The following is a 562,251-nucleotide window of genomic DNA, read 5'->3' as shown; positions in this document are numbered from 1 at the left end:
ATCAATTTACATTCCCACTAACAGTGCAAGAGTGTTCCCTTTTCTCCACACCCTCTCCAACATTTATTGTTTCTAGATTTTTTGATGATGGCCATTCTGACCGGTGTGAGATGATACCTCATTGTAGTTTTGATTTGCATTTCTCTAATGATTAATGATGTTGAGCATTCTTTCATGTGTTTGTTGGCAATCTGTATATCTTCTTTGGAGAAATGTCTATTTAGGTCTTCTGCCCATTTTTGGATTGGGTTGTTTGTTTTTTTGTTATGGAGCTGCATGAGCTGCTTGTAAATCTTGGAGATTAATCCTTTGTCAGTTGCTTCATTTGCAAATATTTTCTCCCATTCTGAGGGTTGTCTTTTGGTCTTGTTTATGGTTTCCTTTGCTGTGCAAAAGCTTTTAAGTTTCATTAGGTCCCATTTGTTTATTTGTGTTTTTATTTCCATTTCTCTAAGAGCTGGGTCAAAAAGGATCTTGCTGTGATTTATGTCATAGAGTGTTCTGCCTATGTTTTCCTCTAAGAGTTTGATAGTGTCTGGTCTTACATTTAGGTCTTTAATCCATTTTGAGTTTATTTTTGTGTATGGTGTTAAGGAGTGTTCTAATTTCATACTTTTACATGTACCTGTCCAGTTTTCCCAGCACCACTTATTGAAGAGGCTGTCTTTTCTCCACTGTATATGCTTGCCTCCTTTATCAAAGATAAGGTGACCATATGTGCGTGGGTTTATCTCTGGGCATTCTATCCTGTTCCATTGATCTATGTTTCTGTTTTTGTGCCAGTACCAAACTGTCTTGATTACTGTAGCTTTGTAGTATAGTCTGAAGTCCAGGAGCCTGATTCCTCCAGCTCCATTTTTCGTTCTCAAGATTGCTTTGGCTATTCGGGGTCTTTTGTGTTTCCATACAAATTGTGAAATTTTTTGTTCTAGTTCTGTGAAAAATGCCAGTGGTAGTTTGATAGGGATTGCATTGAATCTGTAAATTGCTTTGGGTAGTAGAGTCATTTTCACAATGTTGATTCTTCCAATCCAAGAACATGGTATATCTCTCCATCTATTTGTATCATTTTTAATTTCTTTCATCAGTGTCTTATAATTTTCTGCATACAGGTCTTTTGTCTCTTTAGGTAGGTTTATTCCTAGATATTTTATTCTTTTTGTTGTAATGGTAAACGGGAGTGTTTTCTTAATTTCACTTTCAGATTTTTCATCATTAGTGTATAGGAATGCAAGAGATTTCTGTGCATTAATTTTGTATCCTGCTACTTTACCAAATTCATTAATTAGCTCTAGTAGTTTTCTGGTAGCACCTTTAGGATTCTCTATGTATAGTATCATGTCATCTGCAAACAGTGACAGCTTTACTTCTTCTTTTCCGATTTGGATTCCTTTTATTTCTTTTTCTTCTCTGATTGCTGTGGCTAACACTTCCAAAACTATGTTGAATAATAGTGGTGAGAGTGGGTAACCTTGTCTTGTTCCTGATCTTAGTGGAAATGGTTTCAGTTTTTCACCATTGAGGACGATGTTGGCTGTGGGTTTGTCATATATGGCCTTTATTATGTTGAGGAAAGTTCCCTCTATGCCTACTTTCTGCAGGACTTTTATCATAAATGGGTGTTGAATTTTGTCGAAAGCTTTCTCTGTATCTATTGAGATGATCATATGGTTTTTCTCCTTCAGTTTGTTAATATGGTGTATCACATTGATTGATTTGCGTATATTGAAGAATCCTTGCATTCCTGGGATAAACCCCACTTGATCATGGTGTATGATCCTTTTAATGTGCTGTTGGATTCTGTTTGCTAGTATTTTGTTGAGAATTTTTGCATCTATGTTCATCAGTGATATTGGCCTGGAGGCTACACAATACACTACTTAATAACGAAATGATCACTGAAGAAATCAAAGGGAAAATCAAAAAATACCTAGAAACAAATGACAATGGAGACACGATGACCCAAAACCTATAGGATGCAGCAAAAGCAGTTCTAAGAGGGAAGTTTATAGCAATACAAGCCTACATCAAGAAACAGGAAACATCTCAAATAAACAACCTAACCTTGCACCTAAAGCAATTAGAGAAAGAAGAACAAAAAAACCCCAAAGATAGCAGAAGGAAAGAAACCATAAAGATCAGATCAGAAATAAATGAAAAAGAAACGAAGGAAACAATAGCAAAGATCAATAAAACTAAAAGCTGGTTCTTTGGGAAGATAAACAAAATTGATAAACCACTAGCCAGACTCATCAAGAGAAAAAGGGAGAAGACTCAAATCAGTAGAATTAGAAATGAAAAAGGAGAAGTAACCACTGACACTGCAGAAATACAAACGATCATGAGAGATTACTACAAGCAACTCTATGCCAATAAAATGGACAACCTGGAAGAAATGGACAAATTCTTAGAAATGCACAACCTGCCGAGACTGAACCAGGAAGAAATAGAAAATATGAACAGACCAATCACAAGCACTGAACTTGAAACTGTGATTAAAAATCTTCCAACAAACAAAAGCACAGGACCAGATGGCTTCACAGGCGAATTCTATCAAACATTTAGAGAAGAGCTAACACCTATCCTTCTCAAACTCTTCCAAAATATTGCAGAGGGAGGAACACTCCCCAACTCATTCTACGAGGCCACCATCACCCTGATACCAAAACCAGACAAAGATGTCTTCCTGCATTTTAAATCCCACCTCCTCAGGAAGCCCTCCCTGACTGACGCAGCTCACAACTCTTCTTCCTGGTGTCCCTACCACATGGTTGGGCAATGAGCCAGAGACAGCAGGGGCTCCTGGAGGGTGGGGACCAGGTCACTTGCTCCCTTTATCCCCAGAAGGAATAGCCCTAGGTCTCTGATGTCAACAAATTGGAGAATCAAAGAAGGTCCTAGATGGAGGGAAAAACTGAAGGTCAGAGAGGGGCGGTAACTTGCCTGAGGTCACACACAACAGGTTAGTGGCAGAACTAGGACTAAAATACTTCTCTCTAGAGTCCTTCCCGCTCGTTTTGGTAATACCCAGCCTTTCTTGTGCATTTTTAATTGTCTGGACCTGTCTAAGCACTAAGGCACATGGGCTCACCTAGCCTATCAACAAGATCTTCAAGAAAAGTATTAATATTATCATCCCCCTCCCCACTTACAAGCACGTTACTTGAGGCCTGGAGAAGCTCCAGAACTGGCCTTCAGATCCTTCGCAGTCAGTCAGTGACGGATCAACATTCCAACCCAGAGGAACTGCCCTCAAACCCATGCTCTTTACCACTGCATCATATCATGGATTCAAAGTTCATCAGGGGGAGCTGGATAGGCTTCGGGGAGCTGTGACCCCCTGAAATTGTGTGTGTGTGCATTCTGGGGGGGAGAGAATCTATGGTTTTTTTTATCAGATTCTCAAAAGAGTCTAACCCCCCCAAACTAAGGTTCACTGTTCAATGTGACATTAATTTGACGGTTACTCACAAGGCTGGCGGTGGAGATGGGATTAGGAGGTGTGAGAGGTTGTGTGCGTGTGTGTGTGTGTGTGTGTGTGTGTGTGTGTGTGAGCTGGGATGGAGGTGAGGGACAGGTGCCTGCTCGCTCCATTTTCCTGTCCTGCCCCCCCGACGTTCCCTATCGACGGGCCGTCCCATGCCGGTAGCCCGTGGACACCGCAGGGCCGGTGGGTACCCGCGTGTGCTCCCACATGCAGGGGCTGCACTCAGCGCCCGTTTCCACGCCATGTTTCATTTCTCTTCCGCCCATCAGCCGGACCTCCCCAGGGCCCAATCTCCACGGTTGTTTTATGGAAGGTGTCAGCGCCCCGCTGTACTCTCTGGCCTAATGTAGTTATTAGGAACAGCGACAAGAAGAGACAAAACACCAGGCGAGAAGGCGGGGCCCAGGGTCCTGGAGCAGCTGCTGAGAACGTGTAAATCCCTCATTCCTCGTGTCTCCGACGCAAATTCTCCCCTCCTGCCATCACTTCCTATTTAGAACTGCATAATGATTAGGATGCGTATTTGGAAACAATTAAAAATAAGCTGCCAGCATGTGGCTAATTTTGCTCAGGCCGCGAGGATAATATTAATCCGGAGGAAGGAGGGAAGGTGGGAGGCGGAGCCCATGTAAATCATCAGGAACCAGCTGGCTCCTGGCTTGGCTGCTGGTCTTGATCCAAGAGCCCCCGGCTACTCCCTGGCCTGGGTCCCGGGCCTGGTGGAGGCAGAGATGGCTCAGGCCACCAGCCAAGGACCCTGGTGGGCAGTTGGCAGGGCGTGCTGGACTGGAGGACTCGCCTCTCCCATGTGGCTCCTCAAGAGCTGAGTCCCGTGGACACCCTCCACTCGCCCTTGGCCAGTTCCCCTGCTTCTGAATTCCCCAGGGCTCTGCTGCTCTGACAGGTGTCTGTTGTTCCAAGACATCGTATACACATGATGCTTTTATTCACCTTGGGCTTTGTGAACCATGGAGGTCCTGAGTTTGAGTCTTGCCTCTGCCTCCAATTTCCTGGGTGGCCTTGGCTGAATTCCTTTCCTTCTGTTCCCATCACTCTCCCTCTGCTGCTCCAGACACAAGAGGATCTCAGCTTTGACCCCAGACAGAGCTGGTTCAAAATCTAGCTCTGCGCCTCCCCAGCGCTATGATTTTGAGCAAGCCTCAGTTTCTTCATCTGCAAAATGGGGATAACAGTACCTACCTTCTATAGGTCATATGAGGATGAAACGAGACCACCCATGCAAAGTGCTTAGCAAAGAGCCTGGCTCGTGGTGAGTGTTCAGTAAAGGTCAGATGCTATCATTATGCTGTTCGTTCACCCCTCTTGTCGGAGTTTGGCCACTTGTGAGTGAGTCCTCCACACAAAGAGACTTGTCGCTGTAGTTCACTCTCCCTGCTGTGTCCTGGGCAGTGAGCTCTGAGAGGGCAAGGACAAGGTCCTGGGGGCATTTTGTGTCCCCCCGCATGCCCCACCCTCAACACTCAATGCATATTTACCAAGTGCCCCCCTGGATTTCTTTAAAAAAATATTTATTTATTTAATTTATTTGGCTGCACCAGGTCTTAGTTGCACACATGGGATCTTTAGTTGTGGCACACAGACTTCTTAGTTGCGGCATGCATGTGAGATCTAGTTCCCTGACCAGATATTGAACCTCGGCCCCCTGCATTGGGAGCGCGGAGTCGTAGCCACTGGACCACCAGGGAAGTCCCGCCCTCCTGGATTATTGCTGTGGTCTCGTAACCTTCTCTCTCCTTCCAACCTTCCTCCCATCATCTGTGTTTGGTAAAGCAGACACCAGCTCACATCTCCCCGCTGTTCAGAGCCTTCACATTGGTTCCCATTTCACAGTGAATGCTGGAGTCCTTACTGTGGCTTCCATTCTTGTTTCCTGTGGCTACAGTGATATATTATCACAAATGTGGTGGCTTTAAACAACAGAAATTTATTCTCTCAGAATTCTGAACCCCAGACATCCAAAATCAAGGTGTTGGCAAGGCTACACTCTCCATAGGGGCGAGTCCTTACTTGCCTCTTCCAGCTCCCGGTGGCTGCCGGCACTCCTTGGTTTGTGGCTGCATCCCTCTCCCCAGCTTCCCATCGCCTTCTCCTCTGTGTCTGTGCCCTGTCCTGTTCTTTCTCTCTGCCTGTCTCGTGCAAGGACATTTGTCATTGGATTTAGGGCCCACCCAGATAATCCAGGAGGATCTCCTCATCTCAGGATCCTTAATGTAATTACATGCAAAGGCCCTTTTTCCAAATAAGGTAACAGTCACACGTTCTGGGGATTGGGATGCGGACATATCTTTTTGGGGGGCCACCATTGAACCCACCCCACCCTGATAGAGATTCTTTCCCTCTCGTCCCCCCATCTCCCCCTCGCTCACTCGCTCTCTCTGGCCACATCAGCCTGCATGCTGTTCCCGAAACATTCCTGCCTCAGGTAACCTCTGCCTTCCTACCTCCCAGGAGGTAAGAAGACAGAGGTTACCTCATGTCTTTCCAGTCTCTGCTCGGATGTCACCCTTTCAGGGAGGACTTCCCCGGCCACTCTATTTAAGCCCTATTGCAACTCCTGCACTCTTTCCTGTTTTATTTCTCTCCAGGGCACTTATTGCCTTTAAACATGTATCATTTTACTTATTTATTCGATGATTGTTTCTCTCCCCCCGGGAGAATGAGCCCCCATGAGGACAGGGACTTCATCTGTTATGTGTGTTGATCTATCCCCAGTGTCTAAAATAGCCCCTAACACACAGTAGGCGCTCAAAAGCCGTTTGTGGGATAAATGAATGAAAGGTCGAAGCACTGGGCTGGGCTGGGGACGCCAGGGGGACAGAACGAGTGTGCCCCCCACCCTGCCCCGTGCCCTCAGAGCTCACCATCCGGGGAGGGGCGGCGTCTCCACCGATGTTTGCTCTGCTCCCCTCTCCCCGGGAGAAGGGGGTCAACTGTGAAGAAGATACATGGGCTGAGGGTGCAGAGAAGGATTTTCATCTTTAGCTGTGGAGTCAGGGGCACCTCCTATCGCCCGGCCCTGAAGCTGCAGCCGGGTCCTCACAGGTACCGAGATGTGACCCAAGGGGGCAGCTGCCTTGTCTTGCTCCGCTGTGTCCTCGTGCTCAGCCCCTTCAGGCTCTCGGCAGAGACTTGCTAAGTGAATGAATGGCTTATCTCTGCCCTGACCTGAGACTACACGATGGGGCCGATCAACAGGAGGGTGGAGTATCGGCCCAGAATGCAAGTCCTCGGCCTGTAAAACCAGTGTGCCCGGGGCGAGGGGTCTGGGGTCCACAGCCAGCCGTCTGCCCTAGGTATAGGATGGGGAGTGGGACGCTGACAGGGACTCTGTCAATATGTCTCAGCAGCAAATCCCCCTGAGAACCGGCTGATGCCCCCATTGGGGGTGGAACTGGCTCACGAGCAGCCCAGACCCTCAGGCTTGGCCGACCCCAGCGCCAGTTGCCCACGCCACCGCGGAGGTGGCCGTCCACATTGCATTGGCTGGCTGGCGAGTGCTGCCCCTGCCGGGAGGCCCACCTGGCAGCTTCGGAGCTCGTCTGCACGGGGGAGGCTGCCCCGCTAATGACTGCTGGGCCGGGAGCAGCAGACTGAAGGGCGTGTCATCCACCAAGGGTCCAACCTCTCACTCAGGGACACACACATGACCACGTCATCTGTCACCCACTCCGCCACCTGCAACTGCTGGCTGCATCTGCTCCCAGGGGGTCTTCTCCTACAGCTCACGGAGGCAGGTGTGAAGAGCCTATTTCAGCCCCCAGTGAGCAGAGAGCAAATGGCTGGGACGGCACAATGGTGCTCCCTGCGGCTGCCCATCGAGGGCACTTCCTCCATCCCCGCCCAGGCCCCCATCCAGCACTGACGCTGGGGGAGACCGAGGCAGGCCCAGCCGCGTGAAGCACTGGGCCCGGAGGTCCAGAGCCAGACCACAGTGCCCCTCTGGGGAGCAGCTGGGCAGTGGATCCCCGTAACGCTTTCCTCCCAAACACCCCCAGGCTCAGGTTCTGTCTCCCACATGGAGTCCCCGTTCCCACCTGGCTTGCAAGCAGCGGCGGTCTTCCGCTGGGCAAGCAGGGCCTGGACGTCGCCCGGGGCTCGCCCACCATCATCGCCCATCATCTGTCCTGCCCTCAAAGGGGGCCTGGCTCTGTGTCTCCCACAGACAGGATGTGAAGCTTCCCGCCCGCCATAGCCTGGCAGGCTCCTCAAAGGCAGTAATTGTCGGGAGAAATTTCCCAGCAGAGTGAAATAAAGGGCTTGAAGGTATAAAGAGTTGGAGCTGCCGATAAGAAGCTGTTTTATATAGACTTTCATTCTCCAGATCAGAATGAGAACACAGGGGTTTGTTTTTTTTCATCTGAGCCAAAGCCTTTATGCCTGAAGAAAGCCAGTTTGGGTGCAAGAGAGACTGATGGTGGGGCCGACAGGGGTGGGGAAGCCCAGCTGCCCAAAGTCCCGATGGTGGCTGGAGGGTTTCCTTCAGGGCCTCCTGTCCCCCTGCTGCCCGGGCCATACCCCTCCTTGTGTCCACCCCCTCCCACCCAGCTCCTGAACAAGGGGGCCAGGGCCAGGCAGGCCCAGGGACCCCACTCCTGCTGCCTTCAACAGGACACGAGGGAGGGAGAGTGAAATTCTCTACTGATGCCCTGTGGTTCTCTCTCCTCCACCTTGAGATCCCCCTCCTTTTATATAATTTGGTTGAAGTGACACATCCTTCCGGTAGAATATTGAGAAAAAAGATGAGCACAAAGAGAAAAATGAAAATAGCCTATAAATCCTATCACTATTGGGCTTCCCTGGTGGCGCAGTGGTTAAGAGTCTGCCTGCCAGTGCAGGGGACACGGGTTCAAGCCCTGGTCTGGGAAGATCCCACATGCCGTGGAGCAACTAGGCCCGTGAGCCACAACTGCTGAGCCTGCGTGTCTGGAGCCTGTGCTCCGCAACAAGAAAGGCCGCGACAGTGAGAGGCCCGCGCACCGCGATGAAGAGTGGCCCCCGCTCGCCACAACTAGAGAAAGCCCTCGCACAGAAATGAAGACCCAACACAGCCATAGATAAATAAATAAATAATTTAAAAAAAAATCCTATCACTATTTATTGTGTGCTCTGCCTTTCTGGTCCTTTCTCCTTAAGTGTTTACACACAGGGGCTCCTACTGTACACGTTCCTTTTGTGAGCTGCTTTCTCCCCCCATCCCCGCAACTAGCAGTATATCATGAACACGTTCTGTGAAGCCTCTTGATTCAACCTCCCTCTGGTCCACGGGGTCTGACCTGACGTTGGCTGTGCTTTCCCACTCTTTGGTTGAGAGCATTCCATGTGACAACAAGCAGCTATGAATCCCGCCAACACGCACGCATGAATTTATCCTTAACAAATCAAGACAGCATCTTTATACCCTTGAAAACGGTCTTGCGCAGATGGGCAAAATACTTTATCTGTTTAATCTGCAGGCAATCTGTGAACGTGTGTGTGGACTCTTGTAATCAATCTCAGGGTCCATGGCTGGTTTGGGTGGGAAGGAGCCAGTGAGCACGCCCAGTGGTGTGTGTTGAAGTTCAGAGAGGGATGGTTTTGGACATACCATGTGTCCCACGTGTAGACTGAGCCACTGGAGATGTAATTTGTGATTTGCTGTATTTGCTTCCCAATCCCCTCTCCCCTTAGTTAGAGTCACTTCCTTAGGTTAAGGTGGTGTCTCTGGACCTCCCCCGACCCTCCCCACCCTATGAATGATGGGGACAGGTAACCCATTAACCCCTTGAAATCCACCCACTTAGACATCAGCGGAGATGAGCTGCCTAATCAGTCGGCTGGATATCGAGGAGGTGGCACCCAGGAAATGTCAGTTTTGATGAGTGAGAGAGTTGGAAAGGATGTGGGGCATGGAGGACCTAGGAGGGTCGGCTGGGATGGGGCTCAGAGCAGGAGCTACTGTGCGGGCAGCAAGAGAAACTTTGAGGTGAAAGGAGGAGGCTCCCCAGGTGGAAGTAGCCAGCAATAGAGGTGTAAAGACACAGAGGTCCAGCCTTGTTCAATATTCGACCAGGAACCAGCAAGAATACAGAATCATAATGCTGGGCTCACCAATATCAACACTTTCCTAGAGAGAAAAAAAAACAACAACAACAACCCTTCTTTCGTGGCCCCAACAGGGAACTGTCCAGCTGGTGATGAAGGGTCTTTCTAAAACATAAATCACACCCTGTCGCTCCCCTCCAATGGCTTCTACTGCTCTTAGACTCAGGTAAACTCCTGACAATGGCCCACAAGACCCCATGAGATCTGCCCCGCCTGCCTCTTCCACTTCATTCTGTACCCCTTTCACCTCCCTAGGCCCCAGCTGTCGGGCCTCCTGTTGTTCCTCTAACACATCAATCTCCGCCCTGCCTCAGGGCCTTTGCACTGGCTGTTCCCTCTGCCAAGGATGCTCTTTCCCCAGACCTTTGCGTGACCACCTCCTTCCCAGTATTCAGATTTCTCCTGACATGTCACCACCTCAAAGAAGCCTGCCCTGTCCACCCGAGCTAAAGTAGCCAGCCAGTCCCTTTCTCACCCATCATTCTGCTCAATCATCTGCATCACTTTTCATCACCTGAGATATTCTTGCTTTTTAATTTGTTTATATCTTTACCATCCATCTCTCTCCTTACTATAAGAGCCACTAGGACTTCTGTCTCCCTACAACTGTGCCTGGCATACAGTAGGTGCTCAATGAATATCTGTTGACCAAATAAACAAGGTTGGGATTCTTACTCCCAAGTGAGGCAGTCCATTGCATCTTGGGAAACTTATGTTTGTTAGAACCGACCAGAGATGGTCAGGAAAGGTTTCATTTCACATACCACGGCCAATTAATTGGCAGGGCTGCCTGGAGCACTGGGTTGAGAAAAAGTTTGAAGTCACATTTGACCTCTGTAGGAGAGAGTGACAGCCGTGATTGATTAGTAATGTCTGCCATGGTCCTAATGGCAGGACTAGTGGTATGTGTGCCACATATCAGCCACATCCGGATTAGACTAGACGCCCCCTTGAAAGGAGGTAGGGCCTTCTTATTCTCCTTTGCAGTCCCCCAGTATCTGGCACATGCTAGGTGCTTGGTCATGACTGATGCTGGCTGGCCTGCCAACAGGGATCATTCAGCTTTGAGGCCCAGGCTCCTGAAGAGATAGGAGAAAACATCTAAGCCAATGGTTTTCATTTTTTTTTTTTTTTAAACCTGCAGTGTTCTTTCTTCAAAGGACGTCTTACGTAAAGCCTGTTATATATTAACAGACAAAAGTAAAGCTGCTTTGGCTGAAGGTGGGTTTGGAGCTCAGAACCCCACCTGCCTGCACCCTCACCACCAGAGGCAATCCTGAGACACCCTTCAAGAACCTAATGGTTCCCCAGAACCCAGTCTGAGAACCCTGGATGAGAAAACCTAGGTCCAGAGAGAGAAAGTGACTTACCCAAGGTCACACAGCAACTTAGAGCTGATGACGGAGTATCAGCCTCAGGACTCCCAGTTCAGTGCTCTGTCTGCCACATCTCCAGGGTCTCCCATGGGGTAGGTGCCCTCAGCTCTAGGCTGACCTTGAAGCCAGGATAAGGCATTCTCCACCTCCGCGGGGGGCGGGGGGTAGACACCTGAGCAGCCTCCCCAGCCCAGGCCCTGGGAGAGGAGCATCGCCCCTCCTGGCATCGGCACCAAGCAGCTGGCTTTTGCTTTGTTTATCTTGCCTCTGGAGCCCCAGGGCGCGGCGTCAGAAAACAGCTCCCTCTCCCTGACTGTGCTTTATTAATTAAAGCATTTCCCCTCTTTGGTAGCAGCGGCTTCGAAAGAGCTCAGCGAATGTTTAATTCATCGGTTCAGAGCTTGTCCCCCCAACGCCCCCCAACACTTCCTTCCTTCCAAGTGCTTTCCCGGGAAACCCTCCGGGCACGAGTGCTGTTTCCCTGCTTCTCCGCGGAGCTGCCTTTGCCACCGCGCTGCTGCTCGCTAGGTGAAGGTGATCAGTTATTCGGCTCGAGAAATCTGTAAGGAGTGATCAAGGCTGGGTGCAAGCCCACGCTCTCCTCCTTGAGGTGGTTTAAAAGGCCGCGATGTGTCGAATTACTACATGATTATTTAATGATTATCTTCCTCAGCCATTTAGAGGCAAAAAATGAGGGTATTGATTACCCAGTGACGTTGATTAGAGGCCGTAGTTCCTCAAGGGGTGTGTGTGTGTGTGTGTGTGTGTGTGTGTGTGTGTGTGTGGTGCTGTCTCTGGTAGGAGGCTGGGGATGAAGCATCTGGCAGACATTCCCCCCCCCCCCGCCCCGTCCCCTTCACAGCTGCGGTCGGTAGAACAGAAGGGTCCTGTCGCCCAGGGTCTGACTGCAGGCTCACCTCCAACAGGGCCGCACGGGATGCAAGTAGGGGCGGCTGTCTTCGGTGGGAGCTTTCCAGTCCCCAGCAATGGGCTTGTCTGCTCATCTGCACACGCACACAGGCCCGCACCCCACCCCAATTTCCTGAGCTCCCCAAAGATCCCATGTGAGCTTGGTGGTTGGATGTATATGAACCCTCCTGAGACTGTGGGAAGTGAGCCCCTTTTCCTCCCACCTGTTAGGCTTGAGAAGGGGAGAGATGTGTGTGGCCAGCCCTCTCCTCCTTTGGCCCCGCCTCGAGCCGCCCAAGGCTGTGGCGGCCTCCATACACAACCCCTTCCATGGGTGTGTCCCAGGGTTACGTCCAATTTCTCTTCCTCTTCCATCCAGGGAAGCACAACAGAATGTGGGAACATCATAATGCCAACCGAATTTATCATAAGAACTACATGCTGTGCAAACATGGGAACTTTAGGGTATCAGGAGCAGACTACCTGGGCCACGCCTCACCAAGGACAGGGACACCGCAGGGGCCTTCACCCTGGTGTTGGGACCCCTTGAATCGGTGGGCCTGGCCCATAGTCCCATGGGCTCCCCAATCACTACATTTGATCTACCCACTGGCTGGGTAGCCCACCCAGCAGATTGCCTGGCAGGGTGGCCCTGCCACCTTTGAAACACTGGGAATATTTATTAGACAAATGGTCATTTACTGAACACTTGGCACACAGAGGTGCTGTGTCAGCTAGAAGCATTAGCTCACTGAATCCTGGTCCACCTCTAGGAGGTAGGCCATTTCGTGGATGAATAGACTAAGGCAAGTTGAGAATATGTAACTGCTCAGACTCACTCAGCATCAGGAGGTAAGTGTGAGTTTGCACCCGGGCCTGATCCCACAGCCACACCACTAGCAGAGATGGCTTCATCACATCTGGCAGGGCAGCTCTGCATCAGCTCCAGCCAAACAGGGTGAGACCCAGGCTGGTCATTCCTGGGCAGCATGAGGCCGTGTCAGAGCGCAGATCTGGGGTCAGAACCCGGGCATCTCACCTGACGCCTGTGTGGCCCTGGGCGGGATACTGAACGTCCTTCCTTCTGCCTCTGTTTCCTTGTCAGTAAAGTGAAGATAATGACAGGGCTTACCTCCTAAGGTTATTGTGAAGATTCCTTTATGGAGACAGTAAATATTCATGGAGCGCCTAATATACTTCCTGCCTTCGTCTCAGGGTGGGAGATAGACAACACGAAGGAAGGTGTGTGTGTGTGTGTGTGTGCACGCACACGCCCCATGCACCATGAAGCAGGGGGTTGCAGGACTAATGGGGGACAGGGGTCAGGGCAGGCTGCATGGAGAAGGGGATGGAGCAAAGTGGGCCAAGCAGGTGTCCAGGGAAGGAGCGTTCCGGCCGGAGGGAGCAACCAGCACAATGCCGGCAGGGGCACACTCAGCGTTGGCTGAAGGTGGAGGGGGTCAGGTTGGGGGTAACAGAGGCAGTGGGAGGGCGCGTCACGGGAGATGAGGGAAGACCCCGTGGCATCTCAGGGGTCTTCGTAAGGACTCTGCCTTTCCTCCGAGTGGAACGGGGACCAGTGAGAAATCCAGGCGAAGCACTGAACACAGGGCCTGGCACAGGTAGTGCCCACTAAATAGAAGGTATTCTTTGTTATTCCTTAAAAATAATTCTCTTTTTTGGTAATGGGGCTGAGTGGGGTCCTGGTGTGGCCTTGGAGAGAGGCTCCCCCTTGTTCCTGGACATAAATAACCTAATTAGATGCTCGCCCCATTGCAAGGGAGCTTCTTTTCCTGGCTGTACGATGGAGACCCTCTCCTTTGTCTGGCTTCCTACAGGGAACGAGTGGATTCAGCAAATTGAGGGGGGGCCTCGGGCAGGAGGGGGTGACAAGGAGGGGGAAGGGAGGAAAGAGAGAAAGAGGAGAAGAAGGGGAAAGAAGAGGAAAGAGGGGGAGGAGGAGGAGGGGAGGAGATAGGAGGAAGGGGAAGGAAGAGGGGGACGAGGGAGGGAGCCCCAGAGCAGGGTCAGAATGTCGTCCAGCCCCCCTCAGCCAGGGGGATCCCCGAACGGCTCCCTCCCAGTGAGGCCCTGCCAGAGTCTCAAAGAGGTGGTTATTTTGGGTGGCAGCGTGACTGGGAGCTTGAAAAGCAGGAAATTGAGTGGTGATTAAGGTGGTAATAAGTTGACAACATCAAATATCATTACCCCTAGAACATGCAAATGATCCCATCTTTACCTGGGATTTGCCACGCAATACCAATTAGCAGAGAAAGTATTTGCCTTGGTGGTGGGGGGCTGGTTCTCCTTCCAATGCCTCCCTCACCGCCACAGAGGGCAAACAAACAGGAGGGGCACAGTGGCGAGGCGGCGGAGGGGGCTGTGCTTGAACGTCACCAGCAGAGGAGAGGGGATCCACAGGGTGACCGCTAGTCTTGTGAAAGTCTGCCAGAAACTCTGGCCTAGACCAACCCACCACAGCCTCTGGCTCTTTCAGGCCTCAGGGGCTGCTAGAAGCTTCTTGAACCAGCCCCTGGGGCAGCTGGTCTCTGCCCCGCATATGTCCCAGCTGGGAGCAGACCTGGGCAGTCTTGCAGCCTGGGCATCCTCACGCCATCCAAAACTCATTTTCTGTGTCTGGGAGCCACAGAGCTGACGATACCCTGCAGAGGAGGGGTCTGCGATGAGCCTTGCGGGGTGGTATTGAGGCTGTGGCCCCAGAGCGCTGGCACTACTGTGTCTTAGGGATAGACCTCTGAAGGGTCCAGGGCAGATGGCTGAGAGTCATTGGGTAGGAGCCTCTGGCATTTCCTTCTCTTGGCCAGATGTTTACTCGCTGCTCCCAGTGCAGCTGGTACCGCGGAGGTACCATTGCTCATACTGAGATGAACATGGCATAGTGTCTGCCCTCAATGAACTTCTGGTGCCATTAGTCAGGTAGAAGTAACTGTTGCCAGAGACTGCAGACAATGAGGTGTAAGGAGAGCGGTACCAGCAGGAGCATCCTAGGCTGTCTGCAGAGATGGACTTGCCTTTTGCTGTGATGGCATGAGAAGATGGTACTGAGTCTGGGCTGAGCCTTGAAGGAGGAGTAAGAGAAGCGGGGAAGGGAGGGAGGGAGTTCTTGGTGGGAAGAGTGGCAAAGCCAAGATCTGGAGGTTGGAAAATGCATGCTGTGCTCTAGGGTCAGTGAGTCTGCCATCCATCCTATCAAACCACCCAACTGTCCAGCCCTTATCTACCCATTCAACCCAACACAGCAACACCCAACCCAACACCAACTACCTCTCCACACACCACTCAACCCACCAAGCTAACCAACTCATCCAAGCCACCAACTTACCCACCCTCAAATCCATCAACTCACCACCCAACCTCCCTACCCATAGCTCAAGCCACTTCACTATCATGAACTCACTTACCCACCCACTACCCAACCCACCAGCCCAGGTGAAGATCATCAACTCTGGAGAAGATGGCCAGACTTCTTTAAAAGAGGGTGATGGTTATATGTGGGCTGTTGTGAGGAGTTGATGTCACCTTGGGCTAAGGCACATCAAAGGCTTGGCCCAGTGTCTGGATTTAACAAGCACTCTGTATATGGCGGCACTTACTATTTAGGTTGATGTGATCTATTCCAAAGCTAGTAGGACCCACTAGGCAGGGGAGCACTGGAGTTGATCTGAGATGGAAAAAGTTTAACCTGCAGGGAGTTATAAGCAGAATCAGAGGGGGCAAACCCTGGAGCTGGGCGCCCAGTAGGCCGTTTGTCCACCCCTCCATCCTGCCTCAGAGGGGGATCCATTTGGGAAGCTGGGCACCCCAGAGTTTGTCAGCAGGGAATTTGTTCTTATTCTCAACCCTCGTGTCTGAAGATTCTGCTCATGGTCACAGCCCCAGCAAGCTGGCCCAGGCAGGGTGGCAGGGGATGGGCTGTAGAGCTGGAGATCTTGTTGCCCTCTGGAGTCCCCAACTGGCCCATCCCCTCATCTGCCCTCCATCCCACCAGGCTCCTGCAGAGGGAAAGGAAGGCTTCCCGCAGCCCACATCCATCCAGAAGCTTCCAACGGCTTCCATACAGCCACCTCCAGAAATGCTTTTGATCATCTAAATCCAGGTTGTATTAATTCTCCAAATCCCTTAAATTCTCAGGGATTTTCTCTGATGTCTAATGGACGTCCCTTCCCCAGCTCCTTGGAGCATCCTGGGGCCACTCAGGGCCCAAGACATGGGTGAACTTGAGAGGAGCTTCTCAGGCAGGAACCCGGCCGCCGCGGCCACCCCTCACTTCCCCCTCCTACACTGGGCCCAGCTGGGCAGTGTGGGGCCTGGGTTGCCCACCCCAGAGCGCCCGGGAGGGTCAGGGCTGACCCAGTGGCTTTTTAGCCCCTGGCCACCGGCTGGCAGAGCTATTACAAGGCACAGTGCAATTTCATGCCCTGTTTCCTCCTTCTTTGGTCTGCAGTTTCTGCTCTATTTGTCCAAAACGAACAGAGATGAAGTGAAATGAATTACAGTCTCTCCCTCCCCTCTTTTCCTCCTGGGCATTCCCTGGCCCTTCGGCTCCCCACCATCTCCTCTGTCTGTTTTCTCTTTTTAAAAAAAAAAAAAAATTTCTATTTATTTATTTATTTTTGGCTGTGTTGGGTCTTCGTTTCTGTGCGAGGGCTTTCTCTAGTTGCGGCGAGCGGGGGCCACTCTTCATCGCGGTGCACGGGCGTCTCACTATCGCGGCCTCTCTTGTTGCGGAGCACAGTCTCCAGACGCGCAGGCTCAGTAGCTGTGGCTCACGGGCCTAGTTGCTCCGCGGCATATGGGATCCTCCCAGACCAGGGCTCGAACCCGCGTCCCCTGCACTGGCAGGCAGATTCTCAACCACTGCGCCACCAGGGAAGCCCTGTTTTCTCTTCTGCTCATGATGTCTTAGGCTCTGCCTCTCCACTCTGTGCTCTCTCTCTCCCTGCTCTGTTAACATCTTCGACTCTCTCTTGCTCTTACCCACTCATTCGTGCAAACATTCATTGAGCGCCAGCTGTATACCAGAGAATGCACCCGCACGGGGTGCCGTTTGTCTGGCTCCCACCCATCCTTTCCCTTCTGCCATCCTGCCTGGGCACAGAGGTACCTGGCCGATCTCCAGGAGCCCCCAGGAGCCCCGCTGACTCTTTTGGAGTCACCTGAGGGGGCAGCTTACACTCTTTCTAGCTTTGAGTGCTTCATTCCTATTTTAGCTCAGGTGGTTATAGCTGGACCTCTGGCCCTAGTGTACCCCTAACTGTCAGGGTCACTGCCAGTACTAACCCCTCCCCTGGGTACTAACTTTGACGCCCAACCACAGCCTCACAAGGCCTTGGAGTAGGTGTGTCTTGGGAATGGTCCAGCCCAGCCCCTCTTCTCTGAGAACTGCACTGTCACTTGAGAGCTAATCCTTGTTCTGCCCAGCTACCTGGGGTCGGGGAGGGGTAAACCCGGGGACTGGGTGATGGTCCAGACCGGGCCCCAAGCAGCCCCCTGGCAGAGGTTTGGAGCTGGGCCCCGGGTGATCGTGCTCAGTCTCTGACAGGCAGACACTTGCCCTGGATGTGATGTGGCCTCCGTGGCCACATCTGACGCTCTGCCTGGAGACAAAGGGAGAGCTGGTCTGCAGAGAGCAGAAGCCCCAAGCAGACCTACAGAGAGGCGCCCAAGAGCTGGTGCTGCCAGCCAGGAGAGCGCAAGACAGACAGACAGAGAGGAGAAAGAGAGGGAGGAAGACAGAGTGCTGTCGGCAGAGAGAGGCCGGGGGCCAGAGAGAGAAAGAGAGACACACAGAGAGGAAAAAAGACAGGAACAAAGACAGACAGACACAGAGACTGAAAGAAAACTATGAAGGACAGCGAAAGGGACAAAGAGAGACAGGTTGATATATACACAGAGAAAGACACAGGGGCAGCCGCTCGAGTCCTACAGTTCAGTCTCCACCCCCACCCCTCCTGCCCTTGGGTACCAGGAGGCACCTTTCAGACTGTACAGTAAATTCTCCTTTTTGTACAGGTCAGCATGAATAGGTGTCTTGATGTGAACTTGATTCCTTCAGGCTCATACAGGGAACGCCGCCCAGCCCTGCTCCCGGGGCCCCGCTGCTGCTGTCCTCCTGTCTTGCTGCCCCTCAGTGGCCCCTCCTCTTACACCTCCTCCACCTCCATCCCCACTGCAGCCTCAGCCCTCTCCGCCCCCTCCCCAGCGGTTCTCAGTTTCATGCAACACCTCTATTCTTCTAAATTCATTTCAACAGGTCCTGTCCAGCATTTACTGAGCATCTGTATGGTGCAGAATATGCTGGGCCTGGGGCTTAATTTATCCCTTCCATCATCCCTGTGAAGTTGGCATCATTCCTCTCATTTGCAGAAGAGGAAAACCAGTTCAGAAAGGTTACGCAACTTGCCCGAGCTCATACGCTGGTAAGAGGAGAAGCGGGTTTGCTTGTTTTCTCACTCCAAGTTCCAGAGCTTTTCTCTATTGCACTCCAGTTAAGCCCCCACTATAGATGGCACACCGTGCAAGACACCACAGCGTCCCTTTCTTAGAAGAGCATTGAGTGACCCTCCCCTCCATCTGAGCTACCTCACCGTGGCTGCCTCAGTCCTGGGTGGAGTTTGGGGCCACGGAGCCGAGCTAGAGCATTTGTCCAGATGGGCTGAAGTTCAGAAGGACACAGGAACTGTCCAAGGTCATCCAGCAGCTGCCCCATCCAGGGGCCACGGCTCCCGGCTCTCCCTCCAGGCTGGAGATGGGGAGGGTTTGGGGATGATGGTAGTGGTGGCTGGTCAAGAACCAAATTACTCATGAAAATGTCCAGCAAGACCCAAGACTCCCCCGCCCTCTCTCACAGCAGTCTCTGGTGTTAAGGCTTAATTTCTGGAACAAGTGTGCTTTTGGAGTCAGCTAAAACATGAAGGGTTGGGTCTTCCCCACCTATGAGGTCGGTCTGTGGGCAGGACAGGGGAAGGTAGGAGCTACCCCTTACCCAGGCATCTCCCTTCTCCTCGATCAAGAGCCAGCCCCCTTCTGGACTTCTGCCTCCTCTTAGCTCTGCAATTCCAACCCTCTTCATCCCTACACTTTCCAAATTCTAACCCAAGAGCCGCAAACTCAATGCCTACAGTGCTCAGACAGGTGAAGCAAATGGGCGTGGCACAATAGGGCATGGTGGGGACTGTGGTTAACTGGAGATGAATGCCTGTCTCCAGGGGACCACATCACTCAGCCCAGCCCACTGTTACCATGTGGGATTGTGGTCCTACACAGCCATGTTTCTCCACTGTTGAAGAGGAATTATAAAGCTGGGTTCTTCTTCTTCTTTTAAGATTGTTTGATATGGATCATTTTTAAAGTCTTTATTGAATTTGTTACAATATTGTTTCCATTTTATGCTTTGGTTTTTTGTCCCTGAGGCATGTGGGATCTTAGCTCCCTGACCAGAGATCAAACTTGCATCCCCTGCATTGGAAGGTGAAGTCTTAACCACTGGACTGCCAAGGAAGTCCCCTTCTTTTTGTTTAAACACAGTGCAGGCCAACTTTCAATTTTTTTTATAAATTTTTTTTTTTAACTTTGGGTTTATTTATTTATTTATTTATTTATTTATTTATTTATTTATGGCTGTGTTGGGTCTTCGTTTCTGTGCGAGGGCTTTCTCTAGTTGCGGCAAGTGGGGGCTACTCTTCATCTCGGTGCGCGGGCCTCTCATTATCACGGCCTCTTTTGCTGCAGAGCACAGGCTCCAGACACACAGGCTCAGTAATTGTGGCTCATGGGCCTAGTTGCTTCACAGCATGTGGGATCCTCCCAGACCAGGGCTCGAACCCGTGTCCCCTGCATTGGCAGGCAGATTCTCAACCACTGCGCCACCAGGGAAGCCCCAGGCCAACTTTTTAAAAGAGGCTTGCAGGCCAGATTTGGCTCAAAGGCTGTCAGTTTGTAACTATTATTCTAAATGCCCTGAGTTCTAAATGTTCCAGAACTCTCCAGAATGCCAAACTTACCCCACGCATGTTGACATCCAGGATGGATGGATCCCATTTGCTGGGCTGAAACTGTTTCCAAACTGCTGCCTTCTACAGCATGGGTAGTAATTATACTCTGACATTAATATTTAAACCACAAACAGAATTAGTGCGCTAATACCATCCCTGAAGGCTTTGGACTTGTTTAAGTTTTATCCTTGTGAGACCTAATTATTGTCAGCAATGAATCCTGTAAGGCTGCAGGATTGGGGCCAGGGAAGAGGAGCTAGGCAGATCCTTGGGACCTGTGGCTTATGGGACTGAGGTATATGGTGGAGGGGGGTTGGCCCATGGACCTGACTGGATGCCCACTGGTCATGTGGGCCATCGGAGAAGCCTAGGAGGGGGCAAATGGCTCCTTGTGTCCTCCTGACTATCCCCATAACCAGGGAGTTTTCTCCTAAACCTTCCCCCGTGAGAATGGGGGCACATATGACCCACACTCTGGGAAGGTCACAACAGTCTCTGACCTTTGACCTCTCGGCCCAACTGCTAGGTGACTGTGGTCAGTCACTTAACCTTTCTAGACTTAGTTTCCCCCTCTGTAAAATGGGATCATTTTTAGGATGGGGCTTGCGGGAAAGAGAATATAATTATAGAGGCTGGCACGCAGGGAGGGCTGGATGGGCGGTCCCTGCTAATCTTATTTTAATGCTAAAGGTCTCTCCCTCGGGGCCCACGTGCTCCGCTGAGGACACTTTACAGGGAGCAGAGCAAATGGATTGGGGCCCTTCCCCTGTTGGTCCTTGTGCCCCATCACAGCACAGGATCCCCCCACCCAGGCCTGACCCCACAGCTGCTCCCCACATTGCCCTGGTGGTCTCTCTTTGCCTCCCTGCTCCCAGCTTGCCCCAGACAATGGTAGGCTGTGAATTTTCTCAGTTTATTTGGGGGAAAGAAAGGCCCAAGATAAATACCCTTGGTCGCATGTACTCAAGGAACGAATGGGGCTGTAACTCTGCCGAGGCCTCCCCGGGAGGGGGAGGAAGGGGCCCAGGCTGCAGGCCGGGGGTGGCGGAGACTGAGTTACCCCGGGGACTAACTAGAGGAGGGGCTGAGCCTCCCCCCGGGCCTGGCTTTCTGGCTCAGGGGCAAGAGCAAGATCTTCCGGGGCATCCGTTCCAGCAAGGAGGACAGCAGGTGGGAAGTCACCCCCTGCTCCTCTCAAAGCCGTGGAGAAGCTACAGGAGACCCTGGAGAAGCTGAGTCTGGCTCAGCCCCCAGCCGACATCCCCTCCCCGAAAGGTGGCACGTACCTGCCCTCAAAGCGGCGTCCACCGTGGGCCAAGCCACCTCTTTGGAGGGTGATTAGAAACATCTCTCAGGATTTAAAATGCACAAATCCTTTGATCCAGCAGTTCCAGTCCAAGAAATTCACCCTACAGAGAGATTCACCGTGTGTCCAAAGGACAGCACGTCAGAGGGACTGGAAATCACGCCACGCCCACAAATAGGGGGCTGGTCGGATAAAAGGTGGCTCAGTCACATAGCAGCAAAGTGAAGTTCAAGAAGCAGTGAGGCAGTGCCGATGTGCAGGCGGGGAATCATTGCCAAGATCTCCTGCTGACGGACTGAGGGATGGATACACGAGGAGCTGGGAAGAGTGGGCGCCCTAAGAAGTGACGCAGTGTCACAGAAGGACAAGTACTGTATGATCCCACTTATCTGAGGCTCCTAGAGGAATCAAATTCATGGAGACAGAAAGTAGAATGGTGGGGCTTCCCTGGTGGCGCAGTGGTTAAGAATCCTCCTGCCAATGCAGGGGACATGGGTTCGAGCCCTGGTCCAGGAAGATCCCACATGCCGCGGAGCAACTAAGCCTGTGCGCCACAACTGCTGAGCCCACATGCCACAACTACTGAGCCTGTGTGCCACAACTACTGAGCCTGCGTGCCTAGAGCCCGTGCTCCGCAACAAGAGAAGCCACCGCAATGAGAAGCCCGTGCACTGCAACAAAGAGTAGCCCCCGCTCGCCACAACTACAGAAAGCCTGCGTGCAGCAACAAAGACCCAGCGCAGCCAAAGATAAAATAAATGAAATGAAATGAAATTTTAAAAAAGAAAGTAGAAAGGTGGGTTCCGGGGCCTGCGGTGGGGGGGACAATGGGGAGTTAGTGTTCAGTGGGGACAGGGTTGCAGCTTGGGAAGATGAAAAAGTTCTGGAGACAGCGGTGGTGATAGCTGCCCAGCGATGTGAGTGTACTTCATGCCGCCGGACTGTGCGCTTAACAGTGGCTGAAATGGTAAATGTTGTGTTTACAGATAGCTTACCATGAAAACAAAAAGAAGGAAAAAGGAGGGAAGCAGGGCTATGGTTGAGGAGAAGCTTACTTTTCACTGTCGATGCTCTTTCATACCACCTGACTTTTTAAAAGTCACATACCTGTATTGTAAAATTTATTACCCAAAAAATTAGTTATGCCACAGAGATCTCTCTTCTGCCCACACCGGCCATGCTTGGCACACCCCGCCTAGGGCTGTGGAGGTAGAGGTCGGCATTGGAGCAATGGGTCTGGAACAGGACTAATGGTCCCAGCTCACGCAACACTTGCTGTGTGAGTTGGGAGAGACCAGGGTCCTCTCTGTGCCTCATCTACGCAAAGAGGAGGATCCAGGCAGCCTGGCTGGCAGAGCATCCTGGGGAAGGCTGGCTGAGCTGGCCTTGCGTGTCGAGGCTGGTGGCAGCCCTCGGTGGGCGCTCTGAGAAGGAGGAGCCGGCCTGAGCCACCTGAGGCCGCTGCCCCCGCAGTGCTTCATCCATCTGAGCCCTCCAGCTGAGTGCAAGCCCCGCCTGTGCCCCCCCCCCCCCACTACAACAGAGGAAGTGAGGCCCTCTGCCTTCCAGCTCCGTTTCTAGCCTTCCAGCGGCTCCTCAGGGCTGGGCGAGGCCACCACCAGCGCACACAGACCTGAAACAGAGTGAAATAGAAACGGGTGCTCTTCCTGCAGACCAGGTGCTGCTGGGGTGTGAGTTTGCCCCTCTGTATCGGCGGGGCATCTGTGGCTCAGGGAGTGGAGCCGTCCGTCCTGGGTGGCCCGGTTCTGTGGCAATGACACTGAGCAGGGTCTGGGCTCCCACCCCCCATCCCCCAGGCCAGGTGGCTTCCACTCCACCAGGACCAGACGCTGCTGAGCTGTGACTGCGTGGGGAGAGTGAGGAGGCGGATGATGGGGCAGAGTCATGGCACTTCCCCCGCGAGAGGCCAAGCGCCCGGGCCTGGGCTGGGGAGTGGGGAGGGCGCCCTGGTGGCAGGAGGATGAAGAGGACTCATCACTTGGAGTGGGGAGGGGGCGAGAGTTGGAGATGCCGGGGCGCGTCTCCCGAGGTGGTGAGGGGCCAGCTCCAGAGCCAGGTGGGCCTGCGTGCGCGTCCCCAGCTCTGCCTCAGAGCCCCCGCTCCTGTCTGGGCCTGTTTCCTCCCTGCAAACTGGCAGTAAACTCACACCCACCACTTGGGGACTTGTGAGAAAGGAGATGATCGTGCCAAGCACCTAGCCCCGTGCCTGCTCGTCACGGGAGTGAGCGGTGGAGGCTATTATGATTACTGTCATCATTATTGTCCTTACCTGAGACGGTGGGTGGTTTCAGCACCTGGAGGGCTGTTTTTTGAGGTGCATTTGGAGACAAAGGAAGTACAGAGGGAAAGAGCTAGGTAGGGGCTGGAACTGGATAAGGGTGATGGCAGGGCAAGGGTGGGCTGGGAGGAGGATGAGAAATTTGGCTCTGGACTCAAGGGCAGAATCTGAGAAATGGGACACAGGGACCCCTCACCCTCCTTAGGTGCCCTCCACTGGTCTTCCGGGCTGCACCCCCAGGCCCCCTGCCCTGCTTTTTGTGGGCTCCAATCTGCCCTCCTTTCCAGGATCCATCCATTCACAGGGCACCGGCTCAACATTCCCCAGGAGGGATTTGAATTGGAGCAGGAATTAATTGCGAGAGAGATGGTGCCCGGTGGGCTTGGTTAGGAGCTGGACGGAGCTGGCAGACTGGCTGACGGCAGGGCATGGACCTCATGCTCAGGACTCCCCAGGCACCTGGCTGCCTCTCACGTCTGCTCATCCCACCTCAGCTGCAGGAGAGAGAAAACTGAGGTCTCGGGGGACCAAAGGTCTGGTTCAAGGCAGAGAGACAGACCGTGGCCTACGTCCCTGGGCAGAGCAGCTGCCGTGTTGGGTAAAGGAAGGAAGCAAGCTCTGGGCAGGTGACCCAAACGCTTAGCCACAAGCTCCTTCCTTGGAGATCTCGGTGGTTGGGGACCGTTTGTTTTGGAGGGTGTTGATCGAATGTCTCACGAAAAAGAGAAGGGTTAAGCTGTGAACGGGTGGCTCCACTAACATCCCAGACTCTGTTGAATGAATTCATGAATTGAACTGTCTCAGAAAATAGCTGAGGGGAGGGTGTGTCATCCTTATCCCCAGATTTGTACGTGATTGACCCTTCCTGAGCACTTGCTGTGTGCTTGGCCTGTATGGGGCTCTGGATGAGGACCACCTTCCCTGAACGTGGCGGGGAGTCGCAGGCCCGGACAAGCACTGGGCAGACCTGAGTTCAGATGTCACTTCTCATGGATCTGGTGCCCTGATCGGCACCATTTGACAGAGAGGGAAACTTGAGTCTCTGAGAAGCTGATGGCTTGTCTGAGGGCCCACAGTCAGTGGGAAGTTGAGACTTGAACCCTGGTTAATCTGACTCCAGAGCTTGTTCCATTCGCCAGGGCACTGCCTGGTCGGCGTGGTCTAAAGGAAGCTGATGACATCTTTGGCAGAGCACAGAAGGAGGGTGGGGGTCCCTGTGTCCCATTTCTCAGATCCTGTTCTTGAGTCCAGAACCAAATTCATTGTCCTATCCCCAGCCTGCCCCTGCGCCACCATCACCCCTGCCCTGTCCCAGCCCCTGGCTAGCCTCTAGCCCCTTCTGTGCTTCCTCTGACGTGGAACAAGTTTCATACGGGAGACAGCCAGGCATCCCGGGCTCCAGTCCAGGCTGCAACCCTGACCTTGAGTAAGGCGCTTCCTTTTCTGGTCTCAGTTTCCGCATCTGTGAAGTGGGGTCTGCCTTTGACTCAACTGGGTGGTTCAAACTCAACACTGTGGGAAGGAAACTGACCCAAAGATGCCTCCACCCATCATAAAGGGCCCAGAGACTCAAAGCAGAGGCTGTAGGGAGTGGGAGGGGAGGGGAGGCAGCTCTTCCTCCCCCCTCCCCCAAACTCTGTGGCCTTACAGGTAGCTCTTACCCCGCAACCAGGGAGGGGATCTGGCACACGGACCAACCATCCCCAGACAGCCAGTCATTCTGGCTGAGCCTGAGGATGCATTCCACTGTCATTGTTAACACTTGAGTTACCCCCTAATCCTCCGGGCGGGCTCGGGAGGCTGTTCAGATGAGCCTGCCTTCCCGAGCAGTCAGGGGAAGAATTGGAATAGAAGCAGCCTCGGGAGGTCAACGCAGGCTGACACTGGGCCCTGGGAGGGGGCTCTGCAGGCCGGGAGGGAAGAATGTGGGCTCAGCCCAGTCTGACCACATGCTCCCTTGGGCAAGTCCCTTCCCAGCTCTGCTGTCCTGGGCCTCTGCCGAGGGCTCCCCCTGCTCCATCCAACCTGGGCACATACCCAGCCCAAACCTGCATGCGGCTGCCACCCTGCCCATCTAGCTCACGCCTGCAACCCCTGTACCCAGCTCTCGGAAGGGTCCCAGTCCACATTTGCCTCTGACGTTCTCTCTCTCCTCCCCCACACCCCCATCCCATCCCTCACTTCCCACCTGAACCAGGGTGCCTGTGCATGCCTGGGTGGTCCGAGCAGAGGATGACCTGCCCGTGCTTTGCAGGACTCCATCCTTTGCTGGTGACCCAGGACCACCGGATGGTGTGAGCCCCAGGGCGGGGTGAGCCGTGTAGCTGGATAGTGACAGCGGGAGGACCAGACGACCTTACCCAGAGCATCCTGAGCTGCGGGGCTTTAATTTATTTAATCAATTCCAGCCCCCAGGCTGGGGAAGGAGAGCTGCAGGATATTAAATCTGTCGCTCTCGCCAATCTGTCAGGGATGTCGGAGCACATTGATTCCCCTCTGCCCGCCTTTATTAACTATCTCCTCCAGGGGCCGCTGGCTCTTCCAGGCCCAGCCTGGACCCTGCCCGGGAGCAGGGAGCAGATTGCAGGTAGAAATGAGGGGCGTGGGGGGTGGGGGGACACAAGAACCTTTCAGGGGACAGTTACCACAAGAAAATGTTGAGAATTGGGAGGCAGGGACCTTGAAGATTATCTGTAATCCAAATCCTTCTGTTTACAGATAAGGAAGCTGAGTCAGGAGAGCAGAGGGGGTCACCTCAAGTAGTACAGCTAGTTAGGGGCAAGACTGGAACCAGAATCTAAGACTCCTGATGCCCAGGCCAGGGTTCTTTTTATTCATTGAATCAACATATTTTCCTTGGGTGACTGCTAAGTGGTGATAGTATTGATTGTTCAGTGGGCCCTGTATTGGGTTCTTATTACTGCTGTAACAAATCACCACAGCTTAGTGGCATAAAACAATACAAGTTTCTTATCCTGCAGTTCTGGAGGTCAGAAGTATGAAATGGGCCTCATGGGCTAAAATCAAGGTGTTGGCTGGGCTGTGCTCCATCCCGGAGGCTCTAGGGGAGAAGCCACCTCTGTGCATTTTCCAGCTTCTGGAGGCTGCCTGCATTCCTTGGCTTGTAGTCTCCTTCCATGTTCAAGGTCAGCAATGGCTGGTTGAATCTTCCTCACATGGCATCACCTTGACATTGACTCTCCTGCCTCCCTCGTCCACTTCTAAGGACGCTTCTGATTACCTTGGGCCCACACGGATAATCCAGCTTAATCTCCACATATCAAGGACAACTGATCAGCAGCCTTAATTTCATCAGCAAACTTGACCCCCTCTTGCCACATGAGGTGCCACATTCACAGGTTCTGAGGATTCGAACGTGGATATCTTTGGAGGCCATTATTCTGCCAACCACAGGCACATCCTCATGGACCACGCACCAGGCTGAGCATTTTACATTCAGCAACTCACTTCATGCTGACAACAACTTGATGAAATCATTGCTAGCTTGCCCCCATTATACAGATGAAAAAACTGAGCCTCAGGGAAGTTGAGACTTGCTAAGCCACACAGCTGGTTGGTAGTGGATCTGGGATTCAGACTTGGGTCCAGTTGAACCCAGAGGCCAAACTCTCCCTCCCCAAACCATCCGGGGAGGGGTAGCTTGGAATCGCATGCTGTGAGTCTAGGCAAGGAGAGCAAGACGCAGCCTTGGCCCATAGCGCCAGGTGAAGAAGCACACTTTGAAAGAAGGGGGATGTAGACAGCGCCCCAGACTTTGGGAGACCTTTTCTGTCCTAAATAATTGAGTGCCCTGCCCTGCCTCCCTCTCACCAGCCCACTCTCTCTCATATGATTTATTTGCTCATAAAATTGAAGGCCTTCTTCTCTGGTACCATTTTCTATTTAGCTTAGACAAATATTTAGCATCCAGACCTGACTTTAATTTCCTTAAATATCAGGGACCCTGGAAGATGGAGAGCCTGCCCAGTGGGTGAGGACACCGGCGAATCTGGGGTGGGGAGGCTCTACCCCTTCCCCAGGTAAGGACCACATCTCCCCGTGACCAACCGGATACATGGTTCCTCCCTCTTCCCCCCACCTATCAGATCCCCCCCTCCCCGGAGGCTGCAAGAAGAGATGGGATGCAGACGGCAGGGTCCCAGCCACTCTTGGTGCCTGTTGGAGCTGGCATTCTGGACCAGGGTCTCTCTGCCCAGCGCTGATGGGGAGAGTGGCTGCGGGGCTCCCTCCCCTGTAGGGCGTGGGCTGGGGGAAAGGGAAAGCAAGAGTGGCCAGGGGGAGGGTGGGGGCCTCATGCTGGGGCTGCCGGGGGCGGGGCGGGGAGGGCTGGTGACTGTCATTTGCCCCCTTTCCCACACATGCATTCATTGACTTATTTCAGTCATTGAGAAATGTTTCCCGTGCTGGGCCTGAGGATCAGAAATACAAGTCCTGCTTTGCAGGGGCTCGTGCCCTGGAGGTTGGCCAGTGAAAGGAGGTGTATAGAGTCCTGTATGAAGCACGGGTGGGGGGGAGGGGAGAGGTCAGGCTGTCCTCAAGACGAGTGACCAAGGTGAGTCCCGGAGAATGAGTTAAACAGGCTCCCTGCAAATGGCCGCATGTCTGAAGGAGGACGCGGGACAGACAGGACGCAGGGCTGGCGATGCTGGAGGGGCCTGGAGGGTGCAGCTGGGAAGCCAAATGGCTGGTGCCATCGGGGGGTAGGGGTCCTTGGGTCCTCTTCTAAGATCCTGCCTCTGAAGTCAGCTGCCAAGTCCTCGTCCTCCTGCCTGCCCCTGCCCTGAGCCCGTCCCTCCCTTCTCTTCTCCCCATTTGAGTAAATGGGGCCATCTGGGAGCAAGGCTTCTACAGGCCAAGGAACACTGAGGATTGCCGGCCATCTCGAGAAGCTAGGAGAGAAGCATGGAACAGACGCTCCCCCCAGAGCCTCCAGAAGGACCCAATTCTGCCAACACCTTGATTTTGGACTTCTAGCCTCCAGAATGGTAATAGAATGAATTTCTGTTGCCTTACGCCACCAACTTTGTGTTGATCTGTTACAGCAGCAACAGGAAGCTAACGCACTACTGTTATGATAGAGGGAAAACTCTGAACATGCGTCTGGGTACACACGCTGGTGCTCAAGAACTCCGGCTCCCTTAGGTCTCCTTGGTGCTGACCCTCTGCCTTTCCCATCTCCTCCTCCTCTTCTGGCAACCCCTACGCCCTCCCTCTCTGGCTTCTCAGGCCAGGCCAGTCTGAGCTGGGGGTGACTCAGGCCCGAGCGGCTCCTGGTCCCACAAACACCTCATTATCAGGTAGAATGTAGCGCAATTTCACCCATGGACAGTGTTGAAAGCCAGGCCTTTGCTGGGGTGATGGACAGGCCGGAAGCTTCTACTGGTGCCCCCTCCCGGGCCTGGCAAATCTCTGAAGCACCCAAGAAGCTGGCACGCATCATGCTTCACAGCTGAGGTGCACAGATAAACCTCAACAGAGCGCTGGGCTGTTTGGTCCCGGGCCTGGTGCAAACCTCAGGAAATTAATGGGGCTTTCTGTGGGCAGCGCCTCTCACTAGGCTCGGCCCCGCCCCCAGACCTCACTCCCGCCTACCCATCTCCCCCTCCTGCAGCTTTGTTTCCTTTTTCCCTTTGTTTCCTCTTTGCGATAAACATGATTCATGCCGGCCCAGCCGGGCCCTGTCACCCTGCCCGAGGCCGGCTGTATATCTCACAATGAGCAGCTGTGGCTGCCGCCACGGCCGGTCTCGAGCACAGCAGCGAGGTCCCGACAGGAAGTGGCGCTGGGGACGAAGGCAGAGGTGATGGGGGTGCAACAAGCAGGCAGCAGGACGCCAGGTCTCTGTGCAGCGCTGCTGGGCACCAGGCACCAAGGGGGACACAGAGAAGTGATTGTGGCTGGGCTCTTGGGGATTAACCCTCTCCACCCTGAGAGCTGTAAGTAGTTTGGCTCCTGGGTTACTTCCTACGGCTGCTGTAACAAAGTATCATAAGCTGGGGGCTTATAAAACCAGATGCTCTCGCAGCTCTGGAAGCCAGAAGCCCAATATTGAGGTGTCAGCGGGGCCATGCTCTCTCTGAATGCTCCAGGGAAAGTTGCTTGCTTGCTTCCTTTGGGGGTGGCCAGCAATCCTTTGCGTTTGAGCCTGCATCAAAGGCCTCTGACTGCACCGGGCCTTTCCTCTCATGGGTCTGTGTCTGCACACGGCATTCTCCTCCCCGTGTCTCTCTTCTCTTCTTATGAAGACACCAGTCACATTAGAGTACGGGCCCACCCTACTCCAATACGCCCTCATCTTAATTAATTACATTGGCAACGATCCCATATCCAAATAAGGTCACATTCGCAGGGACTGGGTGTTAGGACTTGAACATATCCACGTGACATGCGGGATCCTGGTTCCCTGACCAGGGATCGAACCCGTGTCCTCTGCAGTGGAGTCCTAACCACTGGACCACCAGGGAAATCCCAGGACTTCAACATATCTTTTGGGGGGACATGATTCCACCCATAACAGCTCCCAAGGCTCCCTGAGGTCTGGTCCCTGCCTCCCTCTCTGTATCCGTCTCTCATCACAGCCCCTCACACACCTGACATCGGCCATCCTGGGTCACTTGCCAGCCCCTAGATGGGCCACACCTCTGTATGTGTCATTCCTCTGTCTGGATGCCTGGCTCGTGTTTAGCTGCCCACCTGACCCCCCAATACCAGCCAGTTGGTGAATGCCTCTTCATCCATCAAGATTAGCCGTCACCTCTCCAGAGAGCCCTCACTGACCCTCTGCCTCTAGGCTCCCTTAATGCCCTGTGCTTGCCTGCACTGCAGCTCATGGCCCACAGGGTGGTCTTTATCCATCTGCCACTCCTCCTCAGGCCCTTAGCTTATAGGCTCTGAGTCGGCAGGGTCTGCATCTCCCCTCTGCGCCCCCAGCACATGCATGCCCAGTGAAGAATCCTACCCACCAGCATTTATTGAGCACTTGTCAGGTCCTAATGCCAGACACTGTCCTGAGCCCTTTATTTGTATTAGCCCAGTTAACCCCCACAATGACCCTACGAGGTAGGTGCTATTGTTATCCCCATTTTACAGATGAACAAACTGAGCTCAGAGTGGTTAAGCAACTTGTCCAAGGTCTGATGATTGATAAACTGCAGAGGTGGAGATTTGACTCTGGCAGCATGAGGGAGGACCTTACCCTTCCTTGAAGGACCACGCAGATGAACAGCAGGGAGGGAAGCACGTACTTCCGGGTCCAAGGAGACGCCCAGGAGCATCGGTGTGTGATGTGTCCCTGGACTGAGGAGGCAGTATTCTCCCATGTCAGCAGGCTGGGGCCTTTCGTCCTATCCCTGAGATTGTGAGCTCCCTGGGGCAAGTCAGGGCAATGATTCCTCCTGCATATCCCCACCTGGTTCTTACAGAGCCCCGCCCACTTCACAGCAGGCAGAGCCTGGCATCTCAGGCGTGGTTCCTAACCAGCTGGGCCTCTGTGTCCTTCTCCATCACACCAGAGCGGCTCACCTGTGAGGCTCAGAGAGAGGCAGCTGAAAAACGCCCCAACTCACCACGGGAGGGAGGAAAGCTTGGCTTTGGGGTCAGACTGACAGGTGTTTCAAGCCCAGCACTGCCTCATATCAGCTGTGTGACCCTGGCCCAGTCACTTGAGCTCTCTGGGCTCTCATTTCCTCAGGTGTGCAGTGGGGAAGACAATGAGGGAGGTTGACAGACAAGGTTGACAGACAAGCAGGGAGCAGGCCCAGAAAGCCAGCAGGCAGCTGACGGCGACCATTACCGCCTCCCCCAGTCTCTTCCTCCCATGACGCTCAACACCATCCTCCACAGGGTGATGGATGCAGCTTCCATTGCCTTTGCATTTAACTCACTTACTTAAATTTTAACAATTTTTTTTTAAAGAAATGAAGCAAAACACAGATAAACAGCCATTTAGAATCATGACTCCATAATTCAGGAATTCTCCTTCCAATGCAATCTGCTTGGCAATTATTTTGTGAGGTGGGAGGGAGAGCATCATGGGAAACAGCAATATGCAAATTCCCTGGGGGGCGAGGAGGGGAATGCCCAACTTCTCCAGATTGGTCTTTTCTCCCCCAGAAACGTAAGCCTGTTTCTCAGTTTGGAAATATGACATCCTGAGTCTCCGTGAGCTTCAGGGGACAGGTGTCTGCATGCCACAGGGGACAGGTGTCTGCCCGCCAAGTGGGGAGCGGCGTGGGGGGCAGCCACATTAGGACAAAGGCTTCAGTTTACTCTTATTAAAATGACCAGTGCATGTCCTCGGGGACAGCCATGCACAGGGGCCCAGGAATTGGCCTGGGTCATTCATCCAGTGGCCTTGGAAACAGCTGGGCTTAGGGTCAGGCTCTGGCTCTGTCACTTGCTGGCTGTGCCGTGTTGGGCAAGTCCCTTAGCCTCTCAGGACCTCAGTTTCTTTGGCTGTAAAATGGGTAACAGCAGTACTTACCTGGTAGCTGGGTGGTGAGGACTGAGAGAGAATGCACAGTAGTACTTGGCATCATTTCTGGCCCCCGGGAAGGGCTGAACACACAGCAGCCTGCTGTCAATAACCCCAGGCAGAGGAAAGAGCCAAGAGTTCTGCCCGACAGAGCGGAAAAGGCTTCTCATAGTAGACGGCATGTCCACAGCATTCCCCTGGGAGATGGCATTTGAGCTGGGCCTGGGATGAGGAAGAGCTGGATCCCTGTAGGGCAGGGAGGCACAGGAATGCAAACCCAGTTCAGGAAGCTGCCTGCAAGGACCGTTGTAAGGTTAAATCCCCGCACAGGGCTTGGTATGCAGTAGATGCTCAATGCATGTCGCCCTCACACAAGACTCGGTATACAGCCATGTTCAATACATGCCCGCGTCTTTCCCCTTCTCATCCTTCTTTAAGAGCGGGGCTGCATCTCCTCTTCACTGCCCTGCCCCGCTGCATCTCTCCCATGGCTGAACACACAGTAGGTGCTCAGTAAGTGTGGGCTGAATGGACCTCGCCCCTCCCCCCTCCCAGACGGACTGAGCCCAGCGATGGGAGGTGTGCAGGTGAGCAGAGAGAGGGCAGCTTCTCCACCTCCTCGGAACTGGCCTTGATGTGTGAGCGTGACTGCAGTCCTGGTGCCTACTTCCCCAGCGCTCTGGGGTGAATGATCTGTCTGCAGTCATCGCCTCACTAACCTGCCCATTAGCTCCTTACTGGAGACGCGGGGATGTCTCTGTGTCCTCGCTCCCTGCCTCCCACTTTCCCGGGAAGGAGCCAGGCCAGACGGGCTGGGCAGTGCCCCTCTCAGCACCGTGCCAGGGCCAGTGCTGGACTCTGAGTGACAGAGGATTGGCAGGTGGGAAGTCGGCCGATATGCGTTTAGAATGAGGCACAGAGGACACTGTGACTGGGAACGTACTGGACCCATGAGGACACCCTGCGCCCCGGCGCTGGGAATCTGGGTGCCTCATTCAATCGCATTTGTCTTGAGCAGCTATCCTTACCAAGCTCAGGGCTGTGTGCTAGGGATCCCGATGGTCCCTGATTTCCAGGAGCTGCAATCCACTGAGGGAGACAGATTGTAATGCAGAGGCGTAATGCAGGTGGGAAGTGCACCCATCTTCAAGGAAGCTCAGTTGTCCCTCCCTGGAGGTGTGGGGCGGGGGGAGGGGGTGTCACTGAGGAGGCAACATTTGACCTGGGCCTTGATGGCTGCACAAGATAAGTCCAGAAGAGGAGGAGGCAAAGAAGAGTACATGAGATGTGGGAAAACACTCTGCAAAGTGTGGAGGTGTGAAAGGGCACGAAGATGGGGGCAGGTCACCTGCCTTCCAACACATCTTTCTGGCCCATGCAGAGGCACCAGCTTCCACAGCTTTCTTAGAGCTGGCGGAGGAGAAGGGGGAGGACAGAAAAAGCACCAGTTCCAAGGTCTGAGGCCCACACTTGCCATTAACAGAGGTGGAGGCATTCTCAGAGATCAGGGAGCATCTGGGGTCGCAAAGAGAGTTTAATTTCGGTGCCAACCCTGACCACCTGGGAGGGCTGCACTCCCTGAGGGTGGCGGAGGCAGGGGAAGGATGTGCTGAGAAAAGCTCTCTGGTCAACCGAGGCTCAGTGGGAAGCAGTGCCGTGATGGATTAGCGATGTCTGCCAGGGGAACACCGTGTGGGTGGGGCAGCCCTGATCTGGTCCAGTCCCCTCGGTTTCCACATGTGGAAGATGGAAACCCAAGGACACACAGAGCTGGGGGAGATGCCAGATCTCCTCTCCCAGTCCAGGGCTCTCTCCATTATACCAGCGGTTCTGAAACTTGAGCACGCGTAGGAATCACCCGGAAAAGCCTGTTAAACCACAGATTCTGGGTCCCACTCCCAGAGTTCTGATCCTGAAATGTACTTTTCTAATAAACTCCCAGGGGGTGCTGCTGTGGCTGGTCTGGGGACCTCACTTGGAGAACCCCTGCTCCACACCCACCTGCTGGGTTGAAAAATGAGAATAACCTCATTTCTGAAAAGTGGGGAGAACCATGCCCTCCCGAGCCCCTAGGGTTACGGCAAAGAGCATAGGAGGTCAAGTTGGGAATGTCTCTGTAAAGTGAAAGCAACGGTCAACCTCGGCTGCGCATTTGGGTCACCTGCTGGACATTAGAAAGTCCTGCTTGAAAAGAAATGGCATTGATGTGGCGTGATGGAGGTGTTAGCTAATGCTACCGTGGTCATCACTTTGCAGTATATAAGTGTATCAAATCAACACGTTGTACACCTTAAACTTACACAATGTTAGATGTCAATTATATCTCAGTAAAGTCCTGCTGCCCAGGCCACAGCTCAGACCAATTAAGTCAGAATCCCCAGGGTATATCCAGGCATCAGGGTTTTCTAAACCTCCTCTGGTGATTCTAACATGCGGCCAGTCTTGAGAAAGAGTGGGGGACCTTGCTGAAGATGCAGCTTCACGTTCAGTAGGTCCAGGATAGGACTGAGAGTCTGCATTTTTAATAAATGCCCAGGTATTGCTGCAGCTGCTGCATGGACCACGCTTTGAGAAACAAGGTCCAGAGGAGAGAAGGAACCTGCTCTCATCATCTGTGAGGCTGGGCACATTTTGGGATATTTTGACCAGGCAGTTAAGGGTTCATTCTCATATTTGCATCCTCCCTCCCTGTCCCCAGTGTTACCAGCATGCCATGCTGAATGAACTGTTTCCATCCTCTCGGCAGCCCTGACTGGGGGGAACTGGGGACCACTCCAGAGCTCATTGCCAAGTGCAGCCCCTGCAGACCCCAAGCCGCTTTGTCAGGCAGGAGCCAAGCACACCATTGGCCACCCCTCATTTCCTTCATCTCCATTCTGATCTTTAGCAAACAGCATCAGATGTGATAGATTTTTTGTTTGCAAACCCAGCCTCCAGGCTGCAAATTGACATCCCCCTTTCTCCTCTTGCGTCCTTTGTATCCTACTGCCTTTTTGCCCATGATTCCTCCTTGTCAGTTGCCCACATGGTATTTCAGCCAATTCATGCATTGATTGAGCACCTACTGTGTGCAGAGGGGATGACAGTTTGCTCTATGACCTTGAGCAAGTCTTTCACTCACCCTAACTGAGCAGATTATGGGTCAGGACCTTATTTTAGTCACCTTAGTGTCCTCAGAGTCTAGTATAGAGCCTGGCAAGTAGACTGCTCATCCGTTTGGTAAATGGATGCTGCTGAATGAGTGAAGTCAGGACCTCTCAGACCTCGGTTTTTTGCCTGTAGAACGGGAGCGGTGAGGCCTGTTTCATAAGAGGGTAGCGAGGCTCATCATTAGTGGGGAGGCCTCCAGTTTACAGGTGGCTAAACCGATGTCAAGTTCCACACGAAGCAAGTCACTGGAGAAAGTGAAACTAGAACCCAGGTCTATTACACTCAGGAAACTTCATTCAGGGCAAAAGAGCCATTTGCTCTCAAGCAACAGTGGCCAGACCGGAAGTGAAGCTGGATCCAGGAGCTGTGGCCAGGCAGGAGGCCCTGTGAGCTGGGCCAGTGGCAGCTTCAGCCCTGGCAGAGGGATATAGCCCAGGAGCCAGGTCAGCCGTTGGCACTTTTGAAAATTGTCTCAGCAGGTAAGGAAGCCAGAGTGGCGTGTGAGCCTTCATCTCCCTTCCTGAAATATCTGCTCGGAAAGGTTAGCCAACAAGAGTGGGCACTGATGCCACGCTGGAGGCTGGCACACTGGGGCCAGGCCCCTGGCACAGAGGAGTCCAGTCCGGGGCAGGCTTCTCTGCTGGCCAAATGCAACCCTTCCAAGGGGCGCCCTCACTGTCTACCTCTCCCTCTGAGCGTCCCTAGTGCTTTCCAGCCCCTTGTTTGCGGCAGCCTCTCCTAACAACACTGCTCGCATTGTCCCAGGCCAGCTCAGACCCCATCTTCTCCTTGGATGAAGGGGTGAGAGGGTGCCTTGTAGGAGCACAAACATGAAGGGCTCTAAGTTGATGTCATTGCTGAGACCAGGAAGCTGGGATTATGCATCTCATTCCACCCCGCCCGCCCAGGCCAATCTATAGTCTAGTGTCTGGTGCTGCAGGAGCTCCTGGTACAGGACAAATCTGCTGGCATCAGTGGGGTTGCCTAAAGATACCTTGGTTCCTCCCCTTCTCCACACCCATAGCTCTGGGACCCTCTCTGTGTTCCTCTAAGTCATGCTTAAAGTTTAAGGACTTCAACTCCCTGGGATTCAACAAATTGATGATTCGAAGCATCCTTGGCTCTAGATGTCCAGTGTTTTATGATGAAAGGATTCCAAGTTTACTTGGACTCTTTCAGTTGTAAGTGACAGAAAAAGTGTTCCATCTGGTCTCACAGCTAAAAAATCCAAAAGCAGATTAGAACTTCAGGCATAGCTTGATCCAGGAGCTCAAGTCAAGTCTGTCTCTGTCCCTCAGTTCATGGTGATGTTGGCACACTTTATTCTTGGAATTGACATGGTGGCATTGCGGTTCCTGGTAACACAAAGCCTATATCCTCTAAGTTCCAAGTCCTGCAGGAAAAGCAGTCTCTTTCTGGCTTCCTCTAACTCCTCATATCAAGCCCAGCAGTTTGACAAAAAGCCCAGGACTGAATTCTCATTGGCCTTAATTTGCCGTGAGTCTATCCCTGAATCAATCACTGTAGCCACGGGGTGATGGGATACTCTGGCTTAAGCCTGGGTCACATGTGCGTTGCCCTCACTGAAATCACATGTGCTGAACGGCAACGGTCGTTCTCTGTTGGAAACTGGTGGGCAGCTATCAAAAGGATGGTGAACAGATGCAGGAAGGCAAAAATTAAAAGAGGTTCTGAGGCTATGTGGATTAGTGATCCTATGAGAACTTGACTCAAAGCTTTGAGGGATCCCTAAAGCTCACCTTTCAGATTTGGGACAATGGGTGGGGCTGGAAGGTGAGGGTGAAGATAACTCTCCATTCTTCCAGGTTAAACAAACTACCTGCCTCTTTATTCTTCTTTTACATTCAACTCGTGGAGCCTGAGTGTTCTCTTTACTTCTCTTCTCTGCTGTTATTTTGAAAATAGCATGGTTTAGTTTCTGATGGGGAAGGTGGAGAGAGAGCTAAAGGCTCTGTGATTAGTGGCTGTAAGGAAGGCAGCTGGGGGGCCTGTCTCGTGGCTTTGGGGGGCAGTCGGTTATCAATTTGAATCTGTAAGAGGAAAGGTAGAGGCATAAGCACAGCACAGAGGATTGAATCATTGGCCTCGATTCTTCACTCTCCTGGAGTAGTATTTCACATTCACACCCTTGCCAGGGCTACATGAGTCTACTTCCTCACCACTTGACCTTGGGCTTGACGAGGTGACTTGCTCTGGCCAATGGGATGGCAGCAGATATAATGAGAGAAGAGGCTTGAGATGTGTTTACGTAGTTGTGCTTGCCCGCTTGCACTCCTGCCATAGCCAGAAAAGGAACTTAACCGGAATAACCACGGCCCCCAACATGACCCATGGAGCAGATGTGAGCTGGCTCACAACCTGAGGCAGAGCTCTCCAGCCGGCGTCTAGACCTGTGAGCAACATATAAGTGTTCATGTTAAATGCCACTGAGACTTTGAAGTGGTTTGTTTTGCAGCGTTATTGTGGCAATAGCTGACTGATAAAGGTAGCAAGGAGAACGGGAGGCTCTGGGTGACAGAGAAAGAGTGTGTACAACAGCCCAGCCCTACAACTGCGACTTTGTGGACCCCACCGGACTTTGGGACCCCGGGGTCTACAGTTAGGTCATATGGCACTATCCCACAAAGTGCCATGTGATCATGGGAAAGTCATCCCTTCCTTCAGTGAGCCTCAATTGTCCCATCTCTAAAATGAGCAGAAGAATGTCTGAGTCTGACTTCTGAGCTCAGCATCCAGGTCCCGGTAGAGATGGTCCCAGAACTTCAGGCTTTGCTGCTTCTCATGATCTGCCCCTGCCTGCCCCCAGCCTTGGCCTGGGAAGCGGCCCCCCTGCGGAGTCTTCACGCAACCTTGCACTCACAACATGCTCACACAACACTCTATATAGAAAACAAGTCAGACTGTGACAAATGCAGAAATAGATGTGTGAAATCATTCTAGGAGCAAAGAAGAGAGAGAGTTGAAGACTCTTTGGGGGAAAGGATGAGGGTAGGTTTGGGAGTGGCTTCATCATGGAAGGGATGAGTTTGGCATTGAGTATGAGTGATGTTTCAGGCAGAGGGAGGGATGTGAGTAAAAGCTGAGAGACACAAAGGAGCCTGGTGTGCTTGAGTGATGAGGGGCTAGCTCTTCAGCTGGGACCGAGTCAGGGCTGCTGGGGGTGAGGAACGGACTGCCAGTCGACCAGGTTGGAGAGGGGCCATTGAGGAGGGAGGGCCTTGAGTGCCGTATTCAGGGTCAGGACTGGGTCCTGCAGGCAGTGGGGAAGCGTGCGGACATGGAGAAGCAGACTCTCCTGCAGGCAGCAGCTGGTGTCATCAGGGCTTCCTGGGAGCCCCGAGAGCTCTCCTGGCTTCCCCAGCCCTCCCATACCAGGCCCAGAAGAGGGCAAGGCCTAGATTCAGGACCTTCATAGGCTGACCCAGGGCTGCCCAAATACACATTGGGAATAGAAGGATGAGAAGGGACAGAGAATGTAACAGTTCAGGGAGGGAGATGAAATCAGCTTAGAGTTTTAAAGGAAAATCAAAAGGGAAAAAACATTTGCCAATCAATCCAGTCAGTGCCAATCAATCAACGGATTGCCCCGCATCTGGCCCTCTTGCCCTACGTGTGGCGAGGTGCTACTGTCCCCAGCAGAGCAGAAGAACAGGAGAATGTGGGCTCAGAAGTCAGCTGGGCCCTGCAAACTCCGACCTGAGTCATATTTTCCTCAAAAGGGAAATAATTGCTCTCCAAGGGCTATCATGAAGCTGAAAGATTATGGTGCATGTAAAACACTTGGTATGGGCTTGTCACACAGTAAGTGCTCAATATATGTTTACTGTGGCCATTATCAAGGGAAGGAAGACATGTAAAGGAGGAAAGGCGGGGAGTTTGGGGGTGCTGGGGGAGAGATAGGAAGGAAAACAAGGAGGAGGAGGAGGAGGGAGAGGAGGGGCAGGAGGGGGGGAGGAGGAGGAGAGGAGGGGGAGGAGGAGGAGAGTAAGGGAACATGCCATCAGTCTGCATCCCCAGACACACCCAGCCATGCCAGCCTGGCCCGGGCTTCTCCCCCAAGGGGCCATTAAGACTACTCACGCATTCCCCCTGCATCCTTCTGCCACATCTGTCAGATGTGGCCCTGGATGCCAGCAAGAACAGCTGTCCCCAGACGTGCCCTGCTGCAAAATGAGGACCCAGCGGTGTCGTGAAGGACACAGAGGCCTTGGAGGGGCGGCCAGGACGCAGCCACAGCACCGCGATCACTGAGCTGGACCTCAGTCTCCCTGGTGGTAAATGAGAAGCTAGGAGATGACGTGGCATTTTGTATCAAGGGATGTCAATCCCATGATGTGTCCACAGCCAGAGACCTTGGCCCCTACATCTTGTCCTGGAAGGTATAGGTATGACCCTGCCCTCCTGGGTCCTGGGAACTGTCCCGCCATTTTGCCGGATAGCCCTTCTAGTTTGTGTGGGAGAATCTCATCAGACAAAACAATTCTCAGATTGGAATGTAAGCTCTGTCTTAGGATTTTTTTTTTTTGGTAGATTGGGGCTCACAGAGGGAGGCAGTGACTTCCCTAAGGATGAATAGGGAGGTGAGTTTTGTTTTGTTTTAGACCTAGGATAAGACCTAAGTGCCACAGTAGGGGTCTCTGACAATGGTATCTTAACAGGGACCAAGTTCATCAGGGAGCAGTAGAGTAGAGCAGATAAACGTAGTATCTTTGACATCAGGTAAACCTTGGTTCGAATCCTCTCCACGGCTGACTCTTTCTGTGACCTTAACCAAGTCCCTTATCCTCCCCAACTCTCAAGTTTTCCATTTGTAAGATGACAATAAGAATGTGGTAAAGAACTTGAGCTATGGAACCTAACTGCCCAGGGTTGAGTCTTCAGTACTTACCTGCTGTGTGATCTAAAGGAGCTTATTCTCTGGGCCTCAATTTCCTCACCTGGAAATGAGGGTGATAAGAGGACTCGCCTCATGGGGTGAGTTTAGATGAAGTGACGCAGGTTCAAGGCCTGGTACTCAGTAAATGGCAGCCATTCATTATTATTGGTGCTGATGTTGTTAACAGAATCCCTTGGTGCCCAAAATGTATTTTAACTGCCTGGGCACTGATGATCTGTCTACCAGCCCTTCATTCCAGCTCAAGGACCCTGGCCACAGAGTTCTCTGGCATAGAATGTTCCTTGCCCTGCCCACACTGGATGTGCTAGAATAGGAGCTGGCACTGGGGCAGCCCATCAGAGCTGCACAGATTCCTGACTGGGAAAATGCCAGAAAGGCTCTTTCTTGCTGTCACTGCAGAGGCCCAGATAGAGCCTGATGGTCAGTGTTAAAGCTGGCACCAATGGGACAGCCAGGCTGGTAGGGGCAGGGGGAGCTGCTGACCAGCTTGTGCCAGGAAGCCGAGGCCGGAGGGATAAAAGGGCAGGAAAGGGTGGGAAGATGGGGCTGGCATTCCATGCTGAGTCATGAAAGAGCTCACACACAGGCAGGTGCATCAGGAGCCTTAGGTGTTCCTGGTGCACCTGCCTATACATGACCCCACCCTCTAATGCTTGGGCGGCCCCACCGGGTGCTCAGAAGCCTCCCTCAGGTGTAACTGAGTTATTCCTGAGCTTCAGCACTGCTCACATTGACCTTCACACCACCTCCGAGGGGCCAAAATGTCCTCAGCCCTTCGCCCTTGCCTCAACTATGGCTCAGGTGTTTGGAAGATGTCATCAGCCACTGTCTATGGTTCTAAAACATCCCCAAAGACAAGAACTGCGCTGGGGACTTCTACCCAGCCTCTCCCAGGAGCTCTGAACCAGGCAATGATCTTTTTTTTCCTGTCTTGATCAAAGGTATGTGGTTAATTTTACCGAGGCAGAACCAACAGACTCTAGGCTTAACTGTGTAACTGGTTTCGTGTTCTTTTGGCAGTTCCATCACATTTACCATTGCTGCCATTCACCCTCTTGAAAAATTGGGGATTCCATACTCCCCACAGCTTCCTACTCACCTTACACTCATTCCCTCTACCCACACTCTCTTGGAAGATCGTAGTTAGAGGGGCTCTAGAGCTCATCTAGTCTCATGCCCTCATTTGTCAGGTTGGAACAAGAGGCCAGAGTGGAAAGGGCACCAAGACCACGTTGTAAGTTGTAGCAAACCTGGGGTCAGCATCCAGGCCTCCTAACTCCCCATCTACCTCATTCCCCATTGCCCCACACTTCCACTCCCCTGCCAAGGGAAAGGGAACTCACAGGAAGCATAGAATCTCTTTCCAGGGCTCCTTCCATATAGAACACAATAGCTACCATTTATTTCCAGCTCACTCTGTGCCACTAGCTGTGCTACTATGTGCTTCTGTGCGGTATCTCCCTCCTTGGGGATGTGTGGCCACTGTGGCCAGTTTATAGGTAAGGAAATGAGCTCAGAGACATGAAAGGATTTTCCCAAAGCCACAGTGCTAGTATGTGACTGAGCTGGGATTTAAACGAGAACTTTTGGGGTATTTCTGACCTCTCCTTTTCAAGCCAGTTCTAACAATAAACCTGCACGGAATCTACTTAAAACCCACAACCTGGAGGTTATACTTTCTCCCTCAAAATGAGACAGTCTCTGGCTAATGCCACACTGTCCAGATCTTTGGTAGGGTCCTGCTCTTCCCTGCTAATGCTTTAGCCCCGCTATGTACGATGCCCCTTGGGGTCTAACCCCTCATTGACGTTCACTCTTGAAGGCCTCTACTTGGTCTTCTCCAGATGTTGAAGTCAGAGCAAAGGCCTCTAGAAACATGGATGGGGAATGAGGGGACGGCGTGTTGGGAGAGGATTATGTGGCAGCATGAACACTGCTGATGCTGTAATTGGCTCCCTCTTTCCAAGCCGAGGTGTCAGCAGGCCCAGGCGCTGGGGCTAATTGTCACAGGCAGTTAATAACTTGGATTGTATTCACTCTGGCATAAGTTGCCTGCTTCCTTGGAGGAAGCAGGCGAGGCTGGGAAAGGAGTGCTAAGCCTGCTGCTTGCGAAGTTCTGGAGAGGCAGGAGTGAAGGGCTGCCACCTGCCCAGCCTCCCCCAGGCCCTGTCTGCAGCATCCCCACCCCAGCCTGGCCCCATCACCTTTCCCCAGACCTCTTTTTCTTCTCTTGGATTATTGGCCCCTCTATCCTCTTCCCCCCATAAACTCACACTCACCTCCTGAACAGAACTTCAGGGAGAAGGGGGCTGGGGAGAGGAAAGACGCTGTCTTGGCAGAAGCTCGAGACTGAAGGAGGCCTGGGTCCAACCCAAACTATTCCACTGACTTGCTACACGACCTGGAGTCAGAAATTCATTCACCATGAACTTGGGCAAGTTTCCTGAGCTCTTTTGCATCCATTATATCCCATGATGAGCAATCGACCTTGAAAGTCATGGAAACAGGGATTGTTCATTCTATCTAGCATATGGCTCTCCAACTATATATAACTATATATATGACTAATTACCTAACTGTTACTTATAAATCGGTGCTCCACCTCAGCTGAAAAGATAATTGCAGGCGTATTATAGGCAGAGTTCATTATTACTCCCATTTTGCAGTTGAGGAAACTGAGTCTCAGAGAAATGAAGTGACTTGCCCAAGGTCATACAGTTAATAAACGACACATAGAAAAATCAAACTCAGTTTCGTAAATCTAGAACTCTTTACAGCACGCCCCAGTTCACTGGCCTCTGGGCATCCTGGAGAAGGTGAGATTAGAGGGAAACCTCTAATCTCTTTGGGTTGGGGCCAAACTCAGTGTGTTAGCAGACTGAAGAGGGAAGCACCTATAAATATAGTTACTCTATTCCTTGATGTGGGAACAATGGAGAAATTGCTTTAATCTACTGCACTGTTAAAAATAAACACCCCATCCATCACCATATACTCTTTCCCTTAGCTGCTCAAACATTTAGTGGGAGGACTTGATCTGCACACAGTACCCCCACCAGGGGTGGGGCAAAGAAGTGAGAGGTATTATGGTCACCTGTAGGTCACTCTTGCCCAACAGGCAAGAAGAAGAAGGAGGTGGAGGAGGGGGAGGGGAGGAGGACGAGGGGGAGGGGAGGAGGAGGAGGGGGAGGGGAGGAGGAGGGGGGGGAGGGGAGGGGGAGGGGGAGAAGGAGACGAAGAAGCAGCAGCTAATATTTATTTAGAGCTTGGTTTGTGCCAGGCACTGTGCTAAATACTATTTTTTCACTGAGATTATCTCATTTAGTAAACTCTTTATAGCCACTACTGTGAGATAGGTACTTTTACCATCCCCATTTTATAGATGAGATGATTAAGGCTCAGTAAGGTGAAGTGACTTTCCCATGGTCACATAGCTGGTAAGGAATGGAACAGAAATATGGCTTTACTGGGAGTAGTGGAATCAGATGCTGGGCGCAGAGGCTCTGCTTCAGACATGGTTGAAGAGAAACTAGAAATAAAGGGATAAGAGCTAAGGACAAAGCAGCCCTTTATAGCTCCAACTTCTTTCAAAAGAAGGCCTTACAATTAGTCATGAAGACAGAACAGGGCAAGCAGCTTATCGGCACCAAGAGGCATTTAAATCAGACCCTGGAAGAACTTCCAACAGACATCACTAGAGTGGGGGGGCCAGGGGAACGTAGAATCTCATTCTCTGCGGCCCTGCAGTTGGGTGGATCATTTGACTATCGGAGTCATGTTTAATTAACACCTGGAGGGAAAGAAGGCTTCAGGGAGGTGCCCCGAGGTTGGGCAGGGATCTCTGAGTCCAGCATTCCCAGGCCCCTGTAAACAGGCATTCTCTCCTGCGGGCAAAACGTGGAGTAGAGGGCAGAGAGTCTGAGGCTGAGGCTCCAGGAGGGGGATTCCTGTGACTTCCCACACCGGCGCCAGCTTCCGCGGCCACCACCAGTTCCACTTTATGGCAGGCATATTTCAAAGGCCCAGTTCCATTTGCATTTTTAAAACCCCGCTGATGGCCTGAGAAAATTGCATGCTTCCAGTGTCCCTGGGTACCACACTCCCACCTCCTCCTTTACTCCATTGGGCCTCTGCCTCTGTACCGTCTGTTCCCAGAAGATCCCACATCAAGGGCTGACCAAACCCAGCCCCCACTGGAGATCATCTGGAGGCCCCAGGAGGCCAGGGAGGACTCCAAGGAGGGTGTGGGTGAGGTGGCCACAGCTATGACCAGCTAGACAGCATGAAGCTAGCACCCAAATGCGCTAAAACTAGTTCCCAGGGAAGTGAGGGCTGTGTCCCCAGGCATGGGCTGAGGGTGGCACATGGAGCACATCAATATCGCTCCCTGTGGATTTGTCCGACTGGGAGGAACAGGGAATGAGCCTTGGAGAACTTTGAGGAGGCTCCTGGAAGCAGCCTTCAAACCAACGGAAAAGAGTAAGCCATTCGCCTGCAAAAGAAAACCCTTTGCTCTCAGCTGGGCTTGGGAACACACTTTGTGTCTCCCTTATAAACAAATCTTCTCCTGGTTCTCCTTCCTCCCACCCTCTCCCATGGTGCCACGTTCTCTGCCCTCCCTCTGGGATGTGGCAAGAGAGACTAGACATTTGCAGGGCCAATCTGAGTCTGTCCCTCCGTGCGCATGTGTCAGATTCGGCCTCTGATCTGGGGGCAGTCACACACGCGCTCTCCACTTCTCGGGAAAGGTCTCCTGTCTCTCTCTCCGCTCACAGCTCAGGGAGACACCCTTCACACAGGAGCTGTCCTAAACCCTAACGTCTTCGAGGCCAGATGGGACCACTGGGAGTTCCCTGATAGATTTGGCCAGCCTGGCAATGGTTCCCACGACGATCTTGAGTACATAGGGAGTGAGTGCCAGGGTAGGGACATCGGCTCGGGCCATTTGCTTCTGCATAGATGAGCTCTCAGGGCATCCAGAATCATAAACGTCCATGTGTCCGGTTGGCAGCCAGCCACTGGGAACAGCTCCCAGGGGCTGCACACCAGAGAGACAGAGCAGGGATGCAAGGTGAGGAACAAACAGAAGCTCCACTCAGCCCTTCGATGTTAGAGGTGCTCCCAACTCAGTTTTCCTCTTTTAAAAAGAAGGGCTGCGGTACGGATTGAGCATCTGTGTGTGGGTATGGGGCCTGGTGCTTCATTTTAGAATTCAACCATGTTTCTATCTGCCCTATAAGCTGGGAACCTCCTAGAGACAGGGGTTGCATTTCGACCCCCTCTCTATTTCCTCTGTTCTGCTCTCAGCACACACTGAGGATGTATCATAAACTCCTGGCTCACCCCTTACACAACAGTAGCAATGGCCTCCCTTCGTTCTGGCTTCTATAAGTAAAACCCCTCCATCCGGCTGCTAGGGGCTGGCAACCGGTCCTCTTTCAAGACATCCCCCTTGGCTCTCCCTGGGTGACACCAATGCCAATGTCCTCTGAGTCTTTCTCTCCTGATGGAGAGAAATGAGCCAGGCAATAGCCTTGGCTCCCCGGCCCCTTCTCCTTGTGGCCCGCGAACCAGGGATATAGGCAGACCGTGTACTAAGGCTGGAGGGATGCCCGGTCCCAGGAGCTGGCATGGCTCTGGGCTCTGGTGCCAGAGAGATGAATGGAGATGGGAGGAAGGGACGGCGCCAGGAGCCTGGGCTTGGCAGCTCCCTCCGGAGGAGACCTGAGGATGCCCTCCAGTGTCCAGGAGGCTGGTGACCTGCCAAGGCTGGGCGGACGGGGAGAGGAGCGCGGGCTAGGAGAGAGGTGGGAATCTAGGAAAGGGGGGGCGGGGCAGGGGACCCTGTCAGGGCCGTTTGCAGAAGCGGGGACTGACCCACAGGGGTCGCTGCGCCCCTCGCAGTCCCCGCCCGCAGGCTTAGAGAGCCCGGCTATACCACAGCGCAGCTCTCGCAGGGGGTGCGGCGGCCGCCGTGGCGCCTGGCGGCGGGCTTTGGAGACAGCAGGGAGCGGCGGAGCGCCAGCCTTCGCCGGCTACTGACTCAAAGCCCGGCGGCGCGGAGGCCGGCGGCGCCAGGGTCTGGGGGGCGGTGTGGCCCCAGAGCCTGCCCTGCACACCCCCACGCCCCGTGGTAGGAGCCCGGACCCAAACAAAGGCGGGCGGCGAATAAAAGGCGGCGGCGGCGCAGCGAGCTCTCGGTGCGCGCTGGGGAGCGAGATACACACTTGGTCGAGCACTGTCTGTGCGCTCTGGAGCGGAGCGGGAACCCCGGCCTCCTGCAGCTCCGAACAGCTTCTCCCTGCGACTCCCGCGAGGGGACAAGTCCGCGCGGCAGGGTGGCCGCAGCCCTCAGCCCCTACGACGCGCCTCCCTCCCGCGCCCGCGGCTCAGCCAGCTCAGCTTGGCCAGCCGAGGTGAGTGCGACGGCCGCTGGGCGCCGTCCGGGTCGGGGCAGGGGGATGCATTGCTCGGAGGAGGGGGGCAAGTCCTCCGCGCCGCCCCTACCCCGGCCTGCGCGGCTCTGTATGTGAAGTTCTCCCGCTGTCCAGCCAGCCCGGGATGCGGGCCTCGGACCCTCCGGGAAAGCCGGCTGGTGGGGGGCAGAGCCCAGAGCTAGCCCCCCGCGGCCGAGCTCCAGCTCCGCACCAACTCCCCGCGGGGCCCGAGCAGCCTGGGTCTGCACCAGCCTGTTTGATGCCCACAAACGGCGAGGCTTCCGACCTCTAGTCCCCTGCTGGTCCCTGCGGATGGATGACTGATTCCGTAAAAGTTGAGCATCAGTGTGAAGCCGCCCGGGATCAGTCTCTCACCCCAGCTGGAGCTCAGGGAGGGGACTGGAAAAGATTAATGACCTCCTCTCCATCCACTTTCTACCTTAGCGCGCTCATGCTCTCGAAGGGACCTTCCCGGAGTGCTGGGGCCCAATTAACCTGGCAACCGGTCCAACCGGGCGCGCGGGAGCTCTGGGGCAGACCGGGTAGGCTTTGGAAGCTGAGCACGCACGAGAGGGTCTCCGGGCCCTGCTGAGAACGCTAGTGAGGGTGGAGATGGGGTGGGCAGCCAGCAGTGGTGGCGCTGAGGGTGTGGGGAAGATTCTCGGCGCGAGTGGCGCTGACTCCTGGGAGCAACCCCGCCACTGAGAGAACTTTTCCAAACTCCCTGGGGGGCCCGCAGCTGGGCTAGGAAGGCGCCTCCTAGGAGGCGTCCTTTCCTCGGCCCCTCTTTGCTCCACAGTTGGCCCCAGGTTCCTCTTGAGACTGGGCGCAGGTGCCCGCCCGTCCACGCCCGGGGTCAGTTCCGCGGACAGCACCTGGAGGCGGCCTTGGAGACTCACAACCCCCGCGCACGTGCCCACGGACCCAAGAACACACAGACCCCCAGTCCATGCACACGCTCACACAGGTCTACCCGCAAACCACAGACCCGCAAACAATCCCCACGCAGATTCATAGTGCACTCACGCGATATACATCCACCCACACTCCACACAATCGGCACACGGAGGGAAGATCCACACGCACGTGAACAAACACAGATCTTCCCACAAGCACCAGCAAGCCGAGCAATACCTTCACTCAGGTCCTGCTGTCTCTGGACGTCTGACTGAGCCTCAGACTTCAGAGCTCACCTCCGGGTGCTCACAGGGATGCCCGGTGACTCACAGAACTGCTCAGGCTCCGTCCCTCAGCCTCAGCCCTCCTCGCCCCCCCCCCCCCGCCCCCATGCACACACACCCTTTGAGGGAAGCAGCGGGTCACAAAGAAAACCCTCCCCCCACCCCAGTGCAGACTTGGTCAGGAACCAGGGTATCTGCCAGATGGAAGGAGTAGCCTGGCCCAGTGGAAGCGGCAAACAGAAGCCCAGCCTTACAGAATCTTGGTATTGGGCTCAAGAGTCCATTTTTCTCGGCTCACCACCCTCATGCCTGCTCCCCTTTCTTACTTCAGACAAAGCTCCTGCAACCAAGGTCCACATCCGTCTCTCTGCATCATTCTTTGCTTGCACTTTCTGTCTCTTTGTTTCCCTGCTCGGTTCCCCTCCCCCATGTTTATCTTTCACACACACACACACACACACACACCCCTTTTGTCTTTCCCAATTCCTCTTTCCCAGCTGCCTTCACTCTCTCCCCAACTTTCCTGCAGCCTGGGTCTGATCCAGTCGGTGTTTGCTCCAATGCGGCCACAGCTGACCCTTAGGGGGAGCTGACTTCATTCTCCCAGCAGAATCTACGCCCCCATACCTCTCTCTTTGGAAGTCTGACCTTCCTCCCCATGGGGAGCTTCTGCCCCCTCCCCGGGAAAACCTCCAGGGCCAGATGACACAGATCCCTCACAGTCTCTCCAAGGGGCCAGGATTCCTCAGTTCTGGAATCGCAGCAAGCCCCTTAAAATCCAGAAACTGAGCTGAGGAAGAGTCACAGAGTGATGTAGTGGGAGGAACACTGGAGTGGAAGTGGGGAGTGGGGAGGCAGGTCCTAGATTCAGCGTGGCCACAGGCTCCCAGTGTGTCCATGGGCAAATTCCCTTCTCTGAGCCTTAGGCTTCCCCATCCGTACAAGGACAGGGCTGGTTGAGGTGACCTTCAAGGGTCCCAGTTTGGCCCTAATAATGTGGGACATTGGCTTTCTCCTGAGTCTCTTGAGTGTGGGTGGGATTGAAAATTGTGATTCTAACCCCAGAGTTTATGGTACCTTTCCCCTTCCTCAGAGCACCCACCACCGGTGAAGGCATCCTGTCCCCTGAGCAACGGATGTTCAGATGATTTCCTTTATGGGACCAGAGATGTCAAGTAATTTCCTTGAGGTCACACCACTGAAGTGCCATCTCCACTGGGGCAGGCACTGATTCTACTGTCAGTATATCCTCTGCATGAACCACTGGTTGTGCTGGTGGAAGCTTGGTGGATGAATGAATGAGTGAATGAATGAATGAGAGGAAGGGTCAGGACTAAAACCTGGATCCCCTGACCCTCGGAATCTTGGAATTATGGTTTAAGCCCTTTTCTCTGATAGTTTAGGCATGTTTCCCTTGTCTCCTCATTTCCCCTTCCACTCACCTGGTCATTCAAAGGCAGATGGAATTGTCTGAGTCCCTTCCTCCCTTAAGGCAGACTCTGGGCTGGTTGCAAATGACCACAGAGAAGGGACTAGCTGAGAGCAGCTTTAGAGGCCGTGCCTGGTGGGTAGAGGCTTGGCAGTCAACTCCAAGTCCCGAAGACTCTACCAAGTAGGCTGTCCACGGGCAGCTGGCCAGGATCTGCAGCCGGGTGGGAAGACAGTCATCGCTACCATTTGGCTAAGCAACCACTTCTCACAGCCCCATGAGCTGGGTACTGCGAAAATCACCTCTACAGATGAGCGAAGCGAGATGCTGAAAGATGAGGTGGCTTCCCTAAGGGCAGGCAGCCAGCCCACTCTCAGTCATAAAAATAGGTGCCCCCAAACGGTGGTGGTGGTGGTGGCAGCAGTGGTTGATAAAGATGTTATTGGTATTGATAATGATGTGAGCATCATGGTGCTTGGAAACTCAATGATTTGCCTCTTTGGTTCCCTTCCCCCTCTTTGAAATTGCTCCCCACCCAAACCTCTTGTATTCTTCCCCCCCCCATACTTGGAGAAACTGAGAGCTTGGATAGTGAGGCAGGGGTGTCTGATCATCTGTCACTCTTAGCCAAGGAAGAGGGCTTGTCATCTGAAAGCTTCCTTCTCTTGCCCACCCTTCCCACACCTGAGCATGTCTCCTGCCAGAGAAGCCTGGAGCAGTGTCAAAGTCTGTCAGAACACCCTTGCAAGCTGGGTTCCAAATGCAAAGCCCAGGGAAAATAAGTAAAGAGGGCAGTGCTGGCCCGAAATAGAAACATGCACCAACTCACAAATATGCATGTTTTCCAAAAGTCGCATTTCACGGCCAAGACAGCGTGGCTCACGTTCCAGCTGCTAGACTAAGGCCGGAAGCAGGTATGCTGCCAGGACTGGTCCAGGGAAGGTGGCAGAGCCTCCCCCGCCAGCTCACTCCCTGCCTGGCCCTGAGAGACCAGACGGCGCTCCGCTCCTCACCAGCTGGAAGGTACACAGTTGGGAGGACTGAGGTAACGTGTCTCTGGTAGTCAGAGCTCTTTGGAAATGGGCACCAAACAAGGCTGATGGCCTTGGTTCCTCTGCCTTACAATGGCAGCAGCAGGCTTGTAATAACAATCCTGATAATAATAGCTGCCATTTGTTGAGTACCTGCTATGTGCCAGGTACCAAGCATTTACACGCGTAAATGGAAGGGGTCACTTAACCTCGCAACCATCTCATGGCACATGGATTGTTATCCCCATTTAATATGAGGGGAAACCAAGGTTTGGAGAAGTCAAGAGGTCTGCCCAAGGCCACACAGCTAGAAGGGGCCAAGTTGGGGTCAGATTTCCACCTGAATGAAGCAGGAGCCCCTATTTTGCCCAGTACTCTGCATTGTTTCTGCCATTCATTCATTCAGTACATTTTTTTGGTCAAGAAACTCACTTATGTGATGGTTTTCAAAAGAATGTAAATTCATCTGCCGGCTGGGCCAGGGGTAAAGGGCAGACTTTAGCTCTGGCCATCCCAGGATCGGTACTCGAGGCTTCCAGGCTGGGGCTGGAACTGGGTGTCTTACCTCTGCATCTTGGGCTCTGTCCCCAACCATGAGAGCCCAGACCTGTCTGCCTGGCGGGGTGGGCTCAGGCGGGAGTCCCGCTGTGAAGCCTGGACTATGAAAAACAATTTAACTCCATGAGAGGTTAGGGCTGCGAGAGGCCTCTGCAGATGGGGAAGTTACTTCAGAGAGGGCAAGTGAGCCGCCCAGCGTCACCCAGCATGTTGGTGGCAGAGCCGGAATCTCAGAATCCCAGGCTGGCGTGCCATGTGGCCAGGCTGGCCTCCTTGAGTATGTGGGAAGCGTCCACATGGCCCCAGTGAAGGGGATTGAACGGGTGCAGGCAGTAAACCTAACACTTCCCTTCCAAGCACAGAGGTGAGATGCAGCTGGTTTTCACTGCCAAGTCCTCTCTTCCGCATCCCCCCTTATATCAAGACTGACCCTGCTGACCTGCCCAGGTCCCCCCTTCGTCACCGTGAACAACAGCATTAACAGATACAGAACATTTGCCATGTGCCAGGCACAGTGCTAAAAGCTTGACGTGGCCTAATTGATGTAATCCCCACAACGACCCTGGAAGGTAAGTGTACTTATTCCACTTTGCAATTGAAGGACCCGGGCTTGAGAGGTTGACTCGCTTGCCCAAGGCCACACAGCTAGGAAAGAGGCATGTGGAGACCTGCAGAGCCCCTGCCAGCAGGTTTACTCTGGGGGTGAGGAGGGAGAAGGTTTGGAACCAAAGCCAAGGGGAAGGAGGAGCCGATGGGCAGCAGCAGGCTATTTATATCACACCTCTAGGCCTCGTCACGCTTGCTGGCATTGGTGCCAGCAGCGGCTGACCCTCTGCCAAAACCTGGAAGGAAGAAACCCAGCGCAGGGTCCTGGGACCAGCCCCTGGGGGACGCTAGCGAAGCGTAGGGTCTGGGTATGTTTCTCCCTGAACTCAAGGGAAAGAACCCGCTAGGCATGTGGGACTCCCAGAGATGCCCTTAGTCCTGGCATCCTGCTTTCTCTCTTTGCTCCTCCCTCTGAGGGAACTAGACTGGGAATCTGGGCAATTTGGAAAGGGCCGTTGGGTGGAAGATTAGGGTCTTGCTGTATCAGTGAACCTGACCACTGGGAATGAGGAAGTAGTGGTGACAATGGGAAGGACTGGCTTGGATTTAGATACCAGCAGGTGCCATCCAGGTCTCTTATAGGGGGCACTCCCTGGAACTAGGGAATGGTGTCCTGGGATACAGCGTCCAGAGGCTTAAATCTCCTCTACCAGAAAAAGCCTTCTCCTTAATCCCGCATCCCACGAGTGTCTGCCTGAGCAGCCCCACTGTGTGCCAGGCATGAAGAAGTGGAAACGCCTCAGTCTCTGTCCTTGTAGAGCTCACCAGAGTCTCCCATCCCTGCCCCAGCACCCCCTACCTGGACCAGAGGTGATGGATGATAAGTAATAGCTCATCCAGCTCCCCCACCAGAAGTAGAAGAGGGACCCAGGTGCCCTCTGGGGCTCAGAGAACATGATCCAGGCCAGTGGTCATTTCACAGTGGGAAGGAAATTTCCTGTGGGTGGTGCCTGCAGTACACTTGGGTGCCCTCCGCAGCTTGATGTCTTGGTGGGAGAGGGGGTACGGTAGGGAAGGCTCATCCCCGCTCAGCCATCTGCTTGAGCCATCCAACACACATACTGGCACCTGGACGATGCGTCCTTTGCCAAACCTTGTTAATAGAGGAGACATGACTGCCAGCTGGAAGCCACTCCTGTCATGAAGGAGAATGTGGCGATCGTGTCTCGGGGGAAGGCAGCTTAAATGGGGTCGGAGTTGGAACAGTTGTGGCAAACTGGAGTTCCTGGGATGTTTGGGGAGGAGCATGTGTTTCCCCCCCACCCCCTTCCCACTGGATTGGCCTTTGCACGGTCCTGGAGGATTTCTCTTGTTCTTAGTCAGGAAGGTTCTGCAGGGTGATCACCCCGATGATAACGATGATTATCATAACGGCCAACATATTTTGACTGTTTACTACCTGCTAGGCACTGGGCTTAGGGCTTTATAGGTATTATCTTATTGCATCCTCATACCTACTCTATGAGAGAGTTACCATTATTGTTCCATTTTAGAGATGAGAAATGTGAAACACAGACTAAACAGCTTGCCAGTAAGCCACAGAAACAGGGCTCAAACCCAGGCAAGCTGGCCTCAGTGCACGATCGTGACCACCATATGATGACTGCAGCTCGTGCTTTGGCCTTTATATCAACTTGATTTGGGTCCTTACAGATGAGTATGATTGAAATCAAACGACCTTTTGGATCCTTCAGTCATCTGGGTGATTTGTACATATGGGCTCGGTCTGCGTCCTGGTTGACAGGGTGACGTGGATTGACCATTTGCTCCTTGACTACCAAGCCACCGAACAGATCACTTTTTGGATATCCAGATGTGGGCAACATCTGGCAGACTGGCAGGGCTTTTCTGGCTTTCATCCAGAAGTTTCCCCTTTTCATCCCATGTAGATACAGCTGAGACTTGCATCCCTCTGGACATAATCATATGTGAGAACTTTCTGTTTGAAATATTATTTGCTGGTTTTATAATATCATCTTGTGACTTCACAAAGGCAGGATGCTGGTTTTGGTTCCTCTCTGCAATCCAGGCCTGGGAGACATTCAGCTAAGCTAGAGAGAAATCAGGCTTTGATCTCTCAGCAGCCAGAAGAAAAACAACCCCCTTCCCTTCTCCAACCAGAGAAGCTGGGAAGAGGCTGGCTGGTGAAGAGCATTGTAGGTTAGTAGCTGCTGCATGTTCCCTGCAAGGGTTCCTGACTTGGTGACCTGGTCTTCCAGAGGCTTTGAGTGGAAGATCCCAGAGTAACAGAGCCAGGAATCTGTGATGAACAGGGACGAGTCAGCCAGGAGGCACTCTTGGGCATTAATGCTCATGAGAATAGACCTGGGATGCGAAGGTTCATGGAGCCTTACAGAGGAAAGGAGTTCAAGACACCACAAAGTTAAGATAATGATGATTTAACAGAAAGTCCTTATTTTATATAGCAAGCACCAACAAGTGAATGAATGAAGACGATGAATGAATGAATGAGTGAATGAATGCATGAACATAGAATTGTTGAATGGGGCCGAGAGACTTTGACAGCCAGGGCCTGGATTTGGCCGCACCTGACCCCAAGTACTGACAAGGCAAAGGATTCTTTTCTTGTCCGCTGGAACACCCTTCAGCTCAGAGGCAGGGAGACAGAGTCTGAATCCTTGAACCTTGCCCTCTCACTGCATATCCCATCCCCACCCCATTGTGCAGGGCCCTCTGGTCACCGGGCTCCTCTGGCTCTTGGCCGTGGCAGGGATTGGAACCCAGGAGACTGCCAAGCTGATGGAGACTGCAGCCCCAGTACCCTGAAAAATCTGCAACCCTCTTCACCTTCCCAGCTGCTTCCCTAGCCCTAAGCCACCCCGTCTTCTCTGTTATCACACTTCTGTGTCCTGGCTTTTTGAGGACTCCAAATGACAGAGCTAGGAAATACCTGAAATCTCATTGAGTCCAGCCCTCCCATTTTACAGAAGGGCAAACTGAGGCCGAGGAAGGAAGAAAGACTAGCCCAAGGTCATGAGCAAATAGGAGACTGAGCCCTATCATTGTGGGAGGATTTGAGGGAAGTTCCTATGATGCCTCGGATAACACTGCATCAGAGAGCAGGGTGGGGGTGGGACGGAAGGGGCCCGAAATTCTGGAGCCCAGGTGGCTTCATTGGGTCTTTCCTGGCCTCTGAAGCAGGGCCAGGAGCAACAGTTCTGAGTTCCTGGGGCCTTGAATCTCCCAAGCATTTCATGGGAAAGGCAGCAGAGTTGGGGAGGGGTGCTACTTGGGGTCTGTTCTTCATCTTGGACCCTCTGCTCCAGCAGCTGAGCTCCAACCCTCTGTTCCTGTCTCTGTAGGCAGCTACACCATCATGGAGGGTGGGCTGAGGGCCAGGGTCAGACTCCCCACCCTGCCAGGGCCCTCTCTGCTGGCCCCGGCTGTGGAAGGGCTCTGAGTGCACCTCCTGGGCTGACCCCTCCCTCCCCACTGTACGCACCTGCACTGCCAATCAGCAGGGTAGCCAGGAAGCACTTCCCCGTGCAGGCGCAGGCACGGAAGGTGCATTTCCACCCGGCCAACCAAGATGATGAAGTTGGATGTCACCCCCTGGTGCTTTTTCTCTCCTCCTTTCCCAGGAGCCAGGGTTGTGCCTGTGGCCAGAATGACTCCTGGGGGCAGTGGCTGGGCGGGGGGATGGGGGGCAACATGTGCGAACACCAGTGGGGATTGGGAAGGCAGACTCTAGCACTGTGAGAGTTTTCCAACACGTGAGACTCAAAACCTAATATAATGAGACGAGTACTGAGCTTATCAGAAGTCAGGTTCAAATAAATCCCTTTACTTCTTTTAGCCTCAGTTTTCTTGCTTGCAAATTGGAAATAATTCCTAAGACTAGAAAACCTGTATGAAAATCACCTACAGGCTGTAAGTTGCTGCAGAGATGAAGCACCTTTCAATCCCTCAGGATGAGACGATCAAGGACAGGATCAAGGCTATGGCTTAGGGACACGAGAGCCCCAGCAGTCACCAACATCTCCTTGCTGTGCTGCTTTCATCTGGGGCTGGCCTCCTTGGCCTTCCACGAGTCCAGGCAGCAGGGGCTGGGGGAGTCCCAGGTTCTCAGAAGGGGAGATTTGTCCTAAGACTTCTCACTTTCTTTCTGGGCAGTGAGGCTGGGGATACAGCCTCTTTCTACAGCTCCATCCCAAACCAGCCGTGGTGGCCGGTCGGTGGGTTTGAGTACTTTGAGTGTCTGCTTTCTATCTTTCAGCTTCCAATTAGCCCTCAAGCTTCGCTTTTGTGGTATGGGGCCAAGAAGAGTCTTGGAACGTCCCCAGACCCACAGATGTGGTCTGGGTATGTGGGGGGAGAGGAGGGGTAGTGGTCTCCAAAGCGTTCCTCAGAGCTAAGGACTGGCAGGTTACCACCTGCTATGTCCCAGCGAAGCCGATGGCATCCAGCCAGCACACTTTATTTGGCTGTTCCTGCTTCTTGGCTTGATGATACATCAGGACCCAGCCTGGGTGTCCCCACCCCCACCCAGTTATATGTTAGCTTCTGAATAGGGATGAAGGGGAACACCTCCCCTTCTTCTGCCTCCCCCTCTTGGGCAGCAGCTAAGAATCAGAGGTGGAGAGTTTAGAGAGCATCTCTCACAACCCACCATCTGACAGATGGGGAACCACCCAACCAGAGATGTTAAGTGACTTGTTCTAAGTAACACAGCAGGCTGGTGGCAGGGCAGGTCCCTACTCCCAGCCTCCAGGGCCACTGCTGCTGCCCCCGGACCCCTCCCCCACTGACGCCTCCTCGCTCGCAGAAAGAGCCAGCTGGAGCCGGAGAGGAGATGCAAGGGGAATTGTTTTACATATTTGTTAATTGGGTCTCAGAGAGAGAGAAGGGCTCTGAGCTCATCAGCCAGGAAGGAATCCAATTTGGCTTTTATGGCCATTGTTATTGGTTGTATTTTGTGGGGATCTTTTTATTTTTTATTAATCCAGCGGTCTGGGGGCTGGGGAGCCGACCAGCTGCTGGGTCCCGTGGGCCCTCCTGCTCCCACGAATTCCAGGCAGCTCAGGACTTGGGACTGGGGGTGGGGGAGAGGTGGTGGGAAGGGGCGGCCTGGACAGGTTGACCAAGGTATGCAGTGAGGGTTTTCAGGAACCTTCTGATCCTTCGGGCGAGGGGTGTCAGGGGCCCTGGCTGTATTTCACAGGCTCTGCAAGTATCGCTGGGTTTATTAAGCTTTTTTTTTTTTTTAATTTATTTATTTATTTTTGGCTGCGTTGGGTCTTCATTGCTGAGTGCGGGCTTTCTCTAGTTGCGGCAAGCGGGGGCTACTCTTCGTTGCAGTGCGCAGGCTTCTCACTGCGGTGGCTTCTCTTGTTGTGGAGCATGGGCTCTAGGCGTGTGGGCTTCGGTAGTTGTGGCTCATGGGCTCTAGAGCGCAGGTTCAGTAGTTGTGGTGCACGGGCTTAGGTTGCTCCGTGGCATGTGGGGTCTTCCCGGACCAGGGCTCGAACCCGTGTTCCCTGCATTGGCAGGCAGATTCTTAACCACTGCGCCACCAGGGAAGCCCTTAATTTATTTTTATTTATTTATTTTTGGCTGTGTTGGGTCTTCGTTTCTGTGCGAGGGCTTTCTCTAGTTGCGGCAAGCGGGGGCCACTCTTCATTGCGGTGCGCGGGCCTCTCACTATCGTGGCCTCTCGTTGCGGAGCGCAGGCTCAGTAGTTGTGGTGCACAGGCTTAGGTTGCTCCGTGGCATGTGGGATCTTCCCAGACCAGGGCTCGAACCCGTGTCCCCTGCATTAGCAGGCAGATTCTCAACCACTGCGCCACCAGGGAAGCCCCCCTATTAAGCTTTTATTGCCTTTTTCTCAGAAATGCAAGACTGCTTGGAGGGCAGGCCAGATGGGTCTGGGCCGTGAGGCCTGAGTTGTGCATGCGGAACAGGGTGGGGAGGGGGGGACAAGAGTGGGTCAGTGAGTGGAATTCCCTTGGGCAGTGGAGCACAGTGGCTAAAAGGATGGGCTCTGATTCAGGCCTGCAGAGGCTCAGATCCCAGCCCCACTCCTGCTGCCTTGTAGAGCTGAGGCTGGATCAGACAAGGTGTAAACAAGTAAAGCACCAGTGACGGCACGCAGCAGTGCTCGGTGGATGGGAAGCCCCTTGCGTAGGGCCTTCTATTTTCTTTCGCTGCCTGCCCCCACGAGAAAGAGCTGGATGGCAGATCTGGACGGCCTGTGTGTGTCCTTTCTCTGGACATAAAGTACTATTCCTGGCCCAAATGGCATCATTTCTCCCCTCCCCATGGCTGAAGGAAGAGGTGCTTGGAGGAGTGGGCCCTGGCCAGAGATCCAGGAGCCTGAGTCCATCCCTAGAGCCGGGGGGGGGGGGGGGGGCGTAGGACAAGCCTGAGGAGAGGCTAGTGTGAGCCCCAGCAAGGGGAAGGCCAAAGGCAAGGTCACCTGCTGGAGGAAGCCACTGGGAATAGGGGAGGGTGGCCAGGGCAGCAGGGTCTTTCACAGAATAGTCCTGGAGTACCTGCAAAAGAGTCACCTGGGGAGGTGGTGTAAATACAGATTCCTGGGCCCCATCCCCTGAGCATCTGATTGACGGGATCTAGCGTCTGGCCCAGGAGTTTGCCTTTTAACAAGTGCACCTGGTGACTGATCCATATTAAAGTCTGAGGGCTGATGTAGCAGAGAATAGAAAAGTCAGCTCCAGCCGACTTGTAGACCTGGCCACGAGCAGGGGCCAGGTTTGGGGCTCTTCCCATCTTTGAAGCTCATCATGACAGTACTAGCTGCTGTGACTTAGCCAGCAGGGTGTCACCACCCCATTTTTCAGATCAGGAAACTGAGACTTGCCCAAGGCACCCCGTTAGTGGCAGAGCCAGGGTTTGAACCCAGGGCTGTCTCTCCTCCTTCCCCCCAAAATCAGGCCCTGGTGCTCTTAATACCTGACATCCCTCTTAGTGTTGGGGGACCAGTTCTGTTCCACTGAGCCCACCAGAGAGAGAACACACAGAATGGGGGAAGCTTAGGCCGTTGTGACCATTAATGTTGGGTTCCTCTGGTGCTGGCTGGGATGTTTCCCCGGGTGATATATTGATGAGATCAAAGCTTGTTTGCCTGAAACATATCGAGCTGTTGGGCTTCTGAGTCAGTGCCCACAGTTTCCTCACCAGCTGTCAACCTGGGGAGGCCAGCCGTCCTTCATGTGCTCCATCTCCGCAGCCTGCCCTTCTCTGAGAAATGGGGCGCCTGGACGGGCTCACCACAGAGCCCCTCTCCCAGATCCCTTCCCTCTCCCACCACACCTGGGCTCCCAATAAATAAGCCCAGACTTTCTTTGGGGGGAGAAGTGGTCGTGTACATCCCTCTTCCTGCCCTCTGTTGGCAAATTTAGCCGATAGAATGGTATTTCTTAGGGGGCAGGAGGTCTAATGGGGGGTAGGTGCAGGTGTTTGCTTCAGCTGCAGCTGTGAAGCCAGATTTCTGCAGGGCTGGGGCAGGGAGGATGGGGGTGATAGATTTAGGGTCTTCTTGTTGAGGAGAAGGCTCAGAAAGCCACCCAGCCACACTCCTTCCTCCGTGGATTTGAAGGGCATTCCCTGTCTCTGTTGCCATTTTCATCTGAGATTCTGGATAGGACTTGGAGCTTCTTGAGAGAAGAGTCCAGGAGGATCCTTGGATCCAGCTGCTGGGATGGGGCTCCCTGCTTCACCCCCACTTTCCCTCTGGGGAAATTATATTAGTGGGGGTCCTCCAGAGAAACAGAACCAATAGGATGTTTATTAGGTAGAGAGAGAGAGAGAGAGAGAGATTGAGAAGAGTTGAGGCATCCCGATATCTGCAGTTGGCAAGCTGGGACCCAGGAGAGCTAATGGTGTAGCTCCAGTCTGTGTCCAAAGGCCTGAGATTCAGGAGAGCTGATTATGTAAGTTCCCGTCTGAAAGCCAGCAGACTCGAGACCCAGGAAGAGCCAATGTTTCAGTCCGAGTCTGAAGACTGGAAAAGACCAATGTCCCAGCTCAGGCAGTCAGCAGAAAGCGTTCCCTCTTACTCAGCCTTTTTATTCCATTCAGGTCTTCAACTGATTGGATGAGGCCCACCCACACTAGGGGAGGCCATATGCTTTACTCAGTCTGCACATCCAGAATCATGTTTGGTCAAATGTCTGGCATCCCATGGGCCAGTCAAGCTGACACATACTATTAACCGTCACATCCATGCTTTCCTTGAAGGGAAGGCCAAGCATCCAAGGCTGGTGGAGACTTCCTTTGCATCATGCCCTGAGCTGCGTGTCACCTACTAAAAGCAGAATTGCTGAGACTTGCGTGCTTTCAGATCTTACGGGGAGGCTACAGGCTTGCTAAAGGGCAGTGGGTTTCCTCAGTGAGTATTTACATCTCAGCTCTCAAGGAACTCAAAGGCTGCTTGGAATGGTGAAAAGAACATAGGCTTCGGGATTAGTAGACCTGAGGTTCAAATGCTAGTTCCATGTGTTATTAGCTGTGTGACCACAAGAGAGTCCCTTAACCTCTCTGACTGTTTATTACTCTGTAAGATGGGGATGCTTATAAAACTCCCTTGCAGAGCTGATATATGAGAGAGGGTGCTTGCACATGGTAGGTGCACAGCTAATTATTATGTTATGATTCTCTTCCTGGGTGTCAGTCTCTGCATTGAGCTAGCTGGGTTTCCGGCTTCATCCCATCTGCGTGATTTTGACCCAGTTTTATCACCATGTCTCCAACGTATCTGCAGCCTCCTGGCCTGAGATGGAGTACTCAGGTATCCAAGAAGAATTTGGAATTCTGGATAGCAGGCACATAGTTGGGGCATATGGAGGCTGGCAGACTCTTAGAAGATGGGGTATTAGGATTTAGGACAGTGACGCCTGGTAGGGACCAAGCCCTCGTCTTTCCTTTCCTCTCTTCTCCACCTCTGATGAGCTAAATTCACCAACGGGGTAGATCCATAACCAGAGAGTGGAGAAGGGCACAATGTCCCCACTGCAGCACATCAGGAGGAGATGGAGCTGTTTGACTCAAAATATCTCATTTTGAATTTCTGCCCAAATCTCTTAGCCCAAGAGTAGGAAAATCAAAGACCCCAAGATGTTTCCAAGAACTAGAGCTGAACCAGGGAGGCAAAACACCCCTAGACAGGAAGAAAAAGCTGATTAGCTCCTAATTACCATTAAATTATATATACATATACGTGCTTTAAGCCGAATCTGCGAGGCTAATGTGATTTTTTTATTACATTTTAATAGTCTGGCTGGGATGGGGAAATGAAGAAGGAAGCGTTCTGTTACCCTTCGTTAGAAGGAGGGAAGTTGTAAACAGGGATACAGGCAGCTCAGGCATGGGGCCACATCCTTTGGAGCCTTTCTGGAGAAGAGCAGGGCCCAGTGTGGGGCTGAGGGTGTCTGAGAAAATACTGCCTCCCACCAAAGCCCCGTTCTGTCTGGATGGGGAAGTCCATCTGGCTTGTGACTTGAAGAATACCTCTTTCCTCGACCTTAAAAATAGCTTCCCTATGTTGGCTCTTTGGGTCCCCATATCATCTTCCCCAGGCCTGGTTGTTCCCTAGGGCTGCCAAAAACTGCCTCCAGAATCTGGTGATGGAGCAGGTAGAGCACTCCTTTGAGCCAAGTGTCCTGGCTCTGCCACTGAAATATGACCTTGGGTAAGACTCTTCTCTGGGCTTAGTTTCTAAACTGTGAAATGAAGGAGTGGGATCAGGTGTGCTCTGATGTCCCTTCTGAGTCTGATAAGACAGGATCTACTTCCTGGTCATTTTAAAGACTCCTCTGTCCATCTCAGGGGAATAGAAGATTCCACACTCACTCACTCATTGGGCATTTGCCACCTCCCGCTCTCCCCAGGTCCTTCTGCTTTCTAACCAGGATCTCTCTTGCTGCAACTCTCCACGTTGCCTCTCCTTGGAGGACAGAACCCTCCCCCCTCCCATGCCTATTATAGTAACTCTTCAAAGAGTCGAAGGCTGTTAACAAAATCCCTTCTACACACATACACACATGTTCTATTTTTAAATAACGTTTATTTCTGATTCTAAAAGTCCAGCTGTACCTGATCATTTTAGAAAAATTGGAAATAGACAAGTATAAAGAAGAAAATAAAAATCACCCATAATCCTCCCAGACAGAGATAACCACTAGTAATGGGGTTTTTTAACGCATATATATGTAGATTTTTTTTTCTGTTATAAAATTGGGATAATGCTGCAAATGTGGCCTTGGGTTGCCCCAAGCCTGGCCCTTGAAATTGGGCCAGGTCCTTTCTTCTGAGGCTCCTCAGGGTCTGCTGTTCCCTTTCAGGCTGCTGTCTCATTTGCTTTTCCCAAGAGGAGGGGAACCATGTTCCATGGCTGTGTGTCCACCTTGGTTCATGGGCCCCCGGGAGGCCCAGAGTTTTGACTGTCTCTGAGTGTGTGTGTGTGTGTATGTGTGTGTGTCAGAGACAGATGGAGAGGGAGGGAGAGAGCAAACATGTCCGTCACTGAGCAGGAACAGCACCCTAATGGGAGATCATGAAGGCAGGATGACGGGCCCCCGTGATCACAGCCCTAATGGGAGATCATGAAGGCAGGATGACGGGCCCCCGTGATCACAGCCCTAATGGGAGATCATGAAGGCAGGATGACGGGCCCCCGTGATCACAGCCCTAATGGGAGATCATGAAGGCAGGATGACGGTCCCCCGTGATCACAGCCCTAATGGGAGATCATGAAGGCAGGATGACGGGCCCCTGTGATCACAGCCCTACTTTGGGCTCTTTGTCTGAGTCAATGAGAGGTATTGAAGGAACCATCCTTATCTCCTTTCCATGGTGCAGCTGGAGCTCTGCACTAAGCGAATCAATTCCCATAATCTGAGAAAGGAAAACAAATTTGCGATTTGCTGCCCATCCTGGGAGGGGCCGCTGAGGACAGGATTGCCAGCTGAGGCATTGGTGTCTGACCCCAGCTGCCAGCCGGGCCTCCCTTGGTTTGGTGGAATCTCTCAGGTTGCACCCACCCCCCCACCCTTGGCCTGCAAAGTAGGGCTTCTCAGAGAGTCTGGAGGTGTCACAGCTGGAGGGACCTGGGCTTTTACCATCCCACTGCCAGATGGGAGAGACAGGGTACCAAGAAGGGATGGGACATGCCCAGGGCCACACAGAAAGTTGGAGGCTGAGCCGGGTCTGGAGCCATGTGTAATTTCCCACCTGGCAACTTTCCTTTTCAGGGGTAGACTGAGAAGGCGGGCATGGTGGTGGAGGTGGGGAGGGGAATGCTAGACAAGTCATCAGGTTCACTTCCTCCTCATCCATCTCATCCTCTCCAAGATCCTTCCCACCCCAGGCAGAAGAAACCATACTCTCTGCCCTACGCTTATACTGTTTGGTGTCTGACTGTCCTCTGTCCAGGGGAAAGTTCTACCTAATATCAAACCCAGCTTCTTCAGAGAGTCCCTTTCCTTCCTTCATTTAACAAATATCTGCTAGGCACTAACCTCCCTCCCCAGAGTATTTTAGGCCACAGGAACACAGCAGGGAACGCGACAGCCAAGTCCCTGCTTCCTTGGAGTTCATGTCCACCGAGCTGTGGGGCTCTCACTGGGAGGCAGAATGAGTCACTTAAATCTAGCAAGTACAGTCTGCAGGGCACAGAGTCACACATATGCGACAGGGCTCCACTGCAATTGTTCAGTTATTGTTGCCATGGAACAAACTATCCCAACACTTAGTGATGTATGACAGCTGATATACTATGTTCATGGATTCTGTGGGTCAGGATAAGGCACAGGAGAGGGTGGCTTAGCTCGACTCCACAGTACCTGGTCCTCAGCTGGGAAGGCTAGAAGGCAGGGGGTAACTTGATGGCAGGGGGCCCAGAATCACTGGAGGCATTTTCATCCATATGTCTGGTGGTTGATGCTGGCTGTCAGCCAGGTTGTCAGCAGGAGCTCCTACATGTGGTCTCTCTGCATGGGCTAATTTGGGCTTCCTCACAGCATGGTGGCGGGGTTCAAGGATGAGTGTCCCAAGACAGCCAGGTGGAAGCTGCATCTCCCTTTTTACCTAGCCTCAGAAGTCACAGGGCACCGCTCTGCTGTGGCCACAGCCCACCCAGACTCAAGGGAAGCAATGCAGACATTACTTCTTGATGGGAGAAGTCTTAAAGTCACATCATGAGAAGAACATGTGAGGTGGGAGATACTGTTGTGGCCATCTTTGGCAAATACAATGGGCCCCATGGGTGTTTTAGGAGTTCACAGACTTTGGGGAGAAGCAGAGTGTAAAAGAATAGTAGCTGTCATTTCCTAAGCACTTACACCTACCAGGCACTGTAGTCGGCCTGCTCTGTATATCATCTAGCAACCTCGATGGTGAGTACTGTGAGCCCCGTTTTGCAGATGGAAAAACGGAGGCTCAGAAATGCTACACTGTCTGCCCTAAGTCATACAGCTGGGATTTGCACCCAAATCTGTCTGCCTCCAAAACCATGGCTCTTAACAATCTGCTACACTGCCTCTCCCTCCCTGTCCCTAAGTAGTTTTTACCCCCAAAGTGTGGTGAGAAGCTTAGACAAGTAGCTTGGGGGTTGGGGGTGGGGGGGTGTTCAGATCTGGGGAGGCTTCTTGGCAGAGGTGACACTTGAGCAAGGCCTTGAAAGATGTTTTAAACTTGGACATCTGGGGAAGGGAGTAGCATTCCTGATGGAGTAGCAAAGGGATAGAGGGATCACCCAGGGAGTGCTGACTTGACTCAGAATCCTGGTCTTAGGCCCGCTCACACACCAACACATTGTAAACTGTACCCTGGGCAAGGCAGGCTGAGGCTGGAGGCCAGTGGATGAACTTAGTCCCCAGAAAAAAAATGCAGAATTGGCCCCTGTCCCTTTCCACCATATTACTTACCATCAGCTTCCTCCTTCAGCGGCTGGGAATGGGGTGGAGGTTCCCCCAATCCCCCACCTCCACATGCAGACCTGGGTTTGCCCTTTGGAGATGGGGTGAGTCTGAGCTGCCTCTGGTTCACTCCCACAAGTTTCTGCTAAAGCAAATTGGGCCGCAGTGCAGGTAGAATCCCCTTGGCAGGCTTGTGTTAGGGCCTCAGAAATGGGAAGTTAAATGTTTGCATCCATAGGAATCTCGAATATTACAGAAGCAGTTCCCGCCCCTTCCAGGCCTCTCTCCCTTTCAAGTCTTCCTCTCCCACCCACCCTCGGCACCCCCTCCCTCCTCTTCCGTCCCCTAACTCCACTCTCCTGTCCCTCTCCAGTTTTCATCTTTCTCTGTCTCGCATCTCTCCCAGGTCCTGTCTCTCAGTCTCTGTTTCCCTCCTTCTCCTTGCCCTCTCTTCTTCACTTTCTTTGGGCTGAGGGCAGCCCCCTCTCTTCCTGGACAGACAGTCTAATTGAAATGGAGCATTCTAGAGAATGTTAATAGGAAAGACAGCATTAATTAGCCAGAGCTGGCATAATTAGCTTCCCCTTCTCACTGCCTGGCCTCTAACTGGATAATGTGTCTCTCTCCGTCCAAACAGAGGGCAGGCAGGACAAGGGGACAGGCCATGCCCGGGGATGCCAGAAGGCCTCTTGCCTTTGGACCACCCTACTGGAGTCCTCAGGCTGCCCTCTCCTGCCAGGCCCTCCTGCTGCTTGTGCCCACATCTTGGGGAGACAGATGCCCGGCCCCTGTCTGTGCCTAAAGGTTTGACGTCCCTGGAGCTGCATATTAAGTGGTCTGAGCCTGACAGACAGTGGCCACAGCTGCAGTGTCCCAAAGAGGGGGTGGGGAGCTATTGAGAGTTCTTGAGCAGAACTATGACAGGCATCTAGCCCTGGCAGAGCCGCATGGGCAATGGCTGAGCACATTACAGTCCCCAGAGAGGAGCAAAGAAATCTGTTCAAGTGACAGATAATATACTACACAGACTGAAAGTGCTTCCACCCTTGACACTCCCCGCAGTCGTGTGAGGCAGGAATGGCCACCTCTATTTTATAGATGAAGACTGAGGTTCAGGATGCAAACTAGGGTCTGACTCCAAAGACCATATGCTCTTTCCCTTCTACCCTCATACTTTTGGATGCCTTTATAGTTGCTCGTTAAATAAAAGTGATTGCAGCAAAGGCACACCTCACATTGGCTTTGAGTTCTAAAATCAGAGGATGCAGCAAAAATTGGGAAATCATACATCGTCAAAATTCCCCTCGAATATCCCTTACACAAGGAGGAATATCTCTTCTGTTTGCAACTGGGCTGTGATTCTCCTTTTTCTGTGACCTTGAAAGCCCTGATCTAGTTGGGAGTTGTGATGGGCAAATAACAGGATTTTTCTTTCTGTTTTGTGCACATGTGGTTGAATTCAGTTAAGTGCCTGCTTGATGCAATTCCATTGTAGTATTTGTCTTGGTTATGAGTGGGCAGGGTTAACACTCAGGGTGGGCGACTGCAGCTCCAGGGCACCATCCTCTCCTTCTCTGCAGCCTGCTGACCCTCTCCCTCTCCTGTAGGCTATGGACTCGGAGGATGACCCCTTGCTGCAGGATGTGTGGCTAGAGGAGGAGCAAGAAGAGGAGGAGGAAGCAACGGGTGAGGCCTTTAGGAGGGCCCAGAAGCCGGGGCCCCAAGCTGGGGCAGGGGGGCAGTGTTGCTGGCGGCACTGGACCTTGCCCTCCCGGCCCCCAGCGTCAGGCTTCTGGAATACACTGGGCTGGGCCTTCACCAATCCGTGCTGTGCGGGGCTGGTGCTCATCCTCGGCTGCAGCATCCCCATGGCTCTTTCAGCCTTCATGTTCCTCTACTACCCACCGCTGGACATTGACATCTCCTACAATGCCTTTGAGATCCGCAACCATGAGGCCTCCCAGCGTTTCGACGCCCTCGCGCTGGCGCTCAAATCCCAGTTTGGGTCCTGGGGGCGCAACCGGCGCGACCTGGCCGACTTCACTTCTGAGACGCTCCAACGCCTCATCACAGAGCAGTTGCAGCAGCTACATCTAGGCAATCGCTCGCGGCCGGCCGCCCGGGCCCAGTACCAGGTCCCTGCGGCGCTGCAGCTTGGCCCAGGATTGTGGAACACCTCCACCGCTCAGAAACCAGCAGCCAATCGCAGCGGGCGTCTTCGGCGAGAGACTCCACCCCTGGGGAGCCTGGCAGCCAACCAGAGTGAAGCGCAGGTGAACCAGGGGCTGGACAAGAATGGGCGGCGCCAACCCAGCGCCCCGCCCCCCACGGCGGCTGCGGCCAATCAGAGCCGTGCCCGCCGCGGCGCCTCGCGTTGGGACTACTCGCACTCCTATGTGAGCGCCAACACCCAGACGCACGCGCACTGGCGCATCGAGCTCATTTTCCTGGCGCGTGGCGACGCAGAGCGCAACATTTTCACGAGTGAGCGGCTGGTCACAATCCACGAGATTGAGCGCAAGATCATGGACCACCCGGGCTTCCGGGAGTTCTGCTGGAAGCCCCATGAAGTGCTGAAAGACCTGCCGCTCGGCTCCTACTCTTACTGCTCCCCGCCCAGCTCGCTCATGACCTACTTCTTCCCCACTGAGAGGGGTGGCAAGATTTACTATGATGGCATGGGCCAGGATCTGGCCGACATCCGGGGTGAGCAGCCCTGGGTGTGGGTGGGGCGGGGCCTGTAGGGACCAGGTCTGAAGGAGGCTGGAGGCGGGGCTTGTAAGGGGTGGAGACTGAGGGTAGGTGGGGCTTGTAAGGGAAGGGGGTGGTTAATGAGGCTGGGAGCGGGGCTTGGAGGTTAAGGGAAGGCTTGATTCTTGACTCAGTACTTGACAGACTGGTCGGAGGATGGGGTCGGTATTGGCTGTGAGGTAGAGTCAGGCTGGAGCTGAGTGCTGGGCGGGCCTGGGGGCCATCATCGAGGAAGGGCAGGGAGCTGGGTTTGGGTGTAAGATGGGATCTGAGGGAGGCAAGGAAGGAGGTTTGTGTGCACACCTGGATTGAGGGAGACTGGGAGTTATGCTGTGGCCAGAGTTAGGCTTGGGGTGGGGCTTGGGCATGAGGTTGGTTAGAGGGAAGGTGGGGTGTGGTTACAGAGAACTGGGCATCTGGAGAGAGGCTGGGGTTGAAGGAAGCTCAAGGTGCATTAGTTTGAAGTACATTAGGGATGGGACTTGAGAAAGGATGGGGAGGGGCCAGAGGCTGGCTGTGGAGGCGGGGCTTGGGTTTGCCTTTTAAGGGGCACATGGGCGGGGTTCTAAGCAGATGGAGGCGGGACTGGGATGGGAAGGAGTTACAGGACTGCAGAGACTGAGCCTTGGAATTAGGTGAGGTTCAAACTGAAATGAAGGAGTAAACTTAGTGGGAGCCGCCTGAGCATATCTGGGGGGCTGCTCCCCTTGGACAGCTGTGATTTCTCTAAGCCATCCGTTCTATTAGAGACAGTTGGAGGTAGCCCAAGCTGGGACAGTTTTCCATTTCCTTAGAAAGGGGGTGAGGTGTTGAGGAGGGCAGGCTGACCCTGGTGGAGGGTTGTTGGGAACCGACCCACTGAGCTCCTTGGACCCCTTGACCTCTGTCCCTGCAGGCTCCCTAGAGCTGGCCATGACTCACCCGGAGTTCTACTGGTATGTGGACGAGGGCCTCTCTGCAGAAAACCTCAAGAGCTCCCTCCTGCGCAGCGAGATCCTCTTTGGAGCACCCCTGCCCAACTACTACTCGGTGGACGATCGCTGGGAGGAGCAGCGGGCTAAGTTTCAGAGCTTTGTGGTCACCTACGTGGCCATGCTGGCCAAGCAGTCCACTAGGTATGCAGTCCAGCTGCACCCGCTGTGTGCCTGGCCTGTCCTTGTTTGCACCAGGAAAGGGCTGTATTAGCGTAGGGAATTGGTTTCCAGGTGGTTCTTTTCTCATGAGCCCCAGATCCCCTTACCTGCAAAGCTTTTCCCTAGGAGGTCTTTCTTTTCAGATCAGGGGCAGAGCCAGATACATCCTCATCAGCACTCTGACAGATGAAAAGACGCTTTTCCTGATCAGTGCTGATGGTTTAGTGAACATGACAGCTCTGGAGGAACTTCTGCCCTGGAGATCTTTGGTATTGATTTTCTCCTGAGGTGGTGCTAGGAGGCTTTCTGGAAAGAGTATTGACCAGGGTATAAGGAGTTCCTCTCTGCTTCTACTATCCAGGGAGATAGTGGGCAAGTCACTTCACTTCTCTGGGCCTCTGATACTGGTAAAACAGGGATGATGACTCCTGCTACCCTTCTGCAGTCATTAGGAGGAGACGAACTAAGAGATGTGAAGGAGCTTTTGGGCACTGGGTGCTCTGATCGTCCTCCAGCCCTTGGGATGTGTGTCTGAGAATACAACTGGGCCTCTCCCCACCAGGAAAGAGCATTGGATAGTTCATCTGTCAGTCCTGCAGGGCAATAACTCCAGTGCCTCTTGGTCTTCTGCCCTGACAAGTCAGCCCCTGGCACAGGAGGAATGATTCTGACTGAAATACCCTTGTTCCTTTCTTGAGCAACTACTGTAATAATCAGAGCTAACATTTACTGAGTGCTTACCCTGTGCCACACACTGTTCTGAGCCTCTTATACACACCATCTAACTTAATTCTTACACCAACCCAGTGAGGGAGGTGCTGTTAAGATTATCTCCATCCTACAGTTGAGGAAACTGAGGCACAGTACAATTAAGGAAGCTGGCCAAAACTTTAAGCCTTGTAAGTGGTGGAATGGGATTAAAATCCAGGGTTTCTAATTCAGAGTCCTCGCCCTGTGTGTTTTTACAGCAGTTGCTTTGCTAAGAGTCTTCTCGCAGTCCTGCTTCACTGCCAGGCAAACCCCTGTTCATCCACTGAGATCCAGCCTGGACAACTTTTACTTGAGGCTTCATTAAATGACCACCCTACCTATTTCCACAGTCCCTTTCCTTCTCCATAGGGAGGCAGGAAAGAGCATACACAGGCTTTGGAGTCAGATATATCTGGGGTCAGATCCCAGTTACTCCACCTAATTGTGGGAGATTCAGCGAGCTATTTCACCTCTGAGCCACAATTTCCTCAGCACTTGTCACTCTGTATTTTAGTTTTTTAATCCCTTGTCACTCAAAGTACAACTGTTGAATCAGCATCACCTGGGGACTTGTTAGAAATGCAGAATATCAAGGCCTTTCCCAGACCTACAGGCTTTGCAGGTGACTTGTTTGGATATTAAAGTCTGAGAAAGTTCTGGTTTAATTATTTTTCAGTAGAGTGTGAGTTTGTTGAGGACTGGGATTGCTCCTGCTTCCTTTCTGTAGGCCTGGCCCCTAGCGCAGTATCAGGAATATCTTACTAGGGATTTGTCTGGGGAATGAATGAATGGATAGATGGATGGATGGATGGATGGATGGATGGATGGATGGATGGATGGATGGATTGGAGGTAACTCAGGGAAAAGTACTTGGCTGGGTTGGGAATCTGGGAGGGACTCGCTGTAGAAGGATCTTCAAGGTTTTAGATACCAACAATTACCTCTGCTTAATATGTTCAGCTGCCGAGACAAAACCCCTGTCCTGGGTAAAAAGAAAACTCTCCTCCCCTTACCATCTCCCCAGAGCTTCATAGGAGTGGTGACAACCAGGGCCCCTGTAGACTTGACTTTAGTGCCTTCTTTTGGATTAATAAAATCTTTTTTATCAGTCTATTGTTGGTTACCCAAGAGATGGCAACATGCACTTTGACTTATTACAAAGAATAATACAAATTATCACTTTTACTACTTCCCTGATAATACCAGAATCCTAGAACTCATTCATTGCATTTACACCCCTTCAGCCTTTTGCATTTTTGTTGCATGCATTTTAATTCTATATACATTTTAAACCTCATAAGACATTACATTATTATTTTACTGAGTCAGAATCCATTTATATTTACTCACATATTTACATTTTCTGTTGCTCTTCATTACTTTCTACAATTTCATGTTTTCCTCTGGGATCATCTTCCTTCTATCTGAAGAACTCTCTTTAGTATTTTTTTTTTTTTAGTGCAGGTTTGCTGGTGATAAATTCTCTATTTTGTTTGCCTAGAAGGCATCTTTATTTTACTTTAATTTTTGAAGTGTATTTCTGCTGGTATAGAATTAGAAATTTGCAGTTATTTTCTTTTAATACTTTAAAGATGTCAATCCATTGGGTAATGACTGCCATCATTTTTTTGGGAAAAGTCAGCTGTAAATCTTTTTGTTGCCTCTTTGAATGATTGTCTTTTTATCTCTGGCTGCTTTTAAGATTTCTATTTGTTTTTGGTTTCAACAGTCTTACTATGATGTATGTCAGCATGGTTTTCTTTGTATTTGTTCTGCTTGAGGTGCACAGAGCTTCTTGAATCTGTGGGTTGATAACTTTCATCAGTTTTAGGAATTTCCTGGCTATTATGTCTTCAAATATTGCTTCTACTTCAGTCTCTGTCTCCTCTCCTTTAAGGATTCTAATTACACAAATGTTAGATATTTTCAGAGTCCCATGTGTTTTCTTTTTTTTAATGAATATGATAATAAGAGGTGGGAGCTGGAAAGTAAGCTGAAGAGTCTGGGTAATTGGCATGCTGCTTTCTTTATTTTTTAATTTAATTTAAAAATTTTAATACAATTTTTAAGGTTACACTCCATTTACAGTTATTGCAAAATATTGGCTATATTCCCCATGTTGTACAATACATCCCTGTAGCCTAACTTACACAAGTTCCATGTGTTTTCAATGCTCTTTTCCAGGCTTTTCTTTTCTTTCTTTTCTTTCCATGTTTTGGTTTAGATATTCCAATTCGCTGATCCTGTCTTCTGTTGTATCTAATCTGCCATTTAATGTCTATTGAGATTTCAATGTTAATGTTATGTTTTTCTGTTGAGAATTTCCAATGATTCTTTATTATAGATCTAAATCTCTGGTGAAATTTTTCATCGTTTAATTTATTTTGTCCATATTCTCCTCTGTGTTCTTAAGCATATTAAGTTATTAGGTTATTATGGATAACTTGTGGATTTGTTTCTGTGGTCTGTTCTTTCACTTGGTTTTTGGTCATGTGGTCCTGCCTGTGAGTATGCCTGGTAATTTTTACTGAGTGATGAACATTATATATAAAAACATTGAGGTCCAAATGATGTTATTTCTTCCAGAGAAAGTTTATCCTTCCCTCCACTAGGCAGATGGCGTTGTGACTGATCACCTTAAATAGTCAGCAGTTACACGAAGTCGAGGCAGGTTTGCAATACTGAAAATTCTCAGCCTACCTCTAGTTTGCCCTTGGTTCTCTAAGATGTTCAACTGAGAGCCCGGAGTATTCTGCAGAGCCCCTTCCCTGGACAGGTTTCAGACCCTAATCTTTGTCTCTCAAAACTGCTAAGAATATCTCTACTCTGGTTTTTCAGAGCCTTTCTGCTTAGGTTTGTAGCCTCATACTCCACACGGCCCCAGTATTTGGCAGAAGTGCTGAGGAAGAAACTGGCTTTATGCTATGCTGCTCTGCAAGTCTCTGCCCAAAGCTCTGCTAGTTTTTCTGACTCCCTGCCTAGATTTTTAGCCTCATGCCTGTGTTCAGAATCAGCAAATACCTCTAGGGTAAACACAGCTGTAGAAGGGAAGCTTACCTTTTGTAGGTTCTTCACTTTCTGGAGTCTTAGCCCTCTAGTTCTCATTGCTTCAGGAAGTCTCTAATGTCATTAAACAGATGATTTCTCAATTTTATCTGCGTTTTCAGTAGCTCTAGGCAAGAATATTGTTCTTGCATGAGCTATTCCTTTCTACTTGAGAGTAAAAGTTTGGGCCCATGTCTTTTTATAGCCAGTAACTAAGACAGGTCCTGGAACCTAGAAAGCATTCTATAAAAGCTATACAAATGAATGAATGAATAAACAATTGATTGAACTTTCAGTTTTCTACTCTAATGAAAGATCAATTAATCCATTTACTTCAACAAAGTAGATAATCCAAAGATCTTTTCTACTTGGTTTTTAAATGTCCTGTTTGGTTTTTTAAACAACTTTATTGAGGTATAATTGATATACAACCAGTTGCATATACTTAAAGTTTACAATTTGATTAGTTTTGACCCATGTATACACCGTGAAACCTTCACCACAATCAAGATAATGAAGAGACCCATCACCCCCAGAAGTTTATTTTTTTAATAAATTTATTTATTTATTTATTTTTGGCTGTGTTGGGTCTTCGTTTCTATGTGAGGGCTTTCTCTAGTTGCGGCAAGCGGGGGCCACTCTTCATCGCGGTGCGTGGGCCTCTCACTATCGTGGCCTCTCTTGTTGCGGAGCACAGGCTCCAGACGCGCAGGCTCAGTAGTTGTGGCTCACGGGCCCAGTTGCTCCGCGGCATGTGGGATCTTCCCAGACCAGGGCTCGAACCCGTGTCCCCTGCATTGGCAGGCAGATTCTCAACCACTGCACCACCAGGGAAGCCCACCCCCAGGAGTTTATTCATGTCCCCTTGATAATCACTCCATCCTGCCTCACCTTGCCTTCCCACTGCCACCCCAGGACCACTTTCTGTTTTTTATCACTGTATATTCATTTTCATTTTCTAGAGTTTTATATACATGACATCACATAGTATGCACAATTTTGATTGCTCTCTTTCACTCAGCCTAATTATTTTGAACTGTATCCATGTTGTTGCATGTGTAGATGGTTTCTTCTTTTTAAATGCTGAGTAGTATCCATTGTGTGGAGATGCCACCTTTTGTTCATCCACTCACCTGTTTATGGGTATTTGCGTTGTTTCCAGGTTTGGCTATTGCAGATAGAGCTGCTGTGAACAAGCCTTTGTGTGAACAAGTGCTTTCATATGTCTTAGATAAATACCTAGGAGTGAAATGACTAGATCATATGGTAGGTGTGTGTTTAACTTTTTAAGAAACTGCCAAATTGTTTTCCAGATTGGTTGTACCATTTTGCATTCCCACCCAGTGTATAAGAATTCCAGTTCCTCCACAACCTCTCTAACACTTGGTATGGTCAGTGTAAAAAATTTTAGCCATTCTGCTAGGTGTGTGGTGATATCTCATTGCAATTTGGATTTGAATTTCCCTAATTACCAGTGATGTTCACATGCTTATTTGACATCCATTTATCTTCATCGGTGGCTATTTAGATCTTTTGATCACTTTAAAACTGGTTTTACATTTAGATCTGTGATATTCCATTTTTAATTAATCTTTGTGTATGGTGCAAGGCATACACTATAAACACTTTGTATATATTGTAACGTGCCGATATTTATTTATTATTTTTATATGACTATCCAGTTGTTCCAGCATCATTTGTTGAAAAGATCATTTTTTCTTCACTGAATTGCCTTTGCATCTTGGACAAAAATCTTTTGTCCATATATATGTGAGTCTGTTTCTGGATGCTCCGTTCTGTTCCATTGCTCTATTTTTTATTTGCACACCAGTATTACACTGTCTTGATTATGGTAGCTTTATACCATGTCTTGTCCAAGTGTTAGTCTTCCAGGTTTGTTGTTCTTTTTCAAAGTTGTTTTAGTTATTCTAGGTCCTTTGCATTTCCCTATGAATTTTAGAATCAGCTTGTCCATTTCTCCAAATAAAAGTCTCCTGGGATCTTGATTATGATTGTGTCAGATACACAGATCAATTTGAGGGGAACTGACATCTTAACAATATTAGTCTTGTGACTAATGAATGTGGTGTATATGATGTCTTTCGTCAGATTTATCCCTATTTCATATTCTTATGCTATTGTAAATGGTATTTTTAAAAAAATTTAATTTGGCTATTGTTAGTTGCTAGTATATAGAAATATAATTGACTTTGGGTCCTGCAACTTTGCTAAGCTCCCTTGTAAGTTCTAGAAGATTTTTGGTAGATTACATTTGATTTTCTACATAGTTAATTATGTCTTTTGCTAATAAAGACAGTTTTACTTCTTGCTTTCCAATTTGGATGCCTTTTATTTCTTTCTCTTGCCTGAATGCACTGGCTAGAACATCCAGTACAATGTTGAATAAGTGATGAGAATGGACAACCCTGTATTATCCCTGACCAAAGTATGTAGGTTTTTTGTAGATGTCCTTTATCAGGTTAAGGAAGCTCCATTCTATTCCTAATTTGCTGGTGTCTTTTTTTTTTCAATCAATAAGGAATATTCGGTTTTCTCAAATGTTTTTTCTGCATCTAGAGAGAGATCATACAGTATTTCTTTTTTAGTTTAATATGGTGAATTACATTGATTGAGTTTTTAATTTTAAACCATCCTTGCATTCTTAGGGTAAATCCCCCTTGGCCATGGTATATCATACTTTTTATATAGTGTTAGATTCTATTTGTATTCTTTGTTCATTGGTATATGTTCATGATGGATACTAGGCTGTAGTTTTCTTGTAATATCTGTTTGATTTTGGTATCAAAATGTTTTACAGAATGAGGTGGAAAGTATTCTCCTCTCTTCAGATGTCTGGAGAGTTTGTATAGAACTGGTATTATTCTTCCTTAAATGTTTGATAGAATTCACCAATGAAACTGTCTGGATCTGGAGTTTTCTTTATGGGAAGGTTTTAACTACAAATTCAATTCTTAAATATACATATAGGGCTATTAAAGTTATTTCTATATTCTTGCACAAGCTTTGGTAGTATATTTCATGAAATTTGTCCATTTCATTTAAATTGTCAAATGAAATTGTCAAACTGTCAAATGACATTTCATTAAAATGTCAAAGTGATTCATAATATTCCCTTATTATCTTTGAATATTTATAAAAACTGTAGTGATGTCCCTTCTTTCATGTGTGTTTTATCTCCTTTTTTCATGATCAGTCTGGCTAGAAGTTTATCAATCTTATTGATCTTCTCAAAGAACTAGCTTTTGGTTTCATTGATTTTTCTTTAGTATCTTTCTGTTTGTTTATTTATATATTTATATATTTATGCTCTGATCGTCATTATTTCCTGTCTTACACCTACTTTATATATAATTTTCTCTTGTTCTTTCTTGCAGTAGAAGCTGAGGTCATTGATTTGAAAGCTTTCTCCTTTTCTAATATAGGTGTTTATTGCTATAAAATTACCTTTGAGCATTGTTTTAGCTCATCTCACACATTTTGACATATGCTTTCATTTTCATTCAATTCAGAATACTTTCAATTTTCCCTTTTGATCTCTTCTTTGACCCTTGTATTATTTAAAAATGTGTTTGTCTCCAAATATTTATGAATTTTCCAGATAGTGTTTTGTTGCTAATTTTGAATTTAATTCTATCATGGTCAGAGAAGATGCTTTGTATGACTTAAGTTATTCTAAATTTATTGAGTTTTGTTTTATGGTCCAGGGTATGGTCTGTCTTGCTAAATGTTCCCTATGCACTTGAAAAGAATGTATATTTTGCTGTTGTTTGGTGGGGTATTCTATAAATGTCAATTAAGTCAAGTTGGTTGATTATGTTTTTCAAGTCTTCTATATCCTTACTGATCTTCTGTCTAATTGTTCTAGCAATCATTGAGAAAAGGGGTTTTGAAATGTTCAACTATAATTGCAGGTTTGTCTATTTCTTTTTTCATTTCTATCAGTTTTTGCTTCATGTATTTTAAAACTCTGTTGTTAGGTCCAAAGCATGTAGTATTGTTGTATTCTTTTAACGAACTGAGCCCTTTATCATTTTTAAATTACTTTCTTTATCCCTAGTAATATTCTTTGCTCTGAAATTGATTTCATTTGTTATTAATGTAACCACTCCAGCTTTCTTTTGATTCATGTCAGCATGGTATATTTTTTTCTGCACTTTATTTTTTTAAATTTTTATTTATTTATTTATTTATGGCTGTGTTGGGTCTTCGTTTCTATGCGAGGGCTTTCTCCAGCTGCGGCGAGCGGGGGCCACTCTTCATCGCGGTGCGCGGGCCTCTCACTATCGCGGCCTCTCTTGTTGCGGAACAGAGGCTCCGGACGCACAGGCTCAGTAGTTGTGGCTCACGGGCCCAGTTGCTCCGCGGCATGTGGGATCTTCCCAGACCAGGGCTCGAACCCATGTCCCCTGCATCGGCAGGCAGATTCTCAACCACTGCGCCACCAGGGAAGCCCTGCACTTTTGTTTTTAACCTATTTGTGTCTATATTTAAAGTGAGTTTCTTGTAGGCAGCTGGGTCTTGATTTTTTTAAATCTAATCTGACTGTCTCTGCCTTTTAATTGGGGTGTTTAGACCATTTACAGTTAATGCATTGTTAATATGGTTAGACTTCAGACTATTTTATTTTATTCTCTTTGTCCCATATATTCTTAGTTCCCTTTTTCCTCTCTTCTGCCTTCTTTTAGACTGAGAATTTTTTATTATTCCATTTTATTTCCTTTGTTTTTTTTTAGCTATAAATATTTAGTTTAGTGGTTGCTTTAAGGTTTGTAGTATACATCCTTAAATTATCAGTGTATCTTCAAATGATGTTAAACCACTTCATGTATAGTGTATACTATATATGAATAGTATACCACCATTTCCTTCTTCCTGGCCTTTATGCTATTGTTGTCATATATTTTATCTTCATATATGTTATAAACCCCATACCACATTATTATTATTTCTGTTTAAACGGTCAGTTATCTTTTTAAAAGATTTCCATAAGAATAAGAAAATTTTGGACATTATTCATGTGTTACCATTTCCAGTCCTTTTTATTCCTTTGTGTAAATGTATATTTCCATCTGTAATCATTTTCCTTCTGCCTGAAGGACTTCCTTTAACATCTCTTGTAGTGCAGGTGTACTGGAGATGAATTCTTTCAGCTTTTTAAAAAATTTATTTATTTTTGGCTGCGTTGGGTCTTAGTTGCTGTGTGCGGGCTTTCTTTAGTTATGGCGAATGAGGGCTATTCTTCATTGTGGTGCGCAGGCTCCTCATTGCGGTGGCTTCTCTTGTTGCAGAGCACAGGCTCTAGGCGTGCAGGCTTCAGTAGTTGTGGCATGCAGGCTCAGTAGTTGTGGCTCCCGGGCTCTAGAGTGCAGGCTCAGTAGTTGTGGTGCACGGGCTTAGTTGCTCCGCGGCATGTGGGATCTTCCTGGACCAGGGCTTGAACCCGTGTCCCCTGCATCAGCAGGCGGATTCTTAACCACTGTGCCACCAGGGAAGCCCCCTTTCAGCTTTTGTATACTGAAAAAGTCTTTATTTTGCCTTTGTTTTTGAAATATATTTTTCAAGATATAGATTTCTGGGTATAGAATTCTGGGTTGACTTTTTCCCCAGTTGGTAAAGGACCTTGCTCCATCATCTTCTCACTTGCATTGTTTCTGAAGAGAAATCTGCTGTCATGCTTATTTTTGTTCCTCTGTGTGTAATGCATCTTTTTCCTCAGGCTGCTTTTAAGATTTTATCTTGGTCACTGATTTTGAGGAATTTGATTATGATGTGCATTGTTGTTGTTTTATTCATGGTTTGGGGGGCTTGGGGTCCCTTGCTTGAGCCTTTTGAATCAATGGGTTTATAGTTTTCATCAAGTTTGGAAAACTTTCAGCCTCTTTTGAAAAGTCACTAACCCATATATTAGGCTGCAGTGAAGCCTGGAAACTCTCTCAAGCCAGTAAGGCAGAGTAAGCATAGGGTCCATTTTGTTTCTCACCTCTCAGAGATCACCATTCTTTGTTATCTCATGTCTCATGTATTTTCTTACGTTTTTCATTAGTTTCACTGGGAAGGTAAATCTAGATTTCATCTTGTTACTCCATCTTGGCCAGAAGCAGATCTCACTCCTGTTTGTATTTTTAAACTCAACTTGACCAGCTTGGTTAAGTTTTTCTTATTAAGAATAACTGCTGTTAAATGCACACTAGCAGTGTAAAACAGTGTCTGGAAGCTGGTGTGAATTTAGAATTTTGCTGTGAATAACTGAGAATTGGAAGATGACATAGAATTTGGCTATAATTGATTATTATTTGTGTAGAGCAGTGGTCTCAACCTCACTGATAATTCAGTCCCACCCCAGACATTCTGATTTCATTTGTCTAGAGTATGGCCTGGACATCAGGATTTTTGGAAGTCCCCCAGGTGATCATAATGTACAGCCAAGGTAAAGAGACACTGGTGAGGTGGATGGCTCCCAGTCCTCCTCTATCTCTGATCCACTCCGTCTTTCCTCTCTCTGTGTCCTCCCTTCTTCAGCAAAGTGCAGGTTCTGTATGGGGGGACGGACCTCTTTGATTATGAGGTTCGCAGAACCTTCAACAATGACATGCTCCTGGCCTTCATCAGCAGCAGCTGCATTGCCGCCCTCGTCTACATTCTCACCTCCTGCTCAGGTAGGGTTTCTTCAAAAGCCCCGCGTGGAGTCAGCCCCTTCTCTTCTTCCAGTGTGCTTCTCTCTGGACAAAGCCTTCCTGCTCAGGAATGCCAGAAATGGTCTTGAATCCACTATGTCAGAACTGGTGGGAGGGGTGCTCAGACATCACCTTCTAACCCCAGGCAGGTAGACTGAGGTTCAGAGGCAGGTTGGGCCATGCCCAAGGGCCCCCATCCCCATGACCTCCCACAGTTGAACCTTTTTCCCTTTGACCATCATTTCCTTGCCAGTAAACTTGCTGATAAGTTTTGGGGAGTCTGGAGTATTGGACACCTTATGAATTATTCTGTAGCCTGTTCTATAGTGCCAGTCAGCTGCCCTTTGTACCCCAGTTTACTTTTCCACCACCATCTCCCCATATACCCTAGCTGCTTCTTTCTGCATATACAGTAGGTACTCTCTGTTGCTCAAGTGAATCATACCTTCAAAAATGGAAAAGAAATTCATTCGTCCATGTAACAGATATTAATTGGGCACCAACTATGTGCCAGATGCTCTAAGGTGCCAGGGATCCAGACACATGGTGAACATCACAGACACACTTCCTACCCCCATGGAACCTCTAGTCTACTGGGGTGACAGATGTAAATATATAATAATTCCCTACTAGCACTTGAGACAAGTTCTGAAAAGATGAGGGCCCATAAACAACTTGACTTACTCAAAAATGGCTTCATTTGCCACTCAGTCCTCCTGCCCAGCCCCTTCTCTGGGTGCAGAAAACTGTGCTGGGCTCAGATGGGGTGGTGGAGGTACTCCCTGGGGGTGGGGGGGTGTGAGGCAGGACCCAGCAGGGGTCAGGGACACTGAAGAGGTGTGTTCCTCTGGGTCCCCCCACTCTATCCGTCCCCTGTGCCTCTTGCCCTGCCCAGTGTTCCTGTCCTTCTTCGGAATTGCCAGCATCGGCCTCAGCTGCCTGGTGGCACTCTTCCTGTACCATGTGGTCTTTGGTATCCAGTACTTGGGCATCCTCAATGGGGTGGCTGCCTTTGTGATAGTGGGCATTGGTGAGTTGCCTCTGTTGCCATGGTAATGGGCCTTGGGAACTTGGGAACTCTGTCCCCAGAAGGGCCTTCTTCCAGGAGGCAAAGCCTGGCTTCCATGGGGGCTCCAAAAAGTCCCCTTTCAGACCTCGGAGCCTTGGAATTGGGGTGGTGGGTGGGTAGGCTATGAGTGGTGGGTGATCCTTGGCATATGATGGGTGGAGCCCCCAAGGGGTGGAAGGAATGGGTAGCTATTCTGGGTGGAGGTTAAGAATGGTGGGAAAGGTGGGAAGGGGGCTGAGATTTGGAGGAAAGGGCCTGGTTCTGGTGGGGGCGGGGGTGGGGACCAAGGAGCATGGAGGGTGGGGCTTGGGTTCCTGGCCCAGGTTGGGTCTGACCATGGACACAGCAGAGTGATCCTGAGCCCTGCTGGCCCGGGACTCCCTCCCGTAGGCGTGGACGACGTCTTTGTGTTCATCAACACCTACCGCCAGGCCACCCACCTGGAAGACCCGCAGCTGCGGATGGTCCATACCATCCAGACGGCGGGCAAGGCCACCTTCTTCACCTCCCTGACCACGGCTGCCGCCTACGCAGCTAACGTCTTCTCCCAGGTGGGAGCCCGCCCTCCCCCCCGACCTGACCTCCCCGTCCCTCCCATGCACATCTGGCCCCTGGTCTCTGCTCTTCCTACCCGCCCCTTCTCTTGGGGCCACGCAGCCTCTGCCTCAAGGTTCCTGCCACGTCCCTAGAGTCCATTTTTTTCTCATTTTTAAAAAAATTTTTAATGGAGTATAGTTGATTTACAGTGTTGTGTTAGTTGCTGGTGTACAGCAAAGTGAATCAGTTATACATATACATATATCCACTCTTTTTTAGATTCTTTTCCCATATAGGCCATTACAGAGTATTCAGTAGAGTTCCCTGTGCTATACAGTAGGTCCTTATTAGTTATCTATTTTATATGTAGTAGTGTGTATATGTCAATCCCAATCTCCCAATTTACCCCTCCCCCGCTTAGAGTCCATTTTTGCTACTAATCATCATTACCAGAACTTAACAAATGGGAGAATTAAAATAATACAAATAGTGTTTCTTATTGATGCTCATTAATGATAATCCAACCTCTGTCCTGAAGGGCGTTTGGCAGTTTCCAAAGGTCCCCCAGCTGGTAAGTGGTGAGCCTGCCCGGTCTCCTGACCGGGGTCCAGGGCCCTCTCCACCCACTGGCTTCACACCACGTGGTCATTCCTCACACTCACTTTTCTCTCGCTGGCCCCACGCTCCTTCACGTCTGAGTTGGGCTCAGGAGAAGGATCTTAGACCAGGTCCTTGGTGTCAACAGAGCCTATAGGACAGTGAGCCTGCCTGAATCTGAGAGGTTTTATGACCTGGGCTGAGGATCCCGTCTAGAAACCACTAGGTGCTTTGGAATTCTCCAGGCCTTCCTCGAGAACCACATCCAGAAAACAGGCAGAGCTGGGTTCACATCCCACCTCTGCCATTTTCTGGCTGTGTGACCTTTGGCAGGTTGTTTAACCTCTCTGAGCCTCGCTTTCCTCATGTGTGGCTCATCAGGGACTGACATGAGATGACTGTGAAAGTGTTTCACAAACAGTGAAGGCCTGTCTGCTTGTTGGCTACGGTTTCCTTCTGGCTGCCACACCCTGTGCAGGGAGCACACCCAGCCTCCCTACTCCCATCACAGCAGCTTTCCCTCCCTTCCCCCTCACTGACACGTGGCCTGCTCCAACAGGGCGTGTCTTCCTCTGTCCTTCACGTAATGACAGTTATGGAGCGCTAGCTCTGTGCTGAGCGCTGTTCCGGGCAGAGGTCTGCAGTGTGGACCAGAGGTGGGACTCTTCTTCCCCTGCCCCGCCCCTGGCACCAGCCTGGCCCTCTGACACCCTCCTAGGCCAGTGCCTCTGTTCCAGCAGCCCCGGCCTCCTCATCCTGCCTCCGTCTGAGGGTGGTCGGGGGTCCTGAGTGCCTCGCTGCAGAGTCCCCAGGCTCCCTGGGCTCCAGGCCTGATAGTCCCACATCCACCCTCTACTTCCCCATTGCCAGATCCCGGCCGTCCACGACTTCGGCCTGTTCATGTCTCTCATCGTGTCCTGCTGCTGGCTGGCTGTGCTCTTCACCATGCCTGCTGCCCTGGGCATCTGGAGCCTTTATATGGCACCGCTGGAGAGTGCCTGCCAGACCAGGTGAGCCAGGCAGTGGGTCGCATCCTCCTCTCACAGAATATCTATAGCAGGCCCTTGGGGGGCCATTCAGCACACCCTCCTATCTCCCAAGAGCCTCGTGATTCACCATTGAGCACCTTCTGTATGCCCAGTCCTATGCTGGGCACTACTGGGGGAGCAGAGGAAGAAGAGAATCCTGTCCAGTAGTTACATCTGATCACCTACTATGTGCCAGGAAGTGGGCAATGAGCTTTTGTACGAGATCTTACTGCCACCCTCCCCAAGGACCCTGGCAGCTGGGTCCTCTTATTTCAGCCATTTTATAGACAAGGAAACAGAGGCTTGGAGCAGTTGGGCAACTTTCTCAAGGTTACCCATTTAATAGGCAGTGGGGCTGAGATTTAGACCACATAATCTGACTGGATCCCATGCTCTTAGCCGCCACGTTAAATGTCCTCAAGTTTCTCATCTTGGGGGAGGAACAATATTTAGGTGCAGTGAGTGGTGTGCAGAGTTGAATGGATCGGCCCAGAGCCACTGCTGAAGGTCTAGAGGTTGGGGTCTCGTGGGCCAGGTGGTCAGTGGCGGGGGGGGGCGGCGGAGACAGTGAGCAAATGGAATCCAGCCTGGGTGTCTGCCTGGGTTGGGAGTCCTGAGGAATGATGGAGGGTCTGGGCTTGGGGCAGGGCATGCAAGGGCAGGACTGTCAGGGGTCCATGACAGTGCCCACCTGACCATGGTGAGCCCAGGAGGGGCAGCGAGGGGCTCAGACTCAGGCCCGGGACGCACTCCTCAGCTCTCCCACACACACACCCTGCTTCAGGGCCGCCATGTATGGTGGTACGGGTTGGGCACTGGACAAGGGCACTCTGGCTGAGGCACAGCGGTCTGCACTATAGACGTTCAGATTTGACTATTTCTCTGACAGTTTTGTGACATAGAAGCAAAGTGTCTTGGGTGAAGGGCTCCTTGTTTCTAATCTCTACAGAGACACCAACTAAGCCTGCCCTGTCCCGCCCCCCAGTCTGGGGCAGTGGACGCAGCAGTCTTCCCAGTCCTGGGCTCCAGCCTCAGCCTCTTTGCCTGGCGGCTGCGGACCCTTAGACATGTTACCTAACCTCTCTGCATCTCAGCTTCCTGTTCTATAAAATGGGTACACGTAACCCCGTGAGGATTGATGAGAGAATCTCGCTCACTGCCTGGCACGTAGTATTCCTGGCACATTCACCGTGTGCATTGTTCTCGTCCCCAGTCCCTAGGGTGAGCCTTGTCTCCCTCACATTCACTCCAGCCGAGGCCTCAGCCACGTCCTCAGCCCAGCCCCGCTTCCCCGTCCTCCTGGTGCCAGGGCCCTGGGCGCACGATGCGGGAGCCATGATTCCCCTGCGTTGGTCACCTTGATGCTTGGGCAGCTCCGAGTCATCATCCCCTCTCCCTGGGTGATGGCTGCTGTCACCATTTGTGTCCCCAGAGGAAGAGTGGCACCCAAGGGCCCCAGGGGAGATGGCGCTGGAGAGAACTCAGGTGCAGCCTCCTGGAGACCTGTGATGCGTGTCCTGTGTGAGCTGTCGGCAGCATGTGATACCTGGGTTCACATGTAGCCGGACCTTCCCCCGCTTCCCTGGACACCCAGGGCTCACCCCCTCCTCCCACTGTCTCCACAGCTGCCACCAGAAGTGCGGCTGCAAGAGCTCCCTGCACCTCCCCGGGGACGTGTTTGCTGCTGCCGAGCGGGCTGGGGGCAGCCCTGCTCAGGGCCCCATGCCCTACCTGGACGATGACATCCCCTTGCTCAATGTGGAGGAGGAGCCAGGTGAGAGCTGGTGCGGGCCTGTCCCGCTGAGCCTGCCAGGACCCAGGGGCTGCCTCGGCCAGGGGAAGTAGCCCTTGGCGAGCTGGTGTGAGGACAGGCCGGTCCTGAGGGGGGGGCAGGACGAGATCTCCATCGAGCGTTTGGGCTTCCCTGGAGAGGGCAGGGACCAGGGTGGGCTCTGGCCCGCTTCTGGGCCAGCCCTCTGACAGGCCGCTGCTCTGCCCCGGCAGTGTCGCTGGAGCTGGGAGACGCGTCCCTGGTGTCTGTGCCCCCCAAGGGCCTGCAGCCAGCCCCCGACGGGGGCAGCCGGGGGCAGCTCATTGCCCAGCTGCAGGAGCTGCTGCACCACTGGGTCCTGTGGTCGGCCGTCAAGAGCCGTTGGGTGATTGTGGGTAAGTGGGCTCTCCACTCTCCTTCCCCCCATCTTGCAGCTTCTCCCAGGGCCTAAGGCGTGGGGGACAGACCCCGCCCCGTGCAAAGAACGTGCAGGCATTGGGAGCCCGCCCCAGTTCCCCAAATGAGCTAGAGGTCAGAAACCTGCGCTGGTGTCCCTCGCTCTCTCGGAGCTTTACCCCCTTCCTGCGTAGAATAAAGCTGGTTCTGCGATAGCTGTTGCTTATTGAGCACCTACTACGTGCCAGTCATGACGCTGGGCAGCAGAGCAGAGCGCCCAGTGCTTGGGCTCTGGATTTAGACCAGCTTGGCTAAGCTGGAACCCTAATTCTGCCGTGTTCTAGCAGCGTCACCTTGACTGTGCCAGTTAGTCTGAGCCTCTGTTTCCTGTCCTATAAGTGAGGGTAAGAATAGCATCTATCTACTAAGGCAGTTGTGAGGAAAGCCACAGGGTGTGTAAAGAACTTAGCCCAGTGCAAGGCATGTAGTAAGTGCTCAATGAAAGTTAAGTGCTCCTATTATTATTATTATCATTATTATCATCATTGACTGTATTTAGGTCTGTGTAAGATCAAGTGGATACGCTGGCTCTTTATAAACTGTTAAGGGCTCTAAGATGGGGGCTGGTTCTTGTCCAGGAATGTGAGCTTATAGCTTATAGTCTGACCACCAGTGACACATGTGACAACCGGCCCCTACCTCCAAGGGACGGACCCCTAGCAGCCTCACCCACAGGCTGGCACGCTGGGCCTTTGCCTGCTCCCTTGGGATACCTGCCCCCCTTTCCCCCTCCCATCCCCATAGAGGGAGCAGCTCTTTCCCAGGGCTCTGGAAGCCCCGGCTGTGCATGCCCCCACCCCCGGCCCCAGCCCTGCCTAGCACAGCATCCTTTCCTCGCAGGCCTCTTTGTCTCCATCCTCATCCTGTCCCTGGTGTTCGCCAGCCGGCTCCGCCCCGCCAGCCGGGCCCCGCTGCTCTTCCGGCCGGACACCAACATCCAGGTGCTGCTGGACCTCAAGTACAACTTGAGCGCCGAGGGCATCTCCTGCATCACCTGTTCAGGTGAGGGTTTCCTGCCAGGGTGTCCCCTGTGGGCCCCTGCCCCTTTTGGAGTCCACGTCTCCAAGACGAGAGATGTGAGATCCAGGCTCCCCATCACAGTATGACCTCAGGCAAATCACTCCACCTCTAAGCCTCAGTGTTTTCACGTTTCATTAAACGAATACTTACTGGGTGCCAGCTGGTGCTGGGGAGGCCGCAGTGGGCAGGACAGGCTTCTCGAGCTCAGGGAGTTCATTCCACTGCTGGGGCAGGCCATATAATAGTAGATCTGAGCTGTGGTGGACTAAAAGGAGGGTGGCTGGGGAGCTCAGCATCGTGGAAGGCTTCTTCCTGGAGGAGGGAATGTCTAAGGCAAGACTTAGCCTGCCTGGGTGGGGGGAAGGAGGGAAGGAGTTGGCCAGGCTGGGAGAGGAGAGGAGGGAAGCGGTGTAGGCAGAGGGGAGCACCAGAGTGGGAAAGACCAGGGCCAAGTCTGATGGAGGTAGTTGCAGGAGCTAAGGCTAGCCAGATGGGCTGGGCCAGGGCCTGCTGGGGTACAGTGAGGAGTCTGGATTGTATTGTGATTGACACTGGAAGCTAGTGGAGGGCTTTAAGCAGAGAAGCTGCTGTGTGGTCGGAGGGCCAGCGTGGAGCGTGGCTGGGAGCCCAGGCGGGAGTCTCGTGCAGTCATCTAGACAAGAGACGGTGGGGGCCGGAGCCAGTGTGGCCGATGGTGACAGTGAAGACAAGAGGTTTTTAGGAGGTGAAACCCACAGGACTTGGTGATGGAGCGCGTGCCGGGGATGAGCTAAGAGGTGAGATAAAGACGTCTGCTGGCCTTAGAGTTAGTCTGATCCAGGCCCTCGTCTTACAGAGGGGAGCCTGAGGTTGGAGTTGGGGCGGGGGAAGTCGACCCAAGGTCATACAGCTTTGCCGGGTGGTTAGAAACCGAATGAGAAGAGGCTTGGGTGAGTGCTTCCGACTCCTGGGGGACGACCCGCTGACTGCTGTAATTGCCTTCATGTAATTACGGTGGTGTTCAGATTAACCTGGCCTTCCCCTTGGTAAATGGCGTTAGCCAAGTGCATGATAATCGGCTGCAGCTCAGAGAGGTGCCCGAGGAGCCCCTCCTAAACTGGCCGCGTCCCTGCTCCTCTCCCACCTGCCTGGGCATCGAATTTCGCTCCAATGTCACTGCCGCTGCAAGGCCTCCCACCATCCCTCAGGGCCTGTCTGCTCCCACTTCACAGATGGGCAAACCCTGTGATGATCCCGAAGTTCCTGCAAACATCTGGAGAAGGGCCAGGACCCCAGCCAGAGTCCAGCCCCAGCCCCTTGTATCTCTTAGCCTCTGAACTGCCTCTTAAAGGGGCCCTTCAGGCTGTAGCAAAAAGATTTTCGGCTTAAGGGGCAGACAAGACCGATCCTGATGGGGCTCTGCCTCTCACTTCCCCTGAAGGTCATGTAACCTCCCTGAACCTCTGCTTGCTTCTAGGTCAAATGGGATTAATGATAACGACCTCCTAGCATTATCATATTAGTTTTTTGAAGGTGTAAAATTTCTCTCATTAAAAAACAAAAACAAACAAACAACTCATCTGCAATGCTTGGGGCAAAACAGGAGGTCTCCCCTGTCTCTGCTAGTTGATAACATGCCGTTTCTAATTATTCCTATTTATCAAACGTTCATCACGAGCCAGACACGTTGCTAAGCGCATGAGATGCAGCACCCCCTGTTGTCCCTCAGCCACCCTCTGGAGGTACCCTCTGGGTGTCGTCCCATTTGACAGAGGAGGGAAGTGAGGCGTGGTGAGGATGAGTAGGGTAAGCTGCCGAGTGTCTTTCTCTGGATGGGGCTGGCAGCTTCCTTTCCTTTGCCTTAAGATTCTTGTAAAGTCAGCATTTGGCCTTTCTTCAGTTCCATCTAGTTTCTTTCAGACCCCTGATACCACCCCCTTCCCAAGCTGAGGGCCCTGGGGCCCAGGTCCCTCAGGTCGTCTCTGTCCCAGCCTTGGCCGGGCCCAGCCAGGGAGGCCCTGCTGCCTGACACGGTGCGGTGGGGGGGTAGGTCTGTTCCAGGAGAAGCCCCACAGCCTGCAGAACAACATCCGGACGTCCCTGGAGAAGAAGAAGCGGGGCTCAGGGGTGTCCTGGGCCGGCCGGCCTGAGGCCGCCCTGCAGGGTCAGTGGGGAGTGTGCACTGGCTGGGTGGGGCAGTGGGAGGTGCTGGTACAAGGGTGCAGGGGCCCTGTGGGGAGAGCACGTTAAATCCATGCTTTGATTCTCCTTCGGGAACAAAAGCCTGTGTTCTTGGGTCACCGTGGAAAGGTCGGTGCGGGGGTGAACCTGAGGCCCTTGCCCGTCGTCCCACCAGCTCTCTTCAGCCAGAACAGGGCGATCCCTTCCTGCCACCACCCCAGCCTGGCTTGTGGTGCACGGTGAACCTGCCTTGTGTGCCAGATCCATCCTGAGTGTCTGGGGGAGGGCTGGGGTGTCCTGAACACTGGAGGCTGGCTTATCCCTGCTGGGGTCTCCATCAGATGTGGGATGCCGGGATGCATGTGGGAATTAACCCCCAACATGGGGCAGTTGTGCGTGTCCTTGTCACCACACGGCCATCGTCACCCCTCTGTGCCCAGCATCCTCATCAGCAGCACACCTCCACCGTTCACACCATGCCTGGGGCATCGTTGTTGGTGTCACTTCCACTACCCTAGTCCCTACTGGCACATCACACCATGGCTCCCACCATCACTGTCATTCCCTCTACCCGTGCTGCCACCCCATTCAGTGTCCACCACCACCTCCCCCTCCATCTATACCTCCACCACCAACAACCAGTCCCCCATCATTGCCATGGGCTCGGTCCAGTAGAGAGGAACAGAGCCACCATTCAGAGAGGACCCCAAGGTCAGGCTCAGCTCCTCAGTCAACAGAGCAGAGGCTGGGCTGTTGCAGGGTTAGGGGAAGCCAGTCGAGGTGATTGTCCCTCCTCCTCCACCCCTCGTTTGTCCCTAGACTCCCCAGGCACTGTGTACGTCTCCAAGGTGAAGAGCAAAGGCCACCCAGCTGTCTACAGGTTCTCCCTCAACGCCAGCCTGCCTGGCCCTTGGCAGACCGTGTCCTCTGGGGACGGGGAGGTGCCCTCCTTCCAGGTGAGCCTGGCTGTCATTAAGGGAGCTGCCACTATCAGGGGAGGGGGCCCTCAATGCCACACTGGTGGGCACTGGCCACATGGGGGTGGGGGCAGGGCCTGCGAGGATGGAGCTGCTCCAGTCAGGTGAGGACCCTCTCCCACCGTTAGCCAAGCCTGCGGCAGGGACCTGCAGAGTGGTGAGAGCACGGGCTGCCGAGTCAGCCAGGCCTGGGTTCGAGTCCTGGCTCTGCCATTTATAACCTGTATGTCTTTGGGAAGATTATGTAATCTCTCTGAGCCTCAGTTTCCTCATCTGTGATACGGGGACATGAAAGGCACCAGCCAGGGATGTTGGAGGTACATGAGGCAAGGCCTGTGCGTTCTGTAACATCTGGAACGTAGTAGGTGCCCAGTAAAATGGGAGCTGTTAGTTAGATTGTTGTTCTCAGCCGTCTGTTCTAGCGCCCCAGAAAAGGGGCTCCCAGGGCCAACCCAGACCTCTGATTTTTCCCTCTCAGGAATCATTTGTGTTTCTTTAACATGTTACACCTCCAGGGTGACAGTTACACATGTCAACTCATTTGTTCAGGGTTTATATTTCCATTCGAAAGATGGGGTGTGTGAGGTGTTCCCTGGCTCTGACCTTTGCACTGCGGTTCTCACTGCCTGGAGGGCTTTCCTTCCAGCTTCATGCGTGGCTGGCTCCCCGTTCAGATCTCAGCCTAAATGTCACCTCCTCCTAGCACCCTATCCTGGCCATCCTTATCAGTTTGGCCTCCTCTTCCAGTGCCCCATTCGTCCTGTGCCTTATCGTCCTAATAGTTAATTCAAAGCCCTTAAAAGAATCTGAGGCCATCGTAATTGGCAGCTCCAGGAAGGAGGGCAGGGACCAAGCCCGTCTGGCTCGCAGCCGTATCCTCAGAGCCCAGCTCAGGGCCTGGCTTGGAGTAAATCCTCAGTTGAAGGAAGGACTGAGGCTCAGAGAGGTAGGGAAGGATTTGCTCCGTCCTTAAACTTGAACCCAGGCCTCCTGCGCCTCTGCCCAGGGCTCTACCCCCTGACTCTGGGGGCTGGAATGGGGGCAGGGGGCGGGGAGCACTCCAAGGAGGGAGGGGACCGAGCCTGAGGCTGGGCCCAGGCCAAGGCAGCCTCCCAGAGTCACCTGTCTTGTCTCTGTCAATCCACTGCTTAGGTGTATAGAGCGCCTTTTGGTAACTTCACCAAGAAGCTGACCGCTTGTATGTCTACAGTAGGGCTGCTCCAGGCGGCGAGCCCCTCCGGCAAGTGGATGGTGACGACCTTGGCCTGCGACACCAAGCGGGGCTGGAAGTTTGACTTCAGCTTCTACGTGGCCGCCAAGGAGCAGCAGCACAGCCGGTAACAGAGCCTTGCAGATAAGTCGGTTCCCGCCGGCCCGGCCCGCTTGTTTGCCCCGCTCGCGACACCTTGAAGAAACCCCTGTCCATTTCTGCCCATCTGTTCAGATGTTTCTCGCCCGGGACTGGGGAGTGGGGGACACCAAGACGCCAGGCCCGCAGTTCGCTCCCCGATCTGCTGCCTTCCCTCTGGATGGCTCCCGCGGGAGGCGCAGCGGCCGTCTGGCCCCTCAGCACACCAAGCAGTTCCCAGCTCAGAGCTTTTGCATTTGCTGTTCCCTGGGCCTAGGATGCTTTTCCCTAGCTCCTCCTGGGATTGACTTGTTCTCAAGATTCAGGTCCTTACCCAGATGCTTACCCACCCCCAACAAGGTTTCCCTGACCAGACCGCCCTCCCCGGCGAAAATAGCCACACCCGCCTCTCCCCATACATCACCCGCTGCTCTCTTTCTGGCTTCTACCACCACCTGGAATCACACTGACCTACTGGTTGATTACCTGTCCTTGCTCAGGAGCACGCAGGCATCCTGCCGTGATTAGCTTACTGTTCTGTGCTGTATCCCCTCACCTAGTGCTGTGTAGCGGGTGCTCAGGAAGCACTTGCTGAGTGAATGAATGAATGCATGAGTACACTCTGCATTCCTCTCCAAGGCAGTATCCACACTCTCAATACCTACAGTTAATTCAGAAAAAAATGATTTAACGTTCCCCCTCCCTCAGACTGTAAGGTGATGGGAGAGAGCCCGTGTCTGTTGTCTTTACCTACTGTATACGCACGCCCTACCTAGTGCCTGGCATGAAGTAAGTGCCCATGAACACCTAATGATCAACTGCCCTCTGTGCCTCGGGGCTCTCCGAGCCAGCTGGGGCCATCTTTTCCCAGGTTCCCCCCGTCACATTCTGACCATTGAGGCTGTGTCAGCCGAGGGCCTTTCTCTCATCCATTCATTCATTTAACATTGAGCCCCGACTGTGAGCCGGCACGGGGCTAGTGCTGGGGATGGGAAACAAGACAGATGTGACTCCTGCCCTCGGGCTCACTAGCGGGAGACAGCAGCTAACAAGTCAAGCACAGCATCATTACAGATTACAATACGTACTCTGAAAGGAAGAGCCCGCTGCTGCTGTAGCCCAGAGAACAGCAGCGTGGGGCCTGCACCGGTGACACCGGGTCTCTGACAGGGCCTGGCCTCAGGACATTGAGCACCCACATGAGGCTGCTGCTTGGGGCAGGGGGATGACCAAGATGGGCTCACTGGGCCCTTCTGGCCTGGCACACCTCGGCTTGGGGGATGAGGGGGGGGTGTCCCTCTGCCTCCCCTGCAGGGTCGGGCTCACGCTGCACATATACAGTAGCCACTGGGGTCAGGCTGCCTGGCTGAGCTTAGAACATTCTAGAAAGAGCCTTGAGCTACATCAAGTCCAGCGGTGAATAAGCTAACCGTGGAATCCTTTCTTCAAACAGAATCTTGAGGCTCTGTCACTGGTCAGGTTAAAGTGGGGCAGGGGGCTTCTGAGCACCGACCCCCAGGGCTAGCCCTGGGGCCCCTCGAGGACCGTTTGGAAGCTGCTGGTCTCTTCCACCCCTCCCGCCACAGGCGAGGAGACACATGCAGGGAGGGGAAGTGCCTTGGGCAGGACCACAGGGTGGGCCTTGGCAGGGGCGGGACTAGAACAGGTGTCCAAACCCCGGCCCTGAACCTAAGATTGAATCCCTGTGCTGGGGGAGCCCAAGTCCGTGCCCTGCGCTCTTCCAGCCCCAGCACACGGCCGCCTGTGACTCTCCCCCGCCACTGCTCCTGGCCCTCCTGGCCTCAGTCCTGGCCTCGCCTCCTTTGCCTCCACAGGAAGCTGTACTTTGCGCAGTCCCACAAGCCCCCTTTCCACGGGCGTGTGTGTGCGGCCCCTCCTGGCTGCCTGCTCGGCTCCAGCCCCGATGGGCCGACCAGAGGCTTCTTCTACGCGCCCAGCGAGAAAGGTACACGCGGGGAGGCTCTACGTGCCCAGCGAGAAAGGTACACGCGGGGAGGCTGCGGCGGGGCCTTGGGAGGCTGGGCCCCGCCTTCCCATCCAGCTGTGACTCCCTCCGCAGCGCCCAAGGCCCGCCCCTCTGCCACCTTCGGCTTCAACCCCTGCGTGAACACGGGCTGCGGGAAGCCGGCGGTGCGGCCGCTCGTGGACACGGGGGCCATGGTCTTCGTGGTCTTTGGCATCGTTGGCATCAATCGCACGCGGCAGGTGGACAACCATGTCATCGGAGACCCGGTACGCGTGCCCACGTTGGGCAGATGCCAGAGGGCCCGGCTACACCAGGCTTGCGAACTAGCGCCAGCCCAGGGGCCGCCGGCGCGGCTCTGCACACTCCCCCTCAGCTCCTTGGCTGCTCACCCGGCCCACAGGCTCCGCTACGTGGCACCATTTCTCTTGAGGACTGAGTAGCGCTGAGCTCTTAGAATCGCCCAGGAATCTGGGTACAGTGGGGCCTGAGCCAGCCACCCCGCATCATTAGGGGTGGAACGGAGGTGAGGGCAGTACAGGTGTGCAAAGCCTCCCTGCCCTCCTCCTCCTGCACGGGGCCCTCCCTGTGCCCACCGCCCTCGCTGCGTGCCTCGGCCATGGTGCCCTCCCTCGGGGTGGTCTCCCCCCCTTGTACATGTTTGTGCCAGGGCTGGGCTCTTGGGTGTTGGAGGGGAGCGGAGCTGACACGGAGCTGTGACGAGGTCTGTGCCTGGCACTTGGTGGGTACTGAGACACGGTGGGAAGGACTGTGGACGTCGGTACCCTTGGTCATGACCCCTGCCTTGGGAAGTCAGCCTGGCTGGGTGTACAGGGTTTCAGACAGAAAGAAATTCAGGAGCCAGGTGGGGTCAGAGGAGATCTGTCCGGTCTGGACCGGGAGTCCGCAGGTGTTCGGAGGAGGGGTGGGGAGGCAGGGAGGAGAGGAGGCCGACGCTGGAGGACAGTTGGGACAAGGCTGTGCCGAGGGAGAGGGGAAGGCAGGGAGCCCAGGTGAGCGCGTTGTAAGATCAAGGAGGGGAGGCTGGGGGGGCCCTTGCGGGTGGGCAGCAGTGGGAGCAGAGGTGCTGCCGGGGGCAGGGCAGAGCAGGCTCGGGCAGGACCGCAGGTGACCAGGCAGAGGGCTGCAAGTGCTGGCGACGATGGTAGCAGGAGCTGCCGGAGGTTCCTCCCTGGGCCTGGGGCCCAGGAATGAGTTCCCGACTCACTGAGCAGTCGCCCTGGCTTGTGTCTCCTTGTGAAAGGGCAGCGTCATCTACGACAGCAGCTTTGACCTCTTCAAAGAAATCGGGCACCTGTGTCGCCTCTGCAAGGCCATCGCCGGGAACTCGGAGCTGGTGAAGCCGGGCGGGGCCCAGTGCCTGCCCTCAGGTGCGTGCGGGGGACCCGAGGGTGGACAGCCCCGGGGACGCGTGTGCCTGGCGTGAGGGCGTCTGCAGACACGTGTCCGAGCTTATGTGTGTCCACACTAGGGTGGGGAGCGTGCGAATCTTCCAGATGAGAGCGGGCTCGTGCCTAAAGGTGAACCAGCGCAGAGCCGCACGGGCGTGGGGAGGTGTGCGGTGTGTAGGGCGCACCTGCAGGAGGAGCTTTTCCAAAACTGAGAGCGAGGCCGGGGGCCGGCCCGGATAATAACCTGGGTCAGGCCAAGGCTCTTCCTGAGAAGGCACAAGATGTCAGTTTCTGCCCTGCCGGCTAATGGGTGTTGTAGGTTTCCCGATGGCATTGCCAGTGGTTCCAGACACCTTTTACACTAGGAGGTTGGGGGAAGGGCGCGTGCCCCTGCGCGCACACACCCAGATGGGTAAGTGCGCGTGCGCAGGCAGGATGCGGGAAGAGGTGCTCCCTTCCCGGGTCCCCGCCCCGACCCACCTCTCCCCTCTCCCCGCAGGCTACAGCATCTCCTCCTTCCTGCAGATGTTGCACCCCGAGTGCAAGGAGCTGCCTGAGCCCCACCTGCTTCCAGGGCAGCTGTCACACGGGGCCGTGGGCGTCAAGGATGGCCGAGTGCAGTGGATCTCCATGGCCTTCGAGTCGGTGAGCCCCGGCTGGGCCACCGGGTGTGGGGCAGTGTGCTGACCTCACAGAGTGCGTTGTCACCACGGATCCCCGGACCTCATCCCGGAGCAGAGCTGAGTGGTTGTTCTTCAGAGGGGAGGCTGAGGCCACGAGGGGTGAAATTGCTTGCCCAAGGTCACGGGGTTAGTGGGCGTCAGCGTCAAGTGCTAAACCAGGCCGTCTGACCGCCAAGCTCGGCCCTTCTGCCACACGGGACGCCACCCACCTCCCACCACCCTCCCTCCCCGGCAGCCCGAGGTCCACATCATTTTACGGGGGCAGGTGACAGTCCAGGACACTCCCCTCTGCCACTGTGAGGGGGCAGGTTTGGGGCCACAGAGCCTCCGTGCTGGGCCCCCCAGGAGAGATCGGAAGACAGGGGACCAGCCATTCGACACTTCACTGCTTCCTCTCTCACCCCCTAGGCTCTGCCAAGGAGACACCCACGCATACACACCCATGCACACACATGCGCACACACATATGCACACTTGCACACACGCACATCCCCGACCTGGGCATTGCGGGCCTGGCCCTAGCACTGGGCACTGTGAAACTTGCCAGGTCTGCCCCTGCTGCCTCCGTGCTGAGCCCCGGGGTCCAATCCTGGCTCTGATCCTGCTGTGCTCTGTGTCCTTGAGCAAGACACTCGTCCCCTCTAGCCTCCAGTTCCTCCTCTAAAGATTAGGGTTACGGCTCCCTGCCCGCCCTCTGGCAGTCATCGAGAAGCTAGGGTAGGTCAGTCACGTGAAGGTGTTGGGGAACGAGAATTCACATGACAAGGGCGATTCTTGTTCTTTGGCCCCAGCCCTGCTTTCTGTCCCACCACCTGTGCCACTCGCTGCATGAGCAGCCAAACCCCTGGCCACCACGAGGAGGACCCAGACCCCCTCCAAGCCCTCAGTGAGCCCCAGGCTAATGCAGACACCACTTCAAAGCCCCACGTAGTTTTTTTAAATTGTGGTAAAATATACATAATAAAATTAGCCATTTAAACCATTTTTCAGTGTATAGTTCAGTAATATTAAGCATAGTCACAATGTTGTGCAACTATCACCACCATCCAGCTATAAAACTTCTTATCTTGCAACACTGAAACTGTCCCCATTAAACACGGACTCCCCAGGCACCCCCTCCAGCCACCACTCTGCTTTCTGCCCCCATGGATTTGACTACAGAGGTGGAATCCCACAGCACTGTTCTTTTTGTGATTGGTTCGTTTCACTTAGCACAACGTTCTTCACATCCATCCATGTTGTAGCCGGCGTCTGAATTTCCCTCCTTTTTAAAAAAGGCCGAAGCCGCAGACAGTTGGAGGAGAGAATCCCTGCTCAGGCTCCTCCACATAACAGGACGTCACTTCCCAGCTGACGCCCACCAGCACGCAGACACACACGTGCACACAGACACGCTGTAAGCTGGTTTGTGCTCAGGGAGAGCAGAAGTGGACCAGCGAGGTAACATATATAAAAGTTCCAGAGCTGGTCACCGTGAACCAGACAGGTCACCTGCCCTCCCGGACTCACAGCCCAGCCAGGAGAGGAGGGGCAGGTTGCCGGGCAGTGACGAGAACTGCGATGGGGGAGCACCGAGGACTTGCAGAGCCCAGAAGATGACCGTCTTGGGGCATCAAGGAAGGCTTCCTAGAGGAGACGGAAACCTCCTGAGGCTTGAAGGAGGGGTGGGAGCAAGCTGTGCAGAGGGCAGAGGGACAGCGTGGGCCGAGGGTGGGACGCGGAGCTGGGGGGCTCTGGAAGTTGGAGCTGGTTCTGTTGGAAAGGGACGGGGACTTTGCTTGAATGGGGACCTGCCGCCGCTGTGAGAGTCACACGTGCACCCAGAGGCTGGTGGGAAGTGATCTCGGATGGGCTCACCTTTCACACAGCGCACTCTCTTTGCAAGTGGCCAGAGGCCAGCTGCAGCTGTCACAGAGCGGCCCAGCTATCACCAGGGCAGCAGCATGGGCCACAGCTGCCCGCCCGTCTCACTGGCTCATGTGTCCGCAGACCACGTACAAGGGCAAGTCCTCCTTCCAGACCTACTCGGACTACCTGCGCTGGGAGAGCTTCCTGCAGCAGCAGCTGAAGACGATCCCCGAGGGCTCAGCCCTTCACCGCGGCTTCCAGACCTGTGAGCACTGGAAGCAGATTTTCATGGAGATCATAGGCAAGTGGCAGCCCAGCCCCCCGCCCCAGGGTCCCGGTGGGGTGGGCGGTGGCATCAGGGACACGGGGAGGTGACCTGGAGCAGGAAGGGCACGGCCTGGCCTGTCTGAGCCACACTTGTCTTCTCAATTCTGGCCGAGAGCCCTGGAGAAACTGGGATGACACAGTGGCCGGGAACACTGATCAGAGACCAGAGTTTGGGTCCCCTCCTGCTTGGGGGCATCTGGCCACATTCTCTGATCCTGAATTTGGCCACCTAGAAAGTAATGGTAATGACCCTCATGGCAGTGGTCTCTCATTAGGAGCCCTTCTTGATGCCAAGCCCTGGCTGAGGCCTGACCCGTGTTATCTCTTTACACTCCAAACGAGGCCTAGGGAGTAGGTACTATTATTACCCCATTTTACAGATGAAGAAATGGGGGCTCAGAGAAGTCAAGTGGCTCACCCAGAGTGACACAGCTAGCTGTGACGGTGCCCATCTGCATAACCCCAGTACCTCTGACCCGTGAGGGCGAGGGGACTGCAGGTGCCCCACGGTGCAGCCCAGCTGAGGGCCCTCTCCTCTCCCTCCCAGGGGTGCAGAGCGCCCTGCATGGCCTGGCCCTCTCCTTGCTCATCTGCGTGGCTGCCGTGACCGTGTTCACCACCCACGTGCTGCTCCTGCTGCCCGTGCTTCTGAGCATCTTGGGTAAGTGGCCCGGGGGCCAGGAGCGGGCAGGGGTCTCGCTGCTGGCTTCCGGTCAGCAGGTTTCTCTCCACCCTTAACTGTCCCGTCTTTTCAGTGAAGGTTTCCCGACTCCCCACCCCAAGCAAAAAGAGCCTCTGTGACAGTTGTTCCTGGGACCGTGTGCTCCCCGAGGGGAGCCAGGTGTCACCAGGTGGTAGCTCTCGTCCCAGCGACATGTTGCTGCACTTGTCCCCTCTTTCAGCCCCCCCTCCCCCGCCCCAGCTCTCTCTGGCCCCGTCCCTACTCATCGCACCTGTCACCAGAGCTGGGGGCTCCACCGTAGACCTTACCACCTTCCCCAGGGGCCCTTAGAATTTGTCCAGCAACCCTCCAGGACTGTACGGGTGGGACCAGGTCCACGCTGCCTCCCCGCCACCTCCCGCCCCCCCAGGCATCGTCTGCCTCGTGGTGACCATCATGTACTGGAGCGGCTGGGAGATGGGCGCCGTGGAAGCCATCTCCCTGTCCATCCTCGTCGGCTCCTCCGTGGATTACTGCGTGCATCTGGTCGAGGGCTATCTGCTGGCCGGAGAGAACCTGCCCCCGCTCCAGGCCGAGGTGAGCACCCTGCCTGCCCCACCGCTCCCCAACAAATCTCCTCCCCCCTCGGTGCCAGTGAGGACCCCCAAGGGTAGCTGGACACCCCTGGTGCCCAGCGCCCAGCCAGGATGTGTTCCAGGAGGCTCAGTTTCCAGGGCCACTCTCCACGCCCAGGGGACTCAAGTTCTAAGGCAGCTCCACCCAACCATCGCTGTGGGCAGTGGGCGGGCCCACTCGCCCCAGCCTCTGTCTCCCTAAGTGAGCATGAGGGGTTGAACCAGGCGATGTCCAAGGGCCCTTCCTGCTTCTCGGTTCCCTGAGTCTAAGTCTCATTCTGTAGCCCGGGGAGCAAGTCTGAGCCCTTCTAGTCGTGACCTTGAGGCCACCAACCCCTACCCCCACTGGACCTCGTGGCTTAGGGAGGACATACCCGGGTACCAGTGCCAAAACTAGCTCTGGGTCTCGTAAAGTTTTTGGTTTTTCTTAGTTTGGAATTGTGTTGGTGTGAAACATTCATAAATATGTAAATTAAATCGGTTATACATTTAGCTGCTCTTGGTCAAAAGAAGGAAATCAGTTCCAGTCACGGCTCACATGTTTGAGGACCTACTGTGCAGATCATCAGTGTTCTGGCTGTCATAGCCACACTTAATGCGCCCCTACTGTGTGCTGTACACTGTGAGCTGCTGCGGGGGAACCGTTTCAGCTTCACGCCAGCCCCAGGGACCGGGTGCTGTTACTACCCCCATTTACGGAGGTGGAACGAGGAGCCCGTGAGAGCAAGGCTGGCCTTGGACAGCGTTACGTGTTTATCCAGGGTCCAAGCCCCCTTTCCAAAGCCCCAGGCAGGGAGGCACCCCCTCCTGCGTCTGGGGCCCCAGCTCTCTCTCACCCACACCCAGGATGCGCACTCGCGGCGCCAGTGGCGGACGCTGGAGGCTGTGAGGCACGTGGGCGTGGCCATCGTCTCCAGCGCCCTCACCACGGTCATCGCCACTGTGCCCCTCTTCTTCTGCATCATCGCCCCGTTTGCCAAGTTCGGCAAGATCGTCGCACTCAGCACTGGGGTCTCCATCCTCTACACGCTGACGGTCAGCACAGCCCTGCTCGGCATCATGGCGCCCGGCTCCTTCACCCGGACCAGGACTTCCTTCCTCAAAGCCCTGGGCGCCGTGCTCCTGGCAGGGGCCCTGGGGCTGGGCGCCTGCCTCCTGCTCCTCCAGAACGGCTACAAGATCCCCCTGCCCAATGGGACCTCCCTATAGCCCTGGCACTACGTCCGGACTTGCACACCTTGGGTCCAGTGGGTGGGGGACGAGATGTTCATTCTCTGACCCCAGAGGCACTTTGTTCCCAGCTTGGCTACAGCTAGTTATGTTCCCAGGCCTGGGCCAGACGTCACTCACCTGTGTGACCCACACTGCCTTCATCACAGTGCCAGCCACCGCTGGGTGGTCAAGCTGGCAGCCGCCCTGGCCTATGCCTGGCGGTGGAAGAGACCAGCCTTCCTCCTGTGCCTGGTCACCATGAGGGTCAGGTGATTTTTGCAGGGGGTTTCCCTCTCACACTGCCTCAATGCTCACAAGAACTTTCTGATGTGGGTGTTACAGTTCCCCCATTCTACAGATGTGAAAACTGAGGCATCCGGAGGCAAAGTGACTGACCTGTAGCGGCACAGCCAGAGCTGCCTCCCTCGGGGACTTTGCAGGAAGAGCACAGTGGGTTCAAGGGCAGGGCCTCGCACTCCCTGCCCCCTCCTCCCCATCAGTTTTACAGCGGCCAGTGCTGGGTGGTCCTGTGATCTTCCCCAGGCCTTTTAGTCCTGGCCAGGGAGCATGGGGGAACCGGCCTGGGGTACTGCATGTCCCACCCCTGGCCCCAGCCCCAAGGGGCTCCTGCTCTTCGGAAGCCATGGGGCCCCAGCACAGCCTTCTTCACAGATCTGAGCCCCTACCTCCCCCACCTGACTCTGGGGGTGGAATTTGGGGGAGGGGGCAGCCCCTGGGAGGGGGAGCTGGCCGTGCCTGCCGCCTGCTCACAGCAGATGGTTCTTATTAAAGTGAAATGAAACTGCAGACCGCTGCCATTAACACGAGCATTTTAAGCATCGCTGGCTCCATCGTATTCTTAAAATTGAAATAACTAAGTGTTCGCATGCCGCCCGGCCGGAACCTGGCACAAGGGGTGGGGCCGGGCCTGGAAGGAGATGGAGGTGGGGTGGAAGGTGCCAGAACCTCTGGGGAGCAGGGTCACAGAGTGCTCTGCAGGCTCAGGAGGAGGCTGGGTACCACTGGGGGAGCACCGTGGGAGGGGGCCCATCTGGCTCCCCACAGGGACGTTTATCAGCCCCTTCAGCGTGTCTGGTATTGTGCTGTGACCTTCTTCCTCAGGACAGATGTTGGCCCCTGGGCTTTAGGAAGCTGGACACAGACTGAGCTGGGACTAAACCCTTAGGGCGGGGAAGACATCCCTGAGAGTTGTCTCCAGGTCAGCTCGCCTGGTCACCTGTGAATATGGACCGGGGTCGGGGGTTGCTGGGCGTGCACAACAGACACGCAACACCGTGTCCCCACCCGGTGCATGCCTGGCGCCCAGCAGGTGCTCAGTATTTGCTGAGGGAGCATCAGACAGACACCAAACACGCGATTAATGGTACAAGTTGACACATAGCACTTACTGTGCCAGACGCCCTTCTCAGGGTTTGTATTAGTCTGCTTGGGCTGCCGTAACAGAGTGCCCCAAACTGGGTGGCTTATAAGAGGAATTTATTCTCTCACAGTTCTGGAGGCTGGAATTCCAAAGCAAGGTGTTGGCAGCATAGGTCCTTTTGGAGGTTGGTCCTTCTTCTTTCTTTCTCTCTCTCTCTCTCTCTCTCTCACTCTCTCTCACTCTCTCTCTCTCTCTTCATTCATTCATTCATTCATTCATTTATTTATGGCTGGGTTGGGTCTTCGTTGCTGTGCGTGGGCTTTCTCTAGTTGTGGTGAACAGGGGCTACTCTTTGTTGCGGTGCGCAGGCTTCTCATTGCAGTGGCTTCTCTTGTTGCGGAGCACAGGCTCTAGGCACGCGGGCTTCAGTAGTTGTGGCTCGCGGGCTCAGTAGTTGTGGCACACGGGCTTAGTTGCTCCATGGCATGTGGGATCTTCCCAGACCAGGGCTCGAACCCATGTCCCCTGCATTGGCAGGCAGATTCTTAACCACTGCGCCACCAGGGAAGTCCACAGCTCATGGTCTTAATGAGCTTTTGCCAAGCGTTAATGAGATGCCCTTCATTAGCTCAGGCACAGCAGTTAGCTTGGGGTCTGTGAGGATGTGCAGGCATTTGGTGGGCTAAGGAGGGGCAGAGGACAATGAGGGGAGCCCACGGAGAGGGACCCCTGTTACCTACAAAGGTTCCCTGAGCCCTTGCTTCTTTCTGCTTCACTTGGAAGCCAGGAAATCAATGAGAGCCGGGTGCTTTGAAGTGCTGGCCATGTCCCAGGCCCCATCCATGCATTCTTGGGAATTCTCACAGGGAGTGTTTTTGTCCTATTTCACTGCTAACAAAACTGAAGCCCAGAGACGTGAAGTAACTGGCCTGAGGTCACACAGCTTGTGAGAGATAGAGTTGGAATTCCCACCCAAGGCTGATGGCTCCTGAGTATATGCTCGCTCTCTGATACAGCCTCTCCTGCAAGCAGATTTGACTCGCAGAAGCAGCCAGCCCCAGGCCAACTGGGCAACCAGGATCCTCCCTCCTTCACAGTCACCCACCTGTGTGCTACTTGGAGAGGAAGTCTGGGTTCCAGCCCTGCCTGGGTGACCTAGAGCAAGCCACTGCACACTGATTCAATGCCCTGGAAAGTGGGGCAGGGGACAACGTGATGTCCAGGGCTCTGCCTCCTTCCACTGCTATGCTGCCAGGATTTGAGTCTCCTTAAATCAAGCTGCCCCAGTGCCCACCATCGGTGGCTGTCTTCTCCTGTGAGTCTCTCCTGTTCTCGTCATGTTCACATCCAATAAGCAGGAGGAGGCCCACTGGAGCTGTCGTCTGCTCAACAACAATTTATTGAACACCTACTATGTGCCAGGCACTGTTCCAGGCCTCAGCCATCCAAGAAAACGCAAAAACAGACCCAGACCTGACCACATGGACCTTACAGTCGAGGTGGGGAAAATCTTTAATAAAAGAACCCCTCAGATATTTAACCACAAACCAGAGAGCTGTGAGGGAGAAGAGTGAGGGGTAGGGGCACAAAGCCCTGTGTCTGAGGCTGGCAGAGGGGTCCCTGCCCTGGGATTGAAAGGGTGAGGACCACGTATACATATAGCTGATTCACTTTGTTGTACAGCGGAAACTAACACAACATTGTAAAGCAATTATACTCCAATAAAGATGTATAAAAAAAATAAACAGAAGGTTAATGCCTTAAAATAAATACATAAAATAAAGGATGAGGACCAGTTCCCTTGCCTCTGGTGGCTTGGTCCTATCAGACACAGGCCTTCTTGAGCCGCAGGACAGCCTACCGCAGGCTGATGCTAAGGCATAAAAGGAGGGATTCCGTTGTATCTTAGGGGACAAGGCTGGAGCCTCTGGGGGCAGCGGACAGGGAAAGCGGCGACACACTGGGTCAGGAGAGAACATCTGGCTGTTCTAGAAGCTCAGAGTCGCACACACACCCCACCCAGTGACCCGAGAGAGAGGCATGGAGTGGCCTCTGCACGCAGTTCTCAGTCCTGCCTCGGTCACCGCAGAGAAAGTTGCCCAGATAGAACCGAGTCTCCTTTTCCTCCTGGGGCCTCCAGAGGAGTTCAGAGTGGCATTCATGTTCTCTCCAGCAGGCTAAATACCATTGCCTTTGGCATTCCAGGTTCAGTGGAGTCATGTGAAAACCCAACCACTCCAAACGGACTTAAAATAGGAGCCCAGCAGCTGGAGGCGGTGGGTCCACACACCACCGTGCCTGGAGGTCTCGGTCTGGCATAGGGCCTGATGTCTTTGCCCAGCCCTGCCCTCCAAGGCTGCCTGGATTTGCCTGAGACTAGCTCTGCAGTTTTCACCTTGGGACCCGGTTGCAGCAGCGGGTGGGGTGCGCCTCCCGGCCACAAGGAGGCGCTCAGGCCCCCGCACCACACCTCCAAGGGAGGAGCTCAAAGGGAGCCTCTTCTAGTTCCCTCATCCTCTTCCTGAACTTTACAGCCTCTGCTTGGGTTTCCCCACCTTTAATTGTCTCCGATATAAGCCCATCCTTCCCTCTTCTGGTCACTGCACCTTGATTTTTCTTTGGGGATCCTCCCCCAATCCAGACCTTGTGATGCAGGTGAAGCTGAGGCACCCTCGCCATACACACTCCTCCCATTACCCCCTTACATTATCCCTACCCCCTCCTCCACCAGGTGGGTAGGCATGTGACCCAGACCCAGCCAATCAGTGCATTCCATCCTCCTGGCCATAGTGATTGGTTGAGGAATTGACACCTGACCCAAATTAGTCCCATGAGCATCTTCTTGGGAAAGATACACTCTCTTTTGACCTATATTTCTAGGCTGTGGGGGGAAAGACTGGAGCCTGCCTGGGAACGAGGCAACACAGAGGAAAGCAGAGCCAAGGGTGAAAGACAGATTTCTGATGACATCACTTAAGCCCCTGGATCCAGCCATGCCTGAAGCTAATGTATCCCTAGATTATTTTCATAAATAAGCCAATAAATTCCCCTTCTCCTTAAGCCACTTTGAGTAAGATTCTCTCTGACTTTAAGTCAAAAGTCCTAACTAAACATTCCCTCCACCCACCCACTTCACACACCCTCTCAAAAGCCTTCATTGTGCTCCTATCACAGGTTAAATCCCCAACTCTCTCTCACGTGACGTTCAAGGTCCATCGTGACCTGGCCCCGACCCCTCTCCAGGCTCATCTCCTTCTAGGTCCTCCAGCCATCCTGGGCTCTTCACCCTCCCCAGACATTCCCCATCTCCCTTGTGGTCTACACCCACACATCCCCCTCTCTTTTCCCCCACTGACACCTGTCAAACTCTGACCTGTCCCTGAAGGCTCAGCTTAGATGCCACCTCCTCCCTGAAGCCTCCCTCCTCTTTCTCACTGCTCTTTGCTGGAACACTGAGTCCCATGCTCTGGTTGAGCTGTGTCTACATCCATCTCCCAGGCTGGGAAAGAGCCCTCGAGAAAGAACAGGGCTGTGCTCACCCCCGCACTGTCCAAGGAAGCTGGACTCTGTGCAAGGGGGATGGGGATACAGTGAAGGGTTTTTAAAGCAGAAGACCATCTTATGCCTGTTCAGTGGTAAAAATCTAAACGTTTGGTAACACCCTCTGTTGACAAGCCTACATATGCAAACAGGCTCTTATACGCATTGCTGGTGGGAGTTTAAACTGGCTCAACCATCGTGGAGGGGAACTTGGCAGTAACTATCACAGTGGCACGATCCTTCTGATTCAGCAGTGCCGCTGCTGAGAATTTATCCTGCGGATAAACTTCCACCGGGCAAGTTATTCACTGAAGACTTGTCTAGTATATCAAAGGACTGGGAGCTCCTAAACGTCCATCAGCGCAGTGACCGATGAAATAAGTTATGATCAGTCCATTCAGACAATAGGATACCCTGTGGCTATAAACGAAGACTAAGGAAGCTCTCTAAGTGCTGATATGCGAAAAACCACCAAGCTATATTAAAAGAGAGGAAAGTTGCAAAAATGTGTGTAAAATATGTTGAAAAAATGGGTGGGAGAGAGAATGTATGCTCATTTTGCTTGTATATGCATAAAGAAACTGAAGGAAACGCAAGAAAAACTAAGGCAGTAGTTACCTGTGGGGATTGGGGGCAGGGTTGTTGGGGGGGACTAGGCAGATGGCATACAGCCACGGGAGGAAGACTTTTATTACAAATCTTTTCACACTCTTGGATTTTTTGACAGCAGGAATATATTATCTGGATTTTTTTTTTTTTTTAAAGCAGAAACGAGACATGGTTTTTGTTTACTCCTTAGAAAGCTCACTCTGGCTGTGGGGCAGAGGATGCACTCAGGAGGGTGGAGTGGGGCAGGGAGAGCAGTGAGGAAGGAAGGAAGGGGTGCCCCCCACCCCGAGAAGGCATCAACAAGCATCACCTGAAGTGCTCTAAACCCAGGCGCTGCCAGCATCCTGTGGGGCTAGCAACAGCCTCCCTGGCACAGTGTCTGAGTAGAGATGTGGACCATCACCCGCTCTGGAGCCAAAGAGACCAAGAGCCTTTGGAGTGATCAGGAGTGTGGCATTGCCCGATGCCGCTCCCTCGCCTCCTTGTAGTTGAGCAGGCAGAGGGAACGCTTGGAAGAGGGCAGCACAGGGTAATAGGAAGAGGCTGCCGTTGGGCTCTGTGACCCTCCTGGTGTGGAGTTCCAGAAACTGGGTTTTAGCATCCTTACTCTGCCTCCATTAACTGTGAATTAGGGCAAGTCATTTCCTCTATTTTAACCCGTTTTCTCATCCATTAAATAGAATAACAATATCTATCATGCATGGTTGTTGTGGGTTTTTTGTTTTGTTTTTTTGCTTTTTTGTTTTGTTTTTTCAGCCGCACCGCACGGCAGGCAGGATCTTAGTTCTCTGACCAGAGATCGAACCCGCACCCCCTGCAGTGGAAGCACAGAGTCTTAACCACTGGACCACCAGGGAAGTCCCTGGCTGTTATGTTTTATTAATAAATGAGGTAATATATGCCAAGGGCTTGGCCACAGCGAGAGCTGCTAAACCATCGTAATTTCTGTTATCATTGTTATTAAAATGGAGTTCTCCTAACTCAGGATAGCATTTAGGTGCTTGGAGTAGCAAAGCGCTTCAATAAATAGGAACTACTCCCTCTCTGACTAGTTTCTCTCTGACCATGGGTGGCAAATGTCTTCGTGTCCCATCGATGTTGGGTCTGGCCATGTGACTTGCATTGTCCATTGGGATGTCAGCAAGAGTGAAGCAAACAAAGGCTTGAAATGTGCCTGTCCAAGGGGACTTGCCCTCTGAGCTTCTTCCTCTCCATGGGAAGAGCATGCCCCAGGGAGCCCACTGGTTCCAGGGAGTTGAGAGACACATGGAGCAGACTTGACCCAAACGGTAGCCTGGAGCCAAGCCCAGGTGGTCTTGGCCTAGCCCACTGAACTCTCAGCTGACATCAGTTAATGATTGTTTTAAGACACTGAGTTTGGGGAGATTTGTTATGCAGCATTATTGCAACAATAGCTGATGGAAGCATTGCTCATTACATCCTGTGCCCTGTATGTTTAATGACCTCCTACTTGTCTCTCTCCTCACGAGGGCACACCCCGTGAAGGCAAAGCCCGGGTATCCCCAGTTCCTGGCATATAGTGTGTTCATTGTAAATGCTTATTGACTGAATGGACTTCCTACCCCTTCAAGCCTCGATCTGCCCACCTGTTAAATGGGGATAATCACATCAGAACTGGGGCAGAGCAATGCCTGTGCCTTGTTTCACTGCAGGGAAGGAGTTAGCAGGTACCTCATACTCTCCAGCCACCTGCATCCCCTCCTTGCTTTCAGACTCCTCCCCTGCTTCTTCTCAAAGGGACTCGAGGTGAAAGACATGTTTCGTCAGCGGAAGATCAATGGAGCCTTTGTTCTGCACAAGTCTATCTACCTGACAGAGATGCTGCTTGTACTTACTTGGCTAGCTCAGGGAGAGGAGATGGGTTTCTGACGGCTGTGCCCACTCACTCCCCTCTGCCTGCTTGAGCGCCTTCAGGACTGACCTGCCTTGTCCTGGTGAGGACAGCCAGAAACAGGGCAGGGGAGGGAAGGATGGAGGGAAGGAAGCTGAGATGTAACTCAGTCTCTTCCACATGCTTTCTCTCCACCCATGAGCTCACTTCAACCCTACCACCCACCTTGGAAGGAAGGTGTATCCCCATTTCTCAGAAGAGAAAGTGACTCGCCCACCTTCACCTGGCATTGGGAGTCTAACCCAGGCTGGCTGACTCCCAAGGTCAATTTCTACTACCTGTAACTGCCTCCACAGGGAGCCATGATCCCGAGCACCTCGGTGTTGCAGGTCGTATCAGAGGGGACAGAGAGCATCAATGACATTATTACAGTAAAAACAGAGACCCCCTAAAATGTGTACAACCCTATGCAATTCACAGAATCTCATGGGTGCCTCGCAACTTTGCAAGGCAGGCTTATTACCACCACATTTTACAGAGTAGAAAACCGAGGCTCAGCAGGGTGAAGTGACTTCTCCCAGGGTCTCAAAGCAAATGGTGTAGCTGATGTAAGACTCCTCCCACCTTGTCTCCTGGGTCACTGAATTCCAGAGGTCCCACCTGGTGGGGCCCTTGTCCCAGGGAGACTTTGAGGAATCTGACACCTTGGGACACATCCTTTCCCCGTGGTGTGGTAATCAGACCATCAGCCTGCCTGGGTGCCACCTACAGCTGCTGCGTGACCTTGTGCAAGCTACACGATCTCTCTGAGCCTCAACATACCAGTTATTTTTTGCCATCTAATAAACCACTTCAAAATCTAGTGGCTTAAAACAACAACAATTTATTTAGCTCATGATTCTGTGAGCTAATTAAATTAAGCTGGGCTCGGCTGGGTGGTTCTTCTGATCCTAGAGGGCTACAGCATGTGTGTGCAGTCAGCTGTGGGTTAGCTGAGCGGTTTTGCTTTGGGGGCTGGGCTGGCTGTCAGGCTGAGGGAACAAGGGTCACAGGGCCACGTGTCACTCACCAGGCTTGTTCACAAGGCAGTGTCAGCTTCCTGGAGGATGAGTGGCCATGCACAAGGCCTCCTGTTATGACTTGAATTGTGTTCAACCCTCCTGTTATGGGTCGAATCCCAGAAGACAGGATTATTCAGCTTTGTTTTAGAAAAAGAGAGAAAGCAAGGGGGTGGGGGGGAGGGAGGAGGAAGGATACACACATTTGCCAACCCCAAAATGCAATTTATAAAATGAAAATCTAGTGTGACAGTCAACTAAATTAACAATTTATAGATAATTCACAATGCTCATACCATTAAGCAAATGCACTTTAAATTGATTTCAAATTAGTAGGCTAATGATTTCCCCCAGGTCCAGTCTCTGCCAGCCCCCAGTGCAATGTTTTTAATAAGAGGTAGGTGTGCAGTAACCGCCTCTTTATTCCATAACTGAAGCCATAATTGAACTTGAGGGCATATTCAAGGGCCCTATTGATCTACATAAAGAAGGAAAGTGCTGACAGTGGCCATCTTCAGGCCAGAGGGGTGGGGTAGCCACTGCAAAATCCTGCAGCTGCGGCAGATTTGGAGATCACTTCCTGTACGACTTGCAGGTAGCCTAGATGGCTGATGGGAATGTTAAGTAAACTTGAGACAGACAGAGCTCTCAAGCCCAGGCCTGCAGGGACTCCCTAAAGTCATGTCAAAGATCTATGTGACCCTCCAAGATTCCTAGAGCCCCAAGGTGAACACTGCACCCTCTCTTGTCCCACCATGCCTATCTGACCCCCAACTCTCCAGGCCAAGGGAATTCAAGCCAAGGTACAACCGCAAATGTGTTCTACTTTCCCTCTTCATTCCAAGTATCAAGTCCTTTAACCTTCAGCCCAACCAAGAGCTCCCCAACCCCAACTCAGAAAGGCAGGGTGGAGGGTCTTCAATTCTTGTTGGCATAGCCCTGACTGCTATCATTTCATGAGGCACAAACCATTACCCATCTCTACTGCTGTCTCTAAAGGGGCCATGAGAAGCTTTGACTCCATCTCAAAAGAACATTAGAGCCTCATTTTATTCTCCACCAGCCATCTTGGCTGTTCTGAATCCAGAGACCTTTTCTCCAAAGAGTATGCCATACAAGTGGAGGTTGAAGGAGAAAGAGAGAGAGAGAGAGAGAGAGAGGAATTGATTTTACAGGGGAGTAAGTGTGGATTGGGAAATCTCATGACCCCAGAGTCAGAGAGAACAGTCAGAAGGGTGAGCAGACTGTGGGCACTTAGTCTACTGATGGATGGATCGATGTCTAAGACAATCTGTAAAGTGCTCCATGTGTGCCCTTGAGGTCATTGAGCTGTCTATAATACAGTCCAAATTTGAACCCTAAATTATCTAAACACTATATATTAGCAGTAGATATAATGCTCCAAAATCTCATAAAGACTCATAAAATTGGGAAAAGGCAAGAGGGGAGAAGAACAAAGGATAAGGGGCTTGCTCTTTTCCCTGCTATCTGTCCCTCTCCTATTCTTGGAGCACAAAACTCCTTGCAGATTTTCAACTGGGCTTTGAATGTGTGGAGCTCCCAGGATTCCTCCACTGGCACTGGGGGTAAAATACCATGCTCCTAGCTCTCCTTGGCCAGATTCTTCTCTCAGACATGTTGCAGCCTGGGGTGTGGAGGAAGGGAAGATTATTCATTCTAAACTCTGCATCATCTCATTCAGATTCCATTACAGGAATCAGTCATGGTGATAACCAAAAAGAAGAAAGGTCTGAGGGAAGAATGTCTCTCGTTTCTAGAAAGAGATTAGTCGGGAATAGTCGTCTAATCAATATTGATCAATAAAGTGTCCCAGAAAAATCTAAAGCCACATTACTTAAGCAGACCCTCCCCAGAACATCTCTGTTGATTCAGAGAATGCAGAAAAGGCAAAAACAGGAAGGAGGGATTCGTTTTTTTAAAAAATGACTGTAAAGTGAAACAACCACTTTGGAAACATGTGCATACATTATGGCCAGCAGTTCCACTCCTGGGTACATACCCAACATACTCAGTGCTTTGTCCTCAAAGGACGTGCACAAGAAAATTCATGGCTTTATTCATAACAGCCTCAAACTGGAAACAATCCAAATGTCCATCAGCAGTAGAATGGATCAATAAATGGTGTTTTATTCACACAAAAGATTACTATACAGCAATAAAGAAGAATGAACTACTGACACACAACAACATGGATGAATCCCAAGACACAATGTTGAATGAAAGAAGCCAGACACAGGAGAGTGCCTACTGAATGATCCAATTTATATGAAGTTCAAGAACAAGAAAAACTGGTCTATGCTGACAGCTGTCAGAAAAGTGGTTACCCTTCGTGGGAGGTGGCACAAGGAGGTGGTGCTGGAAATGTTATGTATTTTCACCTGGATGGTGGTTACACACACACACACACACATGCACGCATGCACACACACACTTTTAAGTTGTATACTTCAGATTTGTGTACTTTATATGCTATAACTCAAAATTTTTAAGAAATATTTTTAATCTGTCACTCCAAAATTTAAATCATCATGTGTCATTCACTTTTTGAGGGCCATGATATGCACAGAGTTTGTGCTTTACTTTCTGTCTTGAGGGAAATGGAAGCATACCTGCCCATAGCACAAATGAGGATACTGAGGCTTGGAATGTCCAGGTAGAGGCACCATTACAGACCACGCTGTCTAAGGTTGGACAGACAGGTGTCATGGTGGGTGCAGACTGTTATCCATGATCTGTGGCACCTCTATCATTTCTCGTGGCATTATTGAGGTGGTTTGCAACGCCTGAGGCTGGACACGTCCCTCCAAGTTACCAAAAGGGCTCATCATCCCATAGCCCTGCCACTCTCTCTAGAGCAGAATAGGATGGTTACTGCAGCAGCTCCAAACTTATTTGTGGAAAGCAATCTTCCCACGGTTTGCTATTTACACACAACACTCTTGCTTCCAGCTTTGTATAACAAATTAAATTCTGACAGCATTAAAAACGTATGTGTGATGAGAAGATTGTTTTGGAAAACACGCAACATTTACCTCCTTTCCACCTCCACCTCCTTCCTCCGATCCAGGAGTTCCCCAACGGACCTGCACTTCAGGGAATGCCCAGGTAAATGGGGTTTCTCATATTTAGAATTGTCAGTGGAGTACCTGAGTAGAACAGAACCCCTGGGACCCAACTTATTTTCCTTCTGAAACCTAGATGCAAGAATACCATCCACTCTGAGAGAGTGAAAAGGGAGGTTATTTAGAAATCTTTTCTTCAAAGTATGGGCACCAGGAGTTCATTCTTGTGGAAATGCTAATACTTGTGGAAAGCCTACTGTGTGCCAGGCCTTGCGCTAAGCACTGGAAATACAATGATGAACCAAATAAATTCCCTGCCCTTGTGGAGTCTACATTCTAGTGGGAGGGAACAACAATAGACACATAAACATATCAATAACTAGGATAATTTCAGTTCGTTGTAAGTTCTATGAAGAAAGCAAGTAGAGTAACAGGCTGTATAGTGAGTGGGTGAGAACTACTTTAGCGAGGATGGCCAGGAAAGGCAGCTTTGAAGAGACGGTGTTTGAGCTGAAACTTGAACAATGAGAAGGAGCCAGACTTGTGCAGATCTAACAGAAATGCATTCCAGGAAAACGGTGTGGCACCTGCAAAGTGCTGAGGTGGAAACAAATGTGGCATGTTCAAAGGATGGAAAGGAGGCCAGTATGGCTGGGGTATAGAGCATGAGGGGAAGACATGGAGGAAATAAGCCTGGGGAAGTAGGAGAGGACCAGATCACGTGGGTCTTGCAGGTCTAATAAGGAGTTTGGGTTTCAAGCAAAGGAGTGATATGATATGATTTATGTTTAAAACAACCTGCTTTTTTAGCCGCTATGTGGAGAATGGGCTAGCGAGGGATTGGGAGGAGAAGCTGGAAGACCAAGTTGGGCTGCTACAATGGTCCACTGAGAGATGATGGTGATGGCAACCTCTCCTTACCTCCATCCACATGTAATTTATCTCCCAACTTAAGGATGCATTTCTCTGAGTCATCCATGCTCCCTTCCTCCAGTCTCTCCTCTAACCAATGCCATACATTTGTGAGATATTATGAGAGAATATGCACAGGGTCACATGTTATATCCTATTTACTGCTGCAAGAATGAATGAAATGATGACTTCAGAGCCACTTGGCTCATCTAGAAATGGCTCATCTAGAAATGGAATCTATTGCCTCTTTATGCCAATTCTTCTCAAACTCTTTCAATTAATGGGCTACGACTTGGGGAGGAATGGCACGCAGAGCACTTAATCCACTCCTCATGGCTCGTCATCCCAGAAACAAACCTCACTTGATGGGATGCCAATGGGGGAGACTATACGCTATGAATTATGCAGTGAACAAAAGCATCAACGTATATGATATTTAAAGCATTACTAAAACAGGGACACCCCTTCCCAGACTAGCCAGAAGACCCAAAGAGACCACAAATGCATAGTGGGCAAGACCATTTGTTACCTAACTAGGCTCACTAGCCATAAGTGCCTTGGGAACTTGTACCTATATGACCACCAGGAAGGGAGCAAACTGAAAAATGAGGGGAAAAACAAAAGTCACTTGGCTTAACATCACAGCCCCTGGTACTTGGTTTCATCTCATTCACTAACTCACTCAAGGATGTCAGGCAAATCTCTTCCTCTCCCTGGATCTAGTTTTTCTCAACTGTAAAATGAGGGGGTTTGTTTGAACTCCATGATCCTCTGGCTCTAGCAGTCTGTAAATCTGTAAATGGCCTAGGACCTGCATTTCCCACATTTTCTGTATCTCCTTTGGTCCTCCCAAAACCCCAAAAAAGTATAGAAAATACATATCATGGTGCCCACTTTTCAGATGAGATCGGGCACACTCAGGGTGGTATGGCCATAGACTGTGCCCACTTTTCAGGATGGGAAAACTGAGACCTCAAGATCACAAGCACTAATCACAAGTTTACAAATTGAGCTAGAGGGGGTTATATTCCATTACAACTCATTCAGGTAAATCCTAACTCTTCCAGAAGCGTATTCTGCAAGGGCTTACTCCCCGGCTCTCCAGATACCCCCTTCCCCCCACAAACAGCCCCTTCAAGCCCCCGTTAGGCCCTGGCTCTCCTGCAATCTCTCCGGTCATCATCAGGAGGTGTGCTGGGACTACAAAGATGGCTGTGCTCCACACGGCCTCTCTGTATGTATTGTTATTTCAATTTCAAGGCCATTGGCAAATCCCATCATGGCCAAGCCCTTCCACTGGACTCATAATTGGAATCTGTCAGCTCATTAGCATGGGGAAGGGGAGGAAGACACACTCGGCTTTATCCACCAGTCCTGATTTAGTAGGTGTTCCCTTTGCAGCTCCAGAGCCTTGGCGGAATCTCTGTATGCCTGTGTTTGTTATGGAAATTACCACTCACCCATACATATAAATCTGCAAGAGAGCCTCTTGTCGTTTCTAATAGTTCCACAAGCTGCACTGAGAGAAGCCTGGGCAGAGCTGAGGCTATTTTGGAAATGTTGAGACCTCCATCCTTATACTAACATCAGAGAAATCTTGACCACCCAAAGAGCTCACGTCACAGTTTTCAGCCATCAGGAGTTCGCAAGGTGCCCAGCACTGTGCCCAGGGTTTCCCACGTACCATTTCATTTAATCCTCACGATAACCCCATGATCGCCATATTTTAGCTGAGAGTACTGAGGCTCGGAGAGATCTAAGTGACTTGTTTTAAAAAATCACAGGGGGCTTCCCTGGTGGCGCAGTGGTTGAGAGTCTGCCTGCCAATGCAGGGGACACGGGTTCGAGCCCTGGTCTGGGAAGATCCCACATGCCGCGGAGCAACTGGGCCCGTGAGCCACAACTACTGAGCCTGCGCGTCTGGAGCCTGTGCTCCGCAACCAGAGAGGCCGCGATAGTGAGAGGCCCGCGCACCGCGATGAAGAGTGGCCCCCGCTTGCCGCAACTAGAGAAAACCCTCGCACAGAAACGAAGACCCAACACAGCCATAAATAAAATAAATAAATAAAAATTAAAAAATAAACAGGAGCTGTTGTTTAAAAAAAAAAAAAATCACAGGAATGGAAAGGAGCTATGCTTAATTACCCAACTTCTAGGTCATCTCCATGATTCTTGGATTCTTTGGGATAAAATCATGGTGGAAGGAGAGGAAGGAATGGAGGTGATATACTCCATGGAAGGTGGGGACCCCCCAAAGAAGTCTCCCAGTCTCCCACTATTTCTTCCCTGGAAGATGTTCTGCCTCTCTCTGGAGGAAGTTTCTCCCCCACAAAATGAGACTGGGGGCTCAAAATCTTGGCCACTATACCTTTGGGGTACAGTCAGCCCTCTCCTTGTTGTTTTATTATTAAGAATTCTTTTAGTTGTGTCAGAAACATGAAAATCCTGGACAAGACCTGGTTGGGGGCACGAGTAAGCTCTGCAGGTGTGTTCTTGGAATCATTCTGCAAGTAGGCTTGCCCCATCTGGCAGCAGACAAGGTCAGCACAGCCCTAGAATCTCATCCTTCCAGAAAATTCCTCTCCCAAACCCATAGATCAACACCTGGGAGAACTCTAATGGCTCTGCTTGGGTCACATATTTACCCCTGAACATTTCACTGTTGCCAGAGGGATGGGATATCTGATTGACCAGCATAGACATGGTGACCACTCCTGGGGGGACAAAAGGGACATCATAATCGGCACATGAAGACTGAGTGTATATGTATTGTGTTTTTCTATATATGGCCCTTGCAATGTCTCCCATCCCACGCACTCTTTTAGAATGTGATATTGACACTCCTTCTGTCTTATGGTCGGGTTTATGTCCCTTCCCCTTGAATCTGGGCATACTTTGTGGCTGCCTTGACCAATAGAATATGGCAAAAGTGACACTGTCCTCATTTCCAGGCCCAGCCCTTAGAGACTGGCAGCTTCCACTTCTTGCCCCTTGAGACACTCACCTCTGAAGCCCTAGGCCCCCATCTGAGAAGTTCAAGGCCGCCATGTTATGAGGAAGCCCAGGTCACGTGGAGAGGCCAAGAGCAGGTGTTCTGACTGCCCCAGGAGGGGTCTAAGGGGACAACCAACATCAACCATAGATATGTGAGTGGTGAGGCTTGGAGAAGATTCCCGCCCCTAGACTGAGTCCTCCTAGGTGAGGCCCCAGACATCACGTAAGCAGAGACAAGCCATCCTCCTGTGCCCTTTCCCAATTTCTGACCCAAAGAATCTGTAATAGTAATAAAACAATTGTTTTAAGATTGCTTATTGCTGATCTTAAATAGGGAGAATATCCTGGATTATCTGGGTGGGCCCAATGTAATCACAAGTGTCCTTAAAAGTGGAAGAGAGAGGCAGAAGATGACTCAGAGGGAAATGTGACTCTGGAAGGTCAGAGTGTGGTGACGAGAAGGACTCAACTGGCCTTGGCTGACTTTGAAGATGGAGGAAAGGGCCACTGCCCAAGGAACGTGGCTGCCCTCTAGAGGTTGCAAAAGGCAAGGAAATGGGGTGCATGTGGCTTTTTGAATTACGGTTTCCTCTGGGTATATGCCCACTAGTGGGATTGCTGGGTCAGCAATGGTAATTCTATTTTTAGTTTTTTAAGGAACCTCCATACTGTTCTCCATAGCGGCTGTATCAATTTACATTCCCACCAACAGTGCAAGAGGGTTCCCTTTTCTAGCCAGGTCATGGAAGCAACTTAAATGCCCATCGACAGACGAATGGTTAAAGAAGATGTGGTACATATGTACAATGGAATATTACTCAGCCTTAAAAAGAACGAAATTGTGTCATTTGTAGAGAAGTGGATGGATCTAGAGACTGTCATACAGAGTGAAGTAAGTCAGAAAGAGAAAAACAATTATCGTATATTAACGCATATATGTGGAACCTAGAAAAATGGTCCAGAAGAACGGGTTTGCAGGGCAGAAATAGTGACACAGATGTAGAGAAAAAAAGTATGGACAAAAAGGGGGGAAAGTGGTGAGGGGGGTGAAGGTGGTGAGATGAATTGGGAGATTGAGATTGACATATATACACTAATATGTATAAAATGGATAACTAATATAAACCTGCTGTATAAAAAAAATTAAAAATTCAAAACGTCAAAAAAAAAAAAAAAAAGACAAGGAAATGGATTCTCCAGTACAGTTTTCAGAAAAGAATGCCACCTTGAGGACTCCTTGATTTTAGCTCAGTAAGACCTATGTAGAACTTCTAACCTCCCAAATTGTAAGATAAAAATATGTGTTATTTTAACCAGCTAAGAAAAACAAAAAACAAAAAACAATTGTTTTAAGTCACTAAGTTTGCAGATAATGGGTTATGCAGAAAAAGATAACTAGAACACGTGTTTGTGTGTGTGTGTGTGCGCGCATGCGTGTTAAGGAGGTTGTTTCTCACAGGTACTAGAATAAGGGGGATGGGCAAGCATGGTAGACAAACAAGCAGTATATCTAACACCTGCAGGACTGCCCATGGTGCCCACCATTTTTAATAGACCAACTTTCATTACTGGGAGGAGTGTTTGTATGACACAGGCAATGCACAAGTTGGTGCATTCCAGGTACTGAGCCTCACATTGCCCAGTTAGCTTGACAGAGTGTTAAAGCATTTATTAGGCTCTTCTGTATATTCTCTTGTCTTTTTCTGTCCAGTGAATTGGTTGCTCCCCTAAGCAAAGTGTCCCCAAGCAGGGTCTCCGTGCTGCCCAAGTCTAGGGTTTACCTCTCACCTCATCTTTCTTGTAAATGGTGCCCCTGAGTTATGCCACATCAGTGGCATTGACCTTGTGGTCCCTTTCCCTTTCACCCTTTCACTTTGCTGTACAGCAGAAATTAACACAACGTTGTAAATCAACTATACTTCAATAAATAAATAGAGAAAAACTGTTTACCGTGGAGTACTGCAACCATCTCTGAAGTCAGGGTGCCACATAAAACTCTTTGGTTAGAAATAACATTTGCAAGGATGGGTTTTTGATGCAGACTAGAGTCTGCTTTCCTATAGCTGAAGGGAAAGTGGAAAGGTTTTTGTGGGTTTTTTGTTTTTTTTTTTTACATCTTACCTTGCTGAGATTTCTTTCACCAGTAGTTATAAGACATACAGTTTCAAGACCCAATATTGGAATTCTATTAGCACGGAGGGAAAAAAAAAAGCAGGCTTGAGGAAGTCAAAACTTTGAATATGAAAGAGAAAAAGACAGAATAGTGTTATTAAATGAAATTCAGCACTTGATAATTTTTATTCATACATAGCACATAATAGCCTTCGGTATGTGTTAGGTATTATGTTTTCTTTGTCCTTCTGACGTGTACCCTACTCAGGCTCTCATCCAAACGGTTAGTGTCACCATGATGAAGATACACAGTCCAGCCACCAAAAATTGTTTTAAATTATTTAAAATTCTTCAATTGCATATCTCAGGCCTTTTGAAGTGGACATATGTCAGAAAAAGTTCCCTGTTTCCTTACAGGAAATGTTACAGGAAATGTTCCCCTACATCCCTACTGCCTTTGATTCCCCTTGTGCCTCCTTCCTCCCAAATCCCCCCGGCCCTGCCCCCAACTCGTGAGCTGCAGATTTTCTAGCTACTCCTCCCTATTCTCCATGATTCTATATCCCCAAAGCCGACGAGCCAGTCTGATAACACTAGGGCCTTCCCCAGAGTGCAGACAGAGACTAACTGGGGTAGAAGAAACCCAGTAGACGACGACGACAGAACCCTCTTTAGCGAGCAGGGCAGGGACAAGCTGAGGACACTCCCAGGTGAATCCTTTTCGTCCTGTCACATCCCTCTTCGTGTGATAAGGCCCCTCAGTGGCTAGTATCTCTCTTCTTTCTAGCAGCATGAGCATTACTGACTTGACGTTTATTATACATCACCCCAACCCCAATCCTCCAGGGACTGCAGCAAATCACAGAGTTGGAGGTGGGGTGAGCGGGAAGAAAAAGGGTTTGCTTCTCCCAGCCCAGGCCGTTTGCAGCACCAGGACTAGAACGTTGGGAAACAGCCTGGTGATGCTTTTCATCTCAACTCAACAGTCGGGACACTGGCCCTGCCGCCAACTCCAAGTGCAAATTGGAATGAGTCACTGGGGTCTCATCAGCCAGCCCTGCCTGGCCCAGATCCAGGTGAGGCTCAAACAAGGCAGCACTTTGGAAGTCTCTCTTCCCCCTTCCTCAGCTAGAGATCTCTTCCCTGACCACCTACCTCAGCAACCAGCACACTCCACTTGCTTCTTTGCTTTAAGAAATTGCCTCCAGGGACTTCCCTGGTGGTGCAGTGGTTAAGAATCCGCCTTCCAACGCAGGGGATGTGTGTTCGATCCCTGGCTGGGGAACTAAGATCCCACGTGCTGCAACTACTAAGCCTGCGCACTCTGGACCCCGCACGCCACAACTGGAGAGAAGCCCACGCACCACAACAAACGATCCCGCATGCCGCAACTAAGACCCGATGCGGCCAAGTAAGTAAGTAAGTAAGTAAATAAATAAATAAATAAATAAATATTTTTTTTAAAAAAGAAATTGCCTCTGAAACATCCCCTGTGAGCAGAGAAACTTCAGCACTGGGGTGTGAGCTTTTGACCGCAGAAACTTTGCCTGGTACACAGTGGGTGCTCAATAACTACAGGCTGATTGAATTAAACTGGTGCCCACTAATACAAATGCATAGGTTAAGTTAGATCGTGTTACTTGCTGACACCTGGCAGAGAGCAAGTTTTTTAAGAAATCATGTATAACGGTTATTCATTCTTCCACTTGACAAATCCTGGTTGAGCCTGCATGCCAGGCACTGTGATGGGCCCCAGGATACAGGTAAACAGGGCAGGAACTGCCCCCGTCCTTCCCTGATCTGACATCAGGACGCCCCTGCCAAATCTCCGAGCAGAACTTACTCACCCCCCAGGCCTCTTCTCCAGGGAACCAGCTGTCTTCAGGGCCCACCCCATCCTCCCGCCTCCCTGCAGGAACCTCACAAAATGAGAGACCAGAGGTGACGGAGAGAGTGTCACTGAAAATGGCCGTTATCAGATCGGACGAACCCTGTGGCCTCCAGCCAGCACCGCCCTCTACGCCAGCTACCGAGTTACTAGAATGAAAAGGCTGGTTCATATCTCATTTCAGGCCCTCAGCCCCCTCAGCTGCCATCCATTCCTTCCCTGGGCCCACGTCACGCCTCTCTGCTTTGAGAAGGCCCTGGACCAAAGGCCCTGGACACACGGACCCTGAGCTGAGAGCCTTTTTGCCCAAAGCCCTCCCCCACCCCACCCCCGCACATGCCCACGCTCTGTGATGGGCTCTGGGCCCTCTCTGAGCCAAGCCCACACCTTCAATCCCTTCTCACGGGCCACAGAGGGACCATCCACCCCTCACCAGGAAGGGCACCCCTTGCTCCTTCATGCCCCCCAGTGCGGTGTCCCCACCTCCCCCGAGGAACCTGGTCCTGTGCCTGCCACAAACCTGATGGCGTCAGCAAATCAGCACAGAGGTGGAGGAGCCCATCTTGAATCCCTGCAGGTGGATCTAGGACAAGATCGGGGATTTTCGAGCACGAAAAGGACCTCAGAGACGAGAGCTGCTATTCATTTTCTCCCTTCACCAACAGAGTGATCGGCATTTGCCTTTTTTCTGCCTCGTTGCAGAACCAAGAAGAAACTAAAGCAGCCAGAGGGCTTGGCGGGACCCAGCCGTCTATGGAAAGTGCAGGATTTTATTAGCTTGGCTGTGGATAGACAGGGGGACGGGGGAGTCAACTGAACAGCGCAGGAGGTGGGAAGAAGCAGGGGGGCTCCCTCTATCTCCGTCCTGAAACACAGCCCAACTAGGGCTGGAGCAGCGGCAAATAGGAGTGGAGGTCATGAGCCTCCAGGGACACGGGGCCACGAATTAGGGGATGGGGGAGCCGTGTTCTAGTTCAGCTCCACTCTAGTGACCTTGGACGAGTCCCTTCCTCTCTCTGGGCTAAGCTCACTGAGTTGTAAAGTGAAGGAATTGGATCAGATCAGTCATTTTCAAGACAGAGCGTGGAGGACACACGTCTCCCAGAGGGGAGTGATGTCAGGGCAGGAGGAGACAAGGAGAGAGCTGGTGAGCAGAGCTTTGGGGGTGGTCCCAGCCTAACCCAGCAGTTCCCAAAGCAGCCTGATAATCTAATCAAGGGGGCCCCACCCTACCCGCTGAGTCCTGGTCTTTAGGAGGGAGAGCCTGGGAATCTGCATTTTCCGTAAGCCCTCCTGGTGAGTCATGAACCAGGTTTGGAGACAGCTGAGCTGGGGATGGGGAGAGGTGGGGCGGGGACCCTCTGAGGTTTCCAAAGCAACGAGCAAAGGAGCGGGAGGGCCGAGGCTGTCTGGGGATCCCCTCCACTCTCCCCCAGGGGAGGGCACAGGCAGGGACACGGGCTCCTGGGCTCGAGGGGGGCTGGTGTGGGATGGGCATTATCTGCCTCCCCGAAGCCTTCTTTGCTGTACAGACACCGCGCCTGTGAGCCCCTTCGAGGGCTCCCCTGGAGCACCGGAGTGTCTGTTTACAGTTCATTAGCTGCTTGACAGAGAGGCTCCAGGAGTGAGAGACATGTGGAATTGTCAGGGCCCGGCCCGCCACAGATCTGTCAGAAATGAAGATAAAGCTGCTGGGAGATGAGGAGGTCTGATGGTGGTGACAGGGGCTCCAGCCCCGTGCCTGGGCTCCCAGTTGACCGGGGAATACAGTTCAGCCCGCCTTTCGGAGGCACCGCCCCTCAACCCGCCCAGCTGGCCTGAGACCTTGTGCCTGGAGGCCCCAGAGCCCTTGCTGCCCAGTCTGCTGGCTCCCTTGGCTACTCGTGTCCCAGAAACAACCAAGATGTCCAGAAACGGGATCGGCTGGGGGAACGAGTCCATAGCCCCTCTATGGAGTATTATCTGGCCATTAAAAATTATACTTAAAAGGAACTTGTCATTGCATGGGAAAATACTTATATGCTGTAAGAGCAAGTAGGGGAAAAAAGCAAGATGCTAAATTGTATAAACCAGCAGTCCCCAACCTTTTTGGCACCAGGGACCGGTTTTGTGGAAGACAGTTTTTCCACGGATCAGGGGAATGGCTTTGGGATGATTCAAGCGCATTACATTTATTGTGCACTTTATTTCTATTATTATCACACTGTCATATATAATGAAATAATTATACCACTCACCATAATGCTGACAGGAGGCGGAGCTCAGGCGGTAACGCGAGCGATGGGGAGCAGCTGTAAATACAGGAGAAACATCGCTCACTTGCCCGCCACTCACCTCCTGCTGTGCGGCCTGGTTCCTAACAGGCCGCGGACCGGTACCGGTCTTTGGCCCAGGGGTTGGGGACCCCTGGTATAAACGGTGTCAACCCTGTGAAGTGAAAAGTACGCATAGGAAAAAAAACTTCTGGAAGGAAATACTCCCCAAAAAACGTTGATGGTGGTGATGGCTGAGTGCTCTCCTTCTCGACTTCCTTCTTTTCTACATTTCCCCAATTTTCCATACTGCACATGATTGCTTTTGTAATGGTGACAACAAACTTTATTTTTAAAACAAGAAGACTTGAAGTCAATTCACCTTCTTAGCTGGTTCCAGGGCGAGGACAGGCCTAGGATGGGAACATGGGATTCATGGAGTCCCAGCTTTCCCTGCCCAAGGCTCGGCCTCTTTAAGGCCCAAACGCATGTTTCCCGCCCTGAACTGGGGGCTTGAGCCCATCACTCATCCAGGAAGCCCGTTTCTCACCCCAGGAGCCCAAGGCAGAAGCTTGCATTTCCACGCTCTCCCCTCCAGCCACATTCTGAGATCAAGGGGGTACTTCCTGAGCACTGGGAAGCCCCTCCCAGCCCATCACCTCACACCTGAGACAGCCCCGTATCCCCCCATACTCACCAGCAGAGGGAACCTGTGCGGGATAATCGAAGGTGGCAGAGGATCTGTCCCTCTTTGGTACCCGAGACCCAGGGATGGAGACACGAGAGATGGATCTCAGATCGGAGTTTTCAGGAACAGAAGTGGGGGTGATGGGGCAGCCGCTATAGAGGTTTTCGGCAAGCCCTTCATGATGGTAACAGGAAACAACATTCCTGAGCCTTTTTATGGGCTGTAGTGGGGTTGAATGGTGGCCTCCCAAAAATATGTCCACCCGGAACCCATGAATATGAAATTATTTGGAAAAAGGCTCTTGGCAGATGCAACTAAACTAAGAAGCTTGAGATGTCATGGTCCTGGCTTAACTGGGTGGCCCTACATCCAATGACACGTGTCCTTATAAGAGAGAGAAGAGACGCACGGGCACTCGGAGGTGAAGGTGATGTGAGGATGGAGGCAGAGATCCAGGCCACATTTCTACAAGCCCAGGAACACGAGGATAGCCGGCAGCCACCAGAAGCTAGGACAGAATCACGGAACAGATTCTCCCTCAGAGCCTCCAGAAGGAACCAACCCTGCCGACACCTCGATTCCAAACTCCCGGACTTCAGAACTGTAAGACAATACATTTCTACTGTTTAAGCCACCAGTTAGTGGTCATTTGTTTTGGCAGCCCTAGGAAACTAATACGTGGCTAAACCCTTTCTACCCATCACTTGTTTGATGAGATAGGCCCTACAATCATCCCCATCTAACAGATAGGGAAAATGAGGTTCAGAGTGGTTAAGTAACTTTCCTATGGTCACACAGCTGTGAGCGGGGAGGCTGGGACTGGGGCCCAGGTCTATCTTACTTCTGAGTCCCTAACAGTGCCGAGAACTGGGCTAAGGCTTTACCCTTATGGTCCCCAGCTCTGGACTCAGGCCCTAGCTATATCACTTACAGGCTGTGTGATCCCATACAAGTTACTTAATGTCTCTGATCCTCAGTTTCCTCACTTGCAAGTTGGAGGGACTGTCAGAAGCTATCCCCAAGGTTGTCATAAGGGTTTGAAAACTAGTGTGAAGTTTTGCACCAGGTAACCTCCCCAGGTTGGGGATATCCTCGGTATTCTGTCTGCTCCCAAGAAACCTACCCACCCCCGCACCATCCCCCCACCGCCCCGTTGCCAGTGGGAGCCCAGCGTCTCCCTGCTAGTGCACTCCAGATGCTCACAGCTTCCAGAAAGCCAGGGCAGCTCTGCTCTAATGGCAAAAGCAAATTATGCTTGTAAATTAGGGTTCAGCTAATTGTGACTTTATAGTAGGCGTTCCTTTAAACTCCCATCTGTAAACACACAATGGCCCTGCTGAGCAAGTGCCTAGCTGTATAAAAACTCTTTTAGGCAGAAATATATGGGGGTGTGGTAGCCGACTCTGCAGGACGGCATTCCATTTGTGATGGTTTTTTCTCCTCCCTGTGCTAAATGGCGCCACATGCACAGCAGCTAATCCACCAGCCCGGCTTCCCCTCACTCCACCCCATAAATCCTTGTCTTGCAGATGCTCCGAGCACACCCACCTGCCAACGGCACAACGACACAGCGGCAACTGGGTGGGGACTGCCCCTTGCCTGGTCCCTCCTTCTCAGAAAGTGGAAGGTCCTGCCCGACTAAAGGGGTCACCTGGAGAAGGGGGGTGGGCAGTGTGGGAAAACATACTCTGGTCTGGGAGGCAAGACCCGGATGCTTTTTAGTACAGACCCCAGCCGCACTCCCCATGCCGCATCCTCACCAAGAGAAATCAGAGTTGAGCTGGAGGGTTCAACAGAAGCACATACACTTTGGAAGACGAATTGCACGGGAGTTGAGGGTGGAGGTCATTGAGGGCAGGTCCCTGGGGGAGGGGGCTGAGGAGAGTGACCTGGAGGCTGGGGGTGAGTCTTCTGCTTTGCTCCCCCACCTCCTACCTCCTTTAGGAGCCAGTGACCAGGAGGTCCCTCCAAGCTGGACAGGAGCTTCTTCGAGGGGGCAGTGATGGAGGGCTGCTGCCCCATCCATCGGCAGGAAGAAGAGCTCTGGCTTTGTAGTCGGACTGCCCGGGCTCAAATCCGGGAGAGCTGGAGAGTGCCAACTGCATGCCGGACACCTTGCTGGCCTTGCTCATTCCATACTCACTCATTCCGTGCGGTAGGTATGATGGACAACCTCCCCATTCTGCAGATGAAGAAACTGAGGCACAAAGACGTTCTGAAATCTGCCCAGGGTCAGGTGATAAGTGGGGGAGACAGGATTCAAATCCAAGTGCCATCTCCTTGTTCTTTTGCACCATAATGTTTCCTCTGTTAAACCTGAAGATGGCAAGTCGATCATCCTGAACATTCATGCGTCAAATCTAACCCGACGCCTGTTCTTGTAAATAAAGTTTTACTGGAACACAGTCGTGCCCATCTGTTTACACATCATCTATGACTGCTTTCACAGTACAAGGGACAGAGTCGAGCAGTTGCCTGCAAAGCCTAAACTATTTACTATCTGGCTTTTCTTAGAAAAGGTTTTTTAAGGCTGCTTCTGAGCCTCAGTTTTCTCATCTGATCAGTGGCGGCAGCACAAGGCTCCTCAGGGCTGTTGTGTGGATGAAATGAGATCACCTGCACTCAGGTCCAGAGAGAGCCCCGATCACAGCCAGGCTCGGGCGACGTCACTCCCTTTCTTCTACCTGGTCTCTCCATCTTCACCCCACATATGCATCCTTGGCTGCCACTGCCCCCAACGAAACCGGGCACCAGGGCTCCCCGATCTCCTTCCCGCAGGGCCTGGATACAAGCCCGGAGAGGCTGGGCTGAGTTTAGCGAGTCCAAATCACGAGGGAATCCAGACCAAGTCTTCTCCTGTCCCCCTTCTTGCCCACACTACACCAGCAAGCCAATTATTCCTCGCCCCAGCCTCGGCTCAGTGGTAAACACTTTAAAAATCGAAAGCTATTTTTAAAAAGAAATGTTGTTATTCTACTGAAACTAAATCTCCAGATGAGTTGTCTCCAACCTTGCAGCCATACACCATGGAGAAAAGTCTCTAAATAAACAGTCACTCATTTGCATAGGCTCTAGTCCTGACCCACTTCTGGGTCTTGCCTTTCTAGGGTGCCTCTTTATGGTTATCTATTTATCACCAACCCAGTTTCCTTCCCTGTGTTCCAAAGGTTGGACTCTCTTCAGCTCCAAGCAGACACTCAGTCTGTTATTTAAAGTACATAGTTTACATATTTGAGCATTAGAATTCCATTTTATTTATAACTATAGTCATTTAACAAATATATGGGGCACCGAGGTTGCCATGTACAGCTGTATAGGCTGTGCACTGCCCAAGTCTATAAGGCTCATGCTTTGTGTTCTAATTTGTTTGTGAATTAGGATGACTGTCTTCTCAGATGGCAGTAGATATCTTGAGGAAGGGGCTCCTTTTTTGAATTTGCCCAAAGGTCCTGAGCTAGGAATCAGCTAGGTGACGGTGGGGGAGGAGAGGGTGAGAGAATGTTCCAGGCAGAGAACATCATGTGAAAAGCCCTGGAGGCAGTACAGAGCAGGACCTCCCTCTAAAGGAGAGTCCTAGCTGACTCACTTCCTCAGCACAGCTAGTTTTCTGCCTCCTTAAAGGAGTGTTTTGTACTCTCTCCTGAACATCCACCCTGAGTGAAGGAGCTGCGTGTCCTACCTTGGTGAAAGGAAAAGGGAGAACATTTCGGCTTGTTTTGTGGTAATGACCTGCAAGGTAGAACAGGACCAGTTGGTAAGTACACTTGGTGCTTCAGGCTCAATCACAGGCACCCATGACCCAGAACACAGTGTGTCTGAAGGATGGCCACGGGAAGCAGGTGTGGCTCCACAGGCAGCTCAGGCACGCAGCCAGACGTGGACTGAACCAGACCCAGCCCAGGATCCTGGCCTCAGCAGGCTATGCCCACCTCCCCTCCCCGCATCCATAGGAGCTGGGGCAGGGGCCCCAGGGTTCAGCCCCATCTCATCCTGGGCCTCTTCCCAGCTAAGCAGCAGACTTGGCTAGTACTTAAGAGCAGAGGCTGCCTGTGTTTGCTTCGTTTCTCCCATCTCTGAGCTGTGTGACCCTGGGCAAGTCACTAAACCTCTCTGAGCCTCTGTTTCCTCATCTGTCAAATGGCATAATAAGAGTACCCACCTCATAGAGTTGTTCATTCTTGCAGCAATTATTAATAGAGTGCAAGGTAACAGGAATCTGCCCTCACTGAACTCAGGTGTCTTGTGAAAATCCAGTAAGAAAGCCCACATTCTGAGTGCAACACAAAGCCTGGCTCATAGGAAGCCTTGTGATCTGCTTGACCATGTTCCTCTTCTATCACGTTATTGCCCAAAGGCAGGGGTGACAGCAAATCTGGGCACAGCCAGTGTGAGCAGAAAGGAAGTTCCAATGAATCATGGCCTCGAAGCATAGGGCTCGGGTGTCCTGTGCTGGGATTCTGAGGGTCTAAGGGAGGGCTGAGCGACGTCAGGGCCTCGGTTCCTGATGGGAGTGGAGACAACTCACCCCCTGCCTCAAGTATCAGGTTGACAGGATAATGCATTAGCATGCTGAGCTGTGTCACACACACACACACACACACACACACACACACACACACACATACACGTAGCTGGGTTTAATTTTTCCTTGCCTGGGCTAGGCAGTGGGTTTGCAGAGGAGAATGCAGAAGCCCTCACACGGGGGAAAGCCTCAGCCCTTTGAAGAGGTGATGCCCCTGAGAAAACGGGAACTAGGGCCTTTGAGGCCAAAAAGAGAGAGGCCGGAGTGAGATGTCCCAGAGGGGAAAGGGATGGAGGTCCCGGAAGATCACTCTCGCCTGCACCCTGAGCCCGTGGGCCCCGTAAAGGCCCCACCCTGGGGCCACAGGTGCAGCACGGGAGCCAGGTAAAACATGACCCAGGCTGGCCAATGAGTTTATTCCATCCCCTTGGCCACTGTGGTCCATGGATTTGAGTGGCAGCTGCTGGACCTGGGCCTCGGAGGATGTGAGACTGAAGGTCCTGGCTGCCTGCTGCCACCATGAAGGGAAACCCCTTTGAAGCCAACACAGTAGAAGCTTGCCAGCAAGTGGAGAGAGACCTGGGCACTGGAAGCCGGGTGTAGCTCTAGACTTTACCGTTAATGGGACTAATCCATTTCCTTTTCGGTGTAAATCAGATTGAGCTGGACTTTCTCTCCCTGATTGGCAGTGGCCACCTGGAACATGGTGTTGGGAAGGTTGCTGAGGAGTGTCTGGGGCCGGTGGGAGGACTGCCATGAAGAGTTTTCTGGGTCTACCATACGTGTCTAAAGGAGGAGATGGGAGGGACTTCCCTGGCGCTCCAGCGGTTAACGCTCCTCGCTTCCACTGCAGGGGGCATGGGTTCGATCTCTGCTCAGAGAACTAAGATCCCACATGCTACGCGGTGTGGTCAAAAAATTCAAAAACAAACAAAAGAACAGTATACGATTCACAGTAAGTGCTCAAAGTTAGCTATTACTATCGATGAAATAAAATTCATATTAAAAATAAATAAATAGGGCTTCCCTGGTGGCGCAGTGGTTGAGAGTCTTCCTGCCGGTGCAGGGGACGCGGGTTCAAGCCCTGGTCTGGGAAGATCCTACATGCCGCAGAGCAACTGGGCCCGTGAGCTGCAATTACTGAGCCTGCGCGTCTGGAGCCTGTGCTCCACAACAAGAGAGGCCGCGATAGCGAGAGGCCCGTGCACCGCGATGAAGAGTGGCCCCCACTTGCCACAACTAGAGAGAGCCCTCGCACAGAAATGAAGACCCAAAACAGCCATAAATAAATAAATAAACAAATACTTTAAATAAATAAATAAATAAATAAATAAATAAATAAAAGTAAAGGAGGAGATGAGAGCACAAATGTCACACATGGGCCACCCCTGGCCTGTAGGCACCAGGCAGAAGCAATCAGCCCCTGGGCAACGACAGAGATGAAACTCGAGGTTGAGAAATAGCCAGAGATGAGTGTCCTGGTAGTGTGTGTAAGTGTCTAGCCCACAGTGTCCAGAACCAGACTCTCTGTAGGTTCAGATCGCAGTTCTGCCTTTTACCAGGTGTGGAACCCTGGGCAATTCACTGCATTGTCCTGTGCCTCAGTTTACCCATTTGTAGAATGGGGATAAAGAAACGCACCTACCTTATTAGAGTTTTGGAGAGGAACTCATAGTGTGTTCTCAGTAAGTGTTAAATTCAATAAGCGTTAGATTCATGCGGTTAGGGTTAGTTGAATTTATCAGGATATAAACTCCTGCTTTCTCTCCCATACAAATACACACACACACACACACACACACACACACACACACGCGCGCGCGCGCGCGACCTCTTCCTGGCCTCCTCTTTAGGCACAGTGGAGAACTGCTGCAGTGGTGGCGGTGGACATGCCTCGGAGAGACCATGCTTTTCAGAACCACCAACAGTGGTTACAGGGTCTCGCCGTGAGCTCCTGAGACTGCCTTTTAGCCTGACCCAGGCGGCCTCAGCAGAGGCTACATTTGCCCTGGAGCTGAAGCCAGGGCCACACAGGACCAAAAAAATCCTAAAAAAGAGCCCGCCTGCAATGCGGGTTAACGGGGTGGCTTTGGTTCCCGTGGAGACAAAGGGAAATTACAAGCTTGGAAAGATTAGGCGGCTGCAGGTTGGCAGGAGCAGGGAGGAAACGGCTTTCTTCTGGAAGACCTGGAGCTAAGCGTCCACCCCCTCACACTCTGCAGCTCTGGCCAAGGCAGCGAGTACCAGCGTTGCCCTCCTACACTTATCACCTCCAATTTAGGGCTTTTCATGTCAAGGAAACAAGGGCCTCTGAACCCATCACCTGAGATGCTCTAGTTGTTCTTTGGGGCATGTCTCACAATTAAAAAAGCAAATCAATTGTTCTATTAGTGTAGGATAATATGGTTTAATTATTTTCTCCATTTGCAACATTTCATTTAGTTCTTTTGTGCTGCTTTGGAAAGAATCATAGCTAACACTTACGTAGTTCTTACCATGCTCCAGGCACTTTACAAATATTAATCCTTGAAATGCTCACAACAGATCTCCGAGGGAAAAGCACAGAGAAGGGCTCCGAGGCTCAGAGAGGTTGAATAACTTGCCCAGGGTCACACAGCTAGGAAGTGAGAGAGACTGGCTATAGAGCCCGTGCGCCTGACCTCTCCTCCACACTGCCTTGCAAAAATGTGACAGCCTGTCTTTGGGCTTTACAAGTGATTTGTCACTGTTTCAGCCACATGCCCACTTACCACATCTGAAGACACAGGGAGAAGACGACCACCTCAAGCCAAAGAGAGAGGCCTCAGAAAGAGCCAACCCTGCCAACACCTTGATCTTGGACTTCCAGACTCCAAATCGTGAGATAATAAATTTCTGTTGTTTAAGCCACCCAGCCCGTGGTCCTTTGTTACTGCAGCCCCAGGACACTAATGCAATGCCTGAACCACAACCTTAAAAGGCAATCTTCCTAACTCACACCTCTGCCCGTGGGGTCAGAGTCAGAAAGCAGGGACACAAGGCCCCTTATTTTTCCTTCTTCGTCCTTCCCACCATCCTCCCCTTAGAAAGGAAGTTCTCTTCTTCCACTCCCCCTCAAAAGTGGGTTGTTTTAAAAAAAAAAAAAAAGTCCTCCCCAAATGAGGCATTTAATAGGTAAACAGATTGTACCTAAACACTTTCTTATAGGAGAGAGTCAACTTCGCAGGCCCAGTCACATCTGGATTTTCCCTCCTTGGACCTCCTAACCTCTATGCAGTTCACCCTGGGCCCCAGCTTCCCGCCACCCAGAGTGAGTTCGGCACCCCAACCCCAACCCTGGTGCCCGGCTACCTCTAACATTGTATCTGGGGGCTCTGAGATGGGGAGGGGTCTCAGGAATCAGAGCCTATCCAGGGTGAGCTCAGGATGGGCTGAGGGCTGGCTGAGATTCTTTTTTTTTTTTTTCCTTTGATAAACTTTTTCTTTAAGTTTAAAATACGTATGGAAACGTGCCTGTCTTAAGTGTTCAGCTCAATGAATTTTCTTAGTGACAGATCCAGAGAAACAGAAGACCAGCAGCACCCCAGAGGTCCCCCTCATGCTCCTTTCTCATCACAACCCCCCTGCAAAGGGAGACCTGGCAGCACTACCCTCAGACCCAGGAAGGGTCCTGTGCCTTGGAAAGCCCCACACTTTGGAGAACTTTCCTTGAAATTCCTTAGCCCCCCCATGGTGGCTGGGATGGCCAGGGCAGGCAGTGCTTTCTGGACAGGGCACTCCGAGAACCCAGACCAAGATCCGTGTGGGTCTGGGTCTCTGTTTCTCCTTTGATGTTCTCTCTGGCCTCCTGCCCTGCACATGGTGTCAAGTGGATGCCCCAAGCGGCTCTGGAGCTCACACCTATGGGTTGTCCTGGGGCTCCACAGCGAGGCCCCGGCTCTAGGAGGGTGGCCCAGCCTGCAGTCCACTCCTGCTGGGCAGAGTGATTTTTCCTTTGTGAGACTGTGCAAGATTGGGCCACTAGAATGATGCTGACGTGCTGATTCAGGATGACTCACTCACCCTGACACAGAACGAGCTCAGAGCTCTGGGCTACCATCAGTCCACTGCCCACCCGTGGGCTTGAGCTGTGCGTTAGCTTTTGCCCATCTGGCCCCTGGCTGCAGTGCTTCTTCTGGTCCGCAGCACCAAGGGTGGCAGGGCTGGCAGCAAGTGTCCTTGACCCTGTGTCCCTCCAGCCCCTGGCACCCAGTTTGGTCCTCCATCTCCCTTCAAAGGACTCCATGTGTCAGGCAGTCCTCTGGGGGTGGCTGTGCTCATCTTCTCCAAGGGCTTCTGAGACCATTGCTCCATGAGGCCAATGGCCCCCTCTTGCTGGTGTCCTTTCCTTGTCGATCAAAGTGGTGACACTGGGGACCTCTCCTCTTTCTTGGCCCCCAGGCCCCTGACTTTCTCCCTGCTGGTGGTGGTGTGGAAGGCAGGGGTCCCGTCAACACTGAAAAAGATTGCATTCCAGGAATGCAGTGATTATGGCCCCCAAATTCAAGAGAAGACAGGTTTGAAAAGTGTGCTGTTCCATACGTATGCTATCAAAGTCCAAACAGTAGGCTTAACATTCTCCCCAAATGCATTCTCACTCACACACTGGATAAGGCTTGCATTTGTGGTCATCATGACCGAAGCTCAGTAACAACCTCTGAGAGAGTCATCAGAAGTCAGGATTCAGAGGTAGCACGATAGATGATGCAGCATCATGAGTGATGCTACAAGCAGCGCCAGGTAAATGGCATCAGGGAACTGCAGGGATGGGAAGATGTATACTGTTTCAATAATAACAGCTTCCAGAGAGCCATAGCGCTGTGAATCACAACAGCACTGCTACATTTTCCTCCTGGTGGAGAAGTGAAATTAGCCAGGAATGGCACACTTGAAGGTAAAGAACGTGAAGAGAAGGTTTCTGGATCTAAACGGAAGAGATGGTGCCTGGACACTACAAAGAAACTTCACCAGACACTACAAAGGAACTGACCATGCAATAAACAAGTAACTCTTTTCTCTCCATTATTCTAAATCTTCATCAATAAATCACCATGCCTCATGTGAGCTCATGAGTTTCATTTTATATATATATATATTTTTTTATAAGCATTTAATACTTAGTTATTATTAATGATACTCCATTTTTAAAAAAATATTAATTAATTTATTTATTTAGGCTTGTTGGGTCTTCGTTTCTGTGCGAGGGCTTTCTCTAGTTGCGGCAAGTGGGGGCCACTCTCTTCATCACGGTGCGCAGGCCTCTCACTATCGCGGCCTCTCTTGTTGTGGAGCACAGGCTCCAGACGCGCAGGCTCAGTAATTGTGGCTCACGGGCCTAGCCACTCCGCGGCATGTGGGATCTACCCAGACCAGGGCTCGATCCCGTGTCCCCTGCATTGGCAGGCAGATTCTCAACCACTGCGCCACCAGGGAAGCCCTATTTTTTTTTTTAATTGGGGCATAGTTGCTTTACAACGTTGTGTTAGTTTCTGCTGTACAACGAAGTGAATCAGCTATGTGTATACATATATCCCCTAATTGTTTATATAAACAAGAGTCCGGCAAAAAAGTATTTCCCCAGTGTCCTGCACATGATAGGGGTGGCCTGGCACCTCAAAGTAGAATTGCCGAGTCTCATAATTTCGGTTTCAGGAGAGTTTGCCAATTTTCCTAAGTAGTTCTACCATTCTGCACTCCTACCAGCAGTGTATGAGAGTTCCTGTTGCTCCACATCCTTGTCAGCACTTGGTATTGTCTTTTTTTTCATGTTAGTCATTGTGGTTGGGGTATTGTAGGATCTTCTTATGGTTTTAATTGCATTTCCTTGATAATTCAAGAAGTGGAGCACCTTGTCATATTTTCATTAGCCATTTGTGATAGCCTCTTTCTTCATACTGATTTGTAGGTGTTTTCATATATTCTGGATTAAGTTCTCAGTCAGATATATGTATTATAGATATCTTCTCCCATCCTGTGGCTTTCAAGGTCAAGAGTCCTAGGGCTCATATTCACCAGTCACGTTTGGACCTGCATAAGAATGGGAGATCTCACCCCTACCCAGGGACTCCTAGTACTGCAGGTGGAGGAGAAGGTGGTGTTGGGGGGCGGGGAGGAGCGCTTGGGAGACGCTGACTGCTAATGATGTTGGAGACGGCCTAAGGGAGGTTCGGGACACAGCCTCAGCAGACCTGGGTGGAGGTCTGTGACCCTGGGCAGAAATGTCCATCTCAGCTGCTGGATCTTTCAGCATCAGAGGGCTCGCTAGACCTCAGAGGGTTGGATCCCACTCCACGTGAGAATTCGCATTTCTAACGAGGGATGCTGGCGCTGCTGGTCCGGAGGCCCCACTTTCGGTGCCATTTGCTCTAAGCCTGGTGGCCTGCGCACCCCCTGCCTCAGAGCCAGAAGGGAAGGAGAATCCCAGTCACTGACGCATCTCCTCACCTCCCGGTCTGACCCTCTGAGAGGTGCATGTAGGTGCTTCTCCAGCAGAGACCACAGAGCCCGCTGAGATCCCACTGTAAGCCGGCGGGACCTGCGGTCAGCCAGACCCTGGCATCTCCCTCACCTGTGGGCGACCTGGGGCAAGTAGCTTCATTGTCTATAACCTCCTGTCTGTAACAATGGCCATAACGTCAGGACCTGCTGGGAGACACGAATGAGGTGATACACGCACAGCACTCACACAGCGCCGGCGCGGAGGAATCGCTGCATAAATGGCGGCCGCCACCACCATCGACAGCAGCGGCATCAGAAGCGGCAGCAGCGGCATCAATTCCTATGTTCCGGCTCTAAAGCAGAGGGGGGAAAAGCAAAGTAATGGAATGGTCAGACGGTGCTTTTTCTCTGGAAAACAGTAACCTCTGGTGCAATAGAGAGGAGAATCCAATATTCAAATCTGCTCCAGGCCCCCTCTGCCCCCTCCTGTGTGTGCTCAAACACATACACACACGCAAAGGCACACACTGACAGACAAGCACACAGAAATACACCCTCCCACATACACACAGATCCAGGCACACTCACCCACACACCTGCTGCCTCACAGTAGATCTGAGACCCCTTGTGGCTGAGTCATCAACAGTCTGACTTCCTTCTCAAACAGGACAAAGGCAGCATGCGGTGGCATAAACACGCCTGCAGGAGAGCCCTGCGTGACACAGCCGTCCATGGGCAGTGACAGGCAACCACACACTCACACTCACACTCACACACACGCTCCTGCTGACACACCTCCAGTCCCCCCTCCCATTCCTTCTCTTCCTGCCCCCGCACTCCCCACCCATCTTAGTTCCATCTGAGATGCAGGAACGTGTGGAAAGAGGGTTGAGGGCATCAGAAGGGACAAGAGCAGAGAGGAAAGGCTTCCACTGGGTGCCGGGTGCTCTTCGTCCCTTGTCTTAATTGATGCCAGAGGCAGGGAGAGAAGGCAGGAAAGAGGGCAGTTTCTGGAGCCAGACTGCCTGGGTTTGAGCCGAGCCTCTGACACTCACTTCCTGTGTGACCTTGGGCAAGCTCCTTAACCTCTCTGTGTCTCCATTTCCTCGTTGGTAAAGTAGGGATGAAATTTACACTTCCCCATAAGGTTATTGTGAAGAGTAGGTGAGTTAAGTTGCATAAAGTGTGTCTGGCACACAGTAGGCCCGTGACAGATGTTAGTTGTTATTATTGTTCTCATGACAACCCAGGTGGAAGAGACTAGTGCCCTTTTGATCTGGTGAGGAGCTATGCTCGGAGAGTTAAACACACAGTTAGGAAATTAGCAGGATGGGGGTTCAGGCCCAGGCCGTCTCGTCACCCACCAGAAGCTTTTCCTTCTTTACCTGAGTGGGCCCTTCTCCTCTCCAAACCTGCAGCTCCTGCACCTGCCCCATCTCAGTCCACGCCAACTCCATCCTTCCAGATGCTCAGGCTAAAAACCATAGTGTCATCCCTAATCTTTCTCTCTCATCCCTCAACCAACCCATCAGCGAGTCCCATCAGCACCAGCCTCAAAATGTATCCAGAATCTGACGCCCCCATCACCACCTCCCACGCCGGCCCAAGCCTGGAGTGTGGCTGGGCCTCCCCACTGCTCTCCAGCCTCCGTTCTTCCAGCCCCTGCACACTCCTCTCCAGAAACAGCAAGCCAGAGGGATCCTGTTAAATCTAAGTCAGATCACGCCCCTGCTCTGTTAAAACCTTCTGATGGCTCCCATCTCACTCAGGTCAAGGTCAAAGTCCTTATGGTGGCGCCAAGTTCCTGCATGCTCTGGCGCCCACTCACTCTCACCTGCCCTCGCTCCTGCCCTCACTCCCCCTGCTCCAGCCATACTGGATTCCTGATGTTCCTCAAACACACTGCCTCATCCATCTCTCCTACCTGGAATGCTCTCCCCCCACAGACCCACATGGCTTACCCCTACCCCTGCTTCAGGTCCTGGCTCAGAGCCCACCTCCTCAGAGGGGCTTTCCCTGACCACTCTGTTTAAACTTGCATCGCCCCAAAAAGCCCCACCTCTTGCTTTACTTTGTCACTACTTCACAAACCATAATTATTTCCCACTTATTTATCTTGTTCTATTTTCTTTTTTCTGCACTGGAATCTAAGCTCCACGAAGGCAGGAAGACTTGCTTGCTGTATCGCCAGTGCCTAAAACCGTGCCTGCAGCGTAGCGGGTGCTCAGTGGATGTTTGTTGATTGACTGAATGACCCAGCAGAGCTTGGAGGGAGAGAAGCTGTGCGCAGCTCAGTCCCTGGACGATGTCAGGAATGTGCCCGCATGAGTCTGCCCATGGCGGGAGCTCAGTAAGTGGACATGGGATCTGGGTCTCCCTTCCTTTTATTTCATGGCTGGTTAGCGGTTTAGAACATCTCTTCTGAACCGTTTTCATTTAGATTTTCTTGGAGCACCTGTCAACTAGGGGAGAGGGAACCACAGTCCCCAAACGCAGCTATGTTGAGGGGGTGGGGAGATGCTCCGTGCCACTGCTGGGGCCAGTGAAAGGTCATTCATGTCCGAGACAAGCCATAGGCGGAGAAAGGATGGAAGAGATACAGCCCAGAGAGAGAACAGAGGAAGAGAAGATAAATGCCTTGTTACTTACTTTTCCTCGAACCTACACTACAGCGAGAATAATGGAAATCGAAACAGAAGGTGAAAAAAAATTACCCACAGTCTTGACACCCTCCACAAATCGTGCTCTGACATATTTATTTGTGATGAGAGGCCCTGGGCAGAGGTTGCAGGCAGTGGTTCCAGGGACACAGAGCAGGGGATTGGGTTCCACGGCCGCTCCCCAAGTTCCCAGCCTCGCTGCCGAGGTGCCAGATGAGCCGAAGCAGAAGCTTTCACTTAGGTCCCATCTGGAAAATGGGACAGAATAACTGGAACCTGAAAAACACAAGAGGCGGCACACTCAGGACGAGGTGGATGCTGGAGTCGGGGGAGAGGGAGGCAGACTGGGCAGAGGGTAGAGGCCGGGGCTCTGGCACCAGACGGAGTCAAGTTCAGCTCCACCTCTTCATGGCTGAGTGAACTCGAGCAAGTTACTTAACCTCTCTGAGTCTCAGCTTCAGCCTTTGCAAAACGGAGATACACTTACCCTACAAGGTTACCGTGGAGATTAAATAATATATCTATATAATAGTCATATAATAGTATACCTAAATATATATTTATACTATATATATATATATATATATATATATATAGTTTAGCACATATATATTGGGTTGGCCAAAAGGTTTGTTTGTTTTTTTCTGTAAGATGGCTCTAGTAGCACTTAGTTATCTTTAACTTCATTGGAAACAATTTTGTTAGATTGTATGTGACAGCTGTCATATCAGTGTGCATTTTAAAAAAAGACTTAACAAAATTGGTGAATTTTGGGGTAGCCATATTAATATTGAAGATGGAAGGGAAAAAAGCAACATTTTCGGCATATTATGCTTTATTATTTCAAGAAAGGTAAAAACGCAACTGAAATGCACAAAAAGGTTTGTGCAGTGTATGGAGAAGGTGCTGTGACTGATCGAACGTGTCAAAAGTGGTTTGCGAAGTTTCGTGCTGGAGATTTCTCGCTGGACGATGCTCCACGGTCGGGTAGACCAGCTGAAGCTGATAGAGATCAAATTGAGACGTTAATTAAGAACAAGCAACGTTATACCACGCGGGAGATAGCCGACATACTCAAAATATCCAAATCAAGTGTTGAAAGTCATTTGCACCAGGTTGGTTATGTTAATTGCTTTGATATTTGGGTTCCACATAAATTAAACAAAAAGAACCGTCTTGACCGTATTTCTGCCTGTGATTCTCTACTTAAACTTAATGAAAACGTTCCATTTTTAAAACAAATTGTGGGACTTCCTTGGTGGCACAGTGGTTAAGAATCCACCTGCCAATGCAAGGGACACAGGTTCGAGCCCTGGTCTGGGAAGATCCCACATGCCGCGGACCAACTAAGCCCACATGCCACAAATACTGAGCCCGCATGCCACAACTACTGAGCCCACGTGCCTCAACTACTGAAGCCGCGCACCTAGAGCCTGCACTCCACAACAAGAGAAGCCACCATAATGAGAAGCCCGCACACAGCAACAAAGAGTAGTCCCCGCTCGCCACGACTAGAGAAAGCCCCTGCGCAGCAACGAAGACCCAACGCAGCCAAAAATAAATTAATTAATTAATTTTAAAAAATAAAAATAAAACAAATTGTGATGGGCGATGAAAAGTGGATATTGTACAGTAATGTGGAATGGAAGAGATCGTGAGGCAAGCAAAATGAACCACCACCAACCACACCAAAGGCCAGTCTTCATCCAAAGAAGGTGATGTTGTATACGTGATGGGATTGGAGGGGAGTCCTCTGTTATGAGCTCCTTCTGGAAAACCAAACGATTAATTCCAACAAGTACTGCTCCCAATTAGACCACCTGAAAGCAGCACTCGATAAAAAGTGTCCAGAATTAGTCAACAGAAAACACATCATCTTCCATCAGGATAACACAAGGCCGCATGTTTCTTTGATGACCAGGCAAAAACTGTTACAGCTTGGCTGGGAAGTTCTGATTTATCTGCCATATTCACCAGACATTGCACCTTTGGATTTCCATTTATTTTGGTCTTTACAAAATTTTCTTAATGGAAAAAATTTCAGTTCCCTGGAAGACTGTAAAAGTCACCTGGAACAGTTCTTTGCTCAAAAAGATAAAAAGTTTTGGGAAAATGGAATTATGAAGTTGCCTGAAAAATGGCAGAAGGTAATGGAACAAAAGGGTGAATACGTTATTCTATAAAGTTCTTGATGAAAATGAAAAATGTGTCTTTTATTTTTACTTAAAAACCAGAGGCACTTTTTGGCCAACCCAATATATCATTTTGCATATGCAGTAAGTCCTCTGTCAGTGATAGCTGCTATTGCTATTACTACTACTACAATTATTATTCTATTAAAGGGAATAACAGAGTAAAGAGGAGAAAGAAATCAGAATTAAAATACGTTTCTTCCCATGTGCTTAACCAAGGGTTTTGAACGCTGTAGACAGAGGAGGGACCTTCTCTAGAACAGATCATTCAAAGCACAAGAAAATGGTTGTTTTCCAAGGGAAAAAATGACATTATAGCATATCACACATGCATGCCTACTTTCTTTAATCAAAATCAGGCTAATGTGATTACCAGGTGGGGCTCCTGTTCATTTGCCTTCCGCAGGGCTTCGCAAGCAGAACTCCCACCTCAGAGTCTAAAATCCTGCCAAGTGGGGAACCGACAGCTCAGAAAATTGCAAGAACCCTGTGATTGAAGGAAACACACAGTTTGGGAGGTAAATGAGCCCCTGAATTCTATCCGCCTCCCATTTCCTCACCAGGTGCCACCCTGGGAGGAGCGGCTGGCACAAGGGAACACAGGGAACACGGCCGTGTGATGTGAGGCTGGCGGTACTGCGTGGGCCACACAGGCTCGGCGGTCCGAAGCCCAGCCCCCTCGCCTCCTGGGTGTGTGTGGCCCATCCTTTGACAATGAAACTGAGCGGGGCCCTGTGGGGCTCCTGGGCACGGAGGCCTCTTTTTTTGTCCCCCATTTCTTGTAGGCAAGACTCCAGCCTCCATGACCTTCCCTGAGTTCCAAAGGGCAGATGCAAGCTGTTGCTAATCAGGGGAGGAGTAGCCAAGAGGTCACCTGAGGCAAGATTAAAGGGACCAGAGATGCTCATCAAGATTAGGAGACCCAACCACCTGAGACCCTACACACACCCTAATCTTGTCAGCAACCTCACCCTTGGGAAGTGTCCTTATAAAACTCCTTATCAAATCCTCCTGGGTTGGGACACATAGTTTTCTGAGGCAGGAGCCCGCTGTGTCCCCCTTTGCCTGGCAAAGTAATAAAGCTCTCCTTTTCTACTTCACCCTAAACTCTGTCTCTGAGATTCGATTCGGCACTGGTGTACAGAGAAGCTGGGATTTCGGCATCAATTTCTGCAAGCTTCAGTTTCCCCATCTCTAAATGGGGCTGCATAGAGTCTCTACTTCCTGGGCTGCTGGAGGGGACTAAATGAGATGGCGTGTGCAAATCAAATAGCATCCATGTCCTGGCTATTGTAAATAGAGCTGCAATGAACATTTTGGTACATGACTCTTTTTGAATTATGGTTTTCTCAGGGTATATGGAAGCAACCTAAGTGTCCATCAACAGATGAATGGATAAAGAAGATGTGGCACATATATACAATGGAATAGTACTCAGCCATAAAAAGAAACAAAATTGAGTTATTTGTAGTGAGGTGGATGGACCTAGAGTCTGTCATACAGAGGGAAGTAAGTCAGAAAGAGAAAAACAAATACCATATGCTAACACACATATATGGAATAAAAAAAAAAGTTCTGAAGAACCTAGGGGCAGGACAGGAATAAAGACACAGACCTACTAGAGAATGGACTTGAGGATACGGGGAGGGGGAAGGGTAAGCTGGGACAAAGTGAGAGAGTGGCATGGACATATATACACTACCAAAGGTAAAATAGATAGCTAGTGGGAAGCAGCCGCATAGCACAGGGAGATCAGCTCGGTGCTCTGTGACCACCTAGAGGGGTGGGATAGGGAGGGTGGGAGGGAGGGAGACGCAAGAGGGAAGAGATATGGGAACATATGTATATGTATAACTGATTCACTTTGTTATAAAGCAGAAACTAACACACCACTGTAAAGCAATTATACTCCAATAAAGATGTTAAATAAATAAATAAATAAATAAATAAATAAATATCTAATAGCATGATGCCCGGCACGTAAGATGCTCTCATGGTGATGCTGTGAGGCCCCCTGGTACTCACCCCTCCTGCAAAAGCCTATGGTCCCTGCAGGTCCTTTCCCGAAGGCTTCACTTGCTGCAGGAGGTCTCACAGCTCTCCCACAGGGATGACGGACAGGAATTGGTGGGTAAGTACCCGGTTTCTTTGCCCCTCACCTGAGGCAGCTTTGAGGTCTGCTCTGCGAAGGCTCCCAGAGGTCTCCCCGGTGAGTAAGTCCAGTCGCTCACAGCGGTCACCTGCTCGTTAACACACCCGGTATCGCCTTCCTTCCCCCACCTCCTCCAACCTCACTTCTCCCAGCCAGCGTTTCCTAGGATCACCTCCCAAATAAACTACTGCACGTACGTCTCTGTCCCTGGGCTTGCCTCTGGGGTAACTCAGCTTAAGACAGTGCTCAATAAATGCCAGTGATTAAAATAGCGAGAAGATTGGGCAATAATATGACAGCACCTCGAGTCTGAGATCCCAGCAGAATATCAAGTTAACATCCCGTCTAAAGCTCAAGACTATTGGGGATCGCCCACAGAGACGAGAGAGGGCTTTTTGGTTGCTGTTTGGTTTTATTTTCCGAAGATTTATAGAAGCAGATAGAAGTTGGCCAGACACTGGACGTCGGGGGTGGAAACAGAACCTGTTTGAGAGTGAACCAAAGCCCACCCCAGAAAGTACTGTATCGCAGAAGATCTTTATAACGAGATCTGTAGTCAACTTCCCCTCCGTCTTTCGGGGGATTCGGTTCCTGAGAATTACCGCCTAGTTCTGTTCCCAATCTGTCTCATGCTCCTGGGAAGCTGCAGAAAGGCACTTTAAAGCTGATTCTTTAAGATACGGCTCTCTGTTTTGTTCTCACTGGTGAACTCTTGACTGTACTGAGAGTGAACAATTTCACCTAAAGGTCGTTAAGATTCCAACAAGTTCTGAGGATGGCATTTCTGATTTCAAGTCTTCGCGAGGAGTGTTATTTCTCATTCATTTATCTATCACATATTTATCTGGGGCCAAGGAGAGGAGAGACACATGCTGGGGGCTTTTTGAGTGGGCGTCAGCCAGAGAGATTGTAGAGGTTGGTTTCATTCAAATTTACAAGGGAATGTTGGGGAAGGAAAGGAAGTGGTTTGACAGACAGCTGGGAGCACAGACATTTGCAGGGCAAGTGGGGAAGAGGGAACCTGCACAGAGGTTGAGAAGGAGTCAATGAGAAATGGAAGGGACGCAGACAGGATCACCTGTAAAATCAGGAAAAGGACCTCAAAAAAGGTGGGGGTGGTGTGGGAAGATTTTCACTATCAAATCAGAAGAAAGTTTCATGATAACACACAGCGTGGTTGAAGATGTGAGGAAACAAGCGCTGTCTGCCATGACTCATGGGTGTAATTTGACATAATTTTTCAGGAGGACAATTTAATAATGCGTATCCAGTCTTTAAAACACATACACCTTTTCGAAGCAATTTTGCCCTCAGTCATTTATCGTTAGATTTCACTTCTGAAATGTCCTTCGTAATTTTGTTTCTAATAGGGGAACATTAGGCTGAATCTACATATATTCTAAAAAATTCCAACAATAGACATTTAGTTCAATAAATTATGGTTTTATCCAGACTTCAAAATATCAAGGAGCTGTTTATACTGACGGTGTGAATGTTTATTGACATGAGAAATGATTCGACAATACAGCAAATGGGAAAACAAATCATGGAGCCATGTGTTAAGTATGATCTCCATTCTTTGTTCTGGTTGTTAATAGATATTTATTGAAAGTCTGTAAGAACTGCACCACAGTATCAATAGAGGTTCCTCTTGGTGATGAATGGGGAGAGTGTCTGTGCTGGGGGATCAGCTTCCACATGGTCCTGAATGCTGCCTGCAGGTGATGCCCACCCAGCTGGTGCCAGCATCCTATAACCCCTTCTCATGTACCTTCCCTATTGCAGAGGTTGGAACGGCCCCCAAAAGACCTCACTATATTTACCAGACCCCCTTGTAGCTCAGAAACTTCAGTGACCTTGCAATTTTAAAAATACTCCTATCTACTGACTTGTATGTCCCAAAATTCATGTGTTGAAGCCCTAAACCTCATGCTGCTCCTGCCGCCGCCGCCGCCACCCCCCACCACCCTCCCCCCAACCAAAGTGATGGCATTTGCAGATGGGGCCTTTGGAAGGTGATTAGGCTTAAATGAGGTCATAACGGTGGGGCCTGTATGTTGGGATTAGTGCCCTTATTAGAAGAGACACCAGATAGCTCTCTGCCACGTGAGGATACAGTGAGAAGGCAGACGTCTGCCAGCCAGAAAAAGAGCCCTCATCAAGAACCAAATCAGCCAGCACCTTGATCTTAGATGTCTCAGCCTCCATAACTGTGAGAAATAAATGCCTGTTGTTTAAGCTACTCAGTCTATGGTATTATATTTTGCTATAGCAGTCAGAACACATACCATGTCTGTGTTTTATGTGGCAAACCAGACTTCTGAAGTCTGATTCCCTTTCAATTCTTAAAGATAAATTTCTTTTCTAAACACTGACCTCCTTGGTGCTTGGCTGCTTTGGCCATTTCAGTCTGGTGGCTATAGCCCCATATCTGGGCAGTTCCAGTGGCCTGGAATCCAGTGACCTGGCAGGGCTCAGGGCCCCAGTGCTGTGGGTGTGGATGGTGGTGGCTGCATTCTGATTCAGCAGCTGGGTCAGGGCAGTGGTGATGCTGGTCATGGTGGCAATGGTTTGGATTTGGAACTGCAGCCCCCCCTAATCCACAAGAGGCACCCTGACCACAGAAGTGACAGCCTCCCCTTTGGTGGCCCAGTTATGGTGCACGGCTGCAGGAATCAATCCTGAAAGCTCAAACTGGAGTCTGGGCCTCCAGCCCCCAATGATTCTATAGACCATCGAAGACCCTGTGAAATGTCCTTCCTCTGCTCTGAAACTAGCCTGAGTGTCCTTGTCTCATTACTCCTAGCAAAGGGGAGCTGGGGTTGGCTTCTACCTTCTCCTCTGCCCTGTCTACTTTTATGGCATGAACTCCAAATCCAAATTCCCTTGGAACCTTCCCTTAGGTTCTCAAAAAGTCTCAACAGTGACTATTCCATCCTTTGTGCTCCTGCCATAATCAATCCTAACGCAAGGTGATCTTTCTGCCTGACCGGGTTGGGATGTCTACAAGGGCCTCGGGGGAGAGAAAGTCACAAAGATCTTATTTCAAAGATCTAGGTCACTGTATCTGGATTTTTCTGATATTCAGAAATTATCATGTACTACTGATATCATAAAAGAAGCTTCAGAAATAAAGATATAACATGTGAAGGTGAAACAAGGAGCAGCATGGAAAGCTATGCTGGACACAACAACAAACTATAGAAATTGACTCCTTGAAAAGAGATGTTTGGGTTTTACCATTGGTCCTTGGTTAGTCCCCTACGTAAGTGTCGTCCGATACTGTAGTCCCTGGCCGCACATGGCTACTGAGCACTTGAAACAATTAGTCCAAATCGAAATGTGCTATAAGTATAAAATACACACCAGACTTCAAAGAGTTGCTACCAAAAAAATTAAAAAGAATGTGAAATATCGCATTAGTAACTTTTATATTGATTACAGGCTGAAATGATAATAGTTTGGATATACTGAGTTAAATGAAATATATTATTAAAACTAATATTACCTGTCTCTTTTTTACTTTTTGAATGCGGCTGCTAGAAAAATACTAAATTCCATATATGGCTGGCGTTCTATTTCTTTTTTTTTCTTTTTTTAATAAATTTATTTATTTATTTATTATTTTTGGCTGCATTGGGTCTTTGTTGCGTGGGCTTTCTCTAGTTGCAGCGAGCGGGGGCTACTCTTCATTGTGGTGCGCGGGCTTCTCATTGCGGTGGCTTCTCTTGTTGCAGAGCACAGGCTCTAGGCGCACAGGCTTCAGTAGTTGTGGCACACGGGCTCAGTAGTTGTGGCTTGCGGGCTCTAGAGCACAGGCTCAGTAGTTGTGGCGCACGGGCTTAGTTGCTCCGCAGCACGTGGGATCTTCCAGGACCAGGGCTCGAACCCACGTCCCCTGCATTGGCAGGCAGATTCTTAACCACTGCGCCACCAGGGAAGTCCCTGGCATTCTATTTCTATTGGACGATGGCACTGCCCTAGGGCATCTCAGGGGACGGGGAGGGGCAAGAACCTGAGTTTGGGGGTTGGAAGTGAAGACCCTAAGGGGAGATGAAGAGGAGTGGAGAGAGAACGTAGATTTTTCAGAAAATTCACAGTAAATTAAAAAGGAAACATCGAAAAATGGCTTGAGGGGAAGAGAGAGTCCAGGGAATGTATTTTAGGATGAGGAATCTGAGGATGCTGGCTGAAAATTGGGGTCCAAGAGAGGGAAGTCAAATCTGCCAGAGAGAGGAAGAATATATTGAGCCAGTCCCAGAGTGGGGATGCAGGACCAGGACAGACACTAAAACTCCTAGGGAGCAGGAACATTTATGGGCATTAAGCCCTTAACTGAAAAGGCAGGCTGAAAGAGTACAATGTGAAACAATGCGTGACATAGAATATACACACAAACCAGAGACTGAGAGTAAATCACCAAAAATATTAGTGCTTTCTAGGGAGTAGGATTGCCATTTTCCCTCAAGTGGATTTTTCTGTGTCTTCCCAGTCTTCTTCATTGTACAGCTATTGATCTTGTAATTAGAAAATCAATATATATATATATATATATATATATATATATATATATATATATATATATATATATAATTTTTTTTTTTAAGAATCCAAGAGGCCTAGGAAGCTTCTGGGTTGCAGAGGGACACACAGAAGACAGTTGTTCTGAGTCCCCTGGGACTCACCCCGGGCTTAGGAATCAGAATCTTGGGGTGAGGGCTTCCCAGCAACTCTGAAGGCAGCCTGGCTCAGAGCCTTTCTGGCTCTGCTGCACTGCCCAAAAAGCTGCCTGCAGACACAATGATGCTTTGTAATACAGATGTGGGCTTCGGTTCCAGGCCGAGGTGCCGTCCATCTCTCAGATCAATGGCCCCTCCAGGGTTGCTGGCTCAGCAACCAGTTCTCAGGCAGCGGCAAAGAAGCCTGGGAGGGCTGCTGGGGTTTAAGGCCGAGACTGGGAGCCTCGCAACCAGGGCTGAGGCTGAGGGGACAGAGTCATCCTCCACCCTGGCAGGTGCCCCAGAATGCCCGTTGCCTTAAATTCCTCAAGCCCTCTAACCTTTAATCCCCTGGTCGGCCAGGGCTGATTGCGGTCATCCTGTCCTACTTTGAGTTCAGGATAAAATGAGCTCACAGCTAATTTAGGGAGCCCTAACTATGGGCCCAGAGCTGGGGAGGCAGTGGACATGCCCCATCCCATTCCATCTTCATAACAAGCCCACTGATGCTGATACCTATTACCTTCTCATTTTACAGATGAGGAAACAGAGGTTCAGAGACGCTAAGCCACTTGCCCAAGGGCATTAAGGTCCAAGGCCGATCACTAAGTGACAAAGCCAGAACTCAAGCCAAGGTGTGTTCACTGCAGAGCCCATCCTGAGCTTTCTTACTTCCTGCCTCTGCCCTTGACCTGCTGCATATTTGAGAGTCTTGTGGAAGAAGGGTTTGGACTCTAGGGAAGAGCAGAATTTTGCATCTCTCTCTCCATTACCCACCAGAAAGTTGGAGAGTCCCTGGGGCTGACCTCCTGCAGAGAGAAGTTCAGGGAGGCCCTTTTAGGGGAGGGATCCCTTCGAGGGGGCCGGAAATTACTATGTTCAATACAGCGTCATTTTTGACTTGTGAAAATTTGACAAATGATGACAAAAGAAAGCCCCAAATGACAAAATAATGAGCAACTCATTTGAAATGTGAAATAAATAGGTAAATCTCTGCAGATAAGGCAAAATGAATGGCATTTGGATGACATTTGGTGATTAAATTAAACAGTAACGGACTCGTGAATTATGCACATAGAGATGGCTGGGGAGGGCGATTTTTTCCCAAATCTCAGGACATCGAGCCCCATCTGTTTTCAATTCAAGTCTAGGAGCTCAGCAGGGGGTCATGGGCTCTGGGATTTGAGGTGGGCAACCGGCACACCTACTCCGCAAGAGGCCCAGTCTGGAGAGCCAGGGCCCACCTTGTGCTCCGGGGAGCGAAGCCCACGTCTATCGGTGCCAGGGGAACCTTCGAGATGTCTAGTCCACTTCCACTTCTGGGAAGCTGAGACCCAGAAAGGTCAAGACACTTGTCCAAGGGTGACCAACAGAGCCAGGACTAGGACCCAGGTCTTCTGACCCACAGCTCAGAGACCTGCTTTCTGCACCACGTCTGTCTTCAGCCCTGTAGTGACTGGTCTCCAGAGATGACCTCCACCCCCCGCCCAGTAAATTGCACCTCTCAATAAGTGGTCCCCTCCCCTTGAATCTGGGCTGGTCTGTGACTTCCTGGTGACCAGTAGAACATGATGGAAGTAATGCTGCGTGACCTTCAGTGCTAGGTCACAAGAAACCTTGTAATTTTTACCCAGGCATCTTGGAACACTTGCTCTGGGAAAGCCAGCCACCGTGTAAGAAGTCCAACTACCTTCCATGCTGTGAGGAAGCCCAAGCTAGCCACGTAAAGAGGCTGCATAAAGAGGCGGAGATTGCCTGGCAGCTCCCAGTTCTTCCAGCATCTCAAACAAGGCACCAAACATGCACATAAAGAAACCATCTTAGTCGACCAGCCCTGTCGAGCTTTCAGGTGACTCCAACTCAAGCCTCCATCTGGCTGTAACCCCATGAGACATCCCAAGGAAAATCCACCCAGCGGAGCCTTGTCAACCCACAGAAATGCGAGCGTTAATAAGAAATTATTGTTTCAAGCTACTGTGATGGTTATGTGATGGTTTATGTGTCAACCTGAATGGACTAAGGGATGTCCACATAGCTGGTCAAACATTATTTCTGGGGGTTCTCTGACCCACCAAGCCAGAAAGTTGGGTGTGCACAAGAACACTCCATTAGCAAATGGACGTGGTAGATACAAGATCGGGCCTGAGCACAAGTAAGTACGTGAAGAAATAGCCCAGATGCCCATGGTCCCCACTCCTGCTACGCTGCCTTCTTTCTCCCAGCCTGCACCTATGGCCTCACGAGGAGCTCCCTATGATCAGTTGACAGGGGAAGAAAAGACTCGGGCCTGATTTACAGACGATTCTGCACAACCCCCAGGTACCAGCCAAAAGCGGGCAGCTGCCACACTACCTCTGGGACATCATGAAGGACAGTGGTGAAGAGAAGCCCTCCCAGTGTGCAGAACTTTGGGCATTGCGCCTGGTTATTCACTGTTCTTGGGAGGAGAAATGGCAGATGTGTGATTACATACTGATTCATTCAGGACGCCTCCTCCACTGTCACGGTTTCCCACACAGCCTTGCTTGCTACCCAGGAACTCACTTCACAGCAAAAGAAGTGTGGCAGTGGGCCCGTGCTCATGGAATTCACTGGGCTTGCCATGATCTCCACCCTCCTGCGGCAGCTGGCCTGACAGACTGGTGGAATGGCCTTTTAAAGACTGAGTCATAGCACCGGCTAGATGGCAATAGCTTACACGGCTGAGGCCAGGTTCTCCAGAAGGCTGCATATGCTCTGAGTCAGCAACCAATATAAGGTACCGTTTCTCCAATAGCCAAGATTCATGGTCCAGGATCAAGGGATGGAAATGAGAGTGGTACCACCCACTATTATCCCTAGCAACCCACTATTATCCCTAGCAACCCGCTAGAAAACGTCTGCTTCCTCTTCCCGTGACTCTATGGCCCAGAGGTCTTACTTACAGAGGGACAAATGCTTCCACCAGGGGACACACGATGGTTCCATTGAACGGAAAGTTAAGACTGCCACCTGGTCACTTTGGGCTCCTCATACCTCTGAATCAACATGCCAATAAGGGAGTTATGGTGTTGGCTGGGGTGACTGATCCTGATTACCAAGAGGAAATTGGACTGCTACGCCACAGAAGAAATAAGGAAGAGTATGCCAACTAAAAATTGTCACTTGCTGTCTGCCTCTACAAGGATTAAGTCACTAGCTGCTGCGGCCACTGACCTTCAACACACCCTGCACTCCTTTCAGGAAAGAGGCACTCTGTGCTCTGGGAAAAGCTGGCAGAATAGGCCTTTGGATATTTAGATGTTTTCAGGAGAAGATTTTATGAGCCCAGTTCTTGCATCTCCTCGTATCTAGAAAAGCACTAAAATCATTAACGGTGACATCTGCTCCACACGACTGGCAGACAGCCTCTGCCAACATGTGTGCTTGGCTGCAGGTACCCACTTCACCAAAATCATACATAACGCTGACCTTTCCCCCACCTCTTTGGAGCAGTTTCTCAGAGCTATCTGAAATGCTGTCTCCCAGGCTCTAGTCCTGATTTTGCCCCAAATAAAACTTAACTCACAACTCTCGCATTGTGCTTTTTTTTTTTTTTTTTTTAGTCAACTAGTATATCTGGAATACAAAGATCCCTCAGGATGTTTTTTAGGATTACCATGCTCTGTGATTAAGGTCAATGGAAAACCACAACAACCCAATCCAGGCAGGACTACCTCCACTGAGGTGCTTCCTGAAGGCAAAGGGAATACAGAATGCATAACAAAGAAAGGCAGTTATAAATACCAACTATGACCGCATGACCAGTTACAAAAAAATCGAGCACTGTAATTGTCATGAGTATTTCCTCGCTATTTGTTATGAATACTTTTGTGTGTGTATATACATATATTAAGGGAATATCTTTATTTTCTTTCCTCTCTTATTCCCTTATCATGTAACATAAAATGTACTGACTTTATGTCAGTATTTACATATTGTTCATTTTACATCATAGTATTTAAGTTATGGCATATCAGGAGAAGAGTAAACATCACTCAAGGACTTTACCTCCTCTTCTGGGAAAGGAATCAGTGCATTTTTGGTTGTATGAAGCATAGTTCTATCACGTTAGGTGGAATTATGACCTTGTTATTGTCTTTATTCGGAGATTAAGTATGTTTAAGGGGAGGTATATGGGTGCCAAGTTGACCAGGGGTGGACTTGCAATGGTTAATTTTATGTGTCAACTTGGCTGGACTAAGGGTTGACCAGATAGCTGGTAAAACGTTATTTCTACCTCACCTGTCTGTGAGGGTGTCTCCAGAAGAGATGAGCATTTGAATTGGTAGACTGAGTAAAAAAAGATCACCCTTCACCAGCGCAGGTGGGCATGATTTGATCCATCTAGGGCCTGAATAGATCAAAAAGGCAGAGGAAGGGCAAACTTCCTCTCTTTGCTTGAGCTGGGACATCCATCTTCTCCTGCTGTGGACATGAGTGCTCCTGGTTCTGGGGCCTTCAAACTCAGACCAGGACTCACACCACTGGTCCCCTAATTCTCATGTTTGGGGACTCAGCCTTACACTATCAGCATCCCTGGTTCTCAGGCCTTTGGACTCGACTGAATTACACCACCAGCTTTCCTGGTTCTCCAGCTTACAGATGGCAGGTGGTGGAACGCCTCAGCCTCCATAACCGTGTAAGCCAATTCCTATAATAAATACCCACCCTTCCTATTATATATATATCTCTCTCTCTATATATATATATCTCCTATTGGTTCTGTTTCCCTGGAGAATGCTGACTAATACAGCTACTAAGTTTGAGGGCAGTTTTTTACACAGCAATTTATCATCAGCGTATAACTGACTTTCATAAGAAGGAGAAAGAGTTGTCAGAAAGCTCTAGCAGTGGGAGACTAGGGTGCTCAGGCGCCTCCTTCTGAGTTTAATGTGGGTTAAGTTTGAACTCTAGATCTCCCATGAGACCCACCATTCCCAGGTGCAAGTGAACCTGTCAGAGTTCCTGGAGAAACGGACCCTTTGGTTTATTTATTAAACAAATATGAATTAAGTTCCACCATGTGAGCAGTCAAGATACAGCTGGGAGAAAAACAGACACTGATTTCACTCTCCTGGGACTTACAGTTCAGCAGGAAAAACAGACACAAATCAAGTGACCCTGAGGGTCCAGTTTCAGAGACAAGTGCCTGGGTTCCATGAGAAGTGGCACCAGCCACCCTCCCACATCCCCATCCAGCCCTGATTGCCTCAAAGGAGTTGACACATGATAAGCCACCTGGGGAGGCCCTCTGTGTGCCTTACCTATAGCCTCACTGGGGTGAGGGGATTAAATAGGAAAAATGTTTATAAATTACTCCTTGCAAGTGGGTGGTGCTAGCGCCCAGTAAATGGCAGCTGTTGCTTTTATTTTCATTATTACCATGATCATTAATAAAAGGGGGCGTGCTTCATAAGATTCTTCTATTTTTTACAAATTAATGGAGCACCTATGGAGTATCTTCTCGCTGCCTACTTTGTAACCTGTCTGCAACAGGATGCTCTCCAAGCCCCTGAAACTCAGCATCCTCAAATCCTCCTCTTCTCAGTCTTTTTCCCAACACTGCTCATCCTGACTTCTTAGCTCTGCTAGTGGCTCCAATATCCATGACTTGTGGACACTTAGAGCCGGGAGAAGGGACAGGGTGATAGGGCACTCAGGGGGAGTAAGAAGAGTAAGCTTCCAAGCCCAGGGGGCTGGTGGACACCCCATATCTACAGCCCTTCTGGGTCCCTGGCAGCACCAGCCTCTCCCAGGTGGTAGCCTCGACCAGCTTCCTGATCCAGGAAACTAATTTCTCACTTGGAAATCAAGCAAGATCTCACTTCTCATTTTGCCAGAAGTGGTGGCCAGATGGAGGTACTGGGCACTGGTCACTCTGTTGTAGGAGTTGAGGAAGTTCCAGGACTTCTGTGTTGGGGCAGGGGTGGGTGGGTATTCATTCTCAATCAGTTTTAACCATGATCCCTTACATTTGGAGGATGACTCATCTTTCACCTCAGGAACCCTCTTAATCCTCCCCCTTCCCTATGTGACAGATACTGGCGGTGCCCCACCCATGCCCCTTGGCACTCACCTCTACACACAGAAGCTGCCGCCTGCAAACACCTGTAACTCATTCCCCAAGTCCTGGAAAGCATGGGTACCTGCTGACATGGCGGCCACTTCAGCCACACCCAGGGCACAACTTCCACAGGGGATCTTTGGTGGGTTAATGAAGGTGGGGTTAAACTTGAACTCTAGATCAAACCATGAGAACCACCACTTTCCAAACCTTATCAACGCTAAGACTTACTCAGCTTCTTACACCCAACCCCAAAGCTCAGAAGCCAGGACCAAAGTGGAAGCCATCTCCCTATCCATTCATTCATTTAAGACACATGTATTGACCACTTACTATGTGCTGGCAATGTGGTGGGTACTGGGAACACAACAGTGAACACCAGGACCTTAATCCCTGTGCTCCCTAGGTGAGGTCTTAGAAGATGGGTGTGGCAGAGCCCAACTAAGTACTCACCAATCCCCTTTCCTCTTCCTGAGCACACAGGAAAACTACATTTCCCAGCTCCCCTTGCAGTGGGGGTGGGGCCATCTGGCTAGGTTCTGGCCAAATGAGAAGCAGGCTGAGTGTTGGGTGTCATTTCTAGGTCTGGCCATAACCCCCTGTATTTTCATCTATATTCTCTCTCCCTCTTGTACACTGACTTCAAAGGCACAAGTTTAGGATGGCAGTGTAGTAAAGCAGAAGGAACCAGGATCCCTTATTTCCCGCATGTGGGAGGGCAGGCAATGGGCATTGGCCAACCCATATGGACTACCAGTAGAGTGAGAAATATGGCTTCCACTGAGATTCAAGGCAAAGCTTCACCTGTCCTGACTAATGAAAAGACTAGTGGTTGAGTGTGGGAGAACATACTTTCCAAAGATGGGTGAAACCATATCTCCCGTCCCATGTTCTCTTCTCATAATGAGACCCTGATACTCTTCCCATCGAGTATAAGGTTCTATGTCCCCTTCCTTGAATCTGGAGGACCTTCATGACTGTTTCAATAGAAGCAATGTTATATGACTTCCAAATCTTGGTCATAAAAGGTGAGACAGCCTCCACCTGGTTCTCTTGGGATGCTCACACTTAGAATCCAGCCACCATGCTGTGAGGAAGCCCAAGCAGGCTGCAGAGAGACCCACATGGAGAGAAAATGAAGCCCTTGACCCATTCCAACTTGTCAGCCAGCACCAACTCATCAAGATATGAGTAGCTCCTCTTGAACATAGATGCTCCATCCCCGGTCCAGCCTCCCCTCCTGATGCCACACAGAGCAGAGATGAACTGTTGCCCTCAAGCCCTGCCCATATGGAGCAAAATAAAGGCTTTTGTTTTAAGCCACTACCTTTTGGGGTGACTTTTGTACGCAGCAAGAGATAACATGAACACCGGAGACACAACCCCAGAGATCTCTCCACCACACCACCTGACTGCCCACCAAACCACCACAAACACGGTGCAGCTTTCTTTAAATAATAAAAGCTCATTTGTTCAATTGTTACTACATCTCAGGCACTAGGCAAAGTATTTACACGTGGTTTCTTATTTCATCCTCCCAACAACCCCATGACATGGAGAATAGCATTATCCTCATCTTACAGAGAAGGAAACAGGCTCAGAGCAGTTCTGTAATTTGCCCAAGGGCACACAGCTAGTGAGTGGGGAAGGCAAGACTTAAATCCAGGACCTCCTGACATGACACCAGAGCCTGCCTGCCTGTGGCTGCCCCTCACAGCCTCCCAACACAGGCAGAAACGTGTAGCAGATGCTCTGAGGTACTCCTGATTTCATACGATTGCATTCTTTTCAATAAAGGCAATTGTGTAAATATACACGTACATTGATGTAGTTTTTAGACTTAAAATCTTTTTCTGTAAATCACTATCAAATACCACTGCAGTTCTCTGGAGGCAGCCTGCATTTGAACCCTGGCTGTACCATTCACTAGCTATGTGACAGTAGCCTTTCTGTTCCTCAGTTTCCCCATCTGTAAAATGGAGATTATAGCAGTGCCAACCACATAGGACTGTGACAAAATTAAATTAATTAGTAGTACAGGCAAAGCCCTCAGAACTACCAGGTTAGCAACTGTTTGACAAATGTTGATTATTGTTGTGTCCATTTCCTCCCCAGGGGGAAATAGTTCAGCACAGGCAGGACAGGCTGTTCAAGGCTGAGGCCAGTGGTAAAATCTGTTTCTCCCTTCCCACCACCGGAAGACCAGGTCCCGGCTCTCCCCCGACACACTCTGCGGTCTTGGGCACCTCAGACCCCTCCCAGATGGGCTGTGAATGTCCCCTCCCACGTCCCAGGGTCTTTGACAGAGAGGTGTGTGAGAAAGTTCTGAGAACTGCAAACCATGGCAGAAGCATAGCCTCAGAAGTGATGCTCCCTGGCCTCCCGGCCTCCTGGCCTCCTGGGTCGAGGCTAAGCAACAGAAGCCTCTAAAGAGATGAGAGGGAAGGGGCAGGTGGAGGCAGGCACAGGGAAGGAGCAAACAGAGGGCCCCCGGAGCATCTGAAATTCCACAGCCTTTCCTTACCACGTGTCCCCCGCCCCCGGTTCCTGCACACACAGATCGGGCCTTGCTAGCTCTGGGCCTCCAGGGCGGGGGTCGTGCAGGACAGGGAGGCCTGTCCTGCCCAGGAACCACCTCCCTGCAGTTCCAGGGGTTCCTAGAAAACAACTGGGAGGGAGGCCACTGGGAGCAGGAGGGGCCCACAGGGAGGAGTGCCTAGCTCACAGCCCTGCCCTGGAGCCCAAGTTTCCTTCCTGTCAACAGCCTGCCCGGCTCGAGGGAGAGGCCGGCCCGCCCACTGAGGGAAAACTAGCGCCAGAGGCCCCTGTCAGGAGCAGCCATGTCCAGAGGTGGCCGAGAAGAGGCGGCGGTCAAGGCCCCCTGATGAGTGACAGAGGTGGGAGCTCGGGCACGGGCAGAGTGAGCAATGCAGTCAGCCAGACCAGGGTTCAGATCCCTCCTCTGCCTCTCACTGAATGTGTGGCCTTGGGCAAGTCACTCAGCCTCTCCAAGCCTCAGTTTCCATCGCTGGGAAATGGGGAAAATAACCATCGATCATGCGACCGTGTATGAAAAGTGTTCAGCATGTGACAAGCGCTTTATTATTATTGCTGTGGTTGTTGTTGTTAGTCCAGTGAGTCTGGAATGGAGTGGCCTTGTCCCTCGTTGTGAATTCCTCTCTCCTAGCCCAAGGACTCCAGCGACTTGTGTGAAGCTTCCCCCAGGATTTCTGCTTCGGGGACGGGAAGGGCAGGGTGGAGAGGAGGCCAGATATAGACCCAGACCCAAGGGCCAGAGGCCCCTGGAGAGGCGTGGCCAGTGGGAAATAAGGACATGAGTTGGACAGCATCTTCAAAGAGTCGGTTGCCGAGAGACAAAAGGATGCTTTCCTCTGGGAGGTTGGGAGGCCATGGGCCCCCCTCCCCCCTCCCCAGGTGCTACAGATGCCACACACGTTCATTCCTCCCACGGTCCCTTCTGGCCAGAGGTCTGATCAGAGCCCTGCAACCAAACACAGCCGTGGGGAAAAGCTGAGGGCGGGGCTGAGAGGAGAGAGCCAAACCTCTGCCTGGGCTTCTCGGCTGAGATGGGGAACTGACAGCGACCTCCGTTTCCCCAGAACACCTGGAGAAGGAGGAAGAGCCAGAATGGGGAGTTTGGAGCCTCTGATCATAGGTCTCTCTCCACCCCTGAAGGTGACATTGTTACCATGGGGGTGCTGCGCCTGCCCCACCTCTAAGTGGGAATGTTATGAGGCTAAAATACCATGATCGGGATGAAAGCTTTCTGGGGCGGAGGCTGCGTTCCAGCACTCTTAGGCAGTGGCATTTGGAGTCTTCTGTGATTATAGTTAATAGCTCTATGAAGGCATTAAGTTATTACACAGCGTTGTCATGAAGGTACTTTGTGTCACTGAATTTAACTCGCACCCGCTCCCCCAGTGACAGGAAGGGATTCTAGAGCAAACACTTGGGGGGCTGAGAGTCCTGCCCGAGGGACACTGGGACTTTCTTTTTCTTTTTCCCCTAAAAGAGGCTCTTGGCCTCTCTACTCACTGGCTCCTTCCCTAGAAGGAGCCTAGAAATCATGGGAAAGGAAAAAAATATTTCAGCTAGCAAATTGTCAAGCCTCTATCTTTAGTCACTAGTCAAGGGAGTTTATCTCACACGAGTATGGGAAAGAAGAAGACTCTGACCGAAATGCAAATCAAAACTATAACGAAGTGTCACCTCACACCAGTCAGAATGGCCATCTACAAAATATCTACAAACACTAAATGCTGGAGAGGGTGTGGAGAAAAGGGAACCCTCTTGCACTGTTGGTGGGAATGTAAATGATACAACCACTATGGAGAACAGTATGGAGACTCCTTAAAAAAACTAAAAATAGGGACTTCCCTGGTGGCGCAGTGGTTGGGAGTCTACCTGCCAATGCCGGGGACACAGGTTCGAGCCCTGATCCGGGAAGATCCCACATGCCGCGGAGCAACTAAGCCCGTGCGCCACAACTACTGAACCTGTGCTCTAGATCCCGCAAGCCACAACTACTGAGGCTGCGTGCCACAACTACTGAAGTCTCTGCGCCTAGAGCCCGTGCTCCGCAACAAGAGAAGCCACCACAATGAGAAGCCCGCGTGCCACAACGAAGAGTAGCCCCCGCTCGCCGCAACTAGAGAAAGCCTGCAACTAGAGAAAGCCCGTGCGCAGCAACGAAGACCCAACGCAGCCAAATACATAAATAAAATTAATTAATTAATTAATTTTTAAAAAACTAAAAATAGAGTTACCATATGATACTGCAATCCCACTCCTGGGCATATATCTGGAAAAGACGAAAACTCTAATGTGAAAAGATACATGCGCCCCAATGTTCATTGCAGCACTCTTTACAATAGCCAAGAGACGCAAGCAACCTAAACACCCATCGACAGATGAATGGATAAAGAAGATGTGATATACATATATAGATAGATGTATATAGAGACTATTACTCAGCCATAAAAAAGAATGAAATAATGCCATTTGCAGCAACATGGATGGACCAAGAGATTATCATACTAAGTTAAGTAAGTCACGCAGAGAAAGAAAAATATCACATGATATCACTTATATGTGGAATCTAAAAACAAAAAAACCAAAAAACAGACTCACAGACATAGCAAACAAACTTATGGTTACCAAAGGGGAAAGGCAGGGAGGGATAAAAAAAATTTTTTTAGTTTAAAAAAATTTTTTTAACTTAAAAAAAAGAAGACTCTGACCTACTCTCATTAGCCCTCAAATGTGTCTGCCCTGAGGTGCCATTAACCTCCAGCATAGGGACATCTCTGTTCCAACCTCAGGGCCTTTGCATATGCTGTTCCTTCTGCCTACATGCTCTTCCCCCAAGATATTTACACAGCTTACCCTTCATTCATTCTTGGTTTCTATTCAAATGTCCTTTCCTTAAAGAGACCTCTCCAACTACCCTCATAAAGAACATTTCCAAAAAAAAAAAAAAAAAAAGAACATTTCCTAGTGCCCTTTATCTCCTTATCTTGCTTAATCTTTCTCCCTCGTTCTTGTCACTGTTCCTCATTATACTACATATTCATTGGTTTGGTTTTGGCCCGTCTCACCCACCGAAGTCCAAGTTCCCAGAGGGCAGGAACATCATCTCATTCACGACTGTATTTCCAGCACCGAGAGAAGAGCCAGGCTCAGAGTAAGTGCTAAGGAAATATTTTATAATGAATACGTGAAATAGATATTTATGCTTTCATTCGCTCCTCAACAACTTATTGAGTCACATCCGCCCCAAAGCTCTGGAGCTATAACAATAATAAAACCCAGTTCTGCCCTCAGGGAGTTCACATTCCAATAGGAAGCAGAGACACTGGCAGCAAAGGGTGAGCACAAAGCCCCGGAGGCTGGACTCACATTTACCTGCTAACACAGATCTCTCCAGCCTTGATATCTCTCTTGAGCTCCAGACTCATACATCCAGCTGCCTTCTTGAAATTGTCACGAGGATGGGAATTCAAAGCAGAAATCTCAATTTCCCTCTCCACCTGCTCCTCCCTCCTTGTTCCCCATCTCAGGTGCTCAGAACAAAAGTCTAGGCATCATCCTGCCTTCCACTCTCTGTCCTCACCCTGCATCCAATTAGAAGTCCTGTCGGCTCTGTCTCCAAATCACATCCCAGTTCTGACTGCTTCCTCATACGTCTTGTCCTTACCTTCCTTTTCCAAGTCAACTGCCTCAATGATTCCAGCTCCTGCACCCACCCAACAGCCAGAGGGATCCTTTTAAAACATGAATCAGATAATGTGACCCCTCACCCTTACCTAAAAGCCTCCAGTGGCTCCCACTGCACCTAGAAAACAATTCCATCTCTTTGCCCGCTGATTTCTCTGACTTCATCCCACACAGCATTCCATGTGACCCACCACCCTCACCCTGCACTGGCTCTCCTGTTGCTTCCCAGACACACCAGCCTCATTGCTTCTGCCTCAGGGCCTTTGCACTTGCTATTTCCCTTTGCCCAGAAAACTCTTCCTCCAGATCCTTGCAAAGTCGGCTCCGTCTTGTTATTCAGCTCTCAGGTCATTCGTTTTCTCAGAGAGGCCGCCCCTGACTACCAGACACAGCCCGCCCCACTTCCAGTCACTTCTACCTCATTACCCCGCTGGCTCCCCTACATCACACGGAACACCACCTGATACTCCTGTTCACCTGTGTGTTCATAAAGTGTGCGTCTCTACCATTCACCGGGGAGGTGAAACTTAGGGCAGGGAAACCAGGTGGCGGGGAGGTTGTAGAAGGAAAATGGCGAGTCCTGTTTGGTTTTGTTGAGCCCGAGGGGCCTGGGACTGTCCAGGTGAGGATGCCCAATGGGTAGAGGATTTTTGGGTTTGGAACTCAGGAAAGTGTTCAGAGTTAGAGATGGGAATCTGGGAACGGGGTGAAGAGTGAGGGGTGGTGGTAGAATAACACAGGAGGTAGTTGGGAGACACAGCATGTTCCGAGCAAGCGGTAGGAAGACCTAGAGAGAAGGCGCTGGTCAGGTAAGCCAGTTGGGCAGCAGAGCCTCTGCCCTGGGAAACCCGCCTGGTGGTCCTTGCAGAGGGGGACCGGGAGGAAGCCACAAAACGGGACCCCCATCGCCTGGTCTCCTAGGAAGGCATCCCCTTCCCTCTGCAGACAAAGGTCTGAAATGTCATCAGGACCACAGTTGGGGCCCCAACCCAAGCCATTCTCTTCACCCTGCTCCACAGGGACAGCCCCACTGGCCCTGGGACATCGATTCTCCTGCCCCTTGGCTCTTACAGGGCCCCTGCCAATCAATGACACTGAATGGAGTTAACAGGGTAGGGCCGGGGGCCTCGGGCAGAGAGACCATCACGGTGGTGTCACTGCCCAGGTCTGCAGGGACAGATTTCTCATTAACTGCATGGGCCTCTCCTGGAGCTTCCCTACTTTGACTCAACCCACAGATTTCTGGCTCCTGATCTCTCCTTGTCCCTGGCTCCCTGCTAGGGAGACCTGAACGGGGAGCACCTGGGGGTGGGCGTCAAGGGCCAGGCACCTGGGCCTTGGGAGCCAAGGGGAGGGCTACTGGAGTGCCCCCTGCTGGTCAGGCCCAGCTCCTGGAGCCAGGACGCCCAGAGAAGGAGGGTGGCTGTACCAAGGTTCCCAGTAAGAGCCTCAGTTCCCAGAATATTGGCAGCCAAAGTGTCAACAAGGGCAGTGTCACCTAGTGGTTAGGGGATAGGGCTGGCCTTAGGCCAGGTACCTGAGCCTCAGCTTCTCCACCTGTAAAGTGGGGGTAATAAATAGTACTTACTCCCAAAGGGCTGTGGTGAGGATTAGATAAGATGACACATTTAAAATGGTCAGTACAGGGCTTGGCACATCATAAGCGCTCGAGAAGGGAGGGGATCCATCTTCCCTATTGGAATCCATCGTCCTGTTTGGAATGAGATGAAGATGGAGAAAAGAGGGCCACAGTGTTCCCCTGTGAATAAACCCCAATTTCATTTCCTCCCAGATTGTTTGGCTCAGGGGAGCCTGTGTTCCGTGTTATTCATAACATTCTCCAGAGTCAGCCGACCAAAGGCTGGAAACTCACTGCTGCTTGCTACACGCCCCCCCCATCCCACCAGAAAAGCTATGCCCAGGTGCCCGGCTCCCAGCCCCGGAAGCCCCACCCCTCCGCATCCCCTCCGCCAGGGACCCAGGACCTCACTCCAGCAAAGACCCCAATCAGGAGGCTCCTGGCAACTTTCAGGGACTCTGGACCCTTCGGGCTTTCTGATCAGAGCGGTAGGAGACCGAGGGTGGGAGGGGACAGGAGGGAGCCAGAGCTCAGCCAGTTCCCGGCAGCAGCATCATCGCCACCTCTCGAGCCTGGGCCCCTGGGAGAGGGAGGGGTCCTGGGGGATGGTATTTGTAGCTCCTGGCACCAGGCCAGCCCCTCCCTCCCCAGCCTCTGAAAGGAACAGATTCTTCCTCCTGTCTCCAGAGGAAGTGGCGTTTATGTGACAACTTATAGATCTAATGGCATATTTCCTGGGTGGACGGCGGTTGCTTCCTCCAGAGCAAATGGCTGTTGGCAGCTGTTGCCACCCACCAGGTGGGCAGAGTCCATCTCTGCTCCATTTTATATATTCGAAAACTGAGAATCAGTGAGATTGAGTGCCTCGCCCAAGGTCACACATCTGTTACGTGGGGAGGAGGTTAGGAAGCCCAGGTTTCTGGCTCCAAGTCCAGCGTGCTCTCAGGGGTGGGGGAAGGGATGGAGAAAGAGTCTCTTGGGGGAATGATATGAGGTCACCTGCTCCCAGCAACCTAGGGCTCTGGGTACTTTCCCTACAGGGGCTGGGTCCCTGCAGGAAAGCCCTGTGGTGGGGGAGTGGAGACACAAGTGGGACGACATGGTGGGAATCAGAGGGGGCGCTGGCCTCACTTCCATCCTATCTCCCCGTTTGACCTTGGATGGATCCCTTCCATCCTCTGAGACTCATTCTTTCCAGCTGTAAAATGGGGAGATTTCATTAACAGACCTCTTCTTTTTTTTTTTTCTTCTTGTCTTTTTTTTTTTTTTTTTTAATACCTCTTCATTGGAGTATAATTGCTTCACAATGCTGTGTTAGTTTCTGGTGTACAACAAAGTGAATCAGCCATATGCGTGCATATATCCCCATATCCCCTCCTTCTTGAGCCTCCCTCCCACCGTCCCTATCCCACCCCTCTAGGTCTTCGCAAAGCACCGAGCTGATCTCCCTGTGCTTTTTAGCAGCTTCCCACTAGCTAACTATTTTACATTTGGTAGTGTATATATGTCAATGCTACTCTCACTTTGCCCCAGGTTCCCCCTGCCCACGCCCCATGTCCTCAAGGCCATTCTCTGTGTCTGCGTCTTTATTCCTGCCCTGCCACTAGGTTCATCAGTACCATTTTTTTTAGATTCCATATGTATGCGTTAGCGTACGGTATTTGTTTTTCTCTTTCTGACTTACTTCACTCTGTATGACAGACTCTAGGTCCATCCACCTCACTACAAATAACTCAATTTTGTTTCTTTTTATGGCTGAGTAATATTCCATTGCCACATCTTCTTTAACCATTCATCTGTCAATGGACATTTAGGTTGCTTCCTTGTCCTGGCTATTGTAAATAGTGCTGCAATGAACATTGTGCTGTGTGTCTCTTTTTGAATTATGGTTTTCTCAGGGTATATGTCCAGTAGTGGGATTGCTGGGTCATATAGTAGTTCTATTTTTAGTTTTTTAAGGAACCTCCATACTGTTCTCCATAGTGGTTGTATCAATTTACATTCCCACCAACATTCCCTTTTCACCACACCCTCTCCAGCATTTATTGTTTCTAGATTTTTTGATAATGGCCTTTCTGACCGGTGTGAGTTGATACCTCATTATAGTTTTGATTTGCATTTCTCTAATGATTAGTGATGTTGAGCATCTTTTCATGTGCTTCTTGGCCATCTGTATGTCTTCTTTGGTGAAATGTCTATTCAGGTCTTCCACCCAGTTTTTAATTGGGTTGTCTGTTTTTTTGATATTGAGCTCCATGAGCTGTTTGTATATTTTGGAGATTAATCCTTTGTCTGTTGTTTCATTTGCAAATATTTTCTCCCATTCTGAGGGTTGTCTTTTCATCTTGTTCATGGTTTCCTTTTCTGTACAAAAGCTTTTAAGTTTAATTAGGTCCCATTTGTTAATTTTAGTTTTTATTTTCATTACTCTAGGAGGTGGGTCAAAAAAGATCTTTCTGTGGTTTATGTCAGAGTGTTTCTCCAAGAGTTTTATAATGTCCGGTCTTACATTTGGGTCTTTAATCCACTTGGAGTCTATTTTTGTGTATGGTCTTAAGGAGTGTTCTAATTTCATTCTTTTACATGTAGCTGTCCAGTTTTCCCAGCACCACTTATTGAAGAGGCTGTCTTTTCTCCATTGTATATTCTTGCCTCCTTTGCCGTAAATTAGGTGATCATGTGTATGTGGGTTTATCTCTGGGCATTCCATCCTGTATCATTGATCTATATTTCTGTTTTTGTGCCAGTACCATACTGTCTTCCCTTCCCTCCTCTAAGACTCATTCTTTCCAGCTGTAAAATGGGGAGATTTCATTAGCAGACCTCTTTTTGCTCTCAAACTTCAAAGGGATGGTCTAATACCCTCAGTTGTCAAGTGAAGGACTGAGGCCCAGAGAGCAAAAATGTCTCACTCAAGGTCACATAGCTCTTTGTGGCAGAGCCAGGCTAAGATCTGGTGCTGGACCAGACATGGGCCACCAATTCAGTCATAGGCGTTCTTCCATCGGCCAGTTCTGAGACACCGCTGCCCAGCTGGCGCCAGGCCAGACCCGACCCAACCCTCCGGCTTTTCCCAAGACCCGCTTTTCCCCATCAAGCCTGTGGCTTGAATCCCAACATTGTCCCTGCTGTGGGCTTGCAACTGTGTTCCCAGACTCCAAGGAGCTTTTCTTCACAGGGAGGTGGCAGCCAGCCCTGCAGAGAGAACTTGGCGATGGAATCAGAGGGACAGGAGGGCCTCCTCCGGGTCCTTCCCATCTCCTCTGAAAGCCCTCCCTCCTCCTCGCAGTGAGGGGTTACTGGCAGTGAAGTTGCCAGAAAGGCTCTGGCTGAGATCTCACAAACGCCAAGGGCAGGCCCCCGACCTGGGACAAGCCCGAGACAAGAGGATTCCTAATGCCCTCTCTTCCATCAGAGCAAAGGGCACCAACAGATCATATTAAATGTAACAGTTTCGCCACGATTTTTTTTTTTAAGGATTTTTATAATGTTGCTCTTGGACTTCTTTGGCTGCCGGGCACTGATTTAATTGCCGGTGGCTACTCCTGCCCATCCATTCTCTCGTCTACCCGGGATCTCTTACGGATTGAGAAAATGTAGCTGACAAATTGCTTTCACGTGTAATGACACTTTTATGAATACCAAATGCAGTAATTAATGCCGTTGACCTAATGTTACATTTGGTAGACATTTAACATTTATTAATTTCGATTTCACAGGGGTTTTTTTTTCCCCATTTTATAGCCAATAAATATTTTAAGGTCTCAGATATTTTTGCAGGATCCTTAAAAGCTTGTAGTTCCAAAGAGCTGGCGTGACCTTGATTGAGAAAGGGACCAAACCTCTCTGGGCCTCAGTTTCCCCATCCTGCTCTCTGGGGGCCCTGCCAGCCATCGGTGAGCCCTGCAGCGCTGACCTATCCCCGGGATCGACATTTTAGAGCTGTGCTTAGTTAAGGCCAAGCCCCCACAGGGCTGCCAGCCTCGCGGTGCAGAAATGCTCAGAACCACACGAAGACAGATACAAAGACCTCCCTCTCATCCATGAAGAACAAAGCAATAAAAAAATGTTGTTTGGCCAGTCGGTTGAATTTCATTTGTGTGGTTTGGAGTATATTTTCTAGTTAGTGAACCTGCCACATTTATGACCTCCCTTTTTCGACTGAATGGAGAGAAAGGGGGAAAAGAAAGGGGAAGAGGCTACAATATTTCCCCAGTACAGTCGGCCAGCTGACAGCTGCCGGTCTGGGCAGGACAGGGCTTCACAAGGGCAAGCTCCCCAAGGGAAGTGTTGGTACATGGAGTGTAAGTGATCTGGGTTCGACCTCAGGGAGAGGGCCCCAGAATAGGGAAACCCCCTCCCACTGCCCAGCCCCCACCTGCAGGGAGCTTTGCTGGGTAAAGGTGCCTGGGTCCACTGCCTCCTCTGCCAGTGAGGCTGGATGACGCCAGCTCAGCAGTGGCCTCTACCCAAGTTAAGGAGGTTTGGAGAAAAAGCCGAAGAGACTGGGACATGCCCAGGGAGAGAGGAGAGGAAGGGATGCCCTGGCAGACTTGTCCCCTCATGAGGGGTACCGTGATCGGGTCCTGAACGACCCATGACATGTGGGACAGTGGCCTCAGCTACACACACACCCGGCTGCCAGGGGGATGGGCTTCTGCAAGCGAGCCCCCATCCAAGCTGGAGAGAGCGCTCTTCCTCTCTGAGCTCTCCCTCCATCATCCCCACGCCCTTCTCGCCTCCCCCGCAGCCCCGTCTAAACTCTGCGATAGTGAACCGTGTCTTCCTCCGTCCGCTTACGCACATTTATTCACATTTACTAGGTGGAAGGCACGCTGCGGTGCACCAGCAAATCACAGCCCCTGCACCCTCGGAATTCACAACGTACTGGAGAAGTGGACAAGTATGGCAGTCACAGAGAATGACCCAAAGCTCTGATGGAGGAAATACAGGCTGCCAGGTGGCCCAGTGGGTCTGCCTCACTAGGACTGGGGAGCGAGTGTTCCGGAAGACTTCCTGGAAGAGGGGACAGCTCAGCTGGGCAGGGAGGAGGGGATTCTGAGAGGAGGCTAGAGAGAGGGAGGAGATACATGATTCGGCAACATCAGAGCCCAGGGCGGGCAGAGCCTGCTCCTGACAAGCGGAGTGGGGGGAGGAACCAGACCCCTGACGCTTGCCTCTAGCTGCAGCATCTCCGGGATGAGGAGGGAGGCTGACACAGCAACTCTAAGCCCCGATTTCAGGCTGCCAGGGCCTCAAATCTTCCACTTTCCACGGCAGCAGAAGACAGGAGAAACCGGCCCTCCCAGGGGATTTGCATTTTAAGAGGGATCAGAGCTCCTGGAACAGAAAGACCCACCCCCTGCTTCAGCCTGCTCTCCATCCTGCACCCCTCGATGAGCCTTTGCCTCAAACCTCTCCCTTTCCTTTACCCCCTCTGGTCTCCAGACTCAGCTCCTGGCTGCTCATCTTTTGGGGGTGATCACCATGGTAACCCTCACCCTGGCTCCTGCCCCCCAGTACTAGCCAGGAGCACACTGGGTCTTACACAGCACCCCGAGCCTTGGCTGAGCTGGCACTGAGCCCGGTGACCCCACAAGGCAAGGGCGGGAATGAGCGACACTAGACCCTCCAGGGCCCAGCTCTCTAGTTTGTGGGGGGTGGGTCAGGAGGGGAGGAATGATGGGTTAATACATCTTCCAACCTGGTAAGACCTTCACTTTGTAATGGGAGTGTCAATGCCTTAACCCCAAGGACAAGAGAAGGAGGTGAAGTGGAGGAAACTGAGGCCTGGAAAGCTGGGGAAACCCACCAAAGTGGCAGAACTAGTAGGTGCCCTGGCCCCCACCTGAATCCAAATCCATCTGGTTCAAAAGCTTGTGCAGCCAACCACGAGGCCATCAGGCCCCCCAAACCACAAAGGCTTGCCGGGGCTGAGCAGGTTGGAGGTGAGCGAATGCAAGCAATGGGTGCTGTAGGGAGCTGACAAGCACACGCCCCATCTATACACTTGGCCCCAATTAAGTTCCAGTTGACAGCTGCCCTGTGGGAATACAGGCCCCATGTTGTAAGGTCATCTGATTTTTTCCAGAAAGCAGGAATCCAGATTTTTATATGAAATACTTTGCTTTGTAAAAGTTATCTAATTAAAATACACTTAATTGGATGTTGTGTAGATGAAACAAGACACTTACCCCAGTTTGCACAAATGTATTCAATAAATATTTAATGAGCACCCACTACGTGACAGCGAGGGTACCCATATTGTCCCAGTGTGCCCAAGGTCTTAAGACAGAAAGTCCTGTGCCCTGGGAACACCCTCAGTCCCTCAGCCAGGTGCTGAGCTGTGGATCTACAGGGGTAGTAAAACAAAGCCCCTGCGCTAAAGAGCTTACACCGGAGTGAGGAGAGAAAATACACACACACATCACCAGCACAAGGCAGAAGAAAATAATTGGGGGTAATGGATAGACTTAAGAGTGACTTGGGGATGGGGGTGGCCACTTTGGCCAGTGTGATCAAGGAGGACCACCCTGAGGAGGTGACATTTATTTAAACTGAATCCTGGATGGTAAGAAGATGGTCGAGAAAAAATCTGCAATAACAAAGGTACACTGGCAAAAATATGAAAAGGAGTTTGCACAAGTTATTCACTGAAGCTCTGTTTGTAAAAGCAAGACTGGGAATGACCCAGATAATATCAGTGAGCGGCGGCGGGGAGCGGGGATTGAATGGCGATGTCACAGACACGGGATGGCGGGGACTCAGCTGTAAGAAGGAACGAGAAGCCTCGCTATACACCGCTACTCAGTGATTTATCACTAAGGATATATTACTGAGTGGGAAGTTGGAGTGGAAAAAGATGTGTACAACATGCTGCTATTTATCTAAGAAACTGCATGCTTACATTTTGAAAATACATAAGCACCAGAAGGGTACAGTTCAAATCTTTGCTCACATCAGGTCTGTGAGTGACCCATCGGCCCCAACAAGCCCAAAGTTGATGGGCAGAAAGTCCTCTCCACTCACCATGAGGCCACAGCCTGTGAGACACATACTTTTATTGAAGAAAAATGAAGAATTGGGAGCAAAAATTCACTCTCCACAAAGAAGATGCTAGATTAGGAGAGGGCTTCTCAATCTTGGGAATACTGACATTTGGGTTGGATAACTGCTGGGAAGCCTGTCCTGGGCATCACAGAATGTTGAGTGACATCCCTGGCCTCTACCCACCAGAAGCCAGTGGCATCTCCCCATTTGTGACGAGCAAAAATGTTTCCAGCCATTGATAAATGTCCCTCAGGCGCAAAACCACCCCGGGTTGAGGACCCCTGGATTCAAATACCAGAATACCAGCCTAATGAGTGAACACATCTGTGCCATGATCATTGGTGGCGGCGAAACTCACAAGAGAGAAAATGTGCAGTTGTGGGTCCCCCGGTGAAAATACACAGCATTACCTTTGACGTATTCTTGCTAAATTATCTCGCCTAATGCTGATCAAGCCTCTCGATCTAGATCTTGTAGAGACAAGGGACGAGGGAACATGTTCAGTGACACCATGAAAGATGCAACCAGCAAACTCCAGACAGCAGGAAACTCTAAAATAGACACAACTTGGTTTCTTCACCACATCAATTGCAAGGACAGAGAGAGAGAGAGATGACAGGTTAACCTACAGATTAAATAAGACTTAAGAGACATATCAACAAATGGCAACATTCAGATTATCCTATTAAACTATTGTACAAACTATTTACAAACTTTTAAAAGATGTATGACAGCAGACTGGCCATTGTGGGAAATAAAATTGGCAGTGAAGAATCAAGCTCTGGAGAAGATCCTTCTAGCATGCAGAAGAAAACAGTCAGGAAGAGAATAATGAGAAAGGGAGCAATTACATAAATCATTAAGACTTCATCCTAAATATAACATGTGTTCTCAAGGAAAACAGAACAAATGGGGCTGAAGTCATAATCAAGGGTAAAATAAGGGTTTCCCTGGTGGCGCAGTGGTTGAGAATCCGCCTGACAATGCAGGGGACACAGGTTCGAGCCCTGGTCCGGGAAGATCCCACATGCCGCAGAGCAACTAAGCCCGTGTGCCACAACTACTGAGCCTGCACTCTAGAGCCCGCGAGCCACAACTACTGAGCCCACAAGCCACAACTACTGAAGCCTGCACGCCTAGAGCCTGTGCTCTGCAACAAGAGAAGCCACCACAATAAGAAGCCCACGCACGGCAACAAAGAGTAGCCCCCGCTCGCCGCAACTAGAGAAAGCCTGCGCGCAGCAACGAAGACCCAACACAGCCAAAAATAAATAAATAAAATTAATTAATTATTTTTTTTAAAAGGGTAAACTAAAAGAATGCTTAGCTGAATTAAGAAGCCACCTGGGGCTTCCCTGGTGGCGCAGTGGTTGAGAATCTGCCTGCCAATGCAGGGGACACGGGTTCGAGCCCTGGTCTGGGAAGATCCCACGTGCCGCGGAGCAACTGGGCCCATGAGCCATAATTACTGAGCCTGAGCCTCTGGAGCCTGTGCTCCGCAACAAGAGAGGCCGCGATAATGGGAGGCCCGCGCACCGCGATGAAGAGTGGCCCCTGCTTGCCGCAACTAGAGAAAGCCCTCGCACAAAAACAAAGACCCAACACAGCCATAAATAAATAAATTTAAAAAATTAAAAAAATACTTCAACATTGTCCAAAAAAAAAAAAAAAAGCCACCTGAATCTGGAGGTAGGCAGGAACCAATGGTGTTCCACGTGAAAACTCAACAAAAATAAATTGAATCGTTGCTTTTTAAAAGAATAAGTATGGGTCAATGGGGGATAAGTGAACACTGACTCGATGTTGAATGATATTGAGGGAATATAGTTTATTTCTTAGATGTGATAATAGTATTGTGGTTATGTTTTTGGAAAGAGTCTCTTTCTCTTTTAGAGATAATGCTAAAATAGCTACAGATGAAATGACACGTCTGGGTTTTGCTTCTCAATAATATAGTGGGGGAAGTGGGTAGAGCTATAAATAAACCAAGACTGATTGGTCGTGAATTAATAATCGTTGGATCTGGATGATGAATAGAGGAAATGTTCATTACTATATTGTCTTTCCTATTGTATTTGTTTGAAAACTTTCCATAATAAAAAGTAAAAACAAACAAAACAGCATTTGGGGTGAGAACTTTCTAGGCAGAAGTTATCAGCTGTTACGAAGGCCCTGAGGCTGATTGACCTTGGCCAGCTCAAGGAGACCAGTGTGGCTGGAGCATGGCGGCTGGTGGTGGGAAAGTCAGATGTGGTCAGAGACATAGGAGGGGCCTGATCAGGCAGAGCCTTGGTGCCAGTGAAGAAATGTGGGGTGTACTCTAATTGCTGAAGGACCCCTTAGAGAGCTGTGGGCAGGGATGCGGTAGGATCTTATCCATGTCTCTAAAAGGTCCTTTGATTAACACCACGTGGTCTGCCACACGATGGAATATTAGCCATAAACAGCAATGAAGTACTGATACACACTACGTATTGGATGAACCTTGAAAACACACCAGGTGCAAGATACCAGCCATAAAGGGCCATATACTGTGTGATCACATTTATATGAAATATCCAGAATAGGCAATCCATAGAGACAGAAAGCAGATTCATGGTTGTCAAGGGCCAGGGGGAGGGGAGAATTGGGACTGACTGCTAATGGGTTACAGGGTCACTTTCTGGGGGATGGAATGTTCTGGAATTAGATAGTGGTGATGGTTGTACCACATCGTGACTCTACTAAAATCTAAAATCCACTAAATTATACACTTTAAAATAGTAATCTTTATGTTGTATGAATTATATCTAAAGAAAAAAAATGACAAGATCCTTTTGGCTGACCTGGAGAGTAAGCAGCCGGGAGGGAACAGGACGCAGGAAGAACAGTAGGGCACACCGCGGTCATCCTGGGACAGCGCCCACGTGACAATGGGAAGGTCCCGCTGCTTGCACCCCAGCCGGCTGGTTGGGAAGGAGGGAAAGAGGGATCAGGGTGACTCCTGGTTTGGGCCCGAGCGTTTGGGTGGGAGGTGGGCTGGGGAACGAGCAGGCTTCCGCTGTCCATTCTTAGGTTCTGGGTTCTAGGGTGTCAGCACTGCTGCTCCCCCGTAGTCCCAGCCCTTCTCTTCCGGCCCCCATGGGGTGAGGTGGGCCATGCGGCCAGCTCTGGTCAGTGAGTTGCAGGCTGAAATGAAGTGCATCCCAGACCCTCCAGGGCTCTCTCTGGTCGAGGTGGCCGGGGACTTCCCCGGCGGTCCAGTGGTTAAGACTCTGTGCTTCCGGGCTTCCCTGGTGGCGCAGTGGTTGAGAACCTGCCTGCCAATGCAGGGGACACGGGTTCGAGCCCTGGTCTGGGAAGATCCCACATGCCGCGGAGCAACTAGGCCCGTGAGCCACAACTACTGAGCCTGCGCGTCTGGAGCCTGTGCTCCGCAGCAAGAGAGGCCACGATAGTGAGAGGCCCGCGCACCGCGATGAAGAGTGGGCCCCGCTTGCCACAACTAGAGAAAGCCCTCGCACAGAAACGAAGACCCGACACAGCCAAAAATAAATAAATAAATAAACCCAAAAAAGTTAAAAAAAAAAAAAATCTAGGTACAAACTGTATACTATATATTAAAAAAAAAAAAAAAGACTCTGTGCTTCCACTGCAGGGGGCTGCAAGATCGATCCCTGGTCAGGGAACTAAGATCCCACATGCTGGCCAAAAAAAAAAAAAGGATGGTGGCAGCTCCACCAACTGGGTCCTGGGGGGAGGAGACAGGAGCATGCCCCCCCATGCACCCACGGTAGATGATTAGTGAGTGAGAAACACACCCTTGTGCTGGTAAACCACTGAGACGCTGAGGCTGTTATCACAGCACAACCCGCCCCACCCCGCCCCGTGGGATGCCTCTGAGATGGTCAGCCAGTTTTCTCCCAGCCTGCCCCCCGGCCCAAAGGCAGGGCAGCGTTGAGCCCGGAGCTGACAGTGGAAGAGATGTCCTTCAAGGCAACCCTTCAAGAGTTTAGTCTGGACCCTTCCATGCCCAAGCAGCTTGGGGCCAAGTACATAGGAGGGACCCCAAAAGTACTTGTGGAATGCAACCAAGTGGGTGGTCCCAGAACAGGAGGTATGGGTGGAAATCAGGTGGAAAAGATAAGGCAATTTAAGAAAAAGTAAATAACAGTGCTTAACCAAGCACTAAACTGAATACAACGGTCACCGAATGTATACAATGTTGACATTTGTGGCTGCAGCCAGTCCAGGTGGGTGGAGAGCAGGCCAGACTGGACCCATCCAAGGAGGCATCCCAGAGGAGGCAGCAGGTTTCATCCTGAGTGTCTCACCCAGACCAGGTGAAGGCAGGGGGGAAGCAGCATGGGGAGGAGATGAGAGGGGGGAACTCCCCCACGATCCAGCAAAAACTGCCCAATTTCTATGGGGTCGTCCATGGACCTGGCCCCCGTGGGGACCCCCAGGAAGATGAATAAGTTATTCTAGTGGCTTCAGCTCTGCCCCTCCTTTGGAGTAAGACCTTGGCTCTAGAAGCCTCTGTTATAATGCACAGTTCTTACTAAGAGGGAGAGAGCGTTGACACTAAGATTAGCCTCCCACCACTCCCTCAACACAGCAGGAAGGCCAGGACCCTGGAGAACTGGGGGTGATGGGGCACCACCAAGAGGGTCTGCCACCAAAGACCAAACTTACCACTTGGCCCCCAGCCTGGAGCAGAGCCGGATTCCTGAGCACCAGCCCCTCTGCATTCCTCCCCCGCCCCACACTCCCACTTCTGCCCCCCAACGATGTTTGAGGTCAGGTACATTGGACACTTTTACTTTTACAGGCCAAGGCCACTTTTACTCTGCATGACCGACTCTGCTTCTGGGAGATGGGCCAGGCCCCTGGTCCAGGAGGCTGAATGCCAGGGAGGGAGGCATGGGCCCAGTCGGCGGGCACTTAACTTCAGTGCTTATCACCACGAATGGCCTGGGGGGCTCTTCTCTCCCTCTGGAACAGAAGAGATCCAATCTCAGCCGTGGGCCTGACCTCAAGCAGAAATTGTTGCCATGAGAAAATTCAGGCTCCATCACTTCCAACTTGCATAATCTTTGGCAAGTTACTTCATCTTTCTGAATTTCAGAGGTTTTTTATCTGTAAAATGGGGATGAAATAAATATACCCACCTCAAGAACATCATACATGGAAAGTGTTTGGAATACTGCCGGGTACATGGTGAGTTTCCATTACATGTTATTGTTGCTGCTGCCGCTGCTGCTACTGTTGTTGTTGTTGTTATTATTATTATTATTTGTGTCTAATTGAAGCTGGCCTCTCATCTCTGTCACACCCCATATGGATGGCTTCATAGCGGCTCCTGGCTAGAGCTGACTGTTTGGAAACAGGCAAAGCCAAGTTCAAATCCCAGCTCCACCATTACCTTGAAGAAGTTGCTTAAATTCTCCATGCCTCTGTTCCCCACCTATGAAATGATTGTACCTATCTTCCAGAATTAACTGGCCCAAAGGAAGTGGTGAATGCAGGCTGACTAAGTTAATAAAGGAATGAAACTGGTGTGCCAGTCAGCTACTTTCAGTCACAAGCAACAACCCAAGCTAGTTCATAGGGAAAGGGTATTTAGCAGCTCCAGTAACTGAAAAGTCCAGGCATGACAGAGCTAGCTTTGGACACAGCTGGGTCTAGACACTAAACAATGTCCTTCGACCTCTTAGCATTCTCTCTCTCTCTCTCTCATTCTCTTCCGCACACAGCTTCCTCCACTTGGTAGGGAGAGAGTGAGGCTACAGACAGCTCCAGCTAACATCATCCCAACTAGTGACTTCAGAGGAAAGAGAGGCTATAAAATCCCAGAGAAGAACTCTGATTGGCCCTGCCTGGATCTCATGGCCACTTGTGTAAGCGGGAAGGGGTCCAGTGATGAAGAGCTTCCCACAACCAAATAGAATGGACAGGAGGGATGTTCCCCTAAAGGAGGGGGCTTCTGTTACCGTAAGAGGAGGAACTGATGCTGGGCAGATGCAAACAATTGGATATTTTGGATAGTCAGGGATTCCCAGTAGGGGAACTGGGCAGTTTCCAGGACGAGGACGCAGCCTGTGACCACAGGGGAGGAAAGGGTAGGGGAGAGGAGAGGGAAGGAGATGTAAGGGGGTTGAGGAATAGGAGAGGAGAGGAGAGAGGAGAAGGAAGTGCAGGGGAAAAAGGGAAGGGAGTGGCGCCTGGACCACACAGTGCTGAAACTCTGAGCTCAGCATCCCTACATGCCCCCCAAAAAACCCTGTTTGCATGAGGCTAAGCCCAGTCTAGCCCCAATCCCCCTTGTCACATGGTAGTCCCATGCCCCTTGCCACAGCAGTTGGTTTAGATAAACCAGGTCTGAGCTGATCCATTCATGTCATTCCTCTGGCACAGGCATTGGCTCTGAAGTGGGCCAGTCAGCCCACCTCAGCTGAGGACTTTGGCTGGGATTCTGGACAGACATCTCTCTCCTTCTGTTCTAGGAGGTGTGGCTGGAACTGTGCAGCCATTTTGCCACCATGAGGGGAGCCATTCTCCTGTCAAAACTAACACCAGGAATGGAAAAGAGTGGAGAGATGGGAAAATAATTGGACAACTGGTGATACTCTTGAGCTGCTGAGTCAAATAACCCTGGAGGTTGACTTACCACTGGAGACCCAGAGAAGAGCTGATGCTGTAGTTCAAATCCAAAGGCCTCTGCTGCAGGGCTCCTGTTTGTTCAGGGGAGGTCAGTCTTTTGTTCTATTCATGCCTTCAACTAATTGGATGAGGCCCACCCACATTATGGAGGGCAACCTGCTTTGCTCAAAGTCCACTGATTTAAATGTTAATCTCATCCAAAAACACCCTCACAGAAACATCCATAACAATGTTTGACCACATATCTGGACACCATGGCCCAGCCAAGCTGACACATCAAATAAACTATCAGAGCATCACCCCCAGATGCATCTTTTGGAACACCCTCATGTATAGATGAAGAAACAGAAGTCCAGAAAGGCCCAGTGGTCTGTCCAAGGTCACAGAGCAATGTAGCAGCAGAGCCTGGCTGCTTCCATCCTGACTCCCAGGCCACTGCTCTCTGGACAATCCCCTCGCTCCTGCCATGGCTCCTGGGAATGCAGGGACCAGATGAGAGCAGGAGCCCCAAGCAGGTGAGCCACACTGCCAACCTAACACACCTGAGTAATAGGCCCCGAGAAAAAATGCTGCTGGCATGGGATTTGCATATCATTTACATGCTGTTCCCTGAAGTTCAAAATATATAGAAATTCCTTAGAACTGTCTTTTCCCCTACAGCCTCCTAGCTTTAGCTGCATCCTGTGGAAGGAGCCCAGAGAGCACTGCTTCTGCTGGTTCGTCACCTTTCCCCTTCGCGTGTCTCCCAACCCCCAACCTGGGGCCACACGTGCCATGGGTCAAGAAGTCCAGGTTTCCCGCCAGGTGGTCAATGCACCACTGCCCATGTGGGACTCGCTTCAGGTGGTACCGAATGGACATTTTTTTATTTTAATCATCATGCATTCATTTTCATGTTGCTTTGAATTTGTGACGAGTGATGCTGGTTTCCCATTTATGGTGGTGATATAAAGTTTCCCTTTAAACTAAATTTAAGTTTTTTTTAAGTAAGTCAATGGAAATAAATATAGTAAGTAAATAATAGAACAGGCAGTAGGTCGATATAGCCAAAACAGAGACGAAATGACTGAGATTTTAGAAACACTGGACTAATCGAAATGTCTCCTGCTGCCATGTCAATCCACCTCTACTTGGCCTGTCCTCAGTGGAGGTGAAGGCCAAGGGGACACAGTCCTATGTGTTGGGAAGACGTGTCCATTCCCCCACTTGTGTCTGTCTTTGAGACACTTGGCCCCAGCACCATGGCATGTCCAGACACCTTGCCCCAGAACCCAGGGAAGAGTTCCCAGCAACAATTCTTGGGACCCAGTATCTACCCAAGGAGCCTCTCACCAGGACTCACTTCCTCTCATGCCTCTCAGAAGGGGAGTTCCACCTAGACCACCCACCAACATGGAAATAAGCCATTTCTCCATACATAAAAGCCTGCAAGGTAATTAATATCGCAGCCGTTTAACTCAGCTGTAATACCCTCACCGTTAATAAGCTAGTTAAGAGCTCCTCTTGAAATTAATAACTTGCAAATGACCCAAGAGCCCTGGTTTCCTACCTTCTTTTTTTTAAACAAAAACACACAGAGAATTTCAATAGAAAATCAGCTTTCATTTATGAGCCAGTATCATTAGTCATAACCGGAGAATTGCAAGGAGTAAAAGCCTTTTCCACTTAATTAGAATCTTGAACATCACAGGAAAAGGGGAGAGACCACATCTAGCACAGGGGATAAGGAGGCAAGAAGTACAAATCAAAAGGAAGAAAATCCCTCTCGTGTAACCGCAGGTCCGCACAGCTGGGTGAGCTGCGGCACCCAGCCTCTGCATCTACTGCGGCGAGAGAATCCGGTGCTTGCTGTCACATCGGGGGCTGAGGCTGGCAGGGGAGAAATCTGCAAAGACACCAGCGTGTCACATCCACGTCCTCAAGACACGAGCACTAAAGTCTAATCTTAAAAATTACAAGGGAAGCCAGAAGGGAGAACACAGAGACAGTGAATGGAGAAGCAGAGGCAAGATTAGAGGCTTGGGGAGGGAGGCCTGGAGGCAGGAGGGGAGGAAGAGGAGAAAGCTGTCCTGTCCTTCCCCCCAGACTGAGGTCCAGCCTGTGGCGCAGCCCTCCTGGCCACGCTGTCCTGCACCCTGTGTGCTGGACGCTTGGCAAATGCAATCTCATTGTTAACTTCACAGTAACCTGCAAGCTTCACGAAATAGCCCATATTTCTGTACAGGTGAGGAGGTGAGGGACCTGCCGCAGGGTCACCCAGCTCGTGAGCGGCAGGGCTGCGAAGCAAAGTCAGGTCCCTTTGGTGGCATGCTGGGTGGAGCCACCGCGGCCATCAACCCCTTCCATTGGCACAGCTGGCTCTGCTGGGTTGGTCCCCCCGCTCTGCTCTCTCTAAAACCTCCCAGCGTCCTGGTAAAATAGGCATCTTCATCACACTTCACAGATTTGGAAACCGAGGCTCAGATTAGCCGAGGGCTAATCCTGGCCAGGGCCAAGGCTGGGACTTGAACCCAGGCCTTGGACTCAAAGTTCAGCTCTTGCCTCACACCAGGGCACAAACATCAGGAACAACGCTGATCAAACCAAAACACACTGAGTTCAACTGAACCCCTGGAGGGCAGCGTCTGGGCCTTGGGCTGCCTAGAGATCCGGGCCCCACCTCCACCCCCGGAGCTTGGAGAAAACAAGCCAGAAACATCATTGACATAATCAACTCAGTCCAACTGGATTAATGGTACCTACAGTAAGAGTTGCTCTTTTTAGAGCGTTTCCATGTACTGGGCCCAATGCTAAAGCTTTCACCTGGGATAACCCACTGTAATGAAATAGACACCATTCTCCTCCTTTTAGAGGCGGGGAAACTGAGGTATGGGAAGGTCAGGCAACAAAGTCACACAGCCAACCAGCCAGTGGCTTAGCCTCCAGAGGCCTGCTCGTAACCACTAGGGGACACTGCCCTCTAATATTAATAACAGTAATGCCAACAATAGCTAAATGCTCATTTAGCACAGTTTTAAGCCCTCAGTCCTCATAAGGACCCCCAAGGGAGGTGCTATTACCGTCCCTCGTTGTATAGGTGAGGAAACAAGGGCACAGAGAGGTAGAGTGCCTTCCCCAAGGTCACACAGCTGGGAGGAGGCTGAGCTGGGATTTGAACCCAAAAAGAGAAGCTCTGGGGTCTGTGCTTTTAGCTCCTTCCCCTCGGTGGCAGGGACAAGGGAACCCCGGAGTTGTCCTGCGGCTTCTCCCAGGCTGCGCATCAGAAGCATTTCTGCCTCATCACCCCCTCCCTCCCCTCCTAGGTTCTAGCTCCCCTGCCCCCACCCTGTCAGATGGGTGCCCACAGGCTCCTGCAGGCTGAGCCCTCCTCCCTGCTCCAACAGCAGCTGCCTTCGCCACCACCCTCCCACCAGCTGCCCTCGATGGCCCCTCTCCCCAGCTAAGCCCTCTCTAGGGGTTAGACTAGATGCGGAATGTCCCAGCTCTAAAGATCTGGCAAGCCATCTCATCCACTCCTACGCCCATTCTACAGGTGAGAAGACCAAGGCCCCAGAGGGGATGACCTGACCTGCCCAAGGTCACAGGCTCCTCCCACTCCCCGCTGGACTCAAGCAGCCTGTTCCACAGCCTCCTGGTGCCCACCCCAAGCCGGCACCCTCATCTCTTCCCCTCATCTCATCCCAGGCACTGGCATGGAGTAAGACGTCCAGATGAAGCTCCAGGGAGAGCTCCCAGCTCCAAGATGTTCCATCACGTGGCAGGGCCGAGTCCCCGAATGGGCCACCTACCACCTGTGGACACAGAACAGTCACCACCAGGAAGCTTAGACGTGGCCTGGGCTCGGCAGCCACTGTCTCTTCCGATTACATGTGAGACGTGCTCCGCTGGCCCTCAGGCTAACACAGGAGGCAAACGATGCCACAAACGGGAATCAGTTCATTGTCCCTTTTGAGGAACCAGATTTCTTAGGCAGTGGTGCCTGAATCAACAACATCAGAATCGCATCTCAAAAATACAGCTTCTCTTGGACTTCCCTGGTGGTCCAGTGGTTAAGACTCCACGTTCCCAGTGCAGGGGGCCCAGGTTCAATCCCTGGTCAGGGAACTAGAGCCCGCATGCCACAACTAAGAGCCCGCATGCTGCAACTAAAAGATCCCGCATGCCGCAACAAAGATCCTGCATGTCACAACTAAGTCCCTGTGCAGCCAAATAAATAAATAAATATGTTTTTAAAATACAGCTTCTCAGGCCCCACTCTCAAGACAGTGTGATCTGGCAGGTCAAGGAGAGGGCCCAGGAATCTGGATTTGAAAAGCCTCTTGTTCCCACTCAGCTCACTCTGGCGAGTGGGCTTGGGAACCACTGCTCAGAGCACTTCATTCACAGAGGGTCAAACTTGGGGGCGTCTTAAGGACTCACTAGCCCAGCCCACCCATCGTACAGATGGGAAAACTGAGGCTTATGGTGCTTGTCCTGAGTCACAGAGTGACTCAGCGATGGTGATCTGACTCAGACCCTGGCGTCCTGGCTCCCAGACCAGGATGCCTGCTCTTCTAGGCCGTCTGTGGGAACAGCGGGAAAGTCCTTCTAGCTCAGGGCTGGAGGCCATGAAAGAGCGAGAGCTTCACAGAGAACTGTTGGATGGAAATGAAGAGCATTGAACTGGAGACAGACAGTGCCTGTTTCTGCCCATCTGTCCCCTTTCCATGTGGTCCTGACGGAGCTTGGTCACAGTGCTCTGTGCAACACATTCACACACACACACACACACACACACACACACACACACACACACACGTGAAGGGTGTGTGACTGGACCAGCCTGCCCAGCATTCTCATCCCCCTGATCGTCTCTTGGATCTGTGAGTAACAAACTATGTTTTCAATGGCAATTGCCTCGTGATCTCTCGGTCTCACCACACCTAAATAATGATACAACTATACTTTAAAACACTCTCTGAACCTCAGTTTCCCCATTTGTATCCTGGGGTTGCATCCGCCCGCTCTGCCTCACAGGGTCTCGGCAGGAATCAGACGTGATGATGCCGTAAAGAGCCTGGAAACTGAAAAAGGACGCTGCAGAGGAGAGGAGGCGCGTCCAAACCCAAAGGCAGCCGTTTGAGGACCCTGCCATCAGCCTGCCGCCTCCTGATACCTCTTTGGAGCAGGTAGGGCCAGAATGATGAGCGCTCTCCAGATTGGTAAACTGAGGCACAGCAAGGTAAACGACTCACCCAAGGACAGGCAGCTGGTTATTCAAAGATCCAGGACTGGAAATTGAGACAAGGGATGAAGTGTAATCCAGGCCAGCTGGGGTGAACCAAGGAGAGGGTCTTGAAGGAGGTGAAGCAGCTGGTAGAGAGACACACAGTGCCAGTGTGCACACACGCGTATGCACACACGTGTGTTCACACTGCTCTTTCTGCCAGCCCAGGCAGAATTAAGAATGCATGCAGAGTTGAGGACTGGCTAGACAATTACCTTTCACTCCCGCTCCTAATGTCTCCCTCCTTGTCCTTGGACACAACTGGGAATCTCTTTTATTTTTTTTATTTTTTATTTTTGGGGAACCTCTTTTAGATTCACAATTCAGCCCCTTCTCCAACTGGCACTGTTTTTGCACCTCCCCACGTGACTCCCCCCTCCCCACGATTTTCCATCACAGCCCTCTTGGCCCAGCGAAGCCTGACAAATCCTTCCTGCAAACGTGTACATCTCAGGCTCAGCATAACCTCCCAAAATAAAATTAAAACATGTATGAAGTGACTCCGGATAACTTAACGGGTTCTGCTCACAGCAGCATTAACAGCATCTGCTTTCTCCCCACATCACAAACATTTCTTGTCTACAGTAACCATTCAGGCCAAGTCCATCTTGGCCAGGGAATCTTATTGCCCCAAAGACCCCAAATAACCAGACCACAATGAATAGACTCCCCCCACCTTCCCAACCAGAGTGTGTTGGGGGCCAGAGGAGTGAGACAGCTGTTCTCTTGTGCAGACAGAAAATGACAACAATAATCATAGTAATTGTCAACGTCACTTACTACGTGCCAGGCGCTGTTCTAAGCACTTTACATATATTAGCTCATTTCGTCCTCATTCCAACTCCGTGAGACAGAAAATATCATTGTGCCATTTTACAGATGGGGGCACTTGCAGAGACTGAGACCATCTGACAACCCAAGATCAGCATCCTCGCATGGCAATGACCCCTGGAGCAGAGAAACGGCTGTCCCTTGAGATGGGACGTGCACATTCCACTTTGCCACAGTCCCCACCACCCCCTATTGTCACACCATGTCTGCCTGGCTCATTTAAGTCACTTGCTCCATCCCTGCAGGTGTCTGGGTTTCAACCCCTACACCATGCTGCCTCCTCCACCCTCATCCGATTCATAAAGTATCAGGATCTGAGACCTGAAGATCTGAAAAAAGTCCCACCCTTCCCCTTGCTTCAGACCGACTCCTCCAGGAAGCCTTCCTTGTTTAATCGTCACCTCTGCAGGGCCTGAGCTAAAAGGATTCTTGCAGGTCATCTGGTCCTAACTCATCACTTACAGATGAGAGACTGGGATGCAGAGAGCCATGAAATTCTGCTCCGCGCTCGCCTGGACATCCAGCCCCGTCCCACCAACACGGTCTCAACTCCCATTTCTCCCCGAGGCGGGAAACAGGTCTGGCGTCGTTCACATGCTTATTTTACAGATGAAGGAACTGAGGCAAGACTCTGGGTCCCTCTTTGCAATATACGAGGCTGCTCTCATGTCCCAGGCCTCCCTTGCCACCCAGCCAAGGCTGTTTCCCCCCCTCGTCACCCTTGACTCTTCTGGTAGTCCCTGAGCTTTAGGACCAGGTCCAGGTCCCCCTCGCCTTCACCTGGGCCTCAGGGGTCTTGAGCCTGGAGCTCCCACTGACCTGATATTCGGGCCCTCCATTCGGCCTCCGCCATTTACAGCCCCCCCAGCTATATTCTTTTTCCAGGCTGAGGCGGGGCCTGATTCTGCCCCTGATTTCCCAGCTGGACAAGGAGCGTCATAGAGAGGCTGAATGCGACCCGAGGTCACAGCTGCTGCTGTGGCAGAACTGGGACCAGCCCCTGTTTTACCACGTTCCCCTCTCCACTCTGCACGGCCCTCCACAGAAGCTGAGAAGGGCCTCTGCCCGATATCACTGTGATCGTTCCCCCAGCTTGGCCCTCCCTCCCGGGACCCTCACCACTTGGGAGGGAGACGTCCCCTTCTCTGGGGTTGGCAGTGGAGTCTCGGACCCACCCCAGGATAATCATTTTCTCAGAGGCTTTGACACACAAGCCCTGGCAGATCCTTGAGTTTCTGCTCCCTCGTCCTCCGCTGGACGCTGCCTGACTCTGGAGCCCCCCCGCAATGCCCAGACAGCTGTGCGGTTGGGCACTGTCTACACACCCACACGCTGCTGTCCTAATTGTCGCTCACTAGGCATCACCACACGTCCTACACGGTGCAGCTGCCAACCGCAGGGACTGTTGCATAGCCCGTCACTCCCGCAGACCGGGGAACCTCTCCCCCACCAGGCCACTAAATGCCCTCAAGCAACTGGGGGTGGACCTCTGAGACTGGCAGGAAAGGTCCGCCCCGAGCCGGGGAAATCTTGCTTGGCCGTAATTAAACTCCACCACCGTGCAGGCTGCAGACAAAAGGGAACCCATAATGGGATTAGAATTGTCATAAATTGAAATCGTAAATTCAATAAACGCCTTACCGGCCTCCCTCTGGAAACGGCTGGCCCACAGCGGCCAGCTTTGATAGGCATAATCGAGGTACTGTGGGAAGATGGGTCAGTGCAACCAGGCAGGCTGCAGGTGGGGAAGACTCTAACCCAGTTGCCCGCCCGAGCTGATGGGGCCAGGCCAGGGGACTCTTCTCCAGAGAGCCTCCCACAAGGGCAGACCATGACAGCCGATAGTGCTCCAGAACCAGCAATGGCTCCCTATTACCCCCACAGTCTAATGCAGCCTGGCTCTTCACCAACTTCCCAACTTAGAATTTGCTGACACATGCCTCTGCCACCCACCACGTGGGCACCCATGAAATGACCTCAGCTTGAGCTGAGGTCTGAAGGATGAGCCAAGAGAGGAGGGTGGGGGAGGCATAAAGAGCTCTCAGTGCAGGGAGGAGTATGTGCAAATGTCCTGGGGTGGGAGCAGCAGGGGATCCTAGTTTTGTGGGACCTGAAGTTTATACAACTTGGGTGGGAGTGGGGGCTTTTTTCTAAAAAAAAAAAAGAATGCCAAAGAATGCAAAATTGCATTCATCATTCAAAAGAATGAATTCAGAAGAATGCAAAATTAGGTGTGAAAGTTAATGTTTATTTACAATGAAATAAAGCTCTAAATAAAGTTTATCATGAAATAATGTTTATTTAGAACGAAAAAGTACAACTTACACAGTTTTTAAAGCTGACAAATACCACAAACATTCCAAAATCCAGGAAAAAATATATATCTTTATTAACTGCCTAGCACCTCTATAATAGTTTCTTCTTACATTTTTGGCTGCAAACTGTTGTATTCCCTCTTTGTATGTCAAGATTTTGTAATATCATTTTCTAGAGAGAAGATAGATAATTCCTTTAGCATGGTTGAATGAAATACACCCACACATAAAACACATATAGGTATATTAATCTATATATATGTATAATAAATATATTTTGTTATATGGGATGCGTGAAACACATGGCTTCACACACAGACACACTCATTGTCTGTAGAGCTGCTGCAGGTGTATGCCCTACTGTGGTCTGCAGAATAATGGTCCCCCAAAGATGTCTACGCCCTATTCCCCATAATCAGTGAACATGTTCGGTTACATGGAAAATGGGAACTAAGGTCGCAGATGGAATTAAAGTTGCTGATCAGCTGACCTAAAATAAAGAGACTGTCCTGGATGATCCAGGTGGGCCCAATGTAATCACAAGGGTCCTTAAAAATGGAAGAGGGAGACAGAGAACCAGAGAGATGGCAGCATGAGAAGGATTCGGCCCAGCATAGGTGGAGGAAGGGGCCACAAGCCAAGGAATACAGGCAGCCCCTAGAAGCTGGAAAAGCAAGGAAACAGATGTTTCCCTGAAGGCCTCCAGAAAGGAATGCAGCCCTGCCCATACCTTGATTTCAGCCCTTGATTTGAGATCCATTTGGGACTTCTGATCTTCAGAAATGTAAGATAATACATTTGTATTGTAGAAGCCACTAAGTTTGTGGTAGTCTGTTACAGCAGCAATAGGAAACTAATACACCTACAAACACAGGAATTAGAATCAATTCCATTTCACGTGATTGCCATTGGGAAAAAAAATACACACAGAGTGCATTTATACTTGGACATTATATGCTCTCAAGTATGTTCCTGAGTGCAGACAACTCCTGTCTTGACGAGGCATCGATGAGAACCTTTAAATCTTCTGTTTAAGATGCCCATATCCAGGGAATTCCCTAGCGGTCCAGTGGTTGGGACTTGGCACTTTCACTGCCGGGGACCCTGGTTCAATCCCCACAAGCTACACCACGGCCAAAAATAAATAAAATAAAATTTAAAATAAATAAAATGGTTAATTTTAAAAAAATAAAATAAAAATAAAACGTCCACATCCAATGACCTGCTTCCCACTGCACATGTGTCAGACCTTCCAGGCCAGGCCCCCCAGGACATGCTCACCTTGCATGTCAACCCCTGCCCCTGTGTCTTCATGTCATGACCTTGGGTGAGTCACGGGTGGGTGGTAGGAGTGCTTCTTAACTAGACTCAGATTCTGCGGACCACATACATATATCCCCCATGGGGCGCACACTAAACGAATCCCCCACTCAGCCTTGACCTAGATGGATTCTAAAACTGCCCATGGCCACTCCAGAGCCCCCTGATCCCAGGGCTGCGGGAAGGCGGAAGAGCCTGAGTGGACAGAGACAGCAGTCTTAACGGACTGCAGTTAACATCATCGACGTCAGCAGATTTTACACACATGCTTGACCGTGGGGATGCGATGCTCGGGGAAGGGACCTGTGCGGTAGAAAGACCCTGAGCCTTGAGTGCCAGAGCTTGTGGCACATTCACACTTGCTCCATTCAGGTAACTCAAAGCAGGCGTGGTGCTGGGGGCATAGAGGGCCTGCAGGAGTGGTGGGGGCGTGAGGAGGGCCAGGGGGCTGGAGCCGGACCAGCAGGACCTCGAAGCTCAAAGCAGGACCTTGAACCCCTCTGATCCCCCATTGGTGAGCAGGACAGTGAAGCTGCTGTGGGGGGAGTGGGCTGGAGGGGTGGGGAGCTGGACGCTGGGAAGGTTATTTCAAGAATCCCAGAAAGGGGCTTCCCTGGCTGTCCAGTGGTTAAGACTCCGCGCTTCCACTGCAGGGGGCACAGGTTCGATCCCTAGTGAGGGAATTAAGATCCCACATGCCACGTGGGTGGCCAAAAAAAAAAAGAAAAAAGAATCCCAGGAAGAGGACGTGGACAATGGGGAGGGGAGAGGAATGGGGGGGGGGGGGTTGGGAGAACCACTTAGAAACTAGCAGCCGCAAGACTTCAGGACAGATTGGAGGTGGGGCTTGAGGAAGGGGCAATGTCCGGGTGACTCCAAGCTTCTGGCTGAGGGATGGGAGGACTCAAGGAGGCGGGGCGGGGCTGTGAGCAAGGAGAGAGGCCCCGAGTTCCTACCTCCCTTTCCCACCCCCGGCCCACAGGGCAGAGAAGGGAACTCCTTCCTGACCTCCCCTGCAGCCACCAAAACACCACACTGGGAAGAGACTGAGAACTTTCCAACACTATACCCCTACCTTGCGACCCAGTGCCTCAGTCCAGGAGGCGGAGCAAAAATCTTGCGAAATGACAAACAGGGCTCTCTCGCCGTGGACCACGCAGCCTCCCAGGCTCCCTCAGTACCCCACCCACTCCCCAGCCACCACGCGCTCATCCCCACCCCTCAAGCCCCCGCCCCCAGCCCTCTTGGGGTCGCCATCCCCCGAACCCCAACTCCCAAGCCAAGCCCAGAGTCGTTGCTAGTGCTTATTAAGCCACTAATGAATTGAATTTTTCCCCCTCATTGCATGCTGTTAATTAGTTTCTTGTAGTAACAGAGACTATTATTCTTGGAAGTAATAACTTGGTTCAAGAGGATACGGGGAGGGGGAAGGGTAAGCTGGGACGAAGTGAGAGAGTGGCATGGACATATATACACTACCAAACGTAAAATAGATAGTTAGTGGGAAGCAGCCGCATAGCACAGGGAGATCAGCTCGGTGCTTTGTGATCACCTAGAGGGGTGGGATAGGGAGGGTGCGAGGGAGGGAGACGCAAGAGGGAGGAGATATGGGGACATATGTATATGTATAGCTGATTCACTTTGTTATAAAGCAGAAACTAACACACCATTGTAAAGCAATTATACTCCAATAAAGATGTTTTAAAAAAGAAAGAGAGAGAGAGGCAGTTTTAAGATTACTTACAACTGCTGGAGGAGGTGGGGTTTTGGGCTCAAGTGGGTGGGGCTAATTCAGGAAAGGAAGGGAGTAAAGCTGACACAACTCCCTTACCTAAAAGATGACTTTTCCTTTGTCTTAATATTCTGCATTTTCCAAATTTTCTCCAATGGAACGCATTATTTTTATCATATCAAAAGTAAAAAAGAAAAAGATTAAGGCAGGGAAGGCCTTAGAGTGTCTAGGAAAATTGTACCTGGGAGAATGAAGCCACAGAGTGCTGGGGGGGGAGCCAGAGGGCGGTGGGCTTCCTTTGCTCCCAGAGCTTCTGTTCCAGGCTGTCCTTTCCGTTCCTTCCCCATGAGCCCACAGCTAGTCAGCCCCAAAACCGGGGTGCAAAATCAGGGCTCTGCCACCAAGCCCAGGGACCTAATGCGGATCCAAGCTAAGTTACGAAAACAGCTGGGAGTGATGTCCGCCCCAGATCAGGAATCAGGAGGCCACAGTGAGGAAATGCCGAATAAAAGCATCCCAAACCGCTTGCCTCGGTTTCCCATCTTCACAGAGCTTGCATTCTAGTGAAAGAAACAAAGAAAGAAGTAAACAGAAAATAAACTAAACGAGAAGATTGTCGGGGGCAGAGAAACGTACTGTAGATAGGATGGTCAGGGTCTCCTTGAGGAGAGGCCATTTAAGATGCAATCAAAAAGATAAAAGGCAGGGGGAAAACCCAGCCATAAAAAAAGGGTCTTCTAGACGACGTGTCTGTGTTTATCTCTGAGGAGGGGCCTCAGTGCACTCCCCCCACCAGATTCCTGCTTTGTCCTCAGAGCCCTGCAAAAAGCTATCACTCACACCAATAAAAGCACCAGTTAACCTTGAGTCAGACCTCAATTAGCCGCAAGGTCTTAACTCCATCATTACCCGGGGCGGGGGGTGGGGGTGGGGGTTGGAGGGGAAGGTAGGGGGAACCGCATCTGATTCCCAAAACGACCTGTGATGTTGCAAAGCGACCAGAGGCTGACAACTCCTTTCTCCTCAATGGGAACTCATTTTGCTCTTCCTCAGTTCTCCCAGGACGAAGCAGCCACTTACCAGCAGGAGGACCATCCTTGTCTGCTCCAATATGACCCCCATCCTTCGCTGCTGCTGCAGAGGACAGTATTGGGCAAAGCGCTTAGGTGCAGTGGTGTGCTTAACAACCAGCTCTCCAAGGGGGAAAAACCCTGATTTGCAGCATCTGCCAACTTCCATGCTATAAGTACCCCCACCCCGGGCAGTTTCAAACTAGCAACCTGACGTCACCGAAGGCTGGGTTGAGAAGAGATGCCGGCTGGAGCCTGCCCAGCACACCACTGCTTTAGGTGTGGCGCTGTGCAAGTTTCCCCATCTGCACAGTGAAGATTAAATGAGATCAGGTGGGTAACATCACCATCGGGAAGGGCCTGACAGAGGTTGGTGCTGATAACGTAAGGGTTTCCTTCTCCCACCCAAGGAAAGCAGAGGAGTCCTGGCACAAAGCTGAGAAACGTTACTGGAGCATTTAGGGACTGAATATCTTGTTTACCCATCTGAGCAGAGATGAGGTGGGGTGGGTTTGAAGGGGATGGGGCAGGAAAGAGAACGGAGGATCAATTCCCAACCCCAGCCAGCCTCAGTACAGAGTCTTGCTTACCGCGTGGTAGCAGAGGGATGGAAATATATAGCACTACTTAGGGTCCCCAGGACAGGCACAAAGCTTGGCTGGTTCACCCTGTATGCCCAGCCCCCAGTCCAGGGCACAGCAGGAAACACAGATGTTCAATAAATGTTTGCCAAATGAGTGAATGAATGAATCACAGAGTCCTCTCCAAGTGGAGGATGGTGGCCGCCTCCCTCTCTCAGTCCACGCATGTGCACAACAGGCAGCCTGAATCCTGGATGGGGCTCTGGAACGGATCACCGGGCAAGACCCCCCGGGACTCTAGGGCCTGCGGATGGGCCTGTGGTGCCGTGTGAGAGGAGGTTAGCGACAGCCCTCTGATTTCTTGCAGCAAATGCCCCAGAAATAAATATCATACTGCCCTAGCCCTTCCCATTGCAGCCTCTAACATCCTTTCCGTGGGAAGAGGCCTTATTATTCAGTGCCCATGGTGACAGCCAGCGAGTAAATCAGTGGCCTGGAGATTGCTCCCTGGGGAAATTGGATGCGGCTTCTGGTGATAACTTCTCTGCAGGTGCTGCGTGGGAGGAGGAGGGGTCACTTTGGGGCAGGAGTGGGGGCAGGTGTTGGGAATGGAGAGAAACTCCCTGCCCATCTTCCTGCTTCCCATGAAGCTCACCTGACTGGGAATACCACCCCACCCCCATGCTGTCACTTCCCAGGTTCTCACTGGATTGGAGGTACCCCCAACCACCCCCCCAACCCCGTGCAGCCACTTGCCTTCCTGGGACAGAACCAGCTCACAGGTGAAATAGACAGAGGCACAATTCAAAGGAAGCATCATATGGTCTTCTGGGCACTAGTCCTTCCTAGAGCCTGCCCCCCCAGCACTAAATCCTATACCAGTATCCACCCTTCTAGGCTGGAGTGGGTGAGAACCCAATCCACCAGGTACAGTAGTAAGAGATCACATCTGTTTTCCCAGCATTGACACCTAATTCTTTACTATTTGCCTGGTACATAATAGCCCCTCAATAAATATATGTTGAACGAATAGATGAATAAATGAAGGTGTGAAGAAATGGTTACAGAATAGAACAGGCATGGGTGTGCATTTTTCATCTATTTCTCTGCCTCGTTATGTTCCTTATCTTTTCAAGGACGCACCACCACATTTCATCACGGCAGCAATGTAATTCACTGAGTCACACTAATTTCTAGTCTCTGGCCTTAAGCGCTGCTTAGTTTTTCTTCCTTTCTTCCAGCTGTCAAAATGACACCACTCTGAAGTCCTCTTCCCCCCTCCTGACGGGCATCATAAGCAAACTGGCCCCTGTGTCCACTGACCTCCTGGCCAGCAGCATGTCTTTCTACATCTAAGCAGGCCCCCACGGGATCGCCTTCATGGTCAGTCAGGATTCCAGATACTAGGCCAGGTAAGGAGCTACTTTGATGGCAGAGGGCTTTCCCGTTGCCTTGAAACTTCATGGGGAAGTAAAGTTCTGGGTACAGTGCCCATGGAGCCATGAACTTGGTGAGGATTAAAGGCCCAGTTCCAAACTCTCCCCAGGGTCAGCAGGATACAGCAGCACCAGCCCCGCTACCTGCCACTCTGGCAAGTCTTTCTCCTAATTATACCTGAATTATGCAAATCAATACCAATGTCGATATACGATTTCCTCTGACAAGTCAAGAACATGCAAGAAGTGAAGACCTGGGGAGATGGAAACGCATCTAATTAGGAGTGAGTTTCTCTGTTTTTCTCTTGGCTGAGGGAATAAATGGTCGCATGACAACCCCAGAGAAGAGGTCAGGGCGTAGAGCAGGGCAGAGGGCAGACAGAACGTGAAGGTGGGGTGGGGGCCGGAGGGGATCGGGAGACTGCGGTCATGCTGAGAGCATGACGGAGGTAGCATCAGTCACAGAACAACAGTGTGATCTTGGAGACTCTCTTTCCACTAAGCAGTTTAAAATCCCCCAAAGCTGGAAGTTGGGGGCCCAGGGACACAGATCAGGCATGGTCTTTTACCCCTGGACATGGACTGAGAGAGTGAGCAAGAGAGGGAGGGAGGGAGGGAGGGAGGGAGGAAGGAAGGAAGGAAGGAAGGAAGGAAGGAAGGAAGGAAGGAAGGAAGGAAAAAAGATAGGGAGGGAGGGAGGGCTATCATACATTGGACCTTTGGTACCTGCCTTTGAGAAGCATTGTACCTCCAGGCTCTCATCTAATCCTCAACAATCTGAGTTAGGTACTGTTATGACCCCATTTCAAAGATGAAGACAGTGAGGTCAGAGATGTGAAATGTCCTGCCAAGTTTCTCTGGCTGTGAGCAAAAGGCTGGGACATCAACTCTGGTTGTCACACTGCACTTACTGCTTCGTTAAATGCAACTGGGGGTCATAGGCAGAGCGTGGGCAGGCAGAGAGTTGCCTTTGGAGGGGTGGAAGAGGGGACAAGGACACCCACCTTGAAGCCATAGGAGTCTTAGCCCAAGGACCCCTTCCTGTAGGCCCCTCCTGCAAGGAGGAAGCACCAGGGCCTGAGCTTATCACAAGGGCTGGCTTAACTCCCTTTGCACTTTATGCTTAATCATTTTATTATGGCTTGTCCTCCCCAGGTAGACTGGAACACACCTGACAAGCAATTTATGTACCCCGTGATCAAACATGCTCCAAGCTGAGGGCCCGGCATGAGGCACTATGGCATAGTGGCTAAAATCTTGGCCTCCGGAAGCAGACTGCCTCCATCCAAGTCCCAGCTCTGCCACTGGTAGCTGTCTGGCTTATAATAAATGACTCTCCATGCCTTAGTTTTTCCATCTCTAAAATGGGACTGATAACAGTGCTTGATACATGGTAGGAGCTGAATAATGTTAGCTGTTGTGATTGCTCAGGGCAGGGCACCAGGTGTCAAGATGAGCAAGGCACCATCTCTGTCCTTGAGGAGCTCATGGTACGAGGAGAATGGGGAAAAGACAGCACGGTGGTAAGTCTTTTCTTTTCTTTTTTTTTTTTTTGACCGTGCCGCGTGGAATGCGGGATCTTAGTTCCCTGACCAGGGATCGAACCCATGCCCCCTGCAGTGGAAGCATGGAGTCCTAACCACTGGACTGCCAGGGAAGTCCCCGTGGTAAGCCAGTTACAGAGGTGAGCAAAGGGGTCATGGGAGACCAGGAAGGAAGCCCTTAACCTTGCCTGGCTTGGTCCTTTGGGGAAGCATGCTGTAGTCAGGGAAGGCTTCCTGGGGGTGGTGACACTAGGGCTGAGTCATGCATGCTAAGTGGTGCTCACCAGGTAGACAAGAGAAGCCACAGTTTTGCAGGTAGAGGGCTCAGCTTGTGCAAAGGCCTGGAGGCATTCAGAATGTCTGCAGCAAGCAATGGCAGGAGCTAAAGCTGGAGAAGTGGGCAGGGCCTTGCCTTCTAGAGGCCATGAATGCCAGGCTAAGAGGTTGGGGTTTCATCCCAAAGTGCCAGGGAGACCCTGAAGAGGCACAAGAAGAGCCTTGCACTTTGGAAATGTTGTCCTGCATTTGAGTGGAGGCTGGAGCAGAGGTGCAGAAGAGGCGAGGCAGGAGGCTGAGTCCTAGAATCCAAGCCCCCAGCTCTCAGCTCCCAGCCCCCAGCCCCCAGCTCCCAGCTCTCAGCCAGACTTCCCTCTGTAGGGGCCCCCATGGGAGCCAGATCTCAGCGGGACTAGGGAAGTTATTAATCGCTCAAAGACGCCACAGGCCATGGTCCATTTGCTGCTTTTCTTGGTCTGTTTTGAAACTGTGAAATGAGCCCCAGTCTTCAAGGCGGCCATAACAACCATCCTGATTCTGACATTTAAATTACAGATGGCATTTTCAATTAAACAGGCACTCTCAGCTGGTTTAATTTAGCTATCAGTTCTGGTCTGTTCTTTAAGTGCTTTTAAAAAAAAAAAAGGCCAGCAGTGAATTCTAGGTCTCCTTCCCAGGAGGAGGGAGTGTCTCTGAAATATGACACAACTCTCATCTTCTAGCTCCCATGGGGACTCATGCAGCCTCCTGCAAACAGTTACACCCCACTGAATAATTCACTCTCATGTACTCCCACAGACACGCACAAAGCTACACATACACACACAGACCCAGACTCCCAGCTGCAAATCCAGTGGCTTTGGCGACATCCTTGCCACAAGTGTGCAGAAGCTTGTGGCCTCTCCCATCTGATCAAAGAAACAGTAAGAGATTCTGGAACCATACAGACTTGGATTGAGGTCTGTGCTCTACTACTAGCTCACGGTGTGACCTGGAGCAACCTTACTTAACTTTGCTGAGTCTCAGTTTTCTCAGCTGTAAAATGAGAATAAAGATGAGACCAAGCTGGAATTAGGTATTAAAGTGTCCAGCACTGGTGCTGGCTGATGTAAGTGCCCAATAATCCTTGTGCCTCCCCCCTCTCCTTCCCTTACTTGGACTGTCACCCGTCAACTTGGAGCTCTCCCAAGTCAGTTCCTTGGGTCTCCAGGCCTAGATGGTGGTGAGGCGCTGTCCACGGTGCTGAACCACACCTAACACTTCCTTTCAGTTCCAGGTGAGTTATCTCCTTCCTCCAGCCTGGCCGGCTTGCTCTGAGAATCTCCCCCCACCCAAGGTCGCTACTGCAAGTGACCTGAGTGGCAAAGGTCCAAATCTTCTCCTAAGGTTCTGCCTCCCCGTATCCCAAAGTGGCTAAAATCCAGGTTGGGGAGCAGAGTCACTCAAAGGAAAAACATGTCTGGTCCCTGACCTCCAGCCCCCACTGACACAGAAAATCCTCAGCTTCAGCCAAGAAAAAGTCCAGCTGCTGGGCTCCATCACGTTGTAGCTGAGGTTTTTGTTGTCCCAGGTTGATCCCTGCTCTCCTTCTGGGTTCCGGACAGGGTGTAGACAGGCTGCCTTCTCTGGCTACAATGTGTGCCAGTTCCAGTATCGGGGGAAGCTGGCTTTGGAGAATCTCCAAGTGGCCAATTACTGTGTATTTGCATGCACTGCCTGTTCCCTCGCCCTAGAACAACTTCTGATCAGGTGGAATTAGGGCTGAGGGAAGGATAAAACAGAGATTATCACCCCTACTTTACAGTCCAGCTAACAAAGGCCCAGAGAAAACCAGAAATCTACCCAGTGTATCAGGTCAGGTCTAATCCCCCAGTCAACACCAGGCCAGCAGAGCAGGTGAATGTTCTCCCAAAGAATTAGAGATTGGGCGGGGAGGAGGGGATCATAAGGCTGCAGCCCAGAATCTGGTTAAAACAGTGTCCCCAAGGCTATGTGTTTTGGGCATGGCTGGATCTCCAAGGGAAGGTTTTATAAGCGAGAAAACTTTCTGGCTCTGGCAGGAATTTGTTTGCAGAACAGTTACAGCTCACAAAGCACTTTCTCAACCACTCACCTCCTTGGCTCTGGCAGCAGGCCCATGTGCCAAGGACTATTCTCCCATTTCCCAGGGAAGGAAGCTGAGGTTCAGAGAGGTGAAGTAACTTGCCCAAGGCCACCCTGGGAGAAAGCAGCAGCATGTGAACTTGAACTCTGGATGTGGGAAGCCCCATTCTCCTTGTTCTCATGCCCCAGGCCACCTTACTCAGAAGGGAAGGGGAGCTGGCAGAAGACAGGGGGGCCAGAGGCCCTCTCTCGGGGCAAAAATGTGGGGGCCTGAGACTGAAGCTATAGGGATTCAGGCCAGACTCAAAGAAGGGAGATGGGTGTGTATACCCACACGCACACACCCCTAAGCCCTGCACACCTGCAATCGGTGCTTTCAAGACTGGGCATATCTGGCCTTAGGTAAGGCTGCAGCACCATCTTTCCAGGCAATGCACCAACTCTTACCCTCTTGCTGTCCTTTCCACCATTTCTAACCGAAGCCTCTGCCCTCTGTCCTCCAAGCCTTCAGGGGCAGCTGTGACCAGCAAGGCCCCATATACAGGGGGGCACCTCTCTACTATATGCTGAATCCAGTAGGGAATTTGAACCCCTCCCTGTGCACCTCAAAACCACATCAATACGTGGGGTACTGAGCACCTGTGGTGTGTCCAGTGCCTGACACAGAATACACTTAACTCTATGGAGTAGGCATTATTATGTCAATTTAAGGAAAAAAATTTTATCAAGATTCAGAGAGGTAAGTAACTTGCCCAAGGCCACCCAGCTTGCCAGTGGTAGAAACAGACTTGAACTCAGGTTCTGCCTGTACTTTTTCCAACCATGCCCACTGCTCCAGGCTGGTAGCTGTGAGATGGTGGTGGCCAGAGAGGACTGAGGGGGTTCTGGAAAGGTACCCTGGAGGCAGAGCACTTCTGAATTGCCCTGGACCCAGCCTCTGCTCTGCCTCAGGTACCCCACCCCTCCTTAGGTCCATAAGCACTGCAGATGCTTCCAACTCCCACATGCCTGCTGCCCCTTCCCCAAACCCCCATGAGCCTCTCACCCTGACCCCTCTTCCAGAGACCTGGAGTACCTTTTATGTATTAGGGGAAAATACAAATAAAATCTAATATTTCTTTTGAGTACTAACTGCCCAGAGTTGCACTGAGTGCTTTACATACAGCATCCGATTTCATTCTCATGACTGCCCAACAAGTTGGCCCAAAGTTTCTTCCTATTTGACAGATGAGGCAACAAGTTCAGTGAGGTCTGGAGCCTTGCTCAGCATCACACAGCCAAGAAGGGATGGAGCTGGTCACTCTGCACCCAGGCCTGAGCTGTGGACCTTGGCGCTCTGCTGTCTCTCAGAACCCAACTCCAAGTCCATTGCTCTGTGTTTATCATCACCTCTCCTTCTGGCTCCTGAGATCCCATGTCGCTGGTGGACAGCAGCCAGGCAGTCCAATCAGGCACTTGAGGACCCCTAGAACCCAGGTCTCTGTCAGCTCTGCCCACTTCCTACCTCATTTCCTTCCTGACTCCAGAGCCTTCCCACTGTTTCCACACTCCCTTCCCAGCCTAGGCCCTCCTCCTCCTCCCAGCCCTTCCTCTCCACCCAAAGGAAACAGGGCAGGGATGCTGACCTCCCTCCCCGCACCTGCGCACACAGCTGATCCCAGAACCGAGGTGGCAGGACCCAGGAGGCTGACCCTCAAGAGAAGCACATCCATCCCCTTCCCCCAACATGGCCTCAGTTTCCTCATCTGTAACTGGAAAGTTGTGGAGTTGGGGGGGGGGGTGTGACCTGAGTGCAAACCCCTAAGACAGAAGGAGTCAACACTGAGGTGGGTGTGAAACAGGACTCTCCTCCTCTCCATCCTCTTCCTCCTCCTCCTTTCTTGATCCCCAGGGCAGATGTTTGGTTGACAGAGTAGATCTCTCTGGATGAGCTTGGGGGTGGGGTTGTAGTATAAAAAGGCAGCTGCAATATTATAACATGACTTTACATTGGGGGGAAATAAAACAGATACCCAGTGTTCTCACAACACAGGCTAGAGATAATCAAGCTTGGCAAAATTGTCTCGGCCATTGGTGGATCAGACTGTGGTGGGGCATGAGGCAGGTAGGGTTAACCAGGGAGTGGGCAGAGCTACTGTGGGGTGAGAGCCCCCATCAGCCCCCTCCCCAGGCCCCCACTTCCCTCTCCCCGGTCAGGCCTCCAGCCCCTGCAGAACCCCAGCCTGGACCAGACATGGCCCCCTCCCGGCAGCTCCCTTGGCCCCAGCTCATTAGTCCTGAAAAACCTGCTCAAATCCACGGGGAGGGTTTTTCAGCTAAAATAGCTCCATCTCAGGCTAGTTTTTTCCTCTCTTCCCCACATCATTAGTGGAAGTGCAGCCTCTGCAGCTCCCGAGCTGTGTGGGGTAAGGAAGGAGCCCCCCACTGCTCCCTGGGGACCCCTGGCCAGGCTGAGGACTAAAGGCTGGGGTCTGGCCTGGGGGTGGGCTGGAGGAGCAGACAGAGCTGAAGATCATGAGGAAGCCAGAGGGAGTCCCTGCAGAGCCCCTCACATCCTGCCCAAAAGGACACTGGGTCCCCCTCAATGAAAATTGGAGGCAATCGCTGTCAGCAGGGCCGTGGTCAGCTGAGTGCTTGCCCTGCACCAGACACTGAGCCAAACACCCACTTGTTCCTGCCCGAGGCTGTTCAGGGTGGGACTCCAAGTTAGACTTTCATCCCAGCGCCCAGTCCCCCTTCTTCGAGCCCCACAGCGTCTGCCCCCTCCTCTCAGCCCTGTGGTTCTCAATGGGTGACTCCACTCCAGGCCTTTCCCATCAGGATGCCATCCCTCTCGCCATGGTAACTAGCTCAGAAGTGGACATGTGAACCCACTGGACTTAATGCTGGAAATACATAGGCCTGGCAGGTGCCCAGCCCCTTTTGGGGTGAGCCTGCCTGGGATGAAGCCACATAGAGCTGAGAGACAAAGAGAAAAACCAAGTTCTGAATATACTGTTGGAGCCTCTGGATCCAGCTTTACCTGAAAGAAACCTATCCTGGGCTTTTCTGTTAGGTGAGCCCCCAGGTCTGCTTTTTAATTAAACCACTTTGAGTTGCATTTCTGTGATTTATAGCTGACAAAGTAGCAACCAGCTCAAGGATTTTAGCACGCTTCATTTTTTGGATCAGGAAACTAGGCCCAGAGAGGTTAAGCTACTTGCCCCAGGTCACACAGCTGGATGGGCCGAACCAGTGCTCCAGAGTGAAAAGCTCCCAACTGGAACTTGTTCCCCCTGAGGTTCCTGGAGGAAGGGGACTGGGGGAGTCTCTGAAGCCATTTTCAGCAGGACAAGGGACAAAAAGGTAACAGGTTGCCATGGTTACCAGCTCACTGTGTGGTCCCAGACAAGCAACCTCACCTCTCTGAGCCTCAGGCTGGGAACAAAATGTCTCAACCCTGCAGACCGCAGGTGGCCCTCAGGCAGGCAGGATGGCTGCCTCTTGCCCCCCACCCCAGAGGTCTGTAAACAGGGGGCTCCCCCAGCCAGGAAATAGAGGCCTCCCACAGCTGTCACGCACTCCCCACCACACACATCCACCTGGTTTTAAATGTCTCTCAAATACCAAATTCAATTTCGTATAACTCCAGCAGCTCTGCAGTGCAGAATTCATCGGATGATGAGCCTGGTTTTCGGGGAATAATTCGTTTTTCCGGTGTTGGAGAGGAGAGTAATTGATCCACGGGGCTGATGCCTCCCTCCCTTTCTCCTTCCCCAGGACCATCTGATTCCAAATGCAGCCCTTAGACTGTTAGGTCAAAGTCACAGCAATAAATAGGAGGGGGGCTTCTGCTTTAATATATTGGATTATTCCACTCGGTGGTAACGAAAAACAAGATTTAATTCCCCGAGAAATGCCAGCAGAGAAAATCATTTCCCTGCCTGCTTCTCCTCTCCTTTCTTATTTTCCTTTTTATTTTTTTCAGGAGCAAAATCTTTGTCTTTGTGCAGGTTTTCAGCCTCGCTACACCCTACACGACCAGAGACTTCCCCGCACCTGCCCACCCCATCTAGGATCCCTTCTCCCTCTCTGCCCAACCCCCCCTCAATCATGGGTCCCTGAGGACAGAGGTTTCTCTTTGAATTTAGATGACATTATGGTGCTTAGCACATTGATCAATTACAACAATAAGCCCGGGGAGAAGACCAGTTAGTACCACAGCTCCAGCTGATGGGAGATGAAGCTTAGTGCTGGCTAAGAAAGTAATTTACCTTCCTACTACTCCTCAGATCAAGAGTCTACTCACTGCTTCCTCCAGGAAGCCTCCCCTGATTAAGGTCCAAGTTAGCCACCCCTCCTCTGGGCTCCCAAAATACAGTGGGCTTCCCCCTCACAGCCCTTTTATTATTAGATGGTAGTTGCCAGACTTGTGCATTTTATTTATTTAACAAACTCGTCATAGCACTTGCTATGTGCAGGCCCTGATCCAAGTGCTTTCCAAATATTAATTTGTTTGATCCTCATAACAACCCTATGGTAGAAACCCTATGATCGGCCCCATTTTACATGCAAAGAAACTAAAGCACTGACTGGTTATGTGATTGGCCAAGGTCACACAGGTAGGGATGGCCAGAACTTGGAATCCAGGTGTCTCCTCCTTTAGTCTGTGAGCTCCCAAGGGACAAGGACCCCGTTGGTTCACTAAACCCAGAGGCCCCAAACCCTCCAACAATCCCACCACTTACAGGACTGAAATCCCCCGTGAAAGTCACGTGGGAAAGCCCCTTGGTGTGGAGAGAATTCCAGCTCTGGAGTGAGACAGATGGCAGCTGGATTCCAGCTGTGTGACCTTGGGCGAGACTGCGCTGCTCTGAACCTCAATTCTGTCACAGTCTCTCAAATAGGAACAAAAATAGTACACAGGTGTGCTCGGAGGACTAAATAAAGCCATGCACCAACGGCGCTTTGAACACACTTAGTGAGCACTCAGTAGGTGTGAAAGATCATGGTCTATCAAATGAGGGCTTTGGGGATACTTTTGCCACACTCAGAAAAATAACAAATCCTTATCAATCCAAGTAAATGAAGCAAGCTCTGAGATCTGGATGGAAGGGTGGGTTTTTCTTAATAGTAGTAGTAAGATGGGTGAGTTGCCAAGAATTACTGAGAAGAATTTTGCAAAGCACATGCAATCCATTTGCAGAATTCTGGGAGTTACCGAGATGTGGGAGAGTCTGAAACAGGGACTTACTGCACCTGAAACAGCACTTGATGGGTGTTTCAGTCATTCAGCAAGTGTGTATCGAACGCCTTTCAAGTGCGTTGAAGCCTCGTGGTGGTGGGGAGGGGCACGAGTGTTGGGGGCCCTTGGACCCAGGCTTCATCTCAGCTAGCTCTGCAGCTTACAGCTTCGTGACCTTGACCGTGAGATCCACCTCTCAGAGCCTTGGCTTCCTCGTCTATAAATTGGGATGACAAAATGGAGCTTTGCTGGGGGAGCCAATAACGTAGCCAGTGTAGGAGATGGAGAGGGAGTTGTTCCCTCCTGCTTCTCAATAACAGCAGCCCCAGCCGCAGCAGTCAGCCTCGTCCCATCGGCCTCCCATCCTGTGCAGAGAGCCTCGGCAGCCCTGGGAGCTGGGCCTGGAACCTAGCTCCTTGGAGCAGCAAAGCAGGTTGGCAGGTGTGGTTGCAAGTCCCACTTTGCAGGTAAGGACTAGGGGCAAAGTCAGGTGAAATCCAAATGTTTCTGTCTCCAAATCCATGCTCTTAATCGTGGACAAGCAGCCTCCCTGATTCCTGGGAGAGGAAGGGAAGAAGGAAAGCAGGGTGGGGAGGAGGCTGGAGACCCCCGCATGCAGGTTCATTTTTCACAGGCGACCCCAGAATGGAGCCCACGAGGCTGAGATAGGTCACAGAGAGATCCCCTGTGGGAGGAAAAGTAGGGGAGGGTGCCAGGCGGCCTGGGATGGAGACGGGGGAGTGACCAGAGAGCACTGGGACCTCAGGGAGCAAATGCCTGGGTTGTGTAGGGGTTCAGGAATTCCCATGGAGCCTCCCTCTGTGTCTTACAAACATCACCTGCATGGGTGGGTCCATGCTCTTCATCTCCGCTTCTTTGGCTCCAGCCCCCTCCCTAATCCAGGCAGTTCTTCCTTACAACTAACAGAAATCTTTCCTGCTGCATCACCAACGGACCCTGGCTGAAGCACTAGGAGATGCCCCCGGCACTGCCCACCCCATCTGCAGAGCTGGTGGCGGCTCCTGGTTTAGGGCGGTAATCCTGCTGACAATTAATTGGCTTTTGTTGGAGGAGAATGAATACCATCTCATCTTAATCTTCATTATTCTCCTTGTTCAGCAGAGTCAACACAAGATTAGGTTTAATTTATGGGGAAACAAATAGCAAAGTCATTACTCACTAGGAGATCAGGATTGGATCTGCCGGGTGTTCTGTGCTCACTGCAGGCACGGGGCCACGAGGAAGGCCCAGAGTTCTGCTGCGGTGGGGACAGACTCGCGGGGGGAGGCCCCCAGACCCGTTTGAGGCTGGATCCCTGGAGACCACCAGCCCTTTCCAGTCTTAGAGAACTCAGGCCTCAGAAGACTTAGCCTCCTAAATGTTTCTCAGGAGCCCCTGGCATAAGAGCAGCCCCAAAGCAGGGCAGGGGGCTCAGCTTCTGTGGACCCAGACCTAGCCCCAGTCAATGGAAAGCAATCAGGATTTGGATTCAAATCCTGACTTCTGAGGCCCCTTCCTCTGCAGAGAACTGGGCCTAACCAGCCCCACCAGGGGACTCCCTTGACAATGCTGACACCTAGTGGTGCTTAGAGGAACTGGTCCTTCCCTCCCTCCTCCCTCTAAGTCCCCAGATAAGCTATATACCATGTATACAAAAACCCAGATTTACAAAGTAAACAGATCAGAAAGGGAAAGAGGGACTTTTATCCATTTCAAAATGGTTAAATAGATTTCCACCAAGAAGTCTAAAAGAAAATTCGGGAATTCCCTGGCGGTCCAGTGGTTAGGATTCCGGGCTTTCACTTCTGTGGCCCGGGTTCAGTCCCTGGTGGGGGAAATACCTGCAAGCCGCACGGCAATCAATCAATCAATAAAAGAAAAATCATTTTACCTTCCCTGATCCCTTAACCAAAATAGCTCAGACACAGCACCTCCTCCTTCTGTCTGGGGCAATGATATGCAGAGAAGCCCTGGAGCCCCACAGTCCTTGTCATTTCCAACTCTTTCCATTCCTCCTGCCCTAGCTCTGTCCTCTGGCACGTGCCCATTTTTGACCCCGTACCACAGAGAAGTGGCTAGGACCAGCTCAACTACTTACTCATCATATGACCCTGGGCAAGTTACCCAACATCCAAGTCTGAGCTCTTTCATTTATAAAATGGGAACATCTCTATCTACCAGAGAGGGCCGTTGAACAGATTAAATAAGGCTGTGTGCTTAGCACAGGAATCGGCACCAGTAAGGCCTCAGCAAATGCCTGTCGTCCTCACTACCATCATCATTATCATCCCGTTCATCCTGCTACTCATGGGAAATTTGGTTTCATCAACTAAACTGTAAGCTTCTGATATCTAACTCCCCAACCCAGCTCCTGCTAGATAAAGGTTTTTCCTTAAAGGACACTGATATCGCATCTGCTTCTTGTAGTGTTTATATCTTATAAGACAGAGCACAAAGTTGGTGCTCAGGAAACTCTCAGGATTGCCTGCCTACATCTCCAACCTCATGCCAAACCACTTCCCCACTTGCTCACTGAGCTCCAGCCATGCTGGCTGCCTTTCTGATCCGTCAGTAAGTTCATTCCCACCTCATGGCCTTTGCACTTACTGTTCCTTCAGTGTTCTTCCGCCAGATATCTGGTTTCTCATCATCATTCAAATGTCACGTCCTCAGAGAGATCCTCCCTGATCACCTTGATCAAAGTAGCACTCCCACCCTCACTCTCTACTTTGTTTACTGTACTATAGAGGTCAAGTGCCTAAGTGGATGGGTAGAATTCCAGTTCCACCACTACCTAGCTGTGTGGCCTCAGACAACTTGCTTTATCTCTCTGTGCTTCAGTTCTCTCATCTGTAAAAATGGAAATAATAATGGTTCCCACTTCATAAGGTTATCATGATGAATCAATATATATACAAAGGTCTTGGAGTAGTGCCAGGCATGTCTATTAAGTGCTATATCATGTTGGTAATTATCCTATTTATTTAACTGCGTGTGTTTATGTTTCTCCATCTAGACTGTATATTCCAGGAGGACAGAGGCCTCGTCTGTTTTATCCCTGCCTGGCAGAGAGTAGGTGCTCAAAAACATCGGCTGATTAGAAAGGATCTTGGGGGCCATGCAGGCCTCTCTCTCCTTAATCACTTTCTGGTGCCTTTGAGCCGTGTGGCCAACCTCTCTGCCATCTCTGGCTTCCACACTCCTCAGGGCCCTGAGGCGCCCCCTGCTGGACAGCGTGTAGGTTTTTCCTCGAGGGAAGCTGAGAGCTGCCTCCTATAAACTGTCAAGTTTCCATGCCTGCCTGGCTCTGCCCTCTAGACTAGGGACAGTACAACTGAAGGGTTCGGAGCATGCTCGTTGGAGCCAGATGCACCTGGATCAGAACTTGTGCTTCTCCAGTTACGCTGGGTGTCACATGCCAGGAAAGTGTCTCGTCCTCAGTCTCCTCACGTGTAGAAGGGGGTAGCGATACCCTTGCCCCCTTCCCTATATCCAACTGGGTTACAGGGGTGGTGTGACAGGACGTACCCGGTGCACAGTGAGCCTTGCGGGCCCCCCCTTCCCCCAACGTCAGCCTTCGGATGACCCACAAGAAGCTGTCTCGTCTTCCCAAGCTAAACACCGCCAGTGTATCCAGCTGTCCCTCCAGTGACAGACACGCAGGGACGGACGGCACCACCCCATTATCCAAGCCCCTCAGGTCTCCTCTGTGGGCCCCATGCCCTCGGGAGAGAATCTGGCCTCTGGCCTTCTGGCTCTTTCCTCTGAGAGCAGGCAGTTGGCTGGAGGTGGCCTTGCTGGGCTTGCATCCTCCTATTCACTTGACCCCCACCTCCCTGGCTGCTGTGTCTCCCCCATCGTGGCCCCAGGAGCTGAGGTTTCCCTGGGCCTTCTCGTGACTCACTCCACACTTGGTCCCAGCTCTCACCAGTGCCCTTGGCTTTGGCTGCCAGCCACAGACACTGCAACTCCTCTATCTCCAGCCCAGAGCCCCAGACTCCTTATGGGCCTCTTTCCTGAATGCCTCCTGGGGAGAGCTCCCCCCACCTACAGCACCTTTCATGCCCCCCATATTCCCGCCCTGACATCCAGTCCTTTGGACACCTGGACCCAGACTCCCGGCCTCTCACATCCACTGCACCTCTCCATCCAGCCTCCTCCTTCAGCCCAAGCGTGGGCTCTGGTCCTCTCCTGACTCACCCCCATCTGTTTCCCAACATGCTCAGCCTAATCCCTCCTCACCCTAAAGCATTGCTTTGCCTATTACTCCTTTACGTAAACCTGGGAGCTCATGGGGGTGACCCGCTTGCTTCATGGCTCCTCATCAAACTGGGCTCCCAGGGCAAAGCATCACTTCTCCCGTCTGATTGGCAACTCGGGTGGGTGTGGAGAAAGCCTCTCCCACTGGACTGTGAAAACCCCTAGAAAGGACCAAAGGTGCTCATGGAACAAGGGGCTGTGCCTCCCCCATCGGACTGGGAGTTCTCCGGGATTTGTCTTCCCTTGTCTGACTGCGGATGCTCCCGGAGCAGGGACTCTGCCTCCACCATTAGACTGGAGGCCGCCATGACTCCGGATATATCCCTTCCCCGGATGCCCCATCCTCGATGTGGCCAAGCTGGTGACTCTTCCTGGGACAAGGAGTGTCTAACTCACCCCTGCAACTTTAGGACCCCGTGCTGGGCCTGGCCCCTGGTTGGGGCTTCAGGAATCATGAGTGAATGAATGAACCAATGAACAAATGCAGGCAGGTTCCAGCTTAAACTCTGCAAGCCCACCTGACCAGCAGGTGGCATCAGGGCTCAGAATCAAAGGAAAGCTGGAGGGGCATGGAGATTTTATTGGTCATCCTTTAGGAGAGGAGAGATGTTTCAGACCCTCACCCACCCCCGAGACCAGCAGCTGAGAGTCCTGGGGAGGGGGCTGGGTTTGAGAGCTGCTGGGGAGGCCAGAAAGGGAGTTCCTGGTCCAGAGCCTGGCACCACAGCCTTCCCTCCACCCCTCCCCTCAAACCAGTACCAGGGGCCAGCCTCTGAGCAGGGCCTGGAAAACGACCAATGAGACCAGATGCTAATGACTCTTGTCCGATCCAATACCAAGCCAAGGACAGCATGAAGTGGGCATGAACTGAAGAGGGACACCAAGCTGATCCTTTCTGTGTCCCCCAGCCTGTCACCCCCCCCCCCCATCCTCCACCTCAAGCCACTGGCATCCATCCCTGGGCCCAGGAGAATTGGTACCCTAGATGAGATGCTGCCACCACCCACCACCCTGTCTTCAGGAAAAAAAAAAAAAAAAAAACAACGGGGAGAGGGATCAAGAGAGGCCAGGAGGGGGGCCCCACACACACACCCGGTTCTGGCTTCTGGGCAGCTTGGGTGTCAGTCAGGCGCCAGGCCCAGCTCCCCGTTCCCTGGCCTCACAATCCCAGCCTTTGTCTGGCGGGACCAGGCCTGGCTGGCTCTGCACCCGCCCAAGGGCCCCTGGAAACCAGAGCAGCTGGAACCCCACCAAGTATTTTTCCAGGCTGGGCCAGGGGCCCTCAAGAGACAGAGACTAAGCAAAGGGAGGGGAGTTCATTCATCCCTGTGTTCATTCATTCCTTCCTCCGACAAATAATATTTATTGAGCGCCCATTTTCGTGGCAGGCACAGTGTTAGGTGCAGGGGATTCAGCGGCGGGCCCAGTGCAGGCCCACGCCCTCACCCATCTTATTTTCTAGATGCAAATATATACCAACAAAACCCATCTTTCCCTCTGAGGGGGCTGGTCTTCGAGCATGGGACGGGAGAGGAGTGTGCCGGGTGCGGAAGGTCAGGATGCTACCGACTAAGCCCTATCTACCCCCGCGCCTCTGCCCCTCCAAGGTAGCCGGGGGAGGCTGGAGGATGGGTCACTCAGGGCTCCACCCACACGCTGCTGTTGGTCACCCGGGCCCCGAACCAGCCCTTCCAGTAGACGCAGTCCTGTCCGCCGTGCTCGAAGCGGACGAAGCGGACGCCCGGCCCATAGTCGGTGAAGGTGTGCGAGATCTGAGGGTGGGGAGTCAGGGCGAAGGGGGAGGGAGGGTCAGGCTCGGAGCCCCGAGGCCTCCCCCAGCCACCCCACCCCGGCGCTCTGACCCTCGTCTAGCCCCCTGGATTTCTCAGCGCAGCGTCCCTCCTCCAAGCCTCTCGGCCAGTCCGGCCCTGCCCCGCCCACACGGGCCGTGGGCGGGTTTTTCACGAGCCCCGCCCGTCGCGCCCAGGCCCCGCCCCCCCGCCGCCGGGCCTCCAAACTCACCTCAATCCAGCCACCGTCGTCGCTGTCTTGTGGCACTGCCACCTGCCCGCTGTTGAACTCGGCCAGCACGTCCTCGTGCTCCGACAGCAGCTTCACCGTGAGCTCGTACAGGCAGCCGGCGTCTCTGCGGCCCGAGTACCTGCCCCGAGGGAGCGCCGGGGGGGAGGCTTCAGCCCTGCTGAGCGGGTACTCTGGGCCCAACCCTCTACAGGAGTTAACCCTGCTGACCGGTAATACCAATGTTCCCATTTTACAGATAAGGAAACCGAGGCCGGAGAGAGAAAGTGACTTGCCCAAGTGACTTGCCCAAACCCGAGGACTAAAGCCCTGGTGGGCCAGACCCAGTGTTGGGACCAACGCCAACCCACAGGGACACTTTTTGTTGGGACAGCAGATGGATATTAAAAAACAAAAACAAAAACAAAAAAACTTGCCAACATTTAAAACTCAGGAGGGGAGATGGATTTCCACCTTCTCCTGAAAACCCATGGTCACGTGACTGCAACCTCTAGCGTAGGGAGGCAGCGGTCTCTGAAGCAGAGTAGCCGGTTCCAGGTCGCCCCTCAACCCCGCTCCCCTTCCCCCACGGCCGCTCACCAGTCCTTCACCATGATGGCCGGCTGAGTGGTGTCCAGCAGCTCCTCCCAGTAGCCCTCAGCCTGCAGGTCAATGACCTGCGCTTTGCGACACCACCTGGGAGACTGGGGGTTAGGACTGAGTGGAGGTCCCCTCCCCCCCTTCTCATCCATCCCCCTTCTCCTTACTCGAAGGAGGAGGCGAAGTACTTCTTGACACTCTCATTGTGGATGAATTCCACCCCGCAGTCTCCGGGCAGCTCCTCCACCCTCCAGCCGTCCCCACCGTGCTCCACGTCGCACCAGCCCTCCAAGTCCTCTGTAGGAACAGCACAGCCCCACGCTGGTCACCCAGTCCCTGCGAGGGTGTGGCAGGGCTAGCTCTTGCCCCTATCGTGGGGAGAGGATGAACGTGGTCCTTGAATGGTGTCGCGGTGGGCAGATGATGGTGGGGGTGAATGGTGAGCACTTCCTGTTTGTCCCCAGATTCTCTCTCCCTCGCAGGAGGGTCCTCCGCGGGGCCTGTCTTGCCCCAGCTCCCTGGGGGTGGAAGGATCTGGGAGAGAGACAACTCCCGCCCGCCTCCCCGACTTCCCCCGCCCCGGAGCAGGACAGGAGGATAATACTACAGTCTGTACTGGGGCTACTCTGTGCTGGGCGCTGCGCCAAGCGCCTTATCTCATCCACCCCTCAAAGCAGGCTGGCCTTGTTACTGCCCATTGTACGGAAGGGGAAGCTGAGCTCCCCAGGCCGGGGTGACAGGGCGCGACCCCTCACCTTCCCCGCACGGGTTGTGCAGCAGGTTGCGCCGCCTCTTGCTCAGGAAGTAGAACTGCTGCCAGTGGTCGCGCTCATCCTCGGGGCCGCCCTCGGGTACCAGACCCTCTTGCTGGCACTTGAGCAGCCACAGGGGAGAGCCGTCGACCAGCTCCTTCCAGCGCAGGCACACCAGGCGGCAGGCCTGCACCAGCTGGGCGGCGGGCAGCTCGGCCAGCACACGAAGCAGCAGCGGCTCGGGCAGCTCGTCCAGGTACGCTGCCTCCTCCTCCCCCTCGTCCTCGGGCCGCTCCTCCCCGCCGCTCGCCTCCTCCGCGCCAGCCTCCTCCTGCTGGTCCTCCGGGCTGGCCTCCTCCGGCTGGCCCACGCTCTCTGCGGGTGGGCGGGGTGCGGCTGAGACTCCCCGCAGACTGCCCCCCGCCGCGCCCCACGACTGCGATGTGAACGGCATCCGCCCCCACCCACGCTCGGACAGTCCTCAGCGGGGGCCGGAGTTTGCGTGACCAGAGCCTGGGACCCTGTGGAGGTGGCCCGGGAGCCTGGGGCCACAGATCAGCTCCAAGTCTGAAGAGTGGCCTCAGAGGCCTCAGTTTCCCCTGCAGTGCCGGTAAACCCCATACCTGAGCCGACAGCAGTAACTGATGATATTCCTGACACAGTGAAGCCCCTTAGCCCTCTCAACGGCCCTCTAAGATCCCCGCTCCGGTCACCTCCTCAGGGGAGCCCTCCCCAACTTCCCCTATTACAGCATCCTCTCACCGCACCGCTGGGAGTCCCGTCCTTCCTAGCTTTCGTCTGAGGGTTTGATGGTTTATAAACACCTTTCCCGGGGACTAGACTGAGGGAATGAGGGCAGGAACCGGGTCTGGGAAACTCGCTGCTTCATCCCCCGTGCCTGGCATTCCTGTCAGCGGCTAATGTTTCCTGGGCACTTAGCGAGTGTTAGGCACCATTCTGAGCATTTTAATTTTTACTCTTTAAATCCTCACAGCACCTCCTCTAGGTTGTCCCTATTACCATCCCTGTTCCGTCGATGAGGAAACTGAGGGACAGAGAGGTAAAACCACCCAGGATCACGCAGCAAATGAGTGGCTGGAGCCTGGATTTGAACCCAGGCAGTCTGGCTCCAGAGCCACCTTCAACCACCACAGCCTTGAGGAAATGATTCGTTGAGTTGAGGGTTATGATTTTGACTTCACAGGTGAAAATGCTCAGGTTCAGAGACGGGGAGTGACCTGCCAAAGGTCACACTGCTGGTATTCAGGCAGGGGATACGGGGATCTGAGGCCTGAAGGGAAGGGAGAACAGGGGCTTGGGGATGGGGGAGGGAAGCTCGTTAAAAGAGAACATGTGTATCAAATAGGGAGATGTAGTAAGTGCTTGGGAGGGAAGGTTTCTTCACTCCTTTTCCTATTCCTGGCCCTCAGCTTCCTCATCTATAAAATGGGGGTAATCCCAGGCCAATCAGACAGTCCTGATGTTCAGCTCCTCTGAGGAGGGGGCAAGGGCATTCCAAGTTATGAGGAGAGGGACTGATACCGGAGCTGTGGGCTGGACTGTCTCCTGGATCCTGGCTGGCCTCAGCTGGGCCATCGAAGCCTTGAAAAAGTGGATACTGAGTGCCCAGTGTCTCTGGAGGAGGGAGAGACAGTGGGGAGGTGATGGAGCCACTCTGGGTGATGGGGGAGGCCACTGCTCTCAGACCTAGGACAGGGGGGGCAGGGGAGTCCTAAGTGCTGGGCCCTGGAAAGCCAAGGTGGTGGTGGAAAGAGGCCAGGCACCAGGGGAGGAACGGGCAGGGCCTAGACCCAAGGCTGGGTGTTGCCAGGACCTGGGCGGCCAGCCCTTCACCTCCTCATATGCAGCGTTTCCCCACCGCCCACACTCTTAGCCCCCTGAGAACCGAATTAGGGTTTACGTCTTCGGAGCCCAGAGCACACAGTGAGTCCTCAGTAAATCTTATTTAGTGAATCTTATTATTCAGCACAGTTCCCTTCATTGTTAGCTTTTTTTTTCTTTCTTTCTTTTTTGCCACATCTTTATGATGTGGGGCTTCACACTTCCTTTTTGGCAAGGAGGAAACTGAGGCCCAGAGAGGCTCACTGACTTCTCCCAAGTCACACCGCAGAACTGTGGGATGGCGGAGAGGAAAATGCCTGCCCTGAAGCCATGTCACCTGCCCGTCTTGCTGCCCACAGCTCTCTGGGGAGCTGGGCCCAGTGCCCTCACCTCTCCACCCCTCCCCCTGCCCTGCCCTGTCCTGGCCCTGGTGGACACCTGATGCTCCCCCGAAAGGTGCACCTCGCCCAGTCCCCTCTCCTGGCCCCAGGCCTGGCACTCAAGGCCCCAGATCTGATTACAGGCCCCCCCACCCCCTCTTGAGCACACACAACTCCCCACATTGTTGCCTTCGGAAAGTTATCTGGCCCCTGGAAGCTGCCTCCGAGGCTTATTCACTCACCTGGATTGGGCCCCTGAGTCCAGGGAATAGCTGGGCCCTGGGAAGAAGCAGGAACCCATTCTGGGGCCCTATACAGGGTGTGGCAAGGGGGCCATGCATTGGGAGCAAGAGCGGAAGCAGCTAGGATTTTCAGGGCTGGAGGGAGGGGTGGGGAGCTTGGCTACCTGAGTGAGCATCAATCTGTTTCCCATTGTCTCCCCAAGCAATGGCCACTCTCAGATGGGCCTGGCGAGGAAGGGGTGGGGGGAGGTCTTGTTCCCACCCTGACTCAGCAGGCAACCCCTACAGGCCCAGCGGGGAGTTCTAGAGATGGGGAGGGGGGCATCTTTGGTGCCAGACAAGATGACTGGGCAGTCTCAAAGGGCCCTGAGCGTTGGCTAGAGCTGATGTCCCAACTCTCCCTCACCACCAGCCTGGTCCCCACCACTGGGCATCCAGCCGCACAAATGAAGGACAGCTCCTCCAGACAAGGGATCCCAGGAGGAAGGCTGGGATGGGGTGGGGAGAGGCCAGTAACCCCAAGAAATTCATGGGGATTCAGGCATCTCACGGCCCAGAGTTGGCAAATGGAAGAAGCTGATGGAATAAAAAGGCTTGTGGCCTCTTCCATCCCTGATAGGTCCCAGACCCGGGTCCAACAGACCCTCAGGAGGCAGGAACGTGGTATTACTCATACGCTACTTCCCGGGTAAGCGGGACCCAGGAGTCCTCCCTCTCTGCCTGTCATCTCTCAAGGCCTCCGGCAGATCAAGACACCAGACAGAGGACTGTGCTCCTTTGAGACTGTCTCAAGGGCTTTGCTTGGGTGAAAGTGTGTAGCTCTGTGTCTCGGGGGCCCCCTCGCTCTCTGATGCCCCCTCTCCGTAGCACTCGCCCGCCTGCCCCGGTCACCCCTCCAGGGCTGAGCGAGTGGATCCGGCGGCGGCGGCTACCTGGGTCACCGTCTCCGTCCATCGCTGCAGAGCGCGGTCGCGAGAGGAGGAGGACCCGGAGCGCTGCGGACTGTCCGAGTCCCGCGGCGGCGGCAGCGGCGGCGGCGGCGGCGGCGGCGAGTCCAGGCGCTGCTCACGTCTGGGTCGGGTCCCGGCCGGCCGCGCCTCTTAAAGGCCCCTGCCTCCGCCCCCGCCCCGCCTTTGGCCCCGCGCCGGGACGCCCCACAGTCCGGAGCGATCGGCCCGAGGCCTGAGGCTCCCGGTTCCTTGGCGGACCCAGGAGGCCAAGAAAGGTCGGGAGTCGTTTCTTTCTTTTTTTTTTTTTTAATGGGGGCGGGTGGGAGTCCGATTCGGGTCGTCTCCCAGCACCCTCCTGGGGTGGCTGCTGGGAGGAGGCGGCGAGGAGGCTGGGAGAGTCTGGGTCATGCGGAGGGTGTGGGCAGAGGCTCCTCCCGGCACGACACCGCCCCGCCCCAGGTAATTTTCCTACATCCGTGGGGGGCGCACCCCAAGCCGGGTGCTCCCCGCGGGCCGGGGACCGGAGCGGGCCGTGGAGGCGGGGCCGGGGCGGGGCTCGGCGGGCTGGGGCGGGGCCGCATCCACAGGCGACCGCAGGCAGAGGCTGGCTCAGCCCCTGGTGCGGAGCGGGATCGCACAGCGGTGGCAGAGGGCAGGTGACCGGCGGGAGTGGGCGCGGGGAGCGCCGGGGCAGGGACGCGGGGTGCGGGGGCCGGGCGGGCGGGCTCGGCGGTTCCGGGCCCAGCAGCAGTGCGCCGAGGGAGGCCCTGCGCGGACAAGGCCCAGGCGGCGGGGTTGCGCGGCGCGGCCTCGAGAGGCGGCGCGAGCAGGAACCCGAGCTAGGGTCGCCATCGATGCGCAGGGGTCCAAGCCTAGACTTTGGGAAACATTTGAAAGCCACGAGGAGGGATGGGAAGTCGAAGGCGCGCGGGGACACCCGGGGCTGGAGCCCAGCCACGGAGATGGGGGTGGGGGTCTAGGAAAGCCCGCTCCCCATCGCCCACCCCTTCTCCAGTCCTAGCCAGCCAGAGCATTTCCTCCGTGGTCTCGAAAAAGTGGCTAGAGCCCTTTGGACCTCGGTCGGAGACAATGATAATTATCCCTCCCCCCCATATCTCCGCTCCTCCGTTTTGAGGATGGGAGAGAGAATGCGGAAGGTACCAGACAGGCTGCGGGGCTGCGAATTGTTATTTCCATGCTAAAGACCGTCCGGCCTATTGAAAAAAGCTGGCTCTAGATTCAGAGAAGGCTCAGGCTCCTTTCCCTGCTGCTCCTGTCTGTGTGACCTTGGGCAGATCCTGCTACCTCTTCTGCCTCCTTAGCCTCCCTTAGAGGCTATTGTGAGGTGCCGGTAAAAAAATCAGAGCTCACCTTTTACTGAGCTTCTGCTGTGTCCCAAGCTCCTTGTACCCCCTCTAGGAGGTAAGTACTGTTCCTGGCCCCATTTTACAGAGGAGGAAACTGAGGCTCAGAGAGGCCCAGTGACTTTCCTGAGATAGTCAATGGCAGTGCTGGGAGGGAACCTCCACCACCACAGGGTGCTGCGAATACTGGGTCCTGGGGAGAGGATCAGGTCTGTAGTGTAGCTTTTCAACAACGACAGGAGAGCCATGGCGGTGGGGAACATCAACGAGCTGCCCGAGAACATCCTGCTGGAGTTGTTCACGCACGTGCCCGCCCGCCAGCTGCTGCTGCGTTGCCGCCTGGTCTGCAGCCTCTGGCGAGACCTCATCGACCTCGTGACCCTCTGGAAGCGCAAATGCCTGCGTGAGGGCTTCATTACCGAAGACTGGGACCAGCCCGTGGCCGACTGGAAGGTCTTCTACTTCCTCCGCAGCCTCCACAAGAACCTCCTGCATAACCCGTGCGCCGAAGGTGGGGTGCAGACTGGGTATGACGTGCCCCCAAACACACACACTGTCGTGATACCAGCTAACATTCATTAGGCACTTACTATGAGCCAGCCAGGCACTTTGGGGGTTTAATTCCTTTCTCACAATAATCCTAAGAGATAGGTACTGTTAGGCACCCATTTTTCAGATGGGCAAACTGAGGCCAAGAGTGGCATTATTCCACTCTGAAGGTTATTTCCCCAGTGACCTTTCCTAGGAGAGGGAATGTTGGCCAGTTGGAATGAATTGTGCCCAAGACACAAGACCAGGAAGTCAGAGTCATATTTGCTTGTCCTGGCTCCCAGACTCCAGGACTAGGCCTACTAGGACTGCCCAGAAGACAAAGGGGGCTTTGCTTATGAGAGAATGAGAGATCCAGTCTTCTTCCCAGCACATTCCAACAAAAGGTAAAACAAGACTTCTGCGGTCTTCCAGAGCCCCCTCTTTTCCCTTGCTGTGTTGTAAATGATTAAGTAGACACTTTGATGGGTTGAGAACCTCAATCTCCATTATGTGGCCAAATTCTGGAGCAAAATGATAGTAAAACAATCCCAAGCTGTCCAGAGCTTTCAGATGCCTGCCTTACTTGACTCCCCAACAGCCATGTTCTTGACTAGCATGTTGACAAACTATGGTCCATAAGCCAAATCTGGCCTAGGAGCTAAGAATAGTTTTCATGGTTTTAAAGGGTTACTTAAAAAACAAACAAAAGGGGCTTCCCTGGTGGCGCAGTGGTTGAGAATCCACCTGCCAATGCAGGGGACACAGGTTCGAGACCTGGTCTGGGAAGATCCCACATGCCGCAGAGCAACTGGGCCCGTGAGCCACAACTACTGAGCCTGCGCGTCTGGAGCCTGTGCTCCGCAACAAGCGAGGCCGCGATAGTGAGAGGCCCGCGCACCGCGATGAAGAGTGGCCCCCACTTGCCACAACTAGAGAAAGCCCTCACACAGAAGCGAAGACCCAACACAGCCAAAAATAAATAAATTAATTAATTAATTTTTAAAAAAATATGTACTTAAAAAAATGTTGCGGATACTTTAAAAAACAAACAAACAAACAAACAAAAAAGACACTATGTGATAGAGTCAATATGTAGCCCACAAAACCTAAAGTATTCTGACTCTTTACGGAAAAAGTTTGCTAGCCCCTGTTCTTGACCCCAGTTTACAGAGGACAAAACCAAGGCTCAGAGAGAGAAAGCAGCTTGCCTAAGGTCACAGAGCCCAGTATTGGTAGAGCTGGGACTAGACCCAGATCTGTCTGACTAGCGCCGGAGCATTCCATCACAGAAGTAGTCTGGTTGTTCCCATCATCAGGGTTCCCAGTAGAAATCAGTTACCATGGTGCCTGGCACACAGGCAGCACCTAATACAAGGCAGGCGCTGTTGATGTGCAGGGTTCCCCAGCACGGGGCTTGAGGGCAGCTGCTGAAATCCAGGGAGAGGTGCCAGGAGCAAGGGGCACTTGGGAGGTGGCCACTGAGGGGCTTCCCTTTGATACGAACTCTGCTTTCCCACCAGAGGGGTTTGAGTTCTGGAGCCTGGACGTGAATGGAGGCGATGAGTGGAAGGTGGAGGATCTCTCTGGAGACCAGAGGAAGGAATTCCCCAATGACCAGGTCAAGAAATACTTCGTGACTTCTTATTAGTAAGATCCAAGGGGTCTCGGGGTGGGGGGAAGCCCAAGTCACTGCACCTTGGGGTCTCTCCTGCTCTGGGAGGGGGCAGTGCTAGCCCCCCAGTGCCCTAGTGGCGAGCCCCAGCCCCTCCCACCCCTCCACCCACCCCCAGCACCTGTCTCAAGTCCCAGGTGGTGGACCTCAAGGCTGAAGGGTATTGGGAGGAGCTGATGGACACCACGCGGCCAGACATCGAGGTGAAGGACTGGTGAGTGCTTGGGGCGAGGGTTTGGGGGGGGGCCCTGCCACTCAGGTGCCCCACCCCCACCCTGCCCCCCATCTCCAAGGCCCTGATGGGCCCTTCCTCTGCCTGCAGGTTCGCAGCCAGGCCAGACTGCGGGTCCAAGTACCAGCTGTGTGTTCAGCTCCTGTCGTCAGCACATGCACCTCTGGGGACCTTCCAGCCAGACGCAGCAACCGTCCAGCAGAAGAGCGATGCCAAGTGGAGGGAGGTGTGTGAGCCGGGAAGGGGACAGGGGGCACATTGTCCAAGGCTGAGACTGCAGTCAGACAGGCCCAAGTTGAGATCCCAGTTCTGCTGCTTCTTACCTGGGCTTTGGCTGCTCTGAGCTCTGAAAGATTATCAGTGAGATGATGCTGGTAAAGCCATGTTCGAAAAGATTGACTATTATTAATTACTAATATCAGTTATTACTATTATCTAGGCTAGGGTTCAGTGAACTTTTTCTTAAAAGGCCAGATACAAATAGTTTAAGCTTTGCAGGTTTTACTGTATCACAACTACTCAGCTCATCAACTCTGCCATTGTGTTGTGAAAGCAGCTTTAGCAAATGGGCATGACTGTGTTCCAATAAAACTTTATTTACAAAAACTGGCAGTGGGCCCCTAGACCATAGTTTGCCAACTCCTGATCTAGACCAGTGCTCTCCAGTAGAACTTTCTGCAGTGATAGAAATGGTCTGTCTAGGACTTCCCTGGTCTGGACTCGGCGCTTTCACTGCCATGGCCCCAGGTTCAGTCCCTGGTCAGAGAACTAAGATCCCGCAAGCAGTGTAGCACAGCCAAAAAAAAAAAAGCGAGAGACAGAGAGAAAGAAAGAAATGGTCTGTCTGCCCTGTCCGGTTTGGTAGCCAAGAGCCACATGTGACAATTGAAAACTTAAGAGCCAGTTCATAGTACGACTAGGAACTGAATTTTTAATTTTATTCAACTTTAATTAATTTTAACTTAAATAGCCACACATGCTCAGTGATGACAGTATTGGACATCCTTTGGCAGCTTGCAAAATTTCCTTCAGTTCATTTGAGCTGCACTTAGATAATCCCATGGAGTGGACCCAGCAGGATTTTGCTCCATTTTACAGATGAGGAAACTGAGGAGGCATAGACAGGGGAGGTGGTCTGCCTCACATCAGAGTGAGGACTAGAATTCCGTTCTGCTGACTCTGGGTCGAGCACTGAGACCTCAGCCCATCCTGGCCCCCTCACCCCCTCAGGCAGTACCCCCCTCAGGGTCAACTCCCCTGACCGCTCTCCTTCCCTCCACCTGCCCCTGCCCCCCAGGTCTCCCACACGTTCTCCAACTATCCACCCGGCGTCCGCTACATCTGGTTTCAGCACGGCGGCGTGGACACTCACTACTGGGCCGGCTGGTACGGCCCGAGGGTCACCAACAGCAGCATCACCATCGGGCCCCCACTGCCATGACGCCCCCGAGCCCCCAGCCACCTAATCCCAACTGATAACCTGCTGGCAGAGGTGGGCTGGGCTTGGGAAGGGGAGGTAGAGGCCAGGCTCTCCCAGACTTCCTAGTTCATCCTTGCGCCCCCCAGTTGCCTCTTCATGGAGCCTCTTCATTTGTACAGCCTTCATATGTTATGGGTAGCTAGCTCTCCGCCCGGGGGTCTCAACCTGAATGATGGGGCCCCTGAGGTTGGGGGGGTGCATGGTGTTCCCCCAGGCCCCTCCCCCAGATGCCTCTGAGGGAGGGTCTCCAAGCTCTGTTGGTGACCTAGATCTATGTGTCTACCTTCCCTTGCTGGGTCATTTCTCACTGTCTTCTTTGAGGGCCCTCAGACCTGGGACAGTCAGGACATGCGGCAAGCCTGTGGCTGCCCTGCATAATACAGATGCTGGGCGACGATGTAGCTCAGACAGGTGTGGGAGTGGAAGGACGGCTCTGCCGGCCCATCCTCTGCCCCAGTCTCTGCCACTCCCAGGCTTTCTCACTCTGTCCGCCTGCTTAGCGAGGTGGCTTTGGTCCAGAGGCTCAGGCCTGGTCTGAGACAGGCAGGCCCAGGGTGGCGTGGGGTCCCGGCCAAGTCTGGACTCTGTTCACTTGTCAGTGAAGCCCCAGAAGCCACATGTGTATTAAGTGAGGGCAGGGCTCTCCAAAAGACCCCCCTGGAATCCTGCACACGGCAACCCAGGGCAGGTGGGGGGGCAGGACTGGGCCCTGAGAGCTGGGATGTGTGAGCCCTGGATGAGTGGGATGGGGGGGGGGTTTCAAGGACCACCTGTCCACCTGCATGCCTAGGCCAGGCACTCTGTGGCTTGGAGAGCATTCCAAGCGCCCACCCTACCCTTGGAACTGCCATTCCCAGGACCTCCCCACCCTGTCGGACCACATTCCTGCCTCTGCTTCCTGCTGGAAAGAGAGCAGTTCTCCTACCCCTGCTGCATGTGGCCAAATAAAAGGTGTTCCCAGCCCAACGTGTGCCCTGTGCTTTCTGGGGGAAAAGGCAAACTTCATGGGAGGTCTTGCCCCTTGCCTGTAGAAGCTGCAACTTATATGGCTCTGTCCAAGGTACAGAGAGGGGTTAACATTTCAGGAGCCAGACTTCGAAGAATGAGGGTCCTGGGACAGACCCCTGGACAAGCTGCAGACATCTCGCACCCAGCAGCCCTCCAGAACTGCCAGCTTCCTCTGGAGACCTGGCCGCAGGCTGGGGGTGGAGTGTGCAGATATCTTGGGCAACTCTTGCCATCCCAGGCACTACTTACTGTTGTTTTTTTCATTGCCCAGAGCTTTACTGACAATAGACAAAGCCAAAGAATTTATAATGGTGCCTGGCACACAGTAGGTGCTCAATAAGTACTGTTAAATTGCATTATCTGACTCATCAGTGAGCTAGATTAGGGCCTCAACCAGGGCAAGGACTGTTACCGACCAGGGTTCTTGGCCTCCTTAATCAATAGAAATTGATGAGGCCAGACAAGAGTTTCAGATAAGGCTTTCCTGGGACCCCTGCTACAGCAGGAGGGAGTGAAATCAAGCAACAGTTTCCCTTGCTGGATCCCTCGCTCACTCTGGGGGAGTGGGGGAGTTGGTTCCTTTTATGGGGTGAGGGTAGGGGTGTGTCCAGGGGCCAGGCACGAAGGGTGGCTTAGGTGGTCTGCCCACCCCTTTGGTGGTGGTGTGTGCAGGGGGCATGCGCAGTACCCTGCTTTTGCTCCCCATGCTCTGTTTTTGGGCTCTTCAGAAGTGGCAGTTGGGTTTTTGGTCTTTTTGTATCTTGTTGTCCATAGTTTGCCCCAACTGCACATGCACACAGTTATTTTTAGTCCCTTATAGTTTCTTTATAGCTTGTCAGCTCAAAGAGATTGTTTGTCCAGGTGCAAGCACTGCAGCAAAGGGTCCCAGGTCCCAGCCTGTCTCAGGACCACCACCCACTAACTGTATGGCAAGTTAGCAAAAGACACTCTTCCTCGGAGAATATGCAGCCCTGAGTTAACAACCCGGCCTGGATCAGGCACCCTTGGGCAGTGCACACCTTGCACGATCCTTTGTGGTTGCCTGAAGTAGGTGCTTGATAATTATTTGTGAAATGAAGAAAGGAATTAATGAACTTAATCCCAGCAAAAACGCAGAGCGGTTTTTACCTCTGAGTAAGTCCTAGGGACGGTACGAACCAGGCTCAAGGCCAGAGTTTCAGCAGTCACCCTCCAGGCGGGGGCCCACCGGTCCAGGGCAGGAAGCGGGCCCACCTCCCTCCCTGCGTCCAGGGAACCGGAATAGAGGTCTAAGGAGTGGCCCCCAGAGGGGAAGGGCTAGGTCAGAAGGAGGCTCCGGCCTACCGGAGGGAGGTGGAAGCAGAGAGAAATTGGGTTCCCACTGCTGAGCCGCCCACCGCCTGGAAGGAAAGACTGAGGTTCAGGAAACGAGGTCTGGAGCCCCCCTGACGCCGCCCCGAGCCTGAGGACACCAGATTTCTTTGCTCGCGTCTGGGAAAGTGGCCCCGGCGTGGGGCGGGGCGAAGTCGCTGGAGCAGCAGGCTGGGGCCGCGAGGGAGGCGGCCTGAGCGCGGCGCGTGACGCAGGCGCCGGGCGGGGCGAGAGCTGACGGCGCCGCCGAGGCCGTAAGCTCCAGGCTGACCCCGAGCTCAGGTCGCGCCGAGCGCTCCGCCCCGCGCCCAGATCTCGGCCCAGGCAAGGGACGGGTAGGGGGGCGACAGGTGCGGGAGGGGGCTTGGATGTTTGGCACTGGGGGGGGTCGTCGGGATGTTAACCGAGCCCGAGAACGCTGTCTTCGGCCGGCCGGGAAGCCGGCAGCCGCGGGAGGGGCGCCGGGGGGAGCCGCTTCCGGGCGGGGCGGGGCGCGGGGCGGGGCCAGTCTCTAGAGTCTGATAGCTCGGCGCGGACTGCTTCGCTTCCCGGCTTGGCCGTCCCGGAGTGTCCCCGGCGTCCGCGGCCACTCCGGCTTAACCTCGTGTGCAGCGCCCCGGCCAGGGGACAGTCTAGGAACTCTGGGCACCGTCACGCCCGCAGGGCCTGGGACGGGGGCCTAACTTCCCCAAGCCGCAGTATCCGTTTTCGGAAATGGGCTTAGTAACAGTGTCTCGAGTGGTTGTAGGGAGGGTCTATGGAGAAAAGGCCAGCGCGTGGCTCTGGGCCTGGTACGTGGGAAGCCCAATCGATGCGAGGTGGCTTCTTAGGGCTAATGTGGACGTTTCCACCCCCAAATGCCCCAGGATGACCTTCACCCCCTCCACCCTTCAGCATTCAGGCTTTGGGGATGGAGTCCAGTGATGACATGCGACCAGAGCGAAAGACCAGACTTTGGACGATAGGCCGAGGAGGTGTTTGTACCTAAGACGCCTCTAACTTGGAGCCCAGGGACTTTTATTTGGCCTAGACAATGCTTTTAGAAGTTGCCAACATTTAAAATTTGACAGATTTCATGTTTTTAAAAAATGTTTAAAATTCCTCCTGAAAAATGGGAAGACCTGGCCGCATGGAGTATTTTTCCATCATAGCATTTTGCACAAGCTACCAGTACCTTATTTATCTGGTTTTTTTTGTTGTTGTTGTTCTCTGATAATGGAAAAATACTTCTCCCTGGGCAGGTGCCAGAGTGTGTGTCCACCCTCATTTTTTTAAAGGGATGAAAGCTTTGAGAAGACTGTGAGCTGTGTGAAAATTAAAAAGGGGAAACCCACTAACATGGAGTCAGGAAATGAGGAAGAGGAACACTTGACAGTCAGTACAGTCCCAACATCAAGAGGCATACTTGGCATACCTGGCAGGAAGTGAGACTACTACTGCCAGCAGGAGGAAAAAATGATTTTCTCCTTGCCTGGCAACAGCTCAGCCAATGAGAGACTGTCACAACTCAACCAATGAACAGCCGTTATACTTCCAACTCCCCGTGTCTTCCAATGGGCTTTTTGTTTATAACAGCCCCACCCAACTTTCCCTTCTCCTCTGTAAAAGAGTCTCTTCTCCTTTGCTTAACAGGACTTGAAAGTGGTTCGCCATAGTTGCATATCCTGCCTTGCAGTTATTTGCTGCTCCCAAATAAACCTGTTTTGCTAGTAAACTAAGCGGCTTTTTTATTGTTTTAGGTTAACATTACACGGAGGTTTCACTGAGATCCAGAGAAGACCCCCAACAACTCCGAGGCTGGTGAGCAAACAGGTGCTGGTACCCACGGATCCCTCAGAACTCAACTGCTTTCTCAGCAACTTTGCAGTTTGAGGGTAAGTTTTTCTCCTGGATCTGAGCTGCGCTCTTTTTGCGTTTTGAAGCTCTCCAGGTTTTATTTGGGATCTCTTTGAAGGCTTCGTCCTTTTTTGTTAAGGCCTTGTTTGTCTGTGAGTACTTGGTTGGCACTTTGGCCTCACTCTTGTAATCACGCTGTTCCAGCTGGAACTGTGCTAGCTTTCAGTCCGACTACTTTTGGAACCAGGCTGTTCCTATTGAAACTGTGCTGGTATTTGGCTTGTGGGCTGTTTAAGAATGATTCTTTTGCTCTAGAGAAAAAACCCTGAAAAATGGGATCCCAGTTATCTAAATGTTTTGAGGGTGCCCCCCCCCCCTTTTCAGGGACCCTGGACAATTTTATGTTTAAAAACTGCTGTCTCTCCTTATATACATTTTTAACTAAATGGACCAACTGAAACACGTAATTTAGAACATCAGTGACCAGCATGGGGAACTTCTGAACTCCCCAAACTTCCTTTCTTAAAATTGTGTTAGCCATAGATCTGCAGTTGTCAAAACTGAATTGGACACCAATTTTGATTGGTATTTTAAGGCTTCCAAAACGTATCAGGAGTCTAAAATTGCCGCTTTGCAATATACAATTTTTAAAGTAACTGAGGCAAATAAAATATTAAAGAAAGACAAAATGGCTTCTGAGGTCTCTTTTTCCCCTACCCCGTCTTCTCTGTCTCTGGATGCTGGCAGTCGTCTTGTGCTCAAGCCCATCCCAGTCACCATCTTCCTTTCCTTCTGCACCTCCCCAGTCTAATTCTCTCGCTGAACTTCCCTTTTTCCCTACAGCTCTGCTGACTCTCCCTGCTCCCTCCTCTGAACCTATCAGAACCTGCTCCTTAAAGTTAATCTTCTGAGGATTGAAATAAACCCCAAATTACTTATGTTCCCTGGACTAAGCCAAATTGTGAGCCATAGTTCAAGAGTTTCCTAAAGTAACTGAGGACCCCCATAGGTTTGCTGAAGATTTTAATACTTGTTCAAACCTACCAGTCTGGTTTCTCAGATTTATATCAGTTAGTCCACGTGCTTGTTGGTGAGAGTCAAGCAAACACTGGATGAAACTAGCCCATGGGAACATTCTGGAGTGGATTTAGAAGAGCAATCCTCTAACGTTTGGCAAGAGGCTAGAACACTCATTGAAAACCTCCACTGAGCAATTACAGTAGCCTTTCCTAAGCCTGTTGATCAGAACAAAGGTCAGCCTTGCATACAAAAATCTGATGAACCTGTTCATGGCTATTCTAATCGACTTCAGGTTATTTTTAAAGAAAGCTCTGGTCTTCCTTCAGATGTTGAGTCCACTAGGGTAACTGTCACCTCCATGTTTATTAATGGGCTGAACCAGAATCTTTTTCTTTTATTTAAAAGAACCAGGATGGAATGGGAAACTGTGTCCACTCTAGATTCATTTGGCAAATCAGCTCACTTGGACCCTAGGTGAGTCACCAAAAAGAAAGACCACTAAAATTCTTAATCTTGAACTCTAGCAAATGAAGGTCCCTAAACAAAACCAAAAACCTTCTAATTTCTGCTATTGCAAAAAGCCAGAGCATCAGAAAAAAGACTGTTACAAATTCAAGCATTTCAGGAGTTTTCAGCCCTCTCAGCCTTTCCAATGTCCTCCTAATGCCCAATGACGGGGCTCTGAGGAACTACAGGGGCTCTTCCCAATCCTCCCTGTTAATCAGCTCGAAGAAACAACTCTCCAGATTGGGAAGGAATCTCTCTCTCTGCCCTTACTGACAGCAGAGCCGCACTCTTCGGTGCTCAGCCCCACTGCAGAGCCCTAATACAGTTCCGAGAGTGGGGATTTCTAATAATCCTCAGCAGGTTCCTGTCTCTGAACCTTCTCCCTTTTGTTTAGGCCCTTTGAGAGATACACACTTTCTCTCCTTAGCTCCTCTGCCTCCATTCATTTATTAGGCCTAGACTTCTTGGAAGAGTATTATGCCCAATTTCTTTCTCCCAAAAGGGGGAAATAATTCTAGAATTTGACAGTAGCCATCACAATAGCCAACCAGGTAAATTAAAAGACCCTTCGACATCTTTTTTTTTTTTTTTTTTTTTTTTTTTTTTTTAAATTATTTATTTATTTATTTATTTATTTATGGCTGTGTTGGGTCTTCGTTTCTGTGCGAGGGCTTTCTCTAGTTGTGGCAAGCGGGGGCCACTCTTCATCGCGGTGCGCGGGCCTCTCACTGTCGCGGCCTCTCTTGTGGAGCACAAACTCCAGACGCACAGGCTCAGTAGTTGTGGCTCACGGGCCTAGTCGCTCCGCAGCATGTGGGATCTTCCCAGACCAGGGCTCGAACCCATGGTCCCCTGCATTGGCAGGCAGGTTCTCAACAACTGCGCCACCAGGGAAGCCCTCGACATCTTTTATTTGTTGTTTCCGGCACTGCTGGGGCTGATTCTTGAAACACTGATCATTTGTCCCTATTGAATCAGCTACCAACCTCCTTACAGGCAAAAATCTCCAACTGATATTGGCAAAATTCACAGTGTACCTCCCATTAAGATTCAAATCGATCCCTCTAAACTCTCTTCAGAAGTAATCAATACCCTATAAGTAAAGAAGCCCTTCATATAGAAAACCCATGATGGAAGATTTCAAGGCTCAGGGCCTCATTATCCCTTGCATTAGTCCCTGTAATACACCTGTTATACCTGTGAGAAAACCCAAGGGCTGAGGATGGAGGTTTATCCAGGACCGCTGAGCAATAAACATTGTTATTTCTCAACACGCAGTTGTTCCTAACCACTGCATGCTACTGACATCCATTCCCACTTGAAGCAAGTTTTTCACTGTGACTGATCTATGCAGTGTATTTTTCAACTTATTCTAGTTGATAAGGCTAGCCAATATCTTTTTGCCTTCACCTGGGACGGACGACGATAGACTCATATAGTAGTGACCCAGGGTTTCACAGAAAGTCCTTCTTACTTTTCACAAATCTTGAAAGCTGATCTGGATGATGTAAAGTTTTCTGCAGGTTCTACTTTGTTACATTATATAGATGATTTGCGCCTATGCTGTCCTTCTCAAACCTCCTCACAGGAAGACAGCATCCACCCGCGAAAATTTCTGGCCTTAAAGGGACATAAAGTCTCCAAAGAAAAATGGCACTTTGCTCAAACTCAGGTTCAGTATTTAGAGCACATGATTTCAGAACAGGGACTACTGGATCTAGATAGACTCCATGACATCCTGAACTGCCCAGAATCAAAAACTAAGCTCCTAAGGTTTTCTTGGGCTATCTGGCTACTGTTGAAATTGGATCCCAATTTTCTCTCTTCTGACTCAGCCCCTACATGCCTTATTGAAAACCAGCAAATCTGACCCCATTAATTGGGGAGATCAAGATGACACAGCTTTTGAAGACTTAAAGAAAAGCTTAATGAGACTACCTGCCCTTGGGCATCCTAATTACCAGCTTCCCTTTTCCCTCTTTGTATGTGAGAAGGCACGGAATGTCCTCGGAGCCCAAAAACAGGGGGACCATCAACGACCTGTAGGGCATTGTAGCCAACAGCTGGACCCTGTGGCACAGGTATATCCCCCTTGCTTCAAAGCCATTCCTGCTACTGCCCTTCTGGTTAAGGCCACCAAAGAGACAATCATGGGATCCCCTTTAACCATCTTTGTATCCCATGTAGTGGAAGCCCTCCTAAATTCTCATCCACTCAACATTTTTCAGTCAGTTGCCTCACCTCTTATGAAATCCTTTTGCTAACTGTTCCTCACATAGCTCTTTCACATTGTACTAACCTCAACCCTGCTACTTTTCTCCCCTCCTTCACTGACGAAACCCCTCACCACTGCCTGACCCTTACTGGTCACCCTTTGACTCCGTGTAATAATTTAGAGGAGACTCCTCTAACCAATGCAGATTTTTCATGGTTTACTGATGGTTCTTATTTAAAGGGAGAAAGTGGTAAATATTGTGCTGAGTATGCCATTGCAACTCCTTTTGATATTGTTGAAGCAACGCCTTTACCTATGGCTTAATTACGCAACAGGCTGAATTATATGCCCTCACTGAGGTTTGTACTTTAGCTAAGGGCAAAACTACAAACATTTATACGGATAGTCAGTATTCCTTTGGAGCAACCCATGACTTTGGAATAACATGGAAACAAGGTTTCCCTACCTCTAATGGAGAAAAGATTAAAAATGGCTCTTATATCCAAAATCAATTAGACGCTATACTCTTGCCAGCTGCCTTGACTATTATTAAGATCCCTGGGCATTCCAAGCTTGAGTCCCTATAGGATGAAAGAAACCAACTTGCTGATATTTCTGCCCAAAATGCTGCTCTCGAAGGAACCCATGACCAAACCTCCGGTATGATCCAAAAGGATGCCCCCCAAGATAACAATCTAGAAATGCCCAATGCCCCAGAAAAGGAAAAACAGTACTGGGGATCTAGGAACTGCTGGTTCAGTAGAAAGAGAAAACTCTGGTTTGGGCCAAATAACAAACTGGTCCTACCAGAAATTCTGATTCCCACACCTCACCACTGTACGTGCATTGAACTCTTGGTCCAGTGACAAAATGATAGCATTCATGAATGAATGTTGGTGGGGAAATATTAATAAGGCCACAAAAAGTACCTACCTTCTTGTCCCACCTGTCCAAAATACAATCCAGGGAAACCTGTTTGCACTCCTCCCAGACACTTTGAATTGCCTAATGGGCCATTCAAAGTTTGGTAGATATAGAGGGGAAAGGGGGGGGAGGGATAAATCAGTAGATTGTGATTGACATATACACACTACTCTGTATAAAATAGATAACTAATAAGGACCTATTGTATAGCACAGGGAACTCCACTCAATACTCTGTAATGACCTGTATGGGAAAGAATCTAAAAAAGAGTGGATATACATATATGTATAATTGATTCACTTTGCTGCACACCTGATACTAACACAACATTGTAAATCAACTATATTCCAATTAAAAAAAAAGTTTGGTAGATGGATTTCACATAGCTGTCCCCATCTCATCGATATAAATATATTTTATTACATGGTCTGTATGTTTTCTCATTGGATTGAAGCCCTCCCTTGCAGACAGGCCACTGCTTCTTCTGTGGCTACAATTTTGATAGAAAAGATTATCCCTACCTGGGGAACCCCTCTTGAACTTCACAGTGATCAAGGAACCCATTTTACTGGTCAGGTGCTTCGACGAGTTTGTGCTCTTTAACTGGTTTTACAACATTTTCACTGTACTTACTATCCTCAATCCTCAGAGTTAGTGGAACCTACTGATGGCACTATTAAGACCTAGTGGGCAAAATTCATAGAGACCCTCCCCCCAAAAAGCATTGCCATTGGTTCTTCTAAATCTCAGATGCACCCCTTTCAGAACTCAAACTCTCACCCTTTGAGGTAGTCACAGGACACCCAATGTTCCTTGCCCTACCCACTTTTGACCCACAGCTGATGAAAGGAGATATATTTCAATATTGTAAAGGCCTAATTGCTTCTATTAAAAATAACAGTGCTTGGTAGAGCAGTCTTCTTCATAGTGCGCTCTTGGGAGATGAAGACCTTAAGCATCACACCTTTCAACCTGGAGATTTCATGTACTGGAAAAGAAACCTCGAGAAGGACTCTCTTCAACCTCACTGGAAAGGCCCCATCAGGTACTGCTAACCTACCCTTGTGCCTCCAAACTTCAGAGAACAGACTCTTGGATTCATGTGACACATCTAAGAAAGCACCAGACCCTAACTGGACCTGCACACCATCTGGTGACCTGAAGGTAAAGATTTCCTGGATTTGAAGCAGATGACATCTGATGAGACAGCTTGCCCAAGATGTCTAGACAAGGCCTGTTAGAAGATTTAGAATTCACAGAAGTGTCTTTCTTTCATCTGGACTATAAAACTGACTCTGGATTCTTATCCAAATTCAGTTTCTTGAATTTTCAGCCTACAGTCTGTATCATTGATAAAACATCTGATTCCAAACAGTTTCTTTTGAGGTAACAATACTGTTTAATTACTTCATGTTTATTCCTACACTGTGTAATTCCAAAATTCTTTTTTTTTTTAATTTCATTTTTTTTTATACAGGAGGTTCTTATTAGTTATCTATTTTATACATATTAGTTTATATATGTCAATCCCAATCTCCCAATTCATCCCACCACCACAACCACCACCCCCTGCTTTCCCCCCTTGGTGTCCATACGTTTGTTCTCTACATCTGTGTCACTATCTCTGCCTTGCAAACCGGTTCATCTGTACTATTTTTCTAGATTCCACATATGTGTGTTAATATACGATATTTGTTTGTCTCTTTCTGACTTACTTCACTGTGTATGAGTCTCTAGGTCCATCCACGTCTCTACAAATGACCCAATTTCGTTCCTTTTTATGGCTGAGTAATATTGCATTGTATATATGTACCACATCTTCTTTACAAAATTCTTGTTTAATTCCTTCAGTTTTGAGTGTGCCCTTGCTGTATTCACTATTCTAAGATACAGACTTTTGGATGGGAAATTCCTGAGAGATCTCCCTCCTACCCCTCCTTGTTACTCAAATGTGACCACAGTAGGTTTCCAATCTGTGCACTTTCCCTCTGACGTGGGACAGGACACCCAGAAAAGATCCTTCCTGGCATCAAGGGACAAAAGGCCACTGAATGCTGATTAAAAAAACAGACAGGGGCTTCCCTGGTGGCGCAGTGGTTGAGAATCTGCCTGCCAATGCAGGGGACACGGGTTCGAGCCCTGGTCTGGGAAGATCCCACATGCCATGGAGCACCTAGGCCCGTGAGCCACAACTACTGAGCCTGCGCGTCTGGAGCCTGTGCTCCGCAACAAGAGAGGCCGCAATAGTGAGAGGTCCGCGCACCGCGATGAAGAGTGGCCCCCGCTTACCGCAACTAGAGAAAACCCTTGCACAGAAACGAAGACCCAACACAGCCAAAAATTAATTAATTAATTAATTAATTTAAAAAAAAACAGACAAAAACCCTGACTCTTTATCAGTGATGCTTTTGGAAAAAGATCTTGATCAAAAGGGGGAAATGTAAAAATTAATGAAGGGAAACCTCACTAAAATGGAGTTGGGAGGCCAGAAGGGGGAGTACTTGACAGCCAATACAGGAAGAATCAACACAGATCTTCTGGCAGGAAGTAACACTACTAGTGCCAGCAGGAGGAAGAAAGATTTTCTCCTTTCCTGGCAACAGCTTAGCTAATGGTAGACTGTCACAACTCAGCCATTGAAAAGTCACTATATTTGGAACTCCCAGTTTCCTCCAGAGACTTTTTGTTTATAACAGTCCCTCCCAACTTCCCCGTCTCTTCTATAAAAGAATTCCCTCTGCTTTGCTTAACGGGACTTGCAAGTGGTTCACCAGTTGCATGTCCCAAATTGCAATTCTTTGCTGCTCCCAAATAAATCTGTTTTGCTGGTAAAATATCTGGCTGTTTTATCGTTTTAAGTTAACAACTGCTTCTTTGGCCAAGTCGCAATGAAAAATGAAAAGTCTCCCCAGTGTCCCTACATGTCCCAGGAGAATATTCCCTTCCCCACCCATAAGCAGATAAGGCCCATCTACTCCAGCCATCTTGAGTGACAGTGGCTACAGGCCCACTCCCACCCACCTGAGAGAATCCCCTTAGCTGGTTAACCAGGATCCCCCCCAGGCAAGATTCAGGCCAAGGTGGTGGCACTGTAATTTTCCCAAAACCCTGTGCAGTTCGGATGTAGAGGGAGGAATGTGTTCTTGGGGGCCGGTACCTCTGCAACTACTGGAGAGTCGTTTTGCTCTAAGGCCAAGAGTGTGGTTAATGACGCCGTGGAGCACTTCTCAGCCAGCCCCGTGCTAAATGCTTTACTTGTACTAACTCGGTCCTCCCAGCCCTTCTGAGGTCGGGACAGTTACCACCTTTTTTGGGGGGGACTACCTTCCCAGCTAGTCACTCCAGGCCAGGATTCAAACCCAAGCAATCTTGCTTCTTCACCTTCAACGTGCTTTTCCGTTTCTGGGCATTTCAGAGTGGCCTGATGCCCAACCCAGAACTGTTGGGTGGGGGGAGCCTCCTCATTGGGATGTTTTATCACAGCTAAAGTGGGCAATTTGGGGAGAGAAAGTTTGTTTCTCAGCCCATCACTTAAGTTGTGAGCTAGTCTGTGGAAGTAATAAAGATTTTACGTTCTTTTTTTTTTTATATACATAATTCTTTCCCTCACACCTTTTTTTATTATTATATTTTTATTTTTGGCTGCATTGGGTCTTTGTTGCTGTGTGTGGACTTTCTCTAGTTGCAGCGAGCGGGGGCTACTTTTCCTTGTGGTGTGTGGGCTTCTCATTGCGGTGGCTTCTCTTGTTGTGGATATAGGGCTGTAGGCGTGCAGGCTTCAGTAGTTGTGGCGCGCAGGCTCAGTGGTTGCGGCGCACGGGCTTAGTTGCCCCACGGCACGTGGGATCTTCCTGGACCAGGGATCAAACCCGTGTCCCCCGGATTGTCAGGCGGATTCTTAACCACTTTGCCACCGGGGAGTCCCAAGATTTTATGTTCTAACGAATTCATAGTATTAAAATAACATCACTGAAAGCCTTTTCAGAGCTTACAGACAACAGAATGGCCTTGGCAAAATCTTACGGTTCTCCAGGCCCACCAACTGAAAATTAAGCAATTAATTTTTTAATGGAGGGTGGGGCCTCTTAAAAAATTAGTCCCTGAAGACTTTATCAATATTTTTATTGCACTCTTTCAAATGTGCATAACATGTGGCCACTCTGTATTTTGAGGGTCTACCATATACTGGAAAGGGGCTCCAATGTTCCCTGGCCCAGGTCCCTGGGGATCTAAGCGGTCCACCTCCTTGGTCAGAGCTCATGACCACTGTTGCTCCCCACAGGCCTGTGCGTGCATCTCACCCCACCACGGCCATGGCCCTGGTCAGCATCAACCAGCTGCCCGAGAGCATCCTGCTGGAGGTGTTCACGCACCTGCCCGCCCGCCAGCTGCTGCTGAACTGCCGCCCTGTCTGCAGCCTCTGGCGCGACCTCATCGACCTTGTGTCCCTCTGGAAGCGCAAATGCCTGCATGAGGGCTACGCCACTGAGGACTGGGACCAGTCCGTGGCTGACTGGAAGGTCTTCTACTTTCTGTGCAGCCTCCGCAGGAACCTCCTGCGCAACCCGTGTGCCGAAGGTGGGCCGGGCCCTGCTGCTGGGCTGGTTCAGTCCCTTTCCTGAACCTCAGGGCCTTTGTACTTGCTGTTCCCACACTACCTGGAATGTTCTCTCATCACCACCACCGCCCCCCCAACACCTGTCATGCTCCCTTGGTCCCTCTCCTCATTCTCCAGGTCTCAGTTCAGAGATGTGCCCTGATCCCCCATCTGAAAACAGTGCTCCCCACGTCTGTCACATCGCCCCATTTCCTTCCTTCATAGCACTGGTCATAACCTATAATAACTGAATGTTTTTTTTTCTCTGCCACAAATTTCAAGTTCCTGGGGCCTGACAGATCTTGCCACCCTGCACCCTGTGTCCACATAGCATGTGCTCAGGAAACGTTTGTTGAATGAATAAACACACTGCAGACCCCCTCCCCTTTAGTTCAGTCTCTGCTGCCTAACGTTGAGGGAGGGCTTCCTGTGTGCCAGGCACTAGTCTGAGGTCTTAGAAATGTCCTTATCCTCCCGTCACCCCATGATACAGAGGAAGAAAATGAGGAATTTGAGAGGTAGCTACGATCACATGGTTTGAGGCTCCTATTTTGCTTATGTTCTCTTATATATTTGCCAGTCTTTTTTTTTTTCTTCATTTAGCATCTTCATTTAGTACTGGGCATCGTGCTTCCTGTTTGGGTATAGCAGCAGTTGATTAAGAGGCATAGTTTGTTCACTTAGAATCCCTTCCTCTCTTTATCCTCGTGAAGATTCCGAGAGTTAGCCAAATAAGAAGGGTTTGGCTCCATTTTATAGATGGGGAGCATGAGGTCCCCAAGATGAGTGTCTTGCTCAAAGATCTAGAACTGCCCAGCTTCTGGGGTCCAGTCCTGACTGCTGAAGGCCCTTAGGCCCCTTAGAGGCCCCATAGACAGTGCCCCAGACACTTGGTCTCCTGGCCTGCCCCAAATTCTGCTCAGAAGCTGCCCAGCCGGGCCGGGCCACCAGCTCAGCTCACACAGCCTTGCAGAGCTGGCCACCCAGCCTTGCTCAGCTCTCCCCCTGGGCCTGCCCTGGGCACTGGCCCGCTCTGGATTTCTGAATTCCTCTTCTGGTTCTCTACTGGGGGGCTCCCGGGGCACCTGGGGAATAGATGTGGGCTCCTAGTAGAGGGAGCAAAGGAATAATTTGGAAAAGCTCTCCTGATGATTGTTCTGGAAAGCCTGGGTAGAGAACCACTGTTCCCTGAGGTCCTCTCAGCTCAGTCTGAAGGGGGAGATGGGAGGGACAGCCTTACGCCTACAAACCTGCCAAGGCAACCTGGTGGGGACCCTTCCACTGATACGGGGTAACTACACACCACCAACCCAGAGGATGCCCAGCCCCCCAGTCCTCCCTCCTGCCCTGGGCAGAGGGGGTCCGAGTGGGCACAGTAGGCTCCCACGACCCACCAGCAAACCCCCTCAGATCTCAGTTACATAGTTAACCTCCTGGACGTCGACGTCAGGGGAATGCCAGTCGTCTAGTAAGTGGTCTGAGTTGGGACAAACACATTAGCCATTAAGAACAGAATTTACCCACAGGCCCTTCATAATTTAATGGTTCGAGAACTGAAACTTGGGTATTTCCAGAGCCCCTGGGCAACGTGGAAGTGAGGAAAGGTTCATTTAGAATTTCTGGTCGTACTCCTTTTTTCTTTTTTTCCAGCTTCACGTTAGGAGTTGAGCCGCTCAGGGACAAAGGGGGAGGCAGAGGGCCCAGATCAGAATTGATGTGGTGGGCACAGGTGGGAACGTGGGGAGGGGGGCTTTGTAGGGCGGCTCCAAGGTGCCGTGGGGTGCATGCCTTGAGATCTGAGCCTTACCGCTCCCTCCCAGGACCAGGTGGAGAGGGCCAGGCTGAACATTCACCCAGAGGGTCTTACTGCAGCTTCTGTTTTTCCTAGAGGGTATGAGATCCTGGAAAATCGACTCCAACGGAGGGGACCAGTGGAAGGTGGAGAGCCTCCCCGGGGCGCATGGCACAGACTTCCCTGACCCCAAAGTCAAGAAGTACTTTGCCACGTCCTATGAGTAAGACGAACTGAACTGAGAAGCTGTGTGGAGGGAAGAGGGACCGGACAACCTTTTGCCAAATCCCAGGCCTAAGTGAGGGCCTGTGTGTGAAGCTCCAGAAAGGGGGTTCCAAAGCCAGCTCAGCATCTACTGCTTCCTGGAGCAGGAGGCAACTCAGTGGCTGGGTTAATAGGCAGTGGGGGAGGCGAGCAGTTTGAGGAGGCTGGGAGCCCGTTAGGTGGTTGGGGTAAGTCAGGGGTGGTACAGGTTGTCCCCAGTCTAGGGGCCTGAGTTCACGGAGGTGCCCTCCTTGGGTGCCCGGGACACTGGGCCTAGGGACTGGGATGAACGCCACCCAGGCACGAGTGGGTCAAACTCCCTGCACGTTCCCCGCGGGCCTGCAAGGAGGCAGGAGCCAGAGTCTGCGCCGGCAGTGGCCGTCCTGCAGCCCCTGAACCACCTCCCCGGGTCCGGGCCACGCCTGGGAACGCACACCTCCCCTTCTGCTCCGCAGGATGTGTCTCAAGTCCCAGCTGATAGACCTCAAAGCCGAGGGCTACTGGGAGGAGCTACTGGACAAGTTCCGGCCGGACATCGAGGTTAAGGACTGGTGAGTGGGGCCCACGCCCGAGTCCCACACTCTGCATCCCTCCCTCCGCTCTTCCTGAGAACCCCTCTAGGGAGTGCCCACTGAGCCCAGCGGAGCCCGGGGGCAAGGGCTGCCCCCTTCCCTACCGACAGGCCCAACACTTATTCAACACTGCCCCCCGCCCCAACCCTGCATCAGCAGATGTTAACCCCAGTTTACAGACGGGGAGACTGAGGCCTACAGATGAGTTGTCACTAACAGGCGCTGGAGCGAGAGACACCAGGACCCAGCCTCCCTGGACCTCGCAGATACTCACACGCCTGTCTGCCTCCCCTGCCCCTTTCACTGTTCATCCCACGACTCTATCCCAAGCTCCTACTCTGTGCCCAGAACTTTGTCTGGCCTGGCCCAGGGCAGAAGCAGGACCCTAGTGCCAGTCAGGCCCCAGGGCCACTACTCTGAGGGTGGGGGGTTGGGGCTTGAGAGGTGTGCAGGGCTGCAGTAGGGCTGACCAGAGGGTGCACCCTGTGCAGCCCCCATCACACAGGCCACCCCTCCCGAACCTCCATTGTAATGTACAGGCGGCGTCACAGATCCGACAGCCCCGGACTTTATCTCTGTAGAGAGCCTTTTGCTTTTTATGGTGACATCTTCACTGGAACACCCAGAAGGGTTGCCCCTTTTCTCAGATGGGATTATTGAGGCCCAGCACAGATAGACTGCTTACCCCAGGGGCACAGTGGGGCACAGGGAGCACTGAAGCCAGCTGGGCCTCATGGGCAGAGCAGGGAAATGAAACTCGGGGCTCCAATGTGTGAGCCTGCTACCTGCCCGCCTCCAGAGGTGGTGGCCTCCAGGGCCACCTCTGTATTGGGGTGCACAGTCCCAAGCCCTCCGCTCCCCCAGGTTCGCCGCCAGAGCAGACTGTGGCTGCACCTACCACATCCGAGTACAGCTGGCCTCGGCCGACTACCTCGTCCTGGCCTCCTTCGAGCCCACGCCCATGACCGTCCACCAGTGGAACGATGCCAGGTGGACAGAGGTGAGGCCTCACCTGCTTGCCCCTCGCCATCCACTTCTCCCAAGGCCAGGATGGCAGGAAGTACGGGGCAACCCCAGGGCCCAGCATGCACCAGTCCTCTGTCTGGAGCGCCTGCCTTCTGGCCGGGAGGCTCTCCCCTGCAGGACCTGACTCCAGCCGTCCCCTCTCCAGCTCAGTGGTCGTCCTGTCTCGTCCCCTCTTCAGTCCTGGTGGTCACTTCCTTTCCCCTCCGCCCCCCCCAGGTCTCCCACACCTTCTCGGATTACCCTCCAGGTGTCCGCCACATCCTCTTCCAGCACGGGGGCAAGGACACCCAGTTCTGGGCAGGCTGGTATGGTCCCCGCGTCACCAACAGCAGCATCGTCGTCAGCCACAGGATGACCAGGAACCCGGCCCCCTCCGTGGCTCAGCCCTAGACCATGCAGGGGCCAGAGGAGGTGACCCACCTGCCCTCCCCCCTCCACCTCCACAGGCCCTCCTGACAGTCTGTCCCCTGGCAGCCATTCATCCGTCCTCTGGGCCAGCCGAGTGCCAAAGGTCCCCTCCAGGCAAGGCATGAGCCTGTAGGGGGCAGCGAGGCCCCCTGCCCCAGTTCCAACCTGGGGCAAACCCACCAGTCTGTGAACTTACTGTCACGTAGCTCTGACATTTTGTTGTAATGTTTTCAGTAAAACCAGCCTGGGGTCGGGTCTAGGGGTCGGGGTACAAGGTCCTCGGCGCTTTGGGAGAGAAGCAGCCTCCCTCCCCTCCAGGTAGTGACAGCCCAGCTCAGCCCTGGGGGCTCTTTATTGAAACAACTCACAGCACGGTATTTGAGGCAGCGTTGGCCAGCGAATCCCAGGAGGCTGAGAAACTGAGGTCCCAGCACCCTTCCCTGCCCTCCTGGGGAGGCTTCCTCCATGAAGGCAACCAGGCCTGAGCAGCCCCGGGCTGGAGGGTGGGTGGTCCATACACAGAGGCAATAAGAGCACTTGGAATCAGGGGGGCCCTGCAGCACTTCCCTAGGCTGGGCCCCCACAGTCCGACAGTTGTGGCATCCACGGTGGGCAGGCACACCCTCAGCTGCTTTTATGAGCTCGCTCTTCCACGTAGAGCTGCATCTAATGGACAGGAACGAACACCATGGTCAGGTGGACAGCCAGGGCAGCTACTCTGGAGAACCCATGGGGTCTCTGACAAGGGTGGGCTATGTGGCCCCAGCCAGGGGTTAAGGGAAAGAGGGAGTTGGGAGCCTAAAGCCAGGCACGCCCTGGTCATCTCCCCCGAGCCTTGATCCACAAGCCGCCTGACAGGCCTCAGCACACCCTAAATAAAGCACACTCGGGCCCCAAGCAGCTTACCTTTAAGATGTCTGATGTCATGGTTTTCAGGGGTATCAGTCGGGGGTCGTGCATGTGGACGTCCTGCTCATCTGCCAGGATCCAGGGGAAGTCCTAGGGAGGGGACAAGGGAAGGGTGGCAGGGGGCTGGTCCATGGCGAGCCCTCACTTTGCTACCCTCTCCCTTTCCAGAGCTGGCATCCTCAGACTTCGGGGAGCATCAGAATCACCAGGGAATCGCTGGCCGTGCAGATTCCCAGGTTCCCCCACCGGAGAGAGGCTGAGTCTGTAGATCTGAGCTGGGCCGGGAGCCCCAGTGATTTAACAAGCCCCAAACACCAGTTCTGAAACTGGATCAAGGATCCCCTCCCTTGAGAACCCCCAGTGAGCTGGTGGCTCTCCCTGCTCTCAGCGCCAGGTGCCCAGGTGGGGCGATGACAAGCGGGTGGCCACAGAGCTAGCGCACAGTGAGAGCCTACCGATGCCAGGCGCTGCCGTAAGACGTGTAATGAATGCCCTGCCATAGGCAACGCCCTCGCTCTCATGGAACTCTGGTTTTCAGAGCCTCCCAGCGGTCTCCCTGCCCACCCTCCCACACCAGTCTCATCTCACCTTGATGACCTGGATCTTCTCCATGTTGCGAGTGGCAGCTTCTCTCGTGTGCACTAAGACTGTGAAGGTACAGCCTAAAGAGGCCAGAGTTTGGTCAAGCCGGGGCCACCCCATGGCTGCCGCGTGGCACAGCCTCTTCCCACCTCCCTAGCTGGCTCAGCAGCCCCGCAAAGCAGAGTGTAAACCCAGTGCTCAGACAAGTCACAGTCAACAGGGAGACTAAAGCCCAGGTGGAGTCCATCAGGGAAGCTTCCTGGAGGAGGTGGGCTTTCAGAAGGGTTCTAAAAGGCAGGGAGGAAGAGAGGAGGCTTGGTGCAGCCAAGTAGGGACCTGAGGACACAGACCAACACAGGTAGCCATGGAAAAGCCCAGGGAAGAGGGGGTGGGAGTGAGCACACCTGGCGGGTTGTGGTCCAGGACGGCATCACATACACTGATCTTCAGGATGAAGGCTCGGAGCAGCTGCTCCACGTGAGATAGCAGGGAGTCTGAGCTGGGAAGCAGAGAAGAGGAGGGTCTCCCAGCACATGGGTGTCCCCCTCCCACCAGCAGGCAAGCAAGCCCGGAAGCAGCCCTGGAGGTGCAGTGTCCCCCTAGTGCTTCTGAGTGTATTGACTTCTGAGGCCCTGGCTGTCTGTCTCTACACAGTTGACATCATCTGGGGAGTTTAAAACCAAAGCCGAGTCCCATCCCAGGCTAATTAAAGTCAGAATGCGGGGGAGAAGGGGCACAGGGAACCCCAGTAGGTGGTTCTAATGTGCAGCCCAGTCTGAGAACCGGGACACCAAGCCGGGAAGGGACAGGGCTTGCCCGAGGCCACATAGCAAGTGGGGACAGATTCTAGTGCCCTGACCTCACCACACGAAGCTGGCAGCTGACCAGCCCAACACACCCATCCAAGGTCAACTTCTAGTTGACTAGGGACTGGATGGATGCTTGACTGGGAAGTCAGGAAACTGGGTCTGTGTCCTGGCTCTGGGTGACCAGGTCAAGATCATCTCTCGGGACCCTGGTTTCTCCATCTATAAAATGAGGTTGGGGGCTTCCCTGGTGGCGCAGTGGTTGAGAATCTGCCTGCCAATGCAGGGGACACGGGTTTGAGCCCTGGTCTGGGAAGATCCCACATGCCGCGGAGTAACTAGGCCCGTGAGCCACAGTTACTGAGCCTGCGCGTCTGGAGCCTGTGCTCCGCGACAAGAGAGGCCGCGACAGTGAGAGGCCCGCGCACCGCAATGAAGAGTGGCCCCCACTTGCCGCAACTAGAGAAAGCCCTCGCACAGAAACGAAGACCCAACACAGCCAAAAATAAATTAATTAATTTAAAAAATTTTTTTTAAATAAAATAAAATGAAATGAGGTTGGGACTAGCCATTCACCAACGCTGTGATTTTCCAAGTGTGATACTGGAGGGTCTCCGTGTAACCTGTGTGATGTCCACAGAGACCACTGGGCGGCCGGCTGTGACTCAGACACTAACAGGCCTCGTTAGGTCAGCACACCTTGCCATGTCTCCTCTCAGGCCTTTAGCAAGGCATTCAGGGGCTGCCTTAAAGGGGTGAGGGTGGCGGTATTACTAGGGACCTCACACCAGCGAGCATGTGGATGGGGAGCGAGGCAGCGCACCTGATGGACAGCAGCGGAGGCTGGGTGATTTCAAAGACGAATTTCTCCACTGGGCGGTGCTCTTTGTCCAAGATGACTACCACCACTTTCTCCACATCATTCTGCAAGGACAGGAACCCCCTATTCCAGAACTGGACACCTGCCTCCCCCTTACCCCATCCCCCAGCCCCTGCCCCCTGCTCCTTGCCCAGGGAAGAATGGGAAAGGCACACTCACAGCCCTGCTCAGCTTCTAGGCCCAGAGTCCCTGAGAGCCCAGAAAGAGGTTTGAGAAGTTGAAGTAGGCACCCCCAGACATGAGTGGTACCCGCGGAGAGGAGAGGATGCCTGGGCCCCTCGGGTACCAGGGTGTCACAGGGAGCAGAACAAGGTAGAATAAGGAAGCCCTGAGGGGCCAAGCTCAGACAGAACTTGGGGGCAGAGGGGGAGAAAAGAACAGGTGAGAAGGACCCAAAACCCTCTGGGCAGGCCCCAGTCAGCCAACTCCACTAACCAGGGCTCCCTGGCCCAGCACGCCCTGAACGTGCCCAGATGCCCTGGGGCCTGTCCCTGGGCAGGGGTGGTCTCCAGAGTGCAGGGAACAGGCTTCTGGATGTTAAGAGTCATGGGGACCCGGCATGGTCCCAGCATCACCCCATCCTGGAGCATGGAGGAGCACTGGGGGTGGGGTGGGCTAGGGGCCTGGTGCCCTCACCTTCTCCAGAAGCGGCTTGACGCAGTGCAACGTGTCCTGGATATACTGGTTCAGCTCCGGGTGACAGGACATCTGCACACAACCCCATGATGGCTGGTGAGGCTGCAGCACTGATGGGGGAACCATCGGAGACCCCCTCCAGCAGCCCAAGGGCCTGTCTGCCTTCGGAGAGAGGCGCAGCAGTTCCCTAGGGCTCCCCACCCAAGAGACAGACTTCCCATCACGAGGCTAAGAACTGAATTATCCACAGAGGGAGAGAAGTTAGAAGATCCTAAGAATTCAGTCTCAACATTAGCATTTAATGTAGCATTAGGAGTTCCTAATGCGGGGTCACTGAGCTCCTCCAGAGTCTGAGAAGTCTTTAAATTGTGAGTGTTTGAGCATACAGGCATTTTTCCAGAGACGGGATCCAGAAATTTAATCCATTTTCGAGCATTAAGAATCTGGAACGGACTTCCCTGGTGGCGCAGTGGTTAAGAATCCGCCTGCCAATGCAGGGGAGAGCCCTGATCTGGGAAGATCCCACATGCCGCGGAGCAACTAAGCCTGTGCGCCCCAACTACTGAGCCTGCGCTCTAGAGCCCGCAAGCCACAACTACTGAATCCCGCGCGCCTTCAGAGCCGGTGCTCCATAACAAGGGAAGCCACCGCAATGAGAAGCCTGCGCACCGCAACGAAGAGCAGCCCCCGCTCGCCGCAACTAGAGAAAGCCCATGCGCAGCAGCGAAGACCCAATGCAGCCATAAATAAATAAATAAATAAATAAATAAATTTATTTTAAAAAATCTGGAACTAAGGAGTTGTGTGGCCTCAGGCTTAACTTCTCTGTGCTTTAGTTACTTCATCTGTGGAAGATCTCATTTTTAAAAAGTGAGGATTAAGTGAGATAAGTACCTAGTACATGGTGGGTGCTCAGTAAGTGCTGATTCTTTTTTTCCTTTTCCTTGTATATCTTTTTGTTTGTTAGTTTTTTTGGGTTTTTTTCCCCCTTGTATATCTTTAAGCTTCCACCACCTTCCAGTATTCGGTCATTTATTCTAATATTTACTGAGTGCTTTCTAAGGGACAGGCACTTCTAGAGGCTGGGGATAGAGTAGCATATATTTACTGCTTTGTCTGCCTTTTAACCTAAAGCAACCCGTTACAATTAGGGTAAATGAGGGGAGAGGGAAGGTGCCTGAGGTTTATAGGAATCCCCTCCCCAAACCAACTATTCACCAGCTTCAGGAGACCTTTAAAATAGAAAGATGGGGGGCTGGGGGGCTCTAACCGGAGGACCTGGTCCCTAACTTCTAGCAAGGGGAACTCCCAGTTCAGAGGGGGCAGAAGGAAACGCCACTGCGGTGAGGGGTGGGAGGTTGTCGGGCTATCAGCAGCTGCCGGGAACTAGAAGGCAAGGCCAGGCCGCTGGGGACTGAGAGGGCTGAGCCTGAAGAAGGAAGAAAGTTAAAAATCTCCTCTCTACCCACTCTGTGATACGCGGGTGACCCAGTGCACCCAGTCTGGATGTGGGGCTCACCTGGACAGGCACGTTGTACTTCTTACGCTTCTGGAAGATGCCCACCGGGTAAACCTCACGCACGTAGAGGATCAGGTGCACCGCCACCTCCAGGAACTCGCAGAGCACGTCGGCCACCACTGCGAGGGGGCAGAACCCGGTGCGCTCGGGGAAGTCCGCCAGCGCAGGCCCTCCCTCGCCCCCCGCCAGGGTCCGCAGGTCCAGCCTCTCTACCTTGACCAAAGTTGAGGTCCTGTCGCGTGAGCGTGGTCATCCTTCCCGATACCTAGGGGGTGGGGCAGGAGCGGGAGCTAGTTCCTAAGGCCCCTACAGCCGCAGGGCCCGCCCACCTCCACTGCCCCTCCCCTCCGTCTGGGGGGAATCTGGGCAGGACCGCCCCTCCCTTCACACAGAACCGGAGCATCTGGGAAGGACCCCCCACGCTGGCGTCAGAGCTCGGAGGCATCAGCTGCGCCGCGATCAGACTCTGTGCACTGGCCGCCTCGCCCTGCAGTCTCCTGGGAGTAGATAAGGCCAGAGTTGTGCCCGCATAAAGGGCACCGCGGCAGAGGGAACAGCTGGATGCGCAGCCGGTAGCGTGAAGCCGGAGATGCGGAAAGCGAAACTAGGCTGGAATAAGACTTCACCGCCTACCAGCCTGGATTCTTCCCCTGAGGGAATCCCGCCCTTCTCCTCTTCCCCGGTACCGGCTCCGGCCTCGATTCCGGACTCGGGGCCAGGCCCCCGCGAGGGAAACCACCGACCGATCACTCGCGCCTCGCGCTCAACCAGAGGCCCAGGCGCCGCTCCATGACGTCCGAGGCGATCCGGCGGGTCCTAGCGCCGACTTCCAGCCACGCCCACCCCCCGCGCAGCCAACCACGGGTGCAGGAGGGAGAGAAGGCCAGAGGGGCGGGGCTTGGGAGGGGCGGGGCCCTGCCTGGGCGCCGGTGTGATCCCAGGGCCGATACTGCACCACGCCTCTTCCTTTCAATTTTAGGTGGGCGCGAAAAAAGACAACTTTGGTCTCCACATCGGATCGCAACGTATTTCCCCCCCACCGTGCATTTCTCTCGCTTTAGGAGGGGCGGGAAGAGGGAGCGTACGTGTTGCTGGTGAGAGCCAGCTGGAGGTCACAGCTGGGCACTATGGACAGCGACATCTACCGCTAGCTCCGCAGTCACCATCCCCGGAACCTCAGCTGCCCAACCGAAAGCGAATCCGCCGGCTCCGGGGCGGGGACAGGGGAGGGCCGGCGAGCACCGGGGACGTCCCCGTCCCCACCCCCACCCGGAGCCTAAATGCAGCCAGTCTTTACCTCCCAAGAAGGTAAAACTTCCCGGGCCGTGCATCATAACAATAGCTGACATTTATAGAGGTCCAGCCATGTGCCAGGGACTGGGCTAAGTGTGTTCGTGGATCAGCTCACTAAATCCTCAAAACAATTCCACGCGACAGTTGCCATGATTATCCCCGTTTTACATATGAGCCAAGTGACGTTCAGAGGGGTGAAGTAACCTGCCCGAGTTACCCAGCTATTGGGGGAGGCGGTGGGCATAGTTGTCTTCTGCCACTACACTTTGTAGCTCGGAAGTCCCCCAGAGGCATGGACTCTGGAAGGGCTGAGAGGACCCTGGGAAATAATAATATTAATATTAAAATAATTACTAACATGCATTGAGCACTTATTATGTTTCAAGCACTGATTTCTTTAATTCTCTCATTAACCCTAGGAGCTAAGCCTTCATTTTACAATCCCACTTTATAGATGGTAAAACAGGCTCAGAGATGTTCCCTAATTTGCCAAAATCACACAGTTGGAATACAAACCCAGTTCTGACTTCTACTCTAACTCCAGGGCTTCACCTTATTTTCAGCCCCTTTATTTTACAGATGGAAAAACTAAGGTCAGAGAAGTGGCTGAGGAGTTATGGCAACAAATCAGGGCCAGAAGTCCGGGGATCTTGTCTCTGACCTCCAGGGACACAAAAGCTTGTTAGGAGTCATGCCCATCTGCTGGTACACAGATATAGCTAGGAATGTTTACCGTTTACTGCTTAGTATTGGAGACCTGCACCCCCTTCACCCCAGATGCTTTCAAACCTGCATTTACACACTTCTGATGGGGTGGGGGCAGGGGAGAGAATAACTAACCTAGCCCATTAAGCCAAGAATGCCAGCAGAGCATTTCTCAAAAGCAGTCCTAGGAAATCTGCATCAGGATCCCCAGGGAGCCCATTAAACAGCTGGAACCTGGGCTTCCCGGACCTACCAGATCAGTTGGGGTGCACAGCAGGGCACTAGCCCTTTAACAAGCTCCCAGGGGCCCTGATGCCCAAGAAAGTGTGGGAATTGCAACCACAGTGGTTTGGGCTTTTCCAGGGAAAGTCTGCATTTCATAAAATTGCAATGCTTAACCCAATGGAATGGATGATTTATTTCAGAAATGGATGCACCTGGCAGCACCTTGTGGGCACAGCAATCCTTTCCAAGACCTGGGGACCCTGCCCATGTCATATAGAAGAGGACCATTTCCATATGGAAAGAGCTGAGCAGCTCACTTGCTTGTAGACAGGTGTCCCCTGGCCCCCTGAGATTTAATCACTGAGGATGCTTTGGAAACTGGGGAGATTTGAGGGTCCCTCTTTGCCCGTCCCTGGAGCCCGCTCAAGCAGCATTTTCACTGGTAACAGAAAGTGGCAGTCTTAAGGGGGCAATTCCTTGTAAAGGGTCCCTTAGGATTGGGGTCTAGGGTGGAGAAACTCAGAGCCCAGCTACTCCTGTGGGGTGGCCTCCGAGGCACAGTGTGAGTGACCTGGGGGCTCATGCCAGGCATTCCTTCATGGGTCCTAAGCCCCAGACACCCCCCCCACCCCGCCCTGAGACGATACAGTGCAAGCCACCCAGAGGTCTCCTGCCATACAGAGCTAAAGAACTTCAGAGAAACCTTGGTGGACATACACCCCAAAACTCTCATTTTTCCAGTGAGAACACTGAGGTCCCAACAGCTTTGTTTGACATTGGGGTACCCACCCTGTCAACTGTAACCTGGATAAAAATGCCTAAGTTTGGGGCTTTGGATTCGGAGCCAGTCATAAACAGAGGAAGGGGGGCTAGGAGACAGATGAGGAGGGATCAAACTGATCGACCTCAGCCCCCAAAAGGCCTCGATCTCATTTGTGAAATGAACAGGCTGGACAGATGTTCCCTAAACCTCTGATGGCCTCGGGTTCCATGGGGGCCAAGAAGCTGGGGATGGGGCAGGGGTAGGGGGCCGAATCAGCATGGGGCCATGGGGGAGCTCTGTGAAAAGTCAGCTGTTACTTCCATCCATTCGGCATCTGGTTTTTCATATCTTAATCGCATCAGCATGGTGGATGGTCACGGGACCCAGATTACATCATGGGGTTAATTTATTACATTTTTGAATACCCACTTGCTGGGAGACTGTTTTTCAAAGGTATTTGCATATTTTTCACCATAACGACAATGTGTAGGAGGGCATCTGGGAGGGAAGGATGGATGTTTAGGAGGAGAGAGAGCTTATTTGCCAACTGAAGCAGGTTCCTGAGGGTCTGCAATGGGAACGGAGAGCAAAGCACTCCCTAGAGACATTTAAATTGAAACTAAGAGCAGGTGAGATGCAAGAAAGTTTTGCAAAGACTGCATGGGTGAAGGAAGATTCCTGGGGTTCACTGAACAGCACACAATGAGTGAATGGGGTGTAATAACAAGCAATGAAGTGTCCAGACCCCTAAGATGCTTCCAGAGTCCCTCCCATTCTCACCATCCCGATCACAGGACATATTATCCATCCCATCCCTGCCTAAGGTTCCCAGGACACCAAACACAGGGAGGTGGGAGGAGCCACAGAGTCAGCACGTATAGCCTGGTGACAATCCCACTGATACCACGATATTCAGGAACCCAGCCAGCTGGGATGCCCCCTGAGCAGAGGCCCAGCCTCATTCATTCTCTTAGTCCAGCACCTCACCAGTGCCTGGCCAAATCCAGGTTCTGAATGAATGTGTGTCCAATGAGCGAATGAAAGAATGAAGGAATGAAATGATGGTGGGCAGTGTCTCATTGCCACTTGCCTGACATGAATCCTAATTTAGTCTGGATGAGGAGCAAAGACCTCTGATTTCAGTGCTTGGGCTCTAGGTGGTGGTGTGCAAAGAACAGCTGCTTTCACAAATGAAGCAAGAGCTGCGGAATGCTCACTACGTGCCCCTCACACCCACTGGACTGCTGCTTCTCTCCCCACCACTGCCCCTTAACCAGTTGTGAGGCCTTCCCTTTCCGATTCTCAGTTTCCTCATCTGTAAAATGGGATCATGGTAGCACCAATTCCATAGAGTTGAGTAAGAAGTAAGTGAGATAATGTTTGTGAAAATATAAAGTGCACAATGCCTGGCACATAAATGCCTAATTACTGGCTGTTATGACAATGATATTAAGATTGACACACACACTTGCTAGCTTTGGCAGCACATATACAAAAATTGGAATGATACAGAGATTAGTGTGGCCCCTGTGCAAGGATGACACGCAAATTTGTGAAGCGTTCCACGTTTTTCTAAAAAAAGAGTGGATATATGTGTATGTATAATTGATTCACCTTGCTGTACACCTGAAACTAACACAACATTGTAAATCAACTATACTCCAATAAAAATGCTAAAAAAAGATTGACACACACACTATCTAAGCCCCTAGAGCAAACACTCTGAACCAGCCATCATGCCTTTCAAAACCCCATCCAAAACATCCGTAGCTGTGCCCCTCTTGCCATTTCCATTTCCCAAGGCAGCAGGCAGCCCCCAAGATGCCCTTAAGGTGGGCATGCATCCTCATGGCCCGAGATGCCTAAAGACAAGTGGCTGCGGCTGAAGATAGCTCCTCTCTCCGCTCATCTAGTCTTCTGGTGTGAGGCCTGACCTGCCCAGCTGCCCCAGATCCTGGGGTCCACTGCTGATCTCAGACCCAGGTCAGAGCCCTGACCTTAGGCCAGTAACACTGGGCAGCTTCCAATAGTTCAACCAGGGCAAAGCCCCCATGCCATTCCCTCCCTGAAGTTCTGCTGACTCCACAGTGTCACTGACACCTTGTTGGTCAGGGGGACCTTACAGGTCATCTCTTCTTAAACTTTGAACTTTTATCCACAGAAATGCACAGAGACACTAAATGTTTTCCACAGTTTTAGGGGTTGCCGGGACCTCTGAAGTCATCCTCAACCACAGGGTAAGAACCCTTGATCCAACTCAACTGCCACTTTTTAAAAATAACTGCTTTATTGAGATATAATTCACAAACCATAAAGTTCATCCTTTTAAAGCATGCAATTCAGTGGTTTTTAATAGAGTCACAAAGTTGTGCGTCAATCACCACTATCTAATTCCAGAACATTTCCATCACCCCAGAAAGAAAAACCCGCGCATACATTGGCAGCCACTTCCCCAATCTCGCCTTCTGCCACCCCTGGCAACCAACCACTAGTCTACTTTCTGTCTCTATGGACTTGCCTATTCTGAACATTTCATGTAAATCATACAATATGTGGCCTTTTACGTCTGGTTTGTTTCACGTAGCATACTGTTTTCAAGGTTCACCAAAATTGCGGCATGTACTGGTACTTCATTCTTTTTGTGGCTAAATAATATTCTGCTGTATGAATATACCACATTTTGTTTATCCACTCATCAGGTGATGGATATTTGAGTTGTTTCCACTGTGGCCATTCAAACATGGGGAAACTGAGACCCAAAGTCACCATAACCTAGATGGGATAGGAGTCCAGACCTCTCCTAACATCCACCTTTTCCTGCAGCATCGCTCTGGGAGGACCCAGAGAACAGAGTCCCAGCATGGCAAAAGATCGCCCCACTGGCGAATAGCCATCGCAACAGCATTTGAACCAGAGGATCCAATAACCTGCTTCTGGTTCAGTAAATGCTGGGCCACAGCTTCATCCTTGACAGAGAGAATCATACCCACCGTCCCCCTCCCAGGCCCAAGCCACCGTCACCTCTTCTCTGCCACTGTTCCTAGCTGGTCTCCCTGCTTTCGTCCTTGCCAAATGCAGTCTATTCTCAACTTTGGGAATCAGAGTGAATTTGTTAAAACCTAAAAGTCAGATCATGTCTCTGCTCTGCTCGCAACCCAATCCATCCTGGTGCCTGCCCATCAGGCTGATAATATTACAATAACAATAGCAGATAATTTTTCTAGAGCATATCCTGTGGGGTCAGGACCTTAGGAACATTATCTCCTTACACAGGCCACTGCACTTAATCCTTGAACCCTGAGAGTTACGGATAACGGTGAGCTCAGAGAGGTTAGGCCCCTTGCCCAAGCATATGGGGAATGAATGACAGCAGAAGAGGAGCCCAGGCATCTAACCTGACTACAGAGCGGAGCTCTTAAAACTCTGAGGCATAATTTGCCACACTGGAGAAAGAAGAAAACAGTCGAAATGGAAGCCGCTGGGCCAGCTCTGGGCTCCAGGCAAGACTGCTGCTTCCCGCGAACGCGATCCCGCCCCACCGCTCTTTGATCTTTGCAGCGCCTGCGGCCCCCCTGACACCGCGGTGAGTTATGGGGGCCGCGAGACCCATAACACAGAATTCCGGGACTCCCAGGGTCGGCAGGACGCGGCACCCTGCTCGGTGATGGATGAGCCACCCCTAGCGCTGGCTTTGTCCTGCCTGGGCCGGGTTGGGGAGCATCAGACCTACTTTGGACGGGGCGTGGCTAGAGGCGGACCGCGCGTGTGTGTGTGTGTGTGTGTGTGTGTGTGTGTGTGTGTGTGTGTTGGGTAGGGGTATTGTCTTTTTCCCTTCCCTCCCAGGGTGTGTGAGTGGGGAGGGGACACTAGCGCAGCCGTCAGTGCTCCCAAGTCTCACCTGGTAGCGCTTTGAAGACCCCCCTGGACCCCCAAGTCGAAGAGCGACCCCTCCCAGAACCTCGCCCCCCACTCTGCGCACTTTCGGAGGCTACTGAGGCCCCGCGGTGGCCCGTTCCTCCTCCCTCGCACAGGGCATTTCTTCCGTCCCATTTGACAGCCTAGGCGGAATAATCCTTTTGGGGAACCGCCGGCCTCTGCGCTGCCAGACGCGGCCTCAGCTGAGCGCTCAGCTCCGATCCATTGTTGGGGTCCGCCAGGGACCTCCTGCCGCGGCCCTTTGTCGCCCGCTCCCTGCCGGGCCGCTCCAGATGCGCCACCGCTGCCCGCGCCCCGCCCGTCCCACGCGCCCCGGGCCGCGCCGAGGCGGCTCTTCCGCACCGGGAGGAGTGGGCCCGCCTCTCCCGGTGCCTGCACGGCCGCCCGGCTGCGCCCGCCTTTGTCTACCTTCTTTGTCTGCCCCGCGCCTTCGCGGCGGCGGCGGCTAGGCCTCTGGGGAGGGGGCCCGGAACGCCGAGCGCAGCTGGCGAGGGCGCGCCGGCTGGGAGCGCGCGGGGCCCGGCCCGGGGCTGCCCCTCGGCTGGGGGCAGTGGAGCCCGCTCGCCGCCGCCCCTCCCCCGTCCCCTCCGCGTGCTCCCGCCCCCTCCCCTCACGCCCGCCCCCTCCCCCTTCCCTCCAGCCCAGCTCAGCCTCGGCACATCCTCCTGCCGCCCGCGCACCTCTCCGCGCGGTCCCGGCTTCGCGGCTCGGCCTTCCGCCGCGCTCGGCTCCCGCAGGCGCTCGGCCCCGCGCCCCTCGGCCCCTGCCCCGCCGGTTGGACAGGTAAGGCTTGGCCTTGGCCCGCCCTTGGCTCCGCCCCCCCGCCTCACCTGGCTGCGCGCCGGGACAAAGGTGGGCTACCTGGAGCGCTCAGGGGCGGGGCGAGCCGCGGACTGAGGCTGGAGGTGAGGATGCTGCTTTCCTCCCTGCCCTCCCGGTCCTCGGACCCGTCGGTCAGTGGGTCCGCCGCCTCCGCTCCTCGCCGCGTCTCCCCTCGGCTCCTGGCTCTGCTCCTGGGCCCCTCAGCCGCCCGCCTTCCGCCGGACACTCACTTTTCCACGTTCTGACACTGCCTAGCGTGCGCCCTTGCCGCCCTCTTCCGGACGCGGCTCTCGCCCACTCTCCTCCTCGGCACTAGCCTTCTCCCTCTGGGACCCAGTCTCTCTTTGTCTCTCTGTCTCTGAGTCTCCGGGTGGTCTCTCAGGCTGGGGACCCCAGTCTGACATCGTTTGAAGAAGCTTGGAAGATTCCCTAAGCTCCGGACAGAGCTGGCAGGAGTGCCCTCTGCTTCTTTCGAGGCTGCCTACGGGGCTGGGGTGTGTTGCAGGTAGAGGGGGGTTCTGGCTGCGCCGCCCCCCCCCCACCCGCCAGCACTGCCCAGTTCCTCGCGCTAGCAACCCCGACAGCGCTGGCCTCGCTCTTCTGGCCCCGGCTCGGGCTCCCTCCCTCTCCACTGCTGGCTTTTCTCCAGCCGCGCGCCGGGGTCTCAGGCGCCTTCGGGAGCCCGGAGCCAAGGTTTGAGTCGTGAGACCTCTTGGGTTTCCCGCCAAGTCTTGCCTTACTCCACCGGGTGCTCCCTCTGCCCTCGCCTCTGTCTGGTCTCTCTTGCGTGGAGCACTCTTCCATGTTGCCCACCTCCCAGCCTGGTGGCATGCAGGAAGTGTCCCAGTGCTGGTTCAGTACCATCCCTCTGGGGCCAGGCAGACGGAGGCTGAGGGAGTGATCTTGGACAAAGGGACGCACTTCTGTGAGCCTCAGGGTCCCCTTCATAAAACGGGGATAATAGCACCTACCGATGGGGATATATGTGAAAGCAGGGAAAAAAACATATTGGATGCCAGCGAGGCACACACTCGGTGGCCACGGGGGATTCTACAGTCCCAGTCCGTGGGTGGGGTGGGAATAGGGGGTCCACAGGAAGGGGGAAATGGATCAAAAATTCAGGCTTAGAGACACTGCAGAGAAACCTGACTGTGGCCCCTCCCGTATCATGGTCACCTCCCCCTACACACTGTTGCAGGCACTCTTCTCTCTTTCTCTCCCTCCTCCTCTCTGCTTGTCCTAAAATCAGAGCTTAAACATCACAAGGAAAAGGGTGTCTGCTATCAAAATGAGATCAATGTGGCTGTGTCGATGTTGCCAACAGCTGGTCATTGATCAGGAGGCATCCATGTGACTCGTTCCCAATTCTGAATCTCTGTCTTGCACCCATTTCTTTTCTAATGGCTCTCGCTCACGAGCCATTTCCTTTCCTCTGGGGGGGATTGTCTTTTGGACCCTGCACCTGTTGTGTAATCACCCAAACCCTCTGACCATCGTCTATGTCATCGTGACAGGTGACACACCACCCCAGGAGTCCGGCAGTGATGTGGGCTTAGGGCCATAATGAGGGCAACTTCGGAAGAGGGACATCTTCTTCCGGCTGGAAAGTTCTGGGTTCCCCTAGCTGAGCTTTTTTTTCAGCCACAGCCAGAGCTAGCAACTAGTGCCTTTCTCTTTAGAGAGGCAAGAATGGGACTGGAAACACCCACAGACACACACACACACACACACACCATCCGGACTCCTGCTCACAATCCTTCCTGCCACTTTCTCTGCCTCTCTTCCCACCGTTCAATTCACCCCGCTCCGCATCCCTAAATCTCTCAAAAGCTCCCTGTTTCCACTAAATTAACTATGCTGCCTGCCTCCCATCACACCCCCGTCGGCATCTTGGGTTTCAGCCATGACGGAGGGTCGATCATCTCCACGCCCTGACTGCCTCCGAGCTTTTGCTAGGGCTCTTCCCTCTATCTAAAATGTCTCCCTTTGCAGGCCAAGGTCAGATGGCCCCTCCTGTGGGGAGCCCTCCTGCTCTCCCTTGCCCCCCTGTCTCTCCCGCGGTCTGCACTTCCCTGGGCGGGGCTGGGTCTTGTTCCACTTGGGGCCCCAGTGCCTGAGACACAGCAGGTGCTCTGTCCATATTTGTTCTAATATATGGAATCCTTGGCCAAGGAGATAGGAATGAACTGAAAATTGCAAGCCACAGGTTATCCGTGGGTTCCACTGGGTCCTGCTGGCCAGGCCAGGGGCAGAGTTTGCCCTAGGGCAGACTGGTGAGGTTGTGGAGCGGGAGCAAGCCTCCTGGAAAGTCCCTGTGGTACTGGGGGCTCTGCACGCCTCCAAAAGATGAGGATGATTTCTGTGCCTGATGCGAACAGAGGAAATCGGCTAGACAGGGAAGCGACTGCCCAAGTTCAGCAGACTAGCTTAGCAGCTCTGTGACCTGGACCTTCACTTGCCTCAGCCAGAAATGTGGCAGAGCAGGGGTTTTGCATCCTGGCCTCCCTGACTCCACAGCCTGGGAAGAACAGGAGCTGGGCATGTTCCCGGGGTGGGGAGGAGTCATACTAACATCCCTCCACTGGCCCATTCAGGTGCCATCCGCCTCTCTTCCTGGTCCAGGCCCTCTGCTTGTCCTACCCCAGCCCTTCCTCTCAGTGGGCCACTGTAGCCAATGGGACACAGCCTTTCCCAGGAAGGACCCTGCCATTAGAGGCCCTGCCACCACCCTCACACCGGTTCCCAGCTTTGGCAGCCTCGCACACCACAACACCATGGCCTGGCACTGACCATCTGGGACACAACCCTGAGTGAGTGTAGGGATACCAGTGCTAGAATCCAGAGCAGCTGGGATAAAGTAATTGCAGACCTCACGTTTTTAGGGGCCCCCTCTGTGCCAGGCGCTGGGTTCAGGCCCCCACCGTGTGTCATCCGAAAGTCACAGTATCAGCACTAGTATTAGTTACTGAGTTAGCATGAGGCGTGGTCAAAGAGTCTGCCTTTGGAGTCAGGTGGCCACAGGTTCAAATCCCAGCCCTACCACTCTCTCTACTGTGTAACCTTGAGCAAATCCTTCAAATCTTTGTCCCAGTGTTGAACCATCGTTACTATTGTTATTACCTGAAAAGTATTGTCCACTTCAATGGGCTGAATTATAAACTAGATAATACTTATAAAGCTCTAAGCCTAGAGTAGTTGATGCCCTATAAATGACACCCAAACAAACATTCATTTTTCAGATGTGGGATTGAAGCCCAGAGAGGTTAATTGACTTGTCCAGGGTCACACAGCTATTAAATGCTGGAGCCAGGATTCACACCCAGGCTTGTCTGACTCCAGGTGTCTTTCTACTCCACACTGACCTCTGCCAGAACTGACAGTGGGCATTTTGTCACTTGATGATTAAGTGATGGGTGCAACCAAATTGTCTGGGAACCAAGATAATGAAATTTGGGGAATAGGGGGCCAGGAGGATGGCTTAGGAGAGGAGGAGGGGTGGCGAGTACCTGTAATGTAGCAGGAGGTAGGACTCCACTTCCTCCCCCCAAAACAACACCCCTACATCAGTTTTTTCGAGGTGTGAGGCCTTAGGAGGGTGGGAATTCCCGAGGCTGCTGTTGCAAATAATAAAAGCAGATGGTGCTGCCCCTGCGGGAAAGCCAAACCTCATTTGCCAAGACAATGGTCCCCTCCAGGCTGGCCTGGGCTTGTGCTGACCTGCCCCACCGAAGCCATCGATCACCCCACCGAGGACTGAGGACGTGGCCACCTGTGCCTGCCCCCTGCACACGCAGGCACAGATGCACAAACACTTCCAGGAACCCACCCCCAAGCCCCACTCCCACTCTTTCCCCTCCTCATAATAACAACAGCTACTGTTTGTTGCACCCTTACTGGGTACCACTCACTCTGTATACCTTTGCCTCCCCTCATTCTCGCAACCTCCAGCATTTTACAGGAGAGGAAACCGAGGCTCAGAGAGGTCAAATGACTTGCCCAAGGTCACACAGCTCTTTCCACTCTGGTCAGGGGGGCTCTCCCATGGCTCAGCTTAATGGGTTTGGGCTGACATTTTTGTGTTTGAATCAGTAATAGTTACATCTGTGCCTCAATCTTTCATTAGGCCTGTGGCCTCCCTGCCAGGTCAGAGCGGGGACACCTGGAGGGCAAGGACTGTGTCTTTGCCCACAGAATAGAAGCTCCCTCCAGCAAAGTGTATGTTTTCCCCATGTTCTGGGAACTTCCAAGGCCAGAGCTGTGTCTCCCCTATCAGATTGGGAAATCCCTAAGGGCAGCAACAGGATCTCCCTTGTTACACTGGAGGCTTCCTGGGGCAGGGGCTGCTTTTCTTGCTCAGACTGAGAGCTCCCTGAGGACAGGAGCCGTGTCTCATCAGTCTAAGAGTCCGCCAAGGCAAGACCTAGATCTTCCCTGTTACAGTGGGAGCTCCCCAGGGCCAGGGCTATTGTCCCCAATCAGACTGGCAATCTCCAGAAGCAGGGACAAGGTCTTCAGACCAGAGCAGTTTCCCTTGCATGGCACCCAGGTCCTGCACCCAGAGGAGCTCAGCAAGTGGTGACTGTCTGGTTCACTGTCCCTGGCAGTCTCCACCCTGGTGCTCCACGGGTCAAGAGGCAGAGTTCTCTGTGTGAGGCCAGGTTGGCACAAAGGCATGTGGAGGGGTAGGTGGGGCTCTGGCTGTTCTGAGGCCTAGGGGGGCTGAGAGGCCCCTTCCTATTGGACAGGAGGCACTTTGGGGGCCATAGAACCTCAGGGGGGCAGGGGAGATGGGTAGGGACTAGCTCAGGACTGTCAAGGCCAATCCACCAATGAGTACCCCCCAGGGCAGATGTTTCAACTCTTATCTCCCCTCCCCCCTTCCAGGGAGCTCATCTTTGCTGCCTTCCATCCCACCTACACAGCCTGAGTTCCTTCCATACCTGGAAACCTCCCCTTCCCCAATCACACAGAAGTCCTCATTTCCTAAATAGTCAAAATCTCATGACAGGCTAATAATCCCATTTCACAGACAGGGAAATCATGACTCATGATGAGGTATGATGGTGGGAGGATCGTGGGAGGGGCTAGGGAGACAGAATCTAGTCCCAGATTGACTTGGGAAGAGCACAGCCCAAGAATTTAGGATCCCCCTCCCCTCCCCCACTCTCATTGAGGACATAACTGGTTTTGGTTTTTTTGGTTTTTTTTAACATCTTTATTGGAATATAATTGCTTTACAATGGTGTGTTAGTTTCTGCTGTATAACAAAGTGAATCAGCTCTACATGTGCATACATCCCCATATCTCCTCCCTCTTGTGTCTCCCTCCCGCCCTCCCTATCCCACCCCTCTAGGTGGTCACAAAGCACCGAGCTGATCTCCCTGTGCTATGCGGCTGCTTCCCACTAGCTATCTATTTTACATTTGGTAGTGTATATATGTCCATGCCACTCTCTCACTTCGTCCCAGCTTACCCTTCCCCCTCCCCGTGTCCTCAAGCCCATTCTCTATGTCTGCGTCTTTATTCCTGTCCTGCCCCTAGGTTCTTCAGAACCTTTTTTTTTTTTTTTAGATTCCATATATATGTGTTAGCATAACGGTATTTGTTTTTCTCTTTCTGACTTACTTCACTCTGTATGACAGTCTCTAGGTCCATCCACCTCACTACAAATAACTCAATTTCGTTTCTTTTTATGGCTGAGTAATATTCCATTGTATATATGTGCCACATCTTCTTTATCCATTCATCTGTCGATGGACACTTAGGTTGCTTCCATGTCCTGGCTATTGTAAACAGAGCTGCAATGAACATTGTGGTACATGACTCTTTTTGAAATATGGGACATAACTATTTTGATTGAACAATTACAACTACTCATTTTCCAGCCCTGGGGGAATCCACTCCCCCTAAAGAAGACAGGAACCTGCTGTCTTAGATGCTCTAAGACCCCAACTGGAGTTCCAGGTTTGTGGAGCTGACTACCAGGTGGCCCCACTGGTCTAAGAGCAGAAGGGGGTACCTGGGGATGGCCACCTCCATTGTCCGATTCCAGCCATTCCAGGAAGTGTCCAGTCAAGTCATGAGGAGGTGCCAGAGGGAAGAGTCAGGCAGATAATTCCAAGTTAGAGCATTCCTAAAATCTTCACGGCAGTATGGAAACAAAATCAGAGATAATTCCTGCATCTCACAAAATCTGTCCTAAGCACTACGGACTTGGGGTTCTGGGCATACAAACACTGCCCCCAGGGCTCCCAGGGATGAGAGTGGAGTGAGAGTTCTTTATATATTAAGGAGTTAATCTCTTGTCTGCTGTATGTGTTGCAGAAATGTCCACTGAAGAGTTTTAAGCAGGAAAGCTAGTGTCCGATTTGTTCTTCTGACCACAAAGTGGAGGGTGTTTGGGTGATAAGCTGGGGCCTGGGCAGACAGCAGCACCGAAGGCTGTTTGTGTTATTGGAAACATGGCAGGGAATGTGGCAAGAGTTCTGTGATAAGGGGGCACCCACACAGAGCCCAGTCTGGCCTGAGGCAGCTACTGTGAAGGACAGAATTCAGCCCTTAGTGTCAGGGTCCCCAGAGATGCCCAGCAGGCCACAAAACTCCAGACCCACTTCCCCCTTAAGCCAGGAGAGCTCATCACCTGTGGCTAAGAATACTGGCTCCCAGATTGCCCCAGAGGAAGGCTGGGTTCTCTTAAGGGAGCAAGATCCCCTTGGAGACGTTTCTTGGCCTCTCAAGGGTAGAGGTCCCTTCTGGTCCAGGTTTAGCAGAAGGCAGCTACCTTCCAGTTTCTTATGAGCTAAAGAGGGTTAGGATGTTTCCATGTGGAGGGTCCTTTCAAGACCTGAGCTGTGGCCAGAGGAGTGGCAGGAATCAGGGCCCCTTCCTGTTCAGATCCCTGACCCCCAGCACTGTGCACCCCTTTCTGAAGAGTCCTTGAAAGATAGAAGTGTCCCAGTCATCCCAGAGACCGCTGTACTGGTCTCAGGATGCCCATCCCAGCGGCTCGGTGGGTTAGGGTTTCATCTGTGTGCTGGGGGTCAGTCACGGTTAGAGAGGTGACCAGAGCAAGGCAGAGCTCCTCCAAAAGCGAATGAGAGGGAGGGCTGGCCCAGGAATGGGCTTGTTATCGTCACACATGGTTGTGTTTTGTCTTTTTTTTTTTTTTGGCCAAGCTGCTTGCGGAATCTTAGTTCCCCGACAAGGGATTGAACCTGCGCCCTCGGCAGTGAAGGTGCAGAGTCCTAACTACTGGACCGCCAGGGAATTCCCACGTTTTGTCTTTGAACATTCACAAATATGTCCTCTGAATTCATGCTACTTCACAATACCTGTCCCTGGTCCCTGGGGGCTCACTCCAGAACCTGGAGGATATGATGTGCCATCCCTCCCCACAGGGGGCTGTCAGTTGGATAGACAGACAGATGGAGGAGTCTTGTCACTGTGGATCACTAATTCCTAGGCTCCCTTGGCAGACCGAGCACTCGAGACCATCTAATCTAACCCAGTGATCCAGTGGTCTTCTTCCCCTACGTGCCCCCCCCCATTATTTTTTGCGCAGTACAAATCATTTCCCATGAAATCTTATCCATAATCCCAACATATAAAATCAATAAAGGCAGCATTTTATGAGCGGTGTAGCACCTCACCAACACCACCAATAATCTCTTCCCCAAACCAAAATTTTCTCCATTTCGTGCAGATACAGTTTCAAGCCCTACATGCCGTCAGACTCTCTTCAGCCTCTCCTCCATGGAGATGCTGTGTGACCACTGTTATGCCCCCACTGTACAATATTGCCTATTTTACAGTAAATCAAGGAGAAAAAAGAAGCTGTCTTCAATGGTATAAAAGCAGGCTATGGATGTCAGTTGCATTTGTCAATATGAGACCGAGCCTCTAACAGGCTTTGGTCGTTGGTGTCCAGGAAATCCTGGAGCATGTCAATAAGTAGCTGCAAATGGCAACAGTTCTTTTAAACTGCTCACCCTGCATCCCTGGAACACTCTTCAGTGACCCGGGAGAAGGCCAAGTTATTGTGGGGTTGTGCCCGAGCTAAAAGTGTGTAGAGGATGCATTTGAGAGTGTCTGTTGTTTTTACCTACAGTTTTCAAAATAGTTTAACAAATATTTTTTAAAAGTGAGGTTAGAATCACATGCTTAGAGAACCCCTGAAGCATCTCTACCAAATATGGTGGCTCAAATGTGTCACTTTCACACGCGAGAAGGAGGCGCAGCGTCAGGGAGGGGGGTTGACGGCCAAGTTCTCCTGGTGGGTGGTTGTCTGGCTCACAGCCTGGACTGAGCGTCATAATCCCTAGGCTCCATCAGAGCATCACGGATATTCCTGGCCCGGGATTCCCATCGGACCCCCTTCAGCCAGCCCTGCTCCCGCCTCCCACCCCCCCCACCCGCCCCCTTCTCCCGTCCAACCCATCAGGCATCGGCTGAGCTGATCAGTAAAGGAGGAATTCAGGCCTCACTGTTGTCTGCCAGGCAGGTGGGCAGGAGCTCCCCTAGTCGCCCGGCCCCCAAATGCAAGGCTGTTATGGGGATGGGGGAGGGGGCTCAGGAATCAAAGCGAGCTCCGGGCTCCATCAACTGCCTTCATTTGCATGTAACACCGCCTCCCTGCAGGCTTCTGGATGGAGACCACGCTGGCAGTTCAACTCTGCACAGTATGGGGACAGGATAAGGGCACGAGACAAGCCCCTTTCCCCTCCTTTGTCAGTTTCCTCTTCCCAGCTGCCTGGTACCCCTCTCCGGGGCCCTGGCTGCACTCACAGCAATGGCAAGAGATTACCCAGGGGAGGCAGGAGACGCCCTACAAAGCTCAGTGGACGGGCGACGGGGTGCAGAGAGAACCCAGGCCTTGAGGTGGGGCTTTGTCACTCACCAGTGGTGTCACCTTGTGTTTGTGGCTTACCCTCCCAGAGCCTGGGTTTCCTCATTTTAAAAATAATGGAGAACAACCTGCCCTGTGCAGGGCAATTGAGAGGATGCAATAAGAAACGGATGAAGTAAGCTTGTAAGAGCCTGGGCTTTCCAGCCGCTCAGGGAGTGGCAGCTCCTAGGATGACGATTGCTCTTGTTCAGTTTAGTTTTTAAGGAGTCGCTAGTAGATCTCTGTTGTGAGACGGCTGTCTCTGGGTTCTGGATGGTTCTCAAGTCCCTCAACTGCCCTTGTCCCGGGCGACTGAAAGCTGTTGAGCGTCCCCAGTCCTGGGGGAAAGCGACCCAGGCCCAAAGGAGCAGGCTTTATGCGCAAACCTCGGGCAGAACCATCCCGGGCTGACGGGGGTGGGCGACGTGGGGCACCTGCTGCCCCTTTTCTCCCGGCTGCTTGGTGCCCTGGGAGGCAGCCTCCAGCTGGCTTGCAGACCGGCAGAGTGGATTGGAGCCCGCACCGCTGTGGATCCTTGGTGCGGCTTCTCTAGCAGCCCGCGTTCCCTGAGTGGCTCTTTGCCAGGCTGGCATCTTGGCTGCTGGAATGTGCCAAGATTCAAGTACAAATGCTGTGGGCTTGGGGACAGGGCTCCGTGCAGTCTTCAGGGCAAAGAGGTGCCAGGATCCCCAACGCTCACTCAGCTCTCTCCTCTCTCTCTCTCTCTCTGTCGCACACACACACAAACACATGCACCCTCCCTGGGAATTTTTTACGATCTTCTGCTCAGGTGTCAGTTTGATTCCATTCCGATCCGTAGTTATCAGTGCCTATTATTTGCAGGGTCTTGTAAATCTGACAGGAACAGAGGGGAAAGGGATCTTCCCCAGATCTTCTCAGGGACTTTATTTTATTTATTTATTTTAATATTTATTTATTTATCTGGCTGCGCCGGGTCTTAGTTGCGGCTTGCGGGATCTTTAGTTGCGGCATTCGGGATCTTTTAGTTGTGGCACGTGAGATCTAGTTCCCCGACCAGGGATCGAACCCGGGCCCCCTGCATTGGGAGTGTGGAGTCTTAACCTCTGGACCACCAGGGAAGTCCCTAGTCAGGGACTTTAAACAAGGCTGATTGCCCCAGCAGGAAATGAGCCGGGCAGAGCTGGGTGGGAGCCCCGAGGGGGGAGTTTTCTGCCAGAAGGGACATTTGGGACGAGTCCCAGAGGATGGGCAGGATTTCCACAGAGAGAGAGATGGGGGTGAAGAGGAGAGGCTGCTCCGGGCAGAGGGAACAGCCTCAGCGAGAAGAGAGACACAGGAAAGCTGGGAGGTGCTCGAGGCCCAGGGCATAGTCTCTATCGGCTGTGACAGGGAGGAAATAGAAGTCAGGGCTGCAAAGTTAGGTTGGGGCCACATTATACAAGATCTTGAGTGCCAAAGTGAGGAATCTGTGGTTAAATGGGAAAGGGATAGGGAGCCATGGACAGTTTGGGGCAGGAGAGGGTCAGGATCAGAGGAGTTTGGCAGCAGTATGGGCTGGGTCCGGGGGCTGGATGGTGCTGATATTCACCCAGGAGAGGGATGGCCTCTCAGGTGCTTCAGCCTGCACGCTGAAATCCCCCCTCCCTGCCCCAGGCTGGCCGCGTACATGATTCGTGGGGTGCAAAGGGTGGGAGGGAACCAAGATGGCACTGAAGTTGGGGTTCCTGGGTATGATGAACAGACCCATGGCCACCGGCAAGGGCTTGGTAAGAGGACTTCATTGGGAGAGATGGCAAGTATGGGTGGGGTCGTGATGCACCAGGGTGTAGGGTTGGGATAGGGCTGGGCTTCAGCTCCTGGCTCTGCAGGGGAGGATCTGTCCTCTGGGACTAGGGCCCAGGCTGGTCACGGAGCTCAGAGGCTGGCTCCGGGTCACTGATCGGCCTCATGTGTGTCCACAGGGACAGCACACTGCCCATACACGCCGCGGGGCTGTCCCCCCCTCACCCCTCTGCCAAGCCTCATCTGGTCCCTTGCCTGCACTTTTTGGGTGTCCCGCCTTGCTCCTCGCTACTCTCAAGGTGGAGGGATTCTGTTCACCAGGCCAGTGTCCCAAAGGCTCCCTGTTGATGGTGCCCTGTGGGTTTCTCCCAGGTTATCGATGTGATGTCCCCGCAGACAGAAGGGCGGGGCTGGGTCAGGTCAGCATCCAACACAGACTCAGCCTTTCTCAGCCACAGGGAGAGGAGGGTGGAGTCTGGTAAATGCAGCCTGGCATCTGCCTGAGGCCTGGAAATAGGGTTGGAGGGGTCCCCGGGAGCAGAACAATGCTTGACTGACAGGCCTCTCAAAGGGCTCCTCCTTCTCCCACCTGGCTGCCTCAGGAGTGCAGGCCTGGCCTGAGCACCGGCCTCCCGGGCCCTCGTTATGGGAAGGCTGGGGCTGAGGCCGGTGGGGCAGAGCCCAGGGCAGTAGAGGCCCTCACCTCCCAGGGGACCACTACACGCCAGCTGGGGGATGAAGGAACAGCAGGATATCTCTTCCCAGAGTGGGTCAGTCTGTCCTCCCCATCCACTTCAAGGGCCCCTCACTCCGCGTTGGCTAACGGTGAACCTGGGGTGGGATGGCCAGTGCAGGGGCTGCAGGAACTGAGGGGGCTGGAGGGAGAGACGCCAGCAGTCATCCCCAGGCCACCAGGCTTTCCTCAGCCCTGGGCAATTACAAGGCCACAAATCACAAGGAAACGGTTGTGTAAGCACCTCTGTGAACCTAATGGAATATGCAGGGGGCCCAGGGAGGCCATAAAAATTCAATCAGCCTGGCTAACCTGGTGCCCAGCTCAGCTGGATGCAGTGAGGTTGGTGTAGGGGGGAGGGCTATGGGGGAGGGGCCCCAGGGGGTGGGACACTCCCATCATCCCCCAGCCATGAGTCTCCTGAGCCTTAGCTCCAAGTCCTTCTGGAGCATCCGGGGGTTCCGACTCTCCCTCTGGCACAGAGGGGGGAGCAGTGAGGTCCCCTGAGGAGACCCCACTTCTGATGCAGAAGGATGGGCTGTCCCCAGTGTAGGTCAGAGGTAGCTCACCCCACCCTGCAGGGTCAGAGTCCAGCCTCCAAAGCTCCCCAGCCCCAGCAGGGACAGTGCCTGCCATGTCAGAACCTGCCTGGAACTTGGAGGAAAAGAAAAGGCGAGGCCTGGGCTGTCCTGGGACAGCACGTGGGAGATCAGAGCACAGGCATAGCAGTTGCATAAATGCCACATACTCCGTGTGACAGCCTCTCTGAGCCTTTATTTCCACTTCAGAAAATAATAGGCGTTACTTCAGAGAGTCGGTGAAAGGACCAAGTGATAGAAATTCACACCAAACGCTGAACACTATTCTTACTTACAGCACGTGCTCAAATGCTATTATTCCATTTGTTTGAATTTAGGCTTTGAGTCAAGTCTCTGGGACTATCGGCCTATTTCTGAGCTTGGAGGGACTCAGCTCATTCCAGGGAACTTAGCCAAAGGCAGAGGTTTGTACAGAAAGAGGAATCTAGACTAATCTGGAACCTGGGCGCTTCTTAAACTATTGAAACCAGGGATTCTCAGCTTCAGCACTGGGGTCTTTGTGGGCCGGTGATTCCCTGTCATGGGGGGTCCTGTGCATTGTAGGGTGTTTAGCGGCATCCCTGGCCTCCACCCAGTAAAGTCAGTGGTGCTGCCTAATTTTGACCACCAAAAATGTCTCCAGATGTTGCCAAACGCCTCCTGGAGGGGTGAGGGGGCAAAGTCCCCCTCCATCCCTGTTGAGAAACACTACGCTATAATAGTGTGAGTGAGGGGACTGGGGAGAGGGGACGTGGAGGGGGAGGAGGGCTGCCCCCTTAGAGTCCTACTTTTCTTGCAGGGAAAAGCCCATGGCTGGGCCCACCACCCACGTTGCCCCCATGCTGTTCCTTGCCCTCCTCCTGCTCCTGGAGCTGAGCCTGGCAGTCTCCTTGGGACCCGGAAGCTCTGCTCGGAACCTCCCGGAGAATCACATCGACCTCCCGGGCCCAGCACTGTGGACGCCCCAGACCAGCCACCACCGCCGGCAGGGCCTGGGCAAGAAGGAGCGTGGCCCAGGCACACCTGGCCGGGCCCAGGATGGGGCTGTGGTTGCCACCACCAGGCAGGCCTCCAGGCTGCCAGGGGCAGAGGAGCTGCTGCCTGGGCAGAGTCCTGCAGGCCTGCTGCAGGACAAGGATCTGCTCCTGGGGCTGACACTGCCCTACCCCGAGAAGCAGAGCCGGTCTCCAGGGTCAGAGAGGGTGAAGAAACGAGGCAGGGAGCACAAGAGACGTAAGGAGAGGTTGAAGCTGCACAGAGGTAGCTGGAGGTCTGCGAGGGGGTGGGGCCCTGCAATGAAAGGGGGAGGGGGAGTGGGGGAGAGGGATCAGATCCAAATGGCCAAGCGGACTTCAGGGACAGGACAGGGAGGCAGGGGAGGGGGGGAAAGGGGGGGCGGAGGTGTCAATGGTGTGAGGTCCCTGGGAGGACATCCAGAGGCCCCTAAGGGGGCAGGTAGTGGACACCCCAGAGGAAGGGAGGGGTCTCACTGAAGTCAGAGAGATCTGGTAAGAAATGGACACTGGGAAAGGCCTGGGCGTGGAGCATGGGAGGAAGAGAAGGACATGTGGCCATAGGAGCTCAGTCTTATCAATAGATCATCCTCCTAAATCAGGAAGTTCTACCTCGTATCTGACCTAAATCCATCCTACTGTAAGTCCTGAGTAGAGATGGGACAGTTCGGTGCCCTCCAAGCACATCACTTCATCAACTCCGAGGCACAGAGCAGAGGCCGAGAGCTTAGACTCTGAAGCCAGATCTGCCCCAGGTCTGATTCTGGCTCCACTACTTACTGGCAAGTCATCTTTCTGTGCCTCAGTTTCCGCAAAGTGAGTGTAATGGCCCCTTCTGCCCTCGGGGTAGATTCAGAGACGGCTTTCTCTCTGGAGTACCCAGAATGGCGCCTGGCACTTGGCAGGGGCGATGGGCAGGGTTGTTACTAGTTAATTCTCAGCTTTCTCTCAGGGCTGAGTCAGTGTCCTCCGACCTGGACACGGCTGACCAAGGAGAGCGGTCGCGTCCTTATTTCTCCTGCCTCTGCTCTGTTCGTTGGATGGGGTTTCTTCCTCGTCTTTCTGACCTTCCTTTAAGTTCCCTCCACGTTCCCAAATCCCCTGTGAGCCGAACAACCCACTGGTCCCAGCCTCCCCGGAATAAACATGTCCCCGCAGCCCCACCCAGCAGGCTCCTCCCCAGTGTCCCGTGGCCAGAGCCCGGGCAGGCAACCTCGGCTTCCAAGTCTCTACGTGTGACGTGACTGCCTCTAGGGGCTGACCGAGTGCCGCAGGCATGGGTGGGGGCGGGGGCTCTGCAGGAGGCGGGGGATGGAGCCTCAGCCCCACCTTCTCCTGCAAACAGCTGGGGCTTGCTTCCCTGCCAGGCCCGCTGAGACCCCCCCCCCCCAGGTGGACAGAACACGGGGGAGCGGGCCCAGCTTAGACTCTCAGCCTCCCGCCCCTGGGGATCACGTGTCAGGTGGGGTGGGGGCAGTGGCGGCCTTGACAGCAAGCAAGAAGGCATACACGGGGCGTGGACTCAGCCCGGCCCAGCTCCGGCCCCGGCTCCCGTGGACCAGCGGGGCGCTCCCACGAGAGTGGGTGAGTGGAGGTCTGGAGTCCAGGCCCAGGCCTGCTGACCAACTGTAAGGTCTCAGGCTGATGGGGCCTCAGTTGCCTTCTGTAAAATGAATAGAGCAGATTCAGTGGTCCCCGAGTCCCCTTCCTACTCTCTGGGGTTCACCTCTGGATGGTGGGGAGGCCCCAACTGACCCAACCAACCTTAAAGTCGGATCTTGCCTGAGAAAAAGAGGCAAGGATGAGCCTGGGGCCTCTAGCTTTTCTCGAAGCCCCCTGGTTCCCGACCACCCCCCAACCCTGCACACTCTCCCCCCTCACACTCATCCTACCCCATGCCCATATATCTTGGAAGGCAGCGTCAGTGGTTAAAAGTATTGGTTTTGCATCAGATGGACCTGGGTTCGAATTCAGACTTTGATACTCACTAGCTGTGTGCTCTCAGGCAAGTTGCCTAACTTCTCTGTGCTTCAGTTTCCTTCCCTGTAGATGAGGCTGAAAGAGTACCTCCCTGCCAGAGCTCCTGCAAAGGTTAGGTGAAATAATGCTTGTAAAGCAGGACCCAGAGTACAACATGGTCCCAGCACACAGCATGTACTCAATAAACAGGGTCATTATCACCACGTAGGGAGCTCTCACCTCCCAGCCTTCTCAAAGGCCTCTGCCTCCCTGCAATGCCTCTCAGCCTCATCACGTTGCTCCCCTACTCAAACTTACTCTCCTCCAGGAAGCCTTCCATGGTTAATCCTACTAAGTTCCATTCATTGCACTTACACTGCTGGCTGCACCCAACCAACCCAGACTTGAACTTGCTGGAATATTGCTTTAGAGCAAGAATCCTGGGCCGTCTCCCCAGCAACACTGCAAATTCATCCAAGACTTTCCGCCTCGTCCTGCCCCCAGACGCCTGCTTCCACCCCCGCAGGAGAGTGGGCAGCAGCGATGTCGGCTGAGCCAATAGCTTGTCATATGGTTCCTGCCGCCCCCTGTTCGCAGCAGGAAATGTGGGTCTTGCTGTGGGCCGATACGGGGTGGTGGGTGGCAAGCAGATAAAGTTGCTGTGTTTCCTGCTCCTTGTCTCAGGCCGAGCCTTGGTCAGAGGTCCCAGCTCCCTGATGAAGAAGGTGGAGCTCTCAGAAGACCAGGCCCCAGATGCCGCAATGGAGGAATCCTCCACCAGCCTGGCCCCCACCATACTCTACCTCACCACCTTTAAGGCAGCACCTGCCACAGAAGAGTCCCTGATCCTGCCCGTCACATCCCTGTGGCCCCAGGTAAGGGGCCCGGGTCGGCCTCGGAGATGGAAGGGTCCTTGAGATGATGTCGTGCAAACCCCTCTTAGTACATTTAGGGAGACTGAGGCACAGTGGCGGGAAGGAGCTGGTCCAGGCCAGCGGGGCTGGATGGAAGCCAGGTCTCCTGACGCCCATCCAGCCCAGCTCGGGCCAGTGGGCCCACTGGCCAGGGAGGGCTGCCACTGTCCAGGCAGTGGTCCTGGGGGCTCACTCTAGGGAATGCCAAGGAAGCAAGTGCCGGCTCAGCACACAGGTCTCCGCACCTAGAAGAGCAAGGCCTTCGGGGAAGAATTTTGTACATACTGAAAAGTACAGAGAATAATAATCTTTAAAACCATGTCCCCATGATCCAGAATTAACAAGTTTTAGTTAACACTTTGACCCATCTGCTTCAGACCTTTAAAAAGGATATATGGAAGGGACTTTCCTGGCGGTCCAGTGGTTAAGACTCCGTGCTTCCACTGCAGAGGGCGCGGGTTCGATGCCTGGTCGGGGAACTAAGATCCCACATGCCGCGTGGCACAGACAAAAAAAACAAGAACAAAAACCAAAAGGTATACAGAGAGGGAGCAAGCCAGCAAACGTGGCAAATACGCCAACCATTGGTGAGTCTAGATGGAGGGTATTTATTGTTGCAATTAACATGAGGTGCATCCTTGCACCTCTTCTGGGGCTTTGAAATTTGTTTCAAAATAAAATCATTAAAAATGATCAAAAATAAATATATGTGTAGAAGGAATAAAACTTTTTTTTAGCGGTAGATCTTTCTTATTCTCTTTTTTGGATCTTGCACCCCCCTGAGATTCTGATAAGACTATGGGCCATTTCCGACGAATCCATGGTTACCCATGCTGTCGCAGGGCCCCTGAAGCCCATCTGTTGAGAACCCAGCCCTAGAAGGTGGGTTCACATATTACTGTGAACCCACATCCTACTGTGAACCCACATCCTACTGTGTGCAGATCCAGCCCCAAGACTGCTGGCCAGGGCTGTGAGTGGAACTGAGCCATGGCCGTGGCCTCAACAGTGCCACAGAGAGCTGATGACGTCTGCAGGGGAGAGACGGGGCAGGGGAACAAGCAGCTGGGCTTCCTCCTGAGCAGACACAGCTGCCTCCCCGCTCCTCCCCCAGAGGGCCTGGTGGATCGCTTGCCCGACTGCATCGGCTGCCTATAGGCACCGTCCCACACTGGCGGTGGCTGCTCTGGGCGACCCTCTCGATGTCCCCGGGCTGCGATTGCAGGCTGTCCAGCACAGGAGCAGCTGGCCTCTGAGGAGCCCCTCCTTTGCTCTCTGGTCCTGGGGCCCCACGTTTCTTCTTTCACCTGTTGGGATCTTCAAGCTCCCTCCTCTCCACCCCCCTCTGCAGGCTCATCCCAGGCCTGACGGGGAGGTGATGCCCACACTGGACATGGCCTTGTTTGACTGGACCGATTATGAAGACTTAAAGCCTGAGGTCTGGCCGTCTACGAAGAAGAAAGGTATGTCTACCCACCCCGCCACCCCCTTGCTGGGCTCCCTCCCCTCTCCCACCATCCACTGGGGTAGGGGCCTCGGTGACTCCAGCCTGACCTACAGATGTCCAAGGTGGGATGGGGGGCCTGGAGTCTATAATGGAACGGACACCTGAAATGGACTTGCTGCTCTCAAGTGCTCATCAGACGGCAAACGCTTTCCACGTAGCTACTCACTTAACCTTAAAAAAAAAAAAAAGGTTAGGTCTGTTCTGCTGTTGATCCCATTTTAGAGAAGAGAAAACTGAGGCAGAGAGAGGTATTGTGTCTTATCCAAGCCACACTGTGGGAGTGGCGGTGTGAGCGCTCTCACCCTGGTGTCCTGTGCTTAATCTCTCCGCCCTGCTGAGCCTCAGCCTCTGACCACAGATCCTGTTTTCCCCAGAGAAACACCGGGGCAAACTCTCCAGTGATGGGAATGAAACATCACCGGCTGAAGGGGAGCCCTGCGACCATCACCAGGACTGCCTGCCAGGTACCGAACCAGCATCGTGTTCAAGGCACTAGGCCGGATGCTGGGGGAACCTCCGTGGGGATGGGGGCGGGTGTTCCCAGACACGTGAGCAGGACCCTTTAGGGATGGTAAATAATAACAACCATGGCTACCACTTTACTGAGAGTTGCTGTCATACTTTGTTCTATTTAATCCTCACAGCAACCCAGAGAAAGAGACCCTGTCATTCCCCATTTTCAGGCAAGGAAATTGAGGCTCAGAGAGGCTAAGTGTTTCAGCCAAGGTCACACAGCTAGGAAGTGGCTCAAACCTGAGTCTGCCTGGTTCTGAACCGCTGCCCCACGCTGCCTTAAATCATGAGGACCCTTCTCTCGACTTCTCTCTCCTAATGTCTTTTTGGGCTTAATTCTGTCCTTGTCCCATCATGACACTGCTGGGCTTCTTGGGATACTTTGATGACATCCTGACCTGTTCAGCAGCCGAGCCCATTATGACAGTCTGAAAACAGAGCCTGGGGTTTTGATTGATGGCCTAAACTGCTGGCCCTTGATTGGGTCAGTCGGAACTTCTGGGAAGCCAATAGCGAGGGGGAGTTAGAAGGGCACGAGGTTTCTGGGGGTCGGGGGTAGGGTAAGGCCCGTGAACAATAAAAGTGGAAGGAAGGAGGAATGGACAGGAGACTGTGATGCAATCGCCCGCGAGCCCAGCAGGGAGCTCCAGAGCAAAGATTCCCTGTTAGAAGAGGCCCCTGCTGGGCAGATAGCCAGGTCCTGGCATCCCCGCTGAGCCAGTCACTGCCTGGGCTGTTCTGCTCGGGAACAGTGTGACATTGGCTCAGGAGGCTCCTGCAGGTGTTAACAGCTGGAGGCTGGCAGCTAACTGCTCTCCTGGCCGATGGATGGCAAGTGCCTTCTGGAGGGAGATCTGAGTTGCATACCTCCACGATGCTCGTTAATTCAGTGACCAGAATATTCTACAAAACAGCAACCCAACAAGCCATTTGGCATCAGATAAGCCAGACCGCCAGCTCTCTGAAAAGCTATTTTCTTTCCAAACCGTTGTTTTCACCCTGAGCAGAAAGAAAAGGCTCAAGTTTGGGCCAACTGAACAGTGGCTCTGAGATTCGGCTCCATGGTGGGCGAGGCCGTGCCTAGGTCCTGCCTCTCGGGGGCTTCTGTTTCCCCATCTGTCCAAAGAGGTCGTTGGCTCTGTGATCACTGAGGCCCCTCTCAGCTCCATGATGACTTCACACCTGGCAGCCCCCAGCCGTTCCACCCGGGGGGGGATCCCACAGCACCCTCGCTCCTCCCATGATCAATCAATTGCCCATCTGGGGCGTCTGGGGTCTCTGCCGCCCGCCCCCAGGGGCCTCGGCCATGACATTCGTCGGTGGTTCCAGCTGGGAGCCTTGCGCGCCAGATGGTCCATCCTGCCAGGGACGGCCCCACCATGGAGATGATCGATCTCCTGTCCAGTGGGAGCGTGTGCAGGGCGCAGGGAGGGTCCGCTCGGCGTGGCTGACCGAGTGTGCTTTTGCTGTGTGGGCAGGGACCTGCTGCGACCTCCGGGAGCATCTCTGCACGCCCCACAACCGAGGCCTGAACAACAAATGCTTTGACGACTGCATGTGTGTGGAAGGTGAGCCCGACATCGGGGGCTCCCTCGGTGCCGAGACCTCGCCACCTCCCTTTCTCCTCGAAGCCGGGGTGGGCAGAGAAGGGGGTGGGAGAATCCCTGGGGAGCTGAAGACACGAGCAGGAACAGCTTTGCTCGGTGCCTTCACAATCTGTGAACTCATTTAGTCTCGATTCCTGGCATCGTTGCTCAAATTTGCTTTTCTCACCTCTTGAAATACAAGCTGGCATGATCTCCCATGATCTGGAGGCGGGAGAGGGGAGGAGAAAGGAGCGTATCTTTTAAAATAAGATCAAACCTGAGAAGCCTGGTGCTTTCACACCGGAATTCTATCCCAGGGGAGACATTCCAAGTGTGATAACAAGGGGTGGGGGGTGGATTTCCCAGCACTGTCCCAGGGAAGGATGCACTTGCCCGGCTGGCTCCCTCCTTAACTCCTCCGAGCTCGCACGTGGAGCGGTATGTGCCCTCCTGCCCAGGTGGGCCCAAGTGTACCCAGCTCTGTGCTAAGCCCTTTACCCATTATCTCCTTAATCCTCCCAACGATCCCAGGAAGGGAGCTATTGTTCTCCCCATTTTACCCAAGAGCAAACTGAGACACAGAAAGGTTAAGTCACTTGCCCAAACCTACATAGCTAGAAAAGTGGGAGAACATTTTAAATTTTGTATTCTGAAAAATTTCAAACATATATTAAAGTCGTCAGGATAGTATAATGAACCCCCATTTCCCGTCACCCAGCTTCAATAATTCTCACTCACGGCCAATCTGTGCTGTCTCCCCCCCATCTGCTTCCCCCGTTGCAATAGAATTTTTTTAATCTTTTTTTTGGCCACGCTGCGCAGCATGCGGTATCTTACCCCGACCAGGGAGCAAACCTGCGCCCCCTGCAGTGGGAGCGCAGCGTCTTAACCACTGGACTGCCAGGGAAGTCCCTGCAATAGGGTTTTTTTTTTTTTTAATTTATTTATTTTTGGCTGCGTTGGGTCTTCGTTGCTGTGCACGGGCTTTCTCTAGTTGCGGCGAGCAGGGGCTACTCTTTGTTGTTTCGGTGGCTTCTCTTGTTGTGGAGCACGGGCACTAGGCGTGCGGGATCCAGTAGTTGTGGCACACGGGCTCAGTAGTTATGGCTCGTGGGCTCTAGAGCACAGGCTCAGTAGTTGTGGCGCATGGGCCTAGTTGCTCCGCGGCATGTGGGATCTTCCCGGGACAGGGCTCAAACCCATGTCCCCTGCATTGGCAGGCGGATTCTCAACCACTGCGCCACCAGGGAAGCCCCCTGCAATAGGATTTTGAAGCAACTCTTGGAAGTGTAGATATTTCATCTGTGAATATTTCAGTATATACATCTAAGAGATAAGTACTCTTTTAAAAACAAAATACCGAAAATGCACAATAATTACTCAGTGTCATCCCACATCCAGGGCTCACATTTCCTGAGTGAAGGGATTTGGCCTCAGTCCCTCTGTTGACCATTCTGAGATACATGCCCAATTTTTTCTCACATTAGCCTCAAAAATTATCTGCTGTGAGAGCAATAAAGCTGCTTAGGTCCAATTATTCATTCATCCAGTCTGTCAAGAAATATTTATTGAGTGCCTACTATGTGTTGGGTTCTGATAAGGACATTGGGGATTCAGCTGCACAGAGAACCAGCGAGTTCTGCGCCCATGGATTCCATTCTAGTGAGATGAGCAACAATAAGCAAGTAAGTAGGTAAGATGTCTGTAGAAAGGAATAGGGGCTGTAAGGAAAATAATCCAGACTGGCCTGATGAGGAGTCTGGGAGGTGTTTTAGAAAAGGGTGGACAGGAGCCGACTGCAGAACCAGCCACCTGAAAATGAGGGGTGGGGGGAGGGAGAGAGAGTCCCGGGCAAGCGGCAGAGCAAAGCCAAGGGCCTCGGGCAGGAATGAGGCTGGCATGTTTGAGGGCGCCTGGCACACAGTAGCCAACGGGGAAGATGGCAGAAGGGGAAGTAGGAGAAGCTGGCGGGGAGGATCACGCAGGACTTTGAGTTACAATGGGAAGGTGTCGGCAGGTGTTAAGCAGGGGAGTGACCTGGTCTGACTTATGAGTGTAACAGCTCACTCGGGCTGCAGGACTCTTGGGGGCAGGAGTGGAGACACAGAGGACCAGCTGGGAGGTGAGGGGATGGAGGCAGGCAGGGGTGGAGATGCTGGGGAGCTGCCTTCCGTTACCCGTGTGCAGGGCTGGGGGCCCATTTCACAGAGGCGGAGACTGAGGTGCAGAATGGCCCGGAGGGCGCTCTGATCCAGGAAGCCCGGAATAGCGCCAGGGCCTCCAGGTCCAGCCTGCCCAGGTGAGGGGGACATGGCCCGACTGAGTTCACACGCCCGGCTGGTGCCCAGCTAGATGCTCAGTGGGCAGCCCCTCTGCCCAGGAAGTCTTCCTTCCTTCCTCCCCAGGGCCTCAGGTAGGAGGGGGTAGCTTTTCAGGTATCCAAAAGATATGTGTGCAGCCGAAGCCCCATCTGCTCGTTTCCCGTGGTCTCTCCCACCCTGGTCGGTCCCACCAAAATTCTTGCTTCCTCCGTGGAGACTCAGGCTCCAGAAAAAAAAAAAAATTGAGTGGAAATGACAGCTCATTAAAGATGGTCCAGGAAGAGCTTGTCAGGAACCCTCTGAGGACCGAGAGTCCTGAGGACTTCTGAGAAATCCCAAAATGTTGAATTCAGGTCCCAGGGCTGAAGTCCAGCAGTCTAGGCCAGCCTGGATTCTGGAGGGTTCCAGAAGGGCTTCTGTGGCTACCAACCACTCCTGCTCATAATCCCCTGCCCCCCTCCTAAGTGTATTTTGCGTGGCCACAGGTCTGAAAGCTGTGATCCAGGTGTCAACTGCAGACCCCAAAGCACAAACTTCACAGTAATTCCTTTATTCTCTTGACAGTGACATAAGCAGATCTTAAGCAGGTGATGTCCTCCTCTCTCCCTGTGGTCACTCCTAACCTGAAACGTAGGGATTTGCTCAGGCCACACTGAGCAATCTCTTCCCCTAACCCTCCCACCCCCAATCAGGAGGATGTGGCCTTCTGTGGCCTTAAATGAAAAACATGTCTACCCATGTATGTCAGAGGATGCCTGACATGTGGTTATGATAGAGCCACAGCCAGGAACCCCTCCCACTGGTGGGCCAGGAGGGCCACGACTACTTTAATTAGGGTGGTCAGGGAGGGTGCTTTTGAGACCTGAAGGCTGTGAAGGAGCCAGCTATGCCAAGAGCTTCAGGAAGGCATTTCTGGCTGTGAGAACAGCAAGTGCAAAGGCCCTGGGGCCAAAAATGGCTGGGTGTACGAGGAAAAGCAAAAAACTGGGTGTGGCTGGAGTTAGAGAGTGAGGAGGGGAGTGGGAGGTGAAGAGAGCAGACAGGAGGCAGGTCCAGGTCCCAGAGGGTCTTATAAGCCAGGGTAGGAAGTTTGGATCTCCTTTTGAGTACAATGGGGAGCCATGGGAGGTTTTATAGGGGAGGGCAGAATCTGCATCCCTTTAAAAAAAGGTTTTTAATGGACTTTTTTTTTTTTTAATTTTATTTATTTATTTATTTATTTAGGGCTGTGTTGGGTCTTCGTTTCTGTGCGAGGGCTTTCTCTAGTTGTGGCAAGCGGGGGCCACTCTTCATCGCGGTGCGCAGGCCTCTCACTATCGCGGCCTCTCTTGTTAGGGAGCACAGGCTCCAGACGCGCAGGCTCAGTAGTTGTGGCGCACGGGCTCAATTGCTCCACGGCATGAGGTATCTTCCCAGACCAGGGCTCGAACCCGTGTCCCCTGCATTGGCAGGCAGATTCTCAACCACTGCGCCACCAGGGAAGCCCCTAATGGACTATTTTTTAAGAGCAGTTTTAGGTTTACAGAAAGATTGTGCAAAAAATACAGAGTTCTCATATGCCCCCCCAAACACACAGTTTCCCCTATTATCTTACTTTAGTGTGGTGCACTTTTTACAACTGATGAACCAATAGTGATACATTATTCACTAAAGTCCATAATTTACATTAGGGGTTCACTCTTTGTGTTGCACATTCTATGGGTTTTGACAAATGCGCAGACATGTACCCACCATTATAGTATCACACAGAATAGTTTCGTGGCCCTAAATATCCCCTGTGCTCCATCTGTTCACTCTTCCCTTCTCCCTCTGTCATTCGCTTTTTTAAGCCCATTCAGGCTGCTCTGCGGGGGATGGGTTGGTTGTAGGACAGAAAAAAGAAGGGGGTGGTGGTGAGAGGATTCAGGGGGTTCCAGAGGGCGCGGAGGGGTCTGGCTGGTCGCATCCCTGACCCCCTTGCCTCTCTTCACCCAGGGCTGCGCTGCTACGTCAAATTCCACCGGAACCGCAGGGTCACCCGGAGAAAGGGGCGCTGCGTGGAGCCCGAAACGGCCAACGGAGACCAGGGATCTTTCATCAACGTCTAGCGGGCCGCGTGAGGCGCCTCCCCACCGGCCAGGGGACTGAGCGCGGGAGGTTTGGAGAAGCCGGGCAGTTTGTTTATAACTCGCGGTGGCAGAGCAAATGGGGAGTCAGATGATTGAGGCTGCAGGATCAGACCCAGGACACTCAGCCCCAGGAGGGGAGCCCTGGGCGAACTGCCCCCGCCCAGGAGCCGAGCAGCAGCACACCTGCGGCCACCATCCGGGCAATGGGAGACCCACACCGCCAGCGCATCCCGGTGTCCGCGTTCTCCGCGATGGTAATGTCGAGAGCGCCCTCTACCGTCCGACCACAGCACTGCAATGGTTTCAAGTTTAAAAAGGAAGAGGTTTTCGAGCTGGAAAAGAATGGAAACTCCCTGAGAGATAGGGGAACCCAAGGGCGGGAGACCAATACGAAGCACCTCCTATGTACCAGGCACTGTACTAAATGAGGGGCATACATTATCTCATTGATCACATGGCCCTTTAAAGTAGGCATAATCACCATTTTACAGGGGAGGAAACTGAGGCAAGGTTTTATGACTTGTCCAGGGTCCCAGATCAATGCTCCTCAAACCTTCACCTGTGTAAGAATCCCCAGGGATCTGGTTAAAATGCAGATTCCAATTCAGTCGATTCTGCATTTCTAACAAGTTTCAGGGCATGCCGATGCTGCTGGACCCAAGACCCCACTGAAAGCACCAGGTCCTGGAGAGTCAGGGTGAAGCTGGCATCTGAACCTGGGTCCGACCAGCTCCAAGGCCCATGTCTTTGCTCTTCCACAACTAAGGCCGCATTTCAGGTTCTCCACGGCTTTCAGTGAGAGAGACGTATTCCCTGGTAGTTCCTTTCACTGTGGTGAAGGCTGGAATAACCGACTATTCTCTTCTTTCCCTGGACAAAGGTATATCATTTAAAAAACAAAAGAAAATGTGCATTAAGCACCTGCTTGCTTATAAGGCAAGATTTGGGCAGATTGACCCCTGCCCTCTGGGAGCTGGTATTCTGAGACATGAAGTGTTTGGGGTAAACGGTAAAGCTGTTTCTTATTTCTATGGCCCCGCTCACCCCGTCCTGGGACATGCACTTTGGAGTTGCCTGAAAGCTGCCACCCCAGGGGGGTTCTTTGGCTTTTGTAGTTCATGTCCTTTGAGAATCTAATGCAAGCATGGACTCAAAAAATACACACATTGCTCGTGTGCACCCACTTTGCATACGTCTTAGTGGTTCCCAGTCCCCCCAGAGACCATCCCAGGACCCCCCCACCTACACTTCTGCAGCAGAGCCCACTGAGGAGTTGGGGCACGTCTCCTAACAGCCCCCCACAGGCCAGACTCACGATGCCCACCCCAAACACCTCTCTGAGCAGATGTGACTCTAGTGGCCACCTCAGGAGAGCCACTTAAATCCCCCCACCTGGCATCTCACTCCTGGCCAACCCTCAGGTCCAGGGCAAAGAAGGTTGCAAGCCTTCTCCATCCAGAGTCCTTGCTGGCCTGGACCCCAGCCGGGGGGACCACGCCCACGGGATGCCAGGGCTGTTTACTCCATTGGGAAAATCAGTCGGGGTCAAGGGTCCGGCACCAAGGAAAGCAGACAGATCTAGGAGAAACCAAATACACTGGCTCTTTTCTCCCTATTCAAGTTCGACGGGCATGGGAATCTTGGGGAGAAGGGGGACTGCAAGAGATCAAAGCCGGCTATTTGGAAATCGAATCCACTGGCAGTTTTGTCTGTTTGAGACCAGACAAGGCCCACACTGTGTGCCTCACATGGAGTGGCAGATTCGAGATCGTGATAGAACCCTAGCAGGGGTGGCTGCAGGCAGGGAACCCAGAATTGCTTTTGTCTGGAGGGCAGCGGTTAGGCTAGCCCTGGGCCATCAACGATGGAAAACACAGAAGATCAGGACAAAGCTGAAAGACCCCACAGAACTACCACTGACTACCAAGGGAGTTCCATAGCTAGAAAGTCAAGGCCTATCTCTTTGCCCTAGCTACTTCCATTTTGCATTTGCAAAGACAGGGTGGGTGGAATCCTCATAACTCCAGAGTCAGGGATCCCAAAGCCCCCTGTGTGTTTAACAAACCTCTCTACCAGGAAGTTCTTCCTTGGTCTATCTTAAATTTCTTTTGCTGGGACATAAGCCAATTTCCTCTAATCCAGGGTTCAACAAACTGTTACTGTAAAGGGCCAGATAAATATTATAGGCTGTGTTCCAATGAAATGGTTTATGGACACAGAATTTCATATAATTTTTATTTGTCACAGACCCATTATTCCTCTTTTGATTTTCTAAAATGCATTTTAAAATGTAAAAACCTCTCTTAACTTGCAGACTACACAAAAACAGGCCGTGGGTTGGATTTGGCCCCCGGGCCACAGTTTGCAGATCCCTGCTCTTATCTGCTGGTCTCAACCTGGCTGCACATTAGAACAGTCTGGGGAACTTTCAAAGGTACCGATGCCCGAGCCCACCTGCGAAGATGCTGGTTTAATTGGTCTGGGTTGTCTCTGGGCTTCGTGTGTTTGCAAAGCGTCCAGGTGACTCTGATGTACACTGGGCCCGAGACCCTTCCCTCGCCCTGCTGACTGCGCGGGTACAGCTGCCGACAAACGGCCTACTACACCGCTCACCACCTCGGTGACCTTAGGAAACTTAGTTAATATCTCTGTGCCTTGATTTCTTTATCTGTAAAATAGGGATAATAAATCTTCCTTCATAGGGGTGGTGTGAGATGTAAACACAAAATCCTGGTAACATGCTTAGAACAGTGCCTGGCACATAATAAGCCCTCAGTGTTAGCTAATTTATTTTTAGGATGATTTTAGTAGGTGTTCTGTTTTTTGAGATAACAATCCGTCACGTACTCAGAGATCACCATTTAGGCTCCTTTCCCAAGGCGTGTCCCCTGGAACACGGGGGCCGTAGGATGCTCCATTAGGAGAGAGGGGATGGCGTTCTGGGTCAAAGAGGTTTGGAAAACTGCTCTGGACTCAGCCCGAGGCAGCATGTACAGATTCTGGCCACTGAAGCAGAGCTGCAGGTGTCAGTGGCTTTGCAATAATAACAAGATCAGGACTTTCTAAAAGTACCCACCCCACCCCGGGGCCGGGAAGAGCCGAGCAGGAGGCCAAGTGGAAACCAATAGCTGCAGGGACGGTCACCTGTGACCCCTGCATTCTTCCTGCGGGAGTCTTCCAGCCACTCCCCAGAGATACCCACCATTCCCATGGGGCTGCCTTTCTGAGATTTGTCCGGCGATGCCAAGAGGGGCTCCTGAGCCTGCTGGGAATGAGTGAAGGGTCAGAGGACGTGAAAGCCACACCACATGGGAACGGGACAGCTTTACCCGCCCCTTGTGGAGTCACGGAGCCACAAGTCACCTCCCAAAGCCACGATCCCTTCCACCACTGAGAAGCTGCAAGTGGATGTTTACTTCAAGCCATATTCAACACATCCAATAAAATCTGATGTCAAGATGGTGGGCATCAGCTCCCTGGAAGGGGATCCACTTTGGAGCTGGAGAGACAGCGAACATATATGCAACCTGCAAGGAACATGCTTATAAAACAACAGAACTGCAAGGAAAAAAATACGTGCTGGAAGAGACAGCGGGAAGGGGCCGGAAGAGCAAACCATTTAGGCTACTCACTGGGGCTTTCATGGGGTTGAAAGGTGCACCATGACCTTCAAGATGACCTTCACTCCTATGGGAGACAAGAGGGTGTGTGCTGGGGAGGGGTGACAGGATTTGCCAGTCTGAAGAACCAGGGGCTTCCATTGCAGGGAGTGTATTTTCTGAATCCTGAGTCAGGACGGGTGGTCTGATGGAGGATAAGCGGCTTCTTCTGGATGCAAGCGGCTCTCTGGTCCCTCCGTCCTTTTATGTTGTTATTGCTGTTGCTGGGGCAAGGACTAATGACTTTAATTGGGAAGCCAGCAAACCGAGAAGATGGTGAGCGCGTGCCCCAAAGAACCATCTTGCCAGAGTTAGAATTCAGGCTCCTTTTGTACTAAAAGGGGAGCGAGTAAAGTCAAACACTTCCTGGTTCCCATCGGCCCCCAGAAGGGATGTGTTAATTTCTTCCTCCCTGCAGTCCTTCACAGGTGGGCCTGGTCAGAATGTTTCTTGTGAGCTAAACAAAGGTATGTTAGCTTAATGCTCATTATCTGGGAAGCAGGGTTCCCAGAGATGGGCCACTGTGTACAATTGGAACTTATAGGCAACATCCCTTTAGTGGCTACAAAAGGTTCTTCCCTATTACAATTCCCCACTGTCAATGTCAGTGTCATTCCACATTCTTGTGGGAAAAGGAACGAAGACCTGGGAACTTGGCAGAAATGTGGGATCCCGGTCCCACCGGGACCTGCTGAACCACAGGTTCTCCAGGCCATGCTTGTGCACAATAAAGATTCAGAGACGTGGGCCTAGGATGCAGAGGGGGAGACAGGCCTGTCAGACGGTCAGGGACATTCGGATGATCTGGGGGCGTTTGCATTCAGGTGTGAGTTGGCAAATCTGAGATCCAGTTTGCCTAGTTAATAACCAGCAATGACCACCTCGCAGGCTCTGAGGCCCTGTCTCCCGGGCTGGAACTGGCCTTTATTTTTAGAGGAAATGAATTGAAGCACCTGGGCCTGGGGCCTCAGTCGTTGGGTTTTCTGACTCTTGGGAACTTCCCTGGGCGGGGGCTGTCGTTCCTCTTTAAGGGGCTGGGGCAGCAGGGGAGGGGGGAGGTGCTACGCCCTTGTAGTCCTGTGATGACGTGTTGCATGTGCTCTTTTGAGCTGTAAATAAAGAGGTGATGGTCAATAAGCTGCCGTGTTGTCTCTCTCTGCCCCTCCAGAGATGTGCAGGCAGTGAGCACTGTCAGGGTGTTTGCAGGGGACTCTGAACCCGGTATCTCTCCAGCTACTTACTCATTCACTCCGCACCTTGGATTGAGCATTTGCTCAGGGCTAAGCAGTAAACAGGCAGGCAGGGTCTCTGCCCTCACCTGGACTGCATCATGGTCCTTTAACCGGACCTCTTGGGTGGGAGTTTCATATTTTTATCTCCCATTTTAGAGTTGGGGCAGCTAAGGTCCCAAAGAGATTACAAGGCTGGCGCATACAAGGCTGGCAGGCTCACTCCAGGCAGAGTGCAGAGACAAGCAGAGGCCAGCTTGGGCAGAATGCGGAAGAACAAAGCACCACCGCCTGAGGCCAGGCCTGGGCAGCCTCAGATGCCGTCTTGGGAAGAAAGCGTGTGAACTGGCGACGGGGCAGCCTGGCTTAGCACCAGGGAAGACGTCCCTTATCTCCAGCCAGCAGCTCCAGCCAGCACCACCCAGCTCTGCAGACCAGACCCCCCTAAGCCTATCTGATCAGAGCAAGGCTATGTCATGGCTCTCAGCAGCTCTGCATCCTAAAGCCAAGGTAGGGTCCAGACTCTCCTGGGGGCCAGGGTAACCACAGGTGTGGGAAGCCCTTAAAGGCCTAGTGTTCCTGTGGGGATCTCCCTGCCCAGGCACCACTGAGGGACTGGCTCCTACAGCCTGGACAAGGAAACCTCCCTAATCCAGGGTTTCCTATAACACGGGCCTGGGGTACCAGCATCAGGATCCTCTGGGGAGCAGACCCAGGTTTCTGAGCCTACCCGGGCCTCTGACTCAGAATCTCTAGGGGTGGGCTTGGGAATCTGCATGTTTGATAACCACCCCACCCTCATCCCCCAGGTCTGAGAACTACTGCACCAAACCTTCCTGAGAACTCACTTTCCTCCCTGCTTAGGCCCCAGGGAGCCGGCAAACCTCCCAGTGGGGATGGGTCTCAGGAATCAAGCCCAGAAAGTCCCCCTTCATATAGGCATTGCAAGTCACACCCTCTCTGTCCCAATTGCTCAACTCGGCCGTTGTAGTGCAAAAGCCCCCATAGACACACGGAAATAGATGAGCACAAATGAATGAGCACGGTTGTGTTCCAACAAAACTTTATTTACACCAAAGGGCAGCGGCCTGGATCTGCTATTGGTCTGTAGTTTGCCAACCCCTAGTCTATACTGCTGACCCCGGGGTCAGTGGTTGCAGAAAGCATGCTGGGCTTCTAAAAACCCCTTCTGTCATGGGATGTGAACTCAAACCCATTTCTGCTAATCAGAGTGAGAGCAGTCTGAAGTGAAAGGTCAAGACCTGTTGAACCCGAGGCCACAGTCACTTCGATGCTTCTCCTGGCAGCATGGGTGCTGCCCCTCAGGGGATCAGGTGGCTGGATTGGGGGTGTCTCAGAGTTCTCCAGAGAAACAGAACCAATAGAATATTTATATTTATGTATCTTTTTTTTTTTAATTTATTTATTTTTGGCTGCACTGGGTCTTCGTTGCTGCGCGCAGGCTTTCTCTAGTTGTGGCGAGCGGGAGCTACTCTTCGTTGCGGTGCGCGGGCTTCTCATTGCGGTGGCTTCTCTTGTTGCGGAGCACGGACTCTAGGCGCACGGGCTTCAGTAGTTGTGGCACGCGGGCTCAGTAGTTGTGGCTTGCGGGCTCTAGAGCGCAGGCTCAGTAGTTGTCGTGCACGGACTTAGTTGCTCCGAGGCACGTGGGATCTTCCCGGACCAGGGCTCGAACCCGTGTCCCCTGCATTGGCAGGCGGATTCTTAACCACTGCGCCACCAGGGAAGTCCCAATATACTTATGTATCTTTAAGTGTCTATGTATTTATCTCTTTTTATATATGTATTTATATTGAGATATATTTTAAGGAATTGGCTCATGCTATTGTAGGGGCCAGCAAGTCTGAAATCTGTAGGGCCAGCCAGCAGGCCAGAAGCTCAGGCAGAGGTTGATGTTGCACACTTGAGGCCACATTTCTTGTTCCCCAAGACCGCAGTTTTTGCTCTGAAGGCCTTCACCTGATTGGGTGAGGCCCACCCACATTCTGACAGGTCCATCTCCTTTACTTGAAGTCAACCGCTTGTCGATGTTGACCACATCTGCAAAATGCCTTCACAGCAGCACCTAGATCAGTGTGTGATTAAATCCCTGGGTACGACAGCCTGGCCAAGTTGACACAGAAAACTCACCATCACAGGAAGGCTCCTGGAGCTGGGCTCCCCAGCTCCAGATCTGGATCACAACACCTGGGTGTGTGGTAGCATCGTCTGTGGTGTGTCACGAAGCGCTGGGCTTCCACAGTCTGTTTGCCAGCTTTAGCATCAGGTGGCAGCAGCGGCCACCATCTGTCACGTATGTGGGCATGGGTGCTTTGGTGTGCCCGGAGGAGTGTCTGGACGTGAAGTTCTGGTCGGGATGCACAGGGTGGGGTAGGGTGGTGTGAGTGGACCCATGTAAGCAAGCGGCTAACAGAGGTGCCCCTTCCCTTCATCACACCCCTCACAATGGTTTATCCTGAATCCCACCTGTTTGTGCCGCTGGACCAGCCTCAGGACACCCGGGCTCCTTCCACACTGGTGATTGGTCAGTGCAGTAGGGCAGGTTAGTCAGTTCTGCACATTGTGGTCCCGAACTGTCCCACTGTGTTCCCAGCCTTGACCTTGTGTCAGCGCCCAGCACAGAGTGAAATCCAGGGTTAGAGAGGAAATGCATTCATCCAAACAAAACCCCGACCTCTGTTTATTGAGCTGAGTCCCCTGCATGGGGCACCCATCCTCTGGTGTAGCCGGAAATTGTTAGAGCCCATTTTGCAGAGGAGGAAAACTAAGGCACTAAGAAACAAAGGCCACTTGTCCAAAGTGACATAGTTACTTAGTGGCAGTGCCGGGGACGCTACCCGAGTCTCTCTGAGTCTAAAACCTGATTATGTCCACCAACCCCACGTTCCTCTCAAAGGCCACCAGTTCACTGAGCACCTACTGGGAGTGGGTCACCGATCCTCACCCCTGCCCCCAACCACACCACTCCGCCCGTCACAGGACAGTGCAGCTCACCCAGGACCATCAAGGCTGCTGTCAGGGCCATTAGTGGGGGGTGGGCAGGAGCTCTGCCGGCAGGTCCCAGCCCTGGGCTGCCTGAGCTGAAGGTCACGCACTCACCTTCAGGCCGCCTCCTGGGGGACTCCTCAGAGAGGAAAGGGTTCAGGATTCCTCCCAGGGGCTTTCCAACTGGTGGAACCCGGGAGGCACCCTGCCCAGCCCCACCACTGTGTCCTCATTCTTCTCTTATCTCTCCTCCTGCGCCTTCCTGACCCCCAGCGAGTGGGCTGAGACCTCACGGAGCCTGCGGCAGAGACTGAAGGCCATCGGCAGTGAGCCAGCGGCGGGCAGTGGGTGAAAGCAAACACCAAGATAAACCCCACTGCAGACAGGCATCTTGGGGCCCGCAGGCCTCAGCAGCCATGACTGGCCTTGTCTGGGTTTCTGAGCGGTCATTAAGGCGCGGCCGGAGCCCTCAGATGCCTCCTTTGGAATTCCAACCTACCCACGTGGAGAGATGGGAGGCCTGACAGAGGAGAGGAGGCAGCAGTCTGAACTCCGGACAGAACCAGGACAGAGGGACAGAACCGGCACAGGCAGGGGGAGGTGAGAGGCAGTCAACACACATTTAGTGACGGCCTGTGAGCTCACTCGTGCGTGCGCGCGCACACACACACACACACACACACATGCATACACACGGTGACATAAAGAGGACTGCTGGATTGGGAGTTTGGGATTCGCAGATGCAAATCACTATATACAGGATGGATGAACAACAAGCTCCTACTGCAGAGCACAGGGAACTATACTCAATATTCTGTGATAAACCATAATAGAAAAGAATATGAAAAAGAATGTGTATATATATATATATATATATATATAATATATATATATATATATGATTGAACATATATTGAGTCACTTTGCTGTACAGCAGAAATTAACACATTGTAAATCAACTATACTTCAATAAAAATAAAGAGGATTGCAGGAGTATGGATGAAGAAAATGCCACAGGACAGAGAATTAGAGTGCAGCGGGGGGGCGGGGGCTGGCTTTGTCCTGGGCAACATCCACTTATATCGCTTTCTTTCTGGCTGGTGTCTAACATGACCACTGTTTCCTGGGACACGGCAGGGCACAGGCAATTTCCTTTCTGCCTTTTCCACGCTCACCAAGGGGCCCACAGGGCATTCCGATGGGTTCTCTGACGCCTGACTTGAGCACACCGGCCTCTGGAGGGACCGGATAATATCACTAAGTGCTCGGTGAGGCCGTCCCAGGATGGGGCTCACCCAGCAGTGATTTTCATAGGACCCTGATGAGGCGGCGAAGCAATAGGAACATTAGGAATTACTGGCTGTGTTTTAAGGCTCAAGGAGGAGTATTTAAGGAGCCTGACTGTGGCCTATAAAAGTTAGCGGTGGATGCTGTCGTAAGTTCCAATTCTGTGCCATCGGGACAAATATTTCAGAATCAGCAACCCCCCCACTTCTGACCAGTCACACAAACAAATGCCTCTCTGGAGAGGGGGCTCTCACACCTCCCAGCCATGTCCAAGCTCCTCCAGAAAACCCAGGAAGAGGGAAGGAGCAGAATCGCCCACCCTAATGCCCCCGGGCATGTGCTTCCCCAGGATCACATCCCTTGCCCGGCTCTGAGTGAATGATGTGTGGACACGGACGATCTTACTGACAAGTCATAATGATCTTCGATACTTTCAGAATTTAGGCATCAACCAGAGAATGGGCTGCCGGATCTGGGAGCCTAAGAGAGATGCCCCGACTCTAACCCTACAGGGTTCCGCTCGGTTCCTTCACTTCTGCTCCTCCTTTCCTGCTGTCTTTGCTCAGAAAGAGAAAAGATCACATCCTCAGATACATGGAACAACCCTGACCAACAACACCCGGGCTTTCCCCGACCCTGCCAGACCTTAGGCCAAGAAACACAGAGCCAGCGTGTTTGGGTCAAGCCGAGAAGAAGCACTGGGGGAAAGGTCTCCAGATCGAATCCGGATCCAGCATGAATCCTGGTGGCACCCAGGGTCCACGGCTCTGCCTTCTAGGCCCTTCTCTGATGAGCTTCCTATGGAGGGCCTGCTCTCTCACAGGTGCCTGTGACTTTCAGACAGTGTTTTGGTTATTTTCTCTGCTCTGTTTCTTCCAGTTTGATGTACCCACTCAGGGAAGGAAGTGGCCGGATCACATCAGAATTGTTGGGTGTCTAGTACATTGTGGACCAAAGGACAGTTGGAAATCATTTCAAAGCCTTTTCATATTCAGTGCCTCCTTTGTGCCTCACAGTGCCTGGGGACTGATTAGCACTGTCCCCATTTTCTAGATGCAGAAAAAAATTCAGAGAGATTAAGCAACTAACCCAAGGTCACGTAGATACAGAGTGGCAGCGCTGGGGGGGTCAAGGTTGGGAAGGCGGCAGCATGCTGAAACACTGAGGTCCATCTCCCAGGCTTTGCTCATAGGAAAGGGCTATGGGCGTCTTCTCCCCATCCAAGGGGCCTTTCTCTGCTGTTTCAATTCAGCAGGCATTTATCAGGGGCCAGGAGATCCTGAGAGACGCTGAAAGATGCTGTGGTTTTTTCATAGCAGCAGGGCAGCTATTTGCTTACTGAGCATTTACAAAGTGCCAGGAGCTGTGCCAGGCGTGCTGTGTAAACTATCTCACACGATCCCCACCATCACCCTGAGCTTTAAGATCACTCTGCTAGGAGGAGGCGAGGCAGGGCAGGGATCCAAATGATATCTTTATCTGAAGGACACAAGCAACTCTGGGGAAGAAACGGCAGTGGTTGCTTCATCGGCCATTTGCATAACCAGCAACATTGACTGAGTGGCTTCCAGGGCAGAACCCGGACTGTTAGTGGCACCCTGAGGACAAGCGGAGAGCTGGGTGGCAGGTCTTCCCTGGTGCCCGTGATGGGAGGAAGTGGTGCACACATACTGGTTCAGCTGGTGTATTCCGAGCACCTGCTATGCACCAGGCAAGTGTCAAGGTTGCAAGCCCCTCCTAGGGCTTGCAGTCTAGATGGGGGGACAGACAGTAAACAAGATGACAATTAAATTGATAGGGCAATACCTTCATGTATTGATAAGTGCTACGAAGAAAAAATAGGACGGCACCACCGTCTTGGAAAACAGTTTGGCGATTTCTTAAAAATTTAAGTATACACGGGCCGTGTGGTCCAGCCATTCCATTCCTAGATATTCACCCAAGTTGGTGTTCAATAACTATTCCCTTAATGACTGAATGAATAAATGAACGAATCTATTCTGCATGTCAGCTTTTTGGTTTTTTGGTTTTGTTTTGTTTGCAATTACGGTAAAAAAAAATACATAACATAAAATTTACCATCCTAACCATTTTAAAGTGTACAGTTCAGTAATGTCAAGTACATTCACATTGTTGTGTGATGTCATTTTCTTTGTTGAAGGTACGAAGATAAAACTCGGCTGAGACAGACAGGATTGGTGAGACATGAAAAATTTAAACTTGACTTCCAGAAGTGTACTCCCTAAAAATATGACCCCAAAGCCTTGTGGAGTGTGCCTTGTGGGGGGTCCCCTTGTCTTTCCACAGTCAGGATAGATCATGGCAGGAACTCTGGCTTTAAGAACAGTTGTGCACTAAAAATAGAACTACCATACGACCCAGCAATCCCACTACTGGGCATATACCCTGAGAAAACCATAATTCAAAAAGAGTCATGTACCAAAATGTTCATTGCAGCTCTATTTACAATAGCCAGGACATGGAAGCAACCTAAGTGTCCATCAACAGATGAATGGATAAAGAAGATGTGGCACATATATACAATGGAATATTACTCAGCCATAAAAAGAAACGAAATTGAGTTATTTGTAGTGAGGTGGATGGACCTAGAGTCTGTCATACAGAGTGAAGTAAGTCAGAAAGAGAAAACAAATACCATATGCTAACACATATATATGGAATCTAAGGAAAAAAAAAAAAAAAGGTCATGAAGAACCTAGTGGCAAGATGGGAATAAAGACACAGATCTACTAGAGAATGGACTTGAGGATATGGGGAGGGGGAAGGGTAAGCTGGGACAAAGTGAGAGAGTGGCATTGACATATATACACTTCCAAACGTAAAATAGATAGCTAGTGGGAAGCAGCCGCAGAGCACAGGGAGATCAGCTCGGTGCTTTGTGACCACCTAGAGGGGTGGGATAGGAAGGGTGGGAGGAAGGGAGACACAAGAGGGAAGAGATATGGGAACATATGTATATGTATAACTGATTCACTTTGTTATAAAGCAGAAACTAACACACCACTGTAAAGCAATTATACTGGAACAAAGATGTTAAAAAAAGAACAGTTTCGCTTTCCTTTGTCCCTGTGGGCTCCCTCCCCACCCCTGCTGAGTCTGCTCCCACTCTGCCCCGCCCCACCCTGCCCCACCCCCATCCCCTAGTGCCTCTGGCCCCAGCTGGTCGGGGTGAATGCAGTGTCACTGTGTGAGCTGCAGGGACATTCCACAGGCCCAGCCTTGTGCTTCATCTGGCTCCAATCTGTCTTCCCCTCCTTGCCTTGTTCCATCCTTTGCATCTCAGCCTGGGCTGTATTTTCCTGTGAGGTGGGCTGTGGAGCTGAGTGGCTGAATGTCACAGTCGTGGAACCAGACCTCCTTGGTCCCCAGCCCAGTTTAATACCAACTAGTGATGTGCCTTTGGGCAAGTGTCTTAACTCGTCTTAGCCTCAGTCATCTTACTGTAAATCAGGATGAGAATGGCACCTACACCACAGCAGTTATTGTGAACATTTATTATGAGCACTTTTCACACTGTCTGCCACAAAATAGTACTTAATAAATGTCAGCTCTAATCCCAGGAGTTGTTTTGCATTTTCTCCTTACAAGGTGATCACGGTTTTATTACACACCTGCAGGCTTGGATTAAACACCTCTAGGATCTGGGGTGGATGGGGAACATCTCTTAGAAGGAAATAATATGATAATAATGTTGTAATACCCACCAGTTATTGAGGAATTCCTCTTTTCTAGATACTATGCCAGTAACAATAATTAATGATAATTAACTAATAATGAATAACAAAATAGTAGCAAATCCTGACTGAGTGCTTACTGTCTGCCAGGCAATGTTCTAAACATTTTTTTGTGTATTAACAAATCCTAACAACCCGTTGAGGAAGATACTATTATTATCCTCATTTTACAGATCAGAAAACGGAAGCATAGAGAGGCAAAGTGACTTGCTCAAGTTGAACCAGTAAGTGGACAAAGATAGGACTCAAACTCTTGTTACTCTGGTCCAGCTCGTCCCCTGGGCTCTGAATCCCAAACAATCCTACCCAGTGTAGCCATTTGTCTGGTCTCTAAAGCTTACCAGCTCTCGGTTACTCTGGCAGACGTTGTGCTGTTCTGCCCCCCGGCTGGATGGCTGTGTCTCCAAAAGGGGCATTAAATTAGGCCAGCGGACCCTGCAGCCCTGCAAAAGTTCCCACACCCACCTAGAAAAGTCCTTCTTTGTATCTGAAGAGAGTATGTGTCTTGATATGATCTCAGGACCCACCCAGGCAGTTTTTCAAGTTTCCACGTGGTCTCTCCCCTCCTGGAAATGAGAATAAACACTCAGACAGACTCAAGGGGACCCTCCAAATGAAAGCCGGAGTTATCCAAATGAAAGTGTTCTCTGGTTATGGGTGGAGGATGGGTTGGGGAGGAGGATGGAGGGGCTCTCTGGAGGGCAACCATCTTTAAGAGAGATGCCAGGTGGGAGAGCCCTTTCTTTCCTCCATCCCTTCCATTCACAGCTGGGGGGCAGACAGTGTCTTGATAGAATCTTCTCGTGTCTTCTTCCTTCTGGAGACAAGTGTGACTATAGGTTTTCTGCTGGTCTTCCAGGTGGATTTTTCTGAAGCTTTAAGTATGTTAACTCAAGAAGGCTCCAACCATAGGCCCCTTGTGTATTGATAATAACAATGTTTTATGTATATTGCCCATTTACTAAGTGCCAGGCATTTGTTCTGGGCACTTTACGTTGACAAAGACTCTACCTTTTTTTTTTTTTATAATATTTATTTAGTTATTTATTATTCTGTTTGCACCGGGTCTTAGTTGAGGCACGTGGGATCTTTTTTTAGATGCGGCATGAGTACTTCTTAGTTGCATGAGTACTTCTTAGTTGCGGCATGCCTGCGGGATCTAGTTCCCTGACATGGGATCAAACCCCAGCCCCCTGCACCGGGAGCACAGAGTCTTACCTACTGGACCACCAGGGAAGCCCGGACAAAGACTGTATCTTTAACCAAACTGTAGTTAGGCTCCTCTGAGCCCTCTTCTTGACTAGGCCTCAGCCCAGCCTTCTGCATCCTGCATAGCCCAGTTTCAGCAAGAATCCTGCTAAGTCAGTTTAGCAACAATCCCTCCGACCCTTGATAGCAAGAATCCTGTTAGGTCAGGCTAGCAAGAATCACCCTATCCTTGATGTTTCCTCTTAGTCATACTTTTGCCATCCACTGACCCTTCACTCTGCTGCTTGCCTATAAACCCCTACTTGTCCTTGGGGTACTCCGAGTTGGGCTTGATCTCTCCCTCCCCTATTGTGTTACCCCTGCCCCAATAGTCTTGAATAAGTTTTCCTTACCATTTTAGCAAGTGTCGGAATCATTTTTCTTTCAACATGAATTAGTTCATTTATCCTCACAAGGATCGTCTGAGGTCCGTAACTGTCTCCACTTTCACTGGAAAAGGAGGGAGGAGAGAGGGTGCCCTCTGGGATGAGACACCAGCTGTTGCCGCATCTGCAGTTTGTACCTGGACGTTCCCCCAAGCTCTCCTGGCTGCAGGTGGTCCCATCAGCCCACCTGCAGGTACTTCAACTCGGCGATATATTGTGCCCTTTGCGACGCAAATCTGGATGTTCTCCAGCCGTGCCGGGAACTACCTGGGCAGTGGCGGGACTAAGGCGTGAGCAGCCGGACGTCGTCGCCTAGCAACCGGGCAACAGTCACGTGACCCAACTCACGTGCCCCTCTCCCCCTCCCCGGCGGGGGGGTTGGAGCCAGGGCCGCGGGCGGGGCGGAGCCGGGCAAGTTTGTTTCCCGAGTTCGTAGACCAGGAGCCCCCGCGGTTGTCGCGCAGATTCCCTCCGGCTTGGTCGTGATGGAGCTGCCCGCCGTGAACCTGAAGGTGGCGATAGGAGGGGCGGGGCGGGGGTGGCCCAGCCGCTGGCGGGCTGGCGGGCTGGCGGGCGGGCGCGGGGCGGGCTGGCGGGCGGGCGCGGGGCGGGTCTCTCCGAGCGTGTTGGGCGTTTGCGCTTTTAAAGTAGGAATTTAGAGGTGAGAGGACCGAGAGTTTGGGGAAAGAGGGGTGGTAGGGAGAAAGAGAACGTACAGAGCCCAGGTGAGAAGGAGGTGGGTGGATAGACCATAGCAAGGAGAGGGATACCGAAGGCCAGCAGGAAAGACCGAGAGGAAACTGGAGGAGGAAAGGGAGGGAAGGGGCCCCGGGGAAAGGGACGGAAGGGGCCCCCGGGGCCCCCTCTTCCCGGAGTCAGACCGGTCCAGCTGGGAGCGCCGGGCCCCAGAGGCTCGCCTTGGCCTGCGCGCGCATAATTCCCCTGGAGAAAGAGGAAGGCGCGGGGGGGGGGCGGGGGGGGGCGGGGAGGGGCCCACCGAGAGCCCGAGGGGGGACTTAGAGGCGGCACACCTCCCCTCCACCGAGAGAGGGGCAAAACCTTTCACCTGCACCCCCAACACCAACCTGGTAGCCTCCTTTGTTGGCAGATCAAGCTGTGATCCCGGACGAGTGGTTTTTCCAAGTTTATAAATTCAACGTCTTTATTTCGTAAGCAACACAGACACCAATAGAAGTTACTTAAAAGCAGAAAACGCCAACTTTGCGCATTTAGGGAAACACTGGAGCTTCCTGGGGTGTCTTCATTTCCTGAGCCGTGTCCTCAGCTGTCAGGATGCCAGCGGCTGTTCTTTTTTTTCCTCCCCGCCCCACCAGCCCAGTGCTTCTTGGCTCTGTTTGCCACTGAGAGGCTGAAGCCTTTAGCTTTGGTCAGGAAGGTATGAACCTTGGCCCAAACCTGCCATTTTGGGTCTCTGCAGTTTCCTTTGAGACTGTATCCAAGAATGCCCTTTTACTCACGCATGACAAAGAATTTAGCACCCGTGGTGTCTGGTACTGAAGGAATCTCAGAGATAGATGACTACAGAACGATACATTATCCATATTTGGATTATTAGACATCGTCTGTGCTGTGACTTCACATGGGAAGACGTCCCTTGATACTTTCCTTAATACTTGCTTCAGCAAACCTCCCCGAAGCTTTCAGTCAACGGCTAGGGGGAGAGATGGCTGGAACAAGGGTATGGACTTGGATTGAAGGTTTAGCTGGGAAGAAATTTACATGAGGGCAACTGAGGTTTGTTGGTGTCAATACTCACTCTGTTCCAGCCCATGTGGGGTTAATGTTGACCGCCTTTTCTCTAATTAGAGATTTGCCTAAAATAATTGCTAAGAAGAAATGAAATGAGGGACAGAGCCGCAGGAATTGAGAGGGGAGAGAGCCTGCATTTTGGGGCCATCTGTGGTGTGCCAGGTTATTTATTTAATCACATCAACCTTCTGAGATTTTTACAGATGAGCAAACTTCAGCTCAGACCAGGTAAGTAACTTGCCGAGGTCCCACAGAGATTTAGTGGCAGAGGCAGGATTTGAACCAATCAGGGTCAGACTTCAAAGCTGTGTCCTTTCCTGGCCGCCAATTAGTTAGGACTGACTTCTGCCTTGACATTTTCTGTCCACGGGGAGGGCTTAGTCTGTTTGGGGCTTTTTTTTGAGCAACTTCATGGGTGGGACAGGCCACACACGACCCCAGATGTGAGCTGTGCTGGCTTTGGGTGCCCGGAATGAAATGTCTGGTCCTTCCCTTGACTTGGGAAATAAAACATCATATCTCCAAGGGTCTTAGCTGATACCAGTCAGAGACAGCTAAGTGCTGGGAGGGCCTGAGCAGCTAAGGTTGCTAGGTAACATACAGGACATCCAGTTGAATTTGAATTTCAGATCAACAATGAATAATTTTTTAGTATAAGTATATCCCAGGCAATGTTTGGAACATTCTAGCAAATTATTCATTATCTGAAATTAAAAACTAACTGGGTGCTCTGTGTTTTTGTTGTTAAACCTGGCCACCCTGTGGAGAGAGCTGTTGATCCTTGTTCACCGCCGTCTGAGTGGGGTGTTCTGAGACCAGAGCCCCTTGGGAGCTGGGGAAATGCACCCCTGTGGCCCTGCACTACCCCCTCCCTCATTTCACACATTCCTTGGGCATTGGCTCAGTGCCTGCTTGTGCCCAGCCCAGCTGGAGTGGGCAGTGGTGCCAGGTGAGCAGAAGCAACTGCCCAGGCCCTCTGGGCAGTCGCTAACCCAGCCCCACCCGTGAGGCAAGTCCTGAGCTGGAGGAATGTCACTGTGACAAGCTTCAAAGGCACTGGGCTTGGGTTCGTGATGTCTTGGGAGAAAGGCCCAAGGTGCAGGGGGTGGTGTAGCATGAGGGTTAAGAACTCTGGAAGCTGACTGTATAATAGTAATGCGGATGGCCACGTCTCGGGGGCTGAGTACCTGGCAGGCATTGCACTGAATGTTTCGCACATCCCTCCACCTCTCTGTAGCCACGCAACACCCCCGTGAAGCATTATCGTCCCACTTTACAGAAGAGCAAGCAGCAGTTCTGAGAGCTCAGGTGACTGGCCCAGGGTCACAGAGCTCTAAGTCACGGAGCTGGGGTCCAATCCACATACTTGGCTGCAGTGCCCACACCATTAACCACTGCCCACCTCTGCCTCTGCTCTCCAGCAGCCCTGAGTGCTGTCCCCTAGCCTCAGCCCTCAGGGGTCCTCGGGGATCTTGCTGCCTCATGCAACAGACCACCGAGTGTTTGCACAGGACCAGGAAAATATATTCTGGGTGTTTTTGTTTTTGTTTGGTTTTGGGTTTTTTTGGCCGTGCCGTGCGGTTTGTGGGATCTTAGTTCCCTGACCAGGGATTGAACCTGCGCCCTCGGCAGTGAAAGTGCAGAGTCCTAACCACTGGGCCGCCAGGGAATTCCCTCCATACAGATTAATATAGAGAATATATTTTTCCTGGGAATTCCCTGGCGGTCCAGCGGTTAGGACTCAGCGCTTTCACTGCCCAGGGCACAGGTTCAATCCTGCAAGCTGAAAAAACCCAAAAGTGTATGGTGACCTCAGGTCTGTCTGCCACCCATCTGGGAAGTCCCACCCCCACCCCTGTGGGCCCTCTAGTGGCAAACGAAGGGTCTAACTCCTGGTCCGCAGGACCCTTCAGTTTCCCCCTTAGCCTTCCCTTCTCAAGGTCAAACCTCCTCATTTCCATCCACCCTTCCCTTGCTCTTCCAGATCCTGACCCTGTAGCACAGTGGATAGAGCACAGGCTTTGGGGCCAGACAGACTTCTGTCCAAAGCCAGACTTTGCTGCTTACTAGCTGTGTGACCTGGAGCAGATTTCTAAACCTCTCTGAGTATCAGTTTCCTCACCATAAAAAGAGCATAAAATTAGGCCCTACCTTCTAGGGTGATAAGAGGAGGATCTAGTGGTCCAGGAGGTGGTGTAGCATCACATTTTTATTAGCAGGAAAACTCAGACCAGATAGACCGATTCTGAGATTTGCATCTGGGCTCTCTTGTTTATAAGCATTACCATTTGGGCCAATTTACTTAATCTCTCTTAGCCTCAGTTTCATCATAAGTAAAGCAGGATTAAAACTCTACGCCAGACCGTTGCAAGGATGACATGGGCCGAGTGTTCAGGGTAGTGTAGACACATGACAGGCAGGTCTTCATCAGTAGCAGGGGTTGATGTTGTTGACGCTGTTTCTGGATGCCTGTTGCACACAGCGCTTCCGGTTAGTAAACAGGTACATCCAATGACCGTCAGATGCCTGTCTCTGCGGTTGAGGCACCCCCACGGGACACGTGGGTGATGGGTGCTGCCTCCATTTCACAGGGTAGGAACCCGGGGCTCAGACACAGGGGGACGTGGCCCCTGGACCAGAACCCAGGTCTCCTGCCCCCAGTCCCGCATCCTACGACCCCCTGCTGCCTTGGCCCATTGGCCCTCCCCATCCCCCAGTCTTCTGACACATCGGACACTGGCTGGGAAAGGGCGGGGCAGCCCCCCCCCCCCCCCCGGGCCGAGTCTATAGGAGGAGTCCAGGAGCTCAAGTCTCTGTTTCCTCTTGCCCAGTCGGAACGGTCAGGCTGCCCAGGCACATTCTCAGGCCCCTCCCTCCCTCATTCTCTGTGGCAGTACCTGGGAATCCCCAGTATCCCCTTGGTTACCAGAAACCTCCCCCAGAGCCAGCAGACAGTTCTTTTGTGCTGAGATGAGGGCTGTCAGGAAGGGCAGAGCCAGTTTGGCTGGGTTTCTTTTTCTTTTCTTTATTTTTATTGGCATATAGTTGATTTACAGTGTTGTGTTAGTTTCAGGTGTATAGCAAAGTGAATCAGTTATACATATACACATATCCACTCTTTTTTAGAATCTTGGCTGGGTTTCGTGTTGGAGCTTTCCTGCACATTAGACCCCTCTGGGCCTGGGTGGATGTGCCCTCCCATTACAAAGGTGGGGAAACTGAGGCAGAGGAGGCTTAGTCTTTGTGGGTTTCTTTTCCCAGGGCTGAAGAGAAGTGATCCACTAATGCTACGTTTCCTAAATATTTTAGAAAACAGAAGTGATGTCACACCGAGGGGATGTGTGTCTGCTAAAGATCTGCAGGCTTTCCAGATTATACTCTGTTCTGCCCAAAAGAGAGGGCCTAGTTTTGGACCTTAGCAGGTGCTCACTCCATATTACAAGCTTTTCTGGCTCCAGGAAAAACTTTATCCCGCAGGTTAAACAGAATGGTTTCCCCACAGGCTTCCCTGAGTCTCAGCCTTTCCTCTTACCATGATAAAGCTGGGCTCTGCAGGCCAAGAGCACCCCTTTATTAAAGACCTGCAGTGTGCACAGTCTAGAGGTGGGAACCAGAGCACTTGGAAATGAAGACCATTTCTGAAATAGAAGTCAAGGGAGGGATGGATTTGGTGTTGATTTTTGGGAGTAGTGATGTGAGCTGCCTCCCCTGTGGCTCCTTCCTTGGTGTCTTGTCTTAGTTAAAAACCCGACACCAGGACCACCGTGGCTGGCCACGTGTCATGGCCTCTGGCAGGTCCTTCCCCTCTGTGGGCAGGGTTTCCTGTTAGACAGAGGGGGACAGTGTTTTGCTCTTAAGATAAAGATCAGAATTTCGCCCCACACCCTCCAGGCCTGGCCCTGCCCCTCCCCCAGCTTCCGGTCCCTCCTCTCCACTCTCCTCTTCCACTCCAGCCACATTGGCTTCTTTTCCGTTTCCAGAATGTTCCATGCTCCCTTCTGCCACACAGCCTTTGCAGGTGCTGTCCCTTCTGCTTGAAATGCTCTTCTTTCCCCTCTGCCCCTGGTTAACCCTGGCTCACCCCCTTCATCCCTCAGAGAAGCCTCCTAAGCACCTCTCCCTTGCTGCAGAATGAGGTTCCTTTTCCTTTGCTGTAACTTCCTTCACGGCAGGCTGTCTCATTGGGAATCCACACTCCTAAGGTGATTGTCTGGTGCACAGTGTCCCGCCCACCCCGGGTGTCAGGTCTGGGAGGGCGGCCCAGTGCTGCACCTGCCTAGCTCGCCTTTGAATCCCCGGGGTGGAGGCCAAGCAGGTGCCAGCGATGCCGGCTTAAACTGTACATGTTTCAGAAACTTAGCGCTGTGTGATCCCTCCTCTTCAGCCCCTGGGAAAAGAAACCCTCAGAAGGCTAGGCCTCCTCTGCCTCAGTTTCCCCATCTTTGTAACGGGAGGGCACATCTGCCCAGGCCCTGGGTCGGACAACACCTGGCTAAGTCAGGTTTGAAACGTGGCTCTGCTGTGCAACCTGGGGCAAGTTACTTACCTCTGAGCCTCAGTTTTCTCAACTGTAAAATGGGGGAAATTGTACCTCAGGATTGTAAGGATGAAATGCATTCCTATGCACAAAAATCTCAGAATTCTGCCTGATGTGTGGGAGGCACTCGGTAATAAACAAGGGAAGGTGATGGCAAAGATTCCTTCCAGAGCTAGCCTTCTGTCATGTAGACTCAGCTTTTTCGGAGTCTCAAGACCTGTGTAAAGTCAGGTGCAGCCGTCCTTACAGAATTGTTCTAGTCCTCTGTAGGCGGAAGAGGGATTCTTTGGGGGCTGTGGACCATACTCTGAGCTTTGTTCACTTCACTGAGCACTGGGGGTGAAGGTGGGGTATCCCGGGCGTCTTCCCCGGATGTCACCTGCCCCCCGTGTGGAAAACGTCTACGTCTGTCTCAAGCCCAAATAGCTCCTCTCTGCTGAAGGCCGTGCATCCAGCATGAAGGCGAGGAGCCCTGGTTCTGGAGTCAGACTTACAATTTAATTTGAGTTTTGCCATCAGTGCAATCGTGATCAACTTAATTTACCTCTGAGCCTAGTTTTCTTGACTGTAAAATGGGAACGATTCTAGTATCTGCTCCAGAGGCTGTTGTGAGGCCCAGAGAAGGTCATGTGGGGCGCTGGGCCCAGGGCCTGGCACATCGCAGGTGTGCCATAAATAGTAACTCTTCTAGAAATGCAGCCAGAGTCCCTTGTTGCAGGCGGCTCCCTCTCCTTACCCCCTTGCACCAGACCAGAAACCACTGCAGTCCTTCCGTCCGCCCTTGCTCTCTGGGCCCAGCATGCTGTCCCTGCCCCAGGCTCTTGGCTTCCCCCTCCCAACTTGACCCCTCAGTGCCGGGAGCAAACCCCCTCAAGGGCCCCCGTCGACCACCAGGCCCCACTGAGGCTCCCGACTTGGGGCTCCTGGCCTCCCGCAGCCTCAGCGCCACCCCTGGCCCAGCCCTCTCCCTCCTCGGGGCTCTGGGTCCTGCGTCCCTGCCTGTGCGTCCGGATGTCCACTCTGGAACACCCCGCTCTCCCTCTCCTTTGCCTGGCTGGTCCCTGCGTCCCCTTTAGCACCAGCTCCGAGTTCCCTGCTTCTTTGGAAGCTCTAGCTGGCAGCTGCCCTGTCCTCCCCGTAGCATCTGTTCCTTCCTTCTTTACTTGCTTTGCAATCAGGGCCCTTTTGATTACCAGGAGTAGAGACCAGTTCCAGTAAAGAGGGCTGTCTTTGAAGGACATATGGGGCAATAAAAAGGGTGGGATAGCGCAGAACTCTAGAAAAAAGCCAGGGGGATTTCTTTTCTTAACAAATCATAGCATGTTACCTTCCTGCAGAAAAGCTTCTGGTGACATCCCTCAGTGCACTTGGGATGAAATCCGTGCTCCTTGCCAAGGCCCTCAAGGCCCACCTCTCCCCTCTGGTCTTCTGCCACCGGGCTGCTCTCCCATTCCCTGGACGCACCCGGCATCCCCCCGTCCCCACACGGCACCCCAGCCCCAGTGTCCTAAGAAATCAGCCTCATTTGAGCTCCCCCCCACCCCCATTTCCCACTGAGGCTCCTCTGATTCCAGAGCAGATTCCCAGGTTCCCCAAAGGAGCCTCCAGCCTTTGGAAGCAGGAAGGGCTGTAGGTGTCAGCTGCCCCGAGGGAGTGGGGAGGGGTGACGTGGCAGCATCGCCTGGCTTGTGCCCTTCCTCCTTCTCTACCTTCTCTTCTATCACTGTGGGTGGTATTTCGTTTCAACAGACATTGCTGAAGCCCTCCTAGGTGCTAGGCGGGGGCTTCCGGTGTTTTCTGGCTCCAAAAGCTTTCTTGCCCAGCCCCCTGCCACCACGGTGGTCACACTCACAGATCTCTTCTCCACCCACTCCCTGTTTTTTGTGTGCCACAGGCGATCCTCCTGCTTCACTGGCTGCTGACAATCTGGTGAGTGACTCTCTCCGTGTCCTGTTCTGTGTCCGCCTGTCTCCCAGGACCTGGTCCGCGTGTCTCCTTGGGGTCTTGTCCGTGTGTGTCCTGGGTCTGCAGCCATGCGTCTCACGGACCTTGTCCACGTCTCCCAGCCCGTTCCGAGACTAAATAGCACCTTTGTCAAGAGCGTCATCAGCAAGCTCCCCGCGTTCCAAGGATGTCAGAGGGGCAGGCAGTACCCAGAGGCCTTTGCCATCACTGCCCTAGGAGCTTCGAGCCCTCATCCTCAGGGAGGCAACAGCCCAGGGCAGTACCAACCGCTCAACCTTCCTCCAGACACTGCCCGAGCCCTTTGGGCTTGTCACCCCTCTGGTTCTTCCCCGAGGCCTTCGCATCTGGGGGGTCTGAGGTGCTGAAGCCTGGGGGCCGGTCTCTTATACTGTGCTGGGGTGGATGTCAGGTAGAGCTCTGTGTGTCTGTGACCTTGGGTGAGTCACTTAAACCCCCTAAGTCATTTTCTCACCTATAAAGTGAAAACATTACTGACCCTCCCACTTGTCCTGTAAGGTCATCGGAAGGTGAAAGCGTAACTTCTGAAACTGTAAAACTGCTAACCTTTATTGAGGGTGTCCAGAGGCCAGCTGCCAGGCTGGGCGCCTTCTGGGGGTTAGCTCAGCGGCTCAGCAAGTAGGCGCATGACACAGGGGTGAGGTCACTTGCTTAGGGGTGGACCTTCACTCTCACTTCACACCCCCTGCCCAGAGACGGCAGACTCAGGATTCAGACTGACCCTGTTCAGGTCCTGGCTCTGCTATATTCCAGCCAGGTCACCTTGACCAAGTGACTCCACTTCTCGGGACCTTGGTTTCCATCTGTAAAATGGGTACAAGGAAGCACGCCACTCAGGAGCTGTGAGGGAGAAGCGTGGCAATGCTCTGCTCACCAGACACTGCCCAGGCCTGCACAAGGGAGGCCTGAGGACCTCAGGATTGATTTTCGTCATTACCGTCTGCTTTAGCTGTTGAGTTTCTGGGGAGATTTCTCTGCCAAACCAAGACTGGAGACCATTGAGCTCACGTGTGCGTTTTGCAGTTGTGGAAGTGCAGTGCACACGTTAACGGGTGTGAATAATGGGAACAGTGATAATCATGGTTAATGACCTCGAGGAGCAGAGTCAAAATCCAGATTTCTCAGTCACGCTCCCCAAGATTTTGAGTTGGTGAGGCCTGCTTTCTCAAAACCAAAAAATGAGATTACGTATTCTGAGTAAGCCTCGTTGTGCCCTACACTTAAGTGCTTTGCACATGTTTTCTGTATGGTACACTTCAGGGAATGCCATTTAAATTTATGAAACACCCCACTGTGTGCTGGGGCCATCCAAGCTGAGTGAATACGGTGGATAAGAGCACAGCCTCTTGAGCCAGACTGCCTGGGTTTAAATCCCAGCTCTGCCACTTAGCAGCTGTGTGACCTTCAGCAAGTTACTTGACCTCTCTGTGCCTCTGTCTCCTCATCTGTAAAATGAGGATAGCAATAGTGCCTCCTTACTGGGGTTGTTAAGACAAATGCACATAAATGAGCGAATTTAAAGCACTTATAACTGTGCCAGATACTAGTAAGGGCTCTGGGTTAACTATTATTTTCTTTGAGTTGACAAACAAGTAAACAGTTCAGTTAGTAGCAATACCCTACAAAATCAAAGAGGGTGGGCATTGTGTTAGAAAGTGGTGAGGTGGTACTTGAAATGGGGCAGTCAGAGAAGGAGTCTCGGAGTTAACAGTTGAGGTGAGGCTAAAATGACAAAAAGGGACCAAGTGTTCAGGGTAGAGGGGACAGCAAGGCAATGAATGGGAGGTATAGGCTGGGCTGTGTCACCAGATCCCACAGGGCCCCATAGGCCATGGTCAAGAGTCTGAATTTTATTCCAAGAGAACTGTTGGAGAACTTTTAGCAGAGGAGTGACGTCCCCTGACTTACCTAACTGGTTGCTATTTATGAATGGCCAGGAGGGGGCAGGAGTGGAAGTACGGAGACCAGCGGGGAGAGGCTAGTAGGAGAGGATGGTGGTTTGGACCTGGAGGGACGTGGCCAGATTCTGGATCCGTTTGGGAGGCAGAGCGATGGGATGTGCTGACATTTCTGGAGCACGGGGGGTGGGAAGGAACAAGGCCATAGAATGTGGCCTCTGCTTGTAGGGGCCCTGAGACCTGAGAGCCTTAGGAGGTGACCTGTGGGAGGGGTGGGCACCTGTGGGGCGGCCACCTCCTGACTTGACTCAGGTGCCTCCTTCTCCCACAGGGGCTGCATCGTGTTCCCGGGCGGCTACGCGTGGTCTAACTTCACCATCCTGGCCTTGGGCGTGTGGGCCGTCGCGCAGAGGGACTCCATCGACGCCATAAGTATGGTGAGCCGGGGGAGTGGTGGGAGAACTGGCTTAAGGGTGATCGTGGGCCCGGCTCCGTCTTCCCCTTCACTCGTCCAATCGCCTCTCCCTTCTTTTTTCCCCATTTCCCACTTTCTAGAGCCTGCTAAGTAAGCCCACCCAGGCTAGCAGCCCATGTGCACCTTCACTAGTCTGGCCTGCTTCTCTGCCCGCCTGGCTCCGAGAGCCTGGAGTCTGCTCATTTTCTCCCCAGGAGGGGCGTGGGGTGGGCTCCCACCAGTGTCCCAGACTGGCCCTTCCCCGAGGGCAGCGGGGCACGCGCCAGTAACCCACCTCTAGGGCCCTCCTAATAGGGAGAGTTGTGGCCGGGAGGCCTGTGAAGAGGGAACTCCACCACCTTGTGAGGTCGGAGTGGACACGGTCTGGCTGAACTGTCCCACAGGGGAGCTTCCCGACACCCGCTCAGGCCCAGATGGCTGTAAGCACCAGCACCGGCCTCTTGGGACGGCTGAGAAGGGATTTCTTTGGTGGTGAAGATGGAGCAAGTGAATTCTGAGGGACCTTCCATCTCAGAGGCTCTGGACCCAAGTCTTGTACCTCGTCGTGGCCTCAGGATGAGAGGAGGTGGGGGAAGGTGCTGTGGCCCCGCACCCCTGCTCGCGGCCTCACAGCCCCCAGTCGGGCATCTCATCCACAGAGTCCTGCCTGCTGGCTCGATCTGTTCTCCAGCAAACCCCAAGGACAGAGTAGGGCACGAATGGAGCTTCCGGTCTGGTGTATATGGTGGGAGAGTGAGGGGGTGGGACAGGGGGGCAGCGGGCTCGTAAACCCGGAGGACACGTGGTCACCCCTGGGCCCTGCGCCCGGCCTGTCTTGCAGTTTCTGGGTGGCTTGGTGGTCACCATCTTCCTGGACATCATCCACATCAGCATCTTCTACCCAAGGGCCAGCCTCTCGGACACAGAGCGCTTCAGCGCTGGCATGGCCATCGTCAGCGCGCTCCTCAAGCCGGTCTCCTGCTTCTTCGTCTACCACATGTACCGGGAGCGCGGGGGTGAGCTCCTGCTCCACGTTGGCGAGGCCAGCGCCTCCGGCCGGCTCCCCAACTCCCCTCTCGCTGGCCCAGGTGCTGGCACGCTGCCATCTCCCCACCTCTCCCCGGTCTCCGCCTTGTCCACCCCCTAGCTCCGGCCCCAGGGAGCCAACCTTGCCCCCTGAGAGAAGGGCTCGAGGTGCAGGGTGGGGCTTGGCGTGGGCTCTGGGAGCTAGGCTGGACCGTGTGCAAGTTTCTGGTCTCTGCTGCAGGGGCCCAGGGGTTCTCCCGGCCGTCCCCACCTGGTATGACCTTTCCCTGGCACCAGGCTACGGTGCCAGGTCCCCCTCTCAGCTCAGACGTGGGTGCAGCTTGGGGTGTGATCCAGTGCCCCAGGCAGCTCTGGGCAGTCTGTGGCCCGAGGCTTGTAGGCACCTGCAGGGCCAGCTTCCCCTCTCAGCTCCCTCCAGCCCCATCGCTGGAACCCCCCTCTCCTGCCACATACGGGGTCTGGGTGGCCAAGGGAGGGGTGGTGCTGGCCTAGGCCGTGGGGGCCCCGGCCAAAGCCAGCCCTGAACTGCAGGCGCTTTCCCTCAGCCCAGACCCGCTGCCCGCTCCCACGGCCTCTCTGAGCTGTACCCCTTCTCGTGGTGGCCCTTCCCCTGCCCTCTCTGACGCACATTCTCACCTCCTTTCTCTCTCTCTGAGAGAAGTGGGGAGAGGTGTGGTCCTCCGCCTTTCACTTCTGAGAAGAGAGGCCCAGAGTGGCCCTTGACCGGCTGGGAGAGCAGCTGGGCTAAGGGCAGGAATGGCCAGGGGCCGCCCACCCTGGGCAACCTCAGCACTGCCCAGGCCTGCCCGGGGGCGGAGAGGAGCCAGTGGTGTTCCTCCATTAGACAGATGAAGAAACTGAGGCCCAGGGCCCTTGGGGCCTGTTCAGGAGCACAGGACAGGTGTGCAGAGTGCAGAGGGGAGTGAGGGGTGTGGCACTGAGAGCCCTACAGCCTGCCTTGCACCCTCTGGGCTCTGCCACTGTGCCAGCTCTGGGGCCTTCTGGACACAGTCACACTGTGTCCGCTCTGTCTGGGAGAGGAGCCGGAGGGGAGCCCGTGGGCCCAGGGCTGGGCGTCCCTTGGCCAGATTCCTGAGCATGTGCTGCTCAGAGAACCACTGAGGCCTAATGGCTAAGAGCCCCGTCTTTGGGCTCGTGCTGCTTAGGTTTGAATCCTGGTGTCCTCTGCTTCAAGCTTTATAATCTCAGGCGAGTCAGTTTATCTCTTTGACCCTCAGTTTCCTCATCTGTAAAGTGGGGACAATAAAAAACCTGCTCTGTAGGGTTACAGGAGGATTGAATAATATATGCTAAAGGCTTGGTGCCTGGGGCTGCTGCCACTGTCACTGTCCTGGGTGTTGGGATGCCCAGCTCTGGCCTTTCTGGTCGAGGGATAGGGGGATGTTGGTTTGGCCTTGTGGAATGTCCTAAGTGCTCACCCTTCACTTTTTCTTTCCCTCCATCTCCCCCGCCCCCTAGCTTTCCTTGGACCTTCACAGGAGCACAGTGCCTACCAGACGATTGACTCTCCAGAAGTGCCTGCCGACCTGGAGAGCAGGGCTCACGTCCCCCAAAGATACTGAAGCCAGCCCTGCTGCAGCTGGCCCCAGCCTAGGGGCCAGTTTGAGGAACGGCGGGGAGGGGTGGGAGGAGGCTGCATCACCTTCTTGGTGCCTTGGATGTCATCCTAGGGGCGCTCCCATCCCCCCACCTTTATCAGAACTAATGTGGGATGTGTCCTCCAGTTCCCCATCTCAGGGGTTCCCTGAATCAAGTGCCCTGAGAGGCCAGGAGCCCCTGTGCACACCTGTCCCAAACTCCTCGAGGCCTCTCCTCCCTTCCAGGTGTCCCACTGGTGCCAGGCTGGGAACTGTGGTCGCTTTTGTCACCTCCACCCTTAGCTGCTCCGTGCAGGCCCCGGGCCGAGCCGTGCCTGAGCCTGGCGGGGTCAGGCCTCTTAAGAGCCAATGATGCCTCTACCCCACGCCTCTCCGGAAGTTGGCCAAACCCTCCCGCAGGAGCTCTGAGCGCTTATGGTCACGCTCAGCCCCAGGAGTGCAGGGGTGAGGACCCCCGGCTTCTCACTGCCTAGTCACTTGGGGCCCAGGACCCCAGCACTGGAGGCTGGTGGTGTCTGCAGCCTCAGAGATCCACCACGGCCTCCAGCTGCCCTTCTCAGAGCCATGGCATTAAAGTTCAGGGAATCCTGTAGCTGAGTGTGTTTTGAGCCACGTTTAATCTCCCATCAGGGCTGGAGCCTGGACTTGCCATTCCTGGGAAGACTCTGGCGAATCCCCAGGGCACCAGGCCTTAGGTGCCCATTCTCTTGTGGCAGGAGGAAGCAGGGGCTCACGACCAGCTGGGCCTGCTCTGTGCTCGGCTCCGGCCCAGCCGAGGCCCCAGCAGAGGACGGCACTGTTCAGTGCAGCAAATGGGTGTCCGTTTCTCCGAATTCAGATGCCTCAGGTATTGGTTTGAATCCCGCCCTGCCCCTGACTGTGTGGCCCTCAGGCCTCCGTGTCTGCTGGAGGAGGGCTAATGCCTGCCCAGAGCGTGATGACGCAGCTGAAATGTACGGTGCCTGGCCCTCGGGAGGGCTCCCTGCGTGACAGCGAGGTTGGCAGCGGGGCTGTTCCTGGAGCCCATGATGATGTTGGGTCAGTGGGCCAGGGGCGGTCTGCTCCTGGCAGACCCTGTGTCTTGGCCTCAGAGCAGATGGGGACACCTGTCCAGAAGCTCCAAGGATCCCATGGCCAGGGCCCTACCCCACTCCCACTGGTATGGCATTGACCACTGGACCCCAGGTACCTGGGCTCTTTCAGGCCATCCTGGCTCGTCCCCGGCACAAAGAGGTCAAGGCCTGGTGCACAGCCCCCTCCCCCCATTCTTCTGTATCCGTCCATCCAAAGAAGCTGAGTGCCTGCCACATGCTCTGCAGGGGCCTGGGGCTACAGGGGTGAACTCAGGTCCTGCTCTCGGCGGGAATAGGCATTAGGAGTCCTCTGTCAGGAGGCGAGAGCCCTGAAAGAAGGAACATGGGGCCTCCAGGGAAGGGACTTGTGCTCTGGGAACAAGGGATGCTGGGTGGCTGCAGCTGTGGAAAACCGGGAACTGCCTCATAGTCAGACGGGGGCGGACAGATAAGCCGTGGTCCGTTCATTCTAAGGAATACTGTTCAGCAGTTCAAATGAATAAACCAGGTCTATTTCTATCAATGTTGGTTCCCCCCGAACATTGGTTGCAGAATGGCACATGTGATATGAGAGCGTTAGTGTGAATTTTAAAACCTCTCAGCAATACCCTGTATTGTTCGTGGCGTATATGCGGTAAGATGTAAAAGCATCAACTAGAAGGACCCATGTCAGGCGCATGGTTGTGGCCTTGGGTAGGGGAGAGGAGGCTGGCATCAAGTTCCAGTTCTCTTGCTTATACCAGTTCCTGGCACATGGGAGGCTTGCAGCGTATACGCTCCTGCATCTGGATCCTGAGCGTGTCAGATTTCTCAAGGAAGGAAGAGGCGGGGTGGGGGGTACAGATAGGAGAGGCTGTGTCAAGCAGAGGGGGAGTATATTCAGAGACCCCAGTTCCTTATAGTCCCAGACCCCCAAGTTGAGCGGATCCTTGGGGAGAGGGCAGAGGAAGGCCCCTGTCTGAGGTGGAGCTCCCCAGGAGCAGACCCTGAAAGGAAGCGTGTGACGTGGTGCAAAACAGGGGAGCTGGGCTTTCTTGGTCATCTGCCAAAGCTACTCCGGGGTTGGGGGACAGTGACTTAAACTTTCAGGCTGCTCTGGCTCCCTGACCATGCAGGCAAGGTGGCCCCAGGAAGCCAAGGGCCGTCCTGCGAGGAGAGGCCATCAGAGGCACGTGGGAACAGTGAGGGCCACCAGGGTGGCTTCCCCTTTCCACACAGCAGGTCTCATCAGGGAGAGTGTCTAACATTCATTCAACAAGCAGTCAAGAGTCGATGGGAGCTGGGCAGTGTTCTAGATGCTGGGGATACCCCAGTGAGGGGGAAAAAGCCCCCAGTACCTGGGAGATTCCGTTTTGCTCGGGAGGTTTTAGGCAGGGCACAGCTCGGAGGAAGGCCTGAGCAGGCATGTGCCTGCCCAGTTTGGGGGCACGGTCAGGAGGCCAGAGTGGCTGCAGCCGAGGATGGGAAGAAGGAATGAGGTCAGGGAGGCAGCAGGGGCCAGAGGGGTCAGAAGGTCATTTCAAGGACTTTGGTTGAGTGTGAGATGGGAGCCGCTGGAGGGCTTTGGGCAGAGTCGGACGTGGTCTGACTTACATTCTAAAAGGACAGTGTTAGATGGAGAGGTGGAGGTGGCACTGCTTATCAATCCAGGGGAGTCCTCCAGGCACTTGTGCCCACGGCAGCTTGGTATTGGAGGCGCCAAGGAAAACAGACGCTCAAGCACTGATGGATGGCGCTGGACTCAGGCTGAGAAGAGACAGCAAGATCGGCTTCAGTAGTGGCGTCGGCCTTCCGGGGGGCAGCGGGTCTCTCCCGGCAGCTGACGGGCAGTTTGCCTGTGCTCGGCCCTCTCATGGCGCAGTGGAAGGACCCCATTCCCTCCCCGAAGAGGACAGATAGAGCAGTGGGGTTGGCCGGGTGCCATGTGACACACAGGCTTAAGCAGAACAAAGGAGCACACACTGGGCCTGAAACCGGGAAAGATGCTCCCACACCAGGCGCCAAGCTCGGCAAGGCTGTGTGGGCTCTTTGTCTCTTGGTGAGGAAGTGTCCCAGGCCAAGCGGGGTGGAAAGGCCATGTGACGGAGATTACCTCTCCCAACATGGCAGCTCTTGGATCTGTTTTGAAGGCAGAGCAGCAAGCTTCACTCACGGACTGGATGTAGGAGAAAAAGAGGAGATCAAGATTGCAAGGTTTGGGGCTCAAGCAACTGGAGGCTGGAGCTGCCACTCGCCAAGAGGAGACAGGGAGGTCAGGTTTGGGGCAATGATGCGTGTGGCCCCCTTTGCCTGGCAGAGCAATAAAGCTATTCTTTTCTACTTCACCCAAAACTGTCTCCAAGATTTGACTTGGCCCCGGTGCACAGAAGCTGAGTTTTCAGCATGAGCAAGGCCAGGAACTCAAGTCTCCTGTGGGCCACACTTGAGGTAATGGGGCTTTCCAGCCAGACATTCTCATTACCGTGTTCTTTTTATTTATTTTTTTGGCCGCACCGTGTGGCTTGCGGGATCGTAGTTCCCCACAGGGATCAAACCAGGGCCCGCAGCAGTGAAAGCGCCGAGTCGTAACCACTGGACCGCCAGGGAATTCCCCCGCGTTCTCTTTAAAAGGCCAGTTTCTAAAGGGATTTGGAAAGAATCCATATTTTAGTCTATAGGATTTTCTCACATTCTAGAAACTGTCAACCACAGGAAGCAGATTCCTCTTGTCTCTGGTCTCCTGCTGGCCAGGGCTAAAGTCACTTATCTTGTCTGCAAATCTTGTATCCCTTGTCTTCACAAAACTGAGCCTTCCACATGAAGGAGCCAGAGGAATTGCCCCGGGAAGGTCAGTGTCTTTTCCCGTTGGCCAAAACTGGACCAGAGCAGGGGCCCGCCAGACACGTCCTCAAAGTCTCCAAATCAGCCTGGAAATTCCAACTCTCCAAACCAGCTCTGGAGCCAGCGAGTCTTGGTTTTAATCCTAAATGCAGCCTCTGACTGGCGGTGTGAGAGACTGGATGGTCTCTTAACTTCACTGAGCCTCAGTTAGATAAATGATACATCTCATTGCCTGTGTTAATTATTCAGAGGGAGGGATGACCAATGTAGGAAGGAAAAAGTTTTTCTCAACCCTCCTAGGGTCCCTGGCTGGGTCTGAAAATTAAACAGACAGATTTTTTTTTTTTTTTTGGCTGCGCTTTCAGGATCTTAGTTCCTTGGCCGGGGATCGAACCCATGCTCTTGGCAGTGAAAGTGCAGAGTCCTAACTACTGGACCACCAGGGAAGTCCCTAAACTGACAGAGATTAACAGGAGAAAAGCATACAAAGTTTTTGAATTTTTATGTATACAAGAGAATGGAGACCCAAAGAAGTGACCAGAGCAGGAAGCTTTTAGACAAAGAAAAACAAGAAATTTGTGAAGAGTTGACAAGACAAAGGTGTTTGGGCTTGGGGTTGTAAATGGTAAAGAAGTAACTAGGAAGATAAAGGTTTAATAAGGTCTGTTTTTACAGACTTTTTGGCCAGAAATTCCCTGTCTCTGGTGATAAGAATGTCTTCTTTCCTCGATACAGGGGGAGTTCCTTGCACATGGGAGTTTTATGATCTGTTTCAGGGAAGAAGGGCAGGGCGGTGGGGGAAGGTCAGAGGGACATTCCTGCTTCTGCTGGTTTCTCAAAAACTCCTTCAGGGACTTCCCTGGTGGTGCAGTGGTTAAGAATCCGCCTGCCAATGCAGGGGACATGGGTTCGAGCCCTGGTCCGGGAAGATCCCACATGCCGTGGAGCAACTAAGCCCGTGTGCCACAACTACTGAAGCCCGCACACCTAGAGCCCATGCTCCGCAACAAGAGAAGCCACCACAGTGAGAAGCCCGCGCACCACAACGAAGAGTAGCCCCCACTCGCCACAACTAGAGAAAGCGCGTGTGCAGCAGCGAAGACCCACGGCAGCCAAAAGTAATTAATTAATAATTTTTAAGAAACTCCTTCAGCTTAAAATATTCAATATGCCAAGGTGCCGTATTTGGGGGTAGCATGTCTGACCATCCATTTATCTATTCGTTTATTATTAATTCTATAAACCTTTATTGAATGCGTCCTACGAGTTTTCAAAAGATTGCAAAAATTGTCAGGAGACAGAGGTCAACAGATTATTATAAAACATTATATCAGAGATCTAAACTCAGAACCACAGATTTGAACTTGAAGGGAGCTTAGAGCTCCCCAGCCCAGCGATTTGAAAAGTCTGTTTTATTTCAAACACTTTGTTCAAAAGACATCTTACCCAGTATACGAAACAGAGCTAGTCTGACAGAGCACACCACCCTCACCCCATCACCACCGCCACTCTAAGGTAGGGTCCCTGGAGCACAATATGAAAACTGGTCCCCTAGATCCTCCTTATTCTGCAGCTGGGGACACAGCCCCGGAAGAGGAGACCTGGACAGGGCACATGGAATCTTCTTGATTTTAGAGGCAGAGTGTGACAGTGTGGAGGCTGGGATGCCAGGTAGAGTTTCAAAGGAAATAAATAGAACTTCTACAAATGAAAAACACAGTGACTGAAGTTAGAAAGTCAATGGATAGGTTAATTCATAGAAGAGATCTACCAGAGGAGAGAATCGGTAGCCTTGAAGATAGATGTGAAGGAATTACTCAGAATTCAGCAAAAACAGACAGGAAATAAGAGAAGAAACAAAGGATAGAGTCAGAAGGTCCTATATAAATATAGTCAGAGTTTCTGAGGGAGACAGTGGGAGAGAGGCAACATCCAAAGAAATAACAGTGGAGAATTTCTAAAACGGAAAGACACCAAGCCCCAGATCCAGGGAGTCAAACAATCTCCAGTCAGAATACATAAGAGGAAACCCACATTTACAGTCATCATAATGGAACTTTGTTCACTCACTGATGTATCTTCAGCACCTAGAACAGTGCTGGCACCCAGTAAGTGCTTTATAAAAGTCATGGAATGAAGAGATGAATGAAAACAGCAGAACACCAAAGACAAACACTAAGATCCCAAAAGCAGTTAGACGAAAAGTTATTGTCCTAAACGGAATGACAATTGTCGACTGAAAAAAAAAAGCACAACCTAAAAGTTGAGAATTATGTTTTATTTGACAGACAAAACTGAGAACTAAAACTCAGGACACAGCCTCTCAGCTCTGAGGGACTGCTTCGACGAGGTGAGGGGGGAACCAGCATATAAAGGAGTTTTTGCAACAAAGACCAGGTACTGGGAACATCAAAAGATTACCAAAAATTAGGGCTTCCCTGGTGGCGCAGTGGTTGAGAATCTGCCTGCCAATGCAGGGGACACGGGTTCAAGCCCTGGTCTGGGAAGATCCCATGTGCCACGGAGCAACTGGGCCCGTGAGCCACAACTACTGAGCCTGCGCATCTGGAGCCTGTGCTCCGCAACAAGAGAGGCCGCGACAGTGAGAGGCCCGCGCACCGCGATGAAGAGTGGCCCCCGCTTGCCGCAACTAGAGAAAGCCCTCGCACAGAAACGAAGACTCAACACAGTCATAAATAAATAAATAAAAGAACGTGAATTTCTTTTAAAAAAAAAAAATTACCAAAAATTAAAGAAAAGCAGACATCTCAGGTTAATGAATTTAGCGCTTTTCTATGTATGGGAAGATGCAAAAGTCTGGGCTCCTTGAAATCATTCCTTTGATATGCACCTCAGCTATCTGGGGCCAATATCATGTGCTTTCTCATCGTGAGTCTCCTCAGGGCGCACCTTTGGGGGCAGCTGTAATGTGGTGGCTTGATGGCTGCAGCATCCTTTGTTTACTGGTATGGCAGGCAACATTTTTTCCTTCACACAATTATACTGGCAGCTGATGTCTCAACAAAACAATAGGAGTTAGAAGACAGAGGAATGGTATCTTTGGTGAAAAAAAATGACTGTCAATCTAAATTGTGTACTAATGAGTTATCTTTCAGGATGAAATACATGTTCAGAGGAACGCCAGTGGGGATGATCACCAACAGACCTTCCCTACCGAAACGTATAAGAACCTTTTTTTGGAAGAAGGAAATTTTTCCTTAAGGAAGATCTGACACGCATGAAGGAAATAGTAAACATGTGGTTTAGTGTTCAAGACAATAATAATCTATGTCAGGAGGAGCTGACCAGACACAGTGTTACAAGGTCCATTTTTGTCTGGAAGGAAGGTAAATACCGGATTAACTTTACACTTTGTTAAATTAAATATACATATTAAAATGTCTTGGATGCCTACTGAAAGAAGAGAAATGAAATGTGTAATTTCCAAAACAATGGTGGGGAAAAAATGAAAAAGAAAACCTTGGTCAATTCTAAAAAAAGGCAAGAAAGGAGAAAAAAAACATGAAGTTTGACCATTAGCAAGCATAAAAATAAGATGGTTATATAAATATATCATAATCATACATTTGTAAATGACTTTTAAAAAAATTCCAGCCACTTTGTGTTTTAAGAGACACACCTAAAATATACAGACACAGGAAGGCTGAAAGTAAATCAATGAAAAAGTTAAGCCAGGCAAATGACCGAAATAGAGCTGGTAGAGCTAAATTAATATCAGATCGACTTGACTCTAAGGCAGAAAGTACTACTAGACATAAAAGAGGACTTAAGAGGAAGTAATAATCATCCCCTCCTTCAAGAATTGCTTTAGAGTTTAAAGGCTCTTTGGCATTTATTTATTAAACGTCTGATTCTCCCATCAAACCCATGAGACAGTACAGTAGGTGTCACCACTCCCCTTTTACAGAGGCGGACCCTGTGGTTCAGAGAATTTAGGGACTTGCCTGAGGCCACACGGCAAGGGAACTGATGTTGATCACATGTCTTCTGACTCCAGGCCCAGTGCTCTCCCTGTTTAGAAAAGAGAAAACGTAAAGGAAAGAGCAGGGCAGGTCTGGGTGGGGAACAGCATGGGCAAAGAGGTTTGGCAGGTAGAAAATGCCCGGAGAAAAGTATGATTGCACCAAGGACACAGCGCGGAGGGGAGTGGGGAGGGCGGAGTCCAGCCCGTTTCGGAGGGAGCCGAAGGCGGGCAGAGTTCTGTCTTGCACGTGGAGAAGTTTGCACGAGGCCACCTGCCTTGCCTCTGGGCACACCGCGTGGGGCCAGAACCCGAAGACCGCGAGCCTCACCCCCGGCCCCCACCCTGCCCCCCGCATCCCCAAGCGCGCATGCGCACAGACACCCCCCCCCCCCCCGCCAAGTTCTCAGCTCGCGTGGAGGCGCAGGGGGCACCCTCCATGCTGCAGCCCCGCACTGGGCAGGCGCGATCTTTGATGTCCCCGCACCCCCCCACCCCCACCCCGCCTCCACCTGCCTGGATCGTTAGCCGTCCTGCGTGAGATCCCCTCCAGGTTCAAATTCGACTGCGTGAAGGTGGACCAGAGGAAGACAGAGGCGCGGGAGGGCAGGTCCAGGAGGGCAGAAAACTGAGTCCTGGTGGGAAGAGAAGAGAGACTCATCACCTTAACTGGACAAGGATGAGGGTGGAGTGGCGGGGGGCAGACGGGGTGGGAGTTGAGGAGCAGATAGATGGGCCGATGAGCCCAGGCGTGGGATGAAGGGAATTAGGGGTAGGAAGGGACACTGTGGATTGAGCTGTCTCAAATCTCCTTTGGAAAGAGGTGGGGTTCCGGGCGGTCCTGGTTAGGAGCATGTGCTGCGGAGATAGCTCCCGGGGTAGCCCTCTGCCACTGCTAACCGGCTATAAGGCCTTGGGCTGGGCAGGTAGTCTCTTTAAACTCATCTCTAAAACAAGGAGCCTACTTCTTAGGGCTGCGGTGCAGGTTAAATGACAGGACGCCTCCTAAAAGGCTGCATGATGCTTAGCCCGATCCAGTCACTCCTTTAACACAACGTATAAGCCCCTACTGTGTGCCACATGCTCTTTATTCTATGTGCTGTGAATACAGCAGGGAAGAAAAGAGACAGTGGCTCATACATAGTCCACTGCAGAGAGAACAGCAAACACTAATTTCTGCAGTCTGTCAGGTGGTGATAAGTCATGGAGAAAAATCATGCAGGGTAAAAAGAGGCGAGCGTGGTGAGGGTGGGTGTGGGCAGAGTGGTCAGGGAAGGGCTCCCTGTGAAGTTTGAGCAGGATTGGAAGGAAAGAGGGAGAGAGGGAGAGAGGGTTCTGGGCGGAGGGGACAGCAAGTGCAAAGGCCCTGAGGTGGGAACGTGCACAGCATTTGGGAAGCACAGTGAGGAGGCTGGTGTGTTCAGAGCAGAGAGAGCGAGGGGAGGGAGTAGAGGGGGAGGGTGGGTAAGGTAAGGGTGGGGAGCGGATAGCATAGAGCAGGGGTCAGCCAACTTTCTTAAAGGCCAGAGGGTACATGTGTGCAGCCATAGACAAGCATAACCAAAGAGATAAGGCTGTGCTCCGACGTCACTTTGTACATATTAATAAGGTCGCTGAGAGAGGGCTTTGAAGCCTTGGTTGAGGATTGAGTGGGTTGGGGAGTCTTTGGGGGTGTTTGAGGTGAGTCAGGACACAGCCTGATCTCAGTGTTCACAGGGCCACTCTACCCTCTGTTGGGAGGAGGCTGTCGGATGTGGGCACAGGGCAGAAGAGGGGAGACCAGTTAGGAGGCAAGAGGAGGGGATGGCTTGACCCAGGGAGGTGAGGATGAGGTGGTGAGCCGGGGCAGATGCTGGGTGTCTTTGGAAGGTGGAACAGATGGAATTAGCTGATGGACTGCACGTGATGGGAGGGAGCGAGGAGTCAGGATGTCCAGAAGGAGCCGCCCTTCTGGGAGAAGAGCGGGATGGGAGTCTGCGTGAGAACCATCCGAAGCTGAGGTCACCTGGGGTGCGAGCATCAGGGAAGTGGGGGTCCCAGGGATGAGCGCGGAGAACAGGAACCAGCAGAAGAGGCTGGAAAGAGCGCACAGGCAGGGGGGAGGGAGGGATACTGAGAGGTGGCAGCCTGGAGTCAGGGAGGCAGGGGCTCCGAGGAGGCTGAGTGATCACTGCCCTGCCGCCTCTGCTGCCTCAGGAATACTGAGGGCTGGGACTTCCCCAGCGGTCCAGTGGTCAGGACTCTGTGCTTTCACTGCCGAGGGCCCAGGTTCAATTCCTGGTCGGGGAACTAAGATCCTGCAACAAGCCGAAGGCTTGTGCCAGGGGCTTGGCACTGCGGAGGTCACCTGGAGGAAAGGCACTTTGGGGTGAAGGGAGCCCAATTGCACTGAGATCAGCAGAGATGGAGGTGGGGGAGGAATTGGGATTTGGGGGTGATGAGAAGGGGAGAAATGGCCTGAGTCCTTCCTGGAGGCTCAAGAGAGGAGTGGGGTTTTTTTTGGTGTTTCACTTTTTTTTTTTAAATTTATTTATTATTTATTTTTGGTTGCAATGGGTCTTCGTTGCTGTGCTTTCTCTAGTTGCGGCGAGCGGGGGCCACTCTTCGCCGCGGTGCGCGGTCTTCTCATTGTGGTGGTCTCTCTTGTTGCGGAGCACGGGCTCTAGGTGCGTGGGCTTCAGTAGTCGTGGCACACGGGCTCAGTAGTTGTGGCTCATGGGCTCCAGAGCACAGGCTCAGTAGTTGTGGTGCATGGGCTTAGTTGCTCCGCGGCATGTGGGATCTTCCTGGACCAGGGCTTGAACCTGTGTCCCCTGCATTGGCAGGCGGGTTCCCAACCACTGCGCCACCAGGGAAGCCCTTGCTTTTTGTTTTTAAAGATGGAAAAAAATAACCACTTGTTGAAGTGCTGATGGGAATGAATCCGTCAGGCAAGGGGAAGTGTTGACGATGGGGGAAGTGACTTTGGGAGCAGGGACAGGGCACGGACACATCATAGCCTGTGTCCCGCCCCCCAGCTCTGTGCCCCAGTGGGCGTGGGGGGCTGAGTCAGCTGTGGAGGTCGAGGGTGCTTTTCCTGATTCACAGAATGGGACCTCGGAGGCCAGTGGTGGCCCTGGGTGCTGGCCTTGGGCAGGGGAGATGGGATGGCCCCCAGAGCACAGAGGAGGGTCAGGCTGGGGGTGGGACCACACAGGATGGGGGAGGGGGTGGGAGAGGCTATGGGCATGAAGCTAGTGAGCGGGGACACTTGTGGCTATTCTTTTCTGATGGCCCTCTTTGGTGGGTGAAACAGGAACAAGGTCTGCTGCAGGGGGTGAGAGGAGAAGAGGCGACAGAGGCTTGAGGACAGCAGAGAAAGTGTGAAATAGCTTCTAAGAGGGTGGGGAGGAGGGGACTAGAGTCTGATTCTCCAGCAGCCTTGGAGGCCCGCTTGAGATTGAAGGTGGTAATTTCGGAGCGAGGCCACCAGTGCAGTTGTAGGGTTTCCTTTAGTCACTTTAACCTATGTTGTGATTTTGCTGCGTGAGTGGCAGAGAGAAGGAGCCAGGGGTGTGCAAAGGGGATGGTTATAACGCCGGATGGTTAAACTGCAGGAGGCGGGAGAGAGACATCACGGTGGGTCGGAGGACGAAAGGTGGTAGGGGCAGAGGGTCAGGTCTCATGGAAGGAAGGATGGGGCACCAGAGGGAGGGAGCTGGAAAGATGGGTGTGGGCTCTGAAACTGAAATTATGGGGTGGTGCAGTTTTTGAGGATGACAAAGTCTGGGGGGACCCTGGGAGCAGGTGACTGAGGTTGGGTGAAGGACAGGATGGTGGGAGGTTAGAAGGTCAAGGACTCGCAGACCAGGAGTTGGAGGGATTGTCCACGTGCAGGGTGAAACCACCCAGAAGTTAGGCATGTGCTGCAGAAAGTGACAGTGAGCTGGGAGCTGAAATCGTCAAGGAATAAATGACGAGGGCTTCCTTCCTGGCCTGCCTGGAACTTAGAACCAGAGCATTTTAGAGAGGAGAGAGGGAGAATGGTCGGGAGGGGGCGACAGGAAGCAAAGAGGGCCCCCTCTCCTGCCTAGAGGTCTGAGAGAAAGAGCCCTCACCTGACAGGGCTGCTTGGGAAGCAGGGTCCACAGGGATCTGTCATCAGTGTTAGGAGTGGGTGCCGGAAGACACGAGAAAATTACAAGGGAAAGGGGTGGTACAGGGGTTGGGGAGAGGAGACCCCAAGGGGCCCTGAACAGGACAGCCGGGGCTGGACCTCAGGGCAACCAGGGATGCTGGTGAAGCGTGGGAGTGGGGACCAGGGCTGGGCGTGGCTGGGTAGGAGGCGGGAACCCTATCCTCCCCCCTCAGAGTCCCTCTAATCAAACAGGACCGGCTGTGGTGTGGACCAAGGTCACTGCCACCCTGGCTTTGCCCTGGAGCCCATGGAGCTGAGACCTGACACCAGCCACAAGGAGAATGTGCCCCCCAGGCTGGCCACCCCCCTGAGGCCAGGCAAGAGGCTCAGGGGGTCTGGGTCAGAGGTGGCAGGAGCGAGGTCCCCTCGGGTAGCAGCCCAGCGCCCCTTTCCCAGACAGGCCAGCCCAGGGCCTTGCTAATTCCAGAGATCAGCTGTTCAGGGCCAGCTGGGCCCGGGACAAAGTCTTCTAGCCCGGGGCGCGAGGGAGGGTCAGGAAGTCAGGACATGAGGTGAGGAGGGGGGCGCAGGAGTGGGCCTGTCTGGGGCCCCTGGCAGAGAAGGGGCCCTCGCAGGTCGGTCTTGTGGCAGCGCTGGTGGGCTGGGAACCTCCCTGCTCTGGCTCCTGGGGCTTCCAGAAAGCCACAGAGCTTGCGCAGCCAAGAGTGGGAGCAGCCCAAGAACAGATTCCGATTCCTATTTACTTGCCGGTTTCTCTGTGTTCTAGCTGTGTGACCGTGGGGCAAGGTGCTTAACTTCTCTGACCTTTAGTTCCTATCTGCAAACTTTCATGGCCCACTCTACCTGCCAGGCCCTCCCAGGGCATCTCACCTGCCCCCAAGAGGCCTTGTCTCCCAGCTTCAGAATGGCCTGGGGGCTGGGGAGACAGGCAGAGAGGGAGCGCCACCCCCTCAGGGCCAGAGCAGCCCACGTTTAGCTGTTTGATGTGTTGAGTCTTGCTTTCACCCCAGCTGCGGACGCCCCAGCACCTCTTTGCTCAAGCTGGACACCAGGGAGCCGCCCGTGACACTTCTCTTTCCTTCCCCCTCTTCTAGGCCTTCTCAGTAGACCTGATCTGTCTCCTTCTCTCCACCCTCCTGCCGCCCCCATCCCAGCCCCATCATCTCTCGCCTGGGACCCCTCAGCAGCCTCCCAACTACCTCCCTGCTTCCCTGTGCCCTCCTCCCTGCCCCTGCCCTGTCCCTGCTCTGAGTCCCTGCACTGCCACCAGGTCGCTGCTCTGGCTCAAGACCCCCGGGTGCATCCATTGGTCCACCTGGGATGACAGAGCTGACGCAGACCTCTGGAACCTGGGCTCCCTCCCATGTGGCGCCCTGTCCCTCCCCAGCACTGACCACCAAGTGCTCCCCCAGGGCATAACTGTCTGTCCTCTTTTTAGAGCAGTGGAGACTCCGGAAGAGCCTGGCCAGTAGACATGGCCGGTGGGTGCCCGTGGGCCAGGCCGAGAGCAGGCGGCCTGCCACCACACCATCCCCGGGGGCAGCGCTGTGCCAGGAGCCCTGCCGAGTCCAGAGCAACCTGACCAGCCCCAGCCTGGGCCTCGCCCTGAGGGACACGACTGGCCAGCTGACCAACTCAAGCTTCCGGCAGCAGAGCAACTTGCAGCCCCTGGCCGGGAGGCCCCAAGGGAGAGCCCAGGCGTTTGCCATCCAGCAGAGCAACCTGAGCGTCAGGGAGACCAGCGTGGCTGAGTGGGGACGTCGTCACCCCTGGTCGGGGGCTCAGGAAAGCTTCTGGCCGCACAGGATGCCCGGGGGAAGCCCCCTACCCCGAGGGCCACTGGCTTCCCCAGCCTCCTGCCCAAGGTGGTCCCGGCTGCTGTGCACCAATACCCCCTGCCCACACACTGGGCCCGCTGCAGGCCTGGGCCCGCTCGAAGGGCACACACGGCCGGACCCCACATCCCAGTGTGGCCTGGGGGGCTGGACCTCCAGGCTCGTGGGGGAACCCCTCACCCTGGAGGATCTGGCTGTCCCTGCCCAGAGCCGGGCTCGGGCTCCGTCCCAAGCTGCCCTTCACCAGCTGCTGGCCTCCGTGCAACGCCTGGAGCGTGAGGCAGTCCGTCTCAGGTGCCAAGCATCCCGGGAACCCCCAGGCCCTGTGCGGCAGGAGCCCTGGACCAGAGCTGGCCAGATACTCCCTGCTCACCCCCCGCCCAGCCAGCCTGTTCTTGCTTCCTGGGATGACAGGAGGAAACATTCCCAAGGTTTCAGGGAAACTGCAGGTTTCCCAGAAGCACCGGGGGTCCAGGATGGTCTCTCAGACTCTCAGGCAAGCAGCAAGCCTGCATCACTGGAGACTACTTTGGAGATGCTGCCCGGGTTGCCCTTGACCCTGGGCAGGGGGTCCTTCCTGCCCACCCTGTAAGGCGAGGAGAGACGTGCTCCCCAGGGACTACATACGGCAGGGGACAGAGGGAGGACCCCCTGCTCCCTCAAGGGGCGGGCAGCAGGGAGGCCAGACTCTGCTCTTCAGCCTCGTCCAGTTAAGCCCGGGGCATCCTCGCTGGGCGGGAAGGAGGGGACAGGACCCCACGGGAGCAGGTCGGCAGGGAAGAAGAGAGGCCGGCTTCCCGTCCGCCAGACACGGCCCCCGCGAGGAGTGCCCTGCAGGTAGAGGCCAGAGGGGTCTGGGAGTGGGAACTGGGGGACTCCGGGTTGGGGGAGGAGGGCTGCCTCCCAGGAATTCTCGCTCCAAGCTGGCTGTCACTCCTCTGTCACCCTCCCTCAGAAAGGGAGGCCGTGGGCAGGCAGGCTTAGCAAGGGGTGTCCAGTCCTGCTTGCTTCTTGGCCTGAGTGCTGTGTCGTGTCCCTTTGTTTTCCAAGAACGAAGCCGGAAACACTGTGAGCCTGGAGTCTGAGATAGGCCGGTGAGGTCATGGGCTGCAGGGTGGGAGCCGGGGCCATGGTCCTGGGATGCCTCCTCTCGCATTTGCCTGCAGACTCGGGCCTGACGGAGATCAGGCCCAGATGGCAGATCCTTGCAGAATTTCAGGGGGAGGGAACCTCCCGGGCCCCAAGGACGGGAACACGGGAATGCTGCCCCCGGGAATCCTAAACCTGTGAGGCTGTCCTGCGTTCATTCTCCTGCCCCCAGGAGCTCTCTTGTCTGGGATTTCCAAGGCTAGCCCCCCACACAGGGAAGTTCTCGCGGGGTCCAGCCAGCTCTCCTGCCGCAGCGTGGAGCCTCCCTGCTGGAAAGGCGACGTGGGTGCTGCTGAGCCCCCCGCTCTCCCCGGGACTGGGGACCAGGCCCATCCCCTGGTCAGCCTGGTCTGTCCCCAGCCGGCAGTGGCCGTCCAGATGTTTCAGAGCGTGGCAGCACTGGGTGCAGAGGCGGCGGGCAGTGGCAGCGGCCATGGCGCTGGGCCGCCGGCAGCTGTTGCGCGGGGGCCCACGGGCGCCGCGGTGGACACTGTTGCTCCAGGAGGCCCAGCTGGAGGCGGCGTGGGGACGACACACGCAGGCCCTGCTGGCGTGGACCTTCCAAAAGGTTAGGGGCCTCCAGGCTGGACCATGGGGAGGTGATGAAGTGCCTGTGTGTCTGGGGAGGAGGCTCTCCTGGGGCGCAGGTTGTTCCTCCTGAGTGATTGGCAGTAGCGGGGAGGCAGTGTCAGCCCAGACGTGACCGAGCTCTGCCTCAATTCAAATCCTGTCTCCGCCACTTTCCTTTTCCCCACATTTTCTCACTGTGTGAGCTTGGGCAAGTTACTTAACCTCTCTGTGCCTTAGTTTCTTTAGCTTTAAAATGGGATCATAATAGTACATACCTCTCAGGGTTGTTGTGAGCTTAAATTAACAAATATAAGGAACTCAGAACCCTGCCTAGCACATAGCAAGCACTCTACTGTTTCAGTGGTTGCTATTTTTTGTTGTTTGTTTTGCTTTTTGTTTCTGTTTGGCTGCACCGTGTGTCATGCGGGATCCTAGTTGCGCAACCAGGGCTCAAACCCATGCCCCCTGCAGTGGAAGCGCAGAGTCTTAACCACTGGACCGCCAGGGAAGTCCTGGTTGTTATTTTTCACTAGCGGTTTGCCAGCCAGGACTAAGAGGGAACTTCTATGTTCTTCCCTCCTTGGGAAAAGTGCTTTAGGAGGGCCCAGCTCCAGGTTTTGTCTCCCAAGGAAAACCCTGCCTCTTGGGCTCTATCTCTCCATTCATTCATTCATTCATTCATTCCCAAAGAGGCAGGGGAGTCTAATGGTTAAAACCACAACGTCTGACTCGTGTCCCCGCCCTTCCTGGTGCCCCCCCCGCCACTGCTCAGGGTACATTTGAGGCTACAGCCAACGTTCCTCTTCCCCTTCTCTCTTGTCCCAGTGGAGAAACTTGATTCAGCAGCAGAAACAAGGGCAGCTTCACATCCAGGCTGAGCCAGGACCCCCATCCTCCAGGGGAGGCCAGGACCGAGTCCCCTCAGGAGGGAAGCCGGTGGTGGACACTGCCTGGAGAAGCAGGTAGTCTGGGACACCCCACGTCGGTCAGTGTGACCTGGGCAGTGCTGGTGGCCTTCCCTCCCTCCTTGTCCCCCGTTTCCCCTCCCGCACAAGAGAATGAGGATAAAACCAGCAAATGTGGACCAAGATTTGTGCAAAACGATGTCCATCATGGCATTATTTATACTTCGTGAAAACTTCGAAACAGCCTAAATACCCAACAGCGAGAGAGAAAATTGTAGTTTAACCATGTGATAAACATTTGGCAACAGTTCAATATGATGCTTATCGAGATTTTTAAAATTCCTCCCCACTTTTTTTCTTTATTTTTTGTTTCGGTAGCTTTACTGGTGTTCTTTCTAATCATAACAGTAATGCATGTTTGATTTGCAAAAACATTCGAGATAGATGGAAGTATTTCAATTAATTTGAAAGTTTCACCTCCCTCCTTACGTATATTATTCCCCTTCCTGGAAGTAGGTTTATGGATATTTGCATAGAATTTTTAATGAGAAGAAAAAGGGTTATGGCAATGTTCAATGAAAAAAAAAAGAGGATAAAAAAATAGTACCTAAAATATTTTTTTCTATGAACGTAAGACGGTGCATAGAAAAAAAAACCAGAAGCAAAAATACTAAAATGTTGCATAACAATGTGAATTACTTAATACCACTGAACTGCTCACTTAAAAATGGTTAAGATGGGGACTTCCCTGGTGGCGCAGTGGCTGGGAGTCTGCCTGCCAGTGCAGGGGACACGGGTTCAAGCCCTGGTCCGAGAGGATCCCACATGCTGCGGAGCAACTAAGCCCGTGTGCCACAACTACTGAGCCCGAATGCCACAACTGCTGAAGCCTGCGTGCCTAGAGCCGGCGCCCCACAGCAAGAGAAGCCACCACAACGAGAAGCCCGCACACCTCAGTGAAGAGTAGCCCCTGCTCACCGCAACTAGAGAAAGCCTGTGCGCAGCAACGAAGACCCAACGCAGCCCAAAATAAATAAATTAATAAATTAATTAATTTTAAAATGGGTTAGAATGGGCATCATCAGAAAATCTACAAACAACAAATGCTGGAGAGGGTGTGGAGAAAAGGGAACCCTCTTGCACTGTTGGTGGGAATGTAAATTGATACAGCCGCTATGGAGAACAGTATGGAGAGTCCTTAAAAAACTAAAAATACAACTACCATATGACCCAGCAATCCCACTACTGGGCATATACCTGGAGAAAACCGTAATTCAAAAAGAGTCATGTACCACAATGTTCATTGCAGCACTATTTACAATAGCCAGGACATGGAAGCAACCTAAATGTCCATCAACAGATGAATGGATAAAGAAGATGTGGCACCTATATACAATGGAGTATTACTCAGCCACAAAAAGGAACAAAATTGAGTTATTCGTAGTGAGGTGGATGGATTTAGAGTCTGTCATGCAGAGTGAAGTAAGTCAGAAAGAGAAAAACAAATACCGTATGCTAACGCATATATATGGAATCTAGAAAAAATGGTACTGATGGACCTAGTGGCAGGGCAGAAATAAGACATAGATGTAGAGAACGGACTTGACACAGTGGGGGAAGGGGAGGCTGAGATGTAGTGAGAGAGTGGCATTGACATATATACGCTACCAAGTGTAAAATAGATAGCTAGTGGGAAGCAGCTGCATAGCACAGGGAGATCAGCTTGATGCTTTGTGATGACCTGGAGGGGTGGGAGGAAGGCTCAAGAGGGAGGGGATATGGGGATATATGTATACATATAACTGATTCACTTTGTTGTACAACAGAAACTAACACAACATTGTAAAGCAATTATACCCCAATAAATATGTATAAAAAAATTCAAAAAGTAAAAAAAGAAAGTCACGATAATCACATCAGTATTCCTTAAAAGAAATGGTTAAATGGTAAATTTTATATTATGTGTATTTTACCACTATTAAAAATACAAGTAAATAAATGTCATCCCCCATCTCCCCCCCCAAAAAAATGCTAAAATGATGGTCATCTCTGGAGTGGTGAGATTAAAGGTGGTTATTTTCTTTTCCTCAATTTTCCATTCCAGTGATGTATTGGTTTTTTTTTGTTTTTTTTTTTAAATTAATTTATTTATTTATATTTATTTTTTGGCTGTGTTGGGTCTTCGTTTCTGTGCGAGGGCTTTCTCCAGTTGCGGTGAGCAGGGGCCACTCTTCATCGCGGTGCGCGGGCCTCTCACTGTCGCGGCCTCTCTTGTTGCGGAGCACAGGCTCCAGACGCGCAGGCTCAGTGGTTGTGGCTCACGGGCTTAGTCGCTCCGCAGCATGTGGGATCTTCCCAGACCAGGGCTCGAACTCGTGTCCCCTGCATTGGCAGGCAGATTCTCAACCACTGCGCCACCAGGGAAGCCCTGATGTATTGTTTTTGTTCCTATTTTTAAATGAAACAAATGTGTTTAAAATAATTATTTAAGTAATATTTATTTTAATGCATGTGTGTTGTAAAAAACCGTAATAGTATTGACGAGAATTCAGCAAAAGCAGAACCCTCCCCCCAAATCACTTACATAATCAGGAGTAGAACGTACTGTCTGGAACAGAACAGGGGGTGGCTCAGCGCGCCTTTGCTCCTGCAGTCAGACGGCACTGCAGGACTGGGGTGGATGGGTTGGGACTAGGTGCCCTCCCTCTGCCTGGGCATCAGTTTCTCTCTGGGCAATTTTACTCTCAGTCCAAGTAGTCGGAGGGAGGAGGCGGGAGCCCAGCCGATTCCGTTGTGTTCTGGGCCGAGGCCAGATGGAGGAGACAGGGGAGTCCAGATCCTGCAGGCTCTGCAACAGCTGGCTGGTAAGATGTGGGGCGCTGGGAAACGGGGGAGACGGAGCCAGGCAGGGCAGGGGGTCCTCAGTGAGTGAATGAGTGTTTATCGAGTATCTACTCTGGCAACTTCCCAGACAAGATCTCATTTGATTCTCTCGTGGTGACCTCAGCAAGGCATTGTGCCCATTTTACTGATGGGGAACTGAGGCACACAGACATGAAGTGACCAGCTCAAAGACACACAGTATGAGATGCGCACATCCTGCATTTGTGTGCCATGGACGCTGGTACAGGCCGGACAGAAGCTTGAGTGTTAGAATTGGCAAGTCCTTAGACATGACTCACTCGTGGGGAAACTGAGGCCCAGAGACGGAGAGGGACTGGCCGGAGGCCACACGGCCTGGGGTCCCAGGAGTCAGTGGTCCCTCCTGGCCCTGATGCTCCCCTCCGTTCACTCTCTCTTCCTCCTCTCTTCCCTCCCTGTAGCCTTCCTCCTGTGGTGCCATCAGAAGGAATGGGCCAGGCAGGAGAAGGGGGTCCAGGGAGAGGCCTCCGGGGCCATGCTGAGGACTCAGAGGATGGAGAGGCCCCCCCAGGCCTGGTGCTCTCCTGCTGCAGATGCAGCCTGGGTGTCCCCACTGGACAGCCAGTGCCAGAGGGCCTGGCTCTGCAGGTCGGGGGAAGTGGGAATGGGGACTCCCTCCCCTGAGGCAGAGGGTGGGATGCAGCTGGGAGATGCCCTTTAAGTCAATTCTTGACTCCTAGTGTTGAAATGATGAAAATAAGAAATGAATACATGTGCCATTTACTGAGATGCTAAGACCTGCCAGACACCACCCAGGGGCTGGGATTTAGTCATAAGCAAAGCTTAATGCCCGCTGTCACTGGCCCTCATGGAACCCATGGCCCAGTGCGGGGACAGGCAGGAAATTAACAATCACAAAGGGTGTATGTGTGTGTCAATACCACCAAAGTTAAGTGTTGTGAAGGGAAGAAACACAGATCTACATGAAGTTGTTTTTTTCCTTGTTAACTACTTTATTATGGGACATTTTTATCTTACATAAAAGTAGGGAATATAGGATAATCAACCTCAGTGTACCCGTCATCCAGTTTCACGAAAATCACCTCCTGAGAAAATTTGTTTAATCTGTACCCTGGCTACTTCCCCCACTACATAATTTTGAGGCAAATCCCATGCATCCTACCATTTCATCTGTAAATATTTCTGTAGCATCTCGAAAACATAAAGTGTCTTTTAAACAACAGAACCACCATGCCAGGATCACACCTAAAAAATGAATAATTCCTTAATACCAACAAATATCTGGTCAGCATTCAAATTTCCAATTGTTTTACAAGCAAATATGTTGTTATAGTTTTTGTTGTTGTTTTTTTGGTATTTATTTATTTATTTATTTATTTATTTTGGCTGCGCTGGGTCGTTGTTGCAGCACGCGGGATCTTTGTTGTGGCATGCAGACTCTTAGTTGTGGCATGCATGCGGGATCTAGTTCCCCAATCAGGGATCAAACCCAGGCCCCCTGCACTGGGAACACGGAATATTACCCACTGGACCACCAGGGAAGTCCCTGTTGTTATATTTTGTTTGTATTGGGATCTAAATAAGGCCCACATGCTGTCATTGGTTGAGGAGTCCTTAAGCTCTTTTTAATCTAGGGGCTCCCCTCTGTTGTTTTAGTTTGTTTGTTTGTTTCCTTGCAAGTTATCTGTTGAAGAAATCAGGCTGTTTGTCAGGTAGAGTTTCCTACTCTCTGCATTTTGCTGATTGCATCCCCCGATAGAGTTTTCTTTTTCTTTTTCTTTTTTCTTTTTTATAAATTTATTTATTTATTTATTGTCTGCGTTGGGTCTTCGTTGCTGCGCGCAGGCTTTCCCTAGTTGCGGCGAGCAGGGGCTACTCTTTGTTGCGGTGCATGGGCTTCTCATTGCAGTGGCTTCTCCTTGTTGCGGAGTGCAGGCTCTAGGTGCGTGGGCTTCAGTAGCTGTGGCACAAGGGCTAAGTAGTTGCAGCTCGCAGGCTTAGTTGCTCCACGGCATGTGGGATCTTCCCGGACCAGGGATCGAACCCGTGTTCCCTGCATTGGCAGGCGGATTCTTAACTACTGCACCACCAGGGAAGTCCCCGATAGAGTCTTCTATGAGAACTTTTGACAAAGGGAGCTGACCTTGACCAGGGTTCAGCAGAGATGGGAAGGGTGCATGGCTGACTGGTGGAGGCTGGGAACCGGGTCACAGTCCATATCTCCCTGCAACATATCTGAGGCTTCCCTGTAGCCTGAGATGTGTGCTTGGATCCCAGGTCTGCTGCTGTTTGGAGTTTGGGGAAATGACCTTCCCCCAGGCCTCAGTTTCCCTATCTTTATAACCCAGCGGAGGCAGAAATACTGTTGTGGGCTCTTGAGTCTTGGGTCCCTGGGCCTGGGCTCGGCTCCACCCCCCATCAACTGTGTGGCCCCCACGCACCCAGGGAGTGTGGCGAGGATCAACCAGGTGATCAGGGCAAGTAGAGCTGTGGTCTCGGCCTCAGCTGCTCACGGGGGGTCACCCTGGGGGCTTTGGAAAAGTTGGGACGCCCAAGCCGCACCCAGACCATTACATCAGAATCTCCGGGGCTGGGACCCCAGTGAGCATCGGTATTTCTTAGAGCCCCCGGTGGTCCTAGTGGGTGGCCTGTGTGGGAGGTGGGGTTGCCCAGCTCTGGCCCAGCGTTTGGCTCATGGTGGCACCCTTCCAGCACCCCCAGCCAGGGGTGAGGGGGGGCCCCGGCACTCATCTGCCCCCTCCGGTAGCTCCTTCTTCGAGGGCGTGTAGCAGCGTCACAGCCTGAGTGGTTGGCGCCTGGGGGGCGCGGGATCCAGGCAGTGCCAGGACCACCTTGGCCCCAGCGGTTCTGGGCGGCGTCCTGGGTTGGGAGGCCTTGCCGGGCCACAGGACACCCCGCAGCTCCCTGGAGAAGGCCAGGGGCAGAGGGTGGGGAGGGCTGGGGAGGGGAGGGGAAGGGGGAGGGGGAGGGGAGGGGAGGGGAAGGGGGAAGGGAGGGGGAGGGGAGGGGAGAGCGGGGGGGGAGGGGAGGGGGAGGGGAGGGGAGGGGGAGGGGAGGGGAAAGGACGGGAGGGGAGGGGAGGGGAGGGGGAGGGAGGGATGGGGGAGGCGGGGTGGCCGTGCCCGGGGCACCCAGGACTCCACACCTCCTTCCCCAGGCTTCCCAGGCCCCCGCCCTCCTGGAGGCGTTCCGGGTGAGCTTTCTGTGGGCAGCTGGGCAGCGGCAGCAGGTGCGGGCCCAGCAGTCCTGGGGCGTGGCAAGGTGGCACCAGTGCACCCTTCAGAGGCGGTAGGGACCCCTCCCCAGGACGGGTGAGCCATGCTGCCCACCACCCTTGGATTTACTGTTTCCCATCAATCCTTGCCCTTCCCACCGCACCCCCTTGGGGTCTGCATCCCAGAGGGCTCCCCTCACACCCCAGACTCAGATCCTCTCAGAGCCTCCTGCCCTCCTACCCTGCCCTGCTGAGAGGTGTGAGGTATTCGTTTCTCCCAGAAATTTCACAGCTGTGGTAATCCCAGCTTTGTCCCTCACTGGCTGTGTGATCTTGGGCAAGTTGCTTAACCTCTCTATGCCTCTATCTCCCCGTTCGTATGGGGATAATAATAGGGAATCCACTCCAATGGGAATCAGCGAGGGAGGGGCACACACATCCCCTAGCACAGTGCCTGGCGTTAGTAAACACTCAGCCCGTAGCAATCTTCCTCACTAGCAGCTGAGCACAGCACTTGGCATCGGGGGTCCCACTGTATCCCGACCACCTGTCATTGTGACCCTCGGAGCAGCATTTAAGCCCTCCAGCCCACAGCAACCCACTCTCCCCCATGATGGATGGAGGGAGAAGAGTCACCCCGAGCCCTCCCTGCTTCTGAGGGGAGGGGAGGGGAGGGCTGGCCCAGGGTGGCAGTGACCACCTGAGGGTGGACACTCCCCTTCCCAGCATCCTCCTTGGCTGGAGCCACTGGGCAACAGCCCAGGGGGCCAGGAGAGAGCTGGCTGCCCGCCGGGCCTGGGATCAGAGCTGCAGGGCCGCGCTGGGCCTGTGGCGGCAGCGGCTGGTGCAGCAGCAGGAGACGGAACAGTGGGCCCGGGAGTGGGGCGGGTACAGCAGCGACGTGCACTGGGCCACTGGCACTGCTGGCAGAGTGAGTCAGGGACTGGGACGGGGCACCAGGGCTGAGGGGGGCCAAAGTCCGTCAGGGACACCCAAGATTCTGGTCCTCTAGCACAGAGTCCAGTGATGGGACGCTCCCACAGGCCCCCCCGCCCCCGCAAAGACTGGGTAGCAGAGCAGGACCGGGGCGCGTGGACGCTGTAGGCTTGGGTTCACGTTCCCCGCTCTTCCATTCCCTGGCTGTGTGGACTTTAAGCGTGCTACTTAACCTCAGCTTACTCATCTGTAAAATGGGGATAACAGTGGTACCCCCCCCCCCCCGCCAAGAGTGATTGCGGGAATTCTGTGAGACAATCCACACAAAGTGCTTGGCTCAGAACCCAGCTCCTCGTGGGTGCTACCATCATCATCACCATCTTCATCTTCATCCTTGTCATCCTCACCCGGCCTTCAGGAGTCACAGTGTCCTCAGAGCCCAGCACAGAAGGCGGGGATCACTGGGGGCAATTTTAGAAGCTTCTCACTCCACCACTATCATATCAGTGGGCTGGCAGGTGGGGATTTGGTTGTTCTGGAAAGTTCGTGTCCTGTCCACTGGGGACAGCTGCTTCCCCAGCCTAACCATTGCCCAGGAATGTTGGCCCAGTGTTGCCAGACCTCTGTTTTTACAGAAAAGCTGGAAATCTGTATTTTTATGTGAATTCTGATTCCTAAACATCGTCAAGAAATTAAAAAAACAAAACAAAACAAAACTCTGAGTTGGTTGGCCTGGTCACCAGTAGGACACCTGTAATGGGAGCATTTTAACCCAGACAGTTAGGTGGCCTCCTTGGTTCCCACTTGGGTAGAGGGCGGAGGCTGGCAGAGCAGGGGCCCGCGGTTACTTGGGGCCCAGGCTGAGGCTGGAATGAGCGCCTAGGGGCACTTCAGCGTCTCTCTGGCCACAGGACAGCAGCTCTGGCGTGAAAAGTACCAGCGGTGTGTGCGGGCCCGCCTCCAGGGCCTGCGCAGGGCCGTGTTCCGGGGCTGGCAGGAGGCAGCAGCTCGTCAGAGACCCACGGCGGCCGGTCCAGAGCAGCTCCTACTGCAGAAGTGGCCGGGCCTGGGGGTGGGAGAGCGAGGGTCACCCCCACCCCAGGAAAAGCAGGGAGAGAGCCTAGGGATGGGAAGCTGGGTGGCCTCTGCAGCTCTAGGGGCAGGCCAGGCTGGAGGCCTGGGACCCGGGCATCATGGGCGTGAAGGGAGACCCCAGCCTGGAGTCAAAACCACCAAGCTTCCATTATATGAATTGTTTGGGAGATGGGGGATGGCAAGCCCCTAATCCCACCCGATGCCCTGACAAGCCCCAGGTCTCCATCTCCTGGCCAGGTCAGCCCTTTGGTTTCAGAGCTCACAGTTAAGATGGGGAAATCAGGGACTTCCCTGGCGGTCCAGTGGTTAAGACTCTGCGCTTCCACTGCAGGGGGCATGGGTTCGATCCCTGGTCAGGGAACTAAGATCCCGCATGCCTTGAGGCCAAAAAAAAAAAGATGGGGAAATCAACTGCTCAAACAGCCACCACAAAGAGAGAGAAATCTGAAATACAGATGTTCTAGTGACACACATATACCATTCATGGGTGCATGTTTAAAAGCAGAGGGGACAGATGACACCTTCTCCCAGGGTTGGTTCTGTACAAACTCACACGCGTTCACAGTGTCCCCATGGGGGCACTGAACCATTCACCGCAGAGTGGCTGATGTTTTTCTTGGTCCATCTGGGAGCGGGGACCACATTCTCCTCACTGACCTCCTGCCCCAGAGCGGCCTTGTGAGGGCAAGCAGGGTGTTCATGTTCTCTTGGTGGAGGGGGACCTGAAGCCACGACTGCCGGGTTCCTACACCCTCCCGGGCAGCACCTGCCCCCGGAGCCGGGGTGAGTGCGTGCCAAGGCCCCTGAATGAAAGCCAGAGCTTTCACGTGTTTTACATCCATCCATACGTTCTTAAGGCACAGGGCTGTGTATGCAAAACTGTGAAGAACCAGTGATGGTTTGTGGGGAATTTTCGGGTGTAATTTTGAATTAATGTGACTTTTGACTGGGAAGGCGGCTGGGCCCCTTCTCTGCACCTGTTCTGCAGCCACTTCCAGGCCTGGTGTGGAGTAGTGAGAGACACAGGGATGGCCCGGGCCAAGGGTCCAGCCTTCCAGGATGGCCTGAGGAGATGGGCACCAGGGGCCACATTTGCCAGTGAAGCCCCAGAAGCTGCAGCCCGGCCTCGGGAGCAGCGCGTGGCCCGGGCCTCCTTCTCCTGTTGGAGAAGCCAAGAACAGGGACACCAGGTGGACATCAAGCTGAGGAGGGCCCGGGCCCAGCAGGCCTTCGTTGCAAGGCAAGGGGCCCCTAGCCAGTGCTCTGAGGCCCGCCAGCAGGCAGGAGAGAGAACCCAGGCCCAGGCCCTGTGCTGGATGCTGTGGGCACGTGAGTCCTGCCTGCAGCGGGTCAGCCGAGACCATGCTGCCCCGAAGCTGAGCGCCAGGTGGGTGCCCATGGCCTGAGGGCAGCCCCGCACTGTGCTTCCAGCTTAGGCCTTGAGCTTGTTCAGGGCCAGGGTAGAGGGTATTTGATGGCTGGTGGCAGGTCTCAGGGGGCTAGGGGCGATGAGGAGAGGAGGTCCTGGTCCCTGGGGTCAAATTCCAGCTCTGCACTTTCCAGCTATGCCACCCCTCTTTGGGCAAGTCTAACTGTGAAGGTCCAAGGAAGATTACAGGTCTGCCTTGCAGGGTGGCCCCGGGGATCAGGATAAGAAATAACGTGTGCAAGTTCTCAGCTCAGCTCAGGCCAAACACATACCAGGCCCTGGATGATATAAACCAGTGCTCGTGGGGGGATGGGAGGGAAGGAGCAGTTGGCAGGACTGCTTTCTCTGTGTCCCCAGTACAGGATGCCTGTCCCCGTCATGTGATATTCTGCTGCTCTCTGTGCCCATCTGAAGGTGATTTCTCCAGAAGACGGATGGGGGAGGAGGAGCACAGGCACGGGCTTTGCCTGGAGGGCCCCCTCCTGCAGTGCACCGGCGGGGGCAGAGGAGGGATCCCTACAGCCCGCCCTAGAGTCCCGGCCCTGACGGCCTCGGTGTGGGCTCCTCCCTCCCCGCCGGGGTCCTAGAGGCCTGCGCCCACTCAGCGACCGGGGGCCGTGTCCGGCGAACTGCCATCACCCAGTTCCAGCAGGCTGGGCCCAGGCGCCTCCTGCGAACCCACTGGGCCCAGTGGCGGACAGCGCTGCTCAGAGTGTGGCTGGAACCACAGGCCGAGGCCCAGGAGGCCAGCACCGCCCACCCCAGGCCCAGAGCCAGCCTCAGGCACTGGCCTAGGCTGGCCACCAGAGGGCACCTCCTGGCGCTGATGAGCGCTCCAGCCCTGGGGAGGCAGGTGAGGCCCGGCCCAGGTCGGGTGGGAGGTCCAAAAGGACCTCAGGGCCACTGGCCTCAGAGTCAGCTTGATTCAGCCCCAATGGTGAGGGTGGTTGCATGCTTTTCCAGGACCCCAGCAGCCTTGTGGACACCACCCCTATGGGTTCTCAAGAGCCTCCTGGCCGGGCAGACAGCCAATTACAGGTCCATCAGCACTTACTGAGCACCGAGTGCCAGCCCAGTGCTGGTCTGCTACAAAGAAGCACCCTGGGTCGCATCTGTTAGGGACACAGACACCTAAACTCATTATAAGTCATGGTACAGTCGAGGATCAAGAGAGGTAATTGGGGTCAGTAGAAATTTTTTGTCTTTTTTTTTTTTCTAATTAGAAAATGAAACATGCTCATTATAGAAAACCCAGAAAATATAAATGAAAAAATATTCCTTCATGACTCTCTCTACCCAAAGATAACTGCCAATCCGTCTCCAGACCAGAAGCATTAGTTCTGATACCAGCAAATGGTGACAAAGAGCTGGGTGGCCTAGCACGAGGGAAGAGGCCACGAGGAAACCCGGGCACAAACAGTGACACTGTATGGCAGTCTAGGGACATGTCATTGCGGGACACATAGCTCCAGAGTCACTGGCAGGCCACAGAGTGTTCCTCAAGCTGACCTGGCATCATCAAGAACCCTGTTTCAGGATGCCACAAAGTATGTCATAGACCCTAGAAAGTTTCTAAGAAAAAAGATTAAAGTGGTTTGTTTTAAATGGAATTGAAACGGACTGGCTTTGGTTGTTTGCAGAATCCACATATTTACCTATGTGGGGCTATGGTGACAGCAGATTCTGGGGTCTCAGGGTATTTTATTTCTAGATCTGTGTTTCAAGAGAATTTTATTTTCAGAGTATGTTTATAAACACTTTCATTCCATTCCTGTCAGCAAAGGCAGGCAGGGATCCCGTTTACTGATGGAGAAACTGAGACTTGTAGAAACAAAGTAAATGTCAGGAACGGTAAATGGTAACTAGGGGGCTGAATTCCAGGCCCCCCCTCTTTCTACCGCACACACACGCGCGCCCAGGCAGCCCTCATCTAACGATGGGGGCGGGTTTTATGCCATCTCATGGTGGCACAGACTCCCTTAGAGAGCCCCTGGTGTCCGTATAGCGCAGTCGCTGGGGCTCGGGCCCTGGAGTCAGACCGCTCCCAAGAGGTGAGGCCTCAGACAAGTAATTTGACTTTATGAGGCTGAGTGGGGAGAGTAATGCCCACCTCACAGTGTGTACCTGGCACAGGTAAGCTCTGTGGTAGCCATTTTTGGTCCACTCACCTTCCTGGGTCTCGAGCCATGTGGGAGTATGGGGAAAGAGGCAGTGGCACGTACTGATGGCCATACTACTCTCGGGCCTTTCCTGTCTCCTCTGGGAGCCTCGGGGCTTGTGAGAGAATCCGTCCCACTTGTGTGCACACAAATAGGAGGCCCTGTTACTGGTCGGGAAAGGAATCCTGCCAGGTCACTTGGGCCCCTAGATGTCCAAGCCCATTGGTTCAGGGTTTCCTCTTTGTTCCCTCAGGCCCGCAGCTGCAGGCCACAGGCCACAGGCCACAGGGCCTGGCCTGCCCAGCCCAACCAAGCACCACAGCCCCAGTGGACAGAGGAAGCAGAGAGAAACGTCCCGGACTCAGAGTAAGGACACTCTCCCTCGGGGAATGAACAATGTCTGAAGTGCAGGGATGAGACCGTCACCAGCCCTCACGGGCCCGGAAATCAGCTTTGAACTCTTGGCGAATCTGTCTTACGTATTTACTGTTTTCCCCACCCATCTCCTCTTCTGGAATATTTCACAATTTTGAGAAAACAATTACAATTTCTCCGGCCCCACCCTTCGGGGCCGCAGCCCAAGCCTTTGCAGGAGGCGTGGGCAGAGGTGGTGGAAGCAGGGACACAGGCTCAACACCATTTCTTGTTAACTCTCTTCCTAGGGCTCAGCTTCCAGAAGTACCGGGGGGAGAGCTTACTCCCCTGAATAATGTGTTAACCTCTTCCGACGCCCCTTTGCCAGGTGACAGAGAGCCTCCCCTCCCAGCTGGGAGCCCTGCCTCCCAGCTCCAGCTGCAGGGGCCCAGATGCGCCTGCTGGGCGCAGGGCCAGCGCCCTATGGGGCCAGAAGGGGACCACAGCTCTGAGACCAAAGACCTCAAGGGCAAAGGCGAGGCTGAGAAAAGGTGTCTGGGGTGGGAGCAGAGCGCATGTACGTGGAGAGGAAAGGCTGAGAGTAGGGGTGGAGAGGGAGGGCTGAGGGTGTGGGCTGGGCTGGGCTGAGGGGCTTGCCTGACCTGGGCCCTCTCTGGCCGGTGCTCGTCCCGCAGGATTCTGTGGCCCAGGTTCCAGGCCCGTGGCTCTGCCCTCTTTCCTGGCCATGAAGGGGTCGTGATGCCCTTGGCTGTCAGGACACACACCAGGGCCTCTCCCCTCAGGAGGAAGTACCTGCAGCGCTGGCGCCCTGAGGCACTGCTTCGCCGGCTCCGGGGTTCCCCGCAGGCCAGGCCCGGGCAGCTGCACGGCAGCGCTGGGTAGATGCTCAGGGGACGGACAAGCTGGCGCCGACACTGGTGAGTGGGGCGGCCCCTCCCCACCCTCACGCTCATCTCCCGTCCCGTCCCGTTCCCAGCCCTAACCCCTGGAAACGCAGTCTCTGAAAGGAAGTTCAGGCCTTTGGACCTACCAAGCCTGAAAGCTCGGGAACAGCTGCAGGAATCTGCATTGTTAACACACCTCAGATGACACCTCCTCGTCACATCCCCTTCCTCCCGGTGCCGCAGAGCTGCAGGCAGGGAGAGGCAGCAGAGGGGCTGCGGGCTGCCGGGCCGGGGACAGTGGTGGGCCCAGCTCGGGGCCTCTCGCGACTGTCCCCATAGCTCAGGCAGCGGCACCTGAGGCGGGCCTGGCGACTGTGGGCTCTACGGCTGCAGGTGTCTCAGCGATTACAGCAACAAGACGACGGCTGGGTCCATTCCCAGGTACTGGGGGGGCGGTCCCGCCCCCCAGCAGGCCCTTCCTAGCAGTGCCACGCCTGCCCATTCCTGAGCTGCAGCCCTCCCTGCTTGCTGCCCCCAGAACCCCTTCTTTTTCAGGGGAGAGGTCAGTTCAGTTAGAGAAAACAGCCTGGATTTCAGAGCCCTTCGTTCAGCTGGTGACCACGTGCTGAGCACGGTCCTGCCCTGTCACTGGTCTGGGGACAGGGCTCGGCCTGTGGCACAGCTGCTGCTCACACGCACCTGTGTTGGGTTCGGGTTGCTGAGCGCCCCTCCCTGGTACGCGCTCAGAGCCCAGCTTCCCTGATCACAGGTCCCATCACTTCCGAGCCTGTGCGTTTGGCCTGGGGCAGAGGGAAGGGCCTCCTCTTCCCTGGGGGCAGAAGGAGCTGGGCCCCGGAGCTCTTCCAGCACTGACTGCACGTACCCAGGAGGGAGCCAAAGAGCTTCCTGCTCCCTGATTCCAGGCCTCTGAAACATGGCACCAGCGCCTGGCAGCCAGGGGCCTGAGGAGCAGAGCCAGCAGCAGTGGGAGGCTGCCAGAGCCCCTGTGCTTGGTGGACTTGGGGTGAAGCAGGGGGCCCAGCAGCAGCTGTGACTCGTTCCCCTGGAAAGGAAAACGGATCGGAGCCCCACCCACCTGAGGAGTACAGGCTCAGGCACAAGGCGCTCAGGCCAAGAGCTCTGAAGGACAATGAAACGCCCTCCTTAGCCCCAGCTGCTTCTCTCAGTCTCTCCTAAAGGCTGCCCCCTGCCCCACCCAGCCAGCCCCTCTGACCTGCTTCCTCTGCCGTCAGGCTGCCCTGTGGATGACTGGCCCCCTCTCCTTGCCCTGAGCGGTGAAGACCCGCAAGCAGGGACTGGCACGGGGACCAGCCTACGTGCACGTGTCAGTCACAGCCCCTGGGTAGTGCGGCTTGAGGGCTGAGGCCTGGGCAGCACTGCCAGACAGACAGTTTCCGGGACAGGGTGCACGGAGGGGAGGGAGCAGCGGGCAGGAGGAGGTCCTGCCCGGAAAATAAGCCAGGAGGAAGTCAGTCCTGCTTGGGCCAACCTCATCTTCACCCTCGATGGTAACAGGCAGGGTATCCCTTCACCCCTCAGAGCCAGGGGAGAAAAGGTAAGGCCAAGGGCTCCACCACGCACAAAGGTTCAGACACCTTTAACCCTTCAGAGGCACTTTCTCTCTCGAGCCACGGGAACAGAGACAACTGTTTCAAAAAGCAGCGCTGTAGAAAAGGGAGAAACAGCTGAGCTCTCAGCTAGGAGGCGAAAACTATTAGGTTTCAGTCCTAGGTCCGTCCAGGGGCCAGTGCCTGGCGGGGCAGTGGTCCGCCCCTTCATTCCCGAGCGGGTCGTGCCTGGCTGCCAGCGCCTTGGAGGTGGAAGCCTGCAGCGCCTTGACCTTGCCCTGTCTCCTCTGCAGTCCCACAGAGCCCACTGCCATGTTCGCTTTGCTTGTCCTCCATAGGCCCCAAGAGCAAGGTCACTGGCAGTCCCAGGCTGGCTCCTAAACCCTTCTCAGGGAGGTTGCGTTCTGCCCACGTGCTCCTCTGGGGGGTGGGGCTGCTTCCCACCGGAGCACAGACTCTCAGCGGAGCAGGGAACACCTGGCTCCCGTGTGGGGCGGACTCCGGTCCAGCCAGAGCCTGGAACCCTCACACCAGTCTAGCTGCCATTGTCGTGTTAGGGGGTGGGGGGACGTGAAGGAGAACGGGGGTCTCCCAGAGAACCAGGACGGAGAGGAGGAAGGCGGGACACAGTGGCCTCAAGCTAAGGGTGTCAGGGCTCAGGCTCACGGCGCCTCCGTCTCGCTCTTGTTCTGGGGGGGCCTGTTGAGAAGCTCAAACGTGTCTTCCACCACCTGCCACAGGCAGCTGTCCAGCGGGAACTCGTTGTCCACCAGGTTGACCAGGAAGTAGTTGTCGTGGATGTACTGGATGATCATGCGGGACGGGGACTCCTCCTCATACAGCTTGCCCCACTGCTCGATCCACAGGGCGAAGGCCTCGTCCTGCACGCACGCACAGGCGCGCACGCGCAGACACACACGGAGACACCGGCACACACACAGACAGAAAAGACACAGGTCCATACGCGGTCCCACATACAGACACACAGACACACACTCAGACACGCCGGCCAGGTTAACAGGGCTGCCCTAGGGCCAGGGCTCCACACTCAGCACCCCAAGGGCCTCTGCTGCTGCCCAACAAGACATTTCCGAGAACAGAACCTGGCCCACTGCCAGTGCCACCCCCGCTCCCCAGCCCAGAAGTAAACACCATGCGTCAGAGTCAGGGCGCTGCCAGCCCTGGCGGTGCGGCCTCCAGCCACCCCGTCCGCCCGCCCAAGGCTCTGGAGGTGGCAGGGCAGGCCTGCTCCCGGGCCCCCCCTTACCTTCCAGAACATGAAGCTGACCGGGTCCACCACCGTGGGCTGGATGATCTCTCGCCCAGGGAAGATGCCCCACGTGACGGCGTTGGGTTGCAGCTCGGGGGCATTGGTGATGTTGTCACCCTGCGGGGGGTGGGGCGCGGTGGGTAGGGGCAGACTTGGGGTGCAGACAGCTCCAGCCCTCTCCCCGGGGGTGTGCTCTGCCCCTCCTCCGTCACCGCCCCACCCCTGCCCCAGCTCTGCAGCTCTGTGACGGGCCGCAAGCCTGAACCCAGACGTCATCCTGGGCTTCTCCTTCCTCCTCCAACACACCCAGTGGTGCTCTCACTTCCTCTCGTGTCTAGCCTCGTGTCTAGCCTGGCCAGGCCTCTCTTTGCTACTCAGACCACCAGGGCTGCTGACTCTAGTCTCCCCTGGCCCTGTTAGCTGTCCCCTGGGACCTGCCCAAAACAAAACATGGCGCCAAGGCTCCCTCTTGCCTATACGGGAAAACCCAAATTCCAAGCAGGACAATTGAGACCCCTGAGGACCAGGCCCCGGCTTAACTCTTCAGCCTCACTCTGACCCCATTTGGCAGTGATGCCTTTGCACGCCCTCTGCCCTTTCCCTGGGATGCCCTTTTACTCCTCATCCTTAAAGATTCAGGCCACACAGGAACTCTCCAAACACCTCCCCTGATCTCTCAAGCTGGACATCCCTCCCTTGGATCCCCAGCTTCTTCCTATGCTGACCTTTACTGTTATAAAGTGCAACTGCTTACACCCATTCATAATTATTCACTGATGGCCTCCCTCGCTAGGCTGGGAGCTCTCGGAGGGCAGGGACCTGGCTCGTCTGCATATCCATCTGGCATGATGCGTGGCCCCGCTGGGGCACTCCATGACTGCTGAATGGTGGAGTAAACATGGTGCCCTCACCCCGGCCCTGCTGAGCGCCCTTTGACCCAGGGCCGGCCCACCTTCACATCCACGATGTGGTAATTCACCCGGAGCTCGTACTTCTTCAGCACCTGCAAAAGCGCCTCCACTGTCTCTCGGGAAGTGAAGAACTCTAAGTAGGCCTGCGGGAGGGAGACAGGTGCCATCACGTAACCCCCAGTCCTTGCTGGATGCCTTCGCTGGGCGCTGCTGAGTGGGCCATGTGCTCTGAAACACCAGACGCCTGCCCTCCTGACCGTCCCAGGGAGGCATCCACGAGGACACTTGTAGCAGAACACTTAAGGCGTCGGGACTAGCGGTGGCCACTAGTTGGGAGTTGAACCCATAAGCAAATGGAGGGGAGCAGGTACGTGAGGTTTCTCGGTCTGGACAGGTCTGAGGGACGTCTGCCAACCCTTCGTCCAGTTGGGGAAGGTTCCATGGAGAAGTCGCTCCAGAAGCTGTACAGGGGGCCCAGTTTGGCAAGTAAGGCAAGAGAAGCCTGACACACCCCATCCCCCTATCTGCTGGGTGGAGGGCTTCTCCAGCACCACCTGGCCACCAGGGATTAAGTTGGGCTTATTTAAATTCACTTCCCAGAGCCCTCAGGCTTTAGCTTAGAATGTAATTTTAACTCCAGCAGCCCCAGGAGAAAGGGGTCCACAAGGAACAGTAATAATAGCTCCCAGTTAGGGGATGCTTCCCACATGCTAAGCACTTTATGTGCTTTGCCATGTTTCATCCCCAGAACACGACGTGACATATCCCCATTTTACAGACGGGAAAGCTGAGGCCCAGAGTGGTCAAGTGACCAGCCTACCCAGGTCTGTCCGACTCCGAGCCTGAGCTCGCATCCACTCTGATCCCCGGCCGCTCAGAACAAACAGCCCCCGAGACGAAGGCCTCTGTCCCCAGCCCCGGGGAACCCCTGCAGGCAGGTCAAGCGGGGGTAGCCCTGTGCGTCCCTGCCACACCTTCTGGAAGACATAGCCCCCGCCGGGGCCCCAGCCCACGACGGGGTCGGAGGACGGCTTCCCGTTGATGCTGGGCTGGGAGTTGATGGTGAGGATGCCCCGCCGGTTCACTCGCAGCAGCTCCTCCTTCATCAGGCTGGTCTCGGCCGCCAGGGGCTCATCGTTCCAGGGCAGGCAAGTCACCTGGGGAGGGTAAGCCGGGCTGGGTCCCTCCCGGTCACGGTCCCCATCAGAGGCCCAGCCTGTCTCTGCTTCCGTAAGCCCCTTCCAGGCACCCCACGTGGGGACCCCCCAACTCACCTTCTCCCTTTGCTGAGGTGCCACCTCCAGGCACAGCGAGGGTGGGGCAGTCACGCCCGCGCCTGGCCCATGGGGCGAGGGGAGGGACCCAGGGATCCCATCCCAGCAGCACTCACCTTATAGCCGTTCTGGTTGGGCTCTCCCGAGAGGTAGTGGGCAAAGACTTCAAAGACACTTTCTTCACTGGTCAGCTCCTCCCCCCACATCTTCAGCAGCTCTTCCTTTGGGGACTTGCTCTTCAGGTAGAAGAGGTAGTAGTCCTTCAGCTCCCCAAAGGCCGGAGAGGAGGAGTTGCCCCTGGCGGAGGAGGTGCCCGGAGGTCAAGGCACACCCCTGACCTTGGGCTCCAGACAGGAGCATCCACCTGCCCCGGGGTGGGGTGTGGGGGGCATTCCTGTGAGTCCTGTCCCGAGGGCTCCACCGCGATGGGTCTCCCTCCTCCCAAGAAACAGTTCATTTGCAATGGCTCACCAGCGGCCGTTGGGGAACTCATCCCACTCCTGGGTGCGATAAATGTAACTCTTTGGTCTGGAGGCCCAGAAGATGGGACGGACATCTTCCTCCCGGCGCTTGGGGTGGGCACTGATGGCCCAGGGCAGGGGACGTCTGGGTAAGAATGGAGACAGAAAGGGTCGGGGCTTGGCCAGAGGGAGGGGGCACCACTGAACCTGGGTTCTTCCATCTTGACTCGTAAACGTCAAGCCGGATGGCATTCCCGCTGAGACTGGAGCCCTAAGGGTGCCACTAGCCACGGCACAGACATCCCTCTGTGCCCCCGTGGCAGCCAGCACTGCCAGCTAGGGCGCACACATTCTGTGACTTCTCTCTGATCTCCCTGCCCACCCGACTCTCCTCTGTGGCTCCAGGGCCTGAATTCGGGGCCACTGGCCTCACCTGGGGTCCTCGATCCACATGCCCAGGCGCTTCAGCACCTCTGTGGTGGCCATCTCGCGGTTGAGGGTGTAGAAGTGCAGGCCTGGCACCAAGCCGCTTGCCAGAAGCTCCTGGCACAGGCTCAGCGCCTGCTCGATGCCGTAGTTGCGGATGGCAGCGTCGTTGTCTTTGATTGGCTCGATCACGTCCTTGATCTGCTGCGGCACCTCCAGCCTGGACAGCTTTACAAGCTGCCGGAGGGAGTGGTAGCCCTGCCCAAGACACAGGGGGCTGCGGGTCCCATCTCCCTGCCCGTCTCTCACCCCAAATACTTATCCCCCCACCAGGCCTCCTGGCTCTGCAGTGTGACACAGACTGACCCAGGAAAGTCAGACCGTATTGTACCAGCACTTTTTGTACTCTGCAGGGTACAGCAGCTGCCCACAGCATTGTTGCCATTGGTCTGAGCCGGCCCTTTGGCCCCTAGATGTATCTATTGATAAATGGTGGTCATCTAAGCCAGTGGTTCCCAAGCCTGACCAATCACCAGAATCGCCTGCCAAACTTCAGAAATGTACAAATTCCCAGGTCCCACCTCAGATCTATTAAATCAGAACTTCTAGGCATGGGATCTGGAAATCCATGTTTTAAAAGAGCTTATTAAATGATTCTGGTGACAGCCAAGTTTGGGAAACACTGATTTAACCCAAATTTATAATGAGAGTAATAATCCCTCTTAGTGACACTTATCAATAAGCCCCTCCAACAGTTACTGTTGCTATTTTGGGGAGACATAAGAGGTAATCAAAAGAGGGTGGCAAGACAACATTTTACAAGGACTGAGCACCTGTCTGACGAAAACCTAATGAGCATCAAAGAAGAACTTTGGCCTGAACTCGGCACTTCAGGTTCACTTTGGCCTGAACCAAGGCCCTGGCCTGTGCTAGGCCGTGGGTGGCCGGAGTCTCCATGAGCCCTCTGGGGACCCTCACCTGAATAGGGAAGATTCCGGGGAGGATGGGGCAAGTAATGCCTATCTCGGAGCAAGCCTTAACAAAGCGGAAGAAAGTGTCGGCCTCAAAGAAAAGCTGGGTGATGATGAAGTCGGCTCCCGCTGCCACCTTCTCCTTCAGGTGCTTCAGGTCAGCCTCAAAGCTCTCTGAGTCGGGGTGGCCTTTGGGGTAACCTGCCAATAGGGACGACAGAAGGGAGAGACTGGCTCCACCTGCTCAAGGTGAGTGACGAAGCAACCGGAGAGCTGGGAACGGAGAGCTCCGGATCCATACCTTCCAACCCCACAGCACGGACAGGCTGAAGCGGTGATGGCTGGGCTCTTCTGATGTGCCCCTCACCCTGGAGGTGACCCTCGGTGAACGCTGCCTTAGAGCCACCCTCCCAAGAGTGGGGGTGGATTGCCCCCAAACACCCGCACTGTCCTGCAATCAGCCAGGCCAATCCGGCCTGCACTTTGTGGCCACAGAAGAGAGGAAATGCTACATTCACACTGGCCGGGCAGCCTTGGGGTAATGGGCTTGACTCTAGGTACTGGATTAAAACAGTGCTTGTAATTTCATATTAAAATAACTCCGGGGTCCCAGACAGTGCAAAGTCAGAAACCACGTTACACAAGGAATAAGTGAAGAAAGTAGAGATGTTGTGCTTGAAGAAAAGAATGCAGAAAATATGGTAACTATTTCTAGACGCCCACAAGTCTGTCACTGGGAAAAAGGAGTCACCTTAGTCGAGTTCCTCATTCATCATATTCTGTGCTGCTTCTGATGGCAGAACTAGGATCAGTTTCAGAGAGCTGCCCGACAATGGAATGAGCAACCCCACAAAGGAATGAACTCCCAGTGTGTGAGAACGATGCGGCAGGGCGATGACCCTGTGCCGGGGATGCCGAAGATGGGATTCCGGGGGTGCCTGGGAGGTGGGGCCAGACGTCCCCTAGGTTCCTGACTAGCTCCGGGAACGGCGCGCTCCCTTCCCTAAACGACTGAACTTACTAGTGGCTCGGCCTGCACGGGAAAGACCACAGGCCTTAATGAACTACAAGCAGAGTGCCGGCTTCCTCGGCCCGAGGCCAGGGCAGGACCCCGAGCCAGGAAGGGGCGAACCTGAACCCACCCTGTTGGGTAGCCGGGCTGCTTTGCTGTGATAAGGCAGTTTCGTTCTTAAGAAACCCTGAGTCATCAAAGATGGATATAAAAACTACTACTTTCGGGGATGGGCGTGGGAGGATTAAACACTAGCGCTTTATACTTTCAATAACAAGGCTATTTTTCCAGCAGAAATTTCAGAAACAGAGGTTTTAATAGCTGAAACTCTACAAAACCTCAACAGCACCCAACAAATCCAGCAATTGCTTACATCTGGATTTTGCTCAGTTTTACTATATTCTTGTTCTGTCGTGGCCAGCTGGGTGCCTTGTAATCCACCGGTCCTCTTTTTCATCCACTTTACCATAAGCAAAGCACCAAACCATTCAGCAACTGTATGCTCACAGCTCTGCTGGTTTCCCCTCGTGACCGTCCAACGCCCACCACACGTGGGCACATTCCCCAATCAACCGACTGTCTCGTGGCCGCACGACCAACGACACTTGAATTCCCACCTCCTCATTGGGGCCTCCTAGACTCATCCACCTCAACGCCCTCAACACGAAGAACAGCGGACATGTACGTGGGGGCCTGGGGACGCAGCCCGAAGTCCCCACAACAAGTAATTTCCTTGAGGCCACGTGGCTTGTATTTTTAAATTCAGATCACTTTGATTTGCTGCTCCATGATGTAGCCATGTTTATTTTAATAAGAATGATATGATTTTCCCCAAAATATTTGAGAAAAATTGTCATGCCAAGGTGATGCGTCAAATTAATCCCCCGACTTCCTGTGTCCCTGGCACACACTGCCTCACCCCACCCAAGCCCCCCTTTGAGAAGCTGAAGGCCCAGACCCCATGAGTTGGGGCAAGAGGGAAGGCCACGCCATCTGTTTCTAGTAGGTGAACCTTGCCTCCCGGCTGTAGCTAAAGAAACTAGAGTTGAGCCGATGCAGTTCTCTCTCCTGAGGATTTGGAACTGATGCTGAGACCTGTCAATCAGTCTGGGCGAGTCAGGAGCAGGCGGCGGGTCACGTGTGTACCGTACATATCAGAGACAGAAAAAGCGTACATATCAGGTCTACTGGATGAAGCATGAAGCAGCGGGGGGGCAGAGAGAATGAGGGAGGGCCTTGGATTCTGCCTGCCTCCTGGTTCCAGCGCTTAATGAGGTCTGATGCCATTTCCTGACCTTGTTCTGAGATTCCCTGCCCCCGGAACCTTAATAAATATACCTCTTTTGTTTAAAGAAGAATAGGGCTGGGAAGCAGGCTAAGAGCAAGAAAAGGCAGAGGAAGGGACGTCCCTGGTGGTCCAGTGGTAAAGAATCCGGGTGCCTTGCAATGCCTAAGATCCCACGTGCCGCGGGGCAACTAAGCCCACGCGCCACAACTACTGAGCTCGCACGCCTCAACTAGAGCCCGCGTGCCGCAAACTACAGAGGCCACACGCCACAGCTACAGAGCCTACGCGCCCTGGAGCCTGTGCGCCACAACTAGAGAGAGAAAACCCGCAAGCCACTGCTAGAGAGAAGCCCGCACACCACAATGAAGAGCCCGCGTGCCGCAACGAAGACCGGACGCAGCCTAAAATAAGAAAAAAAAGAAAAAGAAATAAATAATAAAAAGAAAAGGCAGAGGAACGAAAACTTAAGGGGTGGTGGCACGCCTGGGTGGACAGCGGATGACAGAATGATGAGAGGGCAGACGCTCTTTGATTCACCCCTGCACCTCCGTCACCCGGCGCGGGCAGGCCGGCGGTGCGCTGAGCTAGCGGGTCCTGACCTGAACGCCGAGGAGGCTCTCTGTGCCTCTCCGTGCCTCTCCTTCCTTCCCCTCTCCGGCCCCACCCACTGGGATACCCCAGCCTCTCACCTGCCACACAGACATCGAAGTAGTCACCAAACTCGCTTCGGATGTGCTTCACCAAGTCTACGGCATAGCTGAAGCCTCCTTCCTCCTCTTCCCACTGGTCACCTACGGGGTCTGCAGGGTTGGAGGTCACAGAGCTGGGTCTCACCCAACCTCCAGGTAGCCTCTCTGTTCCTTCTCCCCCCACACCCAGGACCATGAGCACCTCGAAGGCAGAGCCTTCATATTACTCAAGTTGCGGTCTCCGCTTTCTAGCGTAGCACTTGGTAAACAGCGGGAGGGAAGACAGCAGCCAACCCATCAAACAGTCACTGAGCACCGACTCCGAGGGCCCTGTGCTGGCAGCAGCAGACAGGGAGCAGCTGCAGCTCTGTGTTCAGCCTGGAGCATCGGTGATCCCTTCCCTACTCACACCTGGGTGTGTCCACGCACCCTCACCCAAGCCCACTGCTCGTTCGCCCACCCCCTTGGAACCCTCGCCTCCCGGGAGAATCTCCCACTCATCTCAAGTGAGAGGCGGTCTCTGGGGTGGGGAGCATGAGGCCACAAGTGCCCACCCATCAGGCTCCCACTTCCCACACTTGTGTGGCCCAGTGACGGTGCGTGCCAGAGGCATAACCAGCTATTCTCACTCCTAGGACACATGCCAGAGCTGAACTCTTCGACTGGGCCAAAAGCCAGGTGCAGCCAGGGATTGATTAATTGATTAATTGATTGTGTACATCGGGACAGAGGGTTATCAGGCACCGGCCGCAGGCCCAACTGAACTCCTACTGCGAGGTCAAGAGGTCAAGAAGTGGCTCCATCTGTGTGTTGCCCATGGTCCTCCTGACCCACACTGCCTATTGATGCTACTGGCAGGGACGGTACCCTGAGTGTACTCAGTGTGGGACCTGGAGAAAAGGAAAGGACCGTTCCAGGGACAGAAGTCTTCAGGAAAGCAAGACCCCAGAGAGCAGAGTGCTGGCTCCACACCTCCCCTCAGCGCCAGGATGTTCTTCAGGCCCAGATGCTTGGCCTTGTGCAGGTGGCCCGTGATCTCTTCCCGGCTCTGATGGCAGCAGGTCATGTGCAGGATGGTCTCCAGGCCACAGTAGTTCACGGCGGTGCTGGCAATCACCATGGACGAAGTCTCCTTGTCTGAGCCAGGGTCCCCTGCTGGATGCCAGGTCACATCTATGAAGAGGGGACCACCTGCCCCCATCCGGTCAAACCTGTAGGGAATTTCTCTCTGAAGAGGGGCTCCTGGGGGTACACCACCCCTCACCACCTTCCCATGGGGTCTGGGAGTTAGAGAAGCATCACGTGCAGGCTGGAATCAGACCGACCTGCATTCATATCCTGGCTTTGCTACTCACTAGCTGTGTGATCTTGGGAGAATGACTTGATCTCTCTGAGCCTCAGTTTTCCTGATTTCTATAATGTGGCAGAGGACAGTGCCTACTTCATAATAATACTCTGAGGATATCATGACAGATGGCTCCACAGCTCTTAAAACAGCGCTGGGTACACGGCAAACACGCAATCAATGTGCTATCGTTACGATTACTCTTACTGTGGAGATAATATATAATGACGATGAAACCAGTCTGTGTGAGAGCAGCCCTCTGGACTTTTCGAAGTGCTTTGCACATTAATTGTCTCGGGTGACTTAAGACATTTCAATGGTCAAGGGTTCGGGAATCCTCAGAGTGGCAAGCAGGGCCTCATTCTAGGGACAAAGAGGGTCAGCAGACACAAGTTTCTTTCCTGCCGCCCCCTAGTTCCGGTGCAGCAGCCAAGAGTCCTGCAGAGCACGGCCACATTTCCATAACTAGAATCAAGAGCTATACGTTCGCACGTGCGCTGTGTTACAAGCTATAACGTGGTGCGTTGAAACATCTTTGTGTCTTCAAACGTCACAACCTTGGGAGTGACACATAAGAAGTGCAAGTGATAAAAAGCATAAACTTTAAAAAAGGAACTGCGATTCATCAAGTGCTAACATGATCCAGTTGGCATTTCTAGATTTCAAGATGCATAATCCAAATTCCTAACTTGCTGAAAATGTTTTTCAGCCAAGCCGCCGTTTTGTAACTTCCTAAACTCTCCTCACGATCCAGCCCCAAGTTCCGCCAAAGAATTTCGTCTGAGAGAATCAACATTTTTAGCACATGGAAGAGTGTGTCTAAACATTCCAGGTGCTTGGAGGGGCTTTTACAGACAACAGAAGCTGCGTATCAAAGGATCTACCCTGGCTTTGCTTTTTTCCAGCCCCTGTGGCTGCCTTTTCCTGCTGGGTCAAAGTGCAGCCCAGCCTCAGGGCGGACAGCTCATCTTTTCCCCCTGCCCCCATCCCCCAGTCTGGCCCTACTCCTCATCTTGCGTTGACTCACCTTGAGATGAGATTGACAGCTCCCTCAGCAGTTCGAGGAGGGAAGAATTCTAGGGAGAACCACTTGTCACCAGATTCCATCCTCCGCTTCATCTTCTCCCTGAGCCTCTCGTGTCGTTCCGGGTCCAGCACCGGTGTGGAACACCTTGAACTATCCTTGGAGCTCTCGCTGCCACTGCTGCTGCCCTCCCAGCGGGGGCTGGGGCCGCCACGCCCTCTGGGTTCGTTCACCATGGCCGAGCTCCTGCTGCACGGGGTGAGGCAGGGGGCGTGAGACGGCAGGCAGGCAGCCGAGCCCCAGCAAGGCAGGGTCAAGCGAGAGATGCTGCATTTCCACGCAGGAGGAAGGCCGGTGAGGGTACGGGTGACAACGCGCCCACCCGGTGGCTCCACACGCCAGTTACGACTGTCTGCGCTGCCTCGCTCCAAGCTTTGCCCTCCGCTGCTGCCTGATTCCGCATATGACAGCCCCCACCCAGCACAGAAACATGCTCCTGCAGCCCGTGGATCCTCCGTGACCGCTACCTGATGGAGGGTGGCGCTGAGAGCCTCGCGCTGCCGGCCTCCCAGGCCCGCATTCCCAGGGAGGGGCAGCAGTGCCCCGCCGGGAGGACCTTGGGTTTTGGACGGTCCATCTCTGCCAGTGTAAACTCAGACCCCAGACCACTGGGGAAGAAATGGAGGAACCTTCCCCAGCGGGTGTGTCCGACTGGGCGGAGCTGTGACAAAGGAAGAGCTGAGAGCAGTAGCTGGGGCCGGCGCGAAGGGGCGGGGGCAAGGCTTCCCGGGCGAGAGGGAGGGCTGAGGCTCTAGCGGCCGAAGGCGGATGGAAGGAGGGGGACGTGGGACTGCAGACTGCAGGGTTCGGGTGTGATGAGGCCAACAGATGTTCAGGGTGACTGGATCACATGCCAAGGAAGGCACGGCTCAGCCATGGAAACATCTCCTGTTACTTGGAACAGTTTGCATGCATGCAGGCTGGAAGGGGTGAGGGCTTGACAAAGCAGCCTGATTTCTCCCGAGTTTGTGCTTCTCTGAAAAGACCATGTCATGGGTTAGAACTTGACATTGGCTGGGTTCCAAAAATAGCCAGACCCAAATTCAATATGGGCATGAATTTATGTCCAACTCAGAACAAAGGTTGAACAGTCTGTGCCTGCCTTCCAGGCTGTTCTCCTTACACACACCAGTGAAGTCAGTTCAAGTGATTACGGCAACTGCAAAGCCACCACAGTTGAAGCCCTGAACCATGGCAACCACAGGCTGGCCGACAAGAGGGCACAGCGCCGTTGGGCAGTTTGGTGGGGAAAATAAGACAAAAACTAAAACAAAACACTCCTCTTGCACAGCAAGATGCAAACACACAGTCGTGAAAATCCAGGGTGTGGTGACCTGGAGCATTAGAGGAGCAACGAGGCCAAGTTCACGGCTTTCAGGGAATGTCCACGGCTAAGCCCGTGTTCTTAACCATTTTGGGGGTCCTAGACTCCTGAGAAACTGATGAGATCCAATGCTCCTCTCCCCTAAAACACACACAAGTGCACGTAACACACCCTGGTACACCCAACGTCAAGCAGTTGAGACCAGACCACCCCCAGGGATGCCCATTTTGATTCTGACCTAAAATTCCAGTTTCTCTGTGGGGATGAACGTCAGGAGTAAGAAAGGGGAGAGTGTCAAGATCAGCCTAGTCTGGTCTTTCTTCCGAATTCCAGAGAGTGCCTCATTAATTGTCTGCTGGAACAAAACCAAGAGGGGAGAGGAGGCTGAACCACCCACAAACTATCTGCTCTTTCATTTGTTCATTAAGACTTACTGCATTCCTAGTATGTGCCAGGCACTAGCCTTCTTCCAACATTTTTCACGTGCTACCACTTAACCCATTTTAAGCTAGGATCCCATAGCACCCTGGGTTGCAACTGTGGGTTCACATATTTGTCTCCCCTCCCTCTTCCCAGCTCCCTGAGACCAGGGCCGGGTATTCTGCCTCTGGTATCCCCGTGCTGGCACCCGGTAACAGCCAGCACTCACTGAGCGCCGACGGGCCAGGCGCTGTCACCCCGTCCTCAAAGCAACCCTCTGCCATTTGATGAGCACTTAATCGGTGCCAGGCACCGAGCAGTGGGGGAATACGGACCCCACCACTCCCAGAGGGGTCCCGGTGGGCACCTGTGAGCCGCCCGATGCAGTGGGCGTCGGGGACAGCAGTGCCAGCGGCCCACAGCTCTTCTCCAGGTGCTCGGCAGGGAGCCGGAGAGATGCCTCTGGCGCGGGGGGCTCGAGGGCCGCGAATCTAGTCACCGGGTCACTAGGTCACGGGCGGGGGCGGAAGCGAAGGCCCAAGTCCACCTCCAGCTCAGGACCGCCTCAGCCCTGCGGTCCTTCAGTCCAGGCCGGGGGCCGAAAGTGAGTCTCCGCTTCAGGGTTGAGGATCGCGGGGGTGGCAGCCAGGGGGGGCTACTCTAGTCCCACCGAGGGCATGTGCGCAGAGGGGGCGGGCCGACAGACCGCCACCGCTCCCCGCCCTCCGTCCAGAGCCCGCCCCCGGGTGAGTGGCCCCCAAGGCCCCCAAGGCCCTGGTCTCCCTCCCCGGCGACCACAAGCCTCGCTGCCACTCACCCTCTGGCCGCTGATGACTCAAAGCGCGCGCCCGTCGCAGCTGCGTGGCCCATAAGGAGGCGCGAGCAGAGGGGGCGCGGCTCCGGTGGGGGCGTGGCGCCGGTGTCAGGTTGCTTAGGAAGGCGGGGCCAGAGGGCGGAAACCACCCTTGCGGGCTCCCGGAAGCCCCGCCCCCAACATGGCGGCGCCCAGAAGTCTCGTTGGAAGGCGTCCCTCTACCGTCATGTGACGCGAGCCCTCGCCTCACCCGTCCGCAGCCACTCCCCGTCTTCTTCCCAAGCTCGAGAGGGCCACGTGACACTCCCGAGGCCAGTCACGTGAGGCGTGGATCCCGGGTGGGAGGGGGTTGGCGGAGGGGGTCCAGAGTGGCAGTAAAGGAGGAAGATGGCGGGGTGCAGGGGGTCCCTGTGCTGCTGCTGCAGGTGGTGCTGCTGCTGTGGTGAGCGTGAGACCCGCACCCCCGAGGAGCTGGTAAGAAGCGGGTGGAGCCGGGCTGGGGAAGGGGCGGTTGCTAAGGGACAGCGAGAGGCGTTGCCGGGGGTGGGGCCGGGCCGAGCTGGGCCCGCAGGTGGCAGCGGGTGGGGCCTGGGGACCGCAGCCTGGGCTCTCGAAGCATCTGCCAGGCTTCACGTGCCCAAGTCTGGGGTCATTTCTCAGAACCCTCTCCCTGGAATCTGAGGGAGAACCCAGGCCAGCTCCAGTTAATCCCATCCTTATTTTTTTTATTTCCATCTGAAAGGAGTTTTGAATGAAACGAGCGTTTTCGGAGTGAGCCCCCTCGCTGGACTTTGTGCATATCATGCAGCTGGCTTAGTTTTTCCAGCCCTTTCTCACTCTATCCCTCACCCTTTCTGGGTCACTGATAATCCAGCTTCCCTCTGCAAAGCACCCTGGGAAAACTTGAGTTGTTGTGTCCCCAGAGTTGACAAGTCCCTCCTGATTTCAGACTCGGCATGCTATCAGACGGAACCTGAACTCTTTCCTCCTTAAACTGGCAAGTGACATCTTTGAAGTGTCCTGAAAATGAGAGTTTATTTGGAGAATGTATAAGTAGGAATGAAGCGCTCAGCTGATGACTGTAGATCCCCACCACATCACCCCCATCCCAAAAGGTTTTTTTTTTTTAGGTCTTGTTCCCATTTGATGATAATGGCTCCAGATGATTTAGAAACTAGTAGCTGGTTTCAGTAAATACTTTTGCCTCTTTCCACTTTTAAAACCATTAAAAAGGTCTTCCTTCTCTGCATCTGTTTTTCTAGACCATCCTTGGAGAAACACAAGAGGAGGAGGATGAGATCCTTCCAAGGAAAGATTATGAGGTAAGATTCTTAGATGCTGTCTTGGGTAACATAAGTAGTGAGTGACCTGCTCACTTCAGAGCGAAGCATTAGGATTCCAACCAGAGATGCTCTTTGACCTTCTCTCCCAGGGAGTGAGTGGGTAAGATGTAACTTCTTTGTGGGAAGGGGCCTGTTCAAGAAGCCCTTTTCTCACCTCAGCCCCAAAGCAGGGTCTGGGTGTGTCTCCAGGCTTTCATAGATCTGTGGCACCTTAACCTGGATAGAGCATGTGTTTGCCATTAGACCGTTTGCTTTTTTACAACTTGTAGAGACCCAGAGTCAAAGCCACTGACAGTGTTTGCTTGTAACAGGTGTGGGCCAGGAGACCTTGCTTCTCTTCTAAGAGAACTGAGTTTTCAGATGATTGTTTCCTGCCCAAGCAGCTTCTCTCAGAATTGTCAGTTCTTGGTTTTAGTTCTGGATTTCAAGCATGGGACTCTGAAAGTCTGTGTGTGTGTGTGTGTGTGTGTGTGTGTGTGTGTGTGTGTGTGTGTGTGTGTGTGTGTGTGTGTGTGTGTGTGTGTGTGTGTGTGTGTGTGTAGTAAGGCCAGTGCTGCTGGAGTGCCTTTTATCATTTAATCAGTTTATGATGACATTTCTATGATTTTTGAAATGGCAAAAACAAGCCATAGTTGTGATAGAGGATTTGTAAATGATTTACAAAAAGAAGCTAGGGAAAAACCCGTAACACTGCTCGTTAAAAGATGATTATTCACTTTACTAAACGTCCTTTTCCATGTTTTTTTCTTAAGTAATAAAGTGAGACTCTACTAAATACATTATTTTAACATGTTTTCCCCTCCCAGTTGATAAGAATTTTTGTAGCAATAGATACTTTTCTATAATATCTTTCTAAATAGGGGAATAACATTTCATTGTGTCACAATTTCTTTAATCTGACTTCTCTATATTATGAACTGCATCGTTGTGACCATCCTTTCTTGTTCATCCTTAATTGCTTCCTTAGGAACAATTCCAAGAAGTGGGCTTAGTCATGTCTATGTTTAATGCTTTAAAGAAAACGTCAGGTAGACTTAAAAAAATCAATATCCTAGAGCAATAACGTACCCAGACTAATTTTCTTTCTAATATTTTATCTTACTCTGGCTGTAGAATTTAGTGTAACTATTAGGATTTATAGCTTCGCATGGAATTTTTAAAAAACTTTTATTATAGAGAATTTCAAACATAGACAAAAATAGGCAGAATAGTACATTGAAACCCCCTGTACTCATCACACAGCTTCAACAGTCATTCAGCTCATGCCTAACCTTGTTTCATGTATGCTCCCATCCACTTCCCCCTTCCCGTATTATTTTGAAGGAAATTCTATACATCACATCATTTCACCCACAAGTAATTCAGTGCCTATCTCTAGTATATGATGTCTTTTTTTTAGCATAACCCAATACCATTTTCATACCTAAGTTGTTCATGATAATTCCTTGATATCAAATAACCAGTGTTCAGATTTTCCAGTTGTCTTATAAATGTCATATGTACTTTTTAATAGTTTGTTTGAATCAGGTTCCAAATGAGGTCCTCACCTTGCATTTGTGTGATGTATCTTTTAAGTCAAGTAGGTTTAAGATGAAGTAGATTCCACCTTCATCTTTTTTTTTCCCCTTGCAATTGACTTAACAAAATAACTTTAGGAGTCTAGAACTTGCCAACTGTGCCACAGTGGTATAATGTAATGTGCTGCTCTGATGTGAGTGCATTTAATCAATCAAAAAGCACTGTATCCACTGATGTATTGTCTCGTATTTCTTAAATATTTGTTTGCTTGTACATAGTTGAGAGACTTGCAGGAATTAGTATGAGACAGTCCATATTGTGCTGTCACCTTGCATTCCCTCATTGAGCCTGAGCCTGAGCCAGAGCCTGGTGATATCCTGACTGTTACTACGACTGACACTGTCTCAGCCTTCATCCTACTCCTGGGAGCTCACTACGGCGTCTGTGCTCCATTGACCTACTGTTCCCCCGGCTCCTTCACTGCTTTCACTGTATTGCACTCATATTTGTAATGCATTTACTTTCAGCTGATATGCATATTTATGTAAATTTTATGGGCTAATGTTCTTTTGTGTGAGTCGTTAATATTTCTCAATTAACCATCTCTGCATATGAGCTTCTTGAGAGCATTTGCTATGTGTAAGAGCAAATTTAGCTAGGCACGTAATCAGAAAAGTCTGCCCAGATTTTATTTATGAGGGATCAACTAGAAAACCTTTCTTTTGAAGCTCTTTCTGTGTTCTTTCTTGCCTTAGAAAGAGATCATTGCACATACTTGACTCTTTGATAAGTTGGGGGTCTTACAAGATGTTAGAGTCCCTGTTTTTTTTTTTTTAAATTGAGGTTTGTTTTTTTTTTTATTTTATAAATTTATTTATTTATTTTTGACTGTGTTGGGTCTTTGCTGCCGCACCAAGGCTTTCTCCACTTACAGTGAGTGGGGTCTACTCTTTGCTGTGGTGCGCGAGCTTCTCATTGCAGTGGCTTCTCTTGTTGTGGAACACAGGGTCTAGGCGTGTGGGCTTCAGTAGCTGTGGCATGCAGACTCAGTAGTTCTGGCTCGTGGGCTCTAGAGCACAGGCTCAGTAGTTGTGGCGCACGGGCTCTAGAGCGCAAGCTCAGTAGCTGTGGCACATGGGCTTAGTTGCTCCACAGCATGTGGGAATCTTCCCGGACTAGGGCTTGAACCCATGTCCCTTGCATTGGCAGGCAGATTCTTAACCACTGCGCCACCAGGGAAGTCCGTAGAGTCCCTGTTTTGACATCTATTTTCATTATAGGTGGTTTGAATAATAACAACTCCCTATTTATGGGATGGGGCCATTACCAAACAGTATTGTTTTCATGCAGGGCCTGTAGTGCCTTTTTGAGTTAGAAAAAGGCACCCCTCAGAGCTGGGAGGACTTAGAATAAAAGGCCTCCCCCTCTGAGCCGTTGCAACGCCCCAGCTAAAGGCCCATTGAAGGTGCTTTTTGTTTGAGCCCTAAGGTGCCCTTCCTGAGTGAATTTGGCCTACATCTCAGTCCCCATATGCCCTCATGGCCAGATGGCATTTTTGCTCATAACCATGGGCAGCAGCCCTGCAGGCCACCTATACAAATTTTATTTTTAAGAAAGTTCTTAGTCCCCCAAACCAAAGAGCAACATATACAGCAGAAATAAAAAGGAAGTTAGTCATGGCAAAGGAGAAGTAACAATATCAGGTTTTAATAACAGATCATATAGTTCATTGGTACCTGTTTACCAAGTGTCCAACTTTCAGGTAATTTATTTAAAAAAAAAAAAAAAAAGATTGGTGTTCTGGTGTTGCAGTTGTTTCTAAATGTCCCTTTTAACAGCTTTACTGAGCTATAATTCACATGCTATACAACTTTCCCATTTAAAATGTACAATGCAGTGTTTTTTTAGTATATTCACAGAGTTGTGCAATCATCGAATCAATTTCAGAACATTTTCATCACCTGGAAAGAAACCATGCACCTGTTAGCAGTCACTGCCCATTCTTCTTGCCCCTGACCGTAGGCGACCACTAATCTACTTCCTATCTTTATACCTTTGCCTATTCTGGACATCTACAAGCGTTTTCAATGTTCATGGAGCCATAGTGTTATTAGACAGAACCATCAAGCAAATAATTAATTGCCAGTGATTTTTATACATATTTGGTATGAAGGATAGTCATATTTTTCAACATGTTAATTTTTTTCTGTTTGTTCCTAGAATGTGCTGTCACTTAATTGATTAAAAAATATATACGTGTGTGTATATATGCACACACACATATACACAAACGTGTGTGTATACATACAGCTGACCCTGAACAACACAGGTTTAAACTGCTCAGGTCCACTTATATGCAGGTTATATGCAGTGCCTGTATTTTCATTTTACAGATATTTAAATTAACTAAGTGTGGGGAAGACTTTGTGTTCCATTAGAGATTACAATATGTGGAATCAAAAGAGCTAGTATCCAAACTGTTTCAGCTTCTTGCCCTTGGGTGAGTCATTTATCAGTTTCTTCATTTTTGAGGCAGAAATAGCAAAATTCGGATTTTCGATTGTGTGGGAAGTCTCTTCCCCTAACCCCTACGTTGTTCAAGGATCTACTATATGTACGTATATGTGTAGAATATGTATGTGTATATATATATATATATATATATATAATCATTAAATACATATATATATTTAGTCATTCACGGATGGGTCTGGTTTCCCAGCAGAAGTATAGTTTACAGATTGGGTTTTTTTTGTTTTGTAATCAGGAAAACAATTTTGTTTCTAATATAAAAAGTACACCATGTTTGCTGGGAGAATTTTAAATCATATCCAGATGTGAATGCCTCCTAAAACACCAGAGATAACCACTGTTAACAGTTTTCCCAAATGTTTTGCATTGTATGCTGACATACAAATCTTAATTTTATTTAATCAAAATAAGATTATATTATACATTTTATTCTGCATCTGCCTTTATTTATTTATTTTGCATCTTGCCTTTTTTACTTAATTTTTGCACATTTTCCCCATCTGTCTTTGTAGACCTGTCAGAATTATTTTATGGCTATGTAGTCTTCCGTATTTGGCTGGATGATAGCTGATTTAGTCAGTCGCCTGTTGTTACTCCAGGACCCTTTAAAAAAAGGAATTTGGACTTTGGGTAGTCATATAAATGGAAAAAACTGTCACGTGTCACACCTGTGTTTGTTTCGCTGACTCTGAACTCCTGCCTGGGAGTGTGGCCACCGGGCCAGTGTCCAGTCTGTTCACTAGCTGACGTGTAGGTAGCAACAGGTTATGGGGAGAGAGCACACAGAAGACTGTTTTCCTTTGGTGCCAAACTGCTGCTTCTCATGCAAGACGTAGAAATAAAATTATTCCCGTTGAATTGTTTCTTGAAATGACTCTGGCCCACCTGCAAAGCGTTTGCAGAACAGCTGTGCTCTGTGAAGTTTAAGGAAAACAGTCTCCACGTTTGTCTCGTGACCTCTTTTTCACAGACACGAACTGCAGAAGATACTTAAAATTAGACTTTCTAAATTAATTTGGTTCAGGTTAATTGAAGTATTTGTTCATCTAATAGAGTAAGTTGGGTAACACTAGTGACAGCTGAAGGTCTTTTAATGTTTGGCAGAAACAGGACACTTAAAAATACGTAGTTTAAAACTTCTTGGGACTTCCTGGTGGCTCAGTGGTTAAGAATCCGCCTGCCAACGCAGGAGACACGGGTTTGAGCCCTGGTCCGGGAAGATCCCCCCATGCCGCGGAGCAGCTAAGCCCGTGCGCCATGACTACTGAGCCTGCGCTCTAGAGCCCGCGAGCCACAACTACTGAGCCCGTGTGCCACAACTACTGACGCCCACGCACCTAGAGCCCATGCTCCGCAACAAGAGAAGCCACTGCAATGAGAAGCCTGCGCATCGCAACGAAGAGTAGCCCCCACTCGACGCAACTAGAAAAAGCCCGCGCGCAGCAACAAAGACCCAACACAGCCAAAACTTAATTAATTGATTAATTTAATTTAATTAAAAATAAAACAAAAAACTTCCTAAAGCGTGATATATACACCTAAAGCAGTGCTGCTGAAATGTCCGTATAAAGCACAGATTGCGATACTGCAGGTCTGAGGGGGCTGAGGGTGTGCGTTTCTGACAAGCTCTTCCTGGGTGCTGCTGTGCCCGTCTGTGCTTTGAGTGGCAGGAACCGGGAGTTTTATCCCTTTCCAGGTTTTGGTAATTCTTCCGATCGGCTTGTGACTTTTTTTGTTTTTGTTTTTTAACTCACATGTCCCTCTTTCAGAGTTTGGATTATGATCGCTGTATCAATGACCCTTACCTGGAAGTTTTGGAGACCATGGATAATAAGGTGAGTCCCTTATTGATATCTTGGGACCAAGTAGGTCTTAGGACAGCTTCTTTTTCTGTTCTAAATACTCAAGTAAATTTCTTTACCCCTTGGCCTCTTAACCCTTTTCATGAGATACCTGCATTTATTACTTAGTCCTTCAACCTGCCAACCAGAGTGCCCACTGTCCGTGCTCCTGGCCCGGCCCTTAGCGTTCTTCATTCTTACATTGTAAAGCACCTGCCACCCAAGACATCATCACCGTGCTTGCTGTCCGTATGGAATTTAGTCTAAAACTGGTTGGCTGAAATGTATTCCCTCCCTGCTGTCATCATAAGCTTGCAGTGATGCAGTCATTTTTTTCCTTTGTGAACAGAAAGGTCGCAGGTATGAGGCAGTGAAGTGGATGATGGTGTTTGCCATTGGAGTCTGCACAGGGCTGGTGAGCAGGCGGGGCGTGGGGAGATGATGGGCCAAGGGGCGGAGGGGGTCAGAGGGCAAGCTCCAGCCGGCGAATAAGTTGTTTGTCTTTATAACAGAGACTGCCTCCCCCCCCCACTCCTTCTTTTAAAATCATAATCCTGACACTTTTTCATACTTCTCTTGCCACGCAACTCTAATGCCCTTTAAAGCACGCAAAGGCTTTTTGAAACTGCATTTGGAAAGAGCGGAGCAGGCCCTCACACATCTCTGTACTATTCCTCTCCAAGCACCAGTGGTCTTCCTTGGTCTCAGATCTTTTTTTTTTTTAATTTATTTTTGGCTGTGTTGGGTCTTCGTTTCTGTGCGAGGGCTTTCTCTAGTTGCGGCAAGCGGTGGCCACTCTTCATCGCGGTGCGCGGGCCTCTCACTGCTGTGGCCTCCCTTGTTGCGGAGCACAGGCTCCAGACGCGCAGGCTCAGTAGTTGTGGCTCACGGGCCCAGTTGCTCCGCGGCATGTGGGATCCTCCCAGACCAGGGCTCGAACCTGTGTCCCCTGCATTGGCAGGCAGATTCTCAACCACTGCGCCACCAGGGAAGCCCGGTCTCAGATCTTTTTTACCATCCTTTTCCCTCTGTGTTTTAACTCTCCTTCTGACAACTTAGCTGCACCCCTTTCTTTTGTGCTTGGAGGGGCCATGGCGCCAGGCTCAGGTGGGGCCCTCCTATAGCCACAGTGACTAAGGACGCGTGGCCTGTTGGTAACATCGGTGCAGGTGACCAGCGAGAACAGGCAGTGGGGGGAAGGGGCAGTGCCTCAAGGGGAGCGCCTGTGACAGCGGGGAGACCTGGGTGACCGCTCACGTGCTCTTCACAGGTGGGTCTCTTCGTGGACTTCTTTGTGCGGCTCTTCACCCAGCTCAAGTTCGGAGTGGTGCAGGCGTGTATCCTTTTCACGGGTCTTGGTGTTTCCGGACGTCAGCAGTTGCTGACACTGCTTTCCTGTCTAGAAGTGAGTTTAACAGCAGATGTGATCTTTGAAGAGCTACGTATTAGCCACTTGGGTTTGAGGTTTTTCATTATCATCAAAAGACACGAGAGGAAGACTTTAATAGAGAGATGCTCATGTTCATGGTTAGTAAGACATGAAGCACAGATGCCTGTTTTCCCTGATCAATCTATGAATTCATGGTGGTCCCAATGGAAATTCCAATAGATTTGTTGCTGGAACTCAAAAAGTCTCTTCCTAAATTTGTGTGGAATAGTAAAGAGCCCAGAGTAGCTGAGACAGTTTTGAACAGACAGGGAACTAGCCATACTAGATGTCAAGACATATAATTTAAGATACAGTCATTGAGACAGTATCATATTGGTGCAGGAATACCCCATTAGACCAGTGGGAAATAATAGAGAAGCAGAAACTGGCCCACACACATATAGAGATGTGGTGACTGACAGAGTTAGTGTTATAAATTAGTGAGGAAGGATGGATTAGTTAATAAAAGATGCTGGGACATCAGTTATCCACCTGGAAAAATACAAAATTAGATTCTTTGTACTATAAATTAATTCCAGATGGACTGCAGATGTCAATAGGCGAAACAAAACTTGAAGAGACTATGTAATGTTGAGAGTACAGAATAATTTCTAAGGACTCCAGGAGGCACAGAGTGAAGGGGAAAAGATCAATAAACTTGACCACATCAAAGTAAATATTCTATTTATACACACACAAAAAAAACCCAAACAACAATAAAACACCATAACTAAACTGAAAAACAAGTTTACAGCCTAGGAGAGGTTGTTCCCGTGCATTTAAGAAACAAATAATTAGTATCCAGAATAGAGGGAGAACGGCCACTCAGTAAGAAGAAAGCCCAAACAGCCCAATAGAAAAATAAGCAAAGGATGTGAACAGGCAATTCTCAGAAGAGGAAAATTAGCTGATAAATAAACCTGTGGAAAAGGGCTCACCTCACCACCAGCAGGGAAATGAAAATTAAATACATAGGAAGGTGCACCTTCCTGACTCCTGAGTTTCTCTTCTACATGTGGCCCTCAGACATGCACAGAGATGTTCATTGCAGCTCTGTGATTGCAAAGGATTGAAATCGCACCAAATGGGAGAGTGGGAAAATTGATGTTCATATGATAGTTTTATGTAGAAGTTAAAATAAATGAACCAGAGCTTTTATATCAACATGACTAATTCTCAGAAAGCGTTGAGGGAGAGAAAAAAGGCAGCTGTAGAATGTGTGTCAAGTGCAATGCCATTGTTTTAATTTTAGAAGCACCTAGAACAATGTGGATGCACGTGGAAACTTGCAGGGGAGGATGTGCAGGAGTTTCAGCTTAGTGGTTTCTTCCAGGACAGAGGGAGGGACACTGGAAGGGTTTTGTTGTTGTTGTCGTTGTTGTTTTTAATGGTATCTAATGTTTTCATTTTCAAAAAATACCTGGAGCAAATGTGCCGTTACACTGAGGTTTGTCAAGGCACGGGCTGTGGGAGTACAGGTGTCTGTACGTTACCTCTCATAATGTTTGAAGTGTTTCATAGTTTAAAAATGGTTCCTAATGTAGGAGACATCTCAGGCAGTTGTGTTTTTTTTAAGTTTATATACGGAGAGCAGGAAGGTGTGCAGGAAGCAGTCACTGTGCTTCAGAGGAGGAGAAGCTGCCTCACTTCAAGTGACGGTAGGGCCGCCCCAGCCAGCGGGCACGGTTTCCTTAACCCCACGTCTGTAGCGGTGGAGGAGTGCAGCCAGAAAGGCTGCCTCGCCCTGTCCCTCCTTGAACTCTTGGGTTTCAACTTGACTTTTGTCTTCTTCGCGAGCCTTCTTGTCCTAATTGAGGTGAGGTGGTGGGGTGTTGCCTTTTTGCTCATGAGGTTTTGCGCTCATTTTCTCCATCTCCATTTTCGAAATGTCAAGAAACTGATTTAACTTCGAATATAGATTCCCGTAGAAAAAGTGGTCTCTCATTCACTTAGAGATGTTTTCTGAAAGTGGTTTCCACCTCTGGTGAGATTAAAGAGGAACAATCTAGACGAGGAGGTTGGTTCTCAACCTTGGTAGCACATTAGAAATACCTGGGGAACGGTAAAAATGACTTTAAATACCTTTAAAATACTTCAAACTTAAATACTTTAAACTTTAAGAGACGTTAAAATAACTTTAAAAGTGACTGATACCCAGCTTAGACGAATGAGGTAAGACTCTGCTTAAGTGAAGGCTGGCATCGATTGTTGAAAGGCCCCCCCAGGTGATGCTGAATCACCAGGAACTTGCTAGAAATGCATCAGACCTACTGAGTCAGAAGCCCGGGGGGCAGGGGCAGCCTCTGGTTTCACAGGCCCACGGGGGGCAGGAGGGTGGGTGCTGCTCTGGCGAGGAGGGTCAGTTCGCCCTCTTTAGTGAGGCTGTCCAGGGTGAACCGCAGACCCAGTGGAGTCTGAGTTTCTGGGTGTATCTGCTCTCCCCATCAGCCAGTGGCAGCGGGTTCTGGGATACCCGAGATCAAATGCTATCTGAATGGTGTGAAGGTGCCCGGAATTGTGCGTCTCCGGACCCTGCTCTGCAAAGTCTTTGGAGTGCTGTTCAGTGTGGCTGGAGGTAAGGAGGGTCTTTCTGACCTTTATCCTTCAAGCGTTCAAGGGGCGAAGATGACAAGAAGCATCACGTGTGTACGCTGAGTAGGTTCGGATTTGAAGGCCCCAGCCTCAAACAGGTTTCTGCACTGTTTGTTGATGGGTTATTTTTTAAATGCAGACGCTGTGAATTAGTTACCATTCAGAGATATCTGACCAGCACACCACTGAGTCTTGAAGTAGAACTACTGTCTGTTGGTTTGTGGAGTTGGCTTTTAGCAAAGTCAGCAAGTTTTTGTGCCAGATAGTAAATATTTTAGACTTTGTGGGCCAAGAGGCAAGAAAAGAAGCTATTAGGTAGGTGCTTAAACTTACATAACCGCTTCAAATGTATCCATGTGAGAATTTAAAAACCATTCTGAGCTCTCTCAGGCTGTATAAAAACAGGCAGCAAGGCTGTCTTGGCCCACAGGCTATGGTTTGCTGACCCCCGATGTAGAATTTCAAGATTCTTTTCTCCTGTTTGATGGGAATTTGACTCACTCTTTCTCTTACAAAGCCATAGGATCATCTTTGTTTTATAGTTGTCAAGAGAAAGGTCTATGTAACAAAGGTCTCCTGACCCAGACCGTTCTGTGCTCACTGACGGCCTCCCCCTTTTCCACCTGTTCCAGGGCTCTTTGTGGGGAAGGAAGGCCCCATGATCCACAGTGGAGCAGTGGTAGGGGCTGGCCTCCCGCAGGTAAGGGTTGATGGTCTGCGGGGGTGGGTTACCCCTCCGAGTGGGCCTCCTGCGCAGGGGCGTGTCTGTGGCTGAATTTGGAAAAAATCCGTCGGGAGCATCCCAACACGGCTTCGGAATCTGCTGTCACTGGGTTGACGAGAAAACGATGGGTCTGTCTCCCAGGAGAGCAGGTAGTTGGTACCTTGAGGCTTTAACGAAGCCCTGCTGAGTCCTAGGAGCAGGAATGGGACAGAGAGAAAGTCTGTTCAAATGAAAGTCACCCGGTGCTCCCGCAGCCTTTGCCGAGCACGTCCACACAGGGTGGCTTTGTGGAGCGTCTCAGGAGAGGCTGGAAGCCTTGGCGGAGATGGTTTCAGGCGCAGGTCTGTTCCTTTGGAATAGATTCCTTTGGAAGCAACGCAGGAGTAACAGCTGCTGTTCATTAGCGTTAGGTGCTGTCCGGGCCAGACTCTCATATACTGACTCTTTAAAGCCACCTCAAGGGGTTAGCTGTCCTCATCTTCCTTCTCAGATGAGGAGCTGAGGCTTAGGGAGGCCAAGGAGCTCGTTCAGGACTCCCCGGCTCCCATTCTCGCAGGCTGGTCCACATGGAGAAGTCTCAGTTCCTTGTGAACTGTCACTTACAGACATTTACATCTCACGTTCTAGGGGGAGGGAGTTGCTGTGCGGCGGCCTGAGGTTTTGTCGAGCAGGTTAAGAGTTGGCCCCCTTGCCTGTTTCTCGGTGACCGCCCCGTTACATCTGCAGCAGCTTTCAGTTCCGCCCAACCCTTCGCTCAGCTCTTTCCCCTTTCCTTCCGGACTTGCTATGTACAAAATGCAGTTTCTGAAGAGCCTAGAAATTTGGGGGCAGGAAAAAAAGTTCCTCCCCAAAGTCACCTCTCTTTTCCCGTCTGCTGCCCTGGACTCTCCTTCTCACAGTCCCTGCCCAGGTGCGCTCAGGCTACAGGGACCCCCCGGCGCTGTGGATTCCTGCAGCTTCGGGCCCCTCTCTGACTTTGTTTTCTCTTGTTTTAGTTTCAGAGCATCTCTTTACGGAAGATCCAGTTTAACTTCCCCTATTTCCGAAGTGACAGGTATGGAAAGGTTGGAAATTGGGGGTTTTTTTGGAAAAAACAAGCCGTTCATTTACTGCCACTGAGACCCTACACTTGCTCTAGTCCGGCTCACAGCCTCCCCTGCTGGGCGGGCTGCGTGCAAAACCCGACTGTCCAGAAGGAGGTGGGCTTTGAATTATTCTTCTGAAGATGAGGAGCACAAGGGCCAAGCAGGCATCATGGCTTCTATTTTGTCATAACGTAGGGCCTAGAAGCATCTCAGACAATGAAGAATGTGGTCCAAGATCAAACATACGACCAGGAAAGTCCACAGGCATATTATCAAGAATGGAGTTTATTTGCTTGGTCAGCCACGTCTCGGGGTTGGAAGGCTTCTTCCGGGCACTCTTCAGCCCGTGGGCTTTGCGTGTGTTACTGACCTGCACACCTGGCCAGGCCCTTGCGGTCAGGGGCCCAGGGTCCGGGCTGCGGTCGCCTTCTTGCCTCGGCGTTCCTGCCGCTCACGGTCACCTGCCCCTCTGCTCACAGCCACACTTGTACGTTTGCTCTGGTGCTGGGCTTTCTGGAAGGAAGGTCTGATGAGCCAGTGGCTCAGCGGTGACACCAGAACCCTCCAGGCTGCCTCCTGAGAATCCATGTTCAGAGTCGACTGACATCAGGGAGCCGCCCCAGCTGGCGGAGCTCCTCCTGGGGAGAGCTTTCGGCTCGTAGGTGAACTGCGATGGCTGCCGAGTTGCCTCCCCAGAGACCTGCCCTTCATGAGCCCTGACTGTTCGTGCGTCTCGAGATGTTAAAATGTCAGTGCATAAGGAAGTGAAAAATTGCCTTTTGCAGCCTGAGGGCTGTTTCTCAGATAAACCGTCTCTCTCTTCTCTCCTCAGAGACAAGCGGGATTTTGTATCAGCAGGGGCGGCTGCCGGAGTCGCTGCAGCTTTCGGGGCCCCCATTGGGGGTACCTTGTTCAGTCTGGAGGAGGGCTCATCCTTCTGGAACCAAGGGCTCACGTGGAAAGTGGTGAGGAAGACCTTCCCCTGAACTTAACCACACCCCCCAAGTTTAAACTGGACATCTCTTACTCGTTACATTTACCAGTAGTTTTTTTTTTTTCCTCTTTTACTGTTTACCAGAGTCATACTTTAAATACAGTTACAAATACCTGGAAATAACGGGAGCAGAAAAGGTATACCATGCAAACACTAACCAAAATAAGGCTGGTGTAGTACTTTCTTAATGTTAAAGGAGACTTTGAGACAAGGGGAATTACCGAAGTGAATGAGGGACGTTTCATGGTGATAAAAGGCTCGATTTAATCGATAGTTTTAGTTAACCTGTGCTTCTGATGATACCAGGAGAGTTGACGTTACTGGAACCTCCTTTGCTCTAGACACCCATAACCTCCAAACTGTGGACTTTTCTGTACTTCCCATATTAACACCCTTCCCATCCTTAGTCAAGCTGCTGTTGTTCTCTCCTGAGGAACCATCCGACCCAGTAGGTGAGACCGGCTGTGGTCCTGATGTGAACCCCCATCTCCTCCCTCAGGGGAGCACATTCTTCCTCTGGTGTTTACTGTTCCTTTTTTGGCAGAGGGTCTGGTGCATAATAGGCTGTAAATAAATAGTCCTTCACAAAAGGCTGAGTGAAAACTCCTAATAGCCTGATTTCCAACTTTTCACACCTGTGGTGTATCTACTGCCGTGTTTACCAGAGCCCTGTGTCCAGACCTGGAGTTGGCAGGTCTCTTTCGGAACAGGAGGCTTATGGGGACATGTCTGGGAGGAAGCAGGACCTGTCGCTATTGAGCGTTCTTGTTTTTTCACCTGTCCCCTAGCTCTTTTGCTCCATGTCTGCCACCTTCACCCTCAACTTCTTCCGTTCTGGGATTCAGTTTGGAAGTTGGGGTTCCTTCCAGCTCCCTGGATTGCTGAACTTTGGCGAGTTTAAGGTACGTTTTGTCCTTGCCCCCAAAATTTCTTTCTTGACCCGTGAAAATTGCTCTTAAGTACCAGAGAGAAGCTGTCAGAAGGGTAGGTGCGTCTCGGCCCCTGTCGTCTCCGCATGCCCTGTGCTCAGTGTGGGCAGGATTCCAGCACTGCTTTGGCTCTCGTAGGGAGAAGGCAGGATCGCTTCTCGTCTCTGTCTTTTTCTGCTCCTGTCCCTTCCTGTTCTCATGGGCACTCTGGTTTTTCTCTCTCCCTCCCTTGCCCCTTCTCTCAGTGCTCTGACTCTGATAAAAAATGTCATCTCTGGACAGCTATGGACTTGGGTTTCTTCGTCGTGATGGGGGTCGTTGGGGGCCTCCTGGGAGCCACATTCAACTGTCTGAACAAGAGGCTTGCAAAGTACCGTATGCGAAACGTGCACCCGAAACCTAAGCTCGTCAGGTACCCGCGCAGTCACCTCCCCTCCTGCCGTGGTCCCCCAGGCCCCGTGTGGACCGGGCCATCTCTCCCGGGGAATGGACCCCACTTGCCACACCAGCTTTCATGTCATGTCTAAGACTGAGAATGGAAATCTGTTTGTCAGTTGGGCCAAGAGACTGAGGCTGAGCTTAATTTATATCAGAGCCACTGGCTCACTCCCAGCCTCTCTGGACTTGGTCACCAGGACACATGACAAAGTCAGTATTGGCCCCACCGAGGGGTGCACTCTCACGAGACTCTCGCCTCCGGACTTAAAATGGAAGGCCTTTCATTCCTCGGAGAGAGATGATGTGGCCGCAGCAGCCCACGTTACTGGCTACCCACTTTTTACATGCAAATTGCCGGAATGCAGCAAGTCACTGATAAATTCTGCACGTGCGCTAACTGAGCAGGGGTTGCTGTGCTCTTGGGGGAAAGGAGGGTTGTGGGTAGGGAGTTTCTGAGTTCCCAGGACCAGGTGACTTTTTATCCACAGTAACAGCTGCGCTTTGCCTCCTAGAGTCTTGGAGAGCCTCTTGGTATCTGTGGTGACCACCGTGGTGGTGTTTGTGGCCTCCATGGTGTTAGGAGAATGCCGACAGATGTCTTCCGCAAGTCAAGTCGGCAATGACTCCTTCCCACTCCAGGTAACCCTGGTGCACCTGCTACCTTTGTCCTACACCCGCAAAGCAGAAGAATCCAGAAATGTACGGTTTGCCTCGGTTTAGAGCTAATAGATGTGTTGGGTTCATTGTTCCACACCTGATTCAGATTGCCCGGGGTGGGGCGGGCGTTGTAGTAGTCTTTTTACCTAAGAGAGGATGTGCACCAAACTTTCTCTTTCTCACTTTTGTGAACAGTCCTGGCTCTCATAGAGGGGACTCCTCTCCCTCTCTCTCTCCCCCGCCGTCCCCCTCCCTTCTTCCTTCCCTCCCTCTCTCTCTTTGTTGAACAAAACTAATTGGAAACAGACGTTCAGGATGCTGACTGTCTGCTTCTCCTCCGAGCCTGTTTACTCTTCTACCCCCCACCCCTGAAAGGTGCCCGCCAGCCTCACCCTCGGGATGTGAGAGGCACCCCTCAGATGGGAGAAAGGAATGCCTGCCTCAGGGCACACAGTGGTCCTGGCTCTTCCTGCATCTTCTAGTTTTTCTGGGTTTAGGTCATTTACTGGCATACCTCCTCTTTGCATTTCTCCTTTTCCTTTCCTAGGAGTATATGATGTTTTCTAGCACCTTTGCCCGAAAGAGCCAGTTGAGTGAGGTAGGCATTAGAGCTTACTGCACCCTGTGTTTTTCGGTCCAGTCCGGTGGGTCTGAGAGCTGGCCTCTAGGGTGGAGGCTGGAGGTTCTCTAAGTACGTGTCTTGTTGCCCCCGGGGAGCCACTCGAGTCCCTCTGAGCCCCTTTGGGCTTTTGTCTTGAGTGGCTGCCTCTTCCGTGTCCCCAGGAACAGTCAGTGAATGGCTAGAATGTACTAGGTCAGAGGTCAGCAAACTGCGGTCCATGGGCCAGACCTGGCCCTTGGCAACTGCTTGTTTTTGTGTAGCCCCCAAGCTAAGAATGGTTTTTACATTTTTAAAGCGTTGGGGGGAAAAAAAAAACAACAAAACAGAAGAACATGTGACAGAGACTGTGACCTGCACAGCCTAAAATATTAACTGTCTGGCTCTTCACAGGAAAAGTTTGTTGATCCCTGTTACTGGCTATTCCCCAAGGCCACCTCGTTACCAGACCAATATTTTCCAATGTGTGTTCTAAGGAACATTGATACACGTGATTCAAGAGCAAACAAATGGAAAAGGATTCTGTGGTCAGATGGGTTAACCAGAGCTGAGTAGGTTTCTTTAATACAGGACTTCTCAGGGCCTTTAAAGTTCCAGTAAGTGGGGCTTCCCTGGTGGCGCAGTGGTTGAGAATCTGCCTGCTAATGCAGGGGACACGGGTTCGAGCCCTGGTCTGGGAAGATCCCACATGCCACGGAGCAACTAGGCCCGTGAGCCACAACTACTGAGCCCGCGCGTCTGGAGCTTGTGCTCCGCAACAAGAGAGGCCGCGATAGTGAGAGGCCCGCGCACCGCGATGAAGAGTGGCCCCCGCTCGCCACAACTAGAGAAAGCCCTCGCACACAAACGAAGACCCAACATAGCCAAAAATAAATAAATAAATAAATAAAAATTAAAAAAAAAAAAAAAAAAAGTTCCAGTAAGTGTTAGGAATGTTTGGAGTGTTTGTTGTGTGCCAGGTGTTCTACTAAGCACTGTACATACGTGACCTCACGTAGTCCTTACCACTGCCACGTTGGCTAGTATTGTTCCCATCTTACAGATGAGAAAACTGAGGCAAACTGAGGTCTTGCCTGAGATTACCCAGCTAGTAATATATAGCATGAGGTGGGTATTATTCCCATTTCATAGATGAGGAAACGGAAGCTTCACAAAATGAAAGACCTTTCCCAAGGTCACTAGAGGGTGGCAGCGTGAGAGTCAAATCCGCCTGATCATGGAGCCTGTTCTCTGCTTTTCACAGATACACCGATTTCTAGCAAGTGCTGTGATACTTCTGTATGCGTTTGACCACAGGACTCTTTCCAGAGCACCTTCGGGACTAGGTCCTTCTAGACATAGTTTGGGAAACTGCATGTGCTGGTGATTAAGCTGTCGCCTCAGCTTGTCCCCCCTTCACTGTTCTGCACACGCGTCTCCTTTGCCAGCTCCTCCCTGCCAGGTTCTGCCGATAGGGGGCGCTCTCCTGTCTCCTACAGCAGCCTTCATCCGGCTGTGTTGCCCAGCCAGGTCCACCTGGTAGGGTTATACAAACCCATCACCTAGTATTGTTACAGGGTCCACATAAGGGCATCTTTACAGTGTCATTAATATCGATAGAATGGAATCCAGGAAAAGTCTGTCTGCTTAGTTAACTTTGCAAGAAACACTCTCTAATTGTTTGCCCAGTGATAGATGTGAGGTCTGCCCCCTGTGCTACTTGTACATCGCCAACCAGAAAACAGATACCCTCGCCCTATAATGAGTCCAGCAGTGCCCGGATCTCATCTGTTCACACAAAACGATGAAGAGAATGAGAGGGCTGGGATGTGGAGAAATAACCTCTTCTCCCAGCTTGGGTTTTGTTCAGCCAGGTGGGCGAGGCAGCCAGGAGTGCGGCGTCTGCATCGGGCCTCGTGTACGTGGGTTTTCTTCTGCAGCAAACTCGGGTGGAGGCTTTTTCCATTTGGGACAAAGTTGGGGCGTTAGGTCAGGCCATGCCCTGGACTCTCCTCCGCAGACGCCTGTCCCCTCCCGGCCACTTGTTGGTCCCCTGCCTCGTCCTCCACCATCCATGGTGCTCTGGGGCCAGGCTTCCCACAGTACCACTGACAAAATGAGCCCTGGGAGAGGAGGCAGAGCCAGACCATGGTGAACCCGAAGTGTAGTTACATTTTTGTTACGAATGTGCATGAACAGGGCCCTCCTCCTGACTCTTTCTTTCTCAGAACGGAAGGAACATACTGTATCACGGTTGGCTGCTCTTGGGGATCGATCTTTTTTCTGCTGCCTGTTTAATTTACGGGTAAAGCTTGCAAACCAGACTTTTTCGACCTTGTTGGAGACATCCCACTTGAAGTCTCAAATGCCCTACTCAGGGGCCCTTATTTGACTTTTTGATTCCTGCTTCTTAGGTCACGTCAGAAGAAGTGAATTCCAGCATCAAGACCTTTTTTTGTCCCAATGAGACCTACAATGACATGGCCACACTCTTTTTCAACCCGCAGGAGTCTGGCATCCTTCAGCTTTTCCACCAGGATAGTGAGTATCCGGGAGGGTGGGGTTTGGGGCAGGGAACAAATGGTTACTCCTCTGTCAGACACAGCCAGGCTTGCCCTTCATTCTGAGCGAGAACAGGGCTTTTCATTGGTAATGCCAACCCAGACAAGATTGGGGTGTCTGCCTCCGGTGCTGGAGGTGAACCGGTCAGGGCACAGAAGGACCTGGTGGGAGCCAACGCAGTCTGATGGGCCTTGGCAGGCATCTTAGCGGGACTCAGGTCGGTCTGTTCTGGCTTTGCAGGTACTTTTAGCCCCATCACTTTGGCGTTGTTCTTCGTCCTCTATTTCATGCTTGCATGTTGGACTTACGGCATTTCTGTTCCAAGTGGCCTTTTTGTGCCTTCCCTGCTATGTGGAGCTGCTTTTGGACGTTTAGTTGCCAACGTTCTCAAAAGGTACTGTGTGTGTGTGTGTGTGTGTGTGTGTGTGTGTGTGCGCGCGCGCGTGCATGCGCCTGAGCGTGCACTTGAGTACGTATGCACAGGTGTGCAAATCACAGCTCCCTCCCGCACCCCCAATATGATTCTAAGGCACGTTCTTGGTTTCTTTCTTCACCAGCTACATTGGATTGGGCCATATCTATTCGGGAACCTTTGCCCTGATTGGTGCTGCGGCTTTCTTGGGTGGGGTCGTCCGTATGACCATCAGTCTCACGGTCATCCTGATTGAGTCTACCAACGAGATCAGTTATGGCCTCCCCATTATGATCACCCTGATGGTGAGCACGCCCCCCTTCTAGGCCTCCTTTAGGTTCAGGGCCAAGTTCCCCCACAGCAGCCTCTTTTCAAGTCTTTGCTTTGCGTTTCAGGTGGCCAAATGGACAGGGGACTTTTTCAATAAGGGCATTTATGACATCCACGTGGGCCTGCGAGGCGTGCCGCTTCTAGAATGGGAGACGAAGGTGGAAATGGACAAGTAAGGCCAGGATTTCTCTTCATGTCCTAGTTCCAGAATTTACAAACTCTAGGGCCCAGGAATGTTTGGATTAGGTAGCAAACGGTAATTCAGATTCTTGGGTTGGAAGAAGGTAAGTAACAACAGCAAGGTCCTTCCAACAGCAAGCACATCTGTACCCAAGTGTGTTCGGGACAGTGGAGCGGCCCCGTGCAGCTGGGGACCGGGGTGGGCAGGGCCGCTTCGTGGATGGTTCGGCCGCTGTGGCATTCTGGTTAAATAGGAAGTGTTATGATTGAATGTTTAAATTCGGGGTCCAAGCCCTGTGAGTGAGAACTAGCTGCCTCGTGTGTGCCCAGCGAGGTGTCGTCCTATCAGCAGTGATTCCTCTGGGCATAATCACCAGCTTATCCATCAGCCGACAGATAGTTCAGGCCTCCCATGTCTGGGATCATGCAAGGCGCTTAAAGTCTAACGTAGGGGTCAGCCAACTTCTGGAAAGGGCCAGATAGTAAATATTTTCAGCTTTGCAGGCCATGTGCTCTCTGTCCTGCCGTTTTAGTGTAGAAGCAGACAACATGTAAACGAGCGAGCGTGACCAGATTGGACCTGTGGGTGACAGTTGCCATCCCTGGTCTAAAGGGACGCCCAAACATTTCTATTTTAATTCCAGTATACTTAGCAGTTCAGTGGTGATGCTGGCATGTGCCATGGGGTGCTGAGGAGCGATGGCCAAACCCCTGAGCAAGTGGGTGAGGTTTGTGGAGGGGGGACATTCATACTGAGCTGAGGGTCTTGGCCCACAGGTCTGACAGAGCAAGGAAGGGCATTCCAGGCATGGGGAACAGCATGTGTGAAGGGGATGGAAGTGGCAAGGAGCGGGTGTGTTCCAGGAACTGCTAGAGATGGTTCAGAAAAGGGGCCCAGGTGGTCCAGGCGGTACAGGAGAGGCAGTGCAGCTCCATCACGGCTCGCTCCCGGTGCCGTGGACTCTGTCGTGAGGCTGGACCGCTTCCCTCCCTCCCCCAGACTGCGAGCCAGCGACATCATGGAGCCCAACCTGACCTACGTGTACCCGCACACCCGCATCCAGTCTCTGGTCAGCATCCTGCGCACCACCGTCCACCACGCCTTCCCCGTGGTCACGGAGAACCGGGGCAACGAGAAGGAGTTCATGAAGGGCAATCAGCTCATCAGCAACAACATCAAATACAAGGTAAAGGAACCGGCCGCAGAGGAGAGGTGGGCGACGAGCAAGCGGTTCCCTGCTGCTCACGGTGATCCCGTGCTTGTCACACCCCGGAGACGGGGTGGCCCTGGTTGGCTCGTGTGAAAGTCGGCGCTCTTCATTGCACGCAACAGAGAGTGTGGACTGGACGGCGAGTACAGACTACCCAGCGAGTAAGGACTGCGTTAGGCCGTCAGGACGTGTGTTCATTCCCACTCCAGCAAGCACGTGGACAGACTGTTGTTTTACCCAGCAGTCTTGAGTATTCAGTGCAGGTTGTATCGGGGAGGGTTCTGAGTTGCCAACAATGGACTTTGACCTACTTAAGAAAGAAAAAAGTCCATTGGAAACTGCAGGGCGGACAGGAAAGCTGAAGACCAGGAGCCGTGCGCTCTGGGCGAGCAGGTGGCTGGGGGCCCCTCTGCAGGTACCGGGAGGCACCTGCACTGAGGGAGAGTCCCGCTGCCTCGCTTGGGTCACGTGCCCACCCGTGGCTTTGGAGGCTGGGGGGGGCACGTCAGTTGACAGGACCGCCAAGACATGACGTAGGAGCATTGAGATGCTGTCCCCAAGTCAAAGGAGCAGGGGGGTTGGGCTGGCAAAAACCTTGGGCTCCGAGAGGCTCCTTTGAATCACAAGCCCCTGAGCCGCCGTGAAGGTTTCTTGCAGTTGCGGTGGAGGCCTGTGCTTTTGACCCGCACTGTCCCCCACACCCTCACCCGCGTGGGTGCTGGTGCGCCCGTGCTAGCTGGCCGTCGCCGCCGCCCCTCCCGCCCGCAGAAGTGCAGCATCCTCACCCGCGCCGGTGAGCAGCGCAGACGGAGCCAGTCCATGAAGTCCTACCCGTCCAGCGAGCTGCGGAACGTGTGCGACGAGCACGTGACCTCCGAGGACCCGGGCGAGAAGGAGGACCTCCTGCAGCAGATGCTCGAGCGGAGGTGAGGGAGCGCGGCCGCCTGCGGGGCCGTCAGCCCCCCGCCCGCCGGGGCTGTCCGGGGGAACTGGGGGAGGGGCTCGGGGACGTGGACGGGAAGTGGTCCTGCTGAGGGTGTCCTAGGCAGCGTCTGGTTTTTGTGTAACAGATACACTCCCTACCCCAACCTATACCCTGACCAGTCCCCGAGCGAAGACTGGACCATGGAGGAGCGCTTCCGCCCGCTGACCTTCCACGGCCTGATCCTGCGCTCACAGCTCGTCACCCTGCTCGTCCGAGGAGTTTGTTATTCTGAAAGCCAGTCGGTGAGTCGCCTGTCTTGTCCCCACCAGGATTCTGGGAGGCGCGAGGGTGGCAGGAGCGCATTCCCTGCACCTGCCGTCCAGCGGTGTGTGTGGCCCCGTGGCCCCCGCTGCAGGCAGGGTCCCTGCGCTGAGACCGAGCAGGGCTGTGAGTCGCCCTCCAGGGCCTCTTCCCGTGGTCTCCTCACCCGTTGCTAAGTGTCCTTCTGGCCGGTGGGCTCTTAATATAGCTTCTGCCTTTAATCTCTGCCATGAATGAACTTTGTTACATGTGTCATCCAGAGAAATACCCTTCTTCTCATCCATTCCCCTGTAGTTTTTTTCCTTTTTTCTCCTTGGTTTTTGTCGAGATAGCAGGCATGCGTGGGCTGTGTTCAAAGTGGTCCCTATAGCGACCTGAGACACACTTCACCCCTTCACATGGAGCCTGAAAAAGTCACCCAGAGGACTGGTTTCCAAACTGACTCTCCTGCTTTGTGTCTTGCCTGTGGGCAGCCAGCTGAGGTCACTCGTGGTCTCACTGGCCTGCAAAAGAGCAGCTCACATGGGCAGGACAGAAAAGGCCATGGGTGGAGAGGCTCAGGCTTGAGGGTGTGGCCTGTGGGGAGGCCCAGCCCTGCTGGAATGGGGGAAAGGTCACGTGCGGAGCACAGGGGACAGGGAATTTGGAGGCATAAAGTGGGCCAGACTGCACAGGGCCTTGCCTGCACACAGGAGCCGCCAGAGCTGGCCCGAGTCAGCGGTGGACGGCGAGGGCTGTGTGCAGAGGGGAGGAGAGCGGGGCGGAGCGGTGACCAGCACCCGTGCTTCCTGTGCCCCGCTCGAGAGCTGGTAGTGGCGGCCCCGCTGCCCGGTGACGGTCAGCAGCAGTGAGAGCTGAGGGAAAGTCCAGAAGACTCAGAACGCAGGAGTAACAAAGCTCCCGTGTGAGTCTCCTGTGGCCGCCATTTCCAGTCGCCGCAAACTGGGTGACTTGAAACAACAGCAGTGTATTCTTTGAGAGCTCTCAGGCCACGGGACGAGGTGCCGGTGTCGGCAGAGCCGTGCTTCCTCCGGAGGCGCCTTCCTCGTTTGTGGCGGGCGCCAGCAGCCCCCGGCCTGCCTCGACTGGAGGCTCCTCCCTCACGTCTGCCTCCTCGTCACCCACTCTCTCCCTGTGTGTTCTCTCCTCTCTTATAAGGACAGCAGTCACTGGGTTTAGGGCCCACCCTAATCCAACATGACCTCATCTTAACTTGATTCCATCCACAAAGGCCTTGTTTCCAATGAGGCCACATTCACAGGTACCAGGCGTTAAGACTCTGACGTATCTTTTGGGGTGACACAAGTCACCCCACACAGCTACTATTAGTTAGCACCTTTCTCGTTGAAACTCTAGAATAGCTCAGGTCTGTTTTACAGATGAAGTTCAGAGAAATTAGGAGACTGGCCCAGGGAGATACAGCTAGGAATTGGCAGAGAACTGGCTGTGGAGCACCTGTCCTGGCCCCTGCCCTGCCCCGCCCCGCTCTCAGACGCAGAGTGGGGGGTCTCTAAAGGTGACCCTGCCAGTTGCCGCGTTCGGTGCGAGGACTGTCTCGGTTGGGATTACAGAGCGCCAGCCAACCGCGCCTCTCCTACGCTGAGATGGCCGAGGATTACCCGCGGTACCCTGACATCCACGACCTGGACCTGACCCTGCTGAACCCGCGCATGATCGTGGTGAGAATGGCTTCCCTTGGGGACGGGGCCGGGGCCAGGCACGGAGGCCGAGGGCCTGTCCTGCGTGGACCGCTGCTTGTCTGCACGGTTGGCATCTGATCCTGGGCGGGCAGGACAGGCCACAGGTCCCCTGTGTTGTCTCCTCTGCAGGACGTCACCCCGTACATGAACCCCGCGCCCTTCACTGTTTCCCCCAACACCCACGTCTCCCAAGTTTTCAACCTGTTCAGAACGATGGGCCTGCGGCACTTGCCCGTGGTGAACGCGGTGGGAGAGGTGAGCGTGAGGGCGCGTGTGCCTGCGGCCGCACCTTCTGGAAGGGACCCTCTAAGGGCAGCGCTGCCGGGGCGGTGGGGCCTCTCAACCCAGGAAGGAGCAGCAGAATCCCGCAGGGAGGCTTCTCAGACCCGACCTGCTCTGCGGCTCCACACCGGGAGTGAGGGGCCCAGGGGTGGAGGGGGAGGCTGGGGTAGCTTCGGGGACCTTCCCCTTTGCCTCCGGGGTGTTTCTTCTACGCCGTCTCCTGTGTGGCCGGCAGATGTCGCCAGCGTCTCACTGGTCTTCCCTTCTGAGGCCCAGAAGCGCTTGGGGCCTTGTCTCTGTCCTGAAACCTTCCTCTTCACCCTTGACCTGACGGCGCCTCCTTGAGGAGGGGGTCAGTTCCCCACCTGTTACGGGAATTTGTAGCAGTAAATGAGGGAGTTGCAGACAAAATACTTGGAGAGTTTTGAAAGGTAAAATACCTAGTAATTATTGCTACAGATTTTTCTATTGTTTTCTTTTTCTTAGAACTCCATTGTTTTTCTTATTCCACGAACATTGGTGTTTGTAGAAACATATGAAAATATAGATATAGGCGGGAAGAAGCGATGCCGAACCCTTACCTCTGCAGAGGCAGGCACGTTAATGCAAAGTATATCTTGTTCTTTTCCTCCGTGTCTAGACATAGAGGTTTTTATATGTCGAGGGTTAGTGAAGATGTTAACACTGTTTACCCTGTTTACTACCTGACTGTTTCACTTAACCTGTGGGAGACGGCTGTCCGCAGCAGAGGCGCGCCCTCGGGGCTCGGACGGCTCAAGCGCTTTCCGTTGTGTGGCAGTCCGGTCACTTACTCAGTCGTCCGCTGTTGTGCAGTATCTAGTTAAATTTCACCGTAACGGTCACCTGTTTGAGGCTTTCGGTGGGTGTCGCCTCGTTGCCCTCCAGGAAGTGACGCCTCTCCAAAGTGAGGGTCACGGCAGGACCTCCAGCAGCACGGCGTGTCCTGACGCGGGTTTAGTGGCAGGGAGTCAAATCGTGTTCCTTGAAACACAGCCGCGCTGACAGTTCTAACGCAGTTGATGGTGTGGGACACCCGCCTCAGTGGCAGCTGTGAGTCACCGCGATGACTGGGGGAACTAACTACCCGTTTAGGGAGGACTCGGGTTCTCTGGACTCTCAGGCTCTGCCGTGCGTCTGTCCCTGGCTTGGCGGCAGAGGCCGGGTGTTCCCCACACAAAGCAGTTCTCTGGTTCTCCGGGTGCCAGCTGGGCGTCCTAAACTCAACTCGGCCCTGGCGCTGTCTGCCGGGGGCGGCGTCGGGTCCCTCGGGTTGAGGGCTCAGCCCCACAAGACTGTTCATCACACCCGCCTTCCCCCACTTCAGTTTTCAACAGAAGGTCCAGGTTGTCACCTGCGCTCCTGACTCACTGGCTGTAAATAGGAGGTTCCCATGACCCCCTGCTCACAGAACTCCGGAAGACAGTTACTTATATCCTTTTATAGTAAACAGTAATTTAGTAACCCCGGAACGGCCGGATGGAGGAGATACACCGGGCAAGGGATGTGGGATGGGGAAGGGGTGCCGAGCTCTGCGTCCTCTCTGGCGCCACCTAGCACCTTACGTGTTCACCAGCCTGGACGCTCTCCAAACCCTGGAGTTCAGGGATTTTAATAGAGGCTTCATGACACAGGCATGATTGATTACATCATTGGCCGTTGGTGATCGATTCAACCTCCAGCCCTCCCCTCCCACAGCTGGGGGGGATGGGAATGAAAGTTCTAATCTTCTGGTCACACACTTGGTTCCCTGGGAAACCAGCCTCCATCCTTAAGGGCTTTCTAAAAGTTACTTCATGAACATAAACTCTGGGGTGGTTGAAAGGAGCTTGTTATGAATAGTAAGACACCCTTATTACTCATCACTTAGGAAATGCCAAGAGTTTTAAGAGCTTTGTGCCAGGAACTAGGACAAAGTCCAAATATGTGTTATTATAAATCCCAATATCACAGTGACTCAGGTAGTTCTGAAAGATGGTATTTCTGGCCTGGAGCAGGGGTCACCGCCTCTCAGAAGCCTTCCCTGGGCTCTGTGTCTTGCACACGCACACGAAGCAGGCTGGGTGTGGTGGCTGAGAAGCTAGAGAGCGTGGGCCCTGTTTAAAAAGACATTCACGTTCAGATTCTAGCCGGCCCAACTAAAACCTTTTGGAGCTAAATTTGTGCCATTGGCCTCCAGCTTGTGATCGCGAGTTGTCTCTTTATCTCCTTCCCATCTAGAAATTAGGTGGCCTTTGAAATGAGTGTCCGGATCATGTTGTCAGGCCTGTCCCTGTCCCTCCAGGACCTGATTCTGGCCCTGCCGTTTATTGAGACGGGCCGGGCAAGCTCTGTCCACTCCTGTCCCTCATGTTCTCGTCCCAGTGGGGTTCACTCTGCAGGTGACTTGGGTCTTTTTTTGCTTCGTCCTAGATCGTTGGGGTCATCACACGGCACAACCTGACACACGAGTTTCTGCAGGCACGGCTGCGGCAGCACTACCAGAGCCTATGACGGCCCGGCTCGGCCTCGCCGCCACGTGCCAGCCCGTCCGCTCCGGGAGCTGCAGCTCGGGCTCCGCCTCCGTGGCTGGCCAGGGCTGTTCCCGGGCACGGAAGATGCCCAGTCGCCCGCGCGCTTGGAAAGCCTGCAGTCATCGAACGCTTTGCCGTCAGAGCTCCCGGGGGTAGTGTCAAGCCATCAGAGTCCGCACTTGTGTGAGCTCTCCGCCAGTGTCTTCCCGTTTCCTGCCCCCCGCGCTCCCCCGTCCAGTGCTGGCACAGGCCCCAGCCCCTCCTCCCCGCTCGCACCAGGACCGGAGGGGAAGTCAGGCCTCACCCACTGGCGGGGGCACTCGGAGCAGGTCCCCCACCACCTCTTTGCTCCTTTCCTAGGGAACCCAGCTGTTGCCTTAAACCATCATGGGAGGGACCTTGACCGAGGCAAGCACTGGGTGGAATGCCAGTTGCAGAATTCAGTCAATTACTAAATTGAGGAATCGGGCCCTGAGAAAACTATGCATGTTTCAGGGAGGCCTGCCTTCACTGGGACTCTTAAGTTGACATCTTCAGCAGTTCATTTTGAGGGAAGTTCTGCTTCTGGGTGTGAGCTGGTGCTCTGGTCTTGCCCCTGTGCTGTGAATCTCCCTAGAACCCGAGAAGCTCCAGGCATTCAAATCCCACTAATAGTTCCTGAACAGTAACTCTGACAGTAGGGTTAGATTTACATCTGCCCTAGTTTTGAGCATTTCGGCTTCCTCTCCATTTTCCAGATTACCCATGGTCTCCGAATGCTACGTTTTCACCCTGATCCTTTTCTTCTCCATGGAATTACTAAACTTTCCTTAAGTTTTACCTGCATCTCCCTGGTGAAGCAACCCCAGCCCAGAGGATCTTGGCATCACCCCTAAAAGCAGGGCACCCCTAGATAAAACTGCTTCACTTGCCTCTGGGCAATGGTGCAGTTATTCAGAAGATGGAAAGGAGTGAATCCTGAGCCAGGTGCACTCACAGGTACACGATGTGGCTTAAAAAGCCAGAGCGTGACAGTACAGCAGATGTTTATTCGAGGAAGAGGGTGTCTGCCCTTCACGAGCACTTCTCACTGGCCTCCTGCTGGCCATCCCCAGCCTACCGAGCGGCTCAGCAGTGGAAACTTCAGGAGAGGTTAACAGTGGGGAGAGGGAGGTGCCTCCTGCCAGCCCGTGCCCCGGGGTTTTAACATCAAGCGGAGGAAGCCTCCCTCTCTCTTTCAGTGACTGAGTTTCCCTCTGGGCTGGTTGGTCCTCTCTGAACAGGCACCCAAAGGCATTTGCGCTTACTTTCCTCTTGTGCTCTCTCTACGTGTTTAGCAACGTCTTAGCCCGTCGTGCAACCATGTGGCAGATGCGCTCTGAGAGTCAAGGTGGCATTCGTTTGCATTACGTTAGTGTTTTGTTTTTTTTAATCATGGAATTTGCCTGAGGACGTCAGTGCCAGGCCTCAGCAACGCCGTTCTCTCCCCTAGCCTCCCGACTTCCGTTGCCGCCTTTAAGCCTGGGGGTGGGGGTGGGGGTGGGGGTGCCCGCCCGGCTTTGCTGGCTCAGGTCTTGTGCTCCACACACTCTAGGGAACAACTCCATCTACGCCGGGGGGTGCGTCAGCACCATTGCCAATGACTCTGGCCCCTCCATTCCTCCTATTTTCTTAATCTCTTTGACCAAGATTACTTCAACCTATAAAATTTTCAACTTCCTTGGGTGCACTTGACTTATGAAACACAGATGAAACTCCCAGTAAGTAGTTCGGGAAATCACAAGGACCAAAAGGGCAAGCCCTTCTAAATGTGATTGCGTTCAACCAGCTGCCACTATTTTAAGGCAGCATTCGGAACTTGACCGCATTATTTCTTCCTTTTATTAAGAAGGAAACCAATGCCCAAGTCAGGCGAGTGGCATGACCGCCCATACCAGGAACCTGCTTTCCTCCTCTTCCCTCTCCTTCCCTCTTCTGAAACTGGTAGGACTGAGGTCCTGCATGAGGATCTCCCACCTCCAGAGGGTGGGGTCACAGGATGCTGGCCTCCAGGACACCCTGGGTGAGTGGTGTTGGAATTTATGCCTCCTGCACATCACGTTGTGTTTAAGTCACCAGATATTTTGTTCCCCTCAGTGTAGCCCAGAGATAGACAGCAGAGTACAAACGCCTCCCTCCCCCAGAAATGACTGGACGGCTGCCAAGGAGGACCCAAACCCAGCCCCTCTGGAAAGGCACGTTATTTCCTGTCCTCTCCTGGCATCTTGCCCTTTCCAGACAAGCCCAAAGACAAGCACGGCTCCACTTGTAACAAAATAACTGTAAGCCTCACTCCTTTGATTTCTGTTAGTTAGAAATCCGCATTTCAACATCCCGCCTGTTACCAGCCTGATCACCTCCCAGTGAACGTGGCACCTGGATAAACAGAAACCCTCGGGGGCTGGGGTTGGGGTTGGCTAGAGATGGTTTCCTGTTTCCCGAGCCGAGGTGAGGGGGGAGGGGGCCAAAAGTCCCCACCCGACTGGGAGACCTTTGTGCTCTGGGGGACGATTTGCTTGTGACCTTGTTTAACTAACAGTTCCAGACTGGAATGGACACTTGCATACTTGACCCAGCTGACCATATGACATTTCTGATGCAAAATCACACACTGACACGGCCCTCGGGGGACAAGAAAGCCTCCGGCAAGGCCAGCAGCGCCCTCCCAGGCCTGCAGTATTGCCCCACGGCTCGTGGACCTTGGTCATTTCAACAGTAGCAGCTTCCTTCTTTCTGTTTGCACTGTTTGTTTATACGGTAATGTTAGCTAATTCTACTGTGTATATAAATTGTTTTTTTATTTTAATTTGTAAAATTCTATTTTTATTTGAACTCTTGGAACTTGGAAGTTCTCACTGTAACTGTAACACGTCAGAATAAAATGTCTTCATCTCCATCATCCTCTTGTCTCCACCGTGCACTTTCTTTAGAGTGGTACATACTTGGTTTTCATTTCACTCCCTCTCTCTCTCTAATATATCAAAATTGCACAGCTGGGGAGGGGGTTTATAGTCTCAGGTCTTTTTCTATAGCTCTCCCAGCAGGACTCTTCATCTGCAGGGGGCCACTTACCACCTTAATATGAGAACCAGTTTAGTCCTGAGGATCTTAGCGAAAACCACCAGTGTTACCCCTCTCCTGTTCCCCCTTCACATCGACGCTGTTGGGCCTTGTTTACAGGCCCTTTCCTCCTATAAAGCCACCTGTCCTTCCAGCCATTCCTTCCTGCAGCAGTCGGTGGAGAAGCCATTCGGTTCCTGTTGGTGTTGCGTTTAGGAAGTTGCCCCACAGGCAGATTTCCCCGATGTCCAACCAGAACAAATGGACCTGGTGCTGGGCCTGAGGACGTTTAGCCCTTGCAGCCAGCTTCTGTCACTGCCACCTGCCATGGCTCTTTGCTCACATTTTGTTTTGCCGGAAACGTGATTTTCTTGGTCTCCAGTTGTCCTGCCTCGAGTTGCCACCCCACAGTGGCAGAAACGATCTCAGTCGACTCAGGTCCCTCCACCCATCCCCCCTTCCACCCATCCCCATCCCCGAGGGTCCTCTAAGTTCCAGGGGCGTCTCTTGTGCGTTTGGGTATTTGGCACGTTCAGTGAATTCCATTGGCAAGCATCCGCTGTGTCACTGTGACACCTTGGCAGTGAGCCCAGGTCCCCACTCCTCTCAGCAGCTCCCGCTCCCCCAGTGCCGGACCTCAGGAGCCGGCTTTGGACAGATGCTTCTACCTTGCTCTCCACCCTCCTGGTCCTTGTGAGTCCTCTGTTCTTGGCTTTCCGCCCTCTGCGTTCAGAGTCCACATAAGGAACATCTTTATGAGAAGTGGTTACCTCAGTGTTCTTTCCCCACCTCCCTCTCTAACCATCAATTAATTCACTCCTGGCCTCCCCTTCCCTCTACAAGGAACAAGTTGCTAATTTATTTCCTCTTTTCTCAATTTCTGTACCAGACCAAGACAATTTGACCGACATTTATAGAGCACCCAATGTGCCACGTGCTGCAGGGGCTGCTGAAGGGGCATTGACCCTCCAGGAGCTTGCAGTTCAGGGACACAGACACAGTTGCATACCAAGACAAATTGTGGTCTATGATAATAGCTATACGATAGTTATAACATGCTGCCAGTGAAGAGCTTGATTTGTCCTGGGCATGTGGTATCAGGGAAGGCTTCAGGGAAGAAGTGGCATTCTCAACGAGCCTTGAGAAATGAGCAAAACGGTCTCAAGGGCTCTGGATGAAGGGCATTCTAGGTGGAAGGAACAGCGTGAATAAGGGCGTGGGGAAGCGAAGGTGGAGGGTTGTCAGAGGAGTGTCGTAGAATCTGATTCGGAGAGCGTGGTGTCAGGGGGTAATGGCTGGGAAAATTGGTCAGAGCACTGCTTCATGTTGCAGGTGAACTCAGGGCCTGGTATTTTCTGCTTTGGGCAGCACCCTTTTCAGAAGCAGATACAAAGATACAAAGAAACTTCTCCAGTGGCTCCCCCCTCAGTAAAACCTACAAGTCCAAACACCTTGGACCTGAATTTGGGAAAGCCAATGGCTAATTTTTAAATTTAGTGCCCAAAAGGCACATAAACTTGAAGTTTGTCAGCACAGCAAATATTTCTTTCTTCACTTTGCTCAGCTTTTAAACCCAAATATCCTGCCCACTCTTCTTCAGATTAAAAGTGCAATTCACTCAGCTGCCGCACTACCTCTCAAAAGGTGTCAGAGAAGAGTTAGTGCCCTCATTTTACATATGTGCTTCTAAAAAATAATAATAATAACAGTAACCAAAAAACACTAAGTGTACAAAAAGTGTCATATTGAGTACAAGCTACGTTCGATGTAACCAGAAAAAAAGCCCAGATGTTTGTAAGTTTTCTTTTCAATAAATAAGTGCCCTGAATGTGAGCAAATCTGAATATAAAGATAAATGCCCTTTTGGTCTCCAGGGGCTTTTTCAGGATCCATGGTGAGCCTGCAGTGTGAGTGAGAGCAAGTTGAGAGCTGTGGTTTGAGACCCTACTCCCTACACACACACACACACACACACACACACACACACACGTGCTCACGGAGGGAGAACTGAAAGGAAGCCGAAGTTGTCCAAACCCATAGAATGGACACCACCAAGAGTGAACTGGATGTGAACTATGGACGTTAAGTGATCATGATGTGTCACTGTAGGTTCATCCATGGTAACAAATGTCCCACTCTGGCAGGGATGTTGATAATGGAGGAGGATGTGCATGTGGGACGGACAGGGATATGTGGGAAATCTCTACTTCCTGTTCAATTTTGCTGTGAACCTGTAACTGCTCCCCAAAATAAGTTTATTATTTTTTTTAAAAAAGGTGGGCTTCCCTCGTGGCACAGTGGTTGAGAATCTGCCTGCCAATGCAGGGGACATGGGTTCGAGCCCTGGTCTGGAAAGATCCCACATGCCGCGGAGCGACTAGGCCCGTGAGCCACAACTACTGAGCCTGCGCGTCTGGAGCCTGTGCTCCGCAACAAGAGAGGCCGTGATAGTGAGAGGCCCGCGCACCGCGATGAAGAGTGGCCCCCGCTTGCCGCAACTAGAGAAAGCCCTCGCACAGAAACGAAGACCCAACACAGCCAAAAATAAATAAATAAATAAATTAATTAATTAATTTTTTTTTAAAAAAAGGAAGAAGAAAAGAACTGAGCATTATTCTCTTTGACAAAAGGCAAAATTCCAAGACTATCAGGCTGAACTCCCTTCCCCAGGAAATGAAAGAAATCACACCAAGCCTTCAGCTTCTGTCCGTGGTGCTGAAGTTTATTCATTTTCAAACCGATGTCAGTAACAGGTGATTAAAATTTAACGCACGGGTGGGAGAGGTGGAGAAGCCACAACTAAACCACTTTATCTACATTTAGCATAAAATGTGAGAAATGTTGACAGGAGGCTGATGCTTGAATAGGACACTCGTCACAGCTCAACTTGATGGCAACGAGACGGGACAAAGTTGAGTGAGAGATCCCAGGGGATGAGGGTCTCTCGAAGTCTGCCCGGGGTCTGGCCCGCCTTTTCCTCCCTGGCCGTTATCTTTGGTACTACAAAGAGAGCAGAGACATGTTTGGCTTGGTGACCTGCCTCCACTGGAAAAAGCTTCATAAGACTGTGCTCCCTTCCCACCACCCCCGCTCCAGCTTGACGACCCTCTGAGTTCCATGAACTGGTAAACAAATTGCCCATTAGAAGCTAGTAAAGTCAATCCTGGTAAATTTCGATCCTTCGGGATCTGACAATTCCTCGAGGGACGTGAACTGCCAATCAGCAGTACGCAGGTGACTTGGCCCCATGAACGTGTTAAGTTCCCAGTGCTCCTGGCAGTAACTTCTTTTCTTCTTAGCATTTTCTCAGCAGACTGTAGCTGAGGATGGTATCATGGTTCTGAGACTCGTGGGGCACCTACCCAGTTGGGACAGAAATTTCAAAGGGAGTAAGCTTCTATGCTGTTCCCTTTCCTGTTGAAGGTGTCCCCTGGTGGTATTCTTTCACAAGGTTTGAACCTCAACAAAACCACCATTTCCTTCCCGCCCACCCCATTTCCATCCCCAGTTCCTCTTACCCGGAAGCTGTTGCAGCCCAGCCCGCTCTGGGCTCCAATCCTGTCCATCCTGCCTCCGAAGCAGCTGGACCTCCGCAGGCTCCGAGGGGCAGCGAGCAGTGCCCTCAGCTTGCTCTTCAGGAGGGCAGATCTATCGGAGGATTCCCAGGGGCCCCGCCCAAGGGCACCCCCATCTCTCTGGGCCGGGTTGACCTCCCCGGTCCAGGGAGGCACCTCAGAAAGGGGGCTGAGAGGGACCCCAGCTTCCTCATGCTGCTCACTTAGTACTTGTTGGGGCACAGCCTCTTCTTCTAAAGGCATCTTGTCCTCCAAATGGTCCAGCAAGTTCTTTACAAAAGGAAAACAGGGAAAGGGAGAAGTCTCACTGCCTGGCACAGTGTCACAAAGCCCCCTCATCCCAGACGTGCCCCTTTCCTGGCCCTACCTTGAAATCCATCAGGTCTGCGTTGGACACAGAGCCATACACGGGGTTCGCTCCGGTCCGCCCTGGGAGCTGAAACGCCAGAAAGAGGAGGAAGCTCGCGGCGATGGTGGCGGAGCCCATGCTGGCGTCGGTCAAGGGGCGGTCTGGTGCTTGCTGCCTCTTCTCTCTCCTCTCTGCTTTCCCACCCTCGGCCTCCCTCCGTCTCCGTCTCCCAGCTGCCCTGCGCCTCCTCTTTTTATAGCCCCTTGGCTCTCTGAGAGCACAAGAGGGACGGAACACTCCCCATTCTGTCACTTGCAGCGATAAAGCAGCTGAGTGAGGAGCCAGCAGAAGATGCCCTTTTAAAGTTATCAGTCCAGCCAGCTCGTCACAGCCCCTCCGCCTTGAGCAGCTCCGACAAGCCCGGGACCCTCAGCTGCAGGAGCCACATTCTTGTTGATTGGCCTCAAGAGGTTCCCACTTCAAAGGTGTGAGAAGAGCAAAAAAGTGTCCTTGGTTATCTCACAGCGATGCCTCAGGCTTCTTTCTCATCAGCCACCGGACCCGTGCGGGGAAGCAGAGGGTGACGGTTGGCCGGCGCCCAGCTCCCCTGTTGGTTTGCGGCTCAGCTGTCAGGGGCTCCAGATAAGGGCGGGAGGGGAGGAAATGGCAGGCAGCCGGCAGCTCAGCTCAGGACAAATTAGTCCGGATGCTCAAGCTGGCCTCATACCTGACTCATCGGCGACGAGGGCAGACCTCTCCCTCCACAGGGCTGTCCTGACCCCTGGCTGTCACCCTCAGTGGTCAGGTGAAGAGGGAGTTATTTTTTAGAGTACTAAGTCAGCCAGAACCAAATGTGACAGATGTCCCGAGAACTCCACTCCCCAATAGAAACGCAAGAAAAGCTTTGGGAACACAATCATTCTTCTGCAAAGCTTCCCCTCCTTCACCGCACGGCTCCCCCCAAGGTGTTGGGGGAGACTGGCGCTAAGAGGATGCCAGCATTTTCATTTACAGAAGCTCGCTGCTTCTCCGACTCTGGGTTTGAAGCTTGTAATGCCTCACACCTCGCCGGGAAAGCTCCCGTGGCGAAGTTGGCTGATGGAGCGAGGTGGGATGCAGCTGTGGCCCGTGGAATTTCCCTTGATGCCTCCCATGTCCTTCTCCAAGGCCAGGCAAGCGATGAGCCACAGAAGCCGCCATTTTCCTGGCCCCCAAAAGAGAAGTACCAGGCAGCGAGCCTGTCCACATGTAATGAGTGGCCTCCACTTACTAAGCACTGGACTCAATGCTCCACTCTCTTCAATGTAACGTATCCGGGGGAAACACTACACTTGAAGGGATGAGAGACCTGCATTGCACCCCCAAACAAGCCAAATTGCGTACATCTTTGGGGCCTTATTCTTCTCATCTGTGAGGCTCATAAGAGCTATTAATATGTGAACGTATTTTGAAGAGTGAATTGCTATATAATTGCACGATGCTCACAACGGTTGTCCTTACTGGTTGGTTGGAATGTGCCAGGCACCGTGCTGAGAGCTTTATATGGGTTCTTTCCTTTTCATCACCAGCCCCAGAAGGTGGGTAGTATTGTCCCCATTCACAGAGGGACAGAACTGAGACTGAGAGCATCTGTCACTTGCCCAAAGTCACTTGGCAGAACCAGGACTCGGATCCCAGGTCTGACGCTGACGCCTGTACTCTCCACCCACTTCCCAGATCCTGCTGCTTCTTTGCACGAAGGTTCCTTAACAAGCCCTTTAGTCTCAGTTCCTGATTAAACACCACCCTGATCCCAGCCTCTCAGGTTGCCTCTGAGCACCTCCTCGCCTTCCCCCTGCCCTGGGACTGTAGCTTTGCGTGCTTGGCAAGTCTGCGAGTGTGTGGACTATCTCAGGAAAGCACCACATCCAAGTCCCATGACCTATTTACACACCTAACATGTTTCAATCTACCCCGTAGAAGCTCAGGAAATGTGGGTGGAATGACAGCTCTGTCCTGGCCGGATCCTCCCCCAACTGTGCTCACTCCTTGGCTGATCAGAGAGAGAGGGGCTGTTATGCAGTGAAAGAGCAGAAAATCCGGGCATTACGTGGCCAGGGGTCATGAGAGGTGTTCGGGGTGGTTTTTATTCTAAAGGAGAAAAGATTTGGGTCGGCCAAACTCAACTTGAAATCCGAAATGAGTGCAATTCTGAGTAGGAGCTCTGGGGGCAAAGAAGCGCTCTATCCTGACGAGTTTCTGGAATGTGCTCACAGCTTAGTAGCTCGGGTGGCAGGGTTATTATTAGCAAAGAGGATTCAGTGAGCAGATACCCTTAGAGACGGACCTTTGATGCAGGCAAGACTTCCGGAAGGGCATCATGGCAGGTGGTCCCTGCCACGGCTTGGCCTCTGGAGGCTGATGCCGTTCCTGCGTCCTGAGCCACTTCGGAAGTCTGTTGGTGGCCCAAGGAAAAGCGGAGATCCCGTCCAAGGTTCCAGAGGGGAATTTCAGAATTTTCCCAGCTCCTTTTATTAAAGTTACGTTTCGTCTTCCAGCGTGAAACTAGAGTGGGGCACGAGTGTCATTTGTTGAGTTGTTTCTATTGTTTTTGGTTTTTTGTGGAAGGTGGGTGGCAAAAAAAAGGATACTTAGGTTTATTGCCCTGACTTTGTATAGGACCAGCACCACCCCCTCCACTAACAGGGCCCAGGGAAAACAGACAATCCCCAAATATACTTACCGCCTAACCCTCTTAAAGCCTTTGATTTGTCCCTGAAATGGAAAATGCCTTGACGTACAGTTTCTCTTCATTTTCGTGCCCCTGCTCCACTTCGGGGGGTATGTGTGGAGGAGTTAATATTTAAATGGGGTATTTAGAAGCCAGCCTGTGGGAGTGAGAGAGAAGAAAAGCAAAAGGCACAGAAGACCAGGTCCACCCTCCACCTCCACCTCTCCCACTAGCTGAAAAATCAAAAGGCTTTATTTCCTTATCACTGGAAAGAAGTCGTCTTAGTCATATGATGGAATAAAGGTTGCAGATGGGTGGGAGGATCCAGAATGGGGTATCTCGAGTTTCTAGCCAAGTTTGGTTTCATGACTCTCCATGGGGATATTGTGGGCTGCCTCGGGGAGCCATGAGGGCCCAGCAATGTCACATGTGAGCAGAACTGGTGTGAAAAACCCCTCACATTCGTGGGACAAGTCTGTTAGACCTAAATAGTCTAAAGCAGAAGCCCCAGTTGGGAGAAATTGGTAGGACATTGGTGCGTATTTAGGAATGATTGCTTCGGACTTTGAAAATGATGTTCTGTTTCTCTGGTGCAACATGGAGGTCACTGAGACTGGAATTTGGGGACAGGTTCCCCAGGAAAAAAAGGCCCAAGACAAGTTGATTTGCTAAAACTTTATGGGGGTTGTAGTTCAAGGGAAGTAAGAGTGAGGAGCAAAGGGAAGTGAGATAGTGCATTAGTCAACAACTGCTGCGTGACAAATTACCCCAAACCTTAGCAACTATACATCTATTATCTAATAGTTCCTGTGGACCAGGAATCTGGCTCTGCTTTAGCTGGGTGCCCCTTGTTCAGAGCTCACACAGGCTACAATTAAGATGTTGGCCGGAGCTGCGGTCATCTCAAGGCTTGGCTGGGGATCTGCTTTCAAGCTCACTCATGTGTCTGTTGGCAGGTCTTCGGGTCCACACTGACTGTTGGCTAGAGATGTCAATTCCTTACCGCGTGGGCTTCTCCATAGAGATGCCGCTGACTTCCTTTAGGTAGAGAGGGAAACATTATGTAAGCCACCATCTCTTTGTAACCTAATCTTGGATGTGGTACCCCATCACTTCTGTTGTACTGTGTTCATTAGAAGTGAGTCATAAGGTCCAGCCCATACTCAGAGGGAGGGGATTACCAAGGGATGAATACCAGGAGATGAGCTTCACTGGGGGCCATCTCAGAGGCTGCCCACCACAGGTAAGGAAAGAGAAAGAGCAAATATAAAGTGATATGTTACCAAGCTGGTCACAGCTTTGCAAAAACAGCTTAGTGGTTGGTTGGTCGGTTGGTTGGTCATGTTGCACATCTCCAGAGAGCGTTGTGGAACCCAGCACCTTCGAAGAGTCTATGAGGAGAGAAAAGGATGAGGGCACTGCATTAGATCCGTAGGGCTGCTGTAACAAAGTACCATAAACTGGGTATCTTAAAACAACAGAAGTGTATTGTCTCACAGTTCTGAAAGCTAGAGTCTGAAATCAAGGTGTCAGCAGGGCCAGGCTCCCTCCACAACTTGTAAGGAAGGATCCTTCCTTGTCTCTTGCAGCTTCTGGGACCTGCCGGCAATCTTTGGCATTCCTTGACTTGTAGATGCATCCCTCCAATCTCTGTCTCTGTCATCATATGACCGTCTTCCCTCTCTGTGTTTCTCTCTTTTCTTCTTATAAAGACACTCATCATATTGGAATAGGAGCCCAGCCTACTCGAGTATGACCTCATCTTAACTAACTACATCCACAATGACCGTGATTCACCAACACCCCCTCCAGCATACCACCCAAGGACATACATGAGGGCCCACCCCTGCACCTTGCCCTCCCTAGGGGCCTCACAGGGAGGGGGGAGTCACCCGCTGGCTAAGGCATGAAGGTTCTGCTCTCTCCCCCGATGCAGGAAGAACTAGGTCGGGGAGCCCAGGGTAGGGAGGCCAGTTAGGAAGCTGGTGTGCCAATATGAGTGGTGAGGGAAGGAAGGAGGAGCGGACATGGTACCTGCCTGGGTGGTCCAGCCAAAGAACGGAGTCAAGGAAGATTCCAAGGGCTGAAGTCATCGAGGGTGGAGCCCCGGGAAAAGGTTTACTCATTCGGGAGTGTCATAGTTTGGGTTCTCCTGAATCTGAGACAAGTATTCAAGCAAAGTAGTTTATTTTGGAGATAATCCCAGGAAATACTGGCAGGAGAGTGGGGAAGTGACCAGGGAGAGAAGGAGTTTAGTGATCACCGTGGGCAGTTGCAGCTTAATCCCAACTCCCCGCAGAGAAATCCAGTAACCGGTGAAAGATACACGCCACCTGTGAACCGAGGGCGCTCCTCGGTGTTGGTTGAGTGTTGCTCTGGTCCATGTCAGTTCCCCAGCACTTCCTGCCTGCCCACAGGAAGTGGACTCTGGCTGCCAGAGAAAGTTCTCGGGCAGGAAAGTGCTGTGCTGCTGGATGAAATTAGGGCTGGGGTGCACTGAAGCAGCAAGGGCAGGGGCTGTACTTGGCAGTGCCAGAGACAAGATACTGGGGGCACAAGAGTGGGAGCCAATGTCCCAGGGCTGAAATGTTCCAGGATGCCCAGGCAGCTGTACGGAGCCTGGCTCCTGACCCCATGGGAGAAACGGGCCACTTAGTGGAAAAGCACTGATTGCATGAAAAATCCTACAGAGACAGGGATAGAAGGTTGAGAACTGCAACACGAACAAAGACAAGTAGCCAAGTTCATGACTTTATTTAGACCTGGTTCTGCATGAGGAAAGAATGCATTTTTTTTCTTGCCACAAATCATTCTCAGAAGGGTCAAAGCTGGGAATTCCTTGGCAGTCCAGTGGTTAGGACTCTGTGCTCTCACTGCTGAGGGCCTGGGTTCGATCCTTGGTTGGGGAACTAAGGTCCCAGGTCCCACAAGCCGCGCAGCGTGGCCAAAAAAAAAAAAAAAAAAAAAAAAAAGAATTCAAAGCTGCCACAAGAGGGATGGAGAGGGGAATGCAGAATCAGTGACATGAGATGTAGCGTTCAGGCCCAACACTGTCCTGACTTCAGTAACCTCAAAACTGGAGACCCAGCAAAGCCAGTCTACCCTCTACTGAAGCTCCTTCCAGCTGTGAAGCCGTGGGCTAGGCATCTTTGGGCCTGTGTCCACCAATATGTCTTTCTGGGTAGATTACATTGACAAGCATCCACGGAGATACATAATCTGGCAGCTTCTTTGGAGGATGAGGTTGATAATAGGAAAGTCAGGGAGGTTAAGGCCATGGCTATAGCTACATGGGGATGTGTCTGAAGCGGCCAGGGTCACAGGTTAGGGAGGGCTGGTTCTAAAGGGCATCCATAGATGAGGCATGTGCCACAGCACTGCCCGCAAACACCAAACACAGGGGGAGCTCAATGAGATGTCACTTCATTGGGTACATCAGGCCACCCACTCCCCATCCTCCATAAGTCATATTTGCTTCCTTCACAGTTTGTTTTGGAGTCCTCTTTCCTGGACTTTTGCTTGAGGAAAAGGCTCAAGTAACAGGATATATCTGTATCATACATACAGACTCCACTGCCTGAGCCTTATGTATGGAAGAGCTGGACTTACCTGGAAGAATTCTGAAGTGCTGGTTGGGTTTGTAGAGTGGGCGTTCTGGGAGGGGGTCTGTCTTCATCCCCTGAGCAGGGGGAGAAAGTTGCCAATACGCAGCAGCCCCAAATGGTGAACTGAGTGATGCCATTAAGAGGGGGACCTTCCAACCCACCAGCAAGCCTAATTCACTGGCTTGGGAAAGGTTGGGTTGTGCAGTGGTTAGGGGCCTGGGTGCTGGACCAGCATGCGTGGGCTTGAATCCTGGCTCTGCCACGTACTAACTGCGGGACCCTGAGAAAGTCACATGACCTCTCTGTGCCTCGATTTCCCCATCTGTAAAATGAAGGATAATAAGAGTTCTTCCTGCATAGTTGTCGCGAGGACTAATATGAGTTCATGGAACTGGGCCTGGTACATAGTGAGGCCTTTATAAATGTTAACTGTGCTAATTACTCATTACTGCCCTGGGTCAAAAACATTAGGCAAAGATGGCTCACAGTTTTATTGGAAAATAAGTTGGTCCTAAAACCTTATTTTCAAAATCTTAATCTCATTAGATACGTCTAATGCACGCTGGGTTGAAATGAGAAATAACACCAAGACCCACCACTTCTCTTTCCCTCTGACTCAAAGAAACATCAGATGAGAACAGCAGAAAAGCCATAAGAGAGTCACGTGGATCTCTGCTCAAATCTCAGTGTTGGCACTTAGCAGCTGAATGCTTTCAGGTAAGATGCTTCCCTTTTCTGGGTCTCAGTTTTCTCATCCATAAAGAGGGGATAATAATAGTCCTGTCCTCCTGCAGAGCTGGGATCATAAAAGGCATTCTAGGCAAAGGAAACTGCATGAGCTGAAGCCTGGGAGCCTGAAAGCAGGAGAGAGTTCTGCAGCATGACCTGGGATGCCTGGAACCCAAGATGCAGGAGAAGGAGGACCCTGAGAGGAGAGGGCAGTGACCTCTACCAGGACTCCCTGCTGATTAAGGCAACACAGTAGGATTCTAGTGCTTGTCTCCTTTTCTGCCTTGGAATAAAGGTCTTCTCTCTCTAGGGCAGAGAGGAAGTGAAGACGTGGGGTCCCAAAGGAAGGGCACCCTGAAATGCTGGGCCTCTTTCAGGCACTTCTAAACTTATGGGCTCAGGAAATGAAAATGCTATTAAACTCAGGGTTTAGAAGCCTCCTTTCCAGGATGACATCAGGAATTGAAGACTTGAACCTGAGGTTTGGGGCAGATGGAGTGCTCAGCCCCATCAGGAATGCAAATAAGCTGGCATATCTCTTTCTCTCTCTCTCTTTCTCTCTCTCTCTCTCTCTCTCTCTCACACACACACACACACACACACACACACACACACACACACACACACACACAAAGCGCCCCCAATCTCTGAGAGCTTCTGGAAACAACAAATACAGGGAGAGTGCCTCTAATGGCAGAATTCCAGGCAGAGGGAAAGCTATTGTCAAGGGGCAGATACCTTGACACACACCCTCATGTCACAGGAATACAATCAGGGCCCATTCAACTCCCAGGGAGAAACTGCCAGCCTTTGAAAAGTAGTTTCTGGGAAGCGTCTCAAGTGCTTGAGATATTTAGAGACATTTCAGAGCATGAAAAGCCCTTAAAGAAAAGCAGCCACCACCCCCCCAGCTGTTTGACCAGCCCTTGAAGCCGTGTCCCTGCCCCACCACTAGGACATCTTTGGGATCTTCAAGAAAACACAGGGTTTGACTGTTTTTCAATGATGGATTATTTTTTAGAACACGGAGACAAATCAACTTCAAAAGAAAAAGCTATAACATTGACTTTATTTCATCATGGAAAATTTGTGCTCAAAGATAAGAACCATCTTATATAAAACGACCAAATAAATAAATAAATAAGTAAAAATAAATAGGAGTTGCCTCAAAGGGGAGCAGGGGGTTGAAGGAGAATCAGATGCAGCCAGGACCTTCTCTTAATACCTCCTCAGCACTGTGTGGGGAAGAGAGAGAGTGGTGATTACATTTGGGTGGGAGACAGGCAGGACCTGAGCTTGCCCTCACCACGTGCCATCTGTGCCTCCGCCCTCTTCAGTTCACCTGGATGTTTGAGGCTTTGGAGTAATCTATCTCCCTGGACCTTGCTTTCCCTGTTGTAAACTGGGGATTACCATCACCCTGGTGATCCTGCCCTCTGCCTTTGCAGCTCTAGACAGTTCAGGGGAAACCAGGAGGAAAATGTTTAATACTCTTTCTGCGCCAAGAAGGGGCTGCCAGGCAATGACCGAATTACATCCTAAGGTGATTCTGCCCCTTTTGGTAAGAGAGGCAGGAGGTGGTTAGAAGGTGGGTGGGAACTCAACAGGCATGGTAATGAATGTTGTCAAAATTTAATATTTCCAGAAAGGCGCTCCTTGACCCTGAGGACTGTCAGCAAGAAAGAGTGATATCCAGGTGTCCTTTGCTCAAAGTTTGGTCCCCAGAGACATCAAACCCAGAAAGGCGGCACGCGGTGGGACTGGGGGTGGGTGCTCACCGTTGCAGCCCAGGCCGCTGAGGGAGCCGATCCGGTCCAGCCTCCGCCCAAAGCAGCCGGAGTCGCGCATCATCTTGGGGCTCCGCATTCCCCGCAGGGCCTGGAGGACGCTGCTGCCGGGCCCGAGGAGCCCCGCGGGGGCGGCCGCCCGGGTCTCCCAGGCTTCTGCGAGGCCGTGGCCCTGCTGGCGGGGCTCCAGGCCCTTCTGCTCGGCCTGCAGCTCCAACACCCTGCCTCGTAGACGGCCCAGCAGCTCCTGCGATGGGTGGGGGAGGCGGAGCCTCAGGAAGCCGCACCGGGGCCCAGCCGCCCTCGATGGCGCCGAGGCAAACCGACCGCCTTGGGGCCGGGGGTCCCCGCACCCAGTCTCGCCGCTTTCTCACTCTCTTATCACTAATACCCAAGGGAGGGTGGGGACCTCTTGGGACTGTGGGTGGGGGTAGGGGGGGACCCGTTAGCTGCTGCTGTCGTCGGTGCCCTCCCGGCGAGCCGGGTTTACGCAGTTCGGCAGCGCTCACCTGTGTCCCGCGCAGTTCCGAGGCCGGGCCGGGGCCACCTAGCGGGTGGGAATGACAGCCTAGCAGCGACAGGTGCAAGTACAGGAGGAGCAGGGGGGCCCGGGGCAGCGTCGTCTGCGGGTCCATGTCGCTGGAGGGGCGGAGAGAGGTTGCCGCCGCTGCCGCTGCGCTGGGGCCCGGTTCACGTCTCACCTACTGGGTCCTCGGGCAACCGCGGCCTTTTATCCCCCGTCCTGAGAGCCGGGCCGGCCCTGCCCCTCTGGGTTATCTCTGATTTATCGGCGCATTCCGGCCCGGCCCGCTGAGCTCAGGGCGGGGGAATGCACCTCTCCGCGCGGAGGGGTGGAGGCCGGGGAGAGCAGGCCTTGTATAGAAATGGGCCTGGCCGGGAACGGGAGCGCGCGGCGGGGGGAGTTGGCGGGGTTGGGTAGACACCGCTAGGTCCTTTGTCTCTCGCTTCCCCCTTCCCTGCAAAAACCCCGGGGCTTTAGAGTGGCTCTTTTCTCTTTCCTCCCCCCCGCATTCCTGGAGAGGGCAGAGGGTACCCCAGCGATCAGAGGCCTGACGCAAATGCCGGGCGCACGGGGTGACTCAGAGAAAGAACAGGCCCAGCCGACACCCCACCGCCGCAGCGCGTCTTCCCTCCCCGCCTGCAACTCGGCACCCGCCTGGAACTCTCCGCACCTGGCTCGGCGGCGGGTCTTCCGGGCGCTCTGACCGCTGTCCGTGGTTCTGATCGCTCTGAGCCAACAACGCAAGAGGACTCGCTCTCCTCAACTTGGGTCTTGCCAGAAAGACAAGCGTGGGGCAGGGGCAAGAGATGTCTGAGACCCCTCTCCGCCCTCTCACAACCTCCTGCACTAGGATGCTAATTCTCCAGTGTCACCTGATTAAAAGTCTGGGTATGACAAGGAACTTCTGGAATGCTGACCCTTCTTCCATCCCTTAAAGGGTAGAGCTGATTTGACAGGAATTTTGAGAGGCAAGGCCCAGAGGATGAAGTCATTCAGGAATGCCTTCTATCACATCTCCTCCAGGTGCCAACACCTCCCTCTCCCACCAAGCCAACATAACGGAAAAAGCAAGGATGACTGGAGATGGTTATCTATTTGGTGGGACACTAAGGGTGTGAAGGAGTGCCTTCCACAATGCCTCCTTCACCTGGTCGTCCATGATCTCATTCCCATTCGCAGATGGTCTGCCCCTCCTGTCTGTGATTACAAAAGGGGCTCCATAGAAAAATGGCCCTGGGAAGAGCCACAGCAGATTAAATCCCCCCTAAAGTGTGCATGACTGGTGTCACCACCCTTACCAGATAACTTGTGCTGACAAGCAGCAGGATGAGGGAGTAGCATTGTTTAGGAAAGGAAATGTGTTATGACAGAAGTGGAGAAAGGGGCAGCAAGGAGCAGAAGCTGAGACCTCTAAGCAAATCTTGCCTGAAAAATAGCATCTTCCAGGTATTGAGTGAGAAAATTGTTATTGTAGTTCTTCACTTTTCAGATAAGGAAACTGAGCTCAGTGAAATTAATCTACTTTCTTTTCTTTTTTACACCTAAATTGATTTTTAATTTTTAATTTAAGTATAATTGATTTACAATATTATTTTAGTTTCGGGTGTACAACGTAGTGATTCAATTTAAGGTTACTATAAAATATTAGCTGTATTCCCTATGCCATATATTGCATCCTTGTACCTTATTATTTTATACCTTGTGGTATACCTCTTAATCCCCTACCCCTATCTTGCACCTCCCCCATCCCTCTCCCCACTGGCAACCACTACTTTGTTCTCTGTATCTCTGAGTCTATTTCTATTTTGTTATATCATTCGTTTTATTTTCTAAGTTCTGCATATAAGTGAAAACATACAGTATTTGTCTTTCTCTGTCTGACTTATTTCACTAAGCATAATACCCTCTGGGTCCGTCCACGCTGTTGCAAATGGCAAAATTTCATTCTTCTTTATGGCTGAGTATCATTTCATTGTCTATATATACAACATCTTTTTTATCCATTCATCTGTTGATAAGCGCATAGGTTGCTTCCATAACTTGGCAATTATAAATAAAGCTGCTATGAACATTGGGGTGCATATGTTTTTTTGAATTAGTGTTTCCATTTTCTTTGGATATACACCCAGGAGTGGAATTACTGGATCGTATGGTAGGTCTATTTTTAGTTCTCTGAGGAACCTCCATACTGTTTTCCATAGTGGCTGTACCAGTTTATATTCCCCCTGACTGTGCATCAGGGTTCCCTTTTCTCCACATTCTCGCCAACATTTGTAATTTGTGGTCTTTTTTTAAATTTTTTTAAATTGTGGTAAAAGTCACATAATATAAAACATACTGTTTTAACCATATTTAGCTGTACAGTTCAGTGGCACTGAACTGTACATTCACATTGTTGTGCAACTCTCACCATCATCCATCTCCTGAATTTTTCACCTTCCTAAACTGAAACTCTGTCTCCATTAAACATTTTGATGATGGCCATTCTGACAGGTGTGAGGTGATATCTCATTGTGGTTTTGATTTCAGTTTCTCCAAAGATTAATGATGTTGAGCATCTTTTCTGTCCCTGTTGGCCATCTATATGTTTTCTTTGGAAAAATGTCTTTTCAAATCTTCTGCCCTTTTTTAAATTTATTTATTTATTTATTTATTTATTTATTTATTTATTTATTTATTTATTTTTGGTGGGGGGCTGTGTTGGGTCTTCGTTGCTGCGCGTGGGCTTTCTCTAGTTGCGGTGAGCGGGGGCTACTCTTCGCTGAGGTGCGCGGGCTTCTCATTGTCGTGGCTTCTCTTGTTGCGAGCATGGGCTCTAGGCACGCAGGCTTCAGTGGCATGTGGCACGTGGGCTCAGTAGTTGTGGCTTGCGGGCTCTAGAGCTCAGGCTCAGTAGATGTGGTGCACGGGCTTAGTTGCTCCGCGGCATGTGGGATCTTCCTGGGCCAGCGCTCGAACCCGTGTCCCTTGCATTGGCAGGCAGATTCTTAACCACTGTGCCACCAGGGAAGCCCCTCTTCTGCCCATTTTTTTTAAAAATTATTAGCACCTTTAATTATTATTTATTTTATTTTATTTTATTTTGGCTGTGTTGGGTCTTCGTTTCTGTGCGAGGACTTCCTCTAGTTGCGGCAAGCGGGGACCACTCTTCATTGCGGTGCGCGGGCCTCTCACTATCGTGGCCTCTCTTGTTGCGGAACACAGGCTCCAGACGCGCAGGCTCAGTAGTTGTGGCTCACGGGCCTAGTTGCTCCATGACATGTGGGATCCTCCCAGACCAGGGCTCGAACCCGTGTCCCCTGCATTAGCAGGCAGATTCTCAACCACTGCACCACCAGGGAAGCCCTTCTGCCCATTTTTAATTGGGTTTTTAAAATATTGACTTGTATGAGCTGTTTAGATATTTTGGATATGAACCCCTTATCAGACACATCATTTGCAAATATTTTCTCCCATTCAACAGGTTGCCTTAATCTATTTTCTTAAGGTCACACAATTAACAAGTGGTAAACCTGGATTCCAACCCAGGCAGTCTGATTCCAGACCTGAAGCTCTTAATCACTGCCAGGGTGATTGCAAAGTTCTTCTACTCAAAGAAAAATTAGGATAATCTATTGCCATCTCTAAAGCTACAGAGAGCTGTGCAATAAGGGATGTGAGTCTGGTGGCTGACAAAAAGGGAAGGATCTAAAGCATGGGAAAGATGAGAATTTTGCAGGTGAAGATGGGGGAGAGGTAAGGGCTGTCCTGGGAAGATTCTGGGGGATGGAGCAGTGTGTGTGTGTGTGTGTGTGTGTGTGTGTGTACATGCACACTACAGGAAGAATATCCAAAGATTAAACAACAGAGAGAGAGACAATGAAAGCCTGCCAAGAGCAGAGCTGAGTCAGAAGTCTGGGGCTGCTGAGGGTGTAGAGAATCTCTAGAGCTGGGTGTCATGATATGAAGGGTTGGGAGCAAGGCATAGTACACCAACCAACAGTTCTATCAAGAACTGACTCTGCATCTAGCCTGAGCCTCTCTTTACTCTTCCACAAAATGGACATATGCTCCCTCCTTGCAAGGACTAAAAGGGAGAAAATGGTGTCTTTGAAAGTCCATAGCAGTGTGAAAAGAGCCAAAGAATTTGGAATACATGTGAGAGTTCATCCTTGCATCAGGGGAGATTGTGTCTCGCTGGGGAGACAGAGCCACCCCGGGGGAAAACGATTAAGTGCTCAGCACTCTGACAGAGCCTCTATCTTCCCGCAGTGGAGGGGATTGTGGAAGAAGACTTTAGGGCAGACACAAGTCTGAATACATACTCCAGGGACTTCTGTCCAGGGAAGGACCCCTCTTACACCAGATGATCTCCACAAATATTTATTGAGTGCCTATGACATGCCATGCACTTTCTACTTCTATTTAATGGAGATAATCACACCATCTATGTCACAGTATTACCACTCAAGGATTAAATGAGATGGTATATGTGGTAGGCTGAATAATAGCCCCCCAAAGATGTCCATGTCCAAATCCCCAGAACCTGTGCATATGTTATTTCATGTGGTATGAAGGGCTTTGTGGATGTGATTAAGTTAAGGATGTGGAGGTGGGTAGCTTATTTTGGATTATCCAGGAGGACCAAGTATAATCACAAGGGTCCTTACTAGAGGGAGGTAAGAGGATCAGGACTAGAGAGAGGACATGGAAGGGTGGAAACAGGGGTCAGAGGGGAGCGGTGTTACACGGCTGGCATCTGTGAGGATGGCTTTGAGGATGGAGGAAGAGGCCATGAGCCAAGGAATGCAGGTGGCCTCTAGCACCTGGAAAAGTCAGAGAAATGGATTCTTCTTACAGCCTCCAGAAGGAGCACAGGCCTGCCTGCCAGCACCTTGACTTTAACCCAGTGAAATACATATCAGACTTTAGATCTCCAGAACTGTAAGAAAAGAAATTTGTGTTATTTGAAGCCACTACGCTCAGGGTAATTTGTTTCAGTAGCAATAGGAAGCTAACTGAGCACAGTGCCTGGCACTTAGTGACCCCCCCCCCCCCGTAAAGGTGGTTGTGGTGGCAGTGTTGGCTCTCTCCAGTATCAGACCCTAGGTAGGGGGTGCTAGGTGCTGGCTGTGCTGGCTACAAAGGAAGAAGGAAGACCCTTACTTCACTCAACAAGTCTTCACTGAAGGTCTGGGCTCACAATGGTCTGGAGTCCAGTCCCTGGAATCAGATTGCCTGGATTCAATCCCACCTCAGTCTTTTGCTACTCAGGCAAGTTGCTTCGTCTCTCATGTTTTTTTCATGTCCACCTCATAGGGTTGCTGTGAAGATGAAATGGGACTGTGCAGGTAAAACTAAGCTTTCTGCTGGGAGGTGGGGATGCGGAGTGGACAAGACAAATCCCACCTTTGAGGAGCATACAGTGTAGGGAGAGAAACAGACACAGTCACAGGCCCCTAGGGTGACGTGGTGACTGATCCAGCACGGAGACCTGGGTGCTCTGGGAACATGGCAGGAACACTCAGTTGAGGAGAGAGCTTCCTGGAGAAGGTGGTTCTGGGCTAATGCTTTGAGGGATAAGAATGAATCAGCCATGAGAGGGAAGATGAGGAGTGTTCTGGGCAGAGCTGGGGGACTGGTTAACTGCTCAACTACCACCCCAAGTGTCTTAGTCCATTCAGGTTGCTGTAATAGAATAAATACCGTAGATTGGATGGATGAAACAGCAAAAATTTATTTCTTTTAGTTCTGGAAACTGGGAAATATAAGATCAAGGTGCTGGCAGATTCAGTGTCTGGTGAGAGCCCCCTTCCTCGTTCATAAGCTTTCTTTTCACTGTAACCTCACATGGTAGAAAGGGTGAGAGAGCTCCCTGGGGTCTCACTTATAAGGGCACTAATCCTATTCATGAGGGCTCCACCATTACATTGGGGGTTAGGTTTCAACATGTGAATTTTGTGGGGGACACAAACATTCAGTCTATAGTACCTAGGCTCTTGGCAGAAGAAAGATGCAGGTAAGGAAATGTTTGGGGAAATTGGGCCCGTCAGGTAGCATGGCTCAGCTGCAATTGTACTGAACTACTTCTCTGCAGCTCCCCTTCTCACCCCGTCTCTAGCCCAGCCCTGGGCAGCTATGGGGCAACATAAGAGCACTGGGCACCTAGGAAAAGGGGAAAGAGGGAGCAAGGAGCACTGCCCCGGGAGTCAGCTGGTGGCGAACCTCTGTCCACTGCTGTCTCACTGAGCGGCTTTATGCAAGTCCTTTCTCTGCCCTGGCACTCTGTTTCCCCTGTGTAGAAAGAAGGAATTAGACAAGGAATTCTCCCAGCCACAAAAGTGTTGTTATAGTCAACTGCCCCTAGTTCATGGTTAGGTCTGCTTGCCAGCTCCCAGACCCCAGCAATACCTCCGTCTTCTGTGACCCTTAGACCTTCTCCAAAAGCCAGAAACCACCTGCAGAGGGACATCAGATCCTTCACAGCTGTGATAGGCGTATGTGTGTGTGTGTGTGTGTGTGTGTGTGTGTGTGTGTGGTGTGTGTATGCTCGGGGTTCTTTAGAAACCAGCCTGAGTGTGTAGATCTTCTCTGCTCTTGAAGTGAATCTCTATACTGATGGTTAACAGAGGAAGGTCTGAGTTTGGCAGCCTGGAAGAAAAGAGCTATTAACTCTTCCCATCCCATGTCCAGCCTCTCCAGCAATATTCAAATCATCTGACTAGAGTGGAGGGGTTGCCTATGTGTTGCAGGGTAATAGTCTCTCTCTCTCTCTCTCTCTTTCCTTTCTTTCCTCTCTCCTTCGCATTGCTACAACCTCATAAGGAAAAAAGAATTCTGAAAGGGTCACCTTATCCCTCCCACCACCTCCAAAAAGGATTGTACTCATTATTTGTCCCCATAGCTGACATCCTAGTGACATCATTGGGGCCCCTGGACTCAGCAATGCTTGAAGTCAATCTACTTTGGCCTCTTTGGTTATGTGAACTTATAAATATGCCCCCCTTTTTTGCCTAGACCAATTTAAGTTAGATTTCTATCACTTCTGTCCCAAAGATTCCTAACCGACACAGTCCCCAAAAGAAACGGCATGCCTTTCTCTTAGAAATGTATCTTGAGAACAAAATATCTCAGCCCTTGGTAACAGCCCAAGGTCTAGAGCCTTTGCAGACAAAACTGCTGAGCATTGTCTAATTTAACTCTCTCCTCTTGTAATGTGGGTTTATCCCCATAGTCAGACAGAAAACATGTTCAATAACTTTCCAAAAGGCTGGAAAGTCGGAGCTGCATCAGCTGGTGGGAGAGATGCAGGAGGAAGGATGAGAGGTACACCTCAGAATCCACATCCCACAGGAGCTCTGTCCTGGCACAGTGGGGATAGATGGAGGAATTAGAAGGTCCAAAGCCTGCCTTCAAGTGGCTTACAGTCTAAATGGGCAGACAGACCTCCCCCTTCAGCAGGCTGAAGAGGGCTCCTTAAGAAGCAGGGCTAAGGACACATATGTTGACCTCCCACCCACCAGCAGACATCTGTGCAGCCTGTGACGCTGAGCCAGAGACACCATGGGAAAGTGGTCCCTCTGCCTCCCGAGGCGGTTCCCTCCCAAGGTCCTCCCGATCCAGGAATCTCGCCTCCTTCCTGCAGGAGAAGAGACAAAGGACTACCTCAGCTCAGAGCCAGGAGCCTGGAAATGGGTGTGAGATTGCTCTCTGACCCTGCTAATCCAGTAGAGACACGGGGTCTGCATTCAGTGTCCTCCAGGGATGCCACGCTTAACCTCAAAGGGCGGGGGTGGGGGCATTGGCTTCACTCAGCCTGTCTGGTTTGAGTGGCTCAGGGTCACCAGCTAAAGGACTGGTTTGGGCTCCAGTGGAAATGGCCATGTCGGGGAGCCCCTGGAGGGATGCTCCATGGCCCACACTGGGGGAAAGCAGCCGACCTCACGGGGAGGAGCTGACCGTGGACAGGCTTGTGGCCTGCCCCCAGCTGGGAGAGTTTGTTCCCACGCTGGGACTCCCTAGTTAAACGTCTCCTATCTAGACTGGCCGGGAGAGAGAGCGTTAATGAGTATCCACCTGAGGCCAGGTGCTAAGTCCGGGGCTCTCCCGCAAGGGGAATCCCTGCTGCCACAGCTCAGCCCAGTAGACTGGGGCTTACTTACACTGAGAGGTTAGTCCCTAGTTGTCTGAAACTCAGGTTTAACTGGGCGTCCTGTATTTTTACGTGCTCAGCCTGGCAGCACTAGATGGCGAGAGGAGGGTGGGGCTTGCCGCGCTTCTCCCTTGCACGGGGTTCTTCTGTCCTCAGGTACTGGAGGTGGGAGTCAGAGTGAGGGGGGCGTTCCCCAAATTTCATTAGCGCACGCACCCCGTTCCACCTCGCGGCCCTTGGGTACCCGGCGCCTGCCTTCACTGCGAGGGTCCCCCGCAGCTCGCCCTCAAAGGCTCTGACATCCCACGTTTGACCACCTCGCGGCCCCCCGGGGCGGGGACAGCGTGACCTTTGGCTCAGAGGGTCGAGAGGGTCGTGCCCAGTGGCGACCTGTATCAGAGGAAAGAGCACAGGCTCACGACCCCAACCCCTGATGCGAGCCCTGCCTGGTCACTGAGCTGCCGGCTCTGTGGAAGCCACATCCCACGGGGGCCCCATTGTCCGCATCCAGGCTGCGGAGGTGGGGCTGAGGAATGGGTGAGGCTTTAGCACCAACCCACCCTCGGCTCTAAGAGATACCGCTGTGGCACGTAGAGCAAGTCACGAACCTCTCTGTGCCTCTGTTTCCCCTTCTGTAAAATGGGAACAGTATGGTCCTGTGTGAGGATCAAAGGGATTAACCCGCATACAGCGCTTGGGAGAGCACCCGGCAGGTACCAGCTCTAAGAAACTTTGTCTGCTCTGCTGGTTGTTTTCTTTCTTTTTCTTTAACATAAATTTATTTGTTTATTTATTTTTGGCTGCATTGGGTCTTCGTTACTGCACGTGGCCTTTCTCTAGTTGTGGAGGGCGGGGGCTATTCTTCACTGCGTACGCAGGCTTCTCATTGCGGTGGCTTCTCTTGTCGCAGAGCACGGGCTCTAGGCACGTGGGCTTCGGTAGTCGTGGCTCACGGGCTCTAGAGCGCAGGCTCAGTAGTTGTGGTGCACGGGCTTAGTTGCTCCGCAGCATGTGGGATCTTCCCAGACCAGGGATCAAACCTGTGATCCCTGCATTGGTAGGTGGATTCTTAACCACTGTGCCACCAGGGAAGTCCTGCTGGTTGCTTTCTAATCTCTGCGCCCTGCACTTCCCGCAGCTCGATCTTAGATAAGGGCACTTGGAGCCTCCATCGTGTCCTTGCCAGAAAGCCTGTGGAATCTTTCCCTAGAGATCTTTCACATTAGGACTTGACATCTTCACCATCAAACATTTATTAAACTAACTGCATGTGGCATACGTTTGGCCCTTGGTCCTGAGGGGCTCCTTTTGCAAGCGAGCATTCTCTAAAACTTCTGTAGTCAAACAGCTTCATGTCTTCTCAGAACTTTCTGCTCAGCATCAGATCAGTGGAGTTTGCTTTTCCCACACACTTAGTTCACCAGCACCTTCTTGCCTGGGACAGGGTTCCACTCCCACTGGGCAAAGGAAACGTCTTGGGTGGGAGCGGAATAAAGAATAGGATGCAGTCTAAGTTCATCCCTCCCTTAAGCCCACCCTAGCATATCAGCTGGAGTCAGGATGATAATGAGAAACATAACTGGACACCTAGAACAATCAAAGGGCAAGGATGAGAGAGGCCCTTTTTGTGTATCTCCTCTGACCCTGTGAATAATTATAACTTAGTGAATGGGTTCTTTTTTTTTTAAGTAGAATAATTCTTTATTTATTTTATTTATTTTTTTTTTTGGCTATGTTGGGTCTTCGTTTCTGTGTGAGGGCTTTCTCCAGTTGCAGCAAGCGGGGGCCACTCTTCATCGCGGTGCACGGGCCTCTCACTATCGCGGCCTCTCTTGCTGTGGAGCACAGGCTCCAGATGCACAGGCTCAGTAGTTGTGGCTCACAGGCCCAGTTGCTCCGCGGCATGTGGGATCTTCCCAGACCAGGGCTCGAACCCCTGTCCCCTGCATTGGCAGGCAGACTCTCAACCACTGCGCCACCAGGGAAGCCCCCAAAAAAATTTTTTTAACATCTTTATTGGAGTATAATTGCTTTACAATGGCGTGTTAGTTTCTGCTTTATAACAAAGTGAATCAGCTATACATATACATATATTCCCGTATCTCCTCCCTCTTGTGTCTCCCTCCCATCATCCTCCCTATCCCACCCTTCTAGGTGGTCACAAAGTACCAAGCTGATCTCCCTGTGCTATGCGGCTGCTTCCCACTAGCTATCTATTTTACATTTGGTGATGTATATATGTCAGTGCCACTCTCCCGCTTCATCTCAGCTTACCCTTACCCTTCCCTGTGTCCTCAAGTCCATTCTCTACGTCTGCGTCTTTATTCCTGTCCTGCCCCTAGGTTCTTCAGAACCATTTTGGGTTTTTTTTAGATTCCATATACATGTGTTAGCATACGATATTTGTTTTTCTCTTTCTGACTTACTTCGCTCTGTATGACAGACTCTAGGTCCATCCACCTCACTACAAATAACTCAATTTCGTTTCTTTTTCTTTTTTTTTTTTAAATTATTTATTTATTTATTTATTTATGGCTGTGTTGGGTCTTCGTTTCTGTGCGAGGGCTTTCTCCAGTTGCGGCGAGTGGGGGCCACTCTTCATCGCGGTGCGCGGGCCTCTCACTGTCGCGGCCTCTCCCGTTGCGGAGCACAGGCTCCAGATGCGCAGGCTCAGTAGTTATGGCTCACGGGCTTAGCTGCTCCGCGGCATGTGGGATCTTCCCAGACCAGGGCTCGAACCCGTGTCCCCTGCATTGGCAGGCAGATTCTTAACCACTGAGCCACCAGGGAAGCCCTCGTTTCTTTTTATGGCTGAGTAATATTCCATTGTATATATGTGCCACATCTTCTCTATCCATTCATCTGTTGATGGACACTTCGGTTGCTTCCATGTCCTGGCTATTGTAAATAGAGCTGCAATGAACATTGTGGTACATGACTCTTTTTGAATTATGGTTATCTCTGGGTATATGCCCAGTAGTGGGATTGCTGGGTCATATGGTAGTTCTATTTTTAGTTTTTTAATGAACCCCCATACTGTTCTCCATAGTGGCTGTATCAAGTTACATTCAGGGTGGGTTACTTTTGAGGTCCTCTCTCTTTGGCTTGTAGGTAACCATCTTCTCCCTCCATCTTCACTTGGTCTTTGCCTGTGCATGTCTGTGTCCTAATTTCCTCTTCTTATAAGGATACCAATCCTATTGGATTAGTCCCACCTGAATGACCTCATTTTAGATTAATCACCCCTTTAAAGACCCTTTCTCCAAACGCAGTCACATTCTGAGGTACTTGGGGTTAGGACTTCAAAATACGAATTTTGAGGGGATACAGTTCAACCCTAACACCCCCTTACTTCCCTCTAGTCACTGCCGCGTCTCCAAGGACCATTTCTCTATTGTTTTGTTACCTTTTGCTGCATAACAAACCACCCCAGAATATAGGGGCTTAAAATAACCATCATTTTATTGTGTCTCCTGGTCCTAGGGGTTGATGAGGCTCAGCTTCCTTGCTCTCACTTGAGGTGCCTCAAAGGGTTATCCTCAGATGATGGCTGAGGCGACAGGAATCCCCTGGCGGTCCAGTGGTTAAGACTCCGTGCTTCCACTGCAGAGGGTGCGGGTTCGATCCCCAGTCCCTAGTCAGGGAACTAAAATTCCGCCTGCCATGCAGTGGGGCCAAAAAAAAAAAAAAAAGATGATGGCTGAGATGAGTGGTCTGAAGACTTCATTCACTGCCGTTACCTGAGCTGCAGTGGCTGGAATAAGGAGGCCAGCCGAGTCCATCTCCCTCCCCATGTGGCCAGCTTGAGCTTCCCCAGCAGTAGTGGTTTTCCCCACAGCAAGTGGTCCCAAAGTGGAAGTTGCCAGTCCTCTGATAAGCTAGGCCTGAATGGTGTGTCCTCCATCATTTTCTATTGGTTAAAACAGTCACAGACACCCTCAGATATAAGGAGAAATGGTTTCCACCTCCCAGTGAGGATTATGAATTGAACTGTGTCGCCTCAAAATTTAATCCCCAGTACTTCAGAATGTGATCTTATTTGGGAATAGGGTCTTTACAGAGAAAATCAAGTTAAAATGAAGTCATTCAAGTGTGCCCTAATCCAATATGACCGGTGTCCTTACAAAAAGGGGAAATTTGGACACAGAGATATGTGTAGAGGGAAGAAGATGTGAAGAGTCGCAGGAAGAAGAGTCACAGCCATCTACATACAAGCCAAGAAGAGTCCTGGAGCAGACCCTTTCCTCACAGACCTCAGAGGGAACCAACCCTGCCAACACTTTGATTTTGGACTTCAAGCCTCCAGAACTGTGAAACAATGAACTTCTGTTGATTAAGCCCCCTGATCCGTGATACTTTGTTACAGCAGCCCCAGCAAACTAATACAACGGGAGAGAGGCATGCATCTATAGGAAGGGCAGGAATTGATGGTGAGCATCTTGGAGATAAGCCACCGCATCTGTTAATGGGATTCTCTCCCAAAAGCACTGCCTTATTGAAGCTGCCACCTTTGACCTACTCACTTTCAAGCCCCTTCCCTGTAGTTGGTGCCTTGAGCCACCAAGTCCCAGACCCAGGATCAGTATTTGGACACACAGCTGGGCTTACTCTTTCTAGGAACAATTCTGTCTACACTTTGTCTATGAGCTCTGCTGTCCTCTCCCTCTCCCTCCTCCTCCTCCTCCTCTTTTTACTAAATCTTTTAAGCCTCCCTCCTCCACTGTCCCCAACCACAGATTTACAAGGGCAGAGTAGCTCTGCTGGAATTTGGTGTTTGGGGCTTACAGGTAATTTTCAGTTTGTTGAGTTCTCTGTCTCCTAACAATGTTGAAGAAGTGGCTCATGTGTGGTTGTATTTGCGTTCTTTGCAGACCTTATGTGCGTGGGAGAGGATGTGTGTAGGGATTTGAATGCAGGTGGTCACTGTTAAGCTTGCCAGTATACTTTAGAGGTATTAACTGAGTTAATCCATTTGATGGCTACGTTTTCTTGATAAACAATAGCTGCCTTTTGTGCTAGAAATCTTCACTGTGCCCCTGTGGAGCTTCCCTACATCCTTAACTCTGCTCAGTGCCCCAGGAGGCCGACTTTTATGGCTTATATGGACTGGCTTACGTGCCCTCTGGCTTCGTGTTGGATCCACCGGGTGGTGGAGGCAGCAAAATATCCGAGGGAGTAAGATTTGAGAGGGAGGCCATGGTATGTTTTCTGCCAGCTGCAACTGCCCCGTCTCTTGGGGGTAGCACCTCCCCCTCCCCCCTCTCTGTCTCAGGCTGCTTCCAGCTTAGGTGGGGTCATTGAGACACTGCTACTTCCCCTGGACACTAGTCTCTGTGGTTTCTCTGTGTGCAGGCCTTTTTTTTTTTTTTTTACTATTTTTAAAAATTTTTTTATTGAAATATAGTTGATTTACAATGTTGTGTTAGTTTCAGGTGTATAGCAAAGTGATTCAGTTTTATATATATAGATTCTTTGCCATTATAGTTTATTACAAGATATTGAGTAGAGTTCCCTGTGCTCTACAGTAGGTCCTTGTTGGTTATCTATTTTATATATAGTAGTGTGTATATTTTAATCCCCAACTCCTAATTTATCCCTCTCCCCCTCCCCTTTGCTAACCATGAGTTTGTTTTCTATGTCTGTGAGTCTATTTCTGTTTTGTAAATAAATTTATTTGTATGCTATTTTAGATTCCACATATAAGGGATAGCATATGGTATTTGTCTTTCTGTTTCTGACTTACTTCACTTAGCATGATCATCTCTAGGTCCATCCATGTTGCTGCACATGGCACTATTTCATTCTTTTGTATGGCTAATATTCCATTGTATACATGTATCACATCTTCTTTATCCATTCCTCTGTGGATGGACACTTAGTTTGCTTCCATGTCTTGGCTATTGTAAATAGTGCTTGTGTGCAGGCCTTTATACTCTGTGTCCACACCTTCATAAACTGCCCCCTCTTTTTTTTTTTTTTGGCCGTGGCACATGGCATGTGGGATCTTAGTTTCCCGACCAGGGATGGAACCCACGCCCCCTGCATTGGAAGTGTGGAGTCTTAACCACTGGACTGCCAGGGAAGTCCCAAGAGCCCCCTTTATTAAACCTCCTTGAATTATTCTAAGTCTGCTGCTTTCTGCTACCACCCTCACGGATACCCTTTTTCTTCATCGCCATCATCATCACATAATGTTTTTGACCTTAGGTGCTTATTCCTCCTGGTTACGGCTGCTGTACCTGCTCTTCAGACATGTCTCACAGCCTGTCCAGGTCAGGGCCGGCTAAGCTGAGCCCTCTGTGTGAGGGGGAGGAAGGCACCCCAGGCCCGAAAATGGGGCAGAAGAAGCCAGGACAGTCACAAGGCCCTGCGAGGAACTTATTTTAAGGCAGCCCTTTGACCTGTCACCCGCTCTCAGTCACCATCTCCCGCAAGGTTTCTAGGACCTGAAGGCTCGGACGGTGACGGTTGACACACATACTTTGTACCAAGCTCTCCTCCCTGGCCTGGCAGGCTCTGGCCAACACCCCCCAGGAAACCACACTCTCTTCCTGCTGGACGGGGCTGGTGGGGCCTTGGAGGCACTAGATGGTCGCAGGTCAGGAGTGACGGGCCAGTCTCAAGTTCTGTCCAGGACAGAGCAACCCCAGCAGATGGCTTCCTGACAGGGGTGGGAAGGGCAGGCCGGGCGGCCGGGCCATTCAGAGGTGAGGAACCACTCGCTCTCTTTTTATAGCAGCTGCGTTTAAACTGGGCACCATTCTTACTCATTCATTCACTCAACAAACATTCATGGAATGCCTGCTTTCTTCTGGGTGCTGAGGATACAGCAGTGGACAAAAGAGGCAAAAAAGCCTTGTCTTTGGGAAGATGATGGGGTTTGGGGGAGTTTTTGTTTGTTTGTTTTGTTTTGGCCGCTCCACGCAGCATGTAGGATCTTAATTCCCCGACCAGGGATTGAACCCATGCCCCCTGAGCTGGAAGCGCAGAGTCTTAACAACTGGACCACCAGAGAAGTCCTAGAAGCTTATGTTCTAATAGAGGGAGATAGACCAAAACAACCAAATAACTATGGGCTTCCCTGGTGGCGCAGTGGTTAAGAATCCGGCTGCCAATGCAGGGGACACGGGTTCGAGCCCTGGTCCGGGAAGATCCCACATGCCACGGAGCAACTAAGCCCGTGCGCCACAGCTACTGAGCCTGCGCTCTAGAGCCCGCGAGCCACAACTACTGAGCCCACGTGCCACAAGTACTGAAGCCTGCATGCCTAGATCCCATGCTCCGCAACAAGAGAAGCCACTGCAATAAGAAGCCCGCGCACCGCAACGAAGAGAAGCCCCTGCTGACCGCAACCAGAGAAAGCCTGCGTGCAGCCAAAAATAAAAATAAATAAATTTTAAAAAAACCAAATAACTGAAATATTTAGTATATTAGAAGGTAATAATTCTAAGGAGGAAAATAAAGCAGAGAAGAGGGACGGCTGTGTTAGGGGTTGTTGAGTTGTTAGCAGGAATCTCAGGAAGAACTCATCAGGGAGGTGATATTGGAGCAAAGACTTGAAGGAGGTGAGGAGGGTGCCTCAGTGATATTTACAGGAAGAGTGGGCCAGGCAGCCTTACAGTGTGTTGGAATGTCCACAAATGACAAAGAGGCCAGCATTAGGGAGTGGAGTGGGTGAGAAAAGAGAGAGAGGAAATGAGCTCAGAGAGGTGGTGAGGGCTGGACAGAGCAGAGACTTCTGGTTAGGACTTCAGCTAAATTTATTCTGAGTAAGATGGGGCCAATGGGGTGTTTAAGGCCAAAGAGGGATGCGCTCTGACTCATGGCTTCACACTCAGTGTGACCCCGCCTGTTCCAAAGAGCCGGCCCCAAGTACCTCTTCTGCTTCTTTTCCATCCTCCTCAGAGGTCTGGGTCCCAGCCCCATGGGGCCCCTCCTCCAAACTTCTAGTTTTAATCATTTCAACCCTTCGTTACTCCGGTCCGGGGGCACAGCTTCTTCTTGCACTGTCTCCCTCCTTGACACCCAGTGTTCTCTTAATTTTTCAGGTTTTCATGCCTAATTAACATTTTTATATGTTAAATTCCCTCTGTTAAAATAACTGGAGTGGCAACTGTTTCAGCTGGCCCCTAGCTGTACCCTCGATGGTGGACCTTCCACTGTGAACAAGACCCAATCTCTAGCTTTGAGGATGACTTGAAGGTGATGAGAGAGAAAACGCCTTCCCTCATATTCACTGCAGCATGAGTTTCCCTGGACTGCCAAAATAAATAACCACAAATTCCTCAGCTTGAAACAACAGAAATTGATTCCCTCACCATTCTTAGAAACCAGAAGTCCAAAATCAAGGTGTTGGCTGGGTCTCGCTCCCTCTGAAGTTTCTAGAGGAGGATCCTTCCTGGCCTCTTCCAGCTTCTGGTGGCGCCAGGTGTTCATCCCTTGGCTTATGGCAGCATCCCTGCAATCTCTGCCTCTGCCTTCACATCACCTTCTCCCCTCTGGGTCTCTGAGTCTCAAATCACCTTCTCTTTTTCTTTTATAAGGACACCTGTCATTGGCTTGAGAGCCTACCCCATATCCAGAATGATCTCATCTCAAGACCCTTTTCCCAAGTAAGGTCACATTTGCAGGTTCCAGGGGTTGGGACATGGACATATCTTTCTGGAGGCCACCATTCAACCCTTTACAGCCCTCCATGCCCCACTGCCCACTATTGGTCTTATTGCCCCCAGCTCTCTGCTCAGATTCACCCGGACTTCCTGCCCAGTCTCCTGAGTCCCTCCACAGTTTGGCCCATCTCACTTTCCACTTTTCTTCTCTGCAGCACAAGCTGCTCCCTTGAACTGACTGACAGACAGGCCCTGAGTCCCCGGGCCCTTCACAATGACTTGGAGAGCTCTGCTCAGCTTGGTGTCATGTTCACAATGACCCTGGCTTTGACCCTACCATTCACACCCCACCCCTCACCTTTCTTTAGCTCTGCTTCCTCCCTCCCTGTTCCACCTGGAGACCAGTATGGACCTCTATCGCCAGGCTCCTCACACTGTAGCATAATTAATTACCCATGGCTTGTCTGATTCCCCCGCTGGGGTGGGAGCTGCACAGGATATGAGTCAGATGCACAAGGGATGGCTGGTGCAGGGCTGGACACATGGAAGGGGCCTCGCCAGACATGTGATGACTGAATGATGCATATATATGTTTACTTTCTTTTTGCATTTACATCTCTTAATCCATGTGTGTCTGTATTTTTTAAACAACTTTATTTGAATATAATTCACATGCCATACAATTCATCCATTTAAAGTGTATCATTCAATAGCTTTAAGTATATTCGCAGATATATGCAACCACCATCATAGACCATTTTAGAACTTTTTCATCACCTCAGAGAAACCTCATGCCCTTTAGCCATTATCCCCTACCCCCCGTCACCACCTCTAGTCCTAAGCAACCACTAATCTTCTTTCTGTCTCCATAGATTTGCCTATTCTGGATATTTCATACGAATGGAATCATAACCTATGTGACCCCTTGTGGTAGGTTTCTTCCACTTAGCGTAATGTTTTCAAAGTTCATCCATGTTGTAGCATTATATATCAGTACTTCACTCCTTTTTATAGTCAAATAATATTCCATTGTGTGGAAATATCACATTTTGTTTATTTTGTTTATTCATTCGTCCACAGATGAACATTTGAGTTGCCTCCCCCTTAGGTTATTATGAATAATACTGCCATGAACCTCCACGTACACGTTTTTATGTGGACATACGTTTTTGCCTCTCTCAGGTATATACCTAGGAGTGGAATTGGTGAGTCATACAGTAATGTTCATTCAATTGTTTGAGGAATTCATATATATAATTATATATAATATTCATGTATAATTTTCATATACTTCTCTATGTTGCCAAAGAGCTGTCATATTTATCTTTTTAAATGCCTGTTTTATAGTTCTCTGAGTTTAATATTCCGAATAAAATTAACTATTTTCTAATTTGATAGCTTGTAGATTTTTTTTGTTAGTTTTAATAATGCTGCTATAAAAGTCTTTAACTATGTAGGCTTTTTGTCCTTTTAGATTAGGGTTCCTCAACCTCAGTTCTATAGACATTTGGAGCCAGATAATCCTTTGCTGGGGTCGGGGGGCTGTCCATGTGTTGTAGGGTACTTAGAAGCATATCCGGTCTCTACCCCCTTACCCAAATTGTGACAACCAAAAATGTCTCCAGACGTTGCCAGATGTCCTCTGGGGGCAAAACTGCACCTTACTGAGAGCCACGGTCTTAGATATTTTACTCAAGATGAACGCCCAAGAATGAGCTTCACTGAATTAGAGGCTAAGAGCCTGTTCATGGATCTCGATGCCAGCCAGTGGCCGGCCCTCCAGCAGGTCACAGCCTCTTCACGAGGGTCAGGAGAATGGGATCAGGGATCCTCACGGACACCTGTGAAAGAGCAGACCTTACACACGGGGCCAAGAGTGGCTTCCCACTGCTGCTCGCACACCTGCAGGGGGCGCCTTTCACACTGAAGCCCCTGGGAAGGGCTGCGCAGGGCACGTATCCAGGCAGACACTGTTCATTCAGCGTAAGATGTAAACACAGTGCCTCTAACTCGGTGGCCTCACTGTCAAGAATAAGCACACGGTGGCTTAGATCCTGCAGACGCTCTGGGAACAGATCAGGGGAGGGAGGGAAGGAGCAGAGAACGGAGAGAGGGCACAGGAGAGGGGGAGGGAACCAGCCCAGCCTGGAGGGTCACACTCATGAATGGCGTCGTGGGGGGGCACACGTGAGGACGAGCTCATGAATGGCCGTCCCGGAACGTCCACATGAGGGATATTAATAGAGCTGTTCCGGGAGAGGACACCCTGTGCTGGGCAGGGTCAGACGCAGGAGCAGGGCTGGGTGTGCGGGAAGCAGGCCCTGTGACAGCCCCACTGTGGGATGTAGGGGAGGCGCTGGCAGGGCAGTGATGTCGCCCTGGCTGGCTCTTCTCCCGATGCTACTCCCCAGGGAAGGTGGCCATCCCCATGCGGGCTAGCTGCATCCTCCTGGATGTGGCCGGGACCTGGAGCCACGCTCCCCCATTTAAAAGGCTGCGTAGAGCAATGAGAGAGACCAGGAAAGTAGCCAAGGTATGACAGGAAAATCAGAAAGGGCCATTGTACTGGGCTGAACAGTGTCCCCTAAAATTCATGTCCACCCAGAACCTCAGAATGTGACCTTATTTGGAAATAGGATCTTTGCAGATGTAATTAGTTAAGGTGAGATTATACTGGACTAGAATGGGCCCTAAATCCAACGTGACTGGTGTCCACATAAGAAGAGGAGAGACACAGGTACAGACAGACATGCAGGGAGAAAGTCATGTAAAATCAGAGGCAGAGATTGGAGCCATGTGTCTACAAGCCAAGGAACACCAACGATTTCCTGCGAACACCAGAAGCTGGAAGAGCCTCGAGCCTTTGGAGAGAGCATGGCCCTGCCGACACCTTGATCTCTGACTTCCAGTTTCTAGAACTGTGATAGCATGAATTTCTGTGGTTTTAAGCCACCCAGTTTGTGACGCTTTGTTGCAGCAGCCCCAAGAAAGGACACGGGCATCTTGTATTTGCAAAGCGTCTTTGGTCTGGGCTCCTGCGTCCTTAGGTTTATGCCTTAGGTCTCTGGGGGGCTTAGCCTTTAATGGGACAACACAGTACAGCAAGGCAGAGTTTGGGGTCCAGGAGTCAGCCTGCCGGCATTCAGATTTCAGTGCCCCCTCTTACTAGATTGAATCTCAAAAGAGGGCCACGTGATCCTCCACCCTCCATGCTCTTCCTACAATGGGGCTTTGACTCTCCTCCCATTGAAAAGTGGGTCCATGTTCCCTCCTCTTGAACCTGGACAGGCTTGTGACTGTGGCAGAAGTAAAGCTCTGTGACTTCTCAGGCTGGGTCATAAAAGGTGAAGGAGTTTCCGCTTTGCTTGCCCAGCAGAAGACTTGCACTGGAGTTCTGAGCGGCCGTGTAAGGAGTCCAGCAGCCCCGAGACTACCTGCCATGCTGTGAGGAAGCTCAAACCAGCCTGATACCCATCAGGGTTCTTGGCCTTTCCCAATCAATAGAAATTGATCAGAGGCCAGACAAGAAACTCAGGCAAGGCTTTATTGAGGCCCCTGCTGCAGCACTGGGGAGAAAAAACGAGTAACAATTTCCCTTGCTCACTCCCTGAGGTGGGGGCCAGCTGCTTCCTTATATGGGGCGAGGGTAGGGGTGTGTCCAGGGGTCGGGCTGGAGGGGTGGCTTAGGTGGTCTGCCCACCCCTTTGGTGGTGGTGTGTGCAGGGGGCATGCGCAGTACCCTGCTTTTGCTCCCGATGCTCTGTTTTTGGGCTCTTCAGAAGTGGCAGTTGGGTTTTTGGTCTTTTTGTATCTTGTTGTCCATAATTTGCCCCAACTGCACATGCACACAGTTATTTTTAGTCCCTTATAGTTTCTTTGTATTTTGTTGCTCAAGGAGATGTTTGTCCAGGTGCAAGCACTGCAACGAAGGGTCCCAGGTCCCAGCCTGTCTCAAGCCCACCTGGAAAAGCCCTGAGGCCACATGAGGAGAGAGAAATGCCCTGGCTTAGCCCAGAAAACAACCCCCTTATAAAGGATTTAAACTTCCCAAAGGCGCAAACTCTCTCTCTGAGTTCGCCCGTGCATCTTTCCGCATGTACTTTGCTTTTCCCAATAAACTTTTTACCTTTCTCTTTACCTTCTGCCTCCTTGCCTGAATTCTTCCTTGACAAGGCAGGCAAGAACTGGGGATTTAGGCCCTAGCTGCTGGCCTCTGTGGTCTAGCGGTTAGGACTCCTGGTCAGGGAACTACGGTCTCACTTCCAGCTACTGCAAGCTGCCGCTTACTGCTGCATGCGTCCGAAATCACCAAGAACTAGTTAACATTTACTGAGCACGTCCCACAGGCTCTGACCAGTTCTACACGCCAAAGGGAAGCATCTCACTTGCCGGAGGAGGAAGTGAGCAGAGCCCGGCTTTGCGGGACAGATCAGGGAGGCGGCCGGGAAGGGGGAAGACGTTCGGATTTTGTCCTGGGGCACCTTCCCCACCCTTCTCTCACTCACCTCCTCCCACCTCTCTCTAATGCGCCCCAACACGTCCCACCCCTTTTAAAATAATTTAACTTGTTTCAGTAAGCAGGCATCAGCTTTGAAACTGTACACACAAGTTTAAGTGTTTGAAGGCAAGAAAAGCGGGAAACAAAGCAAGTCCCTCTACTCATCTCTCTTTATCCTTGCCATCCTCTCCTCTCCTCTCCTGTCCCCGCAATGTGCACCTTCCGCCCTGTAGTGGGAACCCGAGGCTCTGAGCAGAAGCTGCGCCCCGCTGGGCCGGGCTCCTGGCTGTCAGCACCTGCGGCCAGCAGGATTGTTGCAAACTCCGTCACTCTAACGGCTGATAAAGCCCCACGACCCGCTCGTCTGCAGCCCGGGCTTATAGTCCTGATAAGTTGGGCCTGTCAGCACTGCGTCCACACCTACTCCTGGCCCGGCCTCTGCGAGCCCACCCCTGCTCTGGGCTTCCTGCTGCCTGTTTACAGCCAAGCCCTGGCCACCGTGCCTAGGCCAGGCCCCAGTCACCTTGAGATGGCCCCAGGGAGCCAGGCTTGCAGCTGCAGGATGAGGAAGGACAGTCTGCTCAGGACATGGACTGGGTCCTCAGTGCTGGAGATATTCTGTCCCCGGGGCTGTTCAGGCCCCTACTTGCAGACCGGTCTGTGTGGGATTCTGACTGTACAGGGAGGTACGGAAGCACCCTGGCCCTTCCTAAGGCAGCCAGCTAGACCAGGGCTGTGGTCTTGACCGCGGAAAGACTTGGCAATGTCCAAGACATTACTGGTTGTCATAACTGGGGAGGGGGTACTACCTGCTTCTAGTGGGTAAAGGCCAGGAATACTGCTGGGCACCCTACAGCGTATAGGGCAGCCCCACAAGCAAGAATTATCTGGCCACAATACCAACAGTGTCGAGACTGAGAAACCCTGAGCTGGACAACACAGGGGCAAGCCTGGAAGTTGGACCTCCAAATGCCTCACCCCGAGATGCTAAAGCCAAGTCCATGCACTGCCTGGGAGTGTGGACCAGAGCAGGGCAGGGATCCTACCCTCAGGTACCAAATGGCTCAGGGAAAAGGCCAACAAACTACTGCAACATCTCCCCAGGGCTGGCTCCCCACGGGCCCCGCCAGGCCCTGCCCTTCCCTCAGGCATCAAATTCAGGTACATCCTGACTAGCAGCCCCTTGGCTGATCTCATCCTAGGAAGGACGTAGGAAATAATAGTGGCTGTTTTCCTGAGCACCAACTATGATCTGGGCGCTGTGTTTCTAAACAGCAACTATGGGATGGAGGGATTATTACCAACCCCATATTACACATAAGGAAACTGAGGTTCAGAGCTGTTATCTGATTTACCCAAGGTCACTGTTATGGTCATGTTGAAGTCCCAAACCCCAGTACCTCAGAATCACCTTATTTGGAGGTAGAGTCTTTACAGAGGTAATCAAATGTAAATGAGGTCTTTAGGGTGGGTCCTAATCCAATAGGATTGCCGTCCTCATAAAAAGGGAAAATTTGTGCAGAGACATGCACACATTCAAACCTAAAGGCAGAGATCAGGGTGATGCGTCTACAAGCCGAGGAATGCCAGAGATTGCCAGGAAACCACCAAAAACCAGGGGAGACAGGACAGACCCTCCCTCGCAGCCCTCAGAAGGCATTAACCCTGCTGACACCGTGATCTTGAACTTCTAGCCTCCAGAATTGTGAGACAAGAAACTTCTGTTGTTTCAGCCACCCAGTTTGTGGTGCTTTGTACAACAGCCCTTAGCAGACTAACAGTCACACAGCTCCTAGGGGTGGGCCCACCGTGGAGCTCAGACCTGTCCAACTGCAGGCAGCCTCTGACCATGTTTCCATTATTTCTTCTGGGGCAGGTGCCCTAGCATTCAGCAGGTCCCTTGAAGCAAGGCTTCCGTTTCCAGAAGTTTCATTGGGTTGCTGCTCATTAACCTTTTTTTTAATAATAAGTTCTTGTGTTTTTTTTAAATTTATTTATTTATTTTTATTTTTATTTTTTGGCTTTATTGGGTCCTTGTTGCTGTGCGCAGGCTTTCTCTAGTTGCGGCGAATGGGAGCTACTCTTTGTTGAGGTGCGCGGGCTTTTCATCACGGTGGCTTCTCTTGCTGCGGAGCATGGGCTCTAGGCACGCGGGCTTCAGTAGTTGTGGCTCGCGGGCTCTAGAGCTCAGGTTCAGTAGTTGTGGCGCACGGGCCTAGTTGCTCCGTGGCATGTGGGATCTTCCCGGACCAGGAATTGAACCCGTGTCCCTGCATTGGCAGGCGAATTCTTAACCACTGCGCCTCCAGCGAAGTCCCTCATTAACATTTTTAACATAATGCTGCTAAATAACATACAATCACTGTAAGTAAGCATCACCCCAGGCTGCTTGCAGCAGGATGGTTTTTACTGTAATGAATAATTCATCAGGACCATGTGATTAGTAGGAACACTAGTAGGTGAGTCATTGGGAGTAGAACTTGGACTCTGGAGGTCTGAATGACACACGCAGGTCCAAATCCCAGTTCTACCACCCACCAACAGTGTGCTCTTAGGCAAATCTCTCAGGATCTTCCAGCCTCGGTTTTCCCAGTCTGTAAAATGGGTGTAAAAATAGTGTCTGCCCTATGGGGTTTTCATGATGATTAAGTGACATCATGCTTGTGAACTGCTCAGCACAATTCTTGACACATTGTACTCCCTCAGTAACTAGCTGTTATTGTGATTATTACTATTAGTGTGACTCTATCGTATGGTCCCAGGAAGACCGAGAGATGTGGCTATTGACGATGACTGAATTTCATCTCTGGGTCCCCCTGCCCTGTTTTCCAGTGCTCTGCCATGTTTCTCAGAGCTGGGCCTAAGAAGACCTTGGAGATTCAGGATCGAGGTGCTGGGGCCCGCCCAGCACACTTTTCTTCACACGGTTCCCAGAGGAAGTCACATGGTGATCACACACAGAGCATGAAGTGCTGTCAGCAGCTCTGCCACGTTCCAGGAATTCTTTAGCCCGTGTGGGACCCAGGGGAGTGTGCAGTCTGATGCGAGCCTGGGCTGCCATCACACAGGATGGCTTTGCCCCTCGCACAGAATAACCTGCCGCCATGTGGTACATCGTTCTCCCATCCCACGTCCCAGCAGGAGTCCCAACCAGGCCCAGGGCTGCTCCCACCAGAACCTGTTACCAGAGGGACCGTATTTGCCGTCCTGGTAGGGAGGACAGTCAATGACTGGTGCCCTTAAGAGATCCTCCTGGGCCTCCTGCTTCCGGGAGACAGGCTGGGTCCTCTCCCAACCCCGGGACTCAGCAAACATCTATTAACACTGACCATGATCCTGACACTCTGTTGAGCAAAAGGGACCCCCAAAATGTCCCCAGTTTCAAGGAATTTGTAGTCAAGAAAGAGGGAAAGACCAATACATTTTTTGTTGTATTTTACTTTGCTACGGTATTAAATGCAAAGGCCAGATCTCACAAAGTTTCTGGCCAAAACCCAGAAATAAGTGATAGAAAGAAAAACAAGGAGAAGTCCCCACACCACAGAATAAAAACTGGGAACACAGGCTGGGGTAGGGGACAGAGTGGGGATGAGCAGGTCATAGCAGATGACCAGCCTTTTGTTTTCTTTAATTTTACTGTTTGAGAAAAAGTAACACATGTTCACAGTAATAAAAAGGAAATCAGGGACTTCCCTGGTGGTCCAGTGGGTACGACTCCATGCTCCCAATGCAGGGGGCCTGGGTTCGATCCCTGGTTGGGGAACTAGATCCCACACGCATGCCACAACTAAGAAGCCCATATGCCACAACTAAAGATCGCAAGTGCCACAACTAAGACCCAGTGCAGCCAAAATAAATATATAAACAAATAAATATTTTTTAAAAAAGGAAATCAAACTTTTGAAAAGGATGCATCTCTCCCGATTTCATGCCTCATTTCTACTCCCCTCCCGGACACGCCCTCATCAATTTCTTCCATCTCCTGCCATGGATATCTCATCCACACACAAGCGCACATGTCTGTGTCTAATTGTGCTCTAGCATTTTGCATTTTTCTGCTTTTTTACTTAAATTATTAAGCTACACAATTACTAATTATCAAATTATCTTAGAGATGATTCTATATGATCATAAATAGACCTAATGGCATAATCATGTAACATAAGGTCCAAACCAGGATGCTTTTGAGCATGAAACAGGTGGAATTAACCCAGGTGATGGACGTCAACCGGACAGCCTGGACAACCACGTTGTAGAAGGAGTCGTGAGCAGGATCCAGCTAAAACCAAGTTGAACGTAGATCAGTGAATGAACACATCGTTTCTGAGTGTTTCACGTATTTCCAAGCAGGCGACAGGAGGCCTGGGAGTGGGACACACCTCAGGCCAGGCTCTGGGTCCCCCCAGTCTCTGAGCCACCAGCCCTCACATCTGAGAGGCTCCTGGGGGAGACGGTGCGGGTTCAGAGGGGACCTGGGCTGGCTGGTAAGTGACAAGTCTCCGCCGTGGGTGAGCCCTGTGGACACTGCTGCAGCCCCCGTTCCAGCTGCGCCCTCCCTCCACGTGCCCTTCAGGCCTCCCTCGGGGCACCCATCCTCCTTCACCCAAGCAGCCGGCCTGCAGGAGGACACAGCCACTTCCCTGAATTCTAGACCCCTGTTGTCCAAGAGTGACCAGGGCACCGCCCTCTCGGGTTCCACGTCAGCTCGACTACAGGCGTTTTCGAGCACCTACTCTGTGCCAGGCACTGGAGTCACAGCAGTAAGCAGCACTGTGGCTCAGTTTACACGGGGCTCCCACCCCAGTGGGGACCACAAGCAACGGGCCTGATGAGTGTTAGCAAAGGGGAGAGGGTCACAGAGAGAAAGGAGCTCTGACCTAGTGTCAGGTCTGGGCAGGCCTTTCTGAGGAAGTGACATTGAAATTGAGTGTACGAGGCTCAGCGGGGCAAGGAGAGGTGGGCAGGCCTCATCAAAGGAACCTGGCGAGCTAGGGAACGGGAGAGAGGCCATGCGGCCATGTGTGGGGTGAGAGGTAGGCAGGGCTGGACCTCGTGGGCCTTTTAGACCCAAGGGCCGCGAGCAATTGTTAAAGGAATCCAGACAGGTGCGGTGACAGGATCTAATTTGCCACCTTCCCTGCCCTAGAAAACAACTTGGGACAAGAGCAAAGGCAAATGACAAAGTCCTGGACCCCGGGCCAGGGCGCTGGGGAGGGAGCGAGAAGAGGCATCTCAGAGCCTGAGGCCCACGAAGCCTCACCCCCAGCTTCCTCGGCAGACACATCCCTGAAGATAGAGGTGAAGCCCAGGGACCAAAGAAGGAGACAAGGGAAGAAAGCCCAGTGCAGTGGGCTTCTCTGACCTGGAGGCCCAGGCCCCACACTGGCTCACACTCTCAGCTCAGGCCTGGGAGCTCCAGCTCCAAGACGGTCGCTTCTTCTGAGCAACCCCCAATCCCCCTCCCACACACACACACCCCTGGAATGGAGCAGAAAGAAGTACAGAAGGCAAAGGGACAGTCACAAAGGGAAAAATGCAGCCTGGAGGGCCAGATGGCGCCGGGACTGGGGAGCTCTGCCCCCTCCCTTCCCGCGCACCGGGCGCAGACAGGAAGCGGTTGGAACCAGCTCCAGAATTCTGCAGGCAGTGCCGCTGGGGGAGAGGTGCCCTGACCACTGGCCATCGGGTGGTGCCATTGGTCCCTCAGGCTGACCTCACTGCCCAGGCCCGCGGAGCCCTTCCTGGGGTCACATTCCGCGCTGAAGAGCCCCTCTCCAAGGTCTTGGTTGGCGCCAATGTCTTTTTAGGAACCAAGGGTCTAATTTTAGTGTCCCAGCCTTCGACACCTTCCCGAAATAGCTCCCTGTTTTCCCTCTTGTCCCTGCGCCTTCCTTGGAGAAGGTGAACCCCCTGCGTCCCCGTGATCTGGGCTGGTGAGCGCAGGCCCACAGCCTTGTATGGGTCTCGGTGGAGGGACTCATGTCCCGGTGGCCTGTTCCCAGTGACCTGACCCAGAGGGCTCTTCTCAAGCAGGGCAGCTCAGCGCCCACTAGGCCAGGGGTCCCACACTCAGGGGCCAAGCTTTGAAATGATCAGAGGGACTAATGATCAAACACCTATAGGAGCCAGCTGGGTAGCATAAGGAGGGAAGCAAGCCAGGTGACAAACAGGACCTGACCTTTGATCTAGGTGTTGAGGATGTCACAGGGCTGTGGGGACCCAGAGAAACTTGTCTGAAAGAGCAGTTCAGCCTGCCTGAGCGCTGTCTTGAGAGGGGCACCTCTAGTGGCAAATGTGGAAGTAAATTCAAAATATGCTGTAAAAACCTGATTTTTTCATCTTGGCCAAAAATTATTATTATTATTATTATTATTATTATTTACTGCTGAGAGCTTCTAACAAAACATGTCTGCAGGCCATATCCAGCTATGGAGAGGGCTGAGGAGGCAGCATTTGCTGTGAGATTACGCTTTTCTTGTTTACAAAGTGCATTGTCTTGTGTAATTGTCACCCCGACCCTGTGAGCAGACTGGGCAGGTCCGCTGTGTCTATCTGACAGATTAGGGAAACTGAGGCCCACACGATTGAAGCACTTGGCAAGTGTCACACAGCAGTGGCAGAAAGACTCAAACTCAGGTCTCTCTGATTCCCAAGGGGTGCAGGCTGTGCGGGGAGGGAAGGGGTGCAGCTGCCTGTGGGAATGGGGGCGACTGTCTGCACTTTTGCACAGCTGACCCCACCTTGTTACCTGAACCCCCAGTTCCCTGCTCTCAGCACCCCGAGAAGAGCTAAAGGCAGAGATAAGGTTGCCGAGGTGCTGATGGGGCATGTGACAGGAAGATTTTTGCAGCTTCAAAGATGGCTCCCACCCTCCCCGTCTGGCTGGAGGAATGCAGAAGAGAAGGTCAGGTGATAGGGTGTCCGTGATGGGCAGATTCCAGTGTCAATCCCAGGGGCTCCATGCTGAGACCTGCCTCACTTCCAAGGCCACCTCCCCATCCGTGGGTTTCCTGGGTCTGACCAACCCTGGCTCCTCGCCCTCCAAAGGGTCCTACATCACTGGGTATTGCCTGCCTCTTGGGATCCCACAGCCCTGAGATCCCAGGTGCCTTCAATTGGACTCATCCGTTCCGTAAGACAGGAGCAAACACGTTTGCTGTGAATCCTGTCTTTGAGACCAGATGGCATTTCTGGTGCCCTAAAGGAGACCCCAGAGAAGCTACTTGGGACCCCACCAACTCGACCCACCAAGACGAGAGGCTCCAGCCTCTGAACGCCCAAGACACAGACACTTCGGAAACACCTGTTTCCCTGGCCCTGGACTCGTGGATCTCTGCCCGCTCCTCCCCAGGGTAATCACTCACTGCCGCTCCCCGGGCGAGGGTCTGTCACGGGTCCTGTCACTCTCCTGCTCTCCTCGCTGGGGGTTCTGGCCGGCCCCTGACATTCTGCTGTCCCTGCTAAGAAACATGCCCCAAGAACCACGGGTTTACCATTGGGGCCGACCCAGCCTTTCCAAGGGAACTAAACTGAATCCCCACCTCTAGGACTGGGTTTTGTTGTTTTTTAAAGAAATCCCTGATCTTTTATATATTTTAACTTCACATGTTAACATTATGATGTTTGCCTTGCCAGGCTTTTTCTAGAAAGCAATGATTTTTGAAGTAGCACTTTCCCTCCAGTCTGTTGTGAAAGAAGTAAGAGTTACTGGAAAATCAAGGTGATGCACCCAGGTCTCCCAAAGTGGGGACAGATGCTAGTGTGGCCGTTAGTGGGCTTGAGGAAGCAGTTTCTGGGACTTTCCTTGCCTGGCCCCTCAATTCTATCTTAGCAGGAGCCCAGTTCTATACTGGCTCAGGGGACAGCATAGAGTAGTAAGAAATACAGGCCCATGCTGGGCTCTGACTGCTGACAGGGTCACCCACACGAGGCCTGCAGACGGAGAGAGAACCAGCACTCGCCGACGACCTATAACGATTTGGTGCTTTTACATGCTGACCCATTTAATCCTGATGCTAACCTGAGCATTATTACCCCATTTTACTGGTGACTAAACTGAGGCTCAGAGAGTTGAAGCAAGTTGCCCACAGTCACACAGCCCTTAACATCAGAGCTGGGATTTGAACTGAGGTCTGTGTAACTGCAAGGTCTATGCCTTTTCAAGGCACCAGGCATGACTCTCAGGGGAGACAGGGGGAGTTTGGCTCTGAGTGCTATGCAGCTGATCCCAGACCAGAAGGGAGACAAGCCCTCCTGCACTTTCCAGGAATGCCCACGCAAGGACTAAAATTTCATATGAGAGTTTCCTTGCCTGGTCTGCTGGTCTGGGGCTGAGCCACTGCCCTGTGTTCCCACATCTGGCTGGCCTGCTGCTTCCCGAAGCAAGGGCAAAACAGGCAGTGTCACCCAGGTGAAGAGAGGCCTTTCAGCGCCACCTGCTGGAGATACTGTAGCAGCATCTCCAGCGGACCCTGCATCCCCAGAGCATGTCATCATCCCTGGCCACTTGAGGGAATTGAGGGTGAGATATGAAGGAAGGCAGGCAGCAGGGCCAGGCTGCCTCTCTGGAGATTAGTCCTATACTTGACCCTATAAACAGGTGTGGGTATTCCTCCTGCCAGAACCTCAGAAAGCTGCACCTGGAGCTCAAGGTAGGCGCCTGACATTGCAAGGACAGATGGATGGATGGATGGAGGCGTGTCAGCTTCTGAGGGCCAGGCTAGGAGGAAGGTTGGCTAATTGCTGTATCATGGAGACAAGGCAATTTTCTGCAATTTTCTGAACAATGCCCTGGCTGTTTGAGTCCAGAGAGAAGATTGGACAGGCCAGCTGGAGCCTCATGTCATCTCTATTTCTGATCAGCCTGAAATTTTCACAACAATCATGACTATTAATGAGCATGTGGCCACTGCCACTATAAACCTCCCCTATCTTCCCTCTCCCAGCCTAAGTGTCCACAGAGCTTCCGCTGAGGGGGGTCTGGGGTGACTGGCCTCAGGAACCCAGGAGAAGCAGGCAGCTCAGCCCTAGGGAGGGAAAGGAAGAGATCCAGTCTGTTCCCCATAGCTAACATCTATCAAGCATGTCCTTTGTGTCAAATCCTGTGCCCACACACAACACACAGGCTCACATTGACCATGGCTGTGACCAGTGAGGGAGGAAGTTCATAACCAGAGTGAGGCATCAGCGTCCACAGCCCTCTGTCTAGATGGAGGTCTCCAGGACCCAGTCCTCCTGACCACCTTCCGCTGTTCAGGCCACAAAAGGAGAAGCATGGTTGGAGTGGTTAAGCGGGCAGCCTCCAGAGCCAGACTGCCTGTCCTGGTCATTCCCGATCAGCAGTGTGATCTTGAGCAAGTTACTTAACCTCTCTGAGCCCCATTTTCCCTGTCTCTGATATAGAGGTTGTAACAGCATGTACCCAGGGCTCCTGATCCCCTAGCTGGCACAGCCAAGTGTCAATTCTGACTGGTGACTGTGTCATATGGTTGTTACATTATTTTTCTATTATAAAAATGCCAAACATCATAAAAGTGGAGAACGTACTATATAAGAATGCCCACAAATCCATCATCATCATTCTGCCATATATCACCTGATCCTTTTGTTATTGTTAAAGCATTATACACATAGAAAATGTTCTTACTGAAAGAAACATACATAAAGTAGACATCTTGATGGATTTTTCAGTGAATCAGATCAAAATATAGACCATTTCCAGCCACCCCACCTCCACCCTGAAGTCTCTCTCATGGCCCTTCCCAGACATGGGTAATCACCATTCTGACTTCTGTCATCATTGATTAGTTTTGCCTATTGGGGGAATTTATAAAAATGGAATCACCCAGTGCGTACCCTTTTGTGCCTGTCTTCTTATTTTCGGCATCAAATTGGGAAGATTCATCCACACAGTCATGTCTTCTGTGGTTCTTTCTCATTGTGTTTACATTTACGAATGTATCACAATTTATCCATTCTAACGTTCACGGACATTTGGGATATTTTCTGTTATAATTCTGCTGTAGACGTTCTTGTCCATGTCTTTTGGTACATAGGTATACACACACTTTTTTTTGGTTATGCACCTAGGAGTGGAAATACTGGATCATAGGACATGTACATGTCCAGCCTCATTAGATGCTTCCATATAGTTTTTCTTTTATATAAATTTATTTTATTTATTTTTGGCTGCATTGGGTCTTCGGTGCTGTGCACAGGCTTTCTTTAGCTGCGGTGAGCGGGGCCTACTCTTCGTTGCGGTGTGTGGGCCTCTTGGGCCTCTCATTGTGGTGGCTTCTCCTATTGTGGAGCACGGGCTCCAGGCGCACAGGCTTCAGCAGTTATGGCACACGGGCTCAGTAGTTGTGTCGCGGGCTCTAGGGCGCAGGCTCAGTAGCTGTGGCGCACGGGCTTAGTTGCTCCGCGGCATGTGGGATCTTCCCGGACCAGGGCTCGAACCCGTGTCCCCTGCATTGGCAGGCAGATTCTCAACCACTGCGCCACCAGTGAAACCCCATATAGTTTTTCAAAGTGATTGCATCCCTTGTCACTCTCTCCTGCAGTATATGAGACTTGCTCCACATTCTCACCAACGCTTGGTTTTGTCAGTTTTTAAATATTTTATCAGGAATTCCCTGGCAGTCCAGTGGTTAGCACTCAGTGCTTTCACTGCTGGGTATAAACAAACAAACAAACAAACAAACAAACACACATTTTATCCATCCTGGTAGGTGCACAATGGTATCTCATTGCAAAATGATCTTAATTTGCGAATCCCTGATGACTAAAAACATTGAGCACTTTTCATATCCTCTTTTATGAAGTACCTATTCATATTTTTGCCCATCTTTCTAGTAGACTGTCATTTCCTTATTGATCGGTAGGAGTACTTTATATATTCTGGATAAAAATCCTTTGTTCAATATATGCATTGCAACTGTCTTCTCCAACTTAGTGGTTTACCTTTTAACTCCCTTAATGATGTCGAAGCAGATCTTAACTTTAATGTAGTCTAGTTTATTGCTCTTTTCCTTCATGGAAAAGTGTTTTTAGACTCCTGTTTGAGAAATCTTTCAAGGTTGTGAAATACTCTCCTAGTTTTTCTTTTCGAAGATTTATTGTTTTACCTTGACTTGTAAGTCTATGGTCCACTTGAATTGGTCTCTGTGTATAGTGTAAGACAGGTGTCAAGGTTCTTTTTCTCCATTTGGATGTCCAGTTGATACAGCACCATCTATTAAAAAATAACATTAGTTGACTAATATATGTGACTCTTGTACATCAGGTGACTGTATATACATGGTTCTGTTTCTGGACTTACTATTTTGTTCCATTTGACCATCCTTGCACCAATACCACACTATTTTAATTTCTGTCAATGATAATAACTTTAACATAAACAGCTTTATTTTAGCCAATACCATAGTCCTCACCAACATTTGGAGAAGTAAATATTTTTAATGTTAGCTGTTCTAAAGGGTGGTATTTCATTGTGGTTTAATTTTCACCGTCCTGATGAGAGATGATGTTGAGCACCTTTTACATGCTTACTGGGCATTCATATATCTTCTTTGGGGAAGTGTCCATCCAAGTCTTTTGCCCATTTTTTCTTGGGTTCTGTTTTTATACATGGATTTCTAGGATTTCCTTATATAATCTGCATACAAGTGCTTTTCTAGATGTATGCATTGTGAATATTATCACCCTGTCTGTGGCTTGCTTTTTGATTTTCTTATTTTCATGTTCATTGACTTAATGAGCAGAAGTTTCACTGTTGGTGGAATATGAACTATCTATTTTCTTTTCTATTTAATGATTTTTGCTTATCTCTACAAGTAGTTTTGCCTATGCCAAGGTCATGAAGATATTCTATGTTTTCTTCTGGAAATGTTATGGTTATACCTTTTATAGTTAAGTTTATAACCTATGTTAACCCCCACTTTGGGGTTAATTTGCTCTTCTTTTTCTAGCTTCTTCAGATGGAAACATAGAATATTTATTTTTAAATGTTTCATTTAAAGCTACAAAATTCCTTCTAAGGACTACTTTAGCTTCATCCCACAAGTTTTGATGTGTTAGTTTTTATTATCACTGACATTGCAAAATAGCTCTTTTTTTTTTTTTAAATGAAAGCTGGCTTGAAGCACAATAATTTTTTTTTTAAATTTATTTATTTTTGGCTGTGTTGGGTCTTCGTTTCTGTGCAAGGGCTTTCTCTAGTTGCAGCAAGCGGGGGCCACTCTTCATCGCGGTGCGCGGGCCTCTCACTATCGCGGCCTCTCTTGTTGGGAGCACAGACTCCAGAAGCGCAGGCTCAGTAGTTGTGGCTCACAGGCCTAGTTGCTCTGCGGCATGTGGGATCTTCCCAGACCAGGGCTCGAACCCGTGTCCCCTGCATTGGCAGGCAGACCCTCAACCACTGCGCCACCAGGGAAGTCCTGCAAAATAGCTCTTAATTTCCCTTTTGATTTCTTCTTTGGACCATGGGTTATTTAGAAGGATAATGTTTAATTATCAAATATTTAGGGCTTTTCTAGATAAGTTATTTGTTTTGATTTCTAATTTAATTCTCTTGTCGTCAGACAACATATTCTGTAAGATTTTAGTGTTCTTCCTTTAGTTCTGTCAGTTTTTGCTTCACTGTACTTTGAAACTCTGTTATTAGGTGAATAATCATTTAGGATTGTTATGTGTTCCAAATAAATTACACTTTTATCATTATGAACTATCCTACTTATCTCTGGTAATATTCCATGTCTTAAAATATACATTGTTTCATATTACTACAACCATACAAGCTTTATAATGCTTACTAATACATAATTTTCCATCCTTTTAGTTTCAACTATTTGTGTCCTTATATTTAAAGTATATTACTTACAGCAGCACAAAGCTGAGTCTTACTGTTTTTATCCTATTGGATAACCTCTGGCCTTTACTTGGAAGATTTCATTCATTTAGATTTAATGTGATTACTGATATGCTTGAGTTTAAGTGTAGCATCTTGCTATTTGTTTTCTATTTATTCTACTTCTTCTTTGTTACTCTTTTCCTGACTTCTTTTAGGCTAATTGAATAATTTTACATTCCATCTTATTTCTTTTGCTAGTTTTTTAGCTATACCTTTTTATATTGCTTTAGGGATTATAATATGCATTATTGATTTTCCAGAGTGTACCTAGAATAAATATTTTACCACTTCAGGTAAAAAGTAAATACTGTAGGGCTTCCCTGGTGGCACAGTGGTTAAGAATCTGCCTGCCAACGCAGGGGACACAGGTTTGAGCCCTGGTCCGGGAAGATCCCACACGCCGCAGAGCAGCTAAGCCCATGCACCACAACTACTGAACTTGTGCTCTAGAGCCCGCGAGCCACAACTACTGAGCCCGCATGCCCCAACTACTGAAGCCCGCACACCTAGAGCCCGTGCTCCACAACAAGAGAAGCCACCGCACCACAATGAAGAGTAGCCCTGCTCAACGCAACTAGAGAAAGCCCGCGCGCAGCAATGAAGACCCACTGCAACCAAAAATAAAATAAATAAATAAATTTAAAATTTATTAAAAAAAAAAAAGTAAATACTTTAAAACAGTATAATTCCATTTAACCTCCTCCTTTGTGCTATCAATGTTATATTCTACCTATGTTATAAACTCCCAAATACAAAATCACTATTTTTGTTTTAAACAGTAGTCTTTTAAAGAGATTAAGGAAATTAAAGATAGTTTTATATTTAGCCATGTGTTTACCATTTCTGGTGCTCTCCATTCCCCCATGAATGTCAGTTTCCACCTTGTATCATTCCTTTCAGCCTGAAGTACTTGCTTTAGAATATCTTGTCATGCAGTTCTGCTGGAGACAGATTGTCTCAACTCTTTTTTTGTGTGTCTGAAACAGTCTTTATTTCACCCCTGTATTTGAAGGATATCTTAGCTGGACATAGAATTTTACATTCACAGGTGTTTTTTTTTTCTTTCAGCACTTTAATGTGGACATTCCATTGTCTTCTAGCCTGTTGTTTCTGATGAGAAGCCAGTCATCAGTCTATATTCAAATTCCCCCAGTTATCTCCAAAATAACTTTTTATCACTGTTTAGTTCAAATCAAGATCCAAAAAGGACCCTCATACTGCATTTTGTAATAATGGATTTTTTTAGTCCCTTTTAATCAACGGCTTTTGTTTCCTGACACTGTGTGTATGATTGTGTGTGAGTGCGTGTGTGTGATTTTTGAAGGACTGGATCAATTGTCCTAAGGAATGTCCTCATAGTGAATGTGTCTGAATTCTCCCCTCATGGTAGGTACTTCTTCCTCCAAATTTAATTTGTTCCTATATCCCCTAAGCTTCTTGTAAACTGGACATCAGATCTGCAAGCCTGATTAGATTCAGGTGTGTCATTTTAGTATTTTATACTGTCTGACATTAATTATATTGAACAAAATCTCTCCATCTACCTCATAGGGTTGGCAGGGGGATTAAAGGATCATAAAGCGTTTCTCAGCACCTAGCTTAGAGCAAGTGAACATAAATGTTAGCTAGTGTCATTACTATCATTCAGTCAGCTATGCCACTGGTTATGCTACTGACAGCCCACTGGTTACATCCAGACTACAGATGTATCTGGTCTTATTTTTTAGTTTTGAATTAATCCTCAATTTTTGTTTTGTTTTGTTTTGTTGTTTTGGCTGCATCAGGTCTTAGTTGAAGCATGTGGGATCTTCACTGAGGCATGCAGGATCTTTCGTTGCAGCACCCGGGCTTCTCTCTAGTTGTGGTGTGCAGGTTTTCTCTTCTCTAGTTGTGGCGCACAGGCTCCAGGGATCATGGGCTCTGTAGTTGTGACACGTGGGTTCTGGAGCTCATGGGCTCTGTAGTTTATGGCACACAGGCTCTCTAGTTGTGGCATGCAAGCTCAATAGTTGTGGCACTTGGGCTTACCTGCCCCACGGCACGTGGGATCTTAGTTCCATGACCAGGGATCCAACCCGCGCCCCCTGCATTGGAAGGCGGATTCTTTACCACTGGATCACCAGGGAAGTCCCTCTCAATGCTTTTTTAAGTACTGGAAATTTTATATAAAATTCTAAATTTATGGCTTCCCTGGGAAAATGAGAAGTGGCAACACTCTGTCTCTCTTTCTGCATAGCCTTGATCAGCTGGAGCTGAAGTACAGATGCTTCCCTCAGAGGGCGCCCACTCACCCCAGTTGATAGTCATTGCCTCTCAGTCTATGTGCGTTTGTAATTCCTGGTCCAAGCTCACCCCGTCTCTTATCTAAAGAGCTGGGACCATTTTTGAGGTCCTTTTCTTGTAGTTTCAGTACTCTGATCTTCAGAAAGGCTGTGATTGCCACTGCTGAGAAGAGTTCCATTTCAATTCAGCAGATGTTCATTGAGTCCTTTAACCACTCAATTAAAACAACAAAAGCCATTCTCAGCCACCATTCTGTCAATACCCCAGTGCTCTCCAAAGGGTTCCACAATTATTATCAAGGGCCAAGTGAGCTAACCATTGGGAAAAAAATTTGACTCCATGCTCGTGCTAAAAAATGGACAAAACTACCAGTTGACCAAAGGTGGGGAAATAGGAAGAACTTGCTATGATTCATATAATTTGTTCCTGTGTATAAAATAAGACCAAGATAGAAGTGGCGTGAGCATCATGGTGGCGTGAGTTGCTCTCTTTGTCTCTCCCTTTCAATCTACAACCAGTAAAACATCCACAATTCAACACAGGTGTCTCTGCCCAACTCACCAGGATACCTGAGAACTCCACACATTTGTACATCTAACAGCGGGTGGGCTGGAACACACAGAGGAGGTGGAACTGAGGGAACAGTGTAGATGACACCTGCAGTCCCAGATTCCCAGCTGCGGCAGCTGAGTCTGCAGCCCCAGAGAACCCAGTAGCCAGAGGGGAGGTGGTGCACACAACTCCAGCCTCCTGGCTATAGCAGCTCCCATGGCCACAGATAACTGGGCAGCAGTGAGGTCTGTGAACCCATCTCTCTGGCTGTAGAAGCATCCATGACTCTGACCCCCTGTCCCCACCCACCGCGGTGAAGCCTGAACCCGACAGACAAGGTATATGCAACCCTGGCTCCCCACTCCTTCCCCTTTGCAGTGTAGCCTGCAACTCAGGAGGTCCTGGACTAAGCACCTACCGTCCTGGTGCCCCAGACAGTGACGCCAGTGACAGCAGCAGCAGCAAGGCGCCAACAACCCCTAGAGGCACAAGCAGCACTAATGATGGCACTAGGTGACGCCTATGACAGGGGCAGTGGAGGGTGGAAAGTGCTGACTCTCAAATATAACCAGAGGGAGCGCTAAGAGAACCCAAAAAAGTGTGCTATAGCGCCACCTACTGGAAAACTAAAGAAAGGCCTCTAATTTCTAATCCATTGAATTGTTAGAATGAATTTTTTTTAAAAAGCTTTACTTAAAAAAGAAAGGTAGTGCTTCCCTGGTGGCGCAGTGGATAAGAATCTGCCTGTCAATGCAGGGGACACAGGTTTGATCCCTGGTTTGGGAAGATCCCACATGCCGCAGAGCAACTAAGCCCGTGTGCCACAACTACTGAGCTTGTGCTCTAGAGCCCATGAGCCACAACTACTGAGCCTGCGTGCCACAACTACTGAAGCCCACATGCCTAGAGCCGTGCTCCACAACAAGAGAAACCACCGCAGTGATAAGCCCGCGCACCGCAACGAAGAGTAGCCCCCGCTCTCCACAACTAGAGAAAGCCCACATAAATAAATAAATAAAAGGTATTCATTACTTCAAAAGGGTCAGCAGAGGGACAACTCATCAAGTACAATGAAGAAGCACAGTAACTCTATGTCACGACAATTCTCCAGAAAGCAAACATAGAAAGCAAACATAAAGCCACAGAATATTGTGATCTACCTGATAAAAAAGATATTCAAGGGATTCTCTGGTGGCGCAGTGGTTAAGAATCCGCCTGCCAATGCAGGTGACACGGGTTCAAAGCCCTGGTCCGGGAAGATCCCACATGCCGCGGAGCAACTAAGCCCGTGCGCCACAGCTACTGAGCCTGTGCTCTAGAGCCCGGGAGTCACAACTACTGAAGCCCGAGGGCTCGAGCACCTAGAGCCCGTGCTCTGCAACAAAAGAAGCCATTGCAATGAGAAACCTGCACACCGCAACGAAGAGTAGCCCCCGCTGGCTGCAACTAGAGAAAGCTCGCATGCAGCAACGAAGACCCAACGCAGCCAAAAATAAATTTATTTTTTAATAAAAGATATTCAAAATACCTGTCATGAAGAAACTCAACAAACCACAAGAAAACTCAGAAAAGCAGTTCAGTGAGCTAAGAAATAAAATTAATGAACAGAAGTAATACTTTACTAAAGAGATTTAAACTCTAGGGAATTCCCTGGCAGTCCAGTGGTTAGGACTCCGAGCTTTCACTGCTGAGGGCGCAGGTTCAATCGCTGGTCAGGGAACTAAGATCCCACAAGCCCTGTGGTGAGGCCGAGAGAGAGAGAGAGAGAGAAAGAGAGAGAGAGAGATTGAAACTCTGTAAAAGAACCAAACAGAAATTCTGGGGCTGAAGAACTCAATAAATGAGATGAAGAATGCATTAGAAAGCATTGGAAATAGAGCAGACCACATGGAAGAGAGAATTAGTGAGCTCAAAGATAGAAATTTAGAAATGAAGAGGAAAAAGTGGACCCACCAGGTCACCTGCCAGGAGGAGACACTGTTGGATGGCAGGGATATTGAATAATATCCTCTGAACTGAGAAGGAACTTTGAGGCTGAAAAACAGAGCCGGTAACTCCATAAAGTGCAATTATGAAGTTTATTGTGGGTAACTGACATATAGGCAGGAGATGATCCAGAGGCATTTGCAGCTGTACTCAGCGCCGCCAAAAGGGATATTTAAAGGGGCCAAAGCTAAAAATAGAACCTGACCACTACGGAAGAAGCACGTCTGCACCAACAGGAACCAGGAGCTATTCCTCCCCCCAGGAACCATTATTCCTCGAGAGCCATTAACCATCTGCATCAGCAAAATGCATTCTTCCAGTTTTCGTGTCAGATGAAGGCAAGGATTAAAGCTGGTCAGGAACTTATCTGGCTCGGGTGCATTCCTGGTGAGTAGGCTAAATCTCAGTCATGCAGAGAGGGGACTGCGGTCCCATTATGGAGCTGACAAAACAGAGTCAGTGTGATTCAGCCACACAGATAGCCGCCGGCCATCCGGGGTGACAGGGCCAAGGAGGCTGGCCACCAGTAGCACGCTGCCCTTCAGGCTGACAGAGAGAGGAAGACAAGGCTGTCCCTAGACAGGGGCCGGGGGAGGGATAGGTTGACATCCACCCTCCAGGAAGCCTGAAGTTGCTCAGAAACTACCAAAGCATAGACACAGTGGGTGGCAGCATGGTACCAGGGCGCCACACCACGTGGGGGCAGCTGCCACTGCCAGGCCTGGAGGAGGAATGTCAGGGCCACCATGGCAGCCAAGTCAGGGCCGGTCTTCAGAGCTGTGAGCAATTCCTTCTGGTCTTTCAGGAGCCGAAGCAGCTCAGAGATGGCACCTGAGAAGAGCAAGCTGGGCTCAGGGGCCTGACTCCAAGGGCACGCTGGGGTGCCTGCTGCCGTCTCCACGCGCTGCTTGCGGACTAAGCCTGATTTCCCCTCACACTAGGCCTGGTGGGCACATATCCTGCCCAGTTCCCCCTGACAGAGGGCCTCCATCCTCAGCATCAACCCGTCCAAGACCAGGGCTCAGCATCCCCCAGGGCGTCCCAGCAGCAGAGGGCCTGCTCTGCTTGGAGGAAGCAGATCAGCAAGGCTCGGAGGACGTGCCTGCAGGACAGAGCCCTCACTGCCCTGGTCCATCGCTGCCATTGGCCAAGGCAGGTCCAATATGACAGCCCCCATCAAGACCACCGGAGAAACTGCACAGGTGGCCAGAATCCTCCACATCTGGCTAGCTCCAGGGATGAAAAGGAGGCACTGGGGATGGAAAGCCCCACTGAGATGCCCAGGGATGGGCTGCTGGACACCTCACTGAGGCCAGGGGTCCAGGAGTGGAAGGAGGGGGAGCTAACAATTTTACAGTAGTTTCCAGGGAGGACAGGGATTCATGGGAAAGTCAAGGCCCCACATGAGAGTCAGCAGGGGTCCTGGGCCCAGGACTATATCCAAGGTGATGGCCCTGACCAAGTTATATTTCCTCATCTGCAAATCCCTAATGATGACAGCAGTTATCCCATTAAGTTGTGAGAATTAAATGAAAGGATGTGGGTAGAGCCCATGGGAGGGGCTCAGTAAATGGGAATCTTTAGATTATGACTGAGGGAGGGTAGTGTCATGGTTAGGGGCATGGACTCTGGAGAGAGTCTCCTGGGTTCAAATCCAGGCTCTGCTACTTACTCCTGTGGGCTTTCACCCCTCTGTGCCTGTTTCCTCATTTGTTTGTTTTTTAATATTTATTTATTTGGCTGCATCGGGTCTTAGTCGCAACATGCAAGATCTTTCATTGCAGCTTGCGGGCTCTTTGTTGCAGCACATGGGCTTCTCTCTAGTTGTGGCGCCTGAGCTCAGTAGTTGTGGCACACGGGCTTAGTTGCCCCGCAGCATGTGGCATATTAGTTCCCCGACCACGGATCGAACCCGTGTCCTCTGCATTGAAAGGCAGATTCTTTACCACTGGACCACCAGGGAAGTCCCCCATTTCCTCATATGTAAAGTGAGGATGGTAAGAATAGTGACAAACACATAGGGTTGATTTAAGGATTATAAGAGTGAAAATAACTAAAGATAATCAACACTCATATGGTCATCCCAGTATCAGCTCTTATTCTCTCTCCATCTGAGGGTGATTACCAGCAACCAATTTCTAATACTAGTCCTTCCCTTTCTCAAGCCATCTTCTGAAAAATGCAGAGGAATTCTTTTATCTATGACTAAACCAAATATAAATAGGAAAGTAAATCTACTACAGAGTCACAGCATGCACCCCCAAGCCAAGCCAAAACGATGTAAATTCCCTGAAGTTTTTGTTTTGCCCACTCTATCGCTGTGGATGATGAGAAGTTAACTGGGTTAGTAGGCAGGAGCTTGGGTGGGCGCCGGGAGTGAGAAAGCAAGGAAGCAGGAGGAAGCCGCCTTCTCCTGGATGCCCAGGGTCTAAGCCCGACTGGGAGAAGCGCAGGGGCAGCTACGGAAGGAGGGTCCCCCCCACCCCTTCCCTCACACCCAGCAGCGCAAGGTTCAGTCCAGAGACTTGAACTCTGCAGATTTAGGGGCCACCTGGGGTGAGGGCTTCATCTAATTATCTGCAGCCAGCAGGTCTACGGGAGGGCTGACTGGGGGGATCTTGGCTGTCCTGGTCTATATTCTGGCTCAGAGCCCTGTGGAGCGATGGAAGCCGGGGAGAGCGTGGAAACTGGTCGAGGCTGCGCTTGAAAGAGGGGACACCTCTGGGAAGGACCAGGGAGGTTGGAGGCTCAAGGGCTCCAGCCTCTCACCTGCTCTGGGCTCGGCTTCCCCTTAGGGTGTCCCTGACGCCCTCCTCTTCCCTCCATTCTTCCTTCCTTGCCTCCCTCCCCGTAGGGCAGTGGAGACCCTTCGCTTCTGTCTGGGCTGGGCCAAGCGTGTCGGGGAGAGCGGGTCCTCCCCTGCCCTGACTCGAAACCGCACACCTGTCTTGGCCGCGGGGCGGCGGAAAATGAGGACCTGTCTGGATCCGAGGGAGGCTCCTGTCCGCCGTGCTGAAATGCGGCACCCGCTACAGGCCCGGCCAAAGCATCTGCCCTGCGCGCTCCCGGAGGCCCCCTGCCCTCCATGAAGCCCCCGTGTAGGATTTGTGGTGCGGAGTTCATGGCTCTTCTCTCAGCCTCTGTCCTTACGTGACCAAATCCTGCTTTCTGGCCCCTAAAATTGTCCCTAGTGCTTTCTCGGGATCTCTCTGCGCAGACATCACAGGCTGGCCCGTTTGCTCATTATTTGCACCTTTGTCTTACACTCCACGCCACCTCCCAACTCCGCCCCCCACTGTCTTTTTTTGGGGGACACTGACATTCCCCACCCTTAACCGGGCTTTTTTTCTGATTATAAAAATAACTCTTGGGACTTCCCTGGTGGTGCAGTGGTTAAGACTCCTTGCTCCCAACGCAGGGGGCCTGGGTTCGATCCCTGGTCAGGGAACTAGATCCCACATGCATGCCGCAACTAAGAGTTCTCCTGCCACAACTAAGGAGCCCCCGTGCTGCAACTGAGGAGCCTGCCTGCCGCAACTAAGACCCAATGTAACCAAATGGATAAATAAATAATTTTTTTTAAAAAAGATAATGTTATAAAAAAAAAACCCTCTCATTTATTGCTGGGAATAAATTGTTTATTGTTAATATTTTTATGTTTACTCTTAAGCCTTTTATAGGCACACACATCTTTTTTTCTACCTGACTGGAATATACTTTTGTATCTTTCTTTTCTACCAAATAAATTGTAAACATATTCATATGTTATTATACATTCTTTGGAGAAAAACATTTTAATGGCTTCATAATAGTCCAATTTATGGAGCTATGACAATTTAGTTAATTGCTTATTGCTAGATGTTCATGTCACTTCCAATTTTATTTTCATTGTAAAAAGTGCATTTTTCCACACATATTTTTTTCTACATTTCTGTTCCCTAAAAATATATTCCCAAATGTGAAATTGTTGACTTGAAGTATATGAACTTTTAAAATACTCTTTTTAAGACTCTTGATAACCAAGTGACATTCTTTTTTTAAAATTTATTTATTTATTTATTTATTTTTGGCTGTGTTTGGTCTTCGTTGCTGCGTGTGGGCTTTCTCTAGTTGCAGATTCTTAACTACTGCACCACCAGGGAAGCCCACCTGTGCTTTCTTAACAGCCATTTTCTCTACCAGTTGTTGACTGCAAGGCCCTGGGTGAGCTACTTCATGTCTCTGTTCAAACGTTTTTTCTGCATCTATTGATATGATGATGTGATTTTTCTTCTTCAGCCTGTTGATGTGATGGACTAAATGAATTGATTTTCAAATATTGAACCAGACTTGCATACCTGGGATAAATCCCACTTGGTTGTGGTGTATAATTCTTTTTATATATTGTGGGATTCAATTTGCTACTTTTTTAATATTTATTTTTTATTATTATTATTTTTTGGTTGCGCCGGGTCTTACTTGCGGCAGGCGGGCTCCTTAGTTGCAGCTTGTGGGCTCCTTAGCTGTGGCATGCGAACTCTTAGTTGTGGCACGCATGTGGGATCTAGTTCCCTGACCAGGGATCAGACCTGGGCCCCATGCATTGGGAGCGTGGAGTCTTAACCATTGCGCCACCAGGGAAGTCCCAATTTGCTATTATTTTGTTGAGGATTTTTGCATCTATATTTATGAGACATATTTGCCTGTAGTTTTCTTTTCTTGTAATGTCTTTGTCTGGTTTTAGTGTTAGGGTAATTCTAGCCTCATAGAATGAATTAGGAAGAAGTCTCATCTATCCTCTGAAAGAAATTGTAGAGAATTGGTATAATTTCTTCCTTAAATGTTTGGTAGAAGTCACCAGTGAATGTATCTGTGCCCTGTGCTTTCTGCTTTGGAAGGTTATTAATTATTGATTCCATTTCTTTAATAGATATAGACCTATTCAGATTGTCTATTTCTTCTTGTGCAATTTTGGAAGATTGTATCTTTCAAGGAATAGGTTCATTTCATCTAGGCTATCAAATTTGTGAGCACAGAGTTATTTATAATATTCCTTTATTATCCTTTTAATGTCCAAGGACAAAAGGAACTGTAGTGTTGTCAAAAAATAGGATGTCCCATCTCCCAGCTCCTTTCAATATTGTACTGGGAGTCCTGGTTAGTGCAATATGATGAAAAGGAAATTAAAGGTATACAGATTTGAGAATTCCCTGGCAGTCCAGTGGTTAGGACTCTGTGCTTTCGCTGCCGAGGGCATGGGTTCAATCCCTGGTCAGGGAACTAAGATCCCACAAGCTGTGCAGCATGGCCAAAAAAAAAAAAATGATATACAGATTTGGAATGAAGAAATAAAACTGTCCTTTTCCACAGATGACATGATTATCTATGAAGAAAATCCAAAAAATTTACAAAAAAAAAAAAAACACCTCCTGGAACTGAAAAGCAATTATAACAAGGTTGTGGGATAAAAGGTAAATATATTGATACAAAAGTCAGTCAATTTCCTATATGCCAGCAATGAACAAGTGGAATCTGAAATTAAAAACACATTACCATCAAGAGAAAGAGAAGACAAGCCACAGACTTGGAGAGAATATTTGCAAAAGACATATCTGACAAAGAACTATTATCCAAAATATACAAAGAACTCTTCAAACACAATAAGAAAACAACCCCACGGGCAACAAAAGCAAACATAGACAAGTAGGACTACATCAAACTCAAAAGTTTCTGCATAGCAAAGGAAGCAATCAACAGAGTAAGAAGGTAACCTACAGAATGGGAGAAAATATTTGCAAATTATATGTATATGATAAGGAATTAATATCCAAAATGTATAAGGAACTCCTATAACTCAATGGCAAAAAAACAAAAAGATAAAAAATGAGCAAAGGACTTGAATAGACATTTCTCCAAAAACATACCAATGGCCAACAGGGGTATGAAAAGATGCTCAACATCTCTAATCATCAGGGAAATACAAATCAAAACCACAATGTGTGGGACTTCCCTGGCGGTACAATGGTTAAGACTCTGTGCTTCCAATGCAGGGGGTGAGGGTTCCATCCCTGGTTGGGGAAAAAAGATCCCACATGCTGCGCGGTATGGCCAAAACAAAACCACAATGTGATGTTATCACACACCTATTCGGATGGCTATTATCAAAAGATCAAAAAATAAGAAGTGTTGGCAATGAAAAACTGGAACCCTTGTACACTGTTGGTGGGAATGTAAAATGGTGCAGCCACTATTGGAAACAGGATGGAGGTTCATTAAAAAATTAAAAAGTAATACTATCATATGTTCTAGCAATCCCATTTCTGGGTATTTATCAAAAGAATTGAAATCAGGATATCAAAGAGTTATACACACTCCCATGTTCATTGCAGCACTATTCACAATAGCCAAAATGTGTAAACAACATAAATGTCCACTGATGGATGAATCGATAGAGAAATGTGGCATATCCACACAATGGACTATTACTCAGCCTTTAAAAAGAAGGAAATCCTGCTAAATGTAACAACATGGCTGACCCTTAAGAACATTATGCTAAGTGAAATGAGTCAGTCATTGCATAATTCCTCTTATGTGAAGTATCTAATATAGTCAAATTCATAGAGGCAGAGAGTAGAATGGTGGTTGCTAGGGGTTGGGGGAGGGAGACATGGGGAGTTGTTATTCAATGGGTATAACATTTCATTGTGCAGGATGAATAAGTTCTAGAGATCTGCTGGGTAGCATTTTGCCTATAGTTTAAGTGTATTGTACACTTAAAATGTTTTAAGAGAGTGTATCTCACAATAACTGTTCCTACTGCAATAGAAAGAGAGAGAGAGAGAGAGAAAAGGAAGGAAAGAAGGAAGGAAGGAAGGAAGGGGAGGAGGAAAAAGAAAGAAAAAAGAAAGAGAAAGAAAGACAGACAGAAAGAAAGAGAGAGAGAGAAAAGGAAGGAAGGAAGGAAGGGGAGGAGGAGAAAGAAAAAAGAAAGAGAAAGAAAGACAGAAAGAAAGAAAGAAAATTAACATTCAGATTAAAAAATGGGAAAAAGACTTGAACAGACACCTCACCAAAGAAAATATACAGCCAGAAAGTAAGCATATGAAAAGATGTTCAATATCGTATGTCATCAGAGTTGCAAATTAAAACAAAGCAATATCACTACAACCTATTAAAATGGTCAAAATTCAGACCACTGACAACACCAAATGATGGCGAGGATGTGGAGCAATAGGAACTTTCATTCGTTATTGGTGGGAATGTAAAATCTTACAAACACTTCGGAAGTCAGTTTGGTAGTTTCTTACAAAACTAAATAAAGTCTTACCATGTGATCCAGCAGCTGCACTCCTTGGTGTCTACCCAAAGGAGTTAAGAACTTATTTCCACACAAAAATCTTCCTGTGAGTGTTTATAGCAGCTTTATTCATAGTTGCCAAAATCTGGAAGTAACCAAGATGTTTTTCAATAGTTGAGTGTATAAATAAACCACGGTACATCTGACAATGGAATATTATTCGGCACTAAAAAGAAATGAACTAGCAAGCCATTAAAAGACATGGAAGAAACTTAAATGCACATTGTTAAGTTAAAAAAAGTCAATCTGAAAATCTACATCCTGCAAAATTCCAGCTGTATGACATCGTGGAAAAGGAAAAACGATAGAGACCGTAAAAAGGTCAGTGGTTGCCAGGGGTTAAGGAGGAAGGAGGGATGAATAGGTGGGGCACAGGGGATTTTTAGGGTGGTAAAACTACCCTGTATGATACTACGATGGTAGATAAGTGTCCTTATACTTTTGTCAAAACCCATAGAATATACAACACCAAGAGTGAACCCTGATGTAAACTAGGGGTTTTCAATGGTAATGACGTGTCAGCGTAGGTTCATAGATCATAACAAATGTGCCACTCTGCTTGGAGACGTTGATAGTGGGGAAGGTTGCAGGGAGGTGGGCAAGGGTCTATAGGAACTCTCCGTACTTCCTGCTCAGTTTTGCTGTGAGCCTAAAACTGCTCTAAAAAACAAAGTTTGTTAATTTTTAAAAATCTAACGAACAATTTCACACCAATAAATTTAAGAACGTAGACAAAATGGATACATTTCTAGAAAAATATAAAGGCTGAAACTGGCATAAGAAAAATTAATACATTTCTGTACATTAATAGCCAATAAAAAAATTGAAATGAGAATCAAAAACCTTCCATCCCCAAAGCCTCAAGCCAAAACGGTCATAGATAAGTTCTACCAAACTTTTCAGGAGTATTTATCTCCTATCTTATACCAGCTGTTCCAGTCATTTGGAAAAATACAAAATTAGATTCATACCTGACACCATACACCAGAATAAACTTCAAACACACCAAAGATCTAAATGTTTAAAAAATGAAACCATATAAGTACTAGAAGAAAATATGAGCGAATTCTTTTTATAATATGCATGAGGAAGCCCTTTCTAACTATGACTCAAAACCTAGAAAAAAATAAATGATTGAGGGCTTCCCTGGTGGCGCAGTGGTTGAGGGTCTGCCTGCCAATGCAGGGGACATGGGTTCGAGCCCTGGTCTGGGAAGATCCCACATGCCGCGAAGCAACTGGGCCCGTGAGCCGCAACTGCTGAGCCTGCGCGTCTGGAGCCTGTGCTCCGCAACAAGAGAGGCCACAATAATGAGAGGCCCGCGCACCACGGTGAAGAGTGGCCCCTGCTTGCCACAACTAGAGAAAGCCCTCGCACAGAAACGAAGACCCAACACAGACAAAAAACAAAAATAAATAAATAAATAATTTTTAAAAATAAATAAATAAATACATGATTGATAATTTGACTCCATCTTTAAAAAATACTTTTGCTCTGCAAAAATGAAAAACAGAAAGAAAATATTAGCAACTTACCTGGCAGATAGAGGACTAATATCCTTAATATATAAAGAGCTCTTTAAAATTACAGGGAAAATCTTTCCTTTCTGCGATATGCAGCTGCAAGATGGTAGTGCAGGTTTCCAAGAAAAATTAACTGAAAATGCACACAGAAAGAGGTAGACAAATGGCCCTTAAACATACAAAAAGATGCTCACCTTTACTTTAAGAAAGAGAAATGAAAATTAGAACTATAATGGGGGACTTCCCTAGTGGCACAGTGGTTAAGAATCCGCCTGTCAATTCAGGGGACATGGGTTCGATCCCTGGTCCGGGAAGATCCCACATGCCACGGAGCAACTAAGCCCGTGCACCACAACTACTGAGCCTGCACTCCAGAGCCCACGAGCCACAACTACTGAGCCCACGTGCCACAACTACTGAAGCCCACGCGTCTAGAGCCCGTGCTCTGCAAGAAGAGAAGCCACCAAAATGAGAAGCCCGCGCACGGCAACCAAGAGTAGCCCCTGCTCACCGCAGCTACAGAAAGCTGGTGCGCAGCAACGAAGACCCAACGCAGCCAAAAATAAATAAATAAAATTTAAAAAATAAATAAATTAAATAAAGGCCTATCACTTAAAAAATGTATGGAAGCTAAAAGATTTTTAAAAAAAAACAAAATGACATCAAGATACCATTTCTCGCCTATTAAATGGGCAGAACTTCTCGACAATGTCCTATTGGCAGCTCCTAGTGGCCACCTGCACTTCTTGGCTCATGGCCCCTTCCTCCATCTTCAGAGCACATCACTGCAATCTCTGCTTCTACGTTCTCTTGTTCTGTGGTCAAATCCCACTCTGATGCCTCCTTATAAGGACCATCTCAAGATGTTTAGTGTAAGCACATCTGCAAAGTCTCTTTTGCCACATAAGGGATTAGGACCTAGGTATCTTTGGGGGCCATTTTTCAGCCTCCCACACCCACTATTGTCCATTCTAGAGCCAAAATCAGGGTACAGGGATTGGAAGATGTAATGGAGGCTGCTAATTTTCTACCTTGAGCCGCTTGCCCTACTTTTACCTGGGTACTGTGGTGTACTCAAAAAATGGGTTGTGGGACTTCCCTGGTGGCGCAGTGGTTAAGAATCCACCTGCCAACGCAGGGGACATGGGTTCGAGCCCTGGTCCTGGAAGATCCCACATGCCACAGAGCAACTAAGCCCGTGTGCCACAACTACTGAGCCTGCACTCTAGAGCCCGTGAGTCACAGCTACTGAAGCCCACACGCCTAGAGCCCGTGTTCCGCAACAAGTGAAGCCACCGCAGTGAGAAGCCCGCACACCTCAACGAAGAGTAGCCCCCGCTCACTGCAACTAGAGAAAGCCTGTGCACAGCAACGAAGACCCAATGCAGCCAAAATTTAAATAATTAATTAACTAATTAATTAATTTAAAAATGGGTTGTTATACAGCAGATAAAATGCATGACCTGGAACTAGGTCTACAGATATACCCACACAAATAAATATTGAAAACATAAATGTTGCACGAAAAAGGCATGTTGCAGAAGGATGGATCAAATATATTATAAACCTGAATTTTAAAAACACAAGATCAAAGTTTTTTGTGTTTGGAGGACCCACCTCAGCTTTACTGGAGAGGAAGCAAATGCAGTTTTCAACTGTATAAAAACAGACCTAAAGCATATTTGAAGAAATGTTGACATCTCTTAAATTCAGGTGTCAGATGCACTTTCATTTGTTACAATTTTCTGTGGAGTTAGAAGTATTTCGTGATTTTTTTTAGTACTATTGTTGTTAATTTGTTTCTGCTTTATTGATGTATAATTGACAAATAAAATTGTAAGATATCTAAAGTGTATGTTGCATTAATTTGAAATACATATACATTGCTAAAGGATTCCTCCCATCCAGTTAATTAATAAATCTATCAACTTGCATATTTATATTTTCTTGCATGTGTGAGAACATTTAAGTTCTACTCTCTTAGCAAATTTCCATTATACAATACAGTGTTATCAACTATAGTCACCATGTTATACCTTATTTTTTTTACAGCTGAAAGTTTATAACCTTTTACCAAACTCTTGCTATTTCCCCCACCTCCCAGCCCTGGTACCACTTTTCTACTCTCTGTTTCTATGAGTTTGACTTATTTTGTAAAGATTCCACATATAAATGATACCATGCAGCATGTATTATATCTGTCTGTCTCTGACTGGCTTATGTCACTTATCATAATGCCTTCAAGTTTCACCCATGCTGCTGCAAATGGGAAGATTTCACTCTTCTTTATGTCTGAGTAGTATTCCACTATCTATCTATCTATCTATATTCCATTATACATATATATATAAAACACATCCTTTTTATCCATTCATCTGTTGGTGGACACTTAGGTTGTTTCCATGTCTTGGCTATTGTAATAATGCTGCGATGAACATAACGGTGTATATATCTTTTCAAATTAGTGATTTAGTCTTCCTCAGATAAATACCCAGAAGTGGAATTGCTGGGTCATGTGGTAGTTTTCATTTTAATTTTTTGATTTAATTTTGGCCTCTCCTCCTACCTCTCTGGAGCAGGTCCTCAGAGCTATCTGAGGAGCTATTTCCCAGGCTATAGTCCTCAGTAAGGTCCCTGAATAACGCTGAAAACCACAACTCTTTTTGTTTTTTGGTTTTGGGGTTTTTTTGACCATGCCGTATGTGGGATCTCAGTTCCCCTGAAAATCGCAACCCTCAATTGTGCATTTTTCATTCTGTTAACAAGGGGCAGATACTGACCAGCTGGTAGATTTGGGAGTGGGAAGATAAGGCTCCTGCTCTCTCAATGAAACCCTTGGGAGGTCATGGGCTGAGAGTGAGTCAGGGATGGGGGGCATGAAGGTGAGAGGAGAAAGTTTAAAAGGGGCATACTGGGGGTGGGACAGCCAGAGAAATGTCCAAAAAAACTGAGGCCCTTCTCCGAGTTTTGCTCAATCGTCTGATATTTCCAGCAGTTCAGCCACCCCAGAGCAGATGCTGAAAAGGCAGAGGGTGGGGTCTTCCCAGCTGAGGAAGTTGGAGGGAACTTGGGGCAGGCAGGAGGAGGAGGATAGAGGAACGGGCTCCATCAACGCCAGTCTTTGGGGTGGAGGGATCCCCATGCTCCCCCTTCCCTCCTTTCCTTCTGCTACCTAGGACTTGGGGTCCTTCCTCTAACCGGAAGTCAGCTACCGCCCCTCCCCATTTCCCACCCCACCCTCATCTATTGTTTTTCTTTTTCTTTTTAAAATGTTTATTGAAGTATAGTTGATTTTCCATGTTGTTTAATTTCTGCTGTACATCAGAGCGACTCAGTTATACATATACATATTCTTGTTCATCTCCTTTTCCATTATGGTTTATCACGGGATATTGCATATAGTTCCCTGCGCTGTACAGTAGGACCTTGTTTACTTCCCCTCTCCTGCGTCTTCATCCTCTCCCTCTGCGCTGCCTCCTCCCCAGCAAAGTTTGAACCCCTTTAACACTCTCCTGATGCCAAAGAAAGAAAAAGTCCTCCTCTAACCTCACACGCCTTCCGGCTGGTCTCCCTGAAGCCTTCGCTCTCCACCCCACTCACTCCCTCATCAGCTCCCCACAGTGGGGCTTCTACCACTTCCACTCCCTGAAAACGTCTCTGGTCAAGGTCACTGACTTCCATCCCGTGACATCCACTGGCCCTTACAGTCCCCACCTTAATTGACCTCGGGTGGACCCTTTAACACAACTGACTGCTCCCTTCTGCCCTTGATTTCTCGGTGGTCCCCACTCCTGGTCTTCCTTCTGCCTCCCTGACCTCTTCCTAATGACCTTCACATGCTTCTCCTGCTGCATCACCTCCCCTCAATGCCACCACCCCCTAAGGATCTCCCTAGAATTTTTTCTCTCCTCGACTTTGACCCTTTCCCAGGCCTTGCCCCCCATCCAGGCCACCGTACTTCTCTCTGCTTTAATTCTCAGGCTCCTAATTAGCTTCCCCAATCCTCCTTGCTTTCCAACAATAGCCACACTTTAACCAGAGTGGTTGTCCAACAGTGTTTCTCAACCCAGCTGGCATCACGCTCACCTGGAGGGCTTGTTAAAGCCCAGCTGCTGGGCCCTACTCAGAGTTTCAGATTCAGTGGGTCTTGGAGTAGGACCCAAGAACCTGCATCTCTAACACGTACCCAGGTGACACTGATCTGCTGGTCCCAGGACCACTGTGTTAAAAAGCTAATCTGATCATGTATTCATTTTTAAAGCTCTTCACTGCCTCCCCACTGTCCTCAGGGTAAATCCAAGCTCTTAGCTGGCACTGATGGCCATCTGGTTACTTGCCCTCTCAGCACTGTGCCTCCCTGCCCGGAATACCCTCACCACCCGGCTCCTGTGCTGCCCAGATGTCGTCTTCTGTTATCAGCGCTCATCACTGACACCTGGTTCCCCATCACACTGAGCACTCCTTGAAGATGAAATATTACAGTTACCACTCCATCCCTAGAGGCCGGCACAGGGTTGAACACAGTGGTCAATAAATTTTTGTTGAATGAATGAAGATAATTATTTCAAGCTTTTAAATTTTTATTTTATTTTATTCTATTTTATTTTATTTAACTCCAAGAGAAAATTTTACTTGTAATGCCACCTATAAAACAGACTTTTTCTAGCTGGATCAGCCTCAGCTCACTATCCCTGTTAAGTCTCGCCTCCGTTCTGCCCCCTGGCGGTAGTCTCGGTCCCAGCACAAGATGAATGAACTATTTGAGGTATCTCCGGAAACCGGAGCGTATAGACTGAGATTTTCATTTGCATATCCAGAATGCATTGCACCCAGGACAAATTTTCGACTTAAAAATGACTAGATTCTCCTTCTTTCTTTAACTATTTTTTCCCAGAAGTGAGGATTCTTTCATAGAATTGTCTGGGAAAAAAGCAGATGTGAAATAGCTCTTTCAGTTAAATAATCACCGTTACTGTGTTAGGGGTAGCAGTTACCCGAGGAATGCGTGCCGCCTAGAGAAAGGCATACTCTGGTTTCTCTTCAGATCGTATAAATCTTTCGCCTTTTACTAAAGATTTCCGTGGAGAGGAACAATTCTGAGTTTTTACCCAATTTTTTGAGGTCTTGCATTAGTAAGGCCAATAATGATGTTTAAAATTAGAATTGTTAAGTTTTGGTTTTCTTAGTTGGGTAGATCGGTGTTTGTTTCGTTTAGTACACCGAGTTTTCTTTTACGCGGGAGGTAGTTGTTGCTTTTTAAACAAATATTGGTCTCAAAACATTGGTTTTACTTTACGTTTGGGGATAGATGCGATAAGCTTCCTTAAAAAAGATGTCGAAGTTCTGAAAGCGAAGTAGTTGTTCTGTTGGAGTCAAAAGAGTGCTTTTGTTTGCGTTCCTTAGTTGTTCCTAAGTGTTTAACGCTCCTACCCGGGAGAGAGAGTTTATTTAAAGTTATGGTGTTCAGGCTTCGACGCCCCGGAATTCAATAATGGCCGTCAGCGGGGTCAGTTGCCCCGCGTTATGTAGAATGTTAGTGTCGCGACCAAGAACCTAAGTCGCTGTACCCCGCATTAAAGGAGAGATTCTTAGCCGCTGGACCGCGAAAAAAATCTTTAAGAAATTTTGTTTAGAAGTAAGTGTAAGCGTGGATTCGTTGTTGTTCCTAGAGCGTATTTGTAAGTGTTGCTGTTCTATTCTCATGAGATAATTTAGCTCTGAAACAGACACTGTATCATTCGCTAAAAATACCACTGAAGGAAGGCGTTTGCTCACGGTTGTAACGGATTGGATGAAACTCTAGCGGAAATGACCATTTCAACCGACCAGAGTGGCCAGAACTCAGCTTTCTGAGCACGCGTAGCTGCAAAGTAGGCTGGGAAATGTAGTACTTTCTCTAGGCAGCCGTGACTTTTGCGTAGATCGTAAGAGGGAGAAACTGAATACCGCGGGAAGGAAACTAGCAGCGTCTGCCCTAGTAAAGAAAGGAGGGAATCCATCCGCACGTTTCTTTCTTACAAGTTCCTTCCTTGGGTTTCGTTTCCTTGCCTCCCAGGCTGCTCCCTGTGGCCAGCTGTCCCATCCGTGTACAAGGAACCTCGCGGAAGCTGTAACGCGGCTGTGGGACCACCTCTTCCCAGGCCCTTTTGATGTTCTCTTGTGTAGAGAACCAGAACCCTAGGCTCCAGCAGTTGTCCACCGTCTACCCCTGCCCACTGGGGCGGCTAGCTTTCTTGTCCCCCTAGAAACGCTGCTTTCTTCACGACGAGATCTGGTCACTGAGAACGAAATACCGGTGACAGTGCTTTCTTGCACTCTGAAGGCTGAGTGTGTATCTAAAATAGGGGTTTTAACTTGTTTGTTGTTCACTTTCGGCAAAAGCAGCAATTCAGAGTAACGAGCACGCCGAGCAGCCAGAGAACTAGATATTATATGCTTCCGGGTGAAAGAGCATGCTGCTTCCATGAAGTAGTCTGGCCGGGGAAAATCGAACTTGAATCTGCTTAAGACTAGAAGTTGACAGAACAGCAGAGCACAGTCGAGCTTGTCTGCATTTCTGCGGGGATGGATGCACTCAGCAAGTCCTGGCTGCAAGGAGCTTTTCAGGGCAAACCACCAGATTTCTTCAACAAATAAATTACCAGAAGAAATGAGAGAGAGAGATAAAAAGGGAATCTTTATGTTGAAAGAGAGTTAAAAGAACCCGTCTCACCAAGCAGAACTTACTGGGATCCTGGTTTAAACAAACACTATTTTCAGAGCTTCTTACATTTATAAGATGTCTTCTTTTTTCAATCTGACCAGATATTTGATGATATTAAGGAATTACTGAAGGGTTTGGGGTATGATTATCATATTGTGGTAATGTTTTTTGTTTTAACCTCCTTATACTTAGAAGTACCTACAGGCATATCTACAATATAAACTTTTTTGGGGGGGGGGGGGCACACCACACAGCTTGTGGGATCTTGGTTCCCTGACCAGGGATGGAACCCACGCTTACAGCAGTGAAAGTGTGGAGTCCTAACCACTGGACTGCCAGGGAATTCCCCGGAAATATCTACAGATGAAATGCCATTATATCTTGGATTTGCTTCAAGATAATGAGTGCCAAAAAAAGCCCCACCCCCCAAATAAAAAAACAAAGACAAAAATAAAATTTTGTTTATGTGATGGTTGTTGGACTCGGTAACCAGCACACGGAGGTTCTTTATACTATTAGGTCTACTTTTGTGTATGTTAAACATGATTCATAATTTAAAAGTTTTGAATTTATTTATTTATTTATTTATTTATTTATTTATTTTTGGCTGCACCGCTCGGCTTGTGAGATCCTAATTCCCCGACCAGGGATCGAACCCAGGCCCCCTACAGTGGAAGCATGGAGTCCTAACCACTGGACCGCCAGGGAATTCCCTGAATACATTTTAAAAACAACTTTGCGGTTGGTAACATATGCACTTCTTCATTAATAGATCAAATATTGGTATCTAGTGGTAAGTCTCATGACTACCAGCATTTCAAAGTCAAGATGAACGTGAGCAATATTTCAAGATGCCTGCCACCACTGGGCGTGTCATGACTGCATCTGTGATTTCTATTTGTGACAATGATGCAAATGCCAAAGTTAATCATGGAAGGAAATGCTGAATTTCAGTTGGAGGTTAGCGAAAATAAAGATTTTTTTCCAATCCAATTTCGCAGACCCCCTGAATTCTGATCAGGGACCCAAGGTTTGGAAGTCCTGATCTGCATTCCCTTGCCTCCAGGCACATAATACAAACAATTCCCCCTTGTATGGGGAGAAGGTTTTGAATTTATCAAAGCACCTTCACACAGAGTCATTTATTTCATGGGAATTCCTAACCATCTTTCTGAAGTTGGAAGGTGTTACTAGACCCATTTTACAGGTGGGAACCTAGAGTGTAACACTTAACCCACTTGTTTGAGGTTACACAATGATAATGACGGAGCTGGAGACAGAACCCAGGCCCCCTAACTCCCAGCCCACTCCCCACTCTTTCGCATCCAGCTCCCAGCTCCAGAAATGCTGCTTAGTTAACTTTTCTTGAAGTTTTCTTTTGAGAGAAGCCACAGTCTTTCTCCTGAGCTCACCTGTCCTCCGTTTGGTTATCTCTCAGGACCCCCTTGAACAGTCACATTGATTCCTGTGGTGCTCGCGGGCTACCAGGAGCTCTGATTTCCAGCACTCTCCTTCACATACTAGCAGAGGTGATAGTTAACCTGCCACTGGGAGAGTGTCAGTCCTGCAAGGTGGTCAGTGATCTCTGGCAAGTCTCTTTCACTGTGTCTCAGTTTCTACTTTTGTAAAACAGGATGATTAACTGTCCTCCTTGGTTTTGGAGGAAGCTGTAAAGATTGGCTAAAATTATGACAGTAACTAGGGGAGAGTAAGTGATTAATCCTCGGGAGAAATTATTACCTGTAATGTTATCATTGCCATGAGTTAGGGCCAGAGCCCACCTACCCCTTGCCTTTACAGGTCAATGAGGTGGAACCATAAATCCCAACTGTCTAAGCTTATTACCTACTTTTTTTCCCTTCCTGGATTCTATGCTCCAGACAAACTGAAGTATTACTGTCCATTGCCTCTTTAAACTTCCCCATTTCTGTATGTCTACTCGTGCTCTGCCCATTGCCTGGACGGTCCTCTCCCACACCTTAACCTAGGGAACACTCATCATCCTCCAGGAAGCCATCCCTGACCCTCCAGTGGAGGTTAGATGTGCCAGCCCCATACTCCACAGCCCCGATCGCAGTATAATTGTCCATTTTCTTATCTGTCTGTCTCCCCTTTAGACTGTGCATTCCTCCAGCTCAGGGTCTGTATCTGACCTCTTTCCAGTCAACAAGATTACTAAGGGGATTTGGTCAAATACAGGGACTGAGAATCCCACATCAGATAAATGGGTTTGGAGATAAGTACAGTCCACCTAATGTCCTGCCCAGAGAGACTTCTGGATGAAAAAACAACAACATTCCTGATCAGAAGAGATTGGTGCAGGACTACCCTGGTAATGCAGTGGTTAAGAATCCACCTGCCAATGCAGGGGACACGGGTTCGTGCCCTGGTCCCGGAAGATCCCACATGCCGCGGAGCAACTAAGCCCATGCGCCACAACTACTGAGCCTGTGCTCTAGAGCCCACAAGCCACAACTACTGAGACTGCATGCCACAACTACTGAAGGCCGCGCACCTAGAGCCCGTGCTCCGCAACAAGAGAAGCCACCGCAATGAGAGGCCCGCACACCGCAATGAAGACCCAACGCAGCCCAAAAATAAATAAATAAAATTTAAAAAAAAAAAAAAAAAGAAGAGACTGGTGCAGCTCTGGGCAAATAGGCAAGTGGCTATTTCCAAAATGTGTCCACCGTGACTTGGACAAGTAGTGGGAGCCTCTAGTTTTGGAGCTAGCAGACCTGGGACACATCCCAGACTCCACAAATTGTGTGACTTTGGCCTAGTGCCTTATCACCTCGGAGCCTCACTTTCCTCATCTGTAAAATGGGAATAAAGCTTGCCCTACAGGGTATACTGGAGAGCTGTGCTTTGCTGCCAAGCATCTACTTCCCCTCCTTCCTGACAAGAGTACCCCAAATTTCCTTTGGGGAACCACTCCTCTCCTATTATTCTCTGTTCAATGGTTTGAGATTGACCCAATGCCTAGCTCTGAGGTGGCCTGAATGGTCTAACCTAATTAATATATCCCTTGCACCCTGGTCACCATGATTGGCTCAGGGATGGGCTGTCCAATCAGAGGTGAACTTCGGCACTTTGGGTAGGAATGCTGGGACTCAGACTCTGATGTCCTGGTTAGGAGGGCAAAAGGCTTATGATAACTGTGGCCATTTTGTTTCCACAAGGGTAGCCAATCTGAGGATGGAAGCCAATCTATAGGAAGCAGAGCTAAGAGATGGATCCTACTGAAATTATTTGAGTCCTGGATCAGGCCATTCCTGAAGCTCCTCCTGGACTATACTGTTATGGAACCAGTACTTTTCCTTTTGTTTAAGCCAGTTATAATTAAGTTTTCTGTCACTTGCAACTCCCTTTGTTTTAACTGAAACACAAGGATTGAATGACATAACGCATACAGACACAATTCAACAATTATTCTTTAAACATCTACCCTGTGCCAGGCATTGTAGTCTCTGGCCATCCAGAGTCAAAGACAGGTATAGCCACTGCCTTCACAGAACCTGAGCTAGTGGGGAAGTGCCAAGCACACAGACGATGATCATCAGTCGTAACCATTCCCCCTTTGTCACCCAAGGGCTGGACGGATACATGGCCTGCTAGAAGATTCGCAATGAACTTTTCTTTCTTTTTGTTTTTTTTTGGCCTCGCTGCGCGGCATGCAGAATGTGGGATGTGGGATCTCAGTTCCCTGACCAGGGGTCAAACCCATGCCCCCTGCAGTGGAAGCGCAGAGTCTTAACCACTGGACCGCCAGGGAAATCCCAAAGATTCACAATGAACGTTTACTGAGTCAAATGATTTACTTGAAGCTTCCATCAGCCAAAGTCCAGAGGAGAGGCTCCCAGGAAGCACGGTTATGAGACTAGGTAGCTTGTTCATGGCGAGGCTGTTTGCTCAGCTCAGCTGAGATGGGCCTCCTTTCTGCAAGGGAACAAGTGCCCCTCAGCAAGTGAGGTGATCCACCCGATCACCAGACCCCTAAGCAGATGGCCGGAGGTCAGACTTCTTGGGGGTGGGGTGGGGGGCTGAAAACAAGACCCCAAAGTCTTATCTTCTTCTTAAGGGTTTTTTTAAAGGTCGGGAATCCTTTTAAGAATCTGAGGAAAGCTACAGAAACTCTCCTCATGAAAAAAAAAAGTACATACATTTTGCAATTCCATGGGTTCATAAGTCACTTGAAGCCAGGTTATGGACCCTTGAGCAAAAAAAACTCTAAGGTTTTTTTAATCTAAGACACTATGAATGTCTGGATTTTTGGTTTATCACCCTTGAAAAGTTCCATTCCTCCACTGGAAGAATATGACTGTCTTAGTCCGTTTGGGCTCCTACAGCAGAATACCACACACCGGGTGGCTTATAAACAACAGAAATCTATTTCTCACAGTTCTGGAGGCTGGAAGTCTGAGATCAGGGTGCCGGCGTGGTCAGATTCTGATGAGAGCCCTCTTCTGGGCTGGAGATAGCTGTGGTCTCTCTGTGTCCTCACACGGCAGGGAGAGGACTAGAGAGCTCCCTGGGGTCTCTTGTATAACGGCACTAATCCCATTCATGAGGGCTCCACCCTCATGATCTATTCACCTCCCAGAGGCCCCACCTTCAAACACCATCACATTGGGGGTTAGGCTTCAACATGTGAATCAGTGCGTGACAACATCCACAGGAGAATCCAACTTCCTCTTGGAAAAACCCTCCAGAGGAGCCACAGACCTCCTGGTTAGTGTCTTAACCCGAAGCAAAACTTGTGTGCAGGTAGTTTATTTAGGAAGAGATCCCAGGGGACAGCAGAGGGAGGCTGGGGGAGGGTAAAATGGAGGGAGGGAAATTGAATCAAGGGTGTCTTCCCAGGTTCTTCACCACTGTGGGCAGTGGGGGGCCTGATCTTGCCGTCTGAGGAGCCGTGTAGAATGTGTCACAGAACTGTCCGCCCAGGGGATGGCGGAGGGAGCACTGGTCCACTGGCTCCGTCTCTCATGGGAGAAGGGCTGCCCCTAGCAGCGATATCCTTGGCCTGCTTTGAGGCTACACACATGCTGAGCGCAGAGCAGCTTCCTGAAGGTCAGAGAGAAGGTGCGGTCAGATGCTGCCAGGAACCCGCACCTGGAAAGAGCTGGTGGCTGCAACCACGGCAGGAGTGAAAGGTGGCCTGAGAGGACGTGAGATGGAGCACGAGAGGCCAAGGTGCCCGTAGGTTTTCAGGGAGTTAATACATTTCCAAACCAACTTTTCAGCTGTTGGGAAGTGCTGGGTAGTATGCAATTCCATACCAGGTGTCTACCCCTGAAAAGCACCTTGACCAAGCCTCCTTGTGCATCCAGCCCAAGAAGAAAGCTCCAGTGCATTACTGGACCGTGAGAGGCAGACCCACTAGAGTTAGTGGATGGCCTGCTCCCAAATAAGGCTGAACTGGAGGCACTGCAGAGGCTCACGGCAGACGCCCAGCCGCTTTCAGAGTGGGCTGACGTCATCCCAGAGGGCAGGAGCAAATGCATTACCCACCCCATCCTGCGGGAGCCATCAGAGGAGTGTGTGGGGAGAGAGCATGGGGAGAAACAGAGTGTGGGGGCTGAGAGAGAGGCTGGGCTGACAGCGAGCCCCAGTTTGCATCCCAGCCTGGGCTGCTCGGCCTAGAGCACGGTTCCTCATCTCTCAAATTGGGATCTTAACCCTTAGCGACCTTCTCCCTGCATGAGGCCGTGTTGATGTAAAATACCTAACACACGTGCTCACTTCAATGACCTATAATTCGCAAGTATTCGTCTACTGAAATTCTAGTCGTTGGCTCGGTATTCTCCAGGCACAGGTACGTGGGTTCGTGTTTACATGTACGGGAGCCCACACCATGCCTGGTTCCAAGTTAACAGGGTGAGTGGGAGCCATGAAGTGCCGCTCCTGTGGTCAAGTAACTTCCAGTTGAATGCAATGACTAGAGGGCATGTCACGCCATACACCACAGCCCACCTCACCCCCGGCCAGCCAAGGGCCCCTGGCCAGAAGGGTGAGGCACCCTCAGAGCAGGGGTGGAAGGCACACAGGACTGGAGTGACAGCAAACCAGAGCAACTTTAGAAGAGCCTGAAACCCTTGTGTACTTTCTCTCCCAGCCACCTGCGGGGGCCGGACACTTGGCAACTTGGCAAGCAAACCTGGCTTCCTGGTGAGTCAGGCTGCCCATCTGGGAAGCCAGGGAAACCACCAAGACACTAAGGTGATGGTGCACACTCAGCCTGGCCCCTCTTTGCTCCATTCTCCCCACAAAGGAAGGACTCAGACCTTAGCTTCGAGAACAATCTGCAGGAGGCCCACTCATGGTTTTTCCTGCCCCCGGTCCTATGGGCAGCAAAACCGGGGCAGGCAACTCTCTTTAGGGCAGGCAGGGGGAGAGGCACTGCAGCAGGAAGGGGCCAGGGTAATGCTCCTCGAGCAGCCCACTCAGCTGGGACATGCAGCAATCCCCCAGGTGGGCAGCACGGGGGCCACCTCCACAGCCTCTGAGTGGGCTCCTCTGACGAGGAGAGGACGTGGGAAAAGAATACTGTCACCACGGTGGGGTCTTTGCTTCGGACTCTATCCAAAAGCCTGGTGACCGAGGAAAGTCCGATGTCTCCAAAGGTCTCAACCACACGCAAACCGGTTGTGGAGGTTTGAAAGAGATTTATTTAAAAACAGAACACAAAAAAAAGCTTTGGTATTCCAAAACCCAACAATCATCATCACTAGAAAGTTAAACACCTCCCCTAAAGCCCAGAGGTACAAAACCACAGATCTCCATAGGCTCATGATAAGAAAGACGCAATGTGCAAACCCGAGGGCGACGGAGACCCACCCCCTCCACGCAGGCGGCATGCGGGCCTCCAAACCTCCCGAGGTGGTGCATATTGGAAATCACTGCCAAGATTCACTACCAAGAGTGGATGCAAAAGCCATCCAGCAAAATCTCAACAATAAATTAAAAATTCATTCAAGAAAGAACACATTAAATTAGGAAAAGAACACATTTTTTCCTAGACAAGTCTTTTCAAAAGAGGGTCTATTTCCTGGGACAGAAGAAAGGAGGAAAGTGGAAAGAGTGAGTTCAATTTCAAGTATTTTCCGTATAGGTTCATTTTATTGAGTCGAAAGCTTACAAAAAGTCCACCAGCCCCTCCCCTCCCGCTCCCCGATGCAAACTCCTGAACATCCACACGCACTTCCGAGTCACTGGTGTCCCCCAACAAGGCACAAAAGGCTGGGTGCTTTCCAAGGATCCCTTGTTCGCAGCAGCAGGACTTTCAGTGCTGGGTGTCTTGTGCAAGTGGTGACTGAAAGCAGGACTGATGCCACTCAGACACTGGGATCTTCCTGTTCAATCAACAAGACAGGTCGTTACTGCTCACGCCAACCCTGGTGGACAGCTACAGCAATCTCAAGGGAAGCAGGCGATGGAGACACCCTGCTGGCACCCCACCCAGGCTCCGAGCCCGCCTTGCTGACAGCGCTTGGCCCAGGGACGGGCTAGAGCTGCCACAGACTCGGGGGCCCAGGTGCCTCCTTAGGCGGGTGCGGCGAGTTCACGGGCTCTGCTCTGGCCAGGCCCGGCTGGAGGGGCGGGCAGACGACGCTGGGCAGGACCTGCGAAGGCAGCTTGGCCTGTACCCCTGATCAGCTGGGAACCACGGGCGAATGGGGATACGCCAGATTAAGAGCAGAGAAGCCCACCACCTAGCAGGGAGAAGCAGCTCACCCGCCTGCTTAACAGAGGCTGCCAGATCCATGCGATGCAAACGCAGCCCCTGTCCTGTGACGGCCACCCGGGAAGGCGGCCTGCACATTTCCCTTTGATCTGACTTTCCGGGTTCTTCACGCTTGAGGAGCTCAGACCTGCCTCTGGCCCTTCTCCCACTCCTTCAGATCAAGTGCTACTTCCTTTTCCAAACCAGAAGCCACAGAACCCGTTTCTCCTGAGTCCGGGCTCTTTAAAGAGTGGGAGCACAGAGCTGGAGCTTAACGTACCCTCCACCCCACTACACTAGACTCGGGACAGAACGCGAGGCCAGGGCCCCGGGCTCTGGAGGCGCAGTGGCTTTATACCTTACTCCTGAAGAGGGGCTTGGCGCCAGGCCCACAGTACTCGTTGTAGATGAGCTTGAATAGGAAGAGGTGGAAGAGGGTGATGAGGGAGGCCACGCTGAACCAGAAGAGGAAGGGCAGCCCGGGGTCCTGCTGGGCCATGTGCTCGTCGTGGGCCAGGATGGCCTTGAGGTGCAGCGTGTGCCGCAGGTCCTGCAGGTGCGTGAGGTCGGTGGAGATGTAGAGCAGCGGCGTGATGGGCTGCGTCACCATGACCGAGAAGGTGTGGCCCTGGGGCGCCGAGGTCAGCTCCACAGGCTCGTCCAGGCAGCCCGCTTCGCAGGCGTAGATCTTGACGAGCTGGCCACGGGACTCCACCGACACGTGCAGGTACGGCTTGCCCTCGGGGTCCGCGAGCACGGCCAGGTTGATGTGGTCATTCTTGTAGCGGATGCCATGCAGGGCGTAGCTGTTGTGCAGCACGTCGGGGTCGGCCTGGAACTGGAGGTGGTTCTCGGTGAACTGCAGGCCGCCGAAGCTGAGCACCATGCCCTGCAGGATGCCCGGGGCGCCCGCCCGCACCAGCCCCTTGCAGCCGCGCTTCTGCAGGGTCAGCCTCCACAGGTCCCAGAGCTGCAGGATCTGCTGGATGGAGGACAGGCGGCCCGGCCAGAGGTTCCCGGCGTGCATGGTGGCGTGGCCGCTGAAGCAGTGATCTTCGTAGTTGAGTGTCGACTCCATCTGGTCCCGCTCCCTGTGGCTCAGGTCGGGGCTGAGCAGCGGTGCGGGGGAGCAGGAGAGCATGTAGTACAGCGTCAGGTTCACGGTCAGGCCTGACGGAGTGTGGGCATCGGTGATCTTCTTCATTTCCACACCTGTAACACCACAGAGGTTGTACGTTAAGCAGGAACGGCATGGCCAAGAGGCTGAGGTTATGAAACAAAGCCCAAGAGCAGCAGAGACACGAAGCTTTTGTCCTTAGGGATGAAAACAGCAGCTCCAGTCTCCCACGAGTACGGGAGAACAGCATCCTGCCTGGCTTCCTCACGTGACCACCTTGAGCTCTCTGGGACTGAAATTGAAAATCCTGCCAGTGGGGCTCCTGCCAGAGCCCAGAAGAACACAGATTTAGCCAAGCCTAGGGCGCCAAGTAAAAAGGCCAGTTCCCCGACTCCAAGAACTGTCATCAACGCCCTGGCCAGTCGTGGGCTGCTTCTCTCTCACCGGGCCTGCAGCTTTAAACATCTGAGCACAGGATCTCCCAGATTTGTATGAGCTCTCGACTCAGCTCACCGCCCATGTGGTGTCTCAAGCTGGATGTCTGACAAGCATTTGGAAACTGACAAGGTTTGAATCCTTGCAGCCCCATGCTAATCCTTCCCTAAATCATCTCCAGACACCCGCTGGAGCCCTCCCCGCAAATCCAGAAGTCACCCTCAAGTTCTCACTCCCCACAGCCAGTCCACAGAACGCCCCGGTGGCTCCAGCTGCAAAAGTATCCGACTCATCCACCTCTGCTTCCACGGTCACAGCTCTGGTCCCAGCCACCGTCCTCTCACCTGGGCTCCGGCCAAAACCTCGTATCTGGTCTCCCCACTCTACCTCCCCCCTCTCCCCCATACTGTCTACACTCTGACACAGCAGCACCGGGACCTTTAAAAATCTGCACCAGGTAGTGCCTCCACCCTGCCTCCCATCTCACTTAGAATAAAATTCACTGTCCTCACCAAGGCCCCAAGGCCCTTTACTCTCTCTCTGGCCACTGCCACCCTCCCCCTGCTCACTACCTGCCAGCCACAGTGGCCACTCAACCAAGCCCGCCCCTGCCTCAGGGCCTCTGCCCTGCTGGCTCCCTCCAGACCACCACACGGCGCTTCTTCTAGCTGTGTAGGCCTCAGCTTCTGCGATTCCTGCTCGGAGAGGCCTCCCTGACACTCTTCGCCCCACCCACTGCAGTCACTCACCCCCAAGCACATATTCTTATCTTTTCTCCTTAAAACGCTTGAGCCTAAAAAGCTATCTCGTTTTTTTTAATCCAAATTTTCGCTTTCTAATGTCTGTCTTCCACCCGCCCAGAATTTAAGAACCATGAGAACAGGGACTTTGTTCTGTTTGCTTCCGTATGCCCCACGTGAAGAACACTTTCTGGCAGAAGCATTCGATAAATACTTGACTAAATTAAAGACTCTTTGGGCAACTAAGTTTAGGATTTAGACAACTAGAACCCTGGAAACCAAAATCTCTTAATCTCTCTCTCCTCTACACTAGGATTTCCTTTTCTTAAGCAGTCAACGGGGCGAAGGAGTTTTCATTTGACAGGAGCATCCCACCTGCTGAAGAGATTCCACTACCCACCCCCATGAGAAAGCTGCAGCCACAACAGCGAGGCCACAGCTCAGGCTAGCGGGAGCCATGTCAAGAAGCCCATGCCTGTCACCAGCCAGAACTGTGGGGAACTGAGTTAAGAATCCTGGGATCAGGCTTCCCTCGTGGCTCAGTGCTTAAGAATCCGCCTGCCAATGCAAGGGACACGGGTTCGAGCCCTGGTCCCGGAAGATCCCACATGCCGCGGAGTAACTAAGCCCGTGCGCCACAACTACTGAGCCTACACTCTAGAGTCCGCGAGCCACAACTACTGAGCCCACGTGCCACAACTACTGAAGCCCGCGCGCCTAGAGACCGTGCTCCGCAGCAAGAGAAACCCATGCACCGCAATGAAGAGTAGCCCTCGCTCACCACAACGAGAAAGCACGCGTGCAGCAGTGAAGACCCAACGCAGCCAAAAATAAATTAGCACATTTAAAAAAAAAAAAAAAAAAGAATCCCGGGATCGGCCAGGCCTCTGGCTTATCCTTTACCAATTGACCTCCCAAACCACGCTGCTCAAATAAGGCTTCAGCCACAAGAACGAATAACAATAAGACCTGCCCTTCACACTCCTCTTTCATGACAATCTCATAAAAGTCCTCTGAGGTAGGTGCGACTGCTATTATTGAACACAAGCCCAGAGAGAGTAGGGTTCAAGGTCACACAGCTACTAAGTGGTGGAGCAAGAGTCAGCCCCAGATCAAACGCCAAGCCCAAGTTTGAACCACCCCGGGACCCCGCCCTTCAGTGTCACCTCTGCAGACTTTGCAGGGGCATCTCCAGGGTGGACCGTGCTCACCCTGGTGCAAGGTGTGGACGGTGGACCAAGCACTCGCCAGGCCTCACCTGGGCTGAAGAGCTGGGCCCAGAGGCGCTGGTGGTCCTGAAGCAGCTCCGCCGCCGGCATCTCCAAGAGCTCCAGCATTTCCTTCCGTGCCAAGTCCTGGAGCACCTTGAGCTCCTTGCCTGCTTTGCTTTTGAGCACCTGGGGGTTAAGAGGGCCGGAGACGTGCACCACCCACAGCACAGTCTCGTCCAGCTGCGTCTTGGGAGCCACTTGGAGACGGTTCACTAACTTCTTGGCGGCCACCACCAGCAGGTGCACCAGCCCCGTGGGAAAAGGCGGGGACCGGCCCGAGTAGAGGAGAAACTGATGGTCTCCGACCTTCTCCAGGGTGCTGGTGAAAGCCCTGGGGACCGGGCCGGCAGTGGGCCCGACAGTCTGCAGCGCGGCCACGCGTTCCGTGGGGTTGTTGAGCTGGATGCGCTGCAGATAGACGTGGGGTCGGCCCCGGTGCGCCAGGAAGTCCTCTTGCAGCAGCACGCAGTCCCGGCCGGATCCCGTGACGAGGCCGGAGGCCGAGGCGGGGCCCGGGCCGGCGGCCGCAGGGCCGGGACCCGGAGTCCCGAGCTGCAGGCAGCGCACCCGCCGCAGCAGCCCTTCCCGCAGCAGCAACACTGACTCTCCAGCTTCAGAGAGCGCGCTCAGCGGGCGCAGCTGCACGAAGGGCACGAAGTCCGGCGCCACGGCGGGCTCCCGCTCCCCAGGGGTCACCCACAGCCGGTTGGCGACCACGTCCAGGGCCAGGAAGCCGTTGGCCACCAGGGCCGGCACTCCGGGGCCCAGCGGTACAGCCTCGCCCCGCTCCCGCAGGCCGCGCCACGCGCGGGTGGCTGCCTCCAGACAGGCAGAGGGCTCGGCGGCGCCCGGCTCGCCGCGGGGCCAGGGCAGCAGCTGCAGACCGCCCGCCGCCCGCCGCGCCCCGGAGCCTGCGAACCACAGAAGCAGCACCAGGAGGCCGAGCAGGCAGAGTAGGCGGCGGGCCCAGCTGCTCGACAGCAGTCCCGGCAGCCCCTTAAGCCGCTGCTGCAGCCACATCGGGCCGCCAGGCGCGGGCGCGGCGCGGGGGCGGCCGCCGGGCCCGCCGCCCAGCCCACCGGCCCGGCCGCCCGCGCCTCACTCCCGGGCCCGGACCGCGGCGCCCACCCCAGCCCCCGTCACAGGCGCCGCGGCAGCCGCCACAGCCGCTTCCTCCTCCTTCTCGATTGCCTCCGGCCGTCAAACGACACGGGCCGTCAAGCGCCGCCTACTCTTTTGCGACAGATGGAAAAGGGGAGGGCGGAGGGAGGGGAGAGGGGCGGGCCCGGGAGAAGGAGGCGGGGCCACAGCGAAGAGGGGGCGGGCACCGCCGGGGTTTGGACCGTCAGTTCTCGCGCCTGCAAAGTCAAGTCCAGAAGAGGAGAGGGGTCTGCGGAGGACTGGAAGCGGCCAATTCATGGAAAACAAAAACAAAAACGAAAAAACCCACCGCGCTAGCTAAACCGAACACGTGTTGGGCCCCATTCGCTACTAATGGATTCAACAGCCCCAAGATTTTTAAAAAATAATTTAAAAACTTTTTTTCTGTGAAAATGATCCTCACTGCAAAAAAAAATAAAAGACTTAGAACTGTACAGAATAGTACCCCCCAAAAAAAGAAAGAAAGAAAAAGATAAGAAAGTAAGCACTGTCAACCAGACTTCCTAGGATATATTTTGTTGACAACTCTTCCCGACCTGTCTGGCTGCATGTACAGCATATGGGCCACAAATCAGGCCCAGGACTGTCCATTTCTCTACCACACCAACTCGTCTGCTTGATGTCAACCGTGAGTCTTAACTTATTAAATAACATAAAACACTAAAGTCTCATGCTTTGAAAATGCTTTTAAATTGTGTATTATCAATGCAAAAGACAAATTTTGTTTTGTTTCTGGGGAAAAAATTCAATCTAAGCACAGGGGCAGACAATGGGGCGATTGTTTCCACTTTAGTTTCAGGACATTCCAAAGCCAGACAGACAGTGCTTCCCAGTTGTTGAAAATTAAACGGTCATTTGAGGTGGCTTCTTGTGGGCTGTGAGCAGACACATGTGTGTTTGCCAAGTCTTAGGGCCAGCACCCTATAAGAAGGCAGCTGTCCAGGTGATCCTACAGTATGCTTACCTTCTTTTTTTTCTTTTTTAAGATCATTATCAAAACATACACACAAAATTCTTAATTTCCACCAGGATTTCACAAACCCCACAGAATAACTTCATGGATGTGCAGGAATCCATAACCTACAGTTAGAGAGATAGGATCCATCCAAGCCCCTCAGGGAGGCAGAAACACTTGGGAGGCACAGTGAGATGAGAGCAAAGGACTAAACCAGGCTTGATCCCACCTGTGAAATGGGGATGACCAGAGAAACTGCCTCTCAGGTTTCTGAGGAATAAGTAAGTTAATACAGGCAAAGCAAGCAAGGTGCATGACATGGGGTAAGTACACAGTAAATGTAAACCCACATAATTATTTTTCCCTATTACGAATGTCTGTGTAATAGACATATACCTTGGCCTACTTCTGAGACTGCTTCTGGGGGAGCAATTCCTGGAAGTCGATTCCTACGTTAAAGAGAAGTCTCATGCTGGTGCTCTTAACTCCCTTACCACTCTCAAACGCCCCAGGGGAGGGAATCACAGCCCACGATCAGCAACACAGCCACAACAAAGCCAGGAGGTCAAGAGTAAGGACACTGGCGTGAGGCTGCTGGGGTTTTGAATCTTGGCCTTGCCGCTTGCTAGCAAGTCAGCTAACTTCCTTGGGCCTTGGTTTCTCCATCCATAAAATGGGGATCATGAGACAGAGTAGGATTGCTCTGAGACTTAAGTTAGATAAACAAGTTAAACATTTAGCATACTGCCTGGCTTAAAATAACCATTCATTATTTAATTTATCTTTACTAGGAAACAGGAAACACATGTACATGACACAAAATTCAACCTATACGAAAGGGGGAAGAGCGGCCATTAAGTCTTCCTCTTTCCTGGAGCCCCAGCTAGTCAGTTCCTCTTCCCAGATGCAACCACTGCTTCCTGTTCCTTGGATGCTCTTCCAGAAATTCTATTCACTTACAAATATATAGCCATATAGACAGAGACCTATATTTTTCCCTTCACAGAAATCGTAGCATATTATATACTCTTGCATATTGCTTTTTTCATTTAAGGGAACAGCTTGGAAATTCCATTATTATTATTATTATCATCATCATCAAAGGGGGTAGGTGCCAGTGGGACTAGCTGATGGGTGTAAAGGTGGAGGAGGCTGAGAATCGGCTGGCAGCACAGAACGTGGCTGTCCACTGAGGCCATCGCGCTTCCTCGGGTCAAGAAAGGAAATGGTAAAAATGGAGAAAAGCAGAGGATGAAAGGGAGAAAAGCCCCTTGTGGCACCAGACCACTACCCTCCAGTCCAGCTATCCTTTCTGCTTCCCAGAAAAGCAGAGTCCTGTGCCTTTAACTGTGCACAACACGTGCAGCACGTAACCTGAGTAACATCTAGGCAGCAGCCACCCCTGGTTAAAGAGACAAGTCCTCCTTTTGGATGAAGCTTGGACCGAGTTCAAGTTCCAGCACTTTGGTGAAGGGTGGCAGGCAGGCTTCACCAGGGTGAATCCTTTCTCCAGGGGAGGCCAGCAGCCTCCAAGATTGATTCCCCCTCCTGATTTTGCAATGACTCTGGGAACTCCACTGCCCAAGGATTTTTTTCCGTCCATAGTATGTCACCATTGAGGTTCTCCTTGGGCCCGAGCAAAAGGGAAGTTAGAGCCGGTTTCCAAAGTCGCCTCCCTTACTGTGGTCCCCCATCAGCTGTGTGACTTCGAGGAAGTTGCTTCACATCTCTGAGCCCCGGTTTCCTTATTTCACAAATGGGGGCAATACTACCTAACTGGCAGGGCTGTGGGGAACTTGGCATAAGCCAGAGCTTTGAAAATTGAGCCAGTCAACACATGCTCCTTCTCTTCCCCTCTGCTTATCCCTCCATTTCCTCCTCAAAGGAGCTGGAATTTCAGTCTGCATCCTCCTGAATTCAAAAACATCCGGTGGATTCTGGCACCATGTCCTGTCCCCAGCTGCAGAAACACCCCGCCCTAGGTCCCAGGTCCCAGCTGGGTGGCAGAGGCCCTGGATTGCACTCATGCCTCTTCCCTTTACTTGCCTTTCGAATTTAAGCTTGCTGTTGGGTCCCCCTGGGCCTTACTTCTACCATCTTTACCATGAGTAAATCTCTGTTCAGTGAGATCATTTCCCAGGTTCCCAGGCATTGTACCTATCAACTAAAAAGAACATGTGTTGGCTTTGTTTGGATTGAACAAATAGTATATATTCATTGTAAAATGATTGTAAAAACAATGAAAAATATAAATAAGAAAATAAAAACTACCTGGCAATAACACACACACACACATTCCCACAAGTTGGAAATAATGACTGTAAATATTTGGCTGTCATTTTCTTTTAGCATCATCTCTATGCATTGTATCTGTAAGGATATATTTTTGCTGAGTGGGGTCATACAGTATATACTGCTTTTCCCATGTAACATCATGTCAGTAGTGCATTACCCTGGCTGAAGCAGTCTTAAGAGTACTGCTGATTTCTCTTTTCCCCAGGACCTAGCGTGGGCTGCTTTATGTTGTTCATTGATAATCATGACATTCCTCCTCCCTCTGCCCTTTCCCCCTGCGAGTGGGGAACCCCCTGCCCACCCAGGGTTGTACCCACTACCCACTCCTCTGGAGCCTAACCTGCTGGGAAGGATCTCCCTTTGAGGGTCTCTTCCAAGGATGAAAATTGTTGTTGTTGTTTTCCCAGAGATGGCTGCCTCTAGCTGACATCTGCTCCAGGAACCCTTGTTCTAGAAACCCTTGATTTGTTTTTTGAAGACCCACATCTGTGAAGAGACCCTAAACAACTTCTTTCTTCCTTCCTTCCTTCATCCCTCCTTCCCTCCCTCCCTCACTTTCTTCTCTCTCTCTCTCATTCATTCATTCATCCATTCATTCAACAATGTGACCTCAGGAACAAGACCTTCCTTGTCTCAGAGGTTCCCTTTGCCTCCCAGGGACAAAAAGGCAGATTAAGTGAGTCCCTTTTTGCGGGGCGGTGATGCGCTTTCTGCACTTGCAGCAGCCAGGAGGGTCTCGGCAGGCGTTTGGATGCCTCTGAACACATTCCTGCCAGGCCTCGCCCGCTCCAGGCTCAGACCCTCACGCCCAAGGCTTTGGACGAGGGCGAATGAAATCTGAATAGCTGAGATTTACTGAGGGCTTATCAAGGGGCTGTTCTAAGGGCACTGCAGGTAACAATGTCATTAACCCGTGCAAGGCCCAACGCATAGATACCATTATAAACCCCACTTTCCAGAGAGGAAACCGAGGCTTAACGTTTATTGATACCATCAAGGCTTGGCGCGGGGTCCGGGGTATAGAAATTGTTGCCTCGCCCCCGTCTCCCCTCCTCTTTCCGGTCGGAGTGAAGCCCCCGGAGAAGGGAGGGAGGAGGACGGCGGCGGAAGGACCCGGGAGCCGCAGGGACGGGCCCGCAGGGAGCTGCCCGGACTCGGAGAGGCCGCGGGTTCGGGCGAGTCTGCAGGAAACCCTTCCCCCCGGCAGCGCGGCGCGACACCGCCCCCGGGGCGGGCCCAGTGCGTGGCAGCGGGATCGCCGGCCCCGTCGGGAAGTTTCCAGCCTGCGAGCGAGCGCCGCTGGACACGCCGGACGTTCCCAGACCCGGACCATGCGGCTCCAGCTGCTCCTGGCCCCGCTGGGCTGGCTGCTCCTGGTCGAAACGAAGGGTGATGCCAAGCCGGAGGGTGAGGGCTCCGGGCCGGGGGCGGGAGGGGGGGATCCGGGGCCGGAGGTGGGGTGGGGGGGATGGGGGCAGGTGGGCTGGTCTGGGGGCTGCCTCCGTTAGGACCGGCCTGTAGGGGAGGCCTGGGCTTCCGAGGGGTTCTGGGTTCAGGCCAGTTGTCCACTGAATCAGTGGTGACTTGGACAAGGCACTTCCCCTCTTAGGGTTGCGTTTCCCACTTTCGGGCAGCTGGAGGGGAGGAACGGCCCAAGTCCCGTTCAGTACCCAGAGGGTCAAATAATAATAGCACTCACAATAATAAGGACCATAACTACCTTTGTGGAGCACTGGCTATGAGTCAGACGTCAATTAAGCAGGATCCTAACCTTTGGAAGTGCATCCTTCTATCATTTCCATTTTCCAGCTGGGCAAACTGAGGCTCCAGAGTTGATTCAGTTGCCCAAGGTCACACCGCTTGTGGGCTTTGAAATCAGGATTCACACCTAGGCCTCATAACTATGGAGCGAGGGGCACCTGGGCGGGGTGGGGGACAGAAGGGGTGGCTCACATCACAGAACCGTTTGTACTTTCACCCGTGTCCTCAGTGGTCTGCTCTGCCCCTCCCAGGTGGGTCTTGCTCTCTCCGGGTTGCACATGAGGAAACTGAGGCCCAGACAGGCGTAGTGACTTCCCAGGGGGATCCAGCTTTGGCGTGGTGGGTCTCAGATCTGCTGGACTCCGGGTCTAGTGCTTTTTCTACAACCCCAAGGCAGATTGGATTTCAAAGTGTGTCCCACTATCCTGAGCGGGTGCTACTCTCCTCCCCAGCCCTCCCTGGACCACCTGCAGGGCCGCCCGGTCAGCATCTGAGAGCCCCAGGAGGACACAGACCGCTGGCAGTCCCAGCGAAGCAGAGCCAGACTGACCACACCCTCCATCATCCCCCGTTCCCCTTGGCCCACTCTTCTAGAGAAACTGGGAACCAGAGTGGGGCAGGATGGTAGTTTAGCAGACCCTTGGGCCAGGAAAAGGGATGGGAACCACCATTTCTTGAGTACTTCCTTTGTGCCAGGTTCTGCCCAAGGCCATGCGTCTCCCGTGGTAAAGCAGTGGTGCTTAATCTCCATGAGGCTTGGTGTTCTAGCCTGCAAAACAGGCGTGATGATACCTCTGTCCTAGAGCTCTTGACAAGGATTCCGTGGGATGTGGCCTGTTGGTGAGAGTTCAGCTCAATGCCCAGCCCATAAACGCATTTTCTTTCTTGGCCCAGCGCTGCCAGCTTTCCCGGAGTATCCCAGCAGGGCAGTAAGACAGGTCAAAAAATCCAGCGAGGGAGGTGCTAAGCACAGGGCTGGGCTGGTGGTGTGTGCAAAGGTCCTGTGGCCTGGGTCCAGTTGCTGGCCTTTTTTCCCCCTGGGCCTCTCTTCCCTCTGCTTCTGCTGATGTAGGCTCCCTCCACCCCAGACCATGCCAGGAGAGAAACTCCAGCTGCCCAGGGAGGTGATGAAGCCCAGGGAGGTGAGTTGGAGGGACCAAACTGATGACAAGGCTTCGGGTGCCCTGACCCCTAGCAGGCGATGGGAGGGGACAGAGGAGACACAAGGCAGCCCCCACAGAGGGTACAGGATTCAGGGTGTTGCTGAGATAATCCAGGTAAAGTACCTAGTAGATAGTAAGCGGGTCCCCAGGCATGTGGCGAAAGTCAGGCCGCTCTCAAGTTTGAGGCCCTGGGCTTCCCTTGCTCCATTCAGACCCTTTTGATACATAAGGAATCGTTGGCCTCATTTTGCAGATAGGAAGCCTGAGACCCTAAACGGTTAAACACCTGGTCTCAGGTTGCCACAGCTGATTGGAAGTGGCATCACTGGGTGGGACTCAGACCCTCTGCCCATTCCTGCTGACCCCTACCTCCAGATGGGGGGGCAGGTGTTGCCGGCAGATGCTTCCTGGGGAAGTCTGCCCAACTGTCCCAGACCCAGGTGGTTGGGACCCCTCAGCCTGCTGGCCAAAGAGGCAGCATAGGATGGTAGTTTTTCCTACAGGCCTTGCCCAAGCTGCCCACTGGCGTCAGTGCCCTGCCCTGGGGGGCCCCCAGACTGATGTGGGGGACAGAAAAAGGCCTTCAACAAAGCAGCATCCGAGCAAGCAAATTTGCACAGAGCTGAGGGGGCGGGAGAGTCCAGGTGCAACATGGTCCGTCCTTCTTTTTGTAGTTGCTTCTAGCTGAGCCCCCCTCTCTCCCTGGGCCCATGCCTTTCCCTGCAGGCCTTCATCTGGCCACGGAGAGGGAAGGACCGGCCTGAGCCCGATGGCCGCTGAGATCTGAGACTCCAGGGATGCCGGCTGGGCTTGGGTGGGAGCTTCAGGTCGTGCTGTTCCGCCGCAGGAAATGGAGAAGCAGGCAGACCCAGCTGGTTGTGTGTGTGTCAGGGCGGGGGAGTGTGAGGAGACCTGAGGTGGCAGAAATGAGTGGGAGGCCAGACCTGGGGAAGAGGCAGGGTTGGCTCCAGCCCTGGGAATCCCCATCTCCTGGCTTCCGTTCCAGCCCCAGATGGGTGTGGGGGATGGGAGAGGAGCTTCATTCATTCCCACCTCCCCAGAGAGCAGACTGGGTGTGTCATGACCGTGCCTTGGGAGCCAAGGCCACACACTGACCATCCACCCCCTTGCCTGGACCGACACTGCTTGGGGAGAGGAGGTGGCATCTGAAGGAGCACAGCCGAACAGGGCCTGAGTCCTCAGCCTTCTCTTAGGATCCCAGAGAGATGTCTGCACTCCCCACAAGGACCCCGTGCCCCACCCCCCCGACTCCCCATCATTCTCACTCTCAGGAACGCAGCTCCTCTCCATCCCTGCCCTCCAGGGCAGCACTTTAGTTCCCCGACCAGGGATTGAACCCGGGCCCTTGTCAGTAAAAGCGCAGAGTCCTAACCACTCCTGGACCGCCAAGGAATTCCCTGGTACTACTGTTATTACTCCCATTTTACAGATAAGAAAACAGAGGCACAGAGAGGCTAAGTTACTCTCCCAGCAATCTGTGGCAGTTTGCCACTCCACTCTGCTCTCTGGTTTGTCTCTGCTGACCCTGGATCATGGGTCATCCATCTGGGGAAACCACTGCTGGACTTTGAGCAGCAGGTCAGGGGGACCAAGAGCCCTGTATGTCGGGCCTCACGTGGGCCCTGGCCTCAGCCCAAGGCAGCTGGCTGGACCAGACAGAAAGCAGGTGGCCGTGGGCGGGGCCCTGGGCCACGTTGTCACCCTGTAGGCTGCCCAGAGCTCTGGCTGTGCAGTGAGTTGGGAAGAGACCTCACCCAGTGACTGGAGCGGGTGCCCACACTGGGGAGGTCTGAGAGAAGGTGGCTGGAAATGCTGGATTCAGTCTACAGCTGGGATTCCCAGCATTCTGGGATGTTGGACGGGGAAGCAGTGCGGTGAAGGGCATGGGCATTTGGAATTCCAGCTCATTTCCTTCTCACTTCGAGGTCCTGTGACCTCGAGGTTATATAGCCTCTCTGTGCCTCAGTTTCCTCACCTGTAGAAGCGGGGGTAAAAATATCACCTACCGCACAGGGTGTTGATGGTTAAATTTGATAATGAATGTAACACGCTTCATGAGGTGCATGGCATCTAGAAAAGGCTCAACAGTGCTAGCGGTTACTAATCATCTCCACAGGGCTCCTGAAGGCCAGACACTGCACCTGAGGCCCAAGTCACACTCAGTCCGAGTCCTGGGGAGGGGGAGGGACACCAAGGAAATAGAGACGTGGGCCTGGCCTGGCAAAGGGAGGAGCAAGTTTGTACTGGTACTTCACCTGCTGTGCACACGGAGACGGGCCAAGGACTGACTGGGTAAGGGGATGAGATTGAGGAGGGCTTCCTGGAGGAAGTGGCCTGGGGCCTTTTCAGGGGAAGGAGCAAGTTTTGCAGGCAGGACAAAGGAATGCGGTGCCGGCTGGGTTCAGCGAGGCAGTTTCATGGGGGTGTTGAGGGGTGATGCCAGGGTCCCTTACGGGAGGGACCTGCCTTGCGTTCTCTTGCTGTGAACCACCTCCCAGGCCCCTGCATTGGAGCCTAGGGTCGGAGGACCAAGGGATGTGTTGGACCAGCGGTTTCTAAATGTGGCTGACATCAGAAATTACCAGGGAAATGTAGGACAAATCCAGACTCCTGGGTCCATCTCAGATCTCTGGTCCTGGGGCCCAAGAGTGTGGATTTCACAACCTCCCTTGTGATGCTGATATGCAGGCAGGTTTGGGGCCCTCTGCGCTGGGGGATTTTGTGGGGTCCTTGGCTAGGAGAGTGGGCGTTGTGTTGCCCAAGGAACCCAGGATTTGTTAAGGCGCCATTGCAAGCACCTGGCAGGAAAACTGAGCGGAGACAGGCTGGGCAGGAGGAAGGGGGCGTGTGGGGAGGGTCCAGCATGGCCTGAGCTGGTTAGTCTCATTAGACAGATGGAGACGGACGCCTGGCCACGTCTCAGGCCTGAGCGGTGCGTGCAGAGGTTAAGAGAGGGGATTCTGGGTCCAGGTATCTGTGTCCAAATCATGGTGCTGCCACTTCATGGCTCCCTTGGGCAGGTTACCGTGTCTGAGTCTTGGGTTCCTCACTTCCCCTCCCCCACTTCCTGACTTCAGGAGCCCTGGTCCAATGGAGAATCCAGAATTTCACATAGATACACACGCTGGCTTTTTCCATCCATGAAATGTGACACTCTTCCTGTCCCCAGCAGCCCCTGTTGTCGACAAGAGGGCCTCAGAGCTGGGGCTCTGGCTCTCCTTGCCTGAGGGCAGACTTAACCATCCTGGCAGGAGTTGGGGGGAGCCCTTCCCCAAGTGTGAGCAGCACCCCTCTTTCCTGGACCCCAGGGTCAGATGGTGAGGCCTCCCCTCTCCACATCTGCCTAGTGAATCCACCCGCTTCTGCCCCAGGTCTCTGGACCCACCCACAGCGGATTCTTGCCAATCCTGGCTGGGCCACCTGGCACCAACCCCTTGCTCTGGGACCAGCAGCCTGCCCCTCGGCTCAGCCAGCTCTGTCAGGCTGGACTCCTTTGTTCTTTTACCCCAGGCTCCTCCTGACTTCCTGGGGAGGTCGAGGTGGGAGGGCCTTACCTGCCTGTGCTGGCCTGGCCACTTGGTGAGTCTGTTCACCCAGAAAAGTGTTAAGACCTGGACCCCAGGGAAGTAAGGCTCACCCAGTGAAACAATGATGGGCGCTGCAAAGTGGGGTCCTGCCCTCTGCCCAGAGAGAGGTCAGGAGAAATCCAAGAAGGCTTCATAGAGGTGGTGGCAGGGAAGAAGTGTCACTGGCCCTGGGACCTGGAGGAAGGTTAGAGAAAGAGCAGAGAGAGGGAGCCCTGGCAGGAGGGAGGAGCCCTGGCAGGAGGGAGGAGCCCAGCCAGGAGGAGGGCCCACTCAATGGAGGGAATGAGTGTGTCACCAGGCCAATCAATGGGGGCCTTGAATGCCAGAGCAAGGCGTTTGCCTCTCAGTAATAAGCACCAATAATAGCTTAGTGTGTGCCAGCATCCCAACAAGGATTTTACAGGCCTGATCTCATTTAATTAGTCCAGCAGCCCTGGGAAGTAGGTACTACTACTATCCCTATTTTACAAGGGGGAAACCAGCTCAGAAGGGTCAAGGACTTGCCCAAGGTCACACAGTTGGTGAGGAGCAGAGCTAGGAGCCTAACCAGGCCAGCTACAGGGAATTTTTTTTTTTCCTCTCCTGTGCAGCGTGGCTTGTGGGATCTCAGGTCCCCGACCAGGGATTGAACCAGGGCCTCAGCAGTGAAAGCCCGAAATCCTAACCACTAGGCCACCAGGGGACTCCCAGAGCCTTCACTTCTCATAGAACACAGCCTCAAAGTATGGTCTGGGAGGGGCTTCTTCAGGGCTCCCAGAGATGGCATCTGGGAGTGTTTCCAGCAGGTTCTGTTGCAGAGGCGAAGCCACACTACAGAGCTCAGAGAGGTCCCTCGTTAAAAAGGTAGCATAGCCGCTCTGGCCAAAGGCCAGGATTTCAAGTCAGTTTCCACTGCAGGCCAGCTCTTATTGGTTCTCACAGTGTTGGGAGAATCCAAGGCCAAGTGAGGCTCAGCAAGAAAGTCTGTTGGGATTGATTAGCAATGTCTGCCCTGAGTGCGGGCATGGAGAGCTGTGATTGTTGCCAGGCTAATGTCTGATATTGGCCAGAGAGGTCCTCCTGTTGTTCAGCATTCAGAGCGAATCCCTTCCTCTGCTCCTAAATCCAGAGAGACCCAGTCTCACAATGCGAGGTGCAGACACCTCTGCTCTGGGTACTTCCTGCCGCATTGGTCAGTTACCAGATGAATGGAGCCCTGAAGGAGAATTGGGAGACGCAGGTTATGTCCCAGGTCTGTCATTAACCAGCTGAGTGATCTTAGGTGTGTCTCTTCCTACCTGGGCCCTGGGCCCTTGTCTATAATGGGTTGACATGAAGATACATCCTGTGGGATTTGACACATCCCGCTGGGCACGGTCATCCACTCCTGCTGTCACCTCTCTTCATCCTTCATTCCCTTCTCTATCCCTAGACAACCTTTTGGTCCTCACAGTGGCCACAAAGGAGACCGAGGGGTTCCGACGCTTCAAGCGCTCAGCCCAGTTCTTCAGCTACAAGATCCAGGTAAGGGGCTCCCCAGGTGGGTCAGAGATAGCCGATGGGTGGTGGGAGAGTCCAGGAGCTGGATGTCTGCCTTTCCCAGACTGACTTGGGCCCAAAGGGAAATCTTCTGGAAAAGTAAGATGGGAAGAACATAAGCAAAGTCTAGGAGGTGCTGGAGATAGAGGGTGTGTGGAAGGTGAGACTCGAGAGGTATGTGGGAGTGCTCATGTTAGTGCATAAGGCTCACCGGGGGACCTGTGGCTAGTTTAGAGAGTAGGGCCTGGGGATCAGCATTTCCACAAGGCCTCCCAGGTGATTTGGGGATGCCCTCATCTGGATATCTTACCTGTATAAACACTGCTGTAAAGAAACACAAGCTAACGCCATGTCCATCAGTGGCATGGATTTCATGTCCTGTGCTTGCAGTCTGTGGGGCTGAGCCCTGCAGGGAGAGATTTCTCCATTTCACTGAGTGTGCTGAGTGCCTCCTTGTGTCAGGTACCGTGGTTGGCACTGGGGACAGAATGATGGACGAGGCAGACCAGGGCCCTGCCTACACAGCTTGCAGTCTAGTGGCTTTAAGCCAGAAAGAAAGTGTATTAGTTTGTGGCTTCCCTGGTGGCGCAGTGGTTAAGAATTCGCCTGCCAATGTACGGGACAGGGGTTCGAGCCCTAGTCCAGGAAGATCCCACATGTCGCGGAGCGACTAAGCCCGTGCGCCACAACTACTGGAGCCTGTGCACCTAGAGCCCATGCTTCGCAACAAGAGAAGCCACTGCAATGAGAAGCCCGCGCACCGCAATGAAGAGTAGCCCCCGCTCGCCACAACTAGAGAAAGCCCGTGCGCAGGAACAAAGACCCAACGCAGCCAAAAATAAATAAATTAATGCCGCAGACCGGCTGCAGAAAGCTAGAAGTTCCTGGCGGTGAGGGGTAAGGAACTGAAAAGCACCAGTATGGGGTCAGAAGGGCCAAGACAACTGATGGTTGCAAGGCAAGTTTATTCAAAGAGCATGAATGTATATATAGGTTCAGCACTGAACGAACACTAGGCAACAAATCAGTAAACCTTGTATTTCCACATAATTCTGTCGCCACTATCTATGCGCCACTATCTATGCGCCACTATCTATGCGCCACTATCTATGCGCCACTATCTATGCGCCACTATCTATGCGCCACTATCTATGCGCCACTATCTATGCGCCACTATCTATGCGCCACTATCTATGCGTCAGCATGCCTTATGGGCCGTTCTTTGGAGATACAGACTTCCCCCTCAGGGCAGCACGTCCTTCTTCTGGGGAACAACCAGGGGCTCTTAGATCCAGAGCAGGCACCTGGAACGAAACTGGCCGCAAGCCATTTTCCTTTTTTACGCTCAATACCGCAGCGTCAGGAGTGCATACCAAGAAAGAGACAAGCAGTTCTCCGGAAAGCAGAAAGCTGAATAAGCTTACAGCTTGGGGGCCACCACATTTCCCCCTTTTTTATTATTTTTTAAAGCTTGATAATGTAGTTTTAAGCCATGAACATCCTGACGCAAGACAGCGAAGGGCCCCATTACAAATCTAACAACACAAGGTAATAAATCGATCACCAATAAAAGTAGTACACCAATTGATATCAGGCCTGAGAGCCCTCCATGAATCCATTGTATCGGATTTAGCCCTTGTAGTTGATCTAATAATCCTTGAATCAAATTCTGGGGTCCATCTTCGTCCAGGTGGGCCTCTTGAATAGCTTGTATTTCGGCATTTAACTTTTGAATATCAAGGCTAATGTGTCCATCAGTCCATACACTTAATATATGCATTTTTACTTTTTCCCAATCCCATTGTGAATCATTATATAAATGTTGAGTTACACAAATCCAGGTATATTTGGCATGACAAATCAAACGCATTTTTAATTTTAAAGCCATAACTTGATCCCCTATTCCTATTAGAACATTTTTTAATTCATCTACTTCCGTTTTTAGTTGGGTATCAATATGACTTTGTAGGGCTAATGCTACACTAATATTTTTAGATAACTGATTAACATAATGAGCCTGGTGAATAGTTTGTGAAAGAGCAATCCCAGCAGTGGCCGCAGTAGCAGTTAAAGCTGCTAAGGCTAGGATTGCACATATTAGAACACCAATAAATCTCTTTGGTCGTTTTAATGCTTCAGTCAATTCCAGCCAGGCTTGCACGCCAGTGTTATGATACCATGGTTCAGACAAATTAACAGGTAACATTATATAAGAAGGTTGCTTCATAATCATAACAGATGTAGATCCTTTAACGGGCAAAACACAACTACTAAAGATACAATTAACACAAGTAATATTATAACCTATAGGATTCATAGTGTTTTTTACAATTAAATCTCCAATCAATAAAGCATAAGGAGGAGCGACGCAAGTAATCACCGGTCTATAAGAAAAGGATAAGGCAAGTTTCCAGAATTCCCATTGCTTGTAAAAAACAAGGCTGTTATTATTAACGGGGACAGAAGAAACTAGTATGGTGCCATTATCATAATCTAAAGTACACCAGACAGAGGCTTTAGTCCATGTATCATTACAAACAGGAAAATCAAACTGCGGGAATTCAGAAGCCATAAAAGCAGGAAATTGTAGTCCTGTGACAGTCTTTACGACCGTAATTTGATGTCCAGCTAATAACGTCCCTTGATTACCTATGGTAGTTTCAATACACAAATAATGTCCAGTATCTTCAATCCTCAAGCGATATATGCATAGAGAATGATCCAACGAAGTATTAGAAGCAAGCTTAGTTACTCTAGCATTCATGTGAATGGGAACGTTATCCTTATACCAAAATACAAAGGTGGATAAATCTTCTCGTCTAGGAACAGTCTGTTTGCAAGGAAGACAAATATTAGATCCCACAGCTTTATAATTTTTACGTAAATGAGTAAAAAATTGAGAATTTACAGTGGTTTGGTAAGAAATAGCATGTTCTAAAGCAACAGCCTTAACACAACCAGAATTGGTACTCATAGGACTTAAACAAACAGGGGGAGTATTAAACCAATTAGAGTAGTTAACAGAAGTATTAGTAATAGGCAAATTTCCTAGCACTCTTCCAAAAGTAGAATCATTATAGAAAATTGGAAGGTCAGCTTCAGACCATGTAACAGGTTGTAATAAAGGAGGATCGGGTACATAAGCCCAATAAGATTTAGCCTCTATAGGTGGGGCTGCCAATACAGCTATCATGGCTAAAAAAAAGGTAAGAGGAGAGCGAGGATGAGCACTCTCCTCCATAATCCTACGTGCTTGAAATACTAAACATTGCAATTGATACCAAGTAATTTGATTTCGATCTCCCCTCGCCTCCCTGACAAGTTGTCTCCTACTCCGTCGCCGCATTCTTCTCGTCCGCCGGGGGAACCGGTTGGGGTGTGCTGTGGTCGATTGCGAGAGCCTCAGGCGACGCATTCTTCGAGTCAGGGTGTTTATTGGTGATGGCATGATAATGTCGAACCAAGCGCTCCGGGAGCCACCGAGGAGAGTCTGCCTCCCTAGGGAAAACACAAACATGGCCTCGGCCCCATACTAAAACAGGGTCTGGTCCATGCCAAAGGTTAGTCATGGGATCTTTCCATTTAACAAGCGCTTTTTCAGGAGGGGTTCCAGAAAGACCTGTAAACAATCGTTCATAAGGCGTGTGACTAAATGCATCTAAAGTTAAAAAATTTAAAATAAATAAAGCATGATTAAGCATAATCTGAGGAGATCTATCATATTCCCCCTTTTTTATTTTTTGTAATGTAATTTTTAATTGTTGGTTGGCACGTTCTACAATACCTTGACCCTGAGGATTGTAGGGAATGCCTGTTTTATGTGAAATATGGAAAGTTGCACAAAAATTGGCAAAAGCTTTACTCGTATATCCTGGAGCATTATCTGTTTTTAAAGCTTTAGGAATTCCCATAGATGCAAAACAATGAAATAAATGAGTAATTACATATTTAGTAGATTCCCCAGCCAAAGGCGTAGCACATATAAAATTAGAGTAAGTATCAACAGTTACATGAACAAATTGTAATTTACCAAAAGAGGGAATATGAGTAACATCCATTTGCCAAAGATGATGAGGGAGTAAACCCCGAGGATTGACTCCAAATTGTGGAACAGGAAGGTGGGGTAAACATTTAGAGCAGGACTTAACAATGTATCGGGCTGTTTCTCTAGAAATAGAGAATTGTTTTTGAAGCATAGCAGCAGATTGATGATGTAAATTATGTGATTGAGTAGCAAGATCCTGAGGTTGAGATAAACTTAAGGCTATAATCTTTGTATTTTCGTCAGCCAATTGATTTCCCAAAGACAATGGGCCAGGGAGACCTGAATGGGCTCGAATATGTAATATGGCTACAGGAAAGTTATGCTGACGAATAATCTTTTGTAGTTGAAAGAAAGTCTGAAACAATTGAGAATCAACAGTATTGCCAATTATAGCAGTTTCTATGTTACGCAAAATAGTAACCAAATAATGGCTATCTGTATAGAGATTAAAAGAACAATGTGAAAAGATTTGAAAAGCCAAGGAAATCGCATGTAATTTAACTCGTTGGGCAGAGGTATGATCTGTTTGTTCTTTATGAAGTCATCAGAAATAACCACAGCGATGCCATTGGCAGAACCATCAGTAAAAACATTTGGGGCATTGAGAATAGGAGTTGAACAGATAGTTTTAGGAAAAATAAATAGATGTTGAGTAGCAAAATGAAGGAGCTTATTAGAAGGATAATGATTATCAATAATTCCTGAATATCCAGCAAAAGCAAGAGCCCAAAAATCAGAGACAAATAATAGCCAAGAATATTGATAAGTAGTATAAGGTATAATAATAGAATTTGGTTCATATCCTACCAACTGAATATTTCTTCTACGACCCAATTGAACAAGGGTTGCTATTAACTCATAATAAGGTGTAATGACTTTATTAGGCGTATTTTTCATATGAATCCATTCAAGAATTCCTGTTTCTTGCCATAATAAGGCGGTAGGGGTATGTGACGTAGCACAGATTATTAATAGTATAGGTAAAGAAGGCTCAATTCTAGTTGGCTGAGCAGATTGTATTGCTTTGTTTACAAGCTTGAGTGCTTGTTGAGCTTCAGAAGTTAAAATACGAGGGGAAGAAGGATCAGGACTTCCCTTTAGGATATTAAAAAGAGGCTGTAATTGACCCGTAGTTAATTTTAAAGAAGGTCGCAGCCAATTAATATCTCCTAATAACTTTTGAAAATCATTTAAAGTTTTAAGAACGTCAGTCTGTATCTCTATCTTCTGAGGTGTAATATTATAATTTGTGATATACTTACCAAGATATGAGAAAGGTGGGTTCATCTGTACTTTGTCAGCAGCAATGACTAGTCCTGATCGTGACAAATGACTTTGAAGGGAATTATAAGCCTTAAGTAAAATATGTTTATCAGAATAAGCAAGTAATAAGTCATCCATATAATGAATAAAATATATCTGAGGGGACTGTTTACGAATAGGGGCAATAACTTGAGCTACAAACTGTTGACATAAAGTAGGACTATTAGCCATACCCTGAGGCAGCATTTTCCATTGATAACGTTGCATAGGTTCTATAAAATTTAAAGAGGGTAAGCTAAAAGCAAATCGCAACTTATCAGCCGGAAATAGAGGAATAGTAAAAAAGCAATCCTTAAGATCAATAATAATAATCATATAATTTTTAGGTATGGCTGCAGGAGAAGGCAAACCTGGTTGCAGAGCTCCCATAATTACCATAGTTTGATTAACAGCACGTAAATCTTGCAATAAACGATATTTTCCCGATTTTTTCTTTATAACAAATATAGGAGTATTCCAAGGGCTATTAGACTTTTCTAGTCTGCCCAAAGCAAGCTGTTCATTAATTATATTATGAGCCGCCATTAATTTCTCCTTAGAAAGGGGCCATTGGTCCACCCAGACAGGATTATCAGAAATCCAAGTTATAGGGTCAGCATGTGGTGGAGGAGAATCCAAGGCCCCTAGAAAAAACCCAAGCCTGTTTTATCCCGTTTATTATCAGTCTGTAAGGGTAGTTTATTTCCCTGTTGATTTTTTCCCAAACCATTCCTAGGATCATACCCTTGATTTAACAATATATTAGTTACAGTAGGGTTGGGACTAAGCAATAGGATTCCCATTTGTTGTAATATATCTCTTCCCCAAAGGTTAACTGGCAATCCAGGCAATACGTAGGGTTTGAATATTCCTTGATTACCTTCAGCATCCTGCCAATGTAGGTATTGCGAACTTTGTTGTGGAGAATTAGATTGGCCAATACCTTGCAACTGTGTAATGGTTTGGTGCACGGGCCAATTTTTTGGCCAATGTATAAACGAAATAACAGAAACATCAGCACCAGTATCTAATAACCCAGAAAAAGGCCTTCCATTTATTTTTAATACCAATTGTGGTCTTTCCCTACCAATTTGTTGAATCCAGTAAACTGCATCAGAGGAACCGAAAGCCCCAGTTCCTCTTTTGTTATATTGTAAAATTTTTCCTTCTGGCATGAATGGAATTAATAGAAGCTGAGCTATTCGCATACCGGGCGTGATAAGAAAAGATCCTTTTGATGTTTGAACCATAACCTTTAATTCCCCTTCATAATCAGCATCAATCACCCCAGGAATAATAGTTAAGCCTTTCATAGACATACTACTTCTTCCAAGGATTATACCAACCGTTCCCTGGGGTAAAGGCCCAAAAGTTCCCGTAGGAAGGGCTTGGGGTCCCATATCCGAGGTTAATAAGAATTGGGTGGAGGCACAGAGGTCCAGTCCTGCACTATTTGGCGTGGCCCTTTGAAGGGAGGAGATTCCATTCCCTGAGGAACAAAGGTCTGAGCTGGAGGCGGTAGAGAAGGTTGTGAGGGGATTATTGACATTGCTCCAATTGTTTGATGGGGCCGGAGCAGGCCCCTCCGGAAGTTTCCCGACAAGGGAGTTCCATCTTTATGAGTCACTGATCGACATTCTTTAGCCCAATGCCGTCCTCTTTGGCATCGGGGACAAATTGTGGGAGGAGGAGATTTACCTTGAGGCACAGAATTTACGATAGGCATATTAGGAGTATCAGCAGTACAATTTTTTGCAAAATGACCTGGCTTCCCACATTTAAAACAGTTTTTACTTTTAGCATTTGGCCCAAATCCTGCCTTAGTTAGGGCTGCAGCTATAGCTGCTCCCTGTAAGTAAGATGATCCAATATCAGAACAAACTCGAATATAATCCTCTAAATTTCCTTTCCTTTTCCATGGACGTATAGCTGCTTGACAAATATTATTAGCATTTTCGAAAGCCAATTGTTTGACGATAATTGCTCCAGAAGGACCATCAGATATAATTCTATTAACAGCCTGTAATAATCTAGCCACAAAATCAGCATAAGGTTCATCTGCCCCTTGCCTTATTTTAGCAAGGTCTTCAGTCCTAGTGGAGGCAGGTAAATGTTTCCATGCATGTAGAGCTATATGATTGATCTGAGCATAAGCCACAAAAGGGAAAGCTAATTGATCCTGTAATAACTGATGTTGTCCTTCCCCAATCAACATCTCATAATTTACTAGCACATTATGTGCAGTATTTCTTTCAGCTTGTTCAGCAGCCTTTTCATAATATTCTGATTTCCAAAGTAAATAGTCGCCACCAGTGAGACAAGCACGAGCAATAGATTTCCAGTCTGCTGGAGGCAATGCTTCTGTTGCAATAGTATCCAACATAGTAATAGTGAAAGGGGCTATAGGCCCATATTGTGCACAGGCTGCTTTTAAATCTTTCAAAACCTTAAAGGAGAGAGGCTGATATTCCCGATTATTTTGTTGTGGATTTTGAGGATTGGGTCGTTCCACCACCGGACAGCAGAATAAAGGATCCTCCCCTCTATTAAGAGCTCCCCGTACTGCTTGTTGTAAAGGACTAAGCTTAGGAGGGATAGGGACAGAGACATGTAATTGCTGTAACCGCGGAAGAATATTTTCATCAGGATATTTTTCAGCCTCATATTTGGCTTCTTCACCCGCTAAATCAAAAGAAAAGTCATCATCATCAAGTGAATTAACACTCTTTATCCTCGGTGGCAACGGAGGAGCAGTAGCTACTGCAGCAATATGTTCTACAGATTTAGCTGTTACTTTTGGAACTGAATCATAAATTGGATTAAAACAATCTCTTATTAAATTCCACAAGCTAAAAATGGAAACTGAAACAGAAGATGGTCCATGAGCTTCATGATATTTAGATAACTCATCTCCTACATGAGTCCAAATTGCTAAGTCCACTGATCCTCCTTCAGGGAACCAAGGACAAGCATCATATACTAATTGCAAAAATTCCAGAAGTTGTGAGGTAGTTACCTTAGTTCCACGGGCTTTTAACATTGAAAGCAAAACCTGAGCAAATAAATCACGCTCCTTAGAGCCCTTTTGTCCCATTTTATTTTACTTCTGACTCTCGAGTTACCGTCCTAAAAACGAAATTATTTCTTGTGGCCACACTATCTCACTCGAGAGTTCTACTTACCTGAAATCTTCCGAAATGCCTCACGCACTCAGGTCCCTGTTCGGGCGCCACTTGCCGCAGACCGGCTGCAGAAAGCTAGAAGTTCCTGGCGGTGAGGGGTAAGGAACTGAAAAGCACCAGTATGGGGTCAGAAGGGCCAAGACAACTGATGGTTGCAAGGCAAGTTTATTCAAAGAGCATGAATGTATATATAGGTTCAGCACGGAACGAACACTAGGCAACAAATCAGTAAACCTTGTATTTCCACATAATTCTGTCGCCATTATCTATGCGCCACTATCTATGCGCCACTATCTATGCATCACTATCTATGCATCACTATCTATGCGCCACTATCCTATGCGTCAGCATGCCTTATGGGCCGTTCTTTGGAGATACAGACTTCCCCCTCAGGGCAGCACATCCTTCTTCTGGGGAACAACCAGGGGCTCTTAGATCCAGAGCAGGCACCTGGAATGAAACTGGCCGCAAGCCATTTTCCTTTTTTACGCTCAATACCGCAGCGTCAGGAGTGCATACCAACAAAGAGACAAGCAGTTCTCCGGAAAGCAGAAAGCTGAATAAGCTTACAGCTTGGGGGCCACCACAAATTAAATAAATAAAATTTTAAAAATTCATTATAAGAAAGTGTATTAGTTTACGTAAATGGGGCTTGAGGCAGAGGGTTGCTTCAGGCATAGCTGGATCTAGGAGTTCAAGCAGCATGGTAAGGGCCTTGTCTTTCCATCTTCAGGCCCTGTTTGTTTTCATTTGCAGACATGCTCTCTCTACATGGTGGCAGGACGACCACCAGCCATAGACCCACATGCCCCAGCTTCACAACCTCAGCAGAACAAGACAACCTTTCCTTACCTTTAACAGAACAGTCCCAGGGAAGACTCTGATAGGCCCTACTTGGGTTACATGCTCAAACTCGTGGCTCTGGGAGAGATGGGAGACTCTGATTGGCCCTACTTGGGTTACATGCTCAAACTCGTGGCTCTGGGAGAGATGGGAGACTCTGATTGGCCAGCCATGGTCACATGACCACACCAGGAGCCTGCTCAGCCACACATATGTCTTAGAATGGTTTCCCACGGGGAAGGGAGGACGTGCTGGACACAGACAGAAGCAAAGCTGTGCACTGCCCAGGTGGGGTTGGAAATTGAGCTGGCCAGATTTTTCTTTACCAAAAGCTCATGTTAAGGGGCCTTTCTCTGCAGGCGCTGGGGCTGGGGGAGGACTGGCACGGGGAGAAGGAGATGTCGGCAGGTGGAGGGCTGAAGGTTCGACTACTGAAGAAAGCCCTGGAGAAGCACGCAGACAAGGAGGACCTGGTCATTCTCTTCACAGACAGGTAGGCAGCTGAGAGGTAGAAGAATATTCTAGAATGAGGCCCTGCCAGGACATCAGGGATGAGGGGGGGTTACTCTAGCTAAGGTTGCCTGCAGTTTTAAGGGGTCTATGAACCCCAGAAAAGACCCATGTCCACTCTTGGTGAAAAGATGGGTGGGGGGACCTGCCCAGGTATGGTGAGCTATGCTTTGAGTGTGAGATGGGCACAGATTATGGGGACCACGTCTCTGCCCAGGAAGGGGGTGGAAACGTGGTGGGCAGGGGCAAAGGCAACAGGGCAGATCCATTTCCCAGATGTGGCCTGGGGCTGGCGTGGGAGGAGGGGGAGAGCCTTGATCCCTGGTCTCCTCCTGCCTGTACCCTCCTGAGCCCCTGCCTCCCTCTCCCCCGCCCCTTCTCCTCCCTGTTCACCTCTGCCCTGCCCTGTCTTCTCCCGGCTCTGGCCACAGCTACGACGTGCTGTTTGCCTCGGGGCCCCGAGAGCTCCTGAAGAAGTTCCGGCAGGCCAGGAGCCAGGTGGTCTTCTCTGCCGAGGAGCTCATCTACCCAGACCGCAGGCTGGAGGCCAAGTACCCGGTGGTATCTGACGGCAAGAGGTTCATGGGCTCTGGAGGTGAGGAGCCCGGGTGCGGAGTGTGTGGCAGGCTGGGCAGGCTCCAGAGGGGCCCATCTGCTGCCTGGGTGAGGACCCCCCCTGGCTTGACATCCCATGCGGATGGCTCACACGTCCTGAATGCAGAATGTCCTCAGTAGAACTCCTGATTTTTTAACTCTTAAATCAGCTTCTCTGCAATCTTCCTTGTCTCATTCAGTAGCCCCCCATCTGCACAGGGCAAAACAGGGAGTCACCCCTGATTCCTCCCTTGCCTTCCCGCACTGTAGTCCGTCAGCAGGTCACATCACTCCCAATTCAAAATATCTCTGGAATCTGCCCTCTCATGTCCACGCCCCTTGCCGCTGCCTCATGGGGCCCCTGGCATAGGCAGTAGTCTCCTAACTGCTCTGCCAGCCTCCATCCTCGCCCCTTGCAGTCCATTCTCCACCCAGCAGCCAGATGCGAGTCTACACACATCACTCAGTGACTTCCTACTGCACGGAGAATAAAATCCGTATTTTATTCTGGATTCCTCTGTCCAGCCACGGAAGGGGGATCCGCCCCCAGGGACCACGTTTCCCCATCGACCAGGAGAGTTAGCACAGTCCAGATGGCCTGGCCCTGGCCCAGGGGTAGAGGTGTCCCCTGGGGCAGGGCCCTCCCTGGCTGCCCACCTTCTCCTTTTTCTCTTCCCTTCTCACCAGTCTGCACTGTAGCCTGGGGGCTGTGTGGGCCTTACCCTCTAAGCCCTCCTGTACTGTGTGACCTTGGCTCAGCCTCTGCCCTTCTCTGGGTCAAGTTTCTCAGATAACTGTAGAAAAGGGGCTCCAAGCCTAGGCCCCACCAGCCCTGCTCTCCTGGGCTTCTGGTCTAATTCATTTATTCACCACCTGTGTGGTGCCCAGGACCTGAGCTGGTGCAGCTTAATGGACAGCACTGATTTTTCTCTCTGGGCTCAGTGGGAACTTGTCACCAAGTGGCATTAACTGGCAGGCTGTTTCCAACCTGTAGACATCACCTCTTCTTAATCCAGGAGGGCTTCTGAGAGGAGGCAGGGCTTATGGGTAAGGAAGTGGGAGGTGGATGAGAGGGGAGGCTGGGAAGAGGCCCCTGGCTTAGAGGCCGGAAGCTAAGTGTCTGTCTCTGTGTGTCCCCCATCCCCAGGCTTCATCGGTTATGCCCCCAACCTCAGCAAACTGGTGGCCGAGTGGGAGGGTCAAGACAGTGACAGTGACCAGCTCTTTTACACCAAGATCTTCTTGGACCCGGAGAAGAGGGTAAGAGACAGTGGGTGGGACTGTGGGATCTTGACGCTGGATTCCCCCAGACCAGGCTGCACTGGGAGCGGTGCCTGCCCCCGAGGCCTGACCCGCTGGGTTGGGCATTGACACTCCATTTATCTATTCTTCGATTCACTCATTTATTCAGCAGGTATTTATTGAGGGCCTGTGGTGTGTGAGACACTGTCAGGTGTAGGGCAGGGATATGGCAATGAACAAGACAGCTGGGGTCTCTGCCCTCGTGGACCTTCAAGCTGGGGACACAAGGAATTTACAGCCTCGTGTCAGGTGGTGAGGATGGTCATGAAAGGAACTGACAGGCTGAGCTGCCCCTGCCCAACCCTACCTGGAGGGTTTCTAGGGGGCTGATGTGATCTTGGCTGGACATGGGCCCTAGAAGCTAGGCCTCTCAGCCTGTCTCAAGGCAGGGATCATTGGGGAATTCCCTGGTGGTCCAGTGGTTAGGACTCTGTGCTTTCATTGCCGAGGGTGCGGGTTCAATCCCTGGTTGGGGAACTAAGATCGCTCAAACCACGTGGCAAGGCCAAAAAAAAAACCACAGAGATCATTGAGGGGAATGGAGGCAGTAGAACTGGGCCAGTGTAGCCCCAAAGCCAGCCAGTGTCCTCTGGGCAGGCAGGAAATTTAGGGAGCCCTTGAGGGGGGTCAGTATTCCTGGATTCTTCCCTGCTTACCCCCGCCCAACCCCTGTTTATTCTGTGCTGCGTGACATAGGGTAACTCACTTTCCCTCTCTGGGCCTCGATTTTTGTTATCCGTGAAATAATGAAATGAAGCAATTGGACTTGTGCAGTGGAAACTATGAACTTGATCTTTAGTTAACTCAGTCCTTCCTCCTCCTTCCCCTTTGCCTCCAGTGACATTGCTAGCAGAAGCCCATGGTCGAAAACAAAACAGTGGAGCTGTTCTCTGTGGGATGAGGGCTGAGCCTAGAGTGTCACTTGGCCTGGCCTAGGGCTCTATGAGACACAGTCAGATCTCGAAGAGGCAGCATTATGCAGTGAACATGGACCTCAGGGCCAGGCTGCCAGGCTCAGATGCCAGCTTAGCCAGTTACTAAGTGTGTGACCTTGAGCAAGTTATCCAACCTCTCTGTGCCTTGTTTGTTTGGTTTTTTTAAAAATTTTATTTATTTATTTACTTATTTGGCTGCGTTGGGTCTTCGCTGCTGCACACGAGCTTTCTCTAGTTGCGGCGAGCGGGGGCTACTCTTCATTGTGGTGCGCAGGCTTCTCATTGCCGTGGCTTCTCTTATTGTGGAGCACGGGCTCTAGGCACGCGGGCTCCAGTAGTTGTGGCTCTTGGGCTCTAGAGCGCAGGCTCAGTCATTGTGGCGCACGGGCTTAGTTGCTCCGCGGCATGTGGGATCTTCCCGGAGCGGGGCTCAAACCCATGTCCCCTGCATTGGCAGGCGGATTCTTAACCACTGTGCCACTAGGGAAGTCCGTGTGCCTTGTTTTTAAATCTATAAGGGTGTTGTGTGGATTAAGTTAATGTACATATAATACTTAGGATGTGATTGGCACATAGTAAAGTGCTAAACAAGCATTTGTTATGACTGTGGTTGTTGTTGGAGTTGAACCAGCTGTTTCCTTAGATTCCTTCCAGTTCTGAGGGTCCCTGGTTCTCTGTGAATAGAGCCACTAGACTAGTAGATCCCAGGGGCTTGGCCACTGGCTGGCCTTCCCAGGGCTCCCAGCTGCCCTGATGTGACAGGGCACATCAGTGGGTGTGGGGAAGGAAGTGGCAGAAGTGGGAGGACAGACTCCCCACACTGGGTGATGGAGCCTTGTCCTCTGCCAGGGCCTGTCCCTGCTGCAGCCTGGTGCCCTCTTTCCTGCAGGAGGGGATCAATATCACCCTGGACCACCGTTGCCGTATCTTCCAGAATCTGGATGGAGCCTTGGGTGAGCAGCCCCGATGGGGAGGGGGATCCTGAGAGGAGTGGTAAGGAGATGAGGGTTCCAGGCAGGACCTGAGCCGAGGAGGTTCCTCTTGGGTTGTTGTGCTGGGATGTCACCCACCTCATCCCCAGGTCCCCAGAGACCACCTGGATGTCCTCTGGGGGCAGAGCTGTGTCTCTCTGGGGTGGAGAAAGGAGGGCTAGGAGGTCATTCCAGAGAGCCTGCCGGACACCAAGGCTCAGCCTGGGAGGAGCTGGGTGATGCACTCAGCGGGTACCTGATCCCTGCCCTGCATACCTGGTCTTTAGAGGTGAGCCTGCTTCACCTCCTTCCCCTGCCCTCCCACCTCCCACGTGAAGACTTCCTGGGCTGGGGGCGGGGAGTTGATGGATGACTTCGGAAGCAGAGAGGCCACTTGGCCCTTGAAACCACAAGTGCTCTTGGCCTGGTCCTGTCGGTGGCTGGTGATGACATTGCTTTGGCACTATCTTGCTGGGTGACCTCAGGCAAGACACACACACGTACCCCTCGGGCCTCAGTTTTCCCATGCTTAGAAAAGAGAATTTGGACCAGATCATTGATTGGTGATTTAATGGGATAAATGGACCCCTTTGAGAATCTGAGGAGAGCTCCAGCTCCCCTCCCAGGGAGGTGCAGAAGCATTGCGCGCTTTGGCCTGTGGGTTCTGGGAGTTTGTGAACCTAGGTTAAGAAGCTGGGTCCAGACCACCTCTTGGGTGGATCAGGAGCTTGCACAGAGGGGCTCCCATCACATGATCACCCGCCACAAAAGGCCTCCCAGCCCGGCATCTTCTCAGGCCTCTGGGAAAAGGGCCTTTTCTAACTAACTGTCAGGCAAGGCAGCGTCCTACCCGCTGTCTTACGTGCAGACTGACCAGGTCAGAGCTTGGGTATTGGGACCCTACTGCAGGGGCTTTCTCCACCGGGACAGGATCTGTCCCTGCCCGACCCAGGCCTCCCTGCTGGTTGAACTGCGCCTGGAGCTGGGATGTTTCAGGTCTTTGCTTGCTCCCATCCTCTGCTTCCGGCTCTAATAAGTAATCACAACAAACAGCAGGGGTTGCCATGGGTTCCATGCTTACCACGTGCCAGGCGTGGTGCTAAGTACTCGCAGGACACGGAATCCTCCCACTCTAACCCCCATTTTACAGATGAGGAAACTGAGGCTCAGAGAGGTGAAGTGACTAGCCCAGGGCCTCACTGGGGGAGACTTCGGATTCTAGCCCAGCCTGTCAGCCCTGGAGCTTGGCCTGTGGGCCCGATGCTGGACAGGTCTCTGCTTTCTGCCCCCCAGATGAGGTGGTGCTCAAGTTTGAAATGGGCCAAGTGAGAGCAAGGAACCTGGCTTACGACACCCTCCCAGTCCTGATTCATGGCAATGGGCCTACCAAGGTAGGGAGGGGCCCCAGCTCCCGGGGGAGAGTGGGATGAGGGTCCAGAATCCCAATTGTGCTCCCACTGTGACGCCACCGCTTCTCCTTGGGGTCAGGGCCACCCACCTGGGACCCACTTATCGCCTCTGACCTCACATCTGAGTGCAGTGTGGTGCCTTCTCTCCTTACTGTGGTGGTTGGTGGTGCCCTGTCCATCTCTGCTGGACCACAAAGGAGGCTCCTGTCCCTATCCAGACCCAGACTGGGCTGCCCTCAGTCATCTGTACTCTGCCACTCCCGGGCAGGCTTGTTTCTACCTTCAACAAACATCGATTGAATGTTTGTACCAGGGCATGAGGCCTCGCCAGCCCTGAAGAGGACAGACTGTTCCCTGTGCTCCCAGAGCTACAGAAGGGGCGGCGGAGCAGGCCAGACCCAACTGGCCCCTGGGGAACGGGCCCCTGGATCACAGCACATTTCTTGGAGTGTGGTCCTTGACCACCCTCCTCAGAATCATGTGGACGGAGGGGAAGGAGAGGGTGTTAAAATGCAGATTTCCTGATGCCACCCAAGAGCTGCTCATTTGGAATGTCTGCAGGGGTGGGGCTCAGGAATCTGCATTTTACAAGCTCCCAGGAGATCCAAAGATGAAGAAGCACCAGAGTGCTGAATCCTCCCTCCGCCCTCCCTCAGAGCCGCTTTGGTGATCTCCAGGGGCACGGACATGCTCTCCAAGTCCCACCCCAAATAAAGCCACATTCCTGGCCCCTTAGGGGAGGCTGGGGTGCAGGCCCACAAGGGGCCCAGGGAGATGTGACTTGTTGGTTGGGGGGCGGGGTGGGGGCTGAGTCTGTTTCCTCTCAGACCCCCCGTCTCCCCACAGCTGCAGCTGAACTACCTGGGCAACTACATCCCACGCTTCTGGACCTTTGAGACGGGATGTGCTGTGTGTGATGAGGGCCTGCGCAGCCTCAAGGGCATCGGGGTGAGGCTGCTGGACCCCGGGGTTCCGTCCCTCGGGGAGGGGAGGATGGTGGATTCTGGAGACTCTGTTGTCTTTGGTGGGAGGTAGAGGGGTCACCTCCCTGTCTGGGGTTCCATCCTCCTCCTCCTCACCCACACACCTCCTCCTGGAAACCTTCTCAGACTACATGCTCCAGCTTCCCCCAGATGCCTGCGTTCCGGTTTCTTCTGCCTGGTCCTTCAGGTGCTCCTGCAGCCTTCTCCCCATCCCACGAAACTTACTCCTCATTTAAGGCCCACTTCAGACCCCATGCCAGCCAAGCTCTCCCGACGGCGTGCCGTCAACCCGTCCTCGCTCCAAGTCTGGGCTCACGCTGCTCTCGCCCCGGCAGGGACAGCCTCCTGCTGCTTCCCTGCCGGTCCGGCCTCTGCCACCTGCACATCCTGCTAGGAGCGCCCCGGCCCAGGCCCCTTTCCTGCTAAGTCCGCAAGCGTCTGCCTGTGGCTCCAGATCCCTCAGGCCATCCTCGGGGCTCAGTGATGGCGCAGTGGCTGAACATCGCCGGATTCTTGTGCCACCCTCTCCCCATGCAGGATGAAGCTCTGCCCACGGTCCTGGTTGGCGTGTTCATCGAACAGCCCACGCCGTTCCTGTCCCTGTTCTTCCAGCGGCTCCTGCGCCTCCACTACCCCCGGAAACGGCTGCGGCTTTTCATTCACAGCCATGTGAGTAGCAGGCACTTGGTGGGGTCGCCGTGTGGCTTGGGTCAAGGGCTCAGCCTCACGAGACGCCCTGAGACCTCTGAGGAAGTGACTGAACCAGGGTTGTCTGGGCCAAACAGAAGTGGGCAGTGGGCTGTATCCCCAGTCGCTGGGTTGACTCTGGAGTCAGACTGGCCGGGTTTGAACCCCAACATCACTGCTTATATTAGCTGTGTGACCTTGGGCATGTTATTCAACCTCTCTGGGCTTCAGTTTTCTCATCTCTTAGGTCTATTAGATAGGGATAATGTTAGTGCAGGCCACGGAGAATTGCTGCAAGGGTTAAACAAGTTGCACAGTAGGTGCTCTCAGCTGATGTCATTGTCATTGTTTCCCTTCCTGCTCCAGGCTGTCTTTCCTGATTTGATCTGGTGATAGTCAAATTGGTTTTCATTCTTTGAGTACCTTCTGAGGAATCGGGGAGGGCCTGGAGGCCTGCTACTTTGTGGCTAGCAGGACTAGCTCCCTCCCTTGCCTGCCTCTCCTTCCCAGCCAGTTAAAGTCCCACCTCTCAGCTTTTGCTGAGAGAAGCCAGATACGCTCTCCAAATTCTACCTGCTGTTAAGGCTCCTTGTCTTCCCTACAATCTTCTCAGCTGCCCCGTCTAGGGTCACCCCTTTCCGAGACCTCTCGGTCCTGACTGTCTGCACCCCATCCCCAGGGACCTGTGGTCCCCCACTCAGCTCAGCTCTGCGTGGGTCACAGACATTCATTCAACTGTGCCACCTGGAAACAGGAGGAGGGTGTAGGCCCTGCCCTGGGGAGGCTCCCAGCTTCCCTGGAGACATCAAACCTCACACGCATGAACTGTGACTTTGTATAGGAAAAGAGAACTGTTCCAGGCAGTCTTTGAGGACCTACTTTGTGCTCTGACTTGTTGACTCCTTGCAGTGACCCCGTGAGGGAGGCATGATCGCCCTCCCATTTTACAAAGGAGGAAACTGAAGCTGAGACAGGTGAAGTGACTTGTCCAAGTTCATGCAGCTAATCAGAGCAGAGCTGGACTTCTCTCTGAACCCTGGGTTTGTTTTTAAACACCCTGCTCTTTCCACTTCCCGGTGCAGGGGCTCCAGGTATAAACTGTTTTTCAAAGTGCACTTTGAAGATCGCCTGGAGCGTTTTAGAGCAAAGCAGACCCCAGGGCCACACCCTGGACCAGCAGAAACAACGACTATGGCTGTGCGGCTTGTGGGGTGAGGGGCACTGTCCTGGTGACAGAGGCTCTTAAGAGGCCTGTGGGCCTGGCCTGGTCAGAGGAGGATGGTCAAAGGATGGGCCAGGAAGGGCACTCCGGGCAGAAGGTCTGGCGTGGGCAGAGTTCTGGGGCTAGGAAAGCAGATGGCCAGGGATGTTCCAGGCATGACGGAGAGCAGCCTGCAGTAGCAGAAGGTGCTGTGGTCCCTGGGGTGAAGCCTCATTCTCACCCTCCATCCCCTCACCCCCAGGAGAAGCAACATAAGACTCAGGTGGAGCAGTTCCTGGCAGAGCATGGCAGCGAGTACCAGTCTGTGAAACTGCTGGGCCCCGAGGTGCGGGTGGCGAACGCGGACGCCAGGAACATGGGCGTGTGAGTTGGGGGTCGCGGCAGAGGGGCTGCAGTATCAGGAGCACCAGGCGGGGAGACAGGGTCAGAAGGCTGTGTGGTCTCCAGCAAGTCCTGCCCCTCTCTGGGCCTCAGTGTTCCCATCTCTCAAATGGGGAAATAGTTGAGCCAACCTCGGTGCTCCTGGGAGGGGCTGAGCACTGTCATTTGGATTCAGGAAGCAAATGAGAGAAAGGGGAAGGACTGGAGGGCCGGAGTAGATAAATGCTGACAATTAGAGAAACAATCTCTGATTTTTTTTTCCTTTATCATTAAAACAAACAAGTAATTTGTGTTGACTATAAAAGAATTAGAAAATCCAGATCCGAGACTAGCAAATTTTTTATAAAGGACTAGCTAGTAAATCTGTGTAAATTGGCTTTGTGGGCTCTGCCATGACCACTCAGCCCGGCTATTGGAGCACGATTGAGCGTGGCAGTGCTCCAATAACATTTTATTTATCAACACTGAAATTAGAATTTCATAGGATTTTCACGTGACTTCTTTTGATTTTTGTTTTCCCCAACCATTTAAAAATGTAAAATTGTTCTTACAAGACTTGTGGGATGGGATGGGGAAGAATGGATTGGGAGTTTGGGATTAGCAGATGCAAGCTATTATCTATAAGATGGATAAACAACAAGGTCCTACTGTATAGCACAGGGAACTATATTCAATATCCTGCGATAAACCATAATGGAAAAGAATATGAAAAAGAATGTGTGTGTGTATATATATATATGTATAACTGAATCACTTTGCTGTATAGCAGAAATTAACACAACATTGTAAATCAACTATACTTCAATAAAATAAATTTTAAAAAAACAACAAACCGTTCTTAGCTCATGAGCTAACCAGGCAGTGGTCTAGATTTGGACTGTGGCCCGTAGTTTGCTGAGCCCGGCACCAGATAAACAAAAAGAACATAGTTTTTTTTTTTTTTTAATTTAACTATTGTTGACTTACAATATTGTGTTAATTTCAGGTGTACAGCTTCAGATTCTTTTCCATTATAGGTTATTATAAGATAGAGAATATCATTCTCTGTGCTGGACAGTAAATCCTTGTTGTTTATTTTATATGTAGTGGTTTGTATCTGTTAATCCCATACTCCTAATCTATCTCTCCCCCTCCCTTTCCCCTTTGGTAACCATAAGTTTGTTTTCTATGTCTGTGAGTCTATTTCTGTTTTGTAAATAAGTTGGTTTGTATTATTTTTTTAGAATCCACGCATAAGTGATATCTTATCACATTTGTCTTTCTCTGTCTGACTTACTTTACTTAGTATGAGATTTTTAAGATTTTGGGTACAAGTTGCCAAACTATCCTCCAGAAAGGCAGAACCGGTTTACCCATAGCCCCGGGCAGTGTAGGCACCTGTCTGTGGGCCTGCTCTCGCCAGTAGCAAGGTTTTCAGGGCACTAGACACCACTTGCCAGGCTCCGGGCCTTGTCTTGACAGCTCCGTAGCCCAGGGGTTGGGCCTCGGAGTTGGGAGGGACCTGGAGGTGGCTGGTCCCAGCCTGCAGCAGGGCCGGCCTGAGCTCCCTAAAGACCCTTGGCTGGTACCTGGTGATCGCAGATATGGGCAATGGTTGGGGACTGCAGCCTCGGGGTAGCTCTGGGATCCTGGGTGGGGAGGCTGGCGCCAGAACCCTGTCCCCGCTGACCCTGTGTCCCCCTCCCTGCAGGGACTTGTGCCGGCAGGACCGTGGCTGCACCTACTACTTCAGCGTGGATGCCGATGTGGCCCTGACCGAGCCCAAAACCCTGCAGCTGCTAATCGAGCAGAACAAGTGAGGCTTGCATGGGCTGTGCCTGCTGGAAAAGCAGGCCCTCGGAGCCAGGGCTCACGCACGATGCCCCTGGGCCTGGGCCTGGGGTGGGAGCCCCTCCCCTGCCTTTCTCCTCCTCCCCCGCCTTGGCCTCACCTATGACCGCGGGCTTTTCCCAGCCTGGCTACCTTGGTCTAGGGTGTTCCCCACCTCCCGGCTACAAGACCCCAGCCTCACCCCCCGACTCCCATCCCCGCAACCCCCCACCCCAGCCTTTCCTGGCTGCCCTGTGGGAGGGAGCTGGCACCAGATGGGCCAGACCCGGCTCCAGGCCCTACCCTAGGGAGGTTCTTGCAGGGTGAAGGCACTCTCCCTCCCCTTCCCCATACCTGGGTCTGCCCCAACCTCCCCGTGGCAGAGGGACTCCCTCTGAGGTGCTTCCTTCCCCAGGAATGTCATCGCCCCGTTGATGACCCGCCACGGGAGGCTGTGGTCGAACTTCTGGGGGACACTGAGTGCAGATGGCTACTACGCCCGCTCCGAGGACTACGTGGACATTGTGCAGGGGCGGCGTGTGTGAGTACCTGCAGGGTGGGGGGCACCCTCATCTGTCTCCCTCTTAGCCTCACAGCACTGCCCTCCCCAGTATTCCTGTCCTGCTGCTCTCAAATTCCTGTTTAACTGAAGAAAGGAAGACTGCAGTCAGACACACAGAAGGACTTCCTGATAGTTATCCTGGGCCCATGTGCCCAGGGTAGGGGAATCAAATCACCACCATCGTGCCCTCCCAGACTGTGACTTCCCCTTTCCTCCTCCCCCTGACCCCCAGACTATGACCCCTCGCCATCGCCTGTGGCCCCCTCCATCTTCCTTTCTTTCCCTTAGCGGCGTCTGGAACGTGCCCTACATCTCAAACATCTACCTGATCAAGGGCAGTGCCCTGCGGGCTGAGCTGCAGGAGATGGACCTATTCCACCACAGCAAGCTGGACCCGGACATGGCCTTCTGTGCCAATATCCGGCAGCAGGTTAGCCCGGGCTGGGCGGTCAGAAGAGGCCCTGTTGACCGGGATGATGGACCACCTTGTCACCGTAGGCCCTGCAGCTTCTGAGATCCCAGCAGGGCTGCTTCAAGGCTGCCAGGCCCTGGTGGGGACACTTGGGGCCCCGGGCATGAGGGCTGGTCCTCGGGATCTGCAGGATCATTTTTTCACACCACCTCTTTTATTTACGTTTTCGACAGAGCCTAAAGAAAACTTTCTACCTAAAACTTTCCACCTTTACTCCAAGTAATGTGCCTGAGATGCCCTTACCCTATCCCCGTGCCCCACGCAATATTATTTTGTGGTTATTTTTAAAACTGTGATGGCAGGGTAATGTTTCCCCTGTGCCCACAACTAACTCCAGGATCAGAACACCATCCTTTTCTTTTGCACATTCATTCTTTCATTCCTGTTCAGTCCTCCAGGAAGTCTTCCTTGATTGCATCCCCAGTGTCAGGCCTCATCCAGGCACTGGGGAGATGGGGTGAACTCAAATTTGGTGGGCAGAGGAGGCTGCAGTCATGCCCCCCACCCCGCCCCTGGGGACGTGCAGGGGAGGGGGAGGGTGTCTTCCATCCGGCCCGTTCTCCCCAGGATGTGTTCCTGTTCCTGACCAACCGGCACGCCTTCGGCCACCTGCTGTCCCTGGACAGCTACCAAACCACCCACCTCCATAACGACCTCTGGGAGGTGTTCAGCAACCCCGAGGTGAGGCCCTTCGTGGGTGGGCAGGGGTGGGAGCGGAGGGGACCCCAGTGATCCTGTGGCCTGAGGAGCCTCCCTCTCACAGCACGACCTTGGCTGGGACCCCAAGCCACCCCTACCCCCACTGCCTCCCTCTGCCCCAGGGGGCTTGTTGGGCAGGATTTCAGTGGGGAGAGGAGAATATCTCCAGAGGCAGTGCCGTCTGGTGGAGGAGGGACCAGGAGTCAGAGGCCGAGGTTTGTGGTCCATCAGCTGTGACTCAGTTGAGCCTCTCCACCTTTGGGGCCTCAGTTATCTTAGCTCTAAAATGGGTGTACTAGCCCAGCCTGCCTCACCTCTGAGGGTGTTGTGATGATCAGAGGAGGAGAAAGTTGTGACAGCATCCCTAGACGTTGCAAGCTTGTGGCTGATGTGGGCACATGTACATACCTGCAGGCAGACCTGTACACACATGCACACACGTGTACACGCACATGCAGACACCCCCTCCTGCAGGCACACTTGTGCGCCCATCAGCTCACATGACCCAGTGGCATAGGCACATACCGGCTCCCCCCCACCGCGCCCCGCAGGGGGCTTGCGGGGCAGAACTCCATCTTGGAGCAGCTCATGCAGTAGAACAAGGGGTGAGCCCCAGCTGGCCCAGGCAGGCCCGAGAACCCCACCTCTCCCACTCCCCACAGGACTGGAAGGAGAAGTACATCCACGAGAACTACACCAAGGCCCTGGCGGGGAAGATGGTGGAGATGGTAAGGACTGGAGGCCCTTTGGGAACAAAGCTGCTGGATTCATATCCGGCACCTGCTGCGGAGGGGGGGGACAAACAGCAGAGGAACAAAGCCAGCCGACCTGGGCGGGGAGAAGGCACCTTTCTATGCTGTGGCACTGCTTGGGGTGAGGGAGTGGACAGTGGGATGGGCCCCCTCCTCTTGCTGGCACTTTCCAGCTGGAGTCTGCAGGGGCCTGGGGGTGCCTGACGCTTCTTCCCTGGCCTGAACAAGAAAGGAGAAAATATCCCCAAATGTGGTCTCAACTGTGGACCACAGGCCTAGGGTGAGAAACAAATGCTTCTCTGCTTCTCCCGGAGCCTACGGGCCTCTGCTCCCTGGGGGCACTGGGGATACGCATGTCCCTTTCCTGGACCTGGCCCTGGCTGCTCTTGGCTGAGAAGGGCCAGCTCTGAGCTCTGCTTCCTTCTCCCTTCAGCAGCTCCCTGAGCCCTTGCTCCCTGGGGACACTCATGGGGACATGGAGGGCTCACAGATTGGAGTGTATGGGACCGGGCATAGATCACATGAGGGGCCTTGCCTGCGGTGGGTTCTGCAGAGGGCCACGGGGGCAGGGGGAGAATGCGGTGAGGCCACTCTGGACCCTGTGACCGAGTCCCCGCCCTCCTCAGCCTTGCCCAGACGTCTACTGGTTCCCCATCTTCACGGAGACGGCCTGTGATGAGCTGGTGGAGGAGATGGAGCACTACGGCCGGTGGTCTCTGGGAGATAACAGGGTAACAAGATAACAAGGGGTCCCAGACGCCTGGACTGCCACTGGGGGAGGCTGCCCCTCCCCCATGCCTGCCCGCTGGGCTCTTTTCCTGGCAAGCCAGCCAACCTCTCTGGGACTCTTGGAGATGGGGGCACTGGCAGGGGTGCCTGCGGGTACTTAGGAGTAGAGGGATTGAGAAATGGGATGGGGCGTTGGTCCTCAAGCTGCCATTGCCGCTGGGTGACTTTGAGCTGCCTTAAGCTTAAATTGCAAGTTTTCCAGTTCCTGGTTTCTGATTAGAATGATTTAGCTTCCTTCCCCAGATCAGGCGTGGATGGAGATGGGGGAGGAATGAGCAAGTGTGGGACGCAGAAGAATTAGGAAGCGACAGCAGTGCCAAGTTCACCAGACAGCAGAAGCAAGGGGCGTGGTGGATGTGACAGGCTGTGCATTCCCTGAAGGAGGAATTCATACATCTTGGAAAGTTCAGGAACCATATTTAAAAGCACATGAGCCCCTGGGCCTACGTGCCTCAGAGACCAGCTAACCTTTGGGCTGGCAGTTTGACTTGACTAAGCAGTGGTTCTGGTTACTGCCTAATCTACATGCTTGGTGGCAGAGCTCATCTGCAGAACCCAGTAACTCACATAGCCCATGTGTGGGGTCTGGTGAACCCTCGTGCTGCACTGACCGGGCCAGCCCTGAGATGCTAGTGTCCCAGCTAACCTGTGGCCTTCTGCATTGGTTTCCTGTGCTGTGTAACAAATCACCACAAAGTTTATCAGCTTAAAACAACACCCATTTATTATCTCCCAATTTCTGTGGGTCGGGAGTCCGGCTCAGGGCCTCACAAGGCTGCAGTCATGGTATCAGCCGGGATTGGGGTCTCATCTGAGGCTTGGGGTCCTTTAACAAGCTCATGTGGCAGAACTCATTTCTTTGCAGCTGTAGAATTTCAGGCAGCTTGCTCCTTCCAGGCCAGCAGGACACAGAGTCTCCCTCTTCAAGATCCTCCTTGAAGGGCCCACCCAGGATGAGTTCCTTTTTGATTAACCCTAAGTCAATAGACTGGTTACATTAATTACATCTGCTAAACCCCTTCACTTTTGTCCTGTAACCTAACCTTATCCCGTCAGGTTCACAGGTCAAAGGGAGGGGATTAGACAGAGCCTGTACACCAGGGGGCTGGAATTCTGGGGTGGGGGGGCCCATCTTAGAGTTCGGCTTACCACACTCTCCTTGGTCACTTCCAGGACAACCGCATCCAGGGTGGCTACGAAAACGTGCCGACCATAGACATCCACATGAACCAGATCAACTTTGAGCGGGAGTGGCACAAGTTCCTGGTGGAGTACATCGCCCCCATGACGGAGAAACTCTACCCGGGCTACTACACCAGGGTGGGCGTGCCTGGGGTGCAGCCAGGATGAGGGCTTGGGGTGGAGTGGCTGGGGCTTGTGGGGGGGAGGGTGTTCCTGGCTTGGGGGAGAAGTGACAGAATATTTGGTCTCTGGGAGTGAAGTCTCCTCCCATCAGGTGTGAGGCGGGGCCCCGGGAGGCGTCTAGGGTAATGGAAGGCCACTGGGCCTCTAGCCTCTGACTCACCCCTTTGCATCTTTCTCTGTGTACTTAAATCCTGCCTCAGTGACTCCTATGCTAGCCCACCAAACAAGCCCCCAGTTAGCTGGCCAGCGTGCCCATTCCTTTAGCTCCTGCCTCGTGTGTCTTTTGACTGTCTCTTTGGCTTTTGCACTCCTTCTCTCAGTCACCTCCTCTTTAAATGGTTTTCTCCAAATACCTGCTTTGAGTGTGCCTGGGCCTTACCCTCAAGGAATCACCAGCCAGAACGGGTCGTGAGGATTAAGTTCATTTCCTCCCTTCTTTTTCTCCCCTCCTCTCCTCTCCATCCTCTCTTTCTCCCTCTCTTCCCTCCTTTCCTCCATGTCCTCCCCTTCTTTCCCTTTCCTTCTTTTCCTTCCCTTCCTCCCCACATGTTAACTGAGAACCTTTTCTGTGCCATGCACTGGAAAACACAGCATAAACAGACCTGCCCTCCCAGCCAACGTTCCAGCGACTGGATGAGGGGTCCCTTCTGTGCACCCCTGCCTTTCCCGGCCTTCGGGGGCCTCTCTCTAACTCCAGTTCTCTCGTCCCGCTTCCTCGACACAGGCCCAGTTCGACCTGGCCTTTGTTGTCCGCTACAAGCCTGACGAGCAACCCTCGCTGATGCCACACCATGACGCCTCCACCTTCACCATTAACATTGCCCTGAACCGGGTTGGGGTGGATTACGAGGTGAGCGGCAGCCACCTCGGGCCGGGGGCAGGCCGGGGGGGAGGGCTGGCTGGGGAGCACTCACAAGGTGGTCGGGCAGAGGGGCCCAGGGTATGCCGGTGCCAGAGAACCCGAGAGAAAGGGTTCCAGGTCCATGGGGACGGCTTCTTGGAAGGGGTGGGTTCAGAGCCCAATTTGGTGGGAGGGAGAAGGCTTTAGACGTAATAGAGCAGCGGCACAGGAGGACCGGGACCAGACCGCTTGGACCTGGGTCCTGCCTCTCCCCTCACCAGCTCTCTGTAACATATAACCAGGCACGTTTCTTAGCATCTCAGTTTCCTCACGTCTTAGATGGGAAAACCTAGAGGGGCCCCCGTAGAATCGTGAGAATTAAATGAGTTCATCCAGGTAATTGCTTACATGGATCCATAATGAGTACTCAAGGAATGATAGCTATTAGTAATCAAAAGCTTAGGGTTTTCATCATTCTTGAAAGTAAGACGCAGCTTTGGGAATGACAGGACAGAGTTAGTGCAGGTGCGGGGCACAAGCTGGAGGCCAGAGGGGAGGGCTGGGGAAACCAGGAAGACACGAGGGTTTGGAAGGAGCAGTTGAGGGCCTCAGGGCCCCAGGGAAGGCCTCTGGCTGTGATCAGCCAGGGAGCCAGCCATTCATTCATTCATTTACTCCTTAAGCTACTATTTTCTAAGAGCTTTTCGGGACTCAGTCCTGAGCAGGCACTGTGAAGGACACCCATAAAAACACCTATCATTTTTTTTGAGAGTTTACAATGTATCAAGGTTCTCATAGGGGGTGATGTTGCCCCTCTCCCTGGGGGGGGGGGACATTGGTAATACCTGAAGTTGTCACAACTATGGGGGTGCTACTGGCATCTAGTGGGTAGAGGCCAGGAATGCCCAGGACACCCCCCGTAAGAAAGAATTATCTGGTCCATGGTGGTGATAGCTGTACAGCAGTGTGAGTGTACTTAATACCACTGTACACTTAAAAATGATTACGATGGGAAAGTTTACGTTATATGTATTTATCCCAATTAAAAAAAAAAAAGTGGGGGGGAATTATCTGGCCCCAAATGTCCGTAGTGCTGAGGTTGAGAAACTGAGCCCTAAGCTCTTACTTGTATCATCTCATTTAATTCTTACCACCCTGTACAGTTTAATGCCCATTTTCCAGAAGGGGAAACTGAGGTTCAGGTTGGTCACAGAGTTAGTTGGCAGTGCCCAGTGCTGCCTACCTGCAAGGCCAATGCTCTTGGTCCCTTGGTCTTTGCTGAGTGTCTTCCTTAGGCAGCTCATGGCCGTCGCTCTGCAAAGGCATCCCCAGGCAGGCTGTGCTGAGAGCCCCTTGGCTGTGATGGCTCAGATGGGAGAACGGGGGTAGTAGGGGAAGGGCCCAGCGTCCCATTGGGGAACTGGTGCTTCCTGTTGGGGAACTGACACCTCCTGTCTCCCAGGGCGGGGGCTGTCGGTTCCTGCGCTACAACTGCTCCGTCCGAGCCCCACGGAAGGGCTGGACTCTCATGCACCCCGGGCGACTCACGCACTACCACGAGGGGCTCCCCACCACCAAAGGCACCCGCTACATCGCAGTCTCCTTCGTCGATCCCTAATTGGCCCGGCCCGGCCACCACAGACCTTTTCCTCTTTGTCAACAACCACTGCCCAGCAGCCTCTGGGACCTCGGGGTCCCAGGGAACCAGATCCAGCCTCCAGGCTCTTGACCTCTCATTGCTCTTGGAGCCGCCATCAGAGAGACTGGGCCACAGGCTAGAGGCAGAGCACACCTCCTTGGCTGGGACTTTCCTGGTGCTCCGGACACAGCCCCGGGGGAAACTGTTCACTTTCACTGCTTTGTAGCAACTCGTCCTTTCCCATTCCTCTTCCTGAAAAACCTCTTCCGGCAACACTTGAGCAGAAGAGGGGCTGACCCAGCTGCCCAGAGAGACTCTCGGGGTGAGAAGCCACGCCCCAGAGCTTCTCCCCGGCAGAGCTGCAGCCCCGGGGAATTCTGCTCCAAGCTTCAGGGTTGACACCGAGACCTGGATCGGACTCAAGTCCCCACCCTGACCGTGGGACTGCTGAAGCCCCATCCTCCCTGGCTCCTATCATGAGAGCAAAACTCTGTCCCTTGGAGACGGTGACTCAGAGAACCTCCTGGGAGACAGGAAATGCACGGATGCCACAGCTCCATCCTCTACTTGACCCTTGCTGGGGGCGCAGAGCAGGGAGTGCTGTGTCCACACACTGCACTGTGTCACCCTGTCTTGAATGCCTCCAGAGAGAGGGACAGACAGTCAGAAACAGGAGAGTTTCTACTAAAGGTCATTCAAACCACTGAGTGGGAGATGCTGGGGTGGGCGGGTGTATACATGTCAGGGCGGGTGTCTGCAGGGAGAAGCTTCAACAGCTCACGATTGGCAAGGAAGGCCGGCCGTGGGTGACTTGGCAGATTGGGTCAGGCAGATTGGGTGACTTGTGTTTCCCACACCCAGTCACATGTGATCTCCATGTCATTTGTATATTCCATAAACCCTCCGTATAAGCCAGGCACTGCTACCTGGGGCATACTGTGTCATCTCTTAAGATCTGAATCTGGTGTCACCCTCCTCTGAAGCCTTCGCTGATCACCCTTCTTGCAAACATGAATGTCAGGGAACAGTGAACTTCTGCCCCACCATACCCTGGGCAGACCTGTAGCACCAATAACACTTCAGGGCATTTATTAATAATAAGCAGTAACCTCTATCCGTCCCTGCTCTGGGCTGGGCATCGTGCATGTCAGGCAGGCTCAGCACGCAGTCCTCTGGGGTAGGGGCTAGCATTACCTTTTTATAGATGAGGAGATGTAGGCTTGGAGAGGCCAAGTGATTGGCCTAAAGTCACACAAGTGGTAAGGACAGGGATTTGAATATGATTTCAGCAGAAATCTGGTCCCTGCCCGCCCCCCCACCCCCCACCCCCGCACCGCCAGGCATCCTGTAATCAGTGGTGAGGACAAAAAACCAAATGCAGTTCACTGTGGACCCGGTGTGATAAATGCCACAATGGTTGTAAGAACTGCTGTGGGGAGCAGGAGGGACCAGCAGCGTGTGTAACAGTGCTTCTCACCTGAGGTGATTTTGCCCCCAAGGGCATTTGGCAATGTCTGAAGGGATCTGGGGTTGTCACACCCTGGGAAGGGGGGTGGAATGCTGCTGGCACTAGTGAGTAGGGGCCGGGGACGCTCCTAAACATCCTACAAGGCATCCCTGACCCCCAACAAAGAATTACCCAGCCCCAAATATCAGTAGTGCTGAGGCTGAGAAGCCTGCTAGCAGATGCCATTTAAGCTGGGCCTTGGAGGGGCAGGAGGTATCCAATAGGCAGAGACACTCTTTAGGTCAAGGGCTAGAGCCGGGAAGGCACAGGTGGGGTCTGAGAAGCAGGTTGGCTCGTGTGCGTGGGGTGGAGGGGGTCAGATTGCAAAACCCATTTTCCCCGACTGAGGAGAGTTGGACTTTATTTAATTGGAGTCACTCAGGGGTTTTGCATATCTATACTAAAGGTAAGTTTTTAAAAAATTTTTTTTTAAATTGAAGTATAATTGATTTACAATGTTTCAGGTATACAGCAAAGTGATTCAGTTATGTGTATATTCTTTTCCATTATAGGTTACTACAAGATATTGAATATAGTTCCCTGTGCTATACATTAGGTCTTTGTTGCTTATCTATTTTATTTACAGTAGTTGTGTATGTGTCAATCCCAAATCCCTAATTTATCCCTTCCCTCTAAAGATACGTTTTTGTGTTTAAAAAACCCATGGTGAATTCAAACAGTGCAAATCTTAATCTCTTTCCCATCTCTCACCCCTGGCTTCCCAGTTCTCCCCAGAAGTGACCATGCCTTATCAGTTTCTTGGGTGTCCTTTCTGAGAGGGTCTGTGCTATACGTGTGTGTGTGTGTGTGTGTGTGTGTGTGTGTGTCTTAGGGTTGTTTTCCATTGTTAACCTTTTTCTGATTACAAATGCAATTCATGTCCACCATGGAAAAGTTCATCAAAATAGAAATAGGTAATGTGGAAAAGATGTCCTGCGAATGCACCCCACCCCTGCCCTGCAGCCCCACAATCACACCACCAGCCAAGCTAGGGGAGCCTTGTCACTGGAGGCCTCACAGCTTGAGGCAGTGCTTCAGAGAGAAAGCAGGGTGCTGGGTGGACGGTCATACTAGAGGCTGGGGATGGATTCCAAGGCTCCTGCAGCAGCCCAGGCAAGTGACCAGCGCGTAGGCCAGAGCTCGCAGGAGGGAATGGACAGGACAGATGTTTAAGGGGGAGATCCTCCAGGCCTCCTCCTGATTTGGGCAAGATTCTGCCGAGGAAGGGAAATGGAATTCACTTCGTGCCCTTGGAGTATTGACAGTCCCCTTAGGGAGGCCAGGGAGCTTGGGGGAGGAAAACAGCTGCTCTACAAGGTGGCAAGTACAGGCCCCCGTGTGTGCCACATCCAGAGGCCTGGCCACACCCTGAGGCAGGGTCTGAGTGTGGCCTCACAGTCTGGGGTCTGACTCTTAGGATGGGAGGCTTCTAGCTCACTTAGCACACAAAGGGTGGGACAGCTACCTCTGACCAACCTCACTGGGAACTGGTAAGCTGGTTGGTCCAGAGGCTAACGATTTGCCTCTTGAGGTGTCCGTAGGCAAGATTCTACCATGGTTATAAAGCAGTGCAGTCCAGTAGGAATAAAGTTGGCCTTCCTTATCCAAATATGTATTTGCATGTGGTGGGGCTGTTCTACGCCATTTTATGTAAGGGACCTGAGCACTGGAGGATTTTGGTGTCCCGGGAGGGTCCTGGAACCAATCCCCTGTGGATACCGAGGTACAACTGTATAATGTGAACCACAAATCCGAGTGTAGAGGAAAAACTCTATTGTTTTTCCTTATACTCCACACAATACTCCACTTAATGACACTTCTGGTCACCAAATGTGTCTGGGTTTTTCCCACACCAAGCAGTCCTCCAATTCTGAGTGAAAACAGAAAGGCTGTCTTGGGGATAGCATCAGATCCCATAGGTTAAGGGCTCAGTCCCACAAGACCGTCCCCACTTCAAATGCCAATTGCAAGTCCAGGTTGTCACCTGTGCTTCTGATGAACCGTTTATAAATTGGAGGGTCCCATGAGCCCCTCCTGAAGTTTGATTAATTTACTAGAGGGGCTCACAGAACTCAGGAAAACAGTTTACTTACTAGATTACCAGTTTATTATAAAGGGATACCACTTAGGAACAGCTAGATGGAAGAGATGCATAGGACAAGGCATGTGGGAAGGAGTGAGGAGTTTCCATGCTTTTTCTTTTCTTTTTTTATAAACTTATTTATTTATTTATTTTTGGCTGCATTGGGTCTTTGTTGCTGTGCACCGCTTCCTCTAGTTGCGGTGAGCAGGGGCTACTCTTCGTTGCGGTGCTCAGGCTTCTCACTGCAGTGGCTTCTCTTGTTGCGGAGCACGGGCTCTAGGCGCGCGGGCTTCAGTAGTTGTGGCACATGGGCTCAGTAGTTGTGGCTCGTGGGCTCTAGAGCACAGGCTCAGTAGTTGTGGCGCACAGGCTTAGCTGCTCCGCGGCATGTGGGATCTTCCCGGACCAGGGCTCAAACCCATGTCGCTTGCATTGGCAGGCAGATTCTTAACCACTGCGCCACCAGGGAAGCCCTCCATGCTCTTTCTGGGCACGCCACCCTCCCAGCAGCTCCACTTGTTTACCAGCCTGGAAGCTCTCTGGACCATAGTTCAGGGCTTTTTATGAGGACTTCATTACATAGGTGTTAAAACAGACAGGTAGGGCTTCCCTGGTGGCGCAGTGGTTAAGAATTTGCCTGCCAATGCAGGGGACATGGGCTTGAGCCCTGGTCCAGGAAGATCCCACATGCCACGGAGCAACTGAGCCCGTGAGCCACAACTACTGAGCCTGTGCTCTAGAGCCCACGTGCCACAGCTACTGAAGCCCATGCACCTAGAGCCTGTGCTCCACAACAAGAGAAGCCACCGCAATGAGAAGCCCGTGCACCGCAACGAAGAGTAGATCCTGCTCGCTGCAACTAGCGAAAGCCCACACGCAGCAACGAAGACCCAACGCAGCCAAAAATAAAATTCATCAATTAATTAATTATTATTTTAAAATACACCAAAAAACCAGGCAGGTAGCTAGATGTGAGCAGAGAAAGGGGAGCACAGGCCAGATGGCAGGAAACCATGCATCTTGGGGTCCACAGGCAGACAGAGAAAAGCAGGAACCTCCAGACTGACAGGAAACCACATATCCTGGGGTGGCAGACAAAGAAAGGTGGGGAAAGGTGGGAATCTCCGGTGTCCAGACGTAACCTTTTGCTCATTATGCTCTCATTACAATAAAAATTAGCCTTGCAGATAAGAAATACCCATCATACACTGGCTCCATGACACTTCCAATCAAGGGTAAATAAGGACAAAAATCCCTCCTCCCAAAAAAAAAAAAAAAAACCCCTCCTCCCCTTGGGAAGGTGGAGCTGGAATGAAAATCAGGGAACACGACCCCCAAGCCTTCCTTCTGCAATGAATATTCCGCCCCTTCATTTGTACACCCCACATGACCGGCTTGCCAAGAAAACTCGGGGCAGCTACTCACCTGTCTGCCCGCTCTTCCTTTGAGAGCGTACTTTTGCTTAAATAAATACTCAATTTACTTTCTTGACCTCCCTGTCTCATCTCTGAATTCTTTCTGCCATGGGACAAGAACATTTCTTTCACGGAGAATATAGGCATGGTTGATTAAATCATTGGCCATTAGTGATCAAGTCAATCTCCAACTCCTCTCTCAGGAGGTTGAGAGGGGTGGTGAGGCTGAAAGTTGCAACCCTCTAATCACGTGGTTGGGTTCCCCTGGCAACCAGCCCCCATCTTTAGGAGTTTCCCAAAAGTTGTCTCATTAACATAAACTCAGGTGTGGTTGAAAGGTGTGAATAACAAAAAGACACTCATTTCACCTTTATTTGAATAGCTCTGAAGCTGTTTCAGAAACTGAGGACAAAACTAAATATTATGACAAAAGATGCCCCTATGGCTCTTATATAGGTAATTACCAGGGCTTTAGGAGCTCTGTGCCAGGCACAGTGGACAAAGACCAAATATATAGTTCTTATTATAAACCACAATATCACAGCGAGCCATTTATGTAATTTTAGATTTTTTAGTAGCCACATTTTAAACAGTAAAATGGACAGGTGAACTTCATTTTAGTAATATATTTTATTTAACACAATTTATCCAAAATACTATCATTTTACAATACAAAAATATCAATGAGATTGTTTACATTCCTTTTCTTACCAAGTCTTACACATCTCAGTTTGCACTGGCCACATTTCAGGAGCTTGTAGCACACATGGCTGGGGGGTACCATACCTGAGAGCGCAGGCTTGGAGCCTTCCCTGCTGTTGTTGAGGCCATCAGGAGCCTGTTTACTGCGGTGTCCCAGTGCCTGGCACATAATGAGGCCTAGTAAGCTGCCGTATGTGAGCTGGGGTAATCTCCCCTCTGAGCCAACTGGGACCGCTGTGAAGGTCAAAACGACGTATGTTAGGTAGCCTACTCAGGGACTGTTGCTGTTCTTACTTCCTCAAAGTCAATTGAAGGGCGGCAGGCCCAGGCTTGCTTCCTGTCTTCCTGTTGAGAGCTCTTGTTTAAAATTACCAAACGCAAGCTTGGATTCCAGAGCAGGCAGGGTCCTTGGGGTCAGGCTCTGGGGCAACAAACGAAAGAGCGGGAACCGCTAATCTACGCCCTTGGTTTCTTTTCCCCTTGACAGCTCGTGGCCCCGCCCACCCCAGCCCTTACAGGCGCCTGGCGGAACTACAGCCCCCATGATGCAGCGGGAGTCCCGAAATTTACGTCATCGGCCTGGGACGCCTGGGCGGTGAATAAGATCGCTGAGGCGCCTCTCCAGGCGCTGGGACAGCTGATCCCTGACACATAAGGGTTAGTAGGGTGGAACCTGCTGAGCTCGGAGTCCACCGACTCACTGGGACCAGAACGGCGAACCTGCGGCGGCTGGTGACGCGCGCGTCCTGCCTCCTCCTCCCGCCTGTCCCCGGGGGGAGCGTGTTGGTGACGTCGGGGTTATGATGGCCGCCGGGAGGCCGGGAAGGTGAAGGTGAGAGGGCGAGCGCGTCGGGTGGTGGGGCCCGGCCCGGGGCAGCACGGCGAGTCCTGAGTACCCCGGCGTGGGCCTGTGGGACGCCGGGTTCCCGGGGACTCAGGATCCGGGCCGGCGGGCGTCCCCACGCTCCGGCCTCGCCGCCGGGCCCTCAGCGGCCCTGACAGGAGGGGGCGGGACGCGGGACTCGGGAGTGGGGTCTCCTGAGGCTTCTTGTCACCCCCGCTGTCTCACCCTTCACCACCACATCCCACCCCTGCCCTTTCCCCATTTCTCATCCAGTTCTCTGTATTTGCCAGCACTTATTCAGCACATGATAGGTGCCTACGTTCATCACCGTAGGCGCCCTGCTCTGACTTCCCCAAATTTGGGCATTTCTTGCTCTCGCACAGTTGTCTCTTGTTTGGTTTCTCAATGGACGGTAAGCCCCCTTGAGGGCAGGGACTGTTTTTTATCCATCTCTAACTCTAGCGCCTAGCACACACACACAGAGGGCAGACAGAAAATGTCGAATAATTAGCTGCTTGGATACTTGAAGCCAAAACTGCCCATTCCCATTCCCGTCTGTTGTAAGCCTCGATTGCCCTGTTTCTTTAATTTCTCTATTTACTCTCTTTCTCTCCTCCCAGAAAGGGCTCTGACTGTCACCCTTCCCATCCCCAAGGGTCGGGTAAGGCAGCTTCTCGTAATTGAAAATAAGTGAGCTTTACAGTCAACGGGAGGTGCTATCTCAGTTCCCAGCTTGGCCACTTAACTAGCAGTCCATTAATCTCTTAAGTATTCCAAGCCTCTCTTTGCACCATGGAATTGAGAATTAAGTAAGATATTTTACAGCATCTGGCAGATAGAGGCTTTCAGTAAGTTCCACTTCTCTCTCTCAACTCCACCTTCTCGTCTCTAATCCTCCGTGCCACAGTCCTCAAGCCCAGTCCTTGACCTGGTTCTGCCCCCTCCTCTCACCCCTCTGGATGTGCCTTTACCAGGGTCCCTGCTTCTCACCAGCACATGTCTGAACACGTGTTTGTGCACACCCGGGCTTGGCCTCGCACCTGTGTGTTGTGTTTTTCCCCAGGGCACTTCCTCACATGCCACTCCAATACCTCAGTGAGTAAGCTTCTCTCGGGGATGAGTTTGTTTGGCTTTTAAACCTGATCAGACTTCTTTGGCATCTTTTTTTTTTTTTTTTTTCCTGCCCTGTTGACATGTCCCTTTTCCTTTCCAATAACTCAGAATTGGTGGAGTCAACACAATCATTAGCCAACCTCAACCTGAGACAGGACAGAGGAGAACGCAGAATCTTTTCGTCTTTTTGACTCCAGCCATGTCCATGATGGCCACCCTGTGAAGGTCTCTCACCATCCATAAAGTAAGTGGGGGTGGCTGTGACATCTGGCTCCCTGGATCCGGGTGGAGTGGAAAGGGGTGTCTCTCGGATGGGGTCATCTCTGCGCAGAGCTGGAGCGTTCCAGCCCGTGTTGGAAAGAACTGTAGTTCCTTTCACCTTCCATGGAGGATTTCACTGGTTGCCGAGAGAGCCCGTTTAGAGATTGACTGTTCAGAAAGTGGCTGGGATCTCTGGGCTCCCTGAAGAATGAGTCTCTATCTCCCTCGTTTGTTCTCTCCTGTGCTGGCTCCCCCCTCCCCCTCTCTGCCCAGCAGAAGTTGGTTCGTTGGCTCCTGATCACGGCTCCTCTAAGAGTCTACTCTGCCCCTTTACCCTGCATACTCTTTTTTTGTTTTTTTTTAACAGTTGCCATTTTTTAAACCTGTGATTTTACTTTTAAATTTATTTATTTATTTATGGCTGCGTTGGGTCTTCGTTTCTGTGCGAGGACTTTCTCTAGTTGCGGCAAGCGGGGCCCACTCTTCATCGCGGTGCGCGGGCCTCTCACTATCGCGGCCTCTCTTGTTGCGGAGCACAGGCTCCAGACGCGCAGGCTCAGTAGTTGTGGCTCACGGGCCCAGTTGCTCCGCGGCATGTGGGATCTTCCCAGACCAGGGCTCGAACCCGTGTCCCCTGCATTGGCAGGCAGATTCTCAACCACTGCGCCACCAGGGAAGCCCACCCTGCATACTCTTTTGTTTCAGTTTCTCAGCTTTTCCTCTGTTCCAGTTGTGCCAGCAGACAATCCGTGGATCCATTTTATTTTCCCTGCTAGGAGTTGCTGTGCATGAAACTGGGTGAAGAGGTGGTGTGGATTCAGGGACTGTGCCTGGGATCCAGACACACCTTGTGGTGACTTTTGCTGTTGCTGTCCCTATACCCAAGGCACTTAATCCTCCTTAACTAATAGCCTAGGTTGAGGCAGAGCTTTTCAGTACCTGGGAGTGCTAATAGCTGTTTAATTTTTTTTTTTTTTGGCTGCATTATGCGGGATCTTAGTTCCCTGACCAGGGATTGAACCCATGCCCCCTGCATTGGGAGCATGGAGTCTTAACCACTGGACCGCCAGGAAAGTCCCTGGTGGGTTCAGTTTAGAATTGGGTTTGGTTCTGGTCTTAGGTTAATACCTGTTAATATTGTGCCCCCAGCACTTGTTTGGGGTGGGAGTGGGGGACTACTAGGATGAATGAGGCTTTTCCCAAAGTCTGACCGTCAGGGTTTTAAAAACTGTGACGTAGAAGAAGGGTTTCTTCAGATAAGTTTGTGAAATGCTGCGTTAAATACAGTTAAACAGGCCTTCCTTCCCAGAGTCTTTGCTGTGCTCGTGTACTCCAGTGGAGGGGGACTGTAGCATATAGTGTTTTACCAATTGATTCTGCTATGGAATCATTTTTGTCCACTGCAGTTCTGTGGACCACGCGTTGGGAAATGCTGCCGTAAACTCTCTGAAACCATGACCTCAAGAGCACTTTGAGGCGGTCCCAACAGCCTGAAGCGTGCCACTTAGTGTATAGCTGATACTGGAGCTCAACTCTGGCCCAGCTGTGCTTGGGGGACTGGCTCTGCGTGCCTGCCGTGAGCCCTGCGGTGAAGTAGGGGCCGTCGGGGCTTTCCAGAGGAGGAACAGGAACCAGCTGTTTCCCCCAGCTCTAGAAGCATAGGAAGCCAGCAGGTGGAACCCCAAGATAGCTGGGGCCCTATCTTGGCTTGTGTGTGTGTATTTGCAACTGTGGTCTGTTTGTGCACGTGTGTATGCCCAGCTTGCTCTTTGGAAGCATTACATTCTGGAGTCTGAAAGATTTGTTTAACTCTCTTGACTCACTGAACTCCAAATACTAAGAAACAGATGCTTAGCCAAAGGCTGCTTTTTAAGAAAAAAGTAAATATATGTATTCCAGGATTGGAAGGGTAGGAAGGTAATCCCCTTTAGGGGCATTCGCTATCTCAAACCATGTCTCTTACAGTTGTAGAGGAGGAAAGTAGAATTGGAAATAGGTCACTGCTCTGTATTAGAGACTGGCTTTCTAGAAGCTCACAGATTAGACAGGGAGAAAGTATGACAAAAAAAAAAAAAAAAGCCATAAGTCTGGTAAGGTTGCATGGCCTCCACAGAGATGTCAAGGAAGGCTTCATGGAGGGGGTGACACTAGAGTTGGGTCTAGAAGGACAGGAGGAGTAGGCCAAACGGGAGAATAAGGAAAGACAATTCCAGGCTGAAAGCAACATGTGTAACACCAACATGGACTCTCAGCTCAGGCACGAACAGAGGCAGAGAAAGCAGTTTGGAGGGGTTGGCGGTTCGGGACGTGCAGCCGCAGGCTGGGGAGTGTGAGAGCAGGGCAGCGCCTGGATGGACTGCACTGTGAGCAGACCAGGTGACCTTGAAGCACTAAGCTTTAACTAGTGTGTATGCTTTTAAATCTTGCATTTACCGAACACTAACGCCTTTGGTGTCATACCCTTTGGACTTGCAAACAATGACCAGAATTTGAAAGCACTTGCTTCTAAAAGCCCAGCTGATCTCTGAGAACTTGCTGCCTGCAAGCAAGTCACTTCTGGGGCGGGGCACTGCTGAGCCTCACCCCTGAGCTGACCTGTGTCCTCGATCCCCATGGCAGCCGTCGGGCAGCTGTGGGCGTGCTGGTGGTAGAGTTGCCTCTGCCCTCCCCTGAAGGCTGGCTATTCCAGGGGGAAGTCTTGTGATCTTGCTGGTGGAGTTTATTACTCTTGTTGTTTTATAACATGTACAACTACCTTTGAGTTCATGCCATGTCATCTTTAATCTTCTCACGGTCTATGTGATATCATGCTTGTACGTGGGACGAATCCAAGCATCTGAGGTTTAAACAGCCGAGAAATAGTACAGTCACGATTTGAACCCAGCTCTGTCTGATTCCAGAATCTATCTATAATGCTAGCTACATCATGCCATCCCAGACCCAGTTCTCCTTTCGGTGACTTTCCTCTTCTGCTTACACATATCCCCTGTTTCTCTAAGAGTCTTTCCTGCTGGGCCACAGTAAGCCTGATTTCAATGTACTCTCCTTTTCTGCTTTGGAGGAGCCAGTGGTATTTTCTTCCTAGTTCCCCTTCTCAGAGCTCTGCTGTCTTTCTTATTTCAGCCCTTGACACGTGGGCTCCATGCTTAGAAAATCTCCCAGCTGTGGCATATTCCTGGGGAGGAAGGACACACTCACTTTCCTCTCTCATCTCCCCAGAAATCATGAACAGCGCAAAATAATTGGTAGGTTTGGGCAAAACCTGAGGGTCCCCATTTCCCTGTGGGTCTCTCTTTCTGCCCACCCTTTGGGATGGTTAGTTCCTAAGGGCCACTTTTCAGTTATTATGCATTTGTTCCAGATGTTCTTTCTGCTTCTCAGGAACTGGTTCAACACACTTTGGCAGTTTCTCATGTATGTTCAGTCGTGGGCAACGCGCTGTCATTTCCCAGCTAGAGCGAGTGCCGGGTCTGGTGGAGAGCGGTGTGATTAGGGTGGCTGGGCGGGAGGGGCCGACAAGAAATTGCTGCGTGTTGAGGAGGGCAGAACCGGGCACACACAGCTGTGCACACTCCCCTCATCCTCAGAACGGCCTTTTCCCTGTGACGTCCCAGCGTCTGAGGGCTCTGCTGAAGAAATGGCACTGTGCGAGCTGGGAACTCTGAGGAACGATCCAGGGATGCCCAGCCACATCTGGGGACCGCCTTCTCTGGTCTGTCTCCCTCTTTTGACTTTGAGCAAAGATCTCTAGGGCTTTGGAGTTAAGCCTCACGGCCCTTCGCATGTTATTGCCATGTGAAGAAAAAGAGCCTGCAAAGATGTGCGTGTGGTTGAATAAGAGCAGGAGAGCTACCCACACAAAAACAGACCGTGATGATAAGCAAATGTTAATAGTGCCTGTCACAGAATGGTGGGGTTGTGGATTTTTTTTCCTGTAGTTTCCACATTTTCTACAGTGTACACATTTATAATGAAAGAGAACAGTAAACGTTTTTAAGTAAATTGTAGAAGTAGACCTCTCTCATTTGAAGATCACCCTTCCTTGCCGTCCACTCCTCCACCCCTCCCCAGCAACCAAAAATAAAAACAAAAAGCAAAAACCTGTTAGGAATTAGGGCCATCGGGACCGGGCGGCAGAGGAGCCAGGGCGGGGTGGTGGGAGTGCCTGACCTCGAGGGTCACTATGCTTTCACTGCTTTCAATATCCAGTGCTTTTTCTCAGGAGGGTGATGTATAGGAAATACGTGAGATTTCTGTCACTCTTTTCTGCATAAGGCTAGGAGGAGGGCTTCTCTGTGTGTTACCTTGTGGTTCCCCTCTGTCCCCCTCTGAGATGGGGAGGGCAGGCCTGTCCCTGTTCACCAGGCAGGGAACAGCCAGCGCTAGGCCTGAGCTCAGGGCCCTGGGTGCCCACACTGTGTGACATGGAGACTGGCCCAAGTGGTCCCTTCCTACTCTTGAGGTGCTGGTTCTGATCTTGCTGTCCCTGATCTAGTCCTGGAGGGCCCATGTTCTGGATGGACCCTCGAGCTGGTGCCCGTCCCCCTGCTGCACCCCGCTACACCCCAGCAGAACGTCCTGAGCTGGGTGTCCCTGGGTTCGCTCACGTGTCTTCTTTCTCTTGCAGCGCAATGTCCCTGCTCTTCTCTCGATGCAACTCCATCATCACAGTCAAGAAGGATAAGAGACACATGGCTGAAGTGAATGCTTCCCCGCTCAAGCACTTTGTCACCGCCAAGAAGAAGATCAATGGCATTTTTGAGCAGCTGGGGGCCTACATCCAGGAGAGCGCTGCCTTCCTTGAAGGTGAGACAGGCAACGCACTCAGCCAGGCCCACTCCTGTCAGCTTCAGTATTTAGGTGGCAGGATTTGGGGATGGGGGGGTACAGCCCTGCTCTTGAGGAGCTCATGACCAGATGGGTTGTCACCTTCAGCGGTGCTCTGCTCTCGGAATCATGTGGAATTGGACTCCGGGGAGATTGGGCCAGGAAAACAAGGGACCTATCATTGAAGAATTCTACGAACTCTGTTCCATTTAGTCACGAGGGGTAGGTGAATCGTATCCTCATCTAAGAGACAAGCAGGTTGAGGCTTTGAGAGTTGTTTGATACCTTGTAAGTGACACAGCGGACTTTACCCAGGTGTCTCTGACTCCAAAGCCCAGGTGTTTTCCTTGGCCCGGTCTGGCTGCCATCAGTCCCGGCACTGTCCGGGTGTTGGTTGTTCCTGACCAGGGTGTTCTCTCACTGATATTTTTAGACAACAGGACTATGAATAAGAAACTTGTGTCACCAGTACCTTTTCCTCTAGTTACTAATTTGAGCCCAACCTCTAATCCCTGCTCTGTCAGCAGAGAAGGACTGGTTCCCAGGGCCCCACTAGGTCTGAGCACCAACTCCAGCCACTGGCTTCTCAGACTCCCTCTCTAGAAGGCACACCTTGGCTCCAGGTCCTGGGATTGTCAGTGAAGACCCAGTAGTTGAATCTTATCTGTCCTTGGTTTCCTCATTTGTGAAAGAGGGGCTCAGGTGAGACCAGGGGTTTCCAAATTCTAGTCTGCAGAACCCTAAAAGTTCAATGGGAATGCCCCTGGGACACACTGCTCTCCACTCTCTGCTTTCCACTGGAGCACCTTGGCTTCTGGTTGGGTTACATGTCAGGCTGCTACTTTAGGCTCCCTTTAAAGAAAGGAAATAGTTCCAGTACTATGGTGTAAATGTTTGTCCCTCCATGTTCACATGTTGGAATCCTGAGGCCCAAAGTGTTGGTGTTAGGATGTAGGGCCTTTGGGAGGGGATTATGTCATGAGGGTGGAGCCCTCATGAATGAGATTAGTGCTCTTATAAAAGAGACCCCACAAAGCTCCCTCTCCCCCTTCCGCCACGTGAGGATACAACAAGAAATCTGCCACCTGGAAGAGGGCCCTCACCTGACCAGGCTGGCACCCCGATCCGAGACTGCCGGCCACCTGCACCGTGAGCAATGCATCTCTGTTGTGTCTAAGCCACCAGTCATGGTATTTTGTTGGAGCAGCCCGAATGGACTAAGAATGCACTCTTTATGCCCTGCCCTCAGCGTGGTGCTTGAAGCTAGAGAGGCGTTCCCGAAGTATTTGTTAAATTTAAAAATTTGAATTTCAAGGTTATCAGATTGGTGGTTGTAATTATTCCAGTTTATTATCTGTTTGTTTAGCAATAGTTCTGGTGTGCCTGGCCCTGTGCCTGCAGAGATGGGACAGACCAGGCCCCTGTCCCGCCGGAGCCCAGACTAACCCTTTGTGATGCTCTGACTCTCTCAGATGGTTCTGTGGACGAACACCGGCTTAATTAATAATGAAGGTGTTTGTGTGACGGCATCCAGAGTGGGTGTTCTGGTTTCTCTTTTTGTGGAAATATGAAGCCTCTTGTATTAGGAGGGAAAGCGCTGGAGTGATCCTGAGATGTATTTGGGGTTGTCCTGGCTAGGGAAGGGGATGGCTACTGCCTTGGGACTGTTCTCTAAAGGGCAGGTAACAAGAACTTGTTGGCCTACTGCCTATTTCTTTTAAATGTAGCCACAGGCTTAAGAGCCAGCTTCCTCCGGGGCGCATTCCAAAGGCCACACCCAGGTGCCCACATAAGGGAAGAATGTTGATGGGTCTGAGTAGGGGGTGGCCAGCGGATGGGGGAGGTCTTGTTGGTTTGCTCACTTCCTTTCGTGGCAACAACTGCAGGGGAAGCTCGCTGGGCATCTCTGAAATGCACCTGTCGTGTTCTGGATGCTGTGGGAGTGCTCTCAGTGCTGGGGCCTATCAGCCCAGTGGTTCACAAGTGCCTTAGTCTGTTTGGGAGGCTGTAACAGAAATACCATAGACTGGGTGGCTTGTAAACAACAAAAATTTATTTCTCACAGTTCGGGAGGCTGGGAAGCCCAAGATCAAGGTACCGGCAGATTTGGTGTCTGGTGAGGGCCAGCTTCCTAGACTGCTGTCTTTTCTCTGTATCATCACATGTAACCACATGGCAGGAGTGGCTGGCTAGCTCTTTGGATCTCTTTTGTAAGGGCACTAATCCCAGGCATGGGGTCTCCATCTCTATATACAGTTGACTCTCGAATAACATGAGTTTGAACTGCGCGGATCCACTTATATGTGGATTGTTTTCAATAGCAAATACTATAGTAGTACAGAATCCATGGGTGAATCTGTGGATGCAGAACCGTGGATACGGAGGGCTGACTAAATTACATGCTGAGTTTTGACTGTGTGGAGAGTCGGCGCCCTAACCCCCGTGTTGTTCAAGGGTCAGCTGTACCATCATACCGTCATCACATGGGGGCACATAAACATTTAGTCCATTGCAGCAAGAGTGTGCTGAGGGGCAAACACCCGTCTGCTGTCCAGCCAGCTCAAGACCTTCCTCGTGTAAGTACTAGATGGGATGGGGTCAGGATCTTGCTCAGTTGCTCCCATCTGTCATAGTATGTTATCCATCTGCCTGTCAAGGGCCCTGGGAAGAAGCAATGCAGTGATCCTAGTATCTGTTTGCTTAGCGAACATTGTGCACCTGCTGAGCACTGGGTGCTGGGATCAGACAGCTTGGACCTCACGTGGTAGGTGGTGCAGACAGGTGAGCTAGGCGGTTACCCTGTGGTTAGATAAGGGCTAAGATAGGAGAAGTACAGGGTGCTGTGGGAGCATAAACAAGGGGACCTGACTCAGGGGTGGTCAGGGCAGGCTAAGTGGGAAAGAGCCAGAGCACCCCGAGGCGGTGCATTAGTTCTTCAGAGTGGGGGGAGGGGCATGGGGAAGCACTGAGCAAAGCCCAGAGCAGTGGCGAGTGTGGGGATGTGGTGAGGCAGCACGTGAGGCAGCGGGTGCCCAAGACCTGGCTGGAGCAGTGAGCGGGGCCAGAACAGGCAGGGCCTCGTGAAGGTGCACAGGGACCCGGTCCCAATCCCGGCTCTGCCATCTGCTAACTCTGATGGGTACATGCCGTGGATTAAATGAGGCCGTATATGAAAAGTGATCAGGGACTTCCCTGGTGGCGCAGTGGTTAAGAACCCGCCTGCCGATACAGCGGACACAGGTTCGAGCCCTGATCCAGGAAAAGCCTGCATGCCGCGGAGCAACTAAGCCCCTGAGCCACAACTACTGAGCCCACGCTGTAGAGCCCACGAGCCACAACTACTGAAGCCCGTGTGCCACAACTACTGAAGCCAGCTTGCCTAGAGCTCATGCTCTGCAACAAGAGAAGCCACTACAATGAGAAGCCTGTGCACCACAACAGAGTAGCCCCCGCTCGCTGCAACTAGAGAAAGCCTGCACGCAGCAACGAAGACCCAACACAGCCAAAAATAAATAAAATTAAAATTAAAAAAAAAAAAAAGAAAAGTGATCAGAACAGTGTCTGGCATATAGTGAGAACTTGGTAAGTATTTGTTAAGTAAAAAACATACAACTTAGGTACCGGCCCCCATTCTTAGCGATTTTGTGTTTTAATCCATTTAATCCTTTCACTAGTCACATGAAGTAGGTACTGTTGTTATCTGTGTTTTAAGGGTGAGGAAACTAAGACCAGGAAGGTTCATTTGCCTGGGGTCACAAAGAGTCAGGAAGAGGTAAGAGCCAGCACTTCTTGCACTGGAACCCAGGCAGTCTTGCTCCCAAGCTGTGTTCCTTTTTTTTTTGGCTGCGCGGCCTGCGGGATCTTAGTCCTCCCACCAAGGATTGAACCCACAACCCCTGCAGTGGAAGCTTGGAGTCTTAACCACTGGACCGCCAGGGAAGTCCCCGAAGCCGTGTTCTTAACTGCACTGCGGCCCACAGTAGGGAGGAGCAGGGAGCCGTGGTGGTGGACTCTGCCTTCCAGACTTGTGACTGTGGAACTCTGACCGTGGGGTGAGCCATTTTCAATCTCCACCTCCAGACACCTACAGGAATGCGGAACTGGACCCTGTTACGACAGAAGAACAGGTTCTGGACGTCAGAGGTTACCTGTCCAAAGTGAGGGGCATCAGCGAGGTGCTGGCCCGGCGGCACATGAAAGTGGCTTTTTTTGGCCGGTGAGTCTCAAAGCCCTCATACCTTCTTTCTTCCCAGCTGGGGGCAGGCAGGGAGGCAGGCACTTTGTGTGGGATCGCAGCCTGAGGGCCCCAAGGCAGAGAAGCAGCTGGCATGCTTCAGAGTTCAGTGCTCTCCTGCTTATTTCTTTATTTTTAACTGTGGTTAAATACACATAACGTAAAATTTACCATCGTAACCATTCTTAAGTGTATGGTTCAGTTTTGTTAAATACATTCACATTGTTGTACAACCATCACCACCATCCATCTCCAGAACTTCCTCCCCTTGGAAAATTGAAACTCTGCCCATTAAGTAACAACTCCCGTTCCCCTCTCCCCACCCCCCTGGCAACCACCATTCTCCTTCCTGTCTCTATGAGTCTGACTACTCGAGGTGCCTCAGGTAACTGGGATCACACAGTATTTGTCTTTTTGTGACTGGCTTCTTTCACTCAGCATAATGTCCTCTAGAATCATCCATGTGGCAGCATTTGTCAGAATACCTTCCTTTTTAAGGCTGAGCAATATTCCATTGTATGTGTATACCATATCGTGTTTATCCATTCATCCATGATGGACACTTGTTGCTTCCACTTTTTGGCTATTGTGAATAATGCTGCTATGAACGTGGGTGTACAAATATCTGTTTGAGACCCTGCTTTCAATTCTTTTGGGAATATACCCAGAGGTGGAATTGCTGGACCATATGATCATTCTGTTTAAAAAAAATTTTTTTTTTGGCCGCGCTGCACGGCATGCGGGATCTTAGTTCCCTGACCAGGGATTGGACCCGTGCCAACCTGTGCCCCCTGCAGTGGAAGCTCAGAGTCCTAACCACTGGACTGCCAGGGAAGTCCCCTGTTTTTAATTTTTTGAGGAACTGCCCACCATATTGTTTTCCATAGTGACTGCACCATTTTAATTCCTACCAGCAGTGCACAAGGGTTCCAGTTTTTCCATATCCTCCCAATACTTGTTTTCTGTTTTTTTGATAGTAGCTGTTCTAATGCATGTGAGGTAGTATCTCCTGTAGTTTCGATTCGCATTTCCCTAGTGATTAGTGATGTTGAGCATCTTTTCATGTGTTAGTTGGCCATTTGTATATCTTCCTTGGAGAAATGTCTATTCAAGTCCTTTGCCCACTTTTAAATTGGGTTGTTTGGGGGTTTTTTTTATGTCGTTTTGGTGTGGTTTTTTTGTTTTTTGTTTTTGAGTTGTAAGAGTTCTGGATTTAATTCCTTACCAGACATATGATTTGGAAATATTTTCTCTCATTCTATAGGTCGCCTTTTCACTCTGTTAACTGTGTCCTGTGATGCACAGAAATATTTCATTTTGATATAGTCCAATTTATGTATACTTTTTTGCCTATACTTTTGATGTCATATCTAAGAAATTGCCAAACCCAGTGTCATGAGGCTTTTCCCCTATGTTTTCTTCTAAATGCTTTATATTTTTAGCCCTCAGATATCCTTCTTGTTACACTTTGAGGTCTGGTAGGCACCTCTGGAATGTTTGCTACAGTACCAAGGACTTCTCCAGTTCTCGGTGGACACTGACAGGGTGGCCTACACAGTGAACTCAGTTCTGACGCGCTGCCTGGAGGTGGCGGCAGACCCCCCAGGTTAAGAGCCCGGTCCCTCAAGACGCCCCCGCTTCAGGTGCCATTCGGAAACCTGGGCGTCTGACCCACTGGCTACAGATCAGAGGTTCCCACGACCTCCTCCTCTTAATTTGCTAGAGCGGCTCACAGAGCTCAGGGAAACATTTACTTACATTTACTGGTTAGTATATAAATAATGGGGTACTGTAAGGGATACAGGTGAAGAGGTACACAGGGTGAGGTCTGGGAGGGTCCTGAGCACAGGAGCTTCTGTCCCTGTGGAACTGAGGTGCACTGCCTTCCACCCTGAAGCTCATCAGTTCTCATTGTTCAAGAGATTTTATGGAGCTTAATCCACAGCGCCCTCCTTCCTTTTCCTGGAGGTCAGTGGGTGGGGCTGAAAGTCCCAACCCTCTTATCACTTGGTCTTTCTGGTGACCAGCCCATCCTGAGGCTGCCTGGGGGCCCCACCTCAGTCACCTCACCAGCATAAACAGGTGTGCTCAACAGGGGCTCCTTATGAGTAACTAAAGGCACTCCTACCACTCAGGAAATTCCAAGGGTTTTAGGAGCTCTGTGCCAGGAACTAGGGACAAAGACCAAACATATTTCTTGTTATACCACAGCACCTTTAAAAAAAGTAAAGCCCAATACAGGAAAAAAAAAGACACCCAGACGGGTGGATGCTGTGCGCACAGTGGCAGCCTGAGGAACTGGCACTCTGCCACCCCTGCCCCTGATCACCTCAGGGGTGGCCCTCAGACCTCCGGGCTGTCATTTTGCGTCCTCCCCTCAGAGCTGTGGCCCTGGCTTTGGTGAGCTGGAGAGATGAGTCTGCAGAGTAGAGCTGTTTTCAAGAACCAGAATGTCGGAAAGGGGCGTGACGGGCAGGAATGCTACAGTAATCTGCCCTGTAGCCGGCCCTTATCAGCTGGGACTGACAGGCGGGGCTTCATGTTTGGGAGGAGCGTGATGGGAGAAGAGCAGCAAAATTGGCCTTTTGTAGAAAACCAGGGACTTTGGGGTCATTCAGCTGAGGTCACTCAGACTGAGGAAGCCACCCTGGGGGTGAGTGAGTGGTTCCAAGTAGAAGAGGAGGGGTGGGTTATCCCTCGGAGTCAGACAGGTGGTCTCCAGAGTGATGCTGAGAGCCTCAAGCTCGGTGGTGGGCTCTCTTGAGGGCAGAGAGCGTCTGCGTGCCGGCGCCACACCGAGGGAGCCCCTTGTAGCCTGGTTTGCCGTGATGAACCAGGAGCACATCACAGCACGGGTCACGGGTGTTTGTCCAGCATTTTCATAAACACAGAGAGCCCTCTCTGCCTGTCTGGGCACATGCCGCATCACTGTGGAGGACAAGACTTTGGACTTGCAGGCCGTAACTTCTTAGTGACAGCCTGAGACGCAGATAGCGGTAGCTTCACTGACAGCCAGGATTTCCTCGTAGGACGAGCAACGGGAAGAGCACTGTGATCAATGCCATGCTCTGGGACAAAGTGCTGCCCTCCGGGATCGGCCACACCACCAACTGCTTCCTGCGGGTGGAGGGCACAGATGGCCACGAGGCCTTCCTCCTCACGGAGGGCTCAGAGGAGAAGAGGAATGTCAAGGTGAGGGAGCAGCGCCGGCCCGGCTTTCAGCCCTCCCTGGGCATGCTGGTGGGTTAAATCCGGGCTTAGACCAGCCAGCGCATCCACTGTGCCAGGACCACTGGAAGCTCTAAGGAGAAGGCAGTGCCCTCCACTGCGGTGGAGTCTGGGGGGGCCCTGTCCTAGCCTGGCTGCTTGGGAATTGCGAGAGCTTCAGGGAGGGTCTGAAACCCGGAGCGCCTGAAGTCCGGATTCACAGTCCTTGTGAATTGCTGGGCAGGCCTTTTCTCTTTGTGATGAAGAGCATATGTGCCTTGTTCTTTGGCGTGTTGCCAGAGAGCGATCCCTGCATTTGCTCTGTGATTCTGACACGTCAGCTCGGGGCTTGCGTGTTTTCATCTTTCTGAGAGCCAGCTGCATTCTTGGTTGGGGCCAGATGCTCATTTTGGTTCATAAAGAATTAATTAATGCAGAAAACCCTCTGCTTTAGGACAACATCCAAGAAAGAAACTCAAAAGAGGAGTGAAGAATAGTTGGTTCTTATTGACAGCTCCCAGCTCTTGACTTTTTTATGTGTGAAATGAAAGAAAAAGGGGTAGCAGATCAGGCAGCAGTCTCAGGCCGTCGTGCTATGGCCACATGGCACTGGAAATCTCCAGGCTGGAGGCTCTTCCTCGGCCCTGATCTTTCTTTCCCTTCTCCCCCATCAGACTGTGAACCAGCTGGCCCACGCCCTTCACCAGGACGAGCAGCTGCATGCCGGCAGCCTGGTGAGTGTGATGTGGCCCAACTCCAAGTGTCCGCTTCTCAAGGATGACCTTGTGCTAATGGACAGGTAAGAGGGAAGGTGCCTCCCCAGGAGGTCCAAGCTGGGAGGGCACCAGCTTTCCATTTCTGGATCATCCAGGCCAGGATCCCCTAGGTCCTGTTGTTGCTCTGCTTAAGTATATTGCTTTTCAGACTGGCTCAACCAAATCTTCCTGCCTCTTGGATTTCCTCCAGGGTCTGGTTACTGTATCCCTGGGCAGGTGTCAGGGCCCTGAAGATGTCCCAGTGATGGTCTGTAAAGAGGGATAGGGAGGTGCTCAAAAGTTGGGAAGGTTCTCAGCCTCAACCCAACACTAGTGTGTTTATTGGGGGCGGGGGGTGGAGCTTGTGGTGGTGAGGTCCATGTTGTATTTTATTTTTCTCAAAGGGACACTTTGCTCCTGCTTTGTGGACAGGCTGTAACTATACCAAGAAATGCAATGCTAGGGTGCTTGCCAGACTCACATAAATACAGAACTTCACCTTAATTGTATACCCCCAAAGTAAAATTCAGATCATTAGGTTTTTATAAAGGTGATAGGTGCGTATGGCAAAAACCACATTTTCAGACAGTCTGGAAGGATACGAGATGAAAAGTAAAAATCCCTCCAATAAGGGCCAGGCCCAATTTCTCTCCCTTCTGTAGCTTTCTCCTCCTTTGCCTGGCTGCCTCAGGTCTGTTCAGAGCAGGAAGAATGGGGCCCATGGTCTGTGTGTCTGGTGACAGTTTATCCTTGTCACCTCTAGCCCTGGCATCGATGTCACCACAGAGCTGGATAGCTGGATTGACAAGTTTTGCCTGGATGCTGATGTGTTCGTGCTGGTGGCCAACTCAGAGTCCACCCTGATGCAGACGGTAACCCCTCTTCCGCCTTTTCCCCCACTCCGAGGACCCAGCTGGGGGGGCGGGCTGGCAGGGCCTCGGCTGGCACGGCTCCTCCCCCACTGAGGTCTTTCCCCCCCCTTCCAGGAAAAGCAGTTCTTCCACAAGGTGAGCGAGCGCTTGTCCCGCCCTAACATCTTCATCCTGAACAACCGCTGGGACGCGTCCGCCTCGGAGCCTGAGTACATGGAGGAGGTGGGTGCCTCTTTACCCAGCAGTTTGGGGAATGCCACCCCATGTGTCTACCCAGTCCCTCTTTATGCTCTCCCAGGCCACATCCCTGAATGAATTTCAGCACCAGAGAAGTCCCGGGTGTTCCTTGGGGTCGCTGATGGCTTTAAAAATACCCCTTCGTGGGAGTTCCCTGGCGGTCCAGTGGTTAGGACTTAGTGCTTTCACTGCTGAGGTCCCAGGTTCAATCCCTGGTCAGGGAACTAAGATCCCACAAGCCGTGCAGTGTGGCAAAAACAAAACCAAACAAAAACAAAACGAAGAAACAAAAACAACTCTTTGGGACTTTCCTGGAGATCCAGTGGTTAAGAATCCGTGCTTCCACTGCAGGGAGCACGGGTTCAGTCCCTGGTCCGGGAACTAAGATCCTGCCTGCTGCGTGGTGCGGCAAAAAAAAACAACAGCAGCAACAAAACGCAAACCCTTCACTTCTCCCATTCGCTTTCCCGGACCCCTCTACTCTTCAAAAGGCTTTCTTCCCGGTCTGAGAAACGTCCCTACCACATTAGCTGCTGCACCCTTGCTTGCTCTCTTTAGTTCATAAAGAATTAATCATTATAGAACAGGCTTAGCTTTAGAAAGACATCCAGGAAAGAAGCTTAAAAGAGGAGTGAAGAATAATTGGTTCTTACTGACAGCTCAGAATGCTTTACTTTTTATGCGTGAAATGAAGGAAAAAGGAGTAACAGGTGATATGGGGTGATGATAAAGCACGTAGTCAGCAGGCTGACGCTGGGCAGTGTGACTGGTGAATTCCCTAACCCCTCCAGTAAATCCTCACCTGTGAGTTGGATATAATAGATAGAGTTGTTGAGAGGATGAAATCTGTTAACTTTGAGAAAAGGCCTGGCACGTGGCAGGTGTCCGCAAGAGGCTGTCATCACTTTTAAGTTCCAGCAGTAGAACCCTAGGGCTTCAGAGCTAGGAGGGATTTTGGGGTGCGGCCACTCATGTAATAAACGAGGCCCAGGGAAGACTCAGCTTGTCAGTACAGAGTCCAGGTGTAGGTTTCTTGACCAATCCCCCCCCACCCAGGTTCCTTTCCTTCTGGGGCGCCAAAGTGAGACACTCTGTAGGCTCTAACAAGGCAATTTGGGGCACGTGTAAGCATTTCAGCTTGTTGATGCACCAGCTGTCTTTGACAGGCTGTACCCCAGGGAACCCCTGTGACCTGGGTTCTGGGGAGCCTGGTGGCTGGAGGACAGATGGTGGGAGATGGTCGCTGCATGTGTGTTTGTACCTTTTGAACCCTGAGCTGTGTGAACAGATTATCTGTGTTTTAGAAAAGAAACAGTTGGGGGCCGCGGGCTCCATCAGGAGGGGCCCACCCGCACCCTGCCTGCTCACGTAACGCCCGTCTGCTTGGGCTCCAGGTACGGCGGCAGCACATGGAGCGCTGTACCAGCTTCCTGGTGGACGAGCTGGCTGTGGTGGATCGAGGCCAGGCTGGAGACCGCATCTTCTTTGTGTCTGCCAAGGAGGTGCTCAACGCCAGGATCCAGAAGGCCCAGGGCATGCCCGAAGGAGGTGACGATGGAACCAGCTTCTTGCTTTTCCCTAACATTTGAGTCGTTGGGTCTCATACTAAGTCAGCCAGTAGAAACAGTTCTGAGAACGAGGTGGTGAGAAGAGCCCTGAGTGAGAAGCTCTCGACTGCGAGTTATTTCTGGACTAATGTGGTGCAATTCTCCTAGGGGGCGCTCTTGCAGAAGGCTTTCAAGTGAGGATGCTTGAGTTTCAGAATTTTGAGAGGAGATTTGAGGTGAGCACAAGCCTTTGATCCTGGTGTCTGGCGATTCTGTGCCTCCCCGGCCCTTTCCAGCTGTGTCCCTGGCAGTGGATGCCGGAGCCTGGCCCTTGGCCGGTGGCCTCTGCCTCCCTCTGCGCCTCTTGTCTGTTCCAGGAGTGCATATCCCAGTCGGCTGTGAAGACCAAGTTTGAGCAGCACACGGTCCGGGCCAAGCAGATCGCGGAGGCTGTTCGCCTCATCATGGACTCTCTGCACATCGCGGCGCAGGAGCAGCGGTAAGAGCCCCGGAGGTGACAGGAGGGAGCGTGGCAGTGACCGCCTCACCCCTGCCTGGACCCGGCCCAGGGCCAGAGCCTGGCCGCCAGATCAGAGCCTCAGGGTTCCCTCCAGGCCCCGTTCGAGCCACGAGGAGCAGCCTGGTGAGGAGGCCGTGGGGCGTCTGTCCATCCCACCTGGCCTGTGCAGTGAGGTTCCCCACAAGCCCGCGTTGGCGGCCTTGGCCCAGCGCTGCGCCGAGCGCTGCAGCCGTTCTCAGAGCCTGAAGCAGGACATACTTCTTTTTTTTGTTTATTGTTTAAATTTTTATTTATTTATTTATTTATTTATGGCTATGTTGGGTCTTCGTTTCTGTGCGAGGGCTTTCTCTAGTTGTGGCAAGCGGGGGCCACTCTTCATCGCGGTGCACGGGCCTCTCACTATCGCGGCCTCTCTTGTTGCGGAGCACAGGCTCCAGACGCGCAGGCTCAGTAGTTGTGGCTCACGGGCCTAGTTGCTCCGCGGCATGTGGGATCTTCCCAGACCAGGGCTCGAACCCGTGTCCCCTGCATTGGCAGGCAGATTCTCAACCACTGCGCCACCAGGGAAGCCCCAGGGCATACTTCTTAAAAATACCCTTTTTTTGGAGAAATTAAAATATAGGAAAGATATACAGAGAATAAACCGTGCTTCCATTGCACAGAATTGACAATATTTGCTTTATTTTTAAGTTAAAATAAAAGACATACAGCATAAACTAACACATCGTAAAGCAATTATACTCCAATAAAGATGTTAAAAAAAACCCACAACAACAACACAGAAAAAAATGTTGAATACCCTTTGATTCTTGAGCCCCTGTCCCAGTGTCCCTCTGCCCACTCCTCAGAGGCAACTGCAATCATGAATTTGGTGTGTAGTCCTGTCATTCATTAAGCAGTACTTTTTATGTAAGTTCTGAAGAATACATAATGTTGCTCTGCAAGTGCTTTAAATGCACAGATACAGGATCATGCTGCACCTGGCTTCTCTTTCCACTCAGCATCGTTTTCACCCTTTGTCCTTGTTGGTACCTGTAGATGGAGTTTAGGACTATTAGCTGCTATAGAGTAGTCCACTGTGAATGTACCTCCTTTTCCTGTAGATTGATTTTTAGATTTCATTATTTTGCTATTGCAAACCCTGCTGCAGTGGATGCCAGTCTGTGTGTCCGCTTGTGCACATCTGCAGGTGTCTTTCTAGCATTAATTCCTGGAGGTGGAACGTTTCCTCTTAGGGTATATGCATTTCAGTTTTACCCAGTTTTACTTGTGGCTTTCTGAAACATCTGAACCCATCCGAGGTCCCACCAGCAGTGTATGCTGGAACTCCCATTTCCCTGACCCCATCAGTAATTCAGACTTGGGGAATTTGGCCAGGCTTCTGGGTAGCGTAGTACCTCTTTTTTCTTTTTCTTGATTATACTAGTGATTTTTTTCTATATTAATTGGCAGAACTTGTTCTAAAGCCCCTGAAAGCGCCCTCCCCTGTCTGTCACCACCACGTCTTCCAAATTTGGAAAACTTGAGTGAGTTGTCGGCGCCGTCTCTCCCTCATACCTGGGAAGGGGAAGAGCAGGCCTCCGGGGACGTGCATGGAACCGCCAGGATCGCCACTGGGGCCCACACAGGCTTCCCCGCGTCCCCTCTTGCTTCTCTGCTTAGTCACGTGGGGACCTGCGTCGCGTAACCAGAGCTCTTTCTTTCAGGGTTTACTGCCTGGAAATGCGAGAAGAGCGGCAGGAGCGGCTGAAATTTATTGACAAGCAGCTGGAGCTCTTGGCGCAAGACTACAAACTGCGAATTAAGCAGATTACGGAGGAAGTTGAGAGGCAGGTGAGAAGTGGGAGAGGAAGCACACTGGGGAGATTTGGACTCCGAGTAGAGGCTGGGGAGCTAGAAAAGTGAAAACGCAGACATCCTATTACTTGGGGGCTCCTCAGCCTTCCAGGAGGAAGTCGTGGCCCTGATTCAAGAACGTGGCGCCTCCCTGGGTTTGCTCTTCTATCGTGTGACCCTGGGCAAGTCCCCCCTCCTCTGGGCCTCCTCCTCCATATCTTACAGGGGTGTTTGGTCAGCCAGTCTCTCATATCCCCTCTACCTCAAAAACTTTAATTCCGTAGATCAGCTGAGGACACTGCATGGGTGAGGGGAAAGATATCCAGTGTGTTAGAGTCTGTTAGACTCTCTCCTGGTGCTGCAGAATTGAACCACATTCCTCCTTGACACTTAACCAGCACGCTGCTTCTGCTGTAGGTATCCACTGCGATGGCTGAGGAGATCCGGCGCCTCTCTGTGCTGGTGGACGAGTACCAGATGGACTTCCACCCTTCCCCAGTGGTCCTCAAGGTTTATAAGAATGTGAGTCATTAAGTGGCAGGTGCTCTGGGCAGGGGCTCCCCTTATTTCCTGTTGGCTACTGGAAGGAATCACCAAGCAGACAGCGATTCAGCCCCTGCTGCTCTGAGTCAGGGCCCCTCAGCCAGGGACACGAGCCCCAGGCTCCCACGCGGCCTGCCTGCCGCCGTTGCCTTGTGGGCCTGGGCTGACCAGCCTCGGATTTCCCTGTCCCTGGGCTCCCCAGAGGGAACCGCTGGCAGAGGGCGCCACTTCCCTTCGCCTCTCTTCTGGCTGCAGGAACTGCACCGCCATATAGAGGAAGGACTGGGCCGAAATATGTCGGACCGCTGCTCCACGGCCATCACCAGCTCCCTGCAGACCATGCAGCAGGAGATGATAGGTCAGTGCTGCGGGGGCCTCGCGACCTGGTCCCTGGGCTGCCCAAAGATCAGTTTCAGGCCAGTCTACAGAAGTAAAGGCCTTTCCTTGTCTGTCACCTTTTATGATGAGTCAGCTCCATACCTTGGGGTTCTGGGCATGTGTCATGAGTTCATTCTACACATAGACTTGGGGGGTCAGTGGGGGGGGGGTCCTTTTTTTTTTTTTTTTTTAATTTATTTATTTATGTATTTATTTATTTTTGGCTGTGTTGGGTCTTTGTTGCTGCGCATGGGCTTTCTCTAGTTGTGGCGAGCTGGGGCTACTCCTCGCTGTGGTACGTGTGCTCCTCATTGCCGTGGCTTCTCCCGCTGTGGAGCATGGGCTCTAGGTGCGCGGGCTTCAGTAGTTGTGGCACGTGGGCTCAGTAGTTGTGGCTCACGGGCTCTAGAGTGCAGGCTCAGCAGCTGTGGCTCACGGGCTTACTTGCTCCGCGGCACGTGGGATCTTCCCGAAGCAGGGCTTGAACCCGTGCCCCCTGCATTGGCAGGTGGAGTCTTAACCACTGCGCCACCAGGTAGGTCCCCGTGGGGGTGTCTTGTGTTACCACATGGGACTAGCAGAGGCTGAGAGTTCGGCCTCCTCCTTAAATCCGCACGTTAGCCGGTGTGGAGCCTTGGTCTGCATCCCCCGCCCACTGGCCCGCTCTTCCGGGCCTGATCTCCGGGCCTCACCGTCAGCGCCCTGGGCCGCAGCGAGTGCTCTGAGGCCCGGCCCTGGCGTGGCACGGGGCTGAGCTGCTGTGCTTTCTCTGTGTTTCTGTTCCTGACAGACGGCTTGAAACCCCTCCTTCCTGTGTCTGTGCGGAGTCAGGTAGACTTGCTGGTCCCTCGGCAGTGCTTCTCCCTCAGCTACGACCTGAACTGTGACAAGCTGTGTGCCGACTTTCAGGAGGACATCGAGTTCCATTTTTCTCTCGGGTGGACCATGCTGGTGAATAGGTTCCTGGGCCCCAAGAACAGCCGCCGGGCCTTGATGGGCTACAACGACCAGGCAAGCGAAGTCCCGCACCCTCGGGCATCAAGGGAGGTCAGTCTGCACCCCAGGCACACAAACTGTTCTGAAAGGGGTGCCCTGAGGTCACAGCCGTGGCATGTGGGCCACCACCACGGTCAGGTTTTTGCCACAAATCAACCTAGCTTTATCCTAAGCACTAATATTTGTGAAATTACAAACTCAAGCCGCATTTTTTTTTCTATTACACGTTAAAGTGAGCATGTAACTATTAAATATAGATGACCTAGCTGTCCACATACCACCATTTTTCATGTTTAGATGTTGAACCCCCCATCTCTGTACCACTGGAGTTACTGCCCGGGCTGCTCTCAGGCCACGTCCCACACCTGGGGACCTGTGCTGAAGCGTTCCAGGGCGGCCACTGCGCCCGTTCTGTGGTACCCCACGGTGCTCACCTTTGGGCCGGCAGGTCTGTTAGGAGCTTAAATTCTTCTCTGCTACATGTGAAGCTCATTTTCCCTTTTGGAAATTGAAGAGCCACTCCCCGTGCCCCTGTTCTGGACCCTAGAATGAGAGACTGGCCGGTATCTTCTCAGCCCCTCCTCGTTTCTCTCTGCAGGTGCAGCGGCCCATGCCCCTGACCCCGGCCAACCCCAGCATGCCCCCACTGCCCCAGGGCTCCCTCACCCAGGAGGAGCTCATGGTTTCCATGGTCACCGGCCTGGCCTCCCTGACCTCCAGGACCTCCATGGGCATTCTCGTTGTTGGAGGAGTGGTCAGTGACAAGCCCTGCTCGGGAAGGGGCGGGCAGGGGGGTGGGGACCGAGAGGCACAGTCTGGTGGGTGTCCCCACATCGGCCCTGCGCTTCACATCCGTGACGACTTTTTGCTGTGATCTCAGGAGCCGTGCAGCCTTAGCCCTTTAACATACATTCATTGACTTATTTAAGTCTCACTTAACTAACGTGACATTTAGGTTCCCGTTTTACAGAAGAACATCGGCAGTTGGCTTGCCAAGGACACACAGCTAGGATTTGAGCTCTGACCCCATCTGACTCCAGGACCATATTCTTTCCCCTGTAGGGCCAGTAGGGTAGGGAAGTGACCTGAGAAATTGACGAACCTGGCTGGGTTCTAGAGAGGTGGGTATGACCAGGAGTTTCTCACTGGTAGGTGAGGAAACCGAGAGCAAAACTTGCAAGGGCTTGAGACAGAAAGAGGCCAGGCTGGGCCTTGAACCCTTGTCTCTCCAGCTGCAGTCTTATTGCCCTTTCTTTCTGCCCCAAGGCCTGAGATCACAGGCTGCCTTCTTGATTACTGGGGTACTCCCCATGTCTTGTGTGACCCAAGACACACTGCAGCTAGAGTTATTTATGCCTTGAATTTTCTTGATGATGTGGGCAAGTTCTCTTTGTCATGGTCGTTTTGAGTTGTGGAGAGGTGGCAGAACGCAACTGTAACAAAACTGCCAGGAATTGCATTCTCAGCTTGTAAGACTAGGGCGGGCTGGAGCTGAGGCTCGCTCCCTCCTGGCCTGTAGACGGTACATGCTCTGGTTTTTTTTTTCACAGATGGTGACCTGGCAGAGGGTCATGATCTGAGAAGCTGACACTTGACGGTTATGTAACCCTTTTTACAGTCAGTGTCTCATTTTACCCAAACAACCCTGAGAATTGGGTGGAGGCCATTATCCTATTTTGGGAGGAAACAGGTGTAAACAAATTTGCCCAAGGTCACACAGCCAAGGAAGAGCTGCACACTAGAGCCTCGATTTCTGGCTCCAAGTCCGGTGCTCTTTGACTGTAACTACACTGCCTCCAACCAAAGTGTTACAAACCAGACCAAAAGAAGCTGTCTACTGAGGACCGATGTGCAGAATTCTGCTTGTCAGTGTCACCAGAATGGAGTGTCCCTTCAGAGTACTCTAACGTTTACCTTTAAGATTCCTCTGTGCCTGGATCTGTGCTTCTGGTGCTCACAACCACAGAGGTGGCCTTTGCACAAGTCATGTTGTGTGGCCCACACTAAGTTTCCCTCGTCTCCAAACTAGACATGGTCCCTGCCCTTCTGGCCTCAGTGAGACCAAGGACGACATTGAAAGGAGTGTTCTGAGTAGAAGCACAAAGGCTCTTTGAGGCTCTTGGGAAAGTCCTGGCTGAGAGGATGGGCGGTGGGATGGCAGAGGGATTGTGCCAGCTGACCACTGTGCCTCTGCAGGTGTGGAAGGCTGTGGGCTGGCGACTCATCGCCCTCTCCCTTGGCCTCTATGGCCTCTTGTACGTCTACGAGCGTCTGACCTGGACCGCCAAGGCCAAGGAGAGGGCCTTCAAGCGCCAGTTTGTAGAGTACGCCAGCGAGAAGCTGCAGCTCATCATCAGCTATACCGGCTCCAACTGCAGCCACCAAGTCCAGCAGTGAGTGGCCCCGTCAGCCCCGAGGGGCCAGTGCCGGCTCCCGTGGTTCAGGACTGCCCTCTAGGTTTCCTCCTAACCTGGCCTGGAAACCACTGGGCCCTGAGCGCTGTCTGACTCTGGCCTTCAGCTGTGCAGTGCCAGCGTGGAGGCTAGGGATGGGGGAGGAGTCTCCAGGGACACCTTACGTCCTGGGCTGGGACCAGGTAGGCCTCTGGTCTCCCAAGAAAGGAAGACATGGGAAGACGAGGGCTGTTACCTGTAGCCATCTTTTAAAGGTTACCTCGAAGGGCTTGGGTTGTGGGTGTAGCTTTGACGTTCTGAGCCACAGCCCATTCTTCATGGCGTATCTTAGGGCAGGTGGGAATGGATGGCTTGATCTGGGTGGTGGTCAGGAAGGCGCTGGCTGCCTGCCTTTTATTGCTATGTGGCAGGCCCTCTGCTAGGCATTTTGCACCTAACTCTTCATTTTCTCCCTGAGCCCTTTGAGGTAGACGTTTTTACTGGCACCTTGTTTTTCAAAATGAGGAAATTGAGATTTGAAGAGGAGTCATGTGTCTCCTGCACTCGACTGAGTGCAGGAAATTGAAGAGCCACTCCCCGTGCCCCTGTAGCAGCAGAGCCGGGATCTGAATCCTGGTCTCTTGTGCCCAAGCCGGGGCGTCTTGCTCTGTGCTCCTGGTTCTCACCCTGTGCTGATGCTCGTGTGTGTGCTGGCTGTGATGTCCGCGGTCTCAGCAGCGGGCGGGGACGATTCTGACAAACCGGGACAGGCGCAGGTGACAGATGGGCTGGCTGCTTCACCACCGACGTGGCCTGGTTGATCCTGACTCTCCCCCCTCAGGGAACTGTCTGGGACCTTTGCCCATCTGTGCCAGCAAGTTGATGTCACCCGGGAGAACCTGGAGCAGGAAATTGCCGCCATGAACAAGAAAATTGAGGTTCTTGATTCGCTTCAGAGCAAAGCCAAACTGCTCAGGTGAGGTTGGCCATGTGGCAGCAGAGGAAGTCCGGTCCCTGGGGTTACAGCTCACAGGCACGTCCTTAACCGCAATGTCTCAGGCACTTGACACGTGCTGTCCCATCTTCAGCATCCCTTTAGGAACGTATCATCACCTTCACTTTATAAAATGGAGGATCGAGGCCTAGAGAGGTTAAGTAATTTATCTGGGATCCCACAGTAAGTGGTCAAGCCAGGAGTAGAAGAATCCAGGCGTGCTGGGCTCCAGCACTCTCTGACACTCCACACGTTGATTGTCCTTTATTGTGGGCGGGAACAGTGGGCTACACCCGGCCCCCAGCTCCCGCCATTTCACGGTGCGGCACATCAGCATCCGTGTCCACAGGGGAGCTGGCCGGGTAGCCAGGGACCGGCAGAACCCGGATCGGAACCCAGGTCTGCGTAGGGTCTCTGTTGAAAGTCAGAGCTTCCAGCAGCAGGTTGCCGGGGAGAGGATGGGTCTCAGGAGTCAGGAGTCCTGGCTTCTGGTCCTGGCACCCTCGTTTGGGCAAATCACTGAGCTTTCCTATGTCTCATTGCTTTCATCTGTGAAATGGAGTAAGGTTTCATGACACAGTCACAGAGCTGCGTGTGAAAGTGCTCTGCAGAAGTCCTCGGCCCACTCAGGCTGGGATAACATCAGCACACGGGACTCTGTTCTTCCTGCCCCGCCCTGACGTCAGCACAGAGGGAGCTGCATCAGAGGGCGTCGGTGGGCCTTGCCCTCCCCGCCCACTGCCCTGGGACAGCTGTGTTCTAGAGACACGCCGCGCATCCCCGGGGAAGTCTCAAGCGGCCGGTGGGTTCGGGGTGGGTGTCTCTGCTGCTCGTCACCTGCAGCGACAGGGTGAACCTGAAAAGGGCTGCGTGTGAGCAGCCCAGCCTCCTGCTGACAGGCAGGAAGACCGTGTTCCCAGCAGGCCAGGGACTTGCCCGTGGTCCCGGCACGAAGCAAACACAGGGCTTGAGGGTCAGAAAAACCTGATTTTATTTCCACCACTGATTGGTCGCGTGACCGTAGGAAGTTATTGAACCTCTCTGGGCCTCATTTTCCTCCTCGGTGAAGTGGAGGTTATTGGAGGGATAATGAGTAAATGAGTCTGTACAAGTCAAGTGTCCGGTAGAACGGCACTTGGCCTTGGCACATCGTGCCGTTACTTGTTATCAGCTGTTACTGCTACAAGGTAACCGTTTCTCTGCAGGAATAAAGCTGGTTGGTTGGACAGCGAACTCAACATGTTCACGCACCAGTACCTGCAGCCCAGCAGATAGTGGGCAGCCCGGAGCCGGCGCCTGCGTAGGGAGGGGCAGCGCTGCCAGCCGCGAGGGGCCTCCCGCCGGGGCCACGCGCAGCTCCCGTCCGTTGCCGCCACCGTGAGAATGAAAGCACCCACTGTCTCCCACCGTTTTGAGCCCTGAGACGCTAGTTATTTTCCCCCTCCTTTGCCTGCTGTTGCAGGAAGATATTCCGGCTCATACCCCTGAAGGAGACTTTTTTTTTTCAGTGATGACTCTGGACAGCATGACACTGAGGAGTGAAGTCGAGTCTTTTCTCTGTTTTGTCCGGCTCTGTTGACTGAGAATCATCTGATTGCTTGATGAGGCCTTGGGATCAGCCAGCATTGCAGAAGGCCTGGTTGGGCCTTTAAGGATATCAGGCAGACACCCCCTCCTCCAGCCAACGCTAACACTGACCCACGCGCACCTGCCTACCGCGCACCCCAGCGCATCCGCAGAGAAAGGCCACCTTAGGGGGTGGTTGCATTTTCTTCCCGGATTGCGCTGGGAACAGTTCCAGGAAGGCCAAGGCTGTCCCAGGAGGGTTGTGGCTTACGTGTCAGTTTGGTCCTTCGGCTTTCATTCTTCGTCCCATCTGCAGAGCCTTCCAGACCAGCCTTTCAGTCTTGGTGGTGGGGCTGAGAGTGCAGAGGTAGCTGGAACGCTGAGTGGCGTAGGGGAGGGGCGTGTGGAGGGTGTGTCCTAAAGCCCCTGCTGTCACGGGTGGCCGGTGCCGTGATGGGGAGAGACTTGCCTCCTCCTCATTCTGTCCCTTGTTCTGGTTTTGGTCCTTAGCCTATTATTCTGGTTTCTTTTTCATGAAAGATGGTTTGGTCCAGATAGTTAAAGGATGTAGTAGAAGGAAAGATGGCGGAAGGAGGGAACCTTGGCGGCAGGCTGAGAGGAGTGGGCCCCTCCCAGGACAGCTAGAGAATCTGGAGTTGATGCAGAACAGGACCTTGCATCTGACCTTGCTCTGTGAGGGGTTCGTGGGGTCTCAGAGCCCACTCTACTAGCTTGATGTTCCATAAGAGACATGTTCCCACCCCTCACCCTGCCTCGGCCCAAGCTGCCCTTGGCCACCAGACCTCTGGATGAAGTCTCCTGTGCCAGCGATGCTGCACGTGGCCGAGAGACAGTGCGGGGAACCCAGCACCCAGCCTCCCACCCTCCCTGATCCCAGAGCCTCCAGCTGACACATGGGGCCTCGTGTTGATTTTGAGAAGTGTTTCCTGTTGTTGAGTTTGGGGATCGTTACCGGTCAAAGTGGGGGCAGGTTCCTGTCTCCAAGGTGTTAACTGTCTGGGGCAAACAGCCTTCGGGTGACAGCCTTTGCAGGGCAGGTCAGAGAACTTCCTAGAAACCAGCGGCATGTCTCTCCCAGAAAGAGGCTCAGGCAGAGAGGTGGGGCTTGTCCTGCTCTCTTGAATCCACCCGCCCTCCGACTTTGGGGAAATGACTTGGTGGCCTCTGCTCACTGGTGGGTGGCACGCAGGTGGCGTGCTCTCCAGGTGCCCGCTTGTCCTTCAAACCCTCAGTCTACCCTGGTGCGTGGAACAAAGTGATGGACTTCGCCGAGGCCGCCATGCGGCGGGAGGGCGCTCTGAGCTTTTTGCCAGCCTGGATGGTGGTTCCCTCCCAGTGTGTCTGGAGAAATCAGTGTCACACAATTCCAATGAATCTTGTGCTTTTGGGGGGGTGGTTATTATTTAGAATAACTAAACATGAATTTTTTTTGAATGTAGCCTCTGGGCAATGAATGAGATTTTGAGCTTCTTATACAATAAGTAAAATTGAAATTACACCACTGAGGGCGAGACTCTGAAAGAACTGTGGCAAAAAGCACTTTAATTTAATGCTGCTGACTTTGTTCTCTGTTTTTATGTTCATTTGCTGGAGTGCAAGACGTGCTTGACATGGTGGGTTTTTCTCTGATGTATTTAAGGTGATATATTTGCCTGAATTATTCCTGTATCATTGCTGATAATATTGAACACTAAAATAAAACCTAGTTGGAAACCATTTGTTTTGTGTGTCTCCTCAGCTTACTGTTCCTATGCAAACTCTCTTTGACATGACAAAGTCTGCAGGCTGTATTTTGAAATGACCTTAACTTCGTTTAGGGGAAGTTCCCACTGTAATCTGCCTGTGGGTTCCTCCTGACTCTGGAAGGAATCTGATACTCTCAGAAGAACAAAAGGCGTAACTGATCTTTAAGAACCAGGAAATCTAGAGTGATTTCTTTACAGATTTCGCCATAACTCTAAACCATTCATTTTTCACTTAAAAAGTAATGACTCAGACTGGTTCACCCTAGTTGGCCTTCTGAGAAATTGGTTGTGACCTTTTCTTTCTTTTTTTTTTTTTAAACGGCCCTCAGCAGTGGCTGGGGCATGACTAGTCCGTTTCGCTGACCCTGCACACCTGTCCCCTGGGCTCTGCACTGCCCACTCGCCTCGCTGCTCATCCATTTCAGAGGCCTCCACACCTCAGCGGATGGCATCCTCGTCCCTGCAGATTCCCAGGTCACAAACCTGGGGCGTGATCCTGGACTCCCCTGTCACACGTGCTGCGTCCAACCTGTCAGTTTCTGTCTTAAAAATACACCTCACCCCTGACCATTTCATCCACTCCATTCACAGTCACGGCTCTGACCCACGTTACTGCCTCTAACTCAGCCCCTCCTCCCACCCTGGCACCTCTCACACTTGTTTCAAAGCAGCAGCCAGAGTGACCTTGACGTAGGCTGGAAATAGAACTCAGCTCGTATTACTCCTTTGCTCGAAATACGGCTCTGGCTCCCTGTCCCACCCAGAATCGAGGCCCAAGTCCTTGTGGTGGCCTTTCAGGATCCACTGCCTCTGATTGCCCCTCCCTCTTCGGCTCCCTCTGTTTCGGCCACACTGGTCCTTGCTCTTCCTTGAAACTGCTGTCCACACTCTACCGTACGGCCTTTGCCTGGCTGACCCTCTGCCCGTGGTCCAGAATGCACCACAGCTGACTAACTCCTTTATCTCCAAGTCTGCTGAGACGTCACCTCATTGAGGTCCATGCACACCCCTCCCTATTAAAATCCCTCTCTCCCCTGTTCCCTGGCACTTCTGAGTACCCTTCTGAGTACCCTCCTACCTACTCATCATCTGAGCAATATTGTTTGTGTCTGCGCCTGCTAGAGCATAAGCTCTAAGAACATAAGCAAAATATGAGATTTTTACATGTTTTGTTCATTGGTAAGCACCCAGGGTCTAGACCAGTGCCTGGCACAGAATCAGAACTCAGTAAATACTTGCTGAATTAACAAATCCTGTCCTGATAACACAGTCGCACCATTTATCAACCCTCTAGCGCTGGGGGCAGAAGTAACAAATGCTACTGGAAACTTCCTATAGGTAGGCATGGCACCTAGGGGGCTTTCAAGTGTGTTGTATGTTTAGTAATTAACATTTTCCACTCCACTGTGGAAACTGAGGCTCAGAGAGGTTGGGACTAGTTCAGACAGCAGCAGCTGGAGGGTGATGGAACCTGGATTGGAGCCCAAGTCCAAATTCCCCAAAGCCCAGTGGCTTTTGAACATTTTTTTACCCTGACCCATTATTAGAAACTTATCACGATTGAGTACACACATATATGTGCAAGTGAAACCAAAAAAAATTCAATCATTACCCCTTTTCTGCAATACACAGGTATTTTCTCATGAAGAAGCTGCTGTTTGCAACCCACTAAACTGCTCACCAGCCACTCCTGGGTCATGACCGGTCGTTTGAAAAAAGGTGTTCTACCCCCTTTGCCTCACTCAACACCTCCTAGTTCTTTATTCCCAGTCAAGGCCAGACTCATTCCTGTGGTTCCTCAGACTACCTCATCTGCCCACTGAGAGTTCTGGGGAATCAAGAGCCTGAGATTTTGGGCCTTTCAGTAACAGTGTCGCCATTTAATCACAGAATACGTAGCCAGGAATGTACCTCCCTGTTCCAAGCACTGGGCCCTGCTCACAGATGTCAGCTAGGTTCACTCTGACCTCCAGGACAGGGTTTTCTGTCTCTGAGTCAGACTCAGAGATTAGAACAGGCAACTTTTACAGAGGGCGTGGCTTGTGTCAGACATGCATACGCGTGACTTCCAATCCTCTCAAAAGCCTACTGATCGATTTTCCCCTTTGTACGAACCAAGGAGTTTATTCATCAAAATATTTGAGCGCCTGCTGCGCGCTGAGCATGGTTCTGGGCACTGGAGACGCAGCAGTGAATAAGGTGGATGAAAATCCCTGCCTTCATGGCGCTTACATACTCGTGGGGGAAGGCAGGCAGCAGGCAAAACCACTGAGTAAAAGAGTATGTCAGAAGATAAGGGCTATGGGGGAAAAGGAGGCAGGGAAGGTCAGGGAGGGGGTAACAAGAGTGTGGCTGGGGTAGGCCTGGCTGAGAAGATGACGTTTGAAGAAAGAGCTGAATGAATCCGGCGGGGAATGAAGCCCTGTGGACACCTGGGGCGGGGCGTTCCAGGCAGAGCCGCATGTGTAAAGGCCCTGAGGTACGAGCATGCCAGTGTCTTCAAGGAACAAAATGCGACTAGTGTGGCTGGAGCAGAGCGAGGGGGGCGGAGAGCGGTTGGACTTCGGTTGCAAAAGGAACCAGGGGAGACTGGGGTCTTGCCGGCCACTGTGAGGACCTTGGCTTCACCGCGAGCCAGGTAGATGCCATGGAGAGTTCCGAGCCAAGGAGTGACGTGAGCTGACATACTTACACTCGAGGGGTCCTGGGCTGCTATAGGGAGAGTAGACAAGAGAGTAAGGATGGAAGCAGGGGGGACCAGTCAGGAGGCAAGTGCAATATTCCAGGGAGGAGAGGATGGTGCCTTGTACCGGGCGGTTGTGATGGAGGCTGTGAAAAGTGGTCAGTTCTGGAGACCTTTTGAAGACAGAAACAATGCGACGTGCTGATAGACTGGGTGGGTCATGGCTGACTCGGGTTTTGTCCTGGGTCGGTGGCAGGATGGGGAAACTTCCTGGTGGAGCAGGTGTGGGAGAGAAGATCGGGAGTTTTGTTTTGGACATGTTGAACTTAGGGTCCCTCTTCCGTAGTTGGATATGTGAACTTGGAGTTCAGGTGATGTCTGGTGCAGAGACGCACACTGGGGAGTCAGCACGTGACGGTGGCCATCACAGCTTAGGGTTCCCGGAATGCAGAGCCTAGAGCAGAAGGCTTGTGCGCCCTCGTTTTAATCGGCAGAACAACCCCAGAGAAACGCAGTGAGGGCGGGGGGCAGTCAGAAGGAGGGAGAGCCAGCAGGAGTGTGCGTGGTGGAGCTGGCCGCCACCAAATGTGACCCTGAGGAGCCATGTAATGAGTCTCGGCACCCTTTCCTGGCGGAGAGGAAGGGGGCAGAATTTATTCACCGTCTCCCTCTTCCAGCTGGTGAAGATTTGCCCCATGGGACATTGACTCTGTGCATTTCTGGGTTGCATATTGAAATGCTTGAGCACCAAGTGGGGCCCACGGCGGTGGTGGAGGTGAGAGGGCCAGGACTCAGGCAGGGGGTGTGGCCGGGCGAGTTGCGTTTCCATCAGACCACTCAGCCGAGGCAGAGCCGGAACAAAAGGCAGGTAAGGCCAAGAGGGTCTGAAGCATTCACCCGTCCAATCACTCAGATCTGCTCTTGCCTTCCCGCCCTTCTTCCCCGAGAGGGGAGGTCTAAGTCCCATTGAACCGAGTCCTCTTCACGGTGATACGGTCGGTCCCTCGTCCATGGCCAAAGCTGCAGCTAGTCTGGTTATTTCCTGGTGGGGTCATCCAGATCTTCATCCCCGAGGGATCTGAGCCCTTGGCTGTCTTGCCGTGGGTGGACTGTGATTGCCACAATTGCCACTTACTATTATCAGTGGGTGTGGAGACACCGAGAGACACCAGAGGAGGTTCTGGAAACACCTCTGCCTCATTTTGTACACGCTGTCCTGACCCCTCATGGTGATGGGACTCTATTACCCGCAGCAGTACAGTAATTCTCTTTGCCTGCTGGTCCACCAGCAGAGAGGCCCGAAGACCAGGTGATGGTCACGTCTTCAAGTTCACTGGGACTGTGGGACCCTATCGTGTCCCCTGGCAGAAGTTTCCCAGCCCCGGGCACTGGGACCTCCAACCTGGCAGAGCCAATGTTTGCAGGGATAGGAAACGCAAGTTCCACAAGTGCTTCACTGCGAGCAGTAGGGAGAGGGTCCACCGTCTGCTTCCCGTCGCCATGTAATCTAGCCTCAGGGGACACAGCTGCATATGCCAACTTCCTGGAGAACAGAGCTGTAGCGTATGGTCCCTGAGCTATGTCTTTTTAGTAGGCCATGTCACTCGGGTGTTGGGGTCCCCGGTAAGATCAGTGGATCCTTTAGTCAGATGCCCATTGTCCCACCTGTTCTGCCAAAAAATGGGTCCCTTGGTGTGAGACAATGTGGTGTGGCATACCACGTCACTACATCAGGCAGCCCTCAGATGGTGGTGCGGGAAATAGCCCTGAAGGCAGGTCAGGCGAACCCTTTCACGGAGTAGCATCAATTTCAATAAGTACAAATCACTCCCTTTAGGGTCAAAGGGGACCTGATGTAATTGATCTGCCACCAGATCAATGGCTGGCTGGTCTCTTGGAGATGCCGTATCAAGGGCTCAGCTTTGGTCCTGCAGACTAGGGGTCCAGCAGCAGCAGGACCGAGCCTTTAGGAAAGGAGCCCAGGCTACTTCACCCCCGTCATCTTGGCTGCTCTGTCCCTGGGCCCATCGCACCTGCACTGGGGTGGCTGAGCAGAGAGGGGGGCTGACATTTACCAGCTGCATCGTCCGTTCCAGCTGGTCGTGGACCGTCTCCCGGGCAGCAGGTGTCCTCTGATGGATTCGAAACATGAGACACCAAGATGTAATCCCGTGCGCCCCCATGTACTGGACATCACTGGTTCATCTTCCCCCTTCCCCAGTTCTTGGCGCTAGTCTTCTGATCTCTTTCTCCTGAGCTCTGACCTCCAGCCACACCATTTGCCACCACCCAGAAGACTGTGTATCATCTCTTCCTTAGACTGTTCATCCGTCCTCACGAATGGATGACCAAGTGTACAGCTCACAGCTCTGACCACCAGGAGGATTAACCTTCATCCCTGAGGCGGCGTCATGGCATAAGAGTGGAAGTGGTCCATTTCCAGTGAGGGCAAACATACTGCGCCCAGCTAGGCCAAGTTCTTTATTGTTTGCTTACTTGCTTCATATCTTTTAATAGCTTTATTGAGATATAGTTAACATACAATAACTGCCCATGTTTAAAGTGTACAATTTGATAAGTTTTGGCAGATGTATGCACCTATGAAAGCGTCACCACAATCAAGACAGTGAACAAACCCATCATCCCCCACGTTTCCTCGTGCCCCGTCATCGTCCCTCCCGCCCACCCCATCTCCAAGCAACCCCTCATCTTTCTGTCACTATAGTTTACATCTTCTCAATCTTTACTGAGGTACAATATATGTATCATAAAATTCACTCTTTTTAAGTGTACAATTCAATCATTTCAGCAAATTTACAAAGTTCTGCAGCCCCATCACCACAATCCAATGATCCCTCCTGCCCATTTGCAGTAAATCTCTGTCCTTTTCTGGACATTTCATATAATTGGAGTCATCAATATGTGGTCTTTTTCGTATGGCTTCTTTCACTTAGCATAATGTTTATGAGGTTCGTCCATGTTGTAGCACGTGTCAGTACTTCATTTCTTTTTATTGCCATTTTCTATTGTATGGATACCACATTTAGCTTGTCCATTTATGAGTTGACGGACATTTGGATTATTTCCCCTTTTTTGTGGCTATAATGAATAATGCTGCCAGGAACATTCTTGTACAAGTCTTTGCATGGACATGGTTTCATTTCTCTTGGGTAGATAACTAGCACTGGAATTTCTGGGTCATATCGTAAATTTATATTTAACTTTTTAAGATACCGTCAAACTGTTTTCTGAAGTGATTGTACCATTTTACATTCCCACCAGCAGAGCACGTGGGTTCCAGTTTTTCCCTGTCCTCGCCAACGCTGGTATAGTGAGTCTTTGATTTTACATGCCATCATTTTAGACATAGAAATAGTTATGCAGTGGTGTCTCATTCTGGTTTTATTTTACATTTGCCTAGCAAATGGAGCCTAGAGCAAGAGAAGACTCTAGAAAGCCAGATTGGGATAAAAGCTGGTGCTAGGTGTATTAATGGTGGGTAAGGATGCTGAGCTGAGTCTCTGACCAGCCTCAATAGGAGAGTTCTGTGATGTGGAGCATCTTTTCTGTGCTTATTCACCATCTGTGTGTATCTCTTCTTTGGTGTTCAATTCTTTTAATCATTTTAAAAATTGGGTTGTTTGTTAGCCAAGACATGGAAGCAACCTAAGTATCCATCAACAGATGAAGGGATGCCAATGAGGAAAGCAAGCATCCTGTCTTACCCCTGTTCTAGCCCCAGAGCCTGTAATGGTGAACTCACTGGAGCTAACTGGGAGAGAGGATGATAACTTGTTCGATAAGGAACTGTCTAAGATACAGCAAATGTCTGTGGATAGCATTTGCTTAGCTTTTCTTGGCTATTCATAGCGAGAATAGTTTTGGCTATTTTAGATACTTTGCTAATTACATGATCTTCTCATTCAGGAGCAGCTTGTTCCTTGTTCCTGTATACTCCTGGAAAGCCTCCCGAGTTAAAAGGTACCATTGCCAGTTACCTGCTTGTTCACCCAAAGGTCCAGCTCCTTGTCTGGAGCCTGAGAATGATTTGAGGGGAAAGGAGTAAGCCATATTTCTGCTCAACTCCAGTCTGACTGAAGAAAGAACAAAGCACACATAATGGAATCCAATTCTTGGAAGATATCAAAAATGGAATTTTCTTGGGAATTCCCTGGTGGTCCAGTGGTTAGGACTCTGTGCTTTCACAGCTGAGGCCTGGGTTCAATCCCTGGTCAGGGAACTAGGATCCCACAAGCCGTGAGGCGCAGCCAAAAAAAAAAAAAGAAAAAAAGGAACTTTCTTATACAACCTAGCTGTTCAAATTAGCATACAATCATTTCAGCCTTTCTAAATAAAACTTTTGGGTTTTTTAACCTTAAAACAAACAAACAAACAAAAAACCAGATGAATGGATAAAGAATATGTGAGGTATATATATATATATACACAATGGAATATTACTCAGCCATAAAAAGAATGAAATATTGCCATTTGCAGCAACATGGATGGATCTAGAGAATATCATACTAAGTGAAGTAAGGCAGACAGAGAAAGACAAACATTATATGTGGAATCTAAAAAATAATACAAATGGACTTATTTACAAAACAGAAGCAGACTCAGAGACATAGAAAACAAACTTATGGTTCGGGGGAGGGATAAATTAGGAGTATGGGATTAACAGATATACACTACTATATATAAAATAGATAAACAACAAGGATTTACTGTATAGGGAACTATAGTCAATATCTTGTAATAACCTATAATGGAAAATAATATGAAAAATATGTATATTTAACTAAATCACTTTGCTATACACCTGAAAATAACACAATATTATAAACAAACCACTTCAATAAAAAAATTGGGTTGTTTTCTTATGAGTTGAGAGAGTTATTTATATAATCTGGATACAAATTCTTTATTAGACATGTGATCTGCAATTATTTTCTCCAATATTGTGGCTTGTATTTCCACTCTCTTAACAATGTCTTTCAAAGAGCAGAAGTTATTAATTTTGACAAAGTCCAATTTATCCATTCTTCTTTTAGAGATTGTACTTTTGGTGTCGTATCTAAGAAATTTCGGCTTAATGCAAGGTCACAAAGATTTTATTCTCAGTTTTCTTCTAGAAGTTTTATAGTTTTAGGTTTTACAATTAGGTCTATGATACATTTTGAGTTAATTTTTACATATGGTACAGATATGGTACAGATAGAGGGTTTTAAAAATTTTGTTTTGTTTTGTGGTGTGTGTGTCTTTAGCATATGAACATCCAACTGTTCTTGTACCATTTGCTGAAAAGGCTGTCCTTTCTCCACTGAGTTGCCTCTGCATCTTTGTCAAAAATTAATTGATCATGTATGTGTGAGACAATTTCTGGACTTTCTATTCTATTCCATTCACTTATTTGTCTACCTTGATGCCAATACTACACTCTCTTGATTACTGTAGCTTTATAATAAATCTTAAAGCAGGTAGCGTAGGTCATCTGAATTTGTTCTTTGTTTTCAAAATTGTTTTGGCTCTCTAAGTCCTTTGCATTTTCATATGAATTTCAGAAATTGTTTGTCAGTTTATACAAAGAAACTTACTGGGATTTTATTTGGGATTGTATTGAGTCTATAGGTCAATTTGGGGAGAACTGATATCTTAAAAATTTGAGTTTTTCAAGCCATGAACACAGTATATCTCTCCAATTATTTACTCTCCTTTAATTTCTCTCAACACTGTTTTATAACTTTAATGTATAGGTTTTGTATTTTTTGGGTCAGATTTATCCTTAAGTATTTAATTTTTATATTTCTTGATTTATTTTAAATGGTTTTTAAAAAATTTCAGTTTCTGATTGTTTATTGCTAATATATAGAAATACGACTGATTTTTGTATATTGATCTTGTATCTTGCAACTGCAAAACCCATTAACGATTCTAGTAGCTTTTTTGTAGAGTCCATGAGATTTTCTGTTATCATGCTGTCTGTGAATAAAGAGAGCTTTACTTCTTCCTCTCCGTTCCAGATGCCTTTGATTTTTCTTATTGCACTGGCTAGAACTCTAGTGTAATATTGAATTGAACTGATGATAGCAGACATCCTTACCTTTTCCTAATTGTAGGGAGAAAGCATGCAGTCTTTTATTATGAAATATGCTGTTAAATGTAGGTGTTTCATAGATGCCTTTTATCAAGATGAGAAAGTTCCCTTCCAGTCCTAGTTTGCTGGAAGATTTTTTTTTTAATTTTTATTTTTTATATATTTATTTATTTTATTTATTTTTGGCTGCGTTGGGTCTTCGTTGCTGTGTGCAGCCTTTCTCTAGTTGTGGTGAGCGGGGGCCACTCTTCGTTGCGGTGCGCGGGTTTCTCGTTGCAGTGACTTCTCTTGTTGCAGAGCATGGGCTCTAGGTGCGTGGGCTTCAGTAGTTGTGGCACATGGGCTCAGTAGTTGTGGCTCGTGGGCTCTAGACCGCAGGCTCAGTAGTTGTGGCGCATGGACTCAGTTGCTCCAAGGTATGTGGGATCCTCCCGGACCAGGGCTCGAACCTGTGTCCCCTGCATTGGCTGGTGGACTCTTAACCACTGTGCCACCAGGGAAGCCCCAAGATTTTTATTTTTAAAGATTTTTATTAATTTATTTAAACTAAAAAAAACCCCACTTCACCCATTTCTTCTACTCCCTGCCTCTTGCAGCCACCAATCTGTTTTCTGTATCTATGAGCTTGCTTTTTGTTTTTGTTTTGTTTTTTTAGATTCCACATATAAGAGAGAAATATAGTATTTGTCTTTCTCTATCTGACTTATTTCACTTAGCATAATGCCTGCAAGTTCCATCCGTGTTATTGAAAATGGCAAGATCTCCCCTTTTTTATGGCTGAATAATAGTCCATTATAGATATATACCACACTTTCTGTATCCATTCATCCATTGCTGGACACTTAGGTTGTTTCCATATCTTGGCTATTATAAATAATGCTGCAATGAATAAGGGGGTGCATCTAGCTTTTCAAATCAGTGTTTTTACTTTCTTCAGATAAATACCCAAAAGTGGAATTGCTGGATAATAAGGTAGTTCTATTTTTAAATTCTGAGGAAATTTCAAACCTCCATACTCTTTTCCATAGTGGTTGCACCGACTTACATTCTCACCAACAGTGCACAAATGTTCCCTTTTCTCCACATCCTTGCCAACACTTGTTATTTCTTGCCTTTTTAGTAATAGTCATTCTAACACATGTGAGGTGATAACTCATTGTGGTTTTGATTTGCATTTCCCTGATAATTATTGATATTGAGCATTTTTTCATGTACCTATTGGCCATCTGTCTTCTTTGCGAAAATGTCTATTCAGATCCTCTGCCCATTTTTAAGTTGGATTGTTTGGGGTCTCTTTTGCTATTGAGTTGTATGAAGCTGGAAGATTTTTTTAAAAATCAGAAATGAGTGTTGGATTTTGTCAAATGCCGGAGCATCTCTTCAAGTTAAAAGATTGTGGCACTCCAATTGCAACTACTAAGAAAAAGGGACAGTGCTTGGTGGATTTTTCTGTATCTATTGAGATGGCTTTTCTTTCTTTCCTTTCGTCTGTTAATTTGGGAATTATACTGACTGCCTCTAAAAGGTTCTGGTCAAGTCACTTCATCTCTCATGACCTCGTTTTTTGCTTTGTCTGTAAAACGGGACAATAATATTCATCTTAAAGCACACTTATGAGGCTGGCATGCATTGGCATATGGAAAATACATGGCGCAAAGTAGGCACTCCATATAAACTTGCCCATATTTTACAGACTGGATCACAGCTACCTGTGTTCATATCTTACCCGCTGCCTCTCTCCCCCTCCTCCAGGAAGGGATCCTTCTTAATTCTTTCCTGCCTCCCAGTGCTTAGTACAGTGCCTCTTGGCACAAAATAGGCATAAGTACTCGAAAGAAAGTATGAAAGCATGGGTCACTGGCCGCCGCCTACCCACAGCTGCCTCCCTTGGCTTTAAGGAAGCATCAGTTCCAGACTCTGACACTGCCGTCACCAAACGCGAAATAGCCCGCGGCCTTGTCCTGACCAATCGGAGCCCGTCTTCTGGGGGCCCGCCCCATTCCGACTATCGACCGCTAGACCTGGGAAGTTGACCAATCAGATGTTGAGCGCCGTCGTTATCCCCGCCTCAATGTTGAAACGGCAGCTTCTGAAGGCGAAGTAAAGCTCGCAAGAGCGTCCCGGCTCCGCCCCACATCTGACCAATCAGGGCTCCCGGATCAGGCCCCGCCCCCGGCCGCCGTAGCGTAGGGCGGGCTGGGCAGAACTCCCAGCAGCGCAGGCGGCGGTGGGCTGCGCGGTTCCGGGGCTTCCTGGCGGTGAGTGAGGGAGTGGCGGGGCCGGGGATGGAGAGGAAGGGCTGGACGGGTTGCCCCACGTACACCCCCACGGAGGTCCGGGGCCCGCGAAGGGAAAGAAGAGGGAGGCTGAGTCTCCCTATCCCGGGGGTCCCGCCCCTTTGTTCCGCGGCACCGCAGCTGGTACTCTTGCTGCCCCAGTTTCTCTTTTGAACGTCGCCTTCCCGTTACCTTGGTGCAGCTTTAGCTTTCCAGAGCGCCGCCGGAGTCGGAGGTGTTCTCTTTAACACCGTGCGAAAACGGAGATCCTCGGACTATAGGTCTGGCCCAGAGTCAGATAAGGACGGGGTCCGGGAGTCCCTGTCCTGCGGATGAGGCTTTTTACCCCGCTTGTCTGCCCCGCCCCCCCCCCCACAGTCGTCTGTACTCGCATCTCCGCTGCCCCGCCTTCCCTGCATGGGTATATGTGGGGACGGCTCCAGGGTAGCCTGGCTTCTCTCTGCTTTAGCCCCTGCAACCGGGCCCTGAGGAGGCGCCCCGGGTGTGGGCGGTCCACAGGTGAGGCGTGTGGGTGGGAGGGCTGGGGGCAGGGCAGGGGTTCTGAGAGTAGGGTGTCTGTCTGGACGCAGTGTTAGAAAGGGATCGTGTGTACTGGGGGAGACTCAGTTTCTGGTTGGAGGCATCTGGGCTTGGGACTCTGAGGGAAGAGGAAGCCTCTTCCCCCTAGTCTGCAGAAATCCCTTCCAGAGGCATCAGTGTGTCCCTGAGCCTGGATCCCTGGGGGGCCAAAGGCTGGGAGAAGGAGGAGGCAGCTTCCCAGGCCCCCCTCCACACTGTTTGGGGAAAGGCTGGCATAACCATGTACCCCGGAGCCCGATTTTGGTTCAAATCCTGGCTTTGCCACCTACAAGCTGTGTGACTTGGGTCTAGTAGCTTAACTTCTCTGAACTTTGGTTTCTTCATTTGTAAAAAAGAAAGGGAAGAAGGAGGGAGGTCAGGAGAGAGGGAAGAGTCCCTTCAGAAATCTGATTTGTGTTGAATTTGAAAGTTATAATGCTTTACATCTGTGGACCTGCCCCAGTTGTTTTCTACAAATTAATCTAGTAATTTCATAGTTAAGGTTGTTAAAGAGGGATTGATCTCTTTTGACATGTTAGGAAACACTGTGGCCAGTGTAATAATAATAGGCATTTATTGAGTGCTTACTGTGTGTGCCAGGCACTGTACTAACATTTAATATACATTATCTCCTTTAATCCTTACAACAGTCTTATGAGGTCAATGCTGTTATCATCTGTTTGGCAGATGAGGAAACTGAGGCACAGAGAGGTTAAATAACTTGTCTGAGGCTGCACAGTTAGGGCGTATCAAAGTGGGGATTTGAACCCCGGCCTCTGGCTCCGCAGGGCGGCCTCCTCAGCGCCATGTCATGCTGTCTGTCTTGGCTTCAGGTAGGAGGACCCGGCCGTGAGGGCACTCTGTGGCCCGGGAGTTGGTGACACCTGTCGTGGGAAGCCAGCGGATACGCCTGGGATGGTGGAGACCAGAGATCTGGCACAGCTGCGGCAGCTCAACCTGGAGCTCCTGAGGCAGCTGTGGGTCAGACAGGATGCCGTGCGGCGGTCCGTGGCCAAGGCAGCCTCAGAGGTGAGCGCCTCGGCCACGTCCCGGGAGTGAGGGAGGGGCTGCCTAACCCTCAGGCCAGAATCCAGGGCTTCCGGGTCCTCTCGTGCAGCATGCCCATTTTACTGATGATGAGAAACCCGAGTGAGGCCCAGCGTGGGAAGGGACTGGCCTGGGACATGCAGAGGCTGGAGCAAGGATGAGGACCAGGCCTTCATGCCTAGTGCAGGCCAGCTGGGTAGATGGCTGGGTGACCTGGTCTCTCTGTTCCAGTCAAGCCTGGGCTCCAGCAGCAGCTACGACTCAGAGATGCCGTCATCCCAAGAGGCGTCCTCAGTGGCCTCGAGAGCCTCCTGCCCACAGGATGCCCACCAAGGTGACCCCTGTGATAGGGACGGGGCCAGCTCCGGGGTGGTCTCTCTCCCACCTGCCAAGTGCCTCCACCAGGAGTCCCCGGGCCCACTGAGGCCCCACTCGGCTCCCTTGCTGGCCACCTCAGGCTTGAGCGACCCAGAGCTTTCAGCAGAGCTGGACAGTCTAGACACCCAGGAGGCACAGGCCCTGAAGTCCATCCTGGCTCAGCGGAGCAAGCTGTCCGAGGTAATGCGGGAGAGCGGAGCATGCACTGATGGGCGCTTCCTTGAGCCTCAGTTTCCCCCCGACAGATGCACTCATGGGCAACCTCCCTTCCAGGGTGAGGCTCCTGGGAGGTACCGTGAGTCAAGTCCAGCTCAGCCTAAGTGCTTGATAAGTTGTGGCCATTAGTTTCTCAGACAGCACTTTGGGAAGAAGGTGACCAGCCCCATTATGCAGATGGGAAGACGGGGGTTCAGAGGACAGACTTGTTCAAAGTCACACATGGAGGGGGGTGGGGGCCAAACTCTTGTCCTCCAGCCCCCAAGCCCTCGGCTGAGCCCTGGGGCCCATGTCAGGGTATGAGTTAAGACACAGCCCCTTTCCTCCCTGCAAGGTGGGACCTCCTTTGGGCCAGGCCTGCTGGCCTAGCCCTTGCCCCTCTTTGCCTCCCTCCTCAGCCAAGAGTGACCAACAAGGAGTCTCCCGTGCCTGAGAAGAGCTGGCGCCTCAGACCGTGCCTGGGCTACGACTGGATTGCAGGTGTGGCCAGCCCCCCTGCCTGGGGGCGCGGGTGGAGGCCCCAGCTTGCTTATGCACCTGCCTGCGCCCCCGGCGGGCGCTGCTGCTCTTTCTCCGACTGTTCCGCCCCCCTCGGTGAGCACCTTTGGTACCGCGTCTCCTGTCTCGGCCCTTGGCACAGTGACAGGCACAGAGACGGTGCTCACCGAGTGTTTGTTGAATGAATGAACGAATCAGAGCTGCCATATTTTTTTGGCATTTATTGTGTGCCAGGCCCCTGTGAAACTCTGTATGCGTGTCATCTCTTTATGTTTTACTGCCCATCCCCCCACTCCCCCAGCAACCTCAGTGGCTTCCTGGCTGGTCTCCCTCTGGCCCCTTTCACCCCCATTATCATCCATTTTCGGCACAGCAGCCAGAACGAATTTTTTTTTTTTTTATAAATTTTTTATTTATTTACAGCTGTGTTGGGTCTTCGTTTCTGTGCGAGGGCTTTCTCTAGTTGTGGCAAGCGGGGGCCACTCTTCATCGCGGTGCACGGGCCTCTCACTATCGCGGCCTCTCTTGTTGTGGAGCACAGGCTCCAGACGCTCAGGCTCAGTAATTGTGTCTCACGGGCCCAGTTGCTCCGCGGCATGTGGGATCTTCCCAGACCAGGGCTCGAACCCGTGTCCCCTGCATTGGCAGGCAGGTTCTCAACCACTGCGCCACCAGGGAAGCCCCCAGAATGAATTTTTAAACACGGAATCAGATCATGTCACTCAGAGTACTTAGCACTTAGAGTAAAATCTAAAATCCTTATCTAGAGTTTTGAGGTGTGATCTGGCTTCTGCTTGGCCCTGTGACATGACCTCTAACCATCTACCTTCTGACTCCTCATGCCGGCCTCCTTGCTGGTCCTTGAACCTGCCACGCTCATGGCCACCTCGGGGCCTTTGCACTTGCTGTGCCCTTTGCTTTGAATGCACTTCCCCAGGTTCACACCTGCTGGTTCCTTTTCGTCACTGAGTGTTCACCTCAAATGGTAGGCCTTCCACGAGCACAACGTTGTAGGGCCACCACGCCTGCATCCTTGTCTATTGCATCAGCCGTTTGTATGTTCCTTGTATCATTCATTCATTCTCAGAAGTCATCTTGTTTGCTTGTTTCTTGTCTGACTCCTCCGGTGGACTGTAAGCTCTGTTGGAGCAGGGGCCTGGCCATCTCTTTGTTGCTGTGCTCCCCGAGTCTGAGCCTAGAACGGTGCCTAGCACGTAGTAGGCCCTCAGCCAACGCTGGCTGAGTGAGTGAGTGGGCAGCCCTAGGAGGTTGGTGCTGTCGGACCCTCACTTTCACAAAGGAGGAAACTGGTGTACAGAGAAGTTGAGTTGCTGCCCCAAGGCAGGTGCTCCGTGGGGCTGCTGAGACCCTGCGGTGGTGGGGACACAGGCCCCATCCCAAGGACTTCCCTGACTGCCAGCTCACTGCTTTGCTTCCTGTCTCTAGGAAAGCAGAGGCGGCTGCCCCCTGCCTGCCCTGTGTGTGTGTGTGTGTGTGTGTGTGTGCGTGCGCACGCGCACCTCTCTCCCCCCTTTCCGAGCCCCCGTCCTGTCCCTGCATTTGTGTGCTCGAGCCCCATCCCTTCTTGGCTCCCAGAGGGGTTTTTTTTAAAATTAATTAATTTATTTTTGGCCGCATTGGGTCTTCGTTGCTGCTCACGGGCTCTCTCTAGTTGCGGCGAGCGGGGGCTACTCTTTGTTGCGGTGCGCGGACTTCTCACTGCGGTGGCTTCTCTTGTTGCGGAGTGCGGGCTCTAGGCGCGTGGGCTTCAGTAGTTGCAACATGCGGACTCAGTAGTTGTGGCTCGCGGGCTCAGTGGTTGTGGCGCATGGCTTAGTTGTTCTGTGGCATGTGCGATGTTCCCGGACCAGGGCTCGAAACCGTGTCCCCTGCATTGACAGGCGGATTCTTAACCGCTGCACCACCAGGGAAGTCCCTCCCAGAGGGTTTTTTCCCTGTGATTCTCTCCTCTCCTTCCTCCACCATCACTCTGCCCCGTCAGCCTACGAACGCCAGGGAATATTAATGACAGTTGATTTCAGTGAGTGCTTATTATGTGCCGGGCCCTGTCCCAGGAGCTTTCCTCTGCTTCGCTCCCATTCACTCCTTGACTCCTCACAATAATCTGATTAGGTGGATGCTGTTACTGTCCCCACTGGCAGATGAGAAGGCTGAGGCATCAAGAGACTGAAAAACTTAGCAAAGTTTCACATCTGGTCGGGGTAAAGCTGCAGTCTGTGATTTCCCATCCTGAGGAAGCATCGCTCCCTTTATATCCTGCCTTTGCTTCTAGTTACTGCCTGTGTTCTCTGCTTTTCTTTATAACAAAACTCCTCAAAAGGGCCATCTAGACTCGCTGTCTCCTGTTTCTCTCCCCGACTTTTTCTTAAACTGGGCTTCAGCCCCTGACACCCTCCGACGCTGTCTTCGGCCGGGTCAGCAGTGACCTCTGCGTTGCCAGCTCCCGGCTCAGTGCTCAGTCCAGAGCTTTCTTGGCCCCTGGGTAGCATGGACACAGCGGCCACTCCGTCCTCCCCGAAGCTCTTTCTTCTTCTGACTTCCAGGCCCGGGCACCCCCGCTGGCTCTTCCCCACCTCCCTGGCTGCTCTGTCCAGTCTCTGCTGGATCCACTTCCTTGTTCCAAATTCCAGAGGTGCCCCCCTCAGTGCCGAGGCTCTCCATGCTCTCTTCTCCCTGACTTTATCTCTACCCGTGCTACTCCTCTGAATTCCAGACCTGTATATCTGGCTTTCTTCTCTGCAGAGCTCATTAGGTGTGTTAGACTAATCTCAGGTCCAAAATCAAGGTCCTGATTTCCGCCCCACCTGGTCCTCCTGCAGTCTGTTCTGTCTCTGTTAGTGGCAACTGCATTTATGGAGCTGACGGCCATGATCTTGAGATCAGCCTTGAGTTTTTCCTCTCCTTTTCACACACTGTGCATCCTGGTAATCCTGCCTTCCACATATTTCTAGAATTTTACTGTGTGTCTCCACCAGGATGCCTTCAGTAGCCTCCTAACTGGTGCCCCTGCTTCCCCTCACCTTGCAGCAGCCAGAAGGGGGGTCCTGTAAAAGTACATGGCTGATCTGATTGCGTCACTCCTTGTCCCCAAACCCACCGCTGGCTTCCCAGCCTCATCCCCCCCACCCTCACCCCTACACCTATTTTACCTCCTGGGTGTTCCTCAAATGTACCAACCACACCTGCCCCAGGGCCTTTGCATTTGCTCTTCTGTCTGCCTGGGATGACCCCACGGCTCCCTCCCTCCCTTCATCAGGTCTCTGCTCAGGTGTCACCTCCTCAGGGAAACTTCCTCTGGCTCCCCTGCCCTACCAAGTTCAGTTTTCTGACTCTCTTTTATTTATTTATTTATTATTTTGGGCTGTGTCAGGTCTTAGTTTTGGCACGTGGGCTCTTCATTGTGGCGTACAGACTTCTCTCTCTCTAGTTGTGGAGTGCAGGCTCAGTAGTTGCGGCACGTGGGCTTAGTTGCCCCGTGACATGTGGGATCTTAGTTCCCTGACCAGGGATCAAACCCGCGTCCCTTGCGTTGGAAGGCAGATTGTCAACCACTCGACCACCAGGGAAGTCCCTCCTGACTCTCTTTTATTTCCTGGCAGGTGTCACCTGTCAATGTTGTATTACAGGTTTCTTTGGTGACTAGTTCGTCTGTTGCCACATTAGAATGTAAGCCTCACGAGGGCAGGGGCTTTGTCCAGATCGCTGTTCTTTCCCCAGCACGTAAAACAGCGTCTGGCCCATAGTAGGGGCTCTATAAATATTTTTTGCGTGGACGATTGGATATGCATGAGGGTAGACAGACACGAGACAAAACCAACAGTCACCTGAGTGGAGGGTCCCCTCCAGGTCTGTACGAGGCATGGTGGGGTCAAAGCAGGTGGCCTGGGGTGCCAGTGCCGAGTGTCCCCTGAGTCTTGGCCACACAGCAGCTCCTTTGTGTGTTGCCCACTCCAGGGTCTCTGGACAACAGCTCTCCCGTCGCCAGCAAGCCCGAGGCCTTCTTCTCGAAGCTGCAGAAGTTCCGGGAAGCCAACAAGGAGGAGTGTATTTGCAGTGACCCCGAGTGAGCAGGGGCAGGCGCAGGGTGGGCGGGGCGGCTGGCTCAGGGGCTGTGTCACCCTGGCCTGCTCACCCTCTCGCCCTCACAGATCCCAGTTCCTAGGCCTGCAGGACAGTGGTGCTGTGGAGGGGGACCACGAATGTGAGTGTAAGCGCTCGGCGGCCGCCCCGTAGCCCAGCTAAGGCCTGGGGGCCTGGGGAGGCAGCTGAGGTGTTGAGGACGGGGGGAGGGAGGCCTGGGGTCCAGGCAGGGGGCCGCGAGCCTGGGGTGAGCTGAGGCCTGGCCTCATGGGGAACAGGGCCAGCCCTGTGCTACCCACCTCGGCCCTCGCCCGTGCCTTCCGTTTCCTCCCAGCTGCCTCATTTTCCCATGTGTCCCCACTCCCTCCCCCTCCTCTCTGCCCAGGGGTCGTCTGGGTGGGCAGTGGGGGGGCGGTGCCAGCTCAGTCACGTGAGCACCCAAATCTTTGCTGTGGGTTTGCACGAGCAGCATACAGTGTATACATGTGTGTACATATGTGTGTGAGGCGTGTTCCTATGGATGTACGTGTGTGTGCACCCTGTGTGTGTGATTACAAGTGTAGGTACGTTCATGTGTGTCCACAGATACGACTGTATGAAGCCGTGCTTTGTGTTTGCACGGATGACATTTGCACATGTGAAGTTGCCAGCATGTGCATGCGTGTGTCACGCTTGAGTAGAAGGTGGTGCTCAGTGTTGTTGCATGTGAGCACGTGTGCGTGTGCATGCTCTTGTCTGTGTACACGTGGGTGGGCCTGTGTGGTTGGGGTCCAGGGACCTAGGTTCCCTGGCTGAGAGGGGGCTTCTGCTTCTCATGGGTCTCACAGGTGTGTATTGTTACCGTGTCAACCGGCGCCTGTTTCTGGTGCCTTCGGATCCCGGCACCCCCTGCCGCCTGTGCCGGACACCACGGGACCAGCGGGGTCCAGAGACCCTGGCAGAGCCAGCGCAGGTCAGGTGAGTGGCCAGAGCAGGCAGGACGCGGGGGGGAGCTGTAGGGGCAGCCGCAGCTGAGGACGAGAGCAGAGCCTGGGGCCTGTGGTTTTGAGGGAGGGCAGGATGGGCCACAGCAGCCTGGAGGCGCCTGCAGCGATACCCCCACTGTCATCCCCGCCCAGGGTGAGCATCCCGCTGTCTGTCCTGGACCCCCCGCACCGGTACCGCATCCACCGGCGGAAGAGCTTCGACGCCTCCGACACGCTGGCGCTGCCCCGGGTGAGGATGGCCTTGGGGCTGCCCCCTGTCTGGCCCAGGTCTCTGGACGTGTCCTGAGGCCCAGAGGGCCAGGGACTGTCCCAAGGCCACACAGCGAGGCTGGGCTCAAGGACCCAAGTCTCTGGAGTTTGGGCTGGGCCACTCATGTCATGTGTACTGTGCTTGTTCCCTGAGGGAGGCTGGGCTCCCCACCCAGCCCCTGGCTTCCAGGAGGACTGTCTGCCCGTGCAGTGCGTTGGCTTAGTGCACACAGGCCCCATTTCTTGCGCTCTTGTGGCCACATGCACAGTCCTTAGGGCAATTATCTCGTGGAGCCACAGCAACCGAGAGTGCAGGTCCTACTGTTATCCCACTTTACAGATGAGGAGACTGAGGCAGAGGGGAAGTGACTTGTCCAAGGTCATCCGGATGGAAGAGCCGGGATTTGAACCCAGGTCCTTTGTGTCTCCTGGGTAGGACAGGGGTCACTGGGGACCCCACTCATTCCCAGTTGAGGCCGGGGGTGCTGGGGTTGTGGGGAGGAGAAGGGGTACCGAGGAAAGTCAGTTTGCTCATCTGTAAAATGGGTACAACATACTGTCCTCAGGCTCATGGGGTGGGCAAGGGGCAGGTCAGTGAGTCAATACCTGTCAGGGGCTTGGGGCAGAACCTGGCACACAGGACGTGCTCCATCAGCATACACGGCCTTCCCTCCACCCATCTGTGGTCGGGGCCCAAGGCCTGGGTCAGCAGGGTTAGGAAAGGGAGGCCTGGGGTAACAGTGGTGGATAAGACCCCTGCCCTCGGGGAGCCTCAGTCCATGGGGGACACTGTGATTGGGGGGCCCCTTCACCCTCATGGGAGACACAGCCCTGTCCTAGAGGATGCTGCCAGTCCAAGAGGAGAGGTACAGCCCCTCCCTGGGGTGTGCCCAGTCAGCGGGGAGCCCCGCTCCAGGCCAGGCACGTTAACCCTTTGCTCTCCACAGCACTGCCTGCTGGGCTGGGACATTCTTCCTCCGAAGTCTGAGAAAAGCTCAGCCCCCAAGAGCCTGGACCTCTGGTCCAGTGTCTCTTCTGAGGCCCAACGTCGGAAGCTGTCAGCCGCCAGCCTTTCTCACCGGGTACGGTCCAGGGTGCCCTGGGAGAGACAGATGCCTTGGAGCAGCCTGGGGACCGCAGGGTCCTGGGGGGCAGGATTGGGGTAGGAGTGCAGAGCCTGGAAACGTCTCTCTGTGGGGTTCCCTGGCCCTGGCCCACGGCACCTCTCCAGGCACCACTGCTCCCCGCTGGCTACCCCACCCCACCCTGGAAGGTGACCCCAACTCTGAGATCCAGAAGGGGATGAGGCTGCCCCCAAAGAGGCCCCTCTGACACCCTTCCCTTCACTCTCCAGGCCGTGCCAACGCGGGTCCCAGCCCCCACCCCGATCTGGTCAGAACTCTCCGTGCCCCAGCCCCACGCCCCCCGGCCGAAGCCCTGAGGACTGGCCACTGGGAGGTGGACAGTGCCCCCACCGTCGTTTCCGCCTCTCCCCTCCGGCGGGGGCGCCCACGATAGGGGAGCTTTGCCCAGCCTCAGCTGGCGGTGGACTCAGGCCCCACCTTCCTAGGCTGGGCCGGTGGGTGGCCTCAGGCCTGTCTCCTTCCTGGGGACAGAGGAGACCCTGGGGTTGGGAGGGGGGACTCTGTGACACGTTTGTAAATAAAGCTCGGCACTCCCTACAGCTCCAGATTCCCACATGTGCCGGGTCTGTCCTGCTGATGCCCTCAGAGCCCTGGAGGTGCCCTGGCCTCGGCCTGCCCCCCCTCACTTGCAGAAGGACACCTCTGACAACCTGTGCTGGGCGGGGTGGATCCAGCGCCTTGAGTGTGGCTCTTTGTGCAGCTTCTAACTCTGGGTAGGCGGCCTCCGCACCAGACAGGTGGGGGTGAGGCTCCCCAAAGTAGGCTGAGGCCAAGGTCAGCGTTAAAAATCCATCTCAGCAAGGGGCTTGGGGTCTCAGGCTGTTCGCTGTGGATGAGGCTGAAGCTGTGACAGAGGGGAATGAGTGAGCTCTCCCCTTATTCTTGGGCCCTGACACGGGTCCAGTGATGGAGGGACTCTCTTGAAGTCCCTGGGCCAGGTGGCTCCTTCACTCCCATCTCTAGCCCAGCCCTAGAAGCCACGGGTGATCTAGAACCCCGTCAGGGACACATGGGGAAACAGGGCCAGGAGGGTTGGAGTCAGAGGCAAGCTTGGCCGAGAGCCCAGATCTGCCCTCCTGGATTAGTAAGCAGCACCTGTCTTTATACTCCCGTAGGTTGAACAATATGAAATTCCTGATTTTTAGGATACAAATGGAATAGCTGGGGAACCTAAGCCCAGGGGAAGCATGTGCTTTTTCTGAGGTTTCTAGCTTAGAGCGGTGGAACTATGGCTGTGGTCCGTGGCTCCCACCTGGAGCTTGTGAAGCTGAGAAAACCTTTCCCCATCCAGCACAGCACATATATTAGGATAAGCGAGGTTATGCCACGGTAACAAGTTAACCCCTAAATCCCAGTGGTTTGACATAAAGGCCTGTTTCTTGCTGACTTGCTCATACTACCTGTCTGTCATGGGTCACATGGGGCCTCTGTTTTGACATCGTCTTTCGGGGACCCAGGCCAATGGAGGCTCCACTGTGGGGGACATCACCAGTTGCTTCAGCCCAGAAATGACACACAGGTCACTTCTCATGGTTCATTGGCCAGAACTAGTCACAGGGAGTTGGGACATGGAGGGGGCTCATGGGGTACTGGGTGAGCGTTACTGTCCTCCACATCCTGACTTCAGCAGCTCTGTCCCCGCAAGGCAGGCCTCCTGCGCAGCAAAGGCCATTCGCAAAAATAACAGACACTACGAGCTCTCGCCTAAACGTCTTCCCTTGCTCCATCTGGGGTTCCAGCCTCCAACGCCTTCAGTAGCCAGGCAAGTAAGGTGCCTGGGAGTGGGGGGCTCAGGGCCACCTGGCAAGCACGCATCCCCTCCAGAGGCTTTCAAGTTCAAATGCCTCTGATCCAAAGTACGTGTCTGGGCAGATTTCAGCAGCAGGTCATGGTTTGCCACTTGATTCTAGCACCTGAAGAAACAAAGTCTCTTCCACATGTAAGTTTTTTTTTTTTTTTTTTTTTTTTTTTTTTTAATTTTTATTTATTTATTTATTGATTTTTTGGCTGTGTTGGGTCTTCGTTTCTGTGCGAGGGCTTTCTCTAGTTGCGGCAAGCGGGGGCCACTCTTCATCGCGGTGCGCGGGCCTCTCACTATCGCGGCCTCTCTTGTTGCGGAGCACAGGCTCCAGACGCGCAGGCTCAGCAGTTGTGGCTCACGGGCCTAGTTGCTCCGCGGCACGTGGGATCCTCCCAGACCAGGGCTCGAACCCGTGTCCCCTGCATTGGCAGGCAGACTCTCAACCACTGCACCACCAGGGAAGCCCCACATGTAAGTTTTAAAATTAATTTTTAAAAATTTATTTTCAGTGGTATAAAACATAACAAAATTTACCACTTTTATATGTGCGGTTCAGTGGCCCTAAGTCCATTTACGTTGCTGTGCAACCATCCCCAGAATTTTTTTCTTCTTGCAAAACTGGAGCTCAGTACAGACTAAACACTAACTCCCTATTTTCCCCTCCCAGCTTCTGGCAACCACCGTTCTACTTTGTCTATGAACGTGACTACTCTAGGGACCTCATACAAGTGGAATCATACAGTATGTCTTTTGTTTCTTATTTGGCTTCTTTCATTTAGCATAATGCCCTCAGGGTTTATGTTGTAAAGTGCCAGAATTTCCTTCCTTTTTAAGACTGGAAAGTATTTCCGGGGCTTTCCTGGTGGCGCAGTGGTTAAGAATCCGCCTGCCAATGCAGGGGACACGGGTTCAATCCCTGGTCCGGGAAGATCCCACATGCCGCGGAGCACCTAAGCCCGTGCGCCACAACTACTGAGCCTGTGCTCTAGAGCCTGCATGGCGCAACTACGGAAGCCCGCGCGCCTAGAGCCCGTGCTCCCAACAAGAGAAGCCACTGCAGTGAGAAGCCCGTGCACCACAATGAAGAGTAGCCCCCGCTCGGCACAACTAGAGAAAGCCCGGGCGCAGCAACAAAGACCCAACGCAGACAAAAAAATAAATAAAATAAATTTATTAAAAAAAAAAAAAATTTCCTTGTATGGATCTACTGCATCTTGTTTATCCATTCATCTGCCGATGGCCCTTTGGGTCAATTCCACCTTTTGTTATTGTACATAATGCTGCTATGAACATGGGTGTACAAATATCTGTTTGAATCCTTGCTTTCAGTTGTTTGTGCGTTTTTTTTGGAGTATAATTGCTTTACAATGTTGTGTTAGTTTCTGCTGTACAATGACGTGAATCAGCTATATGTATACATATATCCCCTCCCTCTTGGACCTCCCTCCCATCCGCCCCCCCCCATCCCTGCAGCTAGGTCATCTCAGAGCACTGAGCTGAGCTCCCTGTGCTATACTGCAGGTTCCCACTAGCTCTCTGTTTTACACATGGTAGTGTATTTATGTCAGTCTGATCTCCCAGTTCATCCCACCCTCCCCTAACCCCGCCCTGTGTCCACACGTCCGTTCTCTACATCTGTGTCTCTGTTCCTGCCCTGGAAATAGGGTCATCTGTACTATTTTTCTAGATCCCACATATATGTGTTAATATACGATATTTTTCTCTTTGTGACTTACTTCACTCTGTATGACAGACTCTAGGTCCATCCACATCTCTACAGATGACCCAATTTCATTCCTTTTTATGACTGAGTAATATTCCAATGCATATGTGTACCACATCTTTATCCATTCATCTGTCGATGGACATTTAGGTTGTTTCTGTGACCTGGCTATTGTAAATAGTGCTGCAATGAACATTGGGGCACATCTGTCTTTCTGAATTATGGTTTTCTCAGGGTATATGCCCAGTAGTGGGATTGCTTGGTCATATGGTAGTTCTAGTTTTTTTTTTTTAAGGAACCTCCATACTGTTCTCCACAGTGGCTGTATCAGTTTACATTCCCACCAACAGTGTAAGAGGGTTCCCTTTTCTCCACACCCTCTCCAACTTTTATTGTTTGTAGATTTTTTGATGATGGCCGTTCTGACCGGTGTGAGATGATCCTCATTGTAGTTTTGATTTGCATTTCTCTAATAATTAGTGATGTTGAGCATCTTTTCATGTGCCACTTGGCCATCTGTATGTCTTTTTTGGAGAAATGTCTATTTAGGTTTTCCACCCATTTTTTGATTGGGTTGTTTGTTTTTTGACATTGAGCTGCATGAGCTATTTGTATATTTTGGAGATTAATCCTTTGTCAGTTGCTTCATTTGCAAGTATTTTCTCCCATTCTGAGGGTTATCTTTTCATCTTGTTTATGGTTTCCTTTGCTGTGCAAAAGCTTTTAAGTTTCATTAGGTCCCATTTGTTTATTTTTGGTTTTATTTTCATTACTCTAGGTGGTGGGTCAAAAAGATCTTGCTGTGATTTATGTCAAAGTATGTTCTTCCTATGTTTTCCTCTAAGAGTTTTATAGTGTCCAGTCTTACATTTAGGTTTTTAATCCATTTTGAGTTTATTTTTGTGTATGTTGTTTAGGTAGTGTTCTATTTTCATTCTTTTACATGTAGTCCACTTTTTCCAGTACCACTTATTGAAGAGGCTGTCTTTTCTCCATTGTATATTCTTGCCTCCTTTGTCATAGATTAGGTGACCATAGGTGCGTGGGTTTATCTCTGGGCTTTCTATCCTGTTCCATTGATCTATATTTCTGTTTTTGTGCCAGTACCATACTGTCTTGATTACTGTAGCTTTGTAGTATAGTCTGAAGTAAAGGTCCCCAATGCCTCCAGCTCCGTTTTGGTTTCTCAAGATTGCTTTGGCTATTTGGGGTCTTTTGTGTTGCCATACAAACTAAAATTTTTTTCTAATTCTGTGAAAAATGCCATTGGTAATTTGATAGGGATTGCACTGAATCTGTAGATTGCTTTGGGAAGTATAGTCATTTTCACAATATTGCTTTTTCCAATCCAAGAACATGGTATATCTCTCTATCTGTTTGTGTCATCTTTGATTTCTTTCATCAGTTTCTTATAGTTTTCTGAGTACAGGTCTTTTACTTCCTTAGGTAGGTTTATTTCTAGGTATTTTATTCTTTTGTTGCAATGGTAAATGGGATTGTTTCCTTAATTTCTCTTTCTGATCTTTCGTTGTTAGTGTATGGGAATGCAAGAGATTTCTGTGCATTAATTTTGTATCCTGCAACTTTACCAAATTCATTGATTAGCTGTAGTAGTTTTCTGGTGGCATCTTTAGGATTCTTTATGTATAGTATCATGTCATCTGCAAACAGTGACAGTTTTACTTCTTCTTTTCCAATTTCTGTTCCTTTTATTTCTTTTTCTTCTCTGATTGCTGTGGTCAGGACTTCCAAAACTATGTTGAATAAGAGTGGTGAGAGTGGACATCCTTGTCTTGTTCCTGATCTTAGAGGAAATGCTTTCAGTTTTTTACCCTTGAGAATGATGTTTGTTGTGGGTTTTGTCACATATGGCCTTTATTATGTTGAGGTAGGTTCCCTCTATGCCCACTTTCTGGAGAGTTTTTATCATAAATGGGTGTTGAATTTTGTCAAAAGTTTTTTCTGCATCTATTGAGATGATCATATGGTTTTTATTCTTTAATTTGTTAATATGGTGTATCACATTGATTGATTTGCCTATATTGAAGAATCCTTGCATCCCTGGGATAAATCCCACTTGATCATGGTGTATAATCCTTTTAATGTGTTGTTGGATTCTGTTTGTTAGTATTTTGTTGAGGATTTTTGCATGTATGTTGGTCAGTAATATTGGTTTGTAATTTTCTTTTTTTGTGTGATTTCTTTGTCTGGTTTTGGTATCAGGGTGATGGTGGCCTCGTAGAATGAGTTTGGAAGTGTTCCTCCCTCGGCAATTTTTTGGAAGAGTTTGAGAAAGATAGGTGTTAGCTCTTCTCTAAATGTTTGATAGAATTCACCTGTGAAGCCATCTGGTCTTGGACTTTTGTTTGTTAGAAGATTTTTAATTACCGTTTCAATTTCATTACTTATGATTGGTCTGTTTATATTTTCTAATTCTTCCTGGTTCAGTCTTGGAAAGTTGCACCTTTCCAAGAATTTGTCCATTTCTTCCAGGTTGTCCATTTTATTGGCATGTAGTTTCTTGTAGTTGTCTCTTAAGATCCTTTGTGTTTCTGCAGTGTCAGTTGTAACCTCTCCTTTTTCATTTCTAATTTTATTGATTTGAATCCTCTCCCTTTTTTTCTTGATGAGTCTGGCTAAAGGTTTATCAATTTTATCTTCTCAAAGAACCAACTTTTAGTTTTATTGATTTTTGCTATTGTTTTCTTTGTTTCTATTTGATTTACTTCTGCTCTGATCTTTATGGTTTCTTTCCTTGTACTAACTTTGGGTTTTCTTTGTTCTTCTTTCTCTAGTTGTTTTAGGTATAAGGTTAGATTGTTTATTTGAGATTTTTCTTGAGGTGAGATTGAATTGCTATATACTTCCCTCTTAGAACTGCTTTTGCTGCCTCCCCATAGGTTTGGGTTGTCGTGTTTTTGTTGTCATTTGTTTCTATGTATTTTTAAATTTCCTCTTTGATTTCTTCAGTGATCTCTTGGTTATTTAGCAGTGCACCATTTAGCCTCCATGTGTTTGTATTTTTTACAGTTTTTTTTTCTTTTTAAAATTTATTTATTTATTTATTTTTGGCTGTGTTGGGTCTTTGTTGCTGCACACGGGCTTTCTCTAGTTGCGGCAAGTGGGGGCTTCGTTGCAGTGCACGGGCTTCTCATTGTGGTGGTGTCTCTTGTTGTGGAGCACGGGCTCTAGATGCGCGGGCTTCAGTAGTTGTGGCACACGGGCTTAGTTGCTCCGCGGCATGTGGGATCTTCCCAGACCAGGGATCAAACCCGTGTCCCCTGCGTTGGCAGGCGGATTCTCCATGACTGCGCCACCAGGGAAGCCCCCATTTTTTTTTCTTGTAATTGATTTCTAATCTCATAACGTTTTGGTCAGAAAAGATGCTTGATACGGTTTCAGTTTTCTTAAATTTTCTGAGGGGTGTACAAATATCTGTTTGAACCCCTGCTTTCAGTTCTTTTGGGTATAAACCTAGAAGAGGAATTGCTGAATCATATGGTCATTCTATGTTTAATCTTTTGAAGACCCACCGTCCTCTTTTCCATAGGAGCTGCTGCACCATTTTATGTTCCTACCAGCAATGCAGAAAGGTTCCAGTTGCTCCACATCCTCACCAACATTTATTTCCTGCTTTTTTTGATAATAGCCATCCTAATGGGTGTGACATGTTATCTTATTTATTGTAGTTTTGATTGCATTTCCCTGATGATGGTTAGTGATGTTGAGCATCTTTTCACGTGCTTATAGGCCATTTGTATATCTTCTTTGGAGAAATGTCTGTTCAACTCCTTTGCCCATTTTTGAGTCGGGTTGTTTGTTTTTCTGTTGTTCAACATGTGATTTTAAGTCAGAGAGCCTGTGGGAATCAGCGGTTTTGTTAGAAATTCTTTGTCCAGAAGGAGAAGAGAATCTGGAAGCCTTCTGTCAAACAAAATGATGAAATTTACAGCTGAGATCACCTTCTAAGTTTAGCTGACCCAGAAGAGCAACAGCTTGAACAAGATAGAAATGTTTCTTTCCCACAAAAGTGTAGACTGCAGTGTGGGGTCCCTTAAATCATCAGGGCAAGTGGTTTCTCTGGAAGGACCCATTCTTTTGAAAATTTAGAAGGTTTCCAGCTTCTGTCTTGCCCATGCTGCCTCTCTAGGGCCACTCCGAATGAATAGGCTCTTTGGGGAATAGGCTTTTTCAAACCTGAGGGGCCCCGAGAATGAACGTCATGGGCAGAGAGGCCCCTGCACAGAGCTTCCAGTCTCCAGCCGTGCCTCACTCACCTGTACGCTCCCCACTGTTCCAGGACTGTCACCGCTGTCCTCCCAGGTACCTGCAAGCCATTCATAATTCTTTCCGGCCTTCCCTCTCTCACTTGGGGTCGCCCAGATCTCTTCTTGTCCCCCACCTTCACCCCTTCCAGCTGCACATCTCAGCTGGAGGGTCTCTTCTTCCAAGAGGGCCTTGCCTGAACCCCTGGGCCCCTCAGATGCACCCACCGCATCGCACACTGCACTTCCCTGCCGTTCTCCATCCCAGCCCTCACGTGTTATTAAATTACTAACCATGAGGCTCACTGCTTTAGTGTCTCCCTATCCCCTGCCAGAATTTAAGCAGAGGTGGCGTTTTTCTCTTAGTTGGAATTTTTTTTTTCCTCCTGTTTTCTCAAAAGTAGTGACCAAACTGTATTTCAGGACTTGGCTTTTCCCTCTAGCCTGATTTCCCACCTGCATCATGAAGGTGCTGGGAAGGATGCTTTAATTTCTCTGAACCCAAGGACCCTTGTGGTTGGATACCTTACATGCTTAATAATAGTGGTGTTTTTTGTTTGTTAGCATACGTCCCAAAGGAAAAAAAGCAAGATTCACTTATGTCTGACAAAATTGATATGCCAGTCATTTAGAAATGGGAACAGAGGGTCTGACTTTGTCACTTGTGTCACAGCAGAGACACAGCCCCGCACAGGTCATTCATTCATTCGTTCTCTCATTCATTCATTCACCACATACGCATCGGGCCCCTCCTGTGCCAGCCTCTGTGCCAGGCTCTGCGGGCGCAGTGGTAAACCACACAGTGGCAACAACAGGAACAGTCCCCATGAGCCCCATGTTCAGCTGTAATGTTTCTCAAGGGCAGGAACCAGGCCTGCCTTGTCCTCGGCTCTGTTGTAGCACGGCATGTGGCATATGACAGGTGCGCAGTAAATAGATGTTGGATGAACAAGTGAATGAGCCCCCAGGTCTTGGGAAGATACAGGCCACACAGCTCAGGGACCTGAAGTGAGTGTGTCCCAGGAATGTGACGCCGGGGGTGCGCGGTAGCTGCTGCAGCTGTTCCTGGTTTTCAGTACATCATGTTGTCCTGTGTCTCAGGCAGATCATCATGGGTCTTGCTCAGCACCAGCACCCCCTGGGGTGTCTGGCCTTCTGGGATGGGAGGTGGGGAGTGACTGGGGACAGCTGTGACAACTCCCTCACCCAACAGCAGCCGTGGGTTCCAGGCCCTTGCTGAGCAGATTGGGGAGTGTGTGAAGACAAATGAACCCCAGCTGGCTTCCCAAGGGACCCTTCCAGCTTCCCAAAGAACAGAATCATCTCCTGATTGCCATCTAGGAGGTGGTTCTCCCTGGAGGGGGTGAGAGACCATTCAACTCCTGCTTCTGTGACCTCATGGAGGTGGACCGTGCATGGCCCAGGAAACGCAAAGCACAGGATTTTCCAGAATCATTTCCCCAGGTCCCTTTTGAACATAGCATCCTGATTTCTGAGGATGTACATTTTGTTGCAACAAAAGTTCCTGCTGGGCTTGCGCCAACCTTGCCAGTCCGACTGGTCCAAATGGGGAGCCACACTGAAAGCCTGACCTGGGGGAGGGGCGCAGAACGTGGCTTCAAAGAGACTGGAGTTCAGACCCCCTCCCCCTCCTCCCCCCCGTTTGGGGCATCTAAATTGGAAGGGAAGAAGTAAAACTCTCTATTTGCAGATTATATGATATATATAGAAAACCCTAAAGCCCACACAAAAATGCTGTTAGAACGATAAACCAATTCATTAAAGTTGCAGGATAGAAAATCCTGCTTCCTGACTCTGTGACCTTGGGCACGTCCCCTCACCCCTCTAGCTCAGTGACATCACCTGTGCAGGGTGATAGTGCCAGGGAGAGAGAGGTACAGGAGATCAGACAGGTGGAGGGCTCCCATGGGCTGGCCCGAGAAGAGGGTGATAAGACACCATGATTGTCATCAGCTCTTCCTGTCCCCCCACCCCATCCCGTCATGACACCAATGTCACCCTAACAGGCACAGGGGCCTGCCCTCTCTGAATTCACTCGGTCGAGCTCACACCTTCCCTGGGGAGATAAAAGGGAACCAGAAATAACGTATCAAGTCAGTTGATTTAAAGCCTGGCTCTCCCTGCTACTCCTTGCTTCTGGGCTAAGAGCAACTGCAGCAAACACGCCAGCGGTCAGCTCACCAGGTTTAGGGCTTTGCCCACAGGGAGGCAGAGAGGTTAAGGCAGCCAGCGGGGCTGTGGTGACCAGCGCCCTGCCCGTGGCCAGCGCCCCAGGTGGTTATGGTGGCCGGCCGGGGCTGTGTAGGAAGTCGGGAGGAGAAACCCGGGCCCTGTGGGACCATGCTGTGGCATGAGGTTGGGCCCCAGTGATGACTAGGTGTCTGACGGTGGCTTAGGTGGCCTTTGGGGACATCCCCCTGTCGTGGCACCAGGCTGAGCCCTGACCACACGGTGTTCTCCCTCAGGCCCTCTTTGTCTGTGGCCAGAGGCCATGAGGCTTCTCCCTCCCTCCCCAGGAGCACCCCCCGACAGCCCCTGAAATTCAACAGAGACCCCCAGGCCCCATGTTGGGCAGGGCGCCAGAAGGACCCAGGCACGCTAGGCTCCAGCTGCCAAGGTGAAGAGACCGTTCTCAGCTGGCCAGGGCTCAGGAGCCGTGGCGTCTCAGCAGAGAGGGGAGGCGAGGCGGGGGCTTTGAGAATTTTCCAGGTCCCAGATCTGGTACGGGGGACCCTTCCTGCACCAGAAGGATCAGAAAACCCCAGCCCAGATGGAGGCCCAGCTGCCCATCCTTCCCGCTCCCAAAGAACTCTGACAAACTTCCCCTGGATCCTCTCACCCAAGTCTGCCAGCAGCATGAAGGAACACCCTCCTGGATCTGTCTGGGGCCGGTGCCAGCTGTGTGAGCAGAGCACTGGACCTGGAGCTGAGGCCTGGGGTTGAGGGCAAGCCAGTGGGCCTCTCTGAACCTCGGTTTCCTCATCTGTAAGATGGAGGTTATAATGCTACCTACATCACATGGGTATTTTGAGGAGTAAATGAGACAGTCAGGTAATGAAATGCTTAGAGCTGTAACTGGCACTTAGTAAGTGCTTAATAAATGCTTAATAAATATGAGATATTATTATTTGAAAACAAGGGCTCATGTGCATATTGCAGGATGGGGGTCCTGTTTTGGGGGCAGTCTACCTCATCTGGCCTGAAACACAGGAATGAGAGAGGGTGAAGGGAAAAGTTCTAGGTAGCTTCTCCAGTAAATGACTGATGAAGGACTCTGGCTCGGTGTCCCTGCTGGGCTGGACCCCCGTAGGCCTGCAGGTCTGGGAGAGTTGGGTGGGTGAGAATAATTCTGTTGGGCTGAGGTGGAAGGGTCAGAGGCCTGGAAAGCACTAAGGCCCTTCCAGGAATCCTTGGGTTCAAAGTCTGGGGGCGTGGGACAGTGTGAGACACAGCCTGGAAGATGGCAGCTGTGGGCGTGGAGGTTACATAAGCCTCTGTCTGTCTCCTCCTCCGGGGACTATTGCCCAAACTTGTCCTCGGCCTCCCTGCCCAGCCACTCCCCGACACCCATCACCCAACCCAGGCCACAGCCTGGATCTCAGACTCCAGTCCCCAGCACTGTGAGACAATACATTTCTGTTGTCTAAGCTGCTCGGTTTGTAGGGCTTTGTCATGGCAGCCCGAGCAGACCAAGACACCCTTCGTGCTGGGAAACTCCTCGTGGGGCTTGAGGAGGTGGAAGGGAGCTGGGGGAACACGTACAGCCCCCGCCCGTGAACCCTGCACCCCAGAGCTGCCCTGGCCTGAGCCTTGTTTTTTCTGCCTGGAAATTCAGTCACCTTCCCAGACAAACCAGCGTCTTTCGGACGATGTGTGGAGGAGAGGAGATCTGGGGCAGATGGCGGAGGTTTAGGGGGTGAGCAGCAGACAGGCCTGGGGACAAGGTGCCTCACCACACCTGCCTCTGCCCCGGTCACCACCACGCTGGGACTCAGCCTGGCCGCTCTTGGTGTTCTGTCACTCCAGCATCTGATGCATTTTGGGATTTTTATAATCCTGGGATTCACCTGTCCCGGGAGCTCATTGCTATGATATTAACAAGGAAGATTTATGCAGCGCTTGTTATATGCCAGGTGCTGTTCTAAGAGCTCTGCATCTCTTAACCCTTCGAGTCCTCAAAACCACCCTATGAGGTAAAGTTATTATCCCCATTTATAGGTGGAGACGTTGAGGCACAGAGAGGTCAAGTGACGTACCGAAGGCCACACAGCTAGCCCATGACCAAGTCAGGATTTGAACTCAGACCACCATGAACTCCACAGTTCATGTGTCTAACCTGCACCACACACCCACAGGGACAACCATCCTGGTATGTCTTGCCTCTGGGGGCTGGCTTGGGGTTGGACTCCAGTTTTCCTTGGGAGGCAGCTCAGCAGGGAGCCGTGGCAAAGCCTGGGTCCTGAGTGTGGTCCCCGGGCCAGGGAACACTGGCAAGTGACCTTGCTGCCCTGCGCTTCACCTTCCTCCCCGGGGGACGGGGGCGTCTCTGCCCCGGCCGCTGTGCAGCTGGGGAGGATCCTGAATGCTCTGCTGACCGCACGGCCTCACACGTGTGCGGGCCCACGGGCTCCCTCTCACACACGCATCCTGTGTCTACACACTTCATGCCTCCATGGGCACACACATAATCTTTTTCTGGATCATATGATACTCCTATTTTTAATTTTTTGAGGAGTCTCCATACTGCTTTCCTTAGTGGCCGCACCAATTCACACTCCCACCAGCAGTGCACACGGGCTTCCTTTACTCCACATCCTACCCGACACTTGTTACCTCTTGTCTTTTTTTTTTCAATTAAAAATTTTTTTATTTTTATACAATTTTTAAAGATTACTTTCCATTTACAGTTACTACAAAATATTGGCTATATTCCCGGTGTTGTACAGTACATCCCTATAGCCTATCTTATACCCCCGAGACTGTACCTCTCACTCTCGCCCCCGTATTGCCCCTCCACCCCACTGGTAATCACTAGTTTGTTCTCTGTACCTGTGCACACATAATCTCGAGGGCACACGCCCTCTCACCCTTGTGGGCACACAGCCTCATGCACACACCCTCACACTCACCCTTACACACACACGTGCCGCAGGAGGCCCTGTCTCTGTCACTGTGGCCCCAGCACTTAGTCATTTAACAACCCACTGGGCCGCGTCCTTTCATGGAAGCCGACGTTTGGCTTTTCTTTTGCTGAAATCTTCTCACTCAGTTTCTCTCAGTCTCACTTTTCACTCTGACTGGGAAGGATTTTTTTCTTTTTCAATCTCTCTCGTGGGTTTTTTTTTTTTTTTTTTAATTTTTTTATTTTTGGCTGTGTTGGGTCTTCGTTGCTGCGCGCGGGCTTCCTCTACTTGCGGCGAGCGGGGGCTACTGTTTGTTGTGGTGCATGGGCTTCTCATCGCGGTGGCTCCTCTTGTTGCGGAGCATGGGCTCCAGGCGCGTGGGCTTCAGTAGTTGTGGCTCGCGGGCTCTAGAGCGCAGGCTCGGTAGTTGTGGCGCACGGGTAATCGAGATTTTCAGACCCCAAGTCCCATGACTCCCTCTTCCTTTGGAGTTATTTGGAGTTGGGGGGGGAGGGGCAGGGAGAAGTGTATTATTCACTTGAATAGCAGGAAATTGCGCCTGTATCTTTTTTCCTGATGCGTTGTTGGACATTCACCTCTCAACTCAATTTCATATCTATAAATTAGCTATTATAATGCCTACCTTGTGAGATACAGGGGAGAATAAATGTGCTCATGCAGGGAAGCATGACTGAGTTATGTTCCCCCAAAATTCACATGTTGAAGCCCTAACTCCCAGTGTGACTGTATTTGGAGCCAGGCCTTTTAAAGAGGTAAATTAAGGTTAAATGAGGTCATAAGGGTGGGGCCCATATTCAGTAGGACTGGTGTCCTTAAAAGAAGAGGAAAGGGGGAGTTCCCTGGTGGCCTAGGGGTTAGGATTCCCGACTTTCACTGCCATGGCCTAGGTTCAATCCCTGGTCGGGGAACTAAGATCCTGCAAGCTGCGCGGCGTGGCCAAAAAAAAAGAGGAAAGGACCCCACGGATGTGCACACACAGAGAAAAGGCCATGTGAGGACACGGCAAGAAGGTGGTTGACTGCAAGCCGAGGAGAGAGGCCTCAGGAGCAACCAAAGCTGCTGACACCTTGATCTTGGTCTTCCAGCTTTCAGAACTGTTAGAAATAAATTCCTGTTGTTTAAGTCACCCAGTCTGTGGTATTTTGTTGCAGCAGCAGCAGCAAACTAATCCAAGGGCCAGTATGGTGAGCTCTGGCGAGTACATAGTAACTGCTCAGTAAAAGGTAGTCAATATTATTGTTGAGAGATAATTCTCCCTGGTGTTTCTACACATCTTAGGTCAGCTTTTGGCCTGGACAATCTTTTCAAGGACGTTTGCACAGAGATAGTGTCTTCCAGAAGAGGTCCTGAGACGCCAGGGGCAGGTGCTCCAGTGTTCCGGCCCAGGGGACCCGGGAGGCCTATGGAAAGAATGGCGGCCCTTTCTGTTCATGTGGTTGGGCCCTGACTAGGTGGCCACATATTTAGAAGAGATCCTTGTCTTTGTAGCAGTTGGGCAATGAGTATTCGAGAGCTTCCTGTGTGCCCGGCTCTGTGCTAAGATTTATCATCTCCTTTAATCTTTGCACAACCCTATGAAGTGGGTGAAACAGAGGCCCCTGGAGGTTAACCGACTTGTTCCAAGTTGCTCAGTTGTGGCAGCGGCAGAGGTGGGATTTGAACCCAACTTTGTCTGACTTTTTCAAATGCTTAAAAACAAACAAACATCTGAGTACGTCCAATTGCATTTTATTTGTACAAGTTTTTCTTTTTCTTTTTTAAAAAAATGTGAAGCACTGATGGTCTGAAAAAGGTTTTCTGTGTGTGCTTCATTTTAGTCTGAGTCCTGAGGACGGTGATGTGGACCCAACTCCTGCAAGAAGAGCTGCCTTACCGCCTGGGGTTTTGCAGGGGTGAGCTCCCGGCAAGGGGGGCCCTGGGGGCTGAGCTCTGCCTGACCTGGTCATTCTGAAATCAGAGGCCCCACCCGGGAAGGATGCAGGCTGGGGAGAGCTGCAAAGCAGGCTCAAAATTGGGGCTTGAGATGACTCATTTGCGGCTATTTATTACCCATTTCCATTTCTCGGTCTGATTGGGCTGCTCCAGGGCCAAGCCTCCTCCCTTCTGGGTGCTGAGTAAGCAGCCCGGCCAGTCCTGCCCACCTCTGGCCTCGCCCTCAGCCCTCAGCGCACTCGGGCCCCTTGGGGCTGCTGGAAGTTCCCCCTAACTGCCCTCATTGAAGTCTTCCCAGCAGCCCTACTCTGCTGGTTCTCGTCCTTTCTCCCCAGCCCGTTCGTTCTTCCTTCAGGTCGCAGCTTAAATGTCACCTCCTCCGGGAAGCCCTCTCTGACCACCACACGCACCACGTCACAGTCTGGTTAGGTGGCCTTGCCATGTGCTTCTGCAGCACTCGCTTTCCCTCCTAACAGTCACCAGTGGGTGACCAATTAATTATCCCCTTCTCCCATCTCAGCTGAAGGCAACTCCATCCTTCCAGTTTCCCAGGTTCCCTTGAGTCGTCCTCAATGCCTCTGTCAGCCAATTCTGTCCATTCTCCCTTTCGAATCTGGCCCCTTTTCACATCCTCCATTGCTCCCTCCTGGTCCAAGCCTCTATCACCTCTCCACTGAATGCTCTAGTCGGCCTCCTACCTGGCCTTCCTGCTTCCATTCCTCCACCCCACTCCCCAGCCCTATTTCCAACATGGCAGCTGGAGTGACCCCGGCAAAACCCAAGTTAGGTCATGCTTCTCCTCTGCTCAAAGCTCCTGAGTGGCCCCCATCTGAGTGAGAGTAAAAGCCAAAGTCCTTACAGAGACCACAGGCCCTGCACAACCCTGCATTGCTCCTCTGACCTCACCCCCTGCCAGCCCCCCGGGCTGGTTCACCCCACCTCAGGGCCTTTGCACTGGCTGCTCTGTGCTCCTTCCCTCTCAATCTTTCTTCATGTCTTTGCTCAAAAGTCACTTTCTCTGTGAGGCCTTTCTCGATCACTTTATTTAAATGTGTACTCCTCCGCCTCAGCATACCTGCTTTTTGTCCTTTCCCCTTATTTTTCTCTACAGCACTTTCCCCTCAAAAATCCCAGCGCTTTACTCATTTATTTTCTGTGTTGTCTGTCTTCCCCTCACTAGAATGGAAACTCTTCAAAGGCAGGGCGTTTTGACTGTGTTCACTGCTGTATCCTCAGCACCTAGCCCGGGGGCCTGCTACCCACACCCCTGTAGTGTTTGTTGAATGAATAAATGACAACTCCCACCACTCACCCCCTCAAACAAGTGGCAATGTGTTCCTCTCATCCAAACATTTTTGTTCCTGCAGGCGGGTTAAACCCGCGGCACTGGTCGGGTCCCATGGGATGTGGGCCTGGTTGAGTTCCAGGTCTTGGTGGGCACCCAGCTCTACTTGACATGCCACACAGGCCTGGATGGCCAAGCTCTGGTCCCTGTAGCACAACACGGAAGGGGCCTCAGGGGCTGGGGACACAGTGACGGCCACCACTACCTGTAGGTACTGACAGTTTCTTTATGTGGCTTAGTTCAATGGCTCTTACAGAGCTGAAAGGCCATGGCTCAGAAAGGCCCCTGGTCCATTGAGCAGGGTCCCTCCCAGTAAGGGCAGTAGCTGCTCTAACTGCTGCCAAGCACAAGGGTGGGATGCCGGCGAGTGGCTGGCCTTTAGGCCTCAAGGAGCACAGGACAGGCTGCTTCCGTTGGGTTACTGCAGCCAACTAGTGGGCGTTTGAAACGCAGTGTCAGCCCACCAACACACAGATCCCCGGGAGGCGGGCACGGGGCAGACGACACACCCATTTCTTACTCTTGGTGCGGTGCTTATTTCCCCAGTATCTCTTTGGACAGACACCAGGACCACTTCCAGGTGGCGATGGATCTGCTGTGCCGGGTGTCTGGGATGGCACGGGTGTGTGCGCGGGGCATTTGTGCCTGCAGCGTTCAAACAGGCCGACCACTCCCCAACCCCTGACATTCCATCAGCCTCTGCAGTCATCCGGCTCCCCGCCTGCCTCCCTTGCCAGGGTCTGAAACTCTGGGGTCAAGCCTTTGCTCCCCTGATGGCAGGCCTGGAGAAGGCAGATGCTCCAAAGCAGCAAAGAAACACGATAAAGCAGGTGGTGGCGAAGGTGGGAGTGTCAGAAGCCTGGGTCTGGGGGCTGTCCCTGCACTAACTTGCTGCATGACTTTGGCCTCAGGGTCAGTGTGAAGAGGTGGGGGAGGGACTCTTACTCTCCAGATCCCCTCGGCTCTCACACTCTGGATCACCTTCTTACGCAAATCAGAAACTAGTTGATCATGAGCAGCTGGGATTGTGGATGACAGCTGTTGGTTTTCCATAGCCCAGACCATGTCCCAGTCTCCAGCAGGAACCCCATGAGTTCTAGACCTAACTGAGGCCAGAGTGGGACCATGCCTTAGTTTCCCCGGATCTCCCGGATTTCACGGCTGGTGAGCTCCAGGCCTCCCCAGACCTTAAGGCCTCATGGCTCCGATCTGGAGAGAGAGAAGGGCCTGGGTGTGGGGCCTACCCTCCCCCAGTGGCATGGCGGGACTGATGAGGAAAACCCCGGAGGGAACAGGGTCCCTCCTGCTGGGAGTGCGGCCCGCTGCCCTCCTGCGGTGACCACGTGGATGATGGCTCGGAAGCGCGGGCAGAGGCTCCGTTCCGGTTTCACTCTCAGAGCAGAGGCTGTCCTTCTCAGTCTCCACGCCGCACAGCTGCAGGGAAGCCCGGGAGGCAGGGCTGATGTCCGCCATCCTCCCAGGGCCCCTGGCCTTGGTCACTCAGTCCTCCAGAAAATATGCATTAAGCCAAGCCCCCATTTGCATCAGAGAGTCCCCGAGCCCGCGAGCTCCCATCTTAGGGGGAATGTCAGGCTACTGGCAAATACACGGTTTCAGATGGTGGTGTGGTGTGTTGTCCCTTGAAAGGAATAAACAGGGTGAGGTGACACAGAGTGGTAATATCAGCTTGGGTGGTCAGGAAAGTCTTCTTTGAAGAGGTTTCATCTAAGCTAAGACCTGAAGGATGAGAAGGGGCTGCATAAAAAATATATATATATACATTTTACAGCTTTATTAAGGTGTAATTGACATATGATAAACTTCACCTATTTAAAGTGTACAGTTTGATACATTTTGGCATCTGTATTCATCCATCACCACAACCAAGGTAATGAACATATCCATTACCCCGAAAGTTTCCTGGGAGGGGCAAAGAGCTGGGGGAAGAGGGTTTTAGGCGGAGGGACTGGCAAGTGCAAAGGCCCAGTGGCAGGGACAAACTTGGTGGCCCCAGGAGCAGAAAGGAGGCCAGTGGGGAATGTGACAGGGGATAAGGTCAGGGGGGCAGGAGCCCCACCTGGGGCACTTTTTGGCCGAGCTGAGAAGCTGGGGTCTGAATCTGAGCATTCCTCAGATTGCTGAGAGAGCAGCACGTTACACTTGGCCATCAGACCCTCTGGCCCCGTTCTCCTCCCAGGCTCTTCTGAGAAACCAGCCCATGTGGGGCAGTGACACCCGCTAATGACTTATCAAGTGGTTTCCCCCAGAAATGATTTACATTTTAACTGGGGCCTTCAATACCTCGGCCCAAAGGAGTGAGTAATGGTGGAATTTCAGGCTGAGGGGCACGCAGTACATGGAGCCTTGATCAATCCCTCCTTGGGTCTCTAAGTTCTCAGCCTTCAGGAAAGTGAAACTGGCTTCTGGAACATTCTGTGCTGTAAGTCTTGATTTGAGGATGGGGTACCTTTTGCCCCCTCAAATCCTCCAGAGCCGGCCCTTGGGAGTCTTCCTCAGCCTGACTGCCAGAGACCTGGCCCACGTGGGGCAGGAGTGGGGTGACAAGGAACCCAAGGGCAATTCTGCATAGCAAACTCCTTCACCACAGACACCGCTGGGAGCCAAGAGCAGGTTCCAGGGCGACCAGGGGGTGCGGGCCGCCCCTCGGCCTTCAGGACAACAGGAGGCGGGGGCACAGCTACAGCAAGGAAAACCACCGCCCTAGAGAGGGGAGAGGGCCACCCTCGAGTCACAGACTTGGGTCTGCATCATGGCTCTAGAACTTACTGTGTGGCTTGAGCAACGGACTTCTCCAAGCGTGTCTTTTCGCATGAAATGTTTTTAAATTGTCACTTTGCAGGGCCATTGTGCCGGCTATCTTGTAAGCACCTCCGATTCCTTCTGCCTTTTTTGCTGATGCCAGGCACGGAACATGATGGGCAAAATCCCTGCCCTGGGTGATGCTTTTCCTCCCAAGATGCCAGCAGACCCTGGCCTCAATTTTTCCTTCTGTAGGGTGGGGACAGTGCTTCTGAAGAGAGTAATGGCTCATTGGGATAAGAAGGGCCCTGTGAGGAGTGGTCCTCTCCTCCTCGGGGTGCAGCCCTGGCCTTCCCGTCGGGGCACACGGGACCGGGGAGCTCCCTGTGCGGACACGCCCATGAGTACACACTCCTTGGCTGCACCTCCGGCTGAGTCGCCGCCGCCATCCGTTGCTTCTGTTTCCTTCTTGCACCCGATGCCTCTGATTCCGTGATTAATATTGGACTGGGTTTGGTTTCCTGAGAGTCTAAATGACTCACCCCCATTCACAACGGCCCTGCTGAGCAGGTAGGTCTGGGGAGACGGGGACTCCATGATGGAGAGTCTTGGCCCAGGGAGTCATCCCCGCCATGCTGTGGGCCTTGGCCAAGTCTCTTTCCCTCTCTGGTCTTACCTTCCTCCTCCGCCTCTCTGGAAGGTGGAAAGAAATGATGGGACACAGCAGATGTCCCAGGACTGGGACATCCTGGACAGTGGCTGGACCGGTGGCTGGATGGCTCCCCAGCCACCAGTCCCAGGAGTTCACGAGGGGTAAGAGCCACAGGGCTATGGATGGGGTGAGAGGTGCCTGAGCCTGGAGGCTAGGCTGTCGCTGAGGACAGATGCCCTTCCTGGGGCTGGGGCTGGGAGAGAGAGCTTCCCCATGGTGTCATTCGCTACAACACTTTACGGTAGACATCATCATTCCCATATTATGGATGAAGAAATTGAGGCTCAGAGAGGACGAGAAACTTGGCCAAATCTACACAGGTAGTAAGTGGCAGAGATGGGATTGACCGGGCTGTCTCGTTGCAAGGTCTAGGCCAGCCCAGAAGAGAGCTGGAAGCATCCTCCAGGAGCCCCCAGGCCCAGATGTGGATGCAGGCCTCCTATCTCTCTCACCCTCCCTGGAGCCTCAGAGCAGATCATCAAATCCCAGCCCCTCATTTCACAGACCACGGTGCAGAGGCCCCCGGGAGGAGAAGTCACAGGGCTGGAGGACGAGCTGGCCCTCAGGCTGGGCTCCTCACTCTCCGTGTGGTCTTCGCACACTAGAACTGCTACCTATCAAGCTGGAGCCATGGCTGAGGCCAGACCTGGGTGCCCGAGGCCCGAGGAAGGGTCCCCACAGTGGCTGTGTGACCAGCTGGCTCGGTGTGCTGAGGCACCCACCTGGCATCACCTGAGGGGCGGGGAAAGACCTCTGATCCCCAGGGGCCTTGCCTGTGGGCCTCTGCATGAGTCACCTCTTGGCTGGAATGGTGAATGCCATGGTCAACTCACCCGTTGGGAAGGGGACTACCAGGCCATGGGCATTTCAGCTGTGGTCCTGAATGGAGAGGTCTGGTGCCCTAGCAGGGGCCTGGGTACCTGGTGGGCTTAGGGCAAAGGACGGCAAAGCCCCTTACA

General features: G+C 51.7%; 16 protein-coding genes and 3 long non-coding RNA genes across 69 annotated transcripts; 10 read left to right on the top strand and 9 right to left on the bottom strand.

Moving 5' to 3' along the window:
* Positions 1–46,189: 46,189 nt before the first annotated feature.
* On the top strand, positions 46,190–99,129 carry DISP3 (dispatched RND transporter family member 3). 5 transcript variants are annotated; one of them, XM_082351322.1, is made up of 22 exons: positions 46,190–46,472; positions 48,768–48,912; positions 65,799–66,897; positions 67,838–68,057; positions 78,411–78,547; positions 79,461–79,595; positions 80,025–80,185; positions 81,639–81,778; positions 83,422–83,570; positions 83,801–83,962; positions 84,864–85,025; positions 87,073–87,186; positions 88,023–88,159; positions 89,333–89,517; positions 91,364–91,494; positions 91,591–91,781; positions 92,777–92,903; positions 93,424–93,569; positions 95,597–95,756; positions 96,330–96,443; positions 96,874–97,040; positions 97,925–99,129. In XM_082351322.1, the coding sequence occupies exons 3-22, from the start codon at positions 65,802–65,804 to the stop codon at positions 98,285–98,287; spliced, it is 4,197 nt and encodes a 1,398-aa protein (XP_082207448.1). In that variant the 5' UTR covers positions 46,190–46,472; positions 48,768–48,912; positions 65,799–65,801; the 3' UTR covers positions 98,288–99,129. The 5 variants fall into 5 exon arrangements, with proteins under 5 accessions (XP_082207448.1, XP_082207447.1, XP_082207451.1 ...); XM_082351321.1 differs by lacking the exon at positions 48,768–48,912; XM_082351324.1 differs by lacking the exon at positions 48,768–48,912 and having other exon boundaries at positions 46,191–46,472; positions 91,609–91,781.
* A 100,341-nt stretch (positions 99,130–199,470) lies between these two features.
* On the bottom strand, positions 199,471–205,828 carry FBXO2 (F-box protein 2). The gene is made up of 6 exons (XM_082382338.1): positions 205,678–205,828; positions 202,285–202,656; positions 201,697–201,826; positions 201,530–201,625; positions 200,933–201,071; positions 199,471–200,682 (listed from the first exon to the last, which is right to left on the bottom strand). Exons 1-6 carry the CDS (start codon positions 205,697–205,699, stop codon positions 200,548–200,550), a joined length of 894 nt encoding a protein of 297 aa, XP_082238464.1. The 5' UTR covers positions 205,700–205,828; the 3' UTR covers positions 199,471–200,547.
* A 125-nt stretch (positions 205,829–205,953) lies between these two features.
* Positions 205,954–211,940, top strand: LOC309624311 (F-box only protein 44-like). Its single transcript, XM_082382379.1, is given in 7 exon segments — positions 205,954–205,970; positions 207,299–207,570; positions 209,111–209,237; positions 209,381–209,476; positions 209,585–209,720; positions 210,792–210,924; positions 210,927–211,940. Coding segments are annotated over 6 exon segments (801 nt in total). The 5' UTR covers positions 205,954–205,970; positions 207,299–207,305; the 3' UTR covers positions 210,971–211,940.
* Positions 211,941–213,543: 1,603 nt separating this feature from the next.
* Positions 213,544–229,972, top strand: LOC309624259 (F-box only protein 6). 10 transcript variants are annotated; one of them, XM_082382183.1, is made up of 8 exons: positions 213,544–213,656; positions 215,072–215,206; positions 220,736–220,998; positions 224,117–224,412; positions 226,320–226,446; positions 226,943–227,038; positions 227,924–228,059; positions 228,302–229,405. In XM_082382183.1, the coding sequence occupies exons 4-8, from the start codon at positions 224,148–224,150 to the stop codon at positions 228,473–228,475; spliced, it is 798 nt and encodes a 265-aa protein (XP_082238309.1). In that variant the 5' UTR covers positions 213,544–213,656; positions 215,072–215,206; positions 220,736–220,998; positions 224,117–224,147; the 3' UTR covers positions 228,476–229,405. The 10 variants fall into 10 exon arrangements, 9 of the variants coding, with proteins under 9 accessions (XP_082238309.1, XP_082238310.1, XP_082238307.1 ...); XM_082382184.1 differs by lacking the exon at positions 220,736–220,998 and having other exon boundaries at positions 215,072–215,132; XM_082382181.1 differs by lacking the exon at positions 220,736–220,998 and having other exon boundaries at positions 213,545–213,656.
* On the bottom strand, positions 228,828–241,489 carry MAD2L2 (mitotic arrest deficient 2 like 2). Of its 6 annotated transcripts, none has more exons than XM_082382448.1 (10): positions 234,452–235,428; positions 234,216–234,322; positions 234,039–234,090; positions 233,826–233,944; positions 232,307–232,378; positions 231,614–231,714; positions 230,389–230,483; positions 229,991–230,064; positions 229,400–229,492; positions 228,828–229,159 (listed from the first exon to the last, which is right to left on the bottom strand). In XM_082382448.1, exons 3-10 carry the CDS (start codon positions 234,076–234,078, stop codon positions 229,118–229,120), a joined length of 636 nt encoding a protein of 211 aa, XP_082238574.1. In that variant the 5' UTR covers positions 234,079–234,090; positions 234,216–234,322; positions 234,452–235,428; the 3' UTR covers positions 228,828–229,117. The 6 variants fall into 6 exon arrangements, with proteins under 6 accessions (XP_082238574.1, XP_082238573.1, XP_082238577.1 ...); XM_082382447.1 differs by having other exon boundaries at positions 234,221–234,322; XM_082382451.1 differs by lacking the exons at positions 234,216–234,322; positions 234,452–235,428 and adding an exon at positions 241,428–241,489.
* DRAXIN (dorsal inhibitory axon guidance protein) lies at positions 241,398–270,602 on the top strand. 2 transcript variants are annotated; one of them, XM_082382115.1, is made up of 7 exons: positions 241,398–241,530; positions 254,328–254,761; positions 257,185–257,375; positions 258,766–258,877; positions 259,296–259,385; positions 260,913–261,002; positions 265,316–270,602. In XM_082382115.1, the coding sequence occupies exons 2-7, from the start codon at positions 254,338–254,340 to the stop codon at positions 265,426–265,428; spliced, it is 1,020 nt and encodes a 339-aa protein (XP_082238241.1). In that variant the 5' UTR covers positions 241,398–241,530; positions 254,328–254,337; the 3' UTR covers positions 265,429–270,602. The 2 variants fall into 2 exon arrangements, with proteins under 2 accessions (XP_082238241.1, XP_082238240.1); XM_082382114.1 differs by having other exon boundaries at positions 254,328–254,788; positions 265,316–270,601.
* Positions 261,928–452,464, bottom strand: LOC309624503. Its single transcript, XR_014241975.1, has 3 exons — positions 451,735–452,464; positions 451,433–451,469; positions 261,928–262,276 (listed from the first exon to the last, which is right to left on the bottom strand). It is a non-coding gene; the product is annotated as an uncharacterized lncRNA (long non-coding RNA).
* Positions 271,868–280,294, bottom strand: LOC309624495. The gene is made up of 2 exons (XR_014241972.1): positions 279,987–280,294; positions 271,868–278,951 (listed from the first exon to the last, which is right to left on the bottom strand). It is a non-coding gene; the product is annotated as an uncharacterized lncRNA (long non-coding RNA).
* On the top strand, positions 280,399–294,923 carry AGTRAP (angiotensin II receptor associated protein). Of its 3 annotated transcripts, none has more exons than XM_082382548.1 (5): positions 280,399–280,531; positions 288,221–288,255; positions 290,539–290,644; positions 291,503–291,677; positions 293,188–294,923. In XM_082382548.1, exons 1-5 carry the CDS (start codon positions 280,505–280,507, stop codon positions 293,289–293,291), a joined length of 447 nt encoding a protein of 148 aa, XP_082238674.1. In that variant the 5' UTR covers positions 280,399–280,504; the 3' UTR covers positions 293,292–294,923. The 3 variants fall into 3 exon arrangements, with proteins under 3 accessions (XP_082238674.1, XP_082238673.1, XP_082238675.1); XM_082382547.1 differs by having other exon boundaries at positions 280,402–280,531; positions 291,503–291,749; XM_082382549.1 differs by lacking the exon at positions 291,503–291,677 and having other exon boundaries at positions 280,402–280,531.
* Positions 294,265–322,893, top strand: LOC309610586 (uncharacterized protein C1orf167; the record flags this gene model as incomplete). Its single annotated transcript, XM_082353637.1, is given in 14 exon segments — positions 294,265–294,365; positions 305,572–305,696; positions 306,761–307,763; positions 308,457–308,892; positions 309,720–309,842; positions 312,954–313,373; positions 315,861–315,932; positions 316,582–316,920; positions 317,737–317,909; positions 318,937–319,348; positions 320,021–320,230; positions 322,694–322,720; positions 322,724–322,760; positions 322,763–322,893. Coding segments are annotated over 14 exon segments (3,609 nt in total).
* On the bottom strand, positions 322,006–337,744 carry MTHFR (methylenetetrahydrofolate reductase). Of its 9 annotated transcripts, none has more exons than XM_082381549.1 (14): positions 337,227–337,663; positions 336,678–336,794; positions 335,583–336,580; positions 335,059–335,304; positions 333,659–333,897; positions 332,687–332,797; positions 329,705–329,898; positions 328,734–328,984; positions 328,311–328,445; positions 327,956–328,136; positions 327,540–327,722; positions 326,607–326,708; positions 325,652–325,771; positions 322,006–325,265 (listed from the first exon to the last, which is right to left on the bottom strand). In XM_082381549.1, exons 3-14 carry the CDS (start codon positions 335,690–335,692, stop codon positions 325,047–325,049), a joined length of 2,091 nt encoding a protein of 696 aa, XP_082237675.1. In that variant the 5' UTR covers positions 335,693–336,580; positions 336,678–336,794; positions 337,227–337,663; the 3' UTR covers positions 322,006–325,046. The 9 variants fall into 9 exon arrangements, with proteins under 9 accessions (XP_082237675.1, XP_082237673.1, XP_082237676.1 ...); XM_082381547.1 differs by having other exon boundaries at positions 336,678–336,791; XM_082381550.1 differs by having other exon boundaries at positions 335,059–335,301; positions 336,678–336,791.
* CLCN6 (chloride voltage-gated channel 6) lies at positions 338,002–367,724 on the top strand. Of its 11 annotated transcripts, none has more exons than XR_014241708.1 (24): positions 338,004–338,147; positions 338,936–338,995; positions 344,836–344,901; positions 345,257–345,322; positions 346,178–346,244; positions 348,046–348,152; positions 348,785–348,911; positions 349,561–349,628; positions 350,648–350,706; positions 351,570–351,702; positions 352,520–352,633; positions 352,906–353,072; positions 353,611–353,737; positions 356,768–356,894; positions 357,156–357,309; positions 357,473–357,632; positions 357,723–357,829; positions 358,838–359,024; positions 359,817–359,974; positions 360,119–360,275; positions 361,866–361,973; positions 362,124–362,249; positions 364,707–364,990; positions 367,365–367,724. XR_014241708.1 is itself a non-coding variant. In XM_082381217.1 (23 exons), the coding sequence occupies exons 1-23, from the start codon at positions 338,061–338,063 to the stop codon at positions 364,785–364,787; spliced, it is 2,613 nt and encodes an 870-aa protein (XP_082237343.1). In that variant the 5' UTR covers positions 338,004–338,060; the 3' UTR covers positions 364,788–367,724. The 11 variants fall into 11 exon arrangements, 6 of the variants coding, with proteins under 6 accessions (XP_082237343.1, XP_082237345.1, XP_082237344.1 ...); XR_014241709.1 differs by having other exon boundaries at positions 364,707–367,107; XM_082381217.1 differs by having other exon boundaries at positions 364,707–367,724.
* NPPA (natriuretic peptide A) lies at positions 370,181–372,236 on the bottom strand. Its single transcript, XM_082379181.1, has 3 exons — positions 371,828–372,236; positions 371,404–371,730; positions 370,181–370,885 (listed from the first exon to the last, which is right to left on the bottom strand). Exons 1-3 carry the CDS (start codon positions 371,945–371,947, stop codon positions 370,874–370,876), a joined length of 459 nt encoding a protein of 152 aa, XP_082235307.1. The 5' UTR covers positions 371,948–372,236; the 3' UTR covers positions 370,181–370,873.
* On the bottom strand, positions 379,904–382,005 carry NPPB (natriuretic peptide B). Its single transcript, XM_082379175.1, has 4 exons — positions 381,834–382,005; positions 381,150–381,617; positions 380,632–380,887; positions 379,904–380,088 (listed from the first exon to the last, which is right to left on the bottom strand). The coding sequence occupies exons 2-4, from the start codon at positions 381,273–381,275 to the stop codon at positions 380,072–380,074; spliced, it is 399 nt and encodes a 132-aa protein (XP_082235301.1). The 5' UTR covers positions 381,276–381,617; positions 381,834–382,005; the 3' UTR covers positions 379,904–380,071.
* On the bottom strand, positions 442,343–448,193 carry KIAA2013. The gene is made up of 3 exons (XM_082381624.1): positions 446,971–448,193; positions 443,779–444,632; positions 442,343–443,049 (listed from the first exon to the last, which is right to left on the bottom strand). Exons 1-3 carry the CDS (start codon positions 448,001–448,003, stop codon positions 443,032–443,034), a joined length of 1,905 nt encoding a protein of 634 aa, XP_082237750.1. The 5' UTR covers positions 448,004–448,193; the 3' UTR covers positions 442,343–443,031.
* Positions 452,465–452,606: 142 nt separating the features above from the next.
* PLOD1 (procollagen-lysine,2-oxoglutarate 5-dioxygenase 1) lies at positions 452,607–487,663 on the top strand. The gene is made up of 19 exons (XM_082381395.1): positions 452,607–452,801; positions 459,338–459,429; positions 469,176–469,309; positions 469,758–469,921; positions 471,068–471,180; positions 473,047–473,110; positions 474,422–474,519; positions 475,384–475,485; positions 476,058–476,189; positions 477,671–477,792; positions 479,501–479,605; positions 480,035–480,160; positions 480,470–480,611; positions 481,221–481,334; positions 482,015–482,080; positions 482,731–482,835; positions 484,067–484,213; positions 484,983–485,108; positions 486,562–487,663. Exons 1-19 carry the CDS (start codon positions 452,726–452,728, stop codon positions 486,715–486,717), a joined length of 2,184 nt encoding a protein of 727 aa, XP_082237521.1. The 5' UTR covers positions 452,607–452,725; the 3' UTR covers positions 486,718–487,663.
* Positions 487,664–493,031: 5,368 nt separating this feature from the next.
* On the top strand, positions 493,032–521,305 carry MFN2 (mitofusin 2). 2 transcript variants are annotated; one of them, XM_082381375.1, is made up of 20 exons: positions 493,032–493,277; positions 494,353–494,384; positions 494,511–494,646; positions 499,291–499,469; positions 503,571–503,706; positions 506,754–506,916; positions 507,606–507,730; positions 508,450–508,558; positions 508,673–508,780; positions 510,190–510,343; positions 510,511–510,578; positions 510,720–510,841; positions 512,569–512,695; positions 513,116–513,220; positions 513,497–513,599; positions 514,410–514,630; positions 515,214–515,369; positions 516,812–517,008; positions 517,850–517,984; positions 519,208–521,305. In XM_082381375.1, exons 4-20 carry the CDS (start codon positions 499,295–499,297, stop codon positions 519,275–519,277), a joined length of 2,274 nt encoding a protein of 757 aa, XP_082237501.1. In that variant the 5' UTR covers positions 493,032–493,277; positions 494,353–494,384; positions 494,511–494,646; positions 499,291–499,294; the 3' UTR covers positions 519,278–521,305. The 2 variants fall into 2 exon arrangements, with proteins under 2 accessions (XP_082237501.1, XP_082237500.1); XM_082381374.1 differs by lacking the exon at positions 494,353–494,384.
* On the bottom strand, positions 511,524–512,562 carry LOC309624521. Its single transcript, XR_014241992.1, has 2 exons — positions 512,420–512,562; positions 511,524–511,894 (listed from the first exon to the last, which is right to left on the bottom strand). It is a non-coding gene; the product is annotated as an uncharacterized lncRNA (long non-coding RNA).
* Positions 521,306–532,234: 10,929 nt separating the features above from the next.
* Positions 532,235–555,497, top strand: MIIP (migration and invasion inhibitory protein). Of its 11 annotated transcripts, XM_082381943.1 has the most exons (11): positions 532,236–532,372; positions 533,803–533,998; positions 534,248–534,350; positions 534,474–534,574; positions 535,009–535,204; positions 539,084–539,192; positions 539,278–539,336; positions 540,037–540,166; positions 540,328–540,424; positions 541,392–541,526; positions 541,799–542,128. In XM_082381943.1, the coding sequence occupies exons 2-11, from the start codon at positions 533,885–533,887 to the stop codon at positions 541,883–541,885; spliced, it is 1,131 nt and encodes a 376-aa protein (XP_082238069.1). In that variant the 5' UTR covers positions 532,236–532,372; positions 533,803–533,884; the 3' UTR covers positions 541,886–542,128. The 11 variants fall into 11 exon arrangements, with proteins under 11 accessions (XP_082238071.1, XP_082238062.1, XP_082238070.1 ...); XM_082381945.1 differs by lacking the exons at positions 541,392–541,526; positions 541,799–542,128 and adding exons at positions 544,058–544,131; positions 544,289–555,497 and having other exon boundaries at positions 532,235–532,372; positions 534,248–534,574; XM_082381936.1 differs by lacking the exons at positions 541,392–541,526; positions 541,799–542,128 and adding exons at positions 544,058–544,131; positions 544,225–555,497 and having other exon boundaries at positions 532,235–532,372; positions 534,248–534,574.
* The last annotated feature ends 6,754 nt before the right edge of the window (positions 555,498–562,251 follow it).

This window comes from Balaenoptera borealis (assembly GCF_965194805.1).
Source record: "Balaenoptera borealis genome assembly, chromosome: 1".
NCBI lineage: Eukaryota > Metazoa > Chordata > Mammalia > Artiodactyla > Balaenopteridae > Balaenoptera > Balaenoptera borealis.
Note: the sequence above shows the minus strand (reverse complement) of the source record. Positions and strands in the feature narration are given on the sequence as shown.

Excerpts from the sequence above, each read along its gene's own strand:
- MIIP (XM_082381935.1), top strand. The coding sequence starts at position 533,885 with ATGGTGGAGACCAGAGATCTGGCACAGCTGCGGCAGCTCAACCTGGAG. Across the intron at positions 540,167-540,327 it reads GCAGAGCCAGCGCAGGTCAG|GGTGAGCATCCCGCTGTCTG; the intron begins GTGAGTGGCCAG and ends ATCCCCGCCCAG. Across the intron at positions 540,425-541,391 it reads ACACGCTGGCGCTGCCCCGG|CACTGCCTGCTGGGCTGGGA; the intron begins GTGAGGATGGCC and ends TGCTCTCCACAG.
- KIAA2013 (XM_082381624.1), bottom strand. The coding sequence starts at position 448,003 with ATGTGGCTGCAGCAGCGGCTTAAGGGGCTGCCGGGACTGCTGTCGAGC. Across the intron at positions 444,633-446,970 it reads GGCCCAGCTCTTCAGCCCAG|GTGTGGAAATGAAGAAGATC; the intron begins GTGAGGCCTGGC and ends GTGGTGTTACAG.
- DRAXIN (XM_082382114.1), top strand. The coding sequence starts at position 254,338 with ATGGCTGGGCCCACCACCCACGTTGCCCCCATGCTGTTCCTTGCCCTC. Across the intron at positions 254,789-257,184 it reads GAGGTTGAAGCTGCACAGAG|GCCGAGCCTTGGTCAGAGGT; the intron begins GTAGCTGGAGGT and ends TCCTTGTCTCAG. Across the intron at positions 258,878-259,295 it reads GCCGTCTACGAAGAAGAAAG|AGAAACACCGGGGCAAACTC; the intron begins GTATGTCTACCC and ends TGTTTTCCCCAG.
- NPPA (XM_082379181.1), bottom strand. The coding sequence starts at position 371,947 with ATGGGCTCCGCCACCATCGCCGCGAGCTTCCTCCTCTTTCTGGCGTTT. Across the intron at positions 371,731-371,827 it reads CAGACCTGATGGATTTCAAG|AACTTGCTGGACCATTTGGA; the intron begins GTAGGGCCAGGA and ends CCTTTTGTAAAG.
- FBXO2 (XM_082382338.1), bottom strand. The coding sequence starts at position 205,699 with ATGGACGGAGACGGTGACCCAG. Across the intron at positions 202,657-205,677 it reads GGACGGAGACGGTGACCCAG|AGAGCGTGGGCCAGCCGGAG; the intron begins GTAGCCGCCGCC and ends GCCCACCCGCAG. Across the intron at positions 201,827-202,284 it reads GCACAACCCGTGCGGGGAAG|AGGACTTGGAGGGCTGGTGC; the intron begins GTGAGGGGTCGC and ends CTGTTCCTACAG.
- DISP3 (XM_082351321.1), top strand. The coding sequence starts at position 65,802 with ATGGACTCGGAGGATGACCCCTTGCTGCAGGATGTGTGGCTAGAGGAG. Across the intron at positions 79,596-80,024 it reads CTTTGTGATAGTGGGCATTG|GCGTGGACGACGTCTTTGTG; the intron begins GTGAGTTGCCTC and ends TCCCTCCCGTAG. Across the intron at positions 80,186-81,638 it reads CAGCTAACGTCTTCTCCCAG|ATCCCGGCCGTCCACGACTT; the intron begins GTGGGAGCCCGC and ends CCCCATTGCCAG.
- AGTRAP (XM_082382549.1), top strand. The coding sequence starts at position 280,505 with ATGGAGCTGCCCGCCGTGAACCTGAAG. Across the intron at positions 280,532-288,220 it reads TGCCCGCCGTGAACCTGAAG|GCGATCCTCCTGCTTCACTG; the intron begins GTGGCGATAGGA and ends TGTGTGCCACAG. Across the intron at positions 288,256-290,538 it reads CACTGGCTGCTGACAATCTG|GGGCTGCATCGTGTTCCCGG; the intron begins GTGAGTGACTCT and ends CTTCTCCCACAG.
- NPPB (XM_082379175.1), bottom strand. The coding sequence starts at position 381,275 with ATGGACCCGCAGACGACGCTGCCCCGGGCCCCCCTGCTCCTCCTGTAC. Across the intron at positions 380,888-381,149 it reads CGGAACTGCGCGGGACACAG|GAGCTGCTGGGCCGTCTACG; the intron begins GTGAGCGCTGCC and ends CACCCATCGCAG.
- CLCN6 (XM_082381217.1), top strand. The coding sequence starts at position 338,061 with ATGGCGGGGTGCAGGGGGTCCCTGTGCTGCTGCTGCAGGTGGTGCTGC. Across the intron at positions 350,707-351,569 it reads CCCTATTTCCGAAGTGACAG|AGACAAGCGGGATTTTGTAT; the intron begins GTATGGAAAGGT and ends TTCTCTCCTCAG. Across the intron at positions 352,634-352,905 it reads TGAACTTTGGCGAGTTTAAG|TGCTCTGACTCTGATAAAAA; the intron begins GTACGTTTTGTC and ends CCCTTCTCTCAG.
- MTHFR (XM_082381549.1), bottom strand. The coding sequence starts at position 335,692 with ATGGACCGTCCAAAACCCAAGGTCCTCCCGGCGGGGCACTGCTGCCCC. Across the intron at positions 328,446-328,733 it reads ATGTGGATCGAGGACCCCAG|ACGTCCCCTGCCCTGGGCCA; the intron begins GTGAGGCCAGTG and ends ATTCTTACCCAG. Across the intron at positions 325,772-326,606 it reads ACCACATCGTGGATGTGAAG|GGTGACAACATCACCAATGC; the intron begins GTGGGCCGGCCC and ends CACCCCCCGCAG.
- PLOD1 (XM_082381395.1), top strand. The coding sequence starts at position 452,726 with ATGCGGCTCCAGCTGCTCCTGGCCCCGCTGGGCTGGCTGCTCCTGGTC. Across the intron at positions 476,190-477,670 it reads GGCTTTTCATTCACAGCCAT|GAGAAGCAACATAAGACTCA; the intron begins GTGAGTAGCAGG and ends CCTCACCCCCAG. Across the intron at positions 477,793-479,500 it reads GACGCCAGGAACATGGGCGT|GGACTTGTGCCGGCAGGACC; the intron begins GTGAGTTGGGGG and ends CCCTCCCTGCAG.
- LOC309624259 (XM_082382178.1), top strand. The coding sequence starts at position 221,054 with ATGTCTAGACAAGGCCTGTTAGAAGATTTAGAATTCACAGAAGTGTCT. Across the intron at positions 221,221-224,116 it reads TCCAAACAGTTTCTTTTGAG|GCCTGTGCGTGCATCTCACC; the intron begins GTAACAATACTG and ends TGCTCCCCACAG. Across the intron at positions 224,413-226,319 it reads GCGCAACCCGTGTGCCGAAG|AGGGTATGAGATCCTGGAAA; the intron begins GTGGGCCGGGCC and ends TGTTTTTCCTAG.
- MFN2 (XM_082381374.1), top strand. The coding sequence starts at position 499,295 with ATGTCCCTGCTCTTCTCTCGATGCAACTCCATCATCACAGTCAAGAAG. Across the intron at positions 499,470-503,570 it reads GAGCGCTGCCTTCCTTGAAG|ACACCTACAGGAATGCGGAA; the intron begins GTGAGACAGGCA and ends CTCCACCTCCAG. Across the intron at positions 506,917-507,605 it reads AGGAGAAGAGGAATGTCAAG|ACTGTGAACCAGCTGGCCCA; the intron begins GTGAGGGAGCAG and ends CTCCCCCATCAG.
- MAD2L2 (XM_082382451.1), bottom strand. The coding sequence starts at position 234,078 with ATGACCACGCTCACGCGACAGGACCTCAACTTTGGTCAAG. Across the intron at positions 229,493-229,990 it reads AGAAGATCCAGGTCATCAAG|GACTTCCCCTGGATCCTGGC; the intron begins GTGAGATGAGAC and ends TCCCCTCCCTAG. Across the intron at positions 229,160-229,399 it reads TGACATCAGACATCTTAAAG|ATGCAGCTCTACGTGGAAGA; the intron begins GTAAGCTGCTTG and ends CCTGTCCATTAG.